This window comes from Apis florea, unplaced genomic scaffold (genome assembly GCF_048593485.1).
Source record: "Apis florea isolate Af1SG1 unplaced genomic scaffold, ASM4859348v1 contig_2411_pilon, whole genome shotgun sequence".
Taxonomy (NCBI): Eukaryota; Metazoa; Arthropoda; class Insecta; order Hymenoptera; family Apidae; genus Apis; species Apis florea.
The window spans coordinates 1853221-2421261 of record NW_028256580.1 but is presented as its reverse complement, the minus strand read 5'-3'; the positions used below and the strand labels follow the sequence as shown (position 1 = coordinate 2421261).

Here is a 568041-nt window from a genome sequence, read left to right as displayed (position 1 = left end):
GAGATCCGATTTTTGAGGTAGACTGATTTTATTCCACCCTCCCACTCCCCATCTTCTATTTGGAGTCGTTTCTCTGTTAGAGCGATACGGGGAAAAATGAAAGTTGGAATGAAAGTAGGTACGTTTCCTTTTCCGGGAAAGGGGTTTGATTTCGAATTTCGAGACGGAGGAGATTAAATTATCCGGATTTCGATTATTCTTTTTTTCCCCCCTCCTTTTACGGCCGAGAATTTGGATATTTCGATTCGTCGAAATTGAATTTTGATTGAAAAAGCTCGGCCGGAGATAATTGTGCGAATTGAATGCGAACTTTTCTTCGTTGAAACCTGTATTACGTTGGAAAATATATTTCGTCGATGATCTAAATATATGTGTGTATATGAATTTTTCCAATAATGTAAATTTTCAAAAAAGATACAAACGATTCAAGATCCATATATATATATATATATATATATATATATATATATATATATAAAACCTATAAATAAATGAATTTTTCTAACGAAGGGAATATTAAAATCGAGGAAGAAAAACGAACAACGGGTGAATTTCTGATTCGATATTTTCCCTGAGAATCGGACGCGAGTTTCGACCATCACCGCGAATGGAACACACGAGTGAATGAATGATCGGATGATCGAAGAAACTAGGACAGAATTCGGGTATGGATTTAAATTAATATTTAAATCCAGTCGATCGAAATCTTGTTAATCCCTAATTGTTGGTGGAAAATGTATTCGAATTTTTTCATAAATAAGTGAGGAGAGGGGATCGATATCGTCGACTCGAGTTGGAATCTGAATCTTTCGATCGATCGGAAAATTCACTAGGAGGGGGGAGGCCGAAGAACTCGGCTGATTCGCGGAGATCAAAATACTGCGCGCCTTCGGCGGGGCTTCGCATTATTCACAGACCGACTCGATGACGGCTAGATCGATAGAAAACCGGGGGGGAGGGGGAGAGGGTGGCAGAGAGAGAGAGAGAGAGAGAAGAGAGGGCGATTAATTAATTCAATTGTGCCGGATGACGCGCGGATGATCTTCCTTCTCCGTCTCGAAATCCGCGCCCCAATCCCCCTTTTCCAACCCCTTTCCGTCCGCGTATAATTTTCATTTTTTTTTTTTTCTTTTTTTCTTTTCCTTATTCTCGATTTCAATTATTTTCCAATAAGGAACGTGTCACTCCTCGATCCCGTGAATTCGATTCGATCGAAATTTTCGAAATTTAAATTTCTCGCTTTTTTTGATCAATCGATCATTCGATCGTTTCGAAATTTTTTTAATTTTAAGTAATCGGTTTCAAGTAATCGACCCGGTAAATTCGATTCGATCGTTTCGAAATAACTTTGTATTCTCGATTTTAATTGTTTTCCTAAGAAACGTGTCACTCGATCCGGTAAATTCGATTCGATCGTTTCGAAATTTTTATCTTTCGATCGGTTTTGAGTAATCGACCCGGTAAATTCGATTCGATCGTTTCGAAATTTTTATCTTTCGATCGGTTTTGAGTAATCGGTTCGGTAAATTCGATTCGATCGTTTCGAAATTTTTCTTTTTCGATCGGTTTTGAGTAATCGGTTCGGTAAATTCGATTCGATCGTTTCGAAATAACTTTGTCCTTTATTCTCGATTTTAATTATCTTCTCAAGAAATGTGTCACTCGATCCGGTAAATTCAATTCGATCGTTTCGAAATTTTTATCTTTCGATCGGTTTTGAGTAATCGGTTCGGTAAATTCGATTCGATCGTTTCGAAATTTTTACTTTTCGATCGGTTTTGATCAATCGATCCGGCAAATTCGAAATGTAAATTTTTCGATCGGTTTCAGTCATTTTCCCAGAAGGAACCCGTGTTAATCGGTTAAATTCAATCCGAATCGGTCCAATCATTTTCACAATTTTAATAAATCCTCCCCTTCTCGTAAAGAAACTCTCTCCACTTTGGGTCAAATTTAATTCGATCGTCTCCTCTTTTGAATACAACATAAACCCGATTTTCAGAGATTCGCTCGTTTCCTCCCCGTTTAAAAATTTCGATTCAACGACGCTATTTTCTCTCTTCCCCCTTCTTTCAAAAAAACCTCTTCTTTTAAAATTTATCCCACAAAATCTGGATCCCCCCAGAATGTTCGAATCCTTGATTCGTTTCGATCGAACACGAGAGGGCGTTAACTCTTTCTCTCTCCCTCTCTCTCTCTCTCTCTCTCTCTCTCTCTCTCTCTCTCTCCAAACCCGAATAACACCGATTAATTTCTAATGGAACGGCGGCATCCGTTCGATCCCCCACCCTCTCGTCGCAACCCAATTCGTCACGAAATCACCAGCGACGTCACGATTCGCGACCGATTTGATCGAAGATTTGACCGTCTCGATCCTCGTCGAAGAAGAAGAAAAAGAAGAAGAAGAAGAAGAAGAAGAAAATCGGTATTCGACGAATGCGGAAACGATCTCTCTAAGAGAGAGAGAGAAAGAAAGGGGAGGGAAGGGGGATTCTTCGAGAAAAATTGAACGAAAAATCGGGCCGAAAAAAAGGCCCGAAATGGAAACAGAGAAGTTTTAAAGGTTTTAACCTCGAAAAGGTGGTGAAAAAGATTCTCCATCCTCGAGGGTTTTTTTTTTGAGAGGATAGGGATGATTAAAAGAAACGATTGTTGCTGTGCTCGCGTACGTTATCGCATCGTTCTTATCTCGATCGCGCATACGCGGACGAGTTTTCTTTTTTTCCTTTTTTTTGGGGGGGTGGGGGGAGAGAGAGAAAAAAAAAGAAGAGAAAGAAGAAGAAGAAGAAGAAGAAGAAGAAGAAGGAAAAGAAAAAAGAAAAGAGAGAAAAATATCGTAGTAGTGATGTATTTTAACGATATTACCATATGAGTTGTGAAACTGTTGGTGATGAGACTCGAGACCTGTTCCTGGGTGGTGGATATCCAGCATGGCTTCCGGCTCGCCTCCGCTCTCGGCAGAGCAGTTGCTCAGGGCTAAAACCAAACCGATAGACACACACCTTTCGTTTAGACTTCAAATTCAATGGATTCGCAATTTTTTTTTTTTTTTTTGTTTTTTTCTTTCTCTCTTAATGCGGCGGCCACGATTACCCTCGGCCTTGCAATTTCTTTCGCGTCCCTCGCGCCCTCTCACCCCTTCCTCTTCCATCTCTCTCTCTCTCTCTCTCGAAAGGAGACGAGCGAACGAAAATTCGTCGAAAAATTTTTTTCTTTTTCTTCTCTTTCTTCTTCGAACAGCCCGCCTGGAACGAGTTGAACAATAAGAACAACCTTCCATGCGGCCTGCTCGAAGAAGGAGTTCATTGCAAAAACGCGAGAGAGAGTGCCGCGTCGCGTTGGATCCATCGTCCAATTCAGATCCATCCGAGGAAGGGGTGGCGAGCCGTTTCGTTTCGATCCTCTCGTTTTCCTTCTCCGTGACTTCGTTCTCCGTTTCCTCCGTTTCGAAACAAGAAAACTGAAGAAAATCGGCAAAAAAGGCAAAACGTGCCGTGAAAGAAATCATAAAACACAAAGCGGGGGGTATATCGTCGCCTCGTCAAAAAAAGGTAAAACTTGTATATCGATACAAACTCAAAATCCTGAAGATCGGGGAGGGAGGGTGTCTTCGAAACTCAAAACTCAAAACTTAAAATTCGAAATTCGAAATTCGAAATTCGAAAAAAAATCTTCGAGGACACCCGTTTCGACTCCGCCGTTTGATCGCTTTCCAAAGAAAAAAAAAAAAAAAAAAAAAAGAAGAAAGAAAGGAAAAATAAATATATAAAATCATACATTCGAAAAAAGCAAGAAATCATTGAAGAAGCAGGATGAAAATGAAATGAAAAAAGGAGGAGGAGGAAAATAAAATACGTAACGCGTGCGCGGGGAGGGAGAGGGGTTAAGAGGGGGGGGGGGGGGGGATTCGGCGAAAGAAACGCGGAACGAAACCAATTCCAATTTCGATCGCGTGGACGTGCGTAGATCGACGTGTCTTTGCGTGTCTTTGTCTATCCGTTTGGCTGGCTGGCTCGAGACGAGCAGGAACGGGTTCGTTCCTTTTCTTTTCTTTTTTCTTTTTTTTTTTTTTCAGGTTCAGAAAAAATTCTCGCTCCTCTCGGCCAGACTTTTCTCTTTCTCTTTCTTTCTTTCTGAAGATTTTTCTCGGCTCAGGCCTCCGCTGCGATCTTCCGGTGATGGAACTTCCGGCCGATTCTTCGAGCGATGAGAAGAAGAGCATTTTTTTCGATTTCTGAATATGTATATATAAATATAAAATTTCGAAACACCGAATAATCTCGATAATTTCGATAAATACGATGATGGAAAGCGGAAAGACGAACGTTTCTTTTCTAAATTCTAGGCAAGGAATCGCACCAACCGATTTCTGTACGTATACACACACACACACACACGCGCGCGCGCACATACACACACACAAGCGGTATTAAAAAAAACGGTTAACTCGTTTAATCCAACCCCCCGAGTCTTTGGGTTGTAGCGAGACGATTGTCGTAATAATATCATTAAAAAAACTACTCGACGAAATGTTTCATTCTCCTGATAAAGAGATTCAAAAAAAAAAAAAAAAGCGTGTATATCAGTCTCTCAATTCGGCGATGAATCGAATTAAACTTTTTTTTTTCCAACGCCTCTAAGAAACCATCCTCGCATCCTCCAACTTTCCACCTCGAAAAAACGAGGAGAGAGAAAAAAAGAGGAAAAAAAAAAAAAAAGAGAAACCATCGTCGGTCGTAACGAACAAATATCCAACGTTGCCGCTCGATCGAGGGAGGGAAGGAAGAGGAGGGGGAGGGGGGGGGGGTCTTCGCGCACGATCTCGACTCCTCCTCGAATCTCGCGAATCCGCGGAAACTTGGCGCGAAGTAATCATTAACCGTGCGTGCGTGCATGCGTCCGTGTGTTCGTGAAACGAAACGAGAACCTGTGTCGCGAAAAAAAAAAAAAAAAGAAAAGAAAAGGGTCGAGCTTTTCTCTCTCCTCTTCATCCTCTTCCCCCTCCCTCTCTCTCTCTCTCTCTCGTGGAATCATCCCCCTTCCACGCTACGGTACCAGTCTGTACATACGCGAGTCACGTACGTAACGGTAGCAGACTGACATGTATGCCTCGTAACAGTAAGCCGGTTCCCACCCTGTTACGCTGCGTCTACTACGTGCTGGAAAAGAGGGTAGAAAGCGTGAGAGAGAGAGAGAAAGAGAGAGAGGGAGGGAAGGAGGGTCATGCTCTCTCTCACCTTCGCGCGTATACAGGTATAGGCGTGTGAGAGAGACAGAGACGGTTCGTAATACGTCCACGCGCATGCATGGACGTGTTGTATACCGAATGACGTGGAGGATGAGTCAGCTCGTGGAACCAGTTTCAGGGAGAATTCATCGCGAAACTTTCAGGAAGGAAATATTTGTCCTTCTTTTTTCTTTTTCTGCTCTTACGGGATCGAGAAATCCGTTAATCTATCAGGGGATCCCTTTTGTAGGGGACAGACTTTCAGGGTCGCGTTGTTTATTCGATAATTTTTACGATTATACCTCGCTTTAGATACGTTCCTCGAAAAAAAGTTGACCGTAAAGCGAAAAACCGTGTAACGAGTCAATTATTCTGATACCGAAACCCATACAAATTCCATCTGTTCCAATCTTTTATAAGATAATGTAGTTTTTAATTTAAAAAGCATTTCTTTTTTTTTTTTTAAAGCCGTATAACGAAACACTGCGGGCCGTAAATCGAGAAAATGCCATAATTAAAAGAGGCGAAATGCCGTATAAAGAGAAGGCCGTAATAGCGAGGTATAGTATGTATTTCGTTCGTTGGAGCGAAGCGAGACGTCGCTACTGCCTTCTTCTACGAATAAAATAACGGCTCGTGACATATATATATATCTCTCTCTTTATATATATATATATATATATATATATATATATATATATATATATATATATTATGCGCGATATTTTTAAGGGAAACGAAGAAAATCGCGCGACGAGGAGATCGTTGACAAAACAATCTGGAGAAAAAGCAAGGGAAGAAGAGGAAGAAGAAATCGAGAATTACGAATCGTCTTTATTTCGACGAGCGTCGAAAGAATTCTCGTTAACCGTTTATTACCGCGGCGAGGCTTCGCTCGAAGGGGAACAGGCTTATCGTAAAGCATACCAGTGTCGACTTTCGTTTATCAACGAGCCGAGTGAAGTTTAATTCGAGCCGCGCGCTTTCAGCGACCGCGACAATGCCTTCGCGGGAACGCGACGCGAAAAATCAACTGTTCATCGCGTCGGGAACAAATAACGCCACCTCTCCGCCCCTCCCCTCCTCCCCCTCTCCGCCCCGCCCAGATATTTAGAGGAGCGCTTCGGCGCTACGATCGACAACGAGGCGCTCGAGCTCGAGTTGGAAAAAAAATTTCTTCGAACTTGTTCTCTCTCTCTCTCTCTCTCTCTCTCTCTCGATAATATCGTTACACATCACGCGTGATATTCTTCTATTCGTCGAGCGGATAGAGAATTTCGTTTATCACGATAAATCGGAATAATAATAATAAATTTTCGCGTGAAAAACATCGTCTGGAAACAAAGAAGAAAAATACGAAAGATACGATGAATGGTGAAGAAATTTGAAACTAATTCAAACCACGAGTACAATTGCGAAACAAGAGTTATTAATTAAACATATTTTCAATTATAATACGGGAAAAAAGCGGGTCGAAAACGGTTCGAAATCGATTCTTTTTTTCTCCCCATCGTGACCCCGGTCAGGCAAGTTTGTTTATTTTCGACTGGCGGTGGAGAGAGGAAAGGCTCTATTAGATAGGAGGAGGAGAGAGGGGGGGGGGAAGAGGCGGAAAGGTGCAGATGCGACGAGCACCTTTTCTGGAACAGCTGTCGCGTCGAAAATCCTGACCTTCGACCCCCCTCCCCCTCTCCTTTTCGTGATTATCCGATCTAGGAATCGGAAAGGGAGAACCCGTTTCTCGATCTCTCGTTTCGTTATAATTTTTCAAACTTCGATGTCCATCAAGGTAGGTTAGTTAATCCAAACTAAGTTGAGAAATGTAACAAGAGAATGTAAAATATAACACTATCCGTTGTAAAAATAATTTGTACTACTGGAAGAAATTTTTCCAACGCGGTTAATCGATCGATCTGTCCAAAAGTTACTTCGAATATCTCTCTTGTCGTATCTGACTATTGCCTAATTTAAAAAACGTCGAGGGAAAATCGAGATGAAAAAAATCTAACTAACGCTAAATCTTTCGAGTCTCGTTGAAAAAAAGCCTCGTTGCGAAAGCGAGTGGAACAACACCTCTGACCTTTTCGTCGGAGAAAAAGGATCGCTTCGACGGATATAGACCGACGGATAGGAGAGAGGTGAGATTCGCTCGTGTAACGAGACGATGAAAACAGAACTGGACGTCCTTTGTTCGCACGGCGAGCATCGAGCGATAATCGAGCAAAATATCGCGTAAATTGTTTCCAAAAAAAATGTATCTCTTCTTTTTCTTTTTCTTTTTTTTCTCGTCCGTAACAATACCAGAGAAATTAAACCAAATCCTGCAAGAATTAAAACGTATATATAATTTTCTTCTGACCGATCATCGAAAAATCAAAATAAACGTTGGATATAAGATCGGCCTCCTATTCAAATCGAAAAATGAAGCTGAAGTTTCGAGCGAATTCGACTCGATCGGTAATATCCTTCGAGATACGAGTTTTTTATTTTTCATCGAAACGAGCGTTTTGCATTGAGTGCTCTGCGTACTCGAGAGGGGGAAGGCGGAAGGTGGAAACGGGATCCGGGGAGGCGAAGCCACAGGACACAGGATGTGCCGTGGAGAGGGGGGGGGGAGAGGGCGATGGTTGACAAGGGAATTCAAGACGAGCGGAATTCGCTGGTGGTGCGTCACGCACGATTCGCACATGCGAGGAGCGTGCGATGTGTATGGCCTCCTTCGAGGCGGTAGGTATCGCGTTTCGGCGCGTGCTCCCAACACCGCTTACCCGTCTTCCCCCTCCCTCCCTCACCCCTGCTCACTCCCTTTACTCGAGCATCGAAAATAATAATCGCGAACGAATTTGTCGAAGCAGTAATAAGATGATCCTTCGAGCATCTTTTTTTTCAAGATCTCTTTTCGAGATCGATAGTTGTATTTTTTTATTGCAAGGATAAATTCTATTCGTTGATTGAGTTTAAGACTTCAAATATCTCTTCGAAGTATGTATAGTTGTATTTTTTAATTAGAATCTAAGTGCGAATCGGTTCTTGTTTTATGATGAGAATCGAAAATAATTGAATAAATTCTATTTTTCACCTTCGTCTTCCTCGCTCGAGAATCGAGAAAATCCTGGAAAATCGAAGATATAGTTGTACCTTGTATTTTTTATCAGAGGAATATACGAGCAAATTCTACTCGATCGAGTTTAAAATCCTTTGAGATCCAAGTTGTACATTTTCTGAAATCGAATTCAACGATTTCAAACGATGTCCTTTGAGATCGAATATTTTTCAATTAGATGAGTGCTAATGTTCCTGTGTTTCGACGAAATAAGAAACGAAAATAATCGAATAAATTCCAAAAATCGATCGAGTTTAATATCCTAACCTCGAGGTCGAACTTGTATTTATTTTACCAGGAGAGTAAACTAAACTGAACGTTCCAAGCGTCCTTCGAGGCGTGAAGAAAGAAAAAATTATCGCGACTTCGACTCGTCAACAACCGTCGAGCCAACGGTCAAACACGATTCGTCCTATATTATATTATTCGCGATATAATACGCGTCTTCTTTCTCTTAATAAAATTATACTCTTCACCGTATCAGTCAGATATCACATCGATCGTTATAAATATTCTTCGATTCGCCAGAAATTTCGCCACCACGGTAATTAGCATCGATCCAATTTTCCCCTTTATTTTCGATCGAAAGAAAGAATTTCGAATAAATTTTCACAACGGAGGAAAGAAGGCGGAGAGAAGGAGGGGAGGGGGAATTATGGAGGTTTCTTCGATTGTTATTAATAAAACGAAGCGTGTAGGGGAGGGGGAGGGGAAGGCGCATTCTATACTTGGAAAAAGCGTAATATCTCTGCCGAGGGGAGCGGGAAAATAATTGTCCTGTGACCACGGGCCGGAAACCGCGGCGGTCACCGCGTCGAGCGTCCTCCTCCTCCTCGCGTGAAAGCTCCCCCCATCGATTGCTCTTTATCGTCCGTGGCGATAGAGGAAACGCGCGCGTTTCGAACGCGTGCAGCACGTGCCCTCCCCCCCCCTACTCTTCTCCATCCCACGCCAACGATTAATTCCTCTCGCGCGTTTTAAATCGCGTTTTAAAAGCTAAAGAAACAAACAATCTCCATTTTTCCTCTTCCATCCAAAAATGAAAGGGGAAGAAAGAAATATCTTCGACAAAACGCGAAAGAAAGATTCTTTCGTGGACGAATTCTCCTTGAATTGGATGGTATCGAAAATACCTTTAGTTAAAAATTTTTTAAAAAGATTTTCTAATTCGCTAATTAAAAGAGATCCTCGATATATATATACACATAATTTCTTCCTCGAATCTCCCCTCCCCGCAATTAATCAACTCTCCCCCTCCTCTTCCCGATCTTTAAATCGAAGATGAATCTTCCAACTCCCTCTTCGCTTCGAGTAACACGTTGGCAAGCTTCGATCTCCCCCTCCCCCTCCCCCTCCTCAAACTCGAAGGTAAATATTCAACCGAAATATCTGAATATCCCTTCCGCTCGAACAAGTTTCAGAATCTCGAGTGCGGCGCGAGACACGAGACACCCTCTCGCAACACCTCTGAATCGAATGGACTCGAAACGGGAGCAGCTGGCAGCGAGCGGCCAGGAAGAGGGGGAGGGGGTGGCGTTATCAGAGGAGCCGTTGGAAATCGAGGTCACGAGGGAGCAAAGAGAGAGAGAGAGAGAGAGAGAGAGAGAGAGAGAGAGAGATGCGCACACCTTCGATTCCGGAATACGGGACGAGGGAGGACGAGGAATGCGGAGGAGGAAGGGCGAGGCAAGGATGAGGAGGCAAGGATGAGGAGGCAAGGAAGTGATTCTCGCCGAGAGGGCGAACTATCCTCGAAACGATCTATCGAGCATCTCTCCTCTTCGATATTTCTCTTTCTCTTTACTTTCTCCTCGTCCCGAACCACACGGTTCCGCAACGCGCACGGGCGACAGATGATGTGGGTACCACGAGGGGACGTGACGTCACTTGTCCCTCCCCCCCCCTCCTTTTCTTTATTCCCTGCGAACGACACCTTTCCACCCAGCTGTCACTCGCATCTGTAATTTCTTCTACTCGTAGGATAGGCCACCTATCCTATCACTTGGAAGATCGTTCCGCGATTCGACGAAAAAAAAGAAGCGAGAAGTGGAAAAAAAATTGTTCAAAAACAACGTTTTTTACGCGCCAGAAAATTTGTTCCGTCCCGAATTCTCGATTTCTGTTATTCCCAATCCTTCGTGGAAAATTTTCGAGCCGTTAAGTCGTTATGTCGGGAGCGGCGAAGTTAGTTGAGAAAAAAAGTTGGCACGGAGACCGAAATCGGAGAGAGACGTTGGTTACGTGGATAATGACACGTTTTGGTGGGGGAAAGTAAATAATACGTGGACACGGGAGTCCCGTTGCCTCTGTAACTAATGTACCTGACCCGTTTCAACGATCGATAACGCCGATGGAGCGCGATTAAGCGCGAATGACAGTCAACAGAGAGAGAGAGAGAGAGAGAGAGAGAGAGAGAGAGAGAGAGAGAGAGAGACGATCATTATCGAACGAATCATTTTTGCAATGGATAAATTTAACAACAACAATGGGTTAATTTTTAAATAGAATTTCTGTCAGATTCGAAAGAAGAGAAGACGAAAATTTCTACGATTACACTCGTACGAAATTATCAAACTGGTGGAGGATTTGAAATAATTTTTTTTTTCTAAAATAGAATTCTTAGACTCGATTGATAAGTTTCGATGGTTCGAATTTATTTAACCTTGAATCGTAAAAAAAAAAAAAAAAATCTCGAACTTGGATCTCGAACCGTAACTCCGATTAGTCAACCGCGATTAACGAAGTTTAAATTAAACGGCTTGCTGCTTCTTCTTTCGGGAGAAAGAAAGAAATCGCCGCAAGGTTACGCGTCGAGCGATAATGAGGTCGCCAGTGACGTTTTCCGCGAATAGATCGGACACAAAGAGAGAAAAAGAGAGAGAAAGAGAGGGGAAAAAATGCTATTTTATGATCGATCGAAAGAGAAACGTTAAAATTATACATTAAATCTTGTTGCGAATAAATATTGTTGTACCAAGTCATTTTCGTATACTTTGGATACTTCGAATTTTTACGTCGAATGGAAAACATCGTTTGGTGTCCTTACGAAATATTATATACGTAGCATTGAGAAAGAAAAAGTCGAAACGCGCGGTATACAAGCCTCGATGTACACTTTGAATTTTTTTACTCGAAAATATGCGTTCGACATCGTTTCATCCCCCTGTCGTATAAAAGTTATTTCGAATTATTCGAGCTCGAGATACATCTAGATAAACTTATTATTATAAGATACAATCGTACGATGCTTCGAATTTTTTTTTTTTTTTTACCCCAAGATATAATAGATACAACCGATAGATCTAAATTGGATTCGTTCTCGAAGGTTCGACCACGACAGTTTAACCGCGAAAGAAAAGAAGAAAACGGCGGTGAAACGTGTTTGTTTCCTCGAAGTTCGCGGCACGATCGATACGACGTATTACTACAACTACGCGCTCGCCCATTATATCGCGAAGCGTACGTAGCGAAGATACGCCGGACTGGAATTAGCACCGCTTTCCCATCGATCCTCTCTCTGAATCATTTACGAGGCTGTATGCATTACACGTGTACACACAGTTCGTGCATGCGAGTCGCTTTTCTTCGACTCCGCTAAACGTTTGGAAAAAATTCAATATATATATATATATATATATATATATATATATATATATATATATATACACACACACACACACACATACACATATATATATCCATACTTCGTTTTACGGCCTAGATACGTTTCGAAAAAGTTAGCCGTAAAGCGAAAAGCCGTATAACGAATCAATTATTTTGATACCCAAACCCATATAAATTCAATTGGGTCTGTTCCAATTTTTGATAAAACAATATAGTTTTTGGTTCATAAAGCATTTTTTTTTTTTTAACCGTATAACGAAACATTGTGGGTCGAGAAAATGCCATAATTAAGGAAGATATAGGTGTATGTATATACACTATATATATAAAAGAAAGAAGAATACAAATCAACGGAAGAAAAATCTAACGGAAAAATTCCAAGGACGAGAGAGCGTAATTTCTGCGAAATTTCTGAACGAAAATTTGGAGGGAAGAGGGGAGGGTGGCCACTGCCATTACCACCACTACTACCATCACCACCACCTGTGCTGAACGCGCGCGCCACTTTCGAACGTGTTTTTAATGAGACGACAGGGACGACACTTGGGGAGACGGAACGAGACGAGAGAAACGTGGGAAACAATGGCCGGGGACTTCTAATCTGAAGGGCACTGGATCGAACCCTTCTTCTTCTTCTTCTTCTTCTTCTCCCCGAGCATTGTCTTCCTCGACCAACCCTTTGCCACTACCAGCTTTCCTTCCACCCTGCCTGGCCTTTCCGCGTCCCTTACGCGAGCCTTTAAAGAGGGAGGAAGAGGGAAGAGAGAGAGAGAGAGAGAGAGAGGTTCGACTGGCTGCAGAATAGTTACTGTCCCTCTCCTCTCCTCTCCTCGACATTATCTTTACGCTTTTGCCACCGTACAAAAGGAACGAGGCGGAAAGGAGGAGGGTGAGAAAAGAGCTCCATGCCTGGGGAGAAATGTTTGTCCTCCCTGAACGCGAGTTTGCTTTTCTTATTTCTGATCCCTCTCACTCTCTCTCGTTACATTCCACGTCTTGACCTTCTTTGCGAAGAAGGATCTTCTTGCAAAGAAGAATCGTCGTCTGTTCCCTTCTGGTCAGCCAGAAGGGTCAACAGGAACGAAATTCAATCTTCGATTCGAATTAATCATGTTGCGTTGAGATGTTGGAACATTAATCCAACCTAACCCAACCTCGAATACAATTAGAAAGTCTCCAAGTCGAAGGGAATCGCGAGATTCAAAGAAGCGGAGAGAAGTGAATTAGAGAGGAGAAATCGTTCGAAACGATACGTATTCGACGCGAAAAACGCGTGGGGAATGCATGATCGCACGACGAGCGGGTGCACGCACGCGGGCGCGAAATCGCGTAGATAACACGGCGGCGAATAAGGGTTGGCGGTGGGCGGGAGAGGGGATGGCGGACAGCGTGGCGGCGGCATGGCCAACATGGCGTCGCCGAGGTCGCGCATGCGCGCCTCGGCCAACACCGCGTGACCACGATCAATACCTGTACGCGGTGTTGTGCCGGGGCAAAGGATGTTGAATTCGAAAAGTGTTATTCCGCGCGTCTATCTCTGAATGATATGGAAGGGAACGCCTCTCCACGTGGGTGCCACGTGTGCTCTTCCGCCCGCGTCTCTTACGCGCGTCGTGCACGCGCTCGTCCGGATTTCGTCGGGATCCAAAACATTTCGAAGCAACTCCGTCCCTCTCGACTCGTTTCGCCGTTCCGCCTTACGTCGCGTTACGCCTTCGCGATTCTCGCCTCTATATCTATACCGTATATCCCCGTGTATTCTCCTCGATATATACATATCGAACGTTTATTTAATACCTAATAAAGTAAGGGGGAGCAAGAGAAAGTAAGTTTTCGAGTCTAGTTTTTTCGAGCGTCGAGAGCGGAGAACGTCCTTTGATGATAGGGTTAACCTATGGGAAAACCTATCGGCTAACTACTGGAAAGCTATTAATGGAAGCGCGATTTTCGGCGTGGAGCTTTTTTTAGTTTCGGTTCGAAAAAAGAGAGAGGAAAAAAAAAAAGAAAAGAAAGAAGATGAATAGAGTCGAGCGATCGAGAAATCGCTGTAAATTATTCATTCATTTACGCTGGAAAGTTAAGTTTAAGATAGGCACGGATCAAGCTAGGGGAACGACAACGATATATATATTTTTTTCAACTCGTCGATATCGCGGGAGACGCGCGTGAAATCAGAGACTTTTGACGCGCGTGCGATGTTCGAGACGAGATAGCACATTCGATTAGAAAGTTGGTTATATATTTACGCTTGGTTATATCATAGACTATACGATACGACGTAACAACGCATCGTATCGTATCGTATCGTATCGCGAGTTGTTTCGTTAATTCGTTAAAAGAGATTGGCAAAAAAAAGGAGACAAAGACGAGAGAGGGAAGAAAAAGGGAAAAAAAGGAGTGTGTTGTATATATATACATATATATATATATATAGATATAGATATAGATATAGATATATATATATACGGAGAGGAGATGGAAAGATCGGGATGGACAGACTAACCTGCTAGCCGCAAAGCCGACATTCTCTGAAACTCTGGCTCCTGTAGCCACTTCCACATCCGTCGGAAGGTTTCGCGGCCGCTCTTGAGCTTGGACCAAGGTTTCGGGTTGCGAAGCAGATCGCTGAGCGTGCCCTGGCTACGGCACAAAACCCTCTGGGCGAATATCGCCTGCGGTATGCTGTACCTCTTCAACTCGGCGCTGATCCTCTGCGCCAACTCCTTCGTGTTGATCTCCTCGACCTCGCCGGCCCCGTTCCCGGCCGACGAAACGGTCTTCATCACAACCGACGTGTGTTGCACGTGCTGCGTGTGCGATATCGTCTGTTGTTGCTGGATCGATTGTTGTTGTTGCTGTTGCTGCTGCTGCTGCTGCTGTTGCTGTTGCTGCTGTTGCTGCTGCTGCTGCTGCAACTGGGTCTGCATAGGTGGTGGCGAGGCAGCGGGCACCGAATGCGTGGGCGGGGAATGATGAGAAGGCGCGAAACTTGCCGTCGCCGAGACGGCCGGCGGCGAGGATGGGCTCAACGCCGCCGGGCTCTGTTGCAACCTCGGCAAAAAGGCCGGATCGTAGTGAGGGCTTGCGGATTTGTGCGGCGAGTTCAATCCGCTCTGGCTGTAGGCGCTCTGGGGCGACAAAGGGCTCGGTTGAAGGCCGGCCCCCGGCGAAGGATAATTGTGCGGCGGCGACATGCTCATCGTCGGCAATTTGTCGTATGCGTACGGCGAGCCGCCCATACCGAGGCCGATATTGCCGAGGCCGTTGTTCTGCATGACCGCGAAACTACCGGTCACGCCGCCGGCCGCGTGTGCACTGTACACAAACTTGTCGCTCATCGTGGAGATCGGCGGTAACGGCTGTAACGGCGTCAGGGTCGCGTAAGACGAGCCCGGGCTGAACCCGGGCGGCGACATCCTCTCCGCGACCGAGGTCAGCGTCTGATAGGTAGGCTCCGGCTGCATCGCCCTGAAGTCCGTCGCGTCGATCATACTCGCGACCGAGACGCTTATCCCCGACGTCGGCGTTAGCTTGCCCGGACTGAGGAGCTCCGAGTCGGCGTCGCGCGAGTCCACGTCCACGTCCTGAGGTGGCACGATCACCGACAGGGACTCCCTCGCGTTCTGTCTACTACCACCACCGGCACCACCTCCACCACCGCCACCGCCGCCACCACCGCCACCGCCACCGCCGCCGCCGTTTCCGTTGCCACCACCGGCGCCACCGACGGCACCTCCGCCGCTGCCGCCACTGCTGCTGCTGCTGCTAGTGCTGCTGGTGCTGCTGCTGCTGCTGCTGCCACCGCTGCTACCACCACCGCCGCCGCCGCCGCCACCACCACCACCAACACCACCACCACCACCACCACTACCACCACCACCACCACTACTACTGCTGCCGCCGCCGCCACCGCCACCACCGCCGCCGCCGCCGCCGCCAATGTTACTACCGCCACCGCCACCGCCACCGCCACCGCCGCCGCTGCTGCCAACACCACCACCACCACCACTACCACCACCACTACCACCACCACCACCACAACCACCACCACCGCTGCTACCACTACCGATGCTGCTGTTGCTGTTCCCGTTGCTACTGGCACCGGCGCCTCCGTTACCGCTGCCACCGCTACTGCCTCCCGTCGGCTCCTGGGACGACGACAGATCCTCCGCGGCGGCGAGCTCCCGCTCCTCCTTGACGCCGAGCGCGCCAGCCGCCAGTAGTTCCAGCGGCAAGCTCGCGCACGCGATGTCGGGACTTTGCGACGCGGAAGACGACATACCCTCTGCGCTACCACCTCCACCTCCGATACCTCCACTACCACCACTTCCACCCACGACCACGATGTGTCTGCCTCCTCCCGCCCCCACCGTCCCTTCTCCTTCCTGTTGTCGATGCCGATGATGATGATGATGATGATGATGCTGCTGCTGCTGCTGTGGATGAAGATGATGGCTCGTTTGTTGTTGCTGTTGTTGTTGTTGTTGGTGTTGGTGTTGTTGTTGTTGTTGTTGCAGCTGTTGGTGATGATGGTGGTGATGATGATGGTGGTGGTGATGATGGTGATGCCTACTACCACTACTACTACTACCACTACTACTACTACCGCTACCCCCACCGACCACCGTTCCTCTACCACTTCCTCCACCTCCTCCTCCTCCTCCTGTCCCTGCTCCACCTGCGCCGCCACAGTTCCCATTCGAGCCACCCCCACCGCATGTTCCTCCCCGGCCATGCGTAGAAACCGCGGCCGGGGAATCGACCGAGTCCAGTAATTGCTCGCTATGCGATTGATGATCGGCTATGTCCCCTATACCTTCCATTTACGCACATCTAGTTCGGGTGGCCGCGCACTCGCTCTCCCGTGCTCGGACGCGCAACAACCACCTCTTCTTCTTCTTTTTCCTTCTTTCCTTCCCTTCTTTCTTTCCGCCGGATATTATTAATATATATTTCCGTGGGAAGGTCACTTCTCTTTTCGCGCTCTCGTTCCGAACCACCACCACTTCCACCACTACCACCACTGCGCCTTCCTTCTTTCACCGGTTTTTCCTTCTTTCCTTCCTTCCTTCCTTCCTTCCTTCTTTCTCTTTCGAACGTCTATCGATCCGATTCCTCGGCCTCGAGGCGAATTCTCGTATCGTGTGTATCGATCTCGCGAGATCGATTCGATTATTTAATCGCACGCGCGCTTTGTCGCTCCTTCCTTTCCCTCTCTCTCTCTCTCTCTTTCTCCCTTCCTTCCTTCCTTCCTTCGTCTTTGGCCGTGTCACTGTTTGGCGGAGGAGCAGCAGTCGCGGCTGGTGTCGCGTGCCGAGCACCGTAGAAACGGCCGCGAATAATCACGCGAGAACGGCGACGAGGAGGAGGAGGAGGAGAAGGACGAAGGGGAGAGCAACGAGGACAAGGGGGAGAAAGACGCGGCGACGAATCTTCTCGTCGAAACGAAAATAATATTCGCGCCACGACCACGAGCCAGGACGACGTGTCTCGTGCACGGGGAGGAGGAGGGAACCGTCGATATTTCCGCTCTCGTTAACTTCGACCTTCCCGACGTTATTATCGTTGTTGTTGTTGTTGTTGTTGTTGTTGCTACTACTGTTGCTCCACCACGTTGTTCAGCACGTTGGATCGGCATAGAGATCCGATACCACAGCGGCGGCGACCACCGTGCGCCCATGACACACGCGGAGCGAGTGAGAACGAACACTCCGCGCTCGAGTGAATACGTTGCTTCGTGTCTCGAGCGACAGGGAGAGAGAGAATGACGCGCGCGCGCGCGCGCGTGTGTGTAATATACGCGTTCGCGTGTGTGTATGTGTGTGTGTGTGTGTGTGTGTGTGTGTGTGTGTGTGTGTGTGTGTGTGTGTGTGTGTGTGTGTAGGAAAAGGAGGCACGCGAAACCTTTTCTCTCTCTCTCTTTCCCTCTCTCGCTCCCCCTAGGTGGCCGAGCCGTCCGCAGGACCCTTCCGTTCCGTTTCACTCCGCCCCTCTCCCCTCTGACTCGTAACCAGCCACCGGATCAACACCACCACCACCACCACCACCAGCCACCGTTCTCTACCACCTGGTACACCCTGTATACACGCTTTTACCACGGCGTGCTTCGCTCTCCCTCCCTTCCTCCCCTTTTGAACACACGTAGTAGTTTACACACGTAGTAGTTTTCACTCCGCACGTTTCAACGCGTGCCACGCTTCAACTACTAAGCTCTTCTTTCGGGTCCAGGTGTGATTACTACTTCTATACTATATGTGTGTGTGTGTGTATATATATATATATATATATATGTGTGTGTGTCTTTTCCTTCTTGTTGTTCTTTTTCTTGTTCTTCTTCTTGTCTCTCCCTCTCCTTCCCTCGGTCCACGTTTTCCTCGATTCGTCTCACGAGCGCGTCCGCGCCACCGACGAATACCCCTCTATCCTACCACCACCACCACCACCACCACCACCACCACCACGACTATCACCACCACCACCACCACCAGCCATTACCATCACCACCACCACACGATCTCTCGGCGAGCGTGCCGGTGAGAAGAGCGTACCTGCGCGATCCTCTCCTCTCCTCGCTTCGGGGGCGCAGAGCATCGACGGTGATATCAACCACGTGAAAACCTAACCCCTTTTCGCAGCGAGCGGGATTCGAGCCGACCTTCCTTCCGATTCTCGACTAACCAGCTGAACGCAGCCGCGTATCGGTCGACCTCTCTCTCTTATCCTCCTTCCTTCCTTCCTTCCTTTGTTCCTTTCCTTCCCTCCTTCCTTCTTCCGCGATCTCACGCTCTCTCTCTCTCTCTCTCTCTCACGCACGCACACTCTCACTTTCTCTCTCTCTCTCTCTCTCTCTCTCTCTCTCTCTCTCTTTCTCTCTGTGTCCCTGCGGGTAGAGACACGTTTATCGTGCACAACGCGTATGCATACGTATATGAAATTGGCGACGAAGCGAAGTTGCGCGGTATAAATATATATCTCGATAATCGTGGACGATTCTTCGTGGACGACGAGCGAGGCGAGTACTGGAGCCACCCCCACGGGAGGAGAGTCTAAGTCTAAGCCACCGATTGCATATTATTCGTCGTCGTCGCCGTCGTCGTCGTCGTCGTTGTCGTCGTCGTCGTCGTGGGCTGCGAGGGATCCCGCTACGTGCGCGCCGTCGACATTGTCAATACCACCACCACCACCACCACAACCACCACCACCACCACCACTGCCGCCTCCGCCACCGCCACCGCTCTGGCGTCAGTCAGCTTTCTATCGATTTTCCGATACCTCGTGACCAACGTTGCTCGATGCGCCGATACTTCGAGCATAAACATCGACTAAACGCGCCGCGCGCGCGAGAGAGAGAGAGAGAGAGAGAGATAGCGCGAGCACCTCGATCCGATTATCGATCCGATTATCCTTACTATTTACCAACCTTTTTCCTTCCCTCCTCTCGCATCTCTCCTCTTCTCCAGTAGCAGCAACAGTAGCAGATTCCTCGCACTCCTCGATCGAGAGATGCACCACTTTTATATATACATATACATATATATATATATATATATATTAATATAAATGTGTATACATATATATATAAAAGAGACGGATCGAAAGATGGATGGATCGATCGCGGGGAAAGTATCGCGAACGGAACGGGACGAGGGCCGCGTCGATTCCGCGTCTATACTTCGGAGAGTGGTGGTCGATCGGGTCGAAGGGATCGGTCGAAGCGGCGCGTCAATCGTGGGGGAGGGACGCGTCGATAGGCCGGATCAATGGCGGCGGGGGTGGCCGTGAGAGGCAGGCGCGGAAACCACCGATCGATCTGTCCCCTGCTCTCTCTCTCTCTCTCTCTCCCTCCCCCCGTCCTCCCTCCCGGCAGGCGGTTCGATTGCGGGCGTCGAAGCCGTGCCGATGCCCGTATCGGTCGATGAATCGGTGAATCCTCGACGATTGCACGCGGGACGCGATCTCCCGTTCGACTCGGGATCCCCCCGAGGAGGCTCGCGTTGCGTCCACGCGCGCACGCGTGCGCGCACCCCTTCTCGCTCCTCTTCCTTCTTCTTCCTCCTGCTTTCCCCTCTATCCTCTCCCCCCCTCCCTCCCTCCCTCTTCCCCCCTTCTTTGCTCGAAACTCGTCGAAACGAGGCTCGCCACCGAAAAAAAGAAAAAACGAAAGAAAGAGAGAGGGTGAGAGTGAGAGAGAAACGCGAGGAGTCGACGACGCTACCGCGGGAAGGAAAAAAAATTCTCCTCGTTCCTCTTATCTTTATGACGACGATTACGGGTCACTTTTTGGATCGAGTTACTTCTTACTTGCTTGCTTAATTGCCTGCCTGCCTGCCTGTTTGTTTGTTTGGTTCCGCAGGTGTTCGAGCGCGCGCGCGCGCTTTCGACTCACGCGAGGAGGGAGCGAGAGGAAGCGAGGACAGAGTTGCGCAAATCGCGGACGCGACTACTACTATACGACGAGGCGACGAGTTCGCTTCGCTTGCCGCGTCCTTGGTGGCCGCGGGGCCTGCGGGGGGAGGAGGGGCGCGCGCAGGGGTCTGGCCGGGTGGGGGGCACCGCCAGAGGGGTGGAGATCTTGCGACGGGGATCTGTAACGGACTCGATACGATGGGAGGGAGGGAGGGGCGGCTCGAGGGGTGGCTCAGGGACCGGCTCGCAGTTCCCGGTGCCCCGGCCCTTGGAGGGGGTTGGAGAATATTCCAACTGCCGTTGTCGACTTCTTCTTCTTCTTCTTCTTTCCCCTCCTCTTCGTACTTCTTCGACCACTTTTCCCCTTCGAGGAGAAAAAAAACGGTCGAGGAGACCGCGTCTCCTTTCGCAACGATTACAGAATCGATGGATTCGTTGAGAGGCTTGACTTGGACAACTGGTTGGTTGAGAGGCTGGTCGGTTACTCTTGGTGGTAGAAATAGGGGGTCGCTCGCGTGAAAGCAGGGAGCGCGAAAACGGGGTTCGAATTCGAAGGGCGAGGGATTCGGTGGCGGTAAATTTGAAAAGCGGATTCGTTATCGCGTTGAATGCTTGTTGAACCGCGTTGGCCGGCTATTTTTGCCCTGTTAAAGGGCAAGGGCTCGTTTGCTGGTAAACAAGCGAGGTGGACGCCGCTAAAGAGTGGATTCGAATTAATTAACGCCGACTAATTATAACGATATCTCTCCCCTTTACGTTTATCCTTGTTTGCCATATCCCGATCAATCCCGTTTGATTTAATCCTCTGGTAAGACGAGTGAAAAAATGTAAAATAGGTTTGAGAAACATCCTTGCATCATCCCCCCCCCTCTTTCTCTCTCGGTCGAACAATCGGTCGAACAACGGTTCCTTCTCGTTTCTCGTTTCACCTCACCGCCTTTATAGACCCTCCCCCCCCCCCTTTGTAGCGAGCATCGATTCGTGTGTATTAACATTAACACATGTAATCGAATAAAAATCGCGTTAAAAAGTCGTGGCAGTTGCTTTCGTTTAACTGACTCGTTAATAGCTACGAGAAGGAAGGGGGGAGGGACGATGAAATTAATCGAAACCGTTTAAATCAAATAACCGAATCGCGTGTATAAAATATCTATACCGAACTTTCGATAACAAAGAGGTTCGTAAAAAAAAAAAAAAAAAAAAAAGAAAAGTGGTGGTTAAACGGTTTATCCTTGGTTAATAAGGCGAATATATCGCACGGAATGGGACGGGAACGGATTTTAAAATGCTTGAGATGGGTTTCCATTAAAAAAAAAAATTGCTTCCATTAATTAAAATTCCCTTTCCTTTTATTTATTTATTTTTTTTTTTAAACCCGTTACACAACGAAAAACAACGAGCCGACCTTTTGAACCAAATTAATTGTTTATCCAGCGTCCCGTTTTTAACGCGTATTATATTTATAATTGTATTTATAATCGGAGGGGGATCGAAATCGACCCCGATTTAAAATTCATTTATCGCCCGTCCAATTTTAATCTCACTCAGTCAAAACGAGAAACGGTTTTAAACTTTTCGAGAAAGCTAATTTTTTTTTTTTTTTTTTTTGAGCCAACGATTGTTTTTCCACAACGATACGATCGCGATTGTACATTTGTATTGTACGCCAAGCTACGAGCAATACACATTTTGAAACGCGGAAAATTCGTTCGACGTATTAATTAAAATTCGGTACAAAATTAAGCCTCGCGCATCAACTTGACACGACGCGATAAATGCGAAAAAGTAGCGCACCTCTATCCCCCTTCCCCCTCCTCCTGCAACATGCCTCGCTTCATTATCCGTGGACGATGTGACGTGAGCCGGATAATCTCATGTCCGAATGCGCAAAAATTTCGTTCGTTTATCCTTATGATAGTCATAAGGATAATGGTCGAAATTCACGACCGTTTGTATCGCTCCTCCCATTGGGATTAAACGAATTAAAGCAGAGACTGCTTTATTTTGATGATTCTACGAGGAAAAGTTTTTCTTCTTTTTCTTCGAATTCGTTCGCTTCCGCGTTTATTAAAATTCTAAACGCTCGACCGAGTCACGATTCCACTTCTAAATTTTACTAAAATTCCAGACATCTTTACGCGACGAGGAAATCTATTCACTTTATAAATTGGAACACAAAATTCCAAACCGAATCTTACTTTTATAAAATAAAATAAGATTGCAAAGAGATTCAAAGTCAAATTTGCAATTTTTATTATTCTATAAGGAAAAATTATTATTTTTTCCTATTCTAAATTTCCTTACCGAACAAGTTATGATTCAATCGAATCATAACTCGTGACCTATTCGTCCACATTTATTAAAAAATCTAAATACTAAATAATAAATTTCGAACCGAGTCACGATTGTACTTTTAGATTTACCAAAATTCTGTAAATCTTTAATCCGAGAAGAATCGGCGAAAGCTTTAAATTTCCTTGCGCTTCCTTACCCGTTCAAGATAAAAGAACGAGTGTGTGAAAGATCGTTGCGAGCGCAGAAAGCGCGCGCTTGCTTCGATCGGGTGCGTTTTCCCGCGCGAAAAACTCGAATCGTGCGCTGCGAGGGGGGGAATCAGGTGGTCCCGATCGATTTGACCGGTCGAACGGCCGGCCGCACCTGCGACCGATCTCGCGGCGAGAGGGGGCGGGACCCGGGCCATCGCTGCTCGGATAAAATCGATATCGGCAGGAAGAGATAAAAAAAGACGTCGCGCCAACGGAAGCCCGCGCGATTCATAAGAATCCCTTCCTAAATATCGAGAAGAAGAAAAAATATATTATTTCCGTTGTTATGAGATTTGAAGGAGTTTGTGACGATAATAACAATTTAACAAAAGTTTGCGGTAACGAATAAAGCGTATGTATATATTGGGAAAAAATTCGATCCTTCATTCGTCGCTGAATCGCCGTTGTTCTGGCACAAAGTCGAAATCGATATTCGCTCTCCTATATCGTTCAAAAACCTCTTCCCCTTTCAGATTTGTTCTGTGAATCTCTTGAATATCTTTAAAAATATTTCCCAATTTTATGTTTTAGAAAAAACTTTTTTATAAAATTCATTAACAATAGAAACTGGCTCTACTTTGCTCATTTTGAGAGTAATCTTTATTGACCGAAAGCAACAAAGTATCCAATGACGATTCGTCTGGATTACCTTTTCACCTTTTCGAAAGTCGAAACAAAAATTCACAGAGAAGAATCTTCACTGAGGGAAATCTAGAATTCGTGCTACGAAAATTCGTAGATAAATCAATTCGTGGAATTTCGTTCAAGGAAAAATCCAGAATCGATAAAGGGGGCAACTTTGCGTCCACAAAAATTCGTCAAAACTTCGACGAAAAATCGATGGAGGGATCGATACAAAAAAAAAAAAAAAAAAAAAAAGAGTTACACACCCCCATGCACGACACACGCCTTCCCCTTTCGGGATCCCATTCCCATTCTCACGAGAAAATAATTCCACGAGCCCACTATCCGATCCGCTATCCATCCGCAAAACGATCACGAAGGATGAAATGGTACGCGTGAAAAATTGGCACGAGAGGTTGAACGATTGTCGGGAGAAAAATCCATATGGTCGATGAGAAAGGGGGTGCCGCGCCCCGTTTCGCCGGCCCTGAGGCCTGGCCGTTTGGTGGGATAGGTGCGCGCGGAGGGGCGGGCAGCGATGTAACGTCGATATCGCGCTCTATACCGGGCGTCGCGACGCCGAGTGGGGCGACAGTGGTATAGGGGAAAGTTCCACACGGGTAAAATAATCGATAGCGCGACCGATATGTATGTACCGAGAACAGGCGGCCTATGTATGCACGGCGCCTAGAGTACATACGGTGCATATACACGCGCGCACACGCAGCCGCTATTCGTCCTTATGTACTTGGATACGGTTGTGTGTGCGGCCGTGTGCGCGGCTGTGTGCGCGCGGGACGGTGGTAGTGGCGGGGGCCGAGGGAAGAGGGACGAAGGGCGGTTGGAGAAGGTGGAGGGGAGAAAGGGTCAGCACGTAACGCGTGTGCTGCCATAAACACACGGGAAGGAAGAGGAAGGGGGGAGGGGAGGGTGGTGAGAACGCGGCGTAGGGGGTTTCGCCCCGTTACGGGTAGCGTTGGAAGATAATTCGCGCGAAAATCGTAGAAACGGAGGGATAACGAGGGGGGGGGGGGGGAGGGAGAAGGTTATATTAATTCCGATTAATAGAATTGTTTGGGTGTGGAGGGGGAGATTTGTAGAATTTTGAGAAGAGGAATGGGGCGGATGGGAAGTTCGGGGAGTTCGTGATGAACCCGATTCGTTCGGAAAATATGTATATATAGATAACAGGGGGAGGGAGAGAGGAGGAATTTGGGATTTTGAGAGAGAAAAATTAGAAGGGATTTCTTTTTTGAAAGAGGTCGGAATTTTTGTTTGTTGTTCATTGGAAAATAATTCGTGGAGAGAGAGCGAGATAGATTTGGAAGCGAAGGGAAAGACTAGGAATGACTAGAATTTCGAGTGCATTTTTTTCTTTTTTTTTTTTTTGTTCAATTATGGATCGCGCATAAAATAATTTATAGATAACGCGAGGAGCAAAATTGGGATTAATGGAACTGTTTGAAGTTTGAATAGAGAGGATTTTGGATGCGCAGGCAGGTTTTGGAAGTGAAAAGAGAAATTGAATGATAATTGCAATTTCGGGCGAAAGTAATTCGGGCGAGAATCGTTGAATTAGAGGGTTAATAAAGTTAATAAAGGGGTCGATTTGGAGTTAATAGAAAGTTGTTCCAAGTTTGACAGACTCGACTAGATTTTGAAAGGGGAAAATTCTGTAGTCTTTCGAGTAAGGATTCTTGGAAAAGTTGGTAGAATCGAATGGAAAGAAGAGGGATTTGAAAACCTCGCTTTTTCGCGAGGTTGGATAAATTTTTATCTTTCTAAGGGATTCGAAAAAAACTCGATGGTAGATTTCCACTGACGGATTTTGATAACGAAAAGTTGGTAGCGAGAAGTGAATAGGAACGGGTATAGGGTATTTGCGATCCTGTTCCTCGAAAGCGAACAGTAATTTTTATTTTTCTTAGAGGGGGGAAAAAACTTTCTGAAATTCTGGTATGGTAGATTTCTCGAAAGCGGAAACACGAGGCAGTAGGTTTTCAATCCTCTACTTTTTATGTCTTCTACTTACTACTATTCTCAAATTTAGACGAAAAATTAAAAACAGAGCTTACTATATTAATAAATTCCTACAAATCGAGAAATTTTCGAAAGATAATTTACGACCGAGCAAAACGAAAAGTAAAAAAAAAAAAGAAGAAGAAGGAGAAGAATCGTAGAGCGTGGATATATAGAGTCATAGGGGTGAGGATAGCGGAGAGGAAGTGGTATTGCATAAAATTTGCATACCGCCATACTGAAAGAGAGATAAGGGCGTTAATATAGTGGGCAAATAATGCCAGTTTAGAGTTTACCTCGTACATACGTATATACGACGAAACTGAGATACTGCGAGGTGCCACGAGGGGGAAAATAGCGAGGAAGACAGAGGGAGAGAGCGTGGGCGAGTGTAAGAAGCGCTTCGAAACCGGGGACCCGGCTAATAATAACTCGTGCAGATTTTCCATGTATAAACACTTTGGGGTGGAAACACGGCGGGGTTCGAAGGGGCACGGGTTGGAAATCACCGTTCGATGCGAACGAATAGGCAAAAGGTGAAAGTAATATCTCTTCTACCCGCTCTTTCTACAAAGATAGACAGACAGAGACAGAGAGAGAGAGAGAGAGAGAGAGAGAGAGAAAACAAAAGCATGATCGCGTTACAACGTGTTACGACAGAGAGACAAAGAATAGAGAATTAAGAAAACGCATTTAAACTTAAAAATTTAAACTTCGCGTTAAAATCTCAAAGTTAAAATAACAATAATAAAGAAGGGACAAACAAAAAAGAAAGCAGAAGCATTCTTTCGAAAGAAGAATTCGAGATGCATGGAAAACGTAAAGACAGGGGGCAGAAAAAATTTGTACACCACCACCGGGGTGAAGCGTTTGTGTGAAACCGTACATATCCCTCGAAAGAGGGAGGAGGAAGGGAGAGATAGTGGCGAGCGAGCGGGCGCACACACATACACGTATACGTACGCGTATGCACGCCAAGTATGCGCGACCGCAAGTATATGGAACGACAGAGAGACGGAAACGTAGGCGAGGAGGAGCGAGAAAGAGGGAGAAACGGGCCGAGGGAGACGCGAAGAACAGCCGCGCGTGTAGTTGGTTGTTGTTGGCGTGGCCAGAGAGAAAGCAAGACGCGAGAACAGGGAAACCATATGTACCTAACGTGAAATTTGTACATGGCCGCAAACGGGTGAGAGAGGTCGCGCGCGATCGTGGAAGGGGGTCGAAACGTACGTCGTAGCTACACACACACGCACACAGCATACACACATACACACGCGCGCACAGGCCATTACTGCCAACCGTCGCTCGGTGGTCATCGCGCCCCTATACCCTCGACGGCCATTGAAATTTGCCGAAAGTGTGCCGCGAACGCACGAGTTTCCCTCGAAAACTTCTTCGATCTTCTTTATCGATCGAGAAATCTCTCTTCAAACTCGCCTGTCGTTTCGAGTCGTTCGCGCATTCGTTATCCCTTCGCATCTTTCTAATCTTTGGAAAGTTGAATTTTTTCTTTGTAGGAGAAGGGAGTGGAAAGAGGGAATTGTTTGGAATCGGTGAATCGAAATTCCATCGCTCAGTGATAGACGATATTCCAGGAAGCATTTAAAATTCATCTCCGGAACGAGTTCAATGTTCATTCGATGCTCGTTTAAAAAAACTTCGGCTCGACCTCCTTCCTAAATACGATCTTCTTGATCCTGTTGCCCGTTCTACCGTTCTGACTGAAAATTCGTAAGAAAATTCGAATCTTCTTCGATTTTTCTTTTTTTTTTTTTTTTTTTTTTTTTTTTTTTTACATTTCGCGAAACATGGAAATACGGAATTTTTGAAACTGATAGGTAAAATCAGATATTTAAAATCAGCAACGCATTTTTCAACGCCGCGGTTGAACAAAAAAACGAGAAAAAGAGAAATTCGATCGAGGGAATCCCGCGCGCGTTCCTACGTTATCGATTATTCGACCGCCGCGCGCGGGGATTTTAATTTCGCGCGGGCAAAAAGAAAGCCGCGAAACGGACCGAGAATTTTTATGAATTAACGAGATTTTGTTGCGCGTCCAACCCGCCTCTCCCCCTCCCCCTCCCCCCGCCCCTGCCCCCTGCGTCGAATGGAATGTAATTAGGTTGAAACAGGAAGCCCTCGGGCCTCCTTCGATGCATCCCCCTCCCCTATCCGCCCATTCTCCTGTCCTAGTTGAACAGGAGTCGCCCTCTGACTCGTCATCTTTCCTATTTTTCGTGCATATATGATATTTAAATTTAAATATCTCTCTCTCTCTCTCTCTCTCTCTCTCTCTTTCTCTCTCGATTGGAAAGATTTTCCTTTCCGTAACATGAGCGTTGGCGTCGCTTTCCAATATCAGATGATCTCAATATTAACCTCGTTACTTCGACTAGAAATTCTACGTAATACACACGAATTACGTAATCCACCCACGCAAAGGCTACAAGCTATTCAAACCACGGTACAAAGAATAGCGTATATATAAATAAAGCGAATCGAGCTCTTTTTCGCCGATAAATCAATATCTGAAAATTTTTTGTTACAATTAATACGACATCCTCGTTATTTCGATTAAAAAAAAAAAAAAAAAAAAAAAACAGTTTTCTTATCCAAAAAATTCGTAACGACGCCAATTTCTCAATTAATCCAATCAATAAGAGAATCGAATTCGATTTTTTATCTGTCGAAAAAACGTTTGTCCCCTCGAAGAGCCAATTGGATCGCCAGCTTGGACCAATTACCGACCGTCACGATAATAAGCCGGGCCTCCAGACAGACACCTAATGTTCGGTGCTCGCCCCCATGAATTGGCGAGGAAAGGAAACGGGACGGACGGCACGGGCCCCTCAACGCGCAGATGTCCCGTCAACTCGCACCTGGCGGCAGGTGGTGGCTGCCGCGGGGGTTCCCTAATGGCCGCTCCCCCCTCCTCGAGCCCACACGATCGTGCGTTACCCGGCGCGTGTTCCAACAACGGCCCTCCCCTCTCGAGGAGGAAACCGATCAACTGCCCGCCTCGGTGGTGGAATCCTCGGTTCGTTATTATCACGGATTAATACGGATTGGTCGTAAAGGTCGTGTCATGTTATTCGAATATTCCTTCCACGCTGCTGAACAATGCGAATGTTCGAAAAATGATCGAGTTTTCATTTATGAAGCTGTCCAGCCCGAATGCGAAATGTAATTCCGACGAATTAAATTCGTATTATATTGTCGTAAGCGAACTGTAATCGGTGTGCATCAAGAAAAAGGAACGAGATAATTTTTGCGTCGCGTCGATACGTCAGAGTTCTGCAATACTGATGCGTCAAAGGTTTAGATACAGTCGAAAGCGCTTCTTTCCAATGGCGAGTTGCGGGTAAACGAGAGTATTAATTGGAATTGATCGCAGGATTGGATGGAAATTGCAATTGGAGGTGTCGATGAAAGTCGAAGGGAAAATATCTTTATTATCGATCCGTTGCGAGGAGACGTGGCACGATCGTATTGCCGCTTCAATCGTACTCCGCGCCAATGGTGATGCTCATCTCTTCGGACACGATTACCGTCTGATGGTACCAGCGGTTCGTGTCGAGGACGACTGTTCGCGCAACAAATTGAGAATTAAGGAAAATCCTTCTCGATTCGACGAGGTTCGACTTATTTAAACATATTCCTCACTTATTTCACCGGGATGCACCACCACCTCCAATCTGTTGCAGGCGTAATGACACTCCCTGGGCGGGTCGAGGATCCACAATTTCTCACCCTTGATCTGCGCCTGCCACGAGGGGTGTTCCACGTCGTCGACCTGAAGGAAGGAGGGAATGGAAAAATGCATCGATAAAGCTCGATATGCGCGAGACACGCGTGGCCACCACCCACGTGCATAGGGGCCCCATATCCATGGCTCCCCATAAAGATCCAATCGGTCTTCTCCGTCTCAGCTGTGACCGGAAGGAAGTAAGGCCTCTGATAATGTTGCCTCAGCAAACTGCCGATTTCCTCGTCGCAATTGCTCCTGCAAATTTCACAATTTAGTTTAACGTAACTGAAATCCGAATCGAAATTACGAAGAGGAGAGGAAAAGAAAAATTACACTGAAATTTCTGAATAATTCGACCATCGATCTGAAATTACGATTAATCTCTACAATTAAGAAAAATAAAATATAATGGACGAACGAAATTCGAATTTTCATTAAAATGGGAAAAATAAAAAAAAAAAAAAATAGCAATGCATAGACACGAATTCGAATTTATGAATAATTCGATAATTGATCTGAAATTACGATTAATTGGGGAAAGACGAGTTCGAGTTCGTATTAAAAAAAAAAAAAAGGTAGCAACGCAGATAGACAGATAGAATACGAGATTCTAGGTAATTGTTTCAATGAATACACGAATATATATATATATATATATATATATATATATATATATATATATATATATATATATATATAGCTCGTTGGTAAGCTCGTTAGCCGGATTGTGCGCATACGTGCGAGTTTTAGAACGGTTGTCGAAGCTCCAAAACTGCCGCGTTCATGGGCAGTCGGCGTTCTTTATTTTTTTCTTTTTTCTTTTTTTTCTTTTCTGTTTTTCAGTCGAAAAACGCGATCGAGAATTCGTTATCTCGAAACGGAATCCTTCTTCGTTCGAAACACACTCACCAGCCCACGTACCACGGCTCCGTCCCCCTCTCCAACAGGGATCGATCGGTGCCCATGTCGAGCACGTCCTGAAGACTCTTGAACTCGGTTCTGTACGGGAAAAATTGGCAATCCGCGTCCACGCCGTCGTACAACGACTTGAAGAACGGGAACGAGAACACCTTCGTCGCCGTCCAATTAATCGTCGCGTCCATCACCACCACCGGCCTTCCCGAGTACGCGTATCTATCCCCCGCCCCCCCCAAAGAAAGAAAGAAAGAAAGAAAGAAACATAGGATAGAGAAAAATAAGGAGGTTAGAATTTGATGAAAACTCGTTTGGAAGGGAAAAATCCGAGTATTAATAATAATAGTACCGTTCCTCGAAAGTGGAAGGATCCACATTGGATATCCTGTCGACCTGTTGAACGTCCCTGCAGATCGAGCAATCCTCGGCCGGGCGGAATATTTTCTGCGTGAACGGCGGCATCTCCGCCAAACACTTGAAAAATTTCAATTCCACCAATTTAACAAGGGAATATATATACTTTTTGAAAAAGGAAAGGGCATACACTGTGGGCATCCCACATTTCATTGTTACACATTGCATATTTGCATTAGTAAATATGATTGAAGTATAATATAGTTTCTAGGGACTTTTGTTGCTCGGTTGGTAACATCGGTTGAATATACAAATATGCTGCAAAGTGGTTTAAATTTGATCTAAGCGTTGCTCACCTTGTGGTGATGAGCTGCGCGGCCGTAATTCCACGCCAATTGCACCAGGATCGAGGCGAGGATCGCGAGGATCCACAGGTGTCTGCCGCTCGGGATGAGCCGCCGCCTTGCCCCGTTCGAGGATCGTCCGAGGAGGCGTCGCGCTCGAAGCAATGTTAGGGAACGGTCGGTAAGGCTGGCCGTTCCCTCGATCCTCCCGATTATCGAGCGCAGCTCCTTTCTCGCGAGCTCGAGCGACTTTTTGCAAGCGGTGTTGTCGTTTCTGCCCATCACTCTGTTGCCGTTCACGTCGGTCATGGCGATAGCCTCTTCTCTCTTTCTCTCTCTCTCTCTCTCGAGAAATTTTTTTATCTCGGAATTGGAATCGTTGGAAAACGCGACGCGAGGATTGGAAGGGAACGATTCTCGAATATTCTCGTTCACTCGTTTACTACTCGATTTTCCTTTTCAAATATTAATCTTGTCGCAGGGATGGATCGTCGAGCAGTGCTGGTCGAAGTCGGCGCGCAACTGTGCCACGGGATCCTTTCGCGCGAGGTTCCACAGGGGGGAAAAAAGGACACGGTTGCGCATCACGGGGGATGATGCGAGCACGGGGGTGTGAAATGAACAAGAATCCGGGCTGTACAGCCGGAATTGATTGAAAACGAGATCCACCTCGAAACTCCATCGTGGAAAGTCGAAACAATTTCTCGTCCAATTTCTCTCAACGAGATGAATAAAAAAAAAAGGGGGGGGGAAGGAAAGGATCGATGAAAATCATCGACTTTTTAATTTCAATTTTCTCAAATCAGCTAGAGGGGGGGAAAAAAGCAAACTGACCTGGAAAGGAACGAGTGGAAAAAGGAGAGGGGAAAACTTGAGCTTCGACAAATAGCTAGGGAGGAGAGGGAGAGAGGGGGGAATTGATAAGCCGCAAAATGGATATTCTCCCTATTTCCATTTTACAGAGTGTAATTGAATATAAAAAGAGAAGGAGGAGAAGGGAGAGAGAAAGGATACGCGTGGAGGACGCCCTCTGTGTGCGCCACTGGTGGTTTCTTATCGCTGTGGGAGCAGGTGGCTCGTGGTCACCGAGCCGTGAGAATTTCCTCGTTGAAATACGATCATCGAGCCAACCTTTATCGCTCGTCCCCAGTTTCTTTAACTCGAATCAATTTTTTTACACCACTCCCCCCTCCAAAAAATATTTTCCAACAAATTTATCTACGATTCTTTAGTTTAAGTTTCAAAGATTTCAAGGATTAAAGAAACGAAAAATAATAATAGAATGGGTTTCGAAGGACGCGCAAAAAAAGGCTTGTCGTAATTGGCAGAGTAGATTGCAAATTGACAATCTGCTTGAAATTTCTCGGGAAAAATAAAAAAACGAATGGGTAGAGAGAAAAATATTTTCATCCTCTTTTTCCTCGGTATCTGCGTTTCGATGATGGAATTATCTTCTTTTTATATGGGATAGTAAAAAAACGTAGGGCAACTTGGTTTCAGCGCAATTAAATTCTTTAATTGTTGTCAGTCGGGTTCGAAATACACTAGTCGATCTTTTTTTTTTTTATTAATTATTGTATATACTGTGGTACTCCTCCGATATAAATAATACGACGTCGATAAAATAATGACAATATGTTTGCTCTTCGTCCTCCTCCGTCTTAACAAATTATATATATATATATATAAATATATATATATATATATATATATATTATAATATATATTATATTACGTGTATAATATATATATATATATATTATATATATTATATGTATATATATATATATATACATCTACTTCATTTAGTAATTGTTCGTCGTCGATAAATTGCGTAAAACACATACGAGATAAATAAAAACGGCGATGAAGGTGATAATGGATCGTGAACGATGAAAATCCCCACCGCGGTTTCTCTCAAGGGAGGCGTTTGGGGGAGAAGTCTTCGAAGAAGGGAAGGAGGAAGAAAAAAAAAAACTAAGAAAGAAAATTACTCGTCTTAGGAAATAAATATTTCAAAGAGTTTTTTTTTTTTTGGAATATCATCGAATAAACGATAGAAAAAATTGAAGAAAAAAAAAAAATCACACGAAATTTTTTTTTCTTTGGGAGAAAGGAAAGAAGGAAGGAAAGAAATCAAAGTGAAAAAAGCTTCCAAAAGACTCTCTCTCCCCACCCCCCCTCCCTCACGTCGGACTACAATCGTTTTACATAATTAATACTAAATGTGGTGTGGTGAAACTCCTCTAATACATCTAGAATGCACATCCATGCTTATTTAAATGCGTATCCTTTAATTTAAATACGTATGCAGCACTGTAGCCTATCTTTTTTTATTATTTTTATTTCATTATTTTCTTTTTTTTTTTATCCTTTTTTTCTATTATTCCTTATGCACGTGTCTCTGTCACTCTCTCTCTTTCTCTCTCTCTCTCTCGCTCTCGCTCCCTTACGCTCTTCTGTCTCTCTCTCTCTCTCTCCCTCTCTCTCTTCCTATTACGCGCATGCGTGTTACGTGTATATGTGTATGCGCACGTCGCGTACGTGTGTATGTACGTGAAATTCTTCCTGAAGTTCTCTCTCCCCTCTTTTTTCTTCGTCCACTTCCTCCTCCTCCTCCTCCTCTTCCTTCTTCTTCTTCTTCACCTTCCGTTTGAAAAATTCGAAAATTTCGAATTCCGTCGCCTCGAGGTAAATCAACATCTCGACGAGTCGATCTCGCCAGTCGATCGTACACTCGCGTGGGTTTTCGCGTGGAATTTTCCTCCTCGATCTTCTCCTCTTCGTTCCTTTTCCCTCTCTCGCTCTCTCTCTCTCTCTCCTTCCTTCCTTCCTTCCTTTCTTTTCGAGGTTCTTGATGGAGCGGCGAGTCTTGGATGGAGTCACTCGAGTTTTTTTTGTTTTTTTTTTTGTTTTTGTTCGCGCTATCAGTCTTCTTCCGAGTGATCGGTGACGATGATCGCGGTGAAGGGTGAATCTGGGATCTTCGCCCGGCGCAGAATCGAAGATCGATCGAAATTATTTTTCGAACGAACGAGAGAAAAAAAAAAAAAAAAAAAAAGAAAAAAAATACATCTCGACGAGATTTTTATCGAAGTGGATAGAGGGGATAGAGAAGGATAAATAGATTTTTTTTGGAAATTTTCTTCAACGATTCTTTTCGATTTGGATCGTTTTCTTTTTTTCTTTTTTTTCTTTTTTTCGAAATCGAGAGATCGATCTCCGCGATCCGCGCCGCGAGAAAGCAGCAAATGCGAGCAGCCGTTCGTGGAAAGGACAGCTCCTTAGGCCGGCGAGAATCGTGTAAAAAACGACGTAAAAATCGCTAGTAAAATCGCGACATGGTCGCGTTTAAAAAATTCCGGACGCTCTTTTTCGTTTTTTCTTTTTTTTTTTCCTTATTTTTTTCGCCCCTCCCCCCCCCTTCCCCTTTTTTTCTTCCCTCCCGTCGATCGAACCGTAGGCCGAACAACAACCCCAGCCTTGGTTGGAAACTTGCTTCCTCTCGAAAGAGAAAAATTTCCATGAAATTCGATCGAAATTTTTTAAATTTCTTAAAGTGAAAAAAAAAAATGTTGCAATCTCGATCGGGACGAAACTCGGCCGTGCCAAATCCAAAATATTTTAGAGAAGGTACAAAAGTCATCATCCAGTTATCATCTGGATTCTCAAAAGTATGAGCGATATTATTAAAAATTTTAAACGATTCGAGATTTCGCTTGGTCCAGCGCGAGTTGCACCCCTTTGAAAATGCAAATTTTCGAGTTGATCAGCCTTCGGGTCTTCCTATATTGTTTGCAACATTTTCTTCGAACGAGTTTTTCTTTTTCTTTTTTTTTTTTTTTTTCCGTTTTTTTTTTCATTTTTCTTTTTTTCTTCTTTTCTGCGAGCACGTCACTCCACAGACTACTTTTACAAAAATCCTTCGTCTCTCCCTCCACCAATTTTCTCTCTCTCTCACACACACACACTCTCTCACTCTCTCTCTCTCTCTCTTTCTCTCCCTCTCTCTCGCTCGTTAATCCTCGTAGAAAATTAGAAACGCTGGTTACGTGAAAACAATAAAAAGCGGATATCAAAATCTTCGTTTCGTTCGTGTAGATCGTGGCGGCTCCCCCGCCCCCCACCCAACAATTCCATCTCCCCGCCTCGAATACAGTTCCAATCCTCATTTTTCAAAAAAAAAAAAAAAAAAAAAAATTCCAATTCCAATGGAACATTTTTTTTTCACCAATCCCGTTCCAATTCCAATATTTCTTCTGTGTGAATTTCGAATTTCGTTTAAAGAATTCCAGAACGTTCAAAGTTCGAGAAAGAAGAAGAAATGGAAGAGGGGGGAGGGGGGCGAGGATTGGTCGGAGCCGCGCGTGTCACGTTGAGCGGTATGGTCCAAGAGGCGCCATCTAAGAGGCGAATTGGCGCGCGGAGGATCCGAACGATAAGCTCGAAATGATTCGCCCCTCTCTTCTCGAGGCGCGAGGTTTCGTTTTTACTCGCTTCACAACTCGAGGTTGCGCGGCTCGTTCCTGCTCGAAATCTTACGAATAGCCGCGATTTGTAAACGCTGCCTCGTCGCAACGATATTTCGTCTTGTCTTGTCTTGTCTCGTCCCGTCTCGTAGTGACGTATATACGTATATACGTGTATAACAGTTATGTCGGAGAACGATAGTGTTACGAATGGGAACAGAAACGATCGCGCGATTGGCTCGCTTCGATTCCTCCTCGAGGAGGGTCGATCGATGATCCGCGACCGAGAGTGTAACCTGGCGAAATGGAATAGCTTCCGGCTTCTTGCTTCTCGTCTACGATCGTCGTACGTTCCATTATCCGATTATCGATCTCGTCACTCGTTCGATCTCGTGAGATTGAACACGCGGAGCATGAATATATATATATATATATATGTACAAAATACGGGATAAGTAAAGTGTGTATGGACGACTACGTGTGGTATGACAGAGATCGAAGAGACAGAGGATGAACGACGATGGATTTGGACCGGTTATACCGCGAGACGACGATCGACGAGATCGATCGAATTATTTTTCTTTTCTTATATATCTCTCTCTTTCTCTCTCTCTCTCTCTCTCTCCCTTCTTTTCCAATTTTAGATCGATCGCGAAGAAGCGTTTATATTAGACTTTTTCTTCTAACGTGTGTGTGTATATGTGTGTGTGTGTATATATATATATATATATATATATAGATCTGTGTATATATATTTCTGAATTCGACGAAGGTGAATTATCAATCGTGTATAATATAATAATTCTTTTAACATCCTTCGCGCGTTGGTGTTATACTTTCTCTCTCTCTCTCTCTCTCTCTCTTTTTCTCTGGTGGCTATTATATAATCGTTAATCGCGAACACATTCGATTTTTCTTTTCTTTTCTTTTCTTTTCTTTTCTTTTTATTTTCTTTCAACTGTCGTAATAATATTATTTAAGAAATAGAACAAGGATATATTTATTTGTATATATATAATATATATGTATATATATCTATATATATATATAATATGTATATCGGCTATCAATAATGTCATCTCTGTCAAACATTCTGATAACATTGAACATCACATTATTCCCACCTTTATCCGTTCTTTATACTTTCGTTAAACCCCCCCCCCCTCTCTTTCTCCCTTTCTCGTCGAAAGATCCTCTTTCCTCGATCCTTCATTTTCGCCCCCTTTTCTCTTTCTCTCTCTCTCCTTTCCTATTTCGAATCATATTTTTATCGCGATATTCTAGAATATGAAGAAGTACAATAACAGCGAAGAATCATAAAAAATTCTTTCTCTCTCTCTCTCTCTCTCTCTTCTTTGTTTATCTTTTGCTTCTTATATTTCTCCTTTCGCCTTACTCCTCGAGAATAAACGCAGACTTTTTTTTAAGATAGACTTTTTCTCTCCTATCTCTCTCTATTCTCTTTTTCTTACGTTACTATGTTCGCGAGTGGACAGTTTTTTTTTATATACGGGCAGGCAGACAAAAAAAGTATCAGAATGGTAGCTCGCACATTCTCTCTCTCTCTTTCATCCATTTTCCATTTTCCTTCTTCTTCCTCTTCCTCTCCTTCTTTGTTTCTCTCACACGTTTCGCGCACTCTCTCTCTCTCTCTCGCGCGCGCTCGAGAAAAAAAAAATACAAAAAATGCAGCTCGCAAATATTCGAAACATCCTCGTGTAACATGCCACACCCACAGCCTCAGAAGTTTACGTAATATAATAATAATGATAATGATAATAATAATAATTATAATAATTATAATTATAATAATAATAATAATATAATAAGTAATCGATACGCTGTCTAATCGCGTGTCTATGATCCGTAGTGTACCGTGTTGTACGGTGTATAATATATCTCTATATATATAATATATTTATATATTCATTCATTTTTATACCCTTCCTGTATTTATATAACGGCAGCAACACGACCGCATCGTACTCGATGATATTAATAATAATAATAATCGTAATAATACCGCCTACTTATCCTTAGTAGTAATTTTAACGGGCACGGGTTCATTACCTTATCCCGCATCTTGACCGTCGTTAAAATATACATATACTGTGTGTGTGTATGTATGTGTGTATATGCGCGCGTGTGAGTGAGTGTATGTATGTGTATACATATATATATAATATTTATATATATATATAGTATATATTAATTTAGAATTGTGCAACGAAGGTTTAGAGCCATTGGTGCGACTACTGCTGCGGATGTGGTCGGACAAGTCGCTGTTTTTTTCTTTTTTTTTTTTTTCCCTTTTTGTTCCGTGTTCATCTACTATACATCGATACAATAACATGGGGGTGCGGAGTGCGATTTCTTTTTTTCTTTTTTCTTTTTTATATATATATATATATATATTTTTTTCCTCTTCTCCTTTTTCTCCCTTCTTTTCCCTCAAAACAAATTTCTAACTTCTCGAGCAAACTCGCTCGACGACCCAAAATCTCACCTTCCCTCTACACCCTTTTCCTCTCGGTGTCTTCCTCCACCAAGTGGAGTGGGAGGAAAGTAACCCGGATAAAGAGGAGAAAACTCGTTTAATAACAAAACGTCGTCCTCAATGCCCTCTTCTATCGTCCAATCTCCCCTCGCCACGGCGAGAGCAGCAATTCCTCTTCTAATTCTCCCCGCTGGGCCTGGGGGGGTGGGGAGGAGGAAACGTTCCTCGGCAGATTCTGCGGCGGCCTCGGGGGAGGAGGGACGGCGGTTGCCCCCCGAGGGAGGGCGGCTGGATCCCGGACAAGGCTGGCCTGTTATACCCAGGAGTCGCCGGCGGAGGCGGCCGTTGAGTTGGGCGGTACGTTCACCGTCGCCGTGGCGGCAGAGCCGTCGGGGACGCCCACTCCGTCGGCCACCCATTGGCCGGCCGCGGGCACACTGGGCGCCACCCCCGAGCCGACCACCGGCCCCTGACCCTGCGCCTGGCCCACCCCCAGCTCATACTGCCGCTTCTTTTTCTTCTCCAAGTTAACTTGCGCGTAGAGCGGCTCACCGGGTTTCGGTTGCTGCAACACACACACAAGCCAACGGTTAGTTAGAGCCCTGGCTCGGAGGGTAGCCGGGGGTGGATCGGTCGGGGGTGGGCCGCTCTTGGAGACGATCGGGCCCGGTTCTTTTTTTTTTCTTTCGTCCTTTTTTTTTTCACTCGGTCCCTGTGCTCTTTCCCTTTGTTTTTTTTTTTTTTTTTTTTTTAAATTCGCTGTGCAATAACACAATTACAAAATCGGAAGGAATTTTAGTTTAACTTAACATACTTTTTACTTTTACACAGTTTGTATTTATTACGATGGATGGGTGAATGAGCTCGATTGGGGAAAAACAGAGGGGGAATAAGACAGCACCGATCTAAAAGAGCAAGGAGCAATTAAAAAGGAGGGGGGAAGTGATGAAATTCCGTATAATAAAAAAAAAAAAAAAAAAAAAAAAAAGAAAGAAAGAAAAAGTGTTGAACTTATACAGCGTGTATACCAATGAATCAAATTGATGAGATACTGTCAGATACTCTTTTATTATTATGCTCGGTTAATTTGGATATAAATAGAGTTATAAATAAGTTCGTGCAATAGTCAACTATAGTCAACTATAAACCATGCTTCGACGAGGTGCGCCTAGCTTCTTCTCTCGATACAATGAAAGTCGCTTTAATGAGTGTGTATGTATGTGTGTGTATGTGTCTGTCTATCTGTCTGCTATACGCTGTCTATATATAAAGAGAGAAAAAAAAAAAAAAAAAAAAAAAGAAGAAGAAGAAAGAATAGAATACCTCTTCCGAACGAATGTGAACCGTGTGAATTATATATATATATTTTTTTTTTTTCTTTTTGTGCTTTCGTTTAACTTTACCCTGCTCGTTTGAAAATTGGAAAAAATCGTGATGATCGTGCGTTGAAAAACACCCTACTACGTATTTACCTTCCATTCTCTTTTTTTTCTTTTTTTTTTCATTTTTATTCTCTCTCTCTCTCTCTCTCTCTCTCTCTCTCTCTTTCTCTCTACTGTAACATTACTAGTATAGACTCTGGATCAATCATGGGTTAACCAGTCCACTCTATAGACTTCTCGATAATGGAACGATATATATATATATATTGGTCACACTACTGTTCTAAACGTCAATTAGGCAGCGGGCATCGATCTTCCTCTACCAGATGGGATCCAAATAGTAGGATTATCGAATTTCGAGAAAGAATAAATCAGATTGGATTCGTCGTCGTGATCGGCTCGATCCGCTTCCTAATCGATGGATACTGGCAAAGTACTTGGTTCTGCAACAACTAATCTCTTATACAATCGTAGTTAGAATCATGCGAGACATGTTTCGACTTCCATATATCTTTCGTACAACTTCTTTTTCTTCCTATCTCGCTATACGGCATAAATATATATATATATATATATATATATGTATATCAAAAATTTTTCTTCGTTACAATTCGCAAGCACGGGTTAATCCCGATGAATTTGTAACGAACGAATCGAAGAGGCATTCACAAACGAAACGAAATCTACGATCGAGCGTGTACACGATAATTGGATTTTCGCGAATCGAACGCCCTCTCGGCTCTTGCAACAGCGACGGTATTTCATTATGGACGCTCGTTATCGTTCTCGTATCTCTCGCACAACAACGCAACGACAAATCCTCTCTTCTCAATGTTACGCGCCGATAACGACGAGATTTGTGCGCGTGTTGCGTGAATGTGTCGGTCGATTATTTATATGTAAAAAAAAAAAAATGCTAAATACTCGATAATCCCGTGGACTGTTTTATGGACGATCGCTTAACGCGATCCATTCCTCTTTCTCCCTCTCACACTCGCTCTCTCTCTCTCTCTCTCTCTCTCTCTCTCTCTCTATCTGTTAATACTGGTGTAATACTTTTCTATACAAATAATGCGGCTTCCATATAACCGTGAAACGCGATATAATTGGTACTCGTTAATTGACTTAGTTTATATATGTTAAGTAACTCCGTTCTCTCTCTCTCTCTCTCTCTCTCTCTCTCTCTCTCTCTCTCTCTCTCTCTCTCTCTCGATCCATTTCGTATCACAACCGCACGAGGTGGGCGCATATACACCATATTTCTTTTCACTTTCTCCGCCACGATCATTTTATTTTATCCTTCTTCTCCTCTGTCGATATCCGTATCAAGCGGATAAATGTAGCAGCGCAGGGCACGACAATTATCATTCGCTTAACCGGCACTTGGCGCAGGGAAATACCTCTTTCTCTGTTCTTACGTAAATTGTGGTGAATGTACATTTGGAAAAGAATCGGGACAAAGAAACAAGAAAATTCGAACCGGCTTATCGTTGAATCTATCGTTGAAAATATAAATAGCGGCGAGTTTATCGACTGAGAGATATTATCGACTGTGTACTTTCGTCTTACGAAGCTCGTCGTTTTTCATTTCTTAATACTCTTCTGGACGTTTCTTTTCTTTTCTTTTTTCTTTTCTTTTCTTTTCTTTTTTTCCTTTTTTTTTTTTTTTTTTTTTTTTATCAATCGCTTGTTTGAACTCAAACCCTGCGAGTAACGACAGCGGAACGAAATGCAGCGAGATATTGCTGTGGCATTACGGGAGCCCAAATTGTTCGTCACACGGTACCATTAGTTGTTGTTACTTACAGGCTGGTAAATGGTAGGTCGACCAACGTTATTCGAGTTCATGTTCGCTCTCTGGATCGTTCTGTCCTCGTATCTGGTGCTCCCTTGACTCGCCATCGGTCGATTCAGCGTGCTACAATCATAGCTAAATTTAACGCAGGGTCGAGAAAGTTCGGGGATCCGCAACGGGCGTGGACTCCGCTTAAAAAAAAGAAAATTTCTCCATCCACAACAGAGTAAAAAAAAAAAGAGAGAGTAAATGGGAGAAGCATATACTTAAAAGTCAAAAGTGCGGAGTCCAGGAACGGAAACGACAAAAATAAAAGATTGGTAGGTGTTTTAACGAACGATCAGAACTCTTGAAATCAATGGATCAACGAGAGGGGGGGGAGAGGTTTACCTATTCGCGTTGTTGGGTGAATTAGGCCCTGAATTCCGCGCGGCCACCGTCTTCGTTACGAAATCTTGCTCCTTCCAACCGTGCTTCTTGTAAACGTCTCTCAACTCTTGATGCTGCCACATCGTGAACAAGACTTGTCCTAAAAATTAATAACAATTCGTCCAATCTCTCTGAAACATTTGTCATTTCCAGAGTATTCGGTAGAGAGTGGAACTCTTGCCTGCAAATTTAAGAACACGTGGCGTGTACTTCTGGCGTTGCCTGGTGATGTTCATCAGTCTGTCGACACCGCCAGCGTCCAACAGGGAACGCGAGAACTCGGCGTTCTTCTTGATCACCTCGTTCAACGTTGCAAGCACCGCGGCGATCGTATCGTCGCTGGTTCCTTGGTCGTGCTGGTTATTCCCCGAGGGCAACTTTTGAATAAGGTCACGCATCGCGTACTTCCCTATCAACTCCTTGTTCCGCTGATCTATCGCCAGATTCCTGAGAGCCGTGGCCACGGCGCAGACTACCCGGTCCACCTACCAGAAAAAAAACGTTTCAACTTAAATCGTTTTCGCTCTACTATTTTGGCACAACTACAATATTTATTTCACAAGTCTTAATCTATATATGTTTCACAATTCTTCCAGCTACCTCCATCCGCAACAGCTCCACCAAAATGGGAAGCCCTTTCTCCTTTCTCACAGCCGCACGAATTTCGATACTGGGCTGCCAATAGCAGGCCGCAAGGTTCTGAAGCGCGCCCGCCGCCGCCTCGAGGGTCTCCGGATTCGAGCACGTCTGCAACAGCTTCAGATAGGACTGGACCACCTCGGGCTGCCAGAGAAGCTCCATGCCTCTGACAGGCTCGGTTCTCGGGCTGGTCGTGGTGCGGGACGCGGTCGTCTCCTTTTGCACCGGTTGCCCGTCCTTCTTCTTCTTGCTGCCCCCGAAGCAACCGAGGTTCTCGCCTAGAGCAAAACGATTTCAATTGTCGCGTTAATTATTACAGGATATTAAATAAATAATATAGAGTGGTAACAGGTCTAATCAACATTGCACGTGGCCTGATATGATACGATATTGAGCTTCCAGCATTATTGGAATAACTTAATTGATTCGAGCGAGTGGATGACGTTGAACGCATGCAATTCGATTTTTGGTTAAAATTTGACAAGGTTGACAACGCTACTTCTCAATCAAACGGGTAAAGAGGCAACGCCTGAAACATGGCAAACAACACAGCTTGCTGGAATTGCGGCCAGTCAATCGAGTAGGAGCGGTATTATGCAAGATGCATTGTAGATGTACAATTAAGGCTCGATAATTAACCATTGATTTCTAATATTTGACACCCGTGTTTAATCTCATTCAATAATAAATCTCAATAAATGCAAATAGCGGCAACAATGTGATTCTGTTTTCCGTTTTGGAGAACATCCATTAACGGTGCGTGATTAACGGTGTCAATATTAGAACAATGATTGTAAACATTGATCGCGTGATCGTGTTTGCCAACGATAGCGGGTCTAAGTTTCTACAAAGTTGTCGAGAGTTATCGGTTGTTTGTCGAAGATAAAAGAAACGAAAATAAAAAAGAAAAAAAAATATAAGTCGAGCGAACTCGACTCGATGGTTGGTCGTGGAAAAGCGATGCATGCATTGCAACGACTATTTGGATTCGTCTCGAGAGAGAGAGAGAGAGAACAAAAAAAGGAACAAAAAAAAAAAAAGAAAAGAACATAGAAAATAAATTAAAATAACGATGGAAGTACAAGAATGTCTTACCTTGACATAAACTGTATGCTAAAAAGATTGAAACACATCTTTAATTCATGCTAAACTAGAAAGTATATAAAACTTGTTTTTTTTTTTTTTCTCTTTACTTTACTTTTCTTTTCTTTTCTTTTCTTTTCTTTTCTTTTCGCTTCTCTAAATTTTCCACCTTGTCGACTTGAAAAAAAAAAAAAAAGAATCTTACGACATTGCACACAAGGATCAAGAGAGAAACAAGAGAAGAAAATCATAACACCGAAAGGGGGAAACACAAAGATCAACGTGGTTGCAAGAAAGATACGTACACTAAAATCGACTGTATGTGCTATCGCTAATGAAAGGGTATATCGTCCTCACGCAGAGACATCGTTGCATCATTACCATTACGAACATTACCCAATTACGTTACCCAATCAAACGTGTAAGCGATTATACTCAACAGAGACGTAAGCGTTACAACGAGTATTCAAGTGTATTACAACAAGTGTGGGGTTATCGTTTTTGATAAATTCGTGGATAGATAAATATAATACGACTCCTGATCCATTACCTTGCACGTTTTTCGCATTCCACTGAATGGAATGTGAAACGCGCGATATCCCGTCGTTATGCGACTTGTTTACCGTACAATAATCGCGTTGTCAAGCGGATGTACACGTAAATGTGCTTCGTTCCTCCCCGTCGCGATTCTCCTCGTGTTGGAAGACTATCGCTTATACGATTATCGATCCTACTTTTCGGAGAACTAATTTTCATAGTTCACGACAATTCCAGTATCTACTTTGCGGAGATACAGGGCGATACAAAAGTACAATGGTAACATAACAAGGAAGCATAACAACGGAGAACGATACAAGAATTTAACACAACTTGATAAAAGTGAGATCTGCCGAGATCCTTTCCAATTGGGTTGCTTTTGTACCGCACTGATTGTGGCAACATATGCACACATCTTGGATGGATTACGACTTTGGTTACAACTTTTCCCCTTATATTATATCACATCAACTCTCTTATCATCAGCACAATTCGGCTACATGCGTGTTTCGCCACATGCCCACACAGGGAACCGGTGGTGTGTTTACAATGGCAGAGGGGAAGGGTGGTACGCACGCTCGTCTCATTCCCGGGAATGCAAGGGGACACAGGCCCTCACCTTTGGCCGGCGCCGCCACCCTGTTCTGAACGGTCGACTGAATCGGGTGCTTGTCGTAGTTCGGGTCCTCCACTTCCTGGCAACGGTAGCTCAGGTTTCGCAGGATGCACACGCAATTCTCCACGATCTTGTTCCCGATGTTCGACTTCTCGATGGCGGACCGCACCACGTAGAGAAGGGCGTCGACCAGGCCGTCGCACTCGCGGAGCTTCTTCCTCGCGTATTCCCCGGCGCTCGACACGTTCCTCAACACGCCGGAAGCGTTTCTGAACACGGTCGACCAGCACGTCTCCCCGCTCGAGGAGCTTGGATCCCAGCCGCTGTGAGGGATGATTATGTTGTTCACCACCATCGTCACGCCGTCGTCGATTATGGATTTCTTCAAGTCCTGAAAAAAGGGTATCGCGTGAGACGAAAGCGAGGATTGATTTCTCTCTTATCTCGATTAATTTCTTCGCCGATTCCGTTGTAAAGTTATAAAGCCTGCGATGGATTGTTGTCGACGAATTACTTAACCTCTAAAAAATTTGCAAAGTATTTATTTGGGAACACTTTTTCCGTTTACTTATCTGTCGTAGTTATAAAGCCTACGATGCATTGCAGTCAATGAAATACTTAACCTCTAAGAAATTTGGCTCGACAAATTTATTTATTTGGGGATAATTTTTAATTCGAGTTAAATCTCCACTATCACTGACATTTCAAATAAATAAATTCTTCGTTATTCTCGGTGAAGTTCCGTTAGAATCGTGACCGATCGATCGATTTTATCGATGCCATATCGATAATTTTCGACGTGTCGATAATATCGTTACGAGATGTCGCTAATGGATACCAGTGATCGAAGTTCTTTCTACCTCTTTCTTTCTTATTTAAAGTTATTACTAAAGCACGTAAAAATATTATTTGTGGCAAGTTATTGGTGGCAAATCAGCGTTATAATTACCAACAATGTCTTTAATGATAAAATTCGAATAAGAAAGGACTCTAGTTTCATCTGTTAATGATAGTTTGACAGGTAAAGGTATCTTTTGAACATTATACAACAAGCTTTTTTTCTTGGTTCTCGTATTTTAACTCAAACGTTTTGCATTCTCTATTATCGATCATTATCTTCGTCAACTATCGCCTCCACTATAAAATCTATGATCAAAATTACAAGTGTGACTCGACAAGAGCTTGAACATAACCTGTTACCGATCGTCCACGAAAAGATGACGAACGAAACGAGAGAAATGCACATACATCCAATACTTGCCATAGCATAGTAAGTAACTTTTCACAACTGCAATAATTTTGTCAATTAATAATTAATCCTTTATGCATTTATATTCAAAAAGGTTACCAACCAAGAGTAACAAGATTCCCTAGAATATATAACTATATTATACGTATATATATATATATAAACACACGTATACGAGGATTGCATAGGATTAATAAACAAGCAAGGTATAGTACATAGCAATACTATAATCCAACCAATGCCATTTTAATGCGCATCTCTTACGTCCGCTCACCTCACACGAGGACAAATTCCACAGGACCCCCGTGACCAGCTCCTTCACGTCGGCATCCGACGTTCTGCGCAACAAATTGATCAAGGCGGGGACGCCGCCCGCGTTCTTGATGGCCCTCTTGTTCTCGTCGTTCTGCCTCCCGTACGACAAGTTCCTCAACGCGCCGCACGCGTTCCTGTACACGTCCGGATTGTCGTGGTCGAGCAGCTGGACTAACGGCGGTATGCCGCCCAAACTTCGCGTCTTCTGCTTGTTGGGGTCGTCCATGTAGCACAGGTGTTGCAGATACGCGGCGGCGTTCGCCTTGATGATGTTGTTCGGGTTGCTGAGGAAGCCTATCACCTCGGACAGATTCGGGTCCCGCCATCTCATCGACTTTTGGTCGTCGTCCAGCGGGCTGGCCATCCCGGGCACGACCGGGTGTCGGGACTGCAACCGTTGGAGGTGGACCTCGTCGTCGAACATCCCGGGCGGGACGCCGGTCGGGAGGGGGACCGGGTGGCCCTCGTCGTAGCCGGGCACATCGCTTGGGACCGCGACCGGGCCCACCCCGACGCCAGGGCCGTATCCGACGGGCCCGTATGGGGACGGAGACACGTAACCGTAGGCCACTTTATTCTCGTCTGGAAAATGGAGATGGCGTTTTAGAAGAAGGTGGCCTTTCTTTGCATTTGTTTGAAACGACGGCACAAGTAGTGTTGTAACGTGAAACGCATAATTCACTCGCATTATCTTGTTGCTTTTATTTTTTAGCTGCGGTGATGGTTGCTCGCTCGAAGCGATAACGAGGAGGGGGACGAGAGATAAACGACGATAAACGCGCGATCGTGACGAGAAAAGGGAAGGGAAGAGGAGAGAAATATATATATATAGAGAGAGAGAGATAGATAGAGAGAGAGAGAACGTGTTAAATAAATTATTGATGTGACCCTACCATGAGGATGCTGAGAGGGTTCGCCGGAGTCATCCATATTCCAAGAGTTGCTGATCTGATCTAGAGAGAACACAAAATAACAAACGAATGTCAGGCATGAGAGATAATTAAAGTGAATTATGCTGCATCCTCCTGTGCACGCGACAAATTCCACAACATCTGATATCTGGCTGGATGATCTCTCTGGACACGGTTTGTGGACACCTGTCTATATAGGTATCGCATTCTTTTGAACATGGGGGAGAAACACGGGGGACTTAGAGGGGGGATCCTTCTAATCCTTTCGATTAACGAACCTACCATATTGATCTCCAGGACCACCGGGACTAGGAGTAATACGATAATGATCTTGCAACGCGGGATTCAAACCTGGATCGATGTCGTTGTAGCCTCCTTCCACGTAAGGCGCCGCCTTGCGCAGGTATTCTTTAACAAACAAACAAACGAACGAACGAAAGAAAGTAGTAAAATAGAAAGAAAACTACTTTGATATTTCACTGTACTTTACTAATTCCACTGATAATTTTCAGAAACCGAGATGATAAAAATGAACGCTCACCATGCGGAGGCGAGGCACGACTGTGCTCCGAGGGGCTGTGGGGGCTGTGAGGAGAGTGCGAGCGTGGCATGTAGATTCCATGGGGGCCTGGATACCCTGGTTGGGGCGGGTAGCCGAGGTAGGGCTCGTAGTGCTCGAAACCGACCATGTACGAGTCGGCCGGGTACCGTCGGTCCGCGTGTTGATAGTCCTGGGACATCAATGGAACCGACATGTAGCTCACCGCGCCCGGATCCGGCTCCATGTGTGACACCTCGCGCACCACCTTCGACACGTTTGTTACCTGGAATTATTTTTTTTTTGGCAGATCGAGAAGATTCTCGGAAATATTGGGATGTAAGAATAAATGGATATTCTTGGGAGAAGAAAATTGGGAACATCGTGGAGAGGTGCAATCGTTAGCAGGAGTAAAACGGATCTCACTTGTTGAGTAGTTTGCTGCTTATGGCTCCGGATGAGTAATGGATCCTCCTGGACAGACAAATGAGACGAATGCAACGAATGGGTATCCGCCTGGCCGTTACTTCCGTGGTAATCTGCATCACTCTGTCCGCTGCAAAATGATCCGCAATAATGATCAATTAGAGATGCGCGACAATCGCCGAATTATTCGCTCAAGGTTCGGTATAATAGCTTACGTGTATTGCGGCATGTCGGGGCCCTTCTCCTGGAGAACGCGTCTGGAAAAAAAAAAAAAGATGGAACGAATCGCTATTTGTTCCGAGTTATCATCTGGAAACGAGCCATCAATCACGAATATTAAACAGCTAAAATAATTTCGATGGATAAAGAACAAAAGGGGAACGAAAATTGGTGGCATTGTACGTATATCGGTACGTGCGATTGGAGGTAAAAAAAAAAAAATAGATAAATAAATAAATATAAAGCGCAGTTGAAACAGTATAATACAAAGTGAACGATGAAAAAGTAAAAGGAACGAAGAACAAAGCGAAGCATTCAGATACGAATCTAACTACGTTAAACTACCTCGTGCCCTCGTCACACATCACTCTCAACCATGCTAAATAATAAACGCGGAACGAGAATGTTAGTGCGGCCGAAGTTACTCATTCTGACAACACTTTTCGATGATTACTCTCTCCTTTGAAAATTCGTCGCAACGCCTCGCGAGATCTCGATGCACGGGATATCTATATCGAGGAAAATCTACAGGGTATATATACGTTTTAACCAAATATTTTTCCATTTGTTTTATTTCCGATCGGTTGACAAAGATTCGTTCGAAGATATTATTTGTGAAGAGAGATTTGAAAATATATCGTGAATATCGTTAAAACGTACACCCTGTATAATAGCATTTGTATAGAAGACATAAATCGTTCTCGTTTTAAGCGCACTCCATCGAGAATCTCGACGAGACGGCGAGTCCGAATTTTCGATTCGAAGCTTCGCTTTTTCCAAAGGAAAAATAATTAATACACGAACAATGTCGATGAACAATAGCGGAATCGGTTATTCGGTCGCGCTCGCGCGCTCAGAATGACTAACCTCGTCGATTAGGTCATGTTAGTCACCTCTGCGTGATCTCAGTGTGCGTTATGCTGTGCTCCTGTCTCTCGACGATTCGACGATTCACCAGCCTGGCATTAATAATTTCGTTCCGATTAATATACGGGTGCCGGGGTACGTGCATCCTAGGGTGCGATCTATTTTCTAACATATCTTGTAACTGTCTTTTTCATTACTGGTGGTCGCGTGGCCGATTCCCGGGCCTCGTGTGTCTATTTTTAATTTTTTTCCATTTTTTTTTTTTTTTTCGAGGCTTCGAGGAAAACGGGCCGAACGACAGCGGAGATAGATGAACAGATAGATAAATAGAATCTTTATTTCTTTTCTAGCCATTACCGAGGAAACGAGTTTCGCCAATTGGCCGACGTTACGTTTTTTTGCAATAGCCGTGTAAAGTAGAGAGAGAAGAGAAGAGAGGGGGGGAAAAGCGGAGTTCACCGACGATTCCCCTCGTTCGGAGAAGGAAGGAAAAGAGTAATAGAGCGAAAGAGAACGTATTATTCGGTTACGAGGCTCTCCTCGACAGAGAAACTCGAGTAGAGAAAGACACTTACAGACAGGAGTCAACCAGCTGATTATTTGACATACCAGCTGATTTTTCGTCTCTTGCCGCTCAGCAGTCGATGACGTCCCCTGGAATCACATTAAAACGACAATTCTTGAGAAGATTATCGAGAGAAACTTTTGAAAAATAAAAATCGAGAAGAGACACATTCGTGCGATACATAGCTCGGCTCTGACGAATCAACCGTCAACTGTTTACGACTACTCGAGCCTGTTAACGACCATCGTATTGATCGGTGCATTAGCGGAGGAGCTCTAATTAGCAAGGCATACGCACTTGATACTTCTTTCGTGAGGACAACTGAGAAAAGTTTATTATTCGGTTGAAAAAAACTTTCCACGATCTTGATCGGGCATTGTTGTTGTCAACGAGAGAAAACTTTTTCTAAAGAAGTTTGAAAAAGAATTCTTGAATGAAAACAAGCAAGTAAGATATATATATATATATATATATATATATATATATATATATATATATATATATATCGATGGCTAAAGCTCGTTAGAACGATCGAATCGATTTAATCTCTTTTTTTTTTTTTTTAAATTTATTCTTTTTTTTCACTTATCCAACCTTAATTAATTTTATCACTTCAACGTAGAGCGCGTGCAGTTAACAGGTGAAGTGAGGGTATCACGCGAGCGCCGCGCGTAATCATGGCATTAAAATATAAAACGAGCAGAAGAGTTTAATTAATTTGTCGCCTCGCTGCTCTTTTGTCGCGTGTTTCGATTGGCTGTTGCTCGGTATGCGTGAATTATACGCGTATATATATATATATATATATATATATATATATATATATATATACGAGGAAAGTTTCGCTAACGAATTCACCTAATGCAACTACGACCTCAGAATTTCGTCAGAGGGCGTACTAAAAGGATTTTAGCCAGTTCGACCGGTGTCGTCGGCCAATTCTATTCGACTAACGAACTTCGTTTCCACGTTTATTATCCTTTTTTTTTTTTTTCCACCCACGACGTAATCGCCTAGAGGTCTCTCCACAATCTCCCTTTTCCTTTGGAAAAGAATCTTTCGAAAATGAATTATTGAAAGCCAAATAAGTGGAAAGAAAAATATCCAATATTCCAATATTTCAGGAAAAATTCCAATCTTTTACTATCTTATACATATCCAACAAGATGAATTGTTGTAAATATATATGGATATGGCATTTTGAGCAGAAATGTATGTATGTTCTGTTTTCGTGTTGCAAATTCACAAGAATTTCCTCTCGATTGTATTTAATTGAGGGTTAGACTTTCATCCAAGTCCAAGTTGGCGCGACTTCTCCGGTTAATTAAAGAAGACTACTGTTTAATAACCGGTTGTCAACCGGGTGGACGCCAATTTGGCCCACTTTTCACCGACTCCCCGCGAATAATATTCCTCGTCCCTCGAGAGCCGTGAGAGGAGGGAACATCTCGCCCGATTGTTCCCAGTTATTAAGGTATTAGACGGTGGCACGTGGTCGGAAATTCAAGTCGGAGAGGAGATAAAAAGATCGTGACAACGGCAAATACCGCCGCGTTCGCGAGGATAAGATGAAACGGGGGAATTTGTTTAAGGCCCTCCCTCCTCCTCTCCCCTTATCCCCCTCTCGACCTCGATTCGAATCGCAAGGAAAGATACGTGTGTTCTCGATCATTAAACGATCGATTTAACAACAATTATACGGTTAGATGAATATTCCTTCTCATTTTCTAATAAATTAATAAATGACGCGTCAGAAGAAAGAGGTAAGAAATTGCTTCAAAAATGCCTCTCGGTTTCGTCCAAATTCGTCCTGGCTCTCCCATTTTTCGCCCGAAGCAACGAAAGGTAAACAAATCTCGGTCCAAACAGCGTTCATTCGACTTCCTCGCGTCGCGTCCGAGAGATCGATTCACCGCGCATAAGATGCGCCTCGTTGCAGGATCCCACGGGAGAATCTTTGGATCGTTCGAGGGAAGAAGCTTCGTGTAATTAAGAGGCTAATTGCCGCGCGCGCGGGTAACGAAGTGCGCGATTTCCTATCCCCAAGACCGCGGCGGAGAATCGCCCATTCGGCCGAAATTGCATCCTGTTAACGAGCCCTTCCTTTCCTCCTCCTCTCTTCTTTTTTTTTTTTTTTTCGATCCTCGAATACGAGTAAAATTCCATCCTGGCGATCGTTTATCCTTTTCTTTTCTTATCCTTGCTTTCTTTTTTCGCTCTTGCGTGCGCAAAAGGTTTGTTCGAAGGAAATTAGTTAGCGGGGATTTCGTTCAAGCAGAATTAGTGTACGATTTGTGGGCTCGTTGCTTGTAATTATTTGCTCTGGAATCGTAATAAGATTTTGATATGCGTAATGATAAAGAGCTACGATTTTTTTAGATAAGATCTATAGAATTTTGAATTATCTCGAGACGAAGGAATGGAAAGTACGATTTTTGAGGTTAGATCTATAATTTTCGAAATATCTCGAGACGAAGGAATGGAAAGTACGATTTTTGAGGTTAGATTTATAAATTTCGAAATATTTCGAGACGAAGGAATGAAAAGTACGATTTTTGAGGTTAGATTTATAAATTTCGAAATATTTCGAGACGAAAGAATGAAAAGTACGATTTTTGAGGTTAGATCTATAATTTTCGAAATATTTCGAGACGAAAGCATGAAAAGTACGATTTTTGAGGTTAGATCTATAATTTTCGAAATATTTCGAGACGAAGGAATGGAAAGTACGATTTTTGAGGTTAGATCTATAAATTTCGAAATATTTCGAGACGAAGAAATGGAAAGTACGATTTTTGAGGTTAGATTTATAAATTTCGAAATATTTCGAGACGAAGGAATGGAAAGTACGATTTTTGAGGTTAGATTTATAAACTTTGAATTATTTCGAGACGAAAGAATGAAAAGTACGATTTTTGAGGTTAGATCTATAATTTAAGAAATATTTCGAGACGAAGGAATGGAAAGTACGATTTTTGAGGTTAGATCTATAATTTTCGAAATATCTCGAGACGAAGGAATGGAAAGTACGATTTTTGAGGTTAGATTTATAAACTTTGAATTATTTCGAGACGAAAGAATGAAAAGTACGATTTTTGAGGTTAGATCTATAATTTTCGAAATATTTCGAGACGAAGGAATGGAAAGTACGATTTTTGAGGTTAGATTTACAAATTTTGAATTATTTCGAGACAAAGGAATGAAAAGTATGATTGATCTATAAATTTCGAAATACTTCGAAACGAAGGAATGGAAAGTATGATTTTGAGGTTAGATTTACCGACTTTGAATAATTTCGAGACGAAGGAATGGAAAGTACGATTTTTGAGGTTAGATCTACAGAGTTGGAATTGTGTTCGAGCAAAGCGTAGTTTAAAATTCTAAAAGGCGTAGATATACTTTTCGAAGTAGGTAATTCGTCGTTTAACGGATTTAACCCAGAGGCTCGTAAGTGGATCACGATCTATGCTTCCTTCGTTTGTTTTGTTATTTTTCTTTTAAAACAAAAACAATAAATAAGATAAAAGTATTTCCATTTGAAGAAATTACTTTTATATAATTTAGTGTTCACATTTTTCATTATATAAAAAAATAATTCTATTTACAATTCAAGACTGCCAAACGTATAAATAAATATTTGCAAATATTTCTGAAACGAAATGATTACAAAAGAGTTGGCAGCAATTTTATTGTAAACGATTCGTTTACTCGATTAATTCTCTTAATAATTTCTTCTCTCCCTTCTCTCGTTTTTTTTTTTTAAGGATCTCCTTTTCGTTTTTCTCCCAGTTTTTGAGCTTTCCTTTCCGTTATCATCTTTTCCAAATCTTTTTTTTTTTTTTTTTTTTTAAAGAGAGAACGTCTCTTTGACTAGTTTTCTTCGAGTTTCATCCCAATTTTTCATCCGTTCGCTTTGCTAGTTTCATTGTTTTTCCCTTTCCCTCCCCCCCTCCTCTTTTGGAATCCAAAACAAGTTTTGATATTTTTATCCCAAGGCTCTCGAGATTCCCTCCATTTTTTCCTTTTTTCTTTTTTTTTTTTTTTTTTTTTTTTGAGAAGAAGGCGCCGCGATCCTTTCGCCTTAATCTCTCTAAAATTCTTAAAAGTGGACAACATCTCGAGAGAGAGAGAGAGAGAGAGAGAGAGAGAGAGAGAGAGAAGGGGGAGGAGGGGAGGGGGCTCTTCACCGCCGCGCCGATAAGTCCGAGCTTCCACCACCGCGAGCAATCCCAGAAACACTTGAGACTTGAATAGACACGGGGAGGGAGGGGGCGAGAGAGGCGGAGGGAAATCCAATAGTCACACAGCGCTCGCTCGCTGTCCAATAGAATCTAGAAAAGTGGATCTAGAGTTTAGGCAGAGTTTCGAAAGAAGTTCGATTTGAGAAAAATTCAAAGCGAGTCCAAACTCAAAGAAAGTTGAGCGTGGTGGTTTACGCAGTGGTGGAGTATTGGCCATTGGAGAAACTCCGTGGTAAATGGACTTATTTAGAGAGACTCTTTCTTTCCTTTTTCTTCCTTTTTTTCTTTTTTCTTTTTTTTTTTTTTTTTTTTTACATTCTGATTTCACTTTTTAGTTTACTTTTCAATGATTCTCCAATATTCCGTATATAATAAATGTATGTTTAGTGAGGTATATTTGTTACCGACAGATAGTAAAATTCTTCTAAAGTAAAAATAATTCTTCTGTCAACTCGAATTGTGTTTGAAGGAATGATAACGCGCGAAAAAGAAAATTTACACATTTCATCAAGTTAATTTGCGCTTCGACAATTAGAGAGAGAGAGAGAGAGAGAATCGAGTTTCGTGGTAAATCTCGCAAACTTGCGTAGCGTTAAATTAATTTTAATCACTCTCAAGTTCGATATTCGTTCGAGAAGTTATTCGAGTGGAAAGAAATTACGAGAGAAACGGCTCAAAGGACGAGCGAAAATGAAAAAGATTCGCAATTTGAGGGATTATCGATCGAGAACAAATTTTTCGTTCTTTTCTTTTTTCTTTTCTTTTCTCTCTCTCTCTCTCTCTCTCTCGAGATTCACCATCGCCATCTTTTCACTCGTGGCGACGGCGTCTTGGGAGCAGACGCGTGTCAACAAGCCAGGATGAAACACCACGCGTGCATTGTTCCCTCCCTCTCCTCCTCCTCCTCCCCCGCTGCAAAAATTACGTATTCAAAGCAGGAATGTTAAACGCGTGCCCTGGAACGCACCAGCGCCCTCTACCTTTCTTTCATCTCTCCTCCCGATCGGTATTGTCGGTATCGTAATCCTTGAATTTTTATTCCGTGCCGATACGTGTTTTATCTCTCTCCCTCTCTCTCTTGATTTTACGTAAAACAGAGAAGAGAAATTTGACTTAAGCAAAGAGTACAAGCGAACGAAAGTGAAAAAATTGTCGATGTTTTAAATTTGTTAGATTTGTTACATTAAAGTTTTTTAAAAAGGAAAAGAAAGAAAAGATCGGGTTAATAATTAGTTTGAAAGTATCGTTTTCGAAAGCAAAAGGAAAAGATAATTTTTTTTTGATTGTTGAAATCGCGATACGATTCATCGAATCGAATCGATATAAAATTCTTATAAAAAGACTTCGAGCGAAGAAAAAATTTTACAACGCGCGTGTAATAAAATTTACAAAATTTTGACACAATTTCGAACATAATTGAATTTCAGAGATTTTGAGATCGATCTATACGATTTATTTTTTATCGAGTCGATATAAAATCCTCATAGAAAGATTCCGAGCGAAGAAAAAATTTTTACAACGCGCGTGTAATAAAATTTACAAAATTTTGACACGATTTCAAACATAATTCAATTTTGAAAATTTCGAGATCGATCTATACGATTTATTTTTCATCGAGTCGATATAAAATCCTCATAGAAAGATTCCGAGCGAAGAAAAAATTTTTACAACACGTGTGTAACAAAATTTACAAAATTTACAAAATTTTGACGATTAATTCAATTTCAGAGATTTCGAGATCGATCTATACGATTTATTTTTTATCGAATCGATATAAAATCCTCATAGAAAGATTCCGAGCGAAGAAAAAATTTTTACAACGCGCGTGTAATAAAATTTACAAAATTTTGACACGATTTCGAATATAATTCAATTTTGAAAATTTCGAGATCGATCTATACGATTTATTTTTCATCGAGTCGATATAAAATCCTCATAAAAAGATTCCGAGCGAAGAAAAAATTTTTACAACGCGCGTGTAATAAAATTTGGCACACGATTCCGGACGTAATTCAATTTTAAAAAGATTTCAAATTCCATTTCGATCGACTTTTCGTCAATCCTTAATTTCCGCCTCATCCACTCGAGTGGATGCGCGAAAAGGTTGCGTCGATGAAATATAGATGAATTTCCGGGGGAGAAATTTACAAAGCGGGGAAATTTACGAAAATCCCGCCAACCGTTCGTTTTGTGCAAACGAACTTTCGAAAATTCCGCGGCCACCGCAAGCGAAGGGAGAGGAGGGGTTGAAACGAACCTCGGGGGGGAGGGGGGAGGGTCATAGATCAACGTCGACCGGAATCGCGGTCCGCTCTTTCCCACCCTGGAATATCGAATAAATCCGGATAGGAAGGAAACTTCGAAACTATCTTTCGAGCGGAGAGGAGGGGAGATTTTTTTTATCGAAAAAGTGGATGAAAAAAAATTGAATCGATTCGATTCGTCGCTCTTCCCCCCCTTTAAATTTCGTTTCCACGACAGATTAGACAGATAAACCTCGCAATCTGTCTCTTTCTCTTTATACGAATTAATAAAACATTCAATCGTTTCGATCAAACGAAATATACGAAAGATACGTAGATTCGAAGTTTATTCGAAGAACGACTCGACTCATACTTCTTTCTCCTGAACGAATATTCCTCCTCTCATTTCTTAAAAAAAAAAAAAAAAAAAAAAGACGGGGGGGAATGGTCCATCGATTTGAAAAATACTCGTCAATTTTTCACGTATGAAACTCGTCAAACTTGGTGCGAGTGTGGGTGGCTCTTTTTTTTCCACTGCTACTTCGCGAAAATTAAAGTTAAAAAAAAAAAAAAAACGGGGTTGGAGCGTTCGAAACATCGCGATGCGAGGAATCATAAATAATATACATACATATATTTCTCGATGACTTTCTCGATACAAATGGCGGCCTGAAAGCTTCATCGAATGTATCTTCCATCCGCCACCATCGGCGGTGGAAAAGTTTTTCGTGCGGGGAAAATGTAGGGCAACGTCGCCCAAGGCCTGGCGTATTAGATTTTTTTTACACGTCAGGACGGATTCACAGGTAGAGACCGGAACCTCCCTTTGCACACAAGGAGGATGAACACGTCCCAGGAGGGACGTGTGCCTTGGCTGCCCTACAATCGCCACGATGACACCCCCCCCCCCCTCTCCCTCTTTCTCCAAGAATATATACATATATATATATATATATGTTTTAATCACTTTTAATCGCAAAGTGGATTCGTTCCCCGCCTCGACGTTGGAAACTTTCCTAAATTTATTAAATCGTGTCCTCCTCCTCTTGCTTCGACAATTTTCCAAACGTTTATCTTTTCGCCCAGCTACGCATCTCTTCATCCAGCATCGAGAAGAAGAGAGATTTATAATTAGGCAAATATTTAATGATATTTATTTTTTAACAGGAAGAATTAATAAATATAGAAAGAATGGAATGAAGGCAAAATTTGGCCACGTTTCGTGCTAATGAATATGTATAGGCGATAAGAACTGTTTAAAAAGCAGCGCTGGTACATCCGTTGATTGTCGTTATATATGGGACAATTAAAATAAAATGGAAAGAAGAGAGTTATTTTATTTTAATTTTTACGTACCGATCAAATCGTGCGGGCGAAGCAAGAGACGAGCAAGATTTAGGGTAGATAATAGAGGCGAGCAAACAGGGGATTGTTTGTACAGGTGTCGATTCGACGGGGAATACTTTGCTTCAACACGTATCGTTGCAATCCTCCAAGAAATAATTTTTATTCCATTTTCCACAAAATCTTCTATTTTCCTTTTCCTTTCGAAAGGAACTTCATTTATATATACATATATATATATATACATGCACGAAGAATCGAATTTCCGCTGCTAATAAAATGGCGCGCCGAGTTTTAAATCGGTTTTCGCACGCCCGCGTTCCCATGCAAGATTAAGCGGAAACTAATTAAGGCTACGAACACCGGTCGAAGGACACGCCCGAAATCCTCTTCCCCGGCAAAGACAAGCGTTAAACTCTCCCTTTATCGAATGGAACTTCATTTTATAAACGCTCTTTTCGATAACAAAAGTAACTTTTTGAAATTTCAATCCAATATCGAAAGTATTATAAAGTATATAATCCACCGCTGTGGATCTATGAATTGAAATGGATATTCGGTGTAGGAATAATGCTAGGAGGATTTATCTCGGTGTGCACGCGCATTTCGCATCGAATATCCATTATATCCCCCGTTCTATCGATAATTAATTACGATATAGAGACGTATATATATATATACGGAGAAACCGCTTGGTTTTTTAATAAAATTCTATCCAGGTATTTTTTTTTTTTTTTTTTTTACCTGGTAGCGCGAAAAAATTAACCTAATTTACCCATCCCCTGCACGGGAGAAGATATTGCCCTCCCCGAGGGGGAAAAAGAGAGAAAAATTTGTTCCGAGAATAAAAACTATTTCCTCCTACTCCTCCGTGGAGTCGTCAATTTTTCTCATTTTCGCGTGACACGATTTAAACAACTCGATCTATTCCGATCGAAGCAATATTTAAACACATCTCGTGTCTCTCGAGCGTCAGATTCACCCGCCCTCAAGATTAAACAATTAGCCGTAACTCTCGACCCAATTCACCCCCCCCCCCTTCGTGCCCCTTAAGCTCGAACCTTCTCGCTTTTCCAATCTCGTTTTTCCAAGTATGGAGAATTAATGTATAGATAGACGGGAAAGGTGGAACTGACAGGATCGCGTCCAACGATCGAGACAGATATAGTAATTAACCGGAAGGATCGGCCTTGTGTCCTGTCGATTATCCTTCGGGATTCGCCAGGATTCTTCGTTAAAGCGTAATTGATTCGCGGGTACCGAAAGTGGGTCGTATTCTCGGGAAGAAAAACGACCAGGCAAATCGATCGAATCCGTGGTTTGAGCTCCGCACGTTGGAACGGTATCGAGCGAACGGAAAAATGGACAATCTATTTTCTCCGATAATTTCTTCGATGCGTAAATTCTTTATAAATATCCGTAACGATACTTGATTCTTCGATTCATCGCCGTATGAAAATTTAATAGTTGAAGTTACTTCGATAAGTTATTTATTGTTGAAAATTGCTTAAACTTTGTTCGAAATTTTTAACTTCGGTTACTTTTCCAACGGGTTAATGTCCAACTCTGACCGTAGTTCCGTTTTACGCCACCGCCGCTCATATGTCGTGCGAATCGTAGAGTTGCCTCGCACACCGCCGATATCCATGCGTCAATAGACTTCGGTATAATCGATATTATTTTCTTGTTATTACCGATTCTTATTTATCGGGAAAAATCGAGTAATGGAACGCGTGTCAGCCACTATTCGCGCGAATAAAAGAAGATAAAACGCAATTTCGCGAAGAGTATATAGAGAAACGTCGCGTAGAAAGAATATTGTTACGCAGTTACCGTCGCGAGGTATTAATCGCTTCGCAGTTACGGCCGAAATGTTCCGTTTCCAAAACATCGTGTACGGCACGTGTGTTTATACACAGACGCGTAGAGGAGAAATTCCACGAAACGAAGTAACGCCGAGTAACTCGCCGAGTTTGTTTATTTTGACGAGTTTATTAATCCTATCCTCGAACCTACACGATTATATAGCGAGTTTTATTTCAATCCAACTAAACGCAACGTTCGTTCTCGCGTAAACTGCATTCTCGCGTAGCGGAATATTTTCGTCGGTTGATTGAAAGCGGTTAAACGACGGTTCGAAGATCAATTGTGGAGTGGTTTCTCGTTCGAAAGCCCTCGAGTTCGTCTCTGAAGAGCCTCGTTCCCTTTATTTATAGAAATAATCGAATCTTTACGAACGATGCGGTTTCGTGATGCGCGTCTGAAAATCTGCCTCTACGGATAGGAAAATTGAATCGATCAGACCTTGAAAATTGTACGCGTTTATACATACATATGTATATTCGTGGGAGGAAGAATCGATGAGGAATGCGGGTGTCGAGTGTCGGCTCGACAACGCGTTTATCGCCTCCCTTCGAGACAAGACTAAACAACTGTTTAGCTCGATAACAGGCTGGAATTTATCCGGGGAGTACACACCGCGGAGCGTTTGATTCGGAATGAAAGCGACGGAAGGGGCCCTCGCTCGTCACGGACACTGTGCAAACGCGTGTTACAGATAGGGTGACGCTGTTGTAATTGATACTGTGCTCATATTGAACTTCCTTTCAACCTTCTTACGAATATATACTCATCGCTCTCCTCGATTTTTCTCCTACCCACGAACGAATAGAAGAAGAAAAACCGATCTTCCATCAATCGATTTCTCTACGAATATACTCTCGTCGATAATTTTTATTATTGCACGAAGAGAAAAACGATCTTCCATCAATCGATTTCAACGCTTGCTATCTTTAAACTCCACTTGTTACGCGCATTCACAAACCCTTGTCGAATCGAGTACTTCTTCCCAATCACAATCAAACGATATCCACGTTCAACCGTTCCATCATGGATCGATGAGAAGAGAAGAGAGAGAGAGAAAAAGAGAGTGTGTGAACGAAAAGAAGCGCTTTCGAAACGGGAACGACGTTCGCGGGACGAACAATAAGCTCGAATCGGTGCCGTGACTAGGCGACCTTCAAGCGAACCCGATACGAGGCCAGCCATTCACCGCCAGCCCGCTGCACAACCCGTTCAACGCGGGGGCCCCGCTTCAATTTCCCTTAATTGGATCACGCGCGGCCAGGATTAAATCCCTTCTGTCCTCGTTCACGCGTGGAAACGACGTCTCCGTCAGAATTCTTTCCTCTTTCACTCGACGACGACGAGCGAGCGACAATAATTTCGATTAATCGTGATTAATTGCCTCCTTTTATTTTTCACTCGTCGATAACATAAGTTTAATAAGATAAATTTATATTGCGGTGTTCCAATATCCTTTCACCGGTAACGTCTCACTTCTCTGCGGGATTGGAATCGATCCACGTGGAACCTGAATCCCCTCGTTTTCCGAAAGCGCCGCCTATGCGTTTTATTTATTTCGATACACGAAATGCGCGTCTCGTCCCCGCTCGACGAACTTTGCTCGCGAAAGAGTGCAAAAGAGAGTTAAAAACGAGCTTGAAAGCCCGACTGGATAATCGAGAGAAAGAGAGAATAAACTAAGTGAGTTTAGTTTCCATTTCGAACTAACGTTAAAATTTTAAAAATAAAAAAAAAAAAAAATATTCTCCGCGACATCAACTTCTCGAGTATCGTTCAAATTCCAATTGCGTAAAGTATTATAATTTTATACCGAAATATTTGTTTCGAGTTGTTTAAATAAACGAAAAAAATTCCGAGAGTAGTTTCGCAAGAGACTACTGTTCCTAAATTACTTCGTTCAAAAAACAAACACACTCGTTCGTGTAACGATTCCGCCGTGTAAACACGCTTAAACCGCGAAACACGAATCTTCTACGAATTCTCCGGATGAATTTCCTTGGTCTCTGTAAACGAGAGAGAGAGAGAGAGAGAGAGAGAGAGAGAGAGAGAGAGAGAGGCACGATCGTACTTGAACGGACCGGTGCTACCTGTCGCTCGCTCGACGAGCCAATAAAGCGAGCTCTCGGCACGGGGCTTTAAAGAGCGGGAGGGAGGGGAGGGAGAACGGACAGGAAGAACGAGGAGACAAAAATTAAGTCACGCTACCAGTTCTCCGCGGGGCACGAAAAGCGCGTACGCGAGGGTGGGGGCGATGGCCGACACGGTTCGGAACACGCGACAACGGGACACGAGACGAATGTGTTTGCCCGGGAATAATAGCCTGCGGGCCAGACGCGAGCGATTTTCACCAGTGGCTGAGAAGTAATCCCGGCCCAGTCAGCTTTTCCCCCTCCCTCTCCCTCTCCCCCCATTTTTCTTTTTTCCCTCTCGGTATTCCGTCTTTTAATTACAATTTACGAAATACGCGTCGAAAACAACGCAAGACACGTACAGAGGGAGGCGTTTTTTTTAATCAACAACCAGTAATTTCACTTTCTCGACCCGCACCCGTATCCGCCACATACCCATCCCGTTATGCCTCTGAAATCATAGCGATGACAGAAGCGTCCGACGGATGAACCAGAAATACGTTCCTTACGTATGCCGACCGATAGATCGGACAAAGAGAGTTATACAAAGAGAGGGAATTCTATATTCGAAACAGAGAGACGGACAGAAAATGCGGAGATGGGACCGAGGGGGGAACGAGAGGGGGAAGTGATATATCACGAGAACTCTGCCGCAACCTCATTCTCCTTTCCGGCTGACGCGTTGAAAAGCGTCTTCCCTTCCCTCCCCCGCGCCACACTATCCCCACCCTACGACGACTTCTCCCCACCACGCGGCGCGGTCGGTCATCTCCCACCACTCTCGATAGCATAGCCGTGCGAACGCATACGAGGGCGACGCGTATGTTTGAATGAATGAACCGGCGGTGGGGGATAAGCGCACGCACACGTGCGTACGAGGAGTACGAGTATTCCCCTGTATGGCTGCGCGAGTGCTTCTCTGTGTTGGCCCGCGATCACGCGACGCCACTTCCGCTTCGTGCTTTATTTCTTCTTTTTTTTTTTTCTCTCCTTTCCGTTCTTGTTTCCACTATTTTTCTTCCCATTCTCCTTCCCTCTTTTTCTTCATCTTTTGGTAGATGGATGTTTGATTCGAGTTGAAATTCCCCTTCCTTCCTCTCTCTCTCTCTCTCTCTTTCCCTCTTTTTCTTGGCACGATTCAAGAGTGAAAAAACGATAGTGGGTCATCGAGAGAAGTATTAAGGTTTCTGGGTACCGTGAAGAGGAATTGTTGGAGTAATAATAATAATAATAATAATAACGGTTGGTAGTAAACTGTTATGAATTCTTCCAACGGAGGGATAGATTTATTCTATAACTGTTCCACCGATTTATTCCGCTCGGGTTGACGGTGATCGTTCCTCGATCGATCGGAAAATAATTCGAGTACCGGGATAATTTTTTTCTTTTCTTTTCTTTTCTTTTCTTTCCTTTCCGTGCGTCTCCGTATGCAATTGTATCGGATCGACAGCGTCGCTCGTCGGCAGCGTGGTTACCGTACTCGGGGGCCGGAAACGAATTACAGTTTATCGCGTTCCGGTGAATCCCTTATTCGCGAAATCGATGGCGCGCTCGAAATAAAAAATATATATATATATACCCGTGTATACCCGCTCGGAAAAAACCTGGTAATTTCCACAACATTTTAATCAAGCACGATAATTCGATCTGCATCGAGGACGGAGATTCGCCCAAGCCAATTGGACACGTATCTCCTGCACGTTCGAGTTCGAGTTGGAAAAATGAGAAACGGCGGACAAAGTGGAGCGAAATCAATGTCGGGTTTTTTTTATTATTTACTTATTTATTATATATAGTTGCTTATTAAAATATCACCGTTGCAAAAATATTTTTCTTTTATTTCTATGTTTCGTCCTTCTCTTTCTTCCTCGATCGTGCGCCAAGTCCAGCCACGAAACGAAAAATAACGAGAGATAATGAAATAAAGTGTTGCGTCTCATAAATTAGCGGGTGCCATCGACACCGGACAAATTTCGTATTCATCGAGCTGGCCGGCCACGAATCTCGCCAGATTCGACGTCGGATGGAAATAAAACCGTCGAAAAGTGGTCGAAAGGAAATTCGGAAAATCGCTGAACGAATTTAAAACTTTTGCCTCAACGAAGACGATAAAATGTAAAATAGAATTTTTTTTTTTTTCTTTTTTCGATCATCTATTCAAGGGGGAAAATAAAAATTAGGAGGATGGATTTATTTGCACGTTGGTTCCTCTTTTTTTACAATTTTTTCTACGGTTGAGACACGTGTTTCGTCTTCCGATTCATTTCTCCCTTTTTTCATCTTTATTCCAACAATTCGAATGTAGAATTTTCCAATTTTCCTTACCTCTGGAAATTATCTCGTAACCTTCCGAGAATCCAACAATCTTGCGCGTTCTACAATTTTCTTAATTATAATATCGAATCGTTCTCCAAAAATTTTTCTAATTTTCCTTAAATTTTCTGAAAACTCTAAACTCGTGTATTCACACACACACACACACACACACACACACACACACACACACACACACACACACACACACACACACACACACACACACACACACACACACACACACACACACAGAGAGAGAGAGGGGGGGGAGAGGGAGGGGGGGAGAGAGGGGGGGAGGGAGAGAGAGAGAGAGAGAGAGAGAGCGTTCGTCGTGGATGAGGCAATGGATGGATTTTTTTCGAGAATTTCAATCCGAAATACCAACCGATTTAATGGGCACGATAAATATCGGGAGGAAAAATGTTTAATCGGCAACGATTGCGACGATACGCAAACATTGCACAATTAAGCGATGCATCGAAGCTGCAGCGATATCACGCTTGGGTGAAAGCGGCGCATTAAGACGAATCGAAAAAGCGTTAATCATACACGTGCCCGAGTTGTTTCGCAAACGAACGTCTAGGTTATTGCACAATCCCCCTCCATTTCTTCTCGAAACGCGCGCACTCGTTTCGCGAACGTCTCGATCGAAAAAATTCTTACAATTAGTTCATCAAAAGTATCGCGATCGTTTGAGAAAGAAGAAAATAATGTAATTCATCAGGCATCATCTCAAAATACTCCCCTTTCAGCTCGACATTGGTTCCTCCCTTCCTTACTTTTTCACTAAAAAATTCACTAAAGAATCTGAAATACCGACGAGAAAATGATACATCGAATACGCATCGATATTCGAAACACGAAGAAAGGTTATATTTATACATTTATCGCAGCACAAGAATGCGAATACGGTAATACAGGATTGCGCAAGAAAATCGGGCATGCAGGCCGGCGATGCGTATCGAATTTCGCGAATATCGGTACAGCTTCATCAAATTCCAGCTCGCGAAACGTCGAGCCGTGCGCATAACGTCGACGCGCCCAATTTATCGACGCGCTAATTTACCGGCAGAGGCCGGGTACCGGGTAGTGCGATAAATCATTAACCTCGATTAATTTGCAAGAGAGAATCGATGCAAGGAATCGACCGTTGGCGGTTCTCCTAATCAGCTTATTTCGTTTCGTTTCGCGCCCTTACGAATCTTTCTTCTCTTTCACGAAAAAGAAAGGAAAGAGCTGTTGGAAAAAAAAGAGAGAGAGAGAGAGACGAATTAAGTTTCCTTGTTCGTTCAATTTATCGACGGAGAAGAGCCGCGAAGAGAAAAATGATCGCTATCGGTGATCCGAAATCGATGGAGGCTTTGATGGGATCGGATCCGTGGGTTGGGAAGAACGAGAAGGCCGGGATCGACTTCAACGGTGGTAAATGCGCCGCTAAATGCGAAGTAAAGCACGAAGAAAATTCTCATCTTCGATTCACTCAGCGGAGGATATCTTTATTCCTTAAGGAAAATCAAACTAGGTGGCGTTACGGCTCGAAGAAAAAGAGAGATGGAGATATAGATATTCTATTGGAGGAAGATTGTCCGTGAGAAATCGTCTTTTATTATAGGATATTTATAATATACGTCGATAGAACGTATTTAATAATTTCGATTCAAACGTCTTGAAAGAATCTTTTGAATCTCTTGAATCTACTTAAACGTAAAGAACGCGATCCAAAATTCATTCTTTTTGTTTACTCGTCGTCTCTCTCTTTGCTCATCAAAGCAAGTATGTACGACCGAAAATCAGTTTTTTCCCCAGAGCTGGCTCTTCCTCGGTTTATCGCGTCGAAACGTCCCAAGAGCGTACGACGAACTTGTTTTCACCTTTACCCCCTCAGATTCCATCCTTACGTTTCTCCGTTTTACCGTTTCGTTACCACGTTTACGATCTAAAAAGTAGATAACCCAATAATTTTTTCAATCTTAATTAATAATCGATCATTTCAATTTTAACAAAAACTTCTTCCTCTCTCGAAATGCGAAAACGCATCACTTTTAAACATTCGTTGAAACGTAATCGTGAAACGATGATCCCAAGATTAATTTAACCACATTCCAAGTTGAGAGTTGGGAGAATTTTTACAATCCGTGAGTTTTTCACGTAGGTTCAAAGGTCGGGCCATTTCTCGGCCGGCCGGAAGTAAAAGTCGAGCCACTTTTCGCCCGCGTCGCGGCAAATCCGTCCAATTAACGCGGTTACGGTTACGGTTAGGCCGGGGCGCCTAATTTAAGTTTTCAGCCCTGCATTCGAAGTCACCGGGCGCGGCACACGGCGGCGCGCTCTTACGCCCCTCGATCAAAAAGGGGGTTAATCCTCGCGTTTACCCGACCGATTCGAGCAAATTGCATCCCGTCCCACCCCCCCTCTTCCCCCTTTTTTTTTTAATAACGCAAAGGAAAAAGAGAGGGGGGGTCGATCGATGTTTCTCTTTTTTTTTTTACATTTATCTCGAGGAAGAGGTGGAAAAACTGATTTGAAATCGGATGGAAATGTTCAAACGGGCACGTCGAGGAAGCTACTTTTTTTACCTGGGAATGTATGCGTACAGTCGGTTGCAAAAATATTTTCGTACAACTTTGTGTAAATTTCTAACTAATAATAACACAATAATAATAATTTTTGTTTGAAACATTGCGAATAAGATTGTATATATGGGGGAATTTTTTTTTGTTGATAATAAAATAAAAGATAGTCAATATTCGAAAGTATTATTTTTTCATTTTATTTTTAGAAAATTTTAAAAATTTTATATATATATATAAATATATATATATATATATATATATATAATGCATATTCTGCGATCGAGTGTACGTGGAAGAAATGGATGAATGCGGCAGCGAAAAGGAAAATGATACACGGATGAGAAATATGTTCCATTCCACGCGAAATGGAGCGTGGAACATCAAAGAGCGATGCCTCTGATCACGGAGAGGAAATTCGAATTAGTTGCTGCTCAGGTGGATCGATTCGTTGGGGGGGAAGGTAAGGGGGATCGAAAAAAGAAAAAAAAAAAAAAAAAATTGTGGGATTAATACGAGAAATTCGAGTTCCAAGTTGAGACTCCGAATATAAAGAAAAAAAAAAGAAAAAAAAAAAAAAAAAAAAGAATTGTATAATTTCGAGTTTCCTCTTGTAATGATCGATCGATAACGCGAAAAAAAACCCTTTGAAAATTCATCCCAATTCTTCGATCGAAAAAAGAAAAAAAAAAAAAAAAAAATTGTGGGATTAATACGAGAAATTGGAGTTCCAAGTTGAAACTCCGAATATAAAGAAAAAAAAAAAAAAAAAAAAAGAATTTCGAGTTTCCTCTTGTAATAATCGATCGATAACGCGAAAAAAAACCCTTTGAAAATTCATCCCAATTCTTCGCAATTGATTCAGAATCACGATAACTATTTTATATTAAGGGAATAATTTTGAAAAATTTCCAGAGAAACGAATAATAGAATATATTTTCGAAACTACGCTAAATTTCCAAACCGATAACGAAGAGATACCCCTGCTGCTCCTCTTGGAGAGGCAACGCACAGAGAATAACGTTGAACGTGTTAATCCAGAGGCGCGGCAACCGGGAAATTCGAGAGCATCCGGTGCTCTTAATCGACCGAGTGGGGGATTAGAAGTTGAAGAGTCGATTATTGATCTTGACGCGGACTCTGCCTGGACTTTTGCCCCGGTTTAATAACACTCCTTCTTCCTTCTCTCTCTCTCTCTCTCCTTTCTTTTTTCTTTTTTTCTCGCGAAGAAAAATTCGCGATGACACCCTGCTTCATTAACGGCTGCACGCGACTGTGATCCAATTATTCCAGAGTTAAAGGGAATTTCTCGTCGGAGGGGGAGCGAAGAATATCCGTGAAAACGTTCACCTTCTCGCGAAACGCGAGGAGAAGAGAGGAAAGATACACGGGAATGGGGATTAGGCTCGTTCCACTGACACGAAACAGAGAGAGGCGAGGCGTCCTTTAATTTCGGTCGATAAAAAAGGATTTGGTCTGTTCGACTCTCTCGTGGAAGAATTTTTTTCCTCTTTTCGATGGAGGTTTCGGGGAGTATTGGATTTCCGGAAGAAACTTGGAGCGGAAATTAATGGAACGAGGTGAAGTTTCTCTGGAAGGATATCGACTGCGATTTTGTTGCTGTATTGTTTGATCAACAACATTTTGCGCAACAAAAGTAATTTTATACGAGACGTATATTCGTAGCATCTTGTTCATACTTTAATATAATTTTCCTTCCCTCAAACATATATGTATCCCACGAGTACACTAACGAGGTTGTAATTTGGAAGGAAACGCCTATATTTGTCACGTATAAAACGAAGATTTAAACCTCGATGCATTAGCCTAGGTATACAATCCAGAGAATTCTAACGTATCGATATAAAAATATTTTTATTTCTAATCGTAATATGCGTAGGCTAATTACGATTTGTAACGATAGTTACAACGATAGTTTCGAAAATATTTCAAACTTAGATGAACGTAACGTCATAAATAAAAAATATTTAATTTTTACGATTTTTACGAACATTTAAGTTATAGCTTTTTCACTGCCGTGAAGCGTGCGATGTCAACAAACCGTTTGAAGTGGAGATAAGACGAAGGACCCCTCCCTCTTGCCCCTGTGCCGTCCCCAGAGACTTTTTTTCCAGCGGTGAACGTTGGTATACGTTTCGTTCAAAATATCGCTCGTTCGTAAAAGAAGAGGAAATTTGTTCGAATAATAACGTCGAATAAATTCCCTTGTTCCCTTATACAATATAATCACAGCCTTTATGAGAGCGTCACGGTTTTCACGAAATCGCGGAGAAACAGGTTACGGGTAGAAAGAAAATTTCCATCGCGAACGAACGACAGAGATCGGGCCGTATATTCGTTATCAAACGAGCGCGCCATCATCCTAAAAAATTTACCCGGTTCTTTGGCATAAAGTTTCACCCGAGACTCCTCAAACGAGATACCAGAACGGAACCAGCCCTCCACCCGGGGCACTTTCAATTCCTCGGGGTGTTCCTCTGTCGCGCGTAGGTGGCTCGATAGCGATCTCTCTGTTCCCCCCGACGAGGGGATGTGTTCCTGGACCCGTGAGAAGACTTCCGTGGCTCACAGGGAGAGATAGCTTTAACGGGAGAGTGGAAACTATCAGAGGATGGGGTCATCGTCCAACGCGGCTCACGACTCTCTTAAATTCAAATTAACCAGGCGCAGTCTCATTAAAATACAATTATAGTCTCCTATATGGTTTCAACTGTATAGTAAGAAACTGCTATCTACGATCGAGACATCCTCCGTCTCTATTGTTATCGAGACGAATTAAGGGAAATGTTCTATAATAATAATTCAGGCGATACGAGAATACGAAATTTGTAAAAGCAATAATATTCGAATACACGGTTTCTAATTATTTCATCACCTATAATAACACACACGGAAATGCGGAAATTTATTTAAAACGAATTAAAATTGCAAAATATAATTCTCTAATCTTTATGATTCCAACTACGATTAAGGAAGAAATTCTACTAATAATCCACTCGAGCAAATAAAATTCACTGTCCAAAACAAAAGACGATTTTTCTCTTTGCAAACGGAATCGAAGGATATCGGTTGAACGGTTGGAGACAGGATCGACCAGCTAATTCGTAAAACGGAAAAGGAGATATAGCTCTCGTTGTAGTCGTTCCGGCGTAACGACGTTTGGCAAGGGAGCCACGGGCGAGTTTATCTCTTTTATCTCTCGCCGGAGCGTTTTGCTCGCCGTATTCGGCAGAGGGGAGGGGCGCGTTGCGGAGGCCGTTTTCCTCGACAAAGATGACGTCGCGGCCGGCGTTATCTCGGCGACGATTGCTTAACGAGAAAAGTCGGGGCGAGGCCGATTAAGCCGCGGTTATTACCGATAATTGGCGCGATTCTTTTATCGATTCGACGCCTGATTAATTGGATGATCGTGTATGGTATTGAGTCATTTGCGATCGTGGAATTAAATAAAAACAAAAAAAAAAAAATAAATAAATAAAAATCTCCAATTTCTTCCTTTCGATCTAACGACCCACTCGATTATCCCGCCAGCAGCAGAGTAGATTAAATTCAACCGTAAGAAAATCTCATGAATATTCATCTCATCGGTTGTGGCACGTTCCATGCCGCGTGGCCCGCATACGCCCCATTTGACATTTTTCCCATTTTAAATGGAAACCTGTTGTGCTCGAAATTCGACAATTTGTCGGAAGTAAGAACGAAAGGAAAAAAAAAAAGCTTTCTCTCCTCCTTCCCCGACAAATTTACCCTGAAATCGTGACTCGACGCCAATATCGATCGTCCATAAAAAGTACAACGGATTTAACAGACAGATCAATATTGGATATGCAAGGCGGTTCTTATCGCGTCCACGAATATTTGATTCCCGTCCAACTTCTTCCTGGACGAGGGAGGAGAGGGGGGGGGGGGGAAGGCTCGTAACACAAGGAAGGGCCTCGAGCCCTTGTAATGTGAAATACGATTTTACCACCACGGGGGAAACGGGCGCGTTGAGATTCGAAACAATAACGAGGGGAGGGAAGGGGAGGCGGAGGGGTGGGCTCTCGTCGGTTGAAAGTCGGCGCGCGCGCGCGGTCTTCGGTAATCGCGCGCGGCCCATTCTTTCCCCTGCGAGGCTCCTCTTCAAGAATTGATGGAATTCCTTTCCTGCGCTCCCTCCCCCCCTCGGTCCCGCGGGACCGCTCTCCCCCCACCCCTTCCCTGTTTTATCCACCTGAATGGCCGTATATATATACATATATATACCGACCGTGTTCTGCTCTTTTCGTAAATTATACACTCAGTCATTACCGGCGGGCAAACAAGCGGACGCGTGCCGCCCGCCCCCGCCCTCCCTCGGCGAGCTTCGATCGAGATTTAACGCAGAGGGAGTAATACGATCGTCCTTAATGGAAGAATTTTCGCTGTTCCAGGCTGTGTGGTACGGACATGGAATGGTTGGTATTCTTGAACGTATCGGGGAGGGAGCGTGGATGGATCTTCGATATTTCCTTCGATCGTTATCGACGAATGACGTTGGCGATATCGTTGGTTTTAACCTCGTTATCTTGGATAATCTTGGATTGAATGGAATTTTCTTTTTTTATAGAATAAAAGTTCTAATCTAAAATCGCACGCATAAGGGAATTTTTTTTTTTTTTTGCGAAAAATTTTCGAAGAATCGACTATTTTATCTCGTGTTGAATATCGATCGAAAAAGGTGGAACGGAAAGGGACTAATCAAGAAACACGTTGTATACTCAACCAAGCGAATTCTGTTCGTTGGAACGCGAAGAAGGTTCGTTCAATTCTCTCCTTCAGGATGAATGCACACTTTTTCGGGAAAAGGTGACCCAACTATTCTTCCCCTGAAGAAATTGAATGAAAATCACGATACGGGTTCTCGATTCAACACGAACAGATCGATTAGATTAAGAGTGTGACAACGTTCATTTCCGCGACGAACAATCACCGATTTCGAAGGAATCTTTACTCGAGAACGGGGGCGGGACACGATCGCTTCGATTGCGAATTAAATGGACGATCGTTCCATTTAAAACGATCGAGCAGATGTACACGATGTTTCCCTAAAGAAGATTCCTATATTTTCGTCACTCGAAATTTTAATCGAAACCAAAAATTTCCCTAGATACCAACTTTTGTGTCGCGAAAAATTACGATCGATTTCGCTTATTTCGTTTTGCCTTATCGTATCGACTTTGAGTAGTCACATCCGCTGTATTTAGATAAGCACGATCGAAAAATATATCCCTATATTTTCGTCAGAAGATCGCTTTTATTCGAAATCAAAAATGTCCCTAAATCGCGATTTTAAATTACGATCGATTTGTTTCGTTTATTTCTTATCGTATCGACATTGAGAAGAAAAAATTTCGACTTTTTGACCGATCTAAAAAAATCTAGATAGGCACGATCGAAAAATATCCCTATATTTTCGTCAGAAGATCATTTCGCCTTTACTCGAAATCAAAAATGTCCCTAGACACCAATTTTCATATCGCGACATTAAATTACGATCGATTTGTTTCGTTTATTTCATTTTATTTCTTATCGTATCGATTTTGAGGAGAAGAAATTTTGTTCTAGAAAAATTTAGATTGGTTAGATCGAAGTCAAAAATGTCCCTAAATCTCGACTTTAAATCACGATCGATTTCATTCGTTTATTTCATTTTATTTCTTATCGTGTCGGCTTTGAGATAATATCCCTATATTTTCGTCAGAAGATCATTTCGCCTTTAGTCGAAATCAAAAATGTCCCTAGACACCAATTTTCATATCGCGACATTAAATTACGATCGATTTGTTTCGTTTATTTCATTTTATTTCTTATCGTATCGACTTTGAGAAGAAGGAAAAAAAAAAAAAATAGACGAGCATAGCGGTATATTATAACAGATAACAGCCACGAAACTTTCCCCACATCATCGATATCTCTCCGCAGCACGAGGGAAAACTTTTCACCGGTCCAGTAATTCCGACCGATGGACCGGTTACGCCGCCTATCGCGCATATACCACACTTTTCGACGAGCCAATTTCTACTCAAACTCGATTTGTAATTGAATTCGTGATCAAGGTCCCCCAAGGTTTCCACGTAACCTGGGAACGTCTTTCTGGCAACCTAATTACAGGCGCACGCCACGGAACGTTTATCGAAGAGAAAGGTGCAATCAATTCGGAGGCAGCAGCCTCGATACGAATGACACGAACGAGGTTGGATCGGCACTCTAACTCCACCATGATTAACGTGCGAGACCGTAGTAATAATAAAATTCTCTCTCGAAAAAAGAAGAAAAAGAAGAAGAAGAAGAAGAAAAAAAAAAAAAAAACCGGGCATAGCTTCGTGGCAATAAACTACTTCCTCTCCCCCCCCTCTCTCTCTCCTCCCTCCCTCCTCCTCGTCTCTTTTTACGAATCGAAATATTACCGTAACGGAGAATCTGGGGAACACGTGGCAATGCCAGATACGATAAACGGGCGCTCAAGCGTCGCTTAGAAACCTAGTAGTGGACACCTAGCAGCGATGCTGCGTCCAGATCCCTTCGCATATGGTGTGCCCGATGAAGCTTCCTCGAGTCGGGGGAAGAAAAAGAAAGAAAGACGAACGGACGACATCTTCAGTCGAAGCCGCTTCATACCGCTCTCGTTTATCGTGAAAAAAAAAAAAAAAAAAAAAAAAAAAAAAAAAAAAAAACGAGGTCAGAATTAGAAACCACTTTGTTGCTGTCCGTTTAAGCAACTTGTTGCATTATTCGGAGGGGAGGAGGGAGAGGGAGGGAGGGAAAATAGTAACAAGCTCTATCGAGTCGCGGCCGAACGCCGGTGTTCCAGTCAAGCGAGCTTGCGGTTTATCGACATCGTCGGTGGTTGCTGAAAGATTATCCTGTTTCGCTACCGTGACCAAATGAATAATCCGGAGGGGAGGGGGGGGGGAGGCCGGCCCGCACGCTCGGAACGAAAAAAATATGTATAATTCGTGATACATTGTCGAACGATAAAAAAAAAAGATCCGGATTCGTCGCTTTCGTTCGAGCAATTAGACGGCTCGAGGGCGAGTTGGATACCTCGCCCCTTCTTGTCTACGAACAAGGGAACGGGGGTGTCGACGAGCAAGACTCGTCAGAGATGCGGTAGCATAAAGCCTCGTCACGGGGGTTTCTTACGAATAGCTTTAATCTTCGATCTCGCTATATATATTATTATTACACGATATTATATCGCGCAATTAGAATTGTCAAAGAGATGGTTCTTATTTGAAATTAATTAATTGTTAATCGTGAAAAATTTAGACGATTGAAATCATTGAACTGCTTAAGTATTACGGGAAAGTGTTATATAGAGGGGAGGAAGAGATGTGGAAGAAGAAGGTTGGAATTTCGATAATTGTAAATTCGCGGAAATAATAACGATCTATCCATTTTCATGCCAATTATTGTTTCAATTATTAATCTATATTCAGTTAGAAATGAATCTTTAATTCAAAAAGCAATTACAACCGTCATTATCGCCATACCAGCTTGCTCTCGATTAAGAAATTAATTCCCACATGCAGGGGATGCAGGATTAAATCGTATTTTCACATTATCGGGTCAATATAACTCGCCCCAGTATGCGTCATCTAACGACCCCCTGGAATTTCCTTTTATCTGTATGAAAGAGACAGCCGTCCATAAATTATCGACAATTTATATATGTATATATATATGTACGCGTGATTATATATCGTAGAACGGAATTGAATAATTTACACATCAGTTTTATACGTCTAAATAAATGTGTATACATATATCGAAAATAATGTCAAGATAGCTAACCTGGCTAAAATAATATATTTCGATTATTATTTGTATACCAAAAATATTTCGACTCGACGCGCGACTCACTTAATCGTATTTCTCGTAATCTCTCGAATGTTATAACCTTGACAAATTACATTGTATGAGAAAAAAATTCGATCGCACAAACCTTTCTGTCGCGCTGAAAAATGTTAGATGATATCGGTGTAAACTTCTAGCTCCGATGTATATTCTCAAAAGGGTCATAAGTCACATCACTGAATGCTACACCACTTTGAATTATGTTGGCATGCGTGCGGTAGACGCGCGGCATCGAGTGTCGCGTATGCTTCAAAACAAAAACAAAGCCTGCGTCTATTCTCGAGAAATGCTATTGTACCGGGTAACAAGTGTAATCTTGCCACAGTCAACTCGATCAAAGATTTTTTTTTTTAACAAAAACTGATAATTCGAAAACAATACTCTGACAACTGCGAGACTTGTTCACGACGCCATTCCTTTCGCATCGATTGGTTTGTCAATAATTGCGATTCTCGATCGATACGAGTTATATCGATCATTCGTAAAATTACATCTTCGATTCAAATAATGTAATGTACTCGTATATTGCAATCGACATCTGCTTATGTATCATTGAATTAGTCTCGGATTTATCGATAACGTTATCGACTCATATCGTAAATATCGATATCGAATTCAATTGTGCAATCAAATGAGAAATAATACAAAATAATAAAGAGGAAAAATATTGCGCTGAACTTTAATAATTATGTTGCGTTTACTATAGCTATTTACCATATTAATTTAATTTATCATTGCGTGAATTATTTGAACAAATAATCTCTCAAACAGTCGCGTACCTTTGCAAATACGTTTCATGAACGCTATTTTTACGCGACTATGTTTGTAGGTTAGAATACACAGACTCCATTAAATGCTTGCTCCATTTGATAGCTAGTATCGTATAGTTAATTCGACAATTATATGAAAACTGGTTACCATATTCAAATCACTTACCTTTTCTACGATATTTCCCACGCTAAGAATCCCTCGTCACATTCCAAGAAATTTTGTCGCACGACGTAATAAACCGGCGACAAATCCGCAAATTCGTTCCCTCGGCCGGCCAATACGCGTCCTGTGTGTGTCATCCACCCTCTGTCCACAACACGTTTTCTTCCACACCACTTTGTTTCACGCACGTAAATCAGCTTCGAGATATATCTAATTTCTTTAAGAAGATATAATTATGTAGGTAGTTCGAGTCGCACAGACAAACGTGCGACGATAATGCTCAGTATCATCGAAAGCCTCAGAGGCAAAACGAGAAGTGAAACGAGAAACGAGACGAGAGCCACCCTACTAAAAGAATCTCTTCTGTGAGACTGTGTATTATATCCTTTGTCATTGACGGTCGCGCGATAGTTTCGTACAAATACACGAAAAAGAATGGCCACTATTCTGATTCACGCACAAAAAAATCACACGAACCGCACTGCGCGTATTCGATGTTGATACTTCCACGAAAACGTGCCGAGTAGACGACAATAAAATCTCATGCCAGCAGACACCACCGCCGCCGCCGTCACAAGCCGAGATTTCTTCGCCGGGAAAAACACGTACACAGTCAGCAGCGTCCACACAGACAAGAGAGAGACTCACAATCGGTGACTGTCTCATACGCCGAAGAATCCAGCGTGTGATAATACGTTCGATCGTAACCGTTGATAGTGGAATCCTCCCGCACCAGGATTTCGTTTCGAGATTCCGAACATCTCCTGTACACAAGCTCTCCGTCGGATTCTTTCTTCTTGAATTCCTCCTCTGTTTCTGTCTCTATCTTTCTTTCTCTCGAGTTAATATCCGTACGTTTTTCGAGACTTTGCTTCTACGTCTCCTACGAATCGAGTTGAAATTAATTCGCGCGAGTAACACCGATCAACTCAATGGCTCTTCGGAGATCCTCCTGTCCTGGCATCCTGGTACGGGCGTCGTTTCTCGTCCCTAGAATCGAATCGTCGATTTGTTTTTGTTTGATTTGAAATTATTTGTTCGCGTCTTAAGCTTTCGTGACAAGAGAATGAGATACACACGCACGATACGTGGCTTTTGGAAGAAACGAAAGAATACGGAGCACTGGCTGAACTTTTTTTTCCTGGCCGTAATTGTTAGGCCCGTTCGCGAGACGATTTCCACCAATACGGGCACGTAATATGATTTTGTCAAGATTCAATTGTTCACGGAACACGATTTCGAGCGTGCACGTGCGGCAGAGTACGCAGAAACCGCAAGTTTTTTACGGACACATCCCCGACTTGTCTCCTCCTCGCCAACGCCTACACGATACACATTGCACGCAGCAACGACGCCCCTACACGCCGATGACAGTGATTCTCAAACTATGGCGTCATTAAGAGTCATCCACCGATAGATTGCGCAACGGAGCTAGAAAATCGCTTCTTCCCTAGATTAAAATAAACTTGGTTATTTTTATCGTAAATTACTAACAAATTTTAAATTTTATTTCAATGAAAACTACAATATTTTTTAAAGATGTATTGAATAAAAAACAATAATTAATATATTTGTTTCTTAAATATTTAATATATATATACAAGAAGTTTTCTAGTAAAAGAAAATAAAACTAGTACTAGGGAAAAATGTATACTCGTAGGGAATACAATATTAACAGTTGTTTCACTTTGCGTTTAATTTCAGTTTATTATTTTAAAAAAGTGAAATGCAACGGAATACGTAAAAAAAAAAAAAATAAATATTTATTGATATAAAATAAAAATTTGAAAAAACATAATATTATACTAATTCATAAGCTTTTATAATACCGCAACAAATATTCATAAGTTGTATATATTCATTTCCACCATCTAACAATCTATAATTACATTCCTGCAAATAAAAAAAATAATAAATAAGAAACATGTATATATTACATTTATTTTATAAATAATTTTATTTATTCTTACCCCAAGTGTATCTGCAATTAAAGCTTTTTGTTTATCTGTTAATTCATTAGAATATATAATTCTTTCACTAAGTTGCTCAATAACCTGCAACAATACTTAAAATGTACATTAAATAATTGTAATAATTTCTTTAAAACTTTACCTGGGATGTAGCATATGCTTCTAACATAAACTGGTCGACAAATTCTTCTGCCTTGGTATAATCCTTTGTTTTACATATATCTATTAATTCATCCAACCATTTGTTGGGTACAATCTATAATTATTTTATTATTATAATGAAGATACAATATTATTTTATTTTATTATTTAGAAAAATAATTATATGTTACCCCAATGATTTCAAGTACGTCATCAACAGTAATTTCAATGCCCTTGCCTTTTAATTTTGTGATGGATTGTAAACATGTTATGGCACGCCTTAAATCTCCACCCGAAACTTCAACAATTTTTAATAAAACAGGTTTTTCTACTTTTAAATCTTCCTCTTTACATATATACTCTAATCTCTCAATAATTTTATTTTCTCCTAATGGTTTAAATCTGAATTTTGTACAACGAGAAGTCAAAGGTTCTATGATTCTTGATACATAATTACAAATCAAACAAAATCTAGTACTATGAGATTCTTTTTCCATAGTACGACGAAGTGCAGCTTGTGCTGCACCAGTCATACTATCTGCTTCATCTAAGATAATAATTTTAAAAGGAGGGCAACTTTTTCCACTGAAAAAAAAAAAGAAATTACTTTATTTTATTATGATAAATTCCTATTTGATGTATTTATAATTTTATACAAAGTGTCCTCAGATTATATATTTATCATAGAAATTATAAGAGCAACATATAAAACTATAAAAAATTATAAAACAACATATAATACATATAATATAATATATTTTTTTGTTTGCTTTTAATGTAGGACCAAAAGTTTAAAACTTTAAAATACTTTCGGCAATATGCTTAAAGCATGTTGCTTTCTAGTTGGCAATACAAGTTACTAAAATACTTTATAGTAACTCCTGATAACAACTATATTTTTCAAATAGTTTACATATGTAGCTCAATAATAATTCTCAGACCTTTTACTTAAACATCATTGGCTTTCGTAGGCTTTCAAATAATAATCATTCAGATTAAAATAACAATGAACATACTCATCTCTTATACCACCTGCTGTAAGTTGTGCAAAAGATTTAATTTTTTCTCTCACAACTTGAATACCCCGTTCATCAGAAGCATTTAATTCTAATACTCTTTCTTTATAAAGACTACCAAATAATTGTCTAGCTGCAGCTAATATAGTACTTGTTTTACCAGTTCCAGGTGGACCATAAAATAATAAATTTGGAAAATCACCTCCTTTTAAACATTGTCGTAATACCTCTACTACTTCTGTTTGTTCAACAACATCTTTTACATTTTTTGGACGGCTATAAAAAAAATGAAAAAATTTAAATTTAAATAATAAGTATTAAATTTAGGTTATATTAGTGCATACTTACTATTTCTCAACCCATGGCGGTGCAGGACCACTACGTTCTTCTTTTGAACGTGAATTCGAAACCTTTTTGAATTCGCCAGGACCTAATTTACCAGTTTTTAAAAAAGCTTGCATGCTCTTTTTACCTTCAGTTTTTTTGCAATAAATTTATCTTAAACACAATAACGGAATTTCTTCCCGCACATTCTGCTGCTAAGTTGTATTATACCAACATTACTAAACAAAATTTTCTGGAACAAGTTATTTTTATATATATTAAAAATATATTTTTTTAATTATATTTAAAATTATTATTAATTAATTAATTTCTTTGTGCACTTATAATTATAAATATTTAATATATCTTATAAGTTATTAACAATATGTTTAAAAAAATTAAACGATTCTTCGATTATCGAATACAAATAGTCTGTTCCTAATTTCCTAGTTCTAAATTTTTGTTAGATTAGCAACTACCTACGCTCGTTACAAAACGAGGAAATTTACCATTTATTCATCGTACTCCAATGTTGTAAATAAAAGGCAGAATTGGCTATATTAGTTAATTACACATATGATAGACAAAAACAAGATTTTTATTAAAATAACTTAATTGTAGTTGCTATTCAAATTATGTGTTCAATATTATAATTCGTAATTGATGTTAGTTCATCATATTTTTGTTAACAGTTTATCGTACTGTCCTCCATCGAAAACAGTTTAAAAAATTGGAATCAATAATTGTAATATTCGTTTTGTGATCATTAGATATATTGAAAAACACGTTCAATTAACGCGTAAGATGGAGTATCAGAATCGACTGTGTATGAAAAAATACTTAATTTACATCATAGATTTAATGCTCTTTAGTATAAATTAAATGAACATCGGCATCAGCGTATTTCTCATATAAAAAAATTTTTTGTAAACATGTGATATTTTCTTTTGACATTCTTTTAAACTGTATATATAAATAATGATGTTCTGGATTGTTTCTCTGGTAGCAATCATTTTGCATTTCAGTTCTGCACAAACTAGTATGTATTCTATACATATAAATTATACAAAAAAAAAAAAAAAAAAAAAAACATAATTCAATGCAAAATATCTTGAATTTATATTTTTTATTTTTATAGAACCTGAATCACAAGGTTATTGTGCACCGTACAATGGAAAGATTTGTAAGAAATATTTAACTGGAATTGGAAAAGTATGGTTTAATGATTCCAATGATAATCCTGGAGGATGGTTAAATGAACGTATTACAACTAATTTATGGGAAGAATTGATACAACGATTAGTTGAACCATGCCGTTCAGCTGCAGAAGTATATATTGATATTAGATTAATAAAAATGTAGAAAAATATAAAAAGTATTATTTGATCATTTCAGAAAATGTTATGCATGTATGCTTTTCCACAATGTCACAACTCAGTTGGTTTACCATTATGTTATGAAGACTGTATGGCAGTACGTCATCAATTTTGTTTTAATGATTGGGCAATGATAGAAGATAATAAACAGAGGGATATTTATATCAGATCAAGAGGTCATTTTACATTACCAGATTGTGAATCACTGCCAAAAATAATTAAAGGAAAAATAACTTGTTCTCATATTCATTTGACTGACATGAATGAAGATCTTGTTACATGTAAAAGAAATTTAAAATGTTTCTAGAAATTATCAAATATTATAATTTATAATTTTTTAATTAAGTATAATTTTAGATGATTGCGTCAAGGGCAATGGTAGATTTTATATGGGCAAAGTAAATAAAACAAAACTAGGCTTAGATTGCCAGTCATGGAATGCACAAATACCACATAATCATGATAGACCACCAGATGTCTTCCCTCAAATTCGTTATGGAGAGAATTATTGTAGAAATGCAGGTGGAGATGAACCAATGCCATGGTGTTTTACTATGGATCCTCATATACGATGGCAATATTGTGATATTCCTATATGCGGTAAGAATTTAATACCTAGTGACATACTAAGATAGAAATATTATATAATACATACTCATTGTAATTTTTTTTTATTTTTAATACAGATAATACAACAAATAAAATTCCAGAGATAGATCCTAAAGATTTAGTAATGGATACATTATTTACTCCAATGTTTATATTAATACTGTCTTCATTAGGATTTGTAATTATAACTGGAACTTTATTATCCATTATTTTAAGTCATAGACTTCATAAAAGACATCAAGGATATAATCCTACAGATAATCAGGTATATAAAAAAATAATAAACTTCTATTGATTATATTATTATGAAATCATATAATTTTAAAAGTGCAATGTCCAGAAAAATATTGCTGAGTCTGGTCTTTATAATCGAGCAAATAAAATAATAATAATAATCGCAAATAAAATAATAATAATAATAATGCATCGTATTGTTATAATTATATAATTTTCAGTATGTCAGTATTGATTTGGACAAACTACCAAGTAATGATGCATACCATAAAACAAGTGCACAACTTAATCCAAAATTGGAAAAACTCGAATTTCCAAGAAATAATATTATTTATGTTCGAGATTTAGGACAGGGTGCTTTTGGTAGAGTATTTCAAGCAAAAGCACCTGGTCTAGTTCCAGGTGAAGAATTTACCAATGTTGCTGTAAAAATGTTAAAAGAAGAAGCGTCAGATGATCTGCTCAAGGATTTCGAACGAGAAGCATGTCTTCTTGCCGAATTCGATCATCCAAATATCGTTAAATTATTAGGCGTATGCGCTTTAGGTCGACCAATGTGTCTTCTTTTTGAATACATGGGTCGCGGTGATTTGAATGAATTTCTCCGATCTTGTTCACCGGGAAATTATATTATTCGAAGTCTAGAAAAAGATGAACATTTCACAGATTCTCGTTTATCGCATATGGATTTGATTAATATTGCACTTCAAGTAGCATCTGGAATGGTATATTTGTCAGATCGAAAATTCGTTCATCGAGATCTCGCAACGAGAAATTGTTTGATCAATGATCAAATGATTGTAAAAATAGCAGATTTCGGTTTGTCGCAAAAAATCTATTTACAAGATTACTATAAAGGCGATGAACAAGATGCTATTCCAGTTAGGTGGATGCCTTTAGAAAGTATATTGTATAATAAGTATACCGTCGAATCTGATGTATGGGCGTTCGCGGTGTGCTTATGGGAAATATTTAGTTTCGCGCTCCAGCCTTATTATGGAATGACGCACGAAGAAGTTGTAAAATATATAAAGGAAGGCAATGTACTCCAATGCCCCGAAAATACTCCGCCGGCGATATATGATTTGATGAAACTTTGTTGGAACAGGAGACCATCAGATAGACCTACCTTCAGAACAATTTATAATACTCTTGATACTATAAAATACAATCTGGAAGCAGAAAATAAGTCGGATAGTGTACCATTGCGTATTCACGTTTAAGCTTGTTGATAATTTGTCTCTGAAGGAAATTCAATTATTTATAATTATGAAGTAAGTGATATTTATGAAAAGAGATAAAGGTAAGTGGTAAATTATACTAGATGTTATATACAACTGCCTTTGTTATGTTTGTTATGTAGCCTTATTAAATGAATTGATATATATTAGAAATGTGTTAAACTAACACATATTGGCTACTATTATGTTCACAAGAATGATTGCATGAATGCATCGAGTCAAATTTGTAAATTGAAAAAATCTTTTTATTTGATTTATATCTATTATTCTTGTAAATATACACTATTAAATTAATCTTTTTTTATAAAATGTATTTGCAGTTATTAAATTTAAATGCGATTTAAAAAGATAATCTAATCATTTCTCTAGATTATAAAATTATTAACAATTTATTTTTATTAATAATTTATTTAAATTTATGTCAAGACTAAAAAACTAAAGACTGCTATATATGAAAAACACATATATGTTATTAAGATATTGTATGAGTGTTTTAAAGCGATTTTTCGCACATACAAATTTTGATCTTGCATTGCGTTTTGTCTATTGTGATTTTATGCATTCCGTCAACGAATTTTACAATAATATATATAACATGTTACTAACTACCACTAAAAGACTACATATTTATAACAGTCCAATCTAATACTAAAAATGAAACTTAAACAAAACAAAGATTTCAGTGGTAATATTATAATTATAAAATGTTTATTACTATGTAATAAGAATGCAAAACTCAATGTTTTTTCTAAGTAAATAATAGATTAATTTGTGTGTTGCTATAATATTAACTTGTTTATATTTGCAAAGAAAAAAGTAAAAGTATGCTTATGAAAATTTATATACAGTATTGCTGTTACTCTTTTTGAAAGATAAAAATGATTTCATAATATTGAATTTCTTTAAACAAATATAATAATGATATTTAAAAAATATTTATTTAACATTCTATCAAAAAATAAAACTTTCTAATTAATAATAAATATTCAATAACTAGTAAGAATAATGAATTTTTCGTTTTTCGTTTTAATTAGAAGATATTTATATTACAAAAACAATTTTTATTATCTGGAAATATATACTTTTTTACTTGACATTTTTTTTAATATATTTTTATGAAAAATTCAAAAAAAAAAATTTAGTTGAACTAGTTGACTTGATAATTATAAGTATGTGCAAAGAGATTTATATACATATATAATTGTATGTATTAGCCATGTTTTTTTTTATTTTTTCAAAATAAGAAGTTAAGAAACATACATTATGAAAAACAGGCAAACTTTCCTATATATAAATATATATAAAACAAAAAAATAACAATGTTTTACAAAGCCTAAGACAGATAATACTGAATTTATATAACTATGTGAACAATTTGGCTATAAAGAAATGGGTTTATATTTAGCAACGTTATATGTAAACTGTCCTTAATTGTTAGATGTTAGATCGTTGCTGTATTAAAAAACATAGCTTATTTAATGTACGAAAATTAATATCATTAAAAGCTATTATGACGAGTGTTATGGTAAAAAAATGAAAAAAGCATTAAGTGAGTGTATACTGTGCAACTGTTATACATAAGGTTTGAAAGTAAATTATTATTGTACACTAAACGATATTTAAATGAATGTTTTACTTGTAAAATAGAATTAATTTGAAGTATTTATTTTATAGGCATACAATATTATTAAATGAAAAAGTTTTTATAAGTGAAAAATGAAAATTTAGTTTGAATCTTTCTCATTTGTACTCTATGTTGACTCCAATTTTTTGTGATATAATTTAGTCTTTTTTCATTAATATTAAAATTATCTATTGGTATTTTATCACTGCATTTGCATTCCAATAGATGTATCTCATTCATCAGTATTTTCACAAGGATATATATATATATATGTTGCGAAGAGCATATTTATTTGTGAATGTTGTATCTTATGCTTAAGTATATAGATATGTGTAATATGAATGTCATTATCTAGTTGATTTCAAAAAATAATTAAATCATTTGGTTGAGCATTAGAAATACGACTTACTATATAGAAAAAGTGTGAATGCAATATTCAAATGCTCTTCCACAGATCTTTTTATACACGACTTTTATATTGTGAAGACGACAAAAAGAACTTTTACCAAGCCTGTGCTCTTACATCTGTGTATTTGTATCCTGTATAAGTAGAATTGTATATGATAATATGATATTACGATAATACGTGCACGATACGTATTATCTATGACCAAGAAATTTTTGGTATTATATACTTCGTTGAGTTCAGATGTGTTATTGACGATAGTAGACTCTATTCTGAATTTTATGTACAACAAACTAATCTAATTTGTAAAAACATAGAGATTCCTCGATACTCTATAAATCTTTAACGAAATTCATACATTTGCAAAGAGCAATCGATTACATTTTACTTTATTGTAAAGAATCATATTTAACTGAGCTAATAAAAATTGTGTACCTTATTACTACGATTATCGAGGAATTATCAATGAAATACTACGAACATGTTGAAAAAACTGCTATGAAACTTTTACTGATGTACAACTTTTACAAGAAATAAACAACCAATTTCATATATTCCATAGTTCGTTTATTATTTAGTTTCTTTATTTATGTAAAAAGTTTGGGACAATAATATTGGGACAATAAATTGCAAAAAAATAAATACATTGTTCCATAAATATATTTCCGCAAATTTTTTTCAATAAACTAACGTCAAATCATGGTATATAAAAAGCAAATTTATATAATATAATACAATCATACAATTAACATTCTTATAGCTACCTTATATGTGAAATATTTTGTATAGGCGATACAATAGTCGCATATATATCCTAGGAAACTACTGTTTTAAAATAATGCATATGCTTTAATAAAATGTATGTCTTTTTTGAAATAATATTCATAAAATTAGGAACAATAATTTACTGCTGTGTACATAATATTTGATATACATACATATTTTTAGCTGTACAATAAAAAAAAATAATTTTTCTCATGATTAACTAAACATTTTTACTATACAAATTAATTATAAAATTTTATAAAATGTAACAAAGATAAAATATATCACAACATTAAAATTTACACACATTAGTAAATCATTATTAAATTTAATTACTACTTGAATGATATGTTACCATAAAATTAAAAATTAAAAAAAATGCATTTATTTAATTTATAGAGTATTAAAAATAACTTTGGTTTATTCTTTGGATTTTGATAGATTAATTCTTAATATAAATTAATATGATTTCCTTGTAATGAAATTTAGTATCAAGATCTTAAATTTAATCACAGTAAAAATCACGTTCATCAATTTTATAAATCCTGTTTAAATTTACGATATTATTTTTTAAATGTAAATAAAATTTTTTATTTCAAATTTATTAATTTATCGAGAACGTGCAATGTCCAAAAATATAATTCAAAATAACTAGATAATGTACATATATTTCAGTCCTTATTGTTGTCAGGCAGCATTATATTATTACCTGTTCTGTACTTTATATGTATTATAAGATCATCATTGATACTTTCACGTACGACATATTATTTTTTGCATGATATTTTATATTTTCGAAATAATGTAATTAAATAAAAAAACTAAATTCTAAAAATATGAGATCAAAATACTGACATTTTAAGTTATTACATTATTGCATTATAAGAATTGTTTAATAATAAATATTCGAAAAATAACAAAATGTTTGCAAAATAATATTTAAAAATTATTTAAAAAGATATACTATCATAATATTAATATAAAGTTAAAATATACTGTTTGTTATTTACGTAATTAAAAAATCTGATATTTCATCTTTAACTTGCTAAAAATAAGTACCTATATTCTCCTAAATATAATATTTAATATTTTTTGCAATCAAAATGCGTCTTTTATATTTTGAAACTGTCTTACCGCCAAATCAACTGGTAGATCAAATTTGTAGCTAGTAAGGCGATCGAGAGTATGAAACGCATCTTGGAAACCTATTTGTAACAATAATATAAAGATATTCAAAGATAGATCAAAATATAATCCAATAAAAATAGTTATTTGCATATTAATATCTTAATTACCTGTTTTTACAACATAACTCCATGATGTATAATGATTTTCAAGAAGATATTGACATTGCAAGATAAGTTTTAACCAAATAACAAGTTTGTTAGTGCTATAATAAAAGAGATATAAATCTTAAATTTTTATTCTTATAAAACGATTTTTAACTAATTTTCTTGTAAAATGTTTACTCACTTGAGAGATGCACATATAAATGCTTTAAAATGAGAATCATAACTCCTTTTGTATGGACTGTGTGATGCAATAATATTTCCAATTGTTGTTAATAAACTCTAAAAAATATAATTTTCTTTTAAAACAAATTCTATTTAAAATCAATTTAAAGAAAATATTACCACGCATATAATAGCTACCTGTTTAGAAGAAACAACTCTTCCACCTGCTAGATCAAGATTGAAACTTTGAGATAATTTCTGTGCTGGACTAGAATTGTAATGATGGCCATTTTTAATTTCATAATACTTCAATATTAGTTCCCATGCATGCATTAAATTAGAAGTAGAAGAATTTCTTTGAGGAAAACATCCAACAAATGGTACTACACTATTAGAACGCGCATCAGACATTAAACCGTGTTGTATTAAATCACGTATGGAAGTTGCTAAATGCTTCCTTACAGCGGATGTTACTCGGGCATTGCAATGAGACATAGAATCTGAATCCGAAGCGTAATCGTCTTCATTAGCAATATCGTCATCTTCTGGATGACGCTCAACTTCGGCAATAGTCTCTATAACATGTTCAACTGCGATATCTAATCTCGTTCTTAAGTCGCGCCAATTATGTATAGAATTTTTCTTAAAGTTTCTTCGAACTCGTTCACTACCACAACCTAATTGAGATACTAGGAACATATGTAACAGAGCTACAACTTTCTTAACAGTGTTCAGAGTTTTTGTTCTACTTTCTTCATCTGATTTCCTGTTAAATGATTTTTTAGCATAGGAAGTAGAACCAGCAGAATTTGTATGTACTGGGCATGCACAGGTACACGCTAAAGTTTCTGTACTAACTTCTCCTTGAAGATAATTTATAAAACGTTCTAAATCTGCAATTTGTGTTTTTAATTGTGATACTAACTGCTCTTTCATTTTCAAAGGACTAACAATCTGTAAGCGAATTTTAAGTTAATTATTTTTTTTTTAATTCATTAATCACTATTTTTTTGGTAATTTATTCTATTAGAGAAAACAATTTACCTGACTTATAGCATAATCTACTTGCCATCTTAAATCATCAACTGGTAATTTACAAAGATCATCAACATTGAAATTTAACTTTTCTTTTAAATGATCTTAAAAAAAAATAATAAAAATAATAAAATCAGTATAAATTTTAATCGAGTATTTATTTAAAAAACTTACTTATTATGATATTCTGTCGCTCTAATATCATACTTTGTGGTAAATCTGCATCACCAGTTTCATAAGCATACTTTTCTAGATCTTCTAATTGAGATTTTAATTGACATATTAATTCTTTTTGTTTTGTTCTTTGTAATGTCATTTTAGATTCAACATCAATATCATTTATTACTCCAGATATCTGTTAAGTTATATAAAATATTGATTAATAAATTTTTAATAAAACATAATATAATTTTAAGAAATTAATAAAACAGATATATATAGCTAATTTTTATATAGCTTACACTTTGTTTACAAGACATTGGAGAAGTTGGCGTAATTGATCTGCTATCAAATGATAAATTATTTGGAACATCTGGTATTCCTCTAAAAGCGAATTCTTCTAATTCTTTGAGCAATGTTTCTTTTTCATTTGCTGGTGCATCTACAATTTGTCTTAAACGAAATTGAACCTAAGATAACCAAATTTTAAACATTAAAATATTGTATTTTGTAACAAATATACGAGTTATAATTTCATATTTATTTAATACCTGGGCAAAATGAGTAGTCAGTGCTATAAGAGATGAATTAAGCATTTCTTGCTCTTCCTCAAGCACTTTTAGCCTTTCCATATCATATGGTAAACTATTAGAATATATTAAAAATATTTATAAAATTAAATTTTTTACACACATACACAATTAACAGCAATAAATATTGCATCTGTTATATTTATGAAGCACTTACTTTTCCATATTATCGACATATTTATATTCATCAGCAAAATCATTATCACCATCATTTGCACCAACAGGCGCCCATCTCTCGCCTGATGGTCTATCACTTTCATCCGAGTTTTCGATATCCTCATTTTCACTACCTTTATACTCGCCAGAACTCATTTTCCTATTGTTTACGATCCTGATTTCTTTCGAAAATTCTACCTTGCCTTCATGAATCTTAGTTATAATTGATATAACAAACGTTTCAATGTATGACAATTCTTTTTTTATTTGTACATATTACATAAATTTAATTTTTGTTATAACACATTACAATGTCTTGTCTTCAATTCTCATCACGCTTAATCCATTAATTAACTTCTGCGCACGTGTACGAATGAAAACGTCACTTGTCGCTGTCGATTTTGCGCCAGCTAAGGCGCATTCTCATATCAAACAACCACAAATATTGTAGATTTAAGATTCGTTCACTTTTTAGGATAAAATTTGTATTATAATTGATTCATACTACTATACAGATAAAAATATTCAATAACGATTTTCTATATTAAACATGTATTTTTATTTTCGATCATGTTTATATTAATAAATTTTTACAAAATCTTTTTAATATATATTAGAGTTGCATAAAAATCTACAAACAATTGTTTAAATAAAATATTGAGGCGTTATGAACGAACCATTAATATTATCGAAGATTTTTATGGTAATCTCGTTGTATGTCTATAGTCGAATCTCACAAATGTGTCAAATTGTTTTATCTTTGAGAGAACATTCTTTATAGCTTTATTGGATCAGTTACTATTCTAATGATTGTATAAAAGAATAGAATATGCAGCAAATAACAGTGAGATATATTTATAAACAGAATTTTTAAAGAGAAATATCGAATAACCTACATCTCATGACATAACCAGTGTTGATCAACGCTTCATTACGTTTTGTACATTATTCTCATCTCTACTTGAGGAAAAAGAACTTATCAACAAGTGCATCGCGTATCATAGTATTCGCGATGATGTGGCAAGAAATAACTTTGACGAAGCCGGCACGTAAAAAACCGAACATTGACACATTAATAGCCGAATGATTTTCAAAAATTTCATAGAATAATTTTTAGTGAGTCCAGTTGTTTTATTCAGGAGTCTATCTTTTATTATAAATATATCGATGATAAAAAATCATTCTTGAAGTATTATAGGTAATAAAAAGAATTTTTCGATATTTTATAAATTTCTTTAATTCTGATTATTATAAAAAAAAATGTCATGATGTCTTTTTATAAAAAGTACATATTTTTCAAAAAAAATTGTAGTTATACATGAAATGGGTAGTGCTTGGTGGCAGTGTGCTGCATGTTTGAGAACACAAGAAGAAGATATCTGTGAATTGCACTTAAATAATTGTAATCTTTATGATGTACCACCTGATGTGTTCATTTATGAGAGAACATTGGAAAAACTCTATCTTGATGCCAATAGGGTAAAAATAAATACTAGTGATTGTTTTTTATATATTTATTTTTTTATTTATTCCTATGATTCAAAAACATAATTTTCATATTTTATTATAGATAAAGGATCTTCCAAGACCATTATTTCAGTGCCATGAATTACGAGTACTTTCCCTCAGTGATAATGAAGTCACAACATTACCACCCGCCATAGCATCATTAATTAACTTGGAGTATTTAGACCTCAGCAAAAATAGTATGAATCCAAAAATTTTATTATTTATAATTCTTTTTGTAAATAAATCATCAGTTTTTTTATTTATTTTTTTAGGTATTAAAGAACTACCAGACAGTATAAAAGAATGCAAAAATCTTCGCTCTATAGATATCAGTGTTAATCCATTTGAACGTTTCCCAGATGCTATTACGCATATTGTTGGATTAAGAGAATTGTATATAAATGATGCATACATAGAATATCTACCAGCAAATTTTGGAAGACTTTCAGCTTTGAAAACATTAGAACTTAGGGAAAATAATTTGATGACATTACCAAAGAGTATGAGTCGTTTAATAAATTTGCAAAGACTTGATATTGGTAATAATGATTTCACGGAATTGGTATGTTTATATTATATTTTTATATATATTCTATGATTACTATTTATTAATTTATATATATTGATTTCTTCTTTTCAGCCTGAAGTTGTTGGAGATCTTATCAATCTCACTGAATTGTGGATAGATGGTAATGATATCAGACGTATACCACTCAACATTAATCAGCTTTACCGTTTAAATCATTTTGATTGTACTATGAATGCAATTCATATTATTCCATCAGAAGTAGAAGGATGGAGAGATATTTCCATTATGCATTTGTCATCAAATGAAATCTATCAATTACCAGATTCTCTTTGCTATTTACGTACAATTGTGACTCTTAAAGTTGATGACAATCAATTGAATGCACTGCCAAATGACATTGGACAAATGTCAAACTTAGAGGAGCTTATAGTTACTAAGAACTTCCTCGAATATTTGCCATCATCAATAGGACTTTTGCGAAAATTACATTGTTTAAATGTAGACAATAATTATTTGAGATGCCTTCCACCAGAAATTGGAAGTTGTACAGCATTGTCATTGTTGTCATTGAGATCAAACAATTTAACTCGAGTTCCACCTGAAGTGGGACATTTATCTTCTTTAAAAGTACTTAATCTTGTAAACAATTGCATTAAATTTTTGCCCGTTTCTATGTTAAACTTGAGCAATTTAAAAGCATTATGGCTGAGCGACAATCAAAGTCAACCATTAGTGCCATTACAACAAGAATTTAATTGTGAAGAAGATATGATGGTGTTAAGTTGTTTTATGCTACCACAAAAACCACGGCAAGAACTTGAACGTAAATATCTATTTTTATCTATTTGATAATATATCTATATAAATTTTATTCATTATATAATAGTATAAGTTTATATATAATAAAATATGATCCACTATTGCTGCTAGTGGATAATGAAGAAGAAGATGAAGAATGAAATGGTAAAGTATGTGCTAACAAATTTATTCATTAAAATATATTAATAATGATATTATTTAAAAGTAATTAAAAATTCTTAATATAAATGTATATAAATGTATATAATTAGAATTTCGTTTTTTTTTTTTTTTTTGTAGAAATAACACCAGCTGTAGGATTAATTTCGAGTTCAATTGTTGGTACTGGAAAAAGAATATGTTTTGCTGCTGAAGTAGAATCTGAGATCCCTAGACAACTTCACCGAGCACCAACTCCTTATCCTAAAGAGCTGCGCAACCTTGCTAGGCATGCCCGCAATTTACATCATCAATCAACGCATGATGAAAGAGTAAGTGCGATTTAAAATGCGATTATTCTTTTCTTAATTTTATATCATTTTTCTTCCTTTTTTTTCATTCTTTTTTTCAAATCTAACAAGAAAATCTTTATAAAATAAGAATAATATTGCAGAATATAATAATTTCAAAGCCAATTAAAATATTTTTTTTATATTTTTTTATATGTATTTTTTTATAATTAATATCTAGAATACAAAAAAATTGCCAATTGAAACTTACAGATGCATTTAGAACAGGAGACTATGATCAAAGAAGCTATTATTGCTACAACTACTTTGGATCTTACTTCAAAATCTGGGACCTGTTTTTCACAAAGTTTATTTAATAAGGTATTCATTAGAGAATTATGAAAAAGGCAATTTTATTAGATTGAAAAATAATTATTAATGATTTTGATAATAAAGTTAAATGAATATTACAATAGATTAAAATATGATTGAAAATAAATGAATTCAAGAAATACAAAAAAATATACATAGTTACATTAAAAAATAAATCAATATTAAATAGAATTTTATAGGGATAATCATAAAGTTTCTGTAAATAAAGAATAAAGAATTATCAAATAATTTCAAATTTCTATTCTTTAGGGTTCACATTCATCACTATCACCAACTGAACATCATATATCAAAAGAGTGCAAAGCTAGTACTCCTACAGATATTGGAACAGAACAATCTGTTTCAGAAGAATCTTCCGACGAAGCGAACAAGACGGTTCTTGCAAAGGAAAAAAGTCCAGATATCAGAGAAGCAAAATATATTCGTAATCCTACATCTGAATACATTTCCAAACCTCCAACAGTAGCAGACTATGTAAATTCTACTTGGAAACCAGATGAATATTCGAAAGCAAATACAGCAAAAATTATTGAATCAGAAAAGTTTATAGAACCTTATAAAAGTATACCTATTATTACAAGCAACAAGAATACCGATCATGTTCAAATACCAAAAGTAAATGAAGTACCACCTGTCCCACCACCATATCATATTGCTGCTGCATTTTCAAAAAAAGCAGCACTTTTTCAACAATTAAATCAATGTAAGTCATTTTTTTTTTATTATTAAGATGATAATATACATATGGATTTTTTATTTTGTCATTGCAGCAGCCCAATTGGATTTATCTCCTCCAAAAATTGATATTAACACATCAAATTTAAAAATATCACAGGAAACGCAAATACAAAGTTATGACGAAGAACAATATAATGATAAATTTTCATCAAATAATACAGATATAATTAATACAACAAATAATGATGAAAAAATAAATTCTTTTAGTAATATTGATCAAACACATATATTGACAGAATCAATAGGTCCAGAACAATCCTTAGAAGGAGATAGATCATTAAAACCAAGTAGAATTCCTATTTTAAAAACAAAACATTTAGAAAATACGAATTCTATTTCAAGCAGCGATTTATCAAATAAATGCACAAACTCTTCTGTTGAAGATTATGAAGCTTTAAAAATATTGAACGCATCATGTATACCTACATCTCCGATAACAGGAAAAAAATATCGAAGTCCGCTTTCTATGCAACATAAAGTTTCGGATCGATCGAAAAAAATAATAAATGGAACTTCAAATAATAATGCTTCCTGTGATAATTTATCTATGAATGTAACAAATTCAACTTTAGTTACAAATCCAAATATGGAAGGAACTTCAAAAACGTTATCTATTGAAACATCATTAAATATGAACAATTCTGTCAATATAAAAAATGAAGCTAATTCTGGTCGAAGTACTCCAATTTTATCAAATAATAAATTTCCAAATGAAGTGACCAATTCTAATGTTGATAAATATAAAATTGTTGGACGGAATGAATCATTAAACCCAGAAAGAAAACCAAGATTTAAATGGATGTTCGGGCCGCATAAAAACGCTAATGTTGTATGTTTCTTTTTCTTTTATTTTTTTCTTTTTCCTTGTTTTATAATAATAATTACGTAATACTTTTATGATTTATAATTTATAATTTATTATTTGTACAGTTGCCTGTCCAAGTGAAAAAAAATCCTGGTCTTGGTTTTAGTATAGCAGGTGGAGTAACAGGAGCCGAAACCGTAAATATTTCAAATTTAAATGGAATATAGTAAATGTTTCTAATGCCTCTTTTTTTAATTGTCATTTTTATTTATTCTAGGGAATTATAGTGACTAAAGTAAATCCAGATGGTCCTGCACAAGGTACACTTCGACCAGGAGATAAAATTTTAGAAGTGGATGGCATTGATTTTACTAAATCTGATCATAACAATGCTGTGGCTGTTCTTCGAGCAACAGGAGCAGTGGTATCCATGATGATTAGCCGTCATCAATGATATCTAGTTAAAGAAAAATAATCTTTTTTCATATACTAGTAATCAGTTTATGCACATCGAACTGAATACATCTCATGTAAGTTTTTTTTTAGTCTATATATTTTTTAACTAACATTAGTGCATATCATACTTCATTGAAAAAACGAAAGTTCCATTTTATTAGTTTTAAACGCTTGTTTTCATGGTAGTAAATCATACTTTCCGATATCATCGAATTGAATTATACGACTGAAACAGCGTTTACCAAAGGTGGGAGTGGTGGCATTTATTTGAGCAAATATTTCTAACTTCCAATGGTCACGCCTTATGAACCGAGCTTTTTTTTAAAAAAAAACAAATTCAAGAAAAATTCCGTTCATAGACTCGTAGATACCGTAGATTAGAAATACGCTCCTTTGCACAATTTATAATAAAAAGAAAAAAAATTTAAAATGTGATGTACAATTAAAACTATTTTTAAGAAAAGTTTCTTCATGGGCCGATTCACAGCTCGCTCGTATTATTTGGGCACATAAGTAGGTAAAATAGAAACTATTCAGCATAAAATTATAGAATGATAACTTTCTTCCTGAATTTCCAATTTCATAAAGTATATTTGTGTTGTTTTATGGTGTTGATTGTATTTGTGTCAACTTACTTGTTCTCTTTACAGAGAACTAACAATGTGCCAGAAACAAATACTATTTATTATTCATATACATTTAAAAAGAATACTATATAAAAAATGAACATATATTATGCATATATATTATATACAAATATTATCTTTGTCGATTAAATGAGATTCTTACAGAAATTTTTTTTAAAATATGAAATATTTAGAAATGATTATTTTACAAATTTTTCCAACAAAGATTTTAAAAGCACAAAGAAATGGCTAATTTGTTTGTATTATTTAATAATTTTATTTTTATATTAAAAAATGGTATAGTTTGAATTATTTGAAAAATATCTGTGAGAATCTTGTTAAAGTAAAAAAAAAGAGAAATATTCTTCTATGTACTCTAATTTTATTAGTAATATTTTTAATTTTTTTATTAATTTTGCTATTGTTTTAAATTTTCTTTTCATTTTTTTATTCTTATTTTAAAAAATATTTTTTTAATGAAGATTATTCATTAATAATACATTATATTTTCAAATGATTTTATATATTTTTACTTGCCATTGTTTCGTGATAGGTTTATTTTTATTAAATATTAGCGATTCTCTTATAACAGAGTCAACTGTTAAGTGTTTGATAAAATAAGATCTTTATTATTATGGTTGTGAATTATTATATTTGATTCATTCTATGTAAAGAAACAAATGTATGTACCTTGTAGAAAACTGTATTTTCACAACAATTATTAATATGGCATAATAATGCCAAATAGTAAGATAACTACTTTTCTATGTTAGTAAAGTTAACAAAAAAAAATGAAGATTAATCATGTAAATGGGTAGAGCTGTGAGATAAATGTTTAGAAAGATTGATGATAAATAACACAAATGAACACTGTTCAAGTCAAGATATGAGTTATAATCAATATATTGTTTGTATCCCAGAACTTTTATAACAAAATAACAATCGCACTTCACTTTACCTCGCATTTACAGAATAATTATTACGCACATTCTCTTAATATATGTATTTCATTATATATTTTATAACAGTTTTAATTAATTTTGCTAGTTATATAAGGATTTAGAAGAAATGATTTATGCATTTTTGAAACTACATTTAAATAATATTTATTTTTTTTATTGTCTTTCAAAGTCAGTACGATGTATTTTTGGTATTCATTTTTGTGGTCAATTTCTTTAATAAATTAATTTTATATAAATATATATATATATATTACAGTTACATGATAGCTTTAAAATGAAAATATGTATGCATGTGCTCACATGTGTTGAGTATGACTTCATATACATATATATATAAATTGTTCTCTTCTATAACTATCTGAGCTTCGAATTTTTCAGTACATTATTTGAAATTATAGCGAAGTTTAGAGAGAGAACTTCCAGAATTGAGAATTATAACAAAAAGTGTTATATTTTCAGAAAGATTTCCTTCAAGTATACTGGTACAACTTATTCAGTGAATAAGAATTACTCTTTCTATGTAAAATACATAGAATTTTGATATATTTTAGAAGTAAATTGACGAAAAAGAGCAGATTATTTTTGATTTAAATATTTTGTGAAAGTAATTTTAGATAACTATATACTTGTACTCATACATATAATTGTAAAGTATTCTTAGTCAAATTATTTAATTATTTTTTATGAGTACATGTAGTTCTACGATATATATATATATATATAAAACTAGCTTGAGATTTAAATTTTGGATTAATTAAATTATCAATAATAATCTGCATACCTAGTCATATTGGAAAGTATGAAATATAATGAGGGTGAATTTCATTTAATAATATTTTTATTTCTATTAATAATTTGTGTAATTTTTTTAAATATCAATATTACTTTAAGATTTATGATAGAAAAAGATGATATATTTATTGTATGCTTTATGTTTCAACAAATACTCTTATATGTTTATTCATAATATAGTGTACAAAGTAAACTTCAAATATGTATTAATGTTTTCATAATAAGATATAATACTTTGTTTAATATGTATTATGTTATGCTCAAATACTCAATTAATTCTGCAAGATAAATTAATATTTTGATTGTTAAAAAAAGAATTTTGGACCATAAAACGCATATACAATCTTTTCTACTACTCTAACTACTAAACAGACTGACTACTTTTTGAGCAAATATTTAAGTGGCATTTAATGGAATGTATTGATTGTACGGGAAATGTGTGATTAGAAATGTGGTACATGAAACTGTATATATAAAAAATTAAAAATATGTAAGTAAACAAGTGGTCGTACTCATTACTTAGATTTTAATTTGAATTATGATTCTTTTTTTGATATTTTTCTTTGTTTTTATAACTTTTTTTTTATTTCATAAAATTAATCATTGATTTCAATTTGATAGAGTAATTTTTTAAGTAAAGTATAGAATAAAAATTATTATTAAGAAAACAATAATTAGTACAACCACTTTCTCGACCTATTTTTTGGAATACCTACTCAAACAATTTGTATAACAATGTATAAATTAAATGTACAAAAAATGCTCACAGTGGTTTGACTGGTCATCATATAATAATTACCATATAGTTGTAACACTTTGAATATGTTAGGCAAAGATATTTTAACTTTCTTAAAAAGTCCTAGTTGGTTGTGCAGCAATAAATAAATTAATATTTACGTATAAAATGTTTTCAAATTTGTATTATTCTCTTCATCTATTCTTATAAAATCGAAATACAATTATAGAGATTCTCGATTGTTTATTACATATAAAGTTCAAGTCATTATATATATATATATTAAAAAAAATTTCCATTAAAAAAATGCTTATATATACAATATATCAGACATATATCATTTTTATACATTTAATAATAAAAATACAGGATTTTCTATATAATATTTCCAAAAATTGGAATACTTTGCCATTGTAACACCATCCACTACCCGATGATCGGCGGCCCAACTAATAGAAATTATATTTGTAGCTACAATGTTTTGTTTATCATCAAATCGTGGTAATTTTTGTATTTTTCCAAATGCGCCGATCACAATTTGCGGAGGAACAATCATTGGTTTTGTATATGTTCCACCAACCTATAAATAGTAGTTAAATTTTAAATATATTATTTTAAATTTATTTTAAATATATCGATATTATGTGACTATAACAAATTGTTATTGACATATAAATTAATATGAAATATATTAAATAAGAGAAAGAATTAATTTAAATTTGAAATTTAAATTAAAATTAATTTAAAATAATTTTAAAATTTAATTCAATTATTTAATAATTAATATTATTTGATTTGTTTTGATTCTTTTTAGAAAATATTTTTAAACTTACGACACCGATGTTCGACAGTGTGAATGTTGTATTCGATAAATCGTTTAGTGAAATCGAAGATTTTTTTCCAAGTTTTTGTAATCGATTCAATTCTTTAGCAATCTCTATGATATTCAAATTTTGAACATCTTTAATATTCGGTACAATTAAACCCTCAGATGTATCCATAGCAATACCAATGTTATGGCTCTTCTGAACGTGCAACACTTGATTTTCCTCATCAAGCCAGCTATTTAGCTGTGGCACTTTTTCTAATGCTCTAGATGCAGCCTTTATGAAGAATGGCATAAAACTTAAAGAAATGCTTTGATCTTTTAGCGAGTCTTTCACTTCGTTCCGGTAATCTATCAATCTGTTAACGTTACACTCATCGCTGTATACGAAATGTGGTATACTCTGTAAATAATGCTATATTTGTCAATTTTATATATTTTTTGCAATGGATTCATTTAATTATATGTTTATTTGGAGTAATTAATGATGTTAGTATACAGACAAACATATATACTTCATATTTGAACATAAAGATATAGAATTAAAAGATGAAACGATTAAAATGGTTATATTTTTTGAAACATTTTAACATTTCATCTGTCAATGAGAAATTTGGGCCGAGTGCTACTCGGATTCGATCGATCGCTATCAATCGTATGTATGAACGTCATTTTCAGACGACGCATTTCTATTATCGAGTTCGTCATAATTCTCACATTTCAATCGCCGACATAATATATTGAAAATTCGCAACATGATAATTAATCTAATTCGTTACTATTAAATTATAAATTTTTTATTTCTTTTTTGTTATTGATAAGACTCATAATTTAAATTAATTTTGTGATTAATTGATAAACTAGTTTATTCAGTCATTAATTTACCTTTTGCTATGTATTATTTTATGCTAATTAACAGACTGTTTATTAATGGTAGCTGTTATACTACATGAAACATATGATAGGCAAAATTTTGCTAATTTTTACGTGGTTTGCATTTTAACTTAAGTTATATTTAATAATATTGCAATTTCAAGATATTCATTATGAGATTCACATATTATACATTTTGTTATTATCTTAGAAAATCCTTTCTTAATAATAATATATAAATAATTCAATTTAAATATAGATTTTTCATTTTTTATATGAAATGAATTCAATAAGAAATGAAAAAATAAAATATACATACATAAATTTTTTAGACATAAGAAAGAATATAAACATAATCAAAATGTTTTAAAACTATTCTATTAAAATAAATGATGTAAATATATTTTTTTGGAATTTCAGTTTCTGCAAAATATTTTCGCGTAATAAAAAATTCAACTTACCAAGGATTGCGTCATCATTTTCCACATATGTTTGTTATAACCTTTTATCGGCACCACTGTCTCCACTGTTGATTTTTCTTCGACCTTTTTTCCCATAGGGTTAACAGGAATTTTTTCCAAATGACTCAATATATCTTCTTTAAGTACTCGACCACCTTTACCAGTGGAAACGACATCCTTTAAGTTAATATTCTTCTCCATAGCTATCCTTCTAACTGCAGGAGTGGCTAAAGTTTTTTCTAACCCATATTTTACTATGTGTTTTTCTTCGTCACTTTCAAAATTTTGTTTATTTTCAGTATTTGTGATTTGTTGTTGCTGCTGCTGCTGCAGATTCTCAGTGATCGTTGTCCTATCTTGTACTTTTCCATTATCGTCATTTAGTTCAATGTCCAGCAATGAATTTCCTATCAGAGCTATATCATTCACCTTGTAATGCAAGGCTTTAATTAATCCGTCGTAACGGCTAGTAATCGTCACGGATGCTTTGTCGCTTTGAACCTCACAAATGTTATCGAATTGAGACACTCGGTCACCTGGTTTCACGTACCTATACATTTGAATACATGGAACTATATTTCATTTGTCTTTTAATGACATTTGGAATAAAACGCACTATTCGCACTATTAATGGATACTTTGGATGTATTTATATATAGGTTATGTGTTTTTATCTAAAAACAATTTTTTTTCTCTCAAAATGTATATATTTCTCAAAAAAAGATAGTTTAATAGTAATAGTGGTAAAAAGAAATGATCAGTAATTGCGAACGTTTCGTGCATATAACGATTAACGGAAAATTCATTGTTTTGCTCACCATTCTTTTATCGTGACGTCTCGAATTCCTTCTCCGATATCCGATAGTTTGAAGGGGACGATGGTTCCGTATCGAAAGTAGCTTACGAAGAAAAATCGACATTTTTGATCGCGTATATTTCTACCCTAAATAAACATTGACTTCTTTGTATATTCGTTAGCAATAACTTGGGAATTTTTGCTTCTGAATAATTTCGTATATCTATTTTAAATTTATGTTAGAAATAAAATAAGAAAATTAGATATTTGTAATTACAAATACATTCAAACTTTAAAAAATATTATCTTATACATTGAATTTGGCGTATTGAATTCGTTATCGATTGTTATTGAAATGCGATCAATTTAATTTCGATTATACAATCGATTAGTGTCACGTTCTGTAGCCATCTTTAGTTTGAATTTTGACTTAAGCAAGTGAATCGGATGTGAATAAAGTAAAGTAAAAATTGTCGAAAAATAGAAATAAATTAGTGATTTAGAGAATGAATTAACAGTAAAGTGTATTGTTGCTTCAAGATATTTCGAATCGATATATAAATTAAATTAACTGGTTCTGGATAATTTTCTCAGATTTGAAGACGAATATATTAAGCTTAATGGGATTAAAGGAAAAAACATCTGTACTGGTAAATGATTATCTATTTACACAAATTATCTTATCTTTTGATATTTGTATTAAGCGAAACAAAACATATACTTAATATAAATCAAGTGTTTTAATGTTCTAATATTTTGTTATAAATATTTGAAAATTAATTATTCAGATGATTATAATATGTAGTAGGAAACATTAACCAATCACGTTATACAATTTATAGAAATTATCCAATCAAAACAATTCTTATTTCTTCAGTTTTTTCTATTTTTAAAGACTATATAATAATCCATTATTTAATCAAATATACATCATATACTCAATTCGAAATTTGAAATAGAATCAAAACGAATAGAAATCGAATTGGAAACCTTTCATAATTCTCTATTAATTCCGTTATATATTTTGACAAAATGTAGACGCTTTTAGCAACTTTGATCAGATGGCTAGGTCGCGTGTTAATTTCATTTATTGCGACACGGTTACGTGTTTATTACTTTAGTAGTTCTCTGATGTATAATTTGCTCAAAGACCACAAAATGGAGTGTATCGTAAGAGGTGACATTCTCTAGCAGAACATATATTGGCTCTCTAAAGGTTGAACAATCCCAATATAAACGGTATATAACTAGATTGCTAGCCATATCTACGTCATATTGATTAAACACATCAGACGATACAATGCAAAAAAATATTCGTTGTTTTCCTTGTTTTTTAAATATTTTAGTTATTTAATTTGATTTTTGATATTAAATGCGACAAAATTATCATATTCTTGTTAGTAATAAAATAATCGTAAATATTAAATTTATTCTCATCTTCATGCTTAAATCAATCATTTAAATCAATATTTGATATTTTAGAATTTTGTTCAAATTGAAATATTTCGTAATTCATATATAAATAACTTCATCTATCATGATTTATTTTTTTTTTATTTTTATATGACATATTTATATGACATATATTTCAATTTAAACGTCATTTCAAATATTGAATACCAAAGTGATTCGATTTGTAATGGAATAGTTCGTTTTGTTCGTTAAACGCGCACTCGAAAATTACCGAAGATAACCGAAATTACACGATGATATCATGATATCTATAATGATTTGTCGATTCGTGTTAAGATATATCGCTTTAAATTCAGTATTCTCTTACCAAAAATATTAAAGACTTCTTGGTTATTGCCATCGCTTTACCAGAAAATTGTCACCAGTTCCGAATATAATCGAGATTTTCTTTTGAAATATATCGCAGCTGATGGAGAAGTGGAAGATTGTCTATAATTATAAAGATATAAGAGTGTGGATCTTTCAAGCAAACTTGTTATTACCATTGCGTCAGTATTATTATCAAAATAATATATTGTTTACGTACTTGGAAGAGAAATTACGCAACTTCTGTATCAGTGGCACTGGTAAAGAATAAAATTATTTTGTACTTAATGAACAATTATATTCCATTACGTTCCTTTGATGTACAAATGTTAATTTCAACGAGTTCTTTCTGGTTTTGTTCGCCATTGATAATATTTATGATCGTTGTTAATCAATCAAAATTTTGACATTATTTAAATTTAAATGCACATTCGACCCACATATTAATGAAACAACTGTGATAACGATTATTTTCAAATATAATCATTTGATTGCTTTTTCGTTTTCTTCCGGTCAAACATATTTACATAGAATCGAATATCAGAACATTGTGTCCTTCTATTTCAATGATTTTCTCGAATATTTTCAGTTTTCTAAAAAATTTGAGCTTTGCATGCAATACAAGTTATGAATATTCTTACACAGGTCACTCAATATTAAAATACATGTAAAAATATTCTTTCATAATAATTAATGTATAAGTATTGAATACAAGAGTGTGAGCTATATGACATTTATATTTACAGAAAATTAAATAAATTTGATTCTTTTTTATTATGAAAATGACGAATCAAATTCGATTGTTTATTAGCATTTAAAAATATAAGAAATATACAAATATAGGTTAGATCGCGATGCGATTCATAAAAATGATTGCTATTTATTATTAAATTATAATTTTTAAGATTTTATATAATTTTACATCATATTAACGTGTTTTTATTTGAGAAACACGAAACACTTGCTAATACTGTGCAAATATCATCTTGAAAAGTATTTAAACCAATAGTTAATCGATATTAAAACACAACGTAAAAATTTTATTAATATTAAAAATCAACGAAACTGTAAATGTAAATGTAATCGGTCATCTAGGACTCAAAGCATAGCCGGACAATTTGATTCTCGTTGGCTGCTAATTTATCTGTCACTAAAATCAGGTTACAATCCCATAAGTCACTGTAGCGAATGTGACGCTCATGTCACCGGATTTACGTGCCTGTATGAATTTTCTGATTGTAAAGTTAACTGAATTAAAATTATTTTATCAAATATATCAATATATATATATATATATATATATATATATATATATATATATATTGATCTTGGAATAATAATTCAGAGATTTCGAATTACATATATGATCGTATTACATATATGATTTATCTCTTTATTTTATATAATATATTATATAAATTATAATATTAGTTAACGTAAGTTAGTTACTGATATAATATGCATATGCACATAATACATATATATATAGACTATATTTTACTAAAATAAATGACTATCATTATTACAGAAATGATAAAATGTGAAACGATTTAAATTGGTTAAGTGCATAGTGAATGTAGTACCATATTTTTTTGGCGCGGATTATGAATTCGGTAAAGAAATTTATTCAAATATAATGCAAATATCGGAATCGAGATAAATAATTTATCTAATTAAATTAGGTTTCTGTTAAAAATGATTAAATTTTTAATTTATCTAATTAAATTTGACCAATTTATTTTTTTTCTTAAATAGTAATTGGAACGAAGGAAAGGAACTATTTTTTTTAGGTATAGAACGAATAATAAAATGGCATAATTTCATTTGACGGGGCAAATCTATTTCAATGCTTGATGTTATAATAAAAGATACAAAGTTATCTTTTTGCTTCGGTTTCAAGTATAATTCCCCATCGTATTAATGTTTCCCCACGCTTTTCTTCTTTCAATAATGAATTTTGCGTTTCGTAACAAGTATATTTGAATCATTCGCGCGTTATAATTATCGAAGATTACAATTTCAGGTATGAATAGTTCGCAGTAACAAGTTAATTTTTTTATATCTCGATTTTTCTTAACTACAGTCCAATCTTTGCAGTTTAAGCGAATTATAATCTTCAAGGTCGCGCACGATCGTTTTAAATCACACTCTTTCGTGTTCTCATTTTCGCGTACTTTCCACTAACCATCTTAGGCTACCACCGAGATCAAGATGTTGTTTTAATCGAACAGGTCGAGTGTAAATTCTGATATTGGTCGAGCCAGGTTAAAGGTTCGCCTTAAAGCGATTTATTTATTGTCTACTGTTCATGGAAGAAATGTATATGTGTATATGTGTGTGCGCGTGTATGCGTGTAAATGTATGTGTGTATATTGAATTTACGCCGTCACGTAGTCGGCCTAGTTTCAAAATTTTCCACCATTCATTTTTCCCCTGTCATTGTCACTTCTCTCTGACTCTTTCTCTTCCCTTACATTCTTCCTGTGCTCCAGTTATTGTTCTAAAGTTTCGCACGGCGAACTATCGAATTGCACTTCTTTTACGATCCTTTTTTATTGACTGTTGGTAATTCCGTTATTCGCGATCCGAACGACCGCTTTACCGATTGTTAGAAACAACATAAATAAATCTTTATAAACGCTCAACTCGTTAGAGATATCGATGATCGAATATACATCTAAGGGAATAATAACGATCTATCCCGTAATCCCAAAAACGATTCCGCATCGTTTCACAATCCCGAGACGATTAAAAAATATCGAAGAAGTATATAATTCGAATGAAAATTTAATTTCGGTCCCCGATATTATAACGACTTTTTTCGAATTGCGAGATGCAACTTGGATATCGACGGAGCATCGCGAATAAAATTAACAAACTCACGCAATTATTATTAGGCGTCCCGAGGAAGGAACACATGAGATCTCGCGCAACGATAATAACTCTGTATATATGTATAAGTACGTGTGTGATAAATATCCTATTTTTAATAACATGTATATAATATATATACATCTCACGGAATGTAAATATTTTTCTCCTTTTTCTTTTTTTTTCTTTATATATTATATATATATATATATAAATACATATATATATATAATATAGTTCGTCAACGATCTACGTGGGAGAAGTGGACAATGAACGTCGATCACTCGAAACAAGCTAATTATATATGCGCGAGCGAACCATTTCCGACAGAATAATTTCTGGCACGAGCTTATCCCTTACGCGCGAACGCACACCGTGCACGCACGCCAATGATTTAGCACAGTTTCGAACTAAATACCGAAAGAGAAAACTCCATTCGGTCGCGTCATTATTAATCGTAATCGAGTTTAATCATCGATACGCGGGTGAACACGCTGGTTTAATCGTGCCAATTAGTTGGTTCGTTAAACCAATAAACGATACAAACATTGTAAAGTACATTTGCCGGTCACAGATTAGCTCGAAACAACGAGTCGAATTTTTCTCGTGGATTTACATTATCTTTATCCTTGTGTCCGTCAATTTATATTCGTTCGAATACGTATCCTCTCCATAAGTACGTGGATACCCGTTTAATTATAATTTGCATCAAGGAATACAATAACATAATGTTAAATATGGCACGAAGAATATTCAAAATTTTTTCTGTAATTATTTTTAATTGTCTTGATATTCTGACGAGTTAATAATTCGAAGCATTTAATTAATTAAATTACTCAACGGAATACCATCAGATATTATTAAACGCATAAAATTTAGCCAAACGAGCATCGCTTTATAATAATAATAATAATAATAATAATTTACATTATATATCAGTCGTTCGTTAAACCAGCACGTATCTACACACACACACTTATGCACAGAGGGATATATGTATAAGTTCAAACTCGTGCCACCAGGTTACGTTCGTGTTACGACGGTATCTAATAACATATATATATATAAATATCCGTATTTACGTATTCATATATTATTCACGAGGATAACCGTTTGTAACAGTAACAATAACAATAGCGATCTCGATTACGATCGAGTGATCTTGATATATAATGAACGAGCGAAGACGACAGTTTACGACGACACAGATATGATCCAGTGTCGTGTAATTGGATAATAGGCAACGCGGATTTTTTTATTTAAATAGTTTGCTTAATTTAAGGAGTCCACGCACCACTTTTAATCGCACACCACCTGCGCGATACGTAATAAAACGGGAGAGAAATCTATAAGTGTATATATATACACATTGCGTACGTTCATCTCTCTTCTTCTTTTACTCGTCGAATCGAAAGACACGATTCTACCGATGGAAGGAAGTTGAGCTTACTCCACGTCGAGGAACCAGCGTATCGTAGAAACAAGCGGACAGAAAAGGAAGAATCGGAAGTGGCCTCGTTAAGACTCGTCTCCACAGATTTTTACCGTTGCTTCTTTTTGCCGCGCAACACGTTTCTCTAAGCTCGCCACTACTATCCTCTTTTTATTAACACGGATTCGCACTATTCACTCTGCTCCTTCGTTCGGAAGTTCAGATGGGAGGAGGGAGGTTGGCCGGCCGCCAGGATGTCCCCCTCTCTCTCGAGTACGAATTATAGCTTCTCTACAGCTGCGCCACTTGTTCGTTATTAGTTTTGCTCGATGCGTTCGATGCCAGGGAGATCTCTGTCACTCCTACCGACGTCTGCACCGCGGCCGTGAGCGCGCTTTGAAGCGGCATGCTCTCGCTGGTCAGCTCGCATCCCGTGTCTGAAATTTATTAAATTTTACGCCCATAGATTTACCAGATGAATATAATAGGATAAATAAGATAAAATACGTGAAAAATGTTCGAATCTTCGAGCCGCGTTCTTCAAATTTATTTTCACGTACTTTTTATTTATTCGCAACGCTGAAACGCTGTCACGAAGAGGAAATCTCTTCAAATGTGGACTCGTTAAGTATGATTCAATCCCTATTAAAATCCTGTAAAACTTTGAACGTGTCAATTAGTTCCGCCACTTGACGCCTTAATTCGCGATACATATGCGACACATCGGTTCCAACGATTATACACACTTGGCTGATGCCAAGCGCCGATCTGAAACGCGATGAAAGGAAGATTTTAACGGTAAGTTAGAGGGCGTCATTTACGATCTCTTCTCGCGAATTACGTAGGGGACAAAGAAGGATCGTCGTTGCGGGAGAAACGGTGAGAAACGATGTAATTGGAGAAAAGTTGGCGGTGTATTTTGCGTATAGGCGCAATCCGCGCGGGCTTTGCATTCGGGAAAGCGGCTTTAAACTTCCAGCGAAACAACACCGGAAAATGAAAATTTCCACTATTAGTTCGAAACTTAACTTCGCGGAGAGTTGGAAGGAGCAAACGGCTGGCGGCTGGCCGGCCATATCGTTCCTCTCTGATGATCATCGAAGTTAAACCGGTTTAATTGGAATTGATATTTGGTCAGGGGAAAGAAAGAGGGAGGAAGGGAAGGAATCTTTCTTCGTTCGAAATGAAACGAAAGAGGAAAGAATCTCTTCTCTGATAAATTAAAATTGGATATTTAAAAGGGACTCGAGAGAAGTGGAATCTCTCCGTATTTAAACCGGCGTTGAACTTTTTTTTCAGCGAAACAGATTCGATCGAAGAACAACGCCGTATCGTTAAATCGCCCGATCGAAACGGAAACGCACGAGGGGGAAAAATAGGTAGAGAAATGGACTATTACTGGATGATTGACGAGGATGGAAAAATTCTAAAATTACCGATCGCGTGATAAGAGCGGCGTGACGTATCGATTGTTCGGATTAAAAAAAGGTTAAAAAAAAAAAGATAGGCTTGACAGAGAGGAGGGGATGGGCGAAAAAGAAAAAAAAGAGAGTGACGAGAAACATTGTTATTCGATGTCGATGTTTTGATACCATAGATAGATGGCGCGAACAAGGACGAGTCGAAGCTTCTCTCGAGAGTGAAAAATGTCGATCGTAATTAGCGTTAAGAGGTTCGATCGAGGCGATATTAACCGCGTGTTTCGATTCCTCCTATCCTATAGTAACGAGCGGATAATTAGTACGCAGTTAATAATACATTCCGGCTGATCGATCCTGGCAAGGAGAAGCCTTGATTTTAGACGAGTCATCTCTCTCCCTCCCTCTCTCTCTCTCTCTCTCTCCCATTTAGAGAATCGATCGTTTCGAAATTTTCGAAACGAAACACTCGCCCCCCTCCTTTGAAAATTTAATATCTCGTAACATCGGGAGGGGGGATTAGCAACCAGCGACGACTAACGATTCTCGCGAAATTCCACGCGCAAATTGCACCCTCGCTATGATGTTGCTAAAATCGAGCTACAGAACAGAGAAATTCTAAATAAACGGTAATCGATCCACAGCGTTATCGATGGGCAAAAATTCTTCGACTCGAGAGAAACGAAATCCGCGAAGAGGAAAGGAAATTAGCGATTATCGTTCAAAGAAGAGGAGAGGGGAGATCGAAACGAAATTCGATGGATCTTCTAATCTCCACTTTTCCTTAAATTCCTTCGAATTTCGAATTTTTTGCGCTCGAGTCGAGTGATCGGCGAACAACAATCGACTCTTCTATTTATAAGGCTCGGCGGGGATCGGGTTACGCGAACTCGACTCGAGAGATGGACGATCCTACGAAATTGCGATCCCCGCGTTACGAGGCGTTGGCGGCGTGCCACAACCGGTCGTTCTCTTCGTGATTTCGCGAGTCGAGTCGGCGGATTCGGATTATTATTAGCCCCCACCTTCGTCCTCCATTTTCTAAAAATGGAACGCCGGCTTATATCGTATATTTCGCGTTTCGTTTCGTTCTTTTTTTTTTTTTTTTTTTTTTTTAAATAGAATCTTAATCTTGGTCAGAATTTTGATCGATGTTTTCGAGGAACGTTACGTTTCACGTTTCACGCTCGGGATAATTAAAGTTTCGAAAGGGAGAGAAGGTCGTAAAATTGTCGAATTCCTCTACGGACGATATTTTATATCTCGCGGCGGATAAATCATCCTTTCGCCATGGAAAGAGATTGAACCAGTTTTCCACCAGTCAAACCAATTTATACACGTGCATATAAGCCAAATCTTTCGAATTATTCTTTTAAACGAATACACCTTCGTCCCTCGTTTTTCAACTATATGGTTGCTCATTTTTCAAGCACAGTTTGAAAACTATACTCACATTTGGTGATGGAGGAGGTGCCTGCGCTGCTTCCCTGTTTCTTCGACTTGTCGCCCATGGTGACCTTCCTCCGGATATTTTTGTCCGGTTGGAAGAGGATGATGTATATCTTGGGGGAGTAAAGGCAGACGAGGGTGACGGTGGCGCTAAGGCTGATGGCCACGCAGAGGGTGGTGATCTGTGTCTCGTGCGCGTTCCCCGTGCCGAAGTAGATGGGGACGAACGCCAGCCATATGATGCAGGTTGTGTACATGGTGAAGCCGATGAACTTGCTCTCGTTGAAGTTCTCCGGTATCTTCCGCGTCTTCACCGCGTACACGGTCGAGATAAGGATCAGCAACGCGTTGTACAACTGGGAGAAAAGGAAGCTCATGTCCTGGATGTTGCACTTGAGGATCACCTGCTTACGATCCGGGTAGAAGAATCTCGTGCCCGGTGGCTCGATGATCATCCACACCAGCGTCAGAACGACCTGAAATTACAGTTTTTTTCTTTTGTGTTTTTTTTTTTTTTTGGAGGGGGAAAAAAGAAAGCTAAATTTGGACCAATTCCAAATTCCTCGATCACAATTTCTTCCACTTTTTCGAGTATCCGTGCAACGGTTGCAATTCCATTACATCGATCGTTACAATTTCTTCAATTTTTCTAAATCATTCATTCGAATGTTACTCGATTACAAATTTTTTTAATTTTCCGAATCTCCATATACCGAGCAATTCCATTACATCGTGGATAATTGATTATTACGATTTCTTCAATTTTCCTAAGTCATCCAGTCCAAATTCCACGAAACATTTGATCACAAATTTTCCTATTTTTCTACATCCCTGCGCACCACGCAATTCCATGACATCGTGGAAAAATTCACTATTACAATTTCTTCAATTTTTCTAAATCATTCATTCGAATGTTACTCGATTACAAATTTTTTTAATTTTCCGAATCTCCATATACCGGGCAATTCCATTACATCGTGGAAAATTGATTATTACGATTTCTTCAATTTTCCTAAGTCATCCAGTCCAAATTCCACTCGATTATAAATTTTCTTATTTTTCCTCATATACCAATGCAATTCCATTACATCGTGGAAATTATTACAATTTCTTTTCAATTTTTCTGTCGTCCAAATTCACATGAAACACTCGATTAATTTCCCAATTTTTCTAAATCCCTATATAGCACGCAATTCCATAACACTATTACAATTTCTTTTTAATTTTTCCAAGTTATTTAAATTCCATAAAACTTTCGATCATAAATTCCCCGATTTTTTCAAATCCCTATACAGCACGCAATTCCACGCGATTACATCGTGGAAAATTCACTATTATAATTTCTTCAATTTTCCTAGGTCCATGAAACACTTGATCACAAATTCCCCGATTTTTCCAAATCCCTATACAGCACGCAATTCCACGCGATTACATCGTGGAAAATCCACTATCACAATTTCTTCAATTTTCCTAAATCGTCCATTCCAAATTCCATAAAACACACTCGATCACAAATTCTCCGACTTTTTCAAATTCTCATATACTACGCAATTCCATTACACCGTGGAAAATCGATTAATTACAATTTCTTCAATTTTCCCAAGTTAGATAAATTCCAACGAAACGCTCGATCACAAATTCCCCGATTTTTCTAAATCCCTATACAGCACGCAATTCCACGCGATTACATCGTGGAAAATCCACTATCACAATTTCTTCAATTTTCCTAACTCATCCATTCCAAATTCCATGAAACACTCGATCACAAATTCTCCGACTTTTTCAAATTCTCATACACTACGCAATTCCATTACACCGTGGAAAATCGATTAATTACAATTTCTTCAATTTTCCCAAGTTAGATAAATTCCAACGAAACGCTCGATCACAAATTCCCCGATTTTTCTAAATCCCTATACAGCACGCAATTCCACGCAATTACATCGTGGAAAATCGATTAATTACAATTTTTTCAATTTTCCTAACTCATCCATTCCAAATTCCATGAAACACTCGATCACAAATTCTCCGACTTTTTCAAATTCTCATATATTACGCAATTCCATTACACCGTGGAAAATCGATTAATTACAATTTCTTCAATTTTCCCAAGTTAGATAAATTCCAACGAAACGCTCGATCACAAATTCCCCGATTTTTCTAAATCCCTATACAGCACGCAATTCCACGCAATTACATCGTGGAAAATCGACTATTACAATTTCTTCAATTTTCCTAAATCGTCCATTCCAAATTCCATGAAACACTCGATCACAAATTCTCCTATTTTCCCAATTCCCCGTACACCGCGCAATTCCAATTATATCATAGAAAATATTAGCCCGACTCGATCCCCTCCTATCATCCATTCCTAGTCGAACCAAAGGGTGAATTTCCAAATTTCCTGCTCACCTGTAACGCGATGAGGGCGGCCGCGATGCAGACCTGGGACGCGGGACTGATGTACCTCGGCCTGACCGCGGTCCTCGACGCCGAGTCGAAGATCCTCGCGATCCTGTTCGTCTTGGTCAACAGCGCCCCGTACACCGCGCTGAAACTCACCCCGACGCCGAACCTCTGCAGTATGCAGGTGACGGTGGTGGGCGTGGCCAGGAGGAGGAACGTGTTCAAGTAGCAGACGAGCACCCCCGCCAGCAGGATGATGGTCAGCTCGCGGCCGGACGCCCTCACCACCGGCGTGTCCCTGTGGTGGAACAGGAGGCACGCGACCGCCATAGTTGCCACGATCCCCAGGCACGAGATCACCGCGGGGGCGATCGCGAACGCGCTGTCCCACCTGATGTGATTTATGGCCAGCTGGTAGCAACCCCTCTTGTCTTCGTGCGGCCACTTGCCGGGCCCGCAGTCCATGCAGGTGTACTCGTCGTGCACGTACTCGTACTCCTCGCACTGGTCGCACACCCAGCAACAAGTGTCACCCTGTTGCTTCTTTATCATACCTGGCTCGCAGGGAAGCGAGCACGCGGAGATCGGTATGTCCTTGGTACCCCGCGCCCACACCAGCTCCTCGGTACGGATGTCCAGCGAGTTGAACCATTTGCCCACCACCTGAAAATATACACCACGTTATGTTATGTATATATATATTTTTTTTTCTCATCGAAGATGTCGAAGCCAACGGAATGAAGTCTTTAATTTTGTAGGAATTTTGATTCGAGGGAAATTTTTGAACTGTGAATCTCTGTTTGAACAGTGGGAGGAACGATCTTTAATAACAGGATTTTTTTAATTTAAAAAAATGGTAATTTTTGAACTGTGAATTTCGTGAATCAAAGAACCGATTTTTAATTACGTAGGATGAAGATTTTTTTGGACGAATGATCTTTTGTTAATTTTATTATTATTATTATTATTATTATTATTATTATTATTATTAATTCAAGAATCAAAAAGCAAAACGAATTTTTAAATCCACGAATCTTTGCTCCTCTCTCTCTCTCTCTCTCTCTCTCTCTCTCTCTCTCTCTCTCTCTCTCTGTTTTCTAAATCTTTTATCTCGTCCCAATTTTCAATAATTTTATCTTCGAACTCGGTAAAATTTGAGAATCACCGTGAATCCGTGAAAAATCCGTGTCACGGATCACGTTTCACGCATCGATCACGGTGGAAATTGTAGAATTTTCGGGAGGCGGAGGATGATGGTAGCTTGTTACGAGGACGGGCGTTGATCGACGTTGAAATTTCGGGTTGAAGTCTATTGGACGGGGCGGTCGAGTGGACGCTCGAAACGAGATACCGCGATTTCAATTCCGAGCACTCTGTTCTAACTCTGCTCTGCCGACAGAAACAAGTACAAAATTCGCAAAAAAGAATTCATTCCCCCGGGGAAGAAATTTTTTTCATTCTAACCTAAAAAAAAATATATATATATATACACGATATACCGTTTCTTTTCTTCGTTATTATTATTATTTTTTTTTTCCAGAAAATATTTCCTCCGTTGCATCTCTCGTCGTTTAAATATATATCCCACTTTGATAATCAGAGATATATGCACAAACGTCGTGCATATCTCTTTTTCTTTTTTTCCCTATACAAGTAATCCGTACTAGTGTCAAAGTTGGGCACTAATTAAAAAGTAACTAGTTAAAAAAGTATAATGTTACCTTTATAACTTTAAAATTTTTTTCGTTCCAACCTAAAAATATATTCATATATACGATATACCATTTCTTTTCTTCGTTATTGTTTTTTTTTTTTCTCCCCCAGAAAATATTCATCCAACAAAACTCGTCGTTGGATCCTTGTCGTTCAGATACACTTCTCTTTCTTTTTTCCCCTATGCGAAACTAAACTCCGCAACGATGTCAAAGTTGGTCATTAAAAAGTAACTAGTTAAAAATAAAGTTATCTTTATAAAATATTATTCGTATCTGTTACATTACGTTGATTCGTATGTTTAACAATTATTCGCTATTATTATTGTGTTACGTTTTAAAGTATTTCAACTATTAAATTTTCTCCATCGAATAAAACTCGCGCTCCTTGACCATTCAAAGTGAGAGAATGAGAGAGACAGACAGAGAGAGAGAGAGAGTTATATTTCATCCTAGATAAATAAGCGTCCATGTTGGTAGAAGAGGGAAGGTCACGTTGCAATTTATGCTCGTCGCTTTATCGTTCGAAACACGAGCCTGGCGATTTACGATCTTTATCCAAAAAATAGTCGTTAATTTTGAACGCAAGGGGAAAATTTCCTTTCGAATTTATAATTGTTCAAATTTATTCCTTCGATATATTCTCCGAAGGATGGATGGAGAGGAATTTTCAACGATTCGAAACTTCTTTCGAAGAAGAAGAAAAAGAAGAAAAATCTAATCTAATCTCTAAGTGGAGGAGGAAATTAATCGTAAAGCGGTTTAACAATCCCGAAGGAATACGATAAAGCACGTTTAAAAACGAATCGCACAGAAGATGAAATTCAATCGTGCCAACCGTAATTCCCCAACGGAGAGCCAACGGGATTATTACAATTTATAGCAGTTCTTCACACCAGCCCTCAAACTTCCTCCAACTATAATTCTCTCTCTTCCTCTTCCTCTCCCTCTCTCTCTTTCTCTCTCTCTCTCACCTCCCTCGTTCAAATGCACCAATAATAATAAGAAGAAGATTCTTCTCGATATCTCCCCTCGAATCTTTGGTCGGCTGAGAGAGAAAAAAAAGATAAAAAAAAAAAAAAAAAAAAAAGAAAAGAAGAAAAAGAGCGCGCGCTCTCTCACTTGCCTGATATTGGTACCCGTTGGTGCCGTTGTGCTCCGATTTCCGGAAGTTGAGGATCTCGTATCGCGCCAACCCGTCTCCGTGCTCGTCGAACTTCACCTCGCTTCCCGCCGTGTCTGGAACAATTTCGAACTTTCGTATTTCAAGAAAAATGGAGGGGAGAAGTTACGATTTCAAGTTTGAAAAAATAAAATGACAATCAATAAATAGTTTGCTCCACCAGTTTCTCGCATAACCTCGACCATTTTGCAATTATTATCAATTATTATTATTATTATCACGATTTTAACCTTTTTCTCTCGTATGTCGCCATTAGTCGCCATCCTGTATTATTTACATTAGTAAATATATGTATAGTATAACTACATTCTAGGGACTTTTGTTATTGTTGATTGGTAACCTTAAATATAGATACGAGCGCAGAGTTAAATTATCGAAGCGTGGTTATTTAGGAAGTTCGGGTTTACTCGTAACTTGATTGGAACAGACCAGCATCCTCGTTCTACTGTCATAATTGTTTCATTGTAGGAGAGCGGGATTTGTCTCGAGTTGATCGTCTAAGATGATCGATGCTTCTGAATAGAAAGAGGTTCAGGCTGTGAATTCCCTCTCCAGAATTGTTTATCGTTGCCCGCTAAGTTGTTCTACACTGGATCTCTCCATCGTTCAAGGCCAAGATCGATATATATATATATATATATATAATCTTGGCCACTTCCATTTTGTTGCATGGAAAAATCGTTTCGTTAGAGATTTAACACAGTTTTTTTAATTATCGGCTGCTACGCGTCTGCCCTATATCGGACAACTCGATAACCGATTAAAATTATATTCTCTCTTCGAGTTTTCAACACGATTCGTCCGTCCTCGATTTTTTATTACGTTGCGCCAGGAACGAAGGAAGGGGAGGAAAATTTTATTTCGATCAATTCAGCTTCGTTAACGATCTCGACGATTCGAAATCGAAATCGAGATCGAATTTTCGAGATCGAGTATTCTGCGAATAGAGAGAGAGAGAGAGAGAGAGAGAGAGAGAGAGAGAGAGAGAGAGAGAGAAAATAGAAGGATTAAAAATTTTTTCATCCTCGAAAGGTATCCAAGAAAATTTTTCAAGCGAATTAAAGTGTATGTAACGCTTTGTGCAATTTTTTATCACGTACGGAACGGAGGCAATCAGCCGCTGAAACGCCTAATCCATTCCTTCATTAGCGAATCGTAATGCATCAGATTAGGTGGGATATATAGCGTTTATTCATCGTCGAAGCGAACCGTTTTTACGCAGTTATGCACATTCGATACGAAGAATCTTTCGATTCCTCTTTAATTTTATCGTACAATTACGACGGATACGTTTCACTTTTGGGAGAGACGAAGAAAGGAAGATCGTCGAGGATATTTTTCTTTTATCTTTGACCTTAGTTTTTTTTCGTGTTTACACGCGAACGAAACTTTGCAGATACGTTTTACGACGAGTTTTTATGGGTGTTTATTTGACGGTATAAAAGAAAAATGTTTCCCAAACGAATGAAACGAACGTAAAACGATATCTCATCTTTTTCAAGCAAATAAAATAAATCGGCTGATCATTTCTCATTCGGTGAAAAAATATCATCACGATCGTAATAGAAATTGTGTAAAATAATCCAGGCTTAATAATCATCGCCAATTATCGCGATTAGGAAAAGATCGAAGCGTGATCCCCTTTGATCCCCTTGAAACGAACGAGCATTGAGGAGGAAGAGAAATAAAAAAATTTCGTTTCTCGATCTGCGGTTGGATCGGTAAGGAAGAAACCTTTCGAAACCTTTATTTCCCTCGCGGCTCGGATTTCATGGAAATCGCAGCACACACGATGCACATACGAGTCGAATCGATAACGCGGCCGCCACCGATTCGATTCGTGAGATATCGTGGAGAAAGGAAGGGGGGAGGAGCGTCGTTGTTATTATGCATCGATTAAAAAGGGGGAGAATAGAGTTTTCGCGCGCCGATTTTTTTGGAAAATCGTCCCTGGAAAAAACGCAGCTTCTCGCGTCGATCTCGCGAAGAAACAGGGAAGGAAAAAGAAGAAATTGGGATTGCCAAAAATTTTCGCCGTATATCGAAGAAGAAGAAGAAGAAGAAGAAATTTTATACACACACATATATATATTTTTGGATATACGTTGATCGATTTCACGAAGGAAGACGAGAGAAAGTGAAAAATAAAGGGGGCGAGGAGGGGGGCTCGATCCAACTAACGTATTCGTCACGCATTCGCGTCTGATAAACGGAGGGGAGAGGAAAAAAAAAAAAAAAAAAAGAAAGAAAGAAAGAAAAAAAACAATGGCCTTGGACTGCACATTCAGGATCGATACAGCACGATCCCCCTGTGATACTACCACCACCCCCCACCTTTCTCTCTCTCCCCCTTTCTCTCCACCTGTCTATCATCCAACTGTCAACCTCCTCTTCGTCGTCGGATCTCCCTCCTCTCCTCAACCCTTTCCCTCCTCCCCGATTTCACTTCTCTCTCTCTCTCTCTCTCTCTCTCTCTCCTCCCCCTCTCTCCTCCCCCCTCTCTCTGAAAGAAAGAAGAAAAAAAAAAATCTCGTGAACCGCGACGAACAAAAATTGCGCCCTTCTCCCCTCCCCCCTCGTTCCCCTCCCCCTCTCGCTCGGCCACGCTGAGAATTCGTTCCATTCGGGTAGAGATCCGCCCGATTCGGGGGAAAATGCATCGACCTCGGGGGAAATGCTTGGAATGGCTCGCCTCCGCGAACCATTCGGCCTTTCACGGCTGTTCACGTGATTAGAGGGGGAGGGAGGAAACGATACAATTTGTCACGGTAGGTTGCAAAGGTATACGTGCATGGTGATCAATGTGGTGAAAGCGAATCGTGTGAAAGCGTGCAATTTTTGTTTCGACTAAAATTTAGGCTGATAATTTATTTATCATCGAATTAAAGTTTAGGATTTTTTTTTTTTTTGAATGTCATTCAAAAAAAAAAAAAAAGATCGACACAATACACGATAAGCCTGAATTCGAATTTTTTGATTAAACGATTTTGATGAAGAACGAATGGGCATGTTTGAGGATACATCTAGTGACTTTTTTTTTTTTTTTTTTAGCTTGAAAACAATTTCCAACGACACATTCGCACGAATTTCTGCGCTGCGTTCAACAGATGATTGGATGATCCCATTTTCGACTCGTTGCTATATATAATAAAAGTATTTTCAAAAAATTCTTAAAAATACAGACAGGTTTCTTGTTATTCTAGCGTAACGTAATTATTTCTCGAAAATCGAAAACTCGAAAATTCGGCGCGTTGATATTTCCCTCGCGTTGTGCATGCATCGCACGAGAAAAGCCTCTAGAATCGCAAATTCTAATATCACCCCTCCTCCTCCTCCTCGTCCCCCTTCCCCTCCTCCGCCCAAAGTAAAACTCAATCAAGCGCGAAATACCGAGAGATGAAAACAGCATCGACTCCTCCCCCCCTCCCCCTCCTCCCCTCTCCCCACGAATTATCCCTCGTTCTCAAAGAGCAGCCACGAGCGGTTAAGCTATGCAGCTGGCCCGTGAAATTTCATATCGGATTCTCTCACACCTCCCCCACCCCAATGTCAATGCCTTCCTTGCGCCTTCGTTGCACCTTTTTTTTTTTTTTTTCTCTTCTTCCTCTTCCTCTTTTTGTCGTTCCATATTATTATTATTATTCCCTCGCCCTCGCTTCTCACAAAAGCGCGCGTATGTGTTCGTGTGCGTGCGCGCGCGCCACGCGAATCGCGCCCGCGTTTATTGCTCGGGCAAAGGAGGGGAGAGAAGGTGCAGGGGGCAGGATTAAAGGACAAATATTCGAATATTCGAATTCCTCCCGCGTTCCATTGCTCCCACACACTACACCACGTTATGCTAGTGTAGCATACTGCCTTACACTACACTATGCTACACTACACGTCACACTACACTACACTATAGAACATTACACTACACTGTGCCACATTACGCTACACTATATTGCACTACATTGTGCTACATTACGCTACACTACACTATACTACACTATGCTACACTACCTTATACTACTCTACACTATAGTACACTACACTACACTATAGTACACTACACTACACTACACTACACTACACTACACGACACTACACTACACTACACTACACTACACTACACTACACTACACTACACTACGCTACGCTACGCTACACTACACTACACTACACTACACTACACTACACTACACTACACTACACCACACTACACTACACTACACTACACTACACTACACTACACTACACTACGCCACATTAAGCTACACTACACTATGCTGCATTAAACTACACTATACTACACTATCCTACGCTACGCTACACTACGTTATACTATATTGCACTATACTATACAGTGCCACTATGCTAGATTATGCTACAGTACACAAAATTCTCACCTGTGAAGGAGACGTTGAGGAGGTAATTCCTGTAGAACACGCCACGGTCGTAGTTGGCCATGGAGGGGCAGAGGCCCTCGAGTTTGGAGCACACGTCTCTCTGAAGGTTGTGGAGGGCCAGCGCGAACGCGTACACCGCGTCCACCACGAATTGGACCTTGGACTCTTGCTCGTAACCCCTCTCAGAGGTTAGTCTCAGGTTGGGGGGGCAGAAGAGGGTGGCGTTATCGGTCGGCGCGTTCCGTTCCTCTTTGAGGGGGCAGTCGAACACCTCCTCCCAGTACTCGCTGAACCAGGGGTTGCGGCGGTTGGTGTCGGGGGTGAGGGAGGCCATGTAGTCGTCGAAGCCGGGAATATTCTCGGACTGGAGCTCGACCGTGATGGCGCCCTCGGCCTCCTCCTCGAGGCCCTCGACGAGCTTGATCTGCCTGCCCCACCCGTCGCTGGCCAACCACTGGAAGGGTTGGCTCAGGTTCGACCTCCTCGCGGCCTCGAGGATCCCTCTCGCGTCCTCGGCCCGCGTGAACAGGACCACGGCACGCGCGTTCGCCTTCTTGCTCAACCGTTGGATTATGTCGTCGAACATGCGATCGTCGGCGGCGCTCGGCACTTTGACCGCCGCGGCTATGCACACGTTCCGCTCGGTCGCCTCCCTCGTGAACACCTCGATCCCGTATTCACCGTAGCTGCCCTCCGAGTACACGGTCGAGACGTAGGACCAGTTGGCGCTCTTCACCACGTCCACCAACGCGATCGATTGGAACGTGTCCGGCGGAACGGTCCTCGCGAAGTAGTCGAACCTGATCGTCGAACGATTTTAAACTCGATGAGAAGAGAAACTAGATTCGACGAATCTCTTTTTTAACTATCTCTAGTTTGAAAAATTTTGGGAAAAGTTTTTGAGTGTGGAGTTCGGCGAGGAAAACTGTTGCAAAGATGAGAAAAAAGATTATTGAATAACGAAGAGAAGAATTTTTTATTCGAATAACATCTGTTTTTCGTAAGAATGCAAAATTTGGTCGAAAATATCGCAACAATGTATCCTTGAAATCAATTCAACCAATTGGCACATCTCTGAAAATAATAAAAGACTGCCGCGAGAAGATAAATTTTGAAAAGAAAGAGAAAGTAGGAAGAAGAAATCACCTGGTCTTGTCGCTGAGCGCCTTGGCGGTTGAGGCGGGCGAGATCTGGGGTATGTGGAACAGCCTGAGAAGATTTGCAACCTGCAACGACACGGAGCTGTAAGAGCCCCCTATCACGCCGAATATCGGCCCGGCGCTCGCCGTCTTCTTCACCCTTGGCGCCGATCTGTCCGCGCACTCGAGCACGCTGATGTCCAGATTCGAGAGCGACGCCCTCACGAAGTGCAGGCTCTGGTTCAGGGCGTACGTGTCGCGGCCGCACGTGTCCAGGATGTGCACGCCTATGGTGATCCCGGGAAGTATCCCCTCGTCCCTGTTTATCTGGTCGACGGCGAACAGCATCGCCTCGAGCCGCTGCACGCCCCTGTTGTACACGTTCGGCCCGCACGAGGCGCCCCCCTTCTCGTGCACCGGGAACAAACCGCCCAGCACTATGTCCCCCGGAATCACCACCGACTCGCTCCTGCCCGGCTTCCACTGGCTGCCGCCGTACGTGGACAGCCGGTGGAGGGACACCAGCAGGACCAACATCCGGGCGAGGGACCGCTGATGGCTCATCTTTTCTCTCTCTCTCTCTCCTTCGTCTGTCTGTCCGTCTATCTGTCCTTCATCGATTCGATTTCTTTCATTTCCTTTCTCGGTTTGGAATTACACTCTGTCTCTCTGTTCGAGGAGATCCTACAAGATCTCTTCCCCGAGGAGGTTCGAGGAGAGCCTCTGGATCCTCCAAGATCTCTTTCTCTGTTCGAGGAGAGCCTCTTTTCCTAGGAGGTTCGAGGAGAGCCTAGATCTTCCAACGTCTCTTGAGGAGGTTCAAGGAGAGCCTCTGGATCTTTCTTTGTTCGAGGAGAGCCTCTGGATCCTCCAAGATTTCTTTCTCTGTTCGGGGAGAGCCTCTCTTTCTAGGAGGTTCGAGGAGAGCCTCTGGATCCTCCAAGATTTCTTTCTCTGTTCGAGGAGAGCCTATGGATCTTCCTTTGTTCGAGGAGAGCCTGGATCCAAGGTCTCTTACTAGGAGGTTCGAGGAGAGTCTCTGGATCTTCCTTTGTTCGAGGAGAACCTCTGGATCTTCCTTTGTTCGAGGAGAGCCTGGATCCAAAATCTCTTCCTAGGAGGTTCGAGGAGAGCCTCTGGATCTTCCAAGATCTCTTTCTTTATTTGAGGAGAGCCTCTCTTCCTAGGAGGTTCGAGGAGAGCCTTTGGATTCTCTTTTGTTCGAGGAGAACCTGGATCCAAGATCTCTTTCTAGGAGGTTCGAGGAGAACTTCTGGATCCTCCAAGATCTCTTTCTTTGTTCGGGGAGAGCCTCTGGATCTTCCTTTGTTCGAGGAGAGCCTGGATCCAAGATCTCTTCCTAGGAGGTTCGAGGAGAGCCTTTGGATCCTCTTTTGTTCGAGGAGAGCCTGGATTCAAGATCTCTTTCTAGGAGGTTCGAGGAGAGCCTAGATTTTCCAACGTCTCTTGAGCAGGTTCGAGGAGAGTCTCTGGATCTTCCTTTGTTCGAGGAGAACCTCTGGATCTTCCTTTGTTCGAGGAGAGCCTGGATCCAAGATCTCTTCCTAGGAGGTTCGAGGAGAGCCTCTGGATCCTCCAAGATTTCTTTCTCTGTTCGAGGAGAGCCTCTGGATCTTCCTTTGTTCGAGGAGAGCCTGGATCCAAGATCTCTTCCTAGGAGGTTCGAGGAGAGCCTTTGGATCTTCCTTTGTTCGAGGAGAGCCTGGATCCAAAATCTCTTTCTAGGAGGTTCGAGGAGAACCTCTGGATCCTCCAAGATCTCTTTCTCTGTTCGGGGAGAGCCTCTCTTGCCAGGAGGTTCGAGGAGAGCCTCTGGATCTTCCAAGATCTCTTTCTTTATTCGAGGAGAGCCTCTCTTTCTAGGAGGTTCGAGGACAGTCTGGATCTTCCAACGTCTCTTGAGGAGGTTCGAGGAGAGTCTCTCTTCTTATGAGGTTCGAGGAGAGCCTGGATCCAAGATCTCTTCCTAGGAGGTTCGAGGAGAGTCTGGATCCTCTAAGGTCTCTTTTGAGGAGGTTCGAGGAGTGCCTCTCTTCTTAGGAGATTCGAGGAGAGCCTGGATCTTCCAAGATTCCTTTTGAGAAGGTTCGAGGAGAGCCTGGATCTTGCAAGGTCTCTTCTGAGGAGGAAGTTGTTATTTGTCTCTTGGGTCTTTCTTTTTCTTTCTTTTTTTTTTTTTGGAAAGGAGTAGGTAGGGAGGAGGGGAGGGGGAGGGAGGAAGGGAGAGGGAGGGGAAGCGAGAAGGGGAAGATGGAAAGATTATCTGACGGTTTCCTTCGCCGGCTCGTTTCCCTCGAGGCCGCTCCCTTCGTTCGTCGTCGTCGTCGTTTCACCGGGCATCGTGGTCGTTCCTCTCCGTCCCTCGAGCATCCTTCTCCTTCCCCTCTTCTTCTCCCGCTCGGTGGCAGTTGTCACGGTCGGGTGAACGGCGAGGAGAGAACGTCGGTCTGTCCCCCCTTGCACGATCAGCCCTGCCTGGGGTGAGAGTGGGAGGTGTCAGCTTTAGCGGGTAGTTTGGACGGTGGGATTTTTGGACAGGATCGATTACGTTTCGATCCTTTTTTCAATGATCAAAGTGTCCAAGTAAAATTTAAGAAGGTTACGATCCATCGATCGATTCTTTCTATGATGGAAGTTTAAGATTAGGATTTTATGAAATTTGTTTGTATATTTGTAAAATTCTATAAGTTAAATTAAACTGTGATCCAATTTGATATTTTTGAAAAAATATGAGATTGAAAAAATTTTCTATGATAAAGAAAGACGCTTTGTCTTTGAGGAAAACAAGTTTCGTTTCAAATTTTTTCAAAATTTGGTTCGAAATTTCTTTTGTTTTAGATCTTCAATAATATCTCTTCGTCCTGTCTCAATAATTCTTCTTCTTTCTTCATTCGCAAAATTATTTCGTCTTTTTCTACGAAATTTAGCAACGTTAAAAAATTCACGATTTACTTGCGAATGTAAAAAAAAAAAAATTATAAAAGGCTCGTATTGCAAAGTTCTATAAATAATAAAACGTAATTAAAGTATGATGATGAAAAATGAAATTAGAAAAGTTTAAAGAAAAAAAAAAAAATATAAGAGATTATTCTATATATAATAAAGAAAAATACCGCTTGTTTGTGAAAAACAAGTTTCGTTTCCGAAATACCAAGTTAAATGAGAATTGAAGGAGGGCGAAATTTACGTCCAGCAAAAAAAAAAAGACTGGAAGCTCGACGAATTAATTGAAAACGTTACGTGCTATCTCCACGGGTAGGCGATCGAAAAAAAGAAAGAAAGAAAGAAAGAAACACGATACATTCGAACTTTTCCAACGAGAACTTTTCCTACGTACATCGAATGTCGAGGGAGAAGAGACGAAGAACTTTCGTAGCAGAAGCAAGTTTCCCAAGAAGCCTCGAGCTTCTTTCTCTCTTTTTCTCTCCTTCCCCCTCCCCCTCCTTAATCTCTCTGAATTCTGATCGCGACAGGAGGAGGAGGAGGACGATAAAAGTATTAATAAATCGACCAAGAAGTCGAACCTTCCCCCCCCTCTCCCCCCTCTTCGCCGGGGAAGGGGAAAAATTCCAAACAGATTTTTATCTAAAAACTTTCCTATCCAACTCTTTTTCCAGCGAAAAATTCTTCTTCTTCGTATATAAATAGAATTTATCGTAGACAGGTATTATATATTTATAGAATTTTTCTTTTTTTTTTTTTTTTATTCTCAAACCATCTTCCAAATTTTCATTCTTCAAATTTCTACTTCTACTTCCCCTTTCACCACCACCTTTGTTGCATAACAAAGTTTCAACAGTTTCGACTTTCGTTTGTATTTCCATCCTAGAGCAATTCTCTCCCCTCCCTCCCCCCTCCTAAATTCCCATTTCCATCCTTCCACGAGTCTCTCTCCATCCCTCGAGAGTTCCACTCCTCCTCCCAAACTAGGCTCTCGCCTTATCTCTCGCGAGACAATATGTCAACCATTCTTCTTCTTCTTCTTCTTCTTCTTCTTCTTAATCTACTTCATTTTTTTTTTTTTTTCTTTCTTTCGAAACCGATTTAATCAAATCGCTGTTCAGAACTGTGATCTACTTCTCTCTTTGCGAGGGAAAAAGCGCGGGAAAAGCGCGCCTGGGTCGAGCCTCGAGCAGAGGCGGAGAGAGAGAGAAAGCACTAGGCTCGTTAAATTCTCTCCAACTCGTACTCGTTGAGCGGACTTAATTTCACGGAACTCTAACAAGCCGCCGGGCCGTGGTTCCCTAAAGCCTTTAAAAATTCGAGAGCCCTCCGCCACTTTTCCCTCCTCCTCCTTCTTACCTCCTTACCACCGCCCAGATGGGAGGATCGTCGTCGATTCGAGTTGGCGCCCGTTTCCAACGATTGTTTCCACCTTCCCTTCTAAATTGTCTCGCCTCTTGGCTTTCCGCCTTGTTTCCTAACTGGGACTTTGAGCGCCAGCTCGAGCGCGTTTTAATCGTTCCACCGCTATTATTTCTAATTACACTGTACAATTCGTTTCCTCCCTTCCCCCTCTCCTCCTCCCTCTTATTCTATTTACACGCGATCACGCGTGGGAAAAAATGCGGATATGAGTAGAAGCGTTAAAAGTTTATCCATCTAGTGATTTTCTAGTGGGAATTTGAACGACGATATCCGATATATTCGTGTTTAAAGAATTATTCACTTTCTAATCACACTGTAATTCCTCTCTTCCCTTATTTTATTTATACGCGATTATGTTGGGAAAAATACGAATAGATGGGATGTGTAAAATCAATCGATCAATCGAAGTTTATCTATCTAGTGACTTTCTAGTAGAACTTTGAACAACGATATCCGATATGCTTATGTTTAAAGAATTATTCATTTTCTAATTACACTGTAATTCCTCCCTTCCCTTATTTTATTTATACGCGATTATATAGGGAAAAATGCAAATAGATGGGATATGTAAAAATCGTTTTCGAAGTTTATCTATCTAGTGACTTTCTAGTGGAAATTTGATCGACGATACTAAAGAATTATTCACTTTCTAATTACACTTTGTAATTCCTTTCCTCTCTTTATTTTATTTATTCCGCGCGATTACATGGAGAAAAAATGCGAATAGATGGGATATGTTAAAAGCGTTAAATCGTTTTAGAAGTTTACCCATCTAGTGATTTTCTAGTGGAAATTTGAACGACGATGTGATCCGACACACTTGTTCAAAGAATTATTCACTTTCGCGGGACTTCGAGTTTTCTTGTATAATAAGATCAAGCGCGACGAGTGGGGGAGGGCGGATAGAAGGAGGAGGAGGAAGAGGAGGAGGGGAGTAATTTAACGGTAAGAAAAGTTCAAGTACAAGTTCCATCGAGGTCGATCGCAGTCTGCCGGCGGCGGAAGGCTGGCATCATAAACGGGTGCACTTTAACCCACCACTCCCCCTCCCTTCCCCCCGTGGCGCCAGACTTTCCAGACGAATATTTCGCGTCCAGGGGAAGGAGAAGGAGGAAGCAACCTCGATCGACTCTTTTTTTATCCCGGTTACCCCCTTCTTGAAGCGACCCAATTATCCTTTCTTGCATTTTTTTACATCTTCTTTACATTTTGTCGAGGCAGATCTTCGACGTCGATTAAAAATTTATAAATATAACATTTATAACATTTATTCGTTAGATATATTATTATTATTATTATTATTATTATGTATCATCTTGAACGATTTATCCATTTTTGGATAATTCCTTCTACGTCCTCATTCAACGAAATTCTCTCGATTTGTTACCTTTTAACGAGCTTTTAACGAAATTTATAGATCGAATTAAATCCCTCCACTCTCCCGTTTTTCCCAAATTTCCCCAAAATTCGTATTCTTCGATCTCTCCTTTTTCGAATATTTTGAGAATATTTCTCGCAAAATTCTCTTTTTATCGAATCGTCATCACTGATTTTTAAATTTTAGAATAAAAAGGCAAGGGGGAGGGGGAGGATAATCGATAACTCTTTGCCCAAAAAGCAAAGAATCTCCTCTCTCTTCCTCTTCTTCCTCTCCTCTTTGTCAACCTTTCCGTTTCATTTCAAAGGGATCAAAAGAGGGAGGAACGCGGGTGTCCCCTTCCTCGGCGGAGGGGGAGGAGGGAGGCGCGCACGATCGAAAATTTGTCACGTCGCGGCACGGCCACGCGACAAATCCAACCAAGTAAATGGAGGTTTTATGCAAACCGGGGAGGAGGAGGGGGGGAGAGGCTTTCATTTCTCTTCTCACCGGCCAAGTGCCATCCTCTGTTTTCCACTCCTTCTCCTCCCTGCCCCCCCTCCCTTCTTCTGCTCTTTGTTAACGGCCCACTTCTGTCACGCGTGCGGGGCAAACAGGCGGCCACCTTCTCCAACCGCCACTGTTTCTTATCTATCGAGAAAGAACTTGGGAAGAACTTGGGAAGGGGAGAGCCATTTATCCGCCATATCTTATCCGTATACGGTGTGGAGCATCCTTATCAATCTTCGAGAGATTTCTTTTAGTCTTTTTTCTTTTTTTTTTTTTTTTTTTTTTTTTAGATTTTCAAACGTAAGTTACGCGTTGGATAATAATCGAAAGATAATAACGAACATATATAAATCTTTCAACAACAATTACAAGGGGAACCTTTTTTGTTCGATCTCGATCCGAGAACGAAACACAGAATTCTTAAACGTTCGTTTAATCGAGTCGTATACAATCGATACGAGCTCATCTTTTTTCAACCATTTAAGAAACTACGAACAATTATTACGAATTATTATATGCATATAACATAATATACACGTAACCAATTTCCAAGATATACGGATATACGGAAAGTAAATTCGAACTATCGAATATTTTCGCAAAATATTCGAGCACACGTAATTCACACGCTTCCCTATCTCGATCCACCTTTTTTTCCGTCCATCCTCCATCTCCATTTGCACACACCATTCGCCATGAAATCCATCGCCTTTCCATGGTGGAGAAAGTCTCTCTCTCTCTCTCTCTCCCCCCCCACTCTCTTTGCACACGAAGGCACGAATGTATTCTCGCACGCGTGAACGAACGCGTGGCTCCTTCCACAGGCTCGTTCCACGCTCGATGCACCGTCTTCTCGCGCGAAACCTCCACCTCCAGTCTCTCCTCCCCTCCCCTCGCCCCCCTCATTTCTCTTCTCCATCCGTCCTCCATCCCCTCCATCCCCGGCTTTAAATAAAAAGGGGGGTATATCTCTCTACTCTCCCGTTTAGAGTATCGACCGACCGTAGGTGCAGCTACCGTAACCACTCTGGATATTTACCCGGAGCTTTCCAGCTCCCTCCTCCTCCTCCTCCATCCGATATTCGCGCCTATCCCGCCCTTTCGATTTCCACCTCCATCCCCTCCTCCTCCTCCTATTTTCTTCCCCTCCCTCCCCCCGCTTATTAATTGCCGAATTCCGGCCGAGTTTTTTGGAGGGGGAGGGGAGGGGGGAGAGATTGTGAATTAATTTTTTTTTTTTTTTTTTTTTTTTTTTTTTCTTTTGAGAAGGAATTATTTCTTATTCCTTCCTCTGATTCTTCTTCGAATTTGATTGGTTGAATTTAAAGACGCGACGCGAGTGGAGAGTTTGGGTTAAATTTAAATTTACAAGGGGAAAATATATATATATATATATGATTTGGAAGGAATGTTATTTATAATTGTAGATTAATATTGATTAAAGTAATTATAAAATTTGTTTAAAAACTGAGATTGGATGTGTTGTGAATCATTAAAGAAACGATTAAATGATTAAAATCGTTAAAATTAAGTAATAAAAAGGCAGCTTTTTAAAAAAATATACTTTCGATTTGTTTCGAGACGAATCGTTCTATTTTCCTCAAATCGTTAAATAATTCGAGAAGATCCGGTTCTTGGAATCTCGGATATCGGGAAAAATGTGGGAGATTTCCGCCTCCCCCTGCATTTTCGAGAGCGATCCTGCGTGAAAAAGTGGCAGGAGAATCAACTTGCGTCAATTAATCGATCGTACTCGAGATACTCGAAACGACTCGAAAAATAGTCGATATTTTCTAAAGCGTTGTAAAAAAAAGGGGGGGGGGATGAGAGAAGATACTCTTGAGTCGAAATAAACAATTTTCGACTACTTTTCTTAAAAAGTTTCGTTAAATCTTCATTTTCGAATTATTAATTAACTCGACTTGAAAACAAAAAAAAAAAAAAGAAGAAGGAAGAAGATACTTTTCCACTCGAAAAATATTAATATTTTCCCGACGATTCGACGATCCTTTCGACCCGCGTTATATATAATTTGCACTCGCGAATTCGGACGCGGCTGAAAATTTAATTTCATCAGTTTATCGATCTTCTTCGACTCGGCGACTTGGTAATTTTGGAATTGCCAAGTTTGCGCGTACATCGTACATCAATTATCGATCCAACGTGTAATTTTAGAATCGCCGGATCGGCCTTCCATCCTCCCAAGGATGGCCATTTTCAGACGGCCAACACCCGAACCAATTAGCGCCCGCGATTAATACTTATTTCGATCCATTATATTCTTCTAGGTTAGGTTCTTCATTATATTCCATTAACTATTTCCCACCGTCACACGTTGCTTCCCACGCCGGGGGAGGAGAAGAGCGCGAGTGGCGCGTGGAGGAAAGATCTCTCCCCTCCCCTCCCCTCCCCATCCTCCCGCGAGAAGCAATCACGAGGATCGTTTGGAAAACGTTGGAGGCTCGTATTCGACGAATCCTATCCTCCTGTCGTGTACGACGTGAACGTGTATGCGGGTGCATCACCAGTTTGCCGGGCAATCACGGGCAGGAAGTTGGCCGCAAAATTATTAGTCCGAAAACCGGATACACAGGCACGATATATATGGAGAACGGGTTGTCGAGTTGGAGGACGAGTTTTTCGGGGGAAAAACAGGGAGGAGAAAAAATTATTCGAAAGTCGTTTCGTCGGAGTTTGGCCTCGATCGAACGCAAAGTGGATCCAACGTAAATTTTTTTTCCCCTTTTCATTCCGATGCATTTTGTTTCCACAAAATTCCCTAGAAAATTCCCTAAATTACGATTCGAACCTTCCGCGAATGGTTAGAATGGAATCTAATCGTTAATTTGTTTATCTTTAACATCGAGGAAACGTTATCCAACAATTCCCTAGAAATTTCTCTAAATCTTACGATTGGACGTGGATCTGTCGTGAATTGTAGGCATGTTAGAGATTGTCGGAAAGAAGTTGGTGAAGAAGGGAAAATAAAAAATATTTTTTATTTATAAGAATATCGATTGCCTATTATTCTGAAAATCAAATTCCCTAGGTAGGCCGATAATTTTGACCTGTTGAACAAGTCCGCATTGGGCCCTCTGCGATGGTTAGAATGGAATCTGGTTAATTTGTTTATCTTTAACATCGAGGAAACGTTATCCAACAATTCCCTAGAAATTTCCCTAAATTGGATTTATCGTTTATTTGTTGTTTAAATTGTTGTTAGAGATATCGATTGGAATTTAGAAAATAATTTAACGCGAGAAATTAGAAAAATTTGGTTAATTTGCGCGCATATCGGAATCCCTATTCCCATCAAATTCCCTAGGGTTAAACAAATCTGCTCGTAGTTAGAATGGAATCTGGTTACTGGTTAATTTGCGTTTACCTTTAACATGAAGGAAATATTATCCAACGGTTGAAGCACGAGTTACGATCCTACGTAAGCATAAAAATAATTCGAAATTTAAAATATCCCTAAATTTACGGACGTTTCTCGCAGAGCTGAAAGGATCGAGGAAGAATAATTCTTATCTCTCTCTTTCTCTCTTTTTGAAAGTTTTCAAACTAAAATTCCTCTCCTGTTGGTTAACAATAATCCCATTTCGTGGTCTCTTTTTCTTCCACTTACTCCCCTTTATCCCCTCGGTCGAATTAGTTTCCTTCGAGAGATAGTTGGAAACGAAACGGGGAGCATTGTTGCGCCGCACAAAGCATTGTTTCCCCAAAATTCTCAGATTCTTCCGCGGAAACGAATTTACCAAAGCGAGAAGGGAAAAATTCGCGCGAATCTCCCCCGGCATAGCAACCTGCCCGAATTTTTCTCCACGGTTGTTCGCCCGATTTTTTCCCTTTTTTCCCCCTCCCCCTTTTCTCTGTCCTCTCCGTTCCACAAATCCACTCGAAAAATCGAATCGAAAATCGAAAAGAAAAAAAATACTTTTCGGTAGTATCGATCGCGTTCTCGTGGAAAAATCGATTTTCCCTAGGGAAAAATTCCCTAGGGAAGAGGCGCAGAGAAATATATATAGTCGAATTTTGAAGAGATCGTTCGGATTGACAACCTTCGAGACTCGCGCACCGTTGGAATCTGTATCACATCGAATATAGTAAAATCTAGTTTCCCCTAGATTTCATATTAAATTCGATTTAAATTCGTCCGTTCGATCAGATCAGCCAGTCGATCAGAAAGCGAACGAGATGAAGAGACACAGAGAGAGAGAGAGAGAGAAATTACGCTAAAAAAAATAGCGTATAAACTTTCCCTCCTCCTCCTCCTCTCATCCTCGTCGATTAAAGAGGGTGTTACACACTTACAACGACAAAACTCGATCCGTTTTCCTCGAAGCTAGAACCGTGAAAGTGGTATTCCTCTTCTCCTCCCCCCCTCCACGCTCTCACTCCTCCCCCTCCCTCCCTCCTTCCTCCCAGCCTCGTTTTCGCTCTTAGTTCCGCCGCCCTTCCCGCGCCACGACCACGACCTCTTCGAAACTCATCGCTACACGCGCAACACTTCGCCAAATGAGTTCTAATTCATGCCACGCTCCCCCTCCTTCCTTCCTCTCCCTCCCCCTGCGATCTTTCTTTGAAGTCCTCGATCGAGTCGACTACCACCAGCACCACCACCACCACTCTCCGCTCGACGAGGAATAAATTTATTTATTTTAAATATATGAATAATAAATGAATAATCTATTTCGCAAAATTTATGTATCGATTTATAAAAAAGTAAAACTAAAATAAAACTAAAATCATCCCGCCTTCTTCCACGTTGTCGATTTTAACTCGTCGTTTGTTATCCCACATTTTATTATTATAAATACATTTACAATATTTACAATAGCGTTACATTCTCTTGTTACAATTTTGTTTTCTTTTAGTTTCTGCTTGAATGTGTGTGTGTGTATATATATAAAATAAAATAAATAAATAAAAGATATATATATATATATATATGTATATGTAATATATACACATATCATATACATTTTTCATTGATTAAGGGATTGATTGAGATGCAGACAAAATTTATGCATTTTTTCAAATTTTTTTACCAAAAAGACAAGTTAACTCGTAATATATTCCCAGAAAAGTGTTTTCAAACCGATTGGTAACCTTTTTAAATATAAATACGAAGGATTAATTCGTCTCTCCCTCCTTTTAAACAACACATACACACACATACATATATATATATATATATATATTCCCGGAAAAGGAAGATGACAACGTAAGGGAATGAAAAAGGCGTTAAAAATTCCTTAATTAATAATAATTTGCATGATCTTGCTCTCTCTTCCCTTCCTTTCTTTTCGTTCGTTCTAGCTTTTTTAGATTCCGATTCCAGGAGAACGTGGAGAGCTTGACTTTTCCTTCCCCTCCTACGATCGAAGAACGGAGATCAGAGATCAAGAGAGGTACGAGTAACGACGGATCTACCCCCCGAATGAATCGATAGCCTGTGTTCTCCGACCTTGGGCGCCTCGATCGACCACCTCTCGCGCGACAATCGTCCGTGCAATCGTCTCCTCCTCTGGCTGGCGGCGCGCGACAGAATCCAATCCCTGCCTCCCCCCCCCTCAGGACCGCCCTCGGCAAATTTCGCTCCTTCCTTCTGACACACATTCGGCCCCGGCTATCGCGTGTCCGCGAGCAACAAAAACAAATCAATATCCCCCTCCCCCTCCTCCACCGCCCGCGGACACTTATTTCGCCCCCTTTTCTCCTTTTCGGCCGGGATTACTCTTTTCCTTTTTTTTTTTTTTTTTCTTTTTTTTTCTATTCCATTTTCCTCGGACACTTTCACCTCCTCCTCCCTCCCCTCCTCTTCCTTCCTCCTCCTCTTTCGATCATTCGTTCGAAGAGGGAAGATCTCCTCCTCGAGACTCGTCCCAGAGTCGATATTATTATTATTATTATTATTATTATTATTATTATTATCAGGTGAATTTTTTATTGCTTACGTTTCGAGAGATGAAGAGGAAAATTGGATTCCATTTGGGACGAGGACGATCGAGTTCGAGATTTTCAAGTTGGGGTTGGAGGATCATCGAACAGATCGTAAACAGTGTTCGATCATTTCATTCTCGTCGAATTTTGTGAATATCGAGATCTTTCTCCTCCTCCTCCTCCTCCTCCTCCTCCCCCCCTCTCGAGTCGAATATTGCGGCTCGATTTCGATTTCACCCGTCGCTGGAGAGGAACGAAGAATAAAATAGAATATCCCCCTCCTCTCTCTCCTCCCCCCCTTCTCTCCCTCCCTCCCCAAATCTTCTCTAGACGACAACGACTCGTTCAAAAGCGTTCCAAGCGTGAGAAAATTGCCGGCAAATAAAGGATCCCTCCCCATCCCCACCTCCCTCCGTTTCATTAATTCGGGGGAAAAAACGCGGTGGCAACACGCAGTCGGCGACGACGACGCCCGAGATCCTCCTCCTCCTCCTCCTCGTCCCGTATCCGTTGGCGAGAATAATCAGCAAACCCCGGACCAGCAAATACCGCGTGCAAATATCGCGTGCGTATCGAATCGATAATACGTTCGTGGCGGGACCGGACTCCGTTCACCGCCCCTGTGAACGAGTGGACTCGATCTCTCGTGGGGAGGAAAATCGAGTTGAGAAAAATCGAGGGGAGAACGAGAAGAAGAGAGAGAGAGAGAGGGAGCACGATCGAACATCTTGCCCTTGACGCAACCTTTTTCTTTATCTTTCGCAAAGAGAGAGAGAGAGAGAGAGAGAGAGAGACTCCTCCCCCCACTCCTCCGCTACTCACCACCATTCGGACGATCCTCGAATATATCCCTCGAGAGGATCCACGACGATCCTCCGGTCGATCCTCCTCCTCCTCCTCCTCCTCCTCCTCCTCCACTCCTCCCTCGCGATTCTTCGAGCCGAGCACTCGTACTCCCCTCCCCCGGTGATCGATTCGCCGACCACCCCTCGCACGTGTACCTCGACGCGCACCACAAGCCTCGATCCCGAAGATCGAGCGGTGCGGCCACCACCAGGCTTTACGTTTATCGCACACACCGAGAATCGAACTCGCACCACACTCGATCCCGGACCCGTCTCGCCCGTCGTCTCGAGGCGGAACGAGCGGAGGAAGGAAGCGGCGGGACGATCCCACCGACGGCTCGATTATTCGACCAGCTGATATTAGGCGTGGAGGGATGAACCGGGTGATCGAGGGGGGGATGAACGGTGTCCTTGGCTCCGGGAGCTCTCTCCCCGGTCGGCTGTTAAAACCGACTAACTCATCCGGATCGTCGTCGTGTCGAAAATGATGACGGGGATGACGCTCGCTGACGGGGGTTGTTTGGCAACATGACGTTGGGCGAGAAGCGACTACGCGTCTGTGGTTGCCGCCACAGCACGACTGGCCGGCCGGCCCGACCACCCTCCGCTTCGTATCTCCTTTCCTTCCGCCCTCCTCTCTTCGCGCGCGCGCGCTCTCTCTCTCTCTCTCCACCCTCGCTTCTCCCCCGCCGCGCGACGAGTCGAGCCGCTATTACCGTTTTTCGCTCCTCCTCCTCTTTCCCCTCTCCCCTCCTCCTCCGCGCGATCGTCGAATCTCCCGCCAACTTTTCGATTTTCCGCGTGGCTCCTTTCCTCTCCTCTCCTCTCCTTTCTAGAAGAAGTTTCTCCGGCTCGTTCCCATCCTATGAATATGTAAATATATAGACGATTATCTCGAAGGGAATGGATGGGGAAAGCGTTGTCCGTTGTCGATCGAGTGGAAAAGAGGTGGTGATGAGATTTGTTGCTTTTCGAAGGGAAAAAAGAAAGAGAGAAAGAAAGGAAGGAAGGAAGGAAGGAAGGAAGAAAGAAAGAAAGGAAGGAAAAGGATTCGCTTACTTTGCGAACGGATCATAATTGGAACGGTGTTTGTGGATGGTCGGCGACACGGCCGAGTCACGTGCTCCTGGAAATATTATAGTATACGGTGTACAGTGTTGTCGCATTCGCGAACGAGCAACGACATCGATCCATAGAGGGGAGGGGAGTCCCGAGGAATTGGAGAATTTGGCCGTGGTGGAAATTTTAAAAAAAGAATCGGCCAGCGTGCACGTGTCGTGAAAACTGCGAACGAACCAATCCAATCCGTGTTCTCCAAACGGGTGACCGAGTTATTTTTACCAACGATTCTTCGTGTCGCGAGAAAAATGGTGGAAAGAAAGAGAGAGCGGTGGAAATTCACAGTTGGTATATACACATAAACGGTAGCTCGGTGAAAAATCTTCTCGCGTGCTCGATGCGAGGACGCGCGAGGCTGGAAATCGGATGGATCGAATTTCCGTGTGGAAATGGCCACTTTTCGTTTTCGAGGAGCATTAAACAGAATTGGAGGCAAACCTTTTTCTCCTCGAAGAATCCGTTTACCATTCGTTTGTTCGTCGTTCCGATTGTCCATTGATTCCGATTTAAAGGGAGAACGATGGAAGAGCGAAGGTAACGAGTGTCTTGATGTTTGCACGTTTTTTAAGATGGGAGGACAAGAACGGTTATATATACGATTCTGTCCTCGCTCGTGCCTTCCGGCCCGTTTGAACAGCCGTGTTACACGTCATACGTCGTCGAGAGAAACGTCGTGTCGTCTGTCCAGGATTTACTCTTGTCCCGGGATAAACTGCGCTGGAAGGAGGAATAATAATATGTTTAAACGCGTTAAAATGTCTGGCAACGACGATACGATAACGATCACGACGATGCGATTTAATTATTAAAAACGAAATCCTTCGACTGGGTCGGACTAATTCGCCGGATATTCTGCGTATCCAGTTTCCGCGATGGGATTTCGTTGCAATCTTCTCAAACGACGCGAAGATTAGCAACGAAATTATTATTAGATTTGGAGGGAGGGGGGAGCGAGAGAAATAATAATATTCTTCGCGAGAAGCGAAACAGATTTTTTCGCGTAAAAAATCTTGAAATAAAAGTGAGGTTAGGTAGGCTAAAGTATAAAGATAAGAAGAAGATTATTATATTTCAATGATACGTTATTAATATTTTATTGAAATTTAGAATAATTTGATAACGTTATTTTTACCTCAAAGATAAATGACTATATATATATATATATATATATCTACAGTTTCACGGTCGATATTAGATTTTCATTCTTGCGGAACAAATTCGCCGAGTTTCGTTTCGCCTGCCTCGTTTCCGCAAACTTTGCCAATCTTTCACGGTCCCTTTACGCGAGAGCAGTTTTTCACTTCGTCTTTTGAACGCGCGCCCATAAACAGCTGCGTCAGAGTATTAATCAATCGTCCATCCGCGACTCGACGAATTTCACAGTTTGTTTTAACTTACCGTGCAATAATTCGTACGTATTCTTCTTGATCGTTAAAATCACGTATTTCGCGACCGATTTATTTTCCTTTCTCGCTTTTTCTCTACTTCGCTCGTGACCGTTCGCTAGGCGGTAATTTCCAGTTTTCTACTCATCAAGAATAATGAAAACTTGCATTAATTGTACATATGAGTACATATTGTTCCAGCATTTTGACCGTATTTTCCAATTTTTTCGACATTTCGCAAAACGTAAACAATATTTGTTCTCAAATATTTCAAACAGAGGAATAAATGTTTCCGTAAATGATTAGAGACACGGATCGAGAGCCACAGATCGAGATATAAAGATTTTGTAATCGAAAATCGATCTATTCGTTCCGATTCGAACTAATAATATCGTGTTTACGTTTACACATTTCAACGTGTTCGGTGCATATTCGTCTTTGAGATAACAGATATATATAGAGCCCTGATTAATGAATCTCTCTCTGTACCCAAAGAGAATTATCGCGATCTTCATGAATTGAGCGATTTCGAGTTAAAATCCTGTAATTTCCACCTCGAATCGATACCGCGTTTCGAGTATCGACTTTCCTTCCGTCGATCCTCGGGTTCGATCGATGTGCCACAAGATGGCGGATCGATCGCTAGTAAACGACCGTGACTCCATCAAACTGTCGCCCCTCTCCCAACCCTCTATTCACTCTATACAGTTCGTCCGATACCGTGGCAGAAAGGATCTTAAGGGAGTGAAGCGTGACTCGTTAATGTCCTTATTCACCGTTGTGCACCGTGATTACGTCGGTCCGTCGATATTCTTGCATGACCTAATTTCCGTCTCGCTACCCCTACCCATCTCTTCTTGATCTTCTTCTGTCATTCCCTACCTCCTCGCGAGTTATCTAAACAAGAACGAGTTATACTTATCGTGCAAATAATTATCCCCGCTATGTACGTCCTTTTGTTGATTTTCCAGCGTTGCCTCGGCTTTTATTGATGGCATATATACGTATGTATATATATATATATATATATATATGTGTGTGTGCATGCTTAAGTACGGCGAGCCAGCTTTAGAGAAGCACACTCTCACCTTACCCTTTCGTCTCACCTCCACCCTTCGAATTACCCCGTAGAACTATCCCTCCTCCCTTTCCCCTTCCCTCCTTTTATGAAGATTTGCCCCGAAGCTTTCAATATACCTGCTAGAGACTATTGTTAATACAACACCGAAAGGAAAGATTATTGTCATGACAGACACCGTTCCATTTCCTTCCATCAATCTTCTGCTTCTACTGGGTACCGATGCCCGGCACGAGGCACCGATTTATATTTTTGCAACGGCTGCGCGACAACACAATATGAAATTTAGAACGAGCGCGAACGTGGTAATCAATGAGGTAAGCCGGGATACGCGTATCCCATTGGTTATTCCACGACAAGACGCGCATGACAGTTTTCTCCCATATCTATCTCTGTCATACACACAATCGTCGCTTCTATCTATTCCTTTGAACCTTATGCTCCCTCCCCTTTCACTCTGGAGCATCCTTCTTCCCATCCTTCCCTCCTGCTTGCTTTCTTTTTCCACCCAATTTTCTCTCTATTCCCCGCCGTTGGTCCTTCCTAACAAAAGTGCATTATTACACTGCGATGAAAAGGGATAATGTTACGCTCTGTTATTTCTCCATTAATCCTACTCTTTTGATGGTTTGAACATTTTTTTCCTTTCTATTTCTATTGGTAATCAATTAGAATTCAAAAAGTGTGAAAAAGAATTCATTGAGAAAAATTGTGCGAGATTCTTCGTGTAATAACGAAATTATATTTTTTTTCTTTCCTTTTGTTCTTTTTTCTTTTCTTGTTTTTAAAATCTTTAAAATAGTAACGAAAATAAAATTTTAAAAGAAACGAACTTTTAATTAATAATTTGAATAAATTAAATAGAAACACTCTGATTTTTATTATGTTTCTATCCAATGAAACGGCCAATACCTTTATCGTAGGATTTTTTTAATTCCGACTAAAAGCGGTACGTTTGTTAACCTCTTGAAAAAAGAGAGATATTAATTAACGAAATGGCAATCCATTTTTAAGAACGAACTAATATATTTTAAGCACCGTAATATAAAATAATTGAACACAAAACGATGATAAATTATGAATTTATTAATAATAAAATAATCAACTGTATATTAAATTAAAGATTAAAGATTTATTTAAAAAGTAATTAATTTCAACATTTTTTTCTGATTTTTGAAAAATTTCTTGTGATAATTATCGTGTATCGATAAAAAAAAAAGATTAGCTTTTATACTATTTATTCAAACGATTAAATATTACTCATATTACTCATATATGTATGGTATGTGTATTTTTTTGATAAGATATCAATTTCAAAATCAGATCTACTCAGTGCAATCCTTGCATAAGTACTGATGCACTTGTACGTGCAATTTCATAATGTTTGATTTCGCCGCCGAACGGCGCTACTGATGTGCTCAACGGGCGCTTTAAATTTCACAACGCTCTTTGTAAACACGCGTCCTTTTCCGTTGGCGGCTTGCGTGTCTTTAAACTATTTTTGATCGTTTGCTTTGCGACGTGTTATTTGTTTCTTTAATTCTCGAGTTGACTCGAATCCTTCAAGAAACAAATTATTCTTGTAGAGTGTTTTACGAACCTGATATTTCATTTGAACGAAATGGAGCGTTAACTTGATAGTAGGCTGGTAATGGGCCTAATGTTGAATTCGGTTCATGCATCGACTAATGCATAATCGTGTTAGATTGTTCTGTGACAATAGTAACCAGTTGTTCATATGCAATACGATAAAATTACGTTCGAATGTGATGTCAGCGTAACTATAATTGTGCGCGTACAAAAATGTGATTATCTATCTTCCTGTATTTAATTGTCAATATTTAAATGTCTTGGAGTACATGCTTTCTAAAATTTATTTATTGGGCATGAATGGACAGGTGCAACCTTCCAGGGAGAGGTTAGGTAAGTTCGATTTGAATATCTAAATCAATCAAGTACGAAAAATTCCTAGTAATCGCTTCTTTCCTTTACCGTTTATGGCTGCGAGAAACGATGATTCGCTTCTATTAGTCATATTTCACAGTTTTTTATATTTTCTTTATTCGCGATACAAATACTTTTTCGTAATCTGTTGGAGAGAAAAATACTTTTAGATTAAAACAATAATATATGAAAGATCACTTTATTCTTAGGAGGTTTTAGTAACAGTACAATAGGTCTTTTTTCTGGAATGATTACTACAGATCGTGTTCCAAACATACAGCTAACTGGTACAAATAATGGATTATCTATGGATGATTCCAATGTTGCCACAGAAGTTGATAGCAAAGTCAAAACGAAATTATTATCTATGTGGAATAATGTTAAATATGGTTAGTGTAAATCCATCTTATATGATTGTAATAAATGTTGTAATATTTGCATTGAAAAAAATAATTTAGATTTAATTTCATTAAAGGTTGGACTATTAAGGTAGTAAAACCAAATTTCTCAAAAGAATCTCCTGTATGTTTGCTTGGTAAAATTTATCGTAAGAAGCCAGAAGAATTTTTAGAAAAAGCTTCTGAAGCAGATAAAACTTTAGACACTGGAAGTGAGATATCTTTAGCAATGGATGCTATTAGTTTTGAAGATGGTATAGAAGAATTTAAAAAAGATTTTACATCGCGACTTTGGTTAACATATAGAAGAGAATTTCCTATATTAAATGGTTCTACATTCACTACTGATTGTGGTTGGGGATGTATGTTACGTAGTGGCCAAATGATGTTGGCACAGGCATTAGTCTGTCATTTTCTTGGAAGAGGCACTTATTTTTTTTTTTATAACTTATTAGTCATAAATTGCAATATAATTTTTCTATATATATATATATAATAAATATTAATTATATATATATATATATATTTTTTTTACATATATTTTATATATTTTTTTTACACACACACAGACACATATATTATTTACAAATAATAATATTTTTTCTCTACAGAATGGAGATGGCAACCAGATCAACCAATAAAAACAGAACAACAAAAATTAGATGAATATAACCATAGATTAATAATTAAATCATTTGGAGATTTACCAGAGCGTACATCTCCATTTTCTATACATACACTTGTATCTTTGGGTGCATTGTGGGGAAAACGTGCAGGAGATTGGTATGGGCCATCCTCTGTTGCTCATCTTTTAAGCCAAGCAGTAGAGAATGCAGCAGAACGACATCCAGCATTTAATAATTTAGCTGTTTATGTTGCTCAAGATTGTGCAGGTGATATAATAGCTAAATTGTTTATATTTCAAATAAAAGTTATTCAATCGATATTTTTTCGTATATTTTTCATATTAATTTAGTTTTTAATATTTTATGTTTTACAGTTTATCTGCAGGATATAGAAAATGTATGCCAAACACCAGATGGCAAATGGAAATCTTTAATACTTTTTGTACCTTTAAGACTTGGTGCTGACAAATTAAATCCTGTTTATACATCTTGTTTAACACATTTACTTACATTAGATACCTGTATTGGAGTTATCGGTGGTCGACCTCGGCATTCGCTTTATTTTATTGGTTTCCAGGAAGATAAATTAATTAATCTAGACCCACATTATTGTCAAGAAACTGTTGATGTATTAAAAGATAATTTTTCTTTAACAAGTTTTCATTGTACTTCACCAAGAAAAATGTTAATTTCAAAAATGGATCCTAGTTGTTGTGTGGGATTTTATTTTCATAATAAAATGCAATTTACAAATTTTATGGAAATTGCTCCTTCGGTATATATAATCATTTTTCATAAATTTCATTGAATTATTAAAAATAATTTAAAAATCCAATTATATATATACATATATATATATTTTTTAATATTACAGTATTTGGTGCCAGAAGATGAAAAAATCGATTATCCAATGTTTTTATTTTGTGAAGGAAGTGGAAAAGATCTCCATCAAAAAATTGAAATTGCAGAAAATATAATTCCTTCTACTACCTCTTTTACAGGTAATGGAACATACGATGACGATCTTGACGAATGTGAAGAATTTGAATTAGTACAATGAGATATTTGTCATTAAAAAAAAAAAAAGAAAAAGATATATCACGTACTTAATACATTCATGGATAGTTTTTGGAGAAAGACGTTAATGATCATCATTAATCAGAATTCTCCGTTCATTCGTCCATATATGTACAAGGGTAAAAAAACCAATTGATGACTTTAATAGATAGTAATGTTGTATTGTATTAGAGAGTTGAATATTAATTTCTTAATATGAATTTTTGCCGCGATATGATCTTTGAAGATCTCAACATGTTCGTTGAACGACTGATATGAATTAATATATCGAATATTTTCTATTCGTGATAATGCGAATTTATAAATTTGAAATAAGCATTATCGTCGATACATTGTTCTGTGATCATAATTTAATGCGGCTTTTGTATTCAAGTGTGTTGTTGCACAATTTTTTTTATCTTGTTTATTGATCTCAAAAATTATGCTTTTAAATAATCGTTAGAATGTTAATTTAGTATATGACCTAGAATTATCGCAAGAAGATATTTATTCCTTTTCATTGATGATCGTGTCTAGAACTTGCGTAGATCGTAAGTTGACGACTTTACTATAAAGAGTAATTTTTATAAAAATTTCTTAATTCCTTCACGGAAATGTTCCTGATATAACTTATTTTATAACGCAGCAATATTAGATTCCTTGCAAAATGCAATATAAATAATATTTTGTTTTGTCCTTGAAATAAAAATGTACGTACGTATGCAAGCATGAGTGCGCATTATACAATTCAACTGTTAATTACCTGTTGTTACGTTTAAGTCTCAAATAATTTAAACATTTTTTTTTTCATATTATATAATTTTAAGTTATTTATTTATTTAATATTTTTATTTTTCGGCTTTGAAAATTATACTGAACTTATACTAAGTTCTCATTGCGTTTTACATAACGTTTTATGTTATGAAAGAGAAACATTAATGTAATTAACAAGTATATATAACATTAATTAAAATATTGTTATTATTAAAAGATTGACTAAATTTTCAAATAAAAAGAAAATGTGAGCATGATATATAAGGTATATTATACTCATATTAAATTCTGTACACAATTAAAAATTGTTAAAATTCTTATATCGGTACAGTTAAAAATAAATATAAAAAAAGACTATGAAAATCATGTCCCAAATTTTATTTCCTATTTATAACACAATTATACACAATACATTTTTAAAACATTTCCAATATATAAATTCAAGAAATATTTTTATCGAATCGGCTTTGATCTCTTTATATCAAAGTTACAATTATATACAATATTTTATAATTGGTATCTATAAAACATAAGTAAAATATATATATAAATTATTACATTTATTATTTTGTTAATGATTTTTGTATGATTATTTGTATATTTATATATTATTATATAAATTATAATTGACTATATAAAGTGACTATATAAAAAATTGAATTAAACTTATATAAAATAAGTAAAAACTATAGATAAAAATTAACAAATTTTGTACTTTATTGATATTAAATTATTTTATTATATTATATTATATATATATATATATATATGCTACAGAAAAATATATAATAAATTTTTTTGCATAATTTGTATAAATTTACTGAATTCATTAATATTTGTGCGCAAATTAATGGAAGCATATGATATATAGTATAGTTTAGTTATAGTATAGTTTAGTCTTAATTCAACTTTGAATTAATTCATTATACATTTTTTACAAAATATTAATGTATCCTAACAATTTACTATTGTAACAAAAATTTTGTAATGATTTTCTTAATATGCGGCCATATTTCATCGGTAGTATTACCTTGAAAAGTATTTAGCAATCCTAAATTATTATAAAATGTTAAAATTGGTTTAGTCGCATTTGAATATTCTTGTAGTCTTCTTTGTACAATTTCGATCTTATCATCGTCCCTTTTACTTAAAGGTTCGCCAGTCACATCATCTTTACCCTATTAAAAATTAAAAAAAATTAATTTGATTACTAAATCGAAAAAATTTTTGAAGTTTTAACAATTGGTATGTTGCCAACGATACATTTCAATATCAGTTAAAAAGTTTTATCGTCAACTTACCGGTACTTTGGGACTGTTGAATCCAATATTATATACTCTTCCACTGGGCAAATGAACCCATCTGTTTTTCACACGATTCAATATCACTTCGAAAGGAACATCCAGATAAAGAACCAAATTAATTGGATGTATTTTTTGTAGTTTTTCCGCTTGCGTTAACGTTCTTGGGAATCCTGTATCAATGCCAACTATTTATTCAAGTTTAGTTGTACACGTGTGGTTATCGCACATTCGTGGTCTAAATAAATAAAAATAAAAATTTTAATTTCTATATCCTACTTACCGTCTAATAACCAATTTTGACTCCCGATCGCTTTGATTTCTTCGTGTATCATTGAGATCATTATATCATCAGGAACGAATTTACCCGAAAGTACATAATTCGAGACTGCTTTGCCCAATTCTATATTATTAAAAGAGATTATGTTCTAATTATATTTGTTTATTTTTATTATAATTAACGGACTTTAACGCGATAATTGTATCGATAGGTTATATTTCTCTTTTCATAATGGTATATATATATATATATAAAAACATAAATGGTATATAATTTAATTGTATTTCATAATTTTATATAATTAAAAAAAAAAATTTTAAGTTATCTATAAAAATAAAAATGTTGAATAAATTAGTATATATAAATATGTGTATTGTATTAATTAAGCTAAAAAAAATCTATATTAACGCGACTGGAATAATAAAGAGTATTCATATTATATCAGATTAATTTCCTGTACTTCAATATCAATAATTTATAATAACGCCACAGTTATTAAAACACGGATAGGAAATTTATACCATTTAGCAATAAATAATGTTGCAATGTATTTCCGAATACGATCCAAATATTTAAATGAATGATTATAAATAAGTAGTATGCTTTTCATTCAACCAGTTAATATGAATCAGTTTCAATCATTCAATCAGTCACGTAACTGTTAGAGGATCCAAGTAGTATAAATATTATGTGTAAAATTAAACGAGGATAATTTTAATCTGGTTAAGAAATATTAAAGAAAAAAATATATTTCATGTTTTATTTCATGAAATAAATCAACATTTCAATCATACTTTCAAGACAAAGTATATGCATACATACAAATACATCGACAATATATATGTATTTAAAACTGAAAAATCGATTTTTGACAAATCTATTTTAACAAACAAATGGTATGCAAAAGTTTTCGATCAAATGATATGAAAATGATTGATTTTATTATTTTTTATTAAAATGACTCCACAACGTAAAAACATAACAAACAATTTATGATTTCAAACATACCAGTTTTATTATTCATATGAAGTCTTAACTTATCGCCGCTTGATATATGAGTTAATTTAAATTGTTCAACAATTCTAGCTGACATGGTGCCCTTACCAGAAGCAGGGGCACCTAATATCACGGCCCTGAAAGCCGCAGCCTTGGCACACCACGTGGATAGTGCTACCATTAAATCGACACTTTAAGAAACTCCAAAAAAATATATTAAATCTAAATAGATTCTTTTATTTTATACTTTTTCTTTCGACGAAGGTTTACACTTGAATGTAATGACAATTATAACTCTTTGATACATATTGTGATACTCTATCTATAATGTGACCTATGAACCGCGATGGCGACCAGTTGCCGAATCGTTAGATAACTGATTATCCAATGAATGGAAGGGTTTAGTTTTTTTCTGCTTCGATTGTTGGCTACCTTGCAAATGTATATAGATCCGCAATATGAATTTTTCTTTACGTACTTTGCATTGATGAATTTATGGTACCAAACATTATTTTAAATATGTTAAAATAAAATTAAAATTTACTGAAAATAATTTGATGATAATAACAACATGTAATTTTTATTGACAAAGTAGCACTTTATTCATATGAAAAAGTAATACAACATTAGGGCCTGTGCTCGATTTCTTGTATTCCTTATTTTTTTTATAATTATTTTCAAAAGCGTATGTAACGAGAAAACTAGAGAAGGCCTTTTTTCATTTGGACATCTTACGCATTCTATGTAACAGGTAGATCAAAATTACAAATTGTGGAAATTTCGTTGGCATTTAAAGCCTGTCACTGTGTACTACAAGGATAGTAATGTCTCTCTGTTTACAAATTTGCATCTATATAACTATAATTTAAATGATTTTTTTTTCTATTCCATGAATTAAAGTGATGTAAAATATATTGTTAAAATCATTTTTTTCTTTTTGTGATATTGTATATGTCCTTAAAATATATTTATAGATCTTTGTAATCACGAACTATTATTTATATGTATCTTAACATTCTTCATTAACACTAAGCACCCAAATGTCATTCGACATATTGCAAGTTTGATCAAATGTAGTTGAAGCTTAGTCTGAGCCTAGTGCTACCTGAGGCTATTACTTAGTACTTAGTATTAAGTCTTAAATCTTAAAAAAAAAAAAAAAAAAAAAAAAAAAAAAAAAAAAAGAAAAAAAAAGAAACTATACCTAAACTCTTTATATTCTTTATTTCTCTTTGCTTCCTCATATTTCTTTTTTATATCAAATTATTTTGGATAAATGTTCATAATTGTCGGCAAAGACTATTATGAACATCTTACAAATGTTTTATTATAGAGCACTGCTAACTTTCGACAAAAAAAAGAACAAGAAAAAAAGAGAAACGTTACTTTCCTAAGGTAAAACTTAGGATCCAACTTCAATAAAGATAACACATAAGTATAAGTCGTTATTACTATATCTCTTTTTCAAAACCCATAGGATAGAAAATATAATCAAAATTATTACGAGTATATCAAATTTTTATCCAATGAAAAATTGAAAATTTGTTTGTCCCGTAATAATGATGCACATTAAGTGTTTTGTATCTGGTATGGTAATATTGATCTATGTAAATGCGTGTTTTCTGTGTTGCATGTGGTTTTTCCTAAATATATGAAGGTAAATAAAAAAAATGTTTCATCAACATCCTTAATCTTTTACCAAAGCTCTCCATCTTTTTCTTTAGCTGGCACTTCTATTACTCGTGGTTTATCAATTATTCTGGCTGTACGATTTCCTTTTTCCACAATACCAATAATCCATGCTTGATATCCTTCTTGTTTTTCGATATCTTTACAATATGCAGCAGCCTGAAATTATTTGTAAACCATAAAATTCGATTGATAACAAATAATTTATTAAAACATAATTAAAAATAAGAAAAAAAATGTAAGAGAGTCGACGGCACTAAGATGCAATAATAGCAAATCAGTATGGAAATCTCTGTTATTCTTCCTGCTTTTCTTTAGAATATATAATGGTGAATATTATATTCTACTGTATTAGCAGGATTTGACCAAAAAACAAAGGATTGATTACAAACCTGTTCTCTAGGCAAACAAATGAGCAATCCACCACTAGTTTCCGCCGAATGACCTTGCAGAAGTTGAAACATATTACCGCACGCTTTTGCTACAGCTGCCATTTTAGCAATAACAGGTAAATTATGAATAACAAAGGAAACTTCATTCTTTTGATGTTTAGCTAGATTTTGTGCATGTCCTAAAAGGCCAAAGCCTGTTACATCTGTTGCTCCATGTGCATTATATTTATGCATTAATCTCGCCGCTATGGAATCAAAAAAATAAATCATTTTATTTTTTTATCTTTTGATTTTTATAATATATAATATAGTTTAATAATACAATAATACATACAAAAATAATACATACCTATTCTGTTAAGCCTGGCCATGCTATCCATTGCTCTTTGATAAGCTTTTCTTACATCATCTTCACTGACTACAAGTTTGATTCTGTTCCAGCGATCTGGTTGATCTAACCATTGATGAGCATTCACAGCAACTTGAGTTCCAAGTGGTTTTGTCAGAACAAGAACATCACCTACTACTGCATTATCTGGACTATAAATAATTATTATTTACAAAGAAATGATAAAATTACATATATCATTTATTCTAAAATACATACACAATATATTCATTTGGTTGACAAACAGTAGAAGCCACTCCACCTATTGTACACCAAGGATTAACAACTGTTTGACCACCTGTTACTGTTGTGCCAGCTTCCAGAGCAGAATCCTTGAATCCTCTCATAATCAAAGGAACAACAACATCTCGTTCCTTTTCAGTCATTTTTGTACTGACTCCCAATAGCATCAGCATATTATCACATTCAGTAACACCCATAGCATATAGATCACTGATAACATTTGCACATGCAATTTTACCTGTAAAAGTACTCCAATAAAGTGGTAAAACAAAATATCATAAAATAAACAAATTTTATTCTTAATAAAAAAAAAAAAGGAATTCTAATATTTAAATTTATGAATGTATATGCACATAAAACAAGAAATACAATTGATAAAATTGTATAATATTATTGAAATTATTATTGAATATTATTCTTACCCATCATATAAGGATCATCAACTAATGGATAAAAAAAATCTGTTGTTTGTACCAAACTAAGCCCTCCATGTCTCAGTGGAGTCACGGAGGAATCCATGCCAATGCCTAAAATAAAAAATGTAAATTGTGTTTAATGTTTATATATTCAATTAAAAAAAATATATATATTTTATATAGATATATTTTTCTTCAATATTTCAATATTTGTAAAAGATTTATTCAAATGATTTTTTGTGAAAAATATATTTAAATATTGATATTTATATATTTATAATTCTAATATTATTTTGTAATTGTTCGAATGCAAGTTGAGAACATTTGTATTTCCGGTGGCGTGGGAGAAAACAGGCGGGAGACGATAACATGGCTGCTGACATGATAGGGCTGCCTATTGCAATATTTGTGCCCTATGTTTTCTAATAAAATTGTTTGTTTACAGTCAAAATTCTCATAATAAATACAAATATTTTATAATTATACTATATACATAACGAATGATATTTAATTATTATTATTATCAAGTAATGAGATATGGAAAATTTTAGCCGGGAAAAATTTCCGTAACTACATTGTAATAGTTTGTCGTAATACAGTTTTTCTTTTGAATAAAAATAATTGACAAATAATTTAAAAAGTAATTTTATAATAGAAATAAAAATATTCAATCATTTATATTTGCATAATTTGTAACAATCACAAATATGTAAAAACCGCGAAGCTAAGACGCGGTATAAAATCAAACATGTCGGCACAGGATGGCGTACACGCGCGCAATAAAAGCAATCTACTCACCGATGCGTGGAATGGCCATGTGCATAAAATGGGCATGTTCATGATCTTGTGCGCTACCATCGTCGGCCTGTAGTCCCTCGAGGAGTTTCCCAAGAACCTCCTGAGGGACTTTACACCCTCATCCTTTTAGGTCGGCGAACCGCGTAAGGCGGAAGGTCGCATCGAGATCATGTGCCACAGGATCAAATGGCCTACGCAAAGCCAAGGCGTTCGGATTTCCACCGAGCTCTAACTGAGCTACGGACAGGGCGTCTTGAGCAACCGGGGTTCCCTGTAGTTCCGCCATCTTGTTAAAACTAAACTACCGACGAACCGGGTACGCGACGTGTTTCGCGGCCCTGTACAATGACTCTCTTCCAACGGCTTCTCTGATTCTTGCGCGATATCTACAAGTAGGTTCTCACACTTGCCAGCTGCGCTCTCTGTGCTCACGTTACGTAGACACGAATCTACGAACGCCGCCGACAGACAGCCACTGGTCTTCGTAACCCTTACTACTCGTAACACGAACTCGTCGCAAACGAGAATTATACTTTGCACCGGCGTCGACTAACCGGGATCGTACTTGCTAACAAAATGGACGCGCCTCCAGCATTCACGGAATCGGAAGAACGCGCAAGGCCACCAAGAGCCCCCCCAATGTCCCTACCATGGCATTGCTGTATTCTGATTGGCCTTTTCGAATTCACGTCTGCGCACTTCTCACTTAGTTTCCAGGTACGTCCTTATAATGACATTTCACCCGTGTTTATTCACATGCCGAATTTTATCGGGTTACGAACTGATGCGACAAGTGTGCCTTCGTGACGTGTATATACTTTGCTCTTGATAAGTTCAAAACCACAGTGGAAAATTATTTTCTAAGCGTATTGAGATTATGACATCGAGTAATTGAGAAAAGAATTTAGATTAATAAGTACTAATTTTTATATCTACATAATAATTGGTATATGTTTTCTATAAAAAATTAAAAATTTTATTGTTACATCAGTCAAAAAATCTTTAAAACGTTATATTTATTTTTTAATTGATACTTGGATATTTTTGAATATGTTATTCTTCTATTAGAATTGATCTTGAATTTATTGTTTAAAGTAAAACTTTTTAGATTAAAATTTATATAAAATAATAAAAATTTAGATATACGCCAATGAAAGTACAATCTGTTTTAAAATTCCTTCATATTCAATTGAAACAATGGCGGGATTTTAAAAATAAAATTATACAATAATGTTCAAAAAAATTTTTTCTATGTACTTTTATCATAAAAATTAATATATACCAATATATATATACCAATCATTTTTTATTTTGATAAAAATTATAAATACATTTTTCCATGTTTAAAAATAATTAAAAAATATAATAAATTAGAATATTCACTATTTAATATTTAATAAATGAAAATTCCAGCTTACATTAATTTGTTTTCTTAAGTTGCTAATTTTTTCATAGAATTTCTTGCAAAATAGGATTTGTGAAAGCAATTTATTTGTTGGATCATGCATTTATTCATATATTGTGTATATAATATATTCAAATGTATTTCTGTTGAATTCGGTTGTTTTTGTATATTATCCGGAAATAATCGAATCTTTTGGCATAATATGTACATTCAATTTTCATTAATTTCTTCTGTTGACTCGAAGATGCCGCGTTGTTTCGTCTCACCAATCAGCATTATTCAGTGGTTCTCAACTTTATTGAGACAATTGTTTGATCAATTAATTTTTTGTTTATTTTTATCCAAAATCTTTTGCAAATTTATGAAATAACGAAAATAAATAATGGAAATGGGAATATATTTATTTGATAATCTATTATTATTATAATTCATAAATTATTTTTAAATATATATAATATTTTTCTCAAATTTTAATACATTTTATTTTGTTAAACATACTTTAATCAATCTATATTATTACAAACATTTTGTTTATAAAAAATTTAACTTAAAACTCATCTGTTCTTTCATCTTGTTGATTTTTTACTATTGAACAAGAAATATCATTTTCGACCGACATTGCCGATTCCTTTTCGTTTAATATTTTATCGATTAAACCCAATACAGATATTTTAAAGCTTCTTTTTTCTTGACTTGTCATCTGTTGCATATCTGGAAGTAAACTTTTAAAGAACAATAAGTCTGCATCGTTGATTGATTCGTCAAGATCTCGCCTATTGGTGAGAATACAATTATCTGAGCATCTATGTGACAATAGTCTATCTTCTGCATGTCTGATCGCTTTACTTCTCGAAAACACATATTCTTCATTTCTCGTGTCTCCATCTCTTTCTGATTCCGTCATCTTTTGATCGGATTTGTTTAATTTTTGATAATTAGAGGACGTATCGGAAGTGGTCTCCTCTTCATTCCAATTTTCTTGTGCGATTGGTCCTTCTTCGTTCAAACTTTCATCCGCCCTAAAAATAATGGGAAAAAAAATTATATTAAGAATATAGTTTCTTAACTTACATGAATTATTACTAATTTTTCTATATTTTCTACATTAGTTACCTACGAAGTTTGCTATAAGGAAGTAAAAAATCCATGTAATCTGCCATGTAATACGGTTTTTTCGATTTTGAATTTGCTGTATTTTGATTTCTTAAATGTCTGCTGAAACTGGCACGGAGATTCTTCCATTTTTCTTTACATTCTGCGGCTATGAAAAAAACGTCCAAATTTAAATATACGGTCGAATTTTCATAAGAATTTGAAAGATATATTTTTGAAAAATTCTTACCAGAAGCGTTTACTTCCTGCGCCACTGCTCTCCACATTTTATTTCGAACAACTTTGTTATGGTAATCATTGCAACTGAGATCATATAACGCTGGATATTTTTTAACTGTTAATACTAAATTTATGTAATTTCTAGTTTCATCCATAGTTTTTCTTTATATGTACGTTATTTTTGTAATGAAGTAATATTTTTTTATTTAGAAAAAAAAAAGTAATCTTTATTAAAATAAAAACATGTTTAACTTTGATAAAATATTATTTTTTCAATCAATGAGTTATTGTTTTTTAGAATTTCACACAAATGTTGTAACTATACAACTTTGAATTCATAAAATTTTACGTTACAGTCTGCATCACGATGTCTGCGTCATTCCAAGTTCGCGAACATGCGATGTCTACAACAATTTTTGATTCATGTCACTTTCACTCGTTCTTTTTTGTACTCTAAGATTGATTTTCTGAAACACTAAACGTTAAGCAATAATTGGGATACTATTCTGCAAAGTATAGAGACAATGTATACTTGTTTAGTAGATATGGTTCGATATCAGAAAGTTGTCGCGTCACCAACAAAATGTCATGTCGCCTCACGTTTGTCGTATTCAGGGAAGAATGGAATATTCTTGGGCCCCAACCAAGTGTCAATAATAATAAATTGTTAGTGAAATTATCCATATGATTTACACCATATCTAAATAACATACATAGGATGTTTTATTTAAAATATTACGTAAAAAAATGAAGTAATAACTCGCTTTAAATAAAAAAATAGAATTATTAATGATCTTTTATAACGAGTTACGTTCATGCAGGGATATTTTTAGCGCGTTTAAACCAGAATACAGAGATATTTATCAGGTATCCATATTATCCTTACATGATAAAATTAACCATCCGATAGATGGTATTACTATCGATGTTTCAATATTACCGATTTGGTATAAAATAAGATTGTAACATAAATAATGATTAAAATTTTCATGTAAAATTAAATAAAGTATATTTTAGAACATCTTATTATTTTATAACTTTATTAAATTATATATCAAATTTAATTAAAATATTAATCAAAGATGAATAATCAAATTTTTCCTTTATCTTCTTCTTTCATCTATATTTTAAACCAAATAGTAAAATATATTGCATATTAAATCTATATTGTATTTTATTTTTAATTAAAATTAGTGATCAAGTGAGTTTTGTATTTGTAGTTAGAGAAACGTCCGATTGAAGGCACTATCCATCACGAAAGCCGAACCTTTACGGTTTGACACGATTCACGGTAAGTCGATCGTGCGCCGCAGTTGTGCTCGAGCTACGAGCGAGCAAGGTCGTTGCGTATTCTAATCGTTTGTGTTCCATTCGTGAGAATTGTTTCTCATTTTCGTGTTAATTATTTTATATATCATAAATCGATCAGTGTGGAGATGACATTTGTACAATCTCTTCGTTGAAAGAGCTACCTTTGGAAAGGCAGCCAAAGTCAGCCGTCAATATGATGCAGGAGATTTCAGACCAATCTTCCAGGACAGTGCTCCTGAACACATTCGTAGTGAAAAAGAAACGGTGTAGAGTCTACTTTCATCGTGGCACGCTCATCTGGGAAACAGAGAAACCGCCATACAGTCAGTATATTTAATTTAAATTATTTATATATTATTGGAATAGCTATCGATAATATATTGAAATGGATGGCAATCTGTTACTTGTTTGATCATAAAGAAAATTTTATGCATATTCGTAATTTTTATGGAAAGTGGAAACAAGTAGAAAAATATTATTTAGTTTTATTACTTATTTTGTTGTTGCGTTAGAAAGTGCGCGATACTATGCGCGAAACATGGACCAAATATTTACGATTTATTAGAATGGATCGCATATGTGTTGTATATACAATTAAGGACAAAATTTAGATAATGGATTTAGATAAAATTCATTTAAAATTAATTTGCAATTTCATGCATTTTATAAGGTATACAACATATTTAAGAAATTTTTTTGATTTATTGAAGGAATATTAAAAATTTAAACGTTAAATTTGTTTAGATTATTGTGTATGATAGGATAGATGGTTGAACAAATAATATAATCAATGGAAAATTTATAATTTATGGTAATTGAATTTACATTTAAATAAATTTGCATTCAATTACTATAACTTATTTTCGAAAAATATTTTCCTGAAATCCATATTTCTCGATATCTTTGGAATTTCATTTATCGATTCTCGAATCAACAGTCGGCTAGCCTATTAAGTCATTTAGCCATTATAATCATTGTTTAAATATATACTTTGTCAAATTTATATATTATCGAAAATTTTAATCGCGTCATTTGAAAATTTTTTCTATTTCCATAAAAATGGATTTGCTAAAATCCATTTGACAGTAAATTTCTTTATTTGTTATGTTCAATTTCAGATTTCTATTGAAATTTTTTGAAACGATTAGAATAATTATTTGACTATTTTGATGAACATTAGATTCCTGCGCTTCCCAACTAATACTCAGAAAAAATTGTTTCGCAAAGGAATCAAAAGACTCGCGATTTTTTGCAAGTTGTTTGTTAATGGAATTGCAATTGCTGTGTTTTTAGTTTCAATATTTACTTATCTATCAATTTTTTTTTATTATATATTAGTCATTGATAACAAATAATCATATTATGATTTCGAATTATTTTTATCGGAATATATTGTCATTATTATAGATACAAAGAACAGTGCAAATTGATTCTTTTTTAAATATTTATTTTGTTATATTAATAAAATATTTATTGTTAATAGATTATTCATTATTAGAAACAAAAATTTTTCTTTAGTTTCTAAAATCGGAATTTGAAAAAAATCATCTTTTTTCTCGCTATAAATAACCACTTTCTTTTTTGTTTCTATCTGTCTATTAAAAAATTCATTTGCAACGTACGTATCATAAATTTATCAAAACAAATTTCTTTCCATTAATCATTACAACGTTAATCTTAATTATTGATAAATCTATGATGGATATTGTTTCAATGTATGTGCCATATATATATATATCACGTGTCTCACATTACAAAATCAAAATAAGATTGTAATATCGACGAGACTTTCCTATTGTGATTGCTGATTATTTCGCGATCTATAAATTGTGAACTTGTTTTTTTTATCTGCTATTAATAAAATAATTCGATCTATTTTACTTATTCTTATAAATTTTATTACATTCTAGTTTTTAAAAATCATTTTTATCACATTAAGTGTCGTATAATAACACGATATCTCATAAAAAAATCTATATTATAAATTCTCTTTGAGTTTTATTACTTGAGTTTTATATTCGTTTTTTTATTACGCGTCATTGTATATTTTATCGTGTACAGTGTCACGTAAAGTATTAAAAACGAATTATATTATCGATATTTAAATATCTTCAATTTTCGCGCAAATGTAGTAAACATTACAAATAGAGGGATGTATGTATAAAAGGATTCCAAACAGAAGAAAGAAAATGGAAACAGTGACATAATCTTATGTAGGCGGACAAAAAGTAAGTGAAACATACGCTCGGTATGTTGACTGTTGACTACGTGTATCGTATAGGAATGTCGATAACTTTTCGGCGATCGGTGGCGGTCGTAAAAGCGACGACATATGTACAGCTCGTCCTTGGAGCTTGTTTGCATACGGTTCCGTTTCCTTGTGTTCGTGTCGCCTTTGAATATTAAAGAAAATCGCGCGAAATCCTTTGGACCTTGATATTTCTTATATTCGATATTTATATTGGTTTTTATTTTTTTTAAATTCTTGTTCTTTTTTCATTCTACTGCTTTCAATGAAATCATTTTTCATTTTTTTTTCTTCTCTCTCTCTCTTTTTTTTTTTCTCTTTTAATCGTAAGTTACGAAAGAGAATTTTAAAGAGAAGATTTTTTTATTTTATCTTATTTTTAACATTTCGAAAAATAAAATATGATTTTTTTTTTTTTTTTTTTTTTTGATACATTTCAAGATATTCGAAACGCGGTTTCGCGCGTCGGAGCTGAGAATTCGAAAGAAAATATCGAAGATGGAATAAATTAACTCTCTTTCACACAGCGTCTTTTGTATTTAGTATTCCGTCCGCGAGTGATGATGCTAGTATACAACGCTTCCTATTTGCATGCGATTATTACCTCTTTTCTCTTCGCTCACGTTTTGCTTTACCTTTATGGTTGGATTACCTTTGCATATGTTTTCTTCCTCTTTTTTTTTTTTTCTCGAGAGAGGTAACGACACGTGATGTGTTGATATTCATCTCGATAATTAAGACGACAAATGTTCAACAAATTATCGAATGGAAACTTTTTAAATGTATTCTCTTTATAAATATAGATTTTTGAAAAAAAAATATCTTTATTAAATTTCCCTTTTTTTCTTTCAAATAAATCGCAAGTTCGACGGTAAATTTCGTTCAAATTATGCATTATGCACATATATATCAATGACAAATTCGGGAAATGGTGCAACTCGAATCGATCGAATTCAACGGATTCGCGGTCCTTGCGAACACGCAAGTGAACCCCGGCAATCTAGGGAAAATTGGTACGAGCGCATTCCAATACGCCTCGATTCTTTCGAATCGGATTCGATCCACGTTATCCATTTAAGCCGTTAAGGTCAAACCGCACGTTGGTCGCATTTCTCTCGATCGGTTGTCGATTATACATTTATCCATTGATCGAGATAAACATATATTGAAGTTTATTTGACGCGATCGTAACTTTAGACGAAATTTTGAGTGAATATGCAAAATTGACATCAATAATAAATAGGAATGCACCGGCGATACTTCGATCCGTTATCGTTATCTCAAATAAACAAATAGTTAGACAACTGTTGCCGATAAGCAATAATAGAAAGAACTAAACGCAGAATTGATCAATCGATGTCAGAGATTTTGAACGTTTCAGTTGGTTTTCAGTTCGAGTATTGAAAAGATAAAATATTTGAATATTTTTTTTTTGAATGTAATAGTAATATTTCTGAGCCTCAATTTTATAATATTTATCATTTAAATATGTCTAGAAGAGGAAATAAAATTTCACGAAACATAGTCAGTATTGCTGGAGGAGTGTTCTGAAGAGGATGAAAGTGAAGATTCAAAACGAGGATCTGAGAATGAGACAAAGTGTTACGTTCCAAAATTCGAATGCATTCTGTGATAAAGAAAGAGCGGCCGATGGAACAATTTTGGACGAAATTGAAAGTGGCCAATATCCTTTCCACGAAATCTTCAACGACATCACTGGGCCTACTCACTGCGCACAACAAAATGTTATGGAAGCAGTGCTTTTCATTTGATTATAACCAAAAAAATGATAGAACGTTATAAAGAGTTGTACTGAAGAAGAAGCGCATCGTGTTTTGAAAGCAGATGAAGAATGATTTCAACCAGAAAGTTATATATATATATATATATTTTTAATTTTTGATGTGGAAATTATTTTTAATTTTACCAATAATTTTTTATTTAAAATCAATTATTAATTCAATTATTACTTTAATTTTTGAACGAATAGATAATTATTTAAATTGAATATAATTATTAAAATTTTAATAATTATTTTATAAAGGATTTTAAACAAATCGATCATTAAGTCGAAATTAAAAGTAAAAACTTACTTCTTTGTAATAATAATAATAATAATAATAATAAAACGTATCATAAATTTTAAAATTAGTTAAAGCTAAAAAATTAGCAATTTATTGTTAATAAATCATATGAATTTTTATTTATACTCTAACTAAGTTGTTTATTTAAAAAATTAACAAATTTTCAATAATTAATTATTATATAAATTATTAAATTTTTAATTTTAACATTATATACATTTATAAATAATGATATAAACTTGCCTCTACGGAGGAATAAAGATAAAATGATGTTGTAATGTTCTTCAGAACATTATATAAATCAGGGAAATGCATACTTACTGTATATAAAGGTAAGTCAAATCTAAATGTGCTGTTACCAAGCATACCCCCAAGAAACAATAGCATGTTACAATGCAACAAAGATTGGAGTCGAGACAGTAAACCAAATGGCTCGCAAATATACCACCAAATCGGCATCTTTTCGATGGTCACTCCAAATGTTCTTCAACATTTTAGATTTAACCTCAATAAACGCATGGATCTTGTACACGGAGTGTACTGGGTCAAAATTACCCAGAGAGGATTTTCAGTTGGCCGAAGAACTTGCAGAAGAAAAAAATACAATACAAGAGAAACATTGATTATAATCAATTTCGGGAGAACGCAAGATTTGCCAAATTGTAAAGGAAAAACAGGAGCATAAGATATACAGGATAAGGTATAAAGAAAATTGAGTATTTGTGTAAAAGATGTGCGAAACGAGATGTGAAATATTGAAATAATGTATAATAAAATTGTTGAACAACAAAAACTTTCCATAAATATATATCTCACATTTTTTCCTATAGTACATAATTACATTGCTTTCTAAGTGTTGTTGTATGTATTCGTTCATCGAATACGCGTGTTCGTAAAGATGGGTATATATAAGAAACTAGTCCTAGTAAATCTAGTGATATATATCGCATTTTCTTCGAAGACGAAATAAAAATAATTGCTGCGAGAAACTCGTAGATAAAACCATCAAATTGTCACATCGTATACGTGTGTTTTAATTGTACACGTGTATGAACATGAGCATCTTAAATGATAATTATATAATCGAATTACTTGCTCCATGATCCGAATTAAAATTCCCTAGGAGCGCGCGCTCGAACGAGTTGATTTCCATCGAAGTGGCATGCAAGAGTGTTTTCAAGAGTGAGATTCAAACGATTACGTAAAATGATTTTGTTGCAAAACTTGCAAGTTATTGGATATTATTATACATCTTATTATACGCGCCTTTGACTTTTTTTTTTTTTCATTCGAATATTCCGTTTACGTAATTTCTTTTGGCCTAGTCAAAGTGCTTACACCGACGATATTATTGACTCGCGTCCTTTTCGTAGTCGAAACACCAGCGATGCTTTGGCACACGTTTCGGTTATCTCGACCACGTGACCCGTGCATACCGTTTCCACCGCATTTCAAATATCAATCGTTCCTTCGGCTAGCATTTTTCTATTATTTTTCTATTATCATTATCCGTCATTATTGATTTTATCCGTCGCGAATAAAAATTTGCTTATCTCTTATCTCCGCCCGATTACTGGACAGTTTGCGATAAATCGCAATAATTATTTTTCATCGTTTCACGCGATGGGGGGGGGGGGGGGAAGGAAAAGATCCGTTGCGAAACAACGAATTCTCTTCAATTCCAGTCATTATAAGTAAATGCACAAATGATAGTTATTAAAAAGCAATTAAAACGCGAATTTATGCGAAGGATATCGTATCTCGCGTCGTATCAGCGATAATCGTAATTGAATTGAAAGAGAGAGGAAAAAAAAGGAAAAATTCTCGATAAAAAAAATTATAATCGGAATCTCATTCTATTTAATGAGGCCTGTTCGTAGAATTGAAGTTGTTACGAATACGTGACGTGTGATAAAAACTCATCGATCGAAGAGCAAGATTATCTTAGTTAGAGTTAGAGGAAGAAAATTAGATAATTCTCGTTATATATAAATGTATATTTTTCCTCGATCGGATATTATTTAAAAGGGAGGGAAAAGCCGCGTCTCATGGCTGCAGGTAGCGCGTGTTTATTGCGAAACACTTTAATTAAGAGTCTGCGTAACGTTTTTTTTTCTTCTTCTTCGTCTTCTTTTTCCTCTCTCGTCCCTGATGTAATAACGCCAAGAGTTCTATCGCCTGTCTTTTTTTTCTTTTTTCTTTTTTTTCCCGCCATTAGACAATCAAACTATTGGACTTGAACTATTGGATTATTTTTGAAAAATGGCTCGATCGAAATGCATTTTTCCGTTTGCGTTGATAAAATTTCTTGCAAAATTTTTAAAAGGAAAAGAATTTTTGATAAATAATGAACTGAAGATTGGAATGATTAATTACGTAATAATTATTATCTCGCATGCATCGATTGCTCGTAAATATTTGCATCGTTATTCTAATGATTCTAGTTTATTCATCAATAGTATAGGTTTTTAGTCGAAACATAAATTTTTTTTTCCTGTCGTTTCTTCCCCTTCAATTTGAATAGATAAATCGCATAACGAGTAATATTTAAGTAAATTTACGCTACAATATTATGCATTTACGTACAATAATTAATATTAACGTATTAGTGCTTCGTTAACATTTCAAAGAATAAACCTAGGCAATAATACGTAATTTTCTTTAAAAAAAAAAAAAAAAAAGAAACTGAATATTTAAATTCTTCGTCGAACCGCTATTCAATCAATAGGAGAAAAATATCCATCCTCGAAACATCAAGAATCTTGTCTACGATCATATCCAGAGAACACGAATCCAAGAAAGGAAAAACACGTTTCTAAGTATCGAGAAGTAGAAGAAAAAATTACGTCAAGTGATACGTATATAAGTGAAATATAGAAGAATGATACAGAAGGATATTTCGGTGAGAAAAAAAGCAGGCGACCTTACGCGATCTCTGTGGAACGAAGGCCTGGAGATCGAAGTGTGAACGACCGACGCCGCCTAAAATTACTCGAACGAATTCAGACTGCAGCGGATGGAATTACGGATTCCCTTCGACTTCAATACGAATTATCCTCCACGTTTCAATTTCTCTTAAATTTTTCTGCTGGACATCGACCCACTTTTTCTAAGATCGAATCCATTGTTATGGCATAATGATTAATTAATTAGAAAAATGATTGTATTATATTTGCATTTCCCCCCCCCCTATTTTTATCGTAGAGTTATATCATTATCGTTAGAATTATCTCTAAGGAAACATTTTGTTGATTTTTCTTTCTAATTACAGGGAATTCTTGTCTAATCCTCGACTAATAAATAATATACTCGTTAAAAAACGATCTTAGAAATATTCTCATATTGCGCGTTTTCTAATTAACGTAGCGGAATATCTCGTTGTAGCAGTAATAACATATTGATCAAAATTACACAAGAAATATTGTATTACACGGAATTTGCTATTGTATTTCATATTAAATATCGTAAGCATAAACTTTATTATAGAATTCGGGAAATTTGGCATTTTTAATTGGATTTCTCCATCGCAAAAATATAATTGGAATATAATTTTGTTAGTTTTTGCTATTAACACCGAGCCAACTTAACTTCGCTCGTTACTTCAACCGTCGCTTAGTTCCAAGAAACGATATTCACACACTCGGTTTATATTCTTCCGGAGAATTTCATATAGGAATAAATAAAACGCGCAAACAGAGAGGACTGGTTTTAAAAAATTCTCTTGGTGACCACTGGTCGACCTTGTCCTTGGTCATAGCGAGCGTTTTTTTCGACTCGCTCGACGACGATCCTTCCCCTCCTCCTCCTCCTCCTCCTCCTCCTGCGTCTCCCCCTTCCCCCCCATTCTAACCGTTACAACGCAACATTTTCGAAAAGATAATTCTTGACGGCACAACCTGCACGTGCACGAAAGCCCTGAAACGAGGCGGAGACAAAGGCTCGATACGTTTCTGGGTCACAGCCGCAGTCTCCACCGGGCTTCGTAACAGCCACTGAGGCCGCCAAGCGTGGGAGGGCATGCAAATTTCCCACGATACTCGCGAATTTCTACGATTTCTCAGACGTTCGGATACACGATATTGAATTGTTGAATGCGAAGGGGTAGATAATTCGTTTCTCGTTTATTTGATCATGTTCATTATTTATTTACATTCGTGTGGAAATAACATGTGATTGGTGAGAATAAATAATAAGGGGAAAGTGATTTAAATTTGATTTTTCGAAAAATTAATTTTCGATAATTGCCGAGCGTGAAATTTCAATTATTTTCTTTTTTTCTTTCTATACATGACAAATGAAACACGGAATTGGATCGAATAATTGAAACTGAAGTATGAAATGCGATTTTGCGTGTCCAGTTACGAGGTGTAGTTCGAATGATAAGACGAGAAAGTGGAACGAATCGATTCGAGTGCACTCGCAGAAAGAGTGCAAGAACACTCTCGCTACATCTTTCGTCGAATAGGCCATGTGCACCATATTTTTAGCGCGGATTTACACGCTATACACGATCGCTATATACGACGATTAACACATTTGAAAATGTGTAATTGGCAGGTAATTTTATTTTACCTTTTCCCCTCCCCTTTTTTATTTTATCTTTTTTTCTTTATTATCACGAGCTACATACTTTTAAACGCGATTATTCATCCGTGTTTTTAGCAACGGCAATTAATTTTTAAATGTTTAACAATTATCGTCGAAAGAACTGTCAAATCTTTCTAATATCGATAATTTTGCGATTAAAAAAAAAAAAAAAAAAGAAAAAGGTCAAGTTTCGTAAGAAAAAAATTTTTTTTCCATTTTATGAAAATATTTTTCTACGAGGAAAATTTTCCCTTTTCGGATATTGCTCGAGGCTTGCACGTATTTACTTACCTTAATAGTCGGATACTAGTGGGTTTAAAACGTTGGACGCATCGTGGCCTTTATCAATTACGCAATTTCGTTATCTATCTTATGCAAGTTCATCGTGCTTTTATGATCGGTACACATACACGCGTAATTCGAATGACAGCTGTCCCGCCGATAACCGCATTTCAGTCGGTTAACGAGCGTAATATTTTTATGCAATGCTCGCCCCAAATATATCGTGGTGTGTCGAGCAACATTCAGAAATATTTCAGCTATAAATTTCAGCGAACGAATTTTTTGCCCGATCTAATCGAAAAAATTGTTCAATATTAGGATATTATGAGAAGCACGCAACATCGAGAAAAAAATTTTTTTCCCGTAAAAACTCGTGAAATATTTACTCGTGTGTAACCGACAATGTCGAAAAAAAATGGATAATAGAAGAATAAATTTTACTTAAAAAGTTCGCAAAGATTTTATAACAGAGAGAGAGAGCGAGAGCGAGAGAGAGAGAGAGAGAGAGAGAGGAGAGAGAGAGAAGAAAAATTGCACCGAAATTGTAAAACGTTATCACTACTCCACGTCCTTTATCGCGTATTTTATAAAGTGTCAATCGTATTTTCCCGCCTCTCCTGTTATCTTGGCCTACCTTGCCCCACCTCAAACAATTCTTTATCCAGAGATGATGATCTTCGATAACACGATGAACGATAATCGCAGATAAAACTCGTTTTTCATCTTTCGAGCACGAAGAGAGAGAGAGAAAGCGAGAGAGAGATGTTGATCGATCAAATTGTTCATTTCTGATTGATTTATCTAACACTTAAACGTGTTCAAACGTCGATATCTTTATCTCACATCTCTCTTTTCACTCCCCTTTTATAACTCGGTTGTAAAAAAAAAAAAAAAAAAAAAAAAAAAAGAAATGAAACCGAAAACCTTCGCATTGGAGGTTATGTTTCCTTGTTTCGTTGTATCGTTTCTCCGTTTTCCTGTTTTCCTTTCCCTTTCTTCCCGCACTCGCGTTCATTCGAACATAGAGAATATCGATTATATTTCATAGGGTATTTTGCGGTTGAGTAGAAGCAGCTAGTTCGAGGCGTTCAATTATGCAAAACAATCGGACGTTTTGAGCTTGGCTCGCCTTTGTTCTCGTCACCCTGTTGCGATATTAAGTGGCGGCTATTAGAGAACGGTAAATCGAATCCCCTTTGTCTTTCCACTCCTACTTGTTTCCTCTTTGATTTATTATCTAAATTCTGTATAACCAATTTTTCAAACTCGATTCCATATTTTTATCGCGGCGAACAACGTGGAAAGAATATTCGTATCGATCCCTAACGCCTAAATTATACGTAATCAATAGTGGAACAAGGATAAAGAGAAAAAAAAATTAATATTTCTATATATCTTAAAATAAAGTCGAATTCGAAACACAAGATAATTTTAAATCTATAATAATATTCTTAACTTAAAAATTAAAATTCAGAGGCGAAGTATACGCGAGAACAGGCGGCGATTATTTTCATCGACCTCTGTTGTTTACCAAGTTTTTTTTTTTCTAACGATCTTTCCAGCAAGATGGACGCTACCAATGACCGACGTGCTCGCCGTGCGCTACGGTGACGATTGGATACACGGGGTAAACTTTAAGGAGAAGCAACTGACAACGTCGCCCACGTCACCTACCGTCTGCCCGACGAATTTCATTCTCCACTACGCTGTGCACGGGCCAAAGAACAAATGGAGCCATCACAGCGTGACCATGAGCCACACCGATCCGAGACAAGTCGCCTCCTGGGTCAAGACCATACGAAATTACCTCATGGGCAAGTAGTTCCCTTCCTCCTCCCCGGTTTCTTTAATTATCGGATCGAATTAATCCAATTCCAGAAGATTCGTGGGATTGGGCTAATTTTCTAATTCGCGTTGAAAGAAAATTGGTCGAATCTTCTAATCGCGTAAAATTGAATTTGGCCCAATTTTCTAATAACGAAATCGGAATTGCCACAATTTCCGCAATTTGCGAATTTTCGAATTTCATTTTAATCGAGAAATTGAAATATTAAGAATCGCAGATATTTTATCGAAAAGTTTTTGAAAAAAAAAAAAAAAAATGTAATCTGAAAAATTATCTTTTGCGAGCCATTTATTCGATTAAGTTGGAAAAATTTACGAGTCGTTACGTTATTCGATAGAAAACAATTGACGTCGCCACGATAATTATCTTTTAATCGTTTCGTCCCAAAAAATATATCTTACCAGTAGATAAAGATTAACGAAGTGAAATTTTTTTTTTCCTCCTTTATAATTTAATACTTTCTCATACTTTCACTCGATACTTATCAAAATATTAATCCAAAAAATACCAATATTTCATTTATTTATTACAGCGCTTATCATAAAAATATAACGTAATTTTGTTATCTGGAAAAATAATTCAGATAATCGTATTACACAACCCACTCTGTATATTAAAATTACCGCATTCAAGATTGATAAATACGTAATAGGAAGTCAACTTTTAAAATACACCATGAAAGGATATTAATCATCTTCCCTTTACTGGGACAAGCGAGTGGAAAGAACCGATGAAAAACACGATGAATGTGTAATGACATCGATACATGGAAACACGAAAAGTAGAGGAAAAGTAGGTGAAAGTGGATTCTAGTTGCACGTTGTTATTTCCTTTCTATTTCAGCTGTGGAAATGGTGGTCGCTTAAATAATTGAACGAGTATCGATTATCAAAGCTTTTCATCGATCGGTACAAACAAACATCTCCAAAGAATAGATTGAGTTTTATGCGAAAAACTCGAGTTTGATTTTCATCCGATTTCATCACGAAAGAAGACAGATCGTGAAAAAGGAAAACATTGTTGAGTTAAATTTTCCTCTCAATCTCATCGAAACACTCTATCCTTTGTACGTTTGTTCGAAACGAAATGCGATATTTTTTTGAAACGTACCTTCTCGAACGACTAATCGTAGTAAACGGTGTTGCGTTTCCCCGTGAACGAGTAGAAAGGATTAAACTCGGCTCACGATGGAACTGGGTCGTTGGTTGCGGATCAAGGCTGCTTAATTAACGTATATTTTTTGCTCGAAGAGGGGAGGAAAAAAAAAAAAGAAAAATAAAGAAAAGAGAACAAAGATACGTAGATTAGACAAATTTGGAAGCTCGATCTATATTTGAAGAGTGATTAACTTGAGAGAAAAAAGTTAATAATACTTTTTTAGTTTCACTACTTTGGACTTTGGTATATCGAGCGGAGTTTCTCTTTGTTTCTTTCGAATAAAGTTACGAGTTCTTTCATCCTTTTCTTTATCGAATAGATAAACTTTATTTTGTTTGACGAATAATTTTTTTTCTCCTCTGTCGATAAATTTCCCACATTATAAAGTCGTAAATTTAAGAAAATTGTTTTATCCAAGAGAAATCAAGAATCCAAAGGAAAATAGTTCGAAACTTCAAAGTTTGAAAGAATTCACAAACGAAAAGAATAGGTCTCGTGTCTACTTACAAACTAACTTCGAAATCAGAAGAGAAATCGCAGAAAGTTTCACATTCAACACAGAAAAATTCAAGTCTAGAACAAATGAAGAATCCAAATTTAATTCGAGAATTCGAGATCAAAAAAATCCAAATCGAAATCGCAGAAAGTGATATTTAACCTAAAAAAATTCGAGCTATAGAACAAACGAAGAATCTAAATCCTCGTGTCTATTTACGAAACTCGCAACGAGAGAAAAAAAATCGAAGAAAATGCGACATTTAGAAAAATTCGAGGCTAGAACGAGCGAAGAATCCAAATTTAATAGAATCCAAGATCAAAAATTCAACGAACGAGAAGAATCGAAATCTATTTATGAAACTCGAAGCGAGAGAAGATATCGCAGGAAACGTGACATTTAACCTAGAAAAGTTCGAGCTTAGAGCAAGCGAGGAATTTAATGGGATCCAAGATCAAAAATTCAACGAACGAGAAGAATCGAAGTCCTTGTATCTTGTATTTACGAGACTCGAAACGAGAGAAGAAATCGTAGAAAATGTGACATTTAACCTAGAAAAGTTCGAACCTGGAACGAGCGAAGAAGAATCCAACTTGGGTAGAAATGATAAAATAATCCGATACTGGAAAACTTGAAAGAAAAGAAGGCTGCTGACAAGCCCTCGCCTCTGCTTATAAAAGCTCGGAAAACAGACGGAACAGGAAGAGTGAACGCGGGGAAGCGTTGCATTCTATCGACCAGCGGCGCCATGACACCTCGCAGAGCGACACTTCACCTTGCAAAACTCCCTATTCGCGGCCACGACTCTTCCCCCTCGTGCACCTTTGTCCCTCCGGCCTTTACGTCATCCTCATTCACCGGATAAAAAGCCTCGAGGATGCACACGTGCAATTTGTGCACAGCTTAAATAAACCATTCTCTCGGTCTGACGCCTCTCGTTACTACGCTCCTTCACATCGTGTAATGCATGTTTGAAGAGCGTCTGGGAATGGATGCTTTCGCATGGTGTTTCGAGTTATTAATAACGATGCTCGAAATAAGTGTCTCTCTCTTTCTCGACAATTTTAGTTTGCACAACGTTTAGACAGAGATTTATAGAGGACGACGGGTTTATAGAAGATTTACCATGGTTTATAGAGGGACGACGAAGTTTTGGGATAATTGTAGGTTAGGTACACTAGGTAGGTTGTTTTTTTTATAGTTAAAGTTTTTAAACTTCACGTTAAGGTTTAAATCAATTTGCAATTAAAACGGAAAAAATAGAAAAATGTGGTTAAAGTTTCTTTTGACTTGAGATTTATGGATAATTAAATTTGGTAGGTGTTATTGTTGGAACAGTCGTTTTCTATTCCACTTTTTGTTGAAAAAGTGTCGACGAGTGTGCGAGGTCGATTTTAAAATTGTAATTTATAGGTGAAAATAGAAAGTGATAATTCAACTGTAGAAGTTTTCCGTTTTTAACCTTGAGTTTATTAAAGAAGTTAAAACTATCGCTTTTCAAGATTGTTACAAGTTCGTTTTATTTCTGGTATTATTATCATCTATTAATGGATGAAACTTTGCATCCGTTCGATCAACGAGAATAATGTTTTCGAATATTTCATCGTTTGTTTCTGGAGAAACGAAATAATCTTGTTTCAATTCAACAATCGTATGCTATAAATTAAATATTTAGACTTGTAGCCTTGGATGGAAAAAAAAAAGAAAGAAAAAGTGCAAGAAAATGTCATGGTGTCGCGAGTTTCCTGAAAACAAACACCACTTCATGGACTTTTATTTCAAACCGGTTCTATGCACGATTGATGCGATAATGATTCTTTCATAAACTCTACGTCAACAGTTTCAACTTTCTATTCCCATTGTCATATCCCAAACAACGAAGAAGGAGAAGTTATTCTTGGAAAATAATTCAATTTTAATTAAATAATTAATAAATATTTATAAATACATAATCTCTCTTCTTTCGTTTCGTATACATCAAATTAAAATATATATCGATATCGTCATCCATTTATCTATTTTTCTCACTATTTTTTTTTTTTTTTTATTTTCACGAAGTGAATATTTTCGTGAAATAAAAAAAAAAAATAGATCGCGAACAAGTTGACACGTCGGAGGTTAAAAATAAGCTGGAACAGATCGGGAACGAATTTACAGCGGGTACACTTTCACCGCGAATCATCGTGCCTCTGCCACGCGGATAGCGCGCGCTTCCAATGAATCGAGAGAGGAAAAAAGAACGCGGGAAATTTTTTTATTTTCGTAAAAACACTTTCGACAAATTATTGTAAAATTCGTATAAAAATTTAAATTCACCGTAGAGAAATGAAATGTAATTGCTTATCGATCAGAGAGACCTTGAGACCGTTGTGAACACTTTTATCTGAATTGTTGGATCGCTGTAAACGATAATTCTGTTTGCTCGTGTACACAAAATATCGATGGTCAACCGATAGCTAATCGGGAAACGGGGTATCTATTCCACGATGTTTCGTAATATTCCTAGCATCGTGCAAACGAGCTTATCGCCCATTCCAATCAATCAAAATGCCATCGTCGAATTACGCCCTTCTCCTCCTCCTCCTCCTCCTGCGCGAAGGTAAAATGGTAAAACAACAGGGTGGTGGTTGGTTCACGTCCCCGTGCGTGTAACGCGATCTCTTTCTGGTCTATCTTGATGAGAGAACCAGTGGTGGCCATAAGTATTGATCCGGCTTCTTGTTTGTCGCGTTGCGTTTCTACAAAAATAAAAAAAAAAAAATAAGTGAAATAAAATTTCACACCTCAACAATAAATTAAATTGAATTTTAATTCTACTTTTACTCTGATACACAAGAAGGAAAAATTAATTATTTAAAATTATTTTTCAGGACTGACCCATCGACCCAGAAAGATCTTACTGTTCGTCAATCCGTTTGGAGGGAAGAAGAAGGGGTTGAAGATTTGGGAGAAGGACGTGCAACCCTTGATGACCATTGCTGGCATCGAAACGAAGATGCTGGTCACAGAGAGGGTCAATCATATCCGTGATATCCTCTTAAGTACTGATCTTACGGATTTCCATGTAAGTTTATCTTTATCCTTATTTATTTATTTTTATGTGGACAAATTTCTTGATACCTGCTCTCCTCTCCACTTTTATCGTGAAAAAATTATACTCCAACCCTTTCCACCCCTTCCAGGCGGTGGTCTGCATCGGTGGAGACGGTACCCTAGCCGAGGTGATCAACGGCCTTGTGCTGAGGACTTCGAGGGATCGACAGATCGACCCCAATAATCCCGAGGCGAACTTACCGACTCCTCGACTTCCGATCGGTGTGATACCCAGCGGAAGTACCGATACCGTTGCTTACAGTCTTCACGGAACCACGGATGTGCAAACAGCGGCTATACATATCATCTTCGGCGACAGCGCCGGCCTTGACATCTCCTCGGTTCACAATGACCACACGTTGCTCAGGTTATACGCCAGCATGCTCAGTTACGGTTACCTGGGTGACGTGATACGGGACAGCGAGAAGTTCCGGTGGATGGGACCCCAGAGATACGATTATTCGGGTAAGTATGTAAGCTAAGTATAGTATATTCCTGTTTGAAGTGGAATAAAGCCTTCTTTGTTCGATTGTGTGTGTCCGTGTGTTAACGAGAAATAGATTGTGTACATACGCGTATACAGGAACTGGGAAAAATTTGAATTTCAAAAATTTACTTGCAAAATTCTGCGTTATATGAAAAATAGGATTATTTATATTACTTATCTATTTTAAAAGTTTATTTTTCCCAGTCTTGGTAGATAGTTATTAATTTTTTTGTATTCCCTCCTTTATTTATTAGTGTAGTGTGAAAGAAACATTTGAACCATTTATCTGAAATGAAATATGGTTTACTATGGATGAAGAAAATGAGGTCAATGAGAAAAAGAAAATGTTAAATGTAGCTGTTTTGCATCGAGAATTTTAAAGAATGTGTGTAGGAAGTAGGATGTGGCAGCTCGGAAAGATATTTACGAGTTTCTTCTTCGAGTCGAAATGTCGATATTTCAGTTCTGTTTTAGTTCCCTGGGAACACGTGCATGCTCGAGAAGGAGGGGAAACAAAAATTATGTGAACGATAGTTGTCATTCGTTGTCAGATTTTATCAACTTTTTTTTACACAAATTTTTATATCCTTACTTTTATTTCTTGTACAATGTCAAGCCAGAAAAGAGAAGATAGATAAAAGGTAAAAAAATTTTAAACGAAGCATTTCGTGAAAGTGTTAAAAGATTCGTACGGATGTTATACATAATGGAAGTACAAAGAAAAATAAGAAGATGGCGCCAGTTAATACAGTCTTAGAACGCATTCTTGCGGGAGATTTGTGAAATACGAAAGATCAAGGTAAATTATTTAAATAGGTAAGTATGTGTCCTTTTTTTTTCTGTGTGTATTTATCATTCTATGTGAAGTATGAAATTGGAAAATGCGTCTTTTCTATATAGTGAAAGATAGTTTTAGATATATTATCTACTTAGTTAGAATTATAACTATATACATATAATCTAAAATGGTGTGGTTTTTATAAATCCAAAATTATAAAATATCAGGATATTTTTTATAATGTATTTACTTTTTTTTGCAGGAAACAACAAGAAAGATGACACAAAGCTGTTTGAAGATATTGTTAAATATATTATAAATATTAAGAGTTTGATACTTATCTGTAAAATTGTAGATAAAATTGTATTGATTGAAGGTAATAATAAAAGGGTGATAATAAATGTATTAATCTAATTAAAATAAATCTACTTTAAGTATTTCCTCCATTATTTTCTATTTTCAATTTCTGAAAGATTTTATTAGAACATTTCTCAAAACTTTCACAAATTTTATCAATATTTTTGATTTGATTAAACTTTATTATAATCTACATTCATTTTATTTAATTATTCTAAGAAAATAAAAATACGTTTCTAGTTTTTTATTAATAATTTCAAATATACAATAACTTTTTTTACAATAAATATACATTTAATCATATTTTTTTTTCGCAGCCCTTTCATCCTGGTACTTCATTTATATATATATATATTTTTTTTTATTACTATCAAAATCTTACGTCTATACAAAAAGAAATAAGAATTAATATTCGCTAAGAATCAGGAAAATTACAAAAAGAAGAATAATAAGATACATACGTCGATTTGAACTCAGGTTTCAAGAAGATCCTTGGGAATAAAGGTTATGAAGGTGAGATTCAACTTCTTTCGGACCCTTGCCATCCGGCAACCAGCACAAGGTGTACAAAAAACTGCACTAGATGCCTGCAACACATGCATAACAGCAATTCGGAAAAAGAAATATCCAGTTAGTTGTATTACATCGAAATCAGATTAAACTTTTTTATTTTTTTTACCATCATGTTTTTTGTCATACATTTATCTTTAACATTTATCTCAGGATGGATGACTGTCAGAGGCAAATTCTTCATGGTAAATGGTGCCAATCTCGCGTGTGGCTGTGCCAGAAGCCCTATGGGATTCAGTCCCCACTGTCATATCGGGGATGGTTGCGTGGATGTGATTCTGGTTCGGCATACGTCGCTCTTTAACAATATTAGGATGTTGCTCAGGTTGTCCAGCAAACAGAAAACTCTGGTGCGTGAAGTAAGATAAATGAAATGATAAAAATTTTCATATATATATATATTTTTTTTTGAATAAAATAATTTCATTTAGAAAATTTAAAAAATCCTGTCTAACCAAATATACACAAGAAAGATTACACAAAAGGGCAAACGCAATACACTCCTCTTTATTATGTCACTGATTGTACACGAATTGATCTTACCTGTTTGCCTTCCTCCAGTACGATCTACCCTTCGTGGAAGTGTACAGAGCGAGGGAGTTCACGTTCCGCGCCCTGCCCACCATGCACATGCACTCAGACAGAGAGAACATTAACAATCGCTATATGAGTTCAAACCTGAGCGTGTGGAACTGTGATGGCGAGGTGATCGATAACTCCAACGTGAAAATCAGGTAAACACTCGCTTGGATATTTGCGGATACTCTATACTCATTTCCGGTCTCATCTCTTTCACACGTAAGCTTCCCTTATATCGTATCATTATATACTCTTATCAATTATTTTCTAAATTAAAAAATTACAATTTTCCTGCGTAATAATTGGAAATTTATCACGATTTTATTTAATTCAATGAAAATTAACTAAAAAAGTTCATGAGAAATATAATTTTTCGTAAATAAATTACTCGAACGAAACGAGTATAATTCAGCTCAGTAATATTTGTTGACAGAGTACACTGCCAACTAGTGAACATATTCACGAGACGAGCTCAGGAACCAGTTCACGGCCGGACATGTTTCTGTTAATGGCGAGTAATCGGTCGATCTGTTCTCGCCAATATCGTTTGAAGTAAGAACAAGACGAAAATGCGTATTTCCGCGAGACGCTACGGTATTAAAATCATAGTTCCTTTGACTTGCCCTAAATATAAATCGTAATAACGATGTATATCATGATTACGAAAAATCGTCTCGATCGGTGACGAAAGTTTCTAAAATCGTTAAAGTTGATGATTAAAATTTGGAAAGTTGAAATTTTCAAAATTTTCAAACTTTAAATCTTAATCCGCGAAATCACAACTCGCAAGATATCGTTATTCGAATGCCTGACTATCGATAAAATATTCTACTGAATATTTTGCGCGAGTCATAACTGTTAATTAATTTATATTATCATATCAAGATTTGACACGATTAAGAAGCATATCCATGAAGACCTCAAAGGATACGAGATTTTTTTATTAAGTTTACACGATAGTCGGCTAATATTTTCGCCTTTCTTACTTTTAAAGTATAGTCTGTAATCGTCGAACATTCCATCGTCTCCAGCATGCGGCTCAGTCGATAAGAATGTACTTACAAAATTTTGTATAACAAAAACCGGTGTTTTCCGGTATTTTTTCGACATTGTTGCACTGGTTGCGCATTTTCGTACTTAAAAACACGTATATACACATACGCAATATACGGTTATTGTAGATTCGGTGCACGAATGGTCTCTTTCCTGTACGATATTATCATTAGAACACCTTTCTTTTCGATAGTGTTTGTTTAGAGACAGGGAGTACAGTATGAGCAACGTTCTTGTAACTCGAGTAAATATTTTTTATCTGGAAAACAAGTAAAAAAAAAAAAAAAAAAAAAAGGAAGAAAAAAAATTATGAATATTAAAAGAAACGAATTGAAGAGGAGAACAAAATTTAAAAAAGAATGTAGTAAAGAATGAAGTATTTCTTCCGATTTTCCAAGGTAACAGAATGTTCAATTGATCTTTGGACAAGTTTATATGTTAATATTCAATAGAATTTTTTCTTAAACTTTTCAAGATCTGAAAGCTTTTTAAAATAATTATATAAATATTTTAAGATATTGAAAAGTCATTCAAAGACATTTTGATCAAGCTGATACCTGATTTAAATCAATTGTTTCGTCTTCGATAAGGTTAGAATAATGATATTTTCTTTACACTATCTATATAGACAAAAAGAGAAAGAAAGGAATATGTGTTTTCGTCAAATGAGCATGAGATTTTAAAAGAATTTGCTGCATCCTTAGATATATATATATACGTGAGGACTATATGGCTGTTAGAGCTTTTAAGGTTAGAATATTTCAGAAAAGTATAGAATGGCATTGATTTTATCGAGGCAAGTATTTCAATTTATTTATTATTTAACCTTAGAAAGAATAGGATTCGTAAAGATCGAACGAACATAATAAATGACTTTTTTCTTATCGAAAAATGCATTCGAATATTAATGCATTTATCATTCTATCGTTATCTATTATTTATAAATAATTTTCAATCATTTCGTTTTCGTTGATCGATATAAAATTTAAGTTTGATCAGAATTTAGTGAAAACTTTTGTACATTTTTTTCTTATAATCAAGTCAAGTCAGGCGAGAGAATCTAATAAAAGTAAAATATTTTTATATATTTAATACCGTGATAGTTAAGGTATAGTTCAGGTAGAGGGAAAAGTAGAAACATGAAAGTCTTTTAAAACAATGTGGCGCACCGTTTTAGAATTATAATTTAATTTTTCTTTTTTCTTTTCCGATCTGATTATTTGCAGATTGTAAAACAGATACTGCGCATCGTAACGATAAAAGATAAAAAGAAATTCATAAAATTGCAAGAAGAAAGTTTGAATGTAGCTGTGCGTGTCATCAATCCTTTGTTTTATCATATTGAGCCGTATTCAAGGATGGATGAATAATATATGAATTCCAATTTACGATTCATGATGATGTTACAGTACTGCTTAAGTAAGCTACTAAAGATATCATAAAGTAAAGGATTAAAGCAGCTAAAGCTCTGGAAAGGAAGAACTCTCAACGACTGTTTCGAACGAATCTTTCCCTTTGTACGGTCCGGTTGTAATTAAAGATGCGAACGACGAGTGGAAACTCTTTCCCTCGATCTTTTCTAGTCTGTTGCGTTCGCGTCGAGACACACTTGTTCCGTCCTTGGTTTTTATGGTATCTGCATTTCTATTTTCAAGGGACAGAAGTTTCCCTCGTCAATTTGCGTTAATCTTGGATAAAATGTGAGAAAGATATAAAGGAGAGAGAGAAAGAGAGAGAGAGAGAAAAAAAGAGAAATATTTTTATGGTATAATTAATAGCTTTTTTCTAGACCTAATGTTTTTTATTACGATTAGTAGATGTTTAAATTTTACATTATTTTTTGTGATTTATAGACTTTTTCTTCTTCTTTGTCTGTGATATATTTTTTTCTTAATTGTTAACTTTGCACTTCTTGCTTTAGAAACACAAACATATTACAAAAAAAGAATAATATGCATTGTTATTTGATAGATGAACTTTTAAATTTCGTCCAAAATGTATTTCTTTTTTTTTTTTATTTTACATCAGCGATGATTAGAATATTCGTGATTCGATCGTGTGCTCTTCGATTCTTTAACCTTTTAGGGTCTGATCGATGACACTTCTGGCTTACGATCTTTTTCGTTGCAACAGTATTCTTTTTTTAAATTTCTTTCTTCTACAAGTTAGAAACAATTAATGACAACGAAAAATTCTTTGGAATTTTTTTTATTTAAGAGTAGATACTACGTATTGTAAGAAACAAAGATAGCGGACCATAAGGGGTTAACGACCGACAAATTCAAAAGAGAAAATTAGCAATTAGATAGAGATTATTTTCTAGACGTGTGTGTCCAGGTTGTACAGATATATATATACATATATATATACATACATATATATATATATATAAAAATATAAATAAATATGTATATATCTATATTTTAATTACGAAGTATTTATATACATAAGGTGGAAGGAAGATAGTCGTGATGAATCGCTTCCGATTATGGCTGTATCAACAATTGTATCAGATTATATTCGTGATGGTGCACCGAATGTCAAGATTGGCTGCGTATATTATTAATAAATTGTACTTCACTTTTTCAACCTGCATTTTATTTTTTCTTATCCTCACATATGTAAAATATTATGTACTTATGATACGTAGAAATTGAAATTGACTTTATTAAGATCTTTAATGAATCAAGAAAAAGTATAAAAATAATTAAAAATTCGTACTATCCCTTGAACGCATATATACGTAGATTATTGAGTATAGACAAAGAGCGAATAGTGCGAGAAGGATAGAGATAGGGTAAAAATGTTGAAGTCAGCGCCATCTTCAGAGTGCCGCAAATGAAACATGTAAAAAAAAAAGACAGAAAACAATAAGAGAAGGATAGAAATAGAGTAAGAATTGACTATCAGCGCCATCTGTTGAGTACAAAAGACATTTACTTTAAAGATTTAGGATAAAATAGAATAAGAATTGGAGATTAGCGTCATCTCTTGAGCATTAAGAATGCATATCATCGCATAGTTAAGAAAATAGTTGGGAGATGGCGCAAGTCCTTAATTCCATTCTACTTTATCCTATCTTTGAACTAGTGTCTTTTGCACTCAAGAGATGGCGCTGATAGTCAATTCTTAATCTATTTCTATCCTTCTCTTATTATTTTCTGTCTTTTCTTTACATGTTTCATTTGCGGCACTCTAAAGATGGCGCTAATTTCAATATTTTTACCCTATCTCTATCCTTCTCGCACTATTCGCTCTTTGTCTATGCTCAATAATCTACATGTATATATATATATATGCTCAAGAGATACGATACGAATATTCAATTATTTTTATACTTTTTTTTTGATTGATTAAAAATCTTAATAAGTTAATTTCAATTTTTACATATCATACACACATATGTACTTTATATTTTTATATTTTTTTATATTATATAAGAGATCTGTACATTTTTATATATATTTTATGTATTTAAAATACATTGTACTATTAATTAAATATTTTGTTTCAGAAATTACTTCAGTTCAAAGAGGTAAGTATGGAAAAGGTAAGTACAGGACTGTTCTCAGTCCTTTAGATTTAAGTAAAATGGTGAAAAAATGATTAATTCCTGTAAATATGTCAATTGGAAGAGGTAAGTATATAAAAGGTAAGTAAAAAACAGGTAAGTGCATTATTCTACAAAAATTTTATATATCGCTATATTATCATATAAAATAAAATTTCCAGTTTGAGATAAAATCGAAAAATTATTTAGAAATTTCGAAAATTCCAAGAATTTGACGTCACTTCCAAGAACTGCCGAAATTCTTGGAAAACTTTCTCGAAACGACCTCCTGTCAAATTATGTTCTCCTAATACAAAGTCGAAAAATCGGCGAAAAATTTTATTCGTTCAGAAGAATTTCGATGATTCCCGGAATTTGACGTCACTTCCAAGAATTTCGAAAATTCCCAGAATTTGACGTCACTTCCAAGAACTGCCGAAATTCTTGGAAAACTTTCTCGAAACGACCTCCTGTCAAATTATGTTCTCCTAATACAAAGTCGAAAAATCGGCGAAAAATTTTATTCGTTCAGAAGAATTTCGATGATTCCGGGAATTTGACGTCACTTCCAAGAATTTCGAAAATTCCAAGAATTTGACGTCACTTCCAAGAACTGCCGAAATTCTTGGAAAAATTTTTACTAGCTAAAAATTTCGATTTTGTATCAGGAGAATATAATCAAGGAGGAGGTGACACGTGAAATTTTTGCAGGAATTCTGCGATTGAAATTTTTGACCAAATTTTCGATTTTTTATCAGGAGAATATAATTTAACAAGAAGTTTTATATACTTACCTTACATACTTACCTTACATACTTACCTTATATACTTACCTTTTATACAGCTTCTTTTGTACTATTTTTTTCTTTTTTTTTTTTTTTTTTTTTTCCCTTTTTTTTTACAGTTTCCTTAATCCTAAACATACTTACCTTTTATACTTACCTTTGCCTTCTTTTGCGATATTTTGTGAACTCTATCCATTTAGCTATAAAAAAAAAAAAAAAAAAAAAAAAAACGATATCAGAATACCTTCTTCGTCTTCTTTGAACTTTTCTATCTAAAACATTTTTAAATATTTTAAAAACAAGAATTTTTCAATTTTTAGATAAAGAATTTTTCTATACTATACCTAAAGATATCCAAAAATGGGAGAAATATTTTGAAAAAAAAAAAAAAAAAATTCCCTATCGTTTCTTCAACTTTCTATGATATGGAAAATTAATTTCTATGATTTGAAAATCTGAAAAGAAAAAAAATTCAAAAAGGGGATGAAATTTTCGTTCAACATTCACTTAACATCTTTTTTTTTTCTCCTCTTTTATATATTAAGAATTTTTAATAATCAATATTGTCGGATATATATATATATATATATATATATATATATATATATATATATATAATATAATACATTATATTAATTGAGACAGTATGGACACAGCGTATAATTGGCGCGGTAAGGTGACAAAGAAGCCTCTCCCTTGTCAGTGTCCCTTCGTCGGAGGATTGTTAATTCCGTTTCACGAGTTCGAGGTCGTTTCACGCACCCCGGGATCGCACACGTTCCTCGTTTTTTCTTTTTTTTTTTTTTCTCTCGTTTTCTTCTTTCCCCCTTTCTTTCTCTCCACTCCTCCTCCCGTCGTTTCTTTTCGAAATTTTTCACGTAGTTTTTCCACTCCACGCTTATCACAACTTGGTTAGTTCCCTTAAGTATTAAATACTTTGCGGAAAGAGGGCCCCCTCTCAACCATCGTTTTATTTTTTTCTCGAAATAATAATCGCGAAAAGTCGACGAGAATGGTTTTTCTTTTTTTTCAGAGAATTATTTATTTTTCCTATATAATTTTTCGAATTATAAAAAATTTTCGAATTCCTTCTTTTTTTTTTTTTTTTTTTCTTAGAAACGAACATCAGTTTCAGTTTAAACAAGAATATTATGTTCGAGCAATTTATATTTCGTGTATAATATAATTCGTTAATCTCTAATCTACTGTTACTCTTAGATAAATTCTCTCTAGCCACTCTTTCTATAGAGAAAAATCTAATTTAACGTCTCACCCCTTCTGGTTACCACTATCACCACCTTTGTCACAGCCCTCCCCCTCGTCCCGCCTGCTTCAAAGGTCAACCACCCTTTATACATACTTATTTATTTATTTAACTTTTTCCTCTTCCATTTTACAACTGCTCCCTCTCACACAAAAAATCCCATCCAGCATCCAATTTTATATCTCAAGATAAAGCACGAATAAGTTTTTTTAAGTTTTATTCTTTTTCTTTTTTTATTAGCGAGGTTAGGTTGTCAAGTGAGGTTAGAAAGATATCAAACGAGGTTACGTAAGGTTTAGGATCTAATTTATATTGTTTTCTGAAAAGAATCAAGAAAATGCTAGATGGAAAATTTTTAATCGAAGAGGGTCATCATGTTTCATCACGTTTTTCGTTTCGTTTTTTTTCTTGCCACCTCCTTCGCAGCATCATATCGTTACACTATTTAGTCTAATCCCTGATATATAATATGAACCTCGTTCACAATCGTAAAAAAAAAAAATAAAAAAAAAATAAAAAAAAAAAGGATCGTGAGACGAAAATACACGCCAACCATCAACCGAGATGGTCGGGACATTCCTTGACTTCTATTCCTTTCCCTTCCATGTTTATTCCATATCACGTTTTTATTCTCGCCACGCGCTTTGCGATGAACTTTCTTTTTCCAGAGAGATTTTACTGATGTCTTGGAGGATCTTAAATTCGAAAATTTATAATAATTAATAATAATCGATATTTTGTAGAGATTGTGCGTTTCGAAAAGGAAAGTAATTGAAAATAATCGAAGTTCAAAATGAAAAATTTCTACTTTTCACAAATGAGGTTAATTCTAACCTAAAAATAGAATCGACACGATTGGAAAGTTAACAATCGATTAATAAATCGATATATCGAGGATATATGTCATACATATAAAAATGGCGACCTCCTGACAACACTTAACCTCAACAATCTCCACAATTTTGATCCTTTAAACGAAAAAAAAAAAAAAAAGAAAAAAAAAAGATCGCTCGCGTGTTTTCGCCTCGCTGTCTACTTTGTACAACCGATAACTACACAGTGTGCTATTCTCATTTGCTCAATAAATATTCGATAAATATATCATTGTATTTCATCATTATAATATATGTATATCATCGTATTGCCGTAATAATAGGTAATAATAATCGCACTATGTTCATAATTCATCGCCGTTTTTTTTTTCGTCGTTTACAATTTACCAGTATGTCGTTAAGTACCTTTCAATTTTATATATATATATATTATATTATTTAATATTTAATATTATTATTATTATTATTGTTATCGTTATTCTCGTAGCTGAACTTGCACCTCGCATGCTCGTGCGTTCTATATTCATCTATTTAAATTCTCGCAACACACTTCTTCTAACCACCCATCCTAACAACGGAAAAAAAAGAAGGGGAGAAAAAAAAAAAAAGAATCAAAAACAATCGTACTTCTTTCTTCTTATCTCGTTAACCAGTTATCTCGCTAAATTAATCGTTCATTAGCTACGCGTTTACATGTAATATTGTAATATATTATATACGCCTTCTCAGTCCCCTCGCAAGCTTAAATTCTACACAAACGACCCATCATTTATTTTTCTTTCTTTCTTTCTTTCTTTCTTTCTTTTTTCACTCGCTTAATTGCACGAAAATTATCAAATACGTCTCGACTTTCCAATTCTCTCGATCAATCTTTTACCATTCTTCTAAGAACAATGTCCTCGATTTATTTTCTAATTCACCCATTTTTGACCCGTGTGGCAGCGGGTGGCTCGGGATATCCAGTCGATATTTCTTTACTTTTTTTTCCCATTTTTATCCTCGAACCTACTTTTTTTTTTTTTCTTTTCGATCGAGACGCGAGACTGACGCGTAATTAAACTTTCTTTGCTTCTCCTAGACAATCGTTCGTATCGACGTCGCCCCGCCCCCTAAAGTCTACTAGAGAAATATCTATCTTACGTAGAAAAAGTCCTCGTGCGCACTGTCGCACCGGAGAGAACTTCTGTTTGCGGCTGAGAATCACCTCCATCGATTTATCCTTCTCGTTGTCGAAGTAATTACAAATGATATTTAAAGAATTAGGAAGCGATAACAGTTCCTTTTCTTCTTTTTTTTTTTTTCTTTTTTCCACTCGTTTTTCCTTCGAACAAACTTTGCTTCAATTTGGAAGAAGTTCGATTAGTACGTACGACTAGTCCCTACAGTTGAAAGTTAGGTTACAAATGGATGGAAGTAAGGTTAAGTTGGAAAAATCGATTTTCACGATCACTTTCTAGATACGAATACTACACGGTAATATTAAAACGATCACTCTTCAATAAATTAACTAGGACGCTACTTAAGTAACAAATTATCACGAGATATGCAATTAAATAGTCTATCTATAATTGCTACGATCGAAGCGATACGAAACTTCCCATTCGCACAACGAGGTTAACTATGCCTACGATTAACCGTCCAATGCTCGCGATGTACGCGTGAAAACGTGTTCACTGTTATCGAGTCGATATATCACAACATCGTCACTATAAAATACAAAATATCTAACTAACATATTGTTACTTTTTTTTCTTTTTTTTTTTTTTTTTTTTTTTTAGAATTAAGAGTCAATCTTTCTTTTTCGTTCGGAGACACGTGTGATCCCAGCCGCAATGAATTTCGTCCGGCTGTCGTGCGGACGAATTTTTTTAATGCACTTTCGGTTCAAGGCAGCTCGAGACGCTATTAGAAAATGTTTTTCACGTGGATGCCCCGAGAGAAATCGGCGCGACGCGAGCTCGACGTTGGGACGTCGTGTTTTTTTTGAGCGGAAACCCGATTGGCTGGACTCTCAGCTGGTAAAAGCGATTCACCAGGCGTTGCGACGAAAGATTTCTCTCAATTCGATTATTTTTTTTTTTTTTTTTTTTTATTCATCTTTATTATTTCGTGAAAAACTCACAAAAACTATGATATTTTCGAATTATTTCGTCGAAAGTTGAACAATTTGAAATTAAGAGTAATCTTTCCCCGCGAATCTGTATTTTGGAAGCCGATCTAATCACGACTTTTCACCCCATTAGGAAGACCTAACACTACTTTTTAATCCTTCTATTCTAATTGGCACTCTAATCTATTTGCACCCACGAAATCGTACGATGACCATTCCCGAATCACGTATCTTTTTTTTAATAATTTCCCCAAGCTTTCTAATATGACTAAATACTCTTTTACAAAACATATTTCCTTTTTTGTTACGATAATAAAATATTACAATATAGTAAGTTAATAAGGAGGAACTTTGAGAACATACTACGTACGAACGTTTTAACGTTATAAAAATTCTATGTGATCGATACGTGATCCTTGATCGTCAATTTCTACAAATCTCGTACAATTTTTAATTAAAAAAAAAAAAAAAAGAAAAAAAAAAAAACAAAAGTCACGCGGTGAGAAGTGCGTAATGTACACGTATCCCGAACCACCCTGGTTTCGTTTCGTTATAATTCTATGAATTTTTAAATTTTCTTTTTTTTCTTTTTTTTTTGTTGTTCATTATTAATCGTCGGCGTTGAGTGCCCGCGCGTCTTCGTTTAACAAAATAAGAACACCAAGTGTCTCGTTACAATCCCTATTGGCATCGAGGAAAGTATTAAAATTCCTTATACATCTATCGTGATTTCTTTCGAACACTTTGCGTGAATCACTTTTGCCGAAGGAAGCTCTAGATCGTCTAAATAAATTTATCAATCATCTAATCGTTTAACGATGCTCGATTATTTTTTATTTTTTCTCGCGATAAAATGAAATATCGTCAAAGATGGTTGGCGAAGAGTTCGAAAGAAAGTGTGCAAAATCCTCGATCGGATCTAGGGGTCCAAGGATCGATGGATTCGACTGTCTCTCTGCCCCTGTGCGTGATGTAACAACTATGAATGCCTAGAGTGGAGCGCCCTCTTCTAAATCGCTCGTATTACAGTATGCAGTGGCGCCATCTCGTTTTTCGATTTAAATAAAGACGTTCTAATAAAGCTTTCTTCATTTATCTAAAAAACAATTAATCTTTTAAGGTTTATACATATGTGTGTGTGTATATATATATATATATATATATAATTAAAACATTTGTGCATCGTGTAACAACGAACGATTCAGTGAACAATTATTAATAATCTAAAAAAAACAAAGAGCGATCCACCCTTAGCGTGCGTTTTACGTACCCTATTCGCCTCGCGTCGTAATTAATATTTATTTATATTTACACTAAAGAATCGTTCTTCTCCCGTAGTAACCGTAAAGCGATTAGTTAGTTTAGTTAGTGAGTGAATTAAGTAGTAGTCAGCAATAGCAACGCCCTCCTACTCCATTGGGCACGATGTGCCTTGTCTTAATAATCGAGATAGGCGATTTAATAGTAACAGCTGTATGCGCGGTCGTCCTTCGTTTTACAATTAATAGTTAAGAATAGCGGTAACATAGTAGTAGTTTAGCTTACAATATAGCGCTGTTATTATAATTAGTAATAATAGTAATAATAATAGTAATAGTAGTAGTAGTAGTAGTAGTAGTAGTAATAGTAGTTGTAATAGTAGTAGTAGTAATAGTAGTTATAGTAGTAGTAGTAATATTAATAATAGTAATAGTAGTAGTAGTAGTAATAGTAATTATAATAGTGATAGTAATAGTAATAGTGATATTAGTAATAGTATTAATAGTAGTGGTATAGTGCTATGATGGTAAGTGGTTTTTCCCAATTTCTTCTTTTTAAACAGCGGTGCTGATGGCGATGATGGTGGTGGTGGTGGTGGTGGTGGTGGTGGTGGTAATAGTTGTACAAGTTGTAGTTATAATAATAGTAGTAGTTTTTTTTCTTCCCCTCGTAATATTAACAATATAGTTGCAGCGGTATTCATCGTCGCCTCATCGTAATAGTGTTAGTAGTAGCGGTAAGAAGCAATTCTTTATAGGAATAATAAGTAATCGTATCGCCTGTTCACATCTCTTAACTCGAGTCTGTAAGTAAATCTTGCGCTTCGTTTTCTCTTTTATCTTTTTTTTTTCTTTTTTTTTTTTTTTTAAACACTAATTATCGATATTATATCGCTAGTCTCAAGTTCTTTGTACTATCACTACGAACCGATTGACAGGGTGCCTCCATTCTTCCCATTTAACCGCGATTTCGACTCGATCCTGGACATTTCCCCGGCAAACTGAACTCTACCAATTCGGACAATGTCTCGCAACAAAGTAATAGATACAATGGTTGAAATAATTTGACGACAGAAAACCGCTCGAGCACCGAGAAAATCTTGAGATCTATAAAGCCACTCTCGCAACGTAAGGTTTTCGAAAGGATTCTAGATTCTAGAGCACGGTTAAACGCTACGATTAATATTAATTTACAAAGGCACATATAGAAGCACAGACAAGCGAGCAAACACAAATCAACGATCAGGGGAGGAGATACAATGAATAAGTTATGAACCAAGTTGGGCTTTGAACGATCGCCATCTTATTTCTCAAAATAAAACGCTGTTGGAAACGAAATCAAATTCGAATTCAAAATTAAAAAGCAACCGCTCGCCGCAATATAGAATTTTCTTTCTCTTTCTTTTCCCTTCCTTTCCATTTTCTTTCGCGAATCGCGACGAACGAATGGGGCGCGAGTCAATCGAGTTCCACGATCGTTGTTGTTGGATCCAGTCGTCGCTAATGGGCAAGGACGCCGCGCACCCTTTCAACCTTACTCGAAGAGAGAAAGAGAGAAAAAAAGAAAAAAAAACGAAAGGGATTCTCGCGAAACAAAACCCAGGAAGAACCACCTCGAAAAGCTATCTGATCATCTAGCGAGTATATTAAGCGCATCATTACTTAAGGGGTTCCTTGGGAATCGCTATATAATAAGACAGATCGCGTTTACTTTCCAACTCTTACGCTGCCAGAATTCTTTTTTTTTTTTCTTCTTCTTTTTTGTACAAAATATATCGCATAGATATTCGATTTTATATCTCTATTACTACAACTATTAATCTTTGAAATTGTTTTTGAAAATTAAGTAATTTCATCGAGATTTTCATCATTATTACATTATTTTGACTTAAGAAGAAGAAAGAACATTTTTTGATGTTTCTTTTAGCGATTGGCAACGAAAGGGTTGAGCTCAAAGAAGAAAAAGAAAAAAAAAAAAATTCGCCTCGTATCGTCAGACACCCTAATTCAATGTACAGTCGACGGAGAGAGAAAGCACTTTTGGACAATATACAATATTATAGTTTAGGACCTTCGTTGTCGTTAAGTTCGATGTTACGTTATCTCGTTGCGCGACGTTACACTAAATTCCTAAGTAAGTTAATAACTTAATAGATCTCTCACTATCTCGAAACATCGTCCTCTCTTCCTCGGAAAATCGTTTTCTTTTTTTTTTTTTTTTTTTTTTTCCCCCTATAGTCTCGTTTTCTTTAGCTTTCTTTCTTCGACTTTCTCCTCCTCTTCCTCTTCCTCCTCTTCTTTTCTTCCATCTTCGCCCTCTTAATCACGCGCGCCATTATATCGTTTTAAATCATCATTAATCATCGTGTTTAATTCTTCTTTTTTCCCCTCCCCCTCCCCCCTCTTTTTAACCGCTTAATTTATCAATAGTAATCAATATTAAATATTATTCACTTTGTTTCTAACTAGCAGCCTCTGTTGACTAGCCCGCACAACTAGTCGTTCTCTCTATTTTCGTTTTTTCCTTTGTATATTTTTTTCACTAGTGTTAGCACTAGCCTGAGCATTAGGCGATTAATTAACGATACAATTATAAAGTTATCAATTATCGTTATTATTAATATTATAATTTATTATTATTATTATTATTATTATTATTATTTATTATTATTTATTATTATTAATTATTATTATTATTATTATTATCCGTGGTTCGTGGACCGGTTAACTTCCGTTTTGACCGATACTCGACCGATCGGATCCCCTCGACCCTTCTTTTTCTTTTTCTTCTTCTTCTTCTTCTTCTTATTTTTCTTTCTCTTCTTAATCGTCAGTATTTTTTCTTTTTTTTTTTTTATCATTTTTTTTCTCTCTCTCTCCTTTTTAAATGTTCACACATTCTCGAAATAGAAAAGCATTTTTCTTTTCATTTTTTTTTTTTTTTTTTTTCAATTTCGACTACATTTTTTACGTGTCGTCTAAACAAGCATGTGTACGCGTGTATACGTGTCTGTGTTCCTTCATAAATATTATAAAAAAATATAATAGAAAATTATAATTTCGTTATAATATTTATAAACTACGAAATTGGCACTAGAAATTTCTCCTCCTTTTTTTTTTTCCTTTTATTTATTATTATTATTATTATTATTATTGTTATTATTATTATTATTATTATTATTATTAATATTAATATTATTATTATTATTATTTTCTTTCATAATCTCTTCGCTTCGTCGTTTAATTCTTCTTCTCAGAAGAGCGTAGCAAATTAACCTTTTTTTTTTCTCTCTTTTTATTTTTATTTTTTTTTTTATTTTTTTTTTTTTTCTTTTTCTTTCTTTTTCCCTCGTAAACTAGACTCTACACGTTTCCTCTTACAATTTTACAAAATACCACGAGCGTGTATGTACAAAAACACACGTTTTTTTCGGAAGGGTCTCGAAAGCGGATAATAATTAGGAAACAGACGGTCGGTTTTATAAAATCGCGCGGGAAATTATTATGCACACACACTTCGATATTTCTTTTTTTTCTTTTTCCTTCTTCTTCCTGTTTTCCTCTTTTCTCGTTCGCGCTCTTTTCTCGTCGCTTTCCTTCGTTTCTCCTTCGTTTCTTCGTTCGAAATTTAAATTGTCTACGGATTATTATTGTTATTATTATTATTATTATTATTATTGTTATTGTTATTATTGTTATTATTATTGTTATTATTATTATTATTATTGTTATTGTTATTATTATTATTATTATTATTATTATTATTTATCATCGGTCGAAGCGGACCGATCGGCGATGATCGGGAGACGGTTTCTTAATTAGGAGACGAGATGAGGGGTCCTTACTCACGTCCGTCGAGGACACTCAACAGAGAGAGAGACAGAGATAGAGATAGAGACAGAGATAGGTAAAGAAGAGAGAGAAAGAGGGAGAGAAAGAGTCGGAAATTAACAGCGCGTCGAGAGAGGAGAACGCTTCCGGAACGGCGCGCGGAAGTAGTAATAATTGACCGAAACGCTCCCTCCCCCACCCCCTCCCCCACAAGAACGGAACCTTTCCTTCACTTTTCGAAAATCAAAAAATTTTCCACAGACACATTGGAAATTTTAAAAAATCTGTTTCTTTTTTCTTTCTTCACATTGGTGGCCATTGGTGAAAAGAAGGATCAATTTTTCGCGAGCGTAACAGAGAGAGAGAGAGAGAGAAAAAAGCGAAAAGACGAGAAGCGTTTATCATCATCACGGAAAAGCGGAAAGGCACCGTTCCTCGGAGAGGAATGAAGAAGAAACAAGTCGCCCCCTTGAATCCCTTGGCCGCAATCGGGCGAGGTTTTGGCAAGGTACGCCCCTCCCCTTTCGGGGAGGGACCGGAAGCGGGATCCACCCCTCGACGCGGCCCCCTTAAACTACGATCAGACTCTCAGGCACTCGATTCTCCGCAGGCTTAGGTCGCGAAGCTGAACACGACACGGGGAATCCTGGCGACCCCCCTCCGGCTCAGGGTAACAATTATCGTACGCGCCGGTGAGTAACGACCCCGTGGAACACGCGAGCTTCTCCACGCTTTCCGCTCCAAGCCTCCAGTGTCACGGGGGAGACTTGGGCCTCCCGCTCTTGTCCTGCATCACTTGTTGCTGCTGCTGCTGCTGCTGTTGGCCAGCTTGTTGCTGTTGAGGCTGCGGCTGTTGTTGTTGTTGTTGTTGTTGCTGTTGTTGCTGCTGTTGCTGCTGTTGGGCCTGTTGATGGTGGTGCGAGGTAGGATCGGTGGCCACGCCCAGATCCGTCCCCATCAAGTTACCAGCCCCGCCGCTCTTGTCCACCACGCTGCTCGTGTGCACCGGATGGAAGTATCGGTCTGAAATATTTCCCTTTATTAGAACACGAACGATTTCGAATAAATTGGCAAATAATTTTATCGTATATATATATATATATATATGTGTGTGTGTGTGTATAGGATTTATAGGACAAGATTCGAGCTTCGGATTCGAATCGCGTATAAACCTTCGTCCATGGTGGAGGGGGGCTCGCTGGCTGTCCCCGTGATGATCGGAGCGATCATGTTGTAGTCGTCCTCGAGATTGATGAACGGCGCCGTGTTCCAACGGGGCGGCACGTTGGAAACCGATCTCTGGGTGGCGACCGGCCTCGTCACCGAGACGGGCGACGAGAACAGGGACAGGTTGGTGGGCGAGATCACCCCCGACATCGAGCTGATCGTAGGATACGTGAATATTTGCTGAAATCAATTCGAGAATTTCAGAATCGAGTACTTTTTTCAGAAAAGGAGGGGAGGGGAGAGGAAGGGAGGGAGGGAGGGAGAGGGAGAGAGAGAAGAGACAAACGAACCTGTCCAGGCTGAGAGTGAAAGTGAGCGAACGTGTACTCCCTGCTGGTGTGGGGCGCCGTGACGAGGATCCTCGCTGGGCTCTTCCTTCCGGCCGGATCCACGGAGCTCTGGCAACCGGAACTGACCAGTCCCACCGCCGCAGCGGCGGCCATTTGCTCCTGATTGGACGCGAGCTCGGCCGGGTCCGTGGGCGAGGTGGACGAGGTGGGGGGCGAGTTCGAGCTCGCCGCCGTCAGCTCGCCCGTCGACCTTATGATGGCGACGGGCCTGGCCATCGGGGCGGGGGGAGGCGGGGGCAGCATCGAGCTCGGATAATACTGTGAGAACTTTTGTATACCAGTCCGGGGTCCGGCTAGCTGCGCCTGGAAACACCACACGCCCACCGATCAACGTCGCCGACCCGCGCGTGATCCATTCACCCCGTTTTCTCTCTCTCTTCGTTTCCCACGACACGACTCGACTTGTTTCCTTTCTTTCGCAAAATTTTGCGCGCGAAATAAAACACGGTTTCGGACACGAGTTGAAGAAGAACGGTTGATAGAGATAGACGGTAGAGATAGAAATTGGAAATTTGTCGTTGGAACGGAACGAGATTGTATTGTACCGCGAGTCTGAATTGTCTGTAAATAAATAATAATCGGTGATAAAAATCGAATTCGAAAAAAATCCAGGGCGATTGGAACACGGATGACGAGCAGGTCGGGCGAGAACCGGCCCCCGTTGTCCCCTGTTCATCCCCTCGAGGGGAAGGACGATCCTCGAGATATATATATATCCTCTTGGAGAAAAATGGAGGGGGGAGAGGGGGGCAAGAGCAAAAGACAATGGCGGCGGGTTTTTTAAAAAGAGAAGGATACGGAAGCTACCTGGGGCAGTTGCTGGGTATTCTCGGCCTCCTGGCAGACGAACGTCACGAAATCCGAGAGGGTGTCGTGACCGTTCTCGGGGTACTTGACCACCCCCGTGGAGGCAGGGTGCTCCGGCTGATAGTAGGCGAGGCCGGACATGGCTTGACCGGAGCCACCGGCCAGTCCTTCGTGAGGAGAGTGCAGTCCTGAAACACAATTCACCGATGTCACCCCCTCTTGCTACGTGGCCCACAGCCACGGCGAAAACCACCCCCTTGTTCAACGACAACGCTCCGTTTCTCACTCCCTTCTTCTCCCACTTCCTCTTCTTCTCCCCTCTCCGTCCCGTCTCCGTCTTATTTTTCACACGTTCCTTCAGTTTAGCCGACCGGGTGTGATCCTCCTTCTTCCCGTTAAGATCGAGGCGATAGAAGAGATCGAAGAGAGGGGAAACGTGTACTTTTTTTTTCCCCTCCCCGAATATCGATCGAAGAAATCGGAAGATATCTTCACTTTTCGTATTTATTGAATATTACCGATCGAGCGATCCGCGTCGATAAGATCGGGGGAAAAAAAGAGAAAGATATATATATATCTCCCGATATAAATATCAATAACACCTTTTTGCTTTCCGTATTTATTGAAATATTATCGATCGAGCGTCATATTATGATCCGCGTCGATAAGATCGCGCGAAAAAAGAAGGAAAGAAGTGAGACAGATATATATTTCTCGATGTACATAATATTTTTGCTTTCCGTATTTATTGAATATTATCGATCGATGGTAAGGGAGGATCCACCCACCAGATTGTTCCGTTTCGTTTCGCGTTGTCGCGGAGAGATTTCTCTCTCTTGAGAAAAAAAAAAAAAAAGAAAAAAAAAAGGTAGAATACTCGAGCCAAGAGAGGATTTTGAATAATTCTGGGCTCCGATTAGACAAACCGGGGATCTCGATGTTGTTCGTTTGTGGTCGGTAAATGGTAATTGTTAATGCGGAGAATGTTAGTAAAAGTTGGATCCCGCCGCTGGAGAGAGCTTAGCAGAAGAGGGAGCAAACAGAGGTAACGATTGCTGCTGCGAGTCTTGTTAGGGGGTGGTTTTAGTGGTACTTTCGAGGGGGAGGGGGTCGACCAACTATAACGATCGTGTTAAATATATATATATATATGTATAAAATATATATATATATATATGTGTATGTGTGTATATATAGATACATATACATATATATGTAAGGCGCTCCAAGCGTGAGGCTGGCTGGCTGAAATGTACATGTATTTTTATATATACCATGTGTACGCGTTTGCGCCCGCGTTCACGGGTAAAATTTCAGAAAATTTTATTTTATTGTTTCTCTTCGTTTTTTTTTTTTTTTTTCCTCCTTTTCGAATTTTCTCACCTCACGTTTTACATTTAAAAATTTGCGCGCGCGCGCGCGCGTACACACGTACGTCACATATGTGGTTATATATACATGTATGTATATATACATATAGATATGTATATATATATATATATTTGGACAGAGAAAGAGATATATATAGATATATAGTGCAACAACAAACATCAAACAGCAAGATAACAACGATTAAACAACACATCAAAAAAAAACATCAAGGTAACAACAACATCAACATCAATACAATGATATACATATATATGCGGTGATATATATGTACGTATGTATGTATATATATATATGTATATGGTAAACAACAACACCAACATCGCAACAACAATATAGAATGTATATTATGCATATATATAGTATATATATACATATATATATATATGTATGCATGTGTATATATATATATATACATATATATACAAATATATATATAGATATATATATATATATATATAAAAGGTAATATCGTACGGAGAGAGAGAGAGAGAGAGAGAGCAGAGAGTGACAGATAGATAGATAGATAGATAGATAGATAGATAGATAGATAGATAGATAGAGTAGAGCAATATATAATAAACAAGTCAAGTCTCAATCAAGGTTCGAAAATTAATTGAATCAATCAATCAAGTCAATTAATCAATTAATCGATCCAGCATACGACATACCCAGAGCATTGGCCGTGTGACAGTGAGTGAGAAATATATATATATATATAGATAATAATATAATAATGGTGTGCAATTTCGGTTCAATTCGGGATACAGTCTCGATCGTTTTGTATTATATTTCTTATAATAAATTATTACAGAAAGAAGAAAGGACGAAATACCGTTAATCTCATAATCATAAAGACAGAGAGAGAGAGAAAGAGAAACATCATTCCCAGGAATGAAATATAATATATCTCGAGTCCTCGAGAACTTACGACTCTCGCTCTCCCTCCCACTCTCCCTCCCATCTCAGTCGAGGCTGTACCCTTAAAAAATAGTAATAGTACGTGAACAGGTGGGTGTGTAGTAACAGGGCGGGCGGGCGGGCGGGCGGGCAGACAGACAGACACAGACGAACAGACAGACAGACAGACAGACAGACAGACAGACAGACAGACAGACAGAAAGACAGACAGACAGACAGCGACAGCTAGCTTACCAGGTAGAACCGGTACTACGCAGTTAGCAAGAAATAGCCGTCCGTTCGTCCATCCGTCTGTCTGTCTGTCTGTCTGTCCAAGCCCCGGATATACTCATATTTCCTTCCGGTTCGTGTGCTCGAGAGTTAAATCAACGGCTACGTTCGAAAATTACGGAAATTCGAGAGGTTTGCGCCGGGTGGGGACACCGAGAGGGGGCGGGGTGGGGGGGCTGGCTGGCTGGTTGGCTGGTTGGTTGGTTGGTTGGTTGGCTGGCTGGTTGGCTGGCTGGCTAACTAACTAACTATTATCGCAACCTCGTTTCGCTTTATAGTTATTTCTTGTTACTTTTTTTTTTTTTTTGCAACGGTCGTCAACAGACAGGTCGGTCGGACGGACAGGCGAACGGGATTATACGCTTATGTATAAAAAGAAAAAAAAAAAAAAAAAAAGGAAAAGAAGATATACATATATAGATATTGTACAGACATTATGTTATATACTATACATACACAGGTGAAACAGTGAATATATATATATATCGTAGTGTGTACTTATTCCCATATACGAATGAAGGCGTACAAAAAGAAAAATGATCAGTTTTGAGTTTTTCGGTCGGATTTTCTTGATCGGTTTATATATATATATATATAATATATATATAAAATTAGTGATGGGAGATCCAGTTTCGTGGAGATCGGGAGGGGAGGGGGGAGGGGATTTTTCGAACAATGAAAATGTTGTGAACAAGTGGAAATAATAATTCGTTGGAAACAATGCTCGTGAGAGATCGAAAGAAATAGCGATTGTGTGTTTTCAAGAGAGGCATGGTACAGAGAAAGGGCAGTAGAAAGGGTCTGTAACGAGTCGGACGCGTTAGGTCGAGGTCCTTATCGTCGAATATCGATTGGGGAGTGCAAAGGGGGCTTCGTCTCTCGATCGAGATGTTCGACTCTTCCGAAAGGGAAGAATATAAAGAGGCAACAATGAGATCAACAATGAATTATTCGCTTCTAAATCGATTTTTAATGCCATGTGTACCATATGCTTGAAAGCGCAAGCTCGTCGATCGTCCAAAGGACACGTGTAAACAGAGAGAAAGATAGAGAGAAAAAAGAAACAAAAAAAAAAAAAAACTAGAACCGAAAAATCTATCTTTCTCGCGCTTTTCTTCGTGGAAACTACACATACAATCAGCTGACTCAACTCCTTTGGAAATTGAATCGTTGAACTAAATGATGTGTAAAAAGAAAAAAAATTAAATCAAATTGAATGATAAAAAAAAAAAAAAAAAGAAAAAAAAAATGATCAGTCTACCAACGACAGCATTGCGCGAACAATCGTGCACACAGCTGAAGGCGGCTATGACACAATGGTATGCAATAGTTATTTTACAAATATACATATACACGTCTATTTTTCTGATCAATCGAAAATTTATCGAATATTGAAATGAATTTAAAAAAGTAAAAAGAAGAAAAAAAAAAGAAAAGAAAAGAAAAAGAAAAAGAAAATACACGTATATACGTATATTCAATTCAATAATAATTATCGCACGCGTGTACGTCACACGTATATATGTATATACATACATAGTATATCGAGACAGTTATGTGAGATGCAACACCGAATGCTAACACACATATGTATAATACAACAATTCTCATAATGGGCTAACACAGAATATTCTTGCTTTCTCGGTTCCTCGTGACGCAGCGGTTTACCGTATCGCAATCAGACGTCAGCCGGATTTCTCGAGGATCTTCCTGTGGTGGACAAACACGATCCTCGAATTAGAGTCCACTTTCCTCCTTTTTCCACATCCTTCACACTCTCTACCGCTCCCCTCCAATCCCCTCTGCTCTGCGCTAGAGCAGAGAATTGGAAGGGGAACGTTTCGATTCTTTGTCGATGAAAAAAGTAAAAGTTTTTTCTTGCAATTTTATCATTTTTTTTTTTTTCAAGTTCCAAAGAATATGATCGAAGATCGTTGGTTTTTTTTTTTTTTTTTTTTTATTAATTCGAGGTCTCTAAGAATATTTTTACATCGATTTTTATCGCATTCTTACGAAAATAAATACCGCACCACTCCACGGTGGAAACAAAATGGAGGAGAAAAGAGTGTTCGCGCGAAAGAATCCGTTGAATAATGAAAATGCGCGATAATAAATCCCGTAGAATTCCCCCGTTGTATGTGTAGGGATGGAGGAATAAAACCGGTGGACACTTGAGCGGTAAATCGATCGTTCGATTCGATTATACCGCGATGCAGCGGAGAGGAGAGAAAAAAAAAAAAAGAAACACGCTCGATGAACATCGCAAGCATTTTCCATGTGAACACGTGGTAATCGTATCAATCAATAACCAATGATGGAGTCAACACGGTGCAACTACCATAACAACAGCGTCAGGACTAAAGAGCTCTTAATCATTTCGATTCGATGGCTGGCTTCGTTTCTCATCTCTTTTTCAAACGGGTAATTTTAATTGGTTGAAAGAAAAAAAGATTAAATTACGAATGCATTTTGAGAATAAAAAATTTTGAAGAATGTTTTCTCGCAAATATTAATTTTTGGTAATAAAAATAGTAACTTTATCATCGGTTGGTCACTGAAAATAAAACTGTCAAAAGTTATTATCGAGAAATATTTATTTAATCGCGGAATCTACTTTTCGAGATCATTTTCGAGATCCAGCCATCGTGGACCCAATTCGAAAGAGCACCTAAGAAGAAAGATGAAAATGAAAAATCAAAGAAAGAAGAGAGGAAAGAGACGAAACATAGTAGCATTTCGTCGGTACATCGGATTCGATCGATAAAACAGCGAAGTGCAGAGCTTAATTCCGATATTTTTCCATCTCTTCCAATCAAGGAAGAACGTTTTACTTGTAAACCGTACGGAAAAGATGATAAATCGTAAAAAAAAGTGGTTCGACAGAGAGAAAGAGAGAGAGACAGAGAAAGAGAGATTCCAGAAAATTAAGCACTGCACTTAGCGCGATTGGGAATAGATCTATTGAATTAAGGGGGGAACATAACGTATATAAGAGGGAGGGCAGTGGTCTGAGGAGAGAGAGAAGAACCGAACATCGCGAGGAGATCGATAGCGAAGGTATTCGAGAGGCTTGCACGAGACGACGCTGCATGCCGCGAGGAATGAATATCTCCTCCGTTTTTTCTCTCCGTTTCCCTCCACGAGTCTCCTCCCTTTATCTTTCCATTTCCTCTTCCTTTCTTTCATTCCTCCTTGTCCTTCTTCCTCTCGTCGATATCTTCGATTCTGCAGGATAGCAAATTTCACGACTCCCCCTCTCCTCCACCGAAACTTTAACTTTTATTCCGTGACTCCTCTGTAATAAACGCTTCGCTCTATGAATCCGAAGTTTTTGCACTTTTGTAATTTTTCGAAATCAGGGATCAATAGTAATTGTTTTTGCAAATTCAGTTTTAGAGAAATCAAATTCTGTGTAATTGGAACATCCGTGTCTGTGTTGTGATTTTTTTAATCACAAATAATACGTACGATTAATTTTACTCGATCGGTAAAAAAAAAAAAGAAGAACACGAAACAAATTATTATCCGCAATCCAACTTATACGGCAAATATTTTTTCAAATATTTTTCAAAGGAAACGGAAATTCCACGTTGAGAGGGTTGTAGAGGGTTAAAATGGCCGACGGTCCTCGAAAAGGGGCTCGAGGCCGGTCTTCAATTTGCAATAACTCGCGGACGAGGGTTCGGAGGAAGTGTGTGCCGGGCAAATTTGTCTCCTGCCGCATCGAAGACACCCTCCAAATCGAGCATGTGTACGTGTACGTGTTTGTGAGCAATGGATGGTCGACGACAAGGTGTACGTGTGCATGTGTACGTGTGAGTGACGCTTGCAGAGACACCAAATACACTTAAAGATATATATGTGTGTGTATATATATATAGATAGATAGATATATATATACATATAAAGATATACGTGTATATAGTGGTACTGTGGAAGATAGAGGTTGAGGAAGAGGGCGTGATTGTGCAATTTCGAGCTGCGTCGACGATTCGCGCCCTTCCCTAGCGACCAATGCATATTCGGCCGGAAACTTTGCGAAGGAGACTCGCGGATTTCGATGGCATTCGGGAGAAGGGGAGGTCCTCGAGTTGAGTCGCTTGATGGTGTTAAGGATTTAAGCCTCGGTGAGATCTTGGAGGATCGAAGAGACAATACATCGTCTATTTGAAGGATTACGAGAAAGATTCTTCGGAATATCTCAATAATTCTGAATCTTTGAATTTTTTTTTTTTTTACAGGATTTGTAAGTTCGATTAATCGAAAATTTTTTTCGAGGATTTCGATTTCTAGGATTATAAAATTTGAATGGTTTTCTTTGGGCGTGTTTGGAAGGATTTGATCGTTTGAAAATTTGGAAATTGAGAATTTTTGATATTCCAGGATTATAAAATATAGAAGTTTTTAAATTTGAAAATTTTGGATATTGTAGGACAAAATTAAAATAATAAAATTCGAACTTCAAATTTCTCCAAGAAATTTAGAGATTCAAAAATTTGGAATCATAAATTTGGAATTCGAAAATTTACGAAAATATTTGAATCCTCATATTCCGTTTCAAAACTTTAAATATTTAAAAAAAAAAAAAAAAAAAGAAAAAGAAAAATTCTCTAAAACTTCCGACAACTGTTGGAAGTTGGAAATCAAGGAAAAATCGAAGAATTGGAAGTTCTCGTAATATCCTCCGATCCTCCTTAGATTCCTAAAAATAACTCTTTCAAAACTTTCCAACTCATGCGCGATTCCCCTTCGATTCCGAACACAATTCTCGCTTATCGAAACTACACTCCACTCCATCCCTCTTCCTCCCTTACGAAAAAAACTCTTGCAATTTTCGCGCACACGGGAGAAGAAGGATGGATCGATGAAGCAGTTCGACGAAGGACGCGGATCGTCGAGTGTCGCACAATATACGCAATATACACAAAAGAGAGACAGTATAAGGAGAGAGACGATAAACAGAGAGCACAAAAAATTACAATCTACAGGGCCTATGTGATCGAACGTCCATGTAGAGAGAGATATAGAAATGTATTTCGTGTATACTTTTTGTGTCCATTCGTGTATACGTACATAATACTCGTGACAGAAGAGAGAAGAAAAATCGCAGAAATCAAGAGAAAGAGAGAGAGAGAGAGAGACATAGAGAGTAAATAGATAAAGAAAGAGAAACGAAAAGGAGAGACACGCAGAGATAAGAAAGTGTGAGTGGTTGTGTATACGTGTATATGTATGTATGTGTGTGTAAGTGGTTGTGTGTACGTGGTTGTGTATACGTGTGTGTGTGTGTGTATATATAGTGGAAAGAAAAAAAAGAAGAAAGAAAGAAAGAAACAACCATTGGAAAGGAAAAATGACAAACGTGACAGCAATATAGAAAAATATTCGAGCGTATATATATACGACATCGTGAGCATGTGCATACATACACGCGTACACGGACACGCGGAAGTCCCTTCATTGGCGGATGCGCGTGTGCGAGAAGAATCGTGTGCCAGTCCACGATTCCATTCCGTTTATTTCGTTCCTCACGTGTGCACCTGGAGACGAGCGTGCTCGTTCAACCTGCGCGCGTGGACTGACCTACGAATGGGACGACTTAAAAGCCGAAGATCGAACTTCTCTGTTCTCCGAGAGGTATAAAAAAGATTGGAAAAAATTTTCTCCCTTTATCGTTTGCAATCCTTCTTTTTTTTCTCTCGAAATAAATTTTCGAAATCTCGAAAAGACTTCTCGTCTCGTTCGAATCGATTCGACGTGCACACGCTACATCTGCCGTACAGTATGTGTACACGCATACACGTATGTACATCGATTACACGTACGTGTATATAATATGTATATACGTAACAAATATGTAATATATAATATAGAGAGAGATAGATATATAGGTGTGTGTGTGTATATATATATATATGTATGTAGAACAGTCAATAACCAGTCACAAAGTACCTTTTAGTCGAGTTTAGCGAGCTTCTCTCTACGCTCGGGCTCAGACTGAAACAGAGATCATCACGCGTCATTTTTCACGCGACCATTAGACACGCGGATGGATCGAAAAGGCTGCTTTGCCATCGATCATAGATCCCGTGGATCGTTCGAGAACTTTCTTCTCCTTGTCCGGATGGATCTCTCCATCTCCATCCTCCCCCTCCCCTTCTTTCCTAAAATTATCTTTTAAACGTTTTTTTTTCTTTCCTGTAAAATTCCTACGAGTTCTGAACTAACCCACTTTCTTCAGCGTCTCGTTTTATTAATTTTAATGGTAAAGTACGTAATTGAATTCGTTGATTTTACATAAGAAAATAAATAAAAACGTTATTTCGAAATAATTTCGAATTTAGAAGCTACGATTACATTATTTTCCTACAGACAATATGTAAATATATCGTTTCATTAATCAAATAAATGAAAAAAAAAAAAGACAATTTTACAATTACTCTGTTCTTCACGCTTTTTTTCCATCCTCCCCCATCCTTCCAATCCTTTCAAAAAATAAATTTTCCCACGAATCGCCGAAAAGAAAAGAAAAGAACCAGAAACCATTTCGGATTACCACCTATTACTACTACTATCCGCGAGATATTATCCCATCAATTTTCGCATCGCATCGAAAAGGTGGGTTAGCCACCTCTCTCTCTCTCTCTCTCTCTCTCTTTCTCGATTCGATTCAGGGAGTTGGCGAGAGAGAAGAGAGAGGGAGAGGGGGAGAAGGGGGAGATCGAGATCCAACAATCCCCGGTGATCGATCTACTTACATGATGCCCGATGGCTGAGCTCGGTTTGGGTCTATCGCACACTGGACACACATTCGAGGCGCCAAATCGCCGACGATGCACTCTCGAGCTCGGTGGCAACGAGGATGGCGGTGATGGTGGTGGTGGTGGTGGTGGTGGTGGCGCGTTAAAAGGCGCATGGAAGAACACTTCCAGAATGGAGACTGGGGGGGAAGGAGGGGACTGTGACAAGGATCACGAGCTTACCACTAGCGTCGACCGATTTTTTTTCTTTTTTATTTTCTGTCTCCGGAGTTAAAGGGATTTCGAAGGAGTCGAAACGACGGAACGTTGTGAGAAGTGGCGGGTAAAATTTAACAAATAGTCGAAGTTGAAGAATAAAGTTACCTCGATAATAATAATAATAATAAATTGGAAATAATAATCACCGCGTGAATGGTTTTGTGGCGAAGAGAAGCGGAATATAATTGTAACGAGTAACCACGAGAGTAAATGTTAATTTTCATTAAAAGCGTTTCAACAAGCGACACGCTTGTTGAAGTAACTTTATTCGAGATTTTTAACTTCAACCGAGGAGGGAGGAGGGAGGAGGAAGAGGTCGATGCCCAATTCTCTTATCCTTCGTTTCTAGAGAAAGAAAGCGTCTTCGAGCGAGATAGAAAAATAGAATATATCCCTCGAACCAAATAAATTTCTCGAGGCGAGGGGAGGGAGGGGCGAGGATTATGGCACGTTCAATGCGGTGAAACGTGTAACGCGTATAACATGTCGATATGTCCGCCGAAACCGCCGAGAATTCCCCCGCAACGAACGTGTTTATATAAAAACGTCAAAAATATATAAATATCGATCGTGCAACGATATAATATATACGGAAAATCTCGTCGAGATCGATTCTTTTCGTGTGGCGCGAGATTGGGAAAAGTGGCGGGAGACTCAAACACGTGAATCGTGGACACCGAGCTCGCCTCAACGATCATTCTCGTTCGATCGGTAGCGGCGAAACGGTGGCGGTGAAACGGAAGGGGGAGGGGCGGAAAGCCCCTCTTTCCCCTTATTTATCTCGCCCGCTACCGGAATTCTCGAGGCGCGCGCGATTCTTAGCATTATTATTATTATTATTATTATTGTTATATTAGTGAACTCGTCAGGCAAAAAAAAAAAAAAAAAAAAAAAAAAGAAAAAAAGAAAAAAAGAAGAAACCAAGCGGACAACGAACTGAAGCGCGAAAGACACTGAAGAGATTTTTTTTTTTTTATTTCTCTCATTATTATTATTATTACTATTATTATTATTATCTGGTGGCAATTTCCATTTGGGATTGGTGGGCGGAATAAACAGATATATATATATATGTATAGAGAGAGAAAGAGAGAGACGATGTATACACGTGTTGGGGAGAGAGAAAGTTAGATATGTTAACTAGGGGCAAGGGGGGGGGAGAGTTTCGAGACGAAAGGTTTCAAAGGGGATGAAGGCACGAGATAGATCGCAATCCCCTTTGGACAGTCTTCTTGTGTTCTTTGTGTCTTTAGCCCGTACTTCCGGTCTGGCGAGTATGCAGAGTACTTACAGTGGACTTCCCCGTTAATAAAACGCTACGTTTTAAAAGAAAACTCGCTTTTTTTTTTTTTTCGAGCGTGTATACATACATATACTTTTTTTTCTTCTCAAAGGGTTGAAAATAAATATTTCTTTTTTTTTTTGAGAGGGGGGAGGGATAGAGGGTGAATCTTGAAGCGCGAGAACGACTGTGAAAGGTTCGTTCCACAGGCGACTTTTCCCTTTTCGAACTTGCCTTCGCGATGTATTTCGATTCTACGTTGCACGATTTTTCAATTTTTCTTTTTTATTGTAGGCAGATCTCGTTTTTCTAAATTAGCGCGAAATCAACCGATGGCTTACTCGAAGGCAATCCATTGCAGGGAGAAACAGTGTCTTTAATGGAATCTTTCGTTTTTCCACTTTTCTAACAAGTCTCAAAAAATGGGGTCCAAGCGTTAAGACGCCTTCAATTGATCCTCCCGTTATCGTTAGGCTGATGGAGGATCTCTCTCACGGTTCTCAGGGGAAAACTAGTAAAACTACGTGAAAAATAGAAATTCTTCGAAATTTCTTTCCTTCATAATCTAACAATTTCTAAATGATTCTGCATTAAAAAAAAAAAAAAAAAAAAAAAAGAGAAGAAAATCTGAAAAAAATTTAAATCGTAAAAAATAGAGACGATATTATAAAAAATACACCTGGAGAGATCCTGCATTCGGGATCATGGCCAGCAATTGCCACGACAGGTAATCCACCAGCCGTTTTATTCGATTCGATTCGACTTGAGGTCGAATTAACCACCGTTCGTCTTCGGTATGTATATATATATATTTATACGAGATATCTCGACAAAAGGGATCGCTTTTATCGACACATACCCGTCTGCGAGTGCGGCGAGTCCATTCCACGGTGACCATCCTCGGGCCTTAGCACCGGCGAGAACGTCGGCGCGCTCGACACGGATACCGTCGGAGGCTTTTCAGTCTTGTCGTTCCTTATGAGCTGATGCACCGGTGGTGGGCCTGCGAAGATAAGAAGAATTCCAAAATTCGAGACAATTCGTTTCGATAATTGGCAATTCGAGATGAGGCGAGCGAGTGAGAGAGAAAGAGAGAGAGAGCGCCCTAGGAATTTTTCCGGTTTCCTCTGCTCGAAGCGCTGGGGACTTTTAGGAACTTTTCCTGATATTTATCCTTCGGCTAGGAACTTTCCTCGAAACGAATTGAAATTTTTCTAGGATTTTAGGTTTTCTTTCAGTGGGAGATTCGATTCTTCTAGGGAAATTTCTCTAGCATTTTAGAATTCACTTCGTTCGCAATATAATCCGCTTCTGCAGATCCTAGAAGGATCAAGGAATGCTACGATAAATTATGAAGGAATTTGGGAAGGACAATTGGTACAATTTTACGATTGTTTCTGGTTAATACGAGCAGCATTCGGGATCGCGTATACGAGAGATATTCATGCATTGGGAGAAGGGGGAAACGAGCTTCCCTGCCCCCTCCCCTGTCCTCATATTCTCCCGCATCATCCGCATTGAAACGAAGCTAACAAAGAAGGTAAAAGTATCTCTTCTCTTTCGCGAAGATATTTCCATCTTCTTTCCATATTCAAACCGAAAATTCTACCACGAACTTGAACCAAACTTACTACAGGATACTCATTAATTATTATTCCTACGGAAGGAGCGTGTCTCCCCGGATCGAACAAGCTCAACCATCTACTTTTACTTCCAACAACCGCGTTTATAACACTTGCAAAATAAATAAACGAATAAATAAAAATACAATCCCTCTTTTCTTTCGTTCTACAACTTCCGTTTGAATCGTTCGTATCCTCGTCCCGTTTATAAAAAAAAAATTATAAACTTATCGTATCCACGATATTCGACAAAATAAACGACTCTCCGTTCAAAGAAAAGGAGAAGAAAATAATAATAATAATAATAATAATTAAATCTATCCTTTTTCTCATAGAAAGAAAGACCCTCTGCATCGTCTCCTTTTTTCTTTCTTTCTTTCTTCTTCTTCCTTACAAAATTTTTCACGCGTCCAAAGGAGGCAGGAGGGGGAGGTCGTTCGTTGCGCGGCCCAATAAAATTAGCCTCGTTCACAGATCGCGCGCGATACTCACGCCGCCTGTTAATTTAACGACAATACAGTCAATCAAGTGTCCCGTTCCCGCGCCATAAAGGCAAACGTATGTATGATAAAAAGGGAGGAAAACCGGGGACGGGGGGGTTGGCCTCGGTCCAGCTATGCTTATTGCCGGAATTTTTCCACCCAACCCCTTCTAACCCACCTAAGTGTGTGTGTGTGTGTGTGTGCGTGCGCGCATTTTGCTCGAGAAAGTGGTCATTTTATCCCGCGTCTCGTAAATTTCGTCTATCCGCCGCCGCTGCCGCCACCGTTGCAACCGTCCTTCCCCCTCTTCCTTCTCCCCCCCCACCCGCAGTTCAAAAGTCTTAACTCGGTTCGCCTCGTACGTTTCCCCATCTCTCTTCGCTCGCTCGCTTATTCGTCCTCCGTCCTGATAACTGAATATATACACTTTGTGTACTTCTTTCTTCAAGGAGTTTTCAATTTTTCGTGATTTCTGTTCGAGTTCGAAAATTAGGATTATCACAGAGACTAACCAATCGTTCTTTCTTCCTCTTTTTTCTTCTCTCTTTCTCTCTCACTCTCTCTCTTTCTCTTCTTTGAGAAAAAAGGAAGTCGAGACGGAAGTTATCCCTCTTCTTCCGCCGATTTCGAAGAGGGGAAGGGGACGGTTATCGTTTGATCGATGAGAGAGTTAAGAGAGGGGAGAAAGAATGGAAAGAAAATGGAGAAAGGTAGATATATATATATATATATATATATATATATATATATATATATATATAGAGAGAGAGAGAGAGAGAGGGAAAATGATCTATAGAACGCTGAGCAAAGTGAGATCCCGATAACAAAGGACCGTGCGATAAGGATGAGATTGAAGAAAAAAAGAGAGAGAGAGAAAGAAAAAAGGAATCCTGAACATTGGGAATTTGTTACTCGAGTAAGGTGAATTCGATTCGATTCTGGCAACCATTGGTGAAACGTTACACGTTACGAATTTATTATTATCATTGTGTTGTTGCTGTAAGGAGACGAAAGTATACACACGTGTAACTATTCTCTCTATCTCTATCTCTCTCTCTCTCTCTCCTTATAAAATCTACACACCGTTAATAATAAATTTTTCGTGTATATATATATATATATATTTCGACGCCCGATTTATTTTCTTCTTACCTTTCGACATTCTTTTTACCGTATTCTCGTCGAAATACGTTTGCACTTGTATAATCGCCTATCCTACACATCATTTTTACTAGACACAATGTAATTACATCCTAGGGACATTCGCGTCGCTCGATCGGTAAACCTTCTCAAATATAAATACCAGGTTGTGGGAACATATCTCCTCCCCTTCCGTCTCTTTAGAAGAACGTTCGAAGAACGTTTCTTTGTGGAAGGCGTATGTATCGACGGAAATGCATTTTTACGGAGGCGCGAGCGTCGATTCCGCATAGTTGGTAGTCGGTGTCCTCGAACGGTTTAATTTTAGTGGGCGCGTAGAAAAACGATATAAAAATACCGTGTGAAATCGCGGTTTCGCAAACGCGGCGGCGGCGGCGGCGGCGGTGAACGCGGGAATGTGGGTGCGCGTGGCGGCGGGCAGGGAGGGGGTGAAGGGGTGCATCGTACCGTGACGCAATGGCGACCGATTGCGATCGCGGGTGCTATTCTATTCTGAAAAGGAGACGCGCCTCTTATCTCTTGAAAACACGATCGATTTACACTTTCGTTTGTTTCACGAATCTTATCCGTGATCCTTCGAATTGCAAAAAAAAAAAAAAAAAAAAATTTAAAACGAAAAATTTTTAACTCCACTCGAATCGTAACGATTCATCGACGGTCACAGCTCTGTTCATATACATTATGATACAACGCGTATAATTCGTGGCGCTTCGAAACCTTCCAATTCCATTTAACCTTAATCACTAATCGTGTTGCTACTAATCCCAATTCTGTCTAAAAAAAATCTCTCTCTCTTTCTCTCTCTCTCTCTCTCTCTCTCTCCCTTCCTTCTTCAACCTCGAATCTCAACTGACCACGGATAATAATAAATACCTAGATACGTAAGTACGTATCTAGCTACGTCTCTCTCGCATGACGTCGTTCACGTGTGCACTTCGCTCGAGAAAAAAAGAAAGAAAGAAAGAAAAGGACGGAGACGGAGTTCGAGCCGGAGAAAGAGAGAGAGAGAGACAGAGGAGAACCGGGTGACAGCGTTGTGCATCCACACTAAAAATAAGGACGAAACGTAGAGAGAGAGAGAGAGAGAGAGAGAGATAAAGAGAAAGAGAAAGAGAGAGAGAGAGAGAGTTTTGAAACTTACTGAAGCTAGCCGCTGGCTGAGCATGATCCGCGGCCGTGGCTGCGGACGGAGGGGTGTAGCTGCTGCAGTAGTACGGCGGGTGCTCTATTTTGATCGCGTTTATTTGAGGCTGCATGTCGCTGAGGTCATGCAGTATGGACGCTGAAACCAGACACACATTAGCGGTTACGGATCCTCGCGCGTTCGTACGTCATCCGTTTCTCCTCCTCGTCCGAAGTCTGAGTCCGAGTCGTCTTTTGCTCGTCTTTCCTTGTCGTCGTTTTCGTCCTCTTGCGGTCTCGATTCCCCCGAGGAAATCGCACTTCCGCGCGTTTTCCTCCTTCGAGAACCTTCCCCCCCCCCCTCCCCCTCCACCCCACCCCTCCCCTACCCTTTTGAAAGGAATTTTTTTTTTTTTTTTTTTTCCTCTCTTTTTTCGAGAGATTTGAAAATCTCTTCGAAAATTCTCTCCCCGAATTTTTCCTTTTTCTCTTTTTTTCCACGAATCTTTTAAGATCGGATCGATTTAAGTTTTCTTACAAATCCCGTGGATTCTGAGCGCTTTCATACCGCTTCGAATTTTTTAAACTCTCTCCAACAACTCGCGCCTTTCTCGTCTCACGTTTTCGAGGCAATCGAAAACCGAGTAACAGAGAAGGGTTATCATCGATTCCCCCGAAATTAATTATAATTCCACGCGCGAACGGGGTTGAATCGAGTTCTAGGATATCTAAAAAAAAAAAAAAAAAAAAAGAAAAAGAAAAAGAAAAAAGAAGAAGAAAAAATGGACGAAAGGAACTGTAATACTCGCTCCACGAAACTGCCAACGATCTATCGTAATCACGATCACACACGACCGAGAACAATCTCCCTTAATCCGTTCCAAGATCCACCGCCCGATCAAACCATTCCCCACGGACGATTTAATACCTCCAATTATCCGTCGATTCCTCTCTAAATCGTGTTCTCTGTCGTGAAGTCGCGCGAACCGTGGGAGGGGAGAGAGAGAGGAGAGAGAGAGAGAGAGAGAATGGCCACGATGTGAACGCACAATCGTGTTCCAGGAGGGAGAGCGAGGGAGAGAGAGAGAGAGAGAGATCGGTTAATTAATCGTGGTGCCGGCCATTAGAATACGCTCCAGTTACACGTTGCGCTGAATCAGCGCCACCGTAAAATAATAGGATTCCAGTTTGTCGCAGTTGGCGACGCGTAAATATAGGGATCTCCCCGTTGGAACGACGGTCAACGACCAATTAGGTTGAGCTAGTGCCGTGGAATTTGCATCTTGTGTAAGCGACTCGGCCTCGTAATGCTCGCGAACCATCGTGTATCCTTGCTGGAGGATACGTGTTGTGTATATATTATATATATATAATAAATGTTTTTCTTAATAAAATCTTTCTCGAAACGACGATACCACAGTTTCGACACGGGAATAAGCGGAGTCTGGAAAAAAGTATATCGCGGATAATTTGTTGGTATACCACTTGTGATCCTTCTCACTTGAAAATAAAGGGAAACGAGAAAGAAAACATTTTCGAGTCGAGAGAGAGAGAGAGAGAGAGAGAGAACTCGTCTCAGCCTCGGAAATCCTCGAAAGAGGTTTCTCCACGGCGAACAAAAGACTTTGCGCGCCACTTTTTTTTTTTCCCAATTCCACCGTTTCTCTCTCCTCCTCCTCCTCCTCCTCCTCCTCTCGATCATCGTTTCCCCATCAATCTCGATCGACCGCATCGACCGAGGACCGCACGAGGGGGTTAAACGTCCGACAATGGCTCGTCCCTGACGAATTTTTTTTTTTTTTTTTTTTTTTTTTTTTACCAAAGTTCGCCAACCGAGGTTCGCTCTTCTCCCTGCAGGGGAAGGGGAGGGAGGGGGAGAAAAAAGAACGATGGATTCGCCGACCGGTGGAGGAGGGAGAAAAAGAGATGAGATAAAAAAAAAAGAGGAAAGGAGAAAGAATCAGTGTCCCGACGCCCGCGCGCGATTTTCCACGAATTTTTTTTTTTTTTTTTTTTCCCAACCCCTCGGATACGTCACTGGTTTTTTGTCAACAATGCGCCTGCACGTGTGCACGTGTGCATGGCTCAGAGGGAAAAATGGTAGTAGGCCCGCAGGGGGGCAGAGTATTTTCCAGGCGTTTCTCCCTCTCTCTCTCTCTGCAGCGATGTGAGGAGGCAAGGCACGTACGGTGGATAAAAAAAAAAGAAAAAAAAAAAGAGAAAGAAAGAAAAAAAGAAAAGGGGGCGCAATTTCCGCGGGGGTGGAGGCGTATGATGTGAAATAGAGAAGAATATCCTGTCGGTGGTGATGGTCGGAGACGTGCAAAGACGGGACGACGTGATAGAAACACGCCACCCCTTCGGGGGGAGGGATTTCGGAATTTCGAAGATTGGGCAGGAATAAATATGAGGGAGAAGTGGATGGATTTGGTGTGGAGCGTAGGAATAGAATTTGTTACGATTACTTTTGCCATTTTAAATGAAATCGTTATTATTTAACTGTTTAACCGATCTCGTTCAAACATCTTCAAACTCTTCTCGACTAAGAAAATTGAAAATACTCGGATAAAACTCGTGTTTCCTGCCCCTGATATTTTGCGATATCGCACAATAGGAGATCTGAGATTGAAGCAAAATTGAAGACGACTTCGTTCAAACATCTTCAAACTCGTCCTGACACGAACGAAAATTCTCGAATAAAATCAACGTGTTTCCAATACAACAGAATCGAAGACGAACTAATTATACTTCCTGTGCGCTCCGATCTCCAAACTTTCGACCCCTTATCCTCTTTACCCTCTTCAAAAAAGTCTTTAAAGTGAAAATTAAAACGGTATTAAAACACACACCGGTGTGTGTTTCTCGTGTGTTTCTTGACTGTGAGTGTGGCATTAGAAAAAAGGCGTTCGATCGAGTTGCAAAGATCGGCAGAAGGGAGAGCTGGCTCATCGGAGGGAGGGGGGAAGGGGGGGGGGAGGCAGAAGCGAGAGAAAGAGAGGCTGCGAGGCTCTCTCAGCAGCCTCTGAGGCCGTGAGCATTGTTCCCCGTCTATTAATACACCAGGTTGCATACTAATCTCCTGCCACGGTGACGCGAGGAGCGGGGAGAGAGTGGCAAAAGGAGGAGGAGGAGGAGGAGGAGGAGGAGGAGGAGTGGAAGAGTGCAGATGCATACGTCGAGGCGTTTCGAGGCTCGCGCCGCTTCTCAATACGCGTTCCCCTGCCCTATTATTCCATTTAGTGGCGGTGCACGCGTGCCACGATCCTCTCTCCCTTCGAAATGAAAATTGAATTTCGAAACGATTCGCAAAAATCGCCCTCCCTCCCCCTTTCTTTTTACAAGAACAAAGAAAGAAACGTGTCCTCCTTTCACCCGTTGCCTCGAAATGCAAGGAGGGGGAGAGTTTTGAAGATGTTTGAGATGGTTTGACAAGGTTTGAAGTCCATTTTTCCTCCCTTCTCGAGAGTGGAACGCGTCCCCCTTCGTCCCCTCCTCGAAACAGGGGGATTTTGAAAATGTTTGACGAGGTTTGACCAAGTTTGAACAAGCTCGATCGACCGTCCACGCGTCTCGGCTCCCTCGGATCGGTAAATTCCTTCGAATGAACGCTCGAAAATGCAACAATTTTTACAGTGGAGAGGCCGTTCTCTTGGCCGTGCGGGATTCATAGTGCGCCGGTGACTAATAGAGAAAGAAACGAGGGGGATTGGCAATATAACGGCTTCTGTATACGTTCGTGACGGAAATTGGCAGACAATGTCGGGCAATAACACTCGGTTTCACCTGTTCTATCGATGGGACGTGCTTGGAGAAGGTTGTTGGCAACCTTGACCCCTGCCAGCCAACCAACTTGCTCGCTCGTTTCTCCGCGTTTCTCCCTTTTTCCTTTTTTCCCCTCTCGAAGAACGAAGGGAAATATAATAAACGGGACAGGATTCTAAATTTACGATTTCAAAAATTCCCTCCCTCGTTTGCGTTGGTCTTTAACAAGTCGGAGATCGGATTACACGAAACAGGCCCGGCCGCTCTCACGCCTATTGGCCACGCGTGCCAATCGTTCATCGGGTCCTTGATAAGCGAGAGAGGAGTAGCAGCGGTGAAGTGGTCCCGAAGGTATGCCGAAAGGATATAATCGAGTCGAGTGGACGATAATCGCGAATTCCAATCCCTAATAATAAACTCTCATCGTTGTCGATACATCGCGAGTTATCGCGGAGCGAGTTTTCTCTTCCTGCTTCATCATCGCGAGGATGCTTTCAAAAGGTTTCTTCCCAGATATCGACTCCCGGTTCCGATTACCTTTCGAAAGCATCCGTAAAAAAAAAAGATTCCTCTCCTCCCTCAGAATCGATCGTTTCTTCAATTGTCAATTTTTTTTTTTTCTTTTTTTTTTTTTTTTTCTTTCGAAAGAGATTGAGGAGACTCTAGAAAGAGAGAGAGAGAGAGAGAGAGGGGGAGAGAGTCATATACAAGCGACAAACCCTTGGTATTTTTTTTTTTCTTTTTCTTTAATTTTAACCTTAATTTCTTTAATACGTTGGATGATGAAAAAGAAGAGGAGATTCATTCCGTTGTTGTTTATCATCATAATCGTCGTACCTTTTGAAAGCATCCAAAGCTCCTTCGAGCTGAAGACACCTGTCGCTAGAATCGTGTCATTGCAGACAACACCGTTATATAGTTCGTGGTAGCCTGCACCTGGGAACAGAACCCCAGAGAACGGCAATGAGGCGTTGCCTTTCGTTGAATTAAAAAACGCGACAATATTCGTGGAATGTGATTGCGAGTGGGGGGGAAAAAAAAAATTCGAAATTCTTTCCTTGGATCGGGAAGGAATGGACGGATTAGATATCCTCAAAGGGACACGCATCCCCTTTACCTTTTCGCCGCCTCTCTTCCTCCTTGCTCGCGTTGCAGATACCGTTTAGGACCTCTGTAACAATAGAAACAGGATTCACCGATTAATCGTCTTCTCCAAAACATTCTACAACACTCTCCAACATCCTCCTCCTCCTTCAAAAACTCTATTTTCGATCCCTCGCCCGGATCACACACACACACACACACACACACACACACACACACACACACACACACACACACACACACACACACACACACACACACACACACACACACACACACACACACACACACACACACACACACACACACACACACACACACACACACACACACACACACACACACACACACACACACACACACACACACACACACACACACACACGACGACGACGCGCAGCACAGAGAGAGAGAGAGAGAGAGAGAGAGAGAGAGAGAGAGAGAGAGAGAGAGAGAGAGAGAGAGAGAGAGAGAGAGAGAGAGAGGCCGACTGGGGATTCCCCCGAATCTGAAAATTGCGAGGGAGCGCGGTATAATACCTTCCTTCCCCCCCCCCCTGCCCTCCTCCTCGACAAATCCCATCTCACCTTCGCTGTCACACACGGTGTTTTATATCTTGCGGTAAATTACGCAAATCTCATTACGCAACATATCACAGAAATACACGAGAGCCCGGAACGTTCGTGTTCGACTTTTCGAAAGAGACAGAGACGGATAGATAGAGAGAGCATGCACCTATGTTGCGCTTCACGTAAGAACGTTGGTGGTGGTGGAACGCGTGGAAACCGGGGAGAGGGGGGGGGAGAGAGAGAGAGAGAGAGAGGAGAGAGAGAGAGAATGGATTCTTTCTGCGCGCGGATGGAAATTCGGAAAACTCGTTTCACAATCGTCGCGACACCCTCGATCAACGCCTGCTCGACAACGCCGAAAAACCGACAAACGGCCGTTGTTATAAATAGACGGTTAACAAACATACGTGCACTCCTCCGGTTATTTTTAATTGCGACTCAACCTTATATCGGCCCTCGCTTCACCGAGCCGATCTCCTTTATTTTCTTTTTTCTTTTTTTTCCCGTTATCGTGCGTAGATAAAAAAGAAAAACGTTCGCGCGATCACGAACGAGAAATTTAAATTCTCCTCGTCGTTCGAGCATTCTCCACGCACGTCTCCTTCCCATCGAACATGGATTTCCAACATCCATACAGATTTTTAGTCGTATAATGTAAGTTTTATGTGTGTATTTCGCAATGATATATTTCGGAGATAAGCGCGAATAGATCGAGAAAATCGATCGAGATCGATCGGCGGGGCAAAATTAGTCGAAGGATTCAAGGGTGAGCGGAGCAAATATTGGACCCGAGTATCGAATCGTGTTGTTTTCGTTTCGCTAGCGGAATTTATCCGTTGAATACGGCTGACAAGAAGACGCGTGATTTTAATGCGCTGTCTATTTCGGTTTAGCCGAACCGAGTCGCATTAAAATTTAGTGTATTTCTTCGAATCGAATTCGCTTCCGTGGCTTCGATTCCCCTTTAAATTTTTCGTTATTGAAATTCGAAAGTGTTTTTTCTTTTTAATCCAAATCTTTTTTATTTTTATTAATGAAAAATAACTTGACTTATCTTAATGGATATTAATGTTTTCGTAAATTTTTGATAATTAATTTCGGTAAAGTTAGTTAAGTTACAGGTTAACGGGGCAACGAGATCGATTACGACACAACGTGGCGCAGAGGATGATACACTACTTCAAAGTAGTGTAACAGCAAAATTAGTCGGGCAGTGGTCCGGTGGACAGGTGCGTGTGCGACGCAGAAATTTTAGCGGACACCGATAGATACGCCTCGCCCCTTGGAACAATAATAGAGAAACGGATCTGTTGACACCGTGTGATCCATGAACAAGCGGCCGATTTCACGACGACGAAACGCGGGAATTGCCTCAAGGACGGCAATTTTACTCGGCTTTTCCGAGAATCTTCTCGAAAATTGTTCGTTACGAGTGTAACAATATCCAATACGACATTGCGATACGATATTATAAACCACGAGAAATCCGATCGAATTGGAATCGAAAAATAAATGAATTACGCGAAACGATTTAATATTATATTAATGTGTATTCACGAATGTACGTGCATTAATTATAATCGTGCAACGTAAATAACTACAATCCCCCCCTCCCCCCACTTAGAGTAGTCATACTATAAAAGACAAACTATCTAATCCACCTTTCCAAGAATTATTAAAAATAGCGGCAGAATTCGTCTCTGACGTCATAAACAAACTTCGTTTTCCTCTTTGAGACACCACACTAGTAGTTCCATTCTTTCTTTATTTAAAAAAAAAAAAAAAAAAAAAAAATCATCCTTCTGCGATTCATTAATCATTTTCAAAGGTCGAATAAAAATATGCACGTTCCGTTGAAAAATTTCGAAACTCTTTTACTAGGAGGGAGAAAAAAAAAAAAAAAATTAAAAAATCAATACAGGCTATATCACAGTTAATCACGGACGCGAAAATATTCAGGCATTCGCGTGGACACGAATGAAAATCAAACATTGTACGGTGTTCGAGAGAGAGAGAGAGAGAGAGAGAGAGACGCTCACAACAAGATGTCCGTCGACTATTTATTTATAGAGCGAGCACACATCGGCACGCATGGTCACATGCTCGCGTGCACGGCACACCGATTCGTGCACACTTGCGGAGATACGCGTGAAAACGCGCGGAGCGAGAGTACGCGTACTTGCCCGCGTTTCCCTTGGGAGTGGACGAAAAGTTCGTTTCGAGCGGCCGTTTATTTTGCACTCTGTTTATTTGTTAACGCGAACACCGCTTTCATTGTTTGCAGAAATAATACGATGAAAGTGGCGCGAGAGTGGATAGGGGAAATAAATTTTGGAAAAAAGCGATTTAATCCGTTGAAATTCGAATTTAAAAAGTTTCGAAAAGAGATTTACAGAGAATCATTCGCTTGTACGCTCGAATCGATTCGTTGTAAAATTTAACGTTTCTTCGAAGAAATTCCGGCGAGATCGAATAAAAAGTTAAAACATAACCTCAAAAGTTTAATACTCGGAAGTTGTAGGAAAGACAAAGAGAGGGAAAAATGTAATCTCTAATTTTTAATACGATTATTAAAATGTTACGAGTTAAGAGTTCGAACGAGGCGGAAGATATTTATTCCTCGTCGGTGCTAGATTATCGAAGTCATACAGCGTGGATTTTCCTGCCGACTTTTCGATGCGGCCCCGTCTAAAACGGACCTCGCTTCTGCCGCAGTGGCATCGCGAAAATGCGACGTGTCCGAGAACGACACGCGTCGAGGCACCTGTCCTCTCTCTAACACTTTCATAAGAGACGATGATACTTACGCAACCGACCGGCCGGGCGATATTTAGCTCTTAGGACGAATACGCAGTGTCCCGACTACGATTAACCTCTACTTTTCCTTCTTTAGCCTAAATTCGATTTTCTTTCCAAGGTTCTTTCTCAAAAAAAAAAAAAAAAAAAAATAAAAGTAAAGACGATTGCATTCCAGTAATATGAGAAAGATTATTATTGGAAAGATAATTTTATCTTCGGATTGAGATCGATCCGATTATTATCCCATCATTTTTGATATCCAAAAACCGATGAAGAGCAAGAACATAAGCAATCACCATACAATAATATCGATAGTCCACCATAACCTCAACAATTACAACGACGATCTTTCATCACTTTTCATCTATCTCGATTTCTTTTCTCGAATAATAACTTTATAATAAAAAAATATCCACAGAATAGAATTCAAATATCACGCATCCTTGATCCTTGACTCGTATCTTTTCGTATCGTCCACCTTCTTCCCTTCTGTAATGTATCGTCTATTAGGTCAGTCGAAACGAACGGAGCAAGTGTCTACTTTTAGCATACGTCGACAAGGCGTATAATCCGAAAGGGTCCGAAGTAGCGAAGCCTTCGCTATCCGCAGCCACGCCTTGGCAGCCAGCAAGTTTATATTATTGTGGTACCGTGTATATTTACAGAGGGTTAGGAATTTTTATGATGTTGATCCTTCGTCGCCCGTGTACCGTCGATCGGCATTCTCCGATAGTTGTGCGCATGCGCGTTCCAAGCATGCTGCCTCGATAATTAATTCTCATCCTACGAGCGATACGATTGTTCTTTATTCGATACGATCGATTGCATCGCTAACATTTTACTCTTCAATCTCTAGTTATTTTTCCCCGATATCCCATCTATTCTATCGAATTAATGCGTCGCTGATGTCATTGGATTTGTATATACATATATAGAACAGAGATCGAAATAGATTTCTTTTTTGAAAGAATATACCACAAGAATATAATAATACCGAGATGTTTTCAAGTAACGTTTTAAAACTCGGTGAAAATTCTTGGAATCGACATAAGGGATTTACGACAAACAAGGGTATAAATTTTTCGGATTTAAATCGAGACCTTGAAGCTCTCGAAAGTGGAACAACGCGAGGAATAAAAAAGCGGAATACGAAATCTTTTCGAGTGAATTCACGAAAGTTGGAAAACTTTGAAATATGGCTGATTCCAAACGAACGAATCTTCGCGTAAAGTGTGCCGGGGATCTCGAAACTGTCTCGACCATATTAATTGGGTCGCGAAGTTCGCAAAACGTCTCGTGCTCGCAGCCTAGATGAGAATAAATAACGCCGATTAAACTGATTTTTTCCGAACGAGTCGGTCCACCAATTTCTCTCGAAATTTCCTGACTCGGTAAAGATTTATCGTCGAACGAGCTAAGAAAAAAAAAGAAGAAGAAGAGAAATAAGATCCTCTCTGGAAAGAGAGTCTTGAACGAGCGATACTTCATTTATTCCATTCCATTTATTCGAGCGTTACACATTTACTATTCACTTGTACTTTTCATAAAATTCTGCAAAGACTTTTACGATAATCAACTTTGACACACGAATATACAATATTTATTATGATTCCATGGAAATTTACGAACGCAGAAGATAAATATTAAATCGGACGAATCGTAAAATTGCACATGAACGTATATAGATAGAAAATAATAGATTAAACCTCTGATTGCAAACACATCGGGCGAATCTCATTAATAGAACAAGCGATCCAGAATCGCGAGGATCGTGTACTTTTCAAGCAGTGATTAACCTTCGATAATAAACATTTTTCCAAATGGTAATTCATCAAACACGATCCCACGTTTTATTTCGAACAGCAAATAAACTATCGCGCTTGTCTAACCTAACCTCCAAATTCTCTTCCTCTAAATTCTCCGTTCCTCGAGAAGAATATTCCACAGAATCGAAAAACCAGTGAAACACGTGAAATAAATAAAATTTCACAGATTTCCATCGAACACCACGATCCTCTCCCTCCCCCACGATCTCCGGGATGAAATTCCAAAATTTCCACGCAACCTCTCCGATCTGCTGGTTCGCCACCAACGCCACCTGCGGTCAACGCAACGAAACGCGGCTCATCCCGAAAACAAAGAAACCGATATAAGAGGACGAGGTATCGCGTGCATACGTGCACGTGGCCCGTTGATCGACGCGTTTCGATCGATCAGCTGGCAGGAGGGCCGGGGCTGGCGCCCGTCCGCGGTTCTTCTTTCATTCGGTTTCATCGAACTCACTGACTCAGTCTGAAAATACGTAATTTCCGTACGTACGCGCGCTGTCCTGGCAGAGGGGCCGCCCGGTGTGTATGTCTCGCCACGCGCTCTCCTCTGTTTGGCTGTACACCTCTCTCTCTCTCTCCTTCTTTCTCTCTACGCTTCTTTCTCGCAGGCACTCGAACCCGTGGTGGCTCAACAAACACGGCTTGGCAGCCGGCTTTCTAATGTTTACACCCGTGGTTGACGCAAAAATTGGCCAGGCCTACCGCGCACCACCTACGAGAAAGAGAAAAAAACGCTCGGCTGCCAAGACATGGGGTAGGTTAGGCACTCTCCAGACCGTTCGTCGCCACCTTCCGCCGCTCCTCCCCGTTCCACGCGAATTTTCTTCCTCTTATCGATCTCGTGAAAATTGTAACGAGTAAAATTTGGAAATTTAAATTTTCGTATAAACGATGAGATGAGATTTCATCGCGAAATTATGGACAATATAACTTTTTAACAATACAATTTTAATTCCTGGCGATCCTTTTTTGATCCGGCACTGAATACCCGCGAATGCTAAATTACGAAATTCCTCTTTATTTCGTACAATTTCGTACAATTCCTCGAACATCTTTCGAAATTTTCCAAAATTCCCCCTCCCCCCTCCCTCTCTTGCGATTCTCAATCTTGCAAGCGTCCACACGATCTCCAAGTTCTAGAATCCACGAAACGAGGTGTCAAATGCGTGGTGGCTCATGGAGGCGCGCGATCCGGATGCCTTGGACGCTGTTCTCGATGAAAAGATCGGCCAAAACGGATCAACACCAGAGTGTTGGCATCACCCTTGGAGATATGGCAGGTCGGAGAGGATCGTGGGTGGGGAGGGAGGGGCGGGTGAGGGCCCGGTGTTTGTATGGGGGGCCGGTGAAATTGGCAGAGCGTTCCAAGAAACTTTGAATCGAAGCCGAGTCGAGTGGACACTTTGAATGGACGGATGTGCGAGTGAATGAACGCGCCACGCTCGATTCAGCCACCCGCCTCTCTCTCTCTCTCTCTCTCTCTGTTTCTCTCCCTGTCTCTCTGGGTCTGGTCGTGCACGAGATCAACGAGAGCCGAGCCAATACTTCCTGGTGGGACAGGAGAGGCGATTGGGTGGACGGTTAGGGGGTTGTTATTAGGCGGCTCGGATTTGATTCGAGAGACGGAGGAAGAGAGAAAATGCTTGGGGATCTTTGTTTGACAAGTTTATAGGAAGAAATGAAGACGTGTTTGAGTTAGATGGATTCTGGTTCTTTCTCAAAAATTTAATTCAAAAGTTAAGTTAAGTAAGAGAAATTCTACTTCGACGAGTGAAAACATTCTTGGACAAAAAAATTTTTAAATATTCCAAAGATTCCTCTATTAGTAACTCGTATCATTATATAGTTTATATAATTTTTTAATTGAAAAACATTCGAAAGTAAACTCGGTAGGTAGAAATTGAAGCATCGAGAGTCCGTTGAACAGTCCGTTCGAATATCACGGATCGGATCGAAATTAAATTTTCACGAGAGAAGCGAACACAAGAGATAAAGGTAAATTTGGGGAGAATAAATCGAACGGAACCATCCCTTACCGTGGCTGGTGATAAAATTGGCGAGGTAGAGATCGAGTTCCCGGACGGAGACGTTGATGTGATAGGGGTTGACGCAGAGGCCCGGCTGAGCGCATTCCGCAGTCTTCTCCAGCCGTTCCCCGTCCGTCGACTCCAACGGAATTGCCTTGAAGAGGATCACCATTACTAGGTCCAACCTCCATACCTGCGACATCACGCTATTATTATTCGCCCACCTCGACGACACGCGCGACTCCCCCCCACCACTTCGTCAAGAAATTGCCTCGAATCTCTTAATATTCTAATTATTTAATTTAATAGTAATCACACGGAGACGTATCCTTCGAAATAATCAGTATCAAAAATAATTTTAAAATATCGAATGATTTTATACTTTGCGTGTAGGGACATTTTTAATTTTAGAAACGTATATTGGCAATATCGTGTGTGTTCTATATATATATAGAAAGTTTGAATTAGATTTGGAATTTGAAAGGGAAGGATATTACATTGCCAAAGTTTTTATTAGGAAGAGATTAGAAGTACGAGGGGGAAGTGGATGAGTGTAGGTGACGTACCTTATCGGCTTGGCGCAGGCAGTCGATACGACGCATTTTACCCTTCTGATCAGGATTACTCAGAACGCACATGGCCGGCCTCTTCCCCGTTATACTCAGCACGAAGTCCTCTCTGTACTCCTGCGTGATATCCTTTCGCAACTTGCCCAAAAGCCGCGAGGCCCATTTCTGTTTCACCTCCAGCTTCTCGTTCTGTAACGATAATATTCAGAAATAATATTCCCCTCTCTCTTTCTCTCTCCGCGAGAAGAGAAAATATTCAGACAATTTTCGATTCGAATTCTTTCGTCAAAAAATTGATATTTACACGTAGAAATGTGAAACGAGATACGATGTTTCGACTATTTTCATTATCAATTTACAAAGATCTTTCATCTCTTTCTCTTCAAACGACAGTTTAAGCTTAAGCGAAGAAGTTTGTTTTTATTAGTTGTATACACCAAGAGTGTAACAAAACTCCTCCGGTCTCTTTTTCTCCTTTTTTCTCCATAAGAGCGAAAAGAAAGGGATCTGGTTAAAGGCTGGTCATATTTGCGGGGACAGGGGAATACTTGTGGTGTGTATATGGATGGGTCGAGGCAGCTGTTGATCCGTTGAAAGTTCGGCCAGTTTACAAACTCTGCCCGATGGCTCGGGACCAAAGCAACGGTGACCTCAAACTATTCGTCGGAACGATATGCGGGATCACGTTTCCATGTGTCCCCTTCCACACACCTCCCTCCCCCCCGCCCCTCAACCGATATCTTGACCTTCCTTCAGACCAACCGTCCGCGACCCTGCGCGCGTCCTTGTCTTTCGTAGTTAAAATTTAATTTTAAATCGAGTCGTTTCCCCGCGAGCGAGCAAATTATTTTTACTTTTGGAAAGCGTTAAAAAATTGTTGGGATCGGGAACGGAAGGGAACGTATTATTCTCGAAGTATTATCTAGGGTAATCCTATTTCGAGAATTTCCCTAGAAAAAAAAGCCAAGAAATTCCCTATAAAGAAAGATAACTATGTTACCATGAAAAATCCCCTATAAAAAGTTTAAGTTAGTTTAAGTAAAGAACTGCTCCTCCTCATCGTCGAACCTCGGAATATCAAAAGATTCTTTTCTTATTTCGCTCGAAAAACGAAGTGAAATTCCTCCGCACGCTTCTGTTCCTCTCTCTCTCTCTCTCTCTCTCTCTCTTCTCCTCCTGTTACATCGAATAAATAAATTCCATGCGGCGCGTACGCCTAGGGCAGGCTCGTTTTTCAGTCACCGTGGAAATCTTGGAGGCAAGTTGGCCGCCACGGGAGGCGGGCGAACGCTTGACGACCTGCCCCGGCCCCGGGCTTCTCTTATTCACCTCACGGACGCGGCCCCGCGGTGGAATAGCAAATGCGCGCGGGTGCATAAGGTCCCTGAGAAATGCGTGGAAAGCGCGCGGAATGCATCGACACGCGGCGGCGACGACCGTCCATCTATCCCGCCTAGCCCCTTTCTGCCACGCACGTGCGCCCACCGATACTTTTTAAGAGGGACGAGAAAACCGCTGCCGCGTTGCTGCGCGTCTAAACTCGCGCCGCGTGGAAACACGCGCAACCCCATCGCCGCCGTCACGATCGTTTTTTTCCTCGAACAGCCTCTATCGATATATTTCGATCGCTCGAATCGGGGAATCGTTGTAGGGGAATTTCGTTTCTCGATTCTCGATGGATTTAAGGAACAGATCGATTTGACGTTGTTTGACGTTGTTCGACATCGTTCGAGATCGTCCACGATAAGGGTGAACGATAATGGGTTTGAAAGTTGGATGGAATTGGATCGCTTGGAAGGGAATGTTTGAGATCGTTTGAGATCGTTTGAGATCGTTTGAGATCGTTTGAGCAAGTTTGAACTCCTCGACGATCAAGATTAATGGTGAGAATGAAAGTTGGATGGAAGAGGATTGCTCGGAAGGCGATGTTTGAGATCGTTTGAGATCGTTTGAGATCGTTTGAACTCGATCGATGGTCAAAAAATTAATGATGAATACGGAAATTGGATGGACGAGGATCGCAAAAAGCGTTGAGCACCACTGCGCCGTACACAGAGCGCAAATCCTCCGAGCGAGCAACAATTCCCATTTTCGACTCGTCACGCATTCGATTCGAAAAGTCGAAAAGACAAGATTCATGGAAATATTCACCTCGACTCCTCCTCTTCCTCCTCCTCCTCCTCCTCGACGGAGGAACGAGAATCGCGCATCGAAGCACCGTTACCCGATCATTCAAACACGAATCTAGATGTTAGAAACGCGTCGACGCCATTTCCCAGGTTAAACTCCGTTGTCCTTAATACTCGGCAGAGCGCGTTTTTCGCGCAAGAGAAAAATTTCAAATCACGTCCCCTGGTTGTCTCGCGTACAGAAATGTGTGGCGGCCGGGCGAAGAGAGAGAGAGAGAGAGAGAGAGAGAGCCGGGTCTCTCAACTGTGGGAGAGTACTGGGCTGCGCGGTTACGGTGCATCCTGCATAAACCCGATCAAGTATGCCGAGTGTGAAGGAGGGCCGCACAGGCCACGTATATCGTGACATGCGTATGTACACCTAGGCGCGGCAGTTTACCTCGTTCACGCCGCCGATTTCTCGCGATGCTATTCGAGCGGAGCGCACAGTGCGTATTTCTTGAAAATTTTCCACTTCTCTGATTATACATATCCTATCGAATCTCGACTCGGAAAAAATCGAAAGATACGAAAATCGGTTATCAATCCTGGTTGCAGAATGAACCGAATAAACCGTTGGACTTGGAAGAATAGGTCGAATAGTGAGTTTATTTTTGACGATCGCCGTAAATAATTAACTTTAACAACAAAGTTGAAAAAAATCGTGAAAAATCGTGTCTGAACGAAAAAGATCGAAACATCGAAACACGCGGAAGATAATCGAGAATTGGAAATATTCGTCGGGAATGGCCGGTGGAATTCTTCTCGCCGAGCACGACGAGTCAGGTATTGAATAAAAGCCGTAAGTTTTCCCCGTGTAAATAAATCTCGGGGAGGCGGTTCATTTTTATGCCTATCTCCTTCCGTACCACGTTCACGTACCGGTCGTATTCGATCGGCCCGTCCTCTGTCCCGTCCACGGGACACGGAGCAATCGAATTCGTCTCACTTCGAGAGCCCCTCGTTACATTAGACACGGTGAAATTGAACGTAAATACCGTGAACGGGGGAGGGGGCTTCTCCCCGCGCGATTATCCCGAAAACGGGACGACCCTCCTCCTCGAATTCTTTCCCTCTTTGAAATTCGAGGGGGATTCGAAACAATCGTTTCGCGTCGGCCGAAAACCGATTTTCTCCACAATTTTCTCTCGGCAGCGAGCAGGAGAGGATAATAAAAATAAGAAGGATATTCGAAGGTTTTCCAGTCAGAAGAATTTCGAAGCAAGACATCGAAACTAGAATCGAACGAATCCCACCAAGATTTCGAATAACTCTTTCGTAAGTATAATCGAAAAAAAAATTAATCCCTCCCAAGGATCGATCCATCATCCATCTCGATATCCATTAAAAAAAAAAGAAAAAAGAAAAAAAAAAAAAAGAATCCTCCCTCCTCGTTCCATAATTTTCCAAGATTCCAAGCTCCACCGCCGCTTCCCCCCCTAAAAAAAATCCTCTCTCACTCTTGAAACGAGCGACACGACACGCAGCGAGGCAAATTTTTCCAGGAGTGGCTCCTTCCTCCTTGTCGCGACGCGACAATAACAGCCTTGAAAGATATCCATCGAGGGGAGGGGAGGAGGGAGGGAAAAGAAAGATTCCGGGATTCACAAAAGCGGCAGCTATTTCGGGACGCGCACACACGCAAACACAAACATCCCCGGGAATGCGACATCGGAACGGAAGTGGCGTGCAAGAAGAAGTGGCTTGGAGAGAAAAAAAAAAAAAAAAAAAGAAAGAAAGAAAAAAAAAAGGGGGCCACCATCCGCCCGCCCCACCGCACATCCAACAGCAGCCCGGAGGTAATCCCGAGGAAGCAAGGAGAGGAGGAAGAGGGAGGAGGCTCAATCGCAATATCAACGGTGAAACAAAGCAGCCTCCTTCCGGGGGAGGGAGGGGAGAAGGGGAGGGTGGTTTGGAAGACGGTGGCGGAATCGAGAGGAAGAAAGTTGGTCCCAAACGGCGAGTTGTTGGAACGCGAAAGAGAGGCATCGATGCATCCCGCCCGCCCGCCTTTCTATTTCCGTTTCACGTCTCGCTGCGGGTCCTTCCTTCCATCCGCGTGTAGGACGACGAAGCGGAAACAGGTTGCCGCTTCTTCCGGAACGACGCGCCTCTCGGGAAGGAAGGAAGGAAGGAAGGAAGGGATTTCTCGAATTTTCTTCACTTTCGTTTCTCGAACGGCGGAAAAGGGACGATTTTTTTCCCCCTTTTCTGACGTCGGTCCATTAATGTCGTATTATTTGTTTCGATGATAAAATTGGAATATCGCGAATTGTAATGTTGAATGTTTACGATAAAAGTGGAATAGTAGTATTATGACGATGGGGAAGGGAAATGCGAATATCGAGTTATTTTTTTTTTTCCGTTCAACTTCTTAAATTTGTAGATTCGATTTTTTCCTCGTATATTCCGAGAACAGAAATTCGAGAGTAAATTTTTACGAAGAATTAGTATAGGAATGGAATGATATAATATAATATAACGAGAGAAAGAAATAAATATCGACTTATTTCCCGTTCAATTCTTTAAATTTTTACCGATTCGGTTTTTTGTTCGTATATTCCGAGAACAAACTCGGGAATAAATTTTTACGAAGAATTACGATAAAAATGATATACGATAATACAATATAACGAGAAAAAGAAATGAATATCAACTTATTTCTCTTTCGATTCTTTAAATTTACCGATTCCAATTTTTTGTTCGTATATTCCGAGAATAAATTTTCCGAACTTTTTATGAAAAATTACGATAAAAGTGGAACATGATAATATAATGTAACGAGGAAAAGAAATAAATATCGACTTATTTTCCTTTCAATCCTTTAAATATACCAATTCAATTTTTTGTTCGTATATTCCGGTAACACGTTCGAGAGTAAATTTCCCAGAGTTTTTACGAAGAAAAACCGTAGCTCGGAAAATTCGCGCCTCGAATCCAGTGGCGAGATACGGACGCAACAGCTGCCGACGATTTATTTTGGATTTGCCGCGAGCTTCGTGGCACGGTTCAAGAAGCGCGAATATATGACACGGTGTGACACGCCACATACCTGCCGCGGACGTGAAAGAAACACGTGCGTCACTCTTACCTCTTTCTAGATATAATTGCTATACAAAACTGTGAGAAAAAAAAATTAGACGAAAAATAAAAATTTAACACGATCTCTTATCACTGTCGTAATGACACGTCTAATAGAAGCACGACCTTGAATATTTCTACAGAATACAGTAATATTATAATAAAATTGTAGAAATATCGTTTTTTAAGAACAACGTTTCAAAGATATATCTATATATATATATGTACGTATATACGAATGTTTGAAATAGTCGAGCGGCTTGGAACAAGTGATTCGTCAAGACAATTCAATTGGTGTCTGGTCAAAGAGATCCTCTGTGCAATCTAAAAGCAGGCGTAACGCGAAACAGTTCACGAAAGTTGAACGTCACTTTATGAGTTTTTTTTTTTTTTTCCTTTTTCTTCTTTTTCAGAGCGGCGTTTTTTAATTTCATTGCTGGTACGTTCTTTTAAAATTCCACGTACATAATTACGAGAGTTCGTACGTGTGTGCTCGCTGCATTAAGCGCATCCTCGAATTCGCGCACACCGAAATTACGTATTACGGTCGTACTTCTCGCGAATGAATTTAGCAAACGTACGCACGTTTCTGCATACCGGGTGTATCGAGTTTAATTCGACTTTTTAATCCGACGATTAATATCTTCGTTCCATTCACTTTATAACACGTTCCACACGCGTTTCATTTCTCTTTAAAAAATTTTTAAAATTGAAAAATTTCATTCTTAAGGAAGGATCGCTTTCACAATCTTCATTCCATCTAATTACCAGCCTCAAAATTCGCCCAAACACGATGTTCCCTGATAAAGTAGGCTGAAAAGCAGGATAAAGTTGAATTCGGGAAATAAGGGGAACCGAAGTGGAAAGTTCGCTTAGAGAAGTTTGCTAAAACTACCTCTCTCTACGTTCTCCGTGTAATACATAATACTTCATCCTTCCTACTCTTCTTCTTCTTACAATAACCTTTATCCTCTATCCGTTAAAATCTCTTCCCTTATCTCTCCAATCCAAACGAAAAAGGCAAAGCCATTTAAATCCATTCCTTTTTCCACTTTCATAATAACCTCATTTATAAAAGGACTTCAATTACCTACCGTCAAAGTAGATATCTACCCTACCTTAATAATCGTCTGGAAGAAAAGACAAACTTCGTCATCGTTCAAACTTCAACGCTCCTCAAAGAAGAGGAAAGAAATCAAAAGAAAAAAAAAATTCTCGGATATCGCGGACGATTACCTCTCTGCTTCCATCTATCCGACACTACCCCCCCCCTCAAAGTCATCCATCCATTGCGCAATTTCGAAAAAAACTCAATCGCGATAACAGCAGCGTGCCACCTTGTATAAAATCCCCATGTGCAACGTCCAGCGTCCTACGCGTGTGTGAGAGTGTGTCGGCAAACGCTCCCCTCCCTTCGCGCCGACGCCCAGAGGTGGGGAGGGGGTCGACCCCACTCCTAAAATGCTCACAGTGCCGCGCGCTCCCCACCACGATCCATCCCCGCTCCCGACTCCAAGCCAGCCTTCCCCCACCACTCGTTGCAGCGACTACGGTCGCGGAGGCTCATGGGCTATTTTCAAGCGCGGGAAATAAAGCGGAGGCTGCATTTTTAGCCTAACGGCCGACGGTCAGCTCGTTTTCGTCTTTCCATTCTCGCGATGTCGGAGGGGTTGAGGTGGAGGCAAGCGAGACTGTGCACGGGAAGAGCGAAGGGAAGGAAGAACAGAAAAGGGGTTGTCTCCCTCTTGATGAGGTTAATTGGAGTTGTGTAATCGAGTGGTGGCGGGGATCGATGCTGCGGGGACGTTTCTTTATTTTCGATTGGGTCACGTAACTTGATCGAGTGTAATGATGTTGATTTTCGATGATTAATCGTTTCATGGAAACCGTTTGATAACTTTGATTCTCGAGGATATTTTATGTACGAATTAAAGATTTAAATAAAATAAAGCCCGTAAAATAGAAAGAATTGTGTAATTCTGTTTAAAAGAAAAAAAAAAAATATATATGGATCTTCACTGTCTGTTTATATTTGTAAAAATATCATGCGAAATTTTCTGTTGCAATTTCCACTCTACGAATAATTTACAAAATTATTCCAAGTATATATAAGTGTTACATGACTCGCTTTATATAAACTATGTATTTTAAAACTATCACGACTCTTAACTTTAAATACGAGCAATAATCTAATCTCTATTATTAAAATAGTATTTCACAATTTCAAATCAATCGAAACAATTACACTTATAACTCTAATTACCAATATAGTGATCATCAAATACCTCTTAGTTTAACTTCTTTCCGACGCAATTGGACCGAAACTGATGTTTACTCGACAACCTCTTCGCAAAAAAGGAAAATCTATCCATCTTAATTTACCGATTATATTACAACAACTCTTCCAACCGAGGATTCTCTTCCAATATCATTAAAAAGAAAAAAAAAAACATTATAACTCTCCACCAACAATGATCATCAAATATCCCTTCTTACTCTTAACCCAAGGCAATTGCGCCTAGCGGTCGAATATAATCCCCGCGAAGCGGAGCGCGGAAACGAGACGCGGTCGGTCGTTTAGAGGGAAACGGTGGAGGGGGGGGTGATATCTAAGGGAGGGAAGTTTCTCAACGAGCCACGGCCCTTTAACACGCGTTTCCGTGTAATTTCACCGTGGATCGAGCTGCGAACGATACTACGCGGGCAACGAGGATGCCGGTCTCGAAACTTTTAAAACACGGGATGGTGGTGATGGTGGTGGTGGTGGTGGTGCAGACTAGGTTGTTTCTCCTCGACGCCGGCGGGGGAGGAGGAGATGCGTTAAGGAAGGAAAAATCAAGGAGGACGGCGCCAAACCCAACGACGGCGAGCTTTAATATTTAGATTCAATTACGAGAAGAAAGAAGGCATCGTTATGCGGCAAATTGTCGCAGCCTGCTGGACCGCGAAACGGGAGGAGGGGGAGGGGCGGCGAGGGCCGGGAGAGGGAGGGGGAGGAGGGAGAAGGGGAGGTCGTTCGAGGTAGTGAAAAAGAAAGGAAAGGGGATGGCCGAGACGCGTTATATCGCGGCGTAATGGACGCCTCGAGAGGCTGGTTTCGCCTCGGTCTGGCGGCTACTTCCGTGAAAGTTATTGTTATTGGTGGAACAGCGGAGAGAGAAATCTACTCTGCGTGTAGATTCACCTCCTCCCCTCTTTTTTTTTCTTTTCGAGCCGTTGTATCTGCCACTGTCCTTTACACCGATAATTGGTGGAACGGTTTGATGCACTTTTTTTTCTTAGGGAAAGTGGGGGAAATTTATTTATTCCGGATTGCATTTTCTTCTCTCCCTTTGAAATATATATTCGGGAGTAGAAATTTGTTCGTTTAACTGGATTATTTGGAAATTTTGCATAGTTTAGAGGATGGTTTCTTTCTCGTCGATCTTTATTGAATCTTAAAAATTTTTTGCAAATCTTTTTCTTTTTTGGATCTGGCAATATTGATAATGTTTAGAAAATGATTCTTTTTCGTCAATTTCATTGAATTTCGTAATTTTTAAAAAATTACATTCTTGATCTTGAACATTTTCTAATTCTTTCACAATTTTTACTTTTTTCTAAATTCTTTAAAAAAATTCACGTTTATCTACTTTTTCAAAAAAGTTAAAAAAATTCACACTTACAGAACAGAAAGAAAAAGAAGAAGAAGAATCAGCTTTACAACGTGAAACAAAAAAAAAAAAAAAAAAAAAAAACAGGAAACGCGACTTCCTTTCACAACAACGAAAAAAAAACATGATTTCCAAGTAAGATTTCACAGTTTTGCGAAAAAAGAAAAGAGCGGTTAATAACAAAATCGCTCGTTTCCAGGAAACGTTCGATCTTTCTTTCCATTATTCGAAATAATGGAGTCGAAAAACAAATCTTGATCGAAGATCCATCGAGACAAAGAGGATCGTGGAGGATCGGCGAATTTCGATGAATTTTTCGAGCGGTTTGAAGCCGGTTGGCGCATGATCGCGAGAAAAGAAAAGAAGAGAAAAGTGGCGCGTGTGTCGGGTTTCATCACCACGTGGCCACGTTGGTGTGCTTTTGGCGTACGCCAAATCAACAACGCCTTAGCCCCCTACGTACGAATTACGGGTTTACGAATCTTTGGCAGGCGAGTTTGGGTCGGCCATGTGCACGCCACTTCCCGTGCCCACGTGCCTCGCCTCCGCGCGTCGTCTCCTTACTTCCCCCGCTCTCTCTTCTCCGCCCAGGCCAAGTGGTTTTTTCCCCTCTCTTTCACATTCAATTCTCACATTTGGGACAATTAATTTTCGTGAATTTCTTTTTTTTTTTTGCTCGATTTTTTATCTCGAGTCCGAGGATTCGAGGTTCAAAATTTTTTCTCTATTCAATGACTATTCGAAATCTCAATTTTGAATTGTGGATTTTATATCGGCTCTATATTTAACTTCCTCTATAATTAATATATAATTTCAAATTTCTTGAATTTTATATCCGATTGAGAGTTAGAAGTATTCGATGATATCTAATTCTAATTCCAATTCTCATCTTTTAAATAATAAATTTCGAACGTTAGAATTTTTTTTTTTTTTTGATTTTATATGAAATCGAGAATTCTCATCTTTAGAATACAAATTTCGAACAATTTGAAACGTTATGAAAAATTTTTTTCGATTTTTATATTAAAATAGAATTATTAAAGATTACTCGAGCATGGTTTATAGGTTAGAATTCGATGGAATCATTTGGCAAGGGGGATCACGTGCTGTTTTTGAATCACGATGGAAACGTGCCTTCAATCAGCCAAGATTGCACACGATTTCCTTAAATTTTTATGCATCCTAGAATCACGAAATACGATTGAAATATAATCATAATCTTTGCACTCCTATAGCCAATCACACAAACAATATTTTCAACGATTTACACGCATACGTATCGTTTTTATATGAATCGCGATAACAAATATTATTCTTGCGATAATATTTTACAGTTCAATCTTTCTTTTGATTTTAATCTGTAAGCGTATTGTGCATCGATCGATGTCCAAAATATCCATCGTATCGTTTAATAAATTAATTTTGTGCAACGAATGGTCGATCAATTGATCGTGATTTAAATTGTGAAAATTTAATAAATAAAAATGGAAGAACGAATGCAACAATAAAGAAAAATACCTGATACGAGTTCGTTTTTCTTGAAAGTGGTATAATATAATCAATGATCGTTCGAAGATTATTTATGTATATAAGAACCGATAAATCGCTCCAAGCAATAAAAATTATTTCGAATAAATACTCAAGAACGTCACATTATTACTCAAACGAGGATAAATCAAAAATCGTACGAAAAGAAATAATTAATAAGCTAATGAGAGTAAATAAAAGTACCACGTCAAAGTTGGACATTTCAATTCAACATTGAGAAAATGATTAGTTAAAAAAAACCTCGAATAAACTTTAACTTCAATCAATTACTTTTTGTTAAAAAAACGCCCAAATAACATTCGCTCGTATCCAATACGAGTTACGTACGATTTCGTACGACAAGTTATCTTTATTATTATCCGTAAATTCTCCCCGTTAAATTTTCCCCAAAATCATTGTCGTTGCACAGACACCCGTTGGAATCCCGTTTCCAACTCGCGGTGGAACAAACGTCTTCCACAGACAAACACGCGTCTCCACCTCGATTGCTCGGTTCAAAAGGCTTTAAACGTCGGGGGTTAAATCGAGGCCGCCGTAAGCGTAATCTATATAGCTATTTCTCCTATAGCCCGCTAGAGGGACAGAGAGAGAAAGAGAGAGAAAGGGGGAGAGAGAGAGAGAGAGAGAGAGAGAGAGAGAAACGCGCACGTGTGCGAGCGAGTAGTATCGATTCTCGGTTTTTCGGCCTGGAGGGGAAAGGAGGGGGGAGGGGGAAGGGGGGAGCCTCGTTTCGGCTGTGCGCGCGTCGTTGTCCGTTGTCGTTGTCGTCGTCGCGTGTTTACGCCCGCTTATCCCATCAAAATTGCGCGCACACGCGGTGTAACACGCGTGTCACGGGAATTAAGGGCATTTCGGAGGGGGGGAGGGGAGAGAGGAGGCGGTTAATGAGCCTCCGGAAAAAAAAGTGTTGTCCAACCGTCGATGACCGTTGAACCAAGGACGAACGTTTGTTTGTCATTCGATATTTCTGGTGACGCGAAAAGGAAGAAGAGGAGAAAGGTAAGAAAGACACGTTGGGGAAATTTTTGAAAGCAGGTTCGAAGCGGAAGGGAGAAGAGGGAGAGACGAGAGTCGAGAAGTGGTATCGGGAGGGAAAAGTTGAGGAGGAGGAGGAGGAGGAGGATACTCGTGGTCTACGACGCGGTGACGATTTTCTCGAGAGAAAATCTCGCCTCGAATTGGACAATTGTCCAATCCACGGGTTCTTAAACTTTGTTCTGTTCAGTTTTGTTGCGCTTGGGAAGAGGGATGTTGCTCGAGATTCGAGAAACTTTTCCTTACTTTGAGAGCAGGGGGAAGGAGAAAGAAAAATTCAGTCGATATAATAGAGAGATATTCCTTTGTCGAATTTATTAATAATTGCAATGGGGGGAAAGGAGGTATAGAGATAAAATATAATTAGATTTCCCACCTTGTTATCCTTGTTTATAATTATGTAATAATGATAATTAAATTTTGCTATTTAATTGTGGATAAATAAAATTTTATAATGTTTCAATGTTGATTAATATTTATTCGAAAATGTAGAAACTATATATCTTCTAAAACAAACAAACGACTGTTTCCAAAATTTCATCCTGTATACTATTACTATTACCTCCATCATCGCTTCTTTTCGGGGAAAAAAAATTCAAATTTGCGAAAAAAAAAGGAAATCAGAAAAAGAAAAAGAAAAATTCGTTCGAGTTCCATAAAATCGAGATGGACTGGAAGAAGGTAGTTTTCGGAAGCCGCGCCATAAATAACGAGAGGATCGAGGCACGGAAGTGCTCGTATGCGCATGTACAAGGGACGAGGAAAAAGCTCGAGAGTGTCGGTGGCTTGGGTAAAAGGGTTGGAGGGTCGGTCGGTGGAGCGTCGATCGAGAATTTATGGGAAGCCCATAGGTGGGCCGCTTCCAAACCCTCGATGGTTACACGCGGCCCAGAGAGGAGAGAGGAGAGGGAAAGAGAGAGAGAGAGAGAGACAGAGAGGCTCGAGGCTGGGATAGACTGGAATATATTTATTAATTTGGCATGCTTCCCGACCGTATAGCTGCTGGCCCCTTACGTTACTACGTTATGACGCGAACAAAGCGACTCCGCGATTTCTTTATAGGCAATTCCGGCCTCTGCATAGAGTGTTGTAAATATTACAACCCCTTCTACTCTTTTCTATCTCTTTACATATATATATATATATGTATATATATATATATATATGTATCTATGTACATGGTGTCAGCGAAATCTTGGAGGAAAGCTGAGAGGGAATAACAAATTTCTTCCATCAAATATTACATTAAATAAATATTATTACGCGTGTATATAATATGATATAGTGTATCCACATATTACAGATATGTGTATAGTACGTGTATAATAGATATAGCGATATAGTATACAATAATATTACATACAACACAGTTTGTAAGAGGAGCATTTCGCATTTGTATGAATAACAAATTTCTTCTTTATCCAAATAATGCATTAATATAAATATTGTTACGCGTGTATATAATATTATATAGCACAGATATGTGTATACTACGCATATACGATATAGATACAGTACAGTGTTACAATAATATTATAACACACTTCGTAAGAGGAGAACTTCGTTGATCGAAATTAGAAGATTCTCGAATACGAACAGCGTAATATGATGCAATATCGTACGGCGAGTCGACGTATTTATTGTGCGGGATCAATGCAATTAGTGTTTCAACGAAGATATTCGCGCTCGATTTTCCATTTTACATGAAAGGAGGGGGATGGGGGGGGGGGAAAGGTAGGACACCCTTGGCGCGTACGCGCGTACAACCGCGTCGGCAACCCGTGCCGTCCCCCGTTTAACCCCCACCCTCCCCATCCGTTCAACCGGCCCTGAGGCGGCTCATTCCGCGCGCGGCCTTTGAGGGGGCGCGAGACGACGAGGATTCCTCCTCGAGACGCCGCGAAATGCCGCGCTTAATTTGTTTGCCAGCCCCCCTCCTCCTCCAACCCCTCTTCGCTGGTGGGGACAACCGCCGCCAAAGTTGAACGAGAGGTTTCTTTTTTTTCCGGGGGATGGTGGCGCTCTTCTTGATCTTTCGAATTTCGGTGGAATAATTTTCAGGACAGTAGGGATTTTTTTTTTTTTTTTTGGATTACTTTTCTAAGAAAGATGAATTTATTAATTAAAGTGGAGGAGGAGGAATTATTATTATTATTATTATTGTTATTGTTATTATTGGAAAGGAAAATACTTGTGATTCTTGCAGAATTGGCAAGAAAATTTTTTGGATTGGAAAATATTTGCAAAAAAGGAAGAGTTGTTGAAATGAAATGTATGAAATGATGAAGTATCAATGGATTCTCTGCATATATCATTAAAGAAGGATATTTTTGTAGAAACGAAGAACAATTTAGTCTTATTTGTCTTATTAATCTCAATTGAAGAAAATTTTATCGAATATCATTGAAAAGAAACGCGTCTTTATTATTTTGCATAATTGTTCCACAAGAAAATTTTAAATTATACTTTTAGAGAAGGAAGAATTCCTAAGTATGATGAAGTATATCTTTCTTTTCCGAATATTATTGAAACGAAACGTGTCGTATTAATTTCACAAGAAAATTTTGGATTAAGATTCTTTTAAAATATTATTGAAAAAAAAAAAAACGTGTACAATTTCAATGGAAGAAAATTTTGGATTCTCTCGAAGGGACGAAGAGAAATTACTTTTGGAAAAGGAAGAATTCGGGGGACGAAGTATCTCTCTCTTTTCTAAATATTGAAAAAACCTGTCGTATTAATTTCACAAGAAAACTTATCATATTACGTATCTCACAACCCTTTCGTTGAACGTCTTTCAAAATATTCCAAATTTCGCTCAATTACCGAGCAATTAGAAAATTAATATACGGAAAATATACAGAAAAAAAAAAAAAAGAACTCTTCAAAAATCGAACAAAATTTCGAACAAAAAAAAAAAAAAAAAGGAGGAACGAAAGAAAAAATCTCATCATTTCCTTCGTCGTCGAAACGATCCCCGAAAACTTGATAAACGGGGTAGCGTAAGAGAGACTCTTTTCTAATCTGAACTCTCCCCTCCCTCGTACCCAGGCCGCATAATTCATTCCCGTTTTCCTCAGACACCGGCGTCGGTGTCTCCTTGGAGCGAAGGGAGAAAGAGGAGGAGGAGGAGGAGGAGGAGGTCGAGTCTCGATCCACCCTTTTATTTTCGCGGATCTATCTTTTTCGCCGTTGAATAACGCGAGAATAACGCGGGATCCCGCAGATTTATTTAGAAAACGCGGCGTTTTCTTCCATCCTCTCTCTCCTCTCTCTCCCCCCCCCTTACCCCTCCCCTCGATTTTATTTATCGTCCCGGCGACAATGGAAATGGGCGATCCTCCCCCTCCCCCGGATTGTACTCTAATTTAATGGACGTCCGTGGCAATAATATGAAGGATCTAACCCGAGAGGAAACGCGAGAATGGCGGTCTGTAAATCGCGGAATGGGGGACGTTTTCGACGATAAAATGGATGATAATTGTGTTTTAACGGTTGCCGCGAACCGTGAATCCCGATGGGTCAGAGAGATCCGACCCAAAGATTATATCTAAACTCCTCGGGCTATTTTGTCGTCGTTGTGTAAGTAGAAACTTTTATTTTCTTTTCTTCTTTTGTTTTAATCGGACGAAACGAATTTACGCCTCTTCTTCCGAGGTTTAGTTGTTTCTTGAACAACTTGTCTGGAGCACAATTTTAATTTCGTTCCTTTAAATTGGATTTTCCAAAAAAAAAGAAAATGGAAGAAAGTTTTTTAAGTTAAATTATTCCATAGGGAATAATTTTTTAAAAATTTAAATTTTTCTGGAGTAATTGTTTTGAGAAGCTATATAGAAGCCACGATTTCCATCTTTTTATTTTTTACAAATCGAAACGCTTAAACGTTATCGGCTAGAATTTTGTAATTTTTCCTTTCTTTTTTTCGGGAGCGAGTGGGAGGGGAATACTTAAAAGTCGGCGCACGAGCCAGCAATCCGATTTGTCGAATTGATTGTTTGGGTATACGGAGCGGCCAGATTAAGGGTTCGAGGGTGGTAAAGAACTGCGAAATTCATCGCGGCTCGATAAGTCGATTGGATTCGTTAAGGCCACCCACTTTGCCCCAATTCCCCCGGTTTTACTTTTAAACGAGGCTTTTAATCGATATCGCGTCCCTATCTCCTTTCCTCATCCATCGTTCGTACAACTTTCAATCCGGATTTTGCACAACAAAAAGAAAAAAAAAAAAAATTAACAACACAACAATAATTCAAACCACGCAAAAATTTTCCCTCCCAATTATAATTCGTTCTCGACGACGAGCAGCAAGAAGAGAGAAAAGAATTTCGAATGTTTCTTCGAAAAAAGAAAAAATAAATAAAATAAAATCTTCACCCCTTGGAGGAGAGAGAGAGAGAGAGAGATATTTGAAATCCTTCTGAAAACAATGCAAACGAAACAATCGATCCTTCGATTAAATTCAAAAAAAAGAAAAAAAAAAAATCTTCATCCGTTGAAAAAGAGAAATGCTCGAAAAGCGAAAAGATAATTTCAATCGATCGTTCGATTGAATTAAAAAAAAAAAAAAGAAAAAAAAAAAAAAATCTTCACCCGTTGAAAAAGAGAAATGCTCGAAAAATTCTTTCGAGCAAGCGAAAAGATAATTTCAATCGATCGTTCGGTTGAATTAAAAAAAAAAAAAGAAAAAAAAAAAAAAGAAAAAAAAAAGCGGAAAGAATAAAATCTTCAATCCTTCTTCACTCGCTCATAAAGCCACCCCAGAGGGGACAGAAAAACGCGTGGAAACCGGTCGGAGGCCGTTCCGAAAATTTTATTGCCATTGTTTCCGGCGTCTCGGCACTCTCCTTCGGGAATATTCGCGCGAAAAGGGTTCACCCGGACGCCTCGATGCGCCTCGGCTGGCAATAAAACCGGTGGCGGGCGGGCGGGTGGGGCGAGGAAACGGATTATTTCGCGTCTCGACGATATGCCTGCCGTCATCCTCGTCTTCCCGGCGACCGTTTGTCTTCGCGGCCTGTGCTTACTTCCGCCCCTTGTAAAAAAAAAAACTCTCACGCGCGATTAAACGCCGGGAGTTGAAGAGAAGAAGGAGGAGGAGAAGGGAGGAGGAGGAGGAGGGGGAGAGGCGGCGAGGCGGTTGACGCAGTTCCCCTCCCAACGGAGGATTGTTAAAGGAGGATAATATTTGTCGACGATCCATTCTCGATTCAGGCCACTTTTCACATAGATCTCTATCCCTATTCCCCGTGAATATTTCTTGTAACGGTAACGCAATGTTGTATGCGATTCTCCCGTGTATCGAAATGTACATACTCGTCCAACTACAAGATACGCTGCTCACCACACTGTCGAAGTATACGATTATATCGGGCGAGAAGAGAATCCGACGAAATCTTATCTTTCCAACGAAATAATTAATCGAATCGAGTGACATCGATTTGACGAAAATCCCTTCTCCTCGCCATTTATTTATCCACTCACCGATTCGACGTGTGCATCGAATCGACGCCCCCCCCTCCCCCAAAGAAAAGAGAAAAGGAAGAGCAAGAAAGAAAATCTTAGAGAGATTTTCGCGGAGAGAAAAGTGATCCCCTCCCCCCAATCCTTTTCTGATCCCCTCTAACGGTTCGAATATAAATTAATAACCCGAGTAATTCGAAACATTAACAAGCGGTCGCCATCCTCGTGTCGCGTGTATCGAGACCCCTCCTATCCACCTACTCTGCCCCCCTTTCCGTAACGTAAACTGGAATACACCTCTCCTCGTGACGAGGAGGTGCGAGGAGGTGCATCGTGATGCGATAGCCCGCTTCAGCTCGTTAGATGAATGGGGCCGGCGCACATACACACACACACACACACACACACACACACACACACATACACGTACATGTACATCGAGCTAACCAGAGTGTCGAGAGGGGGGGGAGAGAGAGAGAGAGATATGGTTGGAGGTATAGGACGTGTACAGGACAGGGAAGGGGGTTTCGGTTGGGCCGAAGGGCAGAGGCGGAGGGGTGGGTGGGTGGAGGACGCTAGTTTGCATAAATTTAGGAAATACAGGGTGGAAAATCGATATCCGCATAGAGATTATAGATGGTGGTTGGTAGGCGCCGCGTAGCCGCAGCCTCCGTCGCGACGGCGTATGCGCTACATGTCTACTACGCTCCCCCCCTCCTCCTCCTCGTTCCATCTCCGTTCCTCTTTTTCCCCCGCACCGGCCACGCTTCTATATATACGTATATGTATATATGTATATATATATATATATATATATACGTGTATGTACATATCCCAACCCTTTCTTCTCCATCTTCCTCCCTTTCACCTCATCCGTCTCTGTCCCACCACCAGCCCCCGAAAACTAGCCTCGTCGTGTGTTGTACAAACCCGTGTACCAAGGATACTTCTTGCGGGTGTTGGTCGGTGCACTCGCTCACTCTCTCTCTCTCACTCTCTCTCTGTCCTCTGCACACATTTTGCGCTCGGCCTCCTCTTCTCACACTGTTCTCCCTCGACGATATCTCTGTCCCCCTCGCCGAAGGGGGGGCCCACCTTCTTCTCACTCTCCCCCCCCCTCCCTAAACCGAGTCGTTTCTCGGACTCTCGGTGCCACATTTCGTCCTTCTCTCTCGAAACAGAGGATCCTCTCAAAACAGAGAGCGAAAATTCTCCCTTCTCTCTCTCTCTCTCTCGTGGAATTGAAGTAGTCGATATCGTCGTCCTACGGCCTGTCTCGAAATTAAGAGAAAACGACGGATTTTCGGATACCTCTCTCTCTCTCCTTTTTCTTCCTTTCAACTCGTTTTTTTTTTTTTTTTTGGAAAGAGGATGGTACGTGGTGTACGGTACGGTTGTACGGAGAGAGAGATTTATATATGGGTTTTTCTTTTTTTTTTTTTACTTTAGCGATAGATTGGATGGGTAGGGAGGAAGAGAGGGGTGTCGTGCTTTTTCGAGGGCACTCGCCGAGACCTTTTCCACGAAGAGGTTAATAGGCGAGCCGCGATTATCGGGCTTTCCTTCCCCTCCGCGATGCGTGTAAACAGAGAGTTTTTTTCGCACAGTTTCTTTACTTCCACGGATATGAGAGCGAGAGTATAATGTATATATCGTTCTTGGTCAAGCGAGAGAAGTCGAGACGTGAGAAACTTTTTTAAAAACTCTAATTCTTTAACGAATACGTACGATACTTTTTTACCAACCGTCGATCGTTCTTTTTAACAATTTTTTCTCTCTCTCACTCGTATCGATCAGATGTATTAACCGTTTGTGCTCGAGAGGCGAGTCTCAGTCGCCACGGCGGCCGTCAATTCATAATAGCGAGATTAAAATTAGCACATTTTTAATCATAAGTGTATATTTAATCTTATCGTAAATATTTTAAAAAATTGTAATTTTGTCTTTTCTTTCCATTTCTGTTTGAGTATTTGTTGATTTTTTTTTTTCTATTTTATTTTAATTTACATACTACACTATATTTATTTTTCTATATAATTAGTTACATCTTTATGTTATATACATTTTTGAATGAAATGAAAAGAAACGATATATAATTTTCTAAAAATTAAATCTTTATATAAGCTCAAAAATCGGAGAAAAATAAAATTCCTATCTTGATAAGCAAGACTCCTCCTCCTCCTCCTCCTTCGTTTATTCATTCGCTGTGACTAACACCGTGCTAATTCTCATTTGTCGTTCAAATCAAAATACATTCGTTATCGATGTTTCGATTCTTTTCTTGCGTTCAAGTTATTGAAAAATTGTGCCAATAATTTTAAATACAAATCGTCGAAGGGAGAATCGTCAAATAAACTTTTGACACGATTCCTTTGAACTGAGATTAAAAAATTTTCCCTCGCCTAATTGCAACATTAGCTTTAATTCCAATTTCAAAGGAAAATTGAGAAATCCCTTGCACTAATTTAAAAATTTTTAACCTTTCTTCTTTTTAATCTTTTATTATTTATTTTATTTAATTAATCTTGGTTATGAACTCGAGTAAAATTATCGAGAATAAAAATGTTCCCACTACTAATTATAATTATCCTATAAAATCCAATACAGATTTATCCAAAGAAATCCCTCCTTAACCGCGATTAAAATTTCGAAAACTCTGGATTCGATTGATTTGAACAACGTGAGACGATCTCCATCCATTTCCTTTTATTCGAAGAAACGAGATCGTCAAGAAAATTACGCCAAAATTCAACGACGTCCACGACCTCGATCACGAAAAATGTTTCCTTCCATCCTTTTAATCGTTACACATTTATTAATTACACATTATTGAAAAAAAATTGTCCCCGAAAATCCAACATGGAAAAAATTAAAGAAGATCGAAAATATTCAATTTCAAAATAAATTCTTTCGCGAAACGTGCAAATTCGCGAGGTTAAAAAGAGCAGAAAGGAGAGAAAGAAGAATCGAAGAAGAGGCGAATGAAAGGCGCGTACGCATGCAGATCCGGAGAAAGTCGACGGTCCCGGCTTTCAAAGATTGGAAAATGGAGTAAGAGGAGAGATACGCGCAGGTGGAGGATCTCCTCTCCTCCCTCCCTCCCTCTCTCTCTCTCTCTCTCTCTCGAAGCGTCCATTCCAATTTTCCGCGGGGACGGGCGTCGCATGTCAACGAGGGCGCTTCGTCGCTTTTTATCCGCGAACGCCATGAAATGTGTATCGCTCCTCTTTTTTCCTTTTTTTTTTTTTCCCGCCTCTTTCTGGAAAGCATCTGCGTACGTGGCCTGTGTGTCGAGCGGCTACTAGAAAGCCGGCACGAAAAATTTCAGGTCAGAGACGAAATGCGTCGTCGCCCGATTAACGACGCGTTCGAATTCGAAACGAGAGAGAGAGAGAGAGAGAGAGAGAGAGAGGGAGGGAGGGAGGGAGAGAGGGAGAGAGAGAGAGAGAGAGAGAGAGAGAGAGAGAGAGAGAGAGAGAGAGAGAGAGAGAGAGAGAGAGAGAGAGAGAGAGAGAGAGAGAGAGATTTGAAATTAAGTCGAGTGGAGATGAGATGGTTTCTCTTTCTTCTCGACAACGCTTGTGGACAATTGTTTCGAATTTGTTTGTTCGATTCGAAGAGGGTGAGAGGGGTCTGTTTGAAGGGAGGAGGGATGAGAAGAATCGAGGAGAATTTGTCGAGATTTAATTTGAATGTAGATTTATTTGAGAAGAGAGAAAAATATTTTTGGAGAAAGAAAAGTTTGAGGGTGTTGGGGAATTTAAGATTGTTATAATGAAATAAAAAGGAAAGTTTTTGGAGGAACTGATTGTTGATCGAGAAGTTTGAGGATGTTTGAGGAACGCAGAGGAGTGAAAAGGAAAGTTCGAAGAATTAGTTTGGAAATGTAGATTTGTTGGAAGGGTGAAAATGTTTCGAAGAGGGAAAAGGTTTTTGCGGAAAAGAGGATCGAGTCGATTGAGAAGTTCGTCGAGGTATTAGTCTGAACGTAGATTCGTTGGAAAAGTTTTTGAAAGATTTGTAAAGAAGTTTGAGAATGCTGAACAATCGAATTTGTCGAGGAAACGAAATGATTTTTCGAAAAAAGAAATCGTCGATCGAAAAGTTTACTTTCAACTTCTTCTTATTAGGAAAGAAAGCATCCTGAAAAGTTTCGATCGAAATATCGAAAAGTCGAATTTGTTCCAGTTTAAATTTATCGTGAAAAAAAAAAAAAAATGAAAAATGAAATCCGAACTTTAAAAACGAAACAATTCGATTCAACCGAACCGAGACCGACCGATTTCCGAATTTCAATCAATATCGTTCAACTTAATTCGACTTAAACGTTTCTTCGTCGATAAACAAAAGATCGTTCGTGAAAAAAATTGATGAAAGATCAACGACCAGACAAGCAGGTAGAATCGTCGATTACAGGGGATGGCGATGCATGTTCCGCTCGGTCACAATTTCATAAAGCCGCCGTCTATATAATAGCGGAGGGCTCGGCCGTGCCTGCAGGGCTTCGTGCGACGCAGATTAAATGTACTTCATGTAAAATTCAACGCGACCCGCGAGCGCGCGCGCGCGCCAACGGCTCCGAGCCACTTTCGTTTTTTAAAAACTTCCACGCATCGTACCTTCCTCCTTCTACTCCTCCCCCCGCCCTCCTACCCCTCGCCCGCCCGGCACGAAACTCGCGGCAGGCCGATCGACGAAGCGCCACCACTCTCCGTTGACTCGGAGAATTAGCCCGAGTCGTGGATAGAATCGTGGAAAAATCTGAATCTCAAGGAGTCCTTGGGCAAGTTGCAAAGGAAAAGTGATAAGTGAGAGACAAGGAGGAGATCATCTTTATTACTTCGTTCGAACAAAGTTAATTTGGTCCTTCGTTTCCTTGTCTCTCGACTCGCTCGCCCTTCCATTTTACGAAAATTTTCGCAAAAGATTCTTGCAAAGGGATGGACTCGATGGAAAAGAGAAGTTATGGAGGGGAGGGAGGTACATTTGCGATAAAGAGGCGATACACCGGCCAAAAGCAATCAAGACGAGCAATTTAGAAAAAGTTCACGAAAGAATACTACTATCCTTCGCCGATCATCCTGTTCCATCGCTCGCTCTCTCTCTTTCTCTATCTATCTACTATCCCTTATTACCCATCATCGAGTCGTGAAACGAAAAATGTTAAAAAAAAAAAGAAGAAAGGAAATGGTCGACGACGATCTTCTCCGTAAATTTCTACCAGATCCATCGATATCCAACATCCTAATGCCACCACGTGGGACGACGACGCTTCTTTCACGAGCATCCCGGCCCGTCCGGTTCTTTTCGGTCCCGCTAAATACCGCAGCATCGCGAAATTAAAATATTGATCGAACGGCGTCGCGAGGGAGAATACGAATTGCGGTGGAGAGACGAGAGAAAGCCGGCGGATGTTAGCGGTGCACCAAAGGGGGTTGGCAGGGGGTTTGGTTGGTGGCGAAGGCCGCCACCGGGGAGAGGAATAGAAAAAGAGAGAGGAAAAAAGAAAAAAAAAAGGACCAGAAGGAAAAAGATTGCGGTCCGGCCGAAAATTCGAATGTCAATGACTCGTCGAACCGAGCCGACGCGGCAACCTCGCTCGATATCCGGGGTTCACCGACTTCTCTTCCGCTTTTTCTCTTCCTCTCTCTCTCTCTCTCGTCCTCTTTTCTTTTTTATTCCGATTATTCGATGTTTCTTTTTTCTCTCTCTCTCTCGCTCCCTCTCTTTTCTTTTTCATCTTCCTCTCTCTTAATTGAAAATTCCGGTTTGAGGAGGGGGTGAGATCGAGGGGGGTCCGGGGTCGATTGGCCGGATGTTTCTCTTTGGACCATCTGAAGGTGGTCGTAGATACGACGGTTTATTGGAATTTTATTGGTGTATCTGATCACGGTCGCTATGGATCGGGATATCAATTTCGTTTTGACGTCTCGGAGAAGTTGATTTGGATGATTTGTCTCCAACTTTTAAGAATTTTTCGCATCTCGAAAAGATGAGGCTGAACGTTGCTGAATTTTGAGGTTAGGTGATCGACGGTTGGCGAGATGTTTAACTTCGCGAAAGTAACTCGACTTACTTAGAAAAGTCTCGAATAACCGATCTGTGACTTCGACGGAACGTAAATCTAGATAAGTTAAACACGAGCTTTGTTTGAAACTGCCAGATAGGAAACTTTCCGCGTAAAAGAAATAAAAAATCCTTCGATGTTATTCTAAATCTCGACGCTTCGTTTGAAAGAAAGAAAACAAGCAGAGTATTAAAATTCAAAGAAATTAACTACTTCGATACCTATATGGACCTATTTAAATTCAACTTAAATCTCTAAAAATTTTTAAAACAGTCCCTTAAAATTTAAGGAATAAAATAAAATTAAAATTAATAATAATAAACCCGATACAAACTGTTATTAAAAAATTAATTAACACAATCTGTTTACAATATTTTAAAATGATTTTGACAAATCATCGAAAATTGATCGAGCATCGAAGCGTTCCGTGATTCACAAACACGGATCGTTAATGCCCCTGGTCCCGCGCTAAATCGTTCTATTAATAAAGAGTACCGAGACGCAGGACGATTGAGAGCTACTGGCTTTGAGGCTGAGCGATAGCACGCGTCACGAGGACGTTTCTGCGCCAGAAATAGGCCGGAACCTCATTATTTTTATTCTTAACCATGAAATTAGCAGCACACCTCCGTGCCTATGACGGTTTCGTGCAAACGTACGCTGACATTCGTCGATGAAAATCCCGCCCAGAACTTTTATCACATTTCCAGCCGGTATATCGATTCGTTATCGCGTGTTCACCTCTGTGTACCGTTTTCGCCGACGACTGGCACGTTTTAAACGGCCGAATTTTCGTCGTAAACCGGGAACGAGACAGTTTAAACGCTTCTAAATATCCGCTCTTAATTCGACGTTTCAAATTGTCAGGTTGGTAACAAATCCTTGATGATTTAGCAGAGCCATCTCGCGTGTTTCTCCTAATAACTCTTAATTTGTGTGAATTTGCAGCTTTCGTTGTACAAACGTAACGACTAAATAGAATTTATTCTATGTCCATAGTAAAAAGTAAAAAGTACCATAAATATTATTGAACGATCGAGTATCTTATTTACTCATGTTACGAACATGAATTTTAATGAAGAATAAAGAAGTTATAACGAATTCTAAAAACATGTAATATCGAAACATTCTAAATGAAATCATCGCCAGCAATACCACGCCTATTCACAAGCTTGTACGATTAAAAAATAAGCATCGAAATAATGCGCAATAATTACACAAACGTGATATCAAAAACCGTAAAAAATTAAATGAAATTAGACAAAAATTCGACGTCGTCTCGATACTGGCAAATTATTAAGAATTCGATACGAAGCTATTGAGGTTAGAAATTCTAAAATTCGACATCGATTCGAACATTATATCCATAAAAATATAAAATTCGATATTCGTTGGAAAATTATCAGGACGAAAATCTAAAATTCGATATCGATTCGAAGATAGTAGGATAGTTAGAAATGTAAAATCCTATTCGTTGAAAAATATATCGACGATCCAATGACGCGTGGCGTCAACTCACGACTTCGCGAACGTTGTTTCGATCACGGTAAAACAAGTAACGGAAAAGTAAAAAAATCACTCACCTGAAGCTCCTCCTTGCACTGACGTTCCTCTTCGAGACTCATCCGTTTTTCGTGCTTCTTGTAGTAACGCCTCTTGGCGGCTTGTAGGTTGAACCACGTGTACGAGAAAGACTTCACGAATGGTAGAAGGGCCTCAATGAATGGATGGAACTCATCCTGCGTGCACAAACGATCACAAACTGATTAGCGACACGTTTAACCGGCTTTGTTTTCGTCTGTCGAGAACGAGGGATATCCACGAATCGTCGTCGTCCCATCCCATACGAGTCCCAAAGGAATACAAACAGCACCGATGTTTACCGTGCACGCGCTCCATTCGGAAAGAGCATCGTCGAATCGAATTCGAACGAGGACGCGACAAAGATAGTAGCTGATTGGTTGTTCGAATTCTGCATAGACGCGCCATTTTCGAAGTTTTATTCGTTGAAATTTGTATAATAAAAAATGAAAAAATAACAAAACAGCAATATATATTTGATTCATAATTATACACTTTTTAAACATTTCCTTCTTCTTTTTTTTAAAATCACTTAAAAATTAATCTTGCTTGAAAATTGATATGCTCGAATCGAGCTCGATCGAACTCGCGACGAAAACGAAAGCTGATTGGTCGTTCGAATTCCGTCTATTACATGGCGCGCTATTTTCAAAGCTTCATTATTCTTCCAAGATTCGTAATTCAAAAAATTTATACTTCTTAAAAAAAAAAATTAGTTTGTACTCATAAAATCTCAAGGTTAGTTTCACAAAAGAATATTCTCTCGTTCTCGTAGTGTGAAACGCTTATTCAACTTATTACTTCTCTTTATCATGCAAGGATTTATTGTGCAAGTAATCTCGATTAATTTTTCATGCAATGAGATCAAAGGTTTTTTTTTTCCTCCAAACTCCTATTAACAAAATATCACTTTTTTTAACAAAAAAAAAAAAAAAAAAAAAAAAAAAGAAACCTTCCTCGAATATATATATATATACACGAAAACACGAGTGTACGAAAATGACGAAAGCAAAATTTTTCGATGAATCGGAATGGGCAAATTATTCGAATCCCTGCGAATTCAGACCGGACAGATGAGAGAAAAAAAAAAAAAAAAAAAAACGAAAAACCTCGGACATCCCCGGGAAATCGGCCCTCTTATCGCGAACTTCGAACGGTTCCGGGGAGTCGAGACGAATCTCCACGTTTCCGGTTCACGGGGCGGCGAGAAGGAGGAGGGTGGGAGGGAGGGGAAGGTCGATCGATTATTGGCCGTGGGATCGCCGAATATCGGCCTCCTTTGTCAGGCAAATGCGATTTCTCGTATAGACGCCGGGGTTCACGCTCCAAGGGGGATGTAAACATCGTTCGACGGTGAACGATGAATTTTTCGGCGGCTTCCCACTCGCCGAGAATATTTGTCGGCGGAACGATATGACGCAGCTGCTCCTCCTCTACCCTTCTGCATATTCCTCGACGTGTGGGAGAGGAGAGGAAAAAAGAAGAAAGAACGATAGTAGGTATCGAACGATAACGATTTGCAACTTCTATTTTCTTCCTTTGAGACGAATCACACCAAACGAGAGATGGCGAATCTTACAAATTATCCCGATTATCCTCTTCGCGAAGGATCGTCGATGATGGAGAGAAGGGAAGAAAGAAAAAAAAAAAAAAGGAGGAGGAGGAGGAAAGGTGGAAGAGGCTGGCCTCTGTTTCACAAGCGTCAAACGACACGAACCATCGAGTATTCGCAAGCACTGCGGCTGCTGTGGCACACTACCGTCTGTCTGTCCCTCCTGCCGTCCGGCTGTCAGAAGCACCGATTCTCGCAGTAACAACCGTCAGGCTCGTAATACTCCTCCGCCACCCTGTCGCAGATTGATCGTGGCCTCATCTGCACCACTCTCTCCTTCTTCCCCTCCCTCTTTCGCCCAGCACCACAACGCGAAGAATCGACCGGAACGGTCGATTTAAATCTTCACCACTTCCTTCTTTCCCTATGTCGTCGTCCTCTTCTCCCGAATTATTCTTCTTCTCACGAGAGACTTTCCGTTTCTTTTTTTCGTCTTGGAGAGAGAGAGAGAGAGAGGTTAAGTCTCTTCCTGGTTGCGTCTCGTTAGCATGCTCGAGCAAGCAGAGAGGTAAAGGGTTTCTCTCTTCTCTCCTCGTTGTCTGCGTTCTCTCGAGGATTTATTGGCTTCCTCGAGGGAGAGACGCCGGCGAGACTCTCTCTACCCGGCGAAATCTTCGATCCTCGGACGGGTTTCTGCCGAGGGAAAACGGACCACGATTTTGTCGGTGGCTGGGAAATGATCTCGAGCTAAATGACCTCGAAGCGATCGAAGGTGGCTGTTTGAGGCTGAACGAGAAATTCGATCGTGGCCAAAATTTTAATCGAGTCAAGTCGAACCGGTTGAAGAATAAGGAAAAAGTTCGACGAGTAGTTTATTATTCAAAGCATCGAGCGATCGAGTAATTAACCGTGGAGGGAAAACGGCCGGTTGTACTGGTTACGAATAAATGTTTATTATTGATTAACTTTATTTTGAAATTTTAAAAAGACTAACTCTGATCGTCTTTATTCTGGAATACTTTAATCACAGATATACACATTCATGAAAAACACGTTGTGGAAGAGTTTATCTTAGTGAAAAAAAATCAAAAAAAAAAAAACTTAATCACATCTTTTATCGCGCGTCTGGTATGCCATCGATATAGAAAAATCAATTCGTGAAAAAAGAATTTATCTTTTAGCATTATAAATTTTTTTTTTATTCCTATCGAATCGTCTTCGACGGACGACTTTTCGCACCAAACGCTCGAAGAAAAATCTACGGAGCGAGATTTTTCGCTCGCCCGCTTTGTCACCGAATCTCGGCTGGCCGCGCTCTCTCGCGTCTATCTATACGACACTCCGTTATTTTCGGCGACGAACGAAAATCAAAGGCATTAAGGAGGCGCACAGTGACGCCTGAACGCGTCGTCATCGCGGAAAAGACCAGGGGAAGGCAAGGACGAAGGGGAGGTCGACGCGCGATCCGCCCGGGTTTCTCGGGGGTTGATGAACCGAACGATCCTGCTCCACGAGAAACGAGATTTAACTGAACGAAACAACTCCTTCGAAATCGATTGGAAACTTTGATTTGAAAAAATTTTATTTCAAGATTCGTAAAATGATTCGTCGAGATTCATGGTTAAGAGAAGAATTTAAGAATCGTGTTAAAACGATGGATCGTTAATTTTGAAAGATTGAGAATTTTTTCTATTATCTTACCGAAGAGAAATTTGAAACTGATTTGAAACTGGATTTTGATAAATTATTGTGTGTTTTTTAAAATATTTATCACGTTTGGACAAATGTTTTTTTTAATTTAAATTCTGGATTTTTATACAACGAGTTTCAAAAGTTAGAGAGCTCTGCCGAGTGCACGTGTCGCGGGAAACTTCTATTTGCAAGACGAGTTTTGGTGCGTAGTTGTTGGTAATAAATCGACGCGGATTCTGCGCGGTTGCGCTTGTTTATCGCGACGAGTCGACGTAGAATACGTTTATTCTGCGATCTCTGGCCACGTCAACGTCGGTTAAAAAAGAAAATAAAAAAGAGAGAACAAAAAGGATTAAAAAAAAAAAAAAAAAAAAAAAAAAAGAATCATCCGTTCAAAAAGAAGAAAACGAAAAGAAAATCGATTAAACAATCGATATAATCTCAACACCTAACCTAATTATATCCAAAATCACGTTTAAAGAATCGATTTCGAGATTGTACTATCAATTACGTCACTACACGATTGCACTATCGTTCCAACTCTGTCCATATAAAATAAGCCACGATCGAATCTAAACAAAAAAAATTTCGAAAATATTCGAACATACCGAAAAATATTCTTTTCGATTAAAATCCAAATGTCTCGAAAGCCACCGACGCTCGTCCAATCTCCCAAATACTTACTGGGGGAAAAAATCTTGATAAAATAAACGATGCCAACCACCTCGAGAACGAACGATCCCACCTTGTAACAACTAAAACGATCGACACGTTATATTCCAGCTAGCACACGATCAGCTGATCCTCCTCCAAGGAGCCAATCAGTCTGCATCCGATCACCGAGACGCGTTTCTCCTCCCACCGTGATGGTCGATCGTTTCACCGAGTCGATCGCTCGAACGACACTGATCCACTCTGGTCGTCTGCCAATCCACTATACCCTTCTCGATCCACTATCGATATCGAACCTTTCGATCCAACGATCGATTTTATACAACGATTTTATACCACGTATACGACTAGATAATTTATCCACGCGTTTTTTTGCTTATTCTTAACAATAATTATTTCAACGAGGCAGAAAATGGCCGAAAATGGCGATGGCGAGAGAACGAAGACGCGTCGGAACGAAGAATGGTCGGTGAATTACGCTTGATCGCGAATCAACCGTGCAAGAAGGAGCACGTCGACGCCGGAACGACGGGTACGACGTCGGTCGTCGCGACGACACTGAGACGCCGGTCGTCGAGACGCGCGTATCTAGACGCGCGCCGAAGGCACCGCGCGGCGGCCAGGTACGGCACCCCAAACAGTTATTAATAGCCTCTGTCCTAGCTTACTAGATTTGCCCTCGAACCGACGCAACTTCCCCTCTCCCCACCCACCGAAAGCTCCACACCCCTCCCCATGCTCTGTCGCTCTGCCCTCTCCCGCGACGCGTCCCTCCCTCCAATTCCGCTCTCTCGCTTCGTGGATCGCTATTCCTCTCCCTTTCTATCCTTCGTTTCGATCGTACAGTTCGATTGGTATACTTTTTTCCTTTGATTCGATCGATCGAAAGGAAAGATCTTCCATTTTTTTTTCTTATATCTCGAGAGATATTCAAATCAGATTTTACGCACGATCGAGTTGTACAGTTTTTCTATAGATTTTAGTGAAGGGCACTTAACCTATCTTTAATTTAATTCGATGTGAATGAAGTTACGAGAAATTTAACCTCTTCGAGGGACACTGTAAGCATCGTATGAAGAAGACATCGTTACACATATACATAATAGTTTCAAAATAGTGATTTTCGAGTAAAATGAAATATTATCAGTGTTTCGAGTTTTTAATTCTTTTCTCTTTCTCTTTACTTTTACTTTTTTAATTCATAAAAGAAACTAAACGTATGTGCAATGTGCTTAAAAAAGAGGTTAAAACGAAGGTATTAGAAGATACTTGTATAGCTTTTCATTGGACAATCAAAAATGAGATTTAAAATTTTATAGAGATCCATTGAAATCGTAAAACGGATAATATTAATAAGACGATGGACGATGAATAGCAACGTTTGGACTCTTCGTTCGGAAAAATTCTCGCTGTCGTAGAAATTGGTGGAAAATTTGAACACGTTCTATGTCGTTACGGAAGAGGTAAAATTTATGGTAAATTTCGAAGGGAACTGTCATTGTTCGATCGTCGAGGGTAAAATTTACACTGCGACAGGAGGCGGTGGTGCCTAACAAGGGACGTCCCGCGGGACGATCGGCAAATTGCGCGAAACTCGAGGAAGAAGGCCGGATAAAATTGATTCTTGCCACGTTCCAATTCCCCGCGGAGCTTCCTGCCCTAGCCACCGCCGCTTTCCGCGTCAATAAACCCGCGAAAAAACAATGGAACTGATTTTTCGAAGCGCTAAAAATAGTGGCGCATCGGCCCGCCTCGATTCCATTGTGGAAATTCCATTCTAAATCTTCCCAAAGGAAGATTCGTAGTATCCCCGAACTGTCGAATCGAAATACCAAAAGCGGACGAAAAATTCTTCGATTCTCTTCGAATTTTATAAAATTGATCCATGAAATGTTAAGAAGACATACAAAAGCCTTAAAACTCGATCTCATCTTTCATCAATTTAAAATGCCAACCTATTTGAAAGAAGAATGAAATCCATTTTATTTCTTTCAAAGACCTTCTCTTTTCTACCTAGATATTCAAAAGATTTAAAAAATTCAAATCCTATTATCAGAAGATTGCCAAACATGTTGAAAATTTCAATCGCTGGCTCAAGAATTGAATTTTCAACTTCCACCTAACCTCAAAACCACTTCTTCGTCTTAATTCATGAATCGAAGCGAAACTCGTCCACTCGTTCATAATTCTAAATCATCGTGAATCCTTCATCCTTGAGAGAATCTATCTCTATCACTCCATAACCTAATGCAAAATCCATCAACCTCCACCATCCCTCCAAGGGGCGCATTCCAACGAGCGACTCAAACTCCCAAAAGCAATATTCCCTCGAAATATCGAGGTAAGGAGGGGTCGAAGGTCCGCAGTAAGAAGCGAACGTCATACGCTGCGTGTTATCCGCGTGGCTTGTAAGGAAGAAGAAGAAGTAGAAGAGGAAGAATGGGAAAGACGAGCGGAGGACGGCGATCGATAGCCAAACTCCTCGTTTCTACGTAAGATAGACACTAACATGGATTTCCTCCTTTATTCTTCTTTGTCTTTTTCCTTCTTTATTTTTTTCTTTCTTTCATTTTCTTTCTTTTTCCAGAGTAGATAAGGAGACACGCGTTATATGCATAAACTCTGGCTCGCGATTCCTGATACTGGAAACTGCCGCTTGCAACGAATAACTGATATCTGCACGAGATAAGACGAATTGCCTGGAAGTCGGTAGTAAAACGGAAAGAGGACAACCCCTTTGACTAGCGGAACTGGTTGTTGTCGGTTGGGAATCTTCTTTGAGGTTGCTGGACAAGTTGGATTCACAGGTGCTTAGAAGTGGAAAAGGATGAAGAACTGGTTAAGGATTTTGAAGATGGTTTTGTTTATGTGGGGAGCTTTAAAAGTTGGTTCAATTGGTATGGTTAGAAATGGTTATTGGTAGCCTTAAAGGTTACATATGAGAATCTTCTTTGATTTTTGAAGTTATTGGATAGAAAGTTGAATGAAAAGAAATGAAGAAGTAAAATTTTTGGAGATTTTGTATAAATAATTTATTCTTTAATTGATATTAGGAATAGTTATTGGTTAAAAATTACATTTGAAATGTAATTCTTCTTTTCAGATTGTTGGAAAAGTTGGATTCATAGGAATTTAGAGAATAGGAAAGGAATAAATGAAAAGAAACGATTAAGAATTTTGGAAATAGTTTGTTTAATGATTAGATTGCTTAGTGAATAGTAAAGATAACCCTTAAATGTTTATCTCTTGAGTAATTTAGAGAGTTGAGTAGTTTAGAGAGCTAAATGATCTTAAAAGTTATAAGAATCTTCTTTGGTTTTTGAAGTTATTAAATAAGTTGGATTCATATAGTATCTAAGAATAGAGAATGAAAAAGTAGCTTTAAAAGTTATTAAAATATTTAAAAGTTACATGTGAGAATCTTTTTTAGTTTTTGAGATTATTGTACAAATTAGATTTACAGGTAATTAAGAAGAATAAAATAATAAAGAGATGATTAAGACTTTTGTTAAATAGTTAAATTGCTTGATAAAAAGATTTTAAAAAATCTTTCAACTGATGAAATCTTGTTTGGTTTTTGAGGTTATTGGACAAGTTGGATTCACAGGTGTCTAGAAGTGGAGACGGATAAAGAGATGGTTAAGGATTTTGGAAGTGGTTTTGTTACAAGATTAGGCTGCCTAGTAGTAGGGCTTAAGGATTTATCCCTCAACTGGTTAAGACATAGGTGACTTAAATGCTATATTTGAGAATCTTTGGACAAGTTAAATTCACGATGATTGTGATCAAGAAATGAACAAAAAAAAAAAATAATAAAAAACAAAGAAAATTTCTGTATAACAGAAAAATTCATTCTATCATAAGCCACAACAAAGTATCATTGAAAACCCATATTTACGACAAGAAACCAACAATTTCACTTTATCACGATGAAATTGCAATACACTCAAAGATACATTCCAGTCACGAAAGCCACTTATATTCTCATTCATGAATCATGAAACGTTTGCCACGTTCAAATAAATCATTTTTCTATATACAATACGAAAGATCGTCTTATCTTCATAATCTCAACGTAATTTTACTCTAAATCTACCAAGTACCGAATCATTTACGAATAATTCTTAGTTTATAAGTCGAAAATCAAAGCGTAAGACACTTTTCGATCTCATAACCTAAATTTCCATGTTTACAATTTTAATACGTACACTACGGTAAAAAGAGAAATACCTTGATCATATCGATTTTAAACTAATTTTAAATTAATTAATAATCAATTGAATCAAAGTTACAAATTCATTACTCTTTTACAATTATTTTGTTCAATAAATAATTACCAAAGAAAGAAATTTAGAAATATTTATTACGCAATATATCACAGTCTTAAAAATTATAATAGAATTTTTACAACGAATAACAACACTAAATATTCAAAGATAATAAAATCCTTCAAATTTTATGGATCTCGATTATTTTTTACCAACTTACTTAATGTTTATTTTCCATATCGTAAGAAGAATCCTATTACAATCCAAGACTAAATATAAATCAATTTATTCCTTCGATCGAAGTAATAATTGTAAAACGAATCCTACGCGAATCTAATAATTTTCAATCCCCCGAAAAATCCCTCTCGTTTCCACGATCAAAAATTAAAGTCGACGAACAAAAATTTTTAAATTGCTCGATCGCTTCGCCTCTACCCAACCTCTCCCCCCCTCTCTCCAATTTATCCCCACCATTGCCCACCTCCCAAGCGAATATCACGATACTGGAAGGAAACTGAGCGTTCGTCACGTGGGCTTCCTTCCTCCTTCCTTCCGAGCCCTACCCATCGAGGAATCGCGGGGGTTGATGCACGCGGCCGACGTATCGGAACGCGCCACCAACCAGAGAGCAAATATCAGCGGCCCCGGGCGCTAATGACTGTTCTAAGTTTGCTGGAGACGGGCACGCGGACAACGAACCTTCTCCTGGCTATATCCACGCGACATTTCACCGCCTAAGTGGGCTACGAGATTCCGATTGTCGCCTCGAAAGGGTTCTCGAAACTTCTCTCCTCTCGCCGAACTAACTCGCTTCTCCGATGCTCCGACAATTAGGAGAAGTAGGAAAAATAATCCGCCGCGCGAACGGACGGTTTCGTACTTGGATATTCTCTCTCTCTCTCTCTCTCTCTCTCTCTCTCTCTCTCTCTCTCTCTCTCTCTCTCTCTCTCTCTCATTGGAAATATAATCGAGATGAAAAGATGAAACTTGCATCTCGCGCAATACAGGTTCATTCGATTTCGCTCGTTAAACAATTTTAATATATTCGACACAGATGGAAAAAAGTATCTCTTTCGAATCTTTCGTAAGATTTGAAAGTGTTGTAATTCAATCGTGTAGTTTTCTCTTGCGCTTTAACTCGACATTGACTGGAAAGAGCAAAAACGCTAACCGACTTTTATCCTTACTTTCAATCGTCGTAAAGTCTCGCGGAACGCGGAAGGAAGAGTATAATACGATTTCTCACTAAAAGAAAAGCGAGGGGAGAGGTTTGATCAAGCCCGAAACGTACATGAGCGTAATCGCGGTGAGTGGCGCGTCGTATAAAAGCGTATAAAAGCAAGTGCGAATCTAAATATAAAAAAAATCAGGTGTGGACAGTTTTGAGCGTGTGACGCCGCCGTGGTTACGTAACGAACCGTTGATTATCGGGTATAAATAGGCGTTTCCTTACATAATTAAGCTTCGTTCCCGCGCCACGAAAACGAAAGCCCGCATTGCTGAAAATCAGCTGACGCTTGATCAACGAGAGAGAGATACGGGGAAGGGCTCGGTGTGCGCGCCGATCCGCTATGTGTTTGTAGAGATGAAAATTACTATTCACGCGTTATTCCTACTTTTTTTTTTTACAAAACTTCTCTTCCAAAATACCCCCATTTAATCTTTCACATATTTCACATTAGCTTTTTTTTCGTCTTTCGATGGGTCGCGTTTGAAGATGTTTGAAGGTGTGTGACTACCTTTTTATCTTTCTTTCAGATTGAGAATTTCGACGGTATTCTGTAAGAATCGTCCTCTTATCTTTCCTCTTTTTTGTTGCGAATAAGTGAGAGATAATTTCTCGTCTTTTTGAGAAATTATTTATACACGTGGTGGTACTCTATGTTTTATTTTTTTCGGCAGTGAAAAAAGAGAAAATGTTTGGGAGAAGAAATGAGATTCTCGATTCTGCTGGATAACCGGAGGAAAGGATTACGTAATTTTTCGGGATCCAGCTCACAGATAATTGAACAGATTCGTTTCGATGAAAGAAGAGATATCCGTTCTATTTGATGAGAAACGTGAATCCACGATGCACAATTCGACGGATGAATCACAGGCTCGACGAGTTTCCGCGAAAAGCGCCGGGATCGCGAACTTTCCAAACAAAACACTCGTGTTTACGTCTGTTTGGGGGCGATCGGAAAAACGTAGATGGATGCACGCGAGTCGCACGTGTTCTCTCATCTTTTCGACCTCTCCCTCCTTCGATTCCCTCTTCTTCGTCGGATCAAAGGAAACGGAAAAAAGATTGTTGATTCGTATCGTCGATATAATTTTCTAGAAAGAAGAACTGTTCGTCACGCGAGGAAAAAAAAAAAAAAAGAAAGAATTTGGAAAAGAAATCGAAGAGCCGAACTATCGGAAGAAAGTTCCAAAAAGAAGAAGAAGAGATAAACGACGACTCGAGAAGCACAACTTCATTTTTCAACTTCCAAAACAACTTCGAATCCACTATCCATCCATCCACTGCCAACAGGCAAACACCACTCCAACAAAAACTCACCGAACGATCGCACCAAAAGAACCCTTTACAAGTCTTTACGTAGAAGCGTAAAAGCGTAGAACTTTACCGACCAAAAAAGCATCAGGCTTGCACAGCGCGGGGCCCCAAGCAGCGTCCTCCCTCCCCCCAAGAAAAAGCGGATCAACTCGAGACTCGAAATCTCTACAATTTCGAAGCACTGTTTACCCCTTAACTTAGCTCGATGTTTGGCAACAAAAAGAAAAGAAAAGAAAAAAAAAAAAACCAAACATAAACTTCTAAAAAAAAAAAAAAAAAAAAATAGAAATAACTCGATTTGCTTGCGTCGAAGGCACACCTGTCCTACGGAAGGGGCCTGCAGGTAAGTCGAGACATCCGGTTCCACCATGCAGCTCCTCAGTGTATCCGGGATGAACATGAGTAGCTGGGACGTCGGCTGCGGTACAGGCTGAAGCCGGCTGCGCTCCTCCAGCGAGCCTGTGCTCGCCAGTAGCGTCGTCCCGACGCCGCGCGACGCCGACGAACGCCGCCGTGGGACGGTGCTCCAGCTGGTCGGCCGCCCGCTCTCCGGCGGATAATAATACGTGGTACGGGCCTGCTTCCCTCTTCCCCGGCTACACAACAATCGTATTCCACTCTCCGCCGAGCCGGGCAGGAGCAACGGGCAACGTGTTATCCCGAACAGTCCAAAATATCCTCTTCGAAGGAAGGTTGGAGGAAGCAGGGGCGAAGAACGGTTGTCTCTCCCTCGATCTCCCGGCCGGGAATCGGCTGGAACGAGCCGTGTCCGCGTTCAGACACCCGGCACCGTGGTGCTCGAGGCAACCACCAGCCGTTTCTTTCAATCTCCGTTGATCGCGCGCGATCAAGCGACAGCTACTAACCGTGCGACACACGTTATCTTCTAACGAAGGACCGATGTTTTCGTTGTTATTGTTATTATTATTATTATTTTGTTGTTGTTGTTGTTGTTGTTGTTGTCGCAGCGGTTGCAGTTCGCGTTGTCGCTTGTTGTCTGGCTGTTGTCGCTGAACCGTCGGCTGTCGGGTGGTGGTGGAACACCGCACCCAGGCACACGCATCCTATCTAACCACGCGAGCCACAACTCCTAACTCTCGACTTTAGGCCCTCTCTGTATACTCTCTCGTGGCACGCAAGACACGGGGCTCGCTAGTCCTGTCTCGCTCGCTCTCGCTCTCCCTCGAGAGCTGTCCTTCTATCCCTCTATCCCCCCCTTCCGCCCGTTCCCCCCACCCGCCCACTCTCCTCTTATCCTCCTCACTCGTTCGCCTCCGCGATATCCTCTCCCTTCCCTCCTTCGATCTCTCTCTCTTCCTTCGCGAGGCCTCGTCTTTCTTTCTTTCTTTCTTTCTTTCTTTCTTTCTTTCCTTCCTTCCTTCGTTCACTCCTCTCGCTTCTTTCCCGCCCCTACTCCTCTTCGCTTTCCCTACCTTCTCGCGCCGCTCTTCCCCCCCCTCCCCCCTTCCCCCGCCGTTCGCGAGCAGGCCGGCTAACCCTTACGGAACGTCTCTCTATCTCTCTCTCCTCCGATTCCTCTCTTATTCCACCTCCCTCGAGGGGTTGCGAATTTGATTCTACGATATATACTTCCGTAACGATCCAGCTTTATATATATATATATATATATACGTGTGCGTGTGTGTATGTATATATATATATATGTATCCTCTACGTTAATTTTTTTTTCTTTCTTTCTTTCTTTTAATCGGGCACAAGCTTTTTTTAGAGAATAAATACGAGGAAGAAGGGAAGAGGATCCTCTCCCTCCGTTCGAGCGTGGACCGAGCGAGGAGCGCGACGACGAGGATCACGGACGAGGAGGACGACGTGCGCACACACACACACACACACACACACACGGACACGGGCGATCCTCTCTCTCCCAGTAGCTCTTCTCTTCCCGAACGGGAGGACGCCAGGCCCCAGACTACGCCGACTCCGAGCCACCGGCGCTGCGTCGGCGTCGGCGTCGGCGTAAAAAGCGACGGCTCGGGCGCAAGCCCGCCGCGGGAGCGCGCCGCGACGCGCCGCGAGGACGCCTCGACGCGTCCGGACGCGGACGGACGCCCAGTGGTGGGGAGAGGCGACCAGCGACGAGGAGGAGCGCCCTTGGTGGGATAGAGATCGTGGAGAGAGAGAGAGAGGGAGAGAAAGGGGTGGGGAGGTAGGGAAGGAGAAAGGGAACAGCTGATTTCGCTGTGGGGAGGGGGAGGGGGAGGAGGAGGGGGGAAGATAGAGAGAGGTAGAAAGGAGGGGGGAAGAGGATAGAAGAAAAAAGAATTAGAGCGCGAGCTGATAAATAGAAAGGGAGAATCGTAGAGGAGGGAGGGAGAGAGAGAAAGAGGAGAAAGGTTGCGTTTATGGATGAGGTTTTGGGTTGGAGAGATGAAGAATATGGAGGAGAAATGAACCCTTTGCGGTGTTTGTGTTTGGGGGCCCGGAATCGAGATCTTCAAACGGTTGTGTTTGAAGAGAATTAATGTGATGAGGAATAATAATAATATGAATTACTTCGATAATTTATTATTTGATATGGAATAAACAGGTATAGTGGCAAAGATTATATACAGCTGTAAAATCAGCTGTAATAGGTGCGAATAAATGTGTTACTCGGGCATTTTAAATAAAATTGTTTAGATTAATTGATGTAATCCTGTTCGAAATTTTGACTGTTACTTTTTCAACGGGCCACGTTTGGGTAGAAGCTGGTAGAAGAGGGATCGCAAGTGGAACGAGATTAACTGGTTGGACTAAGTGGTGATGAAATATTCGGGGGAGAAAGTAGTGGGGACAGTTTAAGTGGAATAAGTAAGTGTATGGTAGATCTATACAGTAGTAGTGCAAAGAAAGTGGTGAATAAATTCTAATTAGGAATAGATTTATCTAGTTGAGTGATTTATGGTTGAACAAGTGTAAATTATATTCGAGATAGAATGGATTAAAGATTTAGCAAGGAAACTCGCGTGGAATAATTTTAATTGGAATAATCTTAGTTCAGAAGTCGGATTAAAACAGAGTTTCCAAAGTGCTTAAAAACATTTAGAGAAGATAGGAGAACGGCGTTAAGTAGAACGAGTCTATCAAGTCGGTCTGATCGCTGAATTTTTCTAATAGCATTTCGAAAGGATCACGGAATAAAAAATATAACGAATAATAAAAATATTTTTAAAAAAATCATTATACAAGCTATTTTACACTTCTTTTTTTACGTTTATCGATAATATTCTCTTATCAATTGATTCAAACCGTTTTATATCATTCGATCGAAACGAAGAAACAAATAGGATTGAGAAGAAAGAGAAAGGACAATGGATCTAGGAGAAGGAACGGTGGATAAAGCTAAGAAGACCCGTAATTCGTAAGCCTCTATTTATCCGGCTCGTTTCTACCTGTTATTCTACCTCGACCCTCTTCTTCGCCAGCTATCTACAGCCGCTGCTTCTCCTCGGCCTCTCTCTCTTTTTGCACCGTATATTTTTGGGCGCTCGTTAGGAATTAGGCAGTCTCTTCTACTTATACTTCCTCCCCTTTCTCCACAGTGGGAAACGAGGGATGTTCGAGAGGATCAACGTCGACTAGAACTTCAGTTGCAGCATACAGGCGGAAACGACACACCCCACGTAAAGCGGAAGTTTGTCAACAATCTTCCACCCCTGCCACTCCTAGACAATAGCTAGGAATACTAGCGGTAATCTCGAAATCACGACCAACGGGAAACGAGATTACGTGCCCCCTTTAAAACTACCCAACGCAGGGGAAAAGTTCGTAACTAACCGCGAGACGACACGGCTTAAAAGTTTACACCCCCCTTACCGGAAAATTCGGAGACTGGAATCCCTCGTTCGCCGGCTTTTTGAAAAGATCGTTATAAGCTTTGGCTGGCTGCAAGATTCTTTTTTTTCCTCTTCTTCTAATATACGGGATTTTATCTCTTTCTGAGAACTTTTTGCGACTCTCATGATCTTTCTATGACGCTTTCCAAATATTTGAATATTACGTTCGGTATCTTGTTGTTCTTCGTTTTCAATCTCGTTGGATATCAGTCGTTCGATGTTAAATTGTTAAACGTTAATTCTTGAGAAATGAATCGTCACTTTTTATGACGAAGGAAGGAGGAAAGATCGCGATGACTGGAAAACTCGTGAACTGCTACTGGTATCGTTGAGCGAATGAATGGTCACCATTGGGCCACCCTTCCTCGTAGAAAGAGTGGAGAGCCATGAACGTGATGGATCCCACAGTTCGAAAGGGCCCGCGTTCCTTGTCCAACGCGTTGCGAACTTCAAGGCGTTTTTCAAATGGAATGGTAAAATATTTTTAAAAAAAAGAAAACTATTTTGATCGATTCAATAAACAATTTCTTAGAAACTTGATCAATTTTTTTCAAATAGAATATAATACGTGATTTAATACATATTAAAATACATCATTTGTGTCTAAATTAAGTAGAAAAAAAAAAAATTTATGGTTAACATAATTATAAATATAATATTGTTAAAACTGAAATTTGTATGGATCGACATTGGAACTTAAAAGTGTGATAAAAATTTATTTGGAATTAAAAACTTAATGATTAAAAATGACTGAAATAATGTATAATTGCACTTAAAAGTACCTGAAGTTGAAGGACCAATATTAAAATGGTAGGAGGACTTAATCTTCAGGATGCTTAAGGTACAGGGGGGCCTGATTCATGTCCTGGCGATGGTTCTTCTCGTTTATTTGTATTTACATTAGTATTAAATCAATATGGTTACAGTGATTCGTAAGATAAATAGAACTTTATAAATGCAAAAGGAATTGCACGCTTTACTTCTATACCACCAGTTTCAATTTCCTCTTTTTAAGGAAAAGAAACGCACGAATTGCGAAATATATTCGCGATTATCATACGAGGGGCTGCGCGTGCTGAATTTAATACCGTTATGGTACTTACATGTACATCAGACTTGTTATTCGTTACACACACAGCTGAATGACAGTGATTAATCGAAAAATGTATTCGAATGAACTTTTTTTCATGATTGGACAACAATGGGAATTGGCATGTTTGGATTAAGGAGCGTTTAGAGTCAATTTGAGAGATTAATCTGTTAAAATTTCATCTGGTTGCATATTAACCAGCTTGATTCATGGGCACTGTTATTTTTAGTGACCTGGCATTTGTGATTATTGCTATGTTGCTAACACATTGTGTCCATAAAGTTAAAACTGGAATGGAAAAAAATATTTTAGCAATTGTATTATATCTTCTCATATTTATATCATGCGTATACTAACCCTTTTTAAAAATTCTTCTGCACAAATGCGAGCTCTTGCATTCATAGATAATTTCATCTCACTGATCTCTCTGTCAATTTCTTCCATGAAATAAATCACAAAATCTACAATCTTGTGTTTGTACATTTGTTCTACATGGATGTTTGTAATTAAAAAACTAATATCATAACCCTGTGATAAGTAAATATTATAAATATTAATTATTTCTTTCCCTTTTTCTTTTTTTTATTATTATTTAATAATATGATAAAATATTTACCTCTATTGGCTTTCTCCTGAGAATAATGAAGTGTTCTGCTCTCATCGTCATGAATCTTGTGAAATTATGACATAGAAGCTTTTCTAGGTCATCAGCCTGCTTCACAGCAATGCTTATTCTCATACTATTTATACTGGACTCAATCAATACTTTTTCTTTATCATTTCTGCTTATTAATATTGGTGTCAAAAGAAGTTCCTTACTAGCTCGCACTTCAACTTCTGGTTTATTGTGTTTCTCAACTATTTGAGAGGAGAAATTCTCCAAACACATAGCAGCAGTAAGCGTTCTTCTCACTGCTGCCAGATAAGGTTTCAGCGTTCCCGACTGCAATAAAAACATTAAAAATAAATAATTTAAAACATTATTAAGAAATTCGAATGTAATTATTAACGCATAGTCCAAATTTAGGTTTTTCGTCAGTGAATATTCGTCATTTTGTTCACTATAAAGTTGTTATTTTAATTAATTAATCCGTAATATATATTTACAAAAGAGAAGAAAATATATTGAATATTAAACGAAAATTTGTTACATGGATTTTCAATTTGACTGATAAAGGATTTTATCTTTTCGAGACACATAAATTAGACACATATAACCTATTTCTCAGATATTAAAAAATAATACTTACCATCTTTCTTAGAAGCTATGAATAACTTGTATTTTGATCGAAATCAATCAATTTAAAAACGAAACACGTGAAAACATTACGTTCTGTTGGTTGGGCTGAAAAGGGGTTGGGTTCAGCCGGTTCAATTTCAACGGCGTGGGGCGTGTTCCGAAGTTCACTGATAAGGAAGACGACCCAGTTATTTGTGTCTCTTTTCAACACACGAACTCTGATTGAATCGAACGAAGAATCTATCAACGAGTTTGACCGAATTTAGAACGCATCTTGCGAAAGAATCATCGCGATGTTTTTTACACATACGTCTGCATTCCTGCAACGTGCGTAATTAAATGTGATAAATGATGACTATTGTGAAATTCTGTTCAATACAAACATTTAAATATTTTTACTAATAATCAAACAACTATTGTTCTTTTAATACGATTACGAAGAGAATTAGAAAAATTTTTTATATTTTTTATTTTTTAATTACAACGTTTTTTCTCACTTAGAATATTAACACATAGCAGTAAATAACTGTGACTGATCCAATCACGTGACAATCTTATTTAAATCACTAGATTTCAAAAATAGAAACATTATTTATTGATAAAACTAAGATTCTAAAAATTGATGTTTTTATTAAAAGATTTGTTAATGATAACAACTGGTAACTCTATATAAAAAAAAAATTTATGTTTTTCGTTAAATAAAGGAATTAAATTCCCAGATTGAATTTACGCTCTCTGGTGCAGCTCATAGAAATCAACATCTCGATATTGTATATGATCACCAAATGCAGTGTGACGAAATTTTCATAATAAGATTAAACACATTGAATCATATGCACGATGGTTGTTTGTAAATATTATCTACAAGGGAATTGTCGATTTGGACAGTATTGTCAATTTGATCATATAAATTTTGGTAAGAAATAAAAATATTATTTATATTTTTTTAAACATTTAACATTAAAACGTTTGTTCTATAGTAGGAAATAATACCAAAGCTGATTCTTACAATGATGACGAATATTTGGCGTAAGTACAATAAATTTTTTTGATAATAAATATGGGATATTCGATTAATTTTTATTTTAAAACAAGGGTATTGGTTGCGAAAGAAATACTTATCGCGGAAAAAGGAGGACAATGGTTATTATCATGTTTTGCACCGATTAAAGAAAAACCATGCATTCCTGGCATGGAAGACTTGTCACCAGAAGAAGTACGATGGGAAATGTATAAAGCCCAAAGCTCTGGAATGGTAGAGCAAGCAGTTAGTATCACATATATATATATATATATATATTCTTTTTCTATTAAGATATTATTATGAGTTCTTTTAATATGTGCATATTTATATGTTTCTTTCAGAAATTACATTTTCAACAATTATGTAGAGATATGAAAGCAAAAAGGGAAGCTTTTAAAAATCCTACCCGTGAAACATTAACCAAACTTGTATGTAAAATTATATAAGTAATTGATAAGTCTTTGTTATAATTTAAAGTATTCTTTTTTTTTTTTTTTTCTAGAAAGAAATTTTAGGAACAGGTCATAAAAATACCAGGAATGATAATACATCTGGAAAATCCTCCAGTTTTGCTTTTGCAACTCCTCAACTTGGACATCCAAGCAGTACTCCATCCTCTTCTGTATTTGGAAACAAAACATTTGGAAGTCAAAACAATCCATTTAGTGGAGGTTTCACTTCCACCAGTAATACATCAATCTTTGGGAAAACAACCACGACTTCAAATCCTGTATTTGGTAGTACCCCAACTTTTAGCAGTAATTTAGGAGTGTTTGGTGGTGGTACCAACACTAATTCTATTTTTGGAATTACAAACACTTCTACATTTAATATAGGACAAAACACGCAGACTTTTGGCTCATCTGGTTCAATTTTCGGTGGCGGAGCTTCCCAGCCCGTTTTTGGGCAGCCCAGCATATTTGGAACATCCAATCAAGTGAACAATGTTTTCGCCAGGCAAACATCTCAGGCATCCACATCGGTATTCAATAGTGGAGCAACTTCTTCTTCCTCTCTATTCAATAGCACTTCCTCTCAATCTAATGCTTCTATATTCACTGGAGCTAAAACCTCTACTGCTAATCCGTTTGGCGGTTCCTCAAATTTACAGACTACCAACTCCATGTTTGGAGTTACTCCATCCTCAAGAACTTTTAGTTCGGGAATATTCTCACAATCTGAAACACCTGCTTTTGGAGGAGCACCAGTTTTTGGCGGTTCGGCAACCTTTGGAAATAATTCTGGTTCTATATTCGGCGAGAAACCGACATTTGGAAGTTCTGGCGGTATATTTGGTGGATCCAATACTACAACACCCGCTTTTAGTACCGCACAACCTACAAATGCTTTTGGCATTACCACTTCTACACCTTCTGTGAACATGTTCGGAAATACTCAGGGTACTACACCCGCCATTTCCACTTCTACTGCATCACCATTTGGTATAACGCCTTCGACGACTGCTAGTCCCTTTGCTACCGCGACCTCACAATTTGAAACAAATAGTACGGCAGCTTTCTCAAAGTCTACATTCGGAATAACTACGGGAACTGCCAGTGAAACTTTTCCTACAGCAGCTACATCTTCTAGTACAACATTTGGTACTCTAAATACCGGAGTTACTTTCGGAACACCTAGTACTACTACTCCATTCACATCATCTACATTTGGTGATATGAGCAATTCACCGTTTGGTTCCACAAATGTTACAAGTACAACTACAACCACGAATACCTTTACATCACAACAAATTACTTCGCCATTTGGTACTTTCGCGCAAAGTCAAACTTCTAATAGCGTGACGGCATCTACAAACGAACCATTTGGAAAACCATCTTTCACTGCAACGTTGACAGCAATTGTTATTGATGACAGCGTTTATTCGTTAGATAATCAATTAACAGCTGAGGAAAAGAGTATGTTCTTGGCAGAGAAATTTAGTTTCGGAAAAATTCCATTGAAACCACCTACAAAAGACATTAGGTAATAAAACAAAGAGGTTGGTTTAATGGGGAATATGTGCTGTGATATTTGTTTCCTGTATTCATGTACAATTAAGATAGAAAGATTGCAAAGGATTGTAGTAATAAATAATATATATTTGCCAACAATGTTCCAATTTTTATAAGATTCAATGAAATGCTCGTTTAGCAAATGAAACGCGAAAAACTAAACGACATTTCTAAATTGTAATGAAATATGTAATAAAGTATAGAATTTGCATCCTTATAATTCATTTGTTAACTTAACATTTTTAATAATCTTTATCAATCACCTTGTGCAATATAAAATCAAACATATCACAAATATATCAATTTTTTTTAATTTAATTAATTACACGATTATTTACATATTTACAACTATCGATTGGTTCTTCATTCATACTTACATTATTATACATTCTTGTAATGTATCACTCCAGGAGGAGGTGGAGGAGGAGGAGGAGGAGGAACGCTATTACCAAACTGACTTCCTTCTGATACCTGAAAACATTCCTGTTTTAATCTTAATTCACAGAATAGTTAAAGTAAAGATTTCGGTTATTAAAAAAAAAAAAACCTGTGGCAGATGACAGAGAGGATTTGTTGAATAATTGGTCCTTTGTGTATAAGCTGCAGATTGATTAGGTGGCTGTGATAAACCAGGTGGTATACCATTTGGTGGTTTATATCCAGTAATCTAGCAAATGAACTAAAATTATTCAATATTCTACAATAATTAATAAAATGTTAATTTCACTTTAATTGATATTTCAATAAAATATCACATTATAAAAAATTTAAATTAGAGTTATCAATACCACATACTTTGTCATTCATTTCTGGAAAAATGGTACTCAAATTGAAGTTAGTAAGACTTGTACCAGAAGGATGATGACTCATAGTCATATGATTGCTTGCCACAATTCCTCCCCTTGGCATGTTTGGATTCATTGGAAAACCAGCCGTAGGTACACCTTGAGGGCCAGATACCGACGGGGGAGGCGGTAAACCATTTACTGCTTTAGTATATACATTTGCCTGTGAGTGATTCTGATAAAGGGGGCTAGCATGTGGTGGTGGTGGTGGTGGTAAGAACGTAGTAGAGTGATGATAATCTTCTAGGGGTGAATTGATACCAGATAGAGGAAACTCTAAATTTTGCATAGTTCCATCGAGACCTTTTCTTTTTCCTTTCTTTGCATTCGTAGGATACGATCTTTTATCGCAATTTTGATGCTTTCCATAGTGTTGGTGATTCTTCGTGTTCGTATTTACATTTGAAGTCGAGGTGGTCACGGTAGAAGTTGATGAAGTGGTAACTGTCGAAGCAATTGTCACATTTGACAGAAGGAAAGCATTTGCTTCCATATAGTCAGTATTATCGTGTAATGGCATCATGTAGCTGGTAGGTGTATTCGATATGCTGGTTATAAAATTCGAAGTAGGGTAAATATTAGTATTAGAAGAATATGTATATGAATTAAAATTCTGGTTCACCATTTGTCCGTAACCACTGCCGTCGTCTGTATTTGAAAAATAATTAAGAGGCATGACCGCATCTGCAGTAGGTAGACTTGTTTGGAATTTATTCTGCGAATAATTCGTAGAAAATTTGATCGAAGCATGTTTATCTTGATTTGTATCATGCACACTGTTATTAGTTCCTATCAATGCCTCAGCAGTGTAATTGCTCTTACAATTCCTGCTTCTCCAATGAACATTATTTTGTTGGTATTTTTGTTGTTGTTGTTGTTGTTGTTGCTGCTGCTGCTGTTGTTGTTGTTGCTGCTGCTGCTGCTGTGTTGCTGATACCCTTGTTCAGAGAAAGTGTGTCCAGACGATTTTTGTTCCTCGTGTCTTTGATGCATTTGATCATTAGATGTTTGTTTCCGAATATCCATCTGCCTTTTACTATTACCTCTAGGACTTGTATTACTTTTTCTCTGATGTTTTCTAGCCTGTTGCTGTTGCTGTTGTTGCTGCTGTTGTTGCTGTTGATGAGTATGATGATGATGATGATGATGATGATGGTGATGATGCTGTTGATGATGTTGATGTGATTTCTCAGCTTTTTCATGTTCTACCAATTGACTCACAGAAAGAAAAGAAGATCCTGCTACTGGATGTTGAACAGCTTGATTATTCAACACAGTATGATAATCACGTCCTGTAACATTTCCATCTTTATCTTTGGTAGGATCTTTATTTTGATCAGATGGAATTCTTGAAGTTACTTGACCAAATAAAAAGCTCTGTTTCTCGGATATATTAGTACCTAAATCAAGATCACCGACCAAAGTTGGAAGACTTGAAGGAACAATATGTTGATCTATAGCCTTAACAGATTGAGTCTGCTCAACATGCACGCTTGATTTTGTAGGAGACCAAGGGAATGGTTGTTCCTCAGAATAGAATACTTCTGAAGTCCTTTTTGGTTCACTTTGTAGAACCGGTAAATTCGGAAAACCATGAGCTGCAACATCATAATTATTATAAAACTGATTTGGTGTCCCCTGATTGTAAGATGGCGTTTGAGCAAATAGATTATTTTGGCAGAAGTCCAATTCCTTTCCAATAGGTGGTAAAATAATATCGGTAATATTGGAATTATGCTTTATCTCTGGAGTCATCATCCAATTTACAGGTGCTCTAATTGCATGCTGCTGCTGATTTCCTTTCGATTTTGTATTCTGTTGTTGATTATGCTTCCCATCATTGTTATAAGTAACATTATCATGTTGAAGAGAAGGAATTTGTCCTTGGATTAAAGGTTGATACTTATTTTGATTTTGTTGTTGAGATTTGTCTGAATATTTAAAATTCGAGCTTGCATAAGTTTCAACAGGATACTTCATTTGAGAACTAACTTCAGGTAGATCAAAGTTTACTTGAGAATCATAATTAGACATTGGATAAATTGCTTTATCTTGTTTTGTTGTCATAGATTGATGATTTTTCTGTGCATGCTGTTGCGATTGCTGCTGTTCTACATTTGAATATTCATTTTGAATATATTCAGATTCCATTCCATATTTAGATTTGTTTTTATTTTCTGTACTATATTTGTTGTAATCATTATTGGAAGAAGACTGATTTTGCATACGAGTCTGTTTACCAGATGGAGGAATATTAGTTTGAATATTTCTAGTTTTAGAAGGATCCACAAAAGATTGTTTCTGTGCTTCCATTCCCGATTTCATTCTTGATTTGTCTATATTAGCCATAGTGGAATTCACAGAATAAACATCATTGGTCAATACATTGGAAAAATTTGTATTTTCTTTATGAAGGGGAACATAATTATAGTTTTCACATATTGTTTTTGCTTCAGTATTATCTGCCTGACTCGATCCCTGTTCAAATTGTACTAAATTATTGTTATTTCCTCCACCAACAGGGGAAAAAGTCGTCCAAGACAAAATACTGAAATTTGAAGAATTATGAGCAACAGTAGTCGTCGACTTCGCATGGTTTTCAGTAACCGTACTTTGCTCATAGTTAGATGTAGCCACGAAAGACGTTGATTGTTGTGAATAACGCGTAGCAGGAGTATTTTGAACGAGAGATTTATTGTTCATATTATTGGAAGAACTAGTACTGATTTTCTTTGTATCTTTATTAGAATATGTAGGATAATTTTGTGTCTCTTCTCTTTTATTTTGATAAATATTATCAGTATTTTGATTTAGAACATTTTGTTCTTGGCTAGTCATGGATTCTTTTACATTATAAGAAAATGTTTGAACGAATGGATCAACATCCATTTTTTTTGCAGAATTATAATTATTATCACGTCTATGATCTTGTGGTTCTTGAGTTTTTGATCTCAAAATATTATTTAACTTTGAATCTTGATCCACAACATTGTTATTTGAAGAATCAGACTCTTTATTTATCTTTGAATAACTGCGTTGATAATGATTTTCAGAATTTGATATTAAATCTTTTGAAGGATAATTTTGATTTCTGTTGGATGTACTTGCATTACTATTGGCTGTCGAATACGAATCTTTTCGAGACAGATTTTTATTTTGATCCACAGTATAATCACTATGAGTATTCTGAATAATATGATCTTTCTCATTAATAGTGAAACTTTGATGAGCATTCTGTTGAGTAGTTAGAACATGACTATCTTTGGGTTGTGATTCATAGACAGTTTGCATGGCTTGAGAAGAGAGAATTGGTAGAGTTGCATCTTTAGATTGCATTGGGTATTCCTGTTGAATACTTTGAGAAGAAGTGGGAAGAACTCTATCCATATGGCCAGTATAATTCAAACGATTATTAGGAGCAATGTTAGAATCCATTAGAGAATCTTTGCTGTGAATCCCATAAGTCAGACGAGAATTATGAGGTTCTTTATCTTTCATCTGAGAAGTATAATCTATTTGCATATTCTGTAATGGTAATGATGTAGTATTTGTAGTTGTATTGGTATTAGTCAAATGAGAAACCAAAGATGCTTGGGTTACATCAGGAACGATATTTTGATTTAATCCAGATGAATTTGTTTCTTGGATTGCTGAACTAGTACAAACATTTGGATTCTGTTGCAGATTGGTAATATTATTCTCGACGATTGTTGAGTAACTCGATAAAAAGTCTTGTGAAGTACTATATCGAACATTAGTATCACAAGTTGAAGTTTGTACAGAACAATTAGTTGAATTTGTCTTATTTGAAATTGAGACTGTATCTGTAATTTGAGAAGCAACAATATTTTCGTTGGTAGTAATTGCATTTCTTAGATTTGTTGAAAGCTGACTCTGACAATTTTCTCCCGTTTCTGAAGTACTAGTGATTGAAGTAGTACCTGAAGCATTTGAAATAGAATATAAAGTTGTGTGCGAGTAAGAGCTAGAAGATGCAGACTTTTCCAAAGATGATGCCAATACACCTTGAACAATCTTATAAGGTTCTTTGAGATGTTCGTCGTTTATAATTTTGGGCAATGCTTTCGTGGCTGTAGTACATTCTGCAGAGAGCATCATATTTGAAGTTACTGTTTCGTTCACGGAAGTATTTACCGCTTTTTTTTCCTCACACGTCATTTTTAAACGTTTTTCAGCGATAGAATGAGGTGGAGATGCTGTTTTGAACTTGAAACTATTAGGTTCCATTGCTCCAATTTGTAGAAGCATGGGTGGAGTTTGACTATGGTATTTAAAATCCTCTTTCATTTCTTCCTCCAAAACTTCTGTCTTACCATTTAGTGAAGATACTAATGGAAAAGCCATTAGGAATGCTGCTGTAGGAGATATAGATTCTGGATTATGTGAACTAGAAGGAACTTGAAGAGATGCAAATATATCATTTGAAAGATCAGAATGAAGACCATCAGTTCTGCTGCTAATTGGTACAAAAGAATTTTCCGTATTATATGAGAGTGACGTTTTTGATACTTCCTCCTTTGATGTCTTTGTTAATTTGGATTCATCTTCTACTATATTAACTGGAAGTAATGACGATGACGTTTGTGTGATGTCTGAATTTTGAATCGTAGTATTTGTTTCTGGTTTTAAAGTTGTTGTAGTATTTGTATCTAAATTTAGAATAATCTTATTACTTTCTAAGTTACTTGTTCCTTCAACAACCTCTGGCTCTTTTGATGCCACCGAATTCTGTAAAAGATTATCGAATTCTGTATCAAGATTACAAACTTCCTTTATTTTTTTAGATTCTACAGAATTTTCAATCTCTTCTACTTCCGTTAAAGATGATTTAGAATTAGAATTAGAGTGATCTATGCAGCTACTTGATTTTTCTAATGTACTATCAACAGGAATATTGAAATTAGTATTAGAATCTGAGATATTTTCATTAGAAGATTTTACTTGTTCTTCTGGGAAAGTAACAGATGATGTTGTGTCTGACGTATTTTGACTTTCTTTTGCTTCACATTGAATATTATTGGATGTCATGACATCTATTGGTTTTGAAGAATTAGAAACATCCTCCTGATTAGTACTAATAGTATTTAATAAAACAGAACATTGTACATTTGTTTCTTTATTTTCTTCTGATTGAATCAAAGGATGTATTTTATCCTGTTCTTCATTTGTATCCTCTCCTATCTTTTCTATTACATGCTTTAAGCTTTCAATAGATTTACAGGTTACAGTAAAGTCTGATTTTGATATAGGTACTGAATTCAGAATTATTGGACTTTGTTCATTATTTTCATTTCTTTTTCGTTTTTTATCAACAGATTCATCTATAGATCCTGTTTCTGTACTTGCGGGTCGTTTAAGTATAATTTTTTGTGCAAAATTTGTGTCTTCAACGGTTTTAATACTTTTTTCTTTGTCATTTTTGTCTTCAATAGTATCTGTAGATTGTTGATTTTTAGAATTTTTTGTATGATTCTTATTGATTTTCGATTTAATTTCCGTATCCTTCTTAGAACCATTTTCTTTAGATTTTTCTGCTTTTTCCTTATGAACCGCCGGAATAGGAACTTTATATGTCATCGTTGTCTTTGTAACTTCCTTACCCTTAGGCAGAATGCCTTTGTGACCGCCGATTTTTGTTGCATTGATTATATTCTTTACATTAGATGCCCAATTCTGCGAATCAACTACCATATTCGCACGAATACTAGGGACCGTATTGAGTGTAACCTTTTGAACTGTGTTAATCACAGCTTGATTGCAAATGGAGACAACTGGATTCTGCACACGATTTGTCAAAGATTGCATCACGATCATTTGATTCTGTTGACCATTACCGAGTATTATGGGATTCGCTGCTTGTTGCTGAGTATTTACAATTATATTCGACGTCATTGGAGTTACCAAAGGCATTAACTTACCACCAGATAATATAAGGGTATTTGGGGTCAGACTAGTTACGGAATTATTTATACATGATGTCAGTGATTTTTTCTCCTGTTTCCTCTTTGTTTTTCTTTTTATCTTTTTTTGAGATTCTACTTTTTCTAATGCTAGAAAAATATTTTATAATTTAAAGTGATGGAATAAAAAATTCCAATTTAAATCTATTAATATAATATCAATATTATATTTACCATTATTAGTTTTGCCATTTATTGAAGAAGTAACTGCTGCATCAGAATCTAATTAACAAAATAGTACAAGATATTTTCATATCTAAGACAAATTATGTTAAAATAAAAAGAAATAAATACCTGTGTTTGTTTGACAACATTCTACTGCTTTAGATCCTGTATCTAATACATCTGATACAGGATAAGCATCTGAGATATCATCATTGTTATTTACACAATTTACTTGATTCTCTTGATTCTCTATGGAATTATTCACATCCTTAGAAATATCGTTATTTTCAATTTTTTTGTTAGATGAATGAGAAGAAGTAACTGATTTTCTCTTAGAAGGCACTTTCAGTTCTACAGACTTTTCCCTCTTGCTTTCAGAATTTTTTACTAAAATCAAATATTTTTTATGAACATTTAAATTCAATAAAATTATTTTTCATTTGTTACATATACTTATTTAATATTTTTACTTTCTTCTATTTTATTGAAATATTTTTCTGCATCTTCTACATTAATTTTATTTGACCATTTTAAAGGAGATATCTTTTCAAGAGCTGGCTCTGCTGGAACAGATATACCAGCTTCTCGCAGAAGAGTAGACAATAATTGTGTACGAGAGAAAAGCTGGGTTACAAGTTTTTTGAGACGAGCCAATTCTTCTTCTGTAACCAAAAATATTTTAAAAGAAATAAAGAAAAAAAACTTAAATTTTGAAATTATGCTTATTGTCAAAGTTATTTGTTTACTATGTGCTTCTGATGCATGAGCCGAAAACAATTCTTCTGTACGGCTATGGAGGTCTTTGATGTACTTTGATGCGTGAATCAGGATGTCGACCTTGTTGCGTTTGCGACCCTCCTGATGCGGCGGCAGAAGGTCTGCCAGAGTTTTGAAGTAAGCGTTCATACGTTTTCTTCTGTCTCGCTCCCATGTTTTCGCTTTGCTGAGAATATGTCCACGTTAACGAGCGGACCGTTAATTTTTTTTTAATGAAAACACGTTTGTTCATTCTTGTTCCAGAGAAAAAGACGCGAAGAGAAGGGAAAATCTTGCTAATAAACTGGTCGAGGTTAGAAGCTGATTAATGGACACTTACGTGTTTTCTTTTCGAGGCATAATTTATCCTCTTGGCATCGTTTCGCGTGAAGAACGCGCCGCGGGAAGCGCTAATACGTCACTTGTAACTGACATTACACACATTCGTTGATTCCCATCGAATTTCTGACATTTCGACCCTCCAATTGTCTCAGTCGCGGAATACGCGAAATAAAAACTACCGACAGCTTCCGAAAACCATGGTAGTCATTTAAACCTGCCCGCCCTCTATCGATTTTTCTTTGTGTAGTCCTTATTTTCGTTACTGAAGTGGTAAGGTAGAAAATTATGAACTTTTCTTATCGATGCATGATATATCAAATCTTCATTTTCTTCATATGTTTAGAATTAGTACTATAGTTGATACAATTACATAAAAGATATTTTTAAAAAATAAAAAAAAATATACATAAAATAATTATTATAAATACTGTTTTTATATATTCAGAGTTAAAATTTAATTCTTCCTTAGTATTTTTTCAATATTCAAAATATAATTTTCAATAAACAAGACAAAAATAATAAATTTATTGAGTTATTTGTAGCAGTTTTAAACTAACGAAGAATTTTTTATTAGGCAATTTGGCCGGTCAGTAGCCTGCGATATAGAGATGCATTCTCATTAAATTATTTCGTTGACGATAGGCGCCAACAGATTGTGCAATCTCAATAAAGTGTGATTTGTTCACTATAATGCAACATCGGAATAATCACGGAGATGTGTTGCAGAGAATTGCACGTAGCCACGATGCGAAATGCATTCGAATGTCAACACGAGAGAGAATACCTTGAAAGCGTCACCAAATGCAAATCGCAGATGACAAGTGTGAATATTACACAGAATAAAAAGCAGCCCTAACAAAAGGAGTAAAAATAAAGAGAGTTTTAATGATTTGTAAGATGGAGCAAATATGTACGCAAGAAATAATTTTTGCGCTGTTGATAAAGTGCAATTCTTACCAATTATAGCGCTCATGGACATTTCTATGTTCAATATGGCGATGCGAATATTTCAAAAGTTTGAAGGCAAAAATCTTCAAGAGGTGATTGTAAAAATATGTTTCAATATATCGCGATATAATTTTGTTTCTTTCATTCGAATCATTCGCTGCAAAATTTTCGTGTGTTTTTATATGTACGTTTATTTGGCAACGCCGCATCGCTGCATATTTCACTGTCAGGCTGTTTACAATAAAATTAACTCCTACTCATAAGGAATAAACAGAATACGCATTTAGCACGAGAAATAGAAAAGAAAAAAATTCAGAAGAGTAGCATCGATGATTGCGAACGTGCTTACGCCGCATCCTTTTTACACGGCATGACTCGTTAGAAATTGGGCCGCCATTAACGTTATCTTCGTCATGAATATTCTCACGTTTATTTGACGAAACAATATTACGATTATTAACTTTTAATTTTATTTTTAGAAATATAAAATCATTATGTTTCAACACAAAAACTTGATTACTTCAGTACGTTCAAAATTCAAACGTACTAAAAAGATTTTTATTCCATTTAATTGAGGTTAGAATATATACTACGTACACGCGAAAATATAACACGATTTACATTAGGTTTGTAAATTTATACGTCATTCAAGAGAGGAAAAAAAAGATAACGTTGAAACTCTAAACGGAATACAACCGACAGCAAAAGAATCAGGCAATTATTCAACGCTTAATCATTGTGGTAACGTTTCGAAGTGGGGCTCCGTGCGAAATTCTAGTTTTCAACGGTGGAGCGTAGCGCGTGCGGCACTAATTAATGATTTAAGCAACACACGGCCGAGTTTCGCGTGTACGCACTCTCACGCATCTACGTTTACGCTCGCTGCCTTTGGAGCTGTGGCCAAGGAATGCGCGAGCGGTATAATTACGATCCTCCCGTGAGAATCATTTATACAATTAACGGCTCGCCTTTCAGGAAGCGCCCTCGAGGAGAACCAACACCCGCTTCGCTCGCGTTTCTCTTATTTCTGCAACTCTGGCTTTGTGTCTTGCGTATTTATAGACTATGCAAGTGCGTTGAATCTTCTTCAAACTGTAATGTATACGTGGACATATACATATGCTGCGAATGATATATCGTTCCTTTGAATGATTGCATACATAATGGAGAATTTGAACGTAAGACATAAGAAATACACACGTTTCTCCCAAAAAACAGGTATCGAAATATTTTGATTTCTAAACTTTCTCTTTTAATCTTTAAATTAAAATAAGATTCTTCTTTTATCGAGGAGGTTTGAGTTACAGATGTTCCACTGTATTTGCATACAAATCCGCAATCTATTCGCCTTATGAGTAGACATCTCGACAATGATCCACATTATTTGGCGAGAAGAGGGAATAGGGTGGACAGACACCGTCACGACAACGACGCGACGACAAAAGCCGATAAGAGGGGGCGGCGGCGCGCGGTGACGACAAGAAGAAAAATTCGTGGCGTGGCAGCCGGTGTCTGCAGGATTTCGCGTGGGCGGCGAGTGAGAACGGCGAGGAGCGAGGCCAGCCGACACTGGTATTGATTACGAGGAAAGACCGCACCCTTCGCCTCTGCCACCCTTTGCCACTGCCCTCAGGGGTTGGCCAGCCACCGCCGCGACACACCGCCGCATCGCGAGAGAAATCCTGCGCAGTCGTCGTCCCTGAATCTTTGCGTCTCTGTCCAGGCTCCAAAGATCAATTCCAAGCCTTTCTTAAAGAGGATTTTCAATTCTATCAGTCGATATGACTCTACTCAGAGGTTGTGTCGTTTCTTCTTGAAACTTTTTGATATTGCTTTCCTGTAAATGAAATTATAATTAAATATCGTCTGCCGGATTATCTGATATACTGATTTATTCTTAGAGGAATTAGAAGAATTTTTAATGGAGTATGAAATAATACTGGTAGAGATATTCACAGTTTTATAAAATGGAGGATGCACCATATCCGTATCTAGATTGAAGGAGAGGGAAGTAACAACCCTCTGGAACAGGGGATACTGATCCAATCAGAGCATTGCTCTACCCTCTGTGTAGATGAAAGTATCACATCTGCGCAGCATCCCTTCGGTCCAACCCCCAAAATACGGAAAATGGCGGAAAATTTCCATCTTCAAAGATTTGCAATCAATAATTTCCCTGTTTCGAAAAATAAAAATCTAATCAAATCAAGGTATTATCAAAATCTTTCTCGAATATTATTATTCCCGTTCATGTACTTTGTTCTAGAAGCCTCGAGCTGCGACTTGTCCGACCGGTAGCTTGGCCGGAGAACCAGCGAATGCCTTCATTTTCGTTGCTCCTTTTTTCCAATCGCATGAGTTATGAACGATTCTAAAAAAAATTAATATTATCGATAAGCTTCGTCTCATCAACGATTTACAGAACGATTATAGAAGAATTTCAAAGATTTCAATTTAATTTAAATTTTAATTTTTGCTTCAATTTGATAAAATTTAAATTTCCACATTGAGTAATATTTAAATTCCTTTACAGTTCCCGTGTTCTAGTAGTCTGACTTTGTTCACAACAAGGCCAGAACCCTTTCAGACGATTAGTATACCCGAGAAGTAACGCTAGAGCTGTTAAAGCGCCTTCCACGAGCAACCATCCAAGAAGACTTAACGAATCGATTCGTTAGACACGGCCTAGAGTAAACAAGCCTCCGTATAACTACGTATACATAATTCGATTGACGCTCACCGTCTTACCATTAATATTAATCATATCGTCCCCTCTTCCATCTTTCTTCCCATCTTCCTCCCCTTGCCCTCCCTCTCTGCCTTTTTTTTCCACGAAGAAGAAAAGGAAGCAAACATGTTGCCAAGCGGCCAAGCGTTAATAGAAAAATGTAAATAGGAAAACGCGGGGACAAAGGAAATGGAAATTTTAAACGCGAACACCCAGATATAACGAGACCATAATTGTTTTGTTTGTTGTTTTGAATAGCTCCTGTTTCAATGTTTATCTCATTCTCTCTAGGTTAAAAGATTCTTTTTGAAAAAAGTTCACAAAAATTGTACATAAGTACATTGATAAAAAATATTTTCGATAAATATTTATAAGGTATCATTTTGATTTTTTAATAGTGAAAATAATCATCAGTGAATAGTATTGTAAAGTTTTATTTGGCGGTCGTTGTTCATTAAAAAGTTATTAACAAAAACAGTTTAGATTAGATTAGGTTAGATCTAATTTAATCCAAATTTAATATAAACCATGAAATTATAAATTAATTAAATTTTTGTTTATGTCTATTCTATAATTCCAATCTTAAATCAAAATCAAATAAAAGTTCATTTAATGAACTTATACTAATAACTAATAAACTGATTAAAACTTAACATTATTTTAAAGAAAAATTTTTGTTAATAACTTATTAACGAATAACCAATAGATTGAGAATTTTATTATTCTTGTATTATGCAGTACACTTACTTTTGTAACTAACGTTTGTATATGTACAGACTTTCTTCTTTCTTCTCTATTCAGATCCTTGCGGTACCCGTCCTTGGTCAACCTTCGAGGAAATAGTCGAGACTTTGCGACACCTTCGAGACGCTTAAATGCTTGTTTAAACAATCAATCCACCCGTTGTTCTGACATTTCATACGTGTAAACCTGCACGTGCACTGGTAGAACGTTGGTAAAGCCTTGCCAGCTTGCACAAATAAGGTTGATCGGTATTTCTATGGTGAATGCTGCTCCTCTAAAAGGCAAACTATTGTTCTCTTTGTTCGAGATTAATGCTATAATTATCAACCTGTAATGTATAATTAATATATTAATAGATATGAAAGAAAAAATGCTAAAATTGTTTACTTCTCATTTTGAGACGATAATTTATCGTATCGTAGCTAATATATCTTATGCAACATTTTATTTATAAATTGTTATAATAATTTTTTTTTCACTTCACAGTCATTTTACATCGTTTTTGTACCTTAAGTTATCAGTAGTTATCATCAATGGATTAAAATATATCGTAACGAAGATTAACTATTTGATGATTTATTAATTTTCCAAAAATTGAAGAGGAAAATTGATTGAAAACCAAGGAAAAAGTTAATTAAATTTACGAGAGACGCAAAAAAAAAAAAAAACAAAATGGTCATTTTCAAGCAATTAAAAATGCATTTTGTTTCTTATTATCCATTTTTTGATGATTCATTCAGAGCTCAGAGAATGGATTTATCGAATAAGATTTACGCCTGAATCACGTACAAAATGCTGGAACTTTCACAATGTTAACAAAATGCTCATTAGAGGATGACACGTAGAACGATTTCCATAAATAGACTAGACAACGATGACGATTTGATCGGCCAGTCACGTCTTCGTAACTTTGTTGCAGCCGGAAGTCAACGAGAAATTCTACCCGGCGACTCGTTCCTTCGAAGTACCGTTCGATTTCTCAACTGATTTTCCTCGTGTACGTCCTCCATTGGCTCGATTAAAATTTCGAACGTTTAACATTCAGTCTATTCCTCAGAGTATGATATCTAAATTAAAAGTAAAAAAAAAAAAAAAAAAGATAATCTAGATAGATAAATCAAGCTTATTTAATTTTATATATGAAATTATTTATCTAAATTATTATTATCGACACTAACGTTAATAAAAAAATTCCATTTTACAACTTTATCACATGAAGATTTCAATAATACAATCTTTATAATAGTGAAACAAAAGAAATTGATTATTTATAGTTTTTATTTAGACAAAAGGAATTCCACGTTAACCTACTCTTCCAATTAAAATAAGGTCGATTCCCTTACTGAACAAGGTCTTTCATTGAGTCACCTTTTCGTTGGATGCCACTTAAGGAACCACTTGGTACGTGACCAGTTTTCAATCGGTCGGTAAAATCACGTAGATCTTTGGAAAACGGTATTTAGTTGGCGATAGGGTAGCCGTAGATGTGAAACGTCTAGGACATTATGTCGCAGCAGGAGAACGCGACCCTTCGGTGACGTCAGCCTCCTCGTGTACTCTGTGGACTAATATGGCCAGACCGGTCGGTCCCTCGGGGCCTGCTCGTGTAGGTAGCCTCACGAATGTGACTACAGCCTGCTACAGCTTCTTTCAGAATTTAACTCGATTTTTCATCACGAATCGTTTTCAAGGATTTCGAATCATTTTGGAAATAATAAAGAATCATGAAAATGAAAAAATTAACAAATGATTTCATACGAGAATCGAGGCTTTCAAATTTTAACTTTAAATTGTTTGATTGAGTTAGAATAGATTTCTGAAAATTTTAGTGAATTTAATAATATTTTGTGATACTTAAATTGCACAATCTTAATTCTGAATGAATTTAAATTTTATTATATTAACGATAAATTATCATAACCTTGAATTTTGAATGAATTGTTAAATTCTAGTGAATTTATTTGTAATTTTTAATTTGCTATGATTTCAAATATTATTGAGATGTGTTAGATTTTTATATTGAATTCAAATTTTCTGTAATACAATCTGTATCTGATTAAAATATGAAAGATCTAAATGCAAAGGAAAATGCAAATTAATTTCTTGCACGATAGTCACCCGACACATCGTCGCAAATCGAACGTACGCAAGTCAGTACATAAATCAACAACAATCTTCTAAAACCTGTTGCACTATTGCTTCGTGAGTATCGATTAACACAAGACCATACATCATTTATCAGACTCGTTTCTCTAGTAAAAAGTTTTATGTAAATCTATAGTCTACTAAGTAGACTACTAAGAGTAGGTACCACAATTAGTTACAATTACAAGATACTTGAATTTCTATATGCATTGGTCTATTTTAGTCATTTGAGAAATATAAGCATAATATGATTTTTTCAAATATTCTCGAAAATTGAATCATCGAGAATGAAAAGGAAATAGATCAAGAAATTCAAGAATGAATATATCAAATAGATTATTTAAGTTTGATATAATGTGGATAATGATAACCTGATTTCTTCCAATTACTTATTCGATTTGATTTCATTGATTGAGAGACGATTTTATAGAATTTCTTGAAAATGATTTGATAAAATGAAATCATTACCTGGAATTGAATAAAAATATGACTTAAGGAACAAAATCTTAAAACTAACCTAACTATTTAACTAAAGATAATTAAATTTATTCTACAATATTATTTTATGTTTAAATCATATCAAACCTAAATAAATTTCCATGTAGACAATTTTTATTATATTCTACTACTATAATCCTCGTTTTCATGATAGAAGAAATATTTACTATTTCACACAATATACCGTGAAACTTGCATGGTAAATACTAACCATAAATATACAGACTCAGATTCAATGCGCATGAGCATAATTTTTCAGCGCACATGTTTTCTCTTGTTTCTCCAATTGAAAACAAGAAAAGTCGTTCGTATGCACCAAACAATAGAATCTACCATATAAGATTCATAATAAAAATAATATCGATAAATTAAGAATTATATTAATTATTAAACAAAAATACGAAAAAGAATGAAATATTGGAATCAAGTTTCGACGATTCTCTCGTTTTTTGCCCCCACTATGGGGCGACGATTGGTAAAGCTTTCCACGTTTTATCAGGCCGTTAATACCGGGTTGCGAAGAAAGATAGAGTGTTTACGCGGTGTTTCGCGGCGAACCGTGACACCCCCATCGCAATGGATCGATAACCTCTCCGCGAATCGGTTTCAAGATCCAACGGAGTCTTCGCTCGTTCCGACGGATATATTTATAAACCTGATTCACATATATGACCGCCTCGCGACATCGAATCCTTGAATGCGGGGCCGGTTGCTATGCCAGAACGATGATTGCTCGTTCACGGAATCTGCTCGCTGACGTAGTTACAGATTGATATGATTTTAATAAGTAGTGTGGTAGGAGGATCGATTCAACCACCATTTTCATTGGACTATGCTTCGTTAGAAAATAGAGATCGTTAGTCAAAGACCAAAATATGGGATAAACTCAAAGGTTATAGATATCCTCGATCTAAGTCATAATTCGAATTTATCGTGGATCTATAATTCAATAATTCTAAGTTATAGTAAATATAAGTCACACTGACGTTAAATTGTCCAAGATTGTTCTAGATTGCCATGATTTTAAATTATTCAGGATCTACGTTGTAACTGATCCAAGTTATATTTTATAGTTAGGACTAAATTATGATCACCTTTGACTGGCCTGGTTCTAACAACAACTGTAAATTATTCTAAGTCTACATTGTAACGATCTTGAATCATCTTATTGTTAGATCCAGGTTATAATGACTCTTGACTATCCTGAATCTAGACTACAATTACGTTCAGAATTACCACTATTAAAAGAATCCAGGTAGCAATGAATGTAAATTATACTAGATCTAAATTGCGATTATCCTAAACGATCTGAGTTATAATGATCTTAGGTTTATATTTCAACAATCATAAGTTACCGATTTATTTAATTTTAACTCGACGACATGCAACAATAGCTCTGACATAACCCAACTTCAATAAATAAATCTAAGTCTAATAAAAATAATTCTAGCATCTATTTTACAATATTATTCTAAATGCCGAATTTAAATAAACTTCTATTGAATATGAGTGAACAATATTATAATATAAATATATATATCATTTCACTATCACAATCATCTTAATTTAAAGTTAAAACAAGAATTTAAAACGTGTGAATGTAATCTAATTACAAATAACTAAATTTAAATATTATTAAATCTACTACAATATTATTTTATGCATAAATTATTTCAAATCTAAACAAACTTTTATCGCATTTGAACGAACTATTATATTCTATTATATTCAACTTAGAGTCGTGACTATCGATTATCGATATATTGTGGATAATTTATTAATATATCGTTTTTGATATATCGGTAATATTATATTATTAAGACACAAATATATTATTAAAGAACTTGTTGTAGTCTATTTCAGCCATTTTTATTTTATTCTATATTATTTATTTTTTTAATAAAATATTTAATGAAATATCGTTAATAACATTTTATAACAATTTTGAATAAACAAAATTTATAATTTCAATTATTTTCATTTTCTATATTTCATTGTTGATTCATCTCAACGATATTATCGATATTTAACGATAACAATATCAATTGTCAATTTTAATTTCTTTATCACTGTCGTCCTAACCTAAATCTAAACCAAGAATCTAGAACGATCAAATGAACGATCCAACATATGAACTCGATAGAAAGACGCAATTCGATTTATTATCGATATTATCGATATTTATCGATATCGATTGTCATAACTCCACTATCGTCCTAACCTAAACTCAAACCAAGAATCTAGAATGATCGAAATGAACAATCCAATGCGGTGAACTCGATCGAAATAGACGCAAGTTTAATCCGATAATTCTCCCCACCGAAGGTATCAAAGGTTATCGAGTAACGAACGTCTATACTCCCCGATGAAACGTTGGATACGTTTGACAGGAAACCACGGTTAGTCGAAGGTCCCGAAGGAAATCACCTCTATCGTTGTTTCGGTTCGTGGCTAATCGAATGCCGAAGGAAAACGAAAAAACACGTCGCGCCGCCATTAAATGTAATTTAAAAGTAAGAAACGTATTTGCCGGATGGGCGGAAGCAAGTGTCTCAATGAATATGTAGGTTGGCCCTCGACCTCGTGTCTTCATATACACTTACACACGTGTCCTTCTTACGTATTGGTGATTGCACATGGCCGTTTCAAGTATGTATGCATAAACGTGCATACGCATGGGAGCGAGATCCATCGATAACGAGGCTCTCGATTAACCTTTTATCTCGGTTGGTCATCGTTATGCGGCGCGCTAAGTCTCTTTCCATGTGAAAAACGGTATTTAATGGGACGAAATTCTAAGTTAATTATGGGCTAAGAATGATATTTTTTGCAACGCAAAAATTTAAGAAGAAGATAAAATACTCGTCTCTATTTTTGTAACCTTTCTCGAAATTTTTCTTCATTTTTTTTAAATCTATTTCTATTTTTTTATTCTTTATATTAATATTTTTTTTTTCAAAATTTTTTTCTTCATGAAATATATTTATAGGTTAGAGAATACTTGCAAATTGACAAATTTGAGGAAAGAAACATTTTTCAAGAAAAATGTTTCAAGAAAAAACGATGAATAGATTGGTTATTTCAAAACGAAGAGCACGTTATAAAAGTGACTGTGAATTTTGAGCCGAGGACGTTTAAATGAGAATTTCAACTTTGAATAATGCATACGAGGCAAGCATGGCGTCAATATTTTCCTTCGATCGATAGTTATGGAGAATGGTCCTTCTCACGGTAATTTTGCATGGGGAACGGGCAAAAATAGCTACGTTGGACAATGCCAACTTCATCATTCTCCTCGATCTTCTGGAGACTCGTGAGTTTATTTCCTCGACGAATGGGCGTTCCCAAGGACTATTCCGATTTTAGAACCTTAGCAATGGTCGAGTAGAATTGAAATATGGAGGGGTGTGAAATTTTAACATAATGTCCCTAGATCCTAGGGGAATTTTACGAGAATCCTATAAAATCTACACGCTTAGAGCTTGATTCCCATCATATTTTCAATGATTAATTCTTCATTTAATTAACATTTATCAACGTTGCAGGAATATGACACCTGGCTTATTAGTCGAGCTGATCTGTCAAGGATCCCTAGCTGGACCGTGGAGAGGAAGCTCTCGGTTGGACGCGCGGGAAAGAAGATAGCGTAATTTTATGCGCATTCCTTCGACAAATTTACGCCCACCAAGAGAAGAGGAAGAGTCGTGTCGCTCGCGAGCGCGATTCTACGCCAGGCAAAAGCCGCGCCGGTTTATTTTCGACTTGGAAAAGTTTAAAGTTAGACAGCCGGTAGGTACGACGTGCCTACTAGCGTACAATGTTACAGTGAGCCAAGTTGTAGATCGTCAAACTTAACAATACACGGTTTATGGTGAATTGAATTTCTATGTTGAAGATATAAAAATGCAATTTTAATCATTTTTTTTTTTAATTCATCACAAGAAAATTATATCTATGAAAAAAATTGAAAATAATCGGTTCAAATTACGAAAATTATCATTCATACGAATAAAAAAGTAAAAAAATTATAGGAGATATATAAAGATTAAAGCAATTAGATTGGAGGAACGAAGATGGATTTTTGATCCACGAGGAAAATATTACGAGGCGAGAAGAGCAAACGAAGTGGAGAGGATATTGCGCAACGCTTTGAAACGGCTCCTGCGGCACGCGGCTAGCAAGAAATCTGAAACAGCGGGTCGAAGGTTGCGATAGGTTCGCACTTTGCTTCGTGATCGTAAACACGTAACGACATGCGTGTTATGCCGACTGATGAACACCGAGAAAAGCGGCGTCTATTATTAACTCTTCGTTCTATACCACGGCGATTAATCTTTTGTCGATAGACGCTTATTCATTGGATACCATAGTTTAGGATTTTTTTTATTAAAAGAATTTATTAAAGAATTATAATAATTGGTTACTATAAAATCAAATGTTAATTTTTGATCGATGTATTTGTTATTTTATTTTAATTATAAAGTAAAAAATCATATATTGAAAATTCGGAATATTGAATACTTTTTTTAAATCTAAATATAAATCTATTTCGAAATCTAGAGATCCTTAGAAACATTCTGGTATTTTATGTCTGGAATAATGCATAAACGTTCGCTCCTTCCAACTGAACTAATTGAATTAATCTAATTGACTGGCAAAGGACAGAAACGACGAGAGGCGATTGTTTTAAGTAGAAGTTGAATGTCTCATGGAGATTATTGCGGTTTGACGATGGCCGAGATTGAGGAACAATGGGAGGTGATTCATTGAGAGTCTGTGGTATCGTCTGTGTATTTTATTTAGCGGTAGTAAGGTCGGTTTGGTGTAGTGATCGTTCGAGTTGGAATTGGTTATTTGGTGAACGTGATTCTGATTGTTGTTAGTGGAGTAATTGGTTGGATCAATTGTGTGAAACTAGCCAACTAACTATTCAAATAAGAAAAGTAGTAGCGTTAAAAAAGAAACACAATTTTGATCGAATCAAAAGATATTTATCTATGCCATTGCAATTATCATTGTATGAAGTAATACCAATGACAAAGAAGGAGGGAAACATCAAAATTAACCATTGGAAACGTACCTTTATTGGTTTAACCATTTAGATAAAACAATGCATAATACATTGATCGAGTCAAAAGATATTTATCTCTGTTGAAAAATATGTAATTATCATTATCATGAATTAATACCAATGAACGAAAGAAACATCAAAATTAATCATTGGAACTTACCTTTATTATTTTAACCATTTAGATAACAAAATATCTTTATTGGTTTATTCGATTAAAAATCTATTCATAAGAGAGAAAGTTCAACTGAATTATTCAACACGATTACAGGGACAATTTGGTTATCGATCAGGAAGGCGTCGATCCATAACCAAGCTCGATTATTCGAAACAAGACCCGATCCTCGAGGGCACTTACGTACCCGGCGCCATAATTGTAGAGCGTGTCGCGGGCCGCGTTATTAATCGTTTCGCGGGAGAAAAACACCGGTAATTGCGTGTCCCTGGCTGAATGCCTGAGCAGCAGGTGCGGGAAAAGGAGGAGCGTTAAAATTCTTCGTTCTGCTTGGCGAGCAACCGCGCGAAACAACGCGTGTTTCTCTGCTTGCTTAGAATGTTGCCTGGTCGGTCCCCGCGTATATTAATAGCTTGATTTTCCTTGTTTCTTTCCTCTTCCGCCATTTTCATCCACCAATAATCGGCTGGCCTTCCATTTTTATTCCTTTCCTTCGTTTCTTTCCATTTCCATTTTGGACTCTCGCTTTCCATTCCATTTTATCTTTTCGTAGATAAAACCGTGGATTTGAAGCATGGATCGAAACGTAAAATACGATTCGTTAATTCTCTGGTTGATTCGATCGATCATTTTTTTCTTTTTTTTTAACAGACACAGCGAATTTCAAAAGAAATTGGAGAATGAAATATGATTCGTTTACCTGTGATTTAATGGCGCCCCGCTTTCTCTATCTTTTTACGATTTCCTGACTGTATTTCTAATTTGTAAATTATTCTTATTCCGCTTGTTTTTTTGTAATTTTTTTTTTGTTGCGTTGATTATGCAATCATGTAAGATGGTAGACTTTCTCATGGGGATACACGGTTCGAACTTTTGAAACCAATTTAGAACGGTGTTTCCGATGCAGTGTCCAAGTCGGAATACGTTAATGCCACACAAAGAAAGGTGTATCTTCGGATGCGACACGTGACGTCGCATGAATCGAGAGCCGGACTGTGTGCCAACTGCTGTCTCGTTGGACTTTCCACGTCGTTTGTCGTGCTACGAGATCTCCTTCTCGCGCTATGAAATTTACTTTTTTCAATAAATAATTACATTCAACTTTGATGAAATTTTCCAACTCTAAAAAAAATAAACTTCGTTATTATTCTTCATATCATTGTGGCCATGATATGAGTGAATTCATCAAAAACTTGTAATTCGAATCTCACAATCACATTAATGTCAAAAATATCAGATATAATACAAACCAAACTATGATAACCATAAACAAAATATAAAAATTTATCGAAAACTTTGCACCGATATGAAATGGTCGATCACAATGTAAATCTAACCTAAAAAAAATTTGTTTCGATCGTTAAAGATTAATGTTATCGATGTTAGAAGGAAAGAAAAATGAATATAATCGAGACGATTCTCGAATCAGACTCAATAAGCGACAACAAACGGAGAGGACAGACTTAGAAAGGAATGCAGAGCCGAGAGAGCGAGACAAGAGTTGCACGGCGAGTCAGTGACGCCTCAAACTCTCATTTGTAGCAATACTCGCGCCTATGACCGTGGAACACGGTTATAGATACATCGGGGCCACCGCGTGGAACGAGATCACTGGTTTTGCTCTCTCTCGGTCTTTATCCAATCGACTTAATCGACCGTACGTACACGTCCCTCCTCGTTGCCGCAAGGTGCGACTGCCAGCAATGGCCATTCAATTCGATCTCCTTCTCGAGAGTGAGGCCGAGCGGTGAAATAAGAACGAGAGGAAAAGAGATGTCGAGTTCCAGCAATTTATTTGTACAGGGCGCGGCGGACATCTCGATGGAACGTGCAGTTTTTTCATTCCTATTCCTGGGAAAAATATTATCTCGAGTTTGCTTAGTAATTTTTCTCGAGATATATATCAGCCGAACATGCAGGTTTCTTTGTTACCTACAAGTTTCGCCATTTTCGAATTTCTTCCGCGTCAATGTGCAAGTTTTCCTTGAGAAGATATTTATTGCGATTTACATACCTTCTCCAATACACTTTGCAAGCTAATTTATTCAACGGGGTTGAATTACAGGTTTTCTATTTCTGGTTTTTTGCGAAATAGATTTCTAGACAGTCTTATTAATAATTTTTTTTTTTTCAAGGCTTCAATAATTACAATGTTTGCTACATATACAACGATAATTACGGTAATCACGAATATAATTTTCCTTTTCAAAAATATGTTAGCAGAATTCACTTCAATTTTCACGATAGAAAATTCTGAAGAATATATAGATTTTAAAAATTCAAATTCGATTAAATTTTTAATTTTATATTATGCGGAAATAGTGCGTTCTCTATGTTAATGGAAATTGTTAAAAAATCGATGTAATATCCGTCTTCGTCTATCTCTTTCGAGATAACAACAATCATCGTCGATTTCCAATCATCTAATCTATCACAAAAAGAAGAGTACGAAAGGTTCAATTGGTCCTGCAGAGATCTCGAGACGTAGAGGTTTCTTTTAATTTGGTAGTGGCTCGATTAAGTCCCGCTAAATAGGAGTCGTTCAGCCTCGCTGCTCGAGGATTGAATCAACCGCCATTGAACCAAATAGCCCGAGGTCATCCTTCAAAGATTCCCATTAACAATCTCGAATTACACACTATTCATTTTCTTTTCGCCATTTTATCAAAATCGAACCGGTCGACTGCACGACTACTTTAAACTAACCTAACCTATAAATTGTGATTATCGACGGATTATCACTCGAAACTTTGAAATGTGAAAAATTCGTCACGTTTCAATACAGGTTAAGTTACAGTTTAAATATTAACTACGATATTGAAGAATGACTAGTCTTTCGTGAATAATGGAAAAAAATAAAGATAAATTCAAAACTCGATATTTCGAAATCCACGAATCGCATAAATTATCTTCTCATGGAAATTATCTTCGACGTACAAATTTCATTTTTATAAAAGCAAAACGGAATCTCGAGTCCAGACGGTTTCGTTCGATCGAACGGTTCATTGAAATTACGATCGAAGAAATTTCACGCGGAAAAATTCTCGAGGAGGACTCGACACGATCACGTTCAGAGTTATAAGAAGAAGAAGAAGAACAACATCAAGGAGAAGGGGAAGAAGAGGAAGGAAAAGAAAAGAAGATAGACTCATCATCGAGCAGCAATTCCTGCCGTTCTTCGCGCGAATAAAAGGGAAGGGATTCCGTTATGAAGAATCGTCAATTACAGAGCAGCTTCCTGCACCCGCCTTTCCGTCTTGTTGCAACGGTTTTTGCGCCGCTCCCCGCTCCTTCCTCTAGGCACCGGTAAATTAATGAATCAGCGACACAACCTTGCTACGAGTGATTCTCCGCCTTCTCTTCCTACGCTCGATTTCTTCTTCGGTCTCGATTACCTCCTCCGATGCAAATTGATCTTCCTCGTTTGCCTATTAGCCGCGTAGATCAGCGTTTCCCATTGATGAGGTATGCGGCGTGCCTCGTAGGCGGGTAATTTGAATATTTTGTATAGGGATGGAATAATTTTTTGAAATTTTGAATTTTTTTGATAAATTCGAAATTTTTATAAATCGGTTAGCGTATCATGTAACGTGTCTCACAACAGGATAATTTGAATAATTCGAATGTAATTAATAAGATATACGAAATTTTTTGAAATTTTTGAAATTTCCAGGCATTTTTTCGAACTCGAAATTTTGATAATGAATCTTGATATTATACCGTGTAGGGTAATTTGAATATTTTGAAAATGGAATGCACGAAGTTTTTTTGAGAAATTTTTTGCCATTCTTCGAATTTTGATAAAGCAGAGAAAAAGAATCTCAACGTGGAATGTCTTATTAAGAAGATAATTTGAAGACAGTTTGGAAATAATTAATAAGATAGAATGTACGAAATCTTTTGAAATTTTCAATTCTCGAGACATTTTTGGAATTCGAAATTTTGAATAATTTTGAAAAAAAAATATTTATGTTCTTATCTAATAATAATAGGTAATCTCAATAGGTATCTCAATCTCAAGAAAACGAGAATCTTTTTCTTCTCGATAAAAACTCGTCCCTCGAAAGAAAATTCTTTTCTCCCAACTTCGATATATTTTTCTACCTTTCCACTTCTTTTCCTCCTTTTTCTCCCCTGAAAAAAAACGTAAAAAAAATAAAATCGTAGAAGTTTTCAGAATAGTATCGTGGCTGTCGTTATTATCGTATTTATTATTGTTCTTGGGTTTTAGCCAGTTTATCGCACGAGGGCACAGATACGAGAGCAATGCCAACCCCACTGCGCTCTCCGGATAAGTTTTACCGATAAGGAAAAAGCATTCTTGTTCCCGATAGACTACTGGAACACCTACCTTATTATATCCATTATTTTCTTCAAAAAAAAAAAAAAAAAAACTGCTTCGACTTCTTTTCTCTCGATTTAATCTCCCTCGTGGCGTTACATACAAAAAAAAAAAGTATATTTTCAAAAAAATTATTCTCCAACGCAATTGAGGAAGCCAAAAAGCCGTGTACGAATTATATTATAAGTTTTCGAATTTTCTCGAGCCGTACGAGCTACGTATAAATAAAATATAAAACAACGTAATGGACGAAAACCAATTCTTTCCACTGATAAAAATCCACGACAACTCTCCTCATTCCGGCTAAATCGCAAATTACCACGCGAAAGAACGTGAGGAAATTCGCAACGTTATCAGCTCTCTCTCCCATAAACGTGGATTCACCACCGTGCACACAAGGTGATTCATAAATACAAATCCATTGAATGTACGAATCTGTTAAAATAAATAGAAAGAACGTTACAACAACATATATATATATATGTATATATATGTGTGCTAGATCAGATTTATACAAGTTGCATTTACCACGTCGAACAATTTGAAATCCTTCTCTTTCACTCGCGTCGAATACCACAATTTTCAATCGTGTCGATGCAATGAATATCCAACGTGAACGTGATCAAGTAACATTGGCTGGAAAAATGTAAGTCTGATCCATAAGAGGTAAAGGACCAATGGAACGAGATGGAGAGAAATGATTGGTTGGAAAAATTTGCCTCAAAGGATCTAATGGAATCTAATCGATAACGACATTTTACTCCGTCGGTAACTCGAGAAAATTACGATATATTAGACACACGGCCGTGGAGATTACCATGCTTAAGTATGGGCATGCGTTCATTCAAGCCACCCTATACATTATACGTATACCGTTGGAAGAAACACGCCCCGAAGGGATCATCGTCTTCAGCGTCTCGCTAATGTTACAACCATCCACTTCTCTTTGCCTTCCGACGACGCAACCGTGCCTTTCCTTTTCTTTTTTCTCTCTCTCTCTCTCTCTTTTTCCCCTTTCCTTTTCCACTTCTTCCTCTTATTTCTTCTTATTTCTCTCTTCTTCCCTCTCTTTTTTCCTTTCTTTCTTTCTTTCTTTTTTTTTCCTTCTCTTTTTTCCCATTTATTTCCACCGGCGATCGGCGCGTTTACATTGATAAAGCGACCGGCCAGGGACGTTTACCCTGGAGGGGTCAGTGTCACGTCGTAGGCCCGCAGAGTTCGTTGACTGAATAAGCCGAGGCAACCTCGAGGACCGGTTGGTCCACCCTTCGTCCCACCCTGCCCACTGACAGTGCCGGAGCTTTATCCCTTGTAGCCCTAAGTGCGCGAGATCACCTCGACTACTTAATCCTCGATCGACTCTTGGCTCTTCTCTTTTTCGCCTGACCATCCTCCATCCTCCTCTTCTTTTTCTGGGCCTGGTCCCTCTTCCATTCCTCCGTGCGAGAAAACTTTTTTTCCTCTTTTTTTCGAGTGTAGATATTCTTTATCGAGAAGTTTTAGGACATCTATTATATATATATATTAAGTGGATACGATGATCTCTCAATTGAGTCGATCAAATTGATCTTTCTTTTTCGATGGAATCTTAAGACATTATTAAATCGAGATGATCTCGATTGTTTAATCGAGTCCACCTTTCTTTCTTTCCTTTCTGGAATTTTTTCTTCGTCTTCTTCTTCTCTCGAAAGTCTTGAAACATCTATTAAATTTATTCAGAAATTTTAATCCTTATATCTTAAACGAATATTTTTAAAAGAGTAATAAGGATAATTCGGATGAATTGTTGTAATAATTTTTTATTTTAATGTCTATTTAGCTTCTTCGGAAGCTTGGAAAATGCTAGACTATTACCTATTGAAAATCACGTTGAATACAAATGACCACCGTTTATGGTTCGAGGTAATCGTGAAAATGTTTACAGAGTAAAGAGTTAAGAAATTTAGTGACCATCAATAAATATTAATGTATTTAACGTAAAAATTAAAATTCATGATTACACCATAAAAGATATCCCAAGAGTTTTAAGCAGAAGTGTATGTACTTATACATATAAGTTTAGATATCCTCGTTGGTGAAAAGAAAATGTCGGATTCGAATAATTTTGCAAGAAGAATTTAAAAGAGGAAAATGAAGAGAGATGGCACCACGGTAATAGTCCAAGAGGAGGGTCCAATGGCGTTTTCGCTGTATCTCGCCACGCCGTGGAAACGTAATTTACAGTCGGACAAAGTGCAAATACGCGAGCGGGTATGCGTGCAAAGAGGCTATCGTCGTCGACCAAAGCTTTCCACCTCTGCGTGGTCGTAGAAACAACTTTGAGAGTGGCAATCTCGTGGCAGAATTCCAACTTCCTAGCTATCTTGGTTAAATAAATAAACTTCTACTTATTTTTTCACTTTGAATCACTGTCTACTGTATGTGCATTACCGGTTAAAAATTTAGAATCATTTCTCTTTCCTTCTTTTTCATCGAATCTTCATTTAATTAATTCAAAGTCAATGGACACGGATCAATAGTTTATAACAATTTCATTTCACTTAATTATTTTTCGTCATAATCATCGTTGATAGTTTTTTCACGAAAGAATTTTCTTTCTAACCAATTATTTAAGTGTTAAAAATGGTAAAAAATGCATAGAATTAATTTACAAATAGATAGGACGAGTCGATGAAAAGTTCAATGAAACGTAAAATTAAAAGAATTTTCCTCGATTGTTCTGCTTCCATTCCGTTCTAAACGAGGATAATGTTCAGTTTCTAACTAAGCATTCCTTATCGAATATACCTGTCATTGTTGTATGCTCGCAACTATAAATAACCGAAAGATAGCACGACGACCGTGAAGATTACCGTAATTTTTCACCGCCATTTTGATTAATTTACGAGAACTTCCTTGTCAATCATTAGACGTACGAGTTTTTCTTCGATTTTTTCGAAATTTAAAAGATTAGACTAAAAAAAAAAAAAAAACTAATGAAAAAAATTTTTCGCAGTAAAAATTTCACTAGAAAAGAACTAGACGATTCTAATGTATTCACATTTAATTTCGTTAAAAAAAAAATTGAAATTTTAATAATTTATAAAATGCGAACTCGTTTATCGTCAAATAAGCAAATTCCAGTTGAATATTTTAATATTTTAATATTTTTTCGAAATATACGATAATAAGAGAGATACCTCTCGCAGATAGAATGTTCGTAAACAATTTTCATCGTTATCGTCGGCGCAGGATAAAGAAAAAAAATAATGATAATACGTTCGCTTTCTTTTGCATTATTTACAGACGATTGTTCGCACAATACAGTGATCTGGATAGAGGAGATCAACGAAATCGATAATATAAATCGACCCCAGAGATTTCATTATCTTATGTGTTATTTTTATTGGAAAATATGAATTCGTGAATAGGGAATATTGGATTGGAGAACAATCGAGAAAGATAGGAAACTCGTTTGTTTTTACTAATGATTGTATAATTTTGATTACGGGTGAATCTTTCCTGAATCATCGTTAATTTTACGATCTTCTATATAATACTATACAATAGTATATAAAATGAATAAAGAATGATACATTTTCCAAATCTTATTTCTCTAAGTAAAATAAAAAAAATAATCAAAGAATAAACAATTAATTTTAATTTGAATTGCTTAATTCAAAAATACTTTGAAAATTCAAAAATTCTAAAAATCTAATCTAACCTAAAATAACTTGAATCATCCAATTGAAAGATACTTTCGAACATTCTAAAATTTTCTAAAATCTACGGAAAATTGAAATAATAAAGAAAACTTTTTGAAAACTCTAAAAAATTGTAAAATCAAAGAGATAAAAGGGAAAAAATGAACCCAGGATATTACGAGTCAGGGCATGGCATCCGCTTTGGTTGGTTCTTTGTTGGTTTCTTCCATAAATAGACGCGGATACGCGATATTGTCTGACTGATATCAACGTCCTGCTCGTGTCAAAACTTTAAATTTTCACCGATAAATTCATAACTTTGCGAAACCATGGTTGAACAGAGGCTAGTCGTAAGAAGTCGGTAGTAAGTTAAGTAAGATGTTGACAAGAGATTACGCAACGAGATCGTGAACCGAATAGAACCGAACTCCGATCGTTGGCTGATGTTAGTCAAACATTAGATAAGAGGCCTCGTTGACTGGCTAACATCGTCACTATCGGCTTAACTATTAGATAACAAGCTCGCGAACCGGCAAATCGAACTTGACACCAGGGATCTCATAGTCGTTAACCTAATCGAGTATAACAGAGCTCAGGATTAGAGATTAGAACATGGACTTTGATTTAAGTTCCTTTCAAGTTTTATCCATATCTATCATTTTAACTTTTCATTTGCAACTTGGATCTTAAATCTCTTTAATTCCTTATTTTTTGATTGACAAATCTTTCAAATATTTAATTACACAATTGTAAAGTATTTCAACAAATATTTCAAAATTTTCTCAGATTTTTTAAGAACTTAAAATTAATCGTGGAAGATTAATTAAAAAATTTGCAAAAGACGTGCAAAATAGATCCGTTTTTCTACACGTAATATAACCTAAAAAAAAAAAAATTCTATTTCAAAAAATTTTTTAATTAAATGTAAATATCGATAGAAAATTTACCACAGATTTCGTATGATATCTTAAATAAAGTTTGTCCATAGAAATAAACATGAAACATAACCTAAAAAGAGAATTTTATTTTAAAAAAAAATTTCAAATTAACTGCAGATATCAACAGAAAATAAACGATTGGCTGATTACGTACGATCTTTCGAATGAAATTGTTCAACGACCGAAACGAACGCGATACACATAAAGAAATAAAGTCTCAAGAGGGCGAATGCGGGCTATGCAAATGAGCTCGACCTTTCGAGGTTACACGTTGTGTGTACGAGGCATAAGGACCGGATCGATAAGTCGCCACCTCGATGTAAAAGCACTCGAACGATCGGCGAGCGAATGTCGTAAGTGGCGGTAATCATCTGCCGTGCCATGGCACCGTTCCATAAACCTAGCGATCTACGAGACACGCTACCCCTGGAATCCCTATGCCACCTCCGGAATCTAACGTCGCTTCCTGTCCTGCACGAAACACACGTAAATTATTCGATTCAAATTCGTTTTAAACGTTTTAAATTCGTTTTAAATCATTGGGTCAGAGGTGATCTACAGTAACGATATATTAGATTATTTAATTCTTAAGATTTCGAAAATATATAAATAAGGATCAAGCAAAAGTTACTAGGATCGGCCATGAATTTTCTAAAAATTTAGATCATACTAATATCAGATATAGTAATTTGTAATTTGAATTCAAACAAAGTCTTATTAAAATCGTTCATAATTTTAAAAAATTTGAAAAATATAGTACGTTGAGTGTTCTAATTTATAATAAAGTTACTAGAGTACTTCTATGAATGTTCTAATTTCTGATCTGAATTCAAGCGACGTTTCTAGAGACATCTATAAATATATCTAAAATTTAATCATATTTATAATTTCTTTCATCTAATTTAAATTTAATTTATTTTTCGCAAAGAAAATAAATTTTGTTTTAAAGTATACAGAGAAACTAAATATTTTCTCACAAATTCTAAGGAGAATCTGAATGACTCACGAAGAACGGTAAAAACAGTTCGACGAAACTAAGAGAAAGATCATGCAGATAAGGGTGGAACTGTAAAACGAAGCGCGTTTTTGAAATGGACTTTGAAAGAAACCAATAGAAACTCGATCCAGGAGCGTGACAAATATGTTTGAGTTGTTCAGAGAAACCCTGATTCGTTCTATCGACCTAAAACCGTCGAACCGCTCGTAAATATTGGTGTAGATCACGGAAAAAAAATTAATTATTTATGTTCCCTTACAAAATCTTGGAAAATTCGAGATTTTTCACTAAAAAGGGAAAATAAATATAAAATTTGAGATAAAGATTTCCAATAATTTAAATGATCCATGAAATTAGTTTCTTTCTCAGAAAAAAATATACTAAATTAGTCTTGAGAAACATTTACATGTAAATTCACTTTTTTTCATAGAAATTATCTTTTACATTATAAATCAGCAAGATCGGAAACAAATTTTTCCTGCTATTATAAGATAAGAAATAATCAATTTTGATTTTCAAAGCTGATATTTATTCTAAAATCGATTCTCAAATCGAGGAACGAGCACATCAAGTGCAACTGGCATCTAATTAGCATCGCATCTGTATTTATGGAAAATCAATGTCTCTGGACGAGCCGTGCCGATACCATCATCACTACCGGGGCTCTGGCTACCCAAGATCCACGATAACAGTCCCTCCTCGCTCTAACAACGGACGATCGAGAGTCTTCTAGACCGTTGGGACTGCCTTCCAAACCTTTCTACTCTTCTCTTTTCGAAAAAAAAAAAAAATTTACAAACAAGACAAAAACTTTTTACTTACGAAAAATCTTCCAAATTATGAAAAATTTGAAGAATTGAAATAAAAATTTCATTGACTCAATAACTACTTATAATTATGATTAGATAATTTATATTCTTTCAATTAACATTTTTTTTTATTATATTATTATAAGAGATTGAAAATTAGAAATATTTAACGCGCATACAAAAATTGAATATGAATATAATATCGAATCAAAAAGTTAGGTTAAGTTAGATTAAGTTATCTTCTTTTTTAGTTTGATTTTGATCAAATAGAATAAAGAGAAGACATAAAATAACGCAGACACGAAAATTAAATGAATATAATTTCTTTAACAATTAATCAGAAAAGAAAATCTTCCTCATCAGGCTGACATCTATTCTCGACACACGTACAGAGCCATTTTAAACAGAAGATAAAAACGTATTTGCTTAGTTGCTAACAAGTGGAATCTTGTTATCGTGCAGATGTTCCAGAATAATTTTTACCAATAAAAAAGGGAGAAGGTGGTGATTCGCGAGACGTAATCGTTGACCTCGATCGATTTCGGAGCGGGTTCGAGAAGATCAATGGCGATAAGTTAACGGTGTTATCCGAAGATCCTTATCTCTCAGGAATCTCGCGATCGGCTGGCAGCAAGCCGATGAACGATAAGGACGTTGCTAATTGCCCGTCGTTGCTTTTAATTGCCCGCGGACACGTTATATTAACTGCCAAGCGTAACGGTAACGATTACGGTAGCCAGACGTCGAAACGTTCCAATTATTCATCGATAATTTTTCTTTTTCAATTTATTTATCACTGTAAGTAACTTGATGATTAATGTATGAAAATTTTATAGATTGTGCAATAATAATGAATATCTCTCTCTCTTCTTGTTGTGATTATGGAGATTGTGAAAGTTAAATTAGGTTATATATTTGAGGTTATATGTTAGACAGCGTTGGCTACTAACCCGTTGAAAAAGTAACTAGTTAACAATTTCGAATAAACTTTAAATAATTTCACTCAGTAACATTTATTTGTATTTATTACAGTTATTTATAGATTCGCTCTTCTCTAATATCAGCCGCTTGACCATAATTATTTGCTTATAGTTATTCGATGCTGAATAATAAATCATTAAATTGACTTATTAATGTAACTTTATTCTTAACTTCAATTTTATGAAAATTTTGCCCGTTTTTGTTCGTACAGTACGTTAGGAAAGATAATTCTCGATTCAAGAGGTTAAAATAATCGTAGAACCCAACAAACTTCAATTGTTTATAACTTAATAAGTAAGCTTTAATCAACATTTTTGTATATTAACTTTTGTGTTTGCTTTGGCTTCTAGAATCAACTCCAAAGATGTCTCACGAATACAACTCGTGTATTGTTCAAGTTCTAATCAAGTTTCGATTGCAATCTGATCTTCGTTTTGAAATTGACAATAACAAGTTGGAGAATGTTCGTATATTAATCAGATAGCTGGGGATTAAGATAAGAAAGTGTGGAATCGAGTCAATGGTTGCACAAATTATCGTTATCATAACAAATTATCATTTGGCATTAACTCTATTATAAACAATTTTAATTCTTTTTCTGATAATTAATGAGTAAATGTCGAATCGTCGAGTTGGTTAACAGTAGCTAACGTCTCGTTTATAGAATTTTAGTGAAAATTCCAGGGGATTAATTATTCCAGAGGAGCAGGGCCGTGCACGTCGCCCCTGGGCCCCCTCACGTGGACAGCCGGTTATAAATGGTCGGTCGTAAAAGTTGTGCGTGTCGTTGCGAGACGGAGGGAACAAGAAGGAACATTCGATGAGAGACGAGGGTTCGAAACACTCCGTGCACCGCATTATGGTAGGCAAAAAAGCGCGGGAGATGCACCAACCGCTTGCAAAGAAGAAACTGTTTCGGTAGTCGGTGAACAATCGATTATATTCTCGGAATCGTTTCGAATGCACTTACTTAAAATGCTTGGAGAAATTACTCTTTTTTCTTTTTTCTTTTGAAAATTACTCGATCCTTGTTTTCAATATATTTGATTCTTCGTCGAAAACTGGATAGAAAAATGGACAGAGAAAGATTTTTCGATACGAGTTATGATTTTCTCGAAAATCGAAATTGAAAATATGGCGGAGCACGAGTGACATGGAACCAATCCACGAACGTTCAACATCGATTTTCTCATAAATGGAGATTTCTAGGTGAAAACTTTACTGCACATATCTTACTCCTTTTTCGACGAGGAACAATCTCTATACAAAAATATTTCGATTATTCTCGAACTATTCGCTCCTCTTAACTCTATCCTTGTTCATAAATCAAATATTCGAAATCGATTTTCTCGACGATTTTTAGTCGAAATACTTCGCTGCGCATATTTTACTCGCTTTTTAAACCCGCACAAAAATATTTCGATTCCTCGAACGAATCTTAAAGAGAAATAATACGAAACGTCTCTGGACTCCATCGCTATCCTCCTCAATCCTCCGTTTCTTTTTCGTCCCATTTCATACTCCATAAATCATTCCAATGCCCGTTCAGTGTCGCATATCCACTTTCCAGCATACCCACATGCTCCACCCTTTTCTACCACCATCCCACATCCCTATTCTCGATTCGTGGGCCATTTTATTCCTCTCCTTGTCCAAAAAATTCACTCGCTATTCAGAAATTACCTTTCTCCCTTGAAAAGAGATAAACGAATCCTACTTTCGAGACGTTTTTTTTCTGTTTTTTTTTTTTTTTTTTTTTTTCCAGACGATCACGATCCAGATCTGTATAATGCGATTCGCCCAGGTTCCGTTGTCTTCTGATACATTATGTAACCTTCGAGAAGAGTTACAGAATGCTTTCGTTTTCATGAATACCGCATCTATGATCAGCAGGCCAAGTTTTTAAGCGGACGCCGTGTTAATCCTTCGACCTGATCACCTGATATGAAAACTCTTAGTCATCGTGGGGAACGGAGAAAGAAAGTAAAAGAGAGAGAGAGAGAGAGAGAGAGATACGCGAGGAAGCAGCCGTGACAATGATGCATCGAGCAGAGGTTTCTTTCGATCGATGTTTATTCAAGGATACGATTTGAAATTCGAAAACCACTATGGAGAATAATTTCCATTCTCGAAAAATTATATGTAATAAAAAAAAAAAAAAATTCTCTCTCCCCTTCGAAAGTAAAATTTCTCGCCGCAAAAGTGAAAAACTAACTTTCGAAAGTGACATTGGCTCGAGAGTTTTACTCTCGAATCTATCTTATAACCCTTATAAGATGCATGCTCAGTCGAGAGTAGAATTATCGCGAGTTGGAGAATATATTTTTTTCGCAAGCGGTGTTAAGAGTGAAAATTACGCTGAAGGCGTATCCATTTGTAAAAAAAAAATACTTTCCATGGAACTACTTTCGAATGTTTCGTATTCCTCCTTGTATCGTTCGACAAAATATAATTTTATAATTTAAGATTATCGCATAATAATTGTAACAAATTCTTAACGATTTTACTTCAATCGAGTGTCGTTATTTCTAAATTATTTTTAAATACTTCCAAAATTTGTAACATGTGAACTATGAAAATGTATTAATTTTAAGCATAATTTTATAGAAGAATAAAAATTCGTTTACAATGGAACGAGTAATTAATGCGGTAGTGTGGCTATGGTAATCCAACGGTGTTAAGCAGCTTATCGACGACAACAAAGCAACGAATATTCTATTTGAGCATGTGTCTCGTATTTGTTCAGATGATCGGGCCGATCCAGCGGGGAGGACCGGTTGTTCTTGCTAAATCGGATCACGGGCTAACGATCCACTTAAGGAGGCCGTAAATAACGATTTTCTTCGTGTTATAAATTTTACTTCCTCCGCTCAACTTTTTTCCAATTCTCGCAAACAACTTTTGTCCAATCGATTATCATTTATTTATACCACGTTCGTATAACAATCTTCCATCTTCTTAAGGATCCCAGAAAGTTGGAAACAAAGAATCGAAGAATCGCTTCTCTTCTTGTTTTCTCTCGATTTTTCCACTTATATTGCAGCAGATAAATTAGAAAAAATCGTTGGAAATAATTTCCATTTCATCGAAATTCATAATACAATAATTTCCACACGAGGTATTCTTCTCTCTTCTCCTTTCGTCAAGGCTACTCTCTATTCATAACAAAGTTGAAAGTCGAAGTCAAATATAATTGTGAAACAGGCTCGTCGAAACTTGAAAAAACTTAAAGAGAAGAAAAAAAAAAAAAAAAAAAATTCTTACCCAAGGAGAAATCCCTTGATCTTCCAAGCGCAAACCACGTTTCGCACGGGCAATATTTACCATTTCCGTGTCAGTTTAAACAGGCAGAGAAACAAACGAATTTTCTAACCTAACCTCTCTATCCTCGAGAGAAAGAACCTTCGAATCTTCACGGTTTTCTATCTCTGCGGAGACGTTTCTTGCAAATATTCATTCGAGGAGATAATCGACGAGTTTGGGGCCGAGGATGGATGATCGATATTCTTTCGAAGAGTCAACAGACGATCGTTATCGTTTACGCCAGGCCTGCCCGAGTTTTCGTCCCGAGTTTGTCGAGTAGTTGTAGATAACGATATATAGATGGAGCGGAAGTTTGGACGTGGGAAAATCGTGGCGTGCATTCCTATTTCATCTTTTATCTTGTTTGACGTTCGATATTTGGAAATATCTCTCGATACTTGCTTTATTTATTTATTTATTTTATTTATTTATTTTTTTTTTTCATTTCATCATATTCAAAGAATATTAGTATCTCTTCGAGGATACGATAAGATGATCCATATATCGCGTGTATCGATACATCGAGCGAAGAATATTAAACGAATATAAACTTTTTCAATGAGAGTTTTATACATATATAACTTTTATCGAGAAAGAAAAAGGTAAATCGAAGTAAGAAATATTTCGACGTTGGTTTAAAATCTGTTATTTTTCAGATTATCCCAGTACGAAATCGTAGCAATGATAAAATGATCCGGAGCGAAGAGTCGAAACGAATTAAATATCGAAAATTTTTAAAATGGGACGATAATAAAATTTAACAGAGGGCGGGTTTCAACTGTCGTGTCCTCTGCTACATGGAAGGATTACAAAATCGAATTTGAAGAAATATGTATGTATCTCGGCTGGATTCTCGTGACGAATTCGAATATCTCGAGGCCGTTTCCTCCAGCATCGTCTCGGTTTTTCGTCTCGTCCACGGGCTTGATTTACATGAAACAAGTGTCACGGAGAGTGGATATATTTAGACGTGGCGTCGTCAGGGACCCGATCCCGGTGTCCCTTGCACTGTATCATCCGACGAGGAGCAGGCCGGCAAGAGGAAGAGCGATTCTTCGTCGCTTTTTGCGCCCCTTCCCCCCTCCCCCACCCCCGTGACATCCATTGTCGACATTTACCTCGACCAATTTATCCGATTCGTGTGAAACTTAAAACTCGGCCATTATAATAGAATACCGTTTCAAATTCTCGTTCTTGAGATTTCTTTTTCTTTTTCTTTTTTTCCTTTTCTTTTTTTTTTTTTTTTTTGTGTGTGTAAACGGACACCGAGTTTGCGAGAATAATTTTCCTCGCTTTCACGAATATTTTTTTTCTCACTAGAGTGTACCATTTTTAACATGGTAAAATTATTTATGGATAAAAAATAATTTTATTCTTTATTGAAAATTACGCTTGTGAATATTTTTTTATATATAAAGTTGGCAATTTTTATTCCGAATGCAGTTCCCACTGGATGAAGAATAACTTTTAGACAGACTATTGCACGAAAATGATTTTTAACACAGTATCCATCCTCACGAATATTTTTTACAAGTGAATATTACCTTCCGATTATTCGAAAGTAACTTTTACTATTAATGTAATAACCATTGAGAAAGAGTGACAGGTCGAGAGTAGCTCTTACGAATATTTTTCGCTAAGTAAACACTGTGAGTGATTATTTAACTCCACTCTCGTGAATAATCTGCGAGAATTTTATTTTCAATCAATATATATATATATGGAGATTTAAGGATCAAAAAATAAACTTTCTTCTTAATCTTCTCGATTCCTCATCCTTACAGACACCTGAGATTTAATCTTAATCTTTTTCAAAGTCAATTAAACTCGTCTTCTCCCTCGAGAAATGGGACGAAGATGATCGAAAAAATGGCGAGGTGGAGTGGGGAAAAAAAAGATTATTCGAGGAAATAAAAATAAAAAAAAAAAAAAGAAATGATTAAAAAATCGTTAAAGAGTCGTAAAAAAAGAGATTACGAAAGTATGCCACGTCGTGGTGGGTTCTAAGAACAACGCAAATAAATCGCTACGCTCCCTTCCTCGCGCAGAGGGTAAAAAGACATCATTTGTCTCGTATTTTAAAGTGATTTTTTCTTCTTCTTCTTCTTCTTCTTCTTCTTCTTTTCTCCTTCTCCTTCTCTTCCCTCTTATTCGTACGACACAGGCCCGTGGAAATCGTGTTAACACCGATGACGCATAAATAAACTTACGTCTCGCACCGACGAGGAAGCGAGGACCCACCGCCAATCTGGAGTAAAAATAATTGATCGAGGAGGAATCCCGATCCTCGATCCTCGATCCACCATCCCCTTTCGCATCTTAATTTAACCGTGGCACTTGGAAATGGCGAATAGTCTATTTTAAATTCAATTAATAGGAATAATAATATTTTTTCTTGAAAAAATATATATATATATATATATAAAACTGATTTACAAACTGAATTTCTTTCAACAATAAATTTGCAAAAATAATGATCATGTGATATATATATATATATACAGATAGATATATAAATATTAATATCTCAAAATACATACATTGATACTGCTTGCACAGAAATGTACAAATTTCAAAATTGTTGCCAGCAAAGAAATAAGTTGTAAAATATTTCTCAAGAATAAGAGGAAAGGTTGATAATTGACCTTGCAATTTTTTTTCTTTCTTTTTTTAAGTAAAACCAATAAAGCCAGAAGATCAAAGTAGCCAATTTGGTTAAATTTAATTCAGCCAGTGCAGGGGACCTTAAATAAATACCTCGTTAAATATGAGAAAAAAGTATGGTATGCTTTTAACCTACTATCTTATTATAAAAAAAAAAAAAAAAAAAAAGAAAAAGAAAGCTTAAAGTAATAATTACCTGGCTCGAGGGTTAACAACCATGATCGATACTTTGAAACGAGACTTTGCCAAGGCAAAAGACAAAATCGATCGACTGGTTATTCGTCGTAAAGAGTAAAGAATCAGGACAGGTATTAAAAAAAAGAAAAAGGGAGAAAGAGAAGGTTAATCGTCGTTCCTTTTCAATTATTCGACGAATTCTCGAGCTTCCTTTTAAAAGGTGGAACTTATCGTGGAAAAGAAGAGGAGGAAAGGAAGGAGAGAGATTGGGTTGTTGCCATGCGAGGGGTGGAACTCGCGCAGGGACGACCGCACCCTCGCCACAGTAATTGATTGAACCGCGCCCTGCGAGGGTGTTAGCATGCCCAGCGACGACTTCCATGCTTTTTCGCGAACAAAGAAGCAAGACACACGATATTTTAAAATTAATCCTTTTAACCGTCGTTCAAATCCTTGTGCACGAAAATATACCCAATGCTTGTTGTTAAATTATTCAATTTTAATTTGGTTTTGATAATAATGGAGATTTAAAGTTGGATCTGAAAATTATTTGAAAGGGAGGATAAGAGATTGTTAACTTTATGACAAGTGAGAAAAGGATATTTTAAAAATACCTGAGGATGTCTAAATATGATAAATAATGAAGGTCCACATGTGCACATTTTAAAATCAATCCTTTTAACCGTTGTTAAAATCCTTGTGTATGAAAATATATCCAATGTTTGTTAAATTATTCAATTTGGTTTTAGTAATCATCTTTGAGAATATAAATAGAGAAGATGCATGCAAATAAATGATGAATAATGGAGACTTAATTGGTTCTGAAAATTATTTCAAAGGAAAAATAAGAAATTTTTAATTTTATGATAAAAAATAAAAGAATACCTGTTGCGTTTAAAAAAGAAATTTGTTGAATAAAAGAATTTTAATTTAAAACATTTATCGAAGATGATATTTATTCTTACATATTTTCAAAAGAAAAGCTCTCTGTTGATACGTTTTAACCTTTATCTTTTAAAGTTAACAGAGGCCAATTATTCATCACGTAACGTATCACGGGAAATAAAAAAAAAACGGAAGAGTGAAACGAGTGGAAAAAACAAATCGGTCAAGTTTCTCTGTGCGACCAGAGATCCTCCGAATCCTTGGTGGAGTTCAATCTCGATCTCGAATCTCACAGGTTCCGCTTGACTCGAGCTTGTAGGTTGGGCCAAGAGTGCAGGATTGGCCGTTTAATGCGCCGCTATCACACTATGTGGCGTGACGGTCCACCACCACCACTCTCGTCATCCGCCTACCAACACCGCCACCATCAAACTCGGTTGCACTCGATTCTCTACCCTGTTATTCTCTCTCCTTCTGCCCACAATTTCGTCCTATAAATCGATCTTTCATCCTCGTGCATAAGTTTTTTTATCCAATGGTAATAGTCGAAAGTAAGAGTTTGCTCTTCCTTATGATGCTCAACTATTGTGGTTTATCATCGAAAGTGCAATTCACAGTGATACGAATATTTTTCGATATTATTATATTAAGCTTTCATCTTTGTGTTGCGGTCTTTCTTTTTCTCCTTCTAGCCACAGTGGTGTCCCATAAATTTTTGTTTCAATAATAATATTTATAGAGTATGAAAGTACAATTCACAGTGATACGAATATTACTATTATATTGCTTTGACTCGTGCATCGAACAAAGTAATATATAGGGAATTTTATATATAAATATAGGGAATTTATATATATAACTATAGGGAATTTTATGTACAAATATAGGGAATTTTATATACAATAAAATAATAGTTATCTTCATTAATAATTAATTAGTCAACATTGTTTTTTATTATTCTTATTGTATCAAGAAATGGATTTAGATAATTAATAGAGTTTCTATTTAACTTGGAAGTTTCGTGAGATAAGAAAAAAAATATACGAATCTACGACTCAAGTCGTCGAGCATCGTAATATATGAAACGAAGGGAGGAATTACGATACCTGGACGTTCTCCGTGTTCCCTGCAACCCCCAAGGTGGGTCGGTGATTCACGATCGCTTAGATCAACCGCGAGTCACACGTTTACGCAGCTAAGCACGCATGCCCCGAGAAGATCGTGGGCGTGTTTCATTTGCAAACAGCAAGCGGTGCTCGTTTGCACGTTTCTTCTTTTTCCCCTCCCTCTTTCCTTTTTTTATGTATTATATACAAAGAAGAGAGAATTTTAAGAATTGATGAATTTTTGCATTTCGCCGATTAATCTCTTTTTATTTTTCGTTGAAGGAGAAAACTCGAATTGATAAATCTGAAGATTTCTTTTTTCTGGAAAAAAGGTAAAATTTCAAACAGTTTTTTCGAATTTTGTACGAATGTCTTTCACCTATAACACTTATAATAATTATTACAAAATCGTCAAAATTTATCGGAAATTTGCAAAAGAAAATTCTATGAATCGAAGCTAAAAAAAAAAAAAAAAAAAAAAAAAATGGAAAAAACAAAACACGAAAATAAAAAGAAAAAAGAACAACTTCCCCGGAGGAAGAGGATCAAGGTTTCAATAATCAGGCAACAAGGGTTAAAAAAAAGAAAAGACTTGCAATTTGAACAAGCTATCATCGTGTTCCTTCCTCGAGGCGGAGGAATCGGGACATGTCTCCCCATCCTCGGTTTCTTAGAGACGATCCTCGTACGATGACCTCGTACGAAGCCTGGCAGGGGGATGATACCCCGACGAGTAATTAAAACTTCGAGGTCGTGCGCGAGGACGAGGAGGGGCCCCTCGCGTGTAACCTCGTACGTGCAACCGAGGATCCCTGGAAGATCCGGGCCCCGAGTGGCTTCAGAGTTGTTTGACCAGCTGCTACGGGCCCTCCCTCCATTCCTTTCCTTCTTCTTCTTCTTCTTCTTCTTGACTTTGGGACCGATACTTTTCCCAAATCCTTTGCTTTTCTTTTGGAGCCCAACTCAGAATTTTCCAAGATCTGTCGAGTTATAGTTTTCAATCAATGGTAATATATGGTTGGATCTTGGTTTATTTGGACAAAAAGCAAAAGTAATTTTAGCAAAGATAATTTTCTTTTGAAGAATCCAAAAATTTTCTATCGAGATGCAGTTTTCATGTAATAAAAATAGTACTAGTTTAGTTCTTTTTTTTTTTTTTAAGAAATTTTTATTAAATAAATTATCGAATTTATTTTGCCAAATCCAAAAATTTTAATGAGAGGAAATAGAATATCGAATAATTATTACCTATTTCCTTTTTTAAAATAATTTCTATTAATTAAGTTTTCGTAGCTTCGAAGAAGTATCGTAAGAATTATCGAAAAAATTAATTTACTTTGATCATTATAATTCTTTAAAAGAAACTTTGAATTAAGAATGTGAGAGAGAAATTATACATTTATTTTCACAGTTGCTCGACTATACTTTTCGCTTCGGTTGCATCCCAACTGACCGATTGCACCGAAGCGTATTTTTTTACGCGCAGCCGGTTATGGGATCTCTATGGCACGTGAGGTACTGTTACAACGGTCTCCTCAACCGACCCAACGACCATCCATGGCCCATGATCGGTCAACTCGGTTACCATGTATTCTTTATGCCGACCAATCATATCCTCTTCCTACGAAACTATACGCGCCTAGGAAATTTTTAATCACCATCGTCTGTTTTTAAAATTTCTTTAGAATAAATATCTTTCAACGTTTAAAAGAATCATGAAAAACGAACAAGTTCACAAATGTTAACCAAATGTAATTTCAAACTTTTGAAAACATACCTCTATTCAGGTGAATTTGAATGTATCAATTAACCGAAAACGAATGCGAACGTGAATTTATTCAATGTGTAAATAATTCATCACTTGCTACCGAATATTTTGAAAAAAAAAAAGATTAAAATTGCGAAGAAACACAATCACTTGTCGCAAAAGAAATTTTCTACAGCTTTCTACTTCTTCGATCCTTGTGTCGATATTTGTATCGAAATACGAAAGAAAAAGTTTCGACTATCTTCGTAAAAGATCGTGTTTCATCGGTTCCTCGGACGGGGCAACGAATGGCGGCAAGGTTTAAAAATGCAACGCACGCGACAATAATTATAGAGCGCTTAAACGCGTATTTATCGCGGCTATCAGAGCTCGAAAACAGACTTCGCTACGTCTACGTCTCTATAATACGGGATTGCTGACGAACACTTGTATTTGATTAGCGGATGTCGCCACGTACGGCGACTAATACGTGTCCCGACAACTGATTCCTCCTCCTTCAGCCGCAAATAATGAGACACCGTGTCACGCAGACGCTTCGAATCGCAATCGCTTTTTCGATCTCTCGCGCCTCCTCTGTCTGGTGGATAGGTCGCTCGCTCGTGGAATGTGATAAGAAACGGAAGAATTTGAAATTGTTTCTTCTTTATTTCCAATCGTTGAATAGAATCGAATTTATGGAAATGTGATTTAAGATATTAAAACATTCTTTTTTCAATGCGTTATATATTTTTTATTAATGGAATGAAATTTTGGCTTTGCGAATATTATTGATAAATAAACGAATAAAATTAATGGTAATCGACTTGGAAAAACTTGATCGTTGTAGCGCACATTTTCTTAAAGGAAGGATATTAAAATCGTGTTATGAATATTAATATTTAATAAAGTTAATTTCGAATAATACTTAAGACGGTATATCGTCAAATGGAACACGCCATACTCACCTCACGAATATTAATAGCACGAGAACGGAAATCAGGTGAACATTGACGCATTTATGAGGTCAATATTAACACTTATTAAAAATGAAAATATATTTCACTAGATGTTAAATTGTTTTCGAACATCAAAAAAATCACTAGAAAAAAATAACTAACTTTCCAAATAATATTTACTATATATATATATTTATTATAATTCACAATTTTTTCAATCGAAGGAAAAAAAATGGAAAAAAATATATATTCTTTGGAATAAGCAGAAAAACACCAGAAATCATCAATAAATCTCGTATTTCACGTGGCCGTTCTTTATCGATCAGCATTTTTTTATCGAAATGCCGCGATCCGATCGTTTCGTTGACGTTAATTAACAGGCAAGCCCGTATAAATTTTGCGAGCACGTCAACCGCGAAGAGGAAAGTAGCGTGTCCCTATATAAGTACAAGTGCAACGTGATTGTGGTCGTGGAAGCGAAAACCGCCGACCTCCGAGATACGAAACGTTGGATCGAATATTAAGACGGATCGTTGGAACAGCGAAGGGAGAAAGAAGAGAAAAAGAAGAAACGGGTGTACATGCGAGCTTCGAGAGTAGCGCTGGATACTCACCTCTTCAATCTTTGAGCACATTATTCTTTTTGAGTGTAATAAAAATCATTCGAAAATACGAAATTAGATATTCAAACGAGAGTGTACATTATTAAACGAAAGAAAAAATATTACGACAAATATGATAAACTGAAAATTTGAAGGATAAATGAATAAAATTGTTCTGATCGTGTGCAACTCGAGACCATCGCTATTTGGGTGTTACCACGCGCGGTCAATGCCGTGTAAAGTCTCGTTCACGGGGAAGCGTTTTACGTTGGTGGAAAAAATCAGCTGAACGAATCAACCAGGTTCATTGTACTCGCGCGCTAACTTCTAAAAAAATGAATTCCAATGAGATCTCTTCTAAGATTCTGTAAAATATAGAAAAATATTCAAATTTCAAACCTAACCTTAAAATAATCTTATCTCCCTTCCTGTTACAACATCAAATCGAATTAATAATCAACTATATTGATCAAAAATGGTAACCCAACGTCTCGAATTCGATCTTACGTGGCCATAAGAAAAAAAAAAACTCTTTTACGCAGACGGTGTCCAGCGGCGAGACGAGGGACACTCAGGTTCTACCAGTTCTTTTTTCGGGGCAAAAATTGGGTTGCGCCTGCGGTTTGCGGTAGCGAGGAAAGAGGTCGTTGCGCGCACCAACACTATCCAAAGGGGCCATGATATACCTGTACACACGAGTTGGATACGTGCGCCTGTACACCGGCTACTACACCGGTGCATCGAGGAAAAGAGGTCGATCCGTCTGCAACAGGCTAACTCCGATGAATCATCCTTTCTCGCGTGTGCGCCGGTGTTGCTTTCACGCGAGCCTGCTCGCGGAAATAAAGATAAACGTTTTCACGTTTCGAGCCTCTTGCGGAAATTAATTAATCGATACGTATTTCCGATAATAATTCGAAAATCCTTCTAAGATTTCGATTCGAATGTATCATTTTATCCTTTATCTTTATATTCTTATTTATCACCCTTAATTATCATTATATCCTATATATTCCGTTTTCTAACCTTCTATATCATCGTATCTCTATAATTTTACATATATATCACTATGTATCTTTGTTTTTCTATATGTTCCTAAATCCATAGGAACATATATCATTTTTATCCCTATATCCTAGTGATATTCCCTATATCTCTACGCCTCCACATATCGTCCATATATTTTATTACGTTTCAATTTCCGTTCCTTGTCCAAAATATAAACTATATATATATCGATATTGCTTCATTAAGGAAATCTATTAACAACTCACAGCTCGCAAGAAGCTCGCTAGTCCCATCAAGATCACCTCCGTGTCAACTGTCCCAGAGATTAAACATACTTATAAATATACGCTCGCGAGAAAGAACTATCTGGAAGGGAAAAAAGAAACTTTTCGTTCTGGCGGCCCTTAAGGAGGCCCTTTCTTTCTCTCTATCTCTCTCTTTCTCTCGAAAGAGGCGTGTCTTGTTCCCGAAAAGGAAGAGGAAGTGGTTCTGGGGCCGGGCTCGAGCAAAAAGGAACAGCTTCCACCAGACGGAACATCGTTTTTGCGGGAACCGGGTTCGCCGGCACACGAAAAATCCTCCCCACCCCTCCCTCCCCATGTTTCGAAACGTGCAATTACAGAACATTGTCCGGAGCGAATGGATGCATATGGCGATGCGTCCACCATGCGAGTCGACGATGCACCAGGAGAGTGGCACGTTTTTCGCGTTTTTTGTCGGTCGGGGCTGAGGGTGGAGAGGGAAGAGGGACAGTGGAACACGTGTGAAACACATGCATCCTCGCTCCGGGGGTCTCTACCCTCCGGTGGTAAGTATGGTTTGCGCTTTTCAACCTCCAAATCTCTCTATCTCTCTCATTCGCTCATTCGGTCTCGCTCTCTGTCTTTTTCCAAATCTACCTGCACCTGGGCTGTTAGGGATGGTCGTACTTCTCCTTGGTCACCCTTAGATCGGTTTGAATGATTGATTAGCTTGGATTTGAGCGAGAATTTGAGTAGATATTTTTGGATCTTGGCCCAACTTCTTTGAAACTTTCTGGCTTACTTTGTCTGTTCAGGTTGTTTTAGGTTAGGTGACGTAATATCCTACGGTTCTTAAATTACGAGGTTAGAGTGATTAATACGAGCGATCCTTGGAAATAAAATTTGATATCTCTCTTTCACGAGATAAATTATAAATCTTGTTGTTGGATCTGCACCGTTGGGTCTCAATCACCTTTACAAAACGATAAATTGATCAATTATTAACTTACGAAATGTACAACAAATGTAACTTTTTATCAGTTTTGAAAGTACAACAATAAAATTTGTCTATAAAAAGAAAAAGAAAAAAAAAAAAGAACGTAGAATCTAATTTATTTCCCTCTTCTAGAAATCTAACAATAGTCTAATTATTGAAGTTCCGTATTAATTTGTCGAGAAGAAATTCGCGACTGTAGATAACGAAACAGAAAGAGAGGGAGGGCTTCAAGATGGCCGATGAAACGGAATCGTGGCACGATATCGACTTGTGCCAGCGCGGAGAAGGCAAGGATCTCTATTAGTTATTGGCAAGCGGAGCGAGATATAAATAACGAAGTCGCGATAAAAGCACGGGTCTCGATCGAGCCGAGCCGGCATCGATAATGATGTTGGCTGACAAGTTGCACCGCAGGTTGCACGCTGGTACCTACATAACGTACAACAGCCAATATTCCAGCCCCAGGGACCGCCGTGGCTCTCTCTAAAGGGGACTGCACACGGCAGTGGAGAGGGTTGATTGGTGGAATTATCGATAAATGGTCGAACGAAAGTTTATACGTATCCAAGTTTTTTTTTTCAATTTCGAATCCGTATTTCTGTCTCTTTGATTCTTCGATTTTTTTTTTCGAAATTATGAAAATATAAAAATATTTAAATTAGGTGTGATAATAGGTAGCATAATGGTAAGTAGCATTAGTAAGTAGAAAAAAAAATTACCTTCTTCGAAGACCAGTTATTCTAATACATTCTAATAGAAGTAGATGGAAGATGTATATTTGAAGTAGCAGTAGTAGATGGTTCAAAGGTTGGTTGACAATGAAGTCTGTGTAAACAGGATGTATGAAAGACAGGAATAACGTAGACAGATGAAGTATCATCGTCGATTTGCTAAACGCAGTGTCAACTTGATTAGCATTTGTGAAACGGGGGAATAATTCGAGGAATGTCGAATGGAATTCTAAGATAATCCATCGAACTAAGTGCTCCATCTTGATCGATTGTCCGACAGGTAACGATATTCGAGACGCGATGGCTTTCTGCAAGACAAACGACTTGATACGGATAACAGGTTTAGCAAAATGGAACGAATTATTCATTGAAGTAATTATCAACGTAATCCTTTTAAAATTTCTAAACTTTTAAATTTTTAAGCTGAAAGATAATAAATTTAAAAATTTCAGAATTTTCCTATTAGATTCTTATATCCTTAAATTAAAAAGTAAATTCCTAGATAGGAAAAGCTATCTATCTGGTCTGTCTTTCTTTTCAAGCAAATTCCTAGCTTCTTACATCCCTAGACAAAAAAAGTCTATCTTTCAAGCAAGTTCCTAGATTCTTACATTGCTAGAAATTAAATCCCTAGATAGGAAAGGCTATTTGGTCTGTCTTTCTTTTCAAGCAAGTTCCTAGATTTTTACATCACTAGATTACAAAATTAAATTCCTAGATAGGAAAAGCTATCTGATCTATCTTTCTTTTCGAGTATTTAAGTTTAAAAATTTCAGAATTTTTCTATTTTGCGATTTTTACTATTTATATAGATTTTTGTTATTATATTATTTTCCAGATTAGAAATTAGACCTGGTCTGTCTCTTTTTTTTATTATTTCCTTAAAAAAGAAACTAGATGTTTACGCGTTATCAGTGTGGACAGACCTTTAGATACATAAGGCCACGACTTCACGTGTATGTATATAAATTGGCCGGTCGCGGGCAATTCGCCCGATGCAAGGAGATGACCGCTTAAGAGGCTTTGAGAGGAGCTCTTCTCTTTCTACCTTCTCGCATTCGCCTACCGTCTAACTTTACCACAACTCCATTACCACTTCACGGAAAATAATTTTTGTCTAGCACCATTAAACCCATCGCGGCGAAACGACAGCCATTAACAAGCGTCGAACCATGGTCTGTAATTACGTTCGACTGGACTAACGGCCAGTTTCGAATTTTTCTCCGCTCATCCTGACTCTTCTTTGACTTTTCTTATGGCCTCGCCGCGAGTCTTCCTTTTCTGTATGAAGCTCCATCGTCAAAGCGTTTAAATAATGTAAATGTAAAAATCTTTTTTAGTGTCGCTCAAATTGATGAATTTAATTGTTTAAAATTAAAGTTGGAGAAACGTTGGGATAAGATCTAAAACGACAAAAAAATAAATAAATAAAATAAATAATTGCGCGAGAATTTAAATAATTATTTTAATTTTTAATTTATGGAAATAAATCCAATGATTGCTTATTAATTACAGGTTAATGCTAGAATTATCTTTGCTCCGTGATTGCAACTACTTTCACGGCTAGTTACTCGTCGTAACGCATTCATTATATCTTATTATTTCAATTATTTCCTTCCATGTCTCGTTAATTCCTCAGTTTAATAAAACGCATTTTCACCTCGCGTATACTTGATATACTTATCTCTACTATTAACTTTTTATTTGATGATTCCCCGAACCTTTGCCTCTGTATGTTCTCGAAAAGTCGAGAGCGTTATTCGGTTATCAGCGAATGGCTCATCGTCTATTCGATTTCGAACCGATTACTCAGCTCTGATATTATTTTTCCCATTCGACGATGATTATGCGAAATTCGAGTTTTACATTTTTTTACATTTCAATGTAATTCCATCAATCCTTTGATATTTTAACGCTAAAGAAAAATTAAAATAACCTGTTGCTCGATAAATATCAACAAGTCTGTCATTATTTCAAAATGATTTTCTTCAAAAAAAAAAAAAAAAATTATTTAAAAATTTAATACACTTATTCATTTTTCAATTAGAAATTATTTCGTTTCTCACAGAGTGAGAACAGAGTGGCGGGGCCCGACTAAATTTACTCGAACGGGAGTGACACGTGGGAAATCCAGGCGACCAGCAGCGACATTAGTCAGTCACGAGCCACAAATAAGTATATAGGTGTAGCTTTCGCGCATCAGAGTCCGATTACGATACGTCGGTTACAAGGATTTCCCAACAGTCATTGGATTACTGGTTAAGCCTAGTTTCGACCCACAACCTCGGCCACCACGAGAAAAAAAGAGAAAAAAAAAAAAGATTCATTCTCCACGCGAAATGTCCTCGGAACACGAACCACCACGCCACCGTGGAAAATTATTTCACGATCGTATTATTAAACTTGGAAAAGATTAATAATTCGTTATGCTTGATAAATTTAAACGTTAAATTTTACATCAAAGCAATAAAACATTACGAATATATATTCTGATATATTCGAAAATTATCTGAATATTATATACGGATTCGATTCGACGCAAGATGGCGTGGATGATGGTAGAAAATTCTCGAATCTTGACATTCTATAATTCATTTTTTCAATTCCTTGTTAAAAAAAATTTTAAGCAAAATAATCGACGGCGAAGGAAAAAAAATTAAAATATCTACAAAAGAATCTATGGAATTTGTAATAAAAATATAACGAATGAATCAATAGGCATAATTGATTCCGCTTCCACAAGATGGCGTCACAATTGGAATTCGAGAATAATCGTAAAAATTCTTTTGAATCTTGACGTTCAGTCATTCTACTGAAAAATTTACAAGATTTACAAAAAAAAAAGGAGAGAATTTCTTTTGCAAATCTATTATCGAAATTTTAACGAATGAATAATAATATATCGATTTCGTTTTACAAGATGGCGTCACAATGCTCGAGGAAGATCGTTAAAATCGTCGAATTCTCGATCTTGTACATATACAATTCTATCGTAAAAATATTATAAGAAAGGTGTAACATAGAAAAGATTGCCTCATCGAATCGATCCTCTCATAAATTCGTCCGTTTCTCGCGAGAAGTCGTTTTCCTTTTTTTTTTTTTTCGATACAAGTGACCCGTCGAACAGCCTCCTCCCTCCCCCCAATTTCATTTTAATTTCTCTGTCATCGAGAATGAATTTCGATTCGACGACATTTTTCGAAAGTCGTTTTCGGTTGCGTAAAACCGTTCGAAAGCGTCTTCTCTTGCTGCTGCAACCTGTTCGAAAACGGGCGAAGAGGAAGGGAGAAGAAGAAAACGAGCGAAGGAGGAGGACAGCCTCGATCGAGATTACAGGGAAATAATTTTAATAAAACTCGTCGGCATATATTATATACTCGAAACTTTCCCACCAACTTGAGAAAGTTCTTGCTCGAAATTGGAAAAAAAAAAAAAAAAAAAATGTAGAGAAATCTACACGATCGAACAATTTGCAAAACATCTGCCACCTTCGAAAAATCCCCTTCGAATTCTAGCCGACCCTTCTGTATCAAAGAATCGTAAAAATACCCGCATGCAACAGGGGATGCAATGATTCGAGAGAAAGATTAAAGAAAACAGGAAACGTCGGAAGAGTGGCATCAAGAAAAAGAAAGAAAGGAAGAAAGAAAGAAGGAACGAGAGAAAGGAAAGGGGAAAAAAAAAAAAAAAAAAGAAAAAGAATTCAAGAGGGATAGGGAGGAGAGAAGGGAGGGATCAAGAAAGAGGAGAAAGAGGAGAAGAACAAGAAAGACAAGAAAAAGAAAAGACGGTTATAAGGGGAGGCTGGAAACACGTGATAGAGGACGACGAGGCTCTGCAGGATACGTGAGCAGCTGCCTCGTTATTTTCAGGACTTTAAAGCTGGACGAAGGCTTCTCGGGATTCGATGAGAAACATAACGCTCTGGAGAGCCTCGACCTGAATTAAGCCTCGAAATTAACGAGGATGTCTAGGCCGATTTATTACGATGTCGTTCCTTCTTTCGACACAAAGAAATCTCGTGAAAAAATTAAAAATTTAGACGAGAAATTTGACGAAGATTGTCTAATTTTTATTTATATCGTAAATATCGTAAACCTCTTAGAATGAATCTTCGTCAAATAAAACTTAATTATAAATTATATTACTTAATAGTAAATCTTGTATATTTTTCTGAAAAAAAAAAAAAAATATACAATAATAGATCTAATTTTCTGCCAACTGTATTTCTAAAACATCTTGACTATCTAGGATAAAATTCTACTATGCACCGTATAGGGTCTCCCCTGACTCGTGGTCGAATAAAATTTGTCACCCAGTATACGATGGAATATTCGACACGAAGAGATCTTGGCGCGGATCTACGAAGTGGAAGAGGTTAGTGGAGGCAGGACGAGGAGGATTAACATTCGTGGCGTGTAACTAAATGTCTACGTCGTGGTGCGATGCGACTGCTTCACTCTCAGGGACAAAAGTCGAAGGAATGGAATTCAGGGCCGTCTTCCTCGTTCATCCGTTCTTTCCTTTTCATTTCATCTTTTAATTTACCTTGGAGATCTGTGTAATTTTCGTTAGATTAATCACCCTTCACCGGGTGAACAGTAGATTTCTTCGTTTCTTCTTCGTGGCAAAATAAAATTATTTTGAACAATTTTTCGACTAGATAAAAGTATACGATAACGTTGATAAGAATCATAAATTATCTAGTGTCCTAGTTCTTTCGTCATTGCGATAATGAAACATGCGGCAAATATGGTAGATAGACTTCTAGACCACTACCTTTGAAAATATCTAACGATCTAAAATCGATCCACGAAATTATATTTACAAGTTAATGTTACTAAATATTAATAATTCATGTGATACAATAATGAAATTATTGTTAAAATCAATATCAAAATTATGTAAAGAAAAAAATAAAATTTGATAGATTTATAACATTCCAGTAAAATTTCCCTAAAAATTACCAGATCTGTGTATCCAGAGGCGTTAGAATGATGATAAGAAGACGAGAGAACTTTACACACGATATGGAAGTTCACGGTAGTTGATAGATAAAACAAGATTGCTTATTGTGCACGCGTGTACTTACACGATCCGGGAGCTTATCTTATCGGCCAGCCATTGGACCTGATGAATCGACACGATAATGAGTGACGCGCCTCACTCAACGCTGCACAGCTTCGAAAACTACCGAAATAGTTACCGAAACTAGACGAATTTAGCCGAATAACCGTCGAAAACGAACGAAGATGATCGAACGGAAGAAAATTGCCATTTTTATCGAACGAATTTCTTCTTTACATTTTATTCTTTAACGACGATTTCAACGTGTCGATATTTAGTCAAATTAAATTTGAATTATCTTCTAAATCATTCTCTACGGTAATTTATTACATTATTTATCGTCAAAAATAATAGAATCGAAGTCGGTAAGTTTATTGGTCGAGATCGAGTATTCAATTTATCTTGAAATATTTCTCCCATCTTTATGATCTTTATTTTTACACGCACCTTTTTCTGAATTCCGTCGAAACTCGTTCTCCGCTGTAACAATATTATTGCTTCTCAGATTTTTCAGCCTGGTTTATCGCATATCGTACCAATCCAATTTATTTTTTTCTCTCCCAGATGCATCATGCCTCTCTTCGTCTTACAACTCGTATACATGTTCAATCGTTTCACGATAAATATTCCGTAATCTTTTTGCTCGATGTACCAAAGATCTTTATCAATATTCTGCAGCTAATTGGAAATAAAAAGGAAAAAAAGAAGCACTGGGAACGAACAAGTAGATCGGACTCGAGAAATGTACATATATTCTTCGGAGGGAACGTTATATCATCCTCGATTAAGGATGATACCGTCCCTCTTGCTTTTGATTATTACACAATCGGGCAATTATTAATACGTTGGGCCAACCAGATGATGGCGCGATGATGATGGGAAGCATTTGAAAACGAGATCAATCTTGAAGCTCGATTGCTCCTTTGAACATTCTGCCTTTAAATTGTAACAATTTATTCGTTATGTAATATACACTAATAAATATATTATTTTCCACTATCGACAATAGGCAAAAGAGAAAATTTTTTGTAATATAATTTACGATATTTAGATCCTGATTCTTATTTATTTCTACGAATCTTCAATTTATCGATATGTATATTGGACTTATCATCGATTCCAAACCACTTCAATCGATCACGTGTGCAAAATCATTTCAATCGTATTGAAGTAAACGAATAAATAGATAGATTATTTCAAATGACATACTTTCAGCATTATTTTCAAGATATAATAATAAAATGAAAACGAAAGAGAGAAAAAATTTTTGATATTTTAAAAATAAAATTTGTATGAAAATTTACACACACACACGCACGCACGCACGCAGGATTACTTACGTGTACATATAATTACATAAGAAATACGATTATATAAGAAAATATTCAAATATGCGTATTCAGTCAAGATTATAATGTTATATATTGGTCGACGTGCATATTTGCATATTTATAGAAGTACGTTTTTTCTTCGACATGTTATTAATTATCGCTCATTATAATTTCATTTCGCGTAACAAGTCACGTAAGAAAATTCCTTCCAGTTCGAACCCTGTGCCATTTCCTCCCCTCCTTCATTCCTTTAATTCTTTTTTCCCTTTTCCCAATCGGACAATACGGGCCATTGATGGATATTGTTCCTTCCTGGAACGATCACTACGAGACAAGCGAGCCGTTGTCTTCGAGAGGCATCGATGCACAGGACTTTCTTCAACCGAGTTGTCGATCCGGCCAGATATCTTTCTAAAACGGCTCTGGCTCTCGGCCAAAGTGTCTCGAAAACGTCAACCGAGATCTACGAGTGCGGGAGATGGTACGAAAAAGTCACGGGAGCTCTGACTCTATTCTCGATGGACAAATTTTTGCACACGAGATCTCTACGATAATCGATTCTTGGCTTTCTTTAAAGAATAATTAATTTTTCACATTTCACAAGAGAAATTTGATATTCACTTCGACAATTTGTAATCACTTAACTTCCGCCATGACAGTTCTTCGATAAATCCTGTGCGAGACTACATCACCTAACCTTCTTGCAATCCGAGCGTCATCTTCAGTCAGTCTGATCAACCAGAGTAAAAATGGCGGCATAACGGTCGAACGAATTTATTTGCCGCGCAACCCCTCACGAAAAGACCTACGCGATGCTTTACGATCGCAGCAACGTTTCCGAAGCATTACATTCCTCACGCGCCTACACTCTTCCCACTTCGAGGCACAGAGGCCGCGACTTTTAGAAGCTTCATTTTCTACCTCCTACCGATGATTTACAAGAGAAGGAAAGAAAGAGAGAAAGTATATATTGCTCTCGAATCGAGATGCACGTGTGTAAGTATATACGAGGAATAGTATATACATGCACGCTTGTGTCATGTGAGTACACGTGCAATGGATTTATGCGTATGCCGCACGCATCGCATAATTCCACCAATGAAAAATTATTAACCGACCATTTGCCTTACGTGACTTCCAGTCAGTATTTTTTACAAGCAGAATTATTTTTTGCATCATGAAAATAAAGATTGAAATACCTTAGAGTTATAATTATGATTTTGTAGAGAATACATGCAATGTCTAGTTATGAATTCGTAAGTCAAATATATCTTCTCTAAATCGTGGAAATTTTTTTTTTCAATTTATTTTATTTATCATTCTTGGTTTCGGTTTACTTGAAGGTGAAATTTCCTCCCACAAGTTTTTCGATCATGCAAACCACAAAAATACATGTCGATTGTTTGGATCTTGAAATTCCAGTGATATCAACGAAACAGAGAAATCATTATACAATTAATACAAAATTGTAATAAACTACTTATTAATTTTTAATTTGCTTATATTACGTTAATTTATGAATTATGTGTTACAAATTAATACATAAAATTCTCACAATAACGTAGTCATTTTTGTTATATTATTTAATCTATAAAATATAAAAAAAGTTCAAATTTATACACATGATTTCCATAACAAAAAACATTTATTAGAAATTTGAACCGTTCTTATATTTTAGAACACCAATTCTCTTATATATATTTTATTGTGAAAAACTATTTTTTTTTTTTTTATATATTATATCTTTTTATCTATTCTAATGGCTGTTAATTAAAATCATGTACTCAAGTATATTACCGATGACGATGCCAATCGCGTTGATTTCGGAATCCTGACGACATCTTTACCTGACAGTATTAGAAGGTCAACTTCAATCTAATGCTGCCCGGTAAGATGTGAACAGATACTCCGTCCGATGTTTTTAGTTCTAATCCACCATCCTCGGAGTTTGTCTCTTGCCCTTTTCGCATATTTCTTCATCCATTCGCTTTGTCTATACTGTTTTCGTTTATTTCGTTCCTTCCCTTTCCTCTCTCTATTTTATACATACACTTATACTTTTTTTTTTTTTTTTTTTTTTACAATTAAAAATAAATCAACACGTACCGAATATAATTTTTCAAACGTTGGCAATAGTCGTTGAACCGTCGGTAAAAAAGTAATCTCTACAATTAACCTTGTGAAAAAATAGTTCAAATTCACTTCGGAGAAATAAAGGGCTGAAAAGTCACTGTCCGTTTGAGTGAACCAAGCGTGAAAAAAAAAAGCGACGAGTACCAAAGTACAAATAAATGCAAGAGTAAAGAAAAAAGAGAGAAAACGTGCAGGTAACTGGAGAAATGCATTCATGAAATTCATGAAAGGGAGGGAAAGGGAACAATTAGTCACATGCGATTGAATAGATAGCAAGAAAGGGCATGGACGTTAATGCCGAGGTATTTTGTGTAGCTTTTTTAAATACTTTTTCAGTTTAAAAATTACCACAATTAATACAAGGATATGGAGCATGCAACAACGATCAAGAAAGGCATACCAATAATGAAAACACGGAAAATATAAAATCATGAATAAAAGCAACATAAGATCGCGAATAGTTGCAAATTTTCCAAACCAAAAGTACCTATGATTAAACCCATAGCATAGACTTTTCACGTGTTTAGGTCAAGTTCAATACATAGAAGGTATCGATTATAAAATTCAAACTATGCGATTACGACGATTGTGCCTCTTTTTCCACATGGGATAAATCGAATGTTTCTCGGCGTTTTTCTTCTTTTTCGAATAGATTCGTTTGCCAAGCCCCATTACCGCAGGAGATAGCATCCTCCAGATAGAAGGCGACCAGGGTGGAGATGAGGGGGTTGTTGCCTCCGATGGTAGGAGTGGCAAGCATGTTTTATGTAATCACCAACCGACTCTGCGGGGCTTGGTATTAATACTGGCAATAAATAAACGCCGTCAGGGAGAGACTCGATCCTAAGGCATCTCGCTGTGCTTCGTCTGCCTCTTACCTCCTCACTCCACCCTCTTTTCCCCATACGCATAGGCGTCGCAAGACTTTTTTGTACATGGAATAAAATCATGCGAGTTTTTCTATCCTTCTTTTCTCTCGCGTTTTTTTTTTTTTTTTTTCAATAACTTTCAAACTTTCTCTTTTTTATGTAATGTAATGTCGAAACCATTATGCTGCTTGCACTTTTCAAGACATACCAAACTTTACGTACTTACATAATTATAGACCGTTCCAACACATGCTAATGTTGTTACAAAAAAAAAAAAAAAAAAAAAAGAAAAAAATTGTTGCTACATGTTGCTTCTAATTTATTTATTTTCTTTTTTTTTTTTTTTTTTTTTTTGCGTAACATACTTGATTCGAAATAAATATAGTTTTTGTTTTAACGATATCGACGCTTATGCGTGCACGCAACCACTTCTCTCATTTTCTCCTATTCTTTCCCAACCATCCATTCACATTTACTTTTTCTTATTCGAATACTTACAGACAATTTTAATATTTAAAACGAATAATACGCGAGTTTATATGCAGGTGTTGTCACAGAAGACTACGGAGTCGAGGTCGACTGTCCACACAACCAATGTCACCAATTTTTTAATACTTCCAATATGGTTGGTGCTCGTATACATACGTACAATCCGACTTCACCCGTATTATCAACGCAATGGAACACTTGCGCTTATAACCGTTACATTGCATTAAGGCGCGTTTACAAAGTTTTCATACCCGCAAATTATTTATATATTTTTAATTGTTAATCTATTTCTTATATATATATATATACTATACGTAGCGTAATAATAAAATAAAATAGATATTTTCTTTTAATGTATTAGTTAATTTTAATACTTTTTCGATTTTATTTAATACGCATATTATTTTCATGGTTATGTTACGCATGCAGAGGCTGCATTCAATACAAGCAACTTCTCTCTCTCTCTCTCTCTCTCTCTCTCTCTCTCTCTCTCTCTCTCTCTTTTTCTATAGTATTCAGAGCCGCTTCTTCAGTGAATTTACATTTCCGTGTATCTGGTAACCGGTTTTATGAAGCGACTCATGGTTTGCAACTTAAGTAGGAATTTTTCTCTCTACGAAATATCATTTCCCCCTCTCGTAGAGATACACGAAATAATGTAACGACCGATCGAGGCTGCTTTTTTTCATACGGCTACATAACACAACGTCTGGATTTAAAATTATTCGAAAGAAGTCGTTTAAAATTCATCCATTGAAATTGAAAACTTTTGAAATTCGCAATTTTTAAAAGGCTTAAAAAATCAAGAATGTCCATCACAAAAAAAAGGGGGGGCAACAACAAAATAAAAATACGAAAAAATATACGAATAAAATACGAAACGAGAAGAAATTTTAATTTTTCTTTGTTCATCGTCATGTGTTCACGCTTGCGAATAGAAGAAAAAAAAAAAAGATAAAAACGAACTGAAAGGGGAGAAAAAAATAAAAAGTTCTCGTAACCAGTCATGCCATCCATCGCTCGTTATCGCACGACCAGTTGTATCAACTGTCTCCGCCTTTATGCAAATGGCCGAAGGCTAATATCCATAATGAGCATTAATCTGTTCTTTTTTTTTTTTTTCTTAAAGATGGCTGGTCTGGTTCAGCGAAGAAGGAACGATATCCTATGCTCGCAGAAAAGGGGCACGAAAACATCTCGATACGCTATTCCACGATACGACAGAAATACTTTCATGGGTTATCGTTAAATTTAATTGACGCTACCAGGAATGTAAATGTTTTTTCATAAATATATTCGAGACATCAATGAAACAGGAAGTCGTTATAACCCATTTTTCATTAAAAATAAAAAAAAAAAAGGATAAATTTAAATGAAAGATTTCGAAAGTATTATAATTTAAAAAATTATATAAACGCTTCAAAAATGTATATAATAAGATAAAATAATTGCCCATTTTTAAGGTCCGTTGACACACACGTGTAATCATATCCTATTCTCATGTTACTCGAGAACGTTCGATTCCACGGTTCTTTTTTCCATTCTTGTTGTAATCATAGAAAACAAGGTAGAGTATCGATTTATTATAATACGTAATACGTATTTCCTCTACGCGATTAGATATAAACAAGGCGTTTGGATTAATTTGTTGCGCACGCGACAATGTACACACTTTCAATAATAACAAATAAACTAAATTCGTGGAATCGTTCGAAGGATGGAAAATATCTTTTATTCCTTTCTATTTGTTTAGACACGGTTTCTTATGGAATGGGAAGAAGAGAATAGAGGAAAGGATGAGATAAAGAAAAGAAAAAAAGAGAAAGAGAAAGGAGGATACCCGTTGCATAAGCTATATTTAACTGCACCTGCTGGCGCCAGACTATTCGCACACGCGTTCACATGCATATTATACGCGTTGCTATACAAGACGCAACGCACTCTGGTGTCGAACGTCCGTTTCATCCGGCAGGACAAGGGCGTACATATGACGGGACACTCTTGATTCTACTTTGTAATGTTTGAAATAATATATGATACATTTAACATTTTTTTTTAAATATTAAAATTTTTCAACAATTTATTTTTTATGAATTTGTTTCATTTAAAATAGAATTCGTGAAATTTTAATTTTTTTTTAAATTTTCGTTATTGAAATATTCTAAAATTTAATCATGTATTATGTGTTAAAATAAAAGATACTTCCTTAAAATTATTTAAAAAAAATTCGTATCGAATAGCATAACACGCAAAGTCCAGTCGTGGTCCTCTCGATAATGTTCCCCCTTCTTACTCTACCGATCCCAACCGAAACGAATCTAATAATAACTTGACCAGATCATGCTCGAATAATTGGTAGGGAAAGAAACAGAGGAAAAAATATCGAAACACGAGTCCACCGAGGGTAAAATGTGCTTCTTAGACGCGCGGCCAAATATGGAGCGACACCGAATGATCTTAGAAAACCACTACAGCGTTTAATTTAATTAAACTACGCGAAACATGCGGATGACGATGAGCTTGACCAATGGGTGTGTCCGTGTCTAACGATACCCGCCTACCCACTTTCAACATTCCTTGTGTTCGAATCGATTCAACTGTTTTAATTTTATGATATATAATTTTAAAAAATATGGAAAAAAATATGATATATAAGTAAATCGTAAGAAAAGTAATTTTTAATTTTAATTGAACATTTAAACGAATAAAAAAAAAAGAAATAATAAAAAGAAGTAAAAATAGTAACACAAGTGGGCACGTGGTATCCATGTTCAAATTACGCGCGTTATATAATCCTACGATCGTTCCGGCAGGACGTGACTATCGATAAATCATCATGTTTCAAAACGATTTTAAAGAATGAAATAATTATTTTTTAAAAATATATAAAATCGTAAAAGTTTTATAACTAAATATATATAAACATATATATTTCAAATATAATGAAATATTGTAAATTATTATACGTATCTGTAAGCGAAAAAAAGAAAGAAGCTTTAAATTTAAAATAAAATTTACACTCACCATGCGCAGAATGTTCAAGATTTTTCCAATAATATGTGATTATCATCGTGGATATCGACTTCACAACCAAATCCTTACAAGGTCTTCGATCGATCCTTTACTGGAAGTAAAACGAAGAGGGCGTAGAGGAAGACCAGTGCACCATTCCAGATATAAGATGTGACGCACTCTCGACTAAAGTGCACGATGACTTGTCCCCGCCATCCTTTATGCTAACGAGAAGGCTCAAAGAAATAGATTTGTCAGGAGATTCGCAGATCACTGAGAATCGCACAGGAGAAGAAAGGATTATACTTTCATGTCGCGCAAGCCCGAAAACCGCACTGTCAGACGGAAGCATGGCACACGATTGAGAACGAATATAAAGGAGGAGGATATGATAACGGAAGATGCAGAAAAGCGTTTCAAGCCAAGCAAAAACTAATGAACCGAGAAGAGTGGGGACAAACGGAGAGACGCGAACGAGAGTAGACTTCCTTCCTCTTTCGCCAACGCATGTGCGAGAGGATGCAAGCGAACTGACTTCATTCGTCGACGCGTATTCCTCGTTCCTTGTCGAATTCTGGCCACGAATGAATTTAATAATGGGCTCAATAAACTCTTGAAATTCACGAAGTGGAAATCAACGATTAGGAACGACGATCGCGGTTAATAGTAACTCCGTTCACCAACGGAACGATCGTCATCCACGAAACTAAACGAACTGCCAAGCAACTCGACACAAACGAACTTCCAAACTGATGGAACGAGCGGCGCGAACTAAGCTGCGCGGAGGTTGGCGAGAACTCCGGCCAGTCACGAATGCGCGTTTCCATCGTGCCGCCGTGTGGTGGGGATAGACGACGTGCGTATGAGTGCGTTCGTTCCACCGAGCGACGGAAGTATAGTGGGGAGTGGGGCTTGCGCGATATCGCAGGAGCGGGGATGCGGCTTAACGCACCCCGTGAATGATGCAGGTGACAAGTAGGGACGATGATTGCATTCGTTCATTGCTACTGTATATTGTTAATTAATTTCTTTGCTGTAATTATGGATTATTATCTATTGGAGATAGATACATAATATTTATATTTAACAAAACAATTTACTCGTTATAATTGAATTTTAATCAATGAAAGATAATGATTATATTTGATGTACATAATTGAGTGCAATTTGAATGATACATTTCACAAGAAATTCATCATTAAGTGACTATTATAACTATTCAATTAACTCGCTATTCATAGAAAGTAACGTAAAGCAGTTAATACACTCGTATTGCTGTATTTTACGACGCGTTAGCACAGAGTGCTTCGTCACCGAGTTCAAGGATGATAACGCTTCGCATTACAGGCCATTTACGTATCTTTTTTTTTTTTTTTTTTTCTTTTACCTTTATAAACTCCCGTTGTAAATATTGTGTGGTATTTTTGAAGAAACGGAAAAACAGTCGCAAGTAAAAGTAATGTAATAATGATCACTTAATTATCAACGATATATATCATGAACACGAATGATTGCGACAGAAATTCTTATCTCGATTGCGTGATAATGCGTGTTCAAATGGAACGTTCGATCCATTACAACAATGATTTACATCGCCTACTCCGTGTAATATAACTTGTCGTTGGAAATGAAATCTCACCCCGTTCACCGTTGTACCATTTATGTAACCAGTGCACTTATATTCCATGTTGGTAATATCTTATCGATGCAGAACGACCTAATGACCCTGTGTTTTTTCATGTTCCAAATTCAAAAAATTTTATCGCGTTTAAAACTAATGTTACACGATGCCTGGTCTTACGAAATAGGGCGAAAGTGGCATTCTATCGATAATGAGTTGAACAGATAATGTCTCGATGCGTGGAGAAATGGATACACATAGTTCATATTGCATCATGTCAGGATCATGTCGGTAGTTGTGATGAGATGCGAATGGAAAACGAATTTTTCATTATGAAATAAAAAATTAACTTTAGAACTGTTATCTCTGTAACCCGCTAGATATAGATAATACTTTTCTTTTTTTTTTTCTTTTTTGACGTGAAAAAAGTACTATAAATTTTAATTTTTTGTATGTTTTTTTACAGAGTACATAATCCTAAAAGTAAGAAGATGACGTAAACACTTAATTTCATTGCGTTCTCAATACTACATGCTAATGGTATTCATAATAAAGAAAAGGACTTCCAACTACAGACAACTGTAATACTTGAATAAATCGCCTGACCGCACCTTTATGCCGTGAAACACGTTAAAAGCAATTTTCCTAAAAATGGCGGCCAGAGTCGATGGTCAACACGTCAACTACCGGAAAGCAGTATATTGAAAAACTTCTTGTCCCACAAATCGTTCCATCATTCAAATGCAAATCCATCTGCCTTTTCTTTTTCTCCACGAAGATGACGGTCATGAATATATGGAAGGCCAAACTGTTTGAATATTTAGCCACAACCATTATGTACCCGGTTGTCCGCTAAACGCACAAGCTACGCTTTTTTCTTCGTTTCAAGTTAGAAAATTCGAAGTTCCATCTAGGTAAACATTGAAGAACGCGAATCAACCTAAAAAAAAAAAAACAATTGTCAATCGTGCGTTTCATTTTCAAAAATTTATTCTAAGAATTTCATTTGCTCCATGTTTACAATAATAACTTGCAATGCTTTACAACTGATTGTCAAACCTGATGGAATAGATTCTTCTCTCCGAGCCTATTACGGAATCTATAGCAGGGGACGAGAATGCAACAGGCTCGGTTGGCTCGTTTTCAAGAAGAAAAAAGTGAAAAAATTCGCCATCACGGTCAGTGACACTACTCACGATCGGCATATTTGCTTGACCACGTCATCCTCGAACAGTGACCCCCGTGGTAGGGCGAGAATTTGCGGAGTGTATTAGTAGGCCATGACGAAAATATCAGACGGTCCGGATAGTAATAGCAAGCATCTAGACGGCATTGACCGCGCCCGAATCCGCGCGCAGGTCGTTCCCCGTTCCTCATGCTGCTCGTTAAAGTCACATTTAGTCAGAGGAGGCTTTACCAGAATCGTATATACGTATTTAGAAACGGCGTTATACCAGAGCATCGTTATAGTTTTCGCTTGGTCGGTTGCTAGGTCAGGAACCATGAAATTATGCAAAAGCGAAGAACGTCCAAATTGATTTCCTTCCTGGTCTCTCCCTCTTCGATTGTTGTCGATTGTTCGATTAAACATCTCTACAGTAGATGTCAGATTGTAGAGCACAGTTAGTCACTTTTTACTTTTACTATGTATGATCCCTTAACATTCTCTTGAGGCTCGTTAAACTCTCGTTTAGCCTGCAAAAGATTTTATCGATTAGAATCTGGAGAAAGTTGAATATTTTCGAATATTATGCATATTTACCAATTTTACCAAAACTGAATTTCGACTTCGAAAGATAAAATAAACGTATTTCAATCTTTTCCAAAAAAAAAAAAAAAAATAGATTTCAAGAAAGAAGTTTCAAAGTTCCAGCGTTAATTTTCCAAATCCAACATGTTGTTCTTTCGAACGGGGGATTATACCGGAAATGCGATAGTTCACAGAGGTAAAGGAATACATAAGCCACACCTAGGTATAAAGCGAGTGAAATACATGTGGACAAGGTAGAAAGGTCGAGTCAGTATATATATCCTTTTTCTCGTTATCCCAGCTTCTATGTCCTTCCCTTTTTTTTTTTTTTATTCTCTTTTTGCCATCGACCCAATATGCCGCTCCCATGTTTGTCAACTACATGTGTGCTATTGTAATACGATGGTTCCTAAGCGTGTTGGCACGAAACGATCGCTGGAAAGACGAGTTCCATTTCAACTTCCTCGGTCCAAACTGCATAAAATATAACCAATATACCTTTACGATCAATAAAACTCTTCTTTATGATTGTCACTTCGCATATTCAGCCGTTTTGAATATACACTGGTATAGAAAATATATTTTAATGACCGGAACATTCATTAACGGTAATTAAAATGAATCTCCGTTATGATATCACATTGCTCCATCAACAGAATTGATTTAAACAACGTATCTGAAAGGTTCGTGAATATCGATAAAACGAATTAATCGTATGATAAAATATTTTCTGATGTTTTTATCTATTTTAAGAGAATATTTACGTCATCCGATCTTACCTGACAAAAAAGGATCACAAATCGAATGATTTTTTTAATTAGAAACCATTTGTAATCTGCCATCTGAAATGATCGAATTATGTTGTATTCGGCATATAAAAAATATTAGCAAAAAATATACATATTACATAATCAAATATATTATATATAGTTTATCCTTATTAATAAAATAATTCTTAGTAGTGGTAAATGTATATATCGTTTATACACATGTCAATAATTTTTCATTTCTCTATTTCTTTCTCAATAGAAACGGTGCTTCCTTTCATATAATACTAATGTAATCATAGGATGCATTAAAAATACATGTATGTAAATATGATCGAACCTTGAAACTCAACGGAATAATTTGAATAAGATATGGAAACTTCTCGAAAAATAATTATTAAAGATATAATATTGAAACCTATTATTCGAGTTATTATATAACTATAAATTATATACTTTTACAAATATTATATATCTTATAATTATATATTTTTATTCTGTATAATAATTTTTATACTACATAATAACCTAACATTTTAACTTTAAAATCGATGTTACAATTTTCATACGCGCTCGAAATAATAGATATGCGTAAAATCTGTGATTTTTTTATTTTGTTCACTTAATACCAATAATAAAAGAAATGAAAATAAGCGTTAATCATCGATAGAGATGAATTCATAAGGGATCTTGATTAGAAAGTGAGCGAGAAAAAATGCGAAGAAACGTAATGAAATTGTAACGAAGGACAAACAGGCCAGATAACCCGACTATACCTCGGTTAGCAACACGATCGTCTGACTATTACGAGAATGATAACAAACATGTATATGCTCACCACGGTATCTGGGGTTATCATTTTCTTTTTCTCCATTCTGGAACCAACCGAGGGAAGTATTTAACTCTCTGAAGAATCAAAGAGTGGTCCAGGGGTCATTGAAAGGAACAGACAGGCTATCCAACCGTTACTTTTATTCTTTTCTTCTCTATTTCTGATTTCTTTTTAATTTCTGAAATGTTTAAAAAATATCGATAATTACTTTGATGATGATTTTTTCTTACACTTTTCTCTCTTTCTTTTTTTGTTTTTTTAATTACAAAATCTAAAAAAAAATATATTGCCTTCAAGCAAATTATGATTTTACGCCTTCAATAAAAAAAATGTAAACATTAGAATTTATGTTATGTATATGTATGTATGTATATATATATATATATACATATATATATATATATATACACTTACTTTTTATTAACCTAAAAATCTCATGATTATTCATCAATGCATATCAAAGTATAGAAAGATTTTTTTTATAAGAAAGATCTATTATTAAAAAAAATTTGTATTTTATCTCTTACAAAAACGAAAAGATTGTCGTAAGTCAATATAGTGACTACGATCATACTATATGCATATGCACAACTCAGAAACATTTTAAACGCAAATATTGTCGCAGTTCAGCACATCGAGGGTCTTCGTATCCGCTGACGTCACATTGACCCAACGACTCCACCGAACTTTGCGCCACATTAACATATCGATTTATAAGCATTTATATACATTCAATTTCTATTTGAAAGAATGAATGTTCCTAATCAAACGTTATAAAAGAAAAACCGCATCTGCTTAATAATCAACATCATCAACTTGTATCGAACATTTTCATTTTAATATTATTGAGGATAACTGTTCAAGAATGATCCATAGGAATTCATCGTTCCTATCGTATATAATATATAAGAAAATATTGTATTTCGATAATAGATACTGATAACTTTTTTACTCAATCTTGTTATGTAATAATAATCGCTTTATTTTGCTAAAAAAAGCGGGATATTTTAATAAATTTGTCAATCTTACCGATATATTAATAAATAATAGGTTATTAATCTCGATTATATATTGTGAAAACGTATTTATACAAATGATAATTAAAATTCTTTATCTTTTAATAAAACACAAATAAAATCAATGATTAATGTAATTTTATATGTACATACATGATAGAAGTTTTATCAATTAATAGACAACTTATAAAATAAATATATACTTGATACACTTTTCCGTCCCGTATCTTGAGATTTTTTGACTACTTTAATGTTATTCTTTAATATTACCGATTCAGCATAGAATAATTCTATTAATGCATTGAACATTTAGATATTAGAATTAAATGTATTTATATGAAACTACAAATATGATAAAGATAAAATCTAAAAATCTGTATTTTTCTAATTGTTTGTAATCTTTACATAAAAATTTATTATCGCAATAATAATTAAAAATAATTTAAACAACAATTATATCCAAATTAATTTTCATTCAGACAATCTTGAAAGTCGAAAAATAATAGATAATTAATTAAATATTTTTTTATTTCAATATTATAATTAAAATATTCATTATAAAGTTGATTCTTTCACTTCAGTACTGCCATCATGTGGTTGTTCGATGAATTAGTTAAGAAATTGAACTGATACTCAATCGATAATTTTTTAGTCGATAAGTAATTCAATTAGTCCACAGATCAGTTCATACACTATGTTTTTCACAATTTGATACGTAATACGAAACAATGTGAGAAATAATTTATAAAAACAAATATCCGAAATATGTTTTTTATTTGTGGTTTGGAGAGCAGTGCTACAAGTTACATAAGAAAATAACATAAATGTATTAAATGTATAACTGAAATTATGTCAAGTAATATAATTTGATTGCTATAAACATAAGTATAAATTTTTTATTATTTTGTAATATCGATATATTTATTTATAATATTTTTATCTCCAACAAAAATTTCTATAAAAAGTTATTTATTATATCCCTTAATTTTTACATATTATTCTTAAATAATATTCTTTTAATGTGTATTGCTTTTTTATAGGATTTGAACAGGGTATTTCATCATCTGAATTTGTATCCATTTCTAGTAAAACTTTCCTTTTTGTGGTATTATTGATTAATTGATTTGAATTGTTATTAATATCATAAAATTTTTCATACTGTGCCAAAAAACTGAATTTTCTTAACCTTTCTAATATTGATAATGAAAGAGCATTCGTAGCTAATTCATATGCTTTTTGTAAGGATTGTTTGTAATTTATTCCATGGAATTTTGTCTGTAATAACAACTAGTATTATTTATAATGAAATTAATAAGATCAAATTTTAAAGAATTAAATACCCTTTTAATTAATTGATCATATTTATATATTGCAAATGGTTTAAGACTTCGCTTATGAATCCAAGCACATTCAAATTTTTCTTCATTAAAGAATGTAACATAATATTTGATCTATAAATTATATATATTTTATTATTTTATTAAAAAAAATCATATTATATATATAAAAAAAAAAATATATATATATATATAACTTTACAGGTATAAGAGAATTTTTAGGCAATTTATAATATGTAAAAGTATCAGGACAATCATTTATTATTCCAGGCCACCATGGAAAACCTTTAATATGTGCCCAAACAATGCTACCTGCATTATAAGCATTTTCAATTAAATTAGATTTTATGGCAAATGAGTTAGGATGTTCTGGTATATTACAAGATGCCATTGATTTATCTGTGAGATCATATACATATTAATATTAATACATATGTACGTATAAAATATATAAAATTTTTCAAAAAAAAAAAATATACAAACCACAATTCATTTCACAATACCATATTTTGGGTACATTTAATGGATCATGATATTCTTCAACGTATCTCCATTTTTTACAATTTTTTCTGCAGCATTCAATCCATAAACCAATATCCCTCTTAGATTGTAGCCAATATAATTTTTCTTTCCAATTAAAATCACATTGAAATAATTCTTCTGCATTTGGATTGAATACTGAAGAATCAAAAAAAAAAAAAAAAAGAAAAAGAAAATACCATTTCAATAATATTAAATTCATTAAAATATCACTTAACACATTTTTAAGTTTCCATAAATTTTACTTATTATAAATCTATGAGTTTATAAAATAGCATTATATCATACAATTTTATTACAATTTTCCCTTAATAGTAACATACTTATTATAATTAAATTAACAGCTAACGTATACTGTTACACGCGAAAATGTGTTAATTTTTCTTTGACATCAGTATTAGTTTTCAACGTATGCGTGCATTTCTTTTCACTGTTTATACACCTACCTACAGAAGATTCTTGTGCTACATTGTTTCTGTTGTTCACTACGTTCACGGATCTGTTTCCTAAAACGTTTCTATCGTTTTCTTTATCGTTCGTTTGTACTTTAATCCTGTCTAATTTGGCGCGTAATCTACGTATTTGCTTTTGCGAAGAATCGAATCTATTGCATTTAGTTGTGTGTTTGTGGAACAAAGTATTGTTTGATTCGTCAAACGGAATATGAATTCCGCTATCTATAGTATTTGAAGCATCTAATTCATCATCGGTGTAATACAACTTTTTTGGCTTTAAATCTCCCTTCCTAGGTTGTTTTTTGTACTTCACTGGCGCTTTCGGCGTTGGTATACTTTTCTTTTCCATCGGTGGGGTATAAAACGAGTCAGACATATTTTCAATCGATTGTTTATGAGATAAATTGAACTATTGAAAGATAGATGTAAATGTGAATTTTTTTTTTATCAATACACACTATGAAAAAATTGTTACTATTATGATACCTGTGACAAAAAATTTGTTGACGAATTGGAACGATTTACTTGCTCGAATTCCCATTTTTCAAATAGTATCGTGGGAGTTCGTCGATTCAAATCTGATCGTTCAAACAGAAAATTTCTTCCTTGGATATCGTTTCGAGTGGGTTGATGCATGATTGAAATTTAATTTAATAATATAACACTGTGTAACCAAAGAGTATCAAAGTATTATTTTTTTTTTAACGAAAAACAGTTTAATTTATCACAAAAAAATCGCGGGATGATTAAAAATTACGAGTGATTGGGGAACCCGCCGCGTTTGTAATGGGGTTCGCATATCATTTTGCACGGTATTTGTTGCAAAGCAACGCGAACCAATAAAAATTAAAATTTTTTAACAAATGACAAGCGCGTAAAATATTTATCGTAAACATCTATAAAACTTACATGTTATATCTATATAAACGATGTTAAACAATATACGAATTGTTCATTCGTATATAAATTGATTGAATAACTATAATATAAAATAATATTAAATAAAATTAAATGAAAGGTAAAATAAGATAAACAAATTAATCTAGACTCTTTTAAATTTTTACAATTGCCGCCATTACTTTCATTGGTTAATTGAAATTTCGTCGCGCGCAGTTATATTCTAATTCGTCGTTCCCATCGTTCGCGATTCAAAAGAGTGTCAGTCGTGTTTGTTGTCCGTTATAGACCTAATATATAAAAGTGAAAAATGATTGCATTTTATATTAAAAGTGTATCCTTCTAATTATTTCAATGTATTAAGCAATATAATTGTGTTACTTTTATTACTGATATGTAAGTAATATTTTTAATTGTTAATTGTTTATTCATAGTACATAGTATGAAATGAGAAAGTAATCGTGATCACATTCACATTGATTAAATTAATTTTTTTATAATATGATAATTATTATAATAATTAATTTTTTAAAGAATAATTATATATATAAAATATCATAATTAGATCGTTAATACTTTTTAATTAAATTATTTTAATTTAATAATAGATTGATCAATTATATTTTTGATATTATTCGTTTTATATTTACATATATGTAGTACATACACAAATCAGAATTAATTGCTTACATCATTTCTATTAGTATTCAATATTTACAAATGTGTAGTTTATTTACATTAATACAAATGATAGTTTATTTCATATCTATATATCTATAGCTATGCATATATATGTGTGTGTGTATATCTTAAAACAATTTAATACATATACATATACATACATACATATATATATATATATATATCATGATTCGAAGATGTTATATTTAAAATATAGTTTTTAGAAAATTTAAATATACAAATTACAATAATTTTAACAATTCTTTAAGAATTTCACGTTTATATGGTATTTGAAAAATTGTATTTCTCCGATCAAATTATATTTCACTGCCGAAAATTGCCGAAGCTATCTTCGGCTCATTCGGGTACCCACATAGAAAATGGAGTTTGAGCAAAGCAAGCGAAGCAGCTATTCGCCATCGTTGATGGGCGCTCAACGACAGTTCGGAGCTGGGTGCATCACATATCTTGTGACAAACGTGGATTTTTGTGCTTAATGCGAACAAAAAGTACGTCGAAGTGAAACTAAATCAGTGTGCAAAACGTTTGAAGGTAAGTTTATACGTTTAGCAAGGCAATTAAGGACAAAAATTCAGAACGAAAACTCTAGGCACAGGCGACCATCCGTTTACAGAACGCATAAACCATAATCTGCGCATGCGCGATCGCGGGAACGATAAATTTACGCAGAGAGCCGAGTATACATGATCGTAAAGAGTTTTCGAGCAAATGATTGGATAGCCTACTATTGCTCTGAATTTATGAACCTAATATGAAAAAGATTTTATGTAATAATTTCTTATGAGATAATGTATTTGCACTTCTTGTTCTTATGATAAGAAAAATTATTTTACAACTTAACGTGTAACATCTTTTCTTTTATGTATTGTACATATTTCTATTATGATAATTTTTATATTTGCATATATAATATCAATTCGAAATTTTATTTCGAAAGTTTTTGTTCACTATGTAGAATTTACAGTGTACAGTAGTCAATAAATACTTATTATATATTAAATATCTTGCAATTTAAATTTATTATTTATATTTGTATTTTTGAATTATTTATTTTTTACAATATTTAATTCTTTTTTATACAAAAACAATCATTCATCGTTTTTAATTGTATTTAATTATTTTCTAGGTGTCCAAAAATGTCATCTGCACAAGTTGATCGGACTACTAAAGTAAGTCAAATTACTAAAAAGGAAAATGATAAATCAAGAAAAGTATTTAACTCTTCTCATAAAAAGCATAAGCATGAGGATAGCCGTCATTTTAAATTTGGTAGAAAGCGTCTACAAAGTTTTACTAGCAATGGTAAATTTTTTCCACCATACAAACGTAGAAAGAAGGAAGGTGCAATTATTCCACCCACAAAGTTTCTGCTTGGTGGTAACATATGTGATCCTTTAAATTTAAATAGCATGCAAGATGAGGAAATAAATAGAGCTATGAACGCTGTTACACCTAAGTCTAGCCCATTACCAACACCTAAGCATAAAAAAGAAGTTATCGAAGTCATAATTCCACCAAATATCTGTGATCCTTTGAATCTAAGCAATTGCAATGACAATGACGAATATGAGAAACAACTTATATCACCGACAAAAAAGGGCTCTAAACGACGAAATAGAAAGAAAAAACGAGTATCTTCTGGTTCTGGGAATGATGCAAGTGATTCTATTGAAACTAAAATTAAAGACTGTGATGGTATGGATGTTGCAGAACCTATGGAACATAGTGTTTCAGAAAATGTTGAAACAGAACAGCAACAACCACCATTGAATTCACCACCAATTAATACATCCAGTCAAGTTAAAGAGTCAAAACCAGAAAGTCCACAAAAAGACAAGAATAAATTACGTTTAAAAGGTTTGGAGGAGCCTAAAGATAAAAGGTTAAGAAAATTAGACGTCAAAGATAAAATTGTCAGTCCTGTAATTCCTCAACCTGGAGCATGGAAGCCTAGGCCACAACATAGACCGAGTCAAGACAAGAAAAAGAAACAAACAATGCCTAAATTCAGGGAGAAAGATGCACGTTATCAATATGGAAATTATAATAGGTATTATGGATATCGCAATTCTCATAATGAAATGGACACAAGACTGACAGTATTTGCACAGCGAAAACATTTATTTATTGGGAAAGATGTATTAGACATTGGTTGCAATATCGGCCACATTACCCTTTCTGTTGCAAGAGATTTCTCTGCTCGCAGTGTAACTGGTATTGACATTGATAGAACACTTATCAATATAGCTCGAAAAAATATCAAACATTATGTCAATTGTGTACAGTCTCCTGCTGGTAATGAAGACAACGATCATCAGGATGTAAACTTCTTCCCAATATCTATGCCAATCAATTATGGCCCAGTAGATATTCCAGGTTTCACAAAAAATAAAAGTCATAAAGGTTTCCCTTACAATGTTAATTTTGTACAGGTATCATATTTAAAAAGAAAAATTCTATAAATTATATTAAATAAATTTTATAAATGATATATCATTATTGTTGTAAACAAATCTGAATATGTATATATTTTTAGGGTAATTACGTGCTCGAGGATGATTCTTTATTATGTACAGAACAACCACAATTTGATGCGATTCTTTGTTTATCGATAACCAAATGGATACACTTGAATTTCGGAGATGCAGGTTTAAAACAAGCTTTCAAACGTATGTATGCACAATTACGCCCGAGTGGAGTTTTAATATTAGAGCCCCAAGGTTGGAGCAGTTATACTAAGAAAAAGAATCTCACAGTGAGTATTTCATTTCAATTAGGAAACGCGTAAAAATATATTTATCGACCGTATCGAACCTATTTTGTAACGTATAAAAATACATTATGATCTTATTTCTTATTGCAGGAACGGATATACAAGAATTATCAAAGTATTGAGTTTCGACCACACAATTTCACGCAATATCTACTGTCTTCTGAAGTCGGTTTTTCCAAATGCGAGGTATTATCGATCCCTCCACACCCGGCAAAAGGATTCCAACGGCCGATCCATTTGTTCACCAAAGCAGATTTATCGCAAGATGATTTTAGGAAGAACATGTTGAACAGGCAAGAGCGAAGGGACGAAGAGAGAAGGAAATTGAAGGAGTATGAAAGAAAATTGTTCAAAAAGGAAGACGCTAAAGAAGGGAACATGTCGGAGATCAGTCAACAAAGCAATGAATCCATGAGCCAATACGATCAGTTAGAGAATGTTTATGCCCCTAGCGCGACGCCGTGCTACGATACGCTTGGCCACAATAATGATAATCAAACACCAGACGCTTCGAAAATGTGTTACGTGGATGTAAATATAGAAACGGATAAGATAGAAACGGATTGTAGTCAAATCGAGTCGAACGTAACATCCGAGAGCGTACAACCGACTAATAAATCGACTAAAAGTGAAAATCAGACGTTAAGAAAGCGGAATATTGAAACGGAGGAGGTTAACAACGCTGTAGATACAAAGAAACCCAAAAATATGGACGGAACTATGATCAGATCTATTCCCAGCGAGATTGAAAGGATAACGGATGTTAAGGAAGAGGACACGTCAATTTCCATAAGTAGCAGCAGATCGGGAAAGGAGCAAAGAAGGGATGAATCGAGTAGCCAATCGACGGTTGAAAAGCATCATTCGAGTGATCGTTTGAACGAAAGAAACGACGAGGAGGAAAGGAGTGAAAAGGGTTCAAAGACCAAGGGATGGGAGGAATTGGGAAACGGATTAAGGAGTCGTTGCTCAAAGAGGCAAACGGAAAGGCAACATTGTGAATTGATCTCGGATAACACGTAAATAGATATTTTTACCCTCTACACGTAAAAAAAAAAACAAAAAAAAAAACAAACGGTGCTACCATACAGACTTAGGCTGTTCGACCTTTCCTATTTTCGTTCTTCTTTCCATCCATTCTTTTTCTCTCTCTCTCTCTTCCTCCTCTCTCATAAACATCCATAACAACGGGCGCTAAGTATTGTGTTGGTTTCAGTGATGATATTATTTATACACATTGTAGCGTTGAAATATGAGTATCGAATTAATATCATTTGCAATACGGGATATATCCTATTTCAATCTCGACACGGCAACGGATAAACGAATAAAAAAAAAAAAGGGATGAGTAATTATTATTTATGGACAAATAAGGTATCGACAATGATTTCCACCGTTAGCATATATATATATATAGCATATATCCATCCAATCTATGTCATTTTTCTCCCTCCCTCTCTTCTCCTTCTTCCTTTTTTTTTTCCTCTCTTTCTTTCTTTCTTCTCAAAGATTTCTTTTTAATTATTCCGTGTTATTACACCGAGATATAAATAGACAGATAGTTCTCTCTTTTTTTTTTTTTTTTTTTTTTTAGGATACCTGGTGAGAGTTTCAGTGTAATGTAATTTGTATTTAGGGCGTCTTTAAATCAATCTTGAATTACAAGAGACTTAATTACTAATTACCAGGTGTTATATATGTGACACAACGTGTGATGCTCCATTAGAGAATGAGACTTCGAGAAGGAATAATAATGAATAATATAATAATAATAATAATAATAATAATAATAATAATAAGTAATAATAAAGATAATAATAATAATGATTAATAACAAATAATAATAATAATAACGAAAAGAAAAGAAAAGCAAAAATAAAGATCTTAAAAGAGTATAAGCACTGTACATGATAGAAATTGTGTCGCTTAAAACGCATACACACATACACACGTACACACGAATGTGATAGCGAAATAAGAAATGCGTCTATATCTGGCTGTGCCTGTGAGAACACGTAGTGTATTAAAAAGAAGAAGAAAAGAAGAAAGAAACCGCAATACCGTGGCAAATTTGAGAAGAGAATGGATAGGCGAAACAAATTCTAACGTACGTGCCTGAACGAAAACATAATTGCATTTTGCATTTCCGAGCTGCACTATCCGAGCACGAGTTTCCCGAGAACGGGAAATTATATAACGGGGTTAGTCGACCGAAGACTGACTTTCTGGCTTTACCGTGTCTTTCGATCGTGTAAAAAAAGAAAAGAAGAAGAAGAAGAAGGAAGAGGAAGAGATGCGTGACAAACGATATAATAAAAAACGGAGATAGATTTCTCAGGTTGTGCTTTGGAAACTGCTCCGTGCTTGCGTGTCGTATTTGCCATATTCGTCTTTCCTTACACATACAAAAAAGAAAAATTAAAAGGAGCAGAGTGATTGACAGCCAGCACCGACAGGTTCTCTTCGAAACCCATCCTGAATTGGAGAGAGAGAGAGAGAGAGAGAGAGAGAGAGAGAGAGAGAGAGAGAGAGAGAGAGAGAGAGAGAGAGAAAGAGAGTAAGGATATATGATTATTATTATTATTGTTGTTGTTATTGTTTTGGTTATATCGATTAATCGGTCAGCAGGTCCACTTTGATATATATATATAAAATTTTTAAACTTGATTTTCTATGTATTGCAGGCTGTAATAATACCTTTTAACGATAATGTGACGAAAGAAAAAAAAAAAGACGCTGCTTTTTAATTTAATAATCGCTTGTCAACTACTCTTCTATTTGTGAAGAAAAAAGCCAGCCAAAAAAGAAAAAAAAAAAAAAAAGGAACCGATAAATGTTCTTTTCTTCTTTTTTTTTTTTTTTTTCCCCTTGTTTGATTGATTGATTGATCGACAGCGAGAGAAGAAGAAGAAGAAGAAGAAGAAGAAGAAGAAGAATAGAGAAGAGGAAGGGAGAGAGTGAGAGAGTGAAAGAGTTTACGTGCACATGCGAGGAAGACAAAGGAAAGCAAAAAACAAAAGAGAGGAAAAAAATGAAATAATAATAATAATAATAATAATAATTGTACAAAAGGGGACGTGTAGTATATATGAATGATTATAAATTGATTGGTAGAGAAAGAATTTGGTAGAGAGGAGGGAGAGATTGGAACCGAGGATGGAAAGGTGAGACATAGGTTTGTGAAGGAAACCTTAGACTGTAGACCTGTAAATTTATGTAATTTTAGAGGAAAACCGAGCGTATATTGTTTCATATAGTTGTTATTTATTTGTAAAGCCAAGAATCTTCGAATTTGTTGAATAGAGAAGAGAAAAGATTGGGAACGAGCGAGAGTGAGAATGAAAGAGAGCGAGCGAGCGAGAGAGCGAGAGAGAGAGAGAGAGATAATCCGGATGATCGAAGTTGCCGAAAGTATTATTATATCGTTGAAGCGTGGTCATTCGTTGTATACATACGAGTCATATACATATACACAAAGAAGACGCAGAGAAGAATTTTAAGGAGAAAAAAAAAAAAAAAAAGAAAGAAAAAAGAAAAAAAATATGATATATACTCGGCAATTGTACAAAAGTTCCTCAGAACGACTCAAAAACGAGAAAGGGAGAGAGAGAGAGAGAGAGAGAGAGCGGGAGAGAGAGAGAGAGAGAGAGAGAGAGAGACGAAAGAAAGACAAAAGAAACGATAATAGTAATAAAATGGAAATAAAAAGGAAAAAAAAAAAATAAAAAAGAGAGAGAAAAAGAAAAGCTTCCGCGAACACTTATGTACAGGCAGGCGGCTTTCCTTCTTGTAATATCTAGTCTGTATATCATATGGAGGAAGAATGGAATAATCACGCGCGAATAGTCACTTTTTACCTCGACGAAATGAAATTTCATTCTCGATTCGAAACTTTCTCGCACGCTCCGCGAAACATTCCTGTTCGACCGATGTTTCATGCGTTCATCAATCGTGATTACAATTATTGCATGTGCACACATGTGTTTTTCATTCAAATTCCATTCGAATGAATAATCAGTTTAGCAGTCGCTTCCATTGTAATTGAAATCGATTTATTAGAAGATCATATGGAGCAAAGAAGCAAGAAGATGAAGAAACATGATTTTGAAGAAAATTGTTTGGTAATTAATTTTTTTTTTAGATATAAAACTCGTTTATATTTTTTCTTCCATTTCATTAATTCTTTTCTTCTTCTTTTAATTAATCGAATAATAAATAGTACGTTTGTCTTCAGCTTGTCTTCTTTCACGCATGAAATCATCTCGAGCACGAATGCGGCTGACACGTTCGTAACTTTTTATCCCTCGTCGCCTTGATGTAGCACGTTGTTCGAATTCGAAAAAAAAAAAAAAAAAAAAAAAAAAAAACAAAGGAAAGATGTTTTTTTTTTTTTCTTCCTCCTCCTTTCGGAAAAGAAGAAACGTGGGCGGTCGAGGACAAAGGCGAAGCAAATAAATTAGCACAAATCGATCACCAGGCGATCAAAATCAATTTCCCGTGTTACGTTTTGAGAGGATGAAAAGAAATTGAACCACTTAGACGCTTACCAGGAGCACTTAACACACTCGTAGTGTAAGAAATAAAGATTAATAATAAAAGGAAAAAAAAAAAAAAAATTGCAGTGACTTGTCGTTGCTGTTGGTGTTGTTCTCTTTTATCACTTTCATCACACCTATTTGCGGGGATACGTTCATCGTTATAAGGTGAAAAATATCATAGAATCAATTTCGTATCTAATTTATGTGCAGAATTTATTGTAATAAGATAGCTTTTTCTACACTCTTACGATTATGATTTTACGCTAAAGATTCGAGGGATCGTTTGAATCCTTTTCGTTTTTGTTTCAGGATGCATCGAAGGGCAAAATACAGTTCTGCCTGCGATTGAAACGTATTTCTTTCTTTCTTTCTATTTTTTTTTTTTTTTTTTTTTTATACCATAATTTCATTCACCACACAAATTCATTTTGAACTAACTCGCAGGTAATACAAGATTTTTCTTTTTTTTTTCCAAAAGTATCAAGAGTACGTCATTTCAATTTTCTTCTAAGAATTTCTAATCTATAATTTGCTGGATAGAATAATTGTTTAGAATTAACGGAACGAAAGGTAAATTTCAATTACTTTGATTGACAAAAGATTGAACCGGAGCCTTTCACGGAGATCAGTAACCTAACTACGAATGGTTGGTTAGAGGTTCTCACGCACGCATACAGAGAGAGAGAGAGAGAGAGAGAGAGAGAGAATCGGTATATTTCGAAGCGTTGCAGGCTGTGAAAAAAAAAAAAAAAAAAAAAAGAAAATTTCGATCTCGATGTCATGGCAGTGACGATCCCGAGCATAGCTTGCCGACACGAGAGAGAGAGAAAGATCCTCGTGTACGTACCGTTTGTATCTACCGCTATATGGTATACATATACATATATATATATATATATATACTTCTTATCGTTTAAACTCTGCGTATATTCCCCTATATCTCATCAATTTATTTTCTCTAGAGATGAGCGTGAACGAAAGAGAGAAAAGAAAAGGAAAGAAAAGGAAGAAATCGATGGAGAAATCGCGTTGACCCGCAACACAGTATTTTATCCCTAAAAATCTCTTCGAAACTACGAAGAAAATAAATTGATTCGTTCGTTCGAACTCGCAACGGTGCGTGTGTTTTTCTTCTTATATAATATCCACTCGCCTTTAAAACTATTTTTATTTCGCCTTAAAATCTACCAAGGGGCGCCAGCGCCCCGGGAACTGCACGCTCCTGAACGTGCATAATATCGTTTTTTTTTTTTTTTTTCTCTTTTTGTTTCTTTTTCTTTTATGACCCTACGCTCTGGATATACAACACGGTATAACTGGCGCTCTACTACTCGTATTGTTTCCATTTATGGCTTTAATAGTGTGCTGCGTCGTGTTGCGCAGCGTGATAACGTTATTGTTCGTCGTTGTTATCAAATGTATACAAGAAGTCGTGAGCACGACTACAATGACAAAACAGTTGGAAGGAAGGGAAGATGGATCCTCGTTTATTATCTCAAATATCGAGTCGTGTATTCGAATTATGTTCTTTTTGTCCCGCTTTTGGAAATTTTATGCTATGAGATGGTTGTTGACAAACTGTGTTAAAAAGTGAAAGTACCGCAAGAGTCCCATCTTCCCTTCCCTGTCAGAAGAACAGAGTTTATCCTCGTTTAATAATGACAAATTAGTAACACTTTCAACAGGGAAAAGAGAGTCGTATTATAGCCGTTGTACAAAACCCGATATAATACTCGACAATTGTTCACGTTTAAAAATGTTTCCTTGTTTTTCCAGGAAAATTTTCCTGGAAGCGAATGCTGTCGACAAATATAATATTTCGTGATCACTGAAATGATAGAAACTGGTTGGTAAAAATTGCTAAATTAGTTCCAGCAGTTCGATACTTTTTCGTCTCGAACTCGTGTTGTTGAACTGTATCCAAACACGTTAAGAGATACCACACGTGTTTTGTCGTGTTTTCTTCTCCTTTTTTTTTTTTCTTTTTTCCTACGGCGAAAAAAGAAAGGTTCCACGATCAAATATGGATACACAGTATCCTGAACCGATGGTGGACGGAGAAGACAAAAGGCAAATATATCTAGGAGAAGAGGTAGGAGTCTTTTCTTCTTCTTCTTCTTCTTCTTTCTACTCGTCGACCAGTTCCCAAAGCATGAGAGCGGCGTCGGTTCCACCGACGGTGACCACGTTCTGATCGTTGTAAAGAAATCTGGCGCAGGCCACCAGAGAGCTGTACACCTTCTCCTCGATGTACTCGGCCTTGGCGCTTGTGCACGGATACCTGAAAAGCCTCAGGTAGCCTTCCGCGTCGCCGCTGACCAACATGTCGTGCGCTGCTGATCGACTGGACGTCGTTAAAACGGTCGTTAACGGGTAATAACGATTGTTCCACATACCTGCATTGAACAATAAGAATTATTTCTCTCTCTCTCTCTCTCTCTAAAATTTTATAACGGTTTTATATTCTTCTTTTTACGTAGCGCATCTCCTCGTTCACTTACCGGACACCATGTATCCGACCATGCAATTGTGGGTATACCACTTCACGTCTTTCATCACCAGCGGACTCTTCTCGGACGACAACGCTTTCACGTCCCCTAGAAATTTGTGAAATTTATTGATTTTGATCGATTCGTTCGTTGAATAAAGAAGGAAAATGAAAGCGACGATTACAGAATACTAAATCGTAGTCCTGGGTAACCGTTTGAAGGAATCTGCTGTCTGAACTCCAGTCGAGCTGGACCAACGGTTGCGTCCCACGGATCTTGTTGCTCTTTTTGTACGAGAATCCGTCTCTCGACACTCTGAACAGGTACACGCTACCGTTCTGCGAGCCCATCGCCACGATCTCCCCCGCTGTTTGAACAAAAGTGAGGTTATGTGACTTATGACGATGAGAGAGAGAGAGGAAAAAGAATCATGATTCTTTTTATATCGTACTTGGATTGTAGCCGATGCACGACAAAGGCGAGCCGCACACTCTGAGGGTTGCCACAGCAGCCCCTGTATCCGCAGCGAGCACCAAAAGATGACCCTCGGAGGAGCCCGCGGCAAGAGCCACCCCGAAAGGGTGGAAAGCTATGCATATACACTCGAAACCCACCTAAGAATAAAAACAAAAAGAAGAGAATAAGAACAAGAAGAAACGAAGAAGAAGAAAAAGAAGAAATATACCTGCGTCGTCCACAAAAGCTTGTGCCTGCGCCAGAGGGCGATATTCTTGTCGTGGCCCGCCGTGGCGAACACCTCGTCGTCAGGGTGCACGGCAAGGCCCCACAACTGCCTCCCGTGCCCGAACACCACTTGATTGAACCTTCTCTGAAGAGATCCTTCCAAAATGTTGTTCCTCGTCGTTCCCACGTATATATTCCCGTCGTTCCTCCCGGGCCTCTGTGGATAGATGCTGCGCACCCCACCGACCGCTTCCGGCAACTGTCACAATCCACGAAATTTACAATCCATCCACACACACACACACACACACACACACACACACACACACACACACACACACACACACACACACACACACACACGAACACACACACACACACGAACACACACGAACACACACACACACACGAACACACACGAACACGAACACACACGAACACACACACACACACACACGAACACACACACACACACACACACACACACACACGAACACACACACACACACACACACACACACACACACGAACACGCACACACACACACGAACACACACACACACACACACACACGAACACACACACACACACACACGAACACACACACACACGAACACACACACACACGAACACGAACACACACACACACACACACGTACTTTCGTATCCGTGATGCGCTTGTAATTCTGCAGGGAGTCCCACGCGGCGATTTTCCGGTCCTTCTCACCGCCCGACAGCAACGTGCCCTCGGACAGCATGACAAGCGAGCTGATCCCCTTGTTGTGCGCCTCGAACTCCATTCGGACGAAGTAGGCGCCGTCGGCGTCCACCGAGTAAACGGTGATGAAACCGTCGCTGTCCGCCGTGACGACATCCCCGTCCTGTTCAAATTGGATGCTGGTCACGTGCGTGCGGGACGGCTTGAACGGAGAGAGAGATAGAGAGAGAGATAGGAGGAAGAGAGGAGAAAGAGAGACAGATAATTCGATGAGATAATTCCGTTAAAATTGAAAATCGTTCAAGATCAACTTACAGGTTTGATGATGTCCGTCCTCTCGAAGAAACCGTCCTTGCGCCTGTTCCAGAAGGTCAGGTGGCCTCGGCCGTGGGTGATGAGCAGGTTATCGTCGAGGGGATGGAAAGCTGCCCCCGTCAAGTCCTCCTGCATAGTCTGCGACGGATAATCGATGAATACACAATGATGGTTTGCCCGTCATGAATGAGTGGAGAGTTACTTACCGCCACTTTGCCCAACAAATGGCCCCATTGCCATTGCCACACCGAGAGTATCGCCTCCCTGCCAGCGTCCACGGCCAACACGTAACTACCCCCGTTCTGTAATTTTGTGTAATTTTTTCCTATATCGAATCCTCTTGCGAATATTATTACATATAATAATTAAGAATGTAAAAAGGTTTAGTTGTTTCTGGTGTGCTTGTATACATATATATATTTATATATATATATTTTTTTTTTACCAGCTGCGAAAACGCCAGAGCGGAGACGCCCATCTGGAACTCGGTCATCCCGAACACGTAGAGAGTGAGCAACGTCTCTGTTGACCATATGCGGACATGCGGTTGCGCTTTTCTGTGCCTGCCCGCTTTTTGCCCGGACGCCACCAGCTCCCTGCTCGGATGAACCTGTGAACGCGTGCATCGTCGATTATTATTATTATTGTTGTTTCTTTCTTTCTTTTCAATTGCGAGACTAAGATCAACCGTTTGCGCTCTCAGGCACTACTTGGATCGATGCAGCAATATTATTTGCGTTTACGTATAATCTTATAAAACGTAGAATTAAATTATATTACGAGACAGAAGCGGATAATGAAATTAGTTCGAGTGAAGATGAGTTTGATTTTTCGTTACATCGAATAATACGAAATTATTCCTATTCGTTAAGAAATCGACGATAGAGAGATGTAGTAGTGTGAGAATAATGAAAAATAAGGATAGTAGACAATAAATTCTAACACGACATTTTATTGTGATATTTGGCAATTACTTCGTTATTAAAATATCATACACAATAATATAAAGTAAAGAGTAGATAAAATATCGAAATACAAAAGTTTTTAATTTGCGCGTGAATTAGCTAAATCGTGTTGATTTGTTGGTTAAGGCTTTCTTCCTTAATTTAGAAAAAGAATGCTACATGCGCACCTCCATGCACGTGATGTCCTCCGTATGGCCGACGTAATGCCGTTGTGCATTTTCCTCTCTGTCGAAGAGAACAGCCACGGCAGCGACGTAGTACAAGAGTTCCCCGCTTGGGAGGACCCACAGGTTTCGCCGGGTATCGGTACCCCGATAACCGTAAACCCACTCGAGTTGCAGCTTCTTATCGGGTGGGGAATTGTCGACCGGGGGCAGGTGGGAGGGCGGATAGAACGATCTTCTCAATCCTCGGATCGTCACTCTTGCCGGCTCGTCCCTCAACACCTCTACCACGCTGTAATCTGTTGTTTCGACAACAACGAATACAATATTACCCTTCTTTTTTTACAAAAATCGGATATTGGATATTGGAAAAATATCGCTCTTTTAAATTAATTGCAGAAAAAATATTCGACAATTGAAAATGTATAAATCTATCAACGAATATTAACGATTTTCAAATATTGCATGAATGGATAAAAGTGTAATACTATTCTTATTATAAATCCCGATTGTCTCGAGGAAGCAACGATATCTAATTCAAAATTAAGTAACAATTAATTAACGAATAATAACATAATTGTTCAGTGTCGGTTTATACAAGGCGATCAAGTGCAAGATATATATATATTGTATGTATGTATGTATGGAGAACCGTTTACTCGGACGACGTCTGAATCAGGGGCGTACAAAGCGCGCGGCCTGCTCTTGCTGCGGGCGCGCCTCTGGCGGCCGATGTCCTCAACCACGGTCGGTGGTCCGCGCGATCTCGACCTCCTTGCCGGGGACGCGGCCACGCCGCCCACCATACTCATCCCTGACCCGGTGCCCAGATAAAAAGTATCCACATCAGCGAATTCGTTCCTCAACTGGGAGAAACTTCTTACCTGTCGGCGTTGTTTTCAATTGCTGTTATTACATCCGATGTCGAACGATTTTAGGTTAGGATGATGAACGATCAAAGATGAATGAATCGAGGTGTCGCGAGTGTCGTCGTATCGACTCGTCTACGACGCGGAGAGAGAAAGGATAAACGCTCGAGAAAATTGGCCAATTTGAAATTCATGTATTCGTGACCCGAAAACACGGATCTTTTTTGCACGACCCATAAAAGAAAGGAGAATATAATCTAAGTATATAATACGAATTTCGATATCCAATTTACAACAAATATTTCTTTCTATCCGATGTTTCCAGGTGGCGAAAAGTTTCAAGAAGATGACTCACGTTAATCAACGACCCTAATCCATATCAACAACGAAGAAGTCGACCCCGATATCGTCACGCTTCTATCCTCCTCCCCTCTCCGCCGTCGCATGCATGCATATTTATGGACAAACATTATTCAAGCAGATTTTATAAGTACGAGCCAATGTCTTCGATTTGCATAAATCGCTGATAAACTTTCGACTCGCCCACGTCTCACTTTGTTCACGAACGTGAGCCAATCGATCACCACGTACGTCACATCTCCTCCCCCGACAATTTTCGATCATCAATTCATATTCACGAATTATTATTTTATATATATATATATATACACACACGTATTACGTAAACTCACCTCTTGACCTGAAACTGTGAACATCCTCTTGGCCCCATTCATCTTCAACACTTGTCCAAGGTCCTCCAACACCTCCTCGAACGGTTGAGAGGTGCGAAGGTTCAACAAGACACGACACTGAAGTTTATAGGTTAAATTTCATCATATGTACGTTTCTTTTCAGGTGTGATATCGTTCCTTGTTTTTTTACCTGTACGGTGTGGTCGTGGTTGTTAACGATTCGTATGACTCGTCCCGAAGAAGGTTTCCCACCGCCGCCACCGGGTGGTGGTGCCTCGTCGGTGATGGAAGCCTTCCTGCTGAGGCTGGCCACCGCCGGCGGCCTGCTTTGCCATCCCCCGCCGCCCGCTCCGCCCCTGCTGCCTCCTCCAGTTGGGCTCGTGTACCAAGTGTTGCTCTTCTTCCCGTAGCTGGCCGGCTGTTGTTATCAGTTATCAACAATCGTTCGAGGTCGTGTAATGAATTGATTAAGCAATAAGAAGAATCGATATATATGTGTGTGTGTGTTGTGTGTGTGTATATATGCGTGTGTTCGTTAATTATTTCAGATAGGACCTGCAGCATGTCGGCCGGCAGCGATATAACCTCAAAGGAATCGCTCATCAACACAACGAAACTGTCGCAATCGTCCAAGAATTCAGGGCCGCAGGGCTCGAGCTCGGAATCGGTGTACGAGTCCGATTTCTCCCCGCAGGCAAAGTCCGGCCCCAAGTCCGAACGGGACGAGGAACTTGCCGACTCAATGGTGGACCCGGATCACTGCGTGGCGGCTCGCAACGACGATACTCGCCTCGATACTTCGACCGATTGAAATTATTTTTCTCGAGTTTGCCTTCCGTTATACGTAGAGTATAATCCACACAATATGACACCTCTTGATAATCACCTCTTATCTTTCTTTTAGGATCTCGACAAATTGGAAGACTTTGATTTTATTATGTGCTCTCGCTGTTTCACGAATCGTTCTCGAGAGAGAGAGAGAGAGAGAGAGAGAGAGTGGAAACTTTTTCCAAGCGTGTAGATTATATAAGGCTTGGTGGGATCACGAACGAGCGAAGAATGGAATATTGGGTGGTGAGAAGTACTGTCTCACGAGGTGCAACCCCGGCTGTGTTCGATGGACAACTGGAGGCGGGGTATGTGCTGCCCCATTGGGTTGGAGAACCAGCCCTCCTGGCTGCAACATCCCCTACCCTCCCTCTCCGCTTTCGAGGAGAGCCATCGTGTCTCAAGGCCAAACAGCCAATGCATTTAACGTGCATACGAAACCGCGCGACACGTAAACTGTATCGGACAAAAGTTTTGGAGTTTCGATGTTGGATTACGTTTCAATGAGAGGAAGCTCGATTCAAGGCGATTCGAGGGTAGACGAAGATTTACGTCAAGTTTTACGTTTTTCGTTTTTCCTTCACTTCTTTATCTGTTGCGTGTCGCAAAGGACGCTTTACGATCAATTTAGAAAGGTAATGCAAGCGTACCGTTATTTTTTTTTTTTTATCTTCATCTCACGTGTGCTAGACACTTTGTTGCAACAAGGTTCTGCATTAATTTTCTTAATATAGTTTCAGCACAATTTTCAACGTGTCATGGTTTCTCGATAAAGGGATCGGTAAATTGAAAAGCCTGGAAATTTAGTTTGAATGAATGAAAGCTTGATGGACGTCTGTTCTAATTCAGGAGAAAAAGATAAGCGTTCAAGTAATATTACACAGTTGGACCGACAGGGTCAATATTCAAAGTGACAACTCGAGAGATGGAAAAAAGAAGGAAAGAAAGGAAGAAAGAAATATCTTACAACGGGGGCTAATGATCCAATAAACCTTACTTATGAATTCAAAACACGCACGCTGCTGTAGCCGGCAGAATGCCAGAGATTCGACGACCTTGCAATAATTTGCTATATACTTTGCAGATTTCTTTCCAAATTTATCGGCGACACGAGTGATAAAAATCAAACTTATCGTTATAAAATTCTATTTAATTCGTATCTTTCTTTCTACCTTTAAATTATTTTAATCAAGTCACGTGTACATTCCAGAGAAATCGAAAGCGTAGCTCGATCGACCAACACGCCAGTTTATTCCTCCAGTTCCATCCTCGTACAGTTGCAATGCAATGCCAGCATTTGATGGGATTGGTATGATAATGGAAGCATAGATTAACACAGGGTGAAGGTCAAACGACACTCTCAGACTCACACAGACTCGAGTCGACCCTTCCGGTAATGCACCCCCTCCTCCCCCCCATCTGTGACGTAAGCTTAACCCTCGAGTTAAGGTGTCGTTCCATGTCTCTCTTTCGTTTGTCTTATTTAAAAAAAAGAAATAAATAAGTTCGAAATACGCGAATAATAGAAATTTAAATATTATTTCTAGAGGGAGCGATTCGAGTTGGAATTATTGTCAGGCACGAGTTCTTCCAGAAGATCGAACAGACGTGGAATCGGCGAAGAAAAATATGCAATTTTATTTTATTTTCGTATCCAATTTGGATTAAAAAAATCACGTATGAATTTAATGAATTAATAATGCTACTATTCGCACTATTATTAAGTTTCAATGAAATTTTTCACTCAAATTCAATCGTAAATTTCTATTCAAGGTTGCCTTTCTCTGAAACAAATGTGATTTGCGTCAACGACAATTGCTGTTCGGCCGAGAACCAAGTCAGCTCCAATCTGATCAACCGCGAACAAGCTGCGAAATCACACGAATCTGAATCTCCTTTTAATCAAAATCATCACGAGCCCGGCCACGAAAACTTTCTATTAATAAATCACAAACTAAAAATACCTACGTCGCCTACGTCATAGGAAGCGAGGAAATACGTGATGATTACGAATTTCACAAGTATTGCACATTTGAAGGAATTGGACTATCATTCGCTATATTTATTCTCCTGATTCAAGCACGTTTCTTCGCAAGATATGGAAGAGTTGGGAAGAAGTTGAGAAAAAAAAGAAGAAAAAATCTCGTCCATTCACGAGAATGGTTTCATCGTTATTTACGATACGTTGTCCCTATAAATTACGATTCGTGGAACCGCAGCACGTGTTAGTCGAGCACGTATGCATATGTTGGTTATACGTGCAAGGCCAAGGTCACGGTGCAACAATCTACCGGCTGTTGGTACGCGATGCCGATCGAACGTGCAACAAAAGTACGCGTGGGTGCACACTCTTGGGTTCACCATGGGTGCTACAACCCTTAACCTTTCCACGCATTTACGCCCGGTCGTGCACCCCCTTATTATGTCGACTTATGTTGTTGTTGTTGGCTCAACGACGATATTACGAAATCGTTTCATTTGCAAGGATCAAATCGAGTGAAGAAAGGATTCAGGTTCACGTTTAATTTATATTTTCTTACGTTCGAGTCTATTTCAATTTTCTCTCTCTCTCTTCATTTCACGATTTATCATCCGCACGTGTTCTTCTATTTCAGCAATTTCGCAGAGAATTAGAAAATTTTCTTCTCTTCCGGATAACGGTGGAACGATTTACAAACGTGTGGAGTGGAATAAGGTGAACACCCTGGTTGACCGTTCACCTTGATGATAAGGGGAGAACCCGTCCAAAGAACTCGCTGTACACCAACCCTTAACCTTTTGCCGCGGGTCATTCGCTATAAATTATCATCCGTGCACGGATTTTAACATGCAACACCGACCCAGTTTAATTGGAAAGAAAGTGTAATTATCATTTTGTTATTCCCCTTTTTCTTTCTCTTTTTTATCAAATCGTGACGTAAATTTATAGGCGAGCGAGATATAAAATATAATTCGCGGCAACCTGTAATGCGGCGCCATTAATTGGCCAGTGATAAGGCTGGCTGCACAGTGATAAGCGACGGAGGCGGGCGATCGTTGTACACACACAACGCTGATTTCTCCCTGCCTCTGTTTAGTTTCGTGCAAAGATGGACGTTGATATAAAAATTATTTATAAAATTAATGTGTAAAGAAACCTTTCGTTGCGTTAAGAATTAAAAAATACGTGTTTTCCTCGCAGGATATCACACCGTTGTTGTGTCACACTGGATTTAAAACGATTGAATCGAGTTACAACGCAATGCATGCACGAAGAAAACTTGTTGTTCCCCTTTCTGAAGAAGGGAAAGAAAATTATTCCCAACGAGTATTGAAAAATTGGGTAAAACTACTAGTTCACCTTAACACGTTCGTCATTATGTTTGAGTGACGTCTTCTTGTTGTAAGAAAAATAAGATTTTAATTCTTTGCACTCGTATTTATATTTAAGAAAGTTACCAATCGAGTAACAAGAATCCCCTAGAATGTAATTATATTATACGTAATTTTATTTACTAATGTAAATTCATATATTTATACATATATTTATTAATGTAAGTTGGAATGAGCACTGGAATATAATAAGAAACGGAAAAGAGGGACGAGTATGATCCGTTGGCGAACCACTCTGCATCTTTATACAATTTTTAATTTTAAAATTATACCGTATGTGTGTAGGAGATGTGTTGTTACGAGTTTCAACCGATAATACAGAATCTTGAAGTTGGACATCAACCAATCACAGGCTTGTACTCAGACCAGAATACTTAAGATCGAAGCAGGGAACGAAGAAGTAGAAGTAGAGAACAATTGATTCAGAATTGGTGGTTACAGGTGGTTAACGAAAACTAAGAACTGATATATACATATATAAGTATACCCCAACTAAATTTTATTTTAAAATATACAAAACAAAAATATTAAAACTACTTCCGTTTATCGCTTATCGTTTACGATTCTGCAAGTAACATTTGGCCCCCTGGTGAAACTCAACTGAATCACACGCTGAATCACAAATGTGTTCAGAAAGAAAAAAAAAACAAATATTCATTCCCTTTCAATTTCAGATCGTTTCTATTCTAATTCTTATTTTTTCCATCTTTTCCATTGGAAATCAGGCTGTGTCGCTTTATGCATGCATAAGAAGTTGAAATAATTGTATACGTATATTGCAGGAGGTGCGTGACGAGCGCACGTAGAAGGGAGGAGAGGGGAGGGGGAGACGTGTGTGTAAAACAGAGGGTAGTTGTCCTGCGAACGTTCTGCGACAAGCGTGCAGCCGGTCTGGTTGAAAGGCAGACGGGATGCCGCAGTGATTTACATATCGTCGATCGTCGAGGTATATGTACACATACACACACTCCTCCACACGTGCGGAGAAAACGTGTGTGGAGTTTGTAGTACGCACAGAGGCGGAGGAGGGGTGGGGAGAAGGGAAGAAGAGAGGGAGGATCGCGGTTTTCCCGAAACCGTCTTCTCTCTCTCTCTCTCTCTCTCTGATCGATCCTCACCGAAATTCATTTGTTTCGAATTCAAACCTCATACATATTCAGCGTGACAAGCGGCGATAAATGATCGCCGTGGATTGCACAATGCGAAGCACGAATCTGCGTATTTCGTGACAGAGAGGAAGAGAGGAGAGAGAGAGAGAGAGAGAGAGAGAGAGAAAGTGGACTTGCGATACATCGATTCCTTAATGTTCGATGGAAGAAAAAATTTCGGGAAGGAAAATTTTACACCGTATATATATGTCACGGTTTTGGTGATCAGATCGAATGGGCCGCGTAATTATTCGACAACTTGGAGTGTATCGCTCACAGGATCGACGTAATAATGTCAATTAAAGTGGACTGCCGTCAGTCATGCAGCTGAGAGGAACGAGGAACAACGAGAGTCTAAAGAAAAAAGAAAAAAAAAAGAAGTTGGAGCGAGAATATATGGAAAAAAATTTACGAGCTTAAAAGGGATTTATCGTCGCAAATATTCTCCATCCACCTTTCTCACTTCCCTCTCCTTTCCCCTTCGCCGAGCGCATGCAATTAATCTGCAACCAGGCATGCAATACCTGTTCGTCGGTTGAGAAACCGATAAGAAGAAAATGGCGATATTTGGTTCAACGAGATTATTTATCGAATCCTTTTTTCCCTTTCCTGTCATGCGCTCTTTGAATTATTCTCGCGTGAACGTTACAAAAAACGCAACGACGATCGTGTTACCGATCCATTTTACGTAACAATAATTTTAAGAAAGGTATTCTTCGTAATTCCGTGATGTATGTAGGCCAGATACGTGCAAGTTTCTGTCCGCCGCTCGAGTTCGTGACATATCACGTTGGAGGGTGGCTGACACGAATTTTAGACCGGTCGACGACGATTATTTCTTTCGAGAACAGCTAACCAACTAGCTAGCTGTGTAATATCGTTTATGAATTTACCAGGGAACGAAAACGTGTACACAGTCGGTAAGTGTGACCCGACGGGGGAAAAAAAAGAAAAGAAAGGAAAAGAAAAGAAAAGAGGACTCGTTATCGCGTAGGCGCGATATGAAAATGAAGAACGAAGTTGGAACGTGCGTGACGGACGTTCGTCCCCGTGTTTAACATGCCATAGGTGATTAAAAAGAAGCCGCACGTGAAACACTGGTTGGAAAGGATATATATCGGTTTTTATTGCTAACTTATATGACGACCGTGGAATTAATCACAGTCACAATCGATAAAACGTAAGAAAAAAGAAAAAAAAAACGGTGTATAATTCTACAGATAGAAATCTTGGTAATGATAAGGCGAAGTAACGTAAGTTATATTTTTTTTAAAAAAGAAAAGAAGTTTAATCTTTGTAATTTGATACTTAGTTATTTACTTAATAACTAGCCAAATAATCGGAGGAAAATAAATGAAAGTGAGGTTAGAGAAGAAGAACGACGACAAGCAATAGACAACACAGAGACTGGGCAAGACTCGGTGACATCGATGCCCGATTGGTCCGATTCGTTCCACGTCACTGTCACGTGTCGTCAAATCTCTCGACATCGATCACCAACGATACATCGATATATCGATATATCGAGCTTCGACAAACGCTTGTCACGCGCGCACGTGTGTATTACGTTTGTGTAACGGTGAGTTTGCAGTAGTAATAAACTGTTACTTCCGACCGCAGTAGTAACGCCGTTGCGAGAGACGGTCAGAACATAATTGATTGCATTAACTCACAACCGGCTATAATCGACGCTATATCTTCCTCGCCGCTCCCATTATCCCGAAACATTAATTTTTCATCGCGCTATACCTCTTACGTGCGCCGCCATTTCGAGCGCACGATCGTAAACTTGCTCGCCTCTTAAACATTCGCATCGTTACATTTCGCGAAAATCCTCGAGAAATCGGAACAAAATCGGCCGCCTGAATCGTCAAGAATCGAGAAAGACGGAACGGTGGAAACGCAGTTTGTGAATCGTCCGTGTGAGAACCTGTTTATCGATCCCTTGCGGGGCTGACCAACGGTCAATGAGATACGGTCTCTCCCTTGCTGCCTGCCCTACGACTCGAGAGCCCTGCATCGGTCTCCTTAACGGAAATACGAACCAATTCTCCCTCACGCTACGTAGTGATTCATGCGTCTTCAGAAAAATTATATATACATACGTATATATATCGCATGCGTTTCAAAAGAATTAAAAACCTCCCGAATTGATCAAATTTCGTAAAGATCGAACAAGGAGTTGGGAATTAACGAACAAATTATCGAAGACCCAACCCACTTTTTCCTAATCTAACCTAACCAAGATCGGAGGGGCGTGATATCGAAAAAATAAATTCAGGTCATCGAGGTGAAGAAACCGAAGGAGTCCATTTTAAAGATACGAATCGTTATCGCGATACGAAGGAATGACGTATTGAAGGTAATTGGCGAGTAATGCGAGTGGGACGCGCATGAAAGCATATATATATATATGAAATGAGGATATTATGTAGGATGGCGTACCGTTTGAACGGAATCGAAAACATGAAGGGTGGACTGGTGCGCAGCCGCAAACCGCCAATTGGCCAGCCCTCTTTTCGCCCCTCTTTCCAGCCAACCCCGTAGCGACACTTGCACCCCCACCTCTCGCTCCCATCCCTACCACGAAATCGCGGATTCACTTACACGAGACGTCGATCTCCCATGCCACGTGGCTTTGGTAAACAATGGTCGAGGGTGATTTTAATCGTCGTCGATGATTAAAAATCTCTGTTTGATCGAGGTGGATCTCGGATTATCAAGAATCATCAAGGATACGGGTGGTGGGTGTGTGAACGACAGGACCACTTTGCCGGATTAAGGGTTGACCTGGCACGATCGAAATAACGGTCACACCTTAAAACCTAGAAATCAGATCATCATAAGGGGCGTGGGCCACCACGACGCCTTTCGTAAAAGTAATGAACGCTATCTACTTCCAGCCGAAAGGTTTTGCCGTTAATTGGACCATTTTTCCCCCGACCCTTTTTCTCTCTTGAAACGAATGCTCGCTTCGTATCTCGTTAACCGACGTGATCGATCAAATTGAAGGTAAAGTGAAATGCTTAAGAACGAAATAATAGAAATAATAGTTTCGGTTACTACTTTTTTTTTTTTCCAGATGCACGTACGAAGAAAGAATACGATATACTTAATTCCCTTCGACAATGAAATTGACGTTATATTCGTACAACAAGCATATATAATTATATATACACGAACGACGAGTGCACAGGTTGTTGTTTCAGCTCATGAATATTAAGCGCGTATACACACACTCGGTTTTAATTAATACAAACGATATACTGCCACACCCAGATATTTACTTTTCGCAAATTGCTCGAATTATTCGTTTCGTATGCCTCGCTCGACGATTTCTCCCGTTCAATAGGGGGAGAGGGGGTTGTTGCCGGAGAGAGATTTGATCTACACGCGATCCTGTGCGTCCCAAGGACCCCCGTTTCTTCTTCGCATGCATCGAAGATCGAACGACCCACTTCTCCGGAATTAAAAATTCCTTCAACAACCGATCTCTTAAAGCATAAACCGTATCCTCAACCGCCCGTTTCGAGATTTTTATCGGGATTATAAATAGAAGCGCAATTTCTCGCTCACCTTGAACGTTTTGTAGCTGGATACCACGTACGAGGCGCCGTCCTCGAGCTCGTCCAGGGTGAGCTTCCTGTCGCCGTCCATGGAGAAGATGTGCCGCGCCCCCCTCGGCAGATCCATCCGGAGGGAGAGCCTGTCCAACAGCGCCTCCAACGAGCCGATGTCCCTTCCAGGTTTAAACCTGCCAATTGCCAATCGATATATACACACGCATATATAATGGTATTTCACGTTATTTCGTAACGAAATATAAGTTACTTTCATTGACTAAATGCACGCGTCATTACCACCTTGCCTCTCTCTGTCTGTGTCGTGGATCTCATTCATGGGCCGCGGGATCAAGGCCAGGGAAGGAAGGATGGTGGACACGCCACCTGCACCCGAGAAGGGGGACTAGGAGCGGCGCAAGGTGAGTGCTTGGTCCATTTACCTGAACTCGATGCCAGGAAAATACGGGTCGCCATTTTTATAGAAGGTGACTCTCCTGGCCCTCCAGTAGCCGAGGTTGTTGTATCTCGCGGGAGCTGGCTCGTGTCGGCTCTTAGGCCTGTGCTCCGGCTGCTCCGGAGGCGGCATGCGGGGACTGGAGGGTCTGCTCTGCCTCCAAAAGCCGGCCATGCCGCCTCCACCCCCACCATCGTCCGCCACAAGACCGCCACCGACCGCCTCCTGCGCCGCTCCGCCACCCTCCGCCACTTCCACGTCCTCCTCCTCCTCCTCCTCCTCGCCCAACGCCTCCTCCTCCTCCTCCTCCTCTTCCTCCTCCTCCTCGTCCTCGTCGTCGTCGCTGCCTCGAGCGCCCCCAACAGGCATCGCGGGAGCGCCGCTAGGTGTAGCTACTGCAGCTTGTTGACCAGTTGATTCCTTTCCCTCCTCCTCCTGCCCCTCCTTGCTCATCACACCTTTCTTCCCTACCCCCTCCTCTGCTAACAATCGTCCGATTCATTTCCTCCCGTTTTTCAGAATTCTTTTTTTTTTTTTTTTTTTTCTTTTCAATTCAATGGTTTTCAGAAAGCGTTAAGGGATGGAGAAGGATGAGCTCTTTAGGGGGGAATGACGATCCCTCACCTGGTGAGGTAGCGGGTCCACCAGCCTCGTTGCCGCCGCCTCCCTCGCCCGCTGCCTCCTCGACCTGCCCCAGGCTGGAGCCGGCACGCAAACTCGGCTGATTTTCAACGGCGATCATCGGCGCAAGGCCGCCACCTTCTCTCCCTCTCTCCTCGAACTCTCCTGTGGAGAAAATATTATATATATATATATATATACATCTTTTTTTTTGCAACTCGATAATTTGAAAATCTTATAATTCTTTTTTAGGTATCGTTCTTGCGTACAACGATACACGATCGATGTCTCTCCCTGAAAATTTCCCTCCTCCAGGATTCGACGGCTTCTTCCCATTATTTTTCCAGAAACGAAAGGGTCTCTTTATATATATATATATATATATATACACGCGGGCCAGAAAGTCCACGTGTCGCGTGATTTGCCGGGGATTTGCCGATCGATCTCTCCGCTTACGATGCACTTTTATTTTGTAGCTACAGTCCACTGCGGATCGATCGATCGCCCCCTCGAGGAGGACCCGATTGAACAATACGCCGAAATCTCTTCGAGTAAAGAGCAAAGGAGGAGGAGGAGGAGATCTCTCTCTCTCTCTCTCTCTCTCTCCTTCGATGAGATCAATTATGCCCTCCTCGTCGAGGAGCGAGAGTTAAGGTCACGAACTTTGCACGAGAATTCACAGTTAGAGAAGGTACTCAAAATACGATACGAGTCCAATTTAGACGCACTGGAAAATTCAATTTCTTTCACAAGTTCAACACACCGTCGATCCCTCTCACTGAACGAGAACTTTCGTGAAAAGCGAAAAAAAGAAAAAAGAAAAAGAAGAAAAAAAAAAAGGAAAAGAGAGAAGAGAAGAGAAGAACACTGTTCCACTTGACGTGCCGTTCTTTTTTTCAGAGGCACGTCATTACGATCGGAGGCGAGATGAGGAAGAAAAGGGGGAGGTGAGAAGAGGAGGTTGGAGGTTGGAGGTTGGATGGTCCACGAGAGGCGAGGTTCGGGCGCGAGATAAGAGCGGATAGATGGTATACATATTCATGCGTCCTTCGACGATGGCGTCCCGACGTCGAGTGTGTGTCGTTCCGAGGGACAGCCACGAGCCACGCTACCCCGGCGCCGCAGTCGTCGTCCACGTCGTCGTTCTCCTGCCGGCATCGACGCCCCGTGTCAATGAACCGAGCGCCGAACTTGTTGCACCGCGGGAAGCTACGCGCAAGCCTCGTCTTCCTCGTGTTCAAGTCACCGGCCCCTTCTTTCTAATTGTCGATGAAGAACGAAGCCGAGGAGGATTATGAAATCAAAATTCCATTTAACACGACGTATAATTTAATAATTGTAATATCGAAACGATGGGATAAGGAAGAGAGTATTGTAAAATGGATGTTGCGAGTGATTTGGAAAATCGTGAAAATGGAAAGAATCTATATTAATAAGCGTTTTGCGTGCAAAAGATTGCAATTTCTAAGAAGGAACGTGACCGTGCATACGTGTCAGTGTGATACCCGATGATTTAGATATTTAATAAATATCGTCGAACAATCTCAACTGGAAATGTTCGAATTATGTAAACTAGACTCGGCTTTTCCTTTTAACGACGACCGTTCGAATGGAATTTTGATCATTTTTGATTCGAATGAGAAATAAGGAAATAACAAGTCACTACGAGTTACACGTTGAAGTTTTAAGGGGACAGAGTTTAAAATTCAACGTGCTCTATTTTTCTTCCATGTTCGATATCTTTCTTCGATCAATCCCTCGACATTTCGTGGGGCAAGAAACTTATCGGACTTATCGGGCGGTGACTAGGATGATTAGCTGCATGAAGTTTAAGAATTGCAAAATGCACGATACGAATACGAGATACGATGGGATCAATCAAATGTTAGCGTCGAGTATGAGTTTGAATTTAAAAAAAAAAAAAAAAAAAAAAAACCGTATCATCGTAATTGCATTTGTTTTGATACATACGTTTCAAACCGTAATAGTATTCTTATATTTTTATATTTTATAACGATTCATTGAATTATCGATCCGTTACAGTGGTCATCTTTGCAATATGTCCTTCTTGGCGCGGCGAGTCGTGGTAGTCGATACTTTGGTGTGGCTTGCGTGTTCGGCCGTTGGAAGACGGCTGACCAGATTCGTCCCTCAACCACTTAAGCAATCGAGCGACCGAGCGGCTCGTATATCACGTAAGCGTGAATCAGCAGGATTCGAATGAATAGATTCGAATTTCTAGATTCACGAATAATATTAAAAATATCATAAAATTAAAACGATATTTTAATTCTTGCATTTTCTTTTTTAAGAATCGGATTTATTACCCGATGTTGCACGATTGTTATATAAACGGATCCAAAGCTAAACGATCGAAGAATCAAAATAATTTTGCGTTGGATTTGCTGTTGAACGCTTGAAATATATATATATATACGCTGGAGCAAAGTTCATGGGGGTCAAGCAGGTCAAAGCGTTTCGTGTCACGGAAGTACCGATATCCGAGTTAAGGGGGCATTAGAAAAAGGGAAAAGTTTTTTAGTCCACGTGAAAGAAATACGCTTCGATGATTTCACGCGATATCCAAGATCCCTTTTCCGGGGAGGCGAGTGGAAATAACAATCAAATCTGCCTTCAAGATATCGACTTTACAATAAAACTGGAAGAGTCATTGGCCAAAGTTGGTTACAGCTTCAAAGCTTGTTGTATTCACGAGATAGAGATAAGAAATTTGTTGGATATATACAAAGAAAGAATTGCTTCTTATTTTTATAAAAAAAAAAGTATTTTATTTTATTATTGGTGCTCGTACTTATTAAAGATATATAATATTGAGATTATGATACACGATTTATCGAAAATGTTAAAACATGTTGATTATTACTAGTAATATTGCTTTTCATTATTTACATTATACCTATACGGCCTATGGTTGAATAACCTCCATTTATCCTACCGTCATCGCGCTGTACTTTTCAGTTCTACACAATATATATGTGTATAGGCTGTGTTGCGTTACGTTATCCAACTCGTGTTCCTCCTTCTTTTACTATAATCCATGAATTCTTAAATTTCGTAAACAATAAATCATTTCCAATCCAAGATTATTAAAGTGATATTTTCATTTGGAAAATAATTATGAAGGTGCTAGATTAAATTACTATCATAAATATAATTAATGATAGAGTTATATGGTTATACCGTGTATACGTAATTAGTATTATCGCATTATCATTGTAATATTAACCACGATTTCACGAGAGGTCAGTTTATCAAAAGATTCTTATCGGAAGGTATTCAAAGACCTTGTAAGTCAACGCGACAAGGCATAGAAGGGTACACATGGAATGCATTTGATTCCGAGAATAGCAAGATAAGCAAGTACGTGGCAAAGGCGTATTTTTCACTACTCATCGAGGAAACATCGTGTACATCATAAGAATTATCAGGAACGTTTTAACGGGTATTCTCGAGGTTGAAATTTTTGAACGAATTTCATATTTGGAACGAATATATATTTTCGTGTTATTGGGCCGTAAAAAAACAATATTAAATTAAGTGCAAGCACGAGAATGTAATAATTTATTAAGTAATTTTTTTTTTTTTAACGTACTGCTCTTTCTTATTCAATTTTTTTCAACAAGAAATTAAACGAAATGAAAGGAAAAAAACAAATAATACGAGTTAACGGATATAATTTTATGCTCCAAATTAATTATTTTATTTATTTATTTATCTATTTTTTAATATTTTCCCAAAAAATATATAAAAATTATTATAACGTGTTTGATCCGAAGGACACAACCCTCTTTTACGTGATGCGTGTTTGAGATTTCGTGCCTTGGTCAAAAGTTGCACGACATTACCACAATAAAAAGACGTTGATCTTATCCGAAATAACGATAAAAATAACTGAGAAAGTATCACGCGGACAAATAAACGAAATAAAGGGAAAAAAAGAACATCGTATTATTTATATATATATATATATTTCTCTTTTTCTTAATTCATCGATATATCTCATCATTATTTTTGCAACTGAAATATAAAATATTTCTAAATATTTTACGTAACAATAATAATGAAATATTAATTATATTTTTAAAGGGTCTTCCTTTTTTTTTTCGGCAATTTTAATTCTTTACGAATAGATAATCGTCGTATTTTATGAGGTTTTAATTTCATTTTCTTTTTTTTAATTACAGGTTCGCTATCATTATTATCAGAAAGTTTACCGCTATTATTTTGAAAAAATTCAATTGTATCATTTTCAGAAAGTTCATTATCGTTATCGTTTTGAGAAAACTTATTTTGAGAAGAATCAACGTCATTATTTTGAGAAGATTCATCGCCGTCACTTTGAGAGGAATCATTATCATTATTTATTTCCTTGATGCTATTGTCATTTATGTTTATATCCTTAGAATTTTCTTGATTCGTTTTTCTTTTCCCACGTTTCTTTCGCTTTCGCGTTGTAGTTTTTTCATCGTTGATTTCAATCTCTTCTATCTTGTTGTTTGATGCATTGTTTTCTTTATGTTTATATTCAGGTAAAGATATATTAAAATTTCGTTCAAATACAGCAACGAAAAAATCATTGCACATATCCACGTCGGAAATGGCATAAAGACATTTGTCTGAACATTTATATTTCTTCGAACTAAAGTTCAACCATTCTTCGTTCAATAACCTTTTAATTGGGACAAGTTCGTACGCATTTTGTATATTTTCAAGAATTTCATCTATTACTTCTTCGTTTTCTTCGGAATGAGTGGAACAAGTGCTATAAACGACCCTCTTCACGTTTGGGAAATTTAATAAAGCGTGTCGCAAAAGAAAAACTTGAAACGCTTGTAATTGTTTAAGACGTTGTGGATCTCTTTTTTCTTTACCATACACTATTTGTCTATTCAACATACCTGAAAAAATTTAATCAAAAGTTTTCACTGAATTTTTATTTTTTATATTTATTATTATATATAATTATATTTTATATATTTTAATTACATTTACCTGAACCTGAACATGATGGATCAACTAAAATATATTCCACTTTAGAATATTCATTTGCCTCCAAAGTTAACGAATCTTTATTAATAGTTTCAACGCAAGAAGCGTTTGTCAGTTTAATTTGTTCACATAATGTTTTATATCTATGTTCATCTTTTTCCACTGCATAGATTTTTCTATAAACATAATGTTAAATTATATATCGAATATAAAATTAAATTAATTTACGAATAAAAATCAACATAGACTTTACCCTGTGTTTGTCAATAAGGCAGCTAAATGAGATGTTTTCATTCCAGGAGCTGCACACATATCAAGTACTATAGATCCTGGTTCTGGATTTAGTAAATATGAAGGAAGACAACTAGCCTGAAGGAATATAAAAAGAGTATATAAAATTAACAAAAATATACATATATATATATATTTTTTTTTTTTTTTTTGATAAAAATTACCTTATCTTGTAAAATAATTTCTCCATTTTGGTAGCCAGGATGATCATAGAAAATTGTATCAGGTGGAAAAACAAGTATTTCCGATATATGAAAATCCTGAATAAAATTCGGTTTTTTCAAATTTTTTACAATATTTAAATGTTGAATATAATTCGAACATTTTGGCAATAAAGACCATCCTTCTTCTTGAAAATAGGATATTCCTTTTTTTAGTGTCACTAACAATGTGTTGATACGAACGTACCTTGCATTTTTTACTGAAAAAAATGAGATTTTTTTTGTTAGCAATTATATAAAGGTATATTTAACTTTATAATGGATATAAAAGAAAACTCGTGCTTTATGACTAAATTATTTATTGTTAAATACATATTGAATCGATCTATATTCAATACTGGCATAATTATATTTGTACAATAATAATAAAAAAATATAAGAATATAAATTACATTTACTATATGTAATTATTACAAATACCAAATATTAATATGTTATTAATATATAGTATATATAAAAATAAAAGGTACTCTATACAATTTTAATCTACAATTACAAATAACTCGTAAATTACTCGCGCAGAAAAAAAAAAAATAGAATGATTTCAAGAAAGATATGATAATATGATATATTTATAATATGATATATATTAATTTTTTTGTAGATAGATATTAAGATAGGAATTATATGAAAATCACATAATTTTTTGTAAATGAAATTATTAAATTTATTAATCTATCCAGTTTGTTTCAATATAATAGTTTTTTTTTCAATATAAAAATGATTTTTTTAAAAAATATATGTGATTAATATATAATTTTTTTATATGTTCATCTATAAAAAAATTAATTATAATATTATGTTCTCCTTCAATGAAATCATTCAATTATTTTCTGAATTATTTTTTATACAAGTAACAAGTAATTTATGAATAATTTATAAATATTGATTAAGATTGTATACCTTTTATGTATAAGATAAATACAATCATTATTTTTTATACATTTAAAATTTCATTTAATATCTAATCAATTTTTTCATTTAAATTATCATTGGATGATTCTGCAATTAATTTAACCTCGGAACCATTATCAGGTTCATGAAGTGCTTGATAAATATAACAAGCTATTATTAAATTAACTGTAATCACTGCAGCAAATACAGAAATGCAATTTGTTATAAATCTATCTGCATGAAATTCAACTTTCATAACATGTTGTACACCAAAAAATGCAACAAATGGAAGAGTAAACATGGCAATACTATATAAGAATAATTTTCCCAAAACGTCTATGAAACTCATAGCTGGAATTTGATCTCTATTTTGATCAAAAGAATTTTCTTTCTGATTTATTTTTTGTTGATTTTTATGCATATAAGAGAAAAATTTTTTAATTCTGGGATGTCGGCTAGTAAGTATTCGGTTGTTACGGATGATTAAAACCATTAATCCAGATGCAAAATTCCTTTAGAAGAAAAGTGATTTAATATATCTTAAATTTAAGATCAGATGTGGCTATTAATTTCCTTGTACATGAATGGCCCATTTCTGTAAACATAATATGCATTCATTGATAAGTAATACAATATATTTTACCTCTTTCAGAAGATGTTGGAAATGCATCAACACCAATATTGTTTAATTCTTCCCGTAATTTTTGTTCATAAGCAAGAATAGTTTTAATAGGTTTACAGTCAGTTTTCAAGGCGTTTTTGCCCCAAAGTAATTCTGTTATTAGGATTTTTGCTAACCATGCATCGAAACGAGGCTCATTGATTAATAAATTGGTTTTATTTATTAAGCTATCTATTTGTCCTTCTTTTTGCAACGTTTTGACGCACAAGGAATATATTGCGGATTTATTCTAAATTGTTGAAAAAAATTAAGAAAAATTATTTAATAACGATATAAATAAATCTTGATGTATATGCATTGTTTCGAAAACCATGTGATCATGATATGATTATAAAGAATAATCATTTAATGAATTTTTAATATACATATATATATATATATATGATATAAATTTATTTTGGTTTAATTTTCTGTTCTCCATTAATAAAAATAAACTTACAGGATGTCTTTGATTATAAATCAATGATTTGAGACTGCCACCTTTTTCACGAACTTCCTGAATGATTTTAGCAGCAGACTTATAAAGTCTTGGAACTTTGATGGAATGTACAAATTCTTTAGGCATGTTATTGCATCAGAATCGTAGCGTACTATTTAATATCAAACGTAATATCAATCACTTACTATTCAATTAATTATTGGCTTTTTTATAGAAAGAAATTCTTTGTATATATAAGATAAAACATGTCCGCCATGCTATTAGAAAATTACGCAGAAAATCAGTGGATATGTTGTACACATAAAAAGAGAAAATTATTTTTATCGAAAAACAAGAAGCTTAAAATAAAATTTAATTGAATAAATAATTAATCTTGCGAACATATATTTTTTAAACTATTTGCAACAATTTTATCGCAGATAAATTCAATATTAATATTTTATATGGCGCTTTATTCAAAATCAATTTAATAATTTTAATAAAATTTAAATTTAAAAAAGAAATAAACAATTTTTCAATAAAAATAAGTTCAAAATATCTAATATTATGAACAAATTTTTTACAAAATAAATAAATGGTTATGAAGAAATTAATGACAATTAAAAATAAGCCCTCATTTATTGAATGTCACGTGTTCGTTCTCTTCTAATCAGTTCATATGTGAATCTATTTTAATGTAATATATTGCGATCTATTCACTAATTTGTTGGATATTTGTAATCTCGAAATGTTATTTGTTGTTTTATATATATACACTATCAAATTCACATTCAACTAGAAATATGATATTAAAAAGATTGTAACTACCAACGGTAAGATAATCATTTATTAGACTAAATGAAACTTCATTCTAGGTTAGATTCCGGCGAATAATCAAAATTATATTTTTACTTTTTATATTAAAAAACTTTATTTTTCTTAAATGCAAGTATTCGAATAACAAATATTTAACATTTATTGTTTCATTAATATATATAGTAATGTGTGTTGTTATTTTATAAATGAAATACGAAGACGTAAAAAGATCTGTTGCAATCCCTTTTTGTGTGGGATATCTATATAAAATTGGAATAATTTATAAATATCACAATTGATAAATAACAATTTAAATAGCTCGTTCAATACGAAAACAAATTATTTTATGTGTACAATTATTTAGATATTGAGATATAGAAAAATCAATTAGTCTTATTGCTTTGAATATTTTATAAAATATATAAATTTTGCTGTATACTTATATAAATTCAATATAAAACACTTATTATATGATGATAAATTGTTTTAGAACATTTGGACTAACGGAGACTTGAAACTTATATCTCATTTATATTGCAAAGGACATTTCAATGACTAAAGATAAAAAGGTTTTATTACCTTATTATATTAACATATTTTATAGTGCTTATATGATAGAGTTTATATAGTTCATATAATTAATTATGACAGAGATAGATATGCATAAAAAATATATATATGTGTGTGTGTATGTGTATATTTATGTATTTTATGCATAATTTTAGGATTTAAAATATGAATTTTTTTATTATTAGAAGCTTATAAATTTTAATATCAAAATATGTAGTATTTTGATGTGTTTTGATGTACTATATTGTTTTTTATATATTAAATTTGTTTAAAAAATTTTTTTGCAATATAAGTTATTATTTTATTTTATTTTATTATATGTTATAATTTTAATAGCTAAATAAAAGATAATGATGCTTAATATATATGTTAATAATATATGTTTCTATATATGTATATGTATATATGTTCATTTAATTTCTTTATCTTATTTGATTCTATATAATTATATATAAAATGTATATTTATAATCTTGTGTTAAATAGAAATTTTTCTTAGAAGATATTTAATTATTGCTTTTTTTATGATTTCAGTTGATCCTGCATGCTGTGCACTACATCATCGTCCTGCCTAAAATATTGCACTGTACTTTTTCTTATTTTGCCAAACATTATATATATATAATAAATTAAATAACAAATTATGGCTGCCTACATCAATCGTACAATTTCCATGATTGGAGGAGACAGCCACTTAAGATCAACAGATATACGAATTGATAATTCTCCTCTTCAGATTTTTGTTAAAGCCAAGAAAAAGATCAATGACATATTTATGGAAATAGAAGATTATGTGCAGGACACTATAGAATTTATGAAATGTAAGTAATTAAAATATTATAATTTAAATATATAATATAAAAATTAAGTTATATATAATATTAAACTTTTTTATTATTTTTATTATTATTTTTATAGCATTGCAAACTGAACGTAACATTGTTACTGTAGAAGAAGCTCAAAGAATTGAAAGCTATGTTGCTAAGGTCCATGCAATTAGAGATGTACTTAAGAGGGATCACATGAAAGTTGCATTTTTTGGAAGGTATATAATTAGAATTTATATTACACAATATGAAATACAATATGAAAGATAGTTAAAAAAATATATTTTAAATATATTAATATTATATTTTTATAAATATTACAGAACTAGTAATGGAAAAAGTACAGTTATTAATGCAATGTTACGTGATAAAATCTTACCAAGTGGCATAGGACATACTACAAATTGTTTCTTACAAGTTGAAGGTTCAGATAATAGTGAATCTTATTTAATCACAGAAGGATCTACTGAAAAACAACCTGTTCAATCAGTTGGTCAATTAGGCCATGCTCTTTGTAAAGAAAAGTTATGTGAAAGTCATTTAGTAAGAATATTTTGGCCAAAAGAAAAATGTTTATTATTAAGAGATGATGTAGTATTTGTTGATAGCCCTGGAGTAGATGTAACACCAAATCTGGATGAATGGATTGATAAACATTGTTTGGATGCAGATGTTTTTGTTTTAGTGGCCAATGCAGAATCTACTTTAATGGTGACTGTAAGTAATTAAAATATTCATTTTTATGATATTTTATATTTTCATTTTAAATTGAATGTATTTATAATGATATAATTATAGGAAAAAAATTTCTTCCATAAAGTGTCTACAAAATTATCTAAACCAAATATTTTCATCTTAAATAATAGATGGGATGCATCTGCTTCAGAACCAGAATTTTTTGAACAGGTACATGTTTTTGATTGTTATGTAGATAATATTATATAAATATAATTTTAATAATAAGATAACATATAAATAAAATAATCAAAAAGATATATTTAATTATTTATTGTTAAGAACAAATTCGTATAATTCTGAATAGAAAAATTCTGAATTTTTTTTATTAAAGCTGGTACTACATATTAAGGTTATTGTTTCTAATTGTCTATGATTATATAATTAATTTAATATTAGTGTATTTAAAAATATATATATATGTATGTATATATGAAGCAGAAATTTACTAATAATAAATAGCATTATGCAGTGGCAGCTTTATTTCAATAATTTACATAATATCCGCTTTATCTCTTAGCTGGTCAAAGAGCAAAAAGAAGTAAGTTATTCTATTTTTTAAATTTTATTATCTATAAAATTTATTTAATGCAAGATTACTTCAATGTATAAATAAAATTAATTATGCACTATGTAATGTAAATGATATGCATAAATTTTATAGCATGAAAAATATTTATTAAAATTAAATTGATTGATTGTTTTAATATAATTTTTTCTTTAATGATGCAAATTTTATGCTTATAATATTTAATAGAAATTTCAATACACGCTTCTTGCTTTTCACAGTTACAATATTTTACAATTTATTATGTAACTTATGTTTATTTACAATTTACTTTTGTGTAGGTAAGGGCACAACACCAAGAACGGGCCGTCGATTTCTTGTCGAAAGAATTAAAAGTTTATACGCCTAAAGATGCCGAAGAAAGAGTTTTTTTTATATCGGCAAAAGAAACTCTTCAAGCTCGTATGCAAGAACAACGTGGACAACCTGCACATAGTAAGATATTTCAATTCTTTATTTATAAATAATTGTAATTTGAATTGTTTATTTTTAATATATACAAATCGCTTTGTAGATGGTGCACTAGCAGAAGGATTTCAAAATCGTTATTTCGAATTTCAAGATTTCGAACGAAAGTTTGAAGAATGTATTTCAAAATCTGCTGTAAAAACGAAATTTGAACAACATTCTCAACGTGGAAAACATATCGCTACGTAAATAATTTAACATTTATTTAATGTTTAAATATTGCTTTTCAATATATAAAATAAAATAAAATATATAAAATAATTCTTTTTTAGAGAAATACGACAAACTCTGGATGAAATATTAGAAAGAGCACAAAAAATGAAAAATGAACAATTACATATTAAAAAAAATGTTCATGATAAATTAAATTATACAGAACAACAGTTAATGTTACTAACTCAAGAAATGAAGGACAAAATTCATCATATAGTAGAAGATGTTGAGCAAAGAGTATCTAAAGCTCTTAGTGAAGAAATTCGTAGATTAGCAGTACTTGTTGATGAATTCAGTGTTCCATTTCATACTGATCCAGTAGTTTTAAATGTATATAAACGAGAACTTCATACACATGTAGAAAATGGTTTAGGTACTATTATTTTTAAATTTATTCATTATATTTTTATTCTATGAAAAATTTAATTTTATAAATTTATATATGGTTCCAATTTAAGAGCAAGACTCAGCACTGCATTGGCATTGAATATTGAAACTTCTCAAAGAGAAATGACAGAACGAATGGCAAGTTTATTGCCAGATAATAAAAGACAAATGTCATTAAACATTTTACCAAGACGAGAACCATTTGAAATTTTGTACAGATTAAATTGTGACAATTTATGCGCAGATTTCCACGAAGATTTAGAGTTTCGATTCTCTTGGGGAATTACAGCCATAATTAATAGATTCGCGGGAAGACAAGGAAAAAAGTTACCAATCGCTAATTATCCACAAGAAGTAAGATTATTTATGTAATAACAAAATATTTTTGTAATAATAAAATTATTATTCAATTAATATTTTTTATTTGAAGATGCCACCTGCAATTATGTCTCCTGCAGAAAGTATTGATTCTATAAAATTTATGACAAATACTTCAAACTATCAATCAAGATCGGATGATTGGTCATTAGCTACTAAAATTGCAATAGCATCTATAACATCTCAGGGTACTATGGGTGGACTTATAGTAGCTGGATTTGTAAGTATATTACGTAAGTTTAAATAATTGTATTATGAAACAGAATAATTTTATTTTATCAAAATTAATTTTTTTAAGATGTTGAAAACAATTGGTTGGAGACTTGTTGCTGTAACCGGTGCTATATACGGTGCTTTATATCTTTACGAACGATTAACATGGACTAATAAAGCAAAAGAACGTGAATTTAAACGTCAATATGTATCGCATGCTACAAAGAAATTAAAACTAATAGTAGATCTCACATCTGCAAATTGCAGTCATCAAGTACAACAGTGAGTTTTAATTTTATTTTAAGTTACATAAATATGACTTTTTTTTTTCTTTGTTTTTAGAAAATTAATTTTAATGTTATATACATATATATATATAAATATAATTTCAGAGAATTGTCCAGCACTTTTGCACGTTTGTGCCATTTAGTAGACGAAGCAACATCTGAAATGGATATTGAGTTAAAAAATATTGCGAGTACAATACGAATATTAGAAGAAGCAACTAGTAGTGCTAAAGTTTTACGAAATAAGGCTAATTATTTAACAAATGAGCTCGATTTGTTCGATGCAGCATATTTGAAATCTTTAAATTAAATATTAAATTTTTAAGACAATTAAATACAAATAATACTAAATATCGATATGAAGAACATCATTGTTTCAGAAAATACTTATGTATGCTGTGATTATTAATACGATTTATGATGTTGTCAATATTCATCTAAGAAACATACATACTTGGATGTTTTTTGAAACAATTTCTATGCAGAGCTGGAAAAGAAGTATTCGCAGATCTGATTGGTTATTTCCAAGTAGATTTATTATAACTGTAAAAGTAGGAATATTGATAATGTTACATTTTTAAATAAGATTATATAACATTATGTGATGGTGAGCGAGCGAGCATTATATTTTCCTTGTTCTTTTACCATTTGTTAACTTTTTTTTCAGTTCTGCTTAGTATTTATGCATATAAAAGGAATGTTTTTACAAAAAAAAACCTCTAGTCTTAAATACAGGCAATCTTTTCATTTTTTCTAAATTTGTTTTAAATTTTTATCGTATTTTTTATAATTTAAAATAGAAAAAAATAATTTCATTCTAGCAAGATGAGCACAAAAGTATATTCTTAATATTCAATACATTTTCAATGAATTTCTGAATTTTTTTTTCTAAATGATTTATTGTCAAATTAATCATGTTAAAAAAAAATTATTTTTTGTGAACAAAAAGCCAGTATTTTAAAAATATCATTAAAGTAAAATATAAATAATTGATTTATATTCAAATCTATTACAGAAATAATTGAATCTTATTTATATAGAGATGAAATAATGGAATTATTAGATTTATTAGATTATATTTATAAAGAGCTTATGTTATATATAAATAAAAGATTGTTGAATAAGGATTATATTTGTATTTTTCGATTTTTTCACGCATTATGTTAATATGATTTTAAAGTAAGATTATGTAATAGTAAGATTATTGAGTGAAAACGAAACGCATAATTGATATAAATATAACCTCGTAAAACATGTATGAACTTCTAAAATGACTCGAATGTATAATTATATCAAACCAAAATATAGTAACAATATATTTCGATTGTTTAGCGCTGTAAGTTTTTTTTTCAATGTGACATTTAAATTATTGTATATCTTATTCTCATTCGTTATTTTTATTTTACTTAGAAGATATCTTCTAACCTAAAAAGTCCAGCACAAGTTGACTTAATTGGACCGCCCGATCCAGTTTCAAATTTAAGACCTATTATTTTTGCAAAATCTGAAAATGAGAGCAGATTAGAAAAGAAATTTAGAGAAGCCAGAGAAGATACGCAAATTTGGAATCAAAATTTTTGGCGGAAACACAATAACAATTTCATTGAGGTATAACATTATTTTATACAATTAATATGAAATGTTAATTGAAAATATTTCAAATTTTATTTATTAATCATGTTATAGGAACGCAGACAATTTCAAGAAACTCTTAAAGCTCAAGGAAAAACATTGATCACAGCAGATGATATGTCAATATTTTATAAAGAATTTTTAGATAAAAATTGGCGCATGCATTTAAATTATAACATTGCTTGGTATAAGAGAAATATTAAATTATTGTTCCTTGAGATTAGAGTAAGAATATCTAAATTAAAATTTAGATAATTAACAATGTTGATTCAACATCGTATATTGTACATATTTACAATATAAAGTCTATATTTATGCTTTATATGTAAGTTGTCAAAAATAGAATATATATATTATGAAATATATAAATACTATCAAGTATTTATTTATATATAATTATATTGAATATTTTAAAAACTTTCAACATAATTACAACTAAATTTAATTGTGTGTATACTACATTAACTATTTATTTTTAAATAATTTTCATATTATTGTAACACATTTGATTTCTTAAACATCCTATTTCATGTTCTTTTCTTTCAATAATCAATTGCATATATCTGTGCTGTTTTCTTTCACAAATAAGCTTTTTTTGATATTCTTTTACATTTTGATGTAGCTTTTGATAAGCACATTTTGCAATAGCAATTGCTTTCTGTTTTTCTTTTTTCAAATAATCTATTTCAGCTGTAAGTTTTTTACATTGATCACATTGGGATAAAATGCTTAATTTACTATCAGTCTGATCTAATGTTATTTGCAAAGATTCATTCTTTTGTTTTTCTTTATGTAATTCATCTTTAAGTTCATTAAATTCAGAAGCAACTTGTTGAACTATCTCTTCACTATCATGCAATAACTAACAAAAATAAATATTTTTTTAATATAATATTACTAATTTAAATTTAAACTATATAACTAAATTTTAACTTTAAAATTAAACTAATTTATCTTTGTCATAAAAATATTACCTTTTTCTGTTTTGAGATTGTTTTATTTTGATCATCTATCATTTTTTCTTTTATTCTCAATTCAGACAAATGATTTTCTTTTCTAGTTTCTAATTCCTGTTTTAAACAATCACAAGTCTGTCTTTCTTCACATAAACAATGTTGCAAATGTTTTATTTTCTCTTCCATTTCTTTAAAAGTACAATTATTTGAGTGCAATACTGTTTTTATCTCTGATAATTCAATATCCTATTAATATAAATTAAATCATAATTTAATATAAAATCATAATTTAATTTTTTATATTTGATTTTTTCTTTATATTTACTTTTTGAGATAATTTTTTATCTTTCTCATGTATGTTATTTTGTTGTTTATTACATATACCAGTTACTTTACATATCCTTCTTTTCTGTATGTTTATTATATTTGTGAGTTCTAAAATCATATTTATGAATTCTGCTCTCTCTTTATTTAAAGCATTTTCCTTTTCTTTGACTGCACATTTCATCTTGTTCACTTCTTCTTCAACCTCCTCACACCTTGTATGATTGAAGCATGCATTTAGTATCTAAAGTGATTCTTAGATTATATTTTAAAGAAATAAGAATTTATATTTAATTTTACATTAAATATTGTAAAATTACTTTTTAGATTCGTCTTCTGAGAAAGATTTCAATTTATTCATTAAAATGTCACGTTCTTGCAATAAATCATTATTTTTATGTGTAATTTCAATAATCTGTTGCTGTAAATATAAAAATAATTATTTTATAAAATACTTTTATTTCACATATGCATATGCATATACATATACACACATACACACACACACATATATATATACATATATAAATACGATCTGTAGTACATACTTGTAATTTTGTGATCTCATTCAATAATTCAGTTTTGTCTTCTTTATCTGAATCTATTTGAATTTTTGTTTGTTTCACTAAATCCATTGCAATTTTTCTTTGTTCTTCAGCCGTTTGTAATGCATCTTTTAAGCAAGCTGCTCTTTGTTCACTATCTTCTTTTAAACAATTTATATTGCAAGTCAGAGATTTTAATTTTTTTTCAAGTTCTTCAGTTTGTTTTTTTTCATTTAACAAGTCCTACATTTTTATAATAAAAATATTATTATATAATAATTATATAATAAAATATAATATAATAATAAAGTACATTTATATAAATTTAAATAAACAAAAAATAATTATTATAAATAAAACCTTTTGAATTCTCTCAAAAATTTTTTTGTCTTTTGCACAAATATCTATAGTATTATTAATTTCTTCTAATTCATTTACAGAATTCTTATTCATTTCTTCTTCTTCTATTATTTCAGTTTGCATATTTGTGTTTAAAGTTATAGAATTATTTTTTGTAAGAACAGTTTGTTCACCTTTTTCTTCAAATGTATCAATTATTTCATCTTGTACTTTATAAATCTGTGGAGTTATTTGATCAGATTTGTTTTCTTTCTCTAACTCAATCAACTCTTTATGTGGAATTATTTTATTAAATTTATTTTTTTTCTCTAATTCGATTAACTCAGGTTTTTCTAGCTCAATCAACTTAGGTTTCTCTACTTCAACCAACATAGGTTTCTCTACTTCAACCAACTTAGGTTTCTCTACTTCAACCAACTTAGGTTTCTCTACTTCAACCAACTTAGGTTTCTCTACTTCAACCAACTTAGGTTTCTCTACTTCAACCAACTTAGGTTTCTCTACTTCAACCAACTTAGGTTTCTCTACTTCAACCAACTTAGGTTTCTCTATTTCAACCAACTTAGGTTTCTCTACTTCTTTCAATTCTTTAGTAATTATATTTTTTATTTTATCATTTATAGTATTTTTTATTTGATCATCTTTATCTTCATCTTTAAAATCTAATAAATAATTTCATATTAATAATATTCTACTAGTTTTTTTAGACCAATGACATTGATATACCTTCAATTGATGAAGTATTTTTATAAAAATGTAACTTTCTGCGTGTTTTACATTTTTCTGAAGTGCATACTATCCTTTTTTTACGAGTGTCATATGTACATTCAGCAGCATAATTGAGAGTATTTAATTTCTCTTTCATATATAAAATTTTTTGAGCACAGTAACAACATTTGCCAAAATAATTGGGTATAGCACACTACACATATATATATAGTTTTTTTATCATTATATTTATATTTCTTATAATTATTATTTATTTTTATAACAATTATTATTTACTTTTTTACATGTTGTATACACTTTATATTCTTCTTCCATTTTTTGTAGTTCAGAAATAATGATGAGCTGTCTATTGAGAGTATCAAGTCGCGTTGAAATATTGTGCATCCCAAATTTTAATTAATATTTTAGAAATAATTGTCATAATAATTTATTTCTTTTATGTAGATTCTAAATTACTGACATTTAAATAAATGATATAGTATATGATAGATATGAAATTGTTGAGCATCCATTTTGCATAGATTGTCTTCTTTTTTATTTATGTGATCTCTCAATTTATTATTGATGTACATTTACAAAATTTATTTTGAGCCGATATTACAACACTTTTTCGAGTAGCAACGAATTAGACAAAAGTAACGCACACAATGCAAAATAATGGTAGTAGACAATCATCTACTAACAAAAAAAGTAGATATTCTTAAGTACTATTATTTGTGCAATGTATTGTCGTTACTTAAAGTTATTTAAGCAAAAAAGATCGCATTATATATCGTGGAATATTTTGTTTCTCTGGGGATTTGGATTATGGATAGCTCTGTGTACAAGTAATATGTATAATTCAATTATAATAGAACAAGGTAAATGTTTTTTAAAGTAAATTTATTATTAATAAATAGAATAATGATTTTAATTAAACGTTAATTTATTTGTAAAATTCAGATCTTGGAATTACATATAATACTTCAATAAAGGCAAAGAATATAGAAGATATCGTAAATATTACAAAAACAAATTATAATTTTTGTAACATGATATTAATATTAAAAATTATGCTTCAATATATTTATATCTTTGTATCTGTATCTTTTATACTATTTTTCATATATTCACATGGATATTTTAAAAAAGTGATAAATAAATGGAAAAATATGTAAGTAAAATTTTCTTAATATAAAATATTAATATGAATAACAATTACATTTTTAATTTAAATTGATTTTCACAGGATGTGCAGCAGTTCAATTATTCCTTATTTTGAAACTTTCTTAAAAAGTCGTAAAAAAAATGTTTTTAATAAAAATGACTCTGCTCTGTTAGAATTTAGAAGAAAATTTATGACAAATTCTGAAATCAATCAGAATACATTCTATTTTCAAACAAATTTAAGTTATGATGGTGAAGAAGATAAATTGAACTTGGAAAAAAATAAAAATATATTGGATAAAGATATAAATATTGTTCAAAATGAAATTATTTTTAATACTTATACATTATTGCTTTTCAACAATTGTGAACTTAATCAATACTTCAATAATCAACAATTAAAAAGTTATTTATCAATGAAGCATTTCATATGTCAAGATTCACAGTTTATAAAAAGTAATTTGAAAAATTTAAATAATTATAAAAGAAATGATAATTGTTTATCAAAAAAAGTTATACAAAGAGGCATTGTTAGCTCTTCGCCAGAATTTCAAAATTTTTTAGCAAATTTAAAGAAATCTCAATTTTTTTATCCATGCCTATTAGAAGTATCTACAAGTTACATAATCCATATAAAATCAATACATAAATAATTATTTTACGTGCCTCATTTTAAATAAAATATTTCTATTTGTATTTGAACGTTTTTATTTTTAAACTTTTAAAATTTTAATATATTATAAAAATATCCTCTTTACTGTAATTTAATTTTATATTTTTTTTAGCACAGTATAACACTTATATATTTTCAAATAGTGAACAAATCATTTATTTAGAATTTTAATATAGTATAATTAATATTTTTAACAATTATTTTGCATAAAAAGTGTATAAAAATACACAATATTTCGAAAATTATCTTATTATATAAAATTTAAGAATTAAAATTAAAAGGATTGAATTTAATTAAAAAGAAAAAAAAACAGAATATATGTATGTAACATCATTATAAGATTATATTTTATATGAAATTATTTACAGTTTTTTTGGTATAATTTTAAAAAAAAGAATGAGATGATACAAAAGGCTAATCTTTGAATATTTAAAATAGTTTAAATATAGCTAAAAGCTATCATCTTGTTGTTTTTAAAAACAAAAATATTATGTCCTGGAAAATTTTATGTAGTATTTTGTAAAACTGTTCGCGTTCTTTTTGCGTTACCTGTTTTACAACTGTTTACATTGCTAGCAAATCTTAATGAATTCAATGTTTCATTATAACATTCGTCTAAAGGAGATATATTCAATAGCATTAAAGTCTTTGAATTACCACCTAGAGATGGCATTAATAAATGAGTGAGTTTGGAATTTCTATATGGAATGTGTTCCTGCTTTTTCAAAAGAGCAAGAATAACATTGCCCAAATTTGCCAGTGATTTATTTATATTTTTCGTTTCTGCTAATCGTATCGATTCTTCACCTTTTAATCTTTCAGATCCTGCTAAATCAACTAAGTTTAGGTTTCCTATCGAAACCTCCTCTTTTGTCTTATGCATTCCAATTAGTTTTATTCTTGCTACTGAATGAGATCTTGATGATCTAAAATATTAAATTTTGCAATTATAAATCTATTTTTTTTTATTTATAAGATATTAAAAAAAAAAATAAATATACCGTTCATTCGATTGAGTAGCTGCAACTGCTCTATTACGTTGTGCTGTTAAAAGACATTCATGTAATTCTTCAGGGCTATGAATTTCCTCTATTTTAAGATTACTGACATACAAATCATGTCCCTTACTATCGGCCATTCGAATTTCATGTGTTTTTGATTGAGAATCAAGTAAATCAACAATATGTTCATTATAAATTTCAAGAAAACTAGCTTCTATTCGATATTCCCAGCCAAGTAACTGAAATTCTTTCATTTCTTCAAATATATGTCGTACCTGAATCAATAAAAAAATTTTTTTTTGCAAATAAAATATATATATATATATATATATATATCAACAAAGAATATATACCGTTCTAGGAATCATGCCTTCTTTTTCAATGCCTGGTAAACCTTCCATTGTGTATGTTTTACCAGAACCAGTCTGACCATATGCAAATACACAAACATTATACCCTTCTAGGGCAGATTGAACTAACAAAGCTAATTCTTCGAAAATATCTTTTTGACAAGCTGTTGAAGGGAAAACTTTATCAAAAGTAAATTCTTGTCGGGTTCCTCTTAGCTTTCCACTACAACTAATTGCATCAGAACCATCAAATTTTCCTACTTCAATAGTACATTCATCTATAAAGTTCATAATACACATCCTATGGATAATAGATATTTATTATAAAATGTATTGTATTTAAAAATTAAATATTTGATTATGTACATAATACATACGGTTTTCCAAACTCATTTGGAGTTCTAGGACGGACTCTACAAAATACTCTTATATTTCCTTTCATTTCTTGTATTGCATTATGCAAAATTCTACGATCTTTGTCCATTGTATGAACCAAGGATTGCAAATCATTTTTGTCTGTAGTCAATTTTTCATTAATCTTTTTTTCAGCTTCCAAGTTTGTTTCTAAATCTTTTATTAAAAATTCATGTTTTAGAAGTAATGTTTCTTGAGAAATACATTTCTCTTTAAACTCTTCCAGCATTTTTGAAGCATTTTTAAATGATTCTTCTGTATTTTTTAAACATTTTTTTAAATTTTCTTTTTCTTCTTGCATTTTATTTATTTCTAGTTTTAATTCATTAAGTTCATTATTTAATGTCTTATTTAAATTTTCATATTCTTCTGCTTTTATTTTATATGCATTTTCATTTGTCTTTAATATATTCAATTGTTCTTGAATTTCATTATATTTTGATAAAGTTTCTTTATATTTCTGTCGTATACTAGACAGTTCGTCACTAGTATGAGCCAATCGACCCTTTAAGTCCCACTTTGAAGGCTTAGTTGTAGTATTATTCTGTATTTTTTTATTTGTAGTATCTTGACTAGATTTGCTAATAGTATTACTTGTTAATGTAGTGCCAGTTCGTTGCATAACTTTTGGCTTAATAGGAGGCTTAGTAAAAGGTTTTTTAGTTTCTCCATGTACAATAGGAGCATTAGCTGGTCTTTTCATAGCTCTAGTAGTAATGGAAGACATAGTTTTTGATCTACTTAAAATTTGTTTTGTTGGAGGTTTATTTTCATTTCTACATTTTGCAGCGATATTTATTGTACTTTTAGTTTTTTTTAAATTATCAGAAACATGATTAGAGCTTGCATCAGGCAAATCATTTTGGTATTTTGACATTTTTTGATTTGTTTTTATATTATCTGTACTTACTATTTTTGATAAATTAAATTTTGGCTTTGGTAAACGTGACTCCATCTATGTAGAATTATTAGAGATAAAGATTAATATAATAATAATAATAAAAATATATTGCATGCATTTAAAAAATTTAACTAAAAACCTATATATTTATAAATATATAAAATCACAATTTGTAATGTATTACTTAATTATTATCAAATTTATTCCTCTTCATGCATTCTTAAATCAATGATTTCATAAATCTTTAAATTGATTAAAAAATTACTTTCAATAATGAATTATTTATTTATCTACAACTAAAATACATTGTTCGTGATCAGAAATTTATGTACGAACGATATAATTATCTAAAACAAACCTCGTATACCAAAATAATACAATCAAATCCCTCGTAGTCACACGTTTATAAATTATTCATTTATTGTTAAATTACCCAATAATTTTAAAACAATATGTTTATTCAACACACAAATGCATATTTTCTGTTATATTCGTGTCACAAATTTAAATTAAATATAATTTTTAGGAAAACTTAAAATATACACATAGAATGCTTTGTACAACATTCAAAGAGCGGTTAAATAATATCCGCTGCAGTATTTGAACTTGAATTTGCTTGAAGATAGCCAATCAGAAAATTACTAATATGAGAACCAATCATTTGATAGTATATAAAAGATACAACCAATGACAATATTTAAAACTAAAAATATAAATTATAAAATAATAATTATAAAACATTTTATTTTTATTAATTTCTTTCATATTATATTCAATATATTGTATAAAAAAAAAATTATTAAAATAAATAATTTTATAAATAATATAAATAAATGAATGTTTCGATTGAATATATTCTTCTAAGCAATTTCTAAGTGATTTTTTTTAAGATAAATTTTAATCAGAATATTAAATATCATTAAAATATTCAAAAAATGAAATTTTTTGAAAAATAATAGATTGCTTTATAATCGAATGAAAATGTGACGAAAAGTTTAAGGAACATTTCTTTGAATAGCAGAATTTATACTTTATCAAAATGACGTTTCTATGGACACGTTGTCACAAATCTCCACACAATCTGTTTGTGAGCATGCGCACTGTACACTAAAGATTAACAAGATTTTCTATTCGCGCGAAAGTAGTGACAATTGGTTTGGAACGAATTGAAATCTCTTGAGAAGATAATTTAAAAAAATGTCAGGAAAATCAAAAGCATTTACAAAAGAAGAAGAACTTCTTCTTCAAGATTTCTCAAGAAATGTATCAACAAAATCTTCAGCTTTATTTTATGGCAATGCTTTTATTGTTTCGGCAATTCCCATCTGTGAGTATATATTCTTTACAAGTTTATAAATATTATTTATATCATTATTCCATAAATGGTATATGAATTTTATTATGAATTCCATATATGTTTATATTATATAGTTTTATTAAATAAAATAATTATATGGAAACTGTAATTTTTTTTTAAGATAACCTCTATTTTTATGTTACAGGGCTTTTTTGGAGAATCCATTTGATCGATATCTATGCCAATTTAATATCCTTTGTTTTAGTCACATTAGCGAGTACCTATACTCTTGCTCTTGCATACAAAAATACGAAATTCGTGTTAAAACATAAGGTATTGTAAACTATTAATAACTATTAATTATTAATAAAACATTTCATTAACATAGTTATGTTAAAAAAAGTATTCATATTTTTACATTTATTTTAAATAATTATATATTTTTTAGATTGCAGTAAAAAGAGAAGATGCAGTGACAAAGGAAATGAGCAGAAAATTATCAGAAGATAAAAAAATGAGTAAAAAGGAAAAGGATGAAAGGTAAAAAATTATTAAACACAAAGAATAATATTAGATATATATACATATATGTATATATTTCAAATTTAATGTAAAATAATTAAATTTTCAGAATTTTATGGAAAAAAAATGAAGTAGCTGATTATGAAGCAACAACATTTTCAATTTTTTACAATAATGCCTTATTTTTAGCTCTTGTAATTGTATGTTCTTTCTATATTCTGAAGACATTTACACCAGCTGTAAATTATATACTTTCTGTTGGTGCAATGAGTGCATTGCTAGCACTATTATCGACTGGATCTCAATAAAATATATGTTGTGGAAATATATATATGGAATGCATAATGGTAATTATTTAAAACCATCGATACATGTGTGATTCTGCAATTGTTTTCATGAGTGAATGAATAAATTTAATAAAATCGTTTTTAATTATAGTAATTTCACTATTTTACATTGAATTTACACTGATTTGAGACAAAATCATTAAATGTTTTTTTTATATAATTTAGATTGTAATTTCAACAGGAATAATATAATAACTTAATGTCACAATTTTATCATATTAATAATATCAATAATATTAAAATTATGCATATTTTATATTTAGATATGAAAATGATTAATAATATCAAATTTCCCAAAAAATACAACGAAGAAGATCAAACGCTTATGGAAAGAATTTCATGATTGAAAATTATTATTACGTGGATCGACAATATTTGTATTACAACAGTTCGAGTTATAATTTACCGTCGTTTGCGGCAACTGAATATTTTCGTTCGAATTAATTAAACTGATTCTATTACTGATGACGAATTATAACGGATCGCAGATTGTAATCCATTATATGCAGTCCAACACGGCCATTCTAATGCTTTATTTGCTTGTTTAACTTGGACACATGCCAACGTATAACCCGTCGAAAGAAAATCTCTCGCCAAATTGTATATTCTATTCTTATGCAGAAGTGAAAATGCAAACATTCATTTATATCATACTATGCTATTATCATTTGCATTTTGTTGCATTAGAGTTGTTATATTTTGTATAATATAATTCGTAACTTAAATTATATAATATTTGTTGAAATATAATATTTAAAATCCTTATGTCTTAGGAATGAAAGATTTATAAATTTATGTTTATTAGAGCATTTAGTATGTGTATATTACGGAATAATTTTGCAAGGCTGTTATAACGTGAGAAACTCATATTGGCGCAATTGTAGCTATGCATTTGGCAAAAACATATCAGTTTCCTTGTTTGATTTATGTCGCCACGTGATATTCGCGTAATTTTCACAATATTCTTTGAATAAACTGCGATTCGATTATTACATAGGAAACATTAGAAAATTAGAGCCTACCAAAACTTAAAATTCTTCAACAGCTAGATTAAACATTCGACAATTGCTCTGTTCAATAATAAATAATAGTTTACAAGATTTAATGCAACATATTACTCAGTTGCATATATTTTGGATCTTCTCCAAATCTCGAACTACATTCTCCAGATAACTCTTTGATTCTTGCGTGAGTCGGATTATCCAATCCTTATTATTCGGTAACGATTATTATCAGTAACAATCATCTTATTAAATATTTTATTACAAATCGTGACCAACGTTTGTCATTATTGATGGAATCTTTCGAGAAAAGATATAAAGTCTTGGGTTTTAACGCGCAACCAGTTTTCTACTTCTTCGTTCGATTCGCGTTTTAGCATTTAACAGACGAATCGGTCAATGTTATGCGATTTTATGTGCTGCTGGATTTCTATTCAAAATAATTACATCATGCACCCAGAAAACTAACCGTTCGATTTGAATATAATATGCGATCAAAATTTGAAATCTATGCAGTTACAAAGAAATTGAGCAGCGTTTTAACATGAATATAAGAAATTTTGTAATCACTTTATAATTCGCGATTAATTCAAACCTATTCACAATCTTAGAATTATAGTGTTAAACATTCAAGCACGAGTGATTCACGAATTTTTTAAATTTTGAAATTTTTTCACGATCATCATTTTGAACGATCGAAATTTCAATCGTCATCTTCCTATTAATCGAAGCAACGCAACAATACATACAATATGCTGTACTACAACATTTTATACTTGTAACAAGATCTTGTCTCGATTCCAAACCATGAGTTCCACATGAATTTTTATGCCTCCGTCGTTCTTCCGTGGCTTACGCAAATCGCAAAATTTTCATTCTCTATTTTCGTACCGATGCAGCAATATCGTTCTCGTCTTCTTAAAAAGACGTATATGCGCATAGTCGTCTCAATGAACAAGACTCGAGTGAATATGTTGCTCCAGCGGACGTCTAAAATTAAAAAGGAATCCATTCCGTCACATTTCTCCGCCGCCTTCCTCTGCTGCTCTGTAATTTCAATCCTAAATTATTTACAACGGTACACTTTCATCGTAAAAAAAAAAAAAAAAAAAATTCTCGCTCCCCTTTTATAACCCGTTTACAACAACAACGGCTCTCAGCAAAGGCGACGAAAAATTTTTATCCTCTTCCTTATTCCTTCCAGATCAATTAAAGCAATTTATAATATCACACAAGTCTTCGAAACTCTCGCCAATTCCGTAAATTTACATGGACGAATTAATTTAATCTCCAAAATTATTCGAAACGATCTATTCCAATCGATCTATATAACCTCCAAAATTATTCTGTCCAAGATCGCTGGAATAGGAAAAGGAACGTGATAATTCGCATGCATACGAGCATCACAATCGGTACGATTGCGATAAGAATTGATTTAACTTTAAAAAGATAAAGATGGGAGAAAGAGCTGGCTGGAACGTCGAGAAACGAAAAGACGGCCCTGATTTTCGAGCCTCGCGGCACCGTCTGCATCCCAGAAATAGCGCAAGCGCCTTTCCAAAAGCTTTAAGGCCCGTGAACAAGCGTGTAGAAGGAGCTCACGATTGGCTGGAGGTTGCGGGGTGCGGTCCGGCATCGCTACGCAACCGCTATATCCTCGTTTTCGAATATTACCGCGACGATGGCCGTTCCTCGTGACAGTGTTCGACAGACAGCAACCATACCATCTACCAGTTCTAGACCACGTAGAGAACAATTTCTCTTTTCGTCGCGAGTACAACAATCCATCCAGTTCGCGATTTTTCCACGACGATCCTTCTCGTCCTCCGTGGTCTCGAGATTTGTCCAGCCGAAAGTGTTTCTTAAAAATCTTCTCATCTCTTCAATAAATAAATTAGCTTGTTGATAATAAAAAAGAAAGAGAAAGAGAGAGAAATAGAGAGAGACAGACAGACACACAGACAGAGAGAGAAAGAGAGAGAAAGAGAGAGTAAAAGATAAAAAAAACGTAAAAAAAAAAAAAAAAGTATAAAAGTAAAAAAGAGAATCGCGCCACCATGGTATGTTCTATTGATGATATCGTAAGTCGTCGCCCTGGTAAACATACACGTTTTCCTCTTGTACATTCTCTCTATATTTATTTATTGTATTTTTTTTCTTTTCTTTCTTGGTTTAATTCATCACTGTGCCTCGCCTTATCTCTGTGGTTTTTCTTCACTCTTCACTCTTCACTATTGTCTTGTAATCGTGTCGGACGAATTGGAATTTCGAATTATTTTATTTGATCGAGGGAATATATATATATATATATATATATACTTCGTTGTTCTGGTGTTAGAAGATAGATATAAATTATTGAAAATAATTAAATATGATAAAAAAATTAATTTCTTTTTTTTATATATATATATATGTGTTTGTGTGTGTGTGTGTGTGTGTGTCGATTACTCGTATTATTTTTATTTTTTATATTTCGTTAACGTAAGAATTCACAAATAGTTTCAATTTTAAAAGAAAATGTTCTCTTCCGTGTGGAGAAAAGATTTTTTTTTTTTTTTTGTGTGTCTTTCGTAAGTTGGAAGAGAAAAGTATTCGACGCACGCACCTCATTCGTCTCATTTGCAGTATTAAGCGATCGATCATCCATTATGCTTCAGGAGTTAAGTTAATAATGGTTTGAAACACCAATTCCTCCGCTTCCGCTGCACCCACTATTTTCTTATTTTTTTTTTTTTTCTTTATTCTTTTTTCTCTTCTTTCGTATAATATCTTTTCTCGCCTGTTTCTGACTTTTGTTTTAGTATTTTTTTTTTTCTTTATCTGTCTAAACAGTAACAATGATCTAACAACGATTAAAATCGGGGATTAAAATTGGTCCAGAGATGCGAGGTCGTGGAAACGTGATTGTTTCTTACATGGCGAATTTTCTCGGTCCTTCCTTCTTCGTGTTGATTTATTCATTAAAATAAAATCGAATCAAGTGTGTGTGTATATATATATATATGTATATATATAAATACATGGATATTTATCGTATTGTACGATGCGAGGAAAATTAAGTAAGAAAAATAAAATTGAATGAAACGAATGAAATCAACAAGGAAGAAGGAACGCGGCCCGATGTCCGACTATTCACGATCATTTCTACTGTGTTCAATCATCGTGAAAAAAAATTCAAGATTACTTTTTTCTTTTCCGCTTAAATTCAACTGTAAGACGAAAGGAGTAATATTCCTTGATTGGAAAAAAAAAAAATGCACGAATTTTCTAAAAAAAAAAAAAAAAAAAGAATCATTTAGTTAACCATGCACGTCCACTTCGAAATCTTTTCGACTTCAAATTTAATTTTAATCAAGTAACGGAATGTTTCTTCGTCTCACAATGTCTCACAAACACGATCGATAATTATTAAGAACGATTCACAATTAGAATTTTCTTTCTCTTTTCCGATGTCAGAGATATCAAATTTCATCTTTCTCTGTTCGCAGGCCGACGAACTTCCCCCTGAACAAATTGCTGGTACGTATCAAAATATTAAAAAAAAAAAAAAAAAAAAAAAAAATTGACTCTTAAACGGTCGATCAATTTTAACCATTCGCGATCGTTTTATGTGAGCGTATTAAACATCGAATGCCACCATTTTGTAAGAAAAAGTAAAAAAAAAAAAAAAAAAAAAAAAATCGTATCATCGAAGAAAATTCGAAAATAAAAGCTTGCACGTATCGCCGATCGTCATCGGTCACGATACGACCGCTCGGCGCACCATTCTTGGTATTTCAATCGCGTCGAAATCGTATCGTGTTTACTGGACACGGCGCGCTAAATTTAATCGGGAGGCCCGATGTTCCTTCGCCACGTTTCCCTTTCGCCCGTTTCCTGCCCGACCCTTCTGCCGGCGAACAAGGGGGCTCGTTCAATCGTTCCGGAAGATCCCGCGCCGATGTAACCGAACCGTCTATCTTTAGGTACACACCCTGTTCATCGTTTTATGTCGGAAGCCAACTACGTCTCGTGTCCCGGAGGAAATCGGCCTCGGCTCGTATGCCAACTCTAGAACAAAGAAACTCTGTATTTACGGGAACCGTGTAATTTCGTTGTTTATCGAGCAGCTCAGCGACAGCGAGAGAGAGAGAGAGAGAGAGAGAGAGAGAAACATCGTGTAGGAGGGAAATTTCCAAAATTATTAGAATTTTCATTAAAAACGAGACGATTCTTGATGAAAATATTGCTCCTAAGTTAATTGGTCAAGTTTGGAATTATTTTTGGTACGAGTCAGTTTTGGATCAATCGGATTGTTCCCGAAAATTGTTCGTGTTTCTTGATCTTTGAACTTGATTTTTTTTACACCTCGTGTTCCTTTTTTAAAGACTTTATACATTACGAATTTTACTTCTGTTAAAATAACTTGTCACTATAGAGGAATCTGCGATTTCGATTTTTGTTCAAGCTTTAAAAAGGAGGGGGGGGGGGGAGGAAAGAAAAAAATGAAAACAGAACAACGAATAAACAGGTCAGATAAGTTATCTAGACGCCACGTTCCTAGAGTTTATTTATGCTTCAATTCGATCGGGGGCAGCCAGTATAGGCTGCCTATGTATAGCTACAGAACCGCCTTAGTATGATGAGAAGGTATCGCGTGACGATTCGATCAGAGGGAATCGGATTGGTAAAAATAGAGGAAAGAAATTTCTAATGGAATCAAAAAATAGAAGCTTGTAACCGTCCCTCTGGTTCTAAAAAAATGAAACGAAAAATGAATTCGAAGTATAATAACGCGACAAAGACATTTCGTCTTCTAGTAATAAATGTAGTGTATAGATTTTTTTAATTTTTCATTGAGCTTAATATTCAGCTGTCGATTATTAAAAACATTTTTTTCTTTTGATTAATTAAAAAAAATCACTTGTCTTCTGTATAATGAAAATATTTTTTAAAAAAAAAAAAAAGGCTACTAGAAGGCTACAATAAAAAACAAACCATCGCATAAATTAGTTTTACACCGGCCAGTCGACAACGATAAATAAACGTTCTAACTAGCATGAACGATGGTGCATCAAGCCAAATAAGCTTTGAGCCAGAATTGCGAGCGAAAGGGCATTAACATCGGTTTCTAAATTCGTAACTTTCGTAGACAGCTTTCAACGCGATAAAATATCACTTAAGATTAGTCATATTTCTCTTAAAAAAATTTCTATCTTTATTGTTCATTTTTTATTTTCCAGTCCTTCGCAAAGCATTCGACAGCTTTGACAGGGAGAAGAGTGGTAGCATTCCCACCGATATGGTGGCTGATATTCTCAGATTGATGGGTCAACCTTTTAATAAAAAGATTCTCGACGAATTAATTGAAGAAGTCGATGCCGATAGTAAGTAATTCAAATCCAATATTGATCAAATGTTATTATGATATCTAAAATTATAATTATTATGATAACTTAAGATAGATATTATAATTGGTATGGTAAAAATAAAAGAGTAAACTAATAAATTTCTGAATGAAATTTTACTTCTTTCTTCATAGAATCTGGACGTCTCGAGTTTGAAGAGTTCGTTACGTTGGCAGCGAAATTCATTGTTGAAGAAGATGCAGAAGCATTAGAGAAAGAACTTCGAGAAGCTTTCAGACTCTACGATAAAGAAGGTAATTTATATGTTTACCTGTATAATTTTCATTTATAATGTAACCTTATTTTATAATTTTATCTTATTTTTCTTTTCATTATCTTGCATTTTTTTTATATTGTTATATTGTTCTAATTTGTTTTATATTTTATATGGAGAAAATATAAAAATGTAGCAAAAAAATGAAAGATTAAGTTTATCATGCTTTACTGTTTGAACCAAAGAAATTTTTGTTGACATAATCTTTCTATTTCAATGTTATTTTTGTTTTTTCTATTATTTTTTCAACTTAATTTTGACATTAATTTTTTTATAATATTTATTTATTTATTTTTTTTTTTTATTAAAATATTAACAACAGATAAACCATTAAACTCACTATAATCATTTGCGATTTTTGATAAATTAGGGATTGAAATAGTAGACAGAATAACAGAAAAATGGCGCGAAATAAGAATAAAAAAGATATATTAAACGGCCGAGAATAGCCAATTCTCCGAAATTTGTGCTGCGTAAAAACAGTATCGGTCTTCGTTTCGTTTCATGGGAATGAAAGCCGACCGAATTTGAGAAGACTTATGCCTCCGGGAATACGGCCAAGAAATGGGCTCGTTTCGTCATCGAAGTCTCCATGAATTACGATCGAGCCAAAGACTTTTAAATGTACATATATTAATGCGACTATTCGTTTAAGATTTTATCCTCTTCATTAATAGATAATGATAAATCATCTTTTTCAATTTTATTATTGAAATACATCGTTGATACTTAAACAGAATACTTAATTCGTTATAGGAAATGGTTATATCCCGACTACATGCTTACGTGAGATCCTTAGGGAATTGGACGATCAATTAACAGATGAAGAACTGGATATCATGATTGAGGAAATCGATTCTGATGGATCTGGTACTGTTGATTTTGATGGTAAGAAAAAATATAATAAATTGATAAATATTTTTAAGGTCGAATTGAATTTATTTAATTTGATAGGTTATATTTATCGATTCGAAACTATTCTTATTGTAATCGATATTATGAAAGTATCTTTAATTATTACTATTTCAATTCATTGTTGATAAATGTATTCATAGAAATATAGTTAGTAGTCAATTAAATAATAGTAGAGCATTCGTTGTTATATTGAAAAAGTTGCACGTGTTGTCTATTGTATATGTTTCCTCAACAATATACATTGATTAACGAAGTTTATTTACATATGTATGTACATTATTGAATCGAAATTATCATATTTAATTTATCATTATATATTCAATACCACTATTTATGTATTCACTTAAAAGATTAACATAATGTTTTAAAATTTCGAAAATTTCTATTTATCAAATATTTTTTATTTCGATAATCCATTTTTTCTTCTTATTAAATATTTTTTTTATCTTCTATCTAATATGAAAGTTACTAAAATAGAATTTGCGTAAGATTATTCAATATATTCAATGCTTAGAATAATCTAATTTCATGTAAGATCACTCAACTTTTTAAATTTTCTAATGATTGCGAATTGTAATATATTTTTATCCTCGTATATCCACTCCAACTTTAATATAGACATCCTGGCATCTTCTTAGAACAACAAACAAAATACATTGCGTATCAACAATAATCTATCTTTGTATAACATTGCCAATAGTCGCAAATAAAAATGTCTCAAATATGTTCATGGACATATATAAGAGATGATTATAATTGTTTGTTTTTGATTGAATCAATTACAAACTATATATTAATATTTTTCTGATATATATATATATATTTGAGCAATTAAAATGTTTTGTTTCAGAATTCATGGAAATGATGACCGGAGAATAAATATTCTTACATGTTGATGATTCGTTATGATTCAAAGACAATATAAGTGCGACGATTACATTCAACTCTCAAACTAATTATTTGCGTGTCTTTAAAAAAAAAAAAACAAAAAAAGTTGCAATGCAAAAAAGAACGGTGCCTAAAAATGTGCAAAGGTTGTCTTCCAACGTTATGACGCGTCTTCGTTTGTTGGCCATATCTCGGGACGATTTAAAATGTATGGCTTCAGTGTCATAGAAATGCGTCTACAGATTTTTCTTCTATTTTAACGAGTACTTTAATTTAATTTTTTCGTACGCAAGTTGTGATTATTGTGTATTGTAAACGTAATAAAAATCACGAGTTCCAATACATTTGCATCGCGCCTATTAAGTTTTTCATGGACAGTATTTATTTGTTGTTAATAAAACACTATTAAAAAGATATATGTTGAAATTTATTTTTCTTAATAAAAGTTATTAAAATAATAGTTTGCTTAATATAATATTTAAGAAAAAATAAAATCAAGTTATTGTTTGCCTAAACTTTTTATTTCTTTAACATTTGATTTATAATCACAATAATTTGAGATTTCTTCATAATTGACATGTTAATAGTCATAAACGTAACATAGTATAATATTTTTAAAAAAATAGAGTTGCTAACAATAGACTAGAATAACTATAATAGTGGCACTAATAAACTATAAAATTTTACCATAAATTTGTTCTTGGAATCCTGAAGTTCTCTAATTGTGAAAGAGCACTCGCTAAACAAATTTATATTTTTATTAGAATATATATGTTAATGCATCATATTCATGAGAGAGAATCAAATACATTTGAAAATAATGTATGACTTAGAATATTACTCGCATAAACGTGGACTAGACTATACAATCAGATATAAGAGATTATAACTATAGTAAGTTCAATTAGGACTAAAATTTTTTGTTTTCACAAAGAAATTTCATAGAGAACTTTTATTGATGATTTCAACTATTTTTAAAATTTTTTAATATTATATCAGAGCAATAATTCCATTATTTCATTAATTTTATTCGTGCAATTGAGCTACCTTACTTCATATATACTAATTTATTTATCTCTATCAGGGTACTTGGAATGATTCTATATGGTCCTCACATGCTTAAAATGATAAACTTTCTTCTTTTACATATATATATATACAACGATTTTTAAATTGTGATGTAATGTTGATTTATATATTTTTTTATCTTCTCTGTATCTTTTTTTAATCAGAATAAATAGTAACGTTTATTAGAAAGATTAAAACGGGAAAAATATAATCTCATGCACTTAAAGTTCTGCGAATTATGTGTGCGTCTTTGATATATTATTGACTGAGCAAAATATTTGCAAAATAGTATTATTAGAAAAATAAAGAAATTTTTTAATCGGTAACTTGATTCTTCGTCACTCTTCGTCATTGTACGTACCGGAACCTTATACAAGAGTTTGCAAATCATCATCCTCCAAGTTTTTATTGTCGGAGGGTGACGATAAAGGTCACATTTTAAACAAATGTGGAAATTCATTGCTAATTTCACGCACCGATTGTTGATCTTCTTGACTCTCTCCAGTTTCTTCACAGAATATTCTGTAACAAACAATTTTTTCATTATTATTTTAATAATTATGATTAAAATAAAATTATAACAAATTGTGTATTGACTGACCTTGTAAAGCATTTCAAGAGATCTTCTGAACGATATTTATGTTCATTATAGCTCGAAGTGCGTAATACTCTTCGACATAATTCCAAATATTGTCTACGCTATAAAATAAAAAATATATATGTTTTTTCTACACTGATAATAAAATTTTGTATATTTTTCAATACCTTATCTCCGGGAAACATATCATATAGTTGACGCAATATAATATCGATTAAAACAAACACATCATTTGTATAGAAGAGGCCTGCTGTGACATCGTTGCTAAATAGGTCGATAAATAGTTTCAGTACAGAATGAGGTGGCGACGGTTCATGATCGAATATTCGCACAGGATCCTCTGTAACAGATCACAGGTTCGCTGAAATTTATTTAATTTACGTAAAATCTTATTTTCTTTTACCTTCTCTATTAAATAAAAGTAAGATCTTTTCAGTAAAATTTTTTGCCACTGTTCTTTCCTTTAATGCATTCAAAACTATATTTTCTGAGTTAGTGAATTGTAAGTTGTACGATAATATTAAATTTACAAACAAATCTGGAATTTGATCTTCCAAGTCCATATCAGGAGGATTTTCTATTAAATCCAAAATAAATGTTATAAAATCAGGACCCAATTGCTCTGTAATAAAATTTGGAGAATTATATTTTGTAACAAATAAAAAGGAGGAAGTGGGAGAAGTAGGATAAAAATATAGCAGATATAACACATTACCTACTTTACTCACCCAAATGTGTAACTGGCATAGGTTCACCCATTGAAAAAATCATAGTAAGTAATAATGAAGAATAATTTAATTTTGTTACATTTCTGGAATTACTCCTCATATCTCTATTGAAAGATACATTAAGTTGTTAATTAAATATTATAATGAATATAATGTTATAACTAAATATTACCTTGCTAATTCCATAGGTAATATACTATTTAACATTATAGTTAAGATAACAGAATCTAAACTACACATTACTCCAAATGATTGTAAGAGTAATTGCCTAATAGTCCATCTTGGCTCCATTTGATAATATTGTATCAGTATATTAACTCCATTATATTGATTCTGTTGTAAAACATATCTAGATACATTTGCATCTGCATTGGTCTGTAAAATTAACAAGTTATATAATTGATTTGAAGACAATATTACATTTTTTTAATGTAATATTTAACATACCAATATAGAAGTAAGTTCTTTTATATAATCAACAATAATAGATTCATCTTCATAAAGCATCCAATTTCTCTGTTGAGAATCTTCTTTACAAGAAGTAAGCTCTGTAAAAATCACTTTCAATCTATTAGCATCATATGTTTCCTCTATGCTCATTTGTGATACAGTAAATGGTGTTTCTAATTGATGCAATAATGCATCAAAATAATGGCTCACATTTTGAGGCAATAATTGTTGCAGGCCAGAAACAACTACTGTTACTGCTACTTTTGACATTTCATAACTTAATTGAGTATTCCTACGTACTTGGTCAAGTAATTGATAAGCAGTATGAGAGTTAATATCACATAATGAAGTTTTTTTCTTTATAGGCGAACTAATAGGGGTATGTTGAGAATTACTTTGAGAAGGACTTTTACGAATTTCTGTTTGAATTTTTTGTGTCTCAGAAGAAGATTGACGCGAAAGAGATTGTACCCTTTGGTCATTTATAGATGTACGTTGACATTGTGGAACAACTGGTGTTTCTTCTTTCCCTATATTAGTATGCATAGTTGTCTGTGCTGTCATGTATGAAGTATTACTCTGAACAGTACTAATATCTCCATCTTGAGTATTACAAACAAGAGATGAACATATTTCTTTAGGTGTTGTGTTTCCAAAATCAGGAGGCATTGGAGCTTGTTTTTTAGGTTTTTTGTTAGTTTCTGCTTGTCTCTTTTTTTCTATTAATCTTAAAAGAAGATCTTGCTTGTCTAAATGCAATCCAGTCTGTTTTTTAGTTTCAGTTTTCACATTTTCTATACAATCTTCTAGAAATTCAATCAATACTTGAGATGGTACCTAAAAAATATTTAACTCTTAATGTTTTTAGATTTTCAATTACTTATTATAATAATTCATTACCTTTACAGTGGTGACGTAATTCGAGGGGATATATCCAATTTGACCGTCCTTATTGACGACCTGCCACCAATTTCTTTGTTTAGTATTGCTCTGATATAAAATAAAATAATCGCCCTCTTGAAAACTGAGGGTTTTCGCGAATGTAGCCTTGAAATCGTAGAGAGCTTTAAGCACTTCATAATTCTCTGTATAAAATGATTGATAAAAAATATTAGATAAAAAAATGCGGAAATTGATAACTGCAGAGAAATCGATCATTCGACTCACCTAACCTCATGGAATTGTCACCCATGATAACGTATTGAAATGGAAAGTGATATTTGCTCTCAAAGAGACAACGCCCAGGTGAGAAGTAAACGGGCGGAGAACCGCCTACCTCCGTTCACTAATTTCACTTTCATTCCTGCTCGACATATTATTTTTCTACGGTGTCTTTTTTTTGTTGGCTAACTATATAGATGAATTCGAGAAGGCCCTCTATATCGTAAGATTGGCGTAAGCCGAATGTGAATGATGCTAAATTGAAATAGCAATATCTATGATACGAAGACTTCTCAACGCATGGGCAGATTAAAATTTTGCATATATACCTCTATATCTATAAGACTGTTTCAAGATATATTGAAGTTAGCTCAAATAAAGATAGCAATATATTTTTTAAATATATAATATAACAATCGAAAAAGTCGAAATTGTATTTAATTTAATTATATTTGGATATTTTTAAATATAAATTCGTGAATAAAAGATTTTAAATAGTTATCAAATAATTTTGTTCTCTTGCAAAAAGGACTATCTTGAATCAACTTATAATATAAATTTCATTAAGTTACTTGCACGTTATAATCGATTGAAATTACTCAGTGGGTAATAAAGTTATAAATTTGAAACTAAAATATAGTTTTCGCAATATCTTTTAACCTGAAATAGAAATTGCAATATAGAAGAAATTCTAAATCGAACCATACTTTACATTTAACGCGATAAACCATACGAATTTCGTAAAGAGCAATAATCTGGGTACTATCCAATTCCAATTATAATGTTCTATCATATAATATTTGGATTTCAAACGTAATTGGTAAAACGATAGGGTAAGCTTAAGAATATTAGCGACAGTGAAATAATCAATAAAATTAATATTTAACACTATTAGTAGAAATTTACATATTTTATGGCTGTTCATAAGCAAAAAATTGTTTATATATCATTTTGTGTATATTATAGAACGTGTGAAATAAATTTATTATTATATTTAAAGAAATTTTATGTGAAATAACATGAGCTCGCGATATATTATCTGAAAGATGTAATTGTAAACAAACATCAGTTTAACTTTATTTAACGAAATTTTAAATAATTTATGTTAAAATGATTATAATATAATATATATAATATTTAGCTGAATTAAAATTTTATATATTAATATGGCAAATAATTTGCTTATTAAATGAATGTGTTGTGAAAACGCATGTTACAATTCATGGATTGTTTTAACGAAAGTAAGTATTATTTTTTTTTTAAAATAATTAATTATATTTATATACTATAAATTATTTATTATATTTCTTAAATTAAATAATTAATCAAAAAATTATACTATCAAAACATAACCTTTATTATTAAAATATATACAAACAAATGCATTGTTGTTCGATTAAAAATAATAACATAATTTGTCTAAATTTCTTTTTTATAATTATAAAAATTATAATATATTGATTGCAGCATTTTATTGAAGATATTATCCGTCACAATGCCAGGCAAAATAAAAGTGAAAATACTGGCGGGTCGCAATCTGCCAGTAATGGATCGTTCTGGTGATACGACGGATGCATACGTCGAATTGAAATTTGGCAATATAACATTTAAAACGGACGTATGTAGAAAATCACTCAATCCGCAATGGAATTCAGAATGGTACAGATTTGAAGTTGATGATTCTGAACTGCAAGATGAGCCATTGCAGATCAGATTAATGGACCATGATACTTATTCGGCAAATGATGCAATAGGAAAAGTTTATATAAATTTAAATCCATTATTGTTACCTGGTGTTCCTCCTACTGTTAAAAATATTTGGACATTAGAAGCTGCAATGAATACCAATGCTGGATCTCAGAGTGGTATGTATTTATTTTTTACGTTAAGAGATTCAATTAAATTTAACAAAATTTTATTTCAGGTTCTGTTATGACTGGATGGATACCAGTATATGATACAATGCATGGAATTCGTGGTGAAGTTAATATTATTGTTAAAGTAGAATTATTTTCTGATTTTAATAAATTCAGACAATCCTCCTGTGGAGTACAATTTTTTTATTGTAAATACACAAAATATTTATTGAATATTAAAAATTATTTTTTTTTATAATATAATTATATTATACATATTATATAATGTTCCAGCACCAAATATACCTCATGGATATCATACTCAAAGTATACATGGTTTTGTAGAAGAATTAGTTGTTAGTGATGATCCTGAATATAAATGGATTGATAAAATAAGAACACCTAGAGCTTCAAATGAGGCAAGACAAACGTTATTTTTTAAGTTGAGTGGAGAAGTTCAAAGAAAAATTGGATTGAAAGCTTTAGATCTCGGTGGAAATGCTGTTATTGGGTAAATTAAAGATATAATATTGGAATATTAATTAAAGGTTTTATTAAATTACTTTTTCTTAATTAGGTATTTACAAAATTTTGATTTGGAAGGTGAATCTGGTATTGTAGCTCGAGGTATAGGTACAGCTGTTACACTTGTGAAATTGCAAGATACTTTAAATCTTCCATCTGATAATATAGAAGAGTAAGTATATGTAATATTGTTTGTTATAATGCATTTAATTCAATCTTTTGTAGATCAGTTCTGCATCAATTGTGACCTAATCCTGACATTTTTAAACTTTAAATGCTTCTATAATACTAAAAATATATTAAAGTGTTCTGTGTTGTGAATCATAATGCTGATTATTTAATTTGAGAAATGAAGTTTATCTTGCACTTATTGTAGAAATTTTTATTATACTGCTTGTTATTAACTAAGTGCATGTAAAATATAGCTCTAAATATTATTTTAAAACATTAAAATATTAATTATTTTATTTTTTTTATAGTGATGTATTTATTAAATTTTTATTACTTAAAAAAGAGTTTTTTAACAAGTTATATTTCATATTTACTAATATATATTTATTATTTCATTTCTAAATAGTTCAAAGTCTGATGCGTTTATGTATAAACGAATAAAATGATTCTGATAATTTATATATCACTGGCATATAATTCAAGTGCATTAGATCTCATTTCAACTTCTATTGGGTGTCCTATATCTTTAGAACTTTTACTTACATTAAAAAAATATAAATATTTTAGAATTTTTATCTTTATTTTTATATTCCGTTTACATAATTTATTATTTATTTTAATAAAAAGAAATTTCATTTCTCGATAAGTTTGCCAGTGTACAGATGTAGACTATAAAAGTTGCAATAATATTTAATAAAACTTCTAATCAACCTATCATTTTTTTAGGACACCCGGTATATAGAAGCTAGATCGAGGTCTGATGCGCGTGCATTAAAGCCAGGACGAAGTATATAGAAAACGGAGCACTACAATAGACTGGAATAACTAGGTATGCTACACGCGCATCCAACTTTGATCATTAAGATAAAAAATTATAATCGCTAATTAAATGAAAAATATTGGAATTTTCATACAAACTAATTAGATTTTCTTGTTTTTATTTATTTGCATGTGTCTATATAGGGCATTATTTTCACAACACAAAGCACGAAAGGAACATACAGGATTCGATGAGAATATGCCGCTATATCCCGTTACTCCTACAAATATCCTTAATCCTTTTTCTGCAACACGAACCACGCGCATAAAGGACAATTTCTCATATCGTTTAAAATTGTCCAAAAATCCTCGACGAAAATTTGTATGTCCTTGTCGTAAATTAAATAATACAAGATCTATTGAAAACTCATCAAAATTAAATGATGTAAGAAAAACCACAGTTTCGTATCCAATTTTAACTGAATCGATCGTTCAAGATCCATCTATAAGAATGATGTTAGCATTAGAAGATGAAAGAGGTGAAAATACAAAAAATATATTGGATGTTCGTAAAAATTTGAAGAGATTATTTAATACAAGTGATACAGAAAATAAATCTAATTCTCGATTAAACAGTTTAACTGGATCCTCTATTATAAATATTAAATATCCAAAAAAAGAAAAAATATTTAAGGACAATACTGTTAAAACAGGAGTGACAGCTCTGATAAAGTCAATACATAATGTGCCTTTAGAGAATGTTAAAGAAAATCATCAATCGATGACATATTCTATATGTGATAATATGAAAGAATGCATTGATAAATATAAGAAAAATATTGAAAATAAAAAGGAATTTAAAGATGAAACTTATAATATAACACCAAAAACACAGACGAAAAACGAACATGAGTCTTCATTTGAAGAAAATACATCTACTTCTAATAGTTTTTCAGAATCTTCGATTGATAGTGCTAGTTATAATATTTTAAATGATTCGAAATTTTCAACTGAAGAAGAAATAGAAGCTATGAATAAATTTAATAAATTTTGCAGATTTAATACATATCCTCCTTTAAAAAAAAAATTTTCACAAATACGATTGCAGAAAACAGATAGTGATATGTGTCCTCTTCACAAACGAAGTACATCTTCATTTATAAAATATCTATCTATGCATCAAATATTGGCACATAATGTTAATTTTACAATTAATTCGGAAAATAAACAAAATTATACCCAAAAAACAATGACATTTTCTAATAAAGATAAGGAAAATGAAGAAAATCTACAAACTTCACAACAAAATACTGATATCTCGCAAGATTTCAATTTTCCACTTGCAACGAGTACGCCTACAGAAATTCAACCTCCATTTTTCTCAAAAATTCAAGAACCTGATTCTTCGATTATTGATGCAGCAAAAAAATTAACTATTTTTGTTACTGATTCTGAAAAATGTAATACATTTAAAGAATGCAATAAAATTTCTATAATAGAAGAATCTGAACATACTTCAACTGATGCAAACAATACGAAAGATGTTGAGTTATTTTATGCTGATGATTCTGAAGTGTCAATACCTACACATTCGATGTTAAATGACATTGAGAATAAAGATAAAATAGAAATACACAAACAAATTGATAAAGATCAGAATTTTCCTTCGGTAATTGAAGAAATGGATGAAATCACTTTGCAAGATTCTTTTAAAGATAAACAACATTTTGAAAGATTAGAGGAACGCGAAGTATTAAAATTGACTTTATCAACACAGTCACTTCCATCATTACAACAATATCAATTCTCTACTGTAAAATCAAATAGAGAAGATATAAACAAAGAATTAACTCCAGAAGTTATGTTAAAAACTTCATCTAGCATTGAAAGTTTGATACAGTCTTCCGGTAATGAAATTTTTGATTTGATGCATAAGGATAGACAACGACGTATGTTAGATTTGATTAAAATAATTGATACGAAAATGATGGTACATTCGTCTCATCATAATGATAACGATAGTTATTTTAGGAAGAAAAAACGAAATAAATTATATAATAAAAATATTAATTCTCGGAATTTATGTCAAAATTTGCATAATCAGTTTTTAAAGAAACGTTTCCAAAATAACAAACATGCAAAAATTATGCGCGTGTCTTCGTTTTCTAAAGATTTTTTTTTAAATAAATCTGTACCTACATTAATTACACCTGATACCTCTTCCTATAATTCCTCTCTGGAAAGTATAATCATTCATGATCCATTAGTTCAATCACATTTATGCAGAACAACTGAATCATTTTCTTCAAAAGATAGTTTCATAACCAAAAGATCTACAGTCGATCTATGCGACGTTTCTACAAGAGAGTTAATTTTAGATACTCATAGCAATAATTCATTTAAAAATAATAATAATATTATAGAACTGAAGCAACTAAAGCCAAAAGATACTAACTATTCAATGTCATCTACATCTGTAGATCATGCGGTACATGAGAATCATAGCATTTATAATATAAGAGAAATATTAGATCAAGAATTAACTAATATTACTAACACTGCTAATATAACTTGCAACTCGTGTGTGTCCCCTCCTTCCCTCAATCATAGGCAACAAGATGAAGCATCTCTAAGTCCATCTTATCCACTTCCGGCTGTTCCTCCTATGGTTTCAAAAGTATGTCAGTTACCAACAACTAAGGCACAAGCCACTGCCTCATTGCATCGAAGATCCAGTGATTCTGATTTGAGCATTACTCCAAAAGGTAAACTTATTATAATTTATATAATATAATATAATTGTTACTATTAATATTATGATTGACTTCACTTTAATTGTGAAATCCATTGATTTGTAGATAATTTATTATAGATTAAATTTCAAATTACTCATAAAGTGAGTTAAAATTAGCAAAGAAGAAATTTCTGAAACAACATATAACAAAATATATATAAAACAAAATAACATATGATTTCATATAATTCTAATTATAATAAAATAATTTTTTTTTAAATTTATATATGACTACATTGAAAGATTTTTTATTCATTTCTTTCTATTATTTACTGATTACATCACTTTATGAGACATTCTTTTTTTTAGAAAATGAACATTTTGTTCTTAGATTAGTTTCTTTTTTTATAACAATTAGAATATTATAGGCAATTCATTTGGAGCAAATGATAGATCAGTTACTGGATTATTAAAAACATCGACCGCTGTAATACGAACCATGAATCAAGATGCATTTGAAATGCTAGAATATCCATTTATTACAATGCAACAGTATCCATCAGGATTTATTTTGCATATCGGTAAGCATTTCAATTAAATATTTTACTTTATGTTTCTTCATTATTCATTTTTTTATACAAATAAATTGAATCGTAAATTATGTATTTTGAGACAGGTGGTCTTGTAAGTTCAAGATCAGTGAAACTTCTTGAAAGGATCAGTAATTTAGAAGAACCTGAGAGTCGCGATGCTTGGTGGAAAGAGGTCAGAATGGAAGTTCGATCGCATGCTAGAGCATTAGCATGTAATGTAGTTATCGGTTATAGAGAGGAAACTAGTATTTGGTAAAAATTAAAATTTAAAATTTAAATTTATTTTATAATGACATTATCTTATAATATATTTGGAATAAGAAGTTTATCTTTTTGTAGCGATGATGTTTGTGTGTTAAATGCATATGGCACTGCAGCAATAATCAATCTTCATAGTTCAAATCAAGAATCAGATAATGTTTTTATCAGCAAAGGACAATCAGGATCCGGTACTAATCCCACGGAAACGGAACGTGAAAAAGCTCAACAGAAATCTGTACCTGTAAAAGTAGAAAAAAGTGATACAGATACATCTGTGCCAAATTTGATACAAACCAGCAAAACAAGGCATATTTCAGAAAGTAGAGATCATGAGATTCAATTTCAAAGCAAATGTAGTCTATGTCATTTGCCATACAATGAAGCAAGCGTTCCATTTCGAGTAAATGTTTCAAAATGCGCTATATGTAAACGTGCCAGGGTACCAGATGTAATGTTTACTACTATAGAGTTACCAGAAAATCTTCTAACGATCGGTCGAGGATGTATCATTCAAGCTACTGCATGTAAAGCTAAAAAAGATCTTAGAGGAGAATTAAATGCGAAGGAGATATCGGATTGCTTGCCATTTTTAGAATATGAATTACACAGTTTACTCTTAAATAAGTTAAAAGTTAAAGGAATGAATGCGATATTTGGCTTAAAGCTACAAGTTTCTGTTGGAGAACGATTAATCATTGGTATGGCCGTGGGTACAGCTGTTTTTTTAACTGCATTACCTACTCCCTCTATCCCACAAATTGCGTCTGGAAACTCTTGGCATAAAGAAGAGCAATTAGCTGAAATTCAGAAAACTTTAGTTGAAACAGTCAAACAAAACAGAGAGTTTTATCGACTTAAACCTGTTGGAGTAAGTGTTATTAATTATTTTTGAAATTAAATAATATAAATAAATTAATTTTTCTTTTCAGGATATTGAAAATGGACGAGTTACAACTTCTGATACTGATGAATCAGACGATGATTTACCGGATTTAGATTTTAGTGTAGGTCCAAGAGATACTTGTGTATTAGAAGTTGATGACATTGAAGATATGGATAGAATATCGTTATTGATGGATGACAGACCTCCAGAGGATTTCCATGTAGTAAATACTCAAACAATTCCTGGCTTAGATGATTTAGAAATTGTGAGGAATTTACAAATGTTTACTCAAATTTCAAGAACAAAAATTCCTGCTGGACAATTTGCATCAATGCCTTCTAAATTTTTCGCTAGGTTACTGCAGGTAACCTTTCTATTGTTATTTATTTATTAGAATCATTTATTCACTTAAAAATTAATTGATTGATTTTTGGTTTTAGTCTGTATATTTCAAATTAAGAAGAATGATCCCTTGTGCCCTATGTGATATGCAATTTAAGTTAGCGCTTCCTGAACCAGATGAAATACAATTTACAGTAATTGGTATGGCTCTTGGATTGGGAGATCCAATAAAAATGAATAAATCTAAAAAAAAAATGATAAGTCATTCTGCAAGTAAAGACCAAGTTAAAAAATTAGGTAGAAATCTTAGACATTTTAGTTAAATATTTTTAAGTATAATAATATAATAATGATTATCATATATAATAATAAAATTATCATTTTATATTTTTTTTATCATTTTTATATTTAGATGATAGTGATATGATATTTAATCTTGATGTGGATCATACAGAAGTTTCATCAGATAATGCATCTAGCAGTAATCTAAATTTAACTACCTTACATAGTATGCCATCACTGAAATCTCGGACTCGTTCTCCATTACGATCCAAAATTCATGCAACGCGTAGACACAAACATGTAAATATATTAATATTAGAAGAATTATTTTAGAACATATAATTAAAATGATTTGTTATATATAGGTGCCTTTAAAGGGAAGATATGGCGTAGATATAACACCTTTGTCTTACTTACCAGGTGGTCGTATAGAAAGATACTTAGGAAATTTAAACTTCTTCTTCATTCGTGAAAGCACATCTATTAGAGAAGTTAATATTAATATTCTTGTACATGAATATATATATATATAAATTAAAGTAAATTAATAAAAATTAATAATTTTCTTTTTGATATAGAATGGAGGTTTAAGTGGATTTACTCATAGTTTCGTAATGGAAGTTTTAGCAATCGTTCGCGCACATATTACAGCTTTGGGAGGTAATGCAATGGTAGCATTTTTTATGACTAAATGTGTACTTCTTCACAGTCCACATAAAAATCAAGTATGTATAATAATTTTTTTATGTTTTATCAAATTCATTTGAATCATATAAAATTAAAAGAAATTACATCTTAGGGTCAATGTTTGATAAATGTTGGTGGAGATGTAGTATCTGTATCGTATTTCGCGGATGAAAAACAATGTGGAGTTCCAAATTGCTGACCCCAACCTCCACATTCTGCACCTCCATAGCTACAACCTTACTCTGAGAAGCAACGTCGAAAATTTGACTTCTCTTTGATCGATGAACTTCATTAGTCGTCTTGGACGGACTCGTATCTCGTAATCCCGTGATAGAATAGGGTTTGTAAATATTCGAATTTCTAGTGTACGAATAACGTAGATAAGTTCGTGAAATTTCGTACATTTAATCAAGCGGCTTTTATTAACAAAATCGATAATTCTATTACAAGACGCACATGTTCGATTAAGCACGATTTTAGAAACATTTTTTAAAGAAATCTAAAAATATGTAATTTCGATAATTGGGTGCCTTCCGAATTGTACATAAATTTACAAATAATTCTTTCGTCCAACGAAGTAAATAATTTTTGCAGGCAAATTGTATAATTCAGGCATCTGAGTGGAATTTAATTTTTTTTTTTAATGTAAAAATAATAAAATATAAATAAACATTTTAAATTCTGCAAAAAGATTATAGTGATTGATGTTAATATGGATAAATGTTAATTTTTTTCGGAAGGTAGCAAGAATAAATACTGATTTGTAAAAATGAATTTGTCAGTAAACATTTAAAGATTTAACAGATTAAACTAAATTAATTAGATATTAGAATAATAAAAAAAAATTGTACAAGTGTTCTCGATAAAGAGAAACAATTTGTCTTACAATCTTTTAACCTTTTAAGATTGTAGAACACAAAGCTGCATAAAATGTACAAAATTAGAATCCTTAATAATGTATGGCTTAAAAAAATATCTTGTACATTTGGATTGTTATGCATGCATCTCTAAATTTGATCGTTATTTATATTATCGTACTTATCAATTTGTTTTTATCAATCTAACACTTATTGTGCGAAATTTAAATCACACGATAAATGTAAAATGTGTTTGTTTTTTTATTATAACACAATCACGAATAATTCCTTATGTTATGATGTAATTAAATAAAAGATTGTCATCTAATTAAATTTCTTAATTTATCTATAAATTAAATATTATTTTGTGTATTTACCTAAAAAGGAAAAAAGAAAGTAGGATTTTTTTATTTTTCAGTGACACAAAGTAATGTTCAATTTGTAACTTTATTATAACTTTGACTGTTGAATATTAATAAATGATTAATATATTATAAAATAATATTTAGAATTAATTATTTTTAATATTTCCTAATTATACTTTTTTAATGTTGAAGATATAATTTAAAAATATGAATGCTAATAATAATTTCCCTAAAATATATGATAAAATAAAACTGACTAAAAGCAAAAATAAATTTTTTATTAGTCCAAGTTGTTACTGCTTTCACTATAGAATTTATTTATAAGAGAGAAAAGATGAACTTTTTTAAATAATTTTTAAATAAAGGCAGAAATCGCATGATACACAAGTGACTCGTCGTGATTTCATTAGACACCCATTACTTTTGTACGCTTATCAATTACGAATAGATTTAATAATTATCTGATAATAAGAAGAAAAAAGCACAAATTGATACAATATGAATCTATCGAATAAGAATCTCGAAATGGATCTGCAGACATTTTTTCATAGCTTGAACGATGAATTGAACTGTTTGATTTTTTCATGTGCGAAATATCATTTGCGCATTATCTAACGACGTCTTCCAAAGCGCAGAAATACATGATCGACGTCCTGTCTTTTCACTCCGCTGTCTAATAACGGGATGCTCTCGTGAAAGCCTACAAAATATAATTTTTATTACGATCGTCATATTAAATACCCTTCTTCTGTTATCTTCTTTTTTTCTTCTTCTTTAATATATATTTTTTTTATTCAATTCAAAACATTATTATATAAATAATTAAATAAAAGAAACACCTGTTATATGATTTTGCTTGTCATCAATGTAGCTCTCCATTTCTGAACCAAGCTCGTATATCCTGGAAAGTGCGACACAGACTTTGCGGATCCTTGGAGGAAGATCATCAAGGAAACCAGGATTACATTGAGTTGGTAGAGCTGCCAAGACATTGTTGCAGAATATTGCCATGGTCGTCATTGAAAAAAGGATGACAATCGTTGAACCCATCATTCTTGTAAAAAGGTAGAATATATATTTTTAATATAAATGTACATTATTATTTATAACGAAATAAAATAAAATATAAATTTTTATCGAAATATATTTTTTTTACCATAGTAAATATTTCATCGTCTTTAAACTGTGATGTAATAATATGTAATCGGAATTATTAAATTGATTAATTAAATTGAGATCGTAAAAGGATCCCACGGTTGCGCGTGTACATATAAATCGACGTAAAACTCCTCGACAATATTACACGCATAATTCGAATGGAGAAAGTTCGAATTAAAAACAAGAAGAAGTAGATTTTCAGCGACAAGAAAATTAGTTTGTTACTTATGAATACGCGGCCAGTCCACGAGGGAAATCAATTTTCCAGTAACAAGTACACCGTTAATGGTGCAATGACATATTTTTAATCAAATTATCAAGGCTGTTAATACAAATCGTACGATGGAAAAACCAATGTCTTCTATCCCTGAATTAAAAAATTATATACAATCATAAAATTTATAAAATTCATACAAAATCTTTCTTCAAAGAAAATTATTAATTTATAAATATTTTTAATAATATTAAAATGTATTTATTAAAAAAAAAACAAATAAAATTAAAACTCTCTCTCTCTCTCTCTCTCTCTTTCTCTCTATTTTTTAAATAAATAATGAAAGGAATAATAAAAAAAAAAAATTCTCTCAAAAAGGCAGATTTAAAAGAGAAAACTTTTAATGCATCTCGTAGAGGAATTGTTGGAAGAGAATTTCCAACTATTTTGCCGGACGTTTGGAAATACGAAAAGAGAGTATTGCGTTACACAAAACGAAATCGGAATATCGAGCAAACAAGACACACCGATCCGAATGTGATCTAAGAAGCGAGCTCAAAGTCGGCAAATCGTATTACCAGTGTTACGTGACTGGAATGTTTAGTAGTTTTTCAGCCCGTTCCGAATATAAAAGGAACACCGCGGGAGTTAAATCGACGTCGAGGAAAACAAGGTGCTCCTGCATGCTCCTGCTAATGCCGATGAATGTTTAAACATGTGTCAACCTGTGCACAACCTGTTGGATGAAAAATAAAGAATAAGAAAGAGGATCGTTTATCGTCGAAATCGTATCGTATGGTTTAAAGGAAAAATCCTTTAAAAGGATCGTTCGTAAAAGAAACGTCGAGATGAAGAAAATTAATGGAGCCAATGTGCAAACGAAAGCTTATACCCACTTGATTTTATCATGGATTTGATTAATTGCGATACTCGGAAGCATATCCTCCTCCTCAGCCGTCCATGAATTGTTGAGAATGTGCTAACAATGAGTCATCCGAAACACTTGACGTTATTGTCGCGTGGATAGATATCAATGATTCTTAAAATTCTATTAAAATAACTTTTAATAAATTTTCTTAAAGGTAAACTCGAATAGCGTGATCGTGCAGCATTATATTCCTCGTTTTTCAATACCCTGAAAATTCAATGTAGGATAAAGAAAACGGTTACGCGTGGCAAAACTTTAGGAATGAAATTGAATTTGAATCCTTTTGTACTTTTACTCGTGTTCAATCGGTTTAAATATGGCTACTTCGGTTTAATAACAAACGGGACAATTCAAATTCATTTTCATTGTGTGAATAATTGTTTAAATAAAAAATCGATTACCCGGGTAAATCTTGGGTAAATCTTAATTATAAATCTTCTTTCAAACTTAAACATTAAGCAATTCAAACATTTTTCTATATGAAAAATTGTTTCGTATAGAAAGATCAATTAATCAGTTGTACTTGATTAAACTTAATTACAAATCTCCAATGACAGGTTAAGTAATAAATTATATGGCCAATAAATGGATCAGAGACGAAAAAGAGAAAGAAAATAAATATTTTACCTCGAATCCTTCTATTTCGTAATAACGTGAGATGGTAAACGTAACGCGTAAATAATTTGGACGATAATTAATTATCGGAATGAAATTAGTTTGAATTGTTCCACCGATCTTGTATATTTCATCACCCTATAGCGAATATCAAGAAATTATACCTTTTTCTTCCATTTCCGTTACCTTGATTAAATAACCTATATCTAATAATTAAACTTTAATCGTAACATTCAAAAAGGATAAACGCCCGTAAATTGTTTCATGAAATGTGCTTAATTCCGGGACAATATTTTTTTTACCACCTTTGGATGAAGAATATAAAATTTCAAATAAAGAGAGAGGGAGAGAGAGAGAGAGAGAGAGAGAGAGAGAGAGAGAGAGAAATGAGAGAGTTTGTTCAACAAGAAAAACGTACGTATAATTTTATGATGGAAGCCATTTTCATCGGCTTTGTTATGCGTTTAATAAATTTCAATTTGTCCACATTCTCTTCTCAATTTCATAAAACTTTCAAAAACCTACGCTTTTAATTCGTTTCATATAAAACAGTGGATGGTGGTAATTGCGTTACAAAAGTCACGTGATATCCTTTCGACAGCTAGAATCGTTCCCTCTGTTAATTCAATAGGAAAAAGTATATACTATATGTATATATGAAAACTAATATTAGAAAATTAGCTTTTAACATTGTTCGAAACATTCACGAGATATTCTTTTTTATTTTTTTAAATAATCCGAATTGTTTTATACGATAAAAGGAAATGGAAAGAATGTACAAATGAATGCAAGTTTTATACGCTCTCTGTTGAAGGGAAAATGCGCGAGACTCACGGAAACGTCTGGCTTAAGCCGGTATTTACTACTTAACATCATAGTTCCTCTTCCGACATCGATAAAACGCGGAGAACGCATCGTGCGTTTTTACGATTGTCTATTACTTTTTACTACTTGTGATAATAAAAAGAATGATGAAATAATGAAACGCGCATATACACGAAACGACTCGGTTCTGTATTATTTCCTGAAAGAAATTAATTGAATTTATCAGATCTTGATTTATGCAAGAAAAATAAATGCGAAATTATAATAATGTATTAGGAAAAAAAAAATTTCCAATTCATTTTCTCGCCAATTTAAATATTATTTCCTTCATGTTTGTTTTAATCAGTTTTTAATGAAAATTCATTGGCGAATATATTTTTAATAATTTATCGTTTTTCCACGATTTTCCTTCTTTAATTCCTTTTATTTTTTTCTTCGACTTATTAATATTAAAGATTCGTGTAAAACAATGACATTTTTTGCATTCTAAACGCTTTGGAAATAAAACAAATGATCGAATAATTGCGAGGAGGAAAAGTGTGCAAAAGTTTGGGAATTAGCATGCACACGAAGTTTTAGAAAGACTTATGTAAATCTTGACAAGCGCTTGATGAGAAATCGCTCTCTACTCTTATGACTGATCGATCGAGATATTCTAAAAGGAAATGAATGTCAGTTCTTAATTGAGTTTGTATCTGAAATATCGTCGCACGCAGTTCAATTGGCTGTTCAATTGTACGCTTCGAAGAGGATGACTGGATGACTCTGATGAGCTGAAACTGAAAAGGAATTTGAAATTTTATTAAAAAAAAAAAAAAAAAAAAAAAAAAAAAAATTGCAGAGATGAGGATTAAAAATAAGAATTAAATGATTAACGAGCAAAATATTAAATATACTTTTTATACACGGGTATAGAAATAATAAGATAACTTACTTATAAATAATGTATATAAAAAATAGGAAATTCTTGGCAATAAAACAAGTGTAAAAGAATTTATGTAGAAAGAATGGTTGGAATGTAATAAGAAAAAGAATTCTGAGAGTGTTTTCGTTCGAAGAAATCGAAAGGGGCGAGAAATACTTGATCGCACCATCTTCTTATTCACGTTACACTAAACAGCTGTCCGGAATGTCAGCGATGCACGAGAACGCTTACAACCCCTACAATCCAATAGTTTGGACGAAAATTCTATTCGAATCGCATTTTTCTTTCTTTACCCTTCTCTTTTTAAATGCGACCTCTTATAAAAATAAATTTCTATAAAATTATAAAACAATTTTCCTCCTTTCTTAATTTCAATTCGGATCAAATATTCGTAAATTTTCATTACATATATGTACATACATGCATACATTTTTTTTTCTTTTTTAACATACTAACTTCGCACTAACCCCATAGCTGGTAGTTTCACCTGTGTTAAATTCAAATTAAATTTTAATACACTTTGAGTCAAGTCTTTAAGAATGAATTGAACATCGGTGGTATGTATATTACGAAGAATTTAAATGAAAGATTATAATGTAATATAATGTAATTTAATAAGGAATTAAATTTAAACCGTATGAATTAGAAGTTTTAATCTATTGTCTGAAAGTTCAATAGATGGATACGGTATGTGATGAAATTGAATTTTCGACCGTAAATTCTATGTGAAACTATGATGATTTATAAGGGAGGAAATTATAATTCGTATGCGATGAAAAACATGGAACGCAATGCGAACAAGGATAATCTCGACAATCGTAAAATAATTTGATTGCGTGTAAAGGGAGAAACACGCGATAATTAAATCGCATCTCTCGTGGAATACATTCTCAGAAATTGACGCGAAAAATTTTCGTTTTTTCGAATAAGAAATAAATTGTAAAATAAAAAATTCATTTCATATTCGTGATCTAAACGTATTTCAGTTTGAAGGATGTAGAGAGGTCATCTCGCGAATACGTAAGTACTTTCTTTACTTCTTTTGCAAGGACAGAAGATTATTTTATGAACGCATACAAAATGCGTGCTTCAAGCGCGCTTCAAGTGTGAACAATTTACAATTTGTTCGACTGTTAGAAACAGAAATTAAAAGGATGTTAAAATATTCGCCGAGCGATACGACAGATTTATGTGCATAAAGTATGAGTATATGTAAAATAATTTAATAAAAAGTTGCCTCCAATTAAAAACTGGATCAAAGTCTTAAAAAGAAGATTAATAGAAAGCCGGCTTGCAACTTGATTACACAGATTAAGGGAAAACCGATTTGTAACTCAATTTAAAAAAAAAAATTGATTAAAAAGTTGGACAGAGTGACGTGACAAGTTTTCCCATGCAACAAATGACGAGCCTTGATGAGATTCTTCGCTCCATACGTTTCCGTTACGTTTGTTTTAATAATAAAAGGTATTGTCTATTCGAAATCCTCCCCTTCTAAATTTTCCTGGACAATTTTCGCCATTTTGCGTTAACATTGGAGGCGAGTTAAACGGAAAATACAACAATAGAGCAGGAGTAAATACGAGCTAACCTGTTGCCTGTTTCACAAAACGTACAGGGAGATATTGCACCAGCGTTATGGAAACTGTGACGTTTGGCGATCCTTCCAGATATTGGATCACTCACTGGATCACTTTGTGGTGGATAAGTGGTTGATATACCGGTGTTAAGATCCAAGGATACGATGATAGTGACGAGATTCTCGAAGGATCAGCCCTTAAATACGCGCCGTTACCACGGCCATGCGCAATTCAACATCACACCCTCTTGTCTCTGCTTGTTGACGTACATTTTCAATTTTCCCATAGACACGTTGAATAAAAATTTTATGAAAATGGTCGGTGGTTGCGCAACGAAAGAGAGGGTTCTTCTTAACCAACTCCACTCTCTCCCCCTTCCCCTCTCCTCCTGTTTGTTTTCACTTGTTTCTTGCTTCAACGCACAAACCTGCAAACGAGATTTTTAACGGTCAGATAGTTGCTCGAAACAGCAACAACTTTGGAGAAATTAACTCTTGATTAATTTCACATAGTACTTTTGTACTAGCACATTCTTCTCTTCCTCGATAATACTTTTTTTTAATCGCTTGTTCATTTGATTAATTGTTTTTTTTTTTTGTTCATTTCCTCTCAATTTGTAAATTGTTCTTCAAATTGAAAGTTATTTGTTTTTATTTTAATTTTCTTTTTCTTCTTTAATTTCACTTCTTCAGCACTTCTTCAGTTCTTTTTTCTGTTCCTTTTGTCTGATGACTCGTGGATGTTATATTACATTATTGATCAAGATGATCAAGTTTATTTATTGATCAAGTAATAAATTTAATAACGAGATGTCATAATTAATTGTAGGACAATGAGAGAATAGAATGAATTGATGGAACTTTGTGTCGTTATATCGTAGAATTTTAATATCCTCTTCCCTCAATTATATTCTTTTTTTAACCTTTCTTTAGATACTTCTTTCAACGATACTATTTCGTTGAATATGTAAGCAATGCATAAGAATGCATCCTAGCACATCCCTTATATTTTATATCAATTGTTGGGGATACATGTATGCTTTTCATGAAACTCATTCCACAGATATAATAATGTAGCATAATAATTTGTACACATTTTTTTTCTTCGTGTCCTGTAAAGAGATATTTGATTTATAAAAAAGTAAGAAGTAAATTAAAAAATTAAAAACATTTATATATATATTTTTATGCAATGCTAAATAAAAAATGACTGTTTAAAATAAAGCAGCAATAAATAAAGGTATTATTAGCCGTTGCTACATAAGCTTAATAAATTTATAATAAAGTATGATTGTTTCATTAATAACTTGAATTATTGCTGATAAAATATACACATGAGGAAATATGAAATGTTTGCCACAAATATGATTTTCATTCTTTTCTCTTCTCTTTTCTTTTTTTGAAGAAAAAAAACTGAAACAAACGAAATGTCAATTTTCCCAGCAATCAGATTGTTTTCACAATTCTTTATATGCCAGAATGGATATTCCTTCACAATTCCTTCCGATGTGTTAGGACGGTCAAGGTTGAGCTCGAATCAAAGAACGAGGACCACTGAAGCAAAAAATACGAGATGAAGTCTGTCCGAATTCGCTTCTCCGGATCAAAGTTCATAGAGGAATCCGATTTTTCGAGAGAATAATTTCGTGATTAAACGTATAACGTTTTCCAATAAAAAGGAATATGCATGAGATATGATGAGAAGAAAAGAAGTATGTTGCAAAAATTAATTCAAATAAGAGAAAAAATAGTAGTAAAAAGTAAAATCGCAATTTTATTTCATTATTAGATGATCTTTATCATTTAATAATTCAGTGTGTTTTTCTTAAATTTGAAATTTTAATTTTTTCTTAAATTAAATGCAATGACCCTTGGATCAAATTCATTCAAATAAACATACCGTGTAACAATGTCACTTTACATTATTCGATAGTAGTTTGTAATGTGTTTTACAGAATATTTTCAACAATCGTGATAATTTCAGGTAGGAAAATCTAAGCGGATTTTTCATTTTCAAAGTGGATTTGAAAGTGTTATTATATTCCGTCACTGTTCTGTGTCTCAAGCAAAATGAGTTTTTCACCGTTAATCACCGTTAATTCGAAGGATCTGCAAAACAACGATGGATCAGGTAAATATTTTTAATATTTTAACATTATTTTTAATTTTTAAATAAAATTGAAATTATTTTAAAAAAGGAGAGATATCTTTAAATTGGGACTATATATCTCAAATACATCTGTTTCTCGTTTAAAGAAAAACGTTTTATGTGCAACGTTAATCTTTCGATGAAAAAAGAAACGAGGAATGAAAGCAAAGAAAACTAAAACGTTTTTTATTATTATTATAAAATTGCTAACGCGCCAAAACTCAATTTTCTCCACTGAACTCGGGTGTTTTTTCTAATAACCAACGCGTATATTTGCGACACGTTTTATAAGTAATTAAATTTCTGGATGTTGGAACGTTTTCACTTTTCACTAGCACGATTAATGTCGACGCAATAAGTGTAAGAATTTCCGTTTCGCGAATATCGAAATTTCATTGTTAAATCCACGGATAATCCACTCGTTGTTTTAATGATATTATCTGACGCAGCTGTTATTTTCTACATGCATTCGCAACTGCTAAATGTTGATGTATAATCAAATGGCAGAACGAGATAGATAAATAGATAATTAGATAGATAGAGATAGAGAGAGAAAGGAAGGATTGTAAGTAAAATTAGATGAAGAATACTTTATCAATTTCGATCAACTTGAAATATTGTTATTCAATTTTTACATATAATCGACAATCGCGAATATTTTATAATTGATAACAATGTATTCAAATGATTTTCACACGATATTTGTAATCCATGATGTATAGAGAAACATAAACGTGAAAAGCATAAAAAGTTGCTACGAATCTAAAACGATATTACAATAAATTATTCATTAATAAAAAAATATCAGTAAAAAAGAGTGATCCCATCATTTAAATATTCATGATACACGACTATATAACACAGATTACCAATATGATTAAGTTTGAGAAAGATGACGGTTGCATACCAATAGTTACAAACCAAGATTTAAAGTTTCTAAAATTGTAGAATTTCTAATTTTTCTGTGAGTAATATTTACCATAAGAAACATTTTCTAATAAATTTTAAATTTAATTTTAACGAGAAATTGAATTTTCTGTAACTCGATAATCAGTTAATTCGAACAACTTTAAACGATCTTCTCTCCCTCTATGATATTTACTAGTTACTTCGTTAAATACATTATTAAATTTGACAGGAAGCGACATCTTTATTTCTAAATTACTTGCAAGTAACTTTTTTATTAAGAGAAATATTTATTTATTAATCTTTTTATATTATTTGAAAATAACTTTTTTTAATTATTTTTGTATTATATCTATTTACAAACAATATATAAAAATAAAAGTATATACGGTAAGATTATATATAGGATATTAACAATTTTTTTGAAATGACGATAGATGGCTCGCTTTTTCTATTCTAATTATCATATATATATATATATATATAGACGAGTATACATATTATTCATTAATATTTTTCAAGTATAATGAAAATTCTTTTTATAGATTATATAATGAATCGCCATCATATTTCTTGTCCGAAATATGATGAAAGTTATAAAGAATCTTTGGAGAATCCAGAAAAATTTTGGGGAAATATTGCACAATGCATAGATTGGAGTAAACCATGGAAAAAAGTATTGGATAATACTAAACAACCATTTACAAAATGGTAGTGATTTGTTTGTTATTAAAACGTTCTAATATATCGATCCTTGATTTATATTTTTTAAAATTTTTAAAAATTTTTTCTTCTGTATAGGTTTATCGGTGGAGAATTGAATGCCTGCTACAATGCAGTAGATCGACACATTTTAGCCGGAAACGGAAATAAAGTAGCATTAATTCATGACAGTCCTCAAACATCAACAGTTCAAAAAATAACTTATAATGAACTTTTAAAAAAGATATCTTTATTAGCTGGAGTGCTAGCTAATATGGGCGTGGGCAAAGGCGACGTGGTGATTATTTATATGCCACTAATTCCTGAAACCATAATAGCAATTTTAGCTACTACGCGACTTGGCGCGGTTCACTCTGTTGTATTTGGCGGTAAAAATCTAAATTTTAGATTTCTCAAATTATATATTACTTTATTTTTGGGAGAAGAATATATTAATTTTTTCGTACTACTATTTTCGTTTTTAGAAATTGTTACTAAAAATACTAAAAATTAAAAATAATATTTACTTAAGATTATATAGAATTGAAAAAAATTTTATATCATATTTATTTTAGGATTTGCCGCGAACGAATTGGCTATTAGAATAAATCATGCGAAACCAAAAGTGATAATTGCAGCTAGTTGTGGTGTGGAACCTTCCAAGATCGTTCGGTATAATTTTTTCTTTTTGGATTTGCCTATACTATATTTGCATATTATATAAGAAATCATAATTGACAATACATATTTTATTCTAAATACAGATATACGGATATGTTAAATGGCGCTATGAATCTCATATCTGTAAAAAAACCACAATGCATCATATTTCAGAGAAGAAATATCTGGGAGAGTCCCCTTTTGGAAGATCAATTCGATTGGGATGAAATGATAAAGAGATCAAAACCTCATCCATGTGAACCAGTTGAGGCAAACGCGCCTTTGTACATTATGTATACTTCAGGAACAACAGGTATTTCTATTATTTTATTATAAAATACAATGTATCGACTTTTTACTAAACTAATTATTAATTATATCAACAATTTGTGATTATGAGAAGAGAAAATTTATCATTGTTATTATGATGAAAAGTTTGCCTTCCTTTATATTAGAATATGTGTTTCTGTTTCAAAGTTGCTGTTCCAAATTATTTTCAAGCCATTATTCTATCGAAACTCATTAACTTTGAATGATATAATGTAAATTTTACTCGCTGTGAAATTTTGTACTAAATACATAGAAAAATTTATATTATGCGCAGCAAAAGTCATTAACCGTTTAAATGAACCGGCGTCATGTATTTTTAATTATATTCATTGTTCAAAATGAAGAATATAAAAAATTTATCGGGAAAATGAAAGTGATAAAATTAAGTTTTATAAAATAAAACTTGATGTTTTATAAATATAATACGAGAAATGAATCGAATTTTTTTCTCTTTTTTTTTCTTTTTTTTTTAACCAAAGGTCAACCGAAAGGAATTTTAAGAACAATCGGTGGACATCTGGTCGCTCTTTGTTGGACAATGAAAACAGTTTATGGTATGAACAAAGATTCCGTTTGGTGGGTGGCTTCAGATATGGGATGGGTTGTCGGACACTCTTATATTTGCTATGGACCTTTGCTTTATGGCATCACCAGCGTGATGTATGAAGGAAAACCTGATAGGACACCAGACGCAGCACAATACTTCAGGTGGGAAATTTAAATGTGTAACAAAGATTTTATTCAACAAATTATAATACAAATGAAATATGCACGAAATGTTATTTTTAATACCTCGTGATTTAAATTTTATTAATGTTACTGAATAAGAATATTCAATCTAATTAATATTTTATTTTATTTGAATATGCCTAATTCTTTCTTAATTTTATCAATTATTTATTAATTTCTTTTTTTTTTATTTTTAACAAAAATACATTTGAAGTGAAAAAATGCCTTGAAAAAATCCTTTCATTTTTTTCGTAGAGTAATTGATCAACACAATGTGAATGCATTGTTTTGTGTACCCACCGCACTTCGCATCATAAGACGTGCAGATCCTGATTTATCATTGAGTCGAAAGTATTCTGTGAAATCGTATGTATTTTTACACGCAAACGGTATTGATACAATTTCACACGATTTATATATTTTATATATATAAAAAATTTTATCAAAATACACGCTAATAATTTGCTTTTTGTAGTTTGAAAACTATATTCGTTGCTGGAGAATTTTGTGACCACGAGACGAAAATCTGGGCGGAGAAAGCTTTCAAAGTACCAATTTTGAACAATTGGTGGCAAACGGAAACAGGTCATCCTATCACAGCGTTGTGTCTAGGATACGGGCATAATCCTAGTTTACCGAAATACAGTACCGGCCTCCCGATTCCTGGTTATCACAGTGAGTTTCACATTTCGTTCACACCGATGTTATTATATGTACACGCATGTTTTTGAAAATAATATAATTGTATTGTGGAAAAAAATTTATTACCGTTCAACTAGTTGACATATTACGGGAAAACAGCAACGAGGCAGAAGCTCACGAATTAGGCAGAATTGTTATAAAATTACCATTGCCACCCGGTTGCGTGTCAACTCTTTATCACGATGATAAGAAATTCAAAGAAGTATACTTTTCCACGTATCCAGTGAGTTCTTTTTTTTTTTTTTTTTTTTTTTTTTTTTAATTTCCAACATCTCTCCGATGAAAACTTTTGATTTATTTTCTTGTTATTAAAAAAAATACATATGTATATTATGGTGAAAAATAAATTTAGGGTTACTACGATACTATGGATGTTGGCTATAAAGATGAATTTGGATACGTTTATGTGATGGCACGTGATGATGATGTTATCAATGTTGCTGGTCACAGATTATCCACGTCCGCTCTGGAAGATGTCATCTTGACTCATTCGGATGTGGTAGACGCTGCCGTAATCGGTGTTCCAGATCCGACTAAAGGAGAAATACCTTTATGTCTTTATATAATGAAACAAGGTGAATGATATTTAAAAATATTTTGCATTTGTTCGAGATAAGTATATAATAGGAATTTATTCTTTCTTTCCTTTTTTTTTTTTTAGAAGCGACGAAAAATGAAAAACAGATTAACGACGAACTAATAGCACGAGTAAGAAGTTTAATCGGTCCCATAGCGTCTTTCAGAATAGCCGCCGCTGTGAGCGCATTGCCTCGAACACGTTCAGGGAAAATAATTCGTAAATCTATTGCTAATTTGGCTCGTTCCAGGCTATTTAAGGTAAATGAAAATTTTGTGGGAAACTAAAAATGATAAATCAGTTCGATTGTTTGTTGAAAAACGAAATTAAATCGGAAGAATGAAATTCTCATTTTCACACAACATAAGAGTACATTATTTATTCATTTACTATTCGCCAATGTAAAATATCCTTTCTTTTCTTTCCAGATTTCAAGTACAATAGAAGATGCATCAGTATATGTCGAAATCAAAGAAGTACTTCAGAAGCTCGGTTATGCTAAACTAGCACCGGATCCTCAATGATAAGTGTACTTAAACTTTTATCACTTTTATTATAAATGTTTTCGTAACCATATATAAAATGTAATAAACCTACGTATGGCATGATTGACACGTATAAAAGAGTGTTTTGAAAAAATTACGTGTCGAAAAATTTGATTTCACAATTGTTATTATCTATTGCATTAAGATTTTAGACTTAATCGTGGTAAATAGTAAATTAAGTCGAAATCTAAGCAACTTGTATAATTTGGCTCATCATTAGGCCTTTGTTATAATTTTAAACTCTTAAAATATAATTTATTTTAGATTTTAGACAAAAATCACACACAGGAACTGTTTTATAATGTTATAGCAAAGAAAAAAAAAAATAAATAAATAAATAAATAAAAATAAATAAATAAAAAATTGATTCTACAATAAAATATGCACCTTCGTTTGAATTATACATATAACATTTCATGCTAATATTTTTGTTCCGTATTACTGAAATTTTGGTAAATAAGAAAAAGAAAAGAAAAAATATATCAGCAATTTTTTTAATGTTTCGACTGTAATATTATTAACAATTTAAAAAATATAACAACCATAAAACAAACGTTGCCAAACAATTTATAGCAATAAAATTATTATTTTTTTTTTTTTTTTGAATTCTGTTTTGTTAGTAAACAGATTTGATGTAATACATGAAATAAAAGATAATAATAAACGTAAAATGTAAAAAGAATAGGACAAGAGATACAGATGTTTTAGTATCCATAGAAACTAGCAGCAAAGAAAAAAAGAAGCAGTAATACATGTAAAGAAAGCACTCACAAAATGTCTGCTTTGAAAATTCTCTATATTAACTTCCTTTCAGTTAAATCTCGACATTAATTTTCTTTTATCGCATATAACGCTATAAATCATCGAAACTCTTTTCTGAAGAAGCACAGTGTAAGAATATTTGGTGTTATAGACACGTAGTACATCGATACAATACACGAACCTTGGCGCCGTCAAACACCAATCATATTAACAGAAACAGTACGTGCAAGAAAAAGCAAATCAACCATACACATGAAATCTCTTATCAAAATTAGTAGAGCACATTTTTGTTGCAAATTTGTTTTTAATGACAATGTAATAAGAAACAGTATAATAATATTAATAATAATATTAATTTTATAATTATAAATTGTTGTGTAACACTATCTGGCTGATTTAATAAATTTCTGTATTTTTTATTCCTTCTTACCACCAATTTAATAATAATTATTCAATAATTATTATAATAATATTAATAATATTTTCCTTAGTTTTTATCTCGTAATCATCTCCTTTTACGTTCATTAATGTCTCGCATCTCAGAAGAATAAAAATATCGTGTTTTACAATATTACGGAGACACTGTTCGTCATTTGATCATTAATACATTTGTAATGAACTCAACATGAGTGCTGTCGTTCGGCTTACCTAGTTAGAAGGAACACGCGCTCTTGAGTTTTTTTTTTTTTTTTTTTTAGTGGTTTTGTCTCCTTATTTATATAATCAAATCTATTTGCTTCTTTTTATTTCAAGTTATAAATACCCTCCCCTCCCCTCCCCTCCCCTCCCCCCGTAACCCCGTAACCCCGACCCGACTGTCTGTGCATACGATGTATGTGCTTTTCTTTGATGTAGAACTTTTTTGCTTCTTGTGTAAGATGAGTGTATGTTACATTAACAGTAGTTCGCGAATAGTCACGCTAGTTCCGTTTTCTTTTCTCGTGCGTACTGTATTCGGCTTGCGTCTCTTGTATATTCTTCGTTTATTAAAGTTGATTATTATCCCAACCTGTGGTCGAAGTTGAGCAACTTTACTCTACCACTTTCAGCACCTTGCCAATTGCAATAGTCTTATCTGAAAATTAACAAAGACGAGCTTATTAGAATTTAATCATTCGTGAAAAGATGAAAAATTATAACCAGCTTGAAGTTGAAATGTGTGAATTTTATTAAATATATAATATATAAAAAAAATATTATATTTACTTTCATCCCTAAGGGTGAAACGTCCCATTTGTGGAAACAATTTAAATCTTTCAAGGCATATGACACCTGCGCACTCAATTCTCATTATTGCCACTTGATCTTGTTTGACGAACCTCGGCCTGGTTTTACTTTTATCCCCAGTTTTTTTATCGACCAAACAGATCAATGCTTTCACTCTAACTTCTTCTGCGGCACAGTGAATGTGCATCACAGCACTGTAGCCGGCGCAAATAATGCTCTTATGTTCCAAAATAACAACTTGAGCGTCAAACACTTTTCCTGTTTTTATCGGATTGTTACTGTCGCACAGAACGAATCCTGGGCTCACATCTTCTTCTTCAATGCCTTTTAATTTGATCTTTACATTTTCTCCAGGTCCAACTGATGTTACTTCCTCGTCATCTGACCATAACTGATCTACCGTTACTGCCGTCTAATAGAACATAATGAAATATAAAATTAATATTGAATAATGAAATAATAAAATAAATGCTCGATATAATGCAATTTTTTAAATATATAATTAGTTATTTTAAATAATTAAAAAAACAATTTTTAAAAAAATAATTACTTACCCTGTTTGGCATAACAAGTAATGACTGTCCTTTCTTTGCTTCTCCTGCCTCAACTTTTCCCATTACTACTGTTCCCATATCTTTATACTTATCAACAATTGGCATGATAAAAGGTCCGTTGTTTTTACGATTTAGCGAAGGTAAAGAATCAATAAAAGATATGAATGGAGGGCCAGTGTACCATGTACAAAGATGTTCTGGTATTGGATCTTTTAAACCATAACCAAGTTGTCCTGAGACTGGCATGAATGTAAGATCTTTTGCAGGATTGAATCCCAATTTACGAAGGTATGGCAGTATTTTATCTCTATATATATATATATATATAAATATATATATAATGTATAACAATTAATTTCATGCTATAAACAAAAATTAACATTTTAAATTTATGATTATATACCTGCACTCGTTATATCGTCTTTCATCCCATTCCACAGTTGGATCATCCATTTTATTCACTAACACAACCAAATGTTTAACACCAGCTGTTTTAGCCAGCATTGCGTGTTCTCTCGTTTGACCTCCTCTATCGAAACCAGTTTCGAATTCTCCTTTTCGCGCAGAAATAACTAATACCGCAAGATCAGCTTGAGCCGCTCCGCCAATCATATTAGGTACAAAACTTTTATGACCAGGTGCATCTAAAATTGTGAAATGCTTTCGTTCAGTTTCGAAATACGCTCTACCGACTTCTACTGTTTTTCCTTTCTCTCGTTCTTCCTGATTCGTATCTAGAGCCCAACTCAAATACCACGTTTCTCTACTTCTTTCTTTCGCTTCTCTTTCATACTTTTCTAAGGTTCTTTTATCAACCATTCCCGTCAACGCCATAATTTGACCTCCAATTGTTGATTTTCCTGCATCTGAAATATATATCAAAATCGAATTAGTGCTAATTAAAATTTCTTCTTATTATAATCTTTTTACAAAATTATTACATACCAACATGTCCTATAAAAACAACATTAACATGTTCTTTTTTACTTTTAGTATCTTCCGTTACTTTAACAGGTTTTTTCTTAGGTATTTTAACAACCATTTCTTCATCCTCTTCATTTTCTGCCTGAAAATAATTTAAACAAAATCAATCATACATAACAAGAAAAATTATTAAATATTAAATCATTTATTGAATGTTGTTAATCAATTTTTTTTTAACATCATATCAAAATTTAATTCATATTACATTTATTTTAAAAACAACATTATTTTTGGCAATACATTTTTTTATTGCAATTAAAAACAATAATAAAAATTAAAATAAATCAAAGTTTAACATTATTTTTTATATATATTAAATTGTTTATGTAAAAGCAGTGTAAGCATACTTCTTCATTTTCAGGTGTTAAGAGAGGATCACCATCTACTGCTGCTTCTTCCCATGAATCAGCTGGTTGATGCTCAGGACTATTATTTATTTGATCAGTAACATTCGGAGGTGGAGCCCCTCCTCCAGCAGGTGGTTCCTCTACACGACTACCTACTGGATCTGGTAGAACCACTGATGTAGTATTGCCTACAATAAACAAATATAAATTTAAAATAAAATAAAAAATCTTATTAGAAAAAAAAAGAAAAAAAAGGCAATTAATAAATTAAAAAAATACTGAAAATGTTTTTTATTCTTTACAAAAAAAACAGCATTACTTTTCTAAAATGTTTTATATTATCTTACACAACTTCCATAATTCTTTGTAGAATATCTTAATATATTAGATCATTTACATTGATATTTTACTTTTAATATGTATTAGAATAATATATTCATTTTAAATAAATATTTAAAAATATATATATATATATATAAAACATTTTTGTATTATAACAATTTTTATATTCTAAAAAAGTTCTAAAACAATGTTTTAATGTATTGAAATATTGACAGATTTATATTCTATTTAAGAATTATGAAGAACTAAATATTTTCTTAAAATACAAATAAATTTAATAATAAAATATTTTAATAAATAACATACGATCAATTTAGAGAATATGTTTTTTTAAATATGTTTCTTCATTATTAACATTATATTACATAATATTTTTTCTTATAAATCTAATTTATTAAAAAATTATTAGAATTGATACATAAATGTTCTTATCAGTAGCAATTTAATTACATAAAAGTCATTATATTATATACATTTAACTCCTAACTTCATGTCTTTAATCGCATGAAGAAATACTTTGAATTTAGCATCAATTTAAACATTGCACAATATTAGGTTAATATTAAATATATATGTATCGTACTCAAATATACTTTTTACATTTATCTCTTTGTTGAAAAATATTAATGATATTAACTTATAATGAAAGTATAAACATCATTATAAACCAAAAAATCATTTCTATCAACAGATAGATGTACCGACAAATATTTGAAAAATAGAACAATATGTGAATAAAGTATAGGGTTAGCCGCAGCAGTTATATTATAGATAACTTACAATAACAAGAATCTTAATTATATCTTTACATTAAAATCCTGTAAATTACTTGAAAAAAACATAATTCATGGTTAATCAAGTTTTATTTCAAGACTAACCATGATGTATTTCAGGAGGCATAGAAGTGGTTACAGTATTCATCATGACAGCGACATTGCAGGAACTGTCGGCCGTATTACTGTTCTGCGGTGAAGAATTAATGCAGAATGAAGGCACAAATTCCGCAGCATTTACATTCAGGGTGGAAAATTTGCTTTCAATAGACTTATCCTGTGGTGTAGCGATGTCTCCGTTATCCGCCTGCTGTTCCCATGAATCTGGTGCTACACTGTTCGCCATATTTATTAGAGTTCAGTAGTCGAACCGGCCTCGTAGATTAATCGAACACGGATATCACGCTATGCTACGTGCAGGATTTCGATTAAACCGCAATTACAATTGGGACGGGGTTTAAAAAAATAATTATTTATGATATCCGCGCACACCGTACACGCGTATCGGTACCCCGCGTGCGACCCCCGTGGTCTGTTTCGTTGTTCTACTTCGCCGGAACTGCAAACATCAAAACAACAACTTTTAACTCGAGAATGTTCCGTCGTTTTACCGCATTTAACCAGATTACCGTCGCTAGAAACCGAAAAGAAATAAGTAGTATGAAATATTAATATGATAGAACAACAAATGACATGCTAGCTCTTAAGCTCGTATTTGCCAAAATATCTCTAGTTACGCAATAATGTTGGTATTACAAAATTTAATTTTTAATACATTCAAAAAGTATTATGATAGAATAAAAATTATTTTCTTTTTATAATATGCATTTTAATAAAAAGGAATAAAACTTGTTTATATATTTAATTTGAAAATAATATAATTTAATATCATAATAAAAAAGTTATTAAGCTACTTTTATACTTACATATAGATGTATATAGATATATATGGGTACATAACTTTTTAAAAATGTAATATACATTATTTTTTGTTTTTCAATAATTTTTTATTTCCAGCAAAAAATTTTATTATATTTTTTATTATTCCTATTTTTCGTCATAAAAAAAGATATATATATATATATAAATATATATATATATATGTGTGTGTGTGTGTGTGTGTATATATATAATTAAAAAAAATTATAAATATATTTAATTTTTATATATTAACTGTAAAACCTGATGCACAATAGTGCTAATGTTTCCTCTTTTTCAGTTTCTTTTTATTTCCTTTAGTTTTAGCATTAGTATCTGATCCTTTTTCTATTTCTATCTTTCGTTTTACCGTTTCTGTCGTACTTTCTTCCAATATGATATTGCTGCATTCTGAAGTTGCTGCAGGTACACTAAATCCTGGAATCTATTCTCACAATTTTATAAATATTAAAATGTTTAAAAAATTAATATATTTTTTTTAAGTTATTATAAGTTACTTACAAATGGTTTAACCAGTTTAAATATCAATTTTTCATGCTGCACATTTTCTCTATTTAAACTTATTTGTACTATGACTGGATCGAAAGTGCGAAATATAATATTTCCACAAGTTTGTGAATGATCTTCACCATTATATGTAAATATAACATTAGATTCTTTGTTTTTATTTAAATATAAAGTACCCTCCAAACCAAATTTTGGAATTAATACTTGCAGAGCATTTTTTCGCACAAAGAGTATATATCCTTCTTCATCTTGAATTTTCTCTCTAAAGAATAACTAAAAAAGAAAAGAAAAATGTAATAAAAAATAAACATATATATAAATAAATAATAAATTCAGGTAATAAAATTCAATATATTAATATACTAGATACAAACATGTGTATTTAATGCTACAGATGCTCGGCTAGCATATTGAGCCATTCTACTACGATAATTCAGATTATGACAGAGTGTTTGATTTTTTTTCTTATCTAATAAATCAGGATATGTTGCATCAGCCCCAATGCAAACTGCTAATAAACGATGAACCATTACATCTGCATATCTATGAAATTAAATAAATATAAATAAATATATATATAACACAAATATATATATAGATTTTTTACCGTCGAATAGGCGATGTAAAATGAGTATAAATAGGACACGCCAAACCATAATGATAATATTCACTTTGTTGATGCATTCCACTAATAAAATATATAGCTTGCATCATACAACGCGTAGTAAGTATTCTTAACATAGTATTAAAATATGGATTGCTTTCCTTATGACAGTTATCTAATGATTCTGCTAATTCTTTACCACTATTAACGTTTATAATAAAGCCCTATTAAAAGAAATGATTCAATATCTTTAAATTATTTTTTTGAACACATTTTTTATACCTGATTTTTTGCAGCCTTTATAAGAGGTTCAAAATTAGAAGGTGGAGGTTCAGGATGCCTTCTTAATATAGCACATTCTGGGAATTCTTCTAAAATTTTTGTAGCAACTGAAATATTTGCAAGTAACATAAATTCTTCTACCATAGAGTTAGTTTCTCGTAATTTTTTTGCTTCTACATCAATAGGATCATGGGTTTCACAATCTACTTGAAAACGAATTTCTGGAGATGCTAACACTAGTGCTCTAAAATAAAAAGAAAATATAAATTTTTTATTTTTTTTTAGATATATTTTTAGATATATTCTTATAAAAGAATTTAAAGTTTACTTTACCCATTCTCCAGACGTCTTTTTTTTAATTTTTTAGCTAAGCTATTAAGATTTCTTAGTGATTTTGAAAGTGAATCTTGCTGAGAAACATCATCAATTTTTAATTGAGCTTCATCATAAGTCATCGCTGCTCGTGAATAAATTATGGATTTACAATATCTAGTATTAATTATATTCGCATCTTCATCCATTTCCCATATACAAGAAAATGTTAATCTCTCTTCTTTTTCACGTAAAGAGCAAAGATTTGAACTAAGTAAATCTGAAGTTAATAATATATTTTGATGAATTGATAAAATTTTCAAAATTTTATCTAATAAAAATTAAATTTAAGTAAATTTTACCAGGAAGCATATGAATTCGTGTATCAACCAAATATACAGTTGTACTTCGTAGTGCTGCTTCTTTATCCAAAGCTGTTCCTGGTCTCATAAAATGTGTTACATCTGCAATATGTACACCTACTTCTAAATTACCATTTGATAAATATCTACAATGAAGAGCATCATCAATATCTGTACATCCTGGTGGATCAACTGAACATATATCTAAATGTCTAAAATCTTCTCTTTGAACTAAATCCTAAAAATAATGCATTCATTTTACATGATTTTTGAAAAAATTATTTTCTCTCATATTATTACATACAGAATCTGTAATACACCATGGCATTTTTGGCAATGAGCTAAGAACAGCATCAGAAAATCGACTATGGGGAATATCATGCTCTAACAATATTACTTCATTTTCAGTAGTTTTGTCTCCTATTTCACCTAACGCACGTACAAAATGACCAAGAGGATATCGAGAATTACGTGGCCATGAATCTATAGCTACAATGATTCTCTGTTTACTTAACATTCCATATTGCCTAGTTTCGATTCTTATTTTAGGTATTTTTCGTTCAGCTGGGACAAATAAATGTCGTACATTCTAAAAAAACAGAAGATATATATATTATATAAATAAATATCTATGAAGATATATGTATATTATATATGATCTAATTATGACAATTTATAAGCTCTTACCCCTTCTATATTACTAGGTTGTAATATTCCACAATATTGTCTCCAATTTCTTCTAATAATACCAACAATCTTGCCAGTAGGTGATTTTTCCATTTTGTTTGATGATATAAATTTATCTAATACTTTCTTTGTTTCTAAAGCATCATCATCTGTTTCTTCTTCATCTTGTAAAACAATATCACTAGGAGATGACCACTGATCTTCTGGTAAAATTTCTAATGCAATTATATCACCATCAACAGCTCTATTAAGGTTATTACGACCTTGGATAAAAATCTACAATTAAATATACATGATAAATACATATGTATTAAAAATATAGAAAACAAATACTTACAGTCTTTTCAAATCCATCTACATTCACAAATCCTTCAAGAAAATTTTCTTTTGAAGCTGTAAATGTTCCTTGCAAAAGTTTTCCATATTTTATGCCATCATGTATTTCTGATGGTGTAAGATGACATGGGAAAAATTCTCGACCTTCAGATATCATACCATAACTTTTTTTGCATAATTTATCACTTAAAAAACCTGAATTTTCTAATGATAAAATATAATCTTCCACTAAAAATAATAGTAATTTAAATTAAAATAAATGTGATTTTAGTTTATTTTAATTCTTTTCAAAAAAAAATTTTACTTGAAATAGTTGGGATTCCTTCATTTTTTGCTAATTCTCTGTTTTGCGCATCATCTGTTAATAATACAGTTTTAATTTTAATATGATCTAAATTTAAATGTGTATTATACCATTTTGCTGCCATTCTAATAGCTCTATCATTTCTATCACTTGTGCTTTCACCTGGATTACGTTCAATATAAGTTTCTCTATATAAAATTAATAAAAAAATAATAATAAAATATATAATATAAATTTTATCTATAAATATATATATTATTAACATACTTATGATGTTCATTAACAAATACATAAAATTTCCTTTGTACATTATTGATAAGATTTTTCAATCTTTTATAAACAATAGAACTTTTATGTTTCACTTCTTCTAATACTGTTTGTACAATTATGACATTATAAAAAACATCTTCTTCTAAAATATCAATCTAAAATTATATTTGTATATGTTACATTAAAAAATGACAAATTTTAAATTTAATACATTATATAAAAAATCTTTCATTTCAAAATACATTACCTGATCTAAAATAATATTAGTATCGATTAATAGATAATGAGATTCCATTATTTTAAAATTTTTTATCTTCGAATCTTCGTCTAAAATTACATTTCGAATTCTATACACACATTTTTCACAAACTTTAGAACCACAATGAATATCATTTCTAAGATAATGTTCTCTAATTGTCTAATATGTAAAATAAATATTATATAAATATATTAGTATTATTTTATTACATTTAATTCATTATAAACATTAAAAATAAATCTGATCGTATTTAATGTAAATCATAAAATTTTATTCCTGTACCTTAAATACATTTCCTCCTTTAGTTTTTCTAAAAAATACTTTTGTTGTTAACATATTGCTTGTTTTTGTTACATAAAAAAATATTTAATTAATCATATATTTTTTTGATATAAGAAAATAGAAAGTATTTCTTAAATTCAAACACGTATGTATATCGTCAATTGATTATAAGTACATATATAGAAGACAGTATCTCCATATGATAAAACAAGGTAGGCAACTGTGAATAGCATAAATTATAGTTTCATGACAATCTCTTAATGATTTCACAGATTTGTCTAGTAAATCAATTAACCAATCATAATTAAAATCATTTAATATAAAAAAATTATATGAATCTATATTATAAAATATATTATTTTTCAATTTTATTGAATTATGAGAAAAAAATTTGTGAATTAGATATTTTATTATAATTTTTAATTTGAAATATAATAAATTACAATAATTACAAAAATATAAGTTATATTAATATATCCTTCTAAACAAAATAAAAATTACTAAAAAAATATTTAATTTATAAAATTTTTCATGAAATTTTTTTCTTAGTAATATATAAAAATTTTATCTATAAATTTTGAAACAATCGATTATCGAAGATAGAAGAATAAATTTCGATTTATCGATAGAAAAACATTTGTCTTTGTGCTTACAGAGAATGACAGTTCTATAAGCAAGTAGTATGCAAGTATGTACGAGTACTTATTCCACTGTCAGATAATCCACGTGATGATCAAAAATTTATGGTTACTTTTTTGATTTTTCTGTTTCATTCTATCGAGTGTAATTTAAAATATTCTGATTATCTTCTTTTTCACTAATGTCATGACTACATATCATGGATAATAAAGGAAAACCGATTGGTAAAAATATATGTATTAATTGAAGACATCTAATGCAAAGTGATTTTCCTATTACGCGGAATAACTTATTCACTGTAAGAATTTTTTTGAATGATTAGGAATGCCATAAGTAACGTGTCAACCTACTATTATTTGACATATTATATTTAAATACTTTTTGCAACGATTAACTATTAGTAAATTCTAAAATTACGTCGTACATTTCATTCGGAAAAATACCATTAATGGAATCGTATTTACTATTATCAGAAATTGGATAGGAATGTTTATTAAATGATCTCATAATTAGCGCAACTAATATTAACGACGCAATGGAAAAATTTGCTATTGATTTGGATAAAGTTTTGGATGATTTCGAATTTAACGAAGGTAAAAACTATTATTTAATTTTATTTCGTGTAATAAACAGAAATATTTCCATGTTTAAAATTATAAAGAGTTAGTGATTTTGTTTTTTTGTATCATTTTCTAATTCTTTTTATTGAGAATAGCTTTAATTGTAATATTTTTTTTATAAAAATTATATTATTTATTATAAAAATGTGATAAAAGTTTGAAATTTTTAAATGTGAGAAATTAGTTAATTTATTTAATTTAAATAATTTAAATTAGTTTCCTTAAAAATAATTTTACTTAAAACATAATTATTTGTTTTTTTTTTCTTTAAATTGTTAATATGTAATATTAATTAAATGGATATATCTTGCAGATTGTGCAGAACAAATAGCATCCGTTAGTCCTGCAACAAATAATGCATCATCTTCTTCAGTTAAATGTAATTTAGAACCTTCAAATTTAAAAACTTATAATTATCTTCTTATAGAATCTAAAAAAACCAATAAAGAATTTGATATTATATTACCTTTAGAAAGACATAAAGATTTACAACAAATTAATACAAAAAGTAAATGTATTAGTGAAGAAGATTCAATTTCTGAAAATCTCACTTATAGTACAGAAGAATCAACAATAAAAAATACAGATGTAAATCAGTTTTATACACAAGAATGCACAAATGATAATAATGTGATACAAAAACAATCTGTTCCATCTTATGATTCTGAACAGGTTTCTCTGGCAATATATAATGATATATCACAAAAAACAAGCATAATACAAAAACAAAATAGCAGTAGCAGTCTAAAGATTGACAATGAATATGATAAGAAATTGAACCAATTTAATTTGAAGCCTAGTGTTAGTAATGTTTTCAGTAGTCTGAATGAATATATTAATGCTCCCCCTGGAAGTTCAGATTGTATTAATTCTGTATTAGATAATTCAGATACACAATCTGATTCAGAATCTAAAACTATTTATCACATCAATGAGATACCTCATTTAATTCAAATTAATACTAAAGATAATGATAAAAGCATAGCACTTAAAGAAACAATTAACATAACTAATTCAACTACAGAACCATCTATTTCAAATCAGGATGTTATGATACCTATAACTTTAGAGTTACCTATCACATATGAATCTAATATTAAAGAAGATGTAAAAAATGTCCATCTAACAAATTTGGAATCAGAAAGTGAAATAGAATTTTCTAAAGATGTTATAATAAATAAAGCTTGCACTGAATTAAGTAAAAATGTAGAAATTGAAAATGAGGAATCTGATAGGATGAATCATGAAAATAATTCTATGCCTGAATGTACTTACATCCAAAATGATTATTATGAAAATGAATCTACAACCAAATTAGTGACTAACCAAGATAGTGAAACAAAATTAAGCATGGAAAATATTGATACAATTAATGAACATGGGAACAGTTTAAATTTAGCACATAAATCAATTGGATTTAGTAACATTGATGATTTATCAGAAGAAGAATTGACCAAATATTTAGCTGAATTAGAAGAGGAGGAGAAATTAAGAGAAAGCTATAATAAACATGAAAATATTATTACTAGAACACAGAATGATTCTCAAAAAGATGAGAATAAGCAAAATGTTGAAATTTCTACAAATATTTCTATAAAATCTTTTAACATGATAGAATCTGAATCCAATGAAAAAGAAAATATTTCAATAACTGATTGTAAGAAAGAGGAAACAAATAAAGAATTATTAAATAATATATTACAGAAACAAAATGTACAACATGATGATCAATTAAATAAAGATATACACAAAGATATTTTAAATAATCCAAATAATAAAGAAATAAAATTATTACATACAGCTAATGTAATTAAAGATGACAAGGTAATATTAGAAAATGAATGTGTGCCTGTAAAAAATATTAAGGATAATCAAGAACATTCTATATACAGTTTAAATATTAATCAGGGATCATTAAGTAATGATAAAACCGAAATACAATTAAAAGAGCAGAAAGGAAATTCTACACAGTATAGCCAAGCATGTGAATTGAAGACATCAAATGATTTTGATAATATTTCTGAAGAAAAAGTGACACCTGAGGTAAATGTATTAATTGATAAAACATCTACATCTTTGGAAGTTTATACAAAACCAAATATAAGTGATATTAACAATGAATCAGAAAAACCAATACGTCCACAAACATTGGATATTGTTTTAACAAATAATAGTAATGAACATCAAGCACTTGATTCTACAAGTGATACTCCATCCTATCAAGTACAATCAGATATTGATGGTACAAAGGAAGATCAAGGATCTTCACCAGATATTGTAGAAAATTCTGTACCAGAATCTGGTCCTGTTTTGGGAAAACAACCACCGTTTTGGGTTCCTGATAGTGATGCACCTAGTTGTATGCTATGTGATGTTAAGTTTACTGTACTCAAAAGACGACATCACTGTCGTGCATGTGGAAAAGTGTTGTGTAATAAATGTTGTAATATGAAATATAAATTAGAATATCAAGGAAATATTGATTCGCGTGTTTGCGTTTCATGTTATCAACTTCTTACTAAAGGTAATTTCTCTATAACATAATATCATTTTGAAGTATTAAAAAATTTTATACATTATTTTGAAATATTAAAAAATTAATTTTTTACTTAGCTGAAACAGAACGAGGTATGGGAGAATGGTCTTCTGGTTATTCTACATGTGTAAATAATAATGATATCAATTCACCCCAGGTATGCAGGATATAAATTAAAATAATTTTATAAAATGTTATGTATTTTTTTTTTATATAAAAAAATGTAAATCTATTAAGAGAGTGCTTAAAGTATTACTCTTGCCATGTAATATTTAAAAATTTGTGAAATTTATCAAGATTTGTGTAATTTAGATTTTTAATTTATTTATTTATATTTCTAATTTATTTTTTTATATTTATGTATAATTTATACACATATATATCTATTTATATTTTTAATTTACTTATTTATCTTTTTGTTTTGTTTATATTTTTGATTTAATTATTAATATGTAAATATTATACTTATACTTTATGTTAGATATGTTTTATTATTTTAATTATATATTTATTTGATCTATTTGATTTTTTTTATTTAAATCTTCATATTATTTATATATTAATAATTGAGAGTAACACTTTTGAAGCTCTCTTTGTCAACATGAAGTATATTATCAATAGTAGCTTGCTATATTTGTTTCATTCTAATGTAGCATTGAATAATTACTTTCAATTGTTTATAATTTTTTGTTTTATTAATTTGGTTCAGTTGTTTATAAAACTAGCAATATGAGATATTATACTGCTAAATCTTTGATTGTGAATTTTACTACATTTTTATGAATGCAAATACTCAATAAATTTTTGTTTATTAATTTCTTAATTTTTATCGAAAACAACACATTTGCAATGGATACTTGTAAGACTTATTAATCTCTTATATTTAATCAATTCTTATTGTTATATTTTAAACATTATTTTCCTTTTAATTTATGAATATTAAATTCTGTTGAATTTATTGATTCTGATTAAATGTAAAACAAATTAAATTAAAAAAAATCTTTACTTTATATGAATTAACTTAAATATTAGTATAAGTTTTATAATCACCTATAACAACTTGTTGAATACTTCTTTTTTGTTATTATTTAAAATAAATTTATCTGCATGAGAGTAATAATTTAACATATAAATTTATAGCTATAAATTTATTAAATATATACTTTTATAATGCGCTTTTTAATTATTAAATAAAAATAAATATTTTTTTATTAAAATTTGTTTTTAAATCAATAATTTATTTTTTAAAAAAATAAATTTACAGTAATGTATTTTACCTGTTTGCATTATGTTTCTTACATATTATCAATTTTTCTTTTACATGATTGCAAACATAAGGCATGTATTTGAATTGTAGTGTTTGAACTTTTGTGAAAAGTTTGTTTTATATCTTAATAGTAATTAATATCCAATAAACACAGAAAATTTCTTCTATGATCATCTTATTAATTCAATTGTATAAATTTATTAATAGTCATTGTTTAGAATTCTATATTAAAATTTTATTGAATATGTATCCTTTATCATTTTATTGATTTTATTGCTAATATTTTTTGTGCATCTTATTTGAATTTTAAAATTTTTTTTTCAAAATAAAGTAAAATTAGTTTGTGAAATTAATAAATTAAAAATTATTGAATTATTCAATATAATTTTAAGCTATTTAATAATTTAATAATGCATAATTGCATTGTAATTAAAATATAATTAACAATAATATTCTATTTTATGATCTGTGCATGATCTGTGTTTACTGGATAAAGAAATAAATGTGAATGTTAGGAGTATTCGACAAATGGTTATAGGGGAGACAGCCTAATCCAAATAATCCCATGGAGTACTGTTCAACTATACCACCCTTGCAACAGTTAGCTGGCGGATTACCTCCACCTCCTACAGTTATGGTACCAGTTGGAGTCCTTAAAAGGGAAGATGGTACAAAAAATCGGCCTGAAATTTCAAAATCTGTTATGTTTAGTGATGGTAAGTAAAAACTATATATATATATATATATATATTATTTATATTTATTCAAATTTAAAAAAATGCTTGATTAAAGAGTTTATTTTTATTGTAAAATTAAATACTTCAATTTTTAAATATTTTAAAATATAATGATTTAATTTATTATAAAAATTATTTATGCATAAATATTAAAACTGTATTTCATATTATAATAATTTCATAACATTTAATACTTAGTGATTAATGTATTATAATATTAATAACTTTATACAATAACTCTACACACTTTACTCTTAACACACCTTGTTATAGTATTTTTAGTTCTTTGAGTTAAAATTATACTTCCTCCTCTATCCAAGTTATTATTATTTTTTATCTTTTATCTCCTTCAAATATTTCACCTTTTCACTGAACCTTTTCCTTCCTATTTGTTTTGGTTTTATGCACCTCTAACTAAAACACAGGAATAAGGCCTGGCTGTGACCTGACAGAACTAGACATGTCGTGGGATATGAAACCACCATACCGGAAATCTGGAAGCAAAAGGATACCTACACCTGGTTCATCTATGCCAAGTACTTCTGTCAAAAAACAAAATCTACCACGTTTGGATCCAAATACTGAAAGCTATGTGCCACAAGATCCTAATGCCCTTCCGCCAACTGTAACAATACATAAAGGACGTATGTATATTTTTGAATTTATAAAATAAAGCTTTTTGTTAGTATTATATAATATAGATATTCAATTTACAAAACAGAGGTGTCATACCATGCTGTAACGAATGAGAATCTTCTCTACAAAACATTGAAAAATGAATGTGAACCACCTGTTATGTTTGCTATTAATAGAAATCTCTATGCTTATGTCAAAATATTGACTTGTAAGTATATCTTCTAACTTTCTTTCTGTCTGTCCCTCTCTCTCTTTCTTTCTCTAATTTAAGAAAATTATTTTTAGTAAATTGTTGTGTTAATAAAACGTGTTGGAATGTAACATCAAAAGGATTGGATTGTGTCGGACAAGACGAAGTTATATTATTGATTGAAGTACTGCCTGATGAAACCCGAGTTCCTAAAGATCTACTTCTTTTCATTAACCAGTTACATCTCGAAGCTATGAAAGGTATTACTTATAATTTGCTCTAATTAATTTATATTGTTTTATCATTGGTTTTTTATATAGGAAATACTGTGTCCGAATTGGGATTTTCAATATACCAAGGAGGAAATTTTTTGGATTCTCGAGAACATGCAGGATTTCTGTTTATTCGACAAACATTGCAATGCTTACAAAAAATTATATTACCTCCTGCTCCATTTCTAATTGGTCTTCTAGTTCACAGGTTTGTTTTTTTTTTTTTTAAGTTTTTTTATAATATAAAATAACCATTAAATATTTATTACTTTCAATTTGTTCAATTTCTATAGATGGGAAACACCATGGGCGAAAGTATTTCCGTTACGTCTTATTTTACGACTTGGAGCAGAATATCGTTATTATCCTTGTCCATTATTCTCAGTTCGGTTTCGAGACGCGTTATATTTCGAGATAGGACATACTGTTATGAAAGTTTTAGCAGATTTTAGAAATTTTGCATACACATTACCAGGTGTAAGAGGATTAATAATTCACTTAAAAAATAGAATGACGGATGTAATGTTTCCAAGAAATCGATATGATCAAGTGATTAAAGGTTTAAATAATTCAAATGATCATGTATTAGCATATGCTTCAAATTTTAGCATTGATGCCGACTCACATTTAGTTTGTATACAAACTAACACTGGTGATGAAAGTAGTTATCAAACACAAGCAATAAGTATCAATAATAATCCAAGGACAAGTACGTATTTGATTTAAAAATTTACATATTATTTTTTTGAATGTTTAAAAAAAATTCTTTTAATCAATATAGTAACAGGCACCAGCTTTATTGTTATTAATGGAGCATTGAAATCATCAATGGGTCTCTCTGCGAAATCTAGTATAGTTGAAGATGGATTGATGGTAGAAATAATGCCAGAAAAAATGGAAGCTTTAAAGGCGGCTTTAAAAAATATGCAAGATTTTTCTATTGGATGTGGTCGACAAGGAGCACCTGAACCTGATGAAACAGTGAATATAAAATGGGTCGATAATGACGTGCAATTTAATTTAGGGTAAGCGTTTTATAATTAATATTTATAGCTATTTATTTAAGTTGATTATCTGTTTTGTAGAGTTAAAAGTCCTATAGACGGACAACCGATGGATGGTATTCCTTCAATTAGAGTACATAATGGTATTGATTATAAGGGAACAAGTAGATTTATTCGGTGGACAGAAGTATTTATTATTAATGTATGTTTAAAATATATTTTTAGATGTTTAAAATGTATGTTTAGAATATATTTTGAATTGTGAATTGCTTATATTATTTATAATATATAATTAAACTTTTTTTTTTGAAGTCTGATGATCATCCGAATGGCGTTTATGATCCAGTCGATATAAATAAATTATCAGGAAATATAGCAAAAGCAACGTGTACAGCTTTAGTGAAACTATTGGATCTATTAGCCAATGCTGGTTTAACAAAACTTGGTGTAAGAACAACTATTCATCCCGATAATGTAAGTATATTATAGTAATTTAATAGTTTTAAAAAAACTAATTTAATCATTTTTAAAACTTTATTACTTTATTACTTTATTATATAATCTTTAAGAATTTAAAATAATTCTGAATGTAACAAAAAAAATATAATTAAATTATAATAATATTAGGTGGGTTATGAAGCTGGTAGTGAAGGTATGAAATTGCCTCCAATCTACATGAACAGTTTGGACAACGAATTAATTCAAGTCCTGCATAAAGCAGCACAAAGCAGTCAAGACACACATACTGTGCTTGAATTAATTTTTTACATACTCGACGATTGAAATCTTGTTCTGTTCATTCTTGTTACGATTTTATTAAAATAACATTATAGAAATATAAAGGTCGCGATGTTTGTACACACCCGAAATGTACAATTAAAGACTCGTGGAATCACTGATAAATAGAACTTTTAAAGAAAAAATATTTTTTATCCGAGTACTAATCACCTATATAAATAATGAAATACAAGAACAACGCTTATGTTATGAAAATATATTGCATTATGTTCGAACATAATTATAACGAACGATAAAAAACAAAAATTGTAAAATTTAAAACTAGAAATAGAATTTGTTTTAAATTACATTAGCTTTACTCCTTAGGGTTCTGGAATTCGAATCTGTTTTAAAAAAAATTATTATTATTACATTTTTTGTATATCATATAAATTTTATAAAAAAAAAAAACGATAATGGAAAATTCTTTGCAACTAAAATCAAAATCAAATACTATTATTTGTTATTATGTAAATATATTTGTTTTTGTTGTTATTCATGTAATATGTGTATAATGATAGTTAATAATACTTTTTTTGTCAAAAAAATATTAAAAATATTAATGTGATAAACTGAAATATTTTTATTTATTTATCTTTCTGCATTATAATAAAAAACAAAATTTTATATTATAAAAATTCTTTGATAAAATATTTTTAAATATTTCAAATTAATTCGTTTTTTATATCATGTACGTTAAATATTTTTAATATTAATATTAATAGTAATATATTAATAAATACAAATTATTGTACTTTAAATATTGATTAAGGACTTAAGGTTTAAAGCTAATTTAAAATAATTATTATATAAGTAAGTACTATAATCATAACACAAGGAAATTTATAATTTAATTTAATATTATTTATTTAAAATTATATATTGATATATTGATTTTCTAAAACTACTTATAGAATTTTACTTTATAAATTTGATTTCATACTTATATTCATATGTATCTTGTTAAATTTTGTAATTTTTTATTAATTGAAATTTTTATATTTTAAATTTGATTTTAACAAAAAAAAATGAAATCTATGATATTTTGTCTCTATTGATAATAAGAAAAATTTAAATATAAAAATATTTATCATGAATATTTATAATAATAATTGCTGATAATGATCTGTAAATATGTATAAAAGTTAAGTACTATTTTATTATAATTCTATAAATTTTCTTTTTCGAAATAATTATTAATTTATGGATAAAAAACTTTTAAAATACAACATTTTAATAGTTTAATTTTTTGCGCTATTTTATAACATTTTAATAAATTAGATAGCATTTTATGCATATTTGATGCTTTGCCAGATGAGTGGTAGGTACTTATATCTAAATTTTATTGAAATACCAAAAATTTATGATAAGTATGTTCAGTTTCAATAAGCAAGACAGTGAAAAATGCTAACTTTCTCTATTGTTGTAATCAATATGATAATGAATATATAAATGTTTATATTTGTTATTAAAAAAATTGGAAAGAAAAAATCCACATATTTTATTAATATATATAATTATAGAATTTTATTTTTTATTGCTTGCATTGCAAGATTTTTCTAAAAAATGTTTAATATAATAAACCATAGAATCAAGACAATTATAATAAATTTACTTGACTGTAAGAAATTGTATACATTATATTTTAACATTATAAAACATTTAATTCGTTAATACAAATTAGCTAAAATTTGTAATTCGATAGAAAAATGTGTAAATAAATAAAAAAATTGTGTGGATAATTATTTTTGTTTTTATTTTTGATCATGTTCGAAAGAAATACATTTGAAATATATATAATATATATTTTTATTTTTATGTAATATATATTGTATATATATATTTCATAAATTGTATGTATATTTCTTAAATTGTAGCGCGTAAAGAATGAAATAGTAAAAAAACAAAAATAACTATAATACCATTTTGTTATCATATTCTCTAATGTGCGTTAAAAATGAAAACGTCAAACAACTTTGTAGAATGTTTCGAATGATAATATTAGTAAATACGATGAGAAATTGAATGAGAAAAACGATTTTAATCGTTTTTTTCTACATAAAAATTAATAAACTATGCCAGTTTTGCTATTGACAATTAATATGATATGATCATGGCGGAATCTACGAAGAAGACGGAAAATGATAAAGTTAAGTGTAAAATTTTAATTGTTGGAGCTGGAATGGCTGGACTATCAGCTGCAAATCATTTATTAAAAAATCACGAAACCGATTTCTTGATTGTCGAAGCACGAGGTCGAATAGGTGGTCGTATAGTTGCTACCAAAATCGGTGAGTTTTTACTTAACCTATTTCAGAATTTTATTAATCAATAAAAGTTCGATTCTTCATTTTAATTTTTAATTTTAACGAATCTATTTTTTTAAATACATTATAACATATAAATATAGAAGTGTTGATTTTTTATTTGTATTTGCAATATTCAATTATTATTATAATGACATAAAAGTATGAGAACATAAAAGTATAGATTTAATTAAAGATTTTACCATTTCATTTTTATTTTATTTAAATTATTTTTTAATAAATGTTCAAACAGATTTTAGATATAAAATAAAATTTTAATTTTATTATGGAAAATCAAATATAAAATTATATTAAATAATAAATATAATTTCTTCAATTTTAATTATTGGGAATAATTATACTTAAACAATTTTGAATTTTAAATTCACATCCACTTTAATACAGGCAATGAAAAGGTAGAATTAGGAGCAAATTGGATCCATGGAGTCCTAGGGAACCCAATGTTTGAATTAGCTATGGCAAATGGATTAATAGATATTATACGTGTACCAAGGCCTCATAAAGTTGTAGCTGCTATGGAAGATGGAAAACAATTACCTTTTCCAATTTTGCAAGAAATTTATGAAGCTTATGTATGTTTTTTAAGAAGATGTGAGGAATATTTTTTAAGTACTTATAGTCCCCCAGATGGAATAAATAGTGTTGGAGCACACGTGGCATTAGAAGCTGAAATATATTTATCCACCTTACTACCTGAAGAAAGAAAAATTAGGCAATTGTTATTTGATTGCTTACTTAAAAGAGAAACCTGTATTACTGGCTGTGATAGTATGGAAAATGTTGATTTGTTGGAAATGGGTTCGTATGCAGAACTTCAAGGTGGAAATATTAGTCTTCCAGATGGATATAGTGCTATATTAGAACCAGTTTCAAAGCATATACCAAAAAGCAGCATTTTGACTAAACATGTTGTCACTAAAATTAGGTAAACAGAGCTTGAAATTGGTTTCTTATCAATATTAAATTTGTGTTGTGCATTTTCACACAAATATATTAATTATAGGTGGCAAAAAAAGAAATGTATGGACAATGAAAATTTTAATAACTGCTCTAATACAAACCCATCTATTGAAATACAGTGTGAAAATGGGAAAACAATATTAGCTGAACATGTGATTTGTACATTGCCATTAGGAGTACTTAAGGAAAAAGCTAATGATATATTTGAACCATCCTTACCAAATTATAAATTTGAAGCTATAAATAGACTTCTATTTGGTACTGTAGATAAAATATTTTTAGAATATGAAAGACCATTTTTAAATCCTGGTGTATCAGAAGTAATGCTTTTATGGGATGACCGAGGATTGTCGGAAGAAGAAAAGCAAGATATCAGTAAAACATGGTTCAGAAAGATCTATTCATTTACAAAAATTTCAGAAACTCTTTTGCTGGGTTGGATATCAGGAAAAGCTGCTGAATATATGGAAAAATTAAGTGGAGCAGAAGTGGCAGAGATATGTACATCAATATTGAGGAAATTTCTTAATGATCCATTTGTACCAGCACCAAAAAATTGTTTACGCACTTCATGGCATTCACAACCATATACACGTGGCTCCTACACTGCTATGGCTGTTGGTGCAAGTCAATTAGACATTAAATGTTTATCTGAGCCTATAGTGCAAGAAGATGATCCTTCAAAAATTATAATAACATTTGCTGGTGAACATACACACTCTTCCTTTTACAGTACAGTACATGGGGCATATCTAACTGGTCGAACTGCTGCTCAAGCACTTTTAGAATCAAGAAAAAATGAAAAGAATTCATTGAGTCTTAGTTGCGAAGATACAAGTGATCTTAGTTCATGGATACAAGGAATTTCCTTAAATTAAATAGCTATTTAAAGAAAAGAAAATAAAAGAAGATGAATCGAAAGTCCTCTATATTGAAATTTTCACACAATTGAGCACAATTTATTATCGTGGTATGAAGAATATTTTACACACTGTCGATTTGATGACAATTGTGATTTATAAATGTTTAGTATTAACGCGAAATCTTGTGAACTATTTTAATTTTGTAAATACTATAGCGAATTATTTATATTATGTACATAAAATGCCTGTTTAAGATTTTAAGACTTTATAAATATGTACTTACGATTTTATCTACTATCATACTTTTCTTCTTGGAAGGTAACTGGAAAGGGATGATAGTTTTAAAATCGTATCACAAAATGATGCTTCATTTTATGGAATCACCTACAACATGAATTATAAAAATTTTATATATTTAATGCTATCGAATGTGCTTTTTACTTTTAATAGAAATTGATTCAGACGTCCATAATAATTAATCATTGCATTGAATAATGATTCATTTTTATTTTTAAAACAATGGATAAAATAAATATAGTACAACATGATCTTAATTTGATGAAAAAATATTTATGTTTATATAGAAAATTTAACAATAATAATTATTATATATTTATACATACATACATATATATATATATATATATATGTATGTAAGTATATATAATTATATACAAGAAAAAGATTAGCAAAATTATAGAATGTTGCAGATTAAATTTTTATTTTTTTTTTTATGTACTCCTACTTTGAAGTAATATAACAAAGTGCATTTTTATCTAGTCATATTGTGCTATTAAGCATCATAGTTTTAAATATGCAACAAAAATATCCTTTGTTTTTTTATGTATTTCCTTTTTTTAATGCAAATAATATTTCATCTTGTAATAAAATTGATAATTTTACTTATTCATTTGTAATCATGATAATAGAAATAGGTGACCATAAATTGTATTTAAAATCGAAAATATCTGTAATATTATTGTTTTCTTATATACATTTAATATATCTTAAAAATTCTTTTTAATATATATTTTAGGTTTTTAAGATCCTAAATATACATTTATTTTTTGCAACTGCCACTTAATATTATTCATATTTGCAAATCTAATTGATGAAATATAATTGATGAAAAAATATTATATATATAATATATATATTTTATATATATATATAATATTATGCACAGATAGAATTATAATTGAAATAACTAATTTTCATTTAACATTCATATTTATTTTAATGAATTTTTTCATATTCTGAATTAATCTAAGTAAAAAAAAAAAAAAAAAAAATTAAAATTTTCTGTTTTCTGTAAGTTAAAAGTAAGAAAGAGAATATGAAATCTTTTTGATAGCGATTTTTATGAGTTTAAAAATAAACAATAACTTTATTATTATGTCTGTTTGTACATTTATTGTACAAATAAATATACAATATATTTTTAAGCAACTATGGCAATTACTTAATGGTACAGGTATATAAATTCTATTAATAGAATTACAAGGTGTAACTGTACATCAATTTACGAGATTAATTATGATAATATGATTATTACTTTAAATCATGCCTTAATATTAAATATATATTGTAATTTCTCTTCTTTTCTAATTAATGATAAAGAGTAATTCAATTTTTCCGAAATTTTTATTATATTATTATTATATTTTTTTTTTTTTAATAAAAATTCTTATATAACTAAAAATATTAGTATTGATAGTTTTTAGGTTTTTCAAAGTAATTTATAAATTTATAATTAAATAATAATAAAATAAATTTAGAATTATGAAAAAAAAATAATTCAGCATTTAATCATTTTTAAATTTAATTAAATTTACACCCATATAAAAGGTATAACGTAGCAAATAAATTACATATATAAATTGACTATGCAGTTACATTTACTGCATGCACCAATGTAACTGTATAAAAGACTATAATTATGCATTTTTGATCGTTTCTTGTTAAAGAGTAATAAAATATTTTTCTCTTTCTAGTTAATAATTGAACACTTTTCCGTCTAGTGTAATGTAGTATATTGAATATCATAATATTCTTATTACTCTACATGTAATGCTATTTTGAAACAGCTTCTCTTCTGCATTTTTCTGTAATTTTTTACAGATATATTAATCTATAAGAAATTGCACATACAGATATAAATATTTTATAAATATACTTCTAAAAATTTAGAAATTAATAAAATAATTATAGGTCACAATGTAGCAGTGGAAGATAAAAGATTAAAATGTAAACCATAGTTTAATATATATGTATAACTATCTTTAATACTTAATATTGTTAATACATGTGCCTAAAATAATCACATAAAATGGGATATATCTCAGCTATATTCTATATCCTTTTTTTTTTTTTTTGCATTATTTTAAAGTACCGTTTTAAACGTTGTATGCAAGAGAATTATCCATTAAAAAAAATGCCTTTAGAATTAAACATTTGCATCGCAATTTTATTACTTCGCGAGAAGAGAATGATGTTTCGCCGTAAACGAGTTCAGAAGTAATAAAATAAAAAAGAACACCTTTAGAATAAATTAGAACACTTAGGCAGTAAGATTATTAAATCGCCAAACAGCTTTTATGTGATACCAGAAAAATTATTTTTCATAAAAGAAATTATTTTGAAAAAATGAGCTTTAAATGATAAAATATTTTAAACAACTTAACAACTTCAAGTTAAGTTAGGAGGGATAATTTCTAACAAATTAAATATGGCACATGGTTAATCAATCGGATAAACTTAAGATTCGATTCATTTTGATTTAAATTTTTTTTTTTTTATGTTTCTACATATTCAAAGTTTAAACTTAAACAAAATCAAATCTTCAAATTCAACTTTTCAAATTTTGTGTTCTTTCGTACCGTTTCAATTGGACGTAACTTATTATTAAAATCAACGGAAAGTGACCATTAAAACATGATCGTGTCATTTGATTATTTTTTGTACTCTAATTGAACGAATCTGGCAGCAGCGTAGTTAAATACAAAAAAATATTGCTTCAATCCTTCTAATAATATTGTATAAGAATCATTAAAGTCTCTTCTTGAAGACTGACTACAAATAGAATATAATAGATACACTATTATTTGCTATTATATGCATCGTTGATTGTGAAGAATTTTATTATTATATTTGTACTGAACCTCGTCTTCGACTTTCAAATTTAAAGTTCGGTGGGAGTGTACGATATTTAACCGGGCAAAGTATCGGAGGAGGAAAAAAAACGAACGCTCATCGTTCTTCGTTTGTCAGCATTTACAAATCTTGCCGATAATAATATCGACTTCGGTTTCATATGGACGTCGTGGTATGATGATCTGCTCCGTTCTGCGTCTGTGCATTATGTGGCAACGAAGCAAGCTCGTTCCTGCTTAAATAATTCACAATTCCTGCCCCGAGAGAATCGCCTACCACGTTTACTGTTGTTCTACAACGATCTCTGAGAATCCAAAGATTCAAACAAATAGATTAATAAATATATATTTTTTTAAAAGCGAGCATATAATAATGGGAATGCTTACAATAACCAATCAACAGCAATGACAAGGAATACGTCTTCGGACGGTAGGCGAACTGTATCCAGTACCATTACCATCGTAACCAGACCTGCCTGTGGAATTCCAGCTGCTCCGATACTTGCCGCAGTCGCTGTGATACTGAACAAAGACTTTAATATAAAATGCAATGCTTCCTAATTAAACAAACAAATTTGAATCTTCGCCTTTTCTTCTAATTCCCATTACCTGATTGCCACCAACTGTCCAAAACTAAGACTAACTTGACGCACTTGCGCGATGAAAATCGCGGCCACGGCTTCGTATAAAGCTGTGCCATCCATATTGATAGTGGCGCCGATCGGCAAGACGAATCTAGTAATTCGTGGATCGACGTTGTTTCCCTCTTCCAGACAATTAATAGCGACTGGAAGAGTAGCGGAGCTTGAGGACGTACCAAACGCTGTGACCAACGCTTGGGCCAAATTGGATATGTATACGTATGGATTTCTCTTCGTTATTAGAAAATATAGTAGAGGAAGAACGATGAAGCCGTGTATCAACAGGCCTATCAACACGGTGAGAAAGTACATTCCCAGTTGGGAAACTATTTCGTCCAACGATTGCATTTCCGTGATTTTTGCGGCTACTAGAAACAGTACACCAACAGGCGACAACCTGAAGAGTGAAATTTCATTATCAATGAATAAAGAATTGTAAAAAAATTCTATATTCTCTATCGAGATTGATGATGACTATTATTCGAAAATTAGAATATTGCGCGAAAGATTGGAGGTTAGGATACCTTTAATAAGAAAAAATTTTCATCAAATGTGAATTTACCAAATCACCCAATGAGTGATCATCATCATCGCGCCAGACAAGGACTCGAAGAATACGAGCAACGGTTTTCCTTGCTCTTCCATTTTTCCCAACGTTATACCAAGCACCGTGGCGAAAACGACGAGACCCATTATGTTGGTTCCTGACACGCTTTTCGACACTGGCTTCCACTCGTCCATATTATCTGCTTCAACGAAGGATATACATTGATATTACATTGCTGTAATTTTCATTGCACAACATTTCTTTTCTTTTCTTTTCTTTTCTTTTTTTTTCTTTTTTTTTTTTTTTTTTTTTTTTCTTATGAAATGTATATAAGATTTTTTTAAAAAAGATTTTGGACCTGATGTACTGTTTTCCGGTTTCTGCATTTCCGTTTTATGTTGAGAGATACATGCCTCTACTAAATTCGGGGGAAACATGTTCCGAATCAAGTCCATCAACGTATCGATAGTCGAGACATTTTGAGACCGTTCTTTTGTCCTTATGTCAGGATTATTTCCCACACCCGGCTGGATAGTGATTACCAAAATGATACCTGAAATCGTTATATATCGACAAAAAATGATCTATTTTTATCTTTTACTTTTTTTTTTTAGAAAATAAGCGGAAAGATCTTTCCGATCTTGACCGACCTAGTACAACAGCGCTAATGGTGGTGACCATGTAATACACTATAGCACGAACACCAATTTTCCCGCTCAATGATAGATCAAGGGATCCGATTGCCGAGACCAGGCTGGATATGATAAGCGGTAAAATCAAACTCTTCAGCATTCTTAGAAACAGATCTCCTATGTAGTTGATGTACATGATCTCGCGCGGCGTCCATCCTTGAGTTCGCAGGCTTCTCAAGATAATACCGAGGACCACACCGCCGAATACACCGGTCACAGTCAATATCGTCAACGAGTTGTGCTTGAGGCACGATCGAACCTTCTCTTGCCTGGTTTGCGGCCTCTTGTTTGGCTCCTGAGGGTAATACGAGGTTCGTTCGGTAATTTTGCATTGTGTGTCCGATCCTGACAGCGGTGACCTAAAAATAACACGCACACACATACACACATATAATATATATGGTATGGGAAAAAAAGAACGTTTTTCTAATTTTTAAAAGTATTCGTTTATCATATATGCAAAGGAAGATATGCGAAGGAAAATAAAGGTAAATAAAGTAACGATTAGCTCTTCTGGGATCGGAAAATGTAGATTTTTTTTACTATTACATCATGTACAAAATGTACAAGATGAATTGCAAATGAAGCGGTTGTCGCAAACACGTGACGTTTAGCATAGAATGTTGGATGGACGAGGTCTCACGATGCAAGTAAATTATCAATGGAAAAAAAGAAAAAAGAAAAATTGTCAGACGAGAAGCCACCGAAAGGAGATGATTCGCTTTTTCAAGGGGTTAATTACGAGAGTTAATCCCTTAACGGTGTTAACGAGTTTGATAATTTGGTCGGTTTGACTAGTTGATGACAATCGACTCGGCTGTTAGAAAGGAAAAAAATAGAACGGAATTGCGTTATATTTTCTGGAAAGAAATAATAGTGATTAAATCACCCGACTCTTTTTCACTTTTTGCGTTGTATGCATTTATTTTGAAAACATTTTTATCTTAACTTGTGATACTTTTCTGACTTGCGATATTATATTTATGGGTTTTTTTAAAACGCATATACACATATAGTCGCAGTTCGTTTTCCACACAAGATGTATCAATTTCCATATGCGAACGTGCTGGCATTGACTACACTGTGTGAAAGTGAAGAGATGAATTTTATACGTGTATTCAATTCTATGAGTGTATTAAAATTAAGAAGCATGCGTGTTTGGTTGGAATTTTATATTATACAGAAAATATTGAATTGTCCTGAATGTGATATTGTTATAATATCGATTCTTTTTGGAAAATGTTTCTTAACAATATTAACTCACAATTGATTAAGTAATTGATTGTAAGTTGAGAAGTTGCCAAACATTACATAAACACAAGTTCTTCCAGTTGCTTATATTACACAAGTTATTTAAGTCACTTGTTTAAGCCAAGTTACATAGTTGTATAGATTATATAAATTGAATCATTTGAGCTATTTAAAGTTGCTCTCCTCAGTCTTAAGTATGAGATATTTGCATATTTAAAATGTAAAATAGATTGATTATAATAATCAATCGATATTTAATATTCTTGGTATTAACAGATCCTATGAATAATCTATATGAAACAACAATTGTGCAACGTAACTTTTTATGGAGTTTCAAGACACGTGAAAGACTGAAGGCCATAAATGATTAATATTGTCTATTAATAAATATATATATTAGGCAGATAATAAATAACGTTTATGAAAATAAACATTCAATGTAACATGGTACGTATATTTACAAAATTCTGATTTTTCTTTTTTTTTTTATTTGTTATCAAGAAGTAATAATGCATATAAGATTTCATTTTTCATAAACTTTAAAATTTAAATGGGGGAAAAAAATTCTTCCCACTTCTTTCTTTCTCTAAAATATATCATAATTTGTCGAAATTAATCTTTGAAACTTTTTATATTTGATTGATTTTCAATAAACGTTATTTACCAATCGTAATTAGTAGAACACCGAGCGTTTAAAGGTACGTGCATGGCGAGTGTACAGGAAAGCACGATGATTGGCAATGATTTCTCCTTGCTGTGTTATTATATCCCCGCACACGTTTCGCTCCGTCTTAATTCAAGCATGCGCGAGTAACGTTTGATTCTAATCGAATTAAATAATCAGTCAACTTGTCTGACACGCGAAATTACATATTACTTAAATATTTAATGAAACACGAGAAATGAAAAGTAATAAAAATCTATACATTCAATCGACCTAAACTTATTCATTCCTTTTTTTTTCCCATTTTATCTCAAGCTTATTTTTCTTTGCGTTATTCTCTCGATTCAGTCGAATTTTTTTTTTTTTATAATCCAAAAGAATATTTTAACTCGTTACACATTAACTCTTTCAGATGATGAAAGTCTTTCGATTCGAAGACTAATTTCTATCTCGAGATCTCTCGAGTTTTCACATAACAACATAGCAACGTGGACAACATTAAACAGCGACACGCGATCCCCTTTATGTACAGTAACTGCGAAAACTCGCGCTCGGCTCGCCTCGACCCGAATATTGTTCCCGTTTGTTTCGCGAATCGGAAACAAAGCAAAGAGCGTCGATATATTTATCGTGATCTCGGGCCAAGGGGTCGGTAATCTTCGTTTTGATTTGATTGAATCTTGGCGAACGACCTCGCGTTAAATAGGCCTCAAGAGAGCTGCTGATCACTCTTGAAAGTCTTTGTTGCTCGCTTGTCGATGACCTTGCCGGGCGTCGTCGTCCTTTCGGCTTCGTGCCTTCTAGCCTGCGTTACGAAATTTTCAAATGTCGAGGAGTTTCGCAGATTTTTTTACTACTAATGGTATTATTTCGATATTCTTTATTACTTTTTTCTTTCTTTCCTCGAATAATTAATAATTAATAATAATATTTTCAAAACGATGGTGGGTACGAAGATTCGTAAATTTGATCGAATAAAAGGTAACGTGGAGCATTTCTGGAGGAGATTGGCCGGAATTATACTTAACTGGCCCGGCAATTATCAAATTGTACTTTCACATTACGGGCTTCTCGAGCAATTCGGTCGGATCCTCTCCGACCTGCAAAATTCACGATTCATTCCTGTCATTCATTTGTGTTACGTATTCTTTACGTAACATTTAGGATAAATGGGAAAAAAAATGAAAATAAAGCAACAACAAAAAATCGAAAGGAACACTTTTTGAACGGGATATTCGTAATTCAAGAGATTTAAAAGAGATTCAACGCGGAGACACGATCTGTGTAAACCGCGCTATTCTGTTTCGCAAGTGTATCCTTTTACGCGAATTCATTAGCCGAACCGATGATGCAATCTGAATCACACCGAAGTAGAAACTTCATCCGCCTGTCAATGTCGTCTTGATGGGCCCGCGTCTTCTGCATATATATATATATATATATTTTTTAAATCGACGAATCCAACAACAGCAAACTCTGCGGAATGTTTGATTATATTAATTATATTAGCTCGTTCAAAATTAGAAATAGATCGAAATAACATTCGTCGGTTCGCGTAATTTCGATCGATTTACTTAGATAGATCCTAGAAGAAGCTGACGATCGATCGAAATCTGAAATTAAGCGTAGCGTAATCGAATAAAAAAAAAAAAGAAAATATACTCTACAATGAAAGAAAAAGATTCAAAGAATCTTGATGTTAAGAAGCAAAGGAACGGAGGCGATGGAGAAGGAAAGAAAAAAAAAAAAATTAGAGAAAGAAGAATCAGGACTAAAGCATACACTTACAGTTCAGTGGCGACTTCCATGATGCCTGTCTGGAGCGGTGGTGGTGGTGGTCTACGTTTGCTTGGTATTAATATTCCGACGAAATACGGTAGTAGTGACCGGCTCGCGCAGAGCGTCACTTCCGGTTAACCGGAAGCGGCTGCTGTGCAGTATCGCGCCCTGATGGGGAAGGCGGCGGCGGGGACGGGTCGAGAGGCTGGAAAGGGATCGACGAATTTGTCGATTGACGTTGATCTCTTGCTCGCCTCTAACTTCTTGGTTCCCGCATTCGAAGGAGAAGGGCGGAAAGAATAAGATTATTAGAAACAAGATTGAGCTAGGAGCATGATTTTGTTGTATTCTTCTTTCTTTTCGTTTCGTTCTTTTTCTTGAATCTTACAATTTGATGCGAAACGAATTTGATCAAACAATTATTCATCGTGCGATATTATTAATAATATTAAAGGATTATTATCAAAAGAAAGATTATTCAATCAATATCAATATCAAAAGAAGAATATCTATTTCTTTTTTCTTTTTTCTTTAGAGAGTTTATACACTTTCGAAGAGAACAATTTTTCTCGCGAGTATAACATAAACACCAATTAGGTAATGGGAGGGAGCAGGACCTTTCACTTCTTGACCGACTCTCTCTCTCTCTCTTTCTCGAGTCTCGCACTCGTGGAGAGAAGGGGTAAAGGCGCGCGCTTGCGCTCGAGAGTAAACACGCGGGGAGAAGTAATGTATCCGAAGCTATATGATTTTAATGAAACTGTACGCGCGTAGTTAGGTGCTCGCGTACCGGTTGAACGTCGATAGATATATAGTGGTCAGGTCAAGAGAGGATGTGTGCTGATAGAGCTTTCAATCTGTGCCACCTTGGGTGGTACGATTAGCTATGGCGATCCCCCTACGACGATCTCTTCCTGCCGTGCTGGCCTATCATCGTCAGATACATTGCAAATACGCGCAACTACGACCCCATCGGGAGCACCGGGTTACGCGTCTATTGTTTGTGCCTCTTCTCTCTCTCTCTCTCTCTCTCTCTCTCTCTCTCTCTTGTCTCTGTATCGCTTTACGTAGTATACATGTATATATATATATCTCTATCTATTTATCTATCTATTTATCTCTCTCTCCTCGAATCACCTTCCTCTGATCATATACCCCTTCCTTCCGACTTCCACAATAAAACTCCTCTTCCTCCGGCGTGTCTCTTTTCGTAATGGGATTAAATCGATGATGATGATGATGATGATAATAATGATGATGATGATGATGATGATGATAACGATGATGCTCGGGGATATCTTCGGGAATGAGCCGTGATACGAGGCTTCTTAAAGATTGATGATTCCTTTATCTGGAAATGAGATTGATCGATTTTTTTTATTTGATTATCTGAGATCAAAAAAAGCGTTTCGTACAGGATCACAAGTTTGCCTCTCTCTCTCTCTCTCTCTCTCTCTCTTGAAGATAAATATTGATTGTTGAGGAGAAAGAAACGAAAATGACTTGTTTTTTTTTTTTGATATCGAAAGAGGGAAGGAAGTGTGAGTACTCTTTAAAGAGATGGGTCAAGTTTATGATTGATCCCGCTCGAAGAATGCCAATTCGTAGCACACTTATGAGAATACTTTAAATTTTAAAACTCTTTTATGCAAAAGAGGTAAAACTTGGAACTGGAAATTTGATCCATTAGAATATTTCTATGTATAGTATAAATGAATGATGAAATTTGAATCTAGAAAGATGTTTGCGGAAAATATATTATCAAATTTTATAGTTTCTTTTTTTAATTTTTTCTAATTTTTTAACGTGAAAATACATTTTCTGAAATTTGTTTGATTCGCGAGATTTATATTTCTATTTTTTATTTATTAGTGCGTACAAGAATTAAGATTTATTGATATAGATGATGTTATATAATGATTATATCCCTGTGAAATTTTGAAGTAATCGAATAATTTGTTCTCGTATTGAAGAAAGAAGAAAAAGAGGAAAAAAATAGGGAATGAAAAGTGGCTTTTTTTTTTAATTATATAAAAAAAAAATAAGATAGATTAAACAATCACACATATATTTGTACAAATATATATATTCGTGATTAATCGTCGACGCAAATTCTTCACGTGATCATAATGTATATTATGTATATATTCATTATTCTGCATAATTTAACGCAAGAGAAACTAGAAAGAAAAGACTGCTAATTATGTTGTCTGAAAGACTTACTTAAATTTCAAGGTGAACCAACAATATGTAATATGTGAAGAGAATTCGAAAAAAAATTTTTTAATATACGCGAAGAGAATTCATATGTGGATTTTTTTTTTTTTTTTTTCCTTAAATTTTAGTATAATATTTTTCTATCCTAATAAAAAAAAATCAATGCTATCAATGTGAATTAATTAATTTTAACATGATACGGCTTCAAAATGTTGCACGATAATGTTCATTCATTTATACTATATAAAATATCCCCACAATCACAAATTACCGGCAATTTAATGAACTATAAAACCAGACCGTGACGCAATCAGCTGATGGTATACATATAGTTATGTGATCAAAATATATACGGAAACTTCAAATGTTTTTTGTGTATGTATTTTTTTTTAAATAATCATATATTAATCCCGATTGATGATTGATAAAGTCAATAATTAATTAATAATAACGGTATATATATAGATACATGAAATAAAGTAAATAATGTATATAAATTTTTAGGTTAAAATTATATATAACGATAAAAATGTTTCGAATCAAATTAATTTCTAAATACTTCTTAGATAGTAATTAATAATAATAATGATTTGATTGATTGAAATGGAAAGTTTTTATTATTGTATATTAAAATAAAAATGAAATATTTTTATTATTATATTATATTAACGTACACGTAAATGAAAAAAAAAAAAAATGAATGACTTTTACCGATATATTTAATCATACATTACCCTTCCCTCAATTATGCGCAATTATATCAGTAAATTATTCATCCGGCATAATATAAAGTTTATTATATAACAGTGTATTACAAATTATTACGCCAATTAGTAAAAATTTTAAAATTTTTACTTTTTTTTTTTTTTGTAGAATTTTAATTCTCATAAAAGAATTAAATTTCGTGTTTAAAACTTTAGACCGATTAGTCTTTCGCGCATGCGCAGTTAATTCTTCATCTCAAATATCCCTCAATAACCTTATCTAAAACCTTGCATTAAAAATGATTATTTCAAATGTTTTAAAAATAATATTATTCTTTTCTCGCGAATTTATTTAGAAAATTTATTTCGAATAATTTGTAACGATTATCAGCATTTATTTTCTTATATATCTTAAATCAACCAATTAGATACAATTGTAAGAACACTAATTTTCAATTTTGCACGAATATTATCAACAGTGCCACAAACGTTTATAATTCTCACTAAGTCATTTTCTTAGATGACGAATATTACGTGAAGTAAGTAATCAAGATTTTCTATGAAAGAAAAACAAATTAAAAAATAATTTTTATGATTATTAAAAATGATTCTTTATATTACACAATAAATCTGATAATATTGATTTCCATTAATTATACGAAAAAACTAGTAAAATTACATTTACTATCTTGATATCGATATAATAACAATCTCGAATATCGATTATCAATTTATTCATTTTGAATAATAATTTCGATATAATTTGAAAATAAGTGAAGATGGTTTGTAACAAAATTTTAATTAATACAAATTACAAATTACGTGAGTTAATATATGATTATTTTTTATCATAAATTTTATTTTTATTTTGTAAACAGATATCACAATTGTTGCAACATAATTAATGCAAAATATTAAATAAATCCAATATTACGTAATGATAAATGATGCAAATCGCTGTTCGATAGTCAAAAATAAGTTGCAAATAATAATTGTAGAATTTAATATGAAAATGTAACGAGCTTGAAAAAAAATACACATCTTCTTTCGCGAACTCAATATTATATCTATTTTTAATTATTTATCTTTGATTCTCATCTTTCAATAATGATTTCATTATTCCTTTTTTTTTTTTTTCAAATCAAATGTCGGCACTCCCGCTTTGTTTCGAAATATTATGTATGTTATAAATTATATTTTATAAAGAGATTTTTTTTAATAAATTTTAAAAATATATCGAAAAAAAATTTTCTATTAACTTCTTTGATAAATAAAGATATCACTAAAAAAAAAAAAACTCAATAAAAAAAAGATACAGCAGTTTATAGAGATATATAGAGATCATATTGTAACTTCTAATGTCTCATATTTTATGTTTGCAATAAAATTGAAAAAGATTTATGCAATGATACACTATACATAACATTACATAAAATTAATCTATGATTAAAATTTGCCAACTCGAATATATAGATAAAATGTATAAATAAGTGATAAATACTGCTCTTCGATTTTTATTTACTGTGGTTTTATCAATTGGTGAGAACATTTGGTGAGAAATATTGTATCAAAATTAAAATTTTGATTCTTACTTGTTCATACAGTGAAGTGCATACATACCAATATACAATCAGTTTGTAATTATATTACACAATTATAGAGTATTATTATAAATTTATCGAGATAACACTCATTATCTATTCATTTCATATTTATATTTTTTGCTATTGCATAATATTTGCAAATAAGAAAGATTGATAATAATAAATTAAATTTTTAATCAATGAACATAATTGAACATTTATGTTCAATTTAAATAACTTAATATTGGCATTATATATACATACAATAATATAGATTATATTTTTATATAATTTTCATATAAAGTATATCAAAGCAATGTAATACGTATATAAGTAAAATGTGTCTCGTATGTCTTTGTATATCATATAAAATATAAAAAAAAAATATAAATAATATCGTAATTTATAATTGACATTTTATATTTAATTGATATAAATAGTAAAGAATTATAGGAAATAAAAAGCAGTCTTCAATATTTGTTCACTTAACAATATCTTCTTTGTTTTTAAGTTATCGATATTAAGAATACGATATACATACTTTTAAATTTATAAACTAACTGAATTTATCTCTATATTTCACTATATACGCATTTGTCTTTAGAAATTATAATTTTCAAATTTTAAACAAGTGATGAACATTTTAATTTACTTTAGTTTAAATTTTTTTACCTGAAAACGAGGAGTATCGATGATTTATTTCGATTTCTATTCTTGAAACAAAACACTTCGCATGCACATTAAATAAGCACCGATTTTTCTCGTGGAAAAACGCGTAAACGAGTATCGTGAAAACTATATAAATATAAATTTTTCGTAGTTTTAGCTCGAGTTATAAAAAAAAAAGGAATGTGCAAACACTGCAATCCACTTCTTATATCGCGTTTTCGTGTATACCGTGCGATAACAGTCGCGAGACTGTGAACCAGAAGCATGTCATTTGAGCCAAATGTTCGAAAAGCGCGCGGGTGGTGGGGAAGTTAAAAGGAAGGGGGGAAAAGATGAGTTCCATGAGCCATGCAATTTGATTGGTATTCAGATAAGTTTCAGTTGCTGGCTGAACCAATCAAATTTTCGTACTTGAATGAAGCTCCACCAGTTGGCGCATGTTGTCTGCGCAAAAACGGTAAATCATAAGCGATTTTATTCAATTTTGAATTATATGAATAATTATAATAGTTAAGAATAAAATTAATTAATTAATTAATTGATAAACTAAAAAAGGAAATAAGTAAGTATTAATTAAGGTTCATATTTCATATTAAAAAAAGAATATTTTTATCATATAGTTTTATTCAATACAGACTAGTATATACGTTTTTTTTTTTTGAAGTTACACAATATATTACAATTTAATTATGATATTTTAAAATTTATATATTAAATAGTTAATTGATAGTATTCAGGACGTAGTTTAAGATTAAGAGCAGCAGGAGCAACAGTACTGAGCCAACTAACTAATTTATTTTTACTAAAATAAAAAAGGATAATTTATTGATTTCGATTTTATATTAATTTACAAAATAAATATTTTTATTTATTAACATATTTTACCTTTTGCTCGTTATTTGTAGAAGTTCATGAGACATACAAGGATGCAAATATAAAAATGGTGTACCTAATATAGGATGTATTGCTTGAGATAAATCCTTGTACTTTAATTCTCCATCACAAACAAAGGATTGTGCTTCTTCCATCGATATTGAATTAATACCCGGAAAATCTGTAGAAAAATAATTATATGTAAACATAAATTATATTTGTGTAAAAAAAAAATCATGAAAAATTATTTATAAAAAAATAAAAATAATATTTGAAAGTTATTGATTAGATCATAAATAATTTTAGCAAATAAATTCATTTGAAAATACAAAATATTGAAAAATGCATGTATTGTCATAAAACATAGATTTCCTTTGTTTCTTCTCGTATTTCTCTCCTTCAGTTATTCTGATCTCTTTGTCGACTTCTTAGCCTAGTTCGAGATATGCTACAATCGAAGGAACAATCAGCATTATGTCGCCTGTCATTTTCAACAGGCTGTACATATCAGATTAAGGTCTAGTGGTGATCAGAGGACGATTGTAATAGACATTTCATATTTTGTTGAATAGATTTTATAAAATTAACGACATTCACGAAATATTATTAAAAATGAATCGCAAAGATAATCTCTTTCTCTTTCTAAAATCTTTTTAAGATTTTTATATGATTCAAATGAATAGGACGCATTCACCTGATTTCCATCCATTAAAATAAAGTACTGGAACACTGTAACTCATCGACCATAGTACATGATGTTCCGTAATTAATGGTTTCTCGATCGGACAAGTGGCTTCGAATGGATCTTCTTTTTTCAACATGAAATTGAGATCGTTGTTTTCCAATGGCGTATAATTATTTGAATTATTGCCAATATATTGTTTCTGTCGTCGAGTAACGTATACTTCACCTGGCATATTCTACAAATCATGTAGAAATATTCGTAAACAATTCTTTATATCTTTTATATTTTTTGTAGATTTCAAAAATTAAAAAATAACAGCCACCTTATTACCTCGAAGATCCCATCCGTCAGAGATATAATTCGACATTTGTACGAATTTTTCAGCATCTTCGAGAAATTCCTCCCACGTGATCGTACCTGGACCATCCATTATTTTCAGATCACTCCTAAACATCCATATCCCTTATAATAAATGAAAGATTCATCGACATATAATTTACATAGTAAAAAAATTAAAAAATTTGATTAAAATATTTTAATACATTATATACAAATTATTTTGTATACAAAATATGATAACTATATATATACATATATATCAGATATTTATATATTAATAAATGACACAGGTAAAAAATAAATTTGAATTTTTAGTTTTGTGAAAATCAAAAATTACTTAATAGAAGTGCTAAAATTAAAAATAAATTTCGTTTTAAAACTGTTTCTTTCTCTCTCTCTCTCTCTCTCTCTCTATATATATATATATATATATATATATATATATGTATATATTATAATTATTAATAAAAAATCTCAAACTAATTTAGTATATAAAATGAATAAAAATGTTTAATTATTATTACTTTCATTTTTAAAAAAAAAAAAAAGAATATTTTGAAATAAAAATATATGAAATGAACAAACGTTTTTAATAAACGTTTATATTAGTCAATAATATGTTAATTTCATGATAAAGTTGAGAAAGGGGAAGCTGTACACCCAAAGGAATGGCTTGTCTCTTTTCTGTCCGACCCCTCGACGCTCAGTCAATTGTCGGCTATTTTGTATCGGCAATGTTCGACAATATTCGGTTATGTTCGGATATCCCCGCTATAGTTACATGCGCCGATAGCGTGTATACTGTCGCATGCACTATATATATGTATATATATATATAGTACCTCACATGCAACGATCGGCATCCAATAGCACATAGAGTTGCAACCAGGAATGTAAAAATAATAGGTGCAATATCTTACCTATTTTTATATTACTAATTTATGCAAAATATTTTTGATAAACAGTACATATTTTTTTATAAAAATATTTTATAGTTCTTTTATATTAATGATCCAAAAAAAGAAAATCTTTCAATTTTAAAATAGATATATTTGTTTTTTAATATTATTAAAAAATATTGCATGGAAAATTTTAGTTTTAAATATATCAAATTAATATAAACTATAAAAAAGAAATTAATTAATATAATAGAAAAACTAGTAAAACTACAACTTATTGAATTTGGCCAAAATAAGAAAATATAAAATCTAAAAGTAATAAAATAAATTAATAGGACCTAATTTATGTACGGTCCTGATGTGAAAAGCAAAGGTGCGTGCGCAGCTTTTATGATCCACAGACAAGACAAAGACAAATAGTTAGAATAAGAACGAAGGAGATGGCAGTGCTTTCGGTATTATGTATATGAGAACTGCGCGTATGAAACACTCCGAACTTGTGCGTGTTTATATAAAAATAAGTTCACTTGTATCTAATACATGTGTGTAAAAGTGATACTGCTTCGTTCTCGTTTACTACCGAATAAGTAGGTGTGATAGAATAAAAAAAAAAGAGTAAAATAGAAACAATTGTCTATACACAGAACGTGTGTTAAGTCGTAGACGTACGCATCAAAAGTTGTGGAATCGACGTGTCGTTAAAGTGAACTTGACGAGGTGAAATGCGAGTGTATCTGTCTGTCTGGCCGCAGCACTGGTACGACGTGTTCGTGACGTGTGACTGATAGAAAATACAGTAATGTCCGCTTAACTGTTGTACGCTTGGATCTGTATCACGGACAGTTACTTGGGATGGTAGGTGTTCTAAGAATTGTCGATTATTGTCTCTTTCGAGTTTTTTTGATTCTTTAGAAAGTAAAATTTTAATAATTATTATACGATATATTATATATTTAGATTTATTCATATAATTTATTAAAATATAAATATAAATATGAAAATATGATATAAAATTTGTTGAAAAATATTTTAAAAGTTTAAATTAACGTAACAAACTATAAAGTGAACGTTATAAAAATTCTATTTTTCTTATTTTGATTAAGAATCTTATTATTATTTAAAATAACGCTGATCATGAATTAAAAATAATACGAACACTGGCTTTGTAAAGCAATTTAAAAATTAATAGAGAAAATCAATAGTCAAGCGATAATTAAGTGGACATTATTGTAATTCTTCATTTTGATTATTTTCTTTTTTTTTTTTTTTGTTAAAACAAGTGTGTATATTTTCCTGATATTTCTTTGAAAAGCTGAAAATCTTTACGGTTACATTCAATTTTTTTTGTATACACCGCATATTATTTTAGATATATTTTAAATATTTAAAAAATGGACAAAATAATAATGATAATACAAAGTTCCATTCTTTAACATTACTTCTTTTATACAAGTGCGCTTCTTTCTACGGCCTCGATGTTAACAATCACCGCTCTACTTAGAGAGTACACTCATACATATCGGCGATACCTCGCCCTCTGTCGGCATTAAATTGTAATATTCTCTCAAGTTCTTCCTTTTCCCCGTCGAGCGGAACTAACGACGGTGTCGGACATTACTATCTGTGGAACGAAACTGTGGTTCTGTTTACACTGGAAAAATTGACAGTCTTCGAGGATGTACGCGAAGGGGAAGGGGTCCACAGTACCCTCTGATTCTCAAGCAAGAGAAAAGTACGTATTATTTTGTATAATAATGTATATATTTCTATATTGAAAAAGATAAAACTTGTTAAAGAAAAAATTTGCCGATTGATCGACCAGTGACTCCATTTTTTTTCTTTATACCAAGCGTGCGTATAGGTATTAGTTAGTACGAAAGAGAATTGAATTTGTCAAATAATTCCAATTTACCGATTATAATATTCATGAACTTTATATTCATGAATTCTATTATGAAAATAAAAAAAATTGTATCTAATATAAATTAAAATAGAAATATTTAATACATATTTCTATAAAATTTCTTATAATTTATAAAACTATAGTTGATTTAGTTTTAATTTTAAAGAATCATTGTAAAACTTTGATTTTATAAAATTATTTCATATAAAACTTCATAAATCGTATTGTTTACCTGTTTAGTCTTGTTTATTTTCTACTTTCTCGTAAATTTGATTGAACTATATGCTATGACTCACTAGAGTTACTTGTCTGGCAAAGCATTGGACGCCATGTTTTTATCGTTTGCAACCAAGAAATATATAATTTATGCAAAATTAGTATAATAACACTCTGCAAGATTGCATTGTTTTGTTTATATAATGATATAGAAAATAAGATTTTTTTTATGTTAATAATTCAGCTTCTCACTTTTTTTGATATCAAAGTATTTTATTCATTGATATGATATTAAATTTATTATACTTAAAAAATGTATTATTAAATATAATAATAAATATTAAAATTTCTATTTTAAATATAATATAATATATATATATATTATATTTCGTTAAAATATTGACATTATTATAACATACGTAAATATTTTATTTAAAAATTTTTAAATATATATGAATTTATATATATTGTATTTTTATAAATTTTATAATTCACATATTAAAAAAAAAATATTTACTATTTTATATCATTTTTTTAAAGTACAAAATAAAAATTTTATTTAAAAATTTAAATTTAATTTTGTATTTATTTGAGAATTACTTATAATATTTCAGGTTAGCCTTATATGTGTATGAGTATTTATTGCATGTTGGAGCGCAGAAAGCAGCACAGACATTCTTATCAGAGGTAATCATTCAAAATTATTTTTAAAATTCAATAAAAATTACTATATATTGTTGTTTATATATTATCTTATATATTTATATTTTACTTTATTATATAGATACGATGGGAAAAAAATATCACTCTTGGTGAGCCACCTGGGTTTTTACATTCTTGGTGGTGGTAAGCATTATATAAAGTTTTATATTTTATTGAAAAAAATAAAATAATCTTCTATATAAGAATATTAATTTCTTTCAGAAAATTATAATTTTAATTAATAAATAAATAATCAATTTAATATATTTTAGTGTATTCTGGGATCTGTATTCAGCAGCACCAGAACGACGGGATTCCTGTGAACATAGCAGTGAAGCCAAAGCATTTCATGATTATGTTAGTATAGTTTTGTAATTTAATAAAATTATATATTTATTATAAATATTTAAAAATTTACAATAAATTCTTTTTTGTCATCAGGGTTTTGTAAACAGTGGTTATGGTGTTAATGGCATTGCTCATGTGAGTATAATATATTTATTATATATTATTTATTTCGTTAGTATTTTAACATAATTTAATTTTATATATTTTCAATTAATCTTAAAATTTAATAGCATATGTAAATAATAGATATTATTATTAGAATTTGCATATAGAGATAATATTAAATTGATATTTTTAATTAAGAATTAAATGTTTGATTGTTAGATAATTATCAAATGATTACAGAATGCTGGTCCAGCTCCTTCTCCTATAGGACAAATGCCTCCTAATGATGGAATGCCTGGTGGTCCAATGCCTCCTGCTTTCTTTCCAGTAAGTTTTTTTATAATTTTATAATATTAAATAATTTTATTTTATTTAATTTCATTTCAAATAAATAATTTATATTTGAAAATTCAAAAAATATTTAAATTATTTATGTTCATTTGCATATGTTCATTTTATATATATGTTCATTTATGTATGTGTGTTCATTTATACATATTTGTTAATAAACTATTATGTCTGTTTTTCTTAAATATGTAAGCAAGAAGATTTATATAAGTATTTATTTTTGATAACAGACATTATCATTTATATTAGCTACATTTAATAAAAAAAAAATTAATTATGAACTTTCAATTTCTTTTATATGATGTACATACATAATTAATGAATTACTGTTAAACATGCCTTTTATGTCTATGTGTGCGTATACACGTACATGTATATATATTAAGAAGAGGAGAGATAAAAAAATAAAAATATTTTTATCATACACAATTTATATATATATGTAATAATATAATTTAAGAGATAAATTATAAAAAAAATTGTCAAATAATTCATTTTCTAATTCTAAAAAAAATATATATATTAGTATATATATAATATATATACTAATATAGTTTTTTATAATTTTTATTATAAAAAAATTAGATATATTAAACTGTATATAAACACATCACAAGTATTTATATGTATATACATAAATATATATAAATATCTGTTACCATTGTTATGCCTAGTTTCAATTTTCATGCATTATAATTATACACTTGATTCAAAGCTTTTAATATTTTCTTTTGAAAAATTATAGATTGTTATTAATTTACATTGATTATTATATATAGAATATTTAATTTAAATAATCTTTGACTAAATCATTAGTAAATATAATAAATAGTCAACACATGCAATAATAATATATAACATAGAAACATATAATTTATAATATATAATGTATAATGTATAATATATAATTATAATATAAGTATCTATAACAAGTAGTAAAGTTATAATATTTATATTGTTTAAATTTATTTAAACAATTTTGTACACATAACATATATTACTTATATGAAATTTCTTATGCTTTATTCAATTCATGTATAATCAAATATTATTAATACTAACATTTTTACGTATAATACTTGTATGTAATTTCATTCATCTAATTCCTATAAATGTACACAATGTCATTGAAACATACATTAGTTTTGAAACAAGTGTACATTTGGATAAAATTCTCATACCATGCTTGTCTATACTGTATCTATGTACTTATTTTCTCTCTGCTATGTATCTAACACTTGTATGTGCGTTCCTCTACCATTTTCACTTTCTGATCTCCTCTCTGCATAAAGCAGATTTCAAAAATATAACAGAAAAAATTTTGTATAAATATTAGAAAATAGTTTTAGTTTAATAATTTTATTAGTAAGTTTATAATTAATAGTGTTATACCTTGTGCTGACTTTAATTTTGTCCAAGAAATTTACAAATGTTTTAAAATAATATATTATTAAAAATATATTTTAAAATATATTTATGAAATATATTTATTTTTTTTATTTTTTCAAATTATTATTTCTAATATTTTTATTCTATTTTAATCTGAGTTCATTAAATGGAAGCATGTATTTACTTTTAGAATAATTATTGGATTTCCAAGCAATTTTTCTTTTATTTTCTTTCTTTTTTTTTTTGTTTTTTTTTTTTTTATAATTTTTAATACTTATATAACATATTGTAAAATGTTATATACAAATGTCAGCTAAGGTCACACTTCTTAGGATTTCTAATATATTTAAAATAAAAGCCTGCTTAGATAGTAGTCTAGCATTCAGTAAAAGCGGTCTACGAATTTAAACGACCGTCAAAATCAAATTTATATTTATCAATATATATATATATAAATATATATATACACACATATACATATATATCATGAAAAGAATATATTTAGGAATTAAAAATATTGTATTTTTAAAACAAATAAATGTAATCATTTTACGAGAAAAATATATTCTCGTTGACCGCTTATAATTTCATTTACAATATAAGTAGGTGAAAAAAAATTCTAGTCATGCATACATTGCTTGTTTGAACATTTATTATCTATTAAGTCATCATTTTAAGGTATCAAAGTATAAGTTCAGATAGAAATAACATAATTTCACTTTGAAACATTTGTATGTATTCTCAAGTAAAAAATATTTTTTTATTTTTTATTTTCTTATCAAAACTTTAATTTCAAAGTGAAGTAAAATGTCTCTATGCATTCAGTGCTAGATTTTATTTCGCGTACAAAGTCGTAATTACGAAATAATATTTATGAATGATTTATGCCGAAAACAATATTTATCATTATGACATTATATTTTCGTAATTATAACTTCTAGATTTTTAAGATGCTGACCAATATAGTATTAACACAATCATACCCAAGCCTTCTAGTCTAGCTGTTGCCTGGATCGCAGTGTTGCTACATGTCTGTCGTTTGCGTTGCTTGTTGCAGAACAACTCGACAATGCGACCATCTCCGCCCACACACCCCTCATCACAGCCATCCCCCCAGCACCCCCAGCCACCCCCGCCCCCACACTCGCAGATGATGTCCACTCAGGTAAGCCTCATTTGACACATACACTATCACTCATGGAGAATCATTCAATCCACTCTCATTACACCATATCATCATGTACCTATGACTGTTTGCTCGAAATCGCTTCTCTTCCTACCAAAATTATTTCTATTGTACAATTTTCAACCTATCATTCTTTTAAATATAATACTATATAGAACACACAAATAGGATTTATAAAAGTGGACACTATATCATTCAAAGCACAGATTTTAAAAATTTTTTTGCATAATAAATATATTAAATATATTAAATTGATTGAAGCAACATTTTGTAACATTATATTTTTTAAATATAAAAAAGAAAATAAAATATTTTGAATAAGGATAACAACAAAAATTCTAAGGTAAGAAAAAAGAATTTCTTAACATTATATCATATAAAAAATATTAAATTCATTTGTTTTTAATGAGCTTATTTTATAAATGCACATTATAATTTTGGTTTGTATTAATTTGTTCTTTGTTATAATCCTTTATTGTTTGTAATCCTATTTGCACATTAATAACATTAATAACACATATTTATGAAGTGCATTGTGATGAGTTTCCATCAAAATGCATTTGTTATATGGCCTATTATGTGATCACTGCTTGTTGCGGCTGTCTGGTGTGTCAGTTTTGTGAAAATAGTTGTAATATATTTTGAAATTTTATCTATGTAATTTTATTGGCTTTACTTAATGTATGAATTTCTGACTTGTTACAGTTTATGGGACCTCGATATCCTGCTGGACCAAGACCTGGTGTACGTATGCCACAAATGGGAAATGATTTTAATGGGGTATGTATAATTATATATTATTAATATAGTTATTAAATTACATTAAATTTCAATTTAAAATAATTATTAATATATTGCATTTTTATTTAGCCTCCTGGACAGCCAATGATGCCAAATAGCATGGATCCAACAAGGCAAGGTAAGGGCTTAATTATATGCTAGATTCATTGATTTTTTTTCTGGCATTGATAATAATTGCGAGAGGAGAATGGCATAGACGCATGCATACCAAAAACCACACAGCAATAAATAAATCAGTAATTATTAAAAGTGGATTGGATTGCTGTGATGTGGAGTGGATTGGTTTTTGAATTGTCTAGTTACATGCAGTGGTATAGTTTTCAAATCAAATTATTGTAATTAGCATATATTTATTTATGATTCTATATAACAAAATAAATATATAAATTTAATATATTAACATTAATTAATTAAATTAAATATTTTAATAATAATGTTAATAATAATACACAAATCATTTATAAAATTTTTTATAATTATCGTAATTATTTAAAAACTTTTTTTTTCAAAAGAAAATATATTTTTTTATTTACTATTTATAATTTTCTTTATTTTCTTATCTATAAAATATGAGATATAAAATATCATATGTATCATATAACTAATATAATTCTATAATCATATAAATAAGAATATTGAAAATAAAATTTAACATATATGTATAAATTAATAATAAAAATTTAAGAATTAAATTAGATTAAAAAAGTAAACTTAAAAATTTTTATATAAAATAAAATATATCGGTATATGTTATAACAATATATTTTCATAATATTAAAATAATCTATTTTTATTTAATTTTATTCACTATGCGACCGCAAAGTAACTAGACCTTACCGCCATCAACCTGACCTTACCTACCTGCCGTACTAATATGTGCTCTTGTGTTCCTCAGGCGAAGCTGGAGAATTTGTAGGGTGGCAAGGTAGGAAGCAACCCAGCAACCAAATCACACTCACATGACTTAGTCAAGCCTAACTTTTATTTTTTCTCCTGCTCGTTTTAAAGTTTCTGTTCTCACTATTTACAAATAATTGCACTAGCTTTGTTTCTTTGTGCAATATATGCTCATCCAATCTTGCATCCAATATATCAATTTAACATATTAAAAATATGTTTAACTTTGCTATGAGAACAGTTTTTATAAAAGATATTCAGATTATATAAATTATATATATATTATAAAATTAACATAAATATATATATATATATTTATTTATTTACGTTTTTAAAAGCGTAAAGACATAGATATTTTAACATATTACATATAATATAGTTTTCCACTATACATAATGTAGTAATCTTGTGGCTAACAAAATGTCTTTTGTTGTCATAAATTATTGTAGCATAAATTTAACATATACTAAGAACTGTAATATAACAACTTATTTTCATTCAAAATTATAGACTCATTATATTATAAATTCTTTAAGAAAAAAATTTTATATGATTAAAAATATCATTTTTTTGATTTACATGCACATTATTAATTATAAAATAATTTTATAATATTAAATAATTTTTTTATATTTTAATTTTTTACATAAATATTGCTGTGATATTATGTATCATTTGAATGATTGTCTTGTTTGTCATATATTTAATACATATTGCACTGTTTTATCTTTTTGTTGTTAAATTTTTAAAAGCTCAAATGTTTGTTTAAAAATTATTCAAAAGTAATGCTGTTCTTTATCCTTTGCATGAGCTTTGTTATTTTATTAATTTGTGTAGATGCAAATTATCAATTTAGCATGCCATCCACTCGCTTTACTATTACATACGACTTCGGCAAAACATGATTCAAATTTTTTAATTATAAAAAAAGAAGACAAAAGAATAAAAAAATAAAAATAATTTTTATCATATTAAAATATTTTCATTCACATGATTTGCCGTTGGTCTAAAAATTCACAATTAGCATTTAGTATTAACATAAAACTAGAACAGTATTAATATTTATGTCTTTAAAAAAAATGCATCAAAAATTGTTTTTATTACTAGCTCCTCCAGGCATGAATCCCATGAATCCAAGAATGAATCCTCCACGAGGACCAGGAATGGGTCCAATGGGACCAGGAAGTTATGGACCTGGAATGAGAGGGCCACCTCCTAATAGTAGTTTAGGTCCAGGAGGCCCTGGAGGTCCTGGTATGCCACCAATGAGTATGGCTGGACCAGGTGGTAGACAACAGTGGCAACCTAATACATCTACGGTATGATATTATTTCTTTATATTTATTCATATTAAAAAGCTTATTTATATTTTTTCTTAATTTTTTTAAATTACGAAATATAATTTTTTTTTTTTTTTTTTATTACAGCCAATGAATTATTCATCATCATCACCGGGTAATTATGGAGGACCACCTGGTTCAACAGGTCCTCCTGGTCCAGGTACACCAATTATGCCCAGCCCACAAGATAGTAGTAATAGCGGTGGTGAAAATATGTATACCATGATGAAACCTGTACCTGGAGGAAATATGCCTGGAGTAAGTAATTTTTATATTATTTTGATTTGTTGTGAAGTAAATTTTATTATAAAATAAATATTTTGTTCATTTTTTATATATTTGTCTGCTAATGAAATATATAAAAACATAATAATATATTTGTTTTATCAGGATTTTCCAATGAGTGGTGGACCAGAGGGTGGTCCAATGGGTCCTATGGGTCCAAATACAATGGGTCCTGTTCTAAATGGTGATGGCCTTGATGGAATGAAAAACAGTCCAGCTAATGGTGGCCCTGGAACACCACGAGAAGATAGTGGAAGTGGAATGGGTGACTATAATCTAGGTGGTTTTGGAGGTCCTGGAGAAAATGTAAGTATTAGGAAGTTTTACGTAACGACTCTTTATGACAGTCACTCGACGTGTTAGTATGGACTGATATGTTATCATTTGTTATAATATATTTATTTTGCATAATTTAATTTATATAAATTGTTAAATTATAATAAATAATGTTTTAGTGAAATAATAATAAATAATAATTAAAATTAAAATCAATTAAAAACAATATTGGTTCAATATTGAGATTTTTAATTTTACATATAAGTCCATATTATAACTGATTTTTCTCCTAATTATTCAGCAATTAACAGATTCAGATGCTTTGATCAATGCGTCAATTAGTTAATTATTTTCTTAAAATAATTTGGGTCTTATTATATTTAGAGGGTTTATCCTTAAGCTTATTCCAATCATCTGGTAAATGCTTAATCTAAAAAATATCAACATTTGACAAAAATTCGAAGCCCTTATTTAATCATTTAGGCTTTTTGGGATATTTAATTTATATTACCTTGCATCTAATGTTACAAATGTTTGGCTCAGATTGTGTCTAACTATTATCATACTAACAGTATGCCTAATGATGAAAACATAAAATGGGTATAAAAGTCATGAAGCATTTAAAAAATTTATCTTTTTATAAAAATTATAGATAATTTATAAATAAATTATATTAATTTATTTATGAATAAAATTAAAAGATATAAAATTAATGTCTTCTACACAATAATACAATAAAATGTTTCAAGAAATTTTTTACCCATTTTATACCTACAGAAGAATATGAATCGACTTTCATACAATAATATACAAGATATTTCCATAAGGTGTATCATATATAATAACAAAGATTTTCAAATCAAGGTGATTTTTAATTTATATAATTTATAACATTTGTACATTAAAAGAATATAATTTTGAGTTTTCTTTTTCGTAAAATACAATAACAAATATAAATTTAATTTCCATAAAAAATTACATAATTCATTGATATCGATTTGATTGAATACATATGTATTATTTTTCGTATAATTTCAAAAAAAAATACAAGAAAATTTATAAATATAATTTATATACATAAGTGGTAATATATTTTCTTGGCAACTATATAAAAAATCGCGTAATGTTATTAGCGTGATATTTACATGTATAGTCGTTCCAAGATGAAATTTCGTCTTGTAATCTTGTAATATAGTTAGATATTTTCAATTATTTCAAATTTAAAATTCTTTCATCTATCTTTGATCGTGCCTTTTTCAAGTATGATACGCCTTACGGGAAATCGCATAATGTACAATCGTATAGTACAAAATAATCGATTTATTTAACGAACGCGTACAAGCGGTATTCTTTTTTAATCTTACGTTTATTTCGGATTGTGTGAGTAGGATTCTGAATTAAAAGAATAATCAGTAATCTCGCACGTGCGCCTTCTGTATTCCCGACAGTTTTTTTAAAAAATCAAGTCACCTTGGATCCAGCCCCGAGTTCGTAGATGCCGTAGATTTCCCGGTTAATCACGCAATGTGGAAAAGGATCATACACAAACCCTGAGTTTTATGTGCACGTGCAATCGTCACGTGGTACGCGGTTCGTAACGGTTTCGTCAATGGCTCAAGCACGATTATTCATTCGTGGCAAGATAGAGAACGAAAAGAAAACGAAAAGGAAAAAAATATACATTCGTGTCGACGCATTTCGATTTGCGTCCGTTAATTAATCGCTCCTAATTAGTTAGGTTAGCATTTAAGTGCTCATTACGCTATTATTACGAAACTATATTTGAATCATTTATAATATGCGCGCGCGCAAAATATACTATATGAATATTTAAAAGTATATATATATTATATATATATATATATATATGCTTTTCTTGCTAAATACTCACAAGGTTGCAGACTAAAATTTTATTATTCTTTTTCTCTATATTTTTTTTATATTTTATTTTATTTTATTTTTTATTTTAAATAAGATTATTTCTATACACTCTATTATCGACAAGACGATATCTTTTTTATCGATTCGTGTCAACCTCAACATTTATTTATATTTATTTGAACATTAGCTTGTAAGTAAAGGTGCCTGAAAAACACGAACTACTGTGATTATCAATCGCATAATTGTTAATCGATTTCTATATTATTCTTTTTTCTATCTTATTTTTCTTCTTTATAATTATTTTTTTTTTTTTTTTTAAATTCTTTTTATCTATTATCTTTTTTTCATTTTTAATTGCATCGCTAGCTCATTCGCTAGCTGACTGGCTTATTTTTCATCCCATTATAGAGTTAGGATTCGAATCAGTATTAAGTTAAAAAACGATATATATTATATTAAGTTCGTAACAGGTAAGGTGTGATAGTCCTTGAAAAAAAAAAAAAAAAAAAGAATTTTGCGAATTTTTACATTGATTAAATAATTTCGAAATATTCGAACTAAATTTCGTTTAAGTATGAATTTTATTTATTTAAATATTCTCTCAAATTTTGAATGAATTATTTAAACTCTGTAATGAGGTGATTAAATTAGCCGAAATCAGATCGAGTCCCTCCACTGTTTGCTCAGAATTCACTTTATCGATAGAAAAGCAAGTTTGCGCACCATCTATTCGCAGCCATTAACATCGCAATACTTCGCACAAGTATATATAACTAATTAAAATTAACGGATCATTTCCGATAGTGCCTTGTTTAAAAAAAAAAAATATATAAGTAATCATCATATATTTAAATAGCAAAATACCTTGAATATAATAATGCATACAAATCTAGTCATGCAATTTTATGATCGAATATATGTTTTAAAAATGAGGTGATTTTTAATTATTATCGATTTGGATTCAAATATACTTTAACTTTGCGCCGTATATATATATATATATATATTTTTTTTTCTCTCTCTCTCTCTACTATTCGTTTCAATTATAATATTTCTTAAACATCAAATATTTAATGATTCACAAATTAATTACAAATTAATTCCTACTAAGAATTAATTCAAATGATATCGAAAATCTTATTAATATAAAGTTTTTTATTTTTCTTAATGAGAATATATAGCTATATCGAATATTCTATTTGAACATTATGCTGCATCGGCAAGTATTGCGAAGAAAATGGTGTTGCGATTAACTTAATAAAAGTACTTGGGCAAAAACGTATAAAGAAAAATGTTATATATATAACGTGTATATACATATATATATATATAACGATATATATATAACGTAATTATTTTTGTATGGAATAAAAGTCATAGACGGTGTAAGTACTGAACCTACGTGAATGAGTGTGACAAAGATACAAAGAAAGAGAAAGAAATATACGGGCCGATAATGGAAAATACATATATCGTGCGAACCTCCCGGAATCCATCCGTCCGTAATGGTTATAGGTCAGTACCGGACTATGTTGTGCTGCTGTTAGTTGTGTTTAAATTAACTTAAATTATAACAAAAAGAGGTATTGATCGAATTATGTAAAACAATATAAAAGAAGAGAGAAAGAGAGAGCGAGAGAGAGGGAGAGAGAGGGAGGGAGAGAGAGAGAGCGCCAATTGCAAGTGCATGCTCCGAGAGCATCGGCAAGATCGACTATGTTCTCGAGGACGATTAAATAGTTTTTTTTTTTTTTTTCTACATATTATTATTGTGACTTCTCGAGAGAGTTTAATTTTTGTTAACATATATATATCTATATCTAACCATTATTCTTTTATGTATATTTTCTCTTTTATATATGCATATATATATTTTATATATATATATATATTATGTATATATATATATATGTGTGTATGTATATATATATTAGCATACGTATAGAAATACGTATTTTATGATATTTATGATATTATATTTTAAGAAAGAAAATGTGACGATAAAGAATAAGGAATAAGGAATCGACAATAAGAATGAGATATAATTTGCTTTTTCAATAGCATGAAGTTATACATAGTTATATTCAATGAAGAAAAGACTTTCAAAGTTCTTATGACACGAAACAGTCGGTAAACACTAGTCGTACTACATGCATGTGCATATTATTTCTTGCAATTTATTTTGTCGAATTTAAAGTCAAAAGAATCGAAAAGTTAGGACTTATAGTGAAGAAGACTGTTTTATTATTTTAGCTTCCGATATTTTATAAAAATATCGTTGTTGAGATATGACTGCTGCTTGCCGTTGTTCCGGGGTATTCACCGTGCCAATGATGTGCGTACTTTTAATTGGGGAAAAAGGAAGCACACACACATATACATATATACAACGAAAGATAGCCGCTTGTAAACTTTAATACACGTCTAATTGGTGCGAATTTTTCGGTGTATGAAGAAATGTTAGTCCGTTCATTTAGTCTGTTCATAGAGACGAAAAAGTTGATGGTTGGTAGTACGCGGTCAAGATTCGAAGTTCGTAACGACGAAATAAGCCAAAATAAAATAAACGTGGAATTGTTAACGATGATAAGAACAGTAGTAGTCTTTTCGTTTGTTTGTAACACGACGTTTGTCGTCGTGCGCTATTTAAAAAGTTTCGAGATATTTCGATAGAGCGTGCTTCGATCGAATATGTGCATATGTATAATATATGAATATATACATATATATATATATGACGCGAAGCGCATCATGATAATATTTTTCAAAGAACCGTCGATTTACTTTTAATACAGCCCCACGTTGTAAGCCACATAAATGAATGGCAATGAACATTACATTTATTAATATATGCCTAAAGCAGGGGAGATCGAGACAATAAATGTAAACCTGTTACACTGAGAATACTGCGTTTTTCTTTTTTATTTGCGTTCAAATCCGCAGGGTGCTGGCTACTAGAATATTTATATATGACTATCTGTTTTCATATACACTTTATTTTTCTTTTTTTCTTACGCGATCAATTGATTTCAATCTTTGTCTGAGATACATTGGTAATCACATGTCACTTGTGTTTCACATTGCATTATGCCGATCGAACGAATATTTTTCGCTTGATCGCTTGTTATCTTGATGTCTTCACATTAGTCGAACTCACAATTCTAAGCTATTTATTCTATTTACAATTTAATTATTACACGTTTCTTTTATCTTTTTTTCTTTTTTTTTTTTCTCCCAATCATAATCTGTGCGATATTTGTTCTAACATACACGATCAAAAAACGTTAACATTCGTTGCTTTCACGGCAAATATATGTGCAATTGAAATATCTGTTTTTAACGTTGCTTCAACACGATCTACATACGTTATACAAATTGCCACTAATATTAACATTGACGACACTCGCTTAAGTAATTAGAAACAATAAACTCGGAAACTAACATGGAGCACATATATATATATATATATTGTATATTTATATAAATCACGATTTCGTTGCAATTTCGATCAATTTCTTCTCAGGTATCTAATATGAAGCGAGAAACAATAGCAAAAGAATGCTTGTATATTGTGGAACACAATGTTTGTGATATACTTAACAATTTTAATGAAATGACAAATGTTCGATTTCTTTTTTTCTTCTTTTTCTCTGTCCGACTTTTAGTGTCTTTTCATTGAACGGAAATCGTTGTCAAGGTATGAAAAAACAGTGAAATCTGATAGCTGTATATAGTACTAGCCTGTACTGACCTGTAGCACATGGATGCGTGAGCGCAAAGCGATTGGTGGATTGCGAGATCGTATCGAGAAACGATTCAATTTAAAAAAAAAAAAAAAAAAAAAAAAAAAAACTTTGAATAATTAGCAGAGTGAAAAAAAAAAATTATTTTAAGAACCCGTGAGGGAATAACACGTCGAGTTTCTTTGATACAAATTTTTCTTAATCTTTAAAGAAGAATTTTTCATTGTTGGTTTTCCCGGTGAGGTGTGCGTGAGTGGGGGGCAGGCGGCGCACACGAAATGCGCAAGAAATTTTTGTTATATCCATTTTTTTATTTATTTGTTTATTTATTTTTTTTTGTTTTGTTTTTTTTTTTTTTTTTTTTTGCTCGATACGGGCTTTTTACATAACGTCCATGTGTTGTGGGTCAGAGCGCCCTGGAGATATGGAACCACAATTCTCTCTTCTTCACTCGCGGTTTCCAACCAAATCAACCAAGTTTCTTCCTAGTTCTTTCATATATATATATCCTCTCTTTAAGTTTTGCGTTTCACAAGCCCAGCCCCTTCACGACGCACCGTCACCGCGCTGCGTAATCACTTTACGCAGCATGTCAGCGTTTTTTCTTCGAGAGTTTACTTGGGATCAGCGAACTGCGATATGTTTTTTTCCGTCATATAAATTTTTTTTTTTTTATATATAATATTTTTAGCGTTATTAAATTTAGTTTTTTTTTTAAATACTCAATTAATAAATTATATTCAATTTTTTTATATTAACCATAACCTAGAAAAAATTTCAAATATTATTACATCGTTATATTCATATTTTCAAACGTCAATATTTGAATACTGATGTACAAAAAGATCAAAGATTTAAATATTTTATTAATAAAATAAAAAGACAAGTTTCTCAGTTCGCTGATTCAAACGCTGAAACCAATCCAAAACAAAATGGGCAAGGTATCGCCTAATGGTGAACTTGCCTAACCTCTTACGTGTAACCGGCCTGGTGTTGGTTGATTCGCAGGATCAGACTGAGTCAGCGGCCATACTCAAGATCAAGGAGAGCATGCAGGAAGAGGCGAAGAGGTTTGAAAAGGATTCAGATCATCCTGATTATTACATACAATAACTTTTCACGAGTCGTTGGGCCCTGAGACCAAACTAATGTTTTAAGAAAAACAGATCACAAATTCCCCCCCCCCTCTCTCTCTCTCTCTCATACACACACACCACACACACACACACACACACTCTCTCACTGTCTCTCCTTAAATCCAAAAAATCTCCTCACTGCACTTGTACTTCTGTAATCTCATTCCTATCATTATTCCATCCTCTTTCAATTTCGAATCATTAAAAAATACGTGCAGAGATAGAGGAAAAATTTTTTTTAAAATGCAAGGAAAAAGAAGGTTAAGCTCCTTAAAAAAAAAATGCACAAGAATAACGTAGAAATTGAAGAAGTTTTTACTCCCTTGCAAAGTGATGGGGTTACGTCCCATAATTTCTTCATCCTCTTCGGGTAACGAAAAGGACATAACCATTTAAAGTAAGAATTATCGAATTTTCAGAAAATACTTTTGCAAAATCTTTCGTAATTTTGCGTTGACGTACACTCTTAGAAATGGCTCCATAGTATATACGGTCATCTCGAATCATCATCGATCGATATTTGCTTTGCAAATATGGTCTCGAAATATTTCCTTCGAGTGACATCTAGTATCGCTTAAAGGAAATTATAAAATTTTAATAATGTAGAGAACTGTTATAGTTAAAAAAAAAATTGTGCATAAATTTGATATGATAAGTATTATATATATATATATATAAAAATTACGTTTCAATTTTTATGTTTAAATTTGTAATCAAATGTTTTTAATTTTAAATAATATTTAAAAATATTGAGAATTTGATATTATATTGAAGAATTCATGCGAACGCTCATTGTTGTCATATATGCCAACTTTCATATTCCTCTTCATCATTGAACGATAATATCCTTGTATACTCTTATATACCTCTCGTCTTCTACTCTCTTAGAAATTTTGATTTTCTTTTCTAAAATAAAGAAACAAAATAGTAATAAATAATGCTTCCTTATTGGCACTAAATTAAAAAAAAATTCTATATTATTTTTGTACACTTTGAAAAACAATTTATTATTAAATAGTACATATGTTTTTGTAAATGAGAGTAGCAGTCGCATCTCTTCCTCTGCTGTCTACCTTCTTTTGTGAACCATTCGGTTTTAAACATTTTTATAGATTATATATTTGTGTAACGTTTCATCGGTTCCTTCAATCGTTCTTTAATTGTGCACAGCGAATAGTTTCAATGTATAAAATTAATAAAAAAAATAAAAAAATAATAACTGTGATAAGATGATAAAAACATAATATACTTCCGATACGGTAAATTTATTATTTTAAGAAAAGAGCAATAATCAATTGTAGTACACAGATTCAATGTATACTCGAAAAAATATCGCTCTTATACATGTACATATACTTACTTAGTATATATACATGTATTTTCAAGAGAAACAATTTTATTAAACAGAACAAAACATGCTCTATTGATTCCAAATAATGTTAATAAAAATGTCGATTCCATGTATCGACGAAACAAGATTTTCGATGTTTCCATTAAAACGATCGAAACTTTTCGCATGCGCCTTTCATGAAATGATTTTCGAAACGAGATCGATCGATTTGTACATAATTTCAATATTACGTTTTAAAAATAAAATTTATTATTTCGAAATTGAATCTTTCTTCTTCTTTTAAAAATTTCAATATCATAATGTGACTTGAATGTATGTATATCGAATCATGTATCGACGAATGCATGTATATCGAAAATATTTATATATTTTCACAGAGATTTTAAATTTTTTCAACATAAATATTTCGATCGCGCGAAATCGATCGGTCTCGAACAAGATTGTACGTCAGCGCAGTGATTTGCGAGCATTGGTAATATAATAGCTGTACTTGTCATTGTGGCATCATTCTACAGTCGGCTATTCCTTCCGAGAAAAAAGCATCAATATCTTCCATGAAGTTATGATACATATAATCCGAGAAGATCCACGAGAACGCAACGCCTACATATGTGCTTTTTTCTGTCAATACAAAGAATGCGATTTTAAAGGGGTCCCGATAGATGCCGGTGTTAGAGTGGTCAATGGTATCGATATTATCGTGTGGGAGACAAGACAAAGAAAAAGTGGGTTCTTAATTTATTTACAAGAGGGAGTAAGGAACGAGGTATATTACGTATATCAATCGTTCAATGTTGTGTATAGTGCATAGTGGAAAACATACGAGAACACGTGATATCACATCGAATAATAAAAAAGTAAATCGAAATAATATTGCATGATTCGATCGATCGATAACGTTGTTCACTTCAGTACATTTGCGTTTAAAAAGGACTTCACGGGCATTGTTAATATTCAAGACGTTGCAATCTCGATTGTGTTGTATACAGTGGATCAGTTTTTATTTAAGTGGAGAAGCGCACAGTACTGAAAGGCTGCAATAAAATTATTTCAAAAAAAAAAAAAAAAAAAAAAAACATCGGACACTTGGTTAGGGAATTCACGAGAGTTCACTTTTATTATTATTTGTGTCCGAAGGAAGGGAACCTGACGAAACGGTTCTCAAGAACATATTATTATATCTCCCCCTAGGATTTAATCCGCTGTGGTGGGAATCCGGCCAGTGTGCGTTGTTAGTACACATTAAACGAATTTTCATTCGAGACGATCGTCATTTATCGATTAAAGATAAAAAGACAAATTTATGCATAACTGCCAGTGTTAAAAGAATCTTATTTTCTTTTTGCCCCTATACATTCGATTTCTTTATTTTAAATTTTTTCAATATTTCACGATAACATGTTAACCTCACATTGAATTGAAAGATGTATCATTTAATATATAAACGAGTTCATGTTTTGGTCGCGTGCAGTTGGTATCAAGTATGTGTTTTTTAGGAAGCAGTACACACACACATGGATCTGCATAAAAGCGACTAATTACACAACAGATAAATATGAGTGTAACTAAATAATAACAAGATTGAAACAAGATTTACCTTGTTGTTTGAAATCTGATTCTTGTCTGATGAAATAATTCTGATCGTTGTGGAATCATGATAAAATGCGAACATACCTCGTCCAAAAGATAATGAAAATTCATTAATCTATATAAGTTTTACTGATTTATTTTTCTGATTAGTGCCTCGGATCTGGGAATGGCGGCGTGTATATACACTCTTGTGTATACTATTTCGGCGCAATTAAATGTAAATGTATAAGTTGTATAAAATATCGAGTGCAATTCGGATTAAAATAACCTATACAGTAGAATGCGGTATTCCTGCTGATTATGTGAAACGTCAAAAAAATGTTAATGTCCAGTTTTTTATCGTTAAGGAATTTTTAAATTCAGGTAAATTTCTTTTGTTTATTTCACCTTGATGAAGAAATTTCAGAATAAAGTGGAACAATTGAATAATTAATGATGAGATATCGTAATGTCTTTACCCGAATTTAAAGATTGATTAATAGTGCGTTCAAATCTAAATATTTAGGTTATATTATAAGAAAGTTTCACGTTCATTTACCATGTATTATATTTAATTTTTTTGTAGGAATCATGTGTTCGCAAAAATTTACGCATTCTTTGATTTTTTTTTATTGATTTTCTTTGAAATTCAAAGCGATTTCATTCAACAAAATGGTAACATTTTTTTTATGAAGTAGATAAGTATTTCGATTAAAGAATGTAAAAAGAATGTAGAAGGAATATTGCGTTAAGAATAGACCAAAAACTTTTAGACGAAAGCAGTACATAGTTTGTATTTGATCGTCTTTAGCGCATAATTGATTGTAAACAGATTACGAATTTAATCGATATACTGAGGATAAGGATAAGATATTTGTATATTGTTTAAAACGTATAGAGTTTAACTCTTGTGATTAGAGAGGAAGTATGAAGAAAAAAAAAAGGGAATGGTATTTCATGTACCTCATATTGTGCGTTATATGATTTCGTAAGATAATTAGAAATTCGTAAAAATATTAGATTGGCAGGAAAACAGTGGTCAAGAAATTTTTAAATTGATATATCAAAATGAAAAAAAAAAAAATGGAGAATATCCTAGTCGTGATAAAAAAAGATTGATCGTGTGTAAATTATAAAATCGATCAATAGTAAAAAAAAAAAAAATTAGGTTATAACTGAAATGAATAAGCCGCCATTATCCCCACTCCCCTTAATGAATATTGCATTAAGAAATAAAAGCTTAAATTTTGTTCTATAATTATTTACCTATATGACGATTGTAACACTGACACAGGTTGTACATCTTGCGGCTGACCTCAAGTATTCTTTAAATTCACGCATAATTATCGACATAATTATAGATACCTATTATGAATATAGCATTCAAGTAGTAAGTAATACCAATAAAATAATGGAATAAATGTCTATCCTACTAAATTCTTGTTGAAATTATTTTTTATATCATAAATACCTTCCGCTTTTATTAGGTAAAATTATTATCTATGCATTACGAAGAAGATGTCATTGCTCAAATATTATGCTCAGAAGATTCAAGAATGTTTGTCATTTCGTTATGTCTATATATTTATGGGTAAGTTATTTGTTATACATTTAATTATATTTTCATCTATGATATATGTAAAATATACGGTTAAAGAATATCGTATATTAATTTACAATCCATCTTTAAGAAAATAAATATTTACAATTTATTGTAATTGCGTATAATTAAAATAAAATACGAAAAAAGATAATAGTAAAATTTAATCTGCGATTAAAATTTCATTATGCTTAATTTTCATCATTCTTTAAAGGTTAAATATAATGTTTATGATGATAAAAAATTTGTTTAGATTACCAATTAATTATATATTTTATATATATATATATATTAGTTTCTTTCTGGAATTCGTATAAATATTAGATCATTGTTGATGATTTTTTAAAACATATATACAAATATTATTTGTACCACATACATATATCACGAATCAATGACCTGCAACGCTTCAACGGTAAATCTGATACGTTCACTAATATCATAAACAAGAATATTTAAATTTAAAACATTTAAAACATTTTAATTTTAATTTTTTAATAGTAATTTTTTCAAATACATAATTTATATATTATAATGTAAGTATCATTAAGATAAGAACATCTAAATGTCTCGTAGAATATTTTTTTTTAATTTATTTAATTTATTTAATATCGTTGATAATTATTTAATATTTGCTTAAATATGATAAATATAATTATAATTTTTTCATAATGGATTAATCTCACGAAAATGAAGAATATAGTTCGTGTGCATAACTCTAATGTGTAGATCGATAGGTTGTCGTTCCACATTCTTCTTTGTACTTACCATGGATGCTCAATGAGTTGATGACCTTGACCAACTGCTACGAAGACGTACATTTCCGGAAATGTCCTGATCTCACTTCAAATCTTTCTCCGACATAATAGATTGTCACACAATCTTTTTCACGAAGGAAAGTCGGTGAAATTATTCTCAATTAAAAGAAAAATAAAATAAAATTTATAATTTTATTAGAAATATAAATTTATTGAAAAATAGCAAAAAAAAACAATGATACTAAAAATATTAAAAAATTCACCAATTGCTTTATATTATTTAAAAAAAAAAATCTGTTTAAAGATCACAACTTCTCCAGAAATGATTATTTATATGGGAATGGACGATCTAAATAAAAGGATATGCATTGTTTGTGCGTCTTCGTCTCGTATAATCACTTCCCGCTATCTTTCTTTGGTATGGAATTCGTTCCGAATGCGCATGTGCATCAGATTAATGCGGCGCGCCAAATATTGATATTCATTGTTATATCTTTAAAATTTTGTTCTTATTTTATATAATTTATATAATGAACAAACTGAATCTTTTTATTAATAATTTAAAACTAATTTAAAATATAATAATTCATTTATATTTAATACACAACATAGCAAAAATTCTTCAATCAATAAAATTACACATTTTAATTTGAAAAAGTTTAAATTTTACAGGCTTGGCTTTTCTAAATTATATTCTATGAATTAAAACAATTTAATTTTATATTTTTAAATGTATATTCAATTTCTAAATGTATATATTCAACAAGTATACAAAAAAATAAAGAGATTTTGAGCGTGTATTGAAGCATAATATGTCATGAGACAGTTCATGGATACCTTTGGTGATGAGTACAGAACCGAAGGCAGGTGGCTCTTATACCATAGCACGAGTTCAATGTGTTCAGTTTTGCTATGACCGTCGTCTGGTCACGAGACATCTCAGAGGTAGAACTCCTATTTTAAGTTCAACGTATTTGGTTTCTGTGTCAAAGAAGAAAGGACTACTACAATGAAATTCCGAACATTTGTTGTGAGTTGACAAAATAGCTTTTTTTTTTATCTCTGAATATTTTATGAATCTTATTATTATTTATACTTATATTATATTGTTTTATCCACTAACAATTACAAAATTTTTTTATATATATATATATATTTTTTTTAATTTTTCTATCACTCAACTTAAAGTTGTTTTTATATGCAATGACAATATTTTTTTAAATTATTTGTTTTCAATTTCAATAGACATTTAATTGAACATAATTTCTATCGAAACAAATATGTTGAATATGTCTGATTGATGTGTAATTATAAATTAAAATCAGAGAGAAAAGTTGTATAAATTTAATGTAAGTTGATGTTTATTATAGAAAGATCCCGTATTCAGTAATCACAGGGAACCGGTATAAAGTAATACCGTTACACAAATGCGTAATAAACATCATGCGGGAAAAATATACTTTTTCGTCTTTTTTAATATCGTTTTATATCACATATAAAAAAATTAGTTGAATTTCATTACGATCATTAATCAAACTAATGTATACTTTATGCACTTTTAAAAGTATTTGTGTATTTTAAATGTCATGATTATTTTTTTTTTTCTGGAATTCTAAGATGTTATTGATTAAAGATATAATATCCTGTTACAAAAAAAAAAAAAAATGAATCAAGATTTCGCAATAATTTTTATCAATATTATCTTTTAATTTTAACATTTCATTTGATAAAGCATCATCTTAATTTATTGCTAATAATGAATTATCTATATTAGAATTAAATTATTCTAAGATTAGATTTTATTCTAATATGAAAAAATTACTATTTTTCTCAAATTTTTTCTATACAATTCAAAAAATCATTAAGTTTCAATCCGATTACAATTATAAAATCTCTGTAATGTATTTTTACCATTCGAATCATTCTAACACTAAACCTAAAAATCAAACAAATAATCTTGTGAATAATTACAATTTCTACAATCAAAATTTAGTAATTTTTTAGTAACTTAATTAATTACTAAAAACTTGCACAGTCTAATAAACTTGAACGTCATAATTTTTATCTTCGAAATTCCTGAAGATTAAAGAGCCGAAAGAATGCAATGATGACTAGTGGTCGTGCACGCTTAGTGGGGCAGTCCGTATACAAGACTATAGTCTCGGAGTATTAATAGTCCATGGAGCATGGACCGAGTACCGTTAAGGCCGAATACGATACACCTTGGTATCTTACTAACGGGGAATGTCTTGTAACAGCGAAACGCGTAGAGTCGAGGGATCATTGACAGACAAGCTAGTTCAAACAACGCGATATATTTGTATCCCGTTGATCCCAGTTTCATATTCGAATAATGCTTCTCTCTTGTTGCAGACAACAACTTGTTGGATCTATGTCGATAGACCTTCCGTTTGTTTTAGGTTAAGATTTTAATTCGGTTGCTGTAATAAGGTTAAGGTTAACTATCCCATCATCTGATTTTCATGATTTCGTTTTATAATGAATAAAGAGAGAAAAAAGTGTTTACGATTGAACAATATAATAAATGATTATAAAAGTGTAAATAATTATAAAAGAATAATATGACATAATAAATATCAAATTTATAGCTGATACTTTTGTGCCTTACGTGTCATGCAAATGAACATCCGGATACGAAACAAACGAAATCAAATGACGTCGATTCGACAACGGAATCTAATGAACCACCAGAAGGATATTACGCTTTTGTTAAATCACCGAACGCAGAACCGCCTAAAGTGAGGCCACCACCTTATATAGACAGCGATAAAGAGTGCTACGGTACGTGTTGTGCTATTTTAATGACGTTAGTGTTACAGAAGAAATAATTAAAAAATAATTTTTTTCTATTGTTTCTTTACATATAAATTAATATGTATTAATAAATTAACGAGTAAAAATTTTAGATACCGGTAAACAGGGAAAAGGTTTCGTTTCTATACATAATATTTGTGGAGACCTTAACAAGGGTTATATTCCACGGAATCCTATGAATCAATATTTCAATGGTTCGTCATATCCTTTGTAAGTGTAAAATATAAAAAAATTTTCCTAACAAATCTTAACTTCTCCGTATGATATCTTTTTTCTTTTTTTTACTACATTTATTATATTTTTTTCTTCTTATAGTGCACTATTGAAAAATCACACGTTGAAATTTTTGAGCAAAGCGTTGCCCATACTCAAGGCCGATGATTCATTACCGAAGGTGGCCACAGTTCATTCGTACTTCCAAAACTCGTTAGTAAACTTTAATTATGTAAAAACTTTAATTTCTCGTTATACATTTTATAAAATGTATTTTTTTTTTTTTTTTTGTTCCAATATCAGTGTGGACACTGACGAGAAACGGAGCAGAAGTAAACGATCATCCGATTCAGAGAGCGCATTGGACACTCTCAGAAATGGTCGTAAATTTTGCGAGAATGGTGGAGGAGTGTAAGTTGTCAAATATCAACAATCATTAAATCAATTAAAACTAACTCAAATTCGTATCTTGAATTATAATCTTCTGTTTGTATTGAAGAGTTTGCATGCTGTACAAGGCTATACAAGGTGAGCCATTGGCTACCTCAGCAGCTGAGCGTCGTGACGAGCCTTCTACCCCCGAGTATCGTCAACGAACACCGCCACAAGAGAAACCAGAGTACACCGGCCCACCTACTCCTTGCCCGGCTAAAGTGGAATACGCGACACCGGTGTTCGCCAAGAATTATCAAGGAGTTTGGCGTTATGTAGTTCAAATACCTTACGAGGGTTACTTCACACAGACTATTGAAGTAACCAGATGCATGTAATATACACAGATTGAAACATTATAATTAATTATTATTATCGAGTGATTGTTAATATCTAACCATTTCTTATAGGCAATCAAGATGTCATTATTTGGATGGTGGTTGTCTATCATCACCAAGATGGACTAGTCTGCTAGTAGCGGAAATTTTTTATCCCGATACATTCGTGGAAGAAAATCAAAACTCTAGGATCAACGGTCTAAGAGATATTGCAGGTTCACCACCACCTGTTCACGATTTTCAAAATTATCAACAATATTTACAGAAGCGTGCTGGTGAAAACGAAGCTCGAAACAGTGGATCGCAGCATCATTGCGATGGTGTTGATGAAATGGGTTGTTTCCAGGTAATTCGAATATTCGATTTTATGGATTTTAAAAAATAAAAAACAATTGTTTCTTGATTCCATATATTTTCGATACAGGTAAGATTGTACTATGACTGGTTCCTGGTACCTGGAAGCTGCAAGTGTTGGCGTCCTGATTATTTCAACCGCTATGTCCGTCGAAGCGGATCTAACGTTGAATTGTGATAGAAGCTTTGTGTGTCAGATCGCATGGATGAGCAAAGGGACGCGTTCATGAAACTTAAATCGATAAACATATCGGATTTCGTTAAAAGTCTTGCTATTTTCGATCGTCAAATGGCCAAGTACAATTATTTTTAATAATTCGTAATAATTTTAATTATTGATTATTGACGATAATAATTCTAATTACTGAAAATTAACAAAATATTAGATCATTATATTATATATATATGTGAAGAAATATTTTCTAATTCTAAATAATAATTCGAATTAATTTTTGATTAATCGATATCAAAGTGGATGGATAGACGGGATCGATATATTAGCTTTAATATAATTGTATTAAATTTGCAATATTGTGCAAGATTTAAAGACTGAAAAGAAATACCAATGTCATGAACGCAATAGAATTTGTACTTTTAGAAAAATTTGCAATACTTGCAATACTAATGCGTGTTGTTATTTAAGTATTTCTTTTTTTTTTTTTAATTAATTCAAAATTTTATAGAGATATGTATGAGATACATTTTTTAAGATGTGCAAGTTTAATTAATGTAGATAATTCTCTTTTTTTACTGATCATAAGCTAACATTTCACTAGTACTAAAATTGAATGAATGTAAGGATAATTAAAAGATTTGTTACAAATAGAATCAAGACTTTTTAATATTATCGTTTTTAACGTTTTTGTATTATTTATATTGTTACTTTTTTCATTAAAAAAATACAGGAATTAATACTTAAGATATTTTTGTTAAAAATTCATATTCATTCCATTATTTTGAAGTATTGTTGCATTATTTATTTTATATATTTATTTTTAGATATAAGTATATTTTTTGATTTAGAAATAAGGAAATTGTTTATCTTTATCGCTGTATCAATTCGAAAATTATATATTTTAATTTAGTTCTCAAAGTAGAATGAATTACATATTTATTTTCAAATATGAACAAACTTTTAAATTGCTAAAAACCAGTTGTTTCATATTTTAAAAGCCGATATATGAAATAAATCAAACGACTATGTTCGAATCAACATAAAATTATATTTTCCATTTTAAAATACTTATTACATGTTTTTTACGTAATAGTATTTATATGCGAATAAATTGCAATGTACTCAGAAGATAACTATTAAAATATAACTACGTTCACTTATTTAAGAAAAAAAAAATACAAAATATTGAAACTATAGTAATACAAGAATATATTTACCAGTGAGAATAGAGTGACATTAAAACGAATATAAATAATTAAACAAACCTTATTTTGATTCTGTACATTAATAGAATTTCATATCCAATGCTAAATTGTCGATTATCGAATTCTTAATTTTAGTCTCCATCGATTAAAATAGATTAAATAATTTGAAAGTGCTCTATGAAATTATAAAATGATCCGTTTCTGTATAGGTCATGGCTCAACTTTATTCTAGACCTTCCTTCCCTCTCTCGCCTCTCCTAAGCGCTTTACGCAACGCATTCAGTAATTGCATATGTAATTCCTGCATTATATATCTTAACCTCAACGAATATATGATACATACCTACGATTAAAAAGAAGAAAGTTTGGACAACGTCGTTTACAATTCCCTTCCGAGATTCGTAGGCAACCGTGGTCGTTTACAATGTTACATACACTGTGTGTATAAGTATTGCTCGGTTGGATCAATACTCCGGTCGCTGAAAGACGAGGCGAGAGATAGTTGAAATGACGACGGTTAGAGAGAGAGAAAATCACATGGTGTTTGTCGAGCATGGTTATCGATCGATTCCACTTGTTATGGGGACATTGAGTTAAAAAAAATTAAGAGACAATTCGCATTGATTTTATTCCATCATTGAACACGAATAATAACAAACAGTTCGAAAAACTATCTTATAAACCGATTGACTTACTAACTAAACTTTCCCTCGTATCTACTACCCTTTCTTAATCCTGCCTTAGTTTCCTTGTTTAAATAAATTTATCAAAAATTAATTTGAAAAGTTAATGTATTTTGAAAGATTTCGATTCATTTGATTTTCATTCAATCAATCTTTTTTTATTTAATTCAAGTATGGCTCTTTATAATATTAATCATCATTATGGTGAAGTCATTATGCAAAAGCATGTTATTTCTACTTAAATAATACTTTGTAACTTAACTTTATATTTAATATTTGACAATGATGTTATTAAATTTTTTTTATCATTTGGGTAAGATTCTTTTTTTTTATTTTCTTTTTTTAGATTATTTTTTTATTGTAGTTGATATGAATTTAAAACTAAAGAATAATAATTGATAATAAGTTGTTATTAAACATTTTATATTAAATTGTTAAAAAATTTCAAAAAAAATATTTATAAATTCAAATATTGTAATTAATAAATTTATTATTAATTGTATACTTAATTCGAATACTATTTTAATTATTTATTCATATTTGATTTTTTATGATGATCTGATTACAAAATCGATAATTCGATAATTATGTTTCAGTGAAGATATTCAATAAAGCAAATGAATCATATAACACGTATCATTCATTCTGTTTGTATCATTCTATTCGAATAAAATATTTTTATATCTTTAAATTTACATTGTACAATTATTATATTGAGTAAAAATTTTATAATTTTAAGATCAAATATATTTCCTTTGAATTTTTCTTTTTTCTGAATCATTGAGGAAATTATAACGTATTCAATATCCAAATATCTAATTGATCGTTTGATCGTTCGATCAGAAACGATCGCCACGCGGATGTTTGAAAGATCGATAGAAACACCTACTCTGCGCCAAATACATTCTTCCACGTGATTCAGTGTAACGCGCATATGTATCATGATAGTATAGAAATGTATATATATACATATATATATTATATATTATATATATATATATGCGCATACATACATGCAAGTAGTGACAGCGTCGGCTGCTGCGCCAGCTGAAACGAAATAGTGGGGGTTATATATATAATGCGAACGTAGACGAATCGCACAAGGGGAATGCAACGAGGGAACAGTTCAGTGTTAACCGACGAAGGAGTGTCATTTCATCGTCGTTTTGTCAGATCTTTACGTCAGGTGTATTGTTTTTTCTTTTCGCTGACAGAACACAATTGAAATGTACGATAGATAAACATGCAATTAGGAAGGTAATTAAATAGACTATAATGTTATCAAGAAAATCGAAACTTGTTTGTCATTAACTGAAAACTAATCGGTCTATTTTACGCACGACATGTGGCCAACGTTTCAAAGCGGTTCGAGACTTCTTGCTAAAAATACATTTGCCAAACGATCAAAGTGCTGCAGATTAGTGAAAGAAAAAATCAGTGATGTTTTATAATATAGATCATCCTCATGCCAGTGGCAATATGCTTCCGTCACCCGGTCTTTCGAATATAATCGTAATACAATGAAAATTCATGAAAATCGATTCCACGGAACGATCTCTTGGTTATTCATATGTTTTAAAATTCTCATGATTGTCTGTCAATTTATTATTCGCATCGCAAAGGAAAATAAACGCGATTCGACGAAACATCATTTAGCAGCGATGGAATCCGTTGCAGTTGTTAAATGGATTTGTTCTTTATTAATATATTGAAGATGTAAATTTATATTGAAATATGGACAAGACAGTTGTTAAAAATCATGAAGCAACAGCATCTGGTACATCGTACAGTTTATGGTTTGGTTTATACAAGTGTATCGCGATAGAATAATCACTGATCGAAAAAAAATCACTAATGTCGAATTTTAATGGAGATTTACGGTTATCATATCATGAAAACGTCACAGTGTCGTAGCTATCGTGGTATTATTTCTTACATTGTAAAACAAAACGCGCGAACACAAAATGTGCGACAAAGTATTTTCTATACAAATTACATAAAGAAAGAACCATTACAACTCATGAAAGGAGTATGAACACCGTTTATCAGGTAAGTTTTAACCTATTTCTTGTCTAAGATAAATAATAGGGACATTCAGAGTTGGTTAGATATGTCTAATTAGTCGATTGCAAAAGGTTATAACATAGAAATTATATTCTCCATTTAATTTTCATATATAAAAATTAGTAAGCAAATTGAGAAAAATTGATAATCAATTCAAACAGATTGGTCGTGCGTGTTTGTAATTCGTATCGACTGAAAAAGGAGGGAAAACATTAGATATAATTAAAAGATATTTTGAATCTAGATAAAGTTTTTCCGTTAGAATAAAAGACGTATATCGAAAAATACAGAAATTCACCGGTGTCAAGTGGCGCCACTAAATTGAAAGAATTTACCAAAGGGTTTAGAGAATTGCAGCTTTATGTGACCTATTTTTATAACCGAAATTCATACTGCACACTACATTGTAACCAGTATATATTATTATAATTGAAAAGCTGATAAAAAAAGCACGAAAGAAATACATATTTGATCGATTATATTATAATATAATAATATATAGTATAATAAAATTTTCTTATTTGAAAAAATTATAAAATTAACATATGTATATTTTCATCACTGATCAAAATAAATGTATTTATAAATTAAATCATATAATATCCGTTCACGAAAAAAATAAGCAAGACACATCAAGATCGAATAAAATACGAATTTCACTGATGTAAAAATACAAAATAAGGATTATGATCAAGAATCATAATCAACCGCCAAGAATTTAAAAGTTGTAAAGCCATCAAAGGTTTGAGATCATCAAAGGTTGAATTAGATGGTACGAGTAGAGTATGTCTCTTGTCTCTGTGCCGTCCCGCTAGCCAACTTTCCAGCCACGAGTACGTCTGTCATGGCGCTAAATTAAGTCTAATCGATCCTTTAGTAGACTATTTGCAATCCTCTAATTCAATTATGTAATGTCGCACATGTTGAAATTTCACAATTTCGTAACATGTTTTAACATTTTAATTTTTTTATTTTTATATTCTTTATTATTATTTTCTTTCTTGTTGTATTAATATTTTCTTTTTTATTTCTCTTATTTTTTTTCCTTTTTTCATTATATTCATATATATTTCGCGGAATTATTTTTTGTTCAATTTTGTTTAATTATATATATATATATATATTTATATTCTTATTTTATATGTTTAATTAAGCTTAACTTTGTTAATTAAATATTAAGTGAGTGTTTTTGATATATATAAAAGATAAGATTTGCAATGAAAACCACTATTTAGGTATATGGATATTTGATTTAAGCAAACATATATTTTTCTCTGTTTCGTTATCAATCATGTTACATTCTGGCGCGAAAATTTATTGAATCATTGTCTCTATTTTATTTGAAGAGAGGTACATATGGATATAATTAAGCATATTTAAAAAAATGATTTATTATATTTAACAAATTTTCATAAAAATTTTTTTCAGCTAAAATCTTTTTGAAAAGATTAAATTCTCAAAATTTCAAGCGTGTTTTGAATACAATTTTGCCTCGAAATATTTTTCACACAAGGTTACAAAGCATCAAAATCTATAATATTTTATATGTTAAAATTTTGTTTTTATTTGTAACATCGTTTTTAACAAAGTTAAAAAAAAAAAAAAACTTTAAAGGTTGATTTCGCCCCTTCAAAGTGATATATCGAACAAAAATAAGCTTCACGCATAATCATACTCTAAATATTTATAAAATTGCACAAAAACAGAATTTTTGTTAGTTTTGATAACACGTAACGCAGATAAATGGAGATATTCGTATAAAGTAATCATTTGTTTACTTTTTTGATAATTGATAGATAATTTGAATGGTGGAATAATTTCTCAATTATTATAGAGAAAAAAAAATTGCTGCTATAAAACAATAGTTAGAATTATATTTCACTTTGTACATTTGTTACATTCCAGCAATGAAAATATGTTAGATTAATATCATAAATAAAGGTTAAAATAATTATTCCTCATCATTTGATTATAAACATAAAGGTAAATTGAAAAACAAAACTTATCTGTCGTATAAAGTAATTTTTTTTTTTTTTTCATAAATTTTAACGAATCGTAATTTATTTTACAGATAAAAAATTTATAAAAAAAATTTTACGCATGAAAGTCATTCTTGTTCTCGCTTCAAATTTGTGATTCCAAGCGATGTAATAAATGTGCTAACTTTCATCAAATTCATATCATATTACAATGAATAAAAGTAACAAGCTTATGCATTATTTTTTCCCTTCATTTCATATTTCAATTTATTTAGAATTCAAATGAAATAATATCTCCGCAACTTTTTAATTATTTCTTCAAAAATTTATTTTATAATTCTAAATCATTCTTATATTAATTTCTCGTTTCCGGATATATGCTATTTATATTATATAAAATCGACATTTCTTTCTCGTTCAATCGATCTTTTTTCTTCGAAATTTGATTCGAAATTGGACAAAATAAATAATATTAGAAAAATTAAAATATTTAATAGAAATATTTGTTCATTAGTCCCAATATTTTTGACTCGTCGCTTCTCCAATAAAATCGTAATAATTTCGATCGAATAGTAATTAACAGATGTTTCTTTCCTCAAATACGAACGGCATTCACCTCCATGCTTTGTCAACACAGTTTTTTTTTTCGCTTATCATGATTGTGTGCCTTTTTATCATCAATAAAATTTTGAATAAATAAATCTATTTGTCTAATTTTTCATCATCGTTAACAATCTTTTTCGTGTAAAAGATAAATTTTTTATTTGCACTCGTTCTCTCTTATCGTTTGGCAATGTAAGATAATGGAATACGTTGCTTTGAATATCATCCTCGGCCGTCGAAAAAAATATTTTATTCTGTTATTGATAAGAAAGATGTAACATCTTTCTATAATAATTTTTATTTTAATATTTGCGAACTTATTAATTAGAATTAATAATAAAATTATATTATTATTAATTAAGATAAGGAATGAAAAAAAAAATAATAATAATTGAGAGATATAATATTTATAGATAGTATGAAAATGGTTTAATTATACATATATGAGATAAGAGATTGAAACTATTTGGAAGAGAAAGTGATGATAAATTAGCAAGAAATCGATTCAAATTTTAATTTTCAAACAAAAAAAATTAGATTAAAGAATAGGATTAAAAAATGAAGTACTTACAGTTTTATGGGGTGTACAATAATATTAAGATTATCACAGAGATAAAATTGTAATAAATAGTTATAAAACGACAATAAAATAAAGATAAACATATTTATTTATAACGTGTTTCATAAATTTTTATGGTATTAAAAATTTATATATAGGAGAATCGACAACATTTTCAAAAATTGAAACATTGATAATACTCTAGGAATTAATTAAATAGATATTTAATTTTTCAATTTTTAATCTGAAAAAACATTATCTTGCACTAATATCAATTCGAAGAAAATTTATAAATCAATATTACGAGTCAAAATTTCGAATCGAATATTGTAAATATAAATAATAAGATATGCGTAAAAAAAAAATCTATTTTATTGGAAAAAATATCTGATATATAAAAAAATTGTATAAACGATTCTTTCTTTTCAATTTTTTTTTTTAACAACTTTAACTCAATTATGCGACACAAATAAATATAATACTTCTTAAAACATTGGTAGCGCGAAACCATAATAACGTTTGACATTCTTGATCCGACGGGAAGTGTGTAAAACGTTGCAATTTCATAATCATTAGATGAACGGCAAATGTCACGTATTTCACGTATTAAAATTAATAACGCGAATATAAGTAATTTTTCAAAATCTCATCTGCATAAAGAAATATATACGTATCGCCGGAAGCGCATATCTTATCGTTTCCGTCTTATAAAAGCTTTAATGCACGAGGATGTTATATTTCCTAATTTTACTCTCATTCGTTTGCGAAGTGAGCAATTTTTGAAAGAAAGAAGAAAGGAGAATTAATTTCGATGATTTTCATTATATATCTATATACGTATATATCTACATATTTATGTATATAGCTTGAAATAATTTTAAAATTACACTTGTACTAATTCACTCAGTTTAGAAGTAAATATCATGGTGATAATATTCCTTTTTTCTTCTTCTTTTTCTATGTAATTTTCTAATCTTAAGTTACAGAAATACGTGTCAAATCTATTTCTTCTGTATATTAATTTTATTTTCTTACTTTTCAGGTTCAAGTATAATGAAGTCATCTATGAAAATGGGGGTGATAGCCTTAATAGGTCTGTTCGTGGTGTTTTATCAATACCATTTGTCAACCAGCGTACGATTCGATCAAATCGCAGATTTCAACACGGATGGTTCCGCGGAAGACAGCCCTGTTCTATCCCAGGAAGAGGTAGAGCGCTATGTAAGAACGTCTAAATTCAAGGAAGAAATGGTGAATTTTCGAACATGAACGCATGATCGTTCACGACTGTCCCTTTTTTAAAACGCTTGCTCTCTCTCTCTCTCTTTTGTAGATCAAAAGCGCTGTGCATAAAGTTCAAGAGATGAACGGACTCAGTCCGGACATAGCCTCGATGTTAGTGCAGCAGTTGACGAATCATTTGCACAAGGATATTCTCGAACTGTCCGAGAATAATTCGAAGAATGATCAAAACGTATCGTTGAACGAGGATAGACAAGAATCGTCGATGAATTCGGATAAAATACCGGAACCGTTGTATATAATCACACCGACGTATCGTCGGCCAGAACAAATACCGGAACTCACCAGAATGTCGCATACTTTGATGTTGGTAAAGAATGTTCACTGGCTCGTTATAGAGGACGCGACCGTTGCCACTAAACAAGTCACGAGGTTGTTGGAACGAACAGGATTGAAGTTCGAGCATCTGACTGGTAAATTCGATAGATTAGAAATTTGCAAACTAAATAACATTAATTAAATCTAATCACGAGTAATCACGAGTAATCATCAATTGGGAACATTCACTTCATTTATTTCGCATCTATTTAAGAATAATCATAATATTCTTTCAAAATATTCAAAGGAGAGCAAGTCTCGATGAAAAAGCTTTATATTGATTTTGTTAGTCAGGTCGCGTTTAATATATGTAGTTGTGATACTCGGCATTCTTTTACAAATAAGGAATTATATTAACATTTATGCAAATTGACATATATTGTTAATGTATATTGAAGTGCATCATAGTGTTGTTCGACTTTAGATGGTTTTATGTTATTTTCTTTTCCAGCTCCGATGCCTGAAAAGTACAAGCAGAAAAAGGGTGCCAAACCACGAGGTGTGTCCAATCGGAATCGTGGCTTACAATGGATCAGGGCAAATGCAACTAATGGCGTCTTCTATTTCGCCGATGATGACAATACCTATGATATAGCACTCTTCGACGAAGTATTATTTTTGCAAATATATTCTTATTACATAATATGGACGAAATTTTTTAAATTATAAAGATTACGAAAAATACATTTGATATAATTTTATGTATACTAAAAAAAAAAAAAAAAAAAAAAGAAAGAAAAAGAAAAGGAAACATATTTAACTCGCCTGAAATTTTTTTGCTTTTATTAATCTAAAAAACCTAACACAAAATTATATCATTTACATTGGATAACGTTATAATTGTGACTATACTTAAGCAGTTAAACAGTAAAATTATATATTCTAGATACGTAAAACGAAACGAGTCTCCATGTTTCCTGTCGGCTTATGCACCAAATTTGGTTTGAGTTCGCCCATTATTAAGAAGGAAAAATTCATCGGATTTTACGATGGATGGATCGCCGGTCGGAAATTCCCAGTTGATATGGCAGGTTTTGCTGTAAACGTGAAGTTTCTGCTTCAAAGGCCAAATGCCTCGATGCCATTCAAAGCTGGATACGAGGAAGATGGATTTTTGAAAAGTTTGGCACCGTTTGAACCGAAAGAAATTGAATTCCTGGCCGATAATTGCACCAAGGTACTCGCTTGGCATACGCAGACGAAAAAGAACGAACCAAGTGCGCCCCTCGATATGAAACTGTACGGTGAAACGAACCTAGTTAAATTAAAACAACAAATAGTATGATGTTAGGTCGATAGCGACTGCATTTTCGAGTTCGATCTAATTTTAACGATTAATAAGTACGACAAACAAAGTGATTCAGTGCCTGAAGTATTGTAAAAAGTACGATTGGCGTAGTAATGATCTTCTTTTTTTTCTAATCTTTTATTGTTAATCTTAGAAAAAATATTTAAGAGAAGCTACAATTTATTTAAGATCTCCATAGGAAATATTGTAATATAAATAATCTTTATAATGTTGTTTTTTTTTTTTGTTTTTTTAAGCTTGTTATTAATCTTGAGCAATTGAATTTGGAGAAAAAAAATATGAATTTCTTTTGTAGCTTAAATTTAAAAAAAAAAAAAAAATTAATGTGCAAAAAAAGAAATTGATCTAATCTTGTTATGGAAGTATGTTTCTGTATAATATAGTGATATTTTACATATAATATATTTAATTAATATTAAAATTTTAGTTGTTGCAATAATTACTTAATAAAATGAAGACCAATTAGCGTGGGAAAAGTGATTCAATTGAAAGTTATTCGATGCGATAATATTATGATAAGAAAAATATTTATATTAGAGAAAAAATTTTTATTGCTCGGTATAACTTCTTGCATTCTTCTTCTTCTTTTTACTTTATAAGTTGTCTGTTTTTCATTTATTCTAGCTTCGCAACTATGCATTTATTTTTTATCTGATTAATGAATCAACTGCTTCTTTAAAATCACACATCGAATATTCATTAAGTTTTTTTAATGTAAAAAAAAGTAAATGCAAATTACCCTTTGTACTTATTCTTATATAAGTATCGTTTTAAATTATATTTCCATGATATATTTCTGTCAAACAAGAAACATGTACGATAATTTGTCATGCGAAATAGCGAATAGGAAATTATTTTATTACTCTGTTTTTATAATTAGATCCTTGCATTTTTATCGTTTCTTTAATATTATTATTTCACATTACTTCCTGTTATTTTTAAGAAAATTGATCGATATATTGATTGTATAATATATAACATTAAGTGAACGAAAAAAAAAGAAAAAAGACGACGATAAAAGAAAATATTACGTGCACTGGTTTTTAATAGAACGTAAATAATATCATAAAATTAAGATTATCGCAATTTGCAATAAAAAAGATTTCAATCATCAAATTTGATATCATATCGAATGCATGCGTAGATAGGGGAAAAAAAAATGAAATACAACAAAGCATTTCAAAAGATCTATAACAAAATCTTATGGATAAATATTAATTTATACAACTTTTAAATATATTTATTTTAAAAAAAAAAACAGATCTTTTGAAGTTGCATCTTAATATGCAATATTAATTATTAAAATAATAATTAAATGAATATAGAAAAGGATATATGAAACAAATTTTTTAATTATCAAACAATCTTTTTCAAATTTTTTTGCTTTTATTGTTGAAGAAAAGTAATTTTAAATTTTGCACGCATCCAGAATATTATTATCTAGTCCAGCAATATCACAATAAAAAATTATAAAGAATGACATGTTGAACGAATATAATTATACGTTATTTTTTTTTAGAATTTATAAGACTATTAAATTTATTTTCCAGTTTATTCAAATATATGATATGAATGAATGATTCTTACAAAATTAATTACAAATACACTTATATTAGTAAGAATTTGTCGATACATATACATAATTTTGTGAAAATGTTGACGGGCACAATGTGTATAAATTAAGTTTGCAGTTTTCTGCAATTCGCCCGTATTCTAATTAAGCTGAAATATCGTGAAAGCAATAAACTTGTTGTTAGAAAATGTTGGCTTCGTACCAATTATGTTTTTGCGTCAGTATTAATAACTTTTAACGATCATTAATAAAAAAATAAATGAAACATTTAATCATAGTAAAATAAAAAAAGTAAAAACAGCTTTAAATTAGAGATCATGATTTTGATTATATATATAGAAAAATGCACGGAAAACATTTTAATTAAAAATCCGTGTTCTTAATGTATGTGTAGACTGATTATAAATACACGCTCCTAAAAAATTTTTATTGTTCAAAAAAAAAAAAATTTTGAGTCTCTATTACTTTTCGAATTATATTCTCTTAATATAAAATCGAAATTTCTGACAATAATAACTTTTGTCTGAATTTACAATTTTGTATCATGAAAATATAATTGAAAGGAAAATGAGACGTGAGATTTTTATCAGATTCACAAGATACCGTAATATAGGCAAGAATTTTTTACCAAATTTTATAGATTTATACAAGAAAATTATTTGAAGTTTTAATTTTGAGTTGCGAGCTTAAAAATGCAGAAATTTTGAAGCTATTAATTGATTAATATTCAATATTGCGTTTTCGACGTAATAGGAAGTATTCTCGCACAATGCTGCTTTTTATGATATGAATTCGTTTGTTACGAATACCTCGTATATTCTATATATTATATATCTATTATCAAGTCGGAGCTCTAGCATCCATCTGCAAGATGTTGCCAATAATATTAAATTTTTCTATTTACTTTCTCGTTTAACTTATGAGCAAAATATATTATAATCATAATCATAAATAGAGAAAGAATAAATTCAATAAGAAATCTTCGATAGCATCGTTTTCCGATAAAATGCTTAAAAATTTTTTTATGTTTCACGACATTATCAGAATATATTATGTTTTGCAATATTTGACAAAAGATACATTGTAAAGCCAAGAATGTAATATCTATATTTTTTACATTAAAAATTAAGATGCATTGCAATTTTAAAAGAGAAACAATGAAAGTGTATATTCTATTGATATCCTATTCATTTGTGATCATGCGCCAAAAAATAGTATAGAGAAGGAAAACAAATAGTGAACGGAGATAGAGTAAAAATTTGAGAACGCTATCTTTAAAATAGATAAAATTAATACAGATAAAAAAGGGAGCAATATTAAGAGAGCGAAAAGGATAAAGATAGCGTAAAAAAATTGAATTCAGCGCCATCTTTAGATCATCCGTCATTCAAAATGCCACAAATGAAACATATAAAAAAAGACAAAAAATAATGCGACAAAGATAGAAATAGAACAAGAATTGACAGTTAACGCTATCTTTTAACTGTCGAAGATATCTTTTTAAAGAATAGAATAAAGTAAGATAAGAATTAAGAATCAGCATCATCTTGAATACTTTTGAAAAAAAAACATTTTTAATATTCAAGAGATAATACTATCAATCAATTCTCTATTTTTTTTCTATAATGTTTCTCTTTATTTATGACATCACGAATGTTTCTATGTTCCTATTAACTTGTAACTTCTAGTTCGTCCGCGAGATAGCGCCATTAATACTAAATTCATTATTTAGTTTCTTGTTTAACTTATGGATATAAAATATCCATCAACAATTTAGAAAAAAGAAGAAATAAAACAACAATTTATTACTTTAAAAATTACTACTAATTTAAGAAATATCATAAATAAACTTATATGAATATTTCGAAATGAAAAATTCATAAAAGTATTAAAAAAATTGGAAAAAAAAATTTCTTAGAAGAAAGAATATATTGAAAAATATATCTATATATATTAAAAAATGATACAGAGATTGAAGTTTAATTTCATTTATTACATATATATATATATATATATATATATATATATACATATATTTAAATACGTGAAATAAAGAAATCTCTTTTAAACAGCTAATAATGTTTAAAAATATTTTAAATTTTCTTGTAGTATTACCGCGTTTGAACACATATGACTCCTTTGATTCGATATTTCACTAACTTACTGTGCTTACGTCAACTTGTCAATGTGACGTCACTGTACTGTAAAAAAATTGTTTTTCTATAACTTCCGTTAAACAATTTCTCTTAAACTCCCATTTATAGAAAATACATTTTTAGTTCAAGTATCGTTACCTATATATCATACAAATAACAGTTGTCAATATCTATAGAATACAATTCTACGAAAGTTTAGGTAAGCTCTAAAATCTTGTAGCGTAAATAACTTTATATAGAATTGCAATAGTTACATCAAAACGGTTTCTTTGCCATTGTTCGCAGCAAGTGCTTCCATTGAACATCGCTAAGTTCGTTATTTTTTTTTTTTTTTCATTAAATTCTTAGGTTTGTCAGAATGATTATGAGACATAATTAAAATCATTTTTTAATTACAGATTTTTGTATCCAGTGATCGTTTTATAGCGAATCAACCAAAATGAGTTACGGTTATCAAGTGAGTACTTACTTTCTCTTTTTTATTATAAATTTTTTTTTGTAATATTATATATTTTTATATTTCACAATAAAATGAAATATTTGAAAATGAAATATTTTTAATGGAAAAATATCATAAAAATGGCTCTCATAGGGAGATATAATTTTTTTCCATATGTAATAATCTTATATGCAATTTAATTTTATATTTGTATTTTATATACACTGTATTCTTTTTTATTTTAAATAACTAAGACCTTCTGCATTCCTTCTATTTACCTTTTTTCCAACTGCAGAGTATATATGAAAATCTGATTATAACATTTTCTATTTGTACTCTGACTATCAAAGGGACCACCACCACCAGTGATTCCTGGAAATGTAAAACCACCAACATCATTTGGGGCTCCACCTGGCACACCCTCTGCCCCCGGTGCTTCGCCTTATTCTCAAAGTGGCAATATAGGCTTTACAAATATTCCTCCTGTGTCTTTTGGAATGCCACAGCCTTATTCTTCTCAAGTCTTAACTCCTTATCCAACACAACCTTGTCATCCTATACCTAATCAATATCCTCAATATCCTCCTCCAGCTCCAGAAACTTCTCAACAAATGCCTTTACTTATGCCAAAATCTACTTCCTCTTATTCCCAACAAATGCAGCAATCATATCTAAATCAATCTACAACATATCCACAACAGCAAAATTATAATTATCCAAATCTTCAAACTATATCAGATCCAAAAGAATGTTTTAATACATCTTCTCCTTATACCTTTAATCCCAATGTTTATTCAAATAATTCAAACTCCTATCAAGGCGGAAGCTATCCTGGGGGGCAGGGTGCAGGATTCTATTCTCCACATAAGGATAGATCTTATCAAGCTCATCCAGCCCCAGCCCCCCGGAGAAATCAGTTTGCGCCTAAGGTGAGATTAAACAAAGATATAAAAGGCTACATTCTTTAGATATTAAATTTATAATATTTTGCTCAATGCTGCCTTATTAAAAATATTGTATATGATTTGTTTTTTGGGTTACAGTTATCTCCTACAGTGATACCATATAATGATTTTGATGCCAGAGCAGATGCAGAAATTTTAAGGAAAGCAATGAAAGGTTTTGGTACAGATGAAAAAGCTATTATTAATGTACTTGCCAATCGCAGTAATCTACAGCGCCAAGAAATTGCTGTTCAATTTAAGACTTTATATGGGAAGGTAAAAAATTAAAATTTAATATATAATATAGAAAAACAATTATTGAAAATTTTTTTAATAAAAACAGGATCTTATAAAAGATTTAAAGTCTGAATTATCGGGTAATTTCGAAAAATTAATTCTTGCTATGATGATGCCCTTACCGCAATTTTATGCTAAAGAATTGCATGACGCAATGGCAGGTATTGGTACTGACGAATGCGTTCTTATCGAAGTATTATGTACTATGTCTAATCATGAGATTTGTGTAATTAAACAAGCTTATGAAGCAAGTAAGTTTTGTTTGTGATAATGTTATATAATATTACAAATTCTTTATTAAAAATTTTCAATATTTTTTTTTTTTTTCGTTTAGTGTATGGAAAAATATTAGAAGATGATTTAAGAGCTGATACTTCTGGAAATTTCAAACGATTAATGGTATCATTATGTTGTGCTAATAGAGATGAATCATTTGATGTGAATCATGCATCTGCAATTGAAGATGCAAAAGAGCTTCTCAAAGCTGGTAATTTCTGTAATAATATAAATATTTCATAATATTTTCAAAATATTTGAAGTTATCACTTTGATTTTTTATTTTAGGTGAACTTCGTTTTGGAACTGATGAATCAGTATTTAACTCAATACTTGTTCAAAGAAATGTTCCACAATTGAAACAAATATTTGAAGAATATGAAAATATTACTGGTAACAGCATTGAAACTGCAATCAAAAACGAGTTTTCGGGTGATATTAAGAAAGGTCTTTTAGCAATTGGTAAATAATAAATATTATATTGTTTTATATATATATATTTTTTTAAAATTATACTAATGAAAAATTAATTTATAGTGGAATGCGTTAAAGATAGAGCAGGTTTCTTTGCTGAACAATTGTATAAAAGCATGAAAGGTCTTGGTACAGATGATGATCGTTTAATCAGATTAGTTGTTACTCGTTGTGAAATAGACATGGGAGAAATCAAAGAAATATTTAGAGAGCGATATAATGAATCGCTGGAAGATTTTATTTCCGTTAGTATATTCAATAGAATAATATAATATAAGAAAATAGAAAATCAAATCTAATGATCACATTTTTACAGGGTGATTGTTCTGGTCATTACAAGAAATGTCTTCTAGCACTCATTTCTTAAAACTATTAACAGAAATTATATTTGGTTTCATTCAATGGCCTTTTCAAATATTTTACAGTTTATATATTTGTTTATATATTCTTCATTGCTTATGTTGATATAAATGAATGATATATTGAAATATTATAATTTACATAAAAACTTATAAAAGTTTGCACATAATATAAGATATAAGGGAAAGGTTTACATTATGAATCTCAAATCTTTATACTATTGTTAAAAATTGAAGTATCATAAAAGTATTATTTAACTATAAATCTACAATAAAATATTTAAAAAAATATTGATGATAAAATGATAATAAGTATTTTAATATTTATAAAATATATTGTTATCATTTTTATTTTATATATGCCACATATACATATATACATATTTCTGTATAATATAACATATTTATCGATATATATTTTATGAATATTCTTAAATAAAAATGAATTTAAGAGAATAAAAATGCAAAAATTTTAAATATTTTAAAATTTTATTAAATAAATAATATATTTACAATTGTATATATTTATTATTCCTTAATTTACCAAGAAATTCTTTGAGGATAAGGTTGATCATTCCAATAAAAAACTTTATTAATAAAAATATAAAATTGCAAAAAATTTATTATTAATGTAGTTATTGATTCTGCAATAATTTGCCATGTTTTTGGTTTTTTAATAAAGCAACGGTAAAGTATACATGGAATGATAAAATATCTTGGTTCTATTAATAATTGTGGAATGAGTACTATAGAAACCATAAAAATATAATTAATCTGTGTTATAAATCTTAAATGTTTAAGCCCATGAAACATTGTATACAAAGTGAATGAGTATAATGGTACCAAAAAATATTTAAATTGTTTATATCTTCCCATAAACTTATTCCAAAAGTAAAATACATAATGTCTATTATCAGCTAACATATATGGATGAACAAAAGTATTAAAATGAACAATTATAATTAAAAAAATAATAATACAACTTGCAAATATCCAATGTTTACTAATAAACTTAAAATAATTTTTCCAATAAATAATCATGTATGGCCATAAAAAACAAAATAGAAAAATAGAAAAATATAACAATTGAGGAATATGAAAAGTAGGAATATGAGCTGTTCTATCACCAACTACAATTCCTTTGTTCCATAAAACAAAAGAAATAAATAATAAACATACTATAATGTATGGAAGCAATTGTACACACAATTGTAAGATAAATTTTGCAAGTAACTTCCATTCATGATATGTTTCTTCTATTATTTTTTTCCATAATAGCTAAAAATTACACAATAATATAAATTTCAAATATGATAAATATTTTTATTTTTTTTGTGATAATAATTTACTCACTTTTAGATAAATTATTGAATTATACTGTTCATATGAAATTAATTTACTTATTTTATGATCTAATAAATCAAATAAATGTTCCACAATAATAAATGCAACCCAAATAATATTTGTCTGTCGAATTAATATAGACAAAAGTCCTGTATATTATAATTATAATTGCTATTTTTGAAATTCAATATTTTTGTAATATTTTATAATTTATTTTTTTTTATACATACCTATAAAAGCTGCAGTTTTAAATTGTTTATATAAATGTAACAATAACATCAATAATATTGCATTAACTGATACAACATCCGTATAATATAAAAAATGCCAGAAAAATAAGGGTGGAAAGAACATAATATTACAAGCCACAATAAGTTTCATCCAATCATTGCATCTTTGTTTCCAATAAATTATTGAAATTTTTTTAATTATATTTTGAGCAAGATAGAGATTTAGAAATGTTCCAAATAAATTTATGCATCTCATGTAAAAAATATTGCAGAGTTTCAAGGGTGACAAAATCAGAGTTGCAATTAAATATAATCCAGGCAAAGTGGTAATTTTAGGATTCCACTGAAAATAACATTCTCTAAATGTATTCAAATATAATTTTTCATTACTTTATTGTTTTTTGTGAGAATTATTAATGCTTGATAGATAATGTAAATTTAATAATGTAAAAGAACTTCAAATGATATATATAATATTATATATATAATTAAAAGAAAATTTATAACTTGACTTTAAAATGATTTATATACAATTAGAATAATTTTATTTTTTGAATATTCATAGACAATATTTAATAACAATATATAATATATATAGTGTATATAATATTCGATAATAATATTCTATCTTATAAAAAATAAAAAATAATCAAAACGTACCTGCGTAAAATTATTATTGCAATATTGCAAAGTCTGAGATACGTGAAAAATCTCATCGATAAAATAGTAAGGTTGTATACGATTTAAATAAATAAATAATGTTACTATACTTGAAGAAATTATTATTATTAATGTTTTTTGTGAATATTGAATAAGTTTACTCATAGATTCATTCATCATTTCTTTGATGAAATAAAAAAAAAAATAAAGATTTATAGATTTAGAAAAAATAAAATAATTTATAATTATACAAAATAATCAGCACTCAAAGATATGATAAAATATTATAACGATCATTTCATTTTCATATATATCTATCAAAAGTTTTAAGAATCATAGTTTAATAATTAATTTAATTTTTTTTAAACTTTATAATTTAATGTTCGTTTAAAATGCCTTATACTTTTTGTGATATTAGTAATTACTAAAACATTTTCATCTTGAAGTTAACGCTAAATCAATATTTTAAAGTCAGTCGATATATCGATTTATAAAAATTACAATTTAAAGGGAAAGCGGGAACATAAATAAAAAATATATTATCTATCAAGTAATTTTAAAAATATTAAATCTAAAAAAATAATTTTTATATTGTTTTTTGTTTAATAAATGAATTTCACAATAATATGAAGTAAATAAGTTTATTTTAACTTAATTTCAGATTGAATGAAATAATCTGAGCAATTTTGTTTTCCTTTTATCTGTAGAAATATTGGTAGAATACAAATATTAATATTATACAAATAAGTGGATTGCAAATACTAGGTTGTTCTAATATGTTACGCTTCTTATTTAAATATTGTGCTTATTTCCTATTTTATTTAATTAAAATCTTTAAAAAAATGAATACATTAGACGAAAACAAATATTTAATATTTTATACTTTTCTTTAAGGATATGTTATACAGGAATTACGAAATAATTAATCATTATTCCAATTCTTATAAATATTTGAAATTAGAAATTAAAAATTTTGTATATATATATATATTATATATATATAAATTTACAACAAAATTTTTATTAATTTTTGTTAATTTTACGAAATTTAAAATTATTATTAAATTTTCAAATTAAAATAGAAGCAAATATAATTCAATATAATTCTAATAATTTGTTATTAAACATATCAGTATAAATAGATTGAATCGAATTTTGTTCATTCCTTTCTTTGACTTTAATATGAATCTTTTAGTTCTTGAATAATCGTGTACAATTCCTCCTCGATGTATCATTAAATGGAGCTTATAAAGGCTATAATATATTAGTATAACATATTAATGTTCAATTTGATTCTACTCTATTTAATGGTTTCCTGATCGTCCAAATGTAAATCGTTTCACACCATAAGTATCGAACTTTATGACATTTTTTACCTGAGAATAATTACAGGATAAATTTTTAATATACTGAATGTAAAGTAATCGAAATTTGTTGAAGTACAATACACAATTATGTGTAAGATATTTTGTAACTATCATACTGTAAAACATCATCCTTTTATACATGTAGATATATTATACATAAAAAAGACATAGGCAAACTGTATATATCACGAGTGTTAATGCATATACAAATTTATAAGTTTTGTATGTATGCACTATACAAAGCTGAGCATTTTCTTTATTTAAATTCTAGTATCTAATTTCTTTAAGTGAAGAGTATACTTATTAATCACTTTTTACTTCTATTTTCATTTTCTTAATCAGTCTAAAACAAATAAAGCATGATACAAATTATACATAATATATAAGTGACACAATTGTTTGAGAAACAAAATTATGACATTTTTGAGCTTATTACAAGTATATTACAAATATTTATTTTTATCAAATTACAGTAAATTCTAAACAGACCTATAAAATTGTTATATATAGTTAAATATTTTTTTTATAAATTTAAAAGTTCCATAAAATCCAAATAAAAATAGAAAAATATTAATTTGTATTTTTAAATTAAAAATATAACTAATGAATGAAAAAATATTTTGCATCTAAATAAAAATTTTAATATTTTTTAAATGATGTGTAGAACCATAATTATTAATAAATAATTTTAAATACAAAAATTTGTATATTTGTAATGGATAAAAATTTCAATTAATGATAAATAAATACTTCATAACAATATTGAAATAAGATTGTTTCAATTATTTTAGAAAATTTTAATGTATAAAAAAGAATTGAAATCATGTTACAAAATATTCATAATTAAAAAAAATCACTCTTGTGTTTGACTATTCAAAAGAAAGTGGAAAATTTATTTAATTCATTAACAACAGGAAGAATTTAATAAATATAATTTTGTCACCAAAAGCTATATACTATAGAATTTAATACTTTATAAATTAATTAGTTTAAAATTATTTAATTAAGATATATAAAGTTTAAATTATATTTCCTGTTGCAAATGAATTAATACTTAATACTTTCTACATCTCCTAATAACTTTTCTTGTATCACACAGATTATAAGAGAACTATAAATTGTAGAATATCAGAAATGACATTATTGAGTAATAATAAATCTTTTTAGCACGCAAACTTTTTCATTGCTAACAAACTAATATACATTACTTGCAAATATATCTTATCTCGATGAAAGCATTTTACTAAGCTTAATATGAAGAATATGCATTTTAACAAGGAAGAACTTATTCCTTCTATTTCACATAGTAATCATTAGTTTTCGAAATTCGAGCGCATAATTGAAAAATGGCAGAAAATATATAAAACAGTATTCTTCAAACTCACTTGGCTACCTGAGATATTTTGTATCTTTCAGTCATTTAAAAATTTTCTAAAACGGAATAAAAGGGGGGGGGGGGAGAAAGAGAAAACAGGGTATGTACTAAAAAGTACACATGCTAACACCGAAAGCAATATCTAGAAAAATATCAAAAAAGTATATGCTTATTTTTATTCAATCTTTTGTCTCTCCTATTGAAACTTAAAACACACGGTAACTTATACTTTTGTACGCGTTCGATTCTAAATATTGCTTTTAATGTTTTTCAATTTCTTGAAAGAAAAAATGAAAAAGAGATGAGTAAAATTACGAGATTGGAAGAGACATGTTCTTGTTTTATATAGAATAACGAATTGTATAATGTTATCAGCACTTGTGGAATGCCTGCAGTCAATGTTATCTCAAATACTAAATACATGTACTAAAAAATTATACGTTTCATACAACTATAACCACTCCTTAAAAAAACATCAAAGAATACTAGCAAGTTATTTATACATTTAGCATCACTCCCATGGATAAAGGAAATCCTTTGTAATAATGATAGTAATAATGATAATAAAAAATAAAAAAATAAATTCGTTTATATTATATATTGAGATTTTAAAATTTCAATTATAATGTTACAAGCATTAATCTTAAATCAAGTGATTTCCTTTTCTATGAAAGCAATATGTAACTAATACCGGTTCATTAAGCTTGAAAGTACTTTTCAAAGTACAAAAAATAAAAAGATAGCTATCTTAAAATAAAAAGCAACTTTTTGTGCAGATAACAAATAAAGAGCACTCCTTAGGAACTAATAAGACTTAAACATTATTACCGAGATCTGAATAAAATCAACTTATAAAAATTAAAAATATCGTATATACAATTATATTAAAAACAAAAATAACCTTCTAATAATAGGGAGATTTAAAATGATCAAAATATTTTGTAGAAAGAAGTAAAGTCAAACTTAATGGATGAAAATATAAAAATAAAAAATAATACAAAAAAATTTAGTGTTAGTAAGTTTTATGTTTGTTATGTTTTTATAAAAAAAAAATAAATAAAAAAATAAAAAATTATATTTTATTAGATTTTAACGAAAAAAAGCAAAATATTTTATATTAGATTATTGTAAAAGAAAAGTATAAAAAATAGTATTAATATATTTACTTCATTTCTACAAATGTCACAAGAATACCTATTATTAAAAGATTACCTGTATTTCTAATTTGTCATAGAATTAAATAAGTCATTTATTATTTAGAGATGGTAAAAAATTTTTTCTTATTTTTATTTCATCGTGTAACAAAATTGTTATAATTGAAATATGAAACAAATGGATTTTGTTCAATTTATATTATTTATTAAAATAAAAAAAAATTGAATAAATTTGAAAAATAATCTTTTAAAATAAGAAAAAATAAAAAAGAATACATAATAATTATATTTTATATATTTTTTAATTATAATAATATAATTTAATTTAATAATTTTTTAATTATCTTTTATTTTTTTTTTTAAAATTTATGAATACTAAAATATTATAGTCATTTAATTAAAATGATAAAATCCATTTCTTTTCATTTTCAATAAAAAAAAAAGAAATTTAGTTACTCAATGAAATTATTAATTGTTATGAGACATATGTAGGCTGTAGAATTCTACTATAATAAAAATATACTAAAAATATAAAATTAATCCTATTGACCGAAGGCCGATATGTAATATAAATGTCACAAATTTGAAATTGTGCCTGTACAAGCTATTCTAATATCTGTACATTGCAATAATACAATACAGTAAGTCAGCTAGATATGAATCACAACATAATTTATCATCATTTTATTGGAATATATTCTTCTTTCGCTTATTTTTAATGTAAATTATATTATCGGTCGATCGTAGTTAATTATATACAATTTTTTTTCTAAGTTATAAATAATTAACAGAATATTATTTGTTAAAAAATAAAAAATAATAGACAGAAATTGAATGAAATTAATTAACTATATGGAATTTTCACAGAATTTATTTTTTTTCTTTTTTTATGCTTTAAATAGATGAAAATTATAAGGACGTAGTTTTTATATGTAATTACTTAAAAAAACTAATATATCAATAACAGGCAATGCCACAGAGTGCTCCATATCGTATCTCTAACGAATTATTGCTTTTTGCACTTTTCGAAATATTCGGAACGTCATTACGCTATGTATACCTACATATTGTGTAAAAATTACTTATGATCAAAGTTCAATCAAGCCTATATGCATTGTAGCTTTGAAACTTTTCAAAAGATGTACATTGAACAAAAAAGAAAAAAAATATTGCAACTGCAGTTACTTCCGGTTGCTTTCGTTAATCTGATTTTGATATACAAACGATATTGTATCAGGACTCCGTAAAATAGTTGTTGCGTATATTACGCATTAGTAAACTGTATTGTCATTAAAAAATATTATTTTCTCGGATACATTTGGCAAGCATGCACTTCTTAATTTGGAAGATCAAATCTTCAAGGGACTTCAATTGAATAAAGGCTAATCGAAAATCAATGAAAACTACGAGAGGACGGTTCGCACTCTCCTCCAACGTGCTTCCCATTGTGATTTATTTCTTCTAGCGCTCCATCCAAATCCAAACCCAGAACCAATAATAACTTTATTAAAGTAAGCGAAGTTGTTATTGCTGTTGCCATTAACGTGACCAATATTCGTGTTAAGATTGGCCAAATTAACTGCATTTAAGATACGAACAGCAGATGAGAGTCGTAATTTACTTGCTGGAGAACTAAACACCAACTTGCGGCTCTGTTTATTGTTGTTGCTGATATCCTCGCTACTGCTCGTGCTATGGCGTTCACTTAATTGTTTTGCCGTATGGGAATATTCAGTACAAAATGATTTCACCATTGATCATTGTCGATACGTTTGAGATGATATGCCATTACCAGGTGTCACGTAATCTCCAATCATCAAGCTGGGATTCACTGGATAATGTGAAGTATTGCCAAGGACCAGCGATTGCTGGAAAGTAACACCAAGCTGTAGCGCGAAAGACACGCAGGCAAGCGTACACTTTAGTATCCTTTTGCTTTAATTTTATTAATTATTTAGCGAGCTAAATTTGGTGCAAACATTTATACATGTTGTACATGAATATAGTGCGTATATATTAGTACACTCCGGTACCATAATGATTAGCTCGCTCATAATCTAATTAAGACATTTTTACACTTACCGTAGCGGGAGATGTAAACATATTTGGTGTAATTCCACCACCTATTAATTGTGCTGCTTGTGTACTCGTTGCTGTACCTCCTACTCGACCCCTACCTGTACTTGAAATCGAACCCGGATGAATATTTGGTTGGCCTCCTAAATTAAATCCACACAAAAAATAATTATTTTATATTCTTAAAATAAAAAGTTATTTTTTTTAAACTATTTTTTACCTATTGCAAGTAAATTACTGGGATTCACTGCCGCGGTAGCGTCCATAGAAACTTCTCCTAAACCATTCACAGACATTCCATTAACCATATTTACTGCTTGTCTGGCACCTTGTGCATCTAAGGTTGTCCAATAAGACTCGCTAGGTGAGGTATTATTTAAACCAGGTGGAGGTTGCGCTGCTGCACCTGTGTATCTAAAGTATGGATTTTTCAAATCCAAAGTATTACTACTGCTTTCCATATTCGTTCCTTCCAGTTTTAATTCTATTGTTACGTCGTATGATTGTCTAAAATATTTTTTTATATGAAATTACATATACATTTTATATTAATAAAATTTTGAAATTTTATAAATTAAATTATTATTATTAATAGAATTTACTTCACCTTTTATTCGCAATAAGAATAACTTTTCCAGATAATAGCTGACCACTTTTACAAAACAGAGGATTTTCCAGAAGACAACGAACTTGATACCAATGGGTAAGAGGTTCTGTTGGAGCTGTACTTAACCAAACTTGTTGTGTTGACCCAATAAATGCAACATCAAACCAAAATGCAAGGCCATGACAAGTACCACTTTCCAATATATGAAAATCGACATCGATTTCTAAAGAATAGATAAAATGAAATAATATTTTTGTTATTAAACATCTTATTATATATATATATATATATTTCATGAAAATCATATATAATATACAATTTTTCACCTATTTTATGTAAATCAGTCTCGTTAGCAGTTTGAAAATCTACAATATGTCTGATAGACTTAGCCATACAAATTCTTATATCAAAGGTATCAACAATTGGCTGTCTAAAGTATTCTTTCATCGCGTTATTTCGCATTGCTGAAAGATCTACACCATGAAAACATGTTTGGTACCAAAAGTTAGCTTTATTAAATTGTTCCATATAAAGATTTTCATCGGAAAACGGCGCGATGTGAAGATCTCCTCGAGAAGGAAACATTCTTCCACCTGTATAATGATTATTTAACTGTTGCTATTATAACATTTAAAAAAAAAAGAATTGTAAAATATTTACCTGGAACTAACCACTTTTTAGCATGAAGATATGTTTCAAGCATTCTTTCATTGTACAACATATAACCCATTGGTTCACTCACTATGCAGTCTACTCTTTCTGGTAAATCAATTTCTTCTATTTTACCAGCTATAACAATAATCTTATCTGATAAATTATTTGCAGCAACTAATAGTTCTGCATGATTTGCCATATTACTTGCTTCTACTGCATATACTTTCTTTGCACCAGCTTGAACTGCAAAGAATGATAATATTCCAGAACCTGCACCTACATCTAATACAACTTTATCTTTAAAGTCAGAAAGATTTCCTAAAATTGCTCGTTGGTAGGTACTAGTTCTAATATAATCTTGCATCATATTCTGTTGCTGGGATAAATAACCATAAAATTGAAAATATTGCATAGCTGAAGATTCTTCCGTCCTTTCATTAAATGCAGAAACACCCTTGCCATTTTTCAGTTTTAATATTTGTGAATGAAAATTTCTAAAATCTAAAAAAATGTTATTAATGATATAAAAATCAGATTAAACAGCACAATTTAAATATGTAATTATTTATTAACTCACCTGTTTCATTGGCAAATGTTATAAGTAAACTATCTGTATCAAATGTAAATACATAACTTCTAGATGAAACTCTAGAACATTCTGTGCTAGGAGTTACTGGGAATTCCAATAATGTTGTTTTATCCCTACCGATTATATCTCCTATTGAGAAAAATAAAAGATATAAAAAAATATCTTTTATGTTCATAAAATAATTTAGAATTATTAGTATTTTTAAAATCTTAAAATTATTTAAAATATTCTTTTTATGTTTAAAATATTCTTATTATAAAATTTTTTTTATAGTAAAATTAAATTATTAAATTGTTATATTAATAAATTGGTAAAAATTATGAAGAATATTTAAAAACAATAAACGAACATAATTATATGTTATGCATTTTCTCTTTCGGAATATAAAGAACAATTTATTTACAAAATGTTGTAAACAAAAATTTACTTATTATTAAATTATTTAAAATTTATTAATATTTATTATAAAATTATATTTATATAAGAGAATAATCACATCGTAAATGTTGTATATCCAACTAGATATTTAACGAGAAATATAACAATACAATAATAATAGTACTCTATTTTTTATATATTCTTGTATAACAAATTAAAAAAATTTCAACAATCATACATACTAACAATTGTCGTTAAATTTTAATTTAAAGAAAGATTATAAACGCTTATTTAAGTATGGTTATGTTGTCCACTTCATAACGACAATAATATAATTTGTAATTAATTATTTATTGACAAATAAGTACCTGCAAGGAATTCAATGCTAAGACCTTGTGGATCATAGTTGATATTAAGCGTGACCGGCTTATTAAATTTTGCTGTTGACTGTCCATTGTTTGACAAAGTCGATACTGTCACCGCGCGAAACACTTTCGCCATTTTTAGACACCGCGTGCGTATTGTACGCTGCAGTTCTGTAATTGGTTCTACCACGCTTGTCTTATCTTAACGTTGTTTTCCGGAAAATTTTCAATAAAAACAAAAAAATATACGATATCGCCTCTCTCGATACAAATCACTCAAATAATATTAAACAGATCTTGCTTGAAATTACAATTTTTCACGTTCGTAGACCGAACCATCGACTAACCACCCCCGGCGCGTATTACACACGCGCAATAGGGTTACTAGAGTACTGAATATATAGCTAATTAAACTCCCTAGATTCACAATAACTCTAGATAATCATGATTAAGATAAAGATGAAATGCATTATTATTGCATCAATTATAGATATGTAATTGTATCTTCTATAGTAATATAATATATATTTTTATTAGATATTTCGTATATTACTTGCAATTAAATATATGTTTATTTTATATTTAAAATATTTTTTTATAATTTGCATTTTTTGTATAATTGTTAACTTTTGAATATGAACTATTATCTATATCTTCTTTATACGGAAAATTTGTTTAATCTATTACCAACTTAAAATTATACAAATGTATATTTTACAAAAATATTAAAAATTAGTAAGATATATATAATTTTTAAAAGCTTTGCATTAAATTAAGGATGTTATATTATGTATATATTATTAATCTTTATTATATAATAATTTGATTATTATGTTATGAGATTGTTAATAAAATGATAACCAATCAAAATCAGGTTTTGAACATGTGTATAAAATCTGAAATGTTATTGGTCGCAAAGTTATATTCACGGAAGTTTTATATTTTCTAGAACGACCTGTACGAATCACGCGCATACGATTAGTGGTATACGATTCTCTGATCGATAAATACGAGTTGGACAATAACTCGAAACTCGAAAGCTAGCGGCGTGGCTGATTGCTCACCCCCATTTTTGACAGTGCATCTGAAATATTGCACTCTCTCAAAAAATGACTGCTCACGACCAAATGCGTGCTATGCTCGACCAATTGATGGGAACTGGACGGAATGGTATATATTATCATTTCATATAGAAACACGATTATTTTTTGTAACTTTATTATTTACAGTTATCTGAAATCTTTCATACAAAAATACAAGATGGTGGCTTACACTTTTCATCATTACTTACATATTCATCTATTTTATTAATAAATATATCATAATTTTAGGTGAAAATAACAAATTTCAAGTGAAGTACTCGGATCCAAAGGTCTGCAAGAGCTTTTTGCTGGCATGCTGTCCACATGAAATCTTATCATCAACAGTGAGTTTGTTTCAGTTATTATATATTGAATATCGATGACATACCATTGGCACTTTTGCACTACAGTAGAGCATTTTCGTATTTCCCTTTTGATACTTCTTTACATTAATATAAAAGCAATCAGACATCAATACCTAGTGATGTCATATTTCATTTTTTTGCTATTACATTTTTTCAGCTCATTCTGGTTACACGATTCAATTGCTTTTTTTCTCTTTAGTAAATTTATTTGCTTCTTTTTTCTTTTTTATGTTGCAAAATAGCAATATGTTACCATGATACATATTTATTAATTCATTAAAAATAAACATAAATCACATGTATGAAATCTATAACAATCCGTAACTTTCATGAGTATTTTAATATTAAATTATGGTTTGTGTTTTAATATGTTAAAAATATTTGGTTTTTTCTTATACTTATATAAGATAAAAATAATATATAACAAAAATAATTAGAAATAGTTGTTACATTAATATCATTTGGTTTGCACATATATAATTTATAATAGCTTTAGATATTACATGTTTTGTCCAAGCTTTTTATTGTAGAAAAAAAATATAATATCATTGATTATATATAAAGTATATATATCATAATTTTTATTGTAATAATTTTAGTAATAATAATTTAGTAGCATTTAGTTTCATATTTCACTTAAACAAATTAAAATTTTTTTAAAAATGTATAATTTTATATAAATAAACAAATACTATATTTTATTATGGAATCTTCAATCAAAAAATAATTATTCTTATCAATGAATTTATATTAACATTTATATATATAAAATATAATATATATTTTTATATATTTCATGCACTAAATGTATAAATATATATGTACATGCATATGTATAATAGAAGAAAGAAAAGTTATACACATATATATTTCATATTATACATATAATCATCTTTTATTGTGCTATTAGTTAATATTATTAAATATTTTTTTATTTTTTTCAATTTATCTTATCAATCATATTTTAATGATATTTTATATTTTTCAAAGATAAAAAAAATATACTGATATTAATTTGATGACTGTATATTGATAAATAAAATTATTTTATTACTTTTATGCATTGTTCTTTTTATTTTTTTAAAAAATCAATATATATATATTTTGTAATACATTTATATAATATTATATTTTGAATCGTGTAACTATAAAATTATTTGATTATTATTGAATTACAATTTTTATCAAATTATTCAAAAATAAGTCTGGTTGCAAAATTTTTTTGAATAAAGTATTTTTGTTTAATAACATTTATTTAAATATATATATATATATATAATATATAAATATATAATATATAATATATATATATATATATTTATGTATTATGTTAAATATACACAAATACACTGACAATTCTTTTTTTATGTATTTGTATAATAATTTTTATAATTTTGTATAATATAAAGAAAAAATTTAAAATATATTATACATAATATAATGTTGTTTTTCATCAGTGCCAATTGGTCTGATCGATTTTATATAAAATACAAAATAATTAAACAACACAATTCAATTTTGCAATATACAAGTATTAGGATGAAATTTGTGTGATATATTCGGAGAATTGATTCCGATCAATTCACACCAGATAGGCGTTGAAGTGCAACACGGGGCAGCAAATAATGATAAACAAGGAATAGCCCTTTAAATTTTTTAAAAGAAGAAAATGAAATATAAAACATTTTAATTTTTCGTTTAAAATATTTATTCATATTATATCATCACTTATCTTATTATTATTTTTGAAATCAATTTCATTATGAAATAAACTTTTTTCATGATAACATTTCATGGTATAGTAAATTAAATAAAAAATTTTGTACATAAATATGTATCTGCATAAAGAAGTTATAATTTAAATATATTAATTGTCTCCTAAAATATATTTTATAAATATATAACCCAATATTTTTCAAATCCATCTCACTTCTTTTCTTCGTGAAACCTAGAAATGTATTAAAATTAAAACTACATTTATTTTAATAGCCCCATGCAATAACGAAACATACATGTAGGAAATTTCGAATAATGTAAATACGGTTGACATAAAAGCAAATATTTTACGCTTATAGTGAAAATATGATTTTCTATCAACAAGATAATAGTATTTTATAGTACTGCTTCGCGCATTTCTTTGTCATCTTGTGCGAATTGGTCCAAAGGGTGTTTGTTAAAAAAATTGAAAATTCAGTTTCTTTTTTATTATTCAATTTTGTAATCGCCAAAATACTTGTAGTAAGGCGACATTACAAATTATTTCCCATGTGTTATAATGTTCGCTTCAAATTTTCTTTAAAAAATAGTTTTAAACGAGTAACTGCATTTTCAGCTCAAATATATTTCACATTTATTCAAGCAATATTGAAAACATATTTAAAAAAAAAAAAACTTTTAATTATCTTATTTTTCAATTTCAGCAAATGCAATAAACGTGAATAAGCGTTTGTGGTTAAAAATTTCTTATCATTGAAAATGCGAGTCAATATAAAGCGTGTATATTAAGTGTTTGTAACGTCACATAGTAGGGTATTTCTTATTAGTCCTTATTTGTAATTTTTTTCATTCGATGATTAAAAAAAAAAAAAAAAAAAAAGAACAAAGAATCATGCTTTATTTAGTTTGTATTAAAGAATTTGCTTGAAAGTTATTACATGCTCAGGGACATTAAATAAAAGGAGACTCGCAACCTAGCATTCGGTGCATAGGAGGGCGTCTCTTATCGCAGTTAGCAAGCACCCTTCTAATATTTTACGTTTAGGTTTATTAGGGTAATGTTATAAACAGTTTTACAAGATACGAGAAAAAAAATAAATAAATAAAACGAAGTATTTAAAGATAAATTAATTTGAAATAAAAAAAAAAAAAATTATGCAAAGAAATTTTTAAGAAAAAAAAAAAAAAAAAAAAACGAAATATTTCTGGCAAATACTCGCGAGAATGACGAATATACAAGTTCACTAATGTCAATGTACCTACAGTTCTATTTCCAGAGTCTCTGGAAAAAGCAATTCCAATCAGATCCATTGTACAATATTGTTGCGAGTATTGTCCGCTCATATGTCGTGTTGTACTTCTCGCTCTCACATGCGCGTTACTGTAAGTACTGAAAAGCGAAGAGGACGTACGTATTACAATTCTACAATTTGATTATCTCTTAACATAATTCAAATACTAGGTATATTAATTTGATTAATGATATATAAAGGCGAGCGGTTACCTCAGCCCCTCTACCGGTCAACGGTGGCGAGGCTGAGTGTTGAATATTAATTCCGAGACCCCGAAAGGCCTGTATAAAGTTGGTGAGTAGCGTCATGCTGATTCATGAGACGATGTCTTATTGTCGCTTCTTACTAATAATGCCGTTTACGGCAGGTAGAAATGAAGTTTACTTTGAAAGTATGTGTGAAAATCGTATTCATCCTCGGAGATATAATGGGTACAGGAAATGAAGCAGTAATCTGTAAGTAAATTAAAAAAAAAAAAAAAAAAAAAAAAAAAAAGAAAGAAAGAAAAAAATGAAAATTAAAAAAAAAAAAAAAAGACAAAAGAAAGGAAATGCGAATTGCCAAGAAAAGTATTTTTTTTTTTTTTTTTTTTTAAAATTGAGTCTCGGAATTGTATTGTAAATATTTCTTTTTTAAAATCAAAATTTGTTTCCTTCAATTAATTAACATACAATGAAACTTCGATTGATTATTTCATGTAAATTTTTCATACGAATGGATAAGCTTCAATACAAATATAATTATTATTACAATTCAAAAGATTTAACTTTTCAATTTGTTAAAAAATATTAGACAATATTACTTCTTTTCTACAAAAAAAAAAAGAAGAAGAAGAAAAATAGTAATGTTTTATGCAAACGATTGATTTAACGAGATCTTCAATCGAGGTTTTAATTTATGTTAATCTTTTCTTGGATATTAAAATTCAAATATCGATATTTTCCAATTCATCATTCTTTCAAACATGTTACCACTTACCAGGGAAAGTCTATGTAGAATTGAAATGTATAAAACTAATCATAAGGCGTATTATCATAACGCGCAATAGTATTCCTTTCAGTTTATATTATCACATAGAACTTTAAATCTATTAAATCTCCGTTTTATTTGAAAATAATAATGATAATTTAAAAAAAAAAAAGAAAGAATGAGTGACTGAGCGAGTGAATGGAGTGAGAGAGTGAGAGAGAGAGAGAGAGGAAGAGAAACAGAGACAGAGACAAAATAAAATCAAGAGGAAAATTGTGCAATGATCGTTAATGATTAAGCGTTTATTTTGGCAATTTGCAAGGCGATAAAATTATCCATGAGAAAAAAAAGAGAGTGAAAAGTGGCATGAACAGTGAGCGAGAGGGAGAGAGACATTTATTTAGGGGAACTATACAACGCGCCAGTTTTATTAGAAAAATTTTCTTCAGCATTGGATGTACGTATTGAATTCGTTTTCTAAATCGTCTAGAATTCACATATGGCAATTTCGTGTTCTACCGTATATAGTATAATAAACCTATTAGGCTATAAGTTGTTTCATAGACCATTGAACATATGAACTTAAGGTGTGTGCTGATTGTAGCTTCATTGCCATCGCATTGTCGTGTCAGGCGGAGAGGTGTTACCACTCTGTAAGTGAACATAACAAAATATTTATCTGTAAATTGAATTGCATTTTTACTTTGTCTATAAACAAAAAAAGAAAAAAAATATAATGATAATATTGGTCGAATGTAAGCATATATGCGTGTATATATGTATGAATAAATAAATATATAATAGTATATTTATTTACTCGATTTAAATAAAAATATATATACACGTAGATATAATTACTTTGTAAGCTCGAATATCTATATCGAAAGTGTTTGTATGTTCTTATGCCTAAAAAAAAAAAAAAAAAAAAGAGAAGGAGAAAAAAAAAATTATATAAAATATATTTACACCGTATCTTTCTATATAATTAGGGTTTTTAATTTCTGCCGTTGTTATGTTTTAAATAATTACGTTTAAATAATTCAGTTAATTTTATCTAAGACTTAACTAGTTTAGTTTTCTATTTACGGAACAGCCAATTGAATCTTGTTCTTGTCGTAATGTAATCTTTCATAAAATCAAAGTCGGGAGGGATTATATGTATATATATGTATATATATATATAAAATAAACCCAATGAGGCTTCTTGGAATTGAATATAATAATAAGCTAATATCAAATGGTTTGTGAATCGCAGCGCATGGACCTGGGAGAATGCCCCCAGATTCACGACTTGGCCCTACGGGCTGACTATGAGGCTGCACAAAAGAAGAAGGACCATTTTTATGACATCGATGTGAGTATTTTTTTTTTTTTTTTTTTTTTAATATATCATTATAAATTGGACAATTTAAATTTTATAATATTTTTCAAAGCTTATTTTATAATTTGTGAATATTTTTCTTTATAGGCTATGGAACATTTACAAAATTTTATTGCCGATTGCGATCGTCGTACAGAGCAAGCAAAACAACGTCTCGCGGAAACGCAAGAAGAACTTAGCGCTGAAGTAGCGGCAAAGGCGAATAACGTTCATGTACTCGCTGAAGAAATTGGAAAAAAATTGGCCAAAGCTGAGCAACTTGGCGAGGAAGGTTTCGTTGAAGAATCCATGAAGCTTATGGGTGAGATTGATGAATTACGAAAGAAGAAAAATGAGGCTGAACAAGAATATCGGAATAGTATGCCTGCATCCAGTTATCAACAACAAAAATTAAGAGTTTGCGAGGTTTGCAGCGCATATCTTGGAATTCATGATAATGATCGACGATTAGCAGATCATTTCGGTGGAAAATTACATCTAGGCTTTATCAAGATTCGAGAAAAATTAGCAGAACTTCAAAAAACCGTTGAAGAACGACGCAAAGAAAAACGAGAATCGTTATTGGATAGACGCAGAGATAGAGATAGAGACGATCGTGAACGTGATCGTGACAGCCGACGTGGAGGATTGGGTTACAGAGACAAAGACCGCGATCGCGATCGTGATCGTGAACGTGAACGTGAACGTGAACGTGATCGTGATCGTGATCGTGATCGTGATCGTGATCGTGATCGTGACCGCGACAGAGATCGTGACCGTGACCGTGATCGCGACCGCGATCGTGATCGTGATCGCGATAGGGATCGAGATCGTGAACGAAGAGATAGGGATAGGAGAAAGTCACGCTCTCGAAGTCGCAGTCGTGGAAAAAGGTTGGTAAAAGTCGTGAAAAATTAACTGAAAATTTACATTTTAATATTTTATATAATAAATGTTTCGTGTGAAAATTCAAATAACATTTTGTTATCACGGAATTGGAACCTGTAAACAAATAAAATATAATTAGATATTTTGATTTTTATAATTTTGGTTGCTAAGAATTATTGTTTGATTTGTTTCAGATCAAAACGTTCACGCAGTAATAGCCGTAACCGTCGATCCCGTTCTCGTCATAGTGGATCTAATGATCGAAAAAGATAAAATTAATTATCATTTTTAATTATGCTCAATCATTTTTTCTTCGTATGAATTTTCACGTGCTTATTTGTGCACAATGTATGTAAAAGAAAAAGAAGGAACAAAAAAGAAACAAAATCATATTTGCAAAAATATCATTTTTTCAATAGAGATTTTTTTTCAAGAATATAAATTAAGATTTGTACATTATGTCCATCATACTTTACTAAGAATATCAATATTTCGAAATATCTTTATGTAAAATTAGATATATTTACCTGTCAATGTAAAAACAGGAATGAATTTATTAGATATTAATATACTAATATACTTATTCTATTTGATCTTGATATATCGATTATACTTTTAAATCTAGTTATTATTTCATGTACATAAGAATAGTTCAAGTATAAATCCATAATATTTGAAAATGTTACATATTTATAATATGATTACATGATTTTATGTGATTATTATATGAGCATAAGAAATGAAGATATGATCTAAAAATATATACATTTAAATAATTATTGGTTCAAAATACTGCAATTATGCATTTTCTCATAACCTTATATTTTACAAGTTAATTCATAAAACAAAAAAAAAAAACAGCAGAGTTATTACTGTAAAAAATTTCGATTATAAATTTCCTTCTAAGAATAAAAATTTTAACGGTTCATAAATTTTATAACTCACTTTTAACAATTAAAAGATACAGTTAGAAGTTTATGAAACGTCATAAATTTTTTTCTAAAAAACAAGGTTTATACACGAAATCCTTAACAATAATAACTGTGATACAGGCTGAAAGCCTCAAATTTCTAAAAATCGATAAATAAATTAAGATATGACATTAAAATGTTTTATTAGATATTAAAAAATGTTAATGATAAAATATATGTAATTAATATTGTTTAAGAAGGGATATTTATTTTAAGAGCCATGTACATAATAATTATTGCAGAGCTATTTGTACATACAAAAGTTTTGCTTAAATTTACGTTTGAGGGAAGAAGACAGAACTTTGTTATATATTCGTATTAAGATTATTTACATTTTATTAATTTCAATAGTCCTTGCATTTTATAAGAAGTTAATGATTTCTACACATACTCACGACCTTATAATAAACGAAGTTCAATCTACATTATCTTGGAAAATCAATTTTACGTATCCTGGTGTTCCTTCAAGGGGGACTGCGCAAAACGGACAAATTGCAATATAACCATTTGTACCATGTGGAATTGCAACTTTTTCCCAATATCTGTAACACATATTTTTTTTCTATTATAAATATATATTATTAAATAGATGAAAAACAAAGTATTATAATATTCTCAATACTAACTTAACAGTTTTTTCTGTAGCCATATGTCCACAAGGTCTAAATGCATAAGTAGGAGGGCCACAATCAACATAAAATGCAGGTTCTATTCCCATAGAAAGTTTAACTACCGAACCAGCTACCAGACACATTGGACATCTTCTTGTGGCTTTATCTTTTTCTTGACCCCAATCGTGGAGACCTTGTACATGTCCACATTTTAAATAAACATAGGGTTGTTGTTGCGTTGAGTCTGCAGCTGCTTTACGTGGAATAACTAATGTATTTAAACCAACAGGACATTGTGGTCTTCCAGCATTTATAGCATCAACCAATTCCTCCAAATCATGTTTTGTCTATATAAAATTTTTTTTTATTTTCAGTTTTCATAAATGTAAAAATTATAATCTTTCTAAAAAAATTATAATCTTACTGGTGATTTTGCTAGACCTTCGGCCGATCTCCAAAGTAATGTGGCACCACAGAGATCGATCAAAGTTCCATCTTGCAAAATGTTATTCTCATCTTCTACCACGTTTCCTTTCTGCTGGGCACTTCGACTTTCCCTTAGCGAAAAAACTCCACCACCTACACTAACTTCTCTCCAGAAACCACATTGCGCTTCACCGCCACAAAACTGACCTCGTGGATGCATTATTAAAACGCCATTTGTCGTAAGCCCATCAATTTCACGATTTTCTTGCCACTTTGTTGCTTTTTCCTAAAATGACCAATTTTTATGTTTTTTTTATAATACTATAGAAATAGGAATTTACAATTATGTAAAGAATATTACCCCTAAGAAGATATTTCTTGAACTATCAAAACCTGCAGCATATATTCTAGCAATTCTAGGATCTGATCGATCAGCTAAGATCCGACAGGCAAACCTACTAATTGTACTTTGAGCGACGCGTCCCTCGTTAGAACCATCGCTTCCGCCTGCACACGTATCCATAACGACAAAATCAATAGGAGATTCGGAAGAACGTCCAACCTATATTATTCACATATATTATAAAATAATAATATAAATATAAAGCAATGTTAAAAACAAATAATATTAAATTTACCTGAAACATATCTGTTCCTTCATCTTCGGTATATTCGACGATAACGGCTTGTGTCCGCGAAAGAGTATATGAAATTGAGTGTTGTTTCGTATTAAGAATGGCTTGAGAGCTATGAGGCGTCTTAACGATGTAATGTTTACTGCGCTTTACACCATTTGGGACAGGTCTTTTAAATAAAACGAATTTACTTCTCCTTCTTCCTCTATCTCCTGGTGGCAGGAATCCATTGTAACTAGAATTGAATATTGAATTAAATTTTTTTATTTTAATATTTTCATTAAAGTGTAAAAAAAAAAATTGTTTTCTTACCCCAGAATAACTAATTCTCCATATTTTATTAATTGTTTTGGTTTTTCATGACGATAACTGTGGGATCTATGAGGATTAGCATGTGAATGATTGTGATTATGTTTGCTGCGAGGACTGTGAGGTGCACCAACTGTTTCTCCTTCTTCCACAAGTAATGGACTTTCACTGCTACCACCGTCAGATCTGGAAGAATATAATTTAATAATTAATAGCAAAACTAGTAACTAATATTATTTTTATTATAGTATATTCACAATATTATATTATATATAATGATTTTGTTATAAAATATGATTATAAATGTTAGAAGAAATGAATGATTACTATTTCTGCCACCTTTTCCTTTTCTATTTCTTACCACATTGTAAAATTTGATATAAGAATTATGTTCCTTACATGTTGAAACATTCTTCGTATTCTTAAACCTAATAATAAATATAAATATTTTTACAAATATTTTCATATTTGGTGGAAGTACTTAATTTTATTTTTTTTATTTAATTATATTTTTTTAAATTATAAGTTGTTTATATCTTAAAGGTGGATGTCAGTAACATAATCAGTATCAGTTAGATTATAAATTTATTATTTTTAAAATGATAGAAATTACAAAATTTATTTCATAATTTACTTTAATTTAGAAATTATAATATTTATTTTAAATAATTATTATTATTTTCATATTGATCTTAAAGAAGATTCTTTTTTAAAAAAGATTATATAATTTGAATCATATAAAATAAAGGATTTGAAACAATTAAAGATAAAATATTAAGTCACCTCTCTCTCTCTCTCTCTCTATTTGTAGATCTCTGTTTTTTCCTGTCCTACAGTATGTAATACGTAAACCACTTACTTACCGCGAAGGGCATGGAATACGTTTAGTTACTGGCATCCTCCTTTGAGTAAAATTAACAGATTACTACTTCCACTGTACTTCAAAAGATACTCATAAAGACATACAGTCTTAAGTATCTTTGCGAAGTTGAGCAAACATGAGCAAGTGCAACATGGGATGCTGTGTGAATTGGTAATTATAATCTGCAATAAGAAATATTTAGTGTAATGATAATTGCTTTATTGTTATATATTTTAACATTCTCCTAGTTTTAGTAAAAGTTTCAATTAATCTAATTATTCTCTTGATTGAGGAAAAAATAAATAATTCATTTCATTGATAAATAAGTAAATAAGGATTTGTTATCTTGTTATCTAATATATTATATCAAATTTTTTTGTTTTATTAATTATATATAAATAAAATATTATATTTGTTAAAACTTGACTATCTATTTCCATATACAATAAATAAATGTTTTGTAAAAATACTTGGTTTTATTTAAAAAAAATATAATAAAATTTATTTATTATATTTCAATATTTATTTATTTAAATTAAAGTAACAGATTACAAACAAAATATAAAATATATCATTATTTATTATATTAATTATATTAATATATCTATCCTTGATCTAATTGTATATTTATCTTATCTATGTATTCATTTTTATCAAAACATTGCACCCATCAATTGCATTAATATGAATAAGAAACATATATTACATTAAAGATTTCTAATAAATTAGAAAATTGATACTTGCATACTTGCATTTCTAAATGACATTTATTTAAATGATACATGCTTCTCATTTAAATAAGTTGAACATTTTATTTTAATAATAATATTTTTTATAATACTAAATCTTAAATCTAAATATTTCTAATTTATTTTATATCACTCTATGCACCATAAAATAAATAGACATTCAATAATATATTTACATTTTTTCCCTTACTTTAAATATTAAATTTAATAGTATTTTTTCAATTTAATAATATTAAAATTTTTACATAAATAATAAAACATAATATTTATAATTAATAACATTTTTCTTTTATACCACATACAATTGTGTACTTTTTTGGAGAAAATAATAAGACACTTTGTATAAAACAAAAATATTTATTTCATTTCATTATATGTCAAGTAAAATGTTTTGAACAAAATATATCAATCAATTTATTCATTTTTTTTTATTTTCATAATATAAATATTTTATGTGCATATAAATTAACAATAAATAAAGATTTCGAGAAATTTTACATCATGTTTAATCTATAAAAAATATTAAGAATAAACATTAAACTCTGTTGATAAAATTTATTTTTTGAAAAAATATTATTTAGATAGCATTATATATATTACAAAAATAATAGCATAGAAATATTTATTTCATAAATAAATAAATGAAAAAGCTCTGAAATTAATAGATTTAAAAAAAAAAGGAAATGTCGAACAAGCACAATAATTATAAAGGAATCACAATGTACAAACAACATTAATTAACCTAAGCATCCAGAAACGATGGTCTATTTACCGTATCACCATGCTGAGCTCTGCGTTCAAAAACGGTATCGCTGCACGTTTGAGACACGCAACAACAGTCAGTTGATCATATGCACAAAAACTAACGAAGTATAAAAATCATTTGTCCACTGTTAAGTATGCCTTAATTTAATTTTCCATTTCTAAATTACACTGTTACTATGTTCATGATATTCCAATAGTATCGCGTTGATCCTTTTATTCATGATTACGGCACACACGAGAAATTACAATGAATCTTATTAAGATGAAATCACTTTAATAAAAAATATTTGTATCAATAATATTTCACAATAAACAAGACACCGATATTTCTTTTCCGATAATCGCTAGACACACCGATTATTTGTAAGTACCTCGCATAAACTATACTCATCGACAATCACGACCGAAGAATATACGAGTAGAAGCTGACATAGGCACCAATGTAAGAAAAAAGTCCCTTGTTTTTTAACACAATCTAATGTCTACATAGTAGAATTAATGCAGCGCCAATTTCAAATGAATCAACAATTCTTTATTATTCATATATATATTTAATAGTTTTTAATAATTTTTTTTATTTATGTTTTTGATATTCTAGCAATCTTTTGTGTAGAAATTATGGAAAAAAAAATCAAAATCATATCATTCCATATTCTTTATTAAAAAATGATTTATTCTATATAAAAAATAATTTAATATGATTTGTTATTTGTACTATTATTTCCTAGACACAAATAAAAAATTTTTTGTAAAACTTATAAAATTAATATACTACATTATATTTGATTATTGAATATAATGTAATAATTTCTTTTATAATTTAAAAATTCGAATTCGAAATAATAAAACGAAATAACTAATTATCTAATAACATGTAAATAAATTGTTATTACAACTAATAATATTGAAATGTATTATGCTATTAAAATTATAAGTATATATATTGTTTTTATATAATTTATTTAGAGTTCAATAAATTTAATTATTTTTATTACCATGATAATAGCATTCTTTATCTTAAACTGTCAAAAAATAATTTTCTTATATCATTATAAAAATTACACAAATATTATATATATAATATTAAAAAAATTTAATTTCTTTTCAATTAAATGAATGAATATACTTACATTTTATATTCTGCTTGTAAAACGAATAGATACGAATACCATTATTCGATGTATGGTTCCGCTTAAATTAGGAATAATAAGTCAAATGAATATTATAATTATAAAAAAAAGATAATTATTAGAAATAAAAAATATAAAACAAGGATAGAAATAATTACTCTTTTTTATTATATTTAAGCTGGAACACATATAATTTTTTTTTACAAGTTCTTATTCTTGCTCACTGTAAAATCTTGTCAATTTATTGTATTGAAAATATATAATATTGAAAATACATTAATTTCATTTTTTTTTTATTAATTATATCCTGAATATTGTTTAACATAAATTTCTCGTTTCTTTTCAGATCATACAGGCTGTCATATTTTATTGTTCTATCGTAGATATTTTAAAAAGTAAATATATTTTATAATCGAATATAATTATTAATAATCAATTATAATATTAAATAATTATTGCTGTTATAATTGAATAATTTCTAATAATTTTATTCTTCAGATATCTTTTAAAATATTTTTCTATAACAGAGAGTGCATTTAAAAATATGTATTATAAATATGTATTTATATATATTAAGGAAAATTATTATTTGATTCGTATTTACATAAATTATTAATAAAAATAACTCATCTATCCATAGATAATAAATTATTTTTTATCGTTATGAGTATTTAAATAAATTATATTTAAATATATAATTTAAATGTATTACGTATAAATTTAACATTTTGTAATACTGACGTCGTTTGAAATTCTTTCTATCATTATATATGGATAAAATAAAATATCTTAAATAATCATGACTATATAATTTTTTTCAAATGAAAAATACATTTTAATTTATTCTATTGTTATTATGATTATAAATTTAATTATAATGATTATCTTCAATAGAATGATTAAATTTCCTGTAAATAAGATCATGTTATATATTTACATATTATTTAGATTAAAATTCTTTATATATTTGTCTAATTTAATTTATAAAAATATTATATTATTCAATTGAATTTCTCTTGCATTATCACAAACAGTATAAAAATCAGTTAGCTAAGATTTATGATGATTTGGCATGGAATATATTGATTTTCTCAATTAAGTTGCAATACAATCATTCTTAATGTTTTATCGTGTATTATTATTAATCTTTTTTTAAAATGTGAATTTCATACTATTGTTTTTTTTTTTACAATATCATTCGAACAAAATAGTCATCATTATAAGCTTCTATTTTAGCATTAATCTTATTATTATTAAGAAATAAACTTTTTTTTTTCTTTTCTTTTCCTTTTACCTCGGCTATCAAGAGAGTGAAGCAGAAAATCAAAATGATGTTTTGTCTCAACAGTTTTGGCAGAGTCTTCTGAAATGGCCATATTCCAATGATGGACAAAAGACGTTTGTTCAATAGATAGGCGGGCTGTTCGAAGAAATCCATGTCGACTGTCGTCGCACTTCTTTCATTGCTTTGACTCATAATCTCTAAGAGAAGTGAAGACTCAATCAATAAGAACTGCACAAAGAAAATCGACAAAGATTCGCTCGTTAAATCATTAATGGATTAATTAATTATTTAAACAGTCCATCGTTTTATAACTCATTAAATGCGATAGACGAGATTTTCGCGTCTTTTTAGAAAGACTTCCCTCAGTTTTTTTTTATTCTTTTAAGAAATCATATTCGTAAAATGATAGTTAATTAAAGACGATTATCTTTTCTTTTCTTTCTTTCTTTCTTTTTTTTTTTTTCATTCTATAGAAAACGTTTTACTTAATAAGTGATAATAACGATCGATTGTTATTAAACGATACGTTGTAAGTAAATTTTACAGAAAAATTTTCTCTATAATAGAATGATTTTCATTTTAGAATGAGATAATTCTTTCGAATGAAAGACACTTATATGATTTCGATAGACAAAGCTAAGAATATAACATACGAATTGCTAGTTTTGCTAGTTTTTGTGCGAGACTTTCTTCATTTGAAATACATAGCATTTTTTTATTTAATCATATAAACATATTTTTTTTTTTGCAATGATTGACCACAGCAATATATGTTGTTATGTCAATAAAACTATAATATTTATTATATATATATATATTTTTTTATTAGTCTTAACCATGGAAAAATCTGATTCAGAAATTAATATATTTCAAATTTTAATATTCTTAAAATCAAAGATTTCATATATATATATATATGGAAAAGTTAATCATTTGGCATGGAATAGAGTTTTATTATATCAGATTCTTAAACTTTATTTATTTATTTTTTGTAATTTTATATTTTATAATTGTTTTTCTTTTTCTTCAGCTTAGAGGATTATATAGTGTGTGGGGAGTCAATTACGATGCAGTCATTGAATGCATGCCACCAATCATATCAATTTTTCAAAGTGCATCGATGTATTTCAACGGAATTTTTAATACAAAAAAGGTATAAATATTTATTCTATCTTATTCAATTTTCTGATAATTTTTGAAAAGGTCAAAATTTGCAAATCAAAAAATCGAACTTACAAAAAGAATAATTTCAGAATAAATTTTTTTCATTTTTATAAAACTATATTTTTTTATTTTTTTTTTTTATTGCAGATTAAAGATATATTATTATTCATTAAAAATGATCATAAATATTATATAAATCGTCCAGAAAATATAATTCTTCAAAAATATGATATGCAAGGAAAAAAAGTTACATTTTATTATATTTGTAAGTGTATTAGATCTCAAAATGAAAAAAATTCTCATTTCATAGATTTTTAAGATTGAAGAATTTTTATCTCTATTTTAGTATACGTTTACATAACATTGTTAGTTTACTTATTGTTACCAACAATACCACTGATAATTGATTTCATTACATCCTCCAATTATTCTCAAAAAAGGAACTTTCTATTTGAACTTGATTATGGTATAGACAAACAACAATATTTTTATTATATATCTATACATTCGTATATTGGAACAGCTGTGGTCGCAAATTTAATTGCTTCTTGTGATACTATGTATATGCTGTATGCTCAACATGCTTATGCTTTATTTGCAATTGTAAGGTAAAGCTTATGTTTTATTAACCCAAACATTTTGCGATATTTTATTTCAAAAAAATTTTTTCCTAGTTATGAATTGAAAACTATACATATTTTGAATACAAATAATTTGATAAATGTGACAGATCATCATTTACTCAAAAAATATAAAAATATCAAATTATTTCCAAGAGATGAAAAGAAAGTTTACAGAAAATTGTTTATTTGTATAAAAAATCATCAAAATGCAATAAAGTCAGTATTTGTTTTATGACATTACTACTCTTTTTTTTACAAACAATATAATACAAAGCATTAATATATTTCGTTTTTTATAGATATTCAAATCTTCTAGAATCATTATTTACTAAATCCATACTTGTACAATTATTCTTTAATGTTCTTTGTCTTAGCATTACAGGAGTTGAAGTAAGTATTTATATGATTAATTAAACAACTTATTTTTGACTTAAGTATATAAATAGTTTTTTACTTTTAGACTGTAATAAAATTAGGTAATTTAAGTGAAATGATGAGATTTGGATCGTTTACGTTTGCACAAGCTGTTCACATATTTTTTCTTTGTCTTCCTGGACAAAGATTATTGAATCATAGTGAAGAAATGCATATCTCAGTGTAAGAATATCTATATTTCATTGATTTTCTTTTATTTTTGCATTTCAATGAATTAATTATAGATTAATTAATTTAGGTGCAAAGTAACCTGGTATATTTTTCCTAAAGAATATCAGAATTTATACAAATTTTTACTTGCAAGATCTTTGATATTTAGTAAATTGACAGCTTTTAAAATGACAACTTTGTCTATGCAAACATTTTTAGCAGTAAGAATCTTTTATTGTAATTTATCTGAAATAATGATAAAAATTAGTAGAAAATATTTTATTATTACTTATTATTTTAGATTATTCAAACTGCAATGAGTTATTTTACTGTGTTGTTATCAACTACATGAATTTAAATGAATCATTAATGTGTATCTTAGTTATTATATTATATATTATTATTATATTATATATTCAATAGAAACTATCAATACAATTGTTCTTTAAACTTTTATTTACATTACATACTGTTATGTATGATATTCACTGTTTGTAACATTTTGTTGAAAAAAAATATACTTAAATGTGTATAAATATATTTACATCAACACGTACTAAATCGTAATACAAAATTTTTAACGTAATGTTACGTCATATTACGTCTTAAAATACATTCCAATATAAACTTTTTTTTTCTTTTAATTGTAATTTGTAAGTTATGAAAAATTATGAAAAATCTGTGCAACAATGATCATGTAAAATATTCAAAACTAGAAAATCAGATTCAAAAATTTAATTAATTAAAGTATATTTTATATAATAAAATGATTACCATAGAAAATGATGTTCATGCTCGTAAAGAAACGAATTGGTGGAAAACATCTAAGATATGAGGATCCAGATCTGGTGTAAAAAGTAAAGTCTCTAATGTTGATGAATATTTTTGAACTTGTTCATGATGCTATAAATAAAAAAAGATAAATAATAGTTAACATTAAATGCAAAAAAATATATCTTATTTATATTATTTATTTCATTAGAGAACTTACAGTTAAAAACACTTGCTGTAATCTACCTATGGTCCATTTATACCAATGAGTATTGTAGTCTATTCCGTCAGTATCACATCGTCCAAGATGTTCCGAAAGAATCATTATAAAACGCTGAACAAATGGATAGTTAATTTAATGTTTTTATCATTATTATATAATAATAATAATAATATAATTATTTATACTTGAAAAATGATAAGGAACAAATTTTTCTGATCTGCTTGAGCTGTTTCCAACTTTTCTTCCATTCTTTCTACTACATCTTCTGATGGTTTTTCCCTATTTCTATCTTTGTTATTGTCTTCATCCTCTGATGATGAACCTGATCTACTTTCTGCTCTTCTTAACTTCTCACGAGCTTCCGCTAATTCTGTACTTAATTTTGTTACATGTTTATTCTTTTTTCGAATTGTTAAGTGAAGAATTTCCCAAATATATAATCTTGAAAAAAAGAATAATAAATTTATTAAATATATATATATTTATTAAATCAGTATTGTAATAAAACCATATATACTTAGTAAATTCTGACACCATCTCTTTAGAAAATATCCAATTGGCAATGGCACTGCATTCAATTATTCCAGTTTTCAAAAATTTATCAGTTAAAACCACCATCATTTGATAATGATTCTTCCATAATGCATACATATTTCTCAAAATACATATTTGAGCTTCTTCAGTTTCTGCAAGAACCTAAACATATAAATTTATTACATATAGTAATTAATTCAGTTGGATTATAAATAATTTCCGTTTAAAATCTTACTTGAAAAACATAATGAAATTTTCCTATCGCAGCGAAACTATGGCTAAAACTTTTTGAACCTAAATTCAATAATGTCTGTACAAAAACATCGATCTTTAAAGGATTGAAGTTATTTGTCTCTTCATTTTCTCTAGGACCTGGTAATGTATTTAACACATTAAGTACTTCTTCTGGTGTACATTTACGTCTAATTGAAACAACTAATTCATGAGCTGCTGCTGTACCTGGAAGTGAACCTAAAAAACAATTTTTTTTAAATAAATTTTATTTAATATTTCTAAATAATATATAAAAAAAAAAATTGAACTTACTGGCACCTTCAGAAGTATATTTATAAATAGGTTCTGGAGGTGCAGGTATTAGTTCAGCATATGATTCAGGCATCATATCCCGTATTCTTTGGTAATATGATAATCTTAAATAAATAGAAATTATAAATTATAAATTTAATTATCATTAATCTGTTATAAATCTAATTATCATTACAAATAATTAAATATATGTACCGTAAAGCTTTTAATAATACTTCTCGAATAAATTTCGGTCGTGGATGTTCTGGATCACGTTGTAAACAAGAATCCCAATCTTCCCAAGACCAACGAAACTGAAAATTGCTTAGATGATATGCAAACCACCATACAAAACGATCGAAAGCAGTTGCAGCCATACTATCTATACGACGGAATAGAATTTCTGTCGCTTGAGCCAGAACCTATATTAATATAGATAAATAAACTAATAAATATTTTTATTTATATTAAAATTTTGAATTATATTCTTACCTGTGGCATTGTTGATGGTTGTAATTTACAAAGTTCAATCAAAATTGATCCATAACATATTTCTAAATGCTTTGGTGCTGGTAATCTAAATAGTTCACCAAATATTACTTCAACAATGCAATAATCTAATGGTATTTTTGCTTTATATGGAAAATTCAATAATTGAGCTGCACTGTAAATTATTATATATGAATTTTTAATTATATAATTGAAATACTACAATAAATAAAAAAATAAAATATATACCAATCTTTTCTTTCAAAAAAATAGTTATTAATAATTTGTCTTAAATGTTCTTCTATAAGAAAACGTTCTATAGCATGACTTCCAGGTAATAATGGTCCTTCAGCTGGACAATCTGTATAATCAAACATGCGAAACACTACTGTAGGTAATGGATAAGAATAAGATTCATGATGTGGTGGTGGCATTATTGTAGGTAAATTATGCTGTAATGCTTCACACAAAATTGAATCAAATGCAAGATATGGTCTAGGAATATGTTTCTCTGCCCAATTGTCCTGTCTAAGTTTTCTCACTTGAGCCCATAAACAATCTAAATATTCTTCTTGAGGATGAGGTGTATCACTTGACCAAACTCTTAAGGCTGGCTGATGTTTTTTATTTCTTTTGTTTAAAAATATCTCTATTGTCACCATTAAATGATCTAATTCTTGTTCTTTTTTTTCATATAATTCTCTTCCTACCCAAGGTAATGTTGATAATACAGCATAGACATACCTAATATAAATGATAATAAAAAAATATTTTTTTTTATTTATTGAAATCATTCATAAAATCATATAAAATAATTTTATTTACATACCAATCACGTCTTACTTGAGGAACACCATCTTCATTAGCAGCATCTAACATATTATCAAAGAGTTGCATTAAAGATCCACAAGATAAGACATGGCAATTTACTAAATCAGCTAAAAATCTTAATGAATATCTAGCTACATCCCATTTACAAGCTTTCAATGCATCTTTAAAATTTTTCACCATATAATCAACAAATTCACCACCAAAATTAAAATTCTTTGCATTCAGTAATCCAACAAGTGTGGTATAAATTGTACATTTTTCTGGCATTCTAATTGCACATTCTGTTAGAATTCTAAGAATTTTGCTACGAAAGAGTCCAAGATCAGCTTCTAACACTGAAGCTAAACCTTCTAAGTTACTTTCTAAAGAAGATGTAGATTTTTCTCCCACTCTCAGAATAAGAGATTCAAGTCGGTCTTCAATTTCTTGATTCTCTGATACTCTCCTACGTTTTTTATACGCTCGTTCTAAAAATTTGTATAGAAATGATATAATTCTTTATAATAAAAAAAGAAAATTTTTTCAATAATTATAATTTTTAATTTTTAAATTAATATAAAAAAATGAAATTTACCATATCCATCTTCTTCTTCATGAACTCTTCTGCGACTCATTTTTAAAAAATTTAATATATCGTATTAATCAGTCGCAACGTTTACAACCTAATATATTTTAACACAATTTGTCACGTCCACAAACGTATAACTCCACCAATAGTTTAGCCCGCCACCGATAGATGTCTTTAATTTTCTCACAAGTTTATAAATTTTAGAAATTAAATTTTATCCCATGTTTACAATAAAAATATCAAAATTATATTTACATATTTATCACTAGCCTTTTTGTTAATTTTTTTGTCTTATATTTTCTACATTTTCTATCTTTTTTTCACAATAAATATAAATTCATTAAAAAAAAAAAATCATTTATACTTCTATCATTGATAAATCTATTTAATGGTTTCGAGACGAAACGCTGCCTTTTTTCGCGCTATTCTATCTTTTTTCAATTACACCAAAAGATTCAATTGTTTTTTTAAATTAACACGATTACATTTCTATATATAAATTATCACAAAAATCATTTAATTGTAAAATGCATCAATAAGTAACTTAACCTTATAATTTTTTATAACCTATATATAATATAATTGTATATAATTATGAAGCAAAGCATCACAACTTATTTATCAGTAATATATAAAAGCAATTTTTAGCATTACTTAAAATGTACACTTAACAAAATAATATAGATTGTTACAATTTTTACATATTCGTAACGCTATGGTAAAAGCAAAATATCCACCTAGTGAACAAAATTGGAACCTCAAACTAGGAAATGCAGAAATTAACGTTATATATGAATCTACTATATCTCTGATTCATGAGAAATAGCGGTGACTCGCAAATAAGTTTTACATTTATTCTAACCTAGATTGTAAGTAGATCGAAGGTAGAATTGAATTTTGTATTTTGCATTCATTTTATGCAATAATTCAAAACAAAATGCCTGAAAGCGTGAAAGTAGAATCAAAAACGAATAAGGAAATCAGAAGTGGAAAAGAAGAAGATAAAAATGAACTGGTAAGTCCTATTTTGATTGAAAAATTATGTCAAAATATATAATTTTATAAAAGTACATAAAAATATAAAATAAAAGATTGTATTTATTTGTGTTATGAATGTAAATAACATAAAATATTAATAAATAAAAAATAATATTAAAAAAAATTTATATAGACTTTAACATTATTTAATTTACGTATTTTTTTAGTCTGAAGAAGATAAACTCTTGCAAGAGGAGTTAACTAACCTCGTTGAACGGTTACAAGACCCTAATACAAGTTTACATTATTTAGCTTTAGAATCTTTACGTAATCATATTCGTGCATCCACAACATCAATGACCAGTGTTCCAAAACCTCTTAAATTTATGAGACCTCATTATGATACTATGAAATCCATCTATGAAAAGATAACAGATGCAAAGTCCAAGGAATTATGTTCTGATGTTATTTCTGTTCTTGCTATGACAATGGGTGAAGGTAGAGAATGTCTTAAATATAGACTTACTGGATCTGCTTTAGCTATTGGAGAATGGGGACATGAATATGTTAGACATTTATCAGGAGAGTTAGCTGGTGAATGGGATGAATTAACAGATGATGCAGAAGCTATTAGTAAGAAACTAATAGCTCTGGTACATGAAATTGTACCTTATAATATGGCACATAATGCAGAAACTGAAGCCTGTGATTTATTGATGGAAATTGAAAGATTAGATTTATTGGAACAATATGTAGATGAAAGTGCATATCAAAGAGTTTGTTTATATTTAACAAGTTGTGTACCATATGTGGCAGATCCAGAAAATAGTACTCTACTTCATGCTGCTGCAAAATTATACAGAAAGTTTGGTCAGTATCCTCAGGCTGTTAGATTGGCAATGCAATTGAATGATTTGCCACTTATTGAAGATATATTTACAAACTGTACTGATTTGTAAGTTAAATTATTGAAATTAATTTTATCTATCAAAATTTAAATTAATATATAATATCTCATTTTTTAGGTCAATACAGAAACAATTAGCATTTATGCTGGGTAGACAGCAAATTTTTTTGGAACTTCCAGAATCTACTCCAGAATATGATGATTTAGTAGAAATCATGTCCAATTCATTATTAAATTATCATTTCCTCAATCTCGCTCGTGAATTGGATATAATGGAACCAAAAACACCAGAAGATGTATACAAATCACATTTAGAAAATTCTAGATCTCCATTTGGTGGTGGTCAAGTAGATTCAGCAAGACAAAATCTTGCTGCAAGTTTTGTTAATGGTTTTGTGAATGCAGCTTTTGGGCAAGACAAACTATTAGTTGAAGATGGAAACAAATGGTTGTACAAAAACAAAGAACATGGAATGCTGAGTGCAACAGCATCTCTTGGTCTCGTTTTATTATGGGATGTCGATGGAGGCTTAACACCAATAGACAAATATCTTTATTCTTCTGAAGATTATATTAAATCTGGCGCTTTATTAGCTTGTGGTCTTGTTAATTGTCGCGTGAGGATTGAATGTGATCCTGCATTAGCTCTTTTATCTGATTATGTGTTACACAGTAGTAATACAATGCGTATTGGTGCAATTGTTGGTCTTGGATTAGCATATGCAGGATCAAATCGAGAAGCTGTTTATGGTCTTTTAATTCCTGTACTTAGTGATCCTAAATCTAGTTGGGAAGTCATTGGTGTAGCAGGCCTTGCTTTAGGAATGGTTGCAGTAGGTTCTTGCAATGCTTATGTCACAACAACAATAATGCATGCCCTCATGGAGAAGTCGGAAGCAGATCTTAAAGATACCTACGCTCGATTTCTACCTTTAGGTCTTGGATTATGTTTCTTAGGCAAACAAGAAGCTGCAGAGGCTATAATAGCAGCCTTAGAAATAGTACCTGAACCTTTTAAATCAATGTCCACAACTTTAGTAGAAGTATGTGCATATGCTGGTACTGGTAATGTCTTGAAAATTCAACATCTTTTACATATTTGTTCTGAACATTATGAACCATCAAATGAAAAAGAAGACAAAAGCGATCGTAAGGATAAAGATAAGAAAGAAGAAAAAAAAGAAGATAAAACAAAGGATCTGAGTTCAAGACAGGCAATTGCTGTTCTTGGTATTGCTTTGATTGCAATGGGAGAAGAAATTGGTGCTGAAATGGCATATAGAACATTTGGTCATTTATTACGTTATTGTGAACCTGTTATTAGACGATCTGTTCCTCTTGCACTTGGACTTATATCAGTTTCCAATCCGAAACTGAATATACTTGATACATTGTCCAAATTTTCTCATGATAGTGATCCAGAAGTAGCACATAATGCTATCTTTGCAATGGGTTTAGTTGGAGCTGGAACAAATAATGCAAGATTGGCAGCAATGTTAAGACAACTTGCTCAGTTTCACGCAAAAGATCCGAATAATTTGTTCATGGTTCGTATTGCACAAGGTTTGACGCATCTTGGTAAAGGAACTTTGACTTTATCTCCATATCATAGTGATAGACAAGTATTAAGTCCTGTAGCTCTTGCTGGACTTTTAGCTACATTAATTGGTTTTCTCGATGTAAAAAACAGTAAGTATTTGAACTTTCTTTAAATATTATGATTATTTAAGATATATTAAATAAATATGATTTTTGTTTTCAGTCATTTTAGGTCGATCTCATTATTTGTTATACACATTAGCAGTTGCAATGCAACCAAGAATGTTAGTAACATTTGATGAAAAGTTAAATCCTCTAGCTGTACCAGTAAGGGTTGGTCTTGCTGTAGATGTCGTAGGTCAAGCGGGAAAACCTAAAACTATTACTGGTTTTCAGACACATACAACTCCTGTTTTATTAGCATATGGTGAAAGAGCAGAACTTGCAACTGAAGAATATATTCCTTTAACACCAATCATGGAAGGTTTTGTAATTTTAAGGAAAAATCCGGATTTTATACCTTAATTATAAAATAATTAAGTGAAAAACATGCTTTATATAAACTAAATATAATGAAACTATTGCGTGTATACAGATTATCTTCTTGGTATATAATTCGTGAATTAAACAATAGATCTAAACTAATTAAAACTATTATGGATTTATTTTTTACAAATCGCTGAAACATTTTAATAATAAATAAATCAATAGTTTTACTAATTTTTTGTATTTTCATTTATTATAGTAATAAAATTACATTTTTTAACAATAATTATATACTTTAATAATTAAAATACTGATCAACGTGTAAAATATTCAAAAAGTAGTCATTTTATATATTCACGAGTTACAAAAATAGTAAAAATTTTTGTTTACTATACATATGAATTGGCAAGATGAAATAATAAGTAGTCAGTCACATATTAAATATGAAGTTGTGTGTGTGTGTATATATATATATATATATATATTTGATATATATAATATATATATATTTGAAAAAATGATTTTTTTGCCATAAAAATTTGTGTCATTAATGAGCAATCATAAATTTTTTTCAAAAGTACTATCATGTATGAAAATGTATATATGTATTTAACGATTACGCGAATTTATATTATTCAATAAATTCTATTAAAAATCTTAAATTATGTAGCTTACATTACACAATACACAAAGTCAATTTTTTTTTTGTAAAAAATATATAATGAAAACAAATTATAGAATAAGGTATCATATTTAAGTTAAAATACATATATATTATATATTTACTATATGTATTAATAATATATGATATCTAAATTGCACAATTTGTTTTCAATTTTTTTAAAAAAATATATGATTATTTTAAGTAATACGAACACATTTACATTTGTTATATTGTTTTTAACTATAAAAATGTAAAAAAACAGTATCAAAACATTACCATTGCGGTAATGTCAGAGTCAGTAATCATATTTGATTTCATTACTTATAATTAAGTATTTTTTTTTAATGAATTAATAATATTAATTCTTAAAGTATTAATTAAAAATAATACTAACAGACTATAAGTCTATATCACTATAAAGTGTTTCAAAATCACTCACTTGTCTACTTATACCATCCATTTCTGAAACACTCATATTTAAAGTATAATTTTAATATTTAAAAAAATTCTTTAAAATTTTTAGAAAATTAAAATTTACTTTTTATATTATATTTTACATCAATTTTATCAAATTGAATTTTTTCTGTTTTTGAGAAATGATATGAAAAATTTCTTGACAATTGCTTATTCTAATCAACAAAAATTTGCTTCCATGTTACAATGAACGGTAACTGGTGCTAAAACATGATGAGGAGACCCTAAATGGGTTATTGGAGAAGGAAGACAAATAGATTGTCTTCTTAAATCAGGTTCAGTGTTACTACCAACTACTAGTAATGGTTCAGCAAATGTTTGTTGTTCAGAATCATCATGAGGTGTCATAGTACTATATCCATGATCACTATCACCCCCAGGTGGTTTCCTATAATTTGAAGAAACCCTATATGGTGATATAGGTTCTATGCCATCTCTTATAAGAGAATCTAAATTGTTTTTTGTTTGTTCCAATTCCATAGGTTCTGCATCACCTTCTAAGTGAGTCATACGTAACATATCAGGTGAAGTATGTATATGTAAACACTGATGTTCTAAACCAGATTGAACAGATCGAAGTCTATAACAAAATAGCATTAAGCCTAATATTAAAAGAAATGCTAATATTCCACCAGCTACAGGTCCAACTGATGGCCATTCACGTATTGTAATTTCTTCTGTTGATTGAGAATCTAAAAAGAATTACATTAAAAAAAAAGAATAATAAAAAATATGTTGTATTTTATTACAATCACTTACTATAAGTACCATCACTAAGTGGCATAAAAGATCCAAGAATGCCTCTAAAACATACAGACATATCGCTACAAAACGGTACTTGCAATGGCGTTTCTCCATCATTGTCTATGTGACACCATTGGCAACCTACAACTCCTAAACAATCATTTTCCATTTTGAATATCTTACAATCAATTGATGGGCACGTTTTTAAATTTGTAGATTGTATCCAAGACATCTGTGAATTTCCTCCTTGTTCATATGGTGCTGGACAAGGTTCGAGATTTATTTCATTTATAGTATATTCTGCGCAATTAGAATAATATAGAGCACATTCACAAGGACATTCACATTCAGTTTGTTCCATTCTTTTACAATTTAAACACGAACGATCCATTGTACTACATGGACAAAAAGCTCTTAATAAATTACAAGTCACATTAACTATTCCTAAAAATACATTAGTTCCTGGTATAGCTGATACTTGATATTTGACACAATGTTCACCATGAACTATATTTGTAAGAACTTCATCAAGTGACGTATTAAACTGATAATATCTTTGTACAGTACCATCTAAATAATTTATGCAAGCTTTTTTCTTCACAAATAGCTCATGATTTAATATATCATTTGCAACCAATAATTCCTTATGAGTTAAATGTTGTTGTTCGATTTTACCGGTCGGTTCTAATAATGCTGGATGTGATACTAAATATCCTTTATCATCCATTAGAAAACATTTTACCGTCAAATTATTACAAAATGGAAACATTTCTTTCAAAAATCTTGAAATAAAACCTAAAGTTACATCCATAGATACAACTGCAATTGCATCATCTTTAATAATTGATTCCGAATTACGATGAATCGTGTGACTTAAAGTAACAATATATCCAGAACCACCAGCACCCAAGTAAGGAGATGTAAAAACTAACTTTCCAGGATGCTCTAATGCTTTTCCATACCATATTCTTCTTTTAGGATCAAAACCAGAATCAAGCATAATTCCTGGATATATCTCTAATACTCCACTCACAACTCCCATGATATATCTATAATAAAGCAAAATAAATATCTAATTAATAAATTTTTTAAAATTCTATTTTTTAAAATAATAATCTTAAAAAATATATAAATATACCTTCTTATGATAAATTTATTTAAAGCACTTTCTATATGTCTAATTTTAAAATAAGCCAACATTTGAGTCAACATAGCTACATCTGGTCTAACAGATTGATGTAGACCAGGATTAGCTAATAAGCCTGTTAAATCTTTCAAATATGCCATATAACTTTGCATTGTTACAGCAGTTCCAGTTTCTAATAATTTAAGTTGTTCTGTTGGAGATTGAAAGCACCATGGAGAAAGATAGACTACTCCCATTGCTAAAACATAAATGCATTTTTTATTCATATTTGTTTTTTTTTTTAACTTTTAAATTTTCAAAATTTAATAACTTACATAAAGATAAAAGTTTATTATGATAAGTACAAAGAATCTCTTTATCGGCAAAGCTATGCATTAAAAGATCGAGACGATGATGTAAAATATTCATTGACAATGTTGGTACTAATTTTGCAATAGGTAATGTGCTTTCATTAGTTGCTGATATTAAGCATACTATTAAATCCGTATATGTTAAATGTTTCCACCGATACCATTTCTAAAATTTAAAAACTGAATCATATATGAATTTTATATATACTTATAAATAGTAATATACCTGTTTGCCTAATTGTGTTTTAACGTTTATAACACCTTCGTATTCTTCGATCATTATTTTTACAGTTTCATAACTAATATTTTCTATATGATGTAAATGAACTCTAAGCGGTTGATCTATTATTGTTTCCATTCTTGGGAAATCTTTATTAATCCAAACTATACCTTTGTTATCAAATAGTACAGCATATACATGTGCACCAGCATTAAAATATGTTATATCATCAAGAAAATTTCGTAATTTAATATCTAAAGATATTAATGCTTTGTTTGTAATATGTCCAATAGATAAAGTCATAGTTTTACTGTATAAATCAAAATATGGATCAGATAAATAATAATCTTTTTTATGATCTTCAGAACATTTCAAGTCAGAAAATAATTTTGATACTTCAAAGCCCAATATATTTTGTGTAGGAAGAATTACAATATCATTGTAATTTTTAATATTTGAATGTGATTCTTGATCTAAGAAAAATACATATTAACATACATTATAAATGAAAAATATATTACTATATAATTCAACTTACCTGAAAGAATTAATATTGTTTTTATGTAGCCATTTACTTTTTCTGTAGAAATCATGTTTTTTATTTTTCGTAAATGAGATGTAAGTTTAAGTGTATTAGTTAAATGTATAAAAACTATTTCTCCTTTTACATGTTGTAGTAATTTATTAAAATCAAATTCTATTGTATCATTTGTTTCTAAAATTTGAACAAAATTTAAGTAATGATAATAAAGAATTATAATATATATAATGTATAAAATAATAAATACCTATTCTATTTAAACTGTGAATATAACGTGATAGTTGAAATTTATTAACATCTGTAGCTTTCAATAAACCATCTTTGCAATGAATAGAACTATTATTAGAAAGACCAATAACATTAACATGATCTGTATAAGACAACATATCAATTATTGTCTCTGCAGTTATTTGAGCTAGAGTAATATCTCCTTCAGACATAAACATAGCATGTTCAATCAATAGTAATACATTCTTTTTTGGACAATACTGAGATAATAAAAGAGGTCCAATATTATGTCCTGCACTAGGTGGACCACACATAGTAACTGGATACTTAAAAGGCAAGAGATGTAGATTTTTCCATTCTTGATTTCTCAAATGGATTGCCAATTCTAAAATAAATTAAATTATATTAAATTGAAATTTATAAATTCTAAATAAATTTGCTTAGATACCTTGTGCAATTTGTGAACAAAAATCAGCCAATCCATTTGATACTAAATCTAATCCATTTGTAGATTCAGAATATTCAAATAGATTTTCATTTTTTGCTAAGATCGGTTGTATAATGTTATAGCTCTGTTTTAAAACTTTTGCATAAGATAATAGTTTGTTATTTAATTTATCCACAAGTAAATTCAATTTCATGTTCAAACTACTTGAGACATTCATAAACTCTATTTCACCAAGCATCTTCTGGAACGGCTTCAAACCAAGTTCTGCTTCAGTAATTGACCGAAATTCATTCGACAATCGAATCACGATGTCTCGCAAACAAGTCCCATTAAGTGGTTCCGCATTTACCTGCTTTCGCAGGGTTTTACCAAATTGACATTTTGCATTTGTGTTTGTACCCTCATCAGCTGAACTATGCACATTTATGATGATGGTTACTGCAAATCCTAATAATAATATCCTCTTGACAATCATTATGTCAAGCTAACTCTATCACATACAAAATTTGGATGCACTGTATATCGTTAACATTGATGGCTTAAAATCTATTTAAAATTATGGATCGGTATTAATGGTTATAGCACTCGATCAACAATAATTAATTCAAGCAAATAAGTGAATAATCATTCTGTTTTCCATTGTACACTTGTTTGTATGTAACCTGAAAAATTCTTTATACCGCCATAACAACGAGGCTACCGCAAACAAGGTTGACAAGTACACAACTGGAAATATTACTTTCTTAGTCCTATTACTTTCTAAATGAAATTTAATCGATGTATCTTTAATATTACAAATATATATTGCGGTTTTAAAAGCCACTGATTAATTCTTTCGGTATCATTTTTCGATTTTTTGTTTTAAATTTCGTAAAAGTAAATATGTATAGTTTTCAGAAAAATATGTTGTTATATAAATTTGAATTAAAAAAAAAATATAATTATCAACATGTAATACAATTTTTGATAAATAAATCAAATATAGAAATATTAAATTGTTAAATTTAAATGTATTTAATGATAATTTATACATTCATTAATAATTAATGATCAAATATAATAGTATGAAAATTTTATTTAAGAAAATTTAATTATAATTTTATAGAGAGAATGATGCTATATTAAATTTTAAGAAATTAAAAAATATTTTTAAATATATTATTATTTAGAATTTCAATAATTTGAATATTAAATATAATATTATAATATAATAAAATTGTATTTTTTTATAGGATTTTCATTGATGGACCAATAGTATTGAAAAATTAAATGTTCCTGCTTTTACACTGATCTATACTGCTTGACACAAACGAGAATCATAAACGGATTTCAGTTAATATGTTTTACAAGTTTTTATATATGTGGAGGCATTTTATTACAATATTATTATATTATGTCATAAAAATATAATAGTGAAAACATCGAAAATAAGACTTAACATTGTTTATCTAATGGACAAATTAGAGAAAATTACGAATTACGAATTTTTTATTATGATAGTGTTATAAGGTAAAAATAATAAATTTTATTATATATTGTTTGTATATTTTACTATGATTTTATAATTATGATTTATTATGGTATTTATGAATAAAATTATTTTTGTAATAAAAAGTTTTTTTTTCATATTATGTGCGCTTGTAAAGAAATAGATTTTTAGATAAAAAAAATATATATAAATTTATTCTATTTATAATATGAATACAAAATTAAATAATTTAATTAAAGTTTATTTGCGATAATGTATCAAGATTAAAATTATTCTGGTCATTATCATTTTTTCTAATATCTTAATATTGTTTTTAATATTTTAAAAATATATTTAAAATTTAAGAGTTAAATAAAGATTTTGTTTATTTATACATTTATTATTATATATGTTTTGTAAAAAAAATCAAAAAATAAAAAAGTTTGCAAATTTATTATAAAAATTTATTTTTTATTCATAAATAGATATTTACACATTAGGAAAAACATATTAAATATATATATCTTAAGATAAATATATAAATATATTAAAGATAATTAAAGATAAATATATAAATATATTTTTTTAAATTGATATTTTTTTCCTTAATATCTATATCTATTCATTAATATTTTATTTATTACTTCCATCAAACTATATATAATATTGATAACTCAAAAGTAAAATTGATAAGAAATAAAGTATTTTGTGCTATTTTGTACACATATGTAGTTAAATATATATAATCTTTTGATTTGGTATTTCTTGAACAGGTTATAGAAAAAATGAGATTTAAATAAATTTTTTTCTTTCATAATGAGGAATAAATATTTTGGACATGGATATAATTAATATAGAAGATGTGGAAACTGGTGTTCGTTCATCTAAAAATTCTACTTCAATACAATGCAATTGTATCCATTCAAATTCAATATGCTATATTGCTGTAACAATTGCTACTCTGGCTCTTTTGGGTGCAATCGTTTTTATCTGCAGAGATTATATTAAAGTGTTACTTTATTGGATTGAACATCAGAATATATGGATCGTTACTGTAATATTCATTGCATTGTTCACAGTGGTCTCATTCCCTATTGTAATTGGTTATTTATTTCTTATTATTGCCAGTGGTTATCTGTTTGGCATATTAAGAGGTATTGTCATGGTAGTATTATCTGCCAACTTGGGAATAGCTATAGCACATGTAACTCTTAGTTTGTTATCATCCAAATTACCTATTGGAACTCTTATGCAAAATGATACTGCAAGAGCAATTCTCAGAGTTATATCTGGATCACAAGCTTTCAAAGTTGTGTTACTTGCAAGATTAACTCCTATTCCTTTTGGTCTGCAAAATACAATTTTTGCGGTATGTTTTTTTATAATTAATATTTAACAATATTAATAAAAAATTATATTAATAATAATATATAAATATTTAGATAAGTAATATGGGTGGCATTCAATATCATATAGCTAGTGCATTAGGATTATTACCTGCTCAGATCATCAATATTTATTTGGGCAGTAGTTTAAGATCTATGCAAGATGTTCTTGAAGATAAATCAACAGCAGCAACTAGTTATATTGTCTTCTGTTTCCAAGTATATAAAGAAATTAAGATTTAATTTTTCATAATATTTAAAAATACAAATAATTTTTTCATTTCAATTTCAGATTCTAATAGGTATTTCATTGATGGTATATGTTGTACAAAAAGCACGTAGAGAACTTCAGCTAGCATTATTAGAGGCTGATCTTGCCTCAATGGCTGATACTTCTCATTATCTTCTTGATACATTACCAGATTCTAAAATTGTTTTAACAAATCTAATTGCCTAAAAATGGAAATTTTTTTTTGAAAATGAAAAAACTTTTTCATTGCATGTTTCATATTTAATAATTTTATTTACTTAAAGAAAAATAGAAAATTTAATAATTTCAAGAAGTTTAATATATTACAGCAGATATAATTATACACTCATTTATAACAGAAATAGCTTATCTTTTCCATATAATATTCTTATTGAAAGTACTGAATATTTTGTGATACAAATAACAATTAATAATTGTTTTATTGAAAATAGTTTAATGAAAATTAGACAATTTGAAAAAAAATAGAGCATCATGTTCATATTACATTTATTATTTGTGCCAAATCTCTTTTTTACATATTAATTATTTTACATTTAAAAATCTTCATGTATTGTTATCTTTATAAAAAATTGAGTGCATTTATATTTGTTGATATGTATTAATTAATGTACGAATTGTTGGCAGCTTTGCATTTATTTTTGCTAATACATCTTTATATTATAATAAGTCTTCCAAAATATTATTATTAATTTGAACTTTATATGGAAGAATTTATTGTTTGATTAACTGGGAGAAAAATTAAAAGTCAATCAAATATACAAAACATGAAGATTCTGGAATATTAAACAATAACTTATTTTATTTAAATAAAAATAAAATTCTTTTGTATATAAATTTGAATTCTCTTTTATAATGAGTACATTATATAATTAGATTATATAATTGCATTGTATAAAAAAATGTGCAAAGAAAGAATGTATAAAGCAAAAAATATAGCTATACTGTACAATGTATTGAAGAAAAAGTTTAAAATATTTTTACAAGATATGCATGATTTTCATGATATTTTCTGTGAATGAATATGTATTTTTGTAACTGTGTTAAAGTAAATTAAATATAGAAAGATCATATAAAAATTATTTAAAAAAAATCCAGATATATATGATTTTAACTATTTGACTTCTATATAATATCTTAAATATAATATCTTAAATATAATGTACAGAATACAAAATATTAATTAATATAAAAAGATTACATAATTGCATTTTTATAGAAAAAACAGAACATTCATATAATATTTATATATTACATAACAAATTATTAAATAAACTTGATATGCATTTGTTATTGGGAAGACTGAAAATATAATAATTGTGGCTGCAAATTTATATTATTTTGTCATTATTCAAAACTTTTGTCATTTTTCTATTGTGTATGTTATTATATTAATTTAAATTTAATTTTTTTTAAATTTGATTGATCTGTATAATATCATATCTATCATAGCTATATGTATTATATAGCCTTATTTCATTACATTATCAATATAATTAGTAACTTTTATTGTTTATTTTGAATGACTATGTATATAAAATACTGTACCAATTTGCATGATAAATTAAGATGTACCACGTAAAAAAAAGAACTGCATTGTACAAATGTAATATACCAAATTATACCAAATAAAAGAAATTATATTCACATATTATTTTATAATTTTGTTTTTAATTATATTTTTTTTTATATTTTTCTAATGCTCTTTTAATAACTGCAAATGTAAAATCTGCATCTTCTTTTGTTATGCATAAAGGTGGTTTTATTCGTAATACCTATATATATATCGAATATCATTAATATTCAGATATATAATAAATCTTAAAAATCTAAAAATATATAATTATTATTTAACTTACATTTGCATGTAACCCTCCTTTTCCAACGAGAATTCCCATATTTTTAATATTCTCGAAAATCTCAAGTACGCGTTCAGATTCTAAAGGTTTTTTCGTCTCGGAGTTTGAAATTAATTCAATTCCGATCATTAATCCTTTTCCTCTAACATCACCAATGATATTGGGAAATTCTAATAAAAAAGTACTCAAACGATTGATCAAATACGTGCCGACTATATGTGCATTTTGTTGAAGACCTTCTTCTTCTATGATCTAAATTATCATTTTAATTTATTATATTATTATTTAATATTGTATTGTTATACTTAACAATATTATAAGATAATTTTAGGAACATATAAATGAATATAATTACATCTAACACTGTTGATCCTACAACACACGCAAGTGGATTTCCTCCGAATGTATTAAAATGTAATGCAGAATTTAAACTATTGGCAATTTCATTATTTGTAACTACTGCTCCGAGAGGAAATCCATTTCCTATTCCTTTTGCTAGAGTCACTATATCCGGTTCTACACCGTGACTTTCAAAACCCCAAAAATGTTCTCCTGTTCTACCAAAACCAGTCTGAACTTCATCCGCTATACAAAGACCACCTTTTTCATGAATATAATTATATATTTTTTGAAGAAAATATTTGGGATATTGAACTGCTCCTCCTATTCCCTAAAAATTGCGTAACTTTTGTATTTTTAATTGATCGTAAACAAAACCAGGAACGAAAAAAATACCTGAATACTTTCAGCTATAAATGCAGCTATATTATGCGAACATGGCAAGCTAAAACGAAATGATTCATCAAATTTTTGAAAATATTTTTCAGAAGCTATACATTCTTTATCTTTACAATCACATTTTCTTCCTATCACTTGTATAAGCGAATCTCTACATTTCGATCCACCCCAATTACCTCTATATATATCTGGATATACTGTCTGAAATGATTCCATACAATTATTTACTTCCATTTTGAATTATTAGCAAAATCTGATCAATATTAATTATTATTGATATTAATTACGTGTATATAACCAGGTGGTTGTATAACAAATGGATACTTCCATGTACTTATCGCTGTAGATGCTGATGTTCCATAAGTTGTACCATGATAGCTGTTTCTTAATGAAATAATATTATGATTACGTGTGTAAAGTCTAGCCATTAGAAACGCTAATTCATTTGCTTCTGAACCACTATTTGTTAGATATACAACTTTTAATTTACTCGAAAATTTACTTATTAACTTGTTTACATATTCGTATAAAAAAGGATGCATATAAACGGAAGATATATGGTTTAATTTCGATGCTTGTTTAGATATAGCAGCTATTATTTTTCTGAAAAAAAAATATATTATTTTTTATATTTCTCAATTTTCATCACATTTTTATCAATATATATCTTATGTAGTCTTACGGATGAGAATGACCAACAGAAATAGTAGCAACTCCGCCAAACATATCCAAATATCGTTTTCCACGATGATCCCATAACCATTGCCCTCGACCTTCATATATTAATAATGGTTCTTTGTAAAATTGCTTTAAAGAAGGAGATACAATTAATTCGTATGCTTTTTTAATAAATTCATAATTTGTACCCTATATTATAAATAAATGAAATGTAATTTTTTATATATTATGTATTAATATATTTATAATATAAAAAAAATAATTTTCATATGTAAATAAAACATTTTACCTTATAGATAGAAGGTGTATAATCACAATCGGGCATTCTTAAAAAATCATTTGATGTACTTACAGAATTTCTTTTTTGTATAGGAAACCCTAAGATATTGTATTTTATTTTAAATATATTTTAACTATAAAAAAACTAATTGAATAATTAATTAAAATTTAATACATAAAGAAATACTTACATTTTAAATTCATAAAATATATTAAATTAGATCGAATTGCGGTGATTCGTAAACATTTATTCAACATATTTCTCCAAATTTTTAATAATTTTTAATATAAAATATAAATTCTATTGCTGATTTATATCTTATGTTAAAAATTATTGGTAATTTACTTTTTACTTTTATGAACTTTATATTGATTTATGTTTGACGATCGAATATATACTACAAATGTTATTCGATTATGTATGCATAAATAAATCTAAAAATTAACGAACTTATTTTTATATAAATATTCGTGTATTAAATATACATATAAATTCGATTCTATATATATATAAATGAGGTCAAAAAATTTATTTTAAAGTATTGATACGAAAATATTTTATTATAAATATTCATATTGAATATTAATGTTGATGTTATTTTTAATCAAAATTGAATCCACATTATTTTAATTCATATACAAAAACTTTTCTTTAAAAAAAATCATATTAAAAATAAATATTATTTTTATTGCTGTACAAATAAATTTATTTACAGTCAGAATTTATTTACATAACTATTTTTCTATTACATTTTTATCTTTAGATATTTCTTTTTTATTAGATATTTTATTATTTTCAATATATAATTGTTGATTTGAAAATGATTTTATTTTAAATGTTATTGGTATTTTTTCTAAAATGGGATTTATTTTTTGTAGACATCTTATCCATGATAATAGGGAATCTTTGGAAGATGTACCTGTAGCACAAATTGCATAATATACCCCATCTTCTTGTTCATGTATAGTAACAGGTATTTTAAAGTGATATTTTTCCCAAAATGGAATTTGCAAATGAGATACATCTAAAAATAATATATATATATATATTTTTCATTACTTAATATATAACTATATTATTGTTAATATTATATATTATAATATATTATAATATTACTATTAGATAATATTATATGTTATTATAGCATAATATAATAATGTACTATTTAACATAAAACTGTAAAATTTTTTTTCTTTTACCATCATAGTCTTCATAAATGACTTCTCTTTCTATTGGATCTCCTTTTAATACAAAATAATCAATACAATATTTATCGACCCATATCATAAAAGGACCTTCCACAGTCAATGATTTATTAGTTGGTTGTACTGCAAGAAGTTCTTGTTGTGATCTACTCATAGAAGATACAATCCATGTATCATCAATTGCATCAGGTACATCTTTTGTTTTATATATAATAGTATTAGCTTGTACATCTACACAAGACATTTTTGCTATTGCAAATTCAGCAAGTTCTTTTGGATCTATTGGTAACGGTTTGGGTATTGGCCAAGGATTTAATTGAGAGAACTTTGGAAGCCAATAAAATATGCTCCAACACTTTTTTATAACTAAACCCTTATTACCAAAAGTATTTATAATCATTTGTTGCATCTCATAATCAGGTATCACAAAATTTTTTTCCATCTTGTTAAGTAAATGTAGAGCTATATCTTGATGTTTTGGATAATGGTAAAACATATTTTGATATTTATTTTCTGGTATATATTTTCCTTTTGGAAATATATTAAACAATGCCTTATATGTTTCTAAATCTTTATTTACACCAAATTCATCCATATATTTTAAAGCAGTTAAAATAAATTGCAATTGTCCTTTTCTAGTACAATCTTCTTTTTCATATATACGTATAATTTCCAAGAAAGTTTCTTTCTCTTTTCTTTTCACATTAAAACGATAAGGTATAATTTCACTGTCAGATTCATTTTTATTATATAAAATATGTTTCATATGAAGATTATTAACAATAGCTGATCGTATATTTTTATGTTTTTTAATTATTAAAAATTTATTTGATGAAGTAATATTTCTTATTAATGTATTCATATTATTAATTTGTTTAAATTTTGTAATATTTACTAAAATTAATTTATAAATATATAAAAATATATAATAATTATCACTGTTTTTCTTGTATAACCTTTTTAGTACAATTAATAAATTCGATAATATATATACGTATAAGTAACATTGTAAATAAATTAATATTTATATAAATTTCAATATCAATTTATTAATTAATATCCAATATCAATAAAATTTGATTGTAAGAATATTTTTTAACATAAAAAAACTTAACATTTAAGACTATGTATTTGTATTTCATGTTCTGAAATACCGATTGCGTAAAAAATCAGAATAGTATTTTCTACGATTTAAAATGATAAGTGAATAATTATATTCAATTTAATCAAAAATTGATAAAATTTATAGATTTTAAAAATAATTTCGTTAATAAATTCTCTTATAAATATTGTTATATATTATATATATATTGGATATTTATAAGTATTAATAGAACCATGTCTTGAGCGCATAAATTTTGCAGAATACAAATGAACAGTATGAATGATGAAAAAATAAAAGTAGGATAAAATAGCACTTCTTTATACAATCAATCATCAAAAAGGAAGTTTTTTAATATTAAATAGTCAAACTAATAATTTTTTAATTTAGTGTATTTAAGCAACTTCTAACAACTTTTTAGATATAATGTATATAATTAAATAATAAATTTAAGACAAAAAAATTCTTTTATTGATAAATCTTTATTAATTAGTTACCATGTATCTTATATTTAAACTATGTTTTAAAATATAGAAAAAAAATATATTCTCTTCCATACAAGTAACACGCTTTATTTATTATCACTTTTATGTCGCTCTCCCAACAATCATGATAAAATATTGAAATTATTTTCTGAGTGTTTATAAATGAAATACATAAAGAAAAAAATAGAAAACAATAGAAGAAAAAATAAGAATTAATAATTAATATCATTTCTCGAAGATTAAAGATATTTCTTTAAAAACACGTAGAATAAAATTGAAGATCAATTTTGAATATTTTTAGTAGGATGATTCTTTAACATTCAAAAGATGGCATTGATCAAGTTTTACCCTATTTCTATCTTTTTCCTATTATTTTCTGTCCTTTTCTTATATATTTCAGTTATGATAGAGATGGCGCTGATTTCCAGATTTTTAATAAATTTCTGTCCTTTTTCTACCATTTATTTTTCTTGTCTATACTTGTTCTGCATATAATTACAAACGAGGTACGGAATTAATTGAATTAATTGACTCTTTAATTGCTTTTTTTTAAAAATTAGAATGTGTCTTAACCTTTAATATAAAAAATATAAATATTATATTCTCAATTTTACAAAATAGATTCTTTAGATCTATTTCATAAATTATATCTTATAATATTTATGCAAATATTTTAGCAGGATTTATATATATTTTTATATGTTTATTTCAGCAATAAGAGAAATCTTGAAATACTATAAAAAAATGACACTCTAAAATAAAGACACTAAAATGATAAAAAATTTTAGTGTCTTTGAAATAAAAAAAAATATGCATTGAATGTAGGTCTATTCTCAATCTTATATATTTTGAATAAATGCAGATGAATAAACAATATCTATTACAATAAACTTAAATAATATTATAATAAATTAATATTTTATTATAATACTATTAGTATTAAAACATTTTTGTAGAAAATTAATGAATGTTTTTTTCAGAATCGTTGTTATAAATATATATATATATATTATAATATAATATAAATATTGTATTTAATTTAATAGAGAACGAATATTATAAATTTAAATTATCATATCACATGTCATATATTATTTATTATTAAGAAACGAAAAATATTATTAAGAAAATTATCATATAAATATTAAAACATCGTTAATGAATAATAAAATTATTTTTCTAATTTTATTTAACAAATATAATGTGTAAGTAATTTATTTTTACAATAAATTAATTTATGAATAGTAGAATAGTAATTTTAATAATGTTACTAAATTTTACATTATAGATCACTATTAAAGATAATAAAATTCGATTTGTGCATATAATATTTAATTTAATTATTTGTATATTTAATAAATAATAAAAAATAAAAATTTAACATAATATAAAATTGAATTATGAAAGAAAGAAATATTTATTTTTTATAATAAATATTATATTATTCTCAATAATTATCAATAAATATTATATTATTTATATTCATTGCACATGATTAAATATTATTAAAAAATGAATCCTATGCTAAAAATATTTTTAACCCATTGTTGGGCAAATATATATTTAATAATTGGAATTAGCATAGGCTTAAGTCTTAGTATAATGTTGATACCAGCTAATATAGATAATTATGATGGAAATACAGAGTATTTAATACATTATTTAAATTATCAAGAAGATTTAGATGAATATGAACCAAAAATAAATATTAATAATAAACCTCAACAAGCACAAAAAGTATCTAAAACATTAGTACGTCCAAGATATTATTCCACTGAACTTGGAATTAGAGAGAAATTATTTATAGGAGTCATAACAAGTCAACAATATTTATATAGTAGAGACACAGCAATTAATAAAACAGTTGCTCATATTGTGGATAAAATACGATACTTTATTTCTATACCTGAAGGTACAAAACCTAATGTTACTCTTCCTGGTATAGTAGGATTTACAGATACTAGAACAATTTTAAAGCCATTTCATACAATGAAATATATAATTGATAATTATTTGGAGAATTATGATTACTATTTTTTAATCAAAGATATAAGCTACATCAATGTTAAAAAATTAGTAGAATTTGTTAATAAGATTAGTGTAAGTCAAAATGTTCATGTGGGTGTTCTTGGAGATATTTCAACTTATTGTTCTTTGGGTAAATTAATTTATACATTACCTTACAACATTGCTTTATTTAATATTTCATTAATAATAAATTGTTACAATTTTCAGATTCAGGAATTCTTTTGAGTAATTCAGTAATACAAGAATTAAAAAATAATTTAGATTGGTGTGTGAAAAATGCTTATTCTGATTCAGATGACATTAATTTTGGACGATGTATTGTTCATTCTATCTCAATACCTTGTTCTAATCATATACAAGGACAAAAATTTTTGTATACCAAGTTGAAACCAACATTCTTATTTGAACAAAATTTGAAAGAATTAGTTAGAAATGAAGAATTTCTAAATTCACTTGTAATATATCCAATATATGATCATCTATTTGTTTATAAATTGAATACATATTTTGCAACAGTAAGTTTTTTATATATATTAAAAATTAATTATTTTATATATATAAATAAATATTATTATATTGACTATTGTATGTATAATTATTATATATATATATATATATATATATATATATATTTATAATTATATAATTGTACATAATATATTATAATATAATTTGAGGTTTAAGGGAATAAATTATATTTTTTATTCATTAATGGTTTTAGATAAAAACTATTGAGATCCAAAAAAAAATTTTAAATATTCGAAAAACAATTTTAAATATGCAAAATTTAGGTCCTCTACAACAACGTAACGTTTCTTGGCCCATTGGTAATCAACCAGGAAATAATGCCATTGGACGTTTCGATATTTTACGATGGACATATTTTAATCAAACTCATCTATTTTTGAATACTGATTTTTCAACCATACAAGAATTAAAAACCGATGTTAAATTTGATATAGATCGAATAATTAATATTACAGTCGTTAATATTATTTTTAATAATCAAATTACATTAAAATTCAATAAATTGTTGAATGGGTATCAAAGATTTGATGCATCTCGAGGAATGGATTATATATTAGATTTAGAATTTATCAATATTAGTACCAAGAAAACATTAAGAAAGAGAATTGAAGTGTGTAAACCACTTGGTAAAGTTGAAATTTTGCCCGTTCCATATGTAACAGAAAATACTAGAATAAATATAATATTAATCATAAATTCATCAAAGAAACAGGATGCATTGAATTTTTTGGAGCAATATGCTTTAGATTGTATGGAAAAAAAGTATAAAACTTTTCTTATGATGGTTGGTATTTTTTGCTAGATATTATTTTAGAAAATCTTTTATATATATATATATATTTTTTAATATTGTTGAGTTATTATTTAGGTTCTCTTATATAATTTTGACTCCGCATCAAAAGGTCGAGAAGATATATATTATGAGATTAAACAATATGCACTATTTTTAGCTGAAAAATATAAAAAACAGCAATCAAAAATTACTTGGCTTTCTATACGTTTACCAAATATTGTAACATCTGTTAAAACAAATCAATTGCTGAATATTGCTGTTACAGATTTATGTATAAGAAAGTTTACATCTGAAAGTTTGATACTTTTTGTTGAAACAGGAATACAACTTCGATTGGATTATTTAAATAGAGTATGTGCATTATTAAAAAAATTATTATTATTTAAAAAAACTTCAAAATTAATCAATCATTTAATATTTAGGTTCGTATGAATACTATTAATCAATATCAAATATTTAGTCCAATACCTTTCATTGAATACCATCCTGATATAATTCATATAAATGATGTAAAAAAACTTAGTACAGATATTAATCGAAATTATGGAAAATATGACGAATATAATTTTAATAATATCGCATTTTACGTCAGAGACTACAATATTAGTATGTATATTTTTATGATTTCTTTTTTATTTCATAGGTTTTCTTTTCCATCTTAGAATAATTATAAATAATAAGTTTATTTTTTTTTTTGCAGTGAGAAAAACTATTGAGGCTAGCATTCCAATAATACATTCTGATCGAGATATTTTGTCGATATTAAAACTCTCACAAAATATTCCTGTTAGTTCTTTGTTCGAAATGTTTGTTTCTTTCAGTAATGTGCACACTTTACGCGCAATTGAACCAGCTCTTAAAGTAAGGTATACAAACATTACCTGTGCCGATAATACTAATAATATCAACATGTTTTGTACACAATTAAAAAGTCGTTATTTAGGTCGACGTAGTCAACTTGCTAGATTGATTCTAGATTATCAAACTTATAAACATAGTTTACTAGCATAAATTGTGTATGCAAATGCTATGAAAAGTATTATCAAATATATTATTTTGATATAAAAATGATTTTATAGCTTATATAGAAAAATTCAAGTAATTTTGAAAAAGTTAATTGTTATATTTGACATAAAAATTTATATTAAAATTTTTATATATATTATATATAATATTATATATAATAAAGATTAATAAAAATATATATATATTATGTGTGTGTGTGAATATAATAAGAGATTTGTATTATAATGAATATTTTATTAAATTTATATATTTTATTTAAATAAATATTTTGTAAATAATACAATCGTTTAATTTTTTTGTTTTTCATAACATATCATAACATAATGTATAATTTTATACTTATAAGAAGATTGTAAAGAAATATATACTACATACAATATTTAGATTTAAAAAATAATCAAATTGAAAATTATAATTTCTATGTAACATTTGCCAGTTTCCTACAAAATATATTAAAATATTTTGGCAAGATTTTTATAACATAAGAAAATAAGGAGATATCATATAATTATATTATAAATATTAGTCAGTAATAATTGTACAATCCCTTAATACCTTATAAATAATACAGTATATTACTATTCATTACATATTTCATATATTTTTTGCATAAAAAGCAAAACATTTGTGTATTATAACTTACTTCAACACAGAATATCTGGAAGATGCTATCAAGTTTACTATACATGTTTCCCTATGTATAATGTGAAGTAAAATTGAATTGTTCTATTTCTGTCTAAATCTTTCAATATAACAGAAAATAAAATATTGAAAAAATAAATTTTTTGGAGAAAAAAGATCTTTAAAAGATCTTTTTTTAATCCTGAAAATCACTATTCAATAGAAATATGTTTTAATATATAAAAAATTATATATAATTAAATATATGTTACCATTAGGTACTATCAGATTCTGATTCTGATAATTGTAAATCATCATTCAGAAGATTATCTGGCATTAAGCATGTGGGGGATGAAGCAGTACTATTTAAATGTCCTAAAAAGAAACATAAAAAAAAATTATTTATATTTACAATAAAGATTAATAAAAATAATTGAAAATATACCATTAGTTCCTGTTAAAACTGGAATATTTTCAGTGTCTGAATCACTATCTGAACTCTCTGTAGAACTACTTGAAGTAGAATCACTAAGAGCACCTTCATCACTAGATAAATCCATAGTTATAGGAGGCTTCATAATAGTATTATTTGTACATGATGACCTCGAAGGTATACAATTTGTAACAGTTGAAAATGATCCAGTTGATGTTAAAGGACAGTCATCATTATCAGAACCAATCATTGGCAAACTGGCCAATGCTGAATGTGCCGCTGATGGTTGCACTGGTGAACTAAAATTCTGTGTGTTTTTAATAAGTTTAAAAAAAATCTTAATATATTATTATAACATTACTATATAACCAAGATTTCAAATTAGTTTATATATTTTTAAAAAACATTTTAATTTTGATTTAAATTAAAAGTATTAAAAAAAATTAAAAATATTTCAATTATAAAAAAAAAAAATAAAATCAAAATTTTCTAATACTTCTTTGCATTTAAAATATATTTAGTACCTATTAGTTGAAGTAGAAGGTGGACTTTTGCCATGGTATGGAGAAACTCTATGAGGGCTATATTGTTTTGGATGTAATTGAATACTAGGTTCTCTCTTTTTACCACTAATAACTTTTGACCTTGTTGTGGTTCTTCCATGTGTAGGACTTTTTTTAGTTTCTACTGGAGTTATGGGTCTATTGCTACTATTACTGTTATTACCTCCAGAAATTCCTAAATGTGATTGAGACTTTGGTTCTGTTCTAAAATACAATATAATACGTACATGTTGTAATTCAATATATTTTATAAAATATATTTTATAATTACATACCTGGTTTTTTTTACTTGGATATTTGCTGTTAATTTCTCCAATGTAATTTCTCCAGTAACCCTATCAATTATCAAAACGCATTCCTTATGGTAAGGCCTTTGAGAACCTTTAAATATAGTATGAGGAATTCCGGCACCATCTAAATGTGGAACAGTAACTGTCATCATATTGTTTGTTCCAACATCAACCCTTGCTACTTTGGAAACATCAACACTTGCTGGTTTAAAATCATCTATAATCAATATTACATTTATTAATTACTTATTAATCAATTATATGTATACAATATTAACAATCACTATATTTCTTGTATTTTTTCGAATATATAATAATATAAAATAAAATAATTGAAAATATATCTATAAATTTGGATTATAAATTTATAAAGAAATTTATATACTAACATTTTAAAGTATGAAATGCTGTTGACCTATTATTTGTAAAGCTTGGTCCTAATTTGAGTTCCCGTATTTCAGAACCCAAACCAAGCCGCTCAGCCATATCACGTCCGATTCCTTGAAAATTTGTTTCCGCGAGTGAAGTAACTGATTTCATTGAATATTATTTTATTATTCTTTCTTTTAAGAATTTTAATAAATCAGATGTTAAAGGCAATATTATATATAGAATTCACGAGCAATTGAGATTTATTACCGAACGTTTTATTCGTTATTTTGGCAAAATATGGATATAATCAGTCAGCCTTACCAGACAAGAAGATTCTGTATTTGCAAGATCTGACGTCACACTCATTTAAGAATAATAAAGGGGGAGAAAGCTGGAGGAAGTAACACAAGGCGATTGCCACGCCATCTACCCGGATGTGTAATTAAGATACGTTTTCACACGATATTACCGCCATTTGTCATAATATTGTCATATTATCATAACATTGAATTTAGTATTATAATATACAAATTCGAACAAAATAAAATTGTTTAAAATACTTTATTAAGAAATTTAATTTTCTATTCACATAAAAAGTTTACGTACTTTGTATTAATACTAGTAATTTTTCAACATTCTAGAAATTTCTACTTACTAGAAATTTTCATTTTATGATTTTAGGGAATTTATCATATAAGATTTATAAATTCAAAATAATTATATATAAATTTTATTTTCATAAATATATAATGCTGCATTCATACTGCTCTTTGCAAATTATTTTCGTTAACAATAAATATTTTTGTGAACAGCAAACATTCAGCATGAATTGATTAATGAACATAAAAATGTTTATTCGGAAAACGGTAAATCTGCTCACAAATTCAAACCATATATATGTTTGTATAATGTAACTAAAGTTCAATTATGTTAAGTAATTTCTCATAATTTTCATACGATGGATTAGTAAAGTTTTTAAGTCTTTATTTAACTTTTATTTTTTAATAAATATTAATTGTTCATTGTTTTATTATATTTGCTTTTCGTGTAAAAAATTTTTTTTTTATCAATATTGACTTCTTTTATTATAATTTTTTTTTATTATTAAATATACGGCTATAAATAAATATTTTCTAGATATTTTTACAAAAAGATATATATAAAAATCAAATTATCCAAAAACTGCGAGCAAACAAACCTGTAATTGTTTGATCTGCTCTCCAGTTATTTATTAGCATCATTATGAACCTAGCATAAAAGGTATATTATATTTTTATCATTTACATCTCATTCAATGTCAAAACCATAAAAATTTCTACAAAACAGAGAGAATATTGAGTTAGATCAGTACTTGGAATATCATAATAATAACAAAATTCATCAATAAAAAAACGTTCAAATATATACGACATAACTAAACTAATAACATTGTAATTATTGTTTCTCAAACCAATCAACATAATCATTAACAATTGCAAAGTAGTAGTAATATTTATTAATAATTGATGTCTTCTTATTTGGTTTTCTTTTCGCTTTGGTTGTAAATGAAAAAGTACTGGTAAGATGCCCAATGAAAGTATTATAAGTCGGATTTTTTCACTAATCCCATATCCTTGCAGGATACTACCAGTAAACAATGCCAATAATATAACATCCACTATCTTGGAGTACCAATCATAAAAGATTCTTAAATATTTTATTATATTAGTTGCTGATATAAAAAGTGGAGCTCCTGGAAGTAACATTGCTAAAATAATATAAACATAATATATTTTATATTATAAATATATTATTATTATTGTTGCTATATTTTATAATATGAATTAATTGCTTTTATACATAGAATTTGAAAATATCTCTATAAATCTCTGTTCATAAAAATATAAAATGTCAAATTTGTTTATATTTATTATAAATTTAATTTATTATTGTTATTGTTTATCTACATTTATCTTTATGAGATTTCATTATAATACTAAAGTATAAATAATAAAAATATAAAATATTATTTGTAATATTATAATAAGTAATATTAAGAATTTATAAGATTTTAGAATTTATATTATATATATATATATTTAAAACATAAATAAAATTAGTATTATTATATTAATTCTAATAATATTTAATTAGATAAATATATCAGTAAAAAATTTATTTAAAAAAATATAAATAATTATTAAATAAGGGATATTTTTATATAATTATTTCTTATATATTTCATAGATAACAATTTATTAGGATTATTTTATTTATTCAGGATTTTAAGATTATTTTATTTTTTAAGTTTTATATTTAAAAATTAAATATACTTCCTTTAGTTTCATATTAATTAATCTTTAGTTTGACTTTTATTAACTCATTAATAAGATATATTATTAGGAGATTCTATATAAATAATATTGCTTTAAAAATATGCTATGCAAATACTTAATTATCACAAAATATATTCTTACCAAATCTGAATGCTCCCACTATGGCATGTGAAAGTAGAATTTGAAAGGCACGAAAGGACCAAATACTTGTTTTATCATATGTATTATTGAGAATTCTCATACAACAAAGTGTCACAAAAAGCTTCACTAAATGTGCTAATATGCTGCTCGAACAAATCATGGTCATCTTTTGATCATCCACAGATACTGTGTTTTTTGACTTAATTATTCTGAATAATATATTAAATTTGATAAAAATTTCCATGCAACATAAAGAAATGCCTTTACGTTTAATTAACACAGGTCATATTTCTTTTATAATTTATTAATACCTAAGTAAGGTTATATATAATTAGATCTTAAGTAATTAAACATTATTTCTTAATAATTTGTACGTATCTTTCCGAATTTGTTCAATTTCATTATAATATAAATATAGATAGCAGTATGAACATTGTATTCTATTTAATAAACGATAATAAATCTATTATGTAATATCATTTAAATTTTTAAATGATCAATCACTCAGCCTTGTTAAATAAGATTTTATATCAGAGTCTGATATCACATTTGGAAGTAATAGAAAGAGAAAAAGTTAACTAGGGAAGAAGTAGCTAGCCATTCTACTATATATACTAAGCCATTACTAAGCTGTATATCGAAAGCCGTATTAATAAGATACTTTTTCATGCGATATTAAATATCATGATTTTCGTTGTCGTAACATCGTATGTTATGATATCAAATTCAATCATAATGCGATGATGACAAAAATTATTTAGTATTATGATCGTAAAAATCATATTTTATAGCTGCATGAAACATATTTTAATATGCAATAGATAGTATAGCAATCGCATCATGTTACTTCGAGTTAACTTTTTCTCTTTCTATTACTTTTAAATGAGAATGATATCCAACCCTCAAAATATAAAACCTGGCAAAGCTACTTTCATTACATATTTTAACTATCATATAAGTATAAACTTAATAAATTTAAAACTAATTATTTAAGTTAATAAACTTCATAAAAATTTTTTGTATAACATTTTTATTAAATTTTTATTATTACAATGTATTATACAAATTTATACAATAATACAAATTTTATTATAAAAAAATAGATGATTTCTTTTTTAAGAATAAAGAAAATAAAAGTTTATGAATTATAAAAATAATTTTATGAATTATATTTTCCTTTATTATTTATTTTAATAATGTTTAAGAATATAATATATGTTTTATAATATGTTTTATATAATATGAATAAAATAAATATTATAAAAAGTGATGATAAAGGAAATAAAGGAAATATATACTTAATATAAATAACTATAATTATATATATAAAATAAAATATAAGATTAGAATATAAGATTAAATATAAGTTTTGGCGTTTATTCAAAAGATTTTTTAAGTAAATGGGATATATAATAGTAAATTTTGCACAAAAAAGGAGAAGAGATATGATGGAGGTCAACGTCTTTCTTTCATTCAAAATGATGTGCCTGACAATACATCATTGACGTGAAGCGTTGACGCTTTTATTAGAAGTTTTGCAGTAGTACTGCAGTATTTTTACCCTTGACAACTTGTAATCGCAGAAAATGTTCGTGCGCATTCAATATAAAATCATTACACTATGCTAAATTTTATACAAACTTTTATACTAGAAATTTCAATTTTACTGATGGTATTATAAAAAAATTTATCAATGATTTATGAATTGCAATTCATGCTTTTTATTTTTTAAGATTACAAATAAAAATTGATTTATTTTTACATAAAATAAACGAAATTATATATTTCTATAATTTAGTGAATTTTTTATATAAATAAAAATAATATAATCATAATTGATATAATTAATAAAATAAATAAAATAATATAATAATTAATGATTAATGATTAATTAACTTGATTTTAAATAATATTTCGTTTATAGAATTTTAAGTTAAGTCTAGCGAGTGCTGCCATCTATTAAGAATTCACAGATCATAATCGATTATATAAATCTTAATTTATTATAAATGAGAAAGAATGTTTTATATTTACATTAAAATATAAAAATATTTCAATTATTATAAAATTTTAATAATTATTATAATAGTTTTATATATTATTATATAATATATTCGTAGATATTCATAGATTTAATAATTTTATTTAATTTCATAGTTAAAATAAAAACATTATCACCAATAATGATGCTTTATTTAATATTTAAATTAAATTCAATATTAACAGTTTATACATTAACATTTATAATTAAATAATATTAACAAATATATGTCAAAAGAGGTTATAAAAAATAATATTAATATTTTGTTTATTTTTTTTTTATATCTACTTTTTTTAATTGAAACTATAGTAAATTAAAAATATAATAAAAAATTACTTAACGCGTCATTATTTTTAATTCAGAATATAAGAAAAATTAAAAAATTTTTACAATAATTATAATCATTCTAACACAATTTTCTTACGAAATTTTATTATTATATTTTGGCAGACAATATGACTGATATATCATGATACATTTTGAACTATTTATGAAATATGAAATAATAAATTACAAAAAAATATCTTGTATATCTTATGTTATAAAATATTTTCTTAAGTAATTATTTTCTTCATTAACTTATACAAATAATAATTAAAAATACAATTTTTTAATATTTTTAAATTTATATACAATTAGGTAAATATAATTTGCGAAAAAAATACTTTTTATATATGAGTTTTTTTATATATGATTGACATGAAAAATGAAAATAAAGAGAAGGAATTTGCTATAGAAAAAAAATTCATTGTAATATTTTGTTAGATATATTAATGATAAATATATTAATAATATTAATAAAAATTAATTAATTAATGTATACATAGTATACATTAGTATTTGTTTTTCTATTTCATTTATAGAGTTTAATGATTAATTGTATTATTTAATCAATATTACTAATTATTAATTATAACATAAACAATGTTATTGCATTTAAGTTATTTCATGAAAAAATTACTGTTATAAAAAAAATTTTTTTTCTGTCAATATTCTATCGCAAATGCATATCTATTTGGATTTCCTTCTTTTGTTTTTTACATTTTATTTTTTTTTTACGATATATTCTAAACTATATTATATATTATATAATATATTATAATATATTATATTATTATAATATATAATATAGTTTAGAATATATTATATATATTATAATATATATAACTATAATTATAAACTGTAATTGTATTATGTAAAAGAAACGAAAAGGAAAGAAATTATCTTCAAGTGATAATATAATTTATTATTTCATTTTTTACTTTAAAAAAAAAGTTTTGCGTCGAAGTTTCTTACGAAGTATTAATAATTTTAGTTAATACGAGAAACTTATAATTATTAAGAAATTTTTTAAAATGAGTAAATATTTTCTTATGAAATATTTATGTTATTATGCATAGCGATGCAAAGATCATTTGAATAATCTATTATTGGAACACTTTAAATATTTACGATCGTTATCATTGAATTTCAAATTGAATATTTGACAATTTACATACATGCATAGTATATATACTCATATGAGTGCATAAAAGATATTTATTTTCAAATTCATAATGTGTCTAATTCTAAAATTATTTGAATAATTTGAATTTTATAATTTAAAAATTATTTAAGCAAATTAACTTTGTATATGCAAATGTATTATTATTAAATTTTTATCATTCAAATATATTTTGATTTGTAAACAATTAGAATTAAAGATATAAGAAACAAATTATTTCATTCAAAATTTTTCATCTAGTAAAAATTATGAATAATGTTGATATATTTTAAAAAGTTTTTTTTTAACAATGTATCTCAAATATGAAATATAAAATTCATATATATCCATCACGAACATGTATCGATATTAATTGATGATGAAAATTCATGTCATTTGTATATCATATCATTCGTATAGTTTGAATGATAATTGTTCATAATAGAAGAGAGAAAATATTTAATTTCTGAAAAATTAGTTTAATAATGCCGAAAAGGAATCTATTTTTGCTCGAATGAATCTTTATTTCATATTGAGAGACGCGACCGCGGAATACTTAATTTATTAACGATTTAATCGATAGTGCTGTTATACAATGCGCGTATAACGAAGTAAAAAGAAAGAAAAAAGAAGGAGGAAAAACTATAATTCTTGAAAACAGATCGAATCTCGAGATTTCGGTGACCTAGACACACACAGGTATTGTATCATCTGTAATATTAAAAAAGGCTTGGTCGTATTATTGTTATCAGTCATTGATATAGTATTTGACAGAGCGTATATACAACCATTATTTTTCTGCTTGCTATATATACAATCGTATTTCTGTTTGCTATACATCGTACGTATTGTACGATATATTTCACGTGGTTGAGTAAATAAACATTATTTTTACATTACTATGTTTAAACGATAATATAGATTATAATACAAACAAATATTTACAATGAATATTTAAAATAAGTATAAAATGTTTTTTAAGTTTCTAATAATTTTTAACATCAAATTTTTTTGTTATTTTTATTATATATAATATATATATATATATTATTTCTTTATAATGAAGATAGAAAACTTTAATATTTAATGGTATTCAAGAAAAAAGTATTGGATTAAGGACGATTTTCAAAGTTTGAAATTGAAAAGCAATTTCCAATAAGTTCTTTCTTTTTATGGAAGAGGAGTTAAGTTCATCCCTAATGAAACAGTTCGAAGAGAAATTTAATGAATTCCACTTTCAGACTTTAAACTCAACGTGAAATCGTTAATTTTATCGGCTGATATCTAGTTCAATGCGCTCGTTACAGTGAAAATTTAAAGAGAAACATAGTGAAACCCTCCATTGAGTTTCTCGTATATTTTTGTACAATTCATATAAACTTGTTTTCTTCTTTTCGTTCACGACTTTATTAAATGATATTTACATTATAAATAATGAAGATTATAACTTTCAAAACTCATTTCATAAATATTTGTATAGGTTATATTTGACTCTACTAAGCATTCACAAACATAGGGGGACATCTTATTATTTCAATTAAACAGAAATTTAAATTAGGTAAATATATATTTAAAATTTGAAAATTTAAAGTTAAAAATTTGAGTATACTCAAGTAACTTGATATCTTGAAAATTTAAGAATTTAAATATTTTTAGCTTTCTGATATTGTGATACTATAAAATTCAAAAAATGGATAATTTAAATGTTTCTACTTTCTATCATATAAAAATATGAAAATAATCTTTGAATAATGCATTCAAGAATTACAAGCATTTTCTTTAAATATCATCTTTCGGCCTTGGATAGATCAAGCGCATCGTAAATTTATACGAATTACGTAAATAATTTGTCGAAATGAATTGATGCACTTTGTAAAACACTTTTAAATAGCTAACGACCTTGCGTTTTAAATACAAAAAGAAAAATAATAAATAATATTCAAAGCGTAAATTACATTTAAAATATATTTAATCGAGTAATTAAAAATAAATTATGATAAACTTTCATTAATGTCACAATGATTAGAAATATGAAAGATCAAACGATCAAAAGAGAATAATAATAATAATTTATATATTATTTAGAGGTATCATGATAAAAAAAAAAGAAAACTAAAGAAAAGATGTTATTGTTAAACTCATCAAAGATTAAATTAATTCTTCTGTTTTTGCATCAACAAACAAAATATCATTATGCATAAATTATTTTATAATTCTAACTTTTGTTATGGAACGAATAATACCAAGATAATATCAAGATCATTCGCGAAGTTTTCTCTGGTACCGAAATATGAAACATGTACCGCATTACCTGGATTAATGTTTCATGTGATATAGAGATCAACGCCCATAATAATGATTATCACACGATGCATTTTCTCATAAAATATAACGATTAACACGTATCTTATTTGAATCTGACTATTCAATCGCGTTATTTTATTTATCTAGGACAGTTGTTGAGAAGATAAATAAAATGAAAAATTTTTTTACAATTTACGTTATCATTTATCACGAAACTTAAATTCACGATTATCGCTTGATAGGAATTTTTTTGACGACAATACGACGAAAATATAAAAATAGAAATCGATACGCGAGTTTCAAGATAGCAATTCTTTTTTTTATTAGACATTTTTAGAACATTTATCAAATCTATGTTTCTTTCGAAAAAAAAAAAAAATTAGTTCATTATTGTGATAAATACTTAACCGTTATGCTTCTAGCGATATGGAAACGGAAAAACGACAAAAACACAAGGATGAAAGAGAAGTTTACCTCTCGGGTGTATGCACATAAAAAAGTGCATTTGCGGATAGAAACTGGAGGACAAGAAAGTGATGGTGGTAAAACTGTCTCACATATACATACACAAACATACGAAAGAGACGAAAAAAAGGGAGGAGTCTCAAGAGTGCACGTAATGGTATCGTTTACTTGCGGTGAGAACACGATCTGTTCTTTACGACGAAGAGAAAACACAAGATAGTGGTTTCCATTCAGGTACTTTAATAAACATGTACAGTTGAACGTATTCTTTTGAACGTTTTAATTATTATTATTATTTGATGATGTATATATCATCTTTTGAACACGGGCGGATTCTAGTGTCATTTTACAATGATCGAGAAACACAGTAAAATGATAAATGATTTTGAATCCGCCTAATACGCACTGGATTAAATTATTATAAACTATAATTGGCAATGTTTCGCGCGATACAAATTACTGCGAGTAACCATTGTTCGTTCATATTTTTTTTTTTCCCCCATTCTTTATTTGCGCTCCTTTTTTCTTTTCATTCAATCTCATTACAATTTACGCTTAAAAGAATCACATATCGAAAATTTTGAAAAAACATCTTGAAAGTTTGTCGAAATATTTTTCTATTCGATTAGTCTTTTTTCTATATATATCTTTTTTTCTTCTCTGTTAGAGTGCGGATTCGAATGTGCGATAAAATTGCGGAAAAACATTGTACAGAAAATCGCAAAAAAGTTCACATTCGATTTTCGGCGGACGTTCGTGTCGGTAAAACAGTATTCTACGATACTTTCATTAGACATGCGCAAATTTCTCTATACAACTTCGACTCTTTTAAACAAATAATTTATAAAAACATCGATATAGTATGAGTAAAGGCAGCGTTAAATAAAATTTTGTAAAAATTTAGAGCATCGAAATTAAAATGAAAGTTATTTCACATATTAATTGGAAATGGAAAATTTTTGTATAAAAAATTCGAAATTATTATAATTTATTAATGCCCAGATCACACATTCATGGCAAACAACTTAACGTCCGCTTAAGTCTTTATATTACCTACTTACAAATATCGCACATACTTGTACATGTACATACACACATATAGAGATACGATGTATATACATGTATCAGCGCGCTACACTCATGTGCACATCCACGCAACCCCATTGATATTTCACATTTCAGGCACCACCAACGAACGGTAGATACGTATGTACATTGCTATCAAATATTACATCCGGCTATCGATTTCCTCAACGGAGAGTCCTTCCTCAACATTCGATCGCGATGTCTCAACTTTTTATTTATTTGGCAGTAAAAAAATTAAGAAATTAGTCTCGCGGAATTATTATACGAATTTATAATTTATTTAGAGCAATATATTTTTTTTTTCTTAGCGTTAGAACTCATTATTTACAAATTTAAATAAAGAGATTTGTTTAAAAATCAAAAAAGAACCAATACATTAAAGCTTTTTTTAGTTTTAAGAGGAACGCTTGATTGAATTATAAAAAAATTCCGCATACTTTTCCGTCTTTGATAGAACGAGATCTCCGAATATATATTTATTATATATACGTAGACATATCGATAAATGAAAATTGTATAATTTAGCAGAGCGTTAGAACTTATCGAGATAAGTTAATAAGTATGTTCTTTCTTTTTTTATTAACGATATAAATTTTTACAAACATTTTTCATCCTTTTCTTTATTCTATATCCCTTTTCTTTCCTCCAATGGCGTACAAAACATCCACTCTTGAGCATTTTCTTTTCTTTTTTTTTCTTTTTTCCGTTTTTTACGATTCGCTATGGTTACAGGATATGCGCACGTACTGTACGTACTATACACTATGCTCAGCATATGGTCATCATATTAATTCTTGTTCGTTTTTATTTTTAACACATTCGCTACGAATACATTTTTATAATTTTGTTCGTTTAGAAGATACCTGTTGTTCGATTTTTACAAGAAATTTTTGTAATGTCGAGGTATTACTTTTATGGTAATAGTTACTATATGTGAAACTATCTTAAGCAATAAATCACATCACGGCTTGAGGCATAGCGAATTACCATTAAAAGTGAAAAATTACAGTAAGACTAATGTATAAGCCACGAGTGATTCATATATCGCAGCGAAAGTGTTAATCAATGTAACGGTGGAACATTTCCATCTTGGTTTCGAATCGAAACCACCCTCTCCTGCAACATTCTCTCTCAACTGTATTTATGCATACCGCGTCAGTAACATGCTGCTTTACCGCCTCGTCGGAATTGGATGGAAAGAAAAATTCGAATGAATTTTCGGCGAATTTGATTACATGTGCTTCGTAAGTCTATTTTAGCATATGGTTCACATTCGTACAGCGTTTTGAATACAGGAATAAAATTATTTACAAGAGAAAAAAAAAAAAAAAAAAAAAGAACGAAAAAAAGAAATTGGTTATATTACTTTTCCATTTATGAAAAGTGTGAATATATCACAGTATGAAAAGGAACTGAAAATAGTTCTTAATTGTGGAATAACGAACACTTGTAACGTAACGTTATTATGGATGGAGACCAATGCAATCATATATTTCTGTATTCGATAAACAATCTGTTCGATGATGGAAATTTTTATTTATTAATTTATCGACAATCAAATATATGATTAATTTTACCATTTTCGTTTATTGTAGTCTTAATCTTTTAATCAAAATCAATCCAGCAATGAAAATATTTTGCAAAAATGCAAAAATATTTCTCGCAGATTACAGAGTCATGCTTCAAAGTATCGATGAATCATCGATTGCTGCTTCTCGACAAATGCCGAATCCATATTCATGAGATCTCCTTTTTCCCCCCTTTCCAAATGAATCGAAGGCGGTAAACTCGCGCAAACTAGACACTTATGGTATTCTACGCCAGTTGGCGCAACGAGCATAAGCACACGCATCAAACAAATACATAGCCGATAAAAACGATCGTACGTTCTACCGACGTTTTCAGCCTGTGAGATCCAAGAAAGAATGTACAAACCGAGATGAAGCGCGCGATACAACGATATCTTTGATTACGTTTAAGGAAGTCTTTCGACGTGAATGTTCAATGAAACAGGACACCCACACGCGTAATAACACGATTTGAAATCCTCTTAACGCGGCTTACCGTCAATGACGGTAATAGGATTATATCAAGAAGTCTCTAGATAATCCAAATTTGAGTGCGAACAAGTTCAAGAGAGAAACGTTTGCCAAATTGGAAAACTAATTAGAAATTATATCACAATTTTTACATCATCGAATTCTTATTTCATTTTCTTATTTCATAATTAGTTTAAATTGGATAATTGAAAATTCAATCGATTATACATTAAATGAATAAATCGATTTATTTCTCGATCTATCAATTGAGCAAAGATTGATGGATTTAATACGAATTATATTCATTTACAATTTTTTAAAATTAATATTAAAATTAAAATTACAGAGACGACGATTTTAATTCAATTATATTTGCTTTATTTATATTCCTATTTATTATTTCAATTATGCTTAATTATTCCAATTTATTTATGTATCTCTTGAAATTGAACCAACATTGAAAAATTAAATCTTCAAATTTCTGAATATTAAATATATTTAAGTAAAGGAATGTTTTATTTTAAATAAAAATGAGAATAGTTAATATAAAATTTGTTAAAATTAAATTCGTTGATTGATAATTTTATAATTAAAAATACCCATTATTAAATTTTTTTGCATTTTAAAACTGGCTGGCTTTCAATGGTTATGAAAAATGAAAATACAAAGTCACTTTTAGCACGAAAAATGCGTTTAGAACATTCCGTACTGACATTCTTATTGACCTGGATATACCTCAACTGCAAAACAGCATTTAAATTGTCCGATAAAACGCGTGGGCGTCGTTTCCCTTTAAACTTTTAAACCTCGGCCGGACACAGTGCCATTTGATTCCGCCTAAGATTTAAAACGGTTCGCGGGAAGAAGTGACATGATACGCGAACGAAATTTTGAACGAATGACTAGTTAGACTAACGAGTTCATACTTAAATAATGTACCAGGTGGCGCCAAAGGAAAAACACTATAAAAAAATAGACTTAAGTAAAAATAACAATAAGTCTTTGATACGTTCTTATATGTATATACATATCTATATAATAATTCTTATATAATCATTAATGATATCGATATTATTAATAATTTTTTTCATATTATTATTAATAATATCTGTATTAATACTATACATTAATAATTATATTATATGTATATGGTACATGTGTATAAATGAAATAAAATCAAATTAATTGGAAATATGTGTAAAAACTTTAAAAATTAATTATACGAATTCAAATCGGCTCGCACCACCAGGTCAAACACAAATCAATCGATAAAATCTACGCCTATCGACGCAGCGATGTTTCGCGATGACATATATTACATAAGGCGCGGAAATCCTATTTAAGCAGATCACAGCTGCTTCCGCTTGGCCACATTTTGGATCTCTCTTAAGTAATATCTCTTCCATCGTACACATTTACGAACTACTGGTCGATTTTTCATTTTTTTATTTTTTATTTTTATTATAACAGAAGAAAAAACATAAATACAAAAAATTCTATATGATGCATTTTAGCATGTATTTGAGATACGTTTGTAAAATTTTTATCGAAGTATCATTAGAGAGTGGTTGCAAGCTTTGAAAATTGGTCTAAGTGTCTTATTGAAGTGACAAATCGATCCTTTCAATTTTTTTCATTCATTCCAATTCAATACAATAATAAACACAAATATTCAATTTTTCAAATCATCATATGACAAAGAAAAATTGGATTATCGAGAAAAACGATAGAGCACAGCGATATATATAAATATATTCGAAATGAAATTTGAAACATTATAATTAAAAAAAAATTTCATCACTTCCATATCGACCGATAATTAGTGTCCATTGGACAAAAATATATATTAATTTCGAATAAATTTCGAAAGTTCTGAATCCTCTATATTTATGCGATCGATACAATCGCGTGATTCATTATATGAAAAAAAAAGGAAAAGGAAATATAACAAAGAACAGATATATAAAAACGCATAAAATTTTTCCTAGCTAATTAATGTCATATACATATTATGCATATATGCGTGCGCACGTGATACTCATCACGTCAGATTGTTCACGATATCTGAATGCTCAAATCGTGCATTAAATCAAATTTGGATTATAGATAAAAATAAAATAAATAAGAGATTTTTAGGTTAAGTAATGTGACACTTCTTTAATCTATGTATAAAAAATATATATATATATATATATAATCTATACATGAGAAAAAAAAATTGAATAATACTTAACCAAATGCATAGATATAATGTACTTGCTTTAAATTATGCGTATGAATTATGCTCGAGTTAAGTAGACAGGTTAGGTCTGAGTCAGAACTGTAGTCGATGTTTACTAGTACGTATACATTTCAGTCCATATCTTCTCTGCATGCTCATCAGCTTTCGCATGTATATATTAAAAATTTATTGCGAAATATCGGCAATAAATTTTACTTTAATAAATAGATTTTTAAATTAATATATTTTTTAAATTCCAATATTTAAAAAATAAATCTAATTTTATTACGAAAAATAAATTCTTTTGTTCAATTTCATTACACATTACTGAAATTATACATATATATGTATATATTATATATATACATATATATGTAATAAAAATTCATGTCAATGGAATAGTTAAAAATAAAAAAAGAGAAAAGCTGATCAAGGATTCTTTA

At 33.6% G+C, this 568041-nt stretch overlaps 59 protein-coding genes and 26 long non-coding RNA genes across 212 annotated transcripts in view; 40 read left to right on the top strand and 45 right to left on the bottom strand.

Moving 5' to 3' along the window:
- Positions 1-17169, bottom strand: part of LOC100868982 (uncharacterized) — a 62420-nt gene extending 45251 nt beyond the window's left edge. The window contains exons 1-2 of the mRNA XM_012483851.3: positions 14458-17169; positions 2866-2976 (exon numbers count right to left, since the gene is read on the bottom strand). Coding sequence (XP_012339305.2) covers positions 2866-2976; positions 14458-16777 — 2431 coding nt within the window. The 5' untranslated portion in view covers positions 16778-17169. The remainder of the gene's footprint in view (positions 1-2865; positions 2977-14457) is intronic.
- Positions 17170-28626: 11457 nt separating this feature from the next.
- On the top strand, positions 28627-29552 carry LOC147658043 (uncharacterized). The gene is made up of 3 exons (XR_015291411.1): positions 28627-28865; positions 28944-29184; positions 29254-29552. It is a non-coding gene; the product is annotated as an uncharacterized LOC147658043 (long non-coding RNA).
- On the bottom strand, positions 28982-31460 carry LOC100869100 (uncharacterized). 2 transcript variants are annotated; one of them, XM_086905637.1, is made up of 6 exons: positions 30923-31460; positions 30562-30686; positions 30219-30431; positions 29417-29552; positions 29213-29342; positions 28982-29132 (listed from the first exon to the last, which is right to left on the bottom strand). In XM_086905637.1, exons 1-6 carry the CDS (start codon positions 31217-31219, stop codon positions 29047-29049), a joined length of 987 nt encoding a protein of 328 aa, XP_086761763.1. In that variant the 5' UTR covers positions 31220-31460; the 3' UTR covers positions 28982-29046. The 2 variants fall into 2 exon arrangements, with proteins under 2 accessions (XP_086761763.1, XP_086761762.1); XM_086905636.1 differs by having other exon boundaries at positions 30207-30431; positions 30923-31448.
- Positions 31461-32400: 940 nt separating this feature from the next.
- On the bottom strand, positions 32401-75133 carry p120ctn (adherens junction protein p120). 15 transcript variants are annotated; one of them, XM_086905625.1, is made up of 16 exons: positions 74992-75133; positions 49458-49536; positions 48909-48974; positions 48012-48053; positions 47797-47926; positions 47374-47656; positions 47115-47240; positions 46815-46874; positions 45881-46503; positions 44361-44748; positions 43217-43234; positions 42083-42399; positions 41664-41967; positions 41444-41582; positions 41065-41188; positions 32401-38441 (listed from the first exon to the last, which is right to left on the bottom strand). In XM_086905625.1, the coding sequence occupies exons 2-16, from the start codon at positions 49487-49489 to the stop codon at positions 38190-38192; spliced, it is 2904 nt and encodes a 967-aa protein (XP_086761751.1). In that variant the 5' UTR covers positions 49490-49536; positions 74992-75133; the 3' UTR covers positions 32401-38189. The 15 variants fall into 15 exon arrangements, with proteins under 15 accessions (XP_086761751.1, XP_086761758.1, XP_086761749.1 ...); XM_086905632.1 differs by having other exon boundaries at positions 49492-49536; XM_086905623.1 differs by lacking the exon at positions 74992-75133 and adding an exon at positions 74144-74463 and having other exon boundaries at positions 47374-47638; positions 49492-49536.
- Positions 45153-49893, top strand: LOC116414000 (uncharacterized). 2 transcript variants are annotated; one of them, XR_015291410.1, is made up of 8 exons: positions 45153-45378; positions 45523-45627; positions 45701-46534; positions 46634-47030; positions 47130-47235; positions 47345-47491; positions 47681-47992; positions 49233-49893. It is a non-coding gene; the product is annotated as an uncharacterized LOC116414000 (long non-coding RNA). The 2 variants fall into 2 exon arrangements; XR_015291409.1 differs by lacking the exon at positions 49233-49893 and having other exon boundaries at positions 47681-48231.
- A 214-nt stretch (positions 75134-75347) lies between the features above and the next one.
- On the bottom strand, positions 75348-78692 carry LOC100869339 (replication factor C subunit 4). Of its 2 annotated transcripts, XM_086905635.1 has the most exons (7): positions 78464-78683; positions 78116-78391; positions 77291-77684; positions 77101-77214; positions 76959-77042; positions 76818-76881; positions 75348-76438 (listed from the first exon to the last, which is right to left on the bottom strand). In XM_086905635.1, exons 1-7 carry the CDS (start codon positions 78574-78576, stop codon positions 76392-76394), a joined length of 1092 nt encoding a protein of 363 aa, XP_086761761.1. In that variant the 5' UTR covers positions 78577-78683; the 3' UTR covers positions 75348-76391. The 2 variants fall into 2 exon arrangements, with proteins under 2 accessions (XP_086761761.1, XP_003691988.1); XM_003691940.3 differs by lacking the exon at positions 75348-76438 and having other exon boundaries at positions 76676-76881; positions 78464-78692.
- Positions 78693-78868: 176 nt separating this feature from the next.
- Nrk (Neurospecific receptor kinase) lies at positions 78869-84483 on the top strand. The gene is made up of 6 exons (XM_003691941.4): positions 78869-79478; positions 79578-79768; positions 79835-80096; positions 80173-80415; positions 80502-80689; positions 80880-84483. Exons 1-6 carry the CDS (start codon positions 79418-79420, stop codon positions 81879-81881), a joined length of 1947 nt encoding a protein of 648 aa, XP_003691989.1. The 5' UTR covers positions 78869-79417; the 3' UTR covers positions 81882-84483.
- An 88-nt stretch (positions 84484-84571) lies between these two features.
- On the bottom strand, positions 84572-89041 carry LOC100863517 (RUN domain-containing protein 1). The gene is made up of 9 exons (XM_003691742.4): positions 88090-89041; positions 87894-87987; positions 87645-87812; positions 87358-87538; positions 87193-87287; positions 86347-87102; positions 86168-86265; positions 85990-86084; positions 84572-85899 (listed from the first exon to the last, which is right to left on the bottom strand). The coding sequence occupies exons 1-9, from the start codon at positions 88242-88244 to the stop codon at positions 85793-85795; spliced, it is 1749 nt and encodes a 582-aa protein (XP_003691790.2). The 5' UTR covers positions 88245-89041; the 3' UTR covers positions 84572-85792.
- Lap1 (leucine rich repeat containing protein 7 lap1) lies at positions 88811-139338 on the top strand. 5 transcript variants are annotated; one of them, XR_015291406.1, is made up of 12 exons: positions 88811-89286; positions 89401-89567; positions 89659-89794; positions 89870-90159; positions 90238-90949; positions 91225-91415; positions 91647-91754; positions 92016-92469; positions 92537-93333; positions 93435-93506; positions 93587-93839; positions 139197-139338. XR_015291406.1 is itself a non-coding variant. In XM_012483836.3 (11 exons), exons 2-11 carry the CDS (start codon positions 89412-89414, stop codon positions 93761-93763), a joined length of 3093 nt encoding a protein of 1030 aa, XP_012339290.1. In that variant the 5' UTR covers positions 88811-89286; positions 89401-89411; the 3' UTR covers positions 93764-96907. The 5 variants fall into 5 exon arrangements, 1 of the variants encoding a protein (XP_012339290.1); XR_015291407.1 differs by lacking the exon at positions 139197-139338 and adding an exon at positions 138448-138637; XR_015291408.1 differs by lacking the exon at positions 139197-139338 and adding an exon at positions 128159-128263.
- On the bottom strand, positions 97038-102378 carry Dbct (Dihydrolipoamide branched chain transacylase E2). Of its 2 annotated transcripts, XM_086905619.1 has the most exons (6): positions 101837-102378; positions 101618-101739; positions 99860-99984; positions 99042-99591; positions 97715-98110; positions 97038-97461 (listed from the first exon to the last, which is right to left on the bottom strand). In XM_086905619.1, the coding sequence occupies exons 2-6, from the start codon at positions 101648-101650 to the stop codon at positions 97225-97227; spliced, it is 1341 nt and encodes a 446-aa protein (XP_086761745.1). In that variant the 5' UTR covers positions 101651-101739; positions 101837-102378; the 3' UTR covers positions 97038-97224. The 2 variants fall into 2 exon arrangements, with proteins under 2 accessions (XP_086761745.1, XP_003691792.2); XM_003691744.4 differs by having other exon boundaries at positions 101618-102249.
- Positions 103435-133341, bottom strand: mGluR (metabotropic Glutamate Receptor). The gene is made up of 7 exons (XM_086905617.1): positions 132639-133341; positions 119622-122110; positions 118476-119275; positions 114031-114143; positions 111199-111855; positions 108791-109262; positions 103435-106356 (listed from the first exon to the last, which is right to left on the bottom strand). The coding sequence occupies exons 2-7, from the start codon at positions 120176-120178 to the stop codon at positions 106211-106213; spliced, it is 2745 nt and encodes a 914-aa protein (XP_086761743.1). The 5' UTR covers positions 120179-122110; positions 132639-133341; the 3' UTR covers positions 103435-106210.
- Atg4b (Autophagy-related 4b) lies at positions 136571-141404 on the top strand. The gene is made up of 6 exons (XM_003691746.4): positions 136571-138166; positions 138397-138576; positions 138663-139010; positions 139197-139478; positions 139586-139986; positions 140086-141404. Exons 1-6 carry the CDS (start codon positions 138103-138105, stop codon positions 140269-140271), a joined length of 1461 nt encoding a protein of 486 aa, XP_003691794.3. The 5' UTR covers positions 136571-138102; the 3' UTR covers positions 140272-141404.
- Ak3 (Adenylate kinase 3) lies at positions 141405-144062 on the bottom strand. Of its 2 annotated transcripts, none has more exons than XM_003691747.4 (4): positions 143631-144062; positions 142626-142745; positions 142343-142530; positions 141405-142219 (listed from the first exon to the last, which is right to left on the bottom strand). In XM_003691747.4, exons 1-4 carry the CDS (start codon positions 143797-143799, stop codon positions 142007-142009), a joined length of 690 nt encoding a protein of 229 aa, XP_003691795.1. In that variant the 5' UTR covers positions 143800-144062; the 3' UTR covers positions 141405-142006. The 2 variants fall into 2 exon arrangements, with proteins under 2 accessions (XP_003691795.1, XP_012339310.1); XM_012483856.2 differs by having other exon boundaries at positions 142343-142515.
- Positions 144063-144195: 133 nt separating this feature from the next.
- Positions 144196-148143, bottom strand: Sps1 (inactive selenide, water dikinase). The gene is made up of 6 exons (XM_003691745.4): positions 147545-148143; positions 146753-146857; positions 146307-146568; positions 146049-146239; positions 145700-145944; positions 144196-145466 (listed from the first exon to the last, which is right to left on the bottom strand). The coding sequence occupies exons 1-6, from the start codon at positions 147828-147830 to the stop codon at positions 145314-145316; spliced, it is 1242 nt and encodes a 413-aa protein (XP_003691793.2). The 5' UTR covers positions 147831-148143; the 3' UTR covers positions 144196-145313.
- A 1186-nt stretch (positions 148144-149329) lies between these two features.
- LOC100864465 (uncharacterized) lies at positions 149330-150885 on the bottom strand. The gene is made up of 4 exons (XM_086905645.1): positions 150814-150885; positions 150292-150756; positions 150063-150210; positions 149330-149968 (listed from the first exon to the last, which is right to left on the bottom strand). The coding sequence occupies exons 2-4, from the start codon at positions 150434-150436 to the stop codon at positions 149497-149499; spliced, it is 765 nt and encodes a 254-aa protein (XP_086761771.1). The 5' UTR covers positions 150437-150756; positions 150814-150885; the 3' UTR covers positions 149330-149496.
- Positions 150886-151590: 705 nt separating this feature from the next.
- Positions 151591-171504, top strand: Cerk (Ceramide kinase). 3 transcript variants are annotated; one of them, XM_086905230.1, is made up of 8 exons: positions 151591-151915; positions 162356-162607; positions 167164-167357; positions 167476-167851; positions 169486-169638; positions 169732-169928; positions 170140-170312; positions 170591-171504. In XM_086905230.1, the coding sequence occupies exons 1-8, from the start codon at positions 151786-151788 to the stop codon at positions 170664-170666; spliced, it is 1551 nt and encodes a 516-aa protein (XP_086761356.1). In that variant the 5' UTR covers positions 151591-151785; the 3' UTR covers positions 170667-171504. The 3 variants fall into 3 exon arrangements, with proteins under 3 accessions (XP_086761356.1, XP_086761358.1, XP_086761357.1); XM_086905231.1 differs by lacking the exon at positions 151591-151915 and adding an exon at positions 160085-160481 and having other exon boundaries at positions 170591-171501; XM_086905232.1 differs by lacking the exon at positions 162356-162607 and having other exon boundaries at positions 151647-151915; positions 170591-171501.
- Positions 168533-169351, top strand: LOC147658042 (uncharacterized). The gene is made up of 3 exons (XR_015291326.1): positions 168533-168672; positions 168914-169027; positions 169326-169351. It is a non-coding gene; the product is annotated as an uncharacterized LOC147658042 (long non-coding RNA).
- A 6393-nt stretch (positions 171505-177897) lies between the features above and the next one.
- On the bottom strand, positions 177898-251695 carry NfI (Nuclear factor I). Of its 15 annotated transcripts, none has more exons than XM_086905211.1 (13): positions 243675-244259; positions 241464-241991; positions 239749-239904; positions 215151-215342; positions 214594-214777; positions 207374-207427; positions 207094-207192; positions 202514-202654; positions 198967-199110; positions 187227-187414; positions 186360-186722; positions 186015-186249; positions 177898-185865 (listed from the first exon to the last, which is right to left on the bottom strand). In XM_086905211.1, the coding sequence occupies exons 2-13, from the start codon at positions 241464-241466 to the stop codon at positions 185597-185599; spliced, it is 2028 nt and encodes a 675-aa protein (XP_086761337.1). In that variant the 5' UTR covers positions 241467-241991; positions 243675-244259; the 3' UTR covers positions 177898-185596. The 15 variants fall into 15 exon arrangements, with proteins under 15 accessions (XP_086761337.1, XP_086761339.1, XP_086761343.1 ...); XM_086905213.1 differs by having other exon boundaries at positions 207094-207186; XM_086905217.1 differs by having other exon boundaries at positions 241506-241991.
- Positions 208243-209456, top strand: LOC147658041 (uncharacterized). The gene is made up of 2 exons (XR_015291324.1): positions 208243-208583; positions 209036-209456. It is a non-coding gene; the product is annotated as an uncharacterized LOC147658041 (long non-coding RNA).
- On the top strand, positions 238054-240215 carry LOC147658040 (uncharacterized). The gene is made up of 2 exons (XR_015291321.1): positions 238054-239032; positions 239114-240215. It is a non-coding gene; the product is annotated as an uncharacterized LOC147658040 (long non-coding RNA).
- LOC147658039 (uncharacterized) lies at positions 244493-248011 on the top strand. 3 transcript variants are annotated; one of them, XR_015291315.1, is made up of 4 exons: positions 244493-244917; positions 244982-245125; positions 245199-246154; positions 246250-248011. It is a non-coding gene; the product is annotated as an uncharacterized LOC147658039 (long non-coding RNA). The 3 variants fall into 3 exon arrangements; XR_015291316.1 differs by having other exon boundaries at positions 244982-246154; positions 246250-247125; positions 247245-248011; XR_015291314.1 differs by having other exon boundaries at positions 244982-246154.
- A 2337-nt stretch (positions 251696-254032) lies between the features above and the next one.
- On the top strand, positions 254033-255052 carry LOC147658038 (uncharacterized). The gene is made up of 2 exons (XR_015291325.1): positions 254033-254163; positions 254584-255052. It is a non-coding gene; the product is annotated as an uncharacterized LOC147658038 (long non-coding RNA).
- A 126-nt stretch (positions 255053-255178) lies between these two features.
- Arpc4 (Actin-related protein 2/3 complex, subunit 4) lies at positions 255179-257172 on the bottom strand. The gene is made up of 5 exons (XM_003691754.3): positions 257022-257172; positions 256649-256958; positions 256015-256341; positions 255756-255926; positions 255179-255686 (listed from the first exon to the last, which is right to left on the bottom strand). Exons 2-5 carry the CDS (start codon positions 256649-256651, stop codon positions 255681-255683), a joined length of 507 nt encoding a protein of 168 aa, XP_003691802.1. The 5' UTR covers positions 256652-256958; positions 257022-257172; the 3' UTR covers positions 255179-255680.
- A 225-nt stretch (positions 257173-257397) lies between these two features.
- LOC100865062 (uncharacterized) lies at positions 257398-259894 on the top strand. Of its 4 annotated transcripts, none has more exons than XM_012483850.2 (6): positions 257398-257554; positions 257619-257667; positions 257734-257905; positions 258004-258090; positions 258165-258399; positions 258499-259894. In XM_012483850.2, the coding sequence occupies exons 1-6, from the start codon at positions 257479-257481 to the stop codon at positions 259647-259649; spliced, it is 1770 nt and encodes a 589-aa protein (XP_012339304.1). In that variant the 5' UTR covers positions 257398-257478; the 3' UTR covers positions 259650-259894. The 4 variants fall into 4 exon arrangements, with proteins under 4 accessions (XP_012339304.1, XP_086761350.1, XP_031771173.1 ...); XM_086905224.1 differs by having other exon boundaries at positions 257403-257554; positions 257622-257667; XM_031915313.2 differs by having other exon boundaries at positions 257406-257554; positions 258165-259894.
- LOC100865185 (uncharacterized) lies at positions 259741-268061 on the bottom strand. Its single transcript, XM_031915312.2, is given in 9 exon segments — positions 259741-260145; positions 260222-260341; positions 260470-261450; positions 261453-266590; positions 266675-266722; positions 266795-267052; positions 267136-267327; positions 267412-267608; positions 267762-268061. Coding segments are annotated over 9 exon segments (7044 nt in total). The 5' UTR covers positions 267782-268061; the 3' UTR covers positions 259741-260055.
- Positions 268062-268671: 610 nt separating this feature from the next.
- LOC147658037 (uncharacterized) lies at positions 268672-272562 on the top strand. Of its 3 annotated transcripts, none has more exons than XR_015291312.1 (4): positions 268753-269629; positions 269687-269929; positions 270019-270921; positions 272241-272562. It is a non-coding gene; the product is annotated as an uncharacterized LOC147658037 (long non-coding RNA). The 3 variants fall into 3 exon arrangements; XR_015291313.1 differs by having other exon boundaries at positions 268762-268803; XR_015291311.1 differs by lacking the exons at positions 269687-269929; positions 270019-270921 and having other exon boundaries at positions 268672-268803.
- A 1287-nt stretch (positions 272563-273849) lies between these two features.
- LOC147658036 (uncharacterized) lies at positions 273850-275274 on the bottom strand. Its single transcript, XR_015291322.1, has 3 exons — positions 274914-275274; positions 274700-274796; positions 273850-274435 (listed from the first exon to the last, which is right to left on the bottom strand). It is a non-coding gene; the product is annotated as an uncharacterized LOC147658036 (long non-coding RNA).
- A 2221-nt stretch (positions 275275-277495) lies between these two features.
- LOC100865423 (uncharacterized) lies at positions 277496-279330 on the top strand. Of its 2 annotated transcripts, XR_015291310.1 has the most exons (3): positions 277496-278139; positions 278372-278615; positions 278858-279330. It is a non-coding gene; the product is annotated as an uncharacterized LOC100865423 (long non-coding RNA). The 2 variants fall into 2 exon arrangements; XR_004224461.2 differs by having other exon boundaries at positions 278372-279330.
- Positions 279331-279887: 557 nt separating this feature from the next.
- Positions 279888-281821, bottom strand: LOC147658035 (uncharacterized). Of its 2 annotated transcripts, XR_015291318.1 has the most exons (4): positions 281533-281821; positions 281320-281406; positions 280058-281191; positions 279888-279974 (listed from the first exon to the last, which is right to left on the bottom strand). It is a non-coding gene; the product is annotated as an uncharacterized LOC147658035 (long non-coding RNA). The 2 variants fall into 2 exon arrangements; XR_015291317.1 differs by having other exon boundaries at positions 281320-281819.
- An 11092-nt stretch (positions 281822-292913) lies between these two features.
- On the top strand, positions 292914-294450 carry LOC105734889 (uncharacterized). Its single transcript, XR_015291323.1, has 2 exons — positions 292914-293028; positions 293713-294450. It is a non-coding gene; the product is annotated as an uncharacterized LOC105734889 (long non-coding RNA).
- Positions 294321-298784, bottom strand: LOC147658034 (uncharacterized). The gene is made up of 5 exons (XR_015291319.1): positions 298578-298784; positions 297983-298502; positions 297663-297866; positions 295084-297477; positions 294321-294974 (listed from the first exon to the last, which is right to left on the bottom strand). It is a non-coding gene; the product is annotated as an uncharacterized LOC147658034 (long non-coding RNA).
- Positions 298785-298851: 67 nt separating this feature from the next.
- Positions 298852-319960, bottom strand: LOC116414018 (uncharacterized). The gene is made up of 2 exons (XR_015291320.1): positions 319151-319960; positions 298852-300934 (listed from the first exon to the last, which is right to left on the bottom strand). It is a non-coding gene; the product is annotated as an uncharacterized LOC116414018 (long non-coding RNA).
- Positions 319961-320220: 260 nt separating this feature from the next.
- On the bottom strand, positions 320221-325376 carry LOC105734919 (uncharacterized). Of its 3 annotated transcripts, XM_086905228.1 has the most exons (8): positions 325278-325376; positions 324115-324286; positions 323289-323351; positions 323008-323185; positions 322522-322944; positions 322214-322454; positions 321956-322137; positions 320221-321699 (listed from the first exon to the last, which is right to left on the bottom strand). In XM_086905228.1, exons 6-8 carry the CDS (start codon positions 322348-322350, stop codon positions 321695-321697), a joined length of 324 nt encoding a protein of 107 aa, XP_086761354.1. In that variant the 5' UTR covers positions 322351-322454; positions 322522-322944; positions 323008-323185; positions 323289-323351; positions 324115-324286; positions 325278-325376; the 3' UTR covers positions 320221-321694. The 3 variants fall into 3 exon arrangements, with proteins under 3 accessions (XP_086761354.1, XP_086761351.1, XP_086761352.1); XM_086905225.1 differs by having other exon boundaries at positions 322522-323185; XM_086905226.1 differs by lacking the exon at positions 325278-325376 and adding an exon at positions 324523-324646 and having other exon boundaries at positions 322522-323185.
- Positions 325377-325780: 404 nt separating this feature from the next.
- Positions 325781-328294, bottom strand: LOC147658033 (uncharacterized). The gene is made up of 6 exons (XM_086905205.1): positions 327943-328294; positions 327448-327865; positions 326945-327139; positions 326664-326860; positions 326465-326575; positions 325781-326399 (listed from the first exon to the last, which is right to left on the bottom strand). Exons 1-6 carry the CDS (start codon positions 328090-328092, stop codon positions 326106-326108), a joined length of 1365 nt encoding a protein of 454 aa, XP_086761331.1. The 5' UTR covers positions 328093-328294; the 3' UTR covers positions 325781-326105.
- A 27-nt stretch (positions 328295-328321) lies between these two features.
- On the top strand, positions 328322-332903 carry LOC100870180 (7SK snRNA methylphosphate capping enzyme). Of its 2 annotated transcripts, XM_086905185.1 has the most exons (6): positions 328322-328749; positions 329381-329586; positions 330182-330357; positions 330464-331487; positions 331592-331810; positions 331919-332903. In XM_086905185.1, exons 4-6 carry the CDS (start codon positions 330465-330467, stop codon positions 332849-332851), a joined length of 2175 nt encoding a protein of 724 aa, XP_086761311.1. In that variant the 5' UTR covers positions 328322-328749; positions 329381-329586; positions 330182-330357; position 330464; the 3' UTR covers positions 332852-332903. The 2 variants fall into 2 exon arrangements, with proteins under 2 accessions (XP_086761311.1, XP_012339240.2); XM_012483786.3 differs by lacking the exon at positions 328322-328749 and having other exon boundaries at positions 330182-331487.
- A 2533-nt stretch (positions 332904-335436) lies between these two features.
- On the top strand, positions 335437-336444 carry LOC116415445 (uncharacterized). The gene is made up of 2 exons (XR_015291307.1): positions 335437-335949; positions 336063-336444. It is a non-coding gene; the product is annotated as an uncharacterized LOC116415445 (long non-coding RNA).
- A 109-nt stretch (positions 336445-336553) lies between these two features.
- DCX-EMAP (Doublecortin-domain-containing echinoderm-microtubule-associated protein) lies at positions 336554-355131 on the bottom strand. Of its 3 annotated transcripts, none has more exons than XM_086905183.1 (17): positions 354283-355131; positions 353252-353413; positions 352614-353109; positions 352187-352364; positions 343453-343680; positions 343263-343379; positions 342354-342585; positions 341705-342000; positions 341018-341182; positions 340779-340874; positions 340573-340710; positions 340199-340459; positions 339541-339798; positions 339307-339469; positions 339040-339222; positions 338868-338963; positions 336554-338762 (listed from the first exon to the last, which is right to left on the bottom strand). In XM_086905183.1, exons 2-17 carry the CDS (start codon positions 353367-353369, stop codon positions 338494-338496), a joined length of 3294 nt encoding a protein of 1097 aa, XP_086761309.1. In that variant the 5' UTR covers positions 353370-353413; positions 354283-355131; the 3' UTR covers positions 336554-338493. The 3 variants fall into 3 exon arrangements, with proteins under 3 accessions (XP_086761309.1, XP_031771159.2, XP_086761310.1); XM_031915299.2 differs by having other exon boundaries at positions 352614-353106; XM_086905184.1 differs by lacking the exon at positions 354283-355131 and adding an exon at positions 353518-353614.
- Positions 345495-347998, top strand: LOC147658032 (uncharacterized). Of its 2 annotated transcripts, XR_015291305.1 has the most exons (5): positions 345495-345767; positions 345864-346603; positions 346706-346952; positions 347272-347412; positions 347748-347998. It is a non-coding gene; the product is annotated as an uncharacterized LOC147658032 (long non-coding RNA). The 2 variants fall into 2 exon arrangements; XR_015291304.1 differs by lacking the exon at positions 347748-347998 and having other exon boundaries at positions 347272-347665.
- Positions 355132-356205: 1074 nt separating the features above from the next.
- Positions 356206-359163, top strand: LOC147658031 (uncharacterized). The gene is made up of 2 exons (XR_015291306.1): positions 356206-356629; positions 358558-359163. It is a non-coding gene; the product is annotated as an uncharacterized LOC147658031 (long non-coding RNA).
- Positions 357218-361398, bottom strand: Nsun5 (Nop2/Sun-like domain containing protein 5). The gene is made up of 6 exons (XM_012484029.3): positions 360786-361398; positions 360308-360575; positions 358714-358970; positions 358512-358627; positions 358262-358434; positions 357218-358167 (listed from the first exon to the last, which is right to left on the bottom strand). The coding sequence occupies exons 1-6, from the start codon at positions 360909-360911 to the stop codon at positions 357350-357352; spliced, it is 1758 nt and encodes a 585-aa protein (XP_012339483.3). The 5' UTR covers positions 360912-361398; the 3' UTR covers positions 357218-357349.
- LOC105734915 (uncharacterized) lies at positions 359053-360575 on the bottom strand. Its single transcript, XM_086905195.1, has 2 exons — positions 360463-360575; positions 359053-360259 (listed from the first exon to the last, which is right to left on the bottom strand). Exon 2 carries the CDS (start codon positions 360155-360157, stop codon positions 359735-359737), a length of 423 nt encoding a protein of 140 aa, XP_086761321.1. The 5' UTR covers positions 360158-360259; positions 360463-360575; the 3' UTR covers positions 359053-359734.
- A 56-nt stretch (positions 361399-361454) lies between the features above and the next one.
- Positions 361455-367355, top strand: Marf (Mitochondrial assembly regulatory factor). Its single transcript, XM_086905186.1, has 13 exons — positions 361455-361597; positions 362684-362970; positions 363068-363194; positions 363300-363693; positions 363775-363882; positions 364232-364252; positions 364561-364714; positions 364794-364932; positions 365020-365335; positions 365408-365701; positions 365778-365945; positions 366024-366220; positions 366331-367355. Exons 2-13 carry the CDS (start codon positions 362793-362795, stop codon positions 366533-366535), a joined length of 2301 nt encoding a protein of 766 aa, XP_086761312.1. The 5' UTR covers positions 361455-361597; positions 362684-362792; the 3' UTR covers positions 366536-367355.
- A 62-nt stretch (positions 367356-367417) lies between these two features.
- Positions 367418-368226, top strand: Coa8 (Cytochrome c oxidase assembly factor 8). Of its 2 annotated transcripts, none has more exons than XM_086905194.1 (3): positions 367418-367561; positions 367639-367833; positions 367912-368226. In XM_086905194.1, exons 1-3 carry the CDS (start codon positions 367496-367498, stop codon positions 368110-368112), a joined length of 462 nt encoding a protein of 153 aa, XP_086761320.1. In that variant the 5' UTR covers positions 367418-367495; the 3' UTR covers positions 368113-368226. The 2 variants fall into 2 exon arrangements, with proteins under 2 accessions (XP_086761320.1, XP_003691812.3); XM_003691764.4 differs by having other exon boundaries at positions 367421-367561; positions 367636-367833.
- A 12-nt stretch (positions 368227-368238) lies between these two features.
- On the bottom strand, positions 368239-371298 carry LOC105734917 (uncharacterized). The gene is made up of 8 exons (XM_086905187.1): positions 371048-371298; positions 370769-370964; positions 370043-370704; positions 369686-369925; positions 369458-369558; positions 369139-369352; positions 368832-369059; positions 368239-368719 (listed from the first exon to the last, which is right to left on the bottom strand). Exons 1-8 carry the CDS (start codon positions 371153-371155, stop codon positions 368333-368335), a joined length of 2136 nt encoding a protein of 711 aa, XP_086761313.1. The 5' UTR covers positions 371156-371298; the 3' UTR covers positions 368239-368332.
- LOC147658030 (uncharacterized) lies at positions 371262-372613 on the top strand. Its single transcript, XM_086905191.1, has 3 exons — positions 371262-371631; positions 371714-371924; positions 372000-372613. The coding sequence occupies exons 1-3, from the start codon at positions 371493-371495 to the stop codon at positions 372568-372570; spliced, it is 921 nt and encodes a 306-aa protein (XP_086761317.1). The 5' UTR covers positions 371262-371492; the 3' UTR covers positions 372571-372613.
- A 294-nt stretch (positions 372614-372907) lies between these two features.
- Positions 372908-375846, bottom strand: LOC100866372 (protein claret segregational). 4 transcript variants are annotated; one of them, XM_086905188.1, is made up of 6 exons: positions 375615-375844; positions 375441-375552; positions 374319-375310; positions 373945-374242; positions 373592-373866; positions 372908-373516 (listed from the first exon to the last, which is right to left on the bottom strand). In XM_086905188.1, the coding sequence occupies exons 3-6, from the start codon at positions 375308-375310 to the stop codon at positions 373096-373098; spliced, it is 1986 nt and encodes a 661-aa protein (XP_086761314.1). In that variant the 5' UTR covers positions 375441-375552; positions 375615-375844; the 3' UTR covers positions 372908-373095. The 4 variants fall into 4 exon arrangements, with proteins under 4 accessions (XP_086761314.1, XP_012339482.1, XP_086761315.1 ...); XM_012484028.3 differs by lacking the exon at positions 375441-375552 and having other exon boundaries at positions 375615-375846; XM_086905189.1 differs by having other exon boundaries at positions 375441-375814.
- A 431-nt stretch (positions 375847-376277) lies between these two features.
- On the top strand, positions 376278-377404 carry LOC100866486 (translocon-associated protein subunit gamma). Its single transcript, XM_012484031.2, has 4 exons — positions 376278-376583; positions 376759-376886; positions 377002-377093; positions 377185-377404. The coding sequence occupies exons 1-4, from the start codon at positions 376454-376456 to the stop codon at positions 377381-377383; spliced, it is 549 nt and encodes a 182-aa protein (XP_012339485.1). The 5' UTR covers positions 376278-376453; the 3' UTR covers positions 377384-377404.
- An 83-nt stretch (positions 377405-377487) lies between these two features.
- On the bottom strand, positions 377488-380000 carry LOC116414036 (uncharacterized). The gene is made up of 2 exons (XR_004224479.2): positions 379864-380000; positions 377488-379782 (listed from the first exon to the last, which is right to left on the bottom strand). It is a non-coding gene; the product is annotated as an uncharacterized LOC116414036 (long non-coding RNA).
- Positions 379921-386301, top strand: TpnCI (troponin C type I). Of its 2 annotated transcripts, none has more exons than XM_086905192.1 (6): positions 379921-380504; positions 381912-381942; positions 383646-383789; positions 383945-384064; positions 384841-384972; positions 385850-386301. In XM_086905192.1, the coding sequence occupies exons 1-6, from the start codon at positions 380481-380483 to the stop codon at positions 385876-385878; spliced, it is 480 nt and encodes a 159-aa protein (XP_086761318.1). In that variant the 5' UTR covers positions 379921-380480; the 3' UTR covers positions 385879-386301. The 2 variants fall into 2 exon arrangements, with proteins under 2 accessions (XP_086761318.1, XP_086761319.1); XM_086905193.1 differs by having other exon boundaries at positions 379960-380483.
- Positions 385184-385681, bottom strand: LOC147658029 (uncharacterized). Its single transcript, XR_015291309.1, has 2 exons — positions 385545-385681; positions 385184-385467 (listed from the first exon to the last, which is right to left on the bottom strand). It is a non-coding gene; the product is annotated as an uncharacterized LOC147658029 (long non-coding RNA).
- An 88-nt stretch (positions 386302-386389) lies between the features above and the next one.
- On the bottom strand, positions 386390-390143 carry LOC100866022 (NCK-interacting protein with SH3 domain). Of its 2 annotated transcripts, none has more exons than XR_004224478.2 (9): positions 389899-390143; positions 389632-389816; positions 388729-389568; positions 388454-388656; positions 388282-388385; positions 387957-388175; positions 387721-387914; positions 387557-387654; positions 386390-387477 (listed from the first exon to the last, which is right to left on the bottom strand). XR_004224478.2 is itself a non-coding variant. In XM_003691760.4 (9 exons), exons 1-9 carry the CDS (start codon positions 389921-389923, stop codon positions 387387-387389), a joined length of 1938 nt encoding a protein of 645 aa, XP_003691808.1. In that variant the 5' UTR covers positions 389924-390139; the 3' UTR covers positions 386390-387386. The 2 variants fall into 2 exon arrangements, 1 of the variants encoding a protein (XP_003691808.1); XM_003691760.4 differs by having other exon boundaries at positions 387721-387893; positions 389899-390139.
- A 1082-nt stretch (positions 390144-391225) lies between these two features.
- On the bottom strand, positions 391226-391934 carry LOC147658028 (uncharacterized). The gene is made up of 2 exons (XR_015291308.1): positions 391683-391934; positions 391226-391579 (listed from the first exon to the last, which is right to left on the bottom strand). It is a non-coding gene; the product is annotated as an uncharacterized LOC147658028 (long non-coding RNA).
- On the top strand, positions 391388-401343 carry LOC100865656 (C2 domain-containing protein 5). 3 transcript variants are annotated; one of them, XR_015291302.1, is made up of 15 exons: positions 391388-391757; positions 391817-391957; positions 392043-392259; positions 392326-392445; positions 393408-395968; positions 396366-396518; positions 396614-396782; positions 396870-397659; positions 397721-398038; positions 398115-398313; positions 398429-398598; positions 398664-398789; positions 398877-399023; positions 399098-399325; positions 401079-401343. XR_015291302.1 is itself a non-coding variant. In XM_012484024.3 (14 exons), the coding sequence occupies exons 1-14, from the start codon at positions 391388-391390 to the stop codon at positions 399182-399184; spliced, it is 5568 nt and encodes a 1855-aa protein (XP_012339478.3). In that variant the 3' UTR covers positions 399185-400344. The 3 variants fall into 3 exon arrangements, 2 of the variants coding, with proteins under 2 accessions (XP_012339478.3, XP_086761308.1); XM_012484024.3 differs by lacking the exon at positions 401079-401343 and having other exon boundaries at positions 399098-400344; XM_086905182.1 differs by lacking the exons at positions 391388-391757; positions 391817-391957; positions 392043-392259; positions 392326-392445; positions 401079-401343 and adding an exon at positions 393171-393273 and having other exon boundaries at positions 399098-400344.
- Positions 400271-406815, bottom strand: Ms (neuropeptide receptor myosuppressin). 9 transcript variants are annotated; one of them, XM_086905201.1, is made up of 6 exons: positions 403135-403226; positions 402909-402982; positions 402476-402714; positions 402158-402315; positions 401047-401261; positions 400271-400907 (listed from the first exon to the last, which is right to left on the bottom strand). In XM_086905201.1, exons 5-6 carry the CDS (start codon positions 401258-401260, stop codon positions 400819-400821), a joined length of 303 nt encoding a protein of 100 aa, XP_086761327.1. In that variant the 5' UTR covers position 401261; positions 402158-402315; positions 402476-402714; positions 402909-402982; positions 403135-403226; the 3' UTR covers positions 400271-400818. The 9 variants fall into 9 exon arrangements, with proteins under 9 accessions (XP_086761327.1, XP_086761328.1, XP_086761326.1 ...); XM_086905202.1 differs by lacking the exons at positions 402909-402982; positions 403135-403226 and adding an exon at positions 403541-403734; XM_086905200.1 differs by lacking the exon at positions 402909-402982 and having other exon boundaries at positions 403135-403476.
- A 1555-nt stretch (positions 406816-408370) lies between these two features.
- LOC100870651 (acyl-CoA synthetase short-chain family member 3, mitochondrial) lies at positions 408371-414932 on the top strand. 2 transcript variants are annotated; one of them, XM_003691951.4, is made up of 12 exons: positions 408371-408582; positions 410052-410217; positions 410308-410597; positions 410784-410880; positions 410973-411181; positions 411678-411906; positions 412183-412293; positions 412403-412602; positions 412707-412852; positions 412982-413204; positions 413291-413466; positions 413635-414932. In XM_003691951.4, exons 1-12 carry the CDS (start codon positions 408522-408524, stop codon positions 413728-413730), a joined length of 2004 nt encoding a protein of 667 aa, XP_003691999.2. In that variant the 5' UTR covers positions 408371-408521; the 3' UTR covers positions 413731-414932. The 2 variants fall into 2 exon arrangements, with proteins under 2 accessions (XP_003691999.2, XP_086761307.1); XM_086905181.1 differs by lacking the exon at positions 408371-408582 and adding an exon at positions 409506-409564.
- Positions 414230-419460, bottom strand: eRF3 (eukaryotic translation release factor 3). The gene is made up of 8 exons (XM_003691761.4): positions 419370-419460; positions 418846-419299; positions 417626-417813; positions 417240-417360; positions 416698-417160; positions 416295-416601; positions 415720-416152; positions 414230-415588 (listed from the first exon to the last, which is right to left on the bottom strand). The coding sequence occupies exons 2-8, from the start codon at positions 419084-419086 to the stop codon at positions 415545-415547; spliced, it is 1797 nt and encodes a 598-aa protein (XP_003691809.2). The 5' UTR covers positions 419087-419299; positions 419370-419460; the 3' UTR covers positions 414230-415544.
- A 265-nt stretch (positions 419461-419725) lies between these two features.
- On the bottom strand, positions 419726-424067 carry Dis3 (exosome complex exonuclease RRP44-like protein Dis3). The gene is made up of 14 exons (XM_031915201.2): positions 423885-424067; positions 423591-423761; positions 423341-423498; positions 423074-423261; positions 422771-422997; positions 422434-422709; positions 422051-422335; positions 421747-421984; positions 421406-421664; positions 421073-421316; positions 420794-421014; positions 420561-420729; positions 420181-420459; positions 419726-420103 (listed from the first exon to the last, which is right to left on the bottom strand). The coding sequence occupies exons 1-14, from the start codon at positions 423936-423938 to the stop codon at positions 419939-419941; spliced, it is 2934 nt and encodes a 977-aa protein (XP_031771061.2). The 5' UTR covers positions 423939-424067; the 3' UTR covers positions 419726-419938.
- Positions 424068-424523: 456 nt separating this feature from the next.
- Sara (Smad anchor for receptor activation) lies at positions 424524-434304 on the top strand. 4 transcript variants are annotated; one of them, XM_086905175.1, is made up of 14 exons: positions 424524-424747; positions 424846-425116; positions 425457-427667; positions 427757-427836; positions 429485-429662; positions 430109-430327; positions 430405-430527; positions 430605-430769; positions 430830-430989; positions 431075-431490; positions 431563-431806; positions 431867-431987; positions 432098-432259; positions 432413-434304. In XM_086905175.1, exons 2-14 carry the CDS (start codon positions 425059-425061, stop codon positions 432566-432568), a joined length of 4293 nt encoding a protein of 1430 aa, XP_086761301.1. In that variant the 5' UTR covers positions 424524-424747; positions 424846-425058; the 3' UTR covers positions 432569-434304. The 4 variants fall into 4 exon arrangements, with proteins under 4 accessions (XP_086761301.1, XP_086761304.1, XP_086761303.1 ...); XM_086905178.1 differs by having other exon boundaries at positions 424548-425116; positions 429548-429662; positions 430136-430327; XM_086905177.1 differs by having other exon boundaries at positions 424548-425116; positions 429548-429662.
- Positions 434305-434312: 8 nt separating this feature from the next.
- LOC100866724 (peroxisomal N(1)-acetyl-spermine/spermidine oxidase) lies at positions 434313-437204 on the top strand. Its single transcript, XM_003691765.4, has 3 exons — positions 434313-434853; positions 435274-435814; positions 435893-437204. The coding sequence occupies exons 1-3, from the start codon at positions 434670-434672 to the stop codon at positions 436725-436727; spliced, it is 1560 nt and encodes a 519-aa protein (XP_003691813.1). The 5' UTR covers positions 434313-434669; the 3' UTR covers positions 436728-437204.
- A 1312-nt stretch (positions 437205-438516) lies between these two features.
- On the bottom strand, positions 438517-450865 carry LOC100866840 (excitatory amino acid transporter 1). Of its 2 annotated transcripts, none has more exons than XM_086905180.1 (8): positions 450615-450865; positions 445448-445698; positions 441703-442103; positions 441411-441605; positions 441068-441251; positions 440474-440902; positions 440252-440386; positions 438517-440169 (listed from the first exon to the last, which is right to left on the bottom strand). In XM_086905180.1, exons 2-8 carry the CDS (start codon positions 445465-445467, stop codon positions 440022-440024), a joined length of 1512 nt encoding a protein of 503 aa, XP_086761306.1. In that variant the 5' UTR covers positions 445468-445698; positions 450615-450865; the 3' UTR covers positions 438517-440021. The 2 variants fall into 2 exon arrangements, with proteins under 2 accessions (XP_086761306.1, XP_086761305.1); XM_086905179.1 differs by having other exon boundaries at positions 445448-445701; positions 450615-450862.
- Positions 450866-451217: 352 nt separating this feature from the next.
- On the bottom strand, positions 451218-455657 carry Atg10 (Autophagy-related 10). Of its 17 annotated transcripts, none has more exons than XM_086905166.1 (5): positions 455543-455657; positions 452492-452631; positions 452179-452404; positions 451497-451665; positions 451218-451413 (listed from the first exon to the last, which is right to left on the bottom strand). In XM_086905166.1, exons 2-5 carry the CDS (start codon positions 452621-452623, stop codon positions 451323-451325), a joined length of 618 nt encoding a protein of 205 aa, XP_086761292.1. In that variant the 5' UTR covers positions 452624-452631; positions 455543-455657; the 3' UTR covers positions 451218-451322. The 17 variants fall into 17 exon arrangements, with proteins under 17 accessions (XP_086761292.1, XP_086761297.1, XP_012339413.1 ...); XM_086905171.1 differs by having other exon boundaries at positions 452500-452631; positions 455543-455656; XM_012483959.3 differs by having other exon boundaries at positions 452492-452615; positions 455543-455656.
- On the top strand, positions 454028-472904 carry Ssdp (Sequence-specific single-stranded DNA-binding protein). 7 transcript variants are annotated; one of them, XM_086905158.1, is made up of 15 exons: positions 454028-454164; positions 454977-455139; positions 456141-456213; positions 456311-456372; positions 456501-456585; positions 456670-456711; positions 456922-457008; positions 459476-459583; positions 460310-460384; positions 460475-460523; positions 461301-461330; positions 462410-462621; positions 462730-462900; positions 463033-463233; positions 469836-472904. In XM_086905158.1, the coding sequence occupies exons 2-15, from the start codon at positions 455084-455086 to the stop codon at positions 469938-469940; spliced, it is 1356 nt and encodes a 451-aa protein (XP_086761284.1). In that variant the 5' UTR covers positions 454028-454164; positions 454977-455083; the 3' UTR covers positions 469941-472904. The 7 variants fall into 7 exon arrangements, with proteins under 7 accessions (XP_086761284.1, XP_086761283.1, XP_012339394.1 ...); XM_086905157.1 differs by having other exon boundaries at positions 454126-454262; XM_012483940.3 differs by lacking the exons at positions 454028-454164; positions 469836-472904 and adding an exon at positions 464652-465259 and having other exon boundaries at positions 455004-455139.
- A 2820-nt stretch (positions 472905-475724) lies between these two features.
- On the top strand, positions 475725-480332 carry spz6 (Spaetzle domain-containing protein 6). Its single transcript, XM_012483943.3, has 8 exons — positions 475725-476271; positions 477851-478043; positions 478169-478286; positions 478392-478502; positions 478593-478700; positions 478789-479055; positions 479132-479405; positions 479484-480332. Exons 1-8 carry the CDS (start codon positions 476251-476253, stop codon positions 479589-479591), a joined length of 1200 nt encoding a protein of 399 aa, XP_012339397.1. The 5' UTR covers positions 475725-476250; the 3' UTR covers positions 479592-480332.
- A 439-nt stretch (positions 480333-480771) lies between these two features.
- LOC116414006 (uncharacterized) lies at positions 480772-481518 on the bottom strand. Its single transcript, XR_015291301.1, has 2 exons — positions 481137-481518; positions 480772-481057 (listed from the first exon to the last, which is right to left on the bottom strand). It is a non-coding gene; the product is annotated as an uncharacterized LOC116414006 (long non-coding RNA).
- A 1055-nt stretch (positions 481519-482573) lies between these two features.
- Positions 482574-490031, top strand: GlcAT-P (Glucuronyltransferase P). 2 transcript variants are annotated; one of them, XM_086905156.1, is made up of 5 exons: positions 482574-482733; positions 487724-487932; positions 488015-488396; positions 488753-488910; positions 489188-490031. In XM_086905156.1, the coding sequence occupies exons 2-5, from the start codon at positions 487735-487737 to the stop codon at positions 489584-489586; spliced, it is 1137 nt and encodes a 378-aa protein (XP_086761282.1). In that variant the 5' UTR covers positions 482574-482733; positions 487724-487734; the 3' UTR covers positions 489587-490031. The 2 variants fall into 2 exon arrangements, with proteins under 2 accessions (XP_086761282.1, XP_086761281.1); XM_086905155.1 differs by having other exon boundaries at positions 482574-483525.
- Positions 490032-492906: 2875 nt separating this feature from the next.
- On the top strand, positions 492907-496648 carry LOC100867646 (annexin B11). Of its 4 annotated transcripts, none has more exons than XM_003691773.4 (9): positions 492907-493538; positions 493738-493796; positions 494129-494707; positions 494822-494998; positions 495066-495270; positions 495354-495506; positions 495584-495757; positions 495833-496014; positions 496086-496648. In XM_003691773.4, exons 2-9 carry the CDS (start codon positions 493779-493781, stop codon positions 496134-496136), a joined length of 1539 nt encoding a protein of 512 aa, XP_003691821.2. In that variant the 5' UTR covers positions 492907-493538; positions 493738-493778; the 3' UTR covers positions 496137-496648. The 4 variants fall into 4 exon arrangements, with proteins under 4 accessions (XP_003691821.2, XP_012339386.2, XP_086761280.1 ...); XM_086905153.1 differs by lacking the exon at positions 492907-493538 and adding an exon at positions 493539-493650; XM_012483932.3 differs by lacking the exon at positions 494129-494707 and having other exon boundaries at positions 492914-493538.
- Alg10 (alpha-1,2-glucosyltransferase Alg10) lies at positions 496599-498829 on the bottom strand. Its single transcript, XM_012483934.3, has 4 exons — positions 498363-498829; positions 497703-498045; positions 497482-497621; positions 496599-497406 (listed from the first exon to the last, which is right to left on the bottom strand). Exons 1-4 carry the CDS (start codon positions 498540-498542, stop codon positions 496669-496671), a joined length of 1401 nt encoding a protein of 466 aa, XP_012339388.2. The 5' UTR covers positions 498543-498829; the 3' UTR covers positions 496599-496668.
- Positions 498830-503111: 4282 nt separating this feature from the next.
- Positions 503112-507306, bottom strand: Art4 (arginine methyltransferase 4). Of its 2 annotated transcripts, none has more exons than XM_086905152.1 (8): positions 506931-507306; positions 506173-506313; positions 505602-506096; positions 505268-505534; positions 504942-505164; positions 504555-504841; positions 504341-504477; positions 503112-504126 (listed from the first exon to the last, which is right to left on the bottom strand). In XM_086905152.1, exons 1-8 carry the CDS (start codon positions 507061-507063, stop codon positions 504016-504018), a joined length of 1794 nt encoding a protein of 597 aa, XP_086761278.1. In that variant the 5' UTR covers positions 507064-507306; the 3' UTR covers positions 503112-504015. The 2 variants fall into 2 exon arrangements, with proteins under 2 accessions (XP_086761278.1, XP_086761277.1); XM_086905151.1 differs by having other exon boundaries at positions 503671-504144; positions 506931-507304.
- A 488-nt stretch (positions 507307-507794) lies between these two features.
- On the top strand, positions 507795-515389 carry LOC100868119 (putative RNA-binding protein Luc7-like 1). Of its 7 annotated transcripts, none has more exons than XM_012483954.3 (6): positions 511572-511676; positions 511754-511837; positions 512956-513004; positions 513607-513705; positions 513820-514604; positions 514794-515389. In XM_012483954.3, exons 4-6 carry the CDS (start codon positions 513610-513612, stop codon positions 514870-514872), a joined length of 960 nt encoding a protein of 319 aa, XP_012339408.2. In that variant the 5' UTR covers positions 511572-511676; positions 511754-511837; positions 512956-513004; positions 513607-513609; the 3' UTR covers positions 514873-515389. The 7 variants fall into 7 exon arrangements, with proteins under 7 accessions (XP_003691825.2, XP_086761273.1, XP_012339408.2 ...); XM_086905145.1 differs by having other exon boundaries at positions 511574-511676; positions 511750-511837; XM_003691777.4 differs by lacking the exons at positions 511572-511676; positions 511754-511837; positions 512956-513004 and adding exons at positions 507795-508097; positions 508259-508353.
- On the bottom strand, positions 510065-511632 carry LOC147658027 (uncharacterized). Its single transcript, XR_015291300.1, has 2 exons — positions 511354-511632; positions 510065-510322 (listed from the first exon to the last, which is right to left on the bottom strand). It is a non-coding gene; the product is annotated as an uncharacterized LOC147658027 (long non-coding RNA).
- Positions 515390-515756: 367 nt separating the features above from the next.
- On the bottom strand, positions 515757-520371 carry Pli (E3 ubiquitin-protein ligase pellino). Of its 3 annotated transcripts, XM_012483935.3 has the most exons (8): positions 519935-520369; positions 518415-518595; positions 517555-517737; positions 517246-517477; positions 516969-517169; positions 516606-516893; positions 516197-516528; positions 515757-516112 (listed from the first exon to the last, which is right to left on the bottom strand). In XM_012483935.3, exons 2-8 carry the CDS (start codon positions 518447-518449, stop codon positions 515986-515988), a joined length of 1398 nt encoding a protein of 465 aa, XP_012339389.1. In that variant the 5' UTR covers positions 518450-518595; positions 519935-520369; the 3' UTR covers positions 515757-515985. The 3 variants fall into 3 exon arrangements, with proteins under 3 accessions (XP_012339389.1, XP_012339390.1, XP_086761262.1); XM_012483936.3 differs by lacking the exon at positions 518415-518595 and having other exon boundaries at positions 519935-520371; XM_086905136.1 differs by lacking the exon at positions 518415-518595 and having other exon boundaries at positions 519905-520063.
- LOC105734928 (uncharacterized) lies at positions 520149-525270 on the top strand. Of its 9 annotated transcripts, none has more exons than XM_086905144.1 (9): positions 520149-520290; positions 523373-523495; positions 523654-523771; positions 523853-524114; positions 524181-524345; positions 524429-524519; positions 524590-524726; positions 524803-524935; positions 525016-525270. In XM_086905144.1, exons 2-9 carry the CDS (start codon positions 523427-523429, stop codon positions 525064-525066), a joined length of 1026 nt encoding a protein of 341 aa, XP_086761270.1. In that variant the 5' UTR covers positions 520149-520290; positions 523373-523426; the 3' UTR covers positions 525067-525270. The 9 variants fall into 9 exon arrangements, with proteins under 9 accessions (XP_086761270.1, XP_086761267.1, XP_012339540.2 ...); XM_012484086.3 differs by lacking the exon at positions 520149-520290 and adding an exon at positions 522404-522871; XM_086905139.1 differs by lacking the exon at positions 520149-520290 and adding an exon at positions 522945-523019.
- On the bottom strand, positions 521203-522534 carry LOC147658026 (uncharacterized). 2 transcript variants are annotated; one of them, XR_015291299.1, is made up of 2 exons: positions 522352-522534; positions 521203-521965 (listed from the first exon to the last, which is right to left on the bottom strand). It is a non-coding gene; the product is annotated as an uncharacterized LOC147658026 (long non-coding RNA). The 2 variants fall into 2 exon arrangements; XR_015291298.1 differs by having other exon boundaries at positions 521203-521575.
- Positions 522114-528834, bottom strand: Cbp80 (nuclear cap-binding protein subunit 1). Of its 3 annotated transcripts, none has more exons than XM_003691770.4 (12): positions 528662-528834; positions 528086-528554; positions 527506-528000; positions 527260-527431; positions 526984-527189; positions 526789-526892; positions 526478-526713; positions 526226-526404; positions 525894-526149; positions 525706-525819; positions 525489-525617; positions 522114-522570 (listed from the first exon to the last, which is right to left on the bottom strand). In XM_003691770.4, exons 1-11 carry the CDS (start codon positions 528699-528701, stop codon positions 525504-525506), a joined length of 2385 nt encoding a protein of 794 aa, XP_003691818.3. In that variant the 5' UTR covers positions 528702-528834; the 3' UTR covers positions 522114-522570; positions 525489-525503. The 3 variants fall into 3 exon arrangements, with proteins under 3 accessions (XP_003691818.3, XP_086761258.1, XP_086761259.1); XM_086905132.1 differs by having other exon boundaries at positions 522400-522539; XM_086905133.1 differs by lacking the exon at positions 522114-522570 and adding an exon at positions 524342-524960.
- Positions 528835-529454: 620 nt separating this feature from the next.
- Rpn1 (regulatory particle non-ATPase 1) lies at positions 529455-533227 on the top strand. Its single transcript, XM_003691768.4, has 4 exons — positions 529455-529670; positions 529861-530588; positions 530659-532229; positions 532303-533227. The coding sequence occupies exons 1-4, from the start codon at positions 529593-529595 to the stop codon at positions 532602-532604; spliced, it is 2679 nt and encodes an 892-aa protein (XP_003691816.4). The 5' UTR covers positions 529455-529592; the 3' UTR covers positions 532605-533227.
- LOC100866963 (VWFA and cache domain-containing protein 1) lies at positions 532738-537856 on the bottom strand. The gene is made up of 8 exons (XM_012484084.3): positions 537382-537856; positions 536953-537318; positions 536703-536879; positions 536171-536637; positions 535909-536110; positions 535586-535832; positions 534463-535496; positions 532738-534395 (listed from the first exon to the last, which is right to left on the bottom strand). Exons 1-8 carry the CDS (start codon positions 537854-537856, stop codon positions 533863-533865), a joined length of 3501 nt encoding a protein of 1166 aa, XP_012339538.3. The 3' UTR covers positions 532738-533862.
- A 792-nt stretch (positions 537857-538648) lies between these two features.
- On the top strand, positions 538649-542156 carry LOC100868241 (transmembrane protein 64). Its single transcript, XM_003691778.4, has 4 exons — positions 538649-538890; positions 539623-540218; positions 540292-540453; positions 540527-542156. The coding sequence occupies exons 2-4, from the start codon at positions 539688-539690 to the stop codon at positions 540689-540691; spliced, it is 858 nt and encodes a 285-aa protein (XP_003691826.1). The 5' UTR covers positions 538649-538890; positions 539623-539687; the 3' UTR covers positions 540692-542156.
- Positions 539300-544463, bottom strand: LOC100871018 (alanine--glyoxylate aminotransferase 2, mitochondrial). Of its 2 annotated transcripts, none has more exons than XM_086905134.1 (8): positions 544248-544463; positions 544067-544155; positions 543782-543966; positions 543387-543702; positions 543097-543300; positions 542717-543031; positions 542362-542613; positions 539300-540197 (listed from the first exon to the last, which is right to left on the bottom strand). In XM_086905134.1, the coding sequence occupies exons 1-8, from the start codon at positions 544312-544314 to the stop codon at positions 540177-540179; spliced, it is 1449 nt and encodes a 482-aa protein (XP_086761260.1). In that variant the 5' UTR covers positions 544315-544463; the 3' UTR covers positions 539300-540176. The 2 variants fall into 2 exon arrangements, with proteins under 2 accessions (XP_086761260.1, XP_031771096.2); XM_031915236.2 differs by lacking the exon at positions 539300-540197 and adding an exon at positions 541275-542277.
- Positions 544464-544739: 276 nt separating this feature from the next.
- On the bottom strand, positions 544740-547190 carry ECSIT (evolutionarily conserved signaling intermediate in Toll pathway, mitochondrial). Its single transcript, XM_031915237.2, has 2 exons — positions 545257-547190; positions 544740-545081 (listed from the first exon to the last, which is right to left on the bottom strand). Exons 1-2 carry the CDS (start codon positions 546122-546124, stop codon positions 544792-544794), a joined length of 1158 nt encoding a protein of 385 aa, XP_031771097.1. The 5' UTR covers positions 546125-547190; the 3' UTR covers positions 544740-544791.
- Positions 547189-548177, top strand: LOC147658025 (uncharacterized). Its single transcript, XR_015291296.1, has 3 exons — positions 547189-547355; positions 547562-547670; positions 547830-548177. It is a non-coding gene; the product is annotated as an uncharacterized LOC147658025 (long non-coding RNA).
- A 114-nt stretch (positions 548178-548291) lies between these two features.
- Positions 548292-551504, top strand: Chpf (Chondroitin polymerizing factor). Its single transcript, XM_003691776.4, has 6 exons — positions 548292-549007; positions 549085-549392; positions 549599-550189; positions 550274-550549; positions 550621-550804; positions 550899-551504. Exons 1-6 carry the CDS (start codon positions 548362-548364, stop codon positions 551207-551209), a joined length of 2316 nt encoding a protein of 771 aa, XP_003691824.2. The 5' UTR covers positions 548292-548361; the 3' UTR covers positions 551210-551504.
- On the bottom strand, positions 551438-554142 carry Eaf (ELL-associated factor). Of its 2 annotated transcripts, XM_012484088.3 has the most exons (6): positions 553521-554142; positions 553117-553348; positions 552803-553045; positions 552291-552577; positions 552118-552220; positions 551438-552047 (listed from the first exon to the last, which is right to left on the bottom strand). In XM_012484088.3, exons 1-5 carry the CDS (start codon positions 553669-553671, stop codon positions 552120-552122), a joined length of 1014 nt encoding a protein of 337 aa, XP_012339542.1. In that variant the 5' UTR covers positions 553672-554142; the 3' UTR covers positions 551438-552047; positions 552118-552119. The 2 variants fall into 2 exon arrangements, with proteins under 2 accessions (XP_012339542.1, XP_086761254.1); XM_086905128.1 differs by having other exon boundaries at positions 551438-552220.
- A 21-nt stretch (positions 554143-554163) lies between these two features.
- On the top strand, positions 554164-555408 carry LOC147658024 (uncharacterized). Its single transcript, XR_015291295.1, has 3 exons — positions 554164-554369; positions 554641-555061; positions 555123-555408. It is a non-coding gene; the product is annotated as an uncharacterized LOC147658024 (long non-coding RNA).
- Positions 554218-556831, bottom strand: LOC100868793 (uncharacterized). 5 transcript variants are annotated; one of them, XR_015291294.1, is made up of 3 exons: positions 555960-556817; positions 554702-555235; positions 554218-554619 (listed from the first exon to the last, which is right to left on the bottom strand). XR_015291294.1 is itself a non-coding variant. In XM_003691782.4 (3 exons), the coding sequence occupies exons 2-3, from the start codon at positions 556123-556125 to the stop codon at positions 554784-554786; spliced, it is 618 nt and encodes a 205-aa protein (XP_003691830.2). In that variant the 5' UTR covers positions 556126-556168; positions 556271-556583; the 3' UTR covers positions 554218-554783. The 5 variants fall into 5 exon arrangements, 3 of the variants coding, with proteins under 3 accessions (XP_003691830.2, XP_086761257.1, XP_086761255.1); XM_003691782.4 differs by having other exon boundaries at positions 554218-555235; positions 555960-556168; positions 556271-556583; XM_086905131.1 differs by having other exon boundaries at positions 554218-555250; positions 555960-556168; positions 556271-556408.
- Positions 556832-559667: 2836 nt separating this feature from the next.
- On the top strand, positions 559668-562517 carry LOC147658023 (uncharacterized). Its single transcript, XR_015291414.1, has 2 exons — positions 559668-560182; positions 562210-562517. It is a non-coding gene; the product is annotated as an uncharacterized LOC147658023 (long non-coding RNA).
- The last annotated feature ends 5524 nt before the right edge of the window (positions 562518-568041 follow it).

Excerpts from the sequence above, each read along its gene's own strand:
- Eaf (XM_086905128.1), bottom strand. The coding sequence starts at position 553,671 with ATGAAATCAGTTACTTCACTCGCGGAAACAAATTTTCAAGGAATCGGA. Across the intron at positions 553,349-553,520 it reads AGCATTTCATACTTTAAAAT|ATGATTTTAAACCAGCAAGT; the intron begins GTTAGTATATAA and ends TATTGATTATAG. Across the intron at positions 553,046-553,116 it reads ATCCAAGTAAAAAAAACCAG|AACAGAACCAAAGTCTCAAT; the intron begins GTATGTAATTAT and ends ATTGTATTTTAG.
- Pli (XM_012483935.3), bottom strand. The coding sequence starts at position 518,449 with ATGCCAGTAACTAAACGTATTCCATGCCCTTCGCG. Across the intron at positions 517,478-517,554 it reads GGAGAATTAGTTATTCTGGG|TTACAATGGATTCCTGCCAC; the intron begins GTAAGAAAACAA and ends ATTCAATTCTAG. Across the intron at positions 516,529-516,605 it reads AAGGTCTAGCAAAATCACCA|ACAAAACATGATTTGGAGGA; the intron begins GTAAGATTATAA and ends AATTTTATATAG.
- LOC100866372 (XM_012484028.3), bottom strand. The coding sequence starts at position 375,310 with ATGGAGTCACGTTTACCAAAGCCAAAATTTAATTTATCAAAAATAGTA. Across the intron at positions 374,243-374,318 it reads CCAAATGAGTTTGGAAAACC|GATGTGTATTATGAACTTTA; the intron begins GTATGTATTATG and ends TATTATCCATAG. Across the intron at positions 373,517-373,591 it reads GCTACTCAATCGAATGAACG|ATCATCAAGATCTCATTCAG; the intron begins GTATATTTATTT and ends TTAATATTTTAG.
- Atg10 (XM_086905163.1), bottom strand. Across the intron at positions 451,666-452,178 it reads TTTTAATGGATGGAAATCAG|ATTTTCCGGGTATTAATTCA; the intron begins GTGAATGCGTCC and ends ATTTTTCTACAG. Across the intron at positions 451,414-451,496 it reads CTACAAATAACGAGCAAAAG|TAAAAATAAATTAGTTAGTT; the intron begins GTAAAATATGTT and ends TTTTTATTTTAG.
- LOC105734917 (XM_086905187.1), bottom strand. The coding sequence starts at position 371,155 with ATGCACAATATTTCAACGCGACTTGATACTCTCAATAGACAGCTCATC. Across the intron at positions 369,926-370,042 it reads TTTTTGAGAGAATTCAAAAG|GACTTGTTAAATGAAAAAAA; the intron begins GTTTTATTTATA and ends ATAAAAATGTAG. Across the intron at positions 369,559-369,685 it reads ATGAGATCACAAAATTACAA|CAACAGATTATTGAAATTAC; the intron begins GTATGTACTACA and ends TTATATTTACAG.
- TpnCI (XM_086905192.1), top strand. The coding sequence starts at position 380,481 with ATGGTATGTTCTATTGATGATATC. Across the intron at positions 383,790-383,944 it reads TGAAGAAGTCGATGCCGATA|AATCTGGACGTCTCGAGTTT; the intron begins GTAAGTAATTCA and ends CTTTCTTCATAG. Across the intron at positions 384,973-385,849 it reads TGGTACTGTTGATTTTGATG|AATTCATGGAAATGATGACC; the intron begins GTAAGAAAAAAT and ends GTTTTGTTTCAG.
- Ssdp (XM_086905158.1), top strand. The coding sequence starts at position 455,084 with ATGTACGCGAAGGGGAAGGGGTCCACAGTACCCTCTGATTCTCAAGCA. Across the intron at positions 456,214-456,310 it reads CACAGACATTCTTATCAGAG|ATACGATGGGAAAAAAATAT; the intron begins GTAATCATTCAA and ends TTTATTATATAG. Across the intron at positions 456,373-456,500 it reads TTTTTACATTCTTGGTGGTG|TGTATTCTGGGATCTGTATT; the intron begins GTAAGCATTATA and ends AATATATTTTAG.
- LOC147658030 (XM_086905191.1), top strand. The coding sequence starts at position 371,493 with ATGTATTGTCGTTACTTAAAGTTATTTAAGCAAAAAAGATCGCATTAT. Across the intron at positions 371,632-371,713 it reads TTCAATTATAATAGAACAAG|ATCTTGGAATTACATATAAT; the intron begins GTAAATGTTTTT and ends TGTAAAATTCAG. Across the intron at positions 371,925-371,999 it reads ATAAATAAATGGAAAAATAT|GATGTGCAGCAGTTCAATTA; the intron begins GTAAGTAAAATT and ends TGATTTTCACAG.
- Art4 (XM_086905151.1), bottom strand. The coding sequence starts at position 507,063 with ATGGCGAAAGTGTTTCGCGCGGTGACAGTATCGACTTTGTCAAACAAT. Across the intron at positions 506,314-506,930 it reads TAGCATTGAATTCCTTGCAG|GAGATATAATCGGTAGGGAT; the intron begins GTACTTATTTGT and ends TTTTCTCAATAG. Across the intron at positions 504,145-504,340 it reads TGTTTACATCTCCCGCTACG|CTTGGTGTTACTTTCCAGCA; the intron begins GTAAGTGTAAAA and ends TTCGCGCTACAG.
- LOC100869100 (XM_086905636.1), bottom strand. The coding sequence starts at position 31,219 with ATGACCGACGTGAACGGCAACAGAGTGATGGGCAGAAACGACAACACC. Across the intron at positions 29,553-30,206 it reads GAGCCGTGGTACGTGGGCTG|GAGCAATTGCGACGAGGAAA; the intron begins GTGAGTGTGTTT and ends TGAAATTTGCAG. Across the intron at positions 29,343-29,416 it reads GATATGGGGCCCCTATGCAC|GTCGACGACGTGGAACACCC; the intron begins GTGGGTGGTGGC and ends TCCTTCCTTCAG.
- p120ctn (XM_012483837.3), bottom strand. The coding sequence starts at position 74,220 with ATGACCCTTTTGAGAATATACATCGGAGCTAGAAGTTTACACCGATAT. Across the intron at positions 46,875-47,114 it reads TGGTCCTGGAGATCAATATG|ATCAGATCAGCAACTCTTGG; the intron begins GTAGGTTCGTTA and ends TGTTCTCTCTAG. Across the intron at positions 38,442-41,064 it reads GACCTACCATTTACCAGCCT|CAACCGAAACCCGGTGAGCC; the intron begins GTAAGTAACAAC and ends TGTGTGTTGCAG.
- LOC100863517 (XM_003691742.4), bottom strand. The coding sequence starts at position 88,244 with ATGAGTTCTGGCGAGTATAAAGGTAGTGAAAATGAGGATATCGAAAAC. Across the intron at positions 87,288-87,357 it reads GCGACAGAATATCATAATAA|ATCATTTAAAAGAAAAGTTA; the intron begins GTAAGTTTTTTA and ends TTTTTTTTTAAG. Across the intron at positions 87,103-87,192 it reads TAGATTATGCTATAAGTCAG|ATTGTTAGTCCTTTGAAAAT; the intron begins GTAAATTGTTTT and ends ATTCGCTTACAG.
- LOC105734928 (XM_086905137.1), top strand. The coding sequence starts at position 522,945 with ATGAAAGACACTTATATGATTTCGATAGACAAAGCTAAGAATATAACA. Across the intron at positions 524,520-524,589 it reads TTAGCATTACAGGAGTTGAA|ACTGTAATAAAATTAGGTAA; the intron begins GTAAGTATTTAT and ends TTTTACTTTTAG. Across the intron at positions 524,727-524,802 it reads GAAGAAATGCATATCTCAGT|GTGCAAAGTAACCTGGTATA; the intron begins GTAAGAATATCT and ends TAATTAATTTAG.
- LOC100868793 (XM_086905129.1), bottom strand. The coding sequence starts at position 556,203 with ATGGAAATTTTTATCAAATTTAATATATTATTCAGAATAATTAAGTCA. Across the intron at positions 555,251-555,959 it reads AGTGGGAGCATTCAGATTTG|CAATGTTACTTCCAGGAGCT; the intron begins GTAAGAATATAT and ends ATATTATTTTAG.
- LOC100868119 (XM_086905150.1), top strand. The coding sequence starts at position 512,718 with ATGAACAGTGAGCGAGAGGGAGAGAGACATTTATTTAGGGGAACTATA. Across the intron at positions 513,005-513,606 it reads CGGAGAGGTGTTACCACTCT|CGCATGGACCTGGGAGAATG; the intron begins GTAAGTGAACAT and ends TGTGAATCGCAG. Across the intron at positions 514,605-514,793 it reads AGTCGCAGTCGTGGAAAAAG|ATCAAAACGTTCACGCAGTA; the intron begins GTTGGTAAAAGT and ends GATTTGTTTCAG.
- mGluR (XM_086905617.1), bottom strand. The coding sequence starts at position 120,178 with ATGAGCCATCAGCGGTCCCTCGCCCGGATGTTGGTCCTGCTGGTGTCC. Across the intron at positions 119,276-119,621 it reads GCGCTCAGCGACAAGACCAG|GTTCGACTACTTCGCGAGGA; the intron begins GTGATTTCTTCT and ends TTCGACGATCAG. Across the intron at positions 111,856-114,030 it reads CCAACGGGTACCAATATCAG|GTGGTGGGCAAATGGTTCAA; the intron begins GCAAGTGAGAGA and ends GTATATTTTCAG.
- Dbct (XM_086905619.1), bottom strand. The coding sequence starts at position 101,650 with ATGGCAATAACCAAGAAGTCTTTAATATTTTTG. Across the intron at positions 99,985-101,617 it reads AGAAGTCTTTAATATTTTTG|GGTAGAAATATACGCGATCA; the intron begins GTAAGAGAATAC and ends ATGTTTATTTAG. Across the intron at positions 97,462-97,714 it reads CACTGTCGAACATCGGTGTC|GTTGGTGGAACATATACAAA; the intron begins GTAAGTTTAAAA and ends TACTATTTATAG.
- LOC100868241 (XM_003691778.4), top strand. The coding sequence starts at position 539,688 with ATGGATATAATTAATATAGAAGATGTGGAAACTGGTGTTCGTTCATCT. Across the intron at positions 540,219-540,291 it reads TGCAAAATACAATTTTTGCG|ATAAGTAATATGGGTGGCAT; the intron begins GTATGTTTTTTT and ends ATAAATATTTAG. Across the intron at positions 540,454-540,526 it reads ATATTGTCTTCTGTTTCCAA|ATTCTAATAGGTATTTCATT; the intron begins GTATATAAAGAA and ends TTTCAATTTCAG.
- Nsun5 (XM_012484029.3), bottom strand. The coding sequence starts at position 360,911 with ATGCCTAAAGAATTTGTACATTCCATCAAAGTTCCAAGACTTTATAAG. Across the intron at positions 360,576-360,785 it reads TTTATAATCAAAGACATCCT|AATAAATCCGCAATATATTC; the intron begins GTAAGTTTATTT and ends TCAACAATTTAG. Across the intron at positions 358,628-358,713 it reads AAATTATTTTACAAGATAAG|GCTAGTTGTCTTCCTTCATA; the intron begins GTAATTTTTATC and ends ATATTCCTTCAG.
- Atg4b (XM_003691746.4), top strand. The coding sequence starts at position 138,103 with ATGCTTTCTAAAATTTATTTATTGGGCATGAATGGACAGGTGCAACCT. Across the intron at positions 138,577-138,662 it reads GTGGAATAATGTTAAATATG|GTTGGACTATTAAGGTAGTA; the intron begins GTTAGTGTAAAT and ends ATTTCATTAAAG. Across the intron at positions 139,011-139,196 it reads CTGTCATTTTCTTGGAAGAG|AATGGAGATGGCAACCAGAT; the intron begins GCACTTATTTTT and ends TTTTCTCTACAG.
- Nrk (XM_003691941.4), top strand. The coding sequence starts at position 79,418 with ATGATGTTCTGGATTGTTTCTCTGGTAGCAATCATTTTGCATTTCAGT. Across the intron at positions 80,416-80,501 it reads TTGTGATATTCCTATATGCG|ATAATACAACAAATAAAATT; the intron begins GTAAGAATTTAA and ends TTTTTAATACAG. Across the intron at positions 80,690-80,879 it reads ATAATCCTACAGATAATCAG|TATGTCAGTATTGATTTGGA; the intron begins GTATATAAAAAA and ends TATAATTTTCAG.
- Coa8 (XM_003691764.4), top strand. The coding sequence starts at position 367,496 with ATGACTCGAATGTATAATTATATCAAACCAAAATATAGTAACAATATA. Across the intron at positions 367,562-367,635 it reads TATTTCGATTGTTTAGCGCT|AAGATATCTTCTAACCTAAA; the intron begins GTAAGTTTTTTT and ends TATTTTACTTAG. Across the intron at positions 367,834-367,911 it reads ACAATAACAATTTCATTGAG|GAACGCAGACAATTTCAAGA; the intron begins GTATAACATTAT and ends ATCATGTTATAG.
- Dis3 (XM_031915201.2), bottom strand. The coding sequence starts at position 423,938 with ATGTTAACAACAAAAGTATTTTTTAGAAAAACTAAAGGAGGAAATGTA. Across the intron at positions 422,998-423,073 it reads AGGAATCCCAACTATTTCAA|TGGAAGATTATATTTTATCA; the intron begins GTAAAATTTTTT and ends TATTATTTTTAG. Across the intron at positions 422,336-422,433 it reads AACCTAGTAATATAGAAGGG|AATGTACGACATTTATTTGT; the intron begins GTAAGAGCTTAT and ends CTGTTTTTTTAG.
- LOC100870651 (XM_003691951.4), top strand. The coding sequence starts at position 408,522 with ATGAGTTTTTCACCGTTAATCACCGTTAATTCGAAGGATCTGCAAAAC. Across the intron at positions 411,182-411,677 it reads GTATACTTCAGGAACAACAG|GTCAACCGAAAGGAATTTTA; the intron begins GTATTTCTATTA and ends TTTTAACCAAAG. Across the intron at positions 413,205-413,290 it reads TCTTTATATAATGAAACAAG|AAGCGACGAAAAATGAAAAA; the intron begins GTGAATGATATT and ends TTTTTTTTTTAG.
- DCX-EMAP (XM_086905183.1), bottom strand. The coding sequence starts at position 353,369 with ATGATCGCCGTTGAAAATCAGCCGAGTTTGCGTGCCGGCTCCAGCCTG. Across the intron at positions 340,875-341,017 it reads CTCTGGCGTTTTCGCAGCTG|AACGGGGGTAGTTACGTGTT; the intron begins GTAAAAAAAAAA and ends ACAAAATTACAG. Across the intron at positions 340,460-340,572 it reads GGACGGACATCATCAAACCT|CCGTCCCGCACGCACGTGAC; the intron begins GTAAGTTGATCT and ends TCTCCGTTCAAG.
- Arpc4 (XM_003691754.3), bottom strand. Across the intron at positions 255,927-256,014 it reads TCAGGAGAAAGCCAATAGAG|GGTTATGATATTAGTTTTTT; the intron begins GTAAATATTTTA and ends TACTTATCACAG.
- Ms (XM_086905197.1), bottom strand. The coding sequence starts at position 402,519 with ATGCTTCCGAGTATCGCAATTAATCAAATCCATGATAAAATCAA. Across the intron at positions 401,262-402,475 it reads CAAATCCATGATAAAATCAA|AATGATGGGTTCAACGATTG; the intron begins GTGGGTATAAGC and ends CCTTTTTACAAG. Across the intron at positions 400,908-401,046 it reads CAAGCAAAATCATATAACAG|GCTTTCACGAGAGCATCCCG; the intron begins GTGTTTCTTTTA and ends TATATTTTGTAG.
- LOC105734919 (XM_086905225.1), bottom strand. The coding sequence starts at position 322,350 with ATGTTTAATCGAACAATCGACAACAATCGAAGAGGGAGAGACCAGGAA. Across the intron at positions 322,138-322,213 it reads AAAACTATAACGATGCTCTG|CATGAGGAACGGGGAACGAC; the intron begins GTATAACGCCGT and ends TTTAACGAGCAG.
- LOC147658033 (XM_086905205.1), bottom strand. The coding sequence starts at position 328,092 with ATGCATCAACCCACTCGAAACGATATCCAAGGAAGAAATTTTCTGTTT. Across the intron at positions 327,866-327,942 it reads CAACAAATTTTTTGTCACAG|TTCAATTTATCTCATAAACA; the intron begins GTATCATAATAG and ends ATCTTTCAATAG. Across the intron at positions 326,400-326,464 it reads ATGATCAATTAATTAAAAGG|ACAAAATTCCATGGAATAAA; the intron begins GTATTTAATTCT and ends TTGTTATTACAG.
- LOC105734915 (XM_086905195.1), bottom strand. The coding sequence starts at position 360,157 with ATGGTTTTAATCATCCGTAACAACCGAATACTTACTAGCCGACATCCC.
- LOC100866840 (XM_086905180.1), bottom strand. The coding sequence starts at position 445,467 with ATGGAAGTCGCCACTGAACT. Across the intron at positions 441,606-441,702 it reads CATTAGCGCTGTTGTACTAG|GTATCATTTTGGTAATCACT; the intron begins GTCGGTCAAGAT and ends TAACGATTTCAG. Across the intron at positions 440,170-440,251 it reads ATTGCTGTTGATTGGTTATT|AGATCGTTGTAGAACAACAG; the intron begins GTAAGCATTCCC and ends TTGGATTCTCAG.
- Marf (XM_086905186.1), top strand. The coding sequence starts at position 362,793 with ATGGCTGCCTACATCAATCGTACAATTTCCATGATTGGAGGAGACAGC. Across the intron at positions 363,883-364,231 it reads AACCAGAATTTTTTGAACAG|CTGGTCAAAGAGCAAAAAGA; the intron begins GTACATGTTTTT and ends TTTATCTCTTAG. Across the intron at positions 364,933-365,019 it reads CGTGGAAAACATATCGCTAC|AGAAATACGACAAACTCTGG; the intron begins GTAAATAATTTA and ends ATTCTTTTTTAG.
- LOC100866724 (XM_003691765.4), top strand. The coding sequence starts at position 434,670 with ATGATCATGGCGGAATCTACGAAGAAGACGGAAAATGATAAAGTTAAG. Across the intron at positions 434,854-435,273 it reads TATAGTTGCTACCAAAATCG|GCAATGAAAAGGTAGAATTA; the intron begins GTGAGTTTTTAC and ends ACTTTAATACAG. Across the intron at positions 435,815-435,892 it reads CATGTTGTCACTAAAATTAG|GTGGCAAAAAAAGAAATGTA; the intron begins GTAAACAGAGCT and ends TATTAATTATAG.
- LOC100865062 (XM_031915313.2), top strand. The coding sequence starts at position 257,479 with ATGGTTGTTTGTAAATATTATCTACAAGGGAATTGTCGATTTGGACAG. Across the intron at positions 257,555-257,618 it reads ATTTGATCATATAAATTTTG|TAGGAAATAATACCAAAGCT; the intron begins GTAAGAAATAAA and ends TTTGTTCTATAG. Across the intron at positions 257,668-257,733 it reads AATGATGACGAATATTTGGC|GGTATTGGTTGCGAAAGAAA; the intron begins GTAAGTACAATA and ends TTTTAAAACAAG.
- NfI (XM_086905207.1), bottom strand. The coding sequence starts at position 250,872 with ATGTTCATCCCGGATACACTGAGGAGCTGCATGGTGGAACCGGATGTC. Across the intron at positions 239,905-250,791 it reads AGGCCCCTTCCGTAGGACAG|GATGAGTTCCATCCATTCAT; the intron begins GTGTGCCTTCGA and ends TTGTGCACGCAG. Across the intron at positions 186,723-187,226 it reads ATACCCAGCAACTGCCCCAG|GCGCAGCTAGCCGGACCCCG; the intron begins GTAGCTTCCGTA and ends TGGTGTTTCCAG.
- spz6 (XM_012483943.3), top strand. The coding sequence starts at position 476,251 with ATGAAATTCCGAACATTTGTT. Across the intron at positions 478,503-478,592 it reads CATTCGTACTTCCAAAACTC|TGTGGACACTGACGAGAAAC; the intron begins GTTAGTAAACTT and ends TTCCAATATCAG. Across the intron at positions 478,701-478,788 it reads TGCGAGAATGGTGGAGGAGT|AGTTTGCATGCTGTACAAGG; the intron begins GTAAGTTGTCAA and ends TTTGTATTGAAG.
- LOC100865656 (XM_012484024.3), top strand. The coding sequence starts at position 391,388 with ATGCCAGGCAAAATAAAAGTGAAAATACTGGCGGGTCGCAATCTGCCA. Across the intron at positions 391,958-392,042 it reads TGGAGTACAATTTTTTTATT|CACCAAATATACCTCATGGA; the intron begins GTAAATACACAA and ends ATAATGTTCCAG. Across the intron at positions 398,599-398,663 it reads CAACGCGTAGACACAAACAT|GTGCCTTTAAAGGGAAGATA; the intron begins GTAAATATATTA and ends TGTTATATATAG.
- Sara (XM_086905175.1), top strand. The coding sequence starts at position 425,059 with ATGGAAAAATTTGCTATTGATTTGGATAAAGTTTTGGATGATTTCGAA. Across the intron at positions 430,990-431,074 it reads ATTGGTCTTCTAGTTCACAG|ATGGGAAACACCATGGGCGA; the intron begins GTTTGTTTTTTT and ends CAATTTCTATAG. Across the intron at positions 431,491-431,562 it reads CAATAATAATCCAAGGACAA|TAACAGGCACCAGCTTTATT; the intron begins GTACGTATTTGA and ends TAATCAATATAG.
- LOC100866963 (XM_012484084.3), bottom strand. The coding sequence starts at position 537,856 with ATGATTGTCAAGAGGATATTATTATTAGGATTTGCAGTAACCATCATC. Across the intron at positions 536,638-536,702 it reads AACAATATTAATTCTTTCAG|ATCAAGAATCACATTCAAAT; the intron begins GTAAGTTGAATT and ends TATTTTTCTTAG. Across the intron at positions 534,396-534,462 it reads ACTTAGTGATGGTACTTATA|ATTCTCAATCAACAGAAGAA; the intron begins GTAAGTGATTGT and ends AATTCTTTTTAG.
- Cbp80 (XM_003691770.4), bottom strand. The coding sequence starts at position 528,701 with ATGAGTCGCAGAAGAGTTCATGAAGAAGAAGATGGATATG. Across the intron at positions 525,820-525,893 it reads TGTTCCTTATCATTTTTCAA|CGTTTTATAATGATTCTTTC; the intron begins GTATAAATAATT and ends CCATTTGTTCAG. Across the intron at positions 525,618-525,705 it reads TACAGCAAGTGTTTTTAACT|CATCATGAACAAGTTCAAAA; the intron begins GTAAGTTCTCTA and ends TTTTATTTATAG.
- Cerk (XM_086905230.1), top strand. The coding sequence starts at position 151,786 with ATGATGCAGGAGATTTCAGACCAATCTTCCAGGACAGTGCTCCTGAAC. Across the intron at positions 162,608-167,163 it reads CATACGAAATTACCTCATGG|GACTGACCCATCGACCCAGA; the intron begins GCAAGTAGTTCC and ends ATTATTTTTCAG. Across the intron at positions 169,639-169,731 it reads TTCGGAAAAAGAAATATCCA|GATGGATGACTGTCAGAGGC; the intron begins GTTAGTTGTATT and ends CATTTATCTCAG.
- LOC100870180 (XM_012483786.3), top strand. The coding sequence starts at position 330,192 with ATGTCATCTGCACAAGTTGATCGGACTACTAAAGTAAGTCAAATTACT. Across the intron at positions 331,488-331,591 it reads ACAATGTTAATTTTGTACAG|GGTAATTACGTGCTCGAGGA; the intron begins GTATCATATTTA and ends ATATATTTTTAG. Across the intron at positions 331,811-331,918 it reads CTAAGAAAAAGAATCTCACA|GAACGGATATACAAGAATTA; the intron begins GTGAGTATTTCA and ends TTCTTATTGCAG.
- Alg10 (XM_012483934.3), bottom strand. The coding sequence starts at position 498,542 with ATGATGAATGAATCTATGAGTAAACTTATTCAATATTCACAAAAAACA. Across the intron at positions 498,046-498,362 it reads GCAATAATAATTTTACGCAG|TGGAATCCTAAAATTACCAC; the intron begins GTACGTTTTGAT and ends TGTTATTTTCAG. Across the intron at positions 497,407-497,481 it reads ATTCAATAATTTATCTAAAA|CTATTATGGAAAAAAATAAT; the intron begins GTGAGTAAATTA and ends TGTAATTTTTAG.
- LOC100866486 (XM_012484031.2), top strand. The coding sequence starts at position 376,454 with ATGTCAGGAAAATCAAAAGCATTTACAAAAGAAGAAGAACTTCTTCTT. Across the intron at positions 376,584-376,758 it reads TGTTTCGGCAATTCCCATCT|GGCTTTTTTGGAGAATCCAT; the intron begins GTGAGTATATAT and ends TTTATGTTACAG. Across the intron at positions 376,887-377,001 it reads AATTCGTGTTAAAACATAAG|ATTGCAGTAAAAAGAGAAGA; the intron begins GTATTGTAAACT and ends TATATTTTTTAG.
- eRF3 (XM_003691761.4), bottom strand. The coding sequence starts at position 419,086 with ATGGCGAACAGTGTAGCACCAGATTCATGGGAACAGCAGGCGGATAAC. Across the intron at positions 417,814-418,845 it reads GCCTCCTGAAATACATCATG|GCAATACTACATCAGTGGTT; the intron begins GTTAGTCTTGAA and ends TGTTTATTGTAG. Across the intron at positions 416,602-416,697 it reads AGACGATATAACGAGTGCAG|AGATAAAATACTGCCATACC; the intron begins GTATATAATCAT and ends ATATATATATAG.
- LOC100864465 (XM_086905645.1), bottom strand. The coding sequence starts at position 150,436 with ATGGATGAAACTAGAAATTACATAAATTTAGTATTAACAGTTAAAAAA. Across the intron at positions 150,211-150,291 it reads GCAGGAAGTAAACGCTTCTG|CCGCAGAATGTAAAGAAAAA; the intron begins GTAAGAATTTTT and ends TTTTTTTCATAG. Across the intron at positions 149,969-150,062 it reads CCTTATAGCAAACTTCGTAG|GGCGGATGAAAGTTTGAACG; the intron begins GTAACTAATGTA and ends CATTATTTTTAG.
- LOC100867646 (XM_003691773.4), top strand. Across the intron at positions 494,708-494,821 it reads GAAATCAGTTTGCGCCTAAG|TTATCTCCTACAGTGATACC; the intron begins GTGAGATTAAAC and ends TTTGGGTTACAG. Across the intron at positions 495,507-495,583 it reads AAAAGAGCTTCTCAAAGCTG|GTGAACTTCGTTTTGGAACT; the intron begins GTAATTTCTGTA and ends TTTTTATTTTAG.
- LOC100871018 (XM_031915236.2), bottom strand. The coding sequence starts at position 544,314 with ATGTTGAATAAATGTTTACGAATCACCGCAATTCGATCTAATTTAATA. Across the intron at positions 543,703-543,781 it reads TCTGTTGGTCATTCTCATCC|AAAAATAATAGCTGCTATAT; the intron begins GTAAGACTACAT and ends TTTTTTTTTCAG. Across the intron at positions 542,614-542,716 it reads TAGGATCAACAGTGTTAGAT|ATCATAGAAGAAGAAGGTCT; the intron begins GTAATTATATTC and ends ATGATAATTTAG.
- LOC100866022 (XM_003691760.4), bottom strand. The coding sequence starts at position 389,923 with ATGGGTGACAATTCCATGAGGTTAG. Across the intron at positions 389,817-389,898 it reads TGACAATTCCATGAGGTTAG|AGAATTATGAAGTGCTTAAA; the intron begins GTGAGTCGAATG and ends CATTTTATACAG. Across the intron at positions 387,478-387,556 it reads CTCTTGAAATGCTTTACAAG|AATATTCTGTGAAGAAACTG; the intron begins GTCAGTCAATAC and ends TGTTTGTTACAG.
- Ak3 (XM_003691747.4), bottom strand. The coding sequence starts at position 143,799 with ATGGTAGCACTATCCACGTGGTGTGCCAAGGCTGCGGCTTTCAGGGCC. Across the intron at positions 142,746-143,630 it reads TCATATGAATAATAAAACTG|AATTGGGCAAAGCAGTCTCG; the intron begins GTATGTTTGAAA and ends TTAATAATATAG. Across the intron at positions 142,220-142,342 it reads TCAACAGTCCCAAAGTACCG|GGTAAAGATGATGTGACTGG; the intron begins GTAAGTTGACGA and ends AATTTTTAATAG.
- LOC100869339 (XM_086905635.1), bottom strand. The coding sequence starts at position 78,576 with ATGCAAGCTTTTTTAAAAACTGGTAAATTAGGTCCTGGCGAATTCAAA. Across the intron at positions 78,392-78,463 it reads CCGCCATGGGTTGAGAAATA|CCGTCCAAAAAATGTAAAAG; the intron begins GTAAGTATGCAC and ends TTTTTTTTATAG. Across the intron at positions 77,685-78,115 it reads GCAGGTGGTATAAGAGATGA|TGGAAAAAGTTGCCCTCCTT; the intron begins GTATGTTCATTG and ends TTTTTTTTTCAG.
- GlcAT-P (XM_086905156.1), top strand. The coding sequence starts at position 487,735 with ATGAAGTCATCTATGAAAATGGGGGTGATAGCCTTAATAGGTCTGTTC. Across the intron at positions 487,933-488,014 it reads CTAAATTCAAGGAAGAAATG|ATCAAAAGCGCTGTGCATAA; the intron begins GTGAATTTTCGA and ends TCTCTTTTGTAG. Across the intron at positions 488,911-489,187 it reads ATATAGCACTCTTCGACGAA|ATACGTAAAACGAAACGAGT; the intron begins GTATTATTTTTG and ends TATATATTCTAG.
- Chpf (XM_003691776.4), top strand. The coding sequence starts at position 548,362 with ATGAATCCTATGCTAAAAATATTTTTAACCCATTGTTGGGCAAATATA. Across the intron at positions 550,190-550,273 it reads ATAAAACTTTTCTTATGATG|GTTCTCTTATATAATTTTGA; the intron begins GTTGGTATTTTT and ends GTTATTATTTAG. Across the intron at positions 550,805-550,898 it reads CGTCAGAGACTACAATATTA|TGAGAAAAACTATTGAGGCT; the intron begins GTATGTATATTT and ends TTTTTTTTGCAG.
- Lap1 (XM_012483836.3), top strand. The coding sequence starts at position 89,412 with ATGGGTAGTGCTTGGTGGCAGTGTGCTGCATGTTTGAGAACACAAGAA. Across the intron at positions 89,795-89,869 it reads TTTAGACCTCAGCAAAAATA|GTATTAAAGAACTACCAGAC; the intron begins GTATGAATCCAA and ends TTATTTTTTTAG. Across the intron at positions 90,950-91,224 it reads ACCACGGCAAGAACTTGAAC|AAATAACACCAGCTGTAGGA; the intron begins GTAAATATCTAT and ends TTTTTTTTGTAG.
- Rpn1 (XM_003691768.4), top strand. The coding sequence starts at position 529,593 with ATGCCTGAAAGCGTGAAAGTAGAATCAAAAACGAATAAGGAAATCAGA. Across the intron at positions 529,671-529,860 it reads AAGAAGATAAAAATGAACTG|TCTGAAGAAGATAAACTCTT; the intron begins GTAAGTCCTATT and ends GTATTTTTTTAG. Across the intron at positions 530,589-530,658 it reads TTTACAAACTGTACTGATTT|GTCAATACAGAAACAATTAG; the intron begins GTAAGTTAAATT and ends CTCATTTTTTAG.
- ECSIT (XM_031915237.2), bottom strand. The coding sequence starts at position 546,124 with ATGAATACATTAATAAGAAATATTACTTCATCAAATAAATTTTTAATA. Across the intron at positions 545,082-545,256 it reads CATTTATGAAGACTATGATG|ATGTATCTCATTTGCAAATT; the intron begins GTAAAAGAAAAA and ends TATTATTTTTAG.